Here is a 576,716-nt window from a genome sequence, read left to right as displayed (position 1 = left end):
TTTCCTGTCTGTGATGCACCAGGAGGAGGTTTGCTATCTTTCTTGATGAGAGGAGAGTGAAAGTTTGGCGTAAGGGCATTTTGTCATGCAGCAGGTGGTCTGTATGTGTCAACAAAGACCTCCAGCTAATCTGATAGGGTACAGTGGGAGTGGTATGAGGTTGCTTTTATCTGAAAGGCAACAACCTCATACTTAATGTCTTAAAGCCCCATTCAGTGACCTAGACAGCAATCTAAAGCGTTTCAAACAAGCTTTGAAAACAAATAATTGGTTAAGAAGATAAAGGACCATCAACAGTGGATTCTGCTATTGATAAAAACAGGGCTTTGATAATAAATTTATATTTGCAATTACCAGTCAAATTACAAGAAATTCTGAATTTGAATGGTGTCAGGCAATTGAATGGGGGTTAGATTTTATGCAAATTACTGAAAGGTGTTCCTGTGGTTATAAACAGTCCGTGATTATCTATGGATTACAGCATTCCACATTGCAAGGTGGACAGTGGGAGATGGAAGCGAGTCGAGAAGCAGGCAGACATTGATTTGTTGAGAGGACATTCCACAGTGCAAGGTGCAGTGAGAAGGCCATAGGAGGAGGGTACTCCCTAAGGAATACTAGTATTCCTTATCCTCATGATGTGATGAAATAAAGAGGAAGATGTTCTGTGGATTACTCCGGGAACATGAGCACAGAAAAGCAGAGTGAAGCTTCAGAATTGATGATAACATCATGTACCGTGTGTGTGGTATTATATGTTGTGGGCCAACGGATAGCCATATGATGATTATTTTAAACAATTTATCCAGGCCTGGTTCTGTAGTGTCCATGATGAAATATTGTGTCCTCACTCTAACTCTGCACCCTCATCTGTCTTTTCACCCCCAGAGAACTGAGCTCCACATATTTCAGCAGCACCCAAGAATGCACACATACTATGGGCACACACGCGCACACACACACACACACACACACACACACACACACACACACACACACACACACACACACACACACACACACACACACACATAAAGGCAGTAGGCAGTGCAACACACTAGTCTCTTCTCTCTTCCTATTAAAATGCCAATTATTTACTGTATTTTCAACTTGCAGATGTATGTTAATCTGTTTTAAATTACATATCATGAAAATATTTGATATTTAAGTGCATCATATACAACATTTTCGGAATAGTGGCCAATATTTATCAACTTGAGAACAGATCTGCTTGTGCACGACTGTTCTTGCAGATTCATCAGGGAAACAATGCAAAAAAGTGATTATTTTTCTTCAGCATGTATCCTACCCTCAACTCCAACAACTCCCCACCTAACATCCTTCTTCACTTGTATTTCCTCAGCCATAGATTCTGCATTGGACCCCGACACACTCCTTCTAACCAAAGCTTGCATCCTCCCCCCATTTCCATCTTCACTCTTTCAAAATGAAACACAAAACATAGAAACCATAAACCCCCCCCCCCGGCCAGAGTCCGCCTACCGCCTAGGGCCACCCCATGCCACGCACGTTCCTCTCAGACAGGGAGCACGACACTGGGCTTCTCCATCCCTGCAGCCCCCCCAACTTGTCTATGCTCCCCAGTTCCATCCATCATATCTGCCCCCCAGTCTCCATCACATCCCCACAATGGCAGCTAACCCAAAGAAAAGAAAAGGCAAAAAAAGAGGGGAGAAGAATATAGCCGCTACCATGCAGAACAGTGCTGGCCGGAGGACCGTCTTTTGTCCTGGGCCCTGCCTCTCCTCGCCTGGTCTCTCCTGCAAACACACCCTCTTCTCCGAGGGAACAACAGCCCGGGGGCTTGGGGGATGGAACCGGGGTGTGGTGCGATCTAAAGTAGTATAGTTTGTCCCCCTCGATGGCCCCCTGGTCACCAGCAGACCCTGTGTGTTGAGCTGTCAAACAGGGCCGCCCTGGCCCTCCCCTTGCGTCCACGGGCACTCCCTCTGGGGGGCAGTAGGGGCCCCGAACTCCTGACTCGGGGGCCGGCAAGCCGAGACTTACCGTGCTCTGCTGACCTGACCACTGGTGCTCTGTGAAGTGGAACAGTAAAACTCAGGTGCGGAGAGGGGCTGAGTGCACATCTGCAAGGAAGATGGATAAAGTAGGAGATTTACATCAAAGAGACCTTTGACTTTTGTGTGATATGTGCACTCAACTGTAATGCTACTAGAGCACAGAAAGGAAGAAAGAAAGAAACCTTTAATAGCACTGCTCGTGAGAGAGAAAAAAAGAAGACAGAAACCAAAAATAAAAAGAGCTAAGATTGAGGGGGGGAGCGAATAAGTGAATGGGCAGCATCCATTTAGTGCAAACAAAAGCGGGTGCCTTTCTGTTGGTGCTGATTTTCTGTTGCAGACCATCCTGCCTTTGTGGTCCAAGTAAGAGAGGGAAGTCCCCACTTGGTCACGTTCACACCCTCTGCTGATAGAGCACCTCTCACTGCTGGTCATGGATGTTAGAAATCCCTGCAGCTGCGTGGCCACAAACAGAGGTGACAGGAGAAAGACAGACAGTGAGACAGAGAGAGACTGGACAGGAGAAAAACAGAGTGGTGTATAAGAGATTGATTTAAGAAGAGGATGTAGAAGTCAAAAAAAGACGTCGTGGTGGAAGTAGTGGAATAAAAGACGGAAAAAAGTGTAATACTTAGAACAACTGAAGCAAGCCAGGAAAACTGTTGAGGAAAAGGTTAGAAGACAGAGAAATTATTAATGAGGAGAAAGCCCTGGTCGGGGGAAACAAAGCACATGTTGGATTGTCCAAACTCGGTGTGCTACTTTATGAGACCCCAGAGACGTGTGAGGCAGATAGTAGACTGGTGGAATTAGAGGGGGCTGGAGGGGTGGAGAGAGGGAATGAATGGGGTTATATGTGGTACCGCTATTGTTAATTAGGGCCTAGCATCAGCATGAAGGGAAGTGGGGGCCATTGCGTTTTATACATCATATGTATTCTACTATAAGCAATATTAGTAAATGAATACAATATTTTTTCTTTCAATACATATGTAATATGGAAAACTTGCAAGACTGGAGAAGACAAGCACAAAAGTAGACGTAGTAACACAAAAAACAACAACAACAACAACACACACACATAAGCAGACATCAGTCCTCAAACACACAGCACCCTAATGCAACCGTGACTGACCACGTTCCAGCTCTATTCACTTAAAGGACAATAGTGCGCTGAGGCTGCAAAAAGCCAGTTGAATGTGTGTTTCTGTGTGTGTGTGTGTGTGTGTGTGTGTGTGTGTGTGTGTGTGTGTGTGTGTGTGTGTGTGTGTGTGTATGTGCTGGCCATGTAAATGTGTGTGTATGTGTCTATATGCGTCGGCCTGTGTCCAGTCCTGGGGTGCACAGATTGTGATTTTCCCAGGTGAACAACGCCATACGGAGCGCTGCATCTTCAAGCTCATTAAAGACCATTCTGAGCCATTAGATAGCATTCAGCAGGGTATGCATTCCCCCAGACTCCGGTGTCAGGGCACAGAGCCATGCCCGAAGGCCCCAGGGTGGGGACCTATGCTAAACGGGCCGAGGGAACACACCAGAAGGAGCTGATCCTTTTCTTCAATGAGCACTGGTTGCTGTGTGGATTGATAGGAAGGAAAGGGGGGGTTATGTGTAACAGCTTGTTGAGTTCCCTTGAATTTGAAAAAGCGTAGCAACTGTTGAATAGAGAGATGTATCAGTTTCCAAAATATTATTATATTTGGTCTCATTTTATGCATGTATTGTCAAACGCAGCTTCTTAATTTTGAACTGAATCTATGAATCTGAATGAATGGAAGATGATATACTGCTGTGTGGATTGTGATGATAGATCAGCAGAGACAAACAGTCCCCCTTGTGGACAGCAGCCAGATCCTCAAACATCAGACGTCCATTGATTCCGCTGACCATAGAGTTGGACCAGGGAGTATAGTGCGATGCCATTCAGTGCCGAGCGTTGCTAGGTAGAGTGCACTAGTCCATAGTTTGTGTGTGTGCATATGTGTGTATGTGTGTGTCTAACAGAGAGAGAGAGAGAGAGAGACAGAGAGAGAGAGAGAGAGAGAGAGAGAGAGCGAGAAGGAGAATGAACTCGGTAGAGAGGCAAGGGTGCAACATCCACCCCTGATGGTTATAAATGAGAGTCATGTCAGCAAAGGGACCCCTAGGCCATCTGTGATACTCACAGATGATCTCACAGATGAAACACATGCACACACACACACACACACACACACACACACACACACATTTAAACACACACTCGCACTCAAGTGAAAGCTATACCCTCGGGACACCATACTGCAAAGCAGAGCAATATATACACAGAGTGCTGAAAACTGACAACCTATTTTCTAATTTGTGTCTTTATTGGGTTTTATTGAAGAGGAAATATATATATATATAATTATGCCCACTCTGACTATAGGTCATGCTAACCGAATGTGTTATAGAGATTCAGGAAAATGAGAACTAGTTTGGTTAGCTGGCAAGTTGTCCCGACAATAGATCCCTATGCATATTGCTATAATCTAGGGTGGTGGCTTTGTGTGTTTATTTTAATCTGACTCAGAGGAAAGAGGTTGAAATGATTTATGTTCTGCATACAGTGATTGGGATGTGATTTGTTTGTTTCTACACCTGCCATTCCAGCTGAACCATGTATGCTCTGATGAAGGTCCTTGAGGCGAACGCTAAAAATAAAGTGTTCTCTGCATAGATTTAAGTGTGCGGATATCTATTCTACCAATTTGAGCTCTTTGATACTTTAAGATGAAGCTGGGTGAAGCGATGGCTATCCTGTATTTACCTGAAATGATTTATATAAAATTAAAGTTGACTTGGAAAGCTTTGGGAGGCTTACCCTACTTTTCCCGAATCTAATTGTTTTGCCTGGTTTTGTTTCCTGAATCTGTACAAAAGTAAACACTGACTGCAGCCTTATGGATGAGCTGTTGTAATTAACAGTAAAGATATCTACTTCTGGGACAACGTGCCGCCTAACCAAACTGACCACAAAGTTGCGTTTCCCGAAAAACAAAGGTGATGACAGTGTGTGAAATACGACCCAAGTTGAAAAATACCCAAATTGCCCTTTAACTAGTAGCTAGAAATATAAAAGAGACACAGAGATGGGAATACACTGAGCAAGAATTGGTTTCAACAGACATACTTGGCTCAGTTCAAAGAGGAGACTGCAAAGGAATGTGGGAAGAAGCGGGGCAGGCTTTAGCGGCGTAATGTTTCACTGATAACAGGCTCAAATTTAATGCTGAATAAGATGTTCTGTAGGATACAGAGGACAGGCCCAAACTGTTTCTAGGTCTTCCAAAAAACATGATCTATGTTCTCTTTAAGTCAATTAATCACACGACTTGCCACCCTGTTCCCTCCGGTAAGGAGAGCAGGAATAGAGCCTCTTCTCACGGCGAGGGCTCGAGGAAGGAGAGTCAAATATTTATAGAGCTACACACCAAGATTCATTTCTCTCTCATGACATTCACTAACTCCTGCTTCAGCGACTAGCGTTTGGCAGCCATCTCCAGGTAGATAAATAGCCGTGTGTCCAATCAGTTCTGAATTTATTTTAGCTCTTCCAGAAGTCAAATATAAACATCAACCGGCCCATATAAGAGAGATCATGAATCATACCCATAGGAGAGAAATTAAAAGTCAAAGTGACCTTTTCGGGGAGTCACTGGAGAATACTGGCCGCAGGAGGAAAAGCTGCCATTTCCTCCCAACTACAGTAGGGTTGTTAAGAGGAAAGGCAGTTGCCAGGGTTACTTGTGTCGGTATGTTTTGGTGAAGGCCAAGACAAAGCAACACGTGACAGGCTCGCCGTCCCCCTACAGCTGTGACCTGTCTCCCACCCTGGAGAGGGAAAGAAGAACAGGAAGGGCGAGGAGATGGATTGAAAGAGGGGAAGAAGTGTGGAGGAGAGGTGCCCCATAAGTATAAATGACAGAAAAAAAGAAAAAAAAAAGGTTTGGACATGATCTGATAATGGTGAAAGAAATAAAGACGACGTCAAACAGAGCAAAGAGAAGTTTCCCCACCAGCTCAATCCGTCCTGCCCATGCTACTTCTACCCCTCCAACAATGAGGAAACAAAGAGATCGTAAAATAGCACAGAGTAGTAAAACGCTAAGAAATATAAAAGAGTGGCATCACACAAAAAAATGCTGTAACTGTGAGGGGGTCGAAGTAACAATGGCCCGAACTCTTGACCTCCCCTGTGACCGAGAGGTGCCACCCAGTTAAAACAATGTGTTCATAATCTCTCCCTCTCTCTCTTAGTGTGTGTGTGTCTGCTTGTCTTCTAGTGTCAATGGATTGAGATACCTTCTGGTAGGCGTCTTTTAAAAACATCGACTTCATCAGTGATCGTGTCTCCCGTCCTCCCTCTACCGTCTGCTCGTCTCCTCCCCCAAACCTCCTCCATCGAAGACCCTCTGCAGCTCGACTCAAGTGGGTTTACCTCCCTCCAACAAAAGACATCTTCTTCTCATCCTCCGCCGAGGAGACAGAGGGATGGATGAGGAGATAGGGGAGTATCAGCTCATCCCTTTAATCCAGGGTAGACAGAAAGACTCTTCAGTGAAGAGGTGGGAAATCCACTGATCAGGGGCTTAAGATGCAAACTCTTCAATAGACCTGTGGCTCTCTTTGAGGTCATCGCAGCAGGACGCGATATCAATGTCTGTGCATTATGGAGCACACACTCCCGCTGCAACCGCATAGCATACTTGAGTCATCAAAGTAATGTTGCACATTATGCAAATACGAACATTAACAAAGCAACTGTCTATATTTCATGTTCGTTTTTAATTACAATTTACTCTGAATCATTAATTTGGACAACAGAACTAATTGACATGTACTCATTTTGTTCATAAACACAAATTATCATCATATTGATAAGGGATGTAGTTATTCATACCATTACAACAAATCTGTATATTACTGGAGTTAACAGTGAAAATGCTGTGACATCTATTTGGTCTAATTCCGGCTGACACTTTTTGCGTTCATGTTGTATGTATTTTTGTTTTCGCATCGTTAGCTTTGCATAAAAAGCGCTGGTTTAGTCTAAACTGGATCCGGTTCTTTGCATTTATCATATAAATAACAAAGAAGTCCAAATTCCCTGTGGGAACAGGCTCAAATTTGCACAAAACTTAATAATTGTGTAAGAATGTCTGCGCAAATTACATTTGTGAATATGTGCACATGTGTATCAGTATGAGCATGCGTGTCACTATGTGCGTGTGTGTCATTGTGTTTCCTTGTGTGTGCGCGTAAGGCAGTGAGTGTGCGCCTGCATTCAGCATTTCCCTGCAGCTAATGAGTGGCGGCCCACCTCTCCAGCAGGCCTGGCAGTCCTTGGCTATGGGGCTGGAGCTGGCTGTTTTCTCATGGTAATCACACACTTTGTCCCGGGGTGGATAATCCTGCACTGGCATTGTCTGGGCCCCAGAGGAGAGCCCCACAAGGTCGACCCCGCTTCACAGAGAGCCACAAAGACCCAAACACAGTAGCAGCGCCCCACTCCAGGCCTGCGCTCCTCAACACGCAGACACACACAAAAATGCATGCTTGCACAGAAATGCGTGCACACCCACCGGCACACACTCATTAGTTATTCTCAATTTCAACAGCGAGCCCTGGAGTCATTAAAGCGAGCTGCTTGTGCAACAGCACAGACACACACTCGTTTTCATACACGTGTGCATAGCTGAACATATAAGCAGAGAAGTCTTTATAGTATTATGTGAGCCATACATGCACAGTAAGCCTCTGCTGGTTCCTTCAGTAACAACAACTGTACGTTCTAAGGATCAATAAAAAAAATCTTCTTGATCAAAACTCATCTTTGCAGCTCTTAGCTTCTCCCACAATTGGCAGCGTTCCACTCTCTACAACCCTGATGTGTATAAAAAGGCTGTATTGCTGAAAGCAGAGTAACATGCTCAGGGCTTGGCGTGGCGTGAGAGAGGATCAGCTCTGTGGAATATCTGGAGGGGCACAGCGAGGCGATGAAGGCTGAAGCAAAAGCGAGTGGAAGACAGGCTCCCACAGGTCTCTCTTACACTCCATCTACTCTCGAGTCATTAATGAACAGGCCTGGAAGGAACGCAGTTAAACCACCACCTTGTTGATCTCTTGAAGCATTCGAGCAATTGCACGAGGCGCTGTACAACAACTGGAGCTCGGTGGTCTGTGTCCGGGCCTTTAGCATCAACATTAGCCTGCCAGCCATTACATTTTGAGATAACAGAAAAAGTCTCATCTCTGTGGTGTTTTTAGAAATCCCACAAAGGATAGCTCAGAATAAATGGTCGTAGCTCAGGAAAGCAAACAAAACTTTTTTAGCAACTGCTTTCTGCAACTTGAACTTGTCAAAGTTCAGAAAGCACAAAAAGCAACATAGAAGGAAGAGCGCAAAAACTCAAGGGTGTGATTTTTTTTAAATGTGCCTGATTTCGTGGTTATCAGCCTCTGGTGTTCAAATGTTTTGTTGAGGAAATATCAGAGATGAGCCCTGAGATCTGTGGTCTATTTGAAGGAATGAATGTGTCTCACTGGGTCATTAGCCAGGGGGAGTAGAGCACTGTGGGCCAGTGTGAAGAGGCAAAGAGAGGGTTTGTAATCCTCTATGGCCAATGGGACACAGCCAAATGTCTGTCTAGGGACACACTAGGACATTTTTGTTCCACAAACAAGTGAGACACACACATACACATGGCCACGCATACATACATAACCGCACACGCACACAACTCTAGAGATCCCACTGCTTCCAGTCTAGTAATCCTCATTGCGTATTCTGTTGGAGTTTTCCTGTGGACACCAAGTTGACAGACAGAGTTAGAGAGTAAAAGAGGAACAGAGGGTGGGAGGAAAGGGAGAGGAAAACAGACAAAAAAACGTCCCTTTATCTGCTCCCCCAGCCGTCATTGGTTGATAGCACAGGGTCTTTTCTTTCCTTTTTGCTAATTGGCCACCCAGGCATTGACTCTGGCGTGAGTTCTTACCCCAAAACACGTGCATGTCCCTCGGTCCCATGAAACACCCTCTGGCTATTCTCCACTTACCTTGCCATTTAAACGACTGCAGGGAAGCTTGTTACCCTGGCAAATGAAAGCAACTCCTAGAGGAAATTGTAAAATCATTTTTCACAGGTGCAAAAAATAGTGATCCTTTTCATCAGCTATAACTCTGTCATCAGCCTTAACTGTAAATACGTATACAGTGCATACAGTTTTCACTTGGCTGTGTCAGCGCAACCGAGTGCTTCACTTCATTTGAACAACAGAATAATTAGTGCCACAAGAGGTGGAGAGCCGTGTGTTTCTAAATTTACTATATATTTATCTATATGTAATTTTAAATATATGTTATGTAACATAAATAGGTTTATTATATTGTGCTGCACACCCATTTTCTAAAAAGGGCATGTTTTTCCATGGAGGTCTGGGATGTGTGACCCCCTAAGGGTCTTCGCCTTTAGAGCAAAGCATTTCCCCGACAATCCTTTAGGGCCTGATGGACAAGCGATGATCTCATTATTTCATTAACTTATTAGGAGCGGTGGAATTTGGTCACATCTTGGGGTGGCAAATGCAAAAGGTCCGCGATAATTTCTTTAAGAAAATGAAAGAAAGAAAGGCAAAGAGAGGAGAAAAAAGGTAATTTGATTGTCTCCATATGGTTCCATGACTTTTTGGTTCACCCTGGCTGACTGCTAGCAGACTGAGGCCTTTCACTGTTTCAAACCGATGACAAACTTCCCTATCCTCCCTTCATCCACCTCTCAATGTCCCCCCCCCCCCATCCCCACACTGAATCTGGTTAGGGGAATAATAGAAGAGGCAAACAATGAGGGTGCATGAGGAGGGTGTTGGAAAAAAGAAGGAGGGGGGTGTCAAGTGACCCGCAGAAAAAACTATCAAACAAGACTGGAACTCTAAGGGGCTGACAATAGAGCGGCCTGCTCTTTTCTGTGCTACGCCACTGGTGGGGCAAGATAAGGGAATTCCTCAATACAGCGAAAGAGGGAAGAAAGGGGAGCACTGCTTTTGAGAGATTCAGACCTCAAATCCAAACACTCCCCCCATAGATTATAGCTTGTGTGTTTTAAAGGGTGGCTGAAATAAAGCAGCACTTTGTTGGACAAGTTAGCCTTGTTGGTGTTGATCGGCGCTGCTATTGTGAGCGGTAGTTTTATGCAGTTCTATGCAGATGACAGGAGATTAGGAAAGGCCTGTACTACACAAGGCCTTTAAAGTTCTGATACAGAGATCTATCACAATAATTCAAAAGGTAACACAATGGCGCTAACTGCTGCAGCTGTCTGAATTTATTGAGCCTTAAAAAGCTATAGAATAAACAGTGGATTTAGCTGTTGGGCCCATACTCCTTATCAAACCTTCCCGTGCACTCTGTTTGACTTATGTGCTCCAAGCCCGAACGTCTGCAGTGTTTGAAAACCAGCGCTATGGTAATGTCATAGATTGACTGATCTGAAAGTCAAATAGTGGGAAAGATAGTAAAGTCAGCCTCGGGCCAAGTGAAAAGAAACTTGAAGCTGTGGAGAAAGGAGTGCGTCAGATCGTTTGGATTTACACTGACGCATCGTCAAAACACTCCGCATGCAGCCTGAGGCCGTGGTACAAGCCTGCTCCTCGTCAAACAAGGTGAAATGTTTCACTGAGGCCTGACCATGCCAACTAGCTGTCGCACACAAACACACGACTGTCCCGCTCGTACACACTCTTTACTGTCAGAGAATAAATCACTCTCGCCGGGCACATCATCATAAAGCAGCAGAGTAAAAAAGGAAAATTGCAACATTACCACATTACAGTGCTGTCTCACCTTGACCGCTCTGCCCAGGGTGAGACTAATAGACCTGGACCCCATCCAACCAGTAGATTGACTGACTGAAAGACTAAGGTTGCATCATCCAGAACGATGATGAAAAATGCTGTTTACTTTGTGATCGTCACAATAAAAGATAAAGATAAAGTAAAGTAAATTTCCAGAGTTGTAAAATCCAGGCTCAGAGTATGATGCTGTACTGTATGAAACTGCTGTGTGATGTTTCATCTGATAAGTAATCAAAATCATGGCTCAAAGCGTCCTTTCTGGTAAGTATTTCCTGTCTCACCGGTAACTAACATGTAACACGCTCCCCACCTAACTGACTGGTTGGTTAATAATTACTTGACATATTTGCAGGTTTTCCAGCTCAGTGTTTCCCACACCTTTTTTTTTTTCCGAGGACCCACTTTTAAAAAATGACAAACCGTTGTGACCCAATTCACAATAGGCCTTATCTATAAATCGTGAAAAGAGCAAAAGTGAACGGCCCTGACCAATTTCACTGCCATTTATGGATCACCTTGTATCGTCTTGAATAGGCAAACCAGACATTTTTAGTACATATTTGTTTGATAAATCACAACTTCGTTTTGTGCATTTATTATATAAATTATAAACATGTTAAATAATTTATGAATATGATCAAATAAATATATGTAGGGGGAGTTAAAAAAACTATGTCATTCTTTTAATTTCCTCTCATAATTACAACAAACAGAATGTACTCTAGACTTTAATAACAGACGCAATGTTATAAGATTATCAGAACAATAAAAACAATCAGGCTCTCCCATGTGGCTCAAAGGTGTACTGCAGATATACATTTTAAATAAATGACTATGGAGAAAATTCTGCAAATGTATTTGGTGATCCTCATAATATCTCCTGCAAACCCAGTGGATTGACTTTAATGAAACATTGGAGGGATGACATGCTGACTTGCTGACAGTTATAAATCAAAGCACCCCACATCTTGCCACACAGAAAACGTTTGGGGACACTGAATTAATCAGAGTGCTTTTCTAAACTTTTATCAAAAAAGCTTTTCTCAAACATGAAGCTCAGTTATTGGGGAAAGAGAGAGAGAGAAGGAGAAGAAGAGGCAAGAGAAAACGGCACAAAGAGGGGAAGAAATGATTACACAAACTCAAAAGGGAGTCCTGAAGCCAGAGTTTTTTTTTCCATCATCTTACATTATCTCTTCTCTCACTCTCTACTTTCTGCAAATGTATTTCTAATAAAAGAAAATTGTTACAACTCTCTCCACCCTTTCTGCAGATACAGGCGCTGATTCTACAATTGTCCCAAATCATTCCTGATGTCAGCATACCCAGTGGGATTGAATGTGTTATGCAGCTCTGATGGGAAACAAAATGGCATAAGCGAGAGCCCAAAAAAAATTGACCGTTAAGACATTGCTCCCTGAATAAAACCAAGCCCAATGCTTATCTCAACGTTTGGGGCAGAAGGGGCTTTACTTTGGAGCGGAGCTGCTCAAATATGCGCTATTTGCACAGCGTACAACTTCCCAGTCACTGCGGATTAGGCAAACAATACAGCTCCCCCATACTGCCCCCTCCGCCAAAAAAAAAACCTCCACCCAAATTAGTCTTTCTTTGGCCAGTTATAAAGACCTGAGTATGAATGAGGGCCTCTGTTAGTCCAGGGAAGATAACACACACTCACTCACAGCGAGGGGGAACTAGCGCTGTTTATTCTGGACCTCCTCAACATCTGATTGGCGAGAAATTATTTATCTTGACCGACTCGCTGTCCCGATTGGCTGATAAGCATAACTGACCGTGGAATGTTTTACACCTGTCCAACTGTTTCATGGTGCCGTGGATGCTTTCATGGTGTGTGTTTACGTGTGCACACAGCCTGCATACATATACATGTATGCCTCCTTATAAGTATATTTGTGGGACAGAAATGAAATGCCTTCTGCCACCTCCTGATTAGGTTTAGAGCTCAGAGAGTTTGGCCATTAAGCCATGACAACCTGCCAGACGTGTACCAGACTTGCAGAAAGACAGAGAAGCCCTAGCCAAGCCACAAACAACACATACAGCCAAAGATGAATGGCAACAACCGAAACGCCACTCGGAGCAATTTCCATTATTGGAGAAAAATGTTTTGTGGTTGTCTCAAACATGAATGTACACAAAAGGTGTGTGCACGCATTTGTAGTGCTCACTACGAGCCATTGGGTTGAGGTGTTTTTTGTGCTAATTTTGATTTATGGAGCTCAGCCATATGCCATATGAGCCATATGAAGTTGCAGAGACGCCTGGAGCAAATTCCTCGCAGTCAAATAAATTGTAACAGGCCCTACTCTAGTCACTAAGTAGAAGAATAACACGGCCATTTTGCAATACTTCCCTTTCAATTGCACCTGTTAGGTGTCACTCAGAGAACAGTGAAATAAACATTTGAGCAAACGACGGAACGACTCGCACATATTCTGATGACCTGAACTGCATCACTGACTGCTGCTGCTTTGTCAGTTTTTTGATTTTGTATTGATAATGTATTTCATATCCAACAGTTGCAATGAGTGTGACGGATGGCTGAATTTATCCACCATGCAGACAGGTATGAGGCACAGCCACTACCAAGTTAGAGGGCAAATCTAATGTGCATTAATTCCACTAGATGGACCCTAGGGGTAAAGAGTACACACTGACTTTGGAAAGACCCTGTCTTGACAAATAAATAGAAGTTGTGGAGTGGGAATCGTCTGGAAGTTTGTTTTTTTTAGGTGGAGGTGTGTGTATGTGTATGCGGGCATGTGCATGTCTGAAAGAGAGAAAGAGAGCGAGTGCAAGGTAACACAGCGACACCAAGAATGTTTAATTAAATTCTGGAACAGGCTTTGGGTGCTTGTGCTCTAAATGGCCCTCCAGCTGAAAGGAAGGATTAACACAGAGCACGGACAGGCCTGCAGCTACAGCACACTCATTACTGCAGAATGGAAAGATAAGTCAAAGAAAGGAGAAGGGGGCGAGAGGGAGTGAGAGACAGAAGGCGAGAGTGGAGGGACAGTTGAAATGTAAAACAGAGAGATTGTGTGAATTTGACTAAAGAGGTGTGCATGTACAGACTGCACGACTACAAGAGAAGAGGGTGGGTCCCAACTGTCAGTGACTCGAGTAAGGAGAAGAAATAGACAAGAAATTCTCACAGCACATTGTGAAATATCCCACAAAAATACATACCACTCGTATCACCCTCACAAGACTACAGACTCTTTGTGATTCAAGCTACCACACTTCATAGTATGCAATGTCAGTTTTGCGGTGAAATGATGACTTTCTTACATTTTGAAGGAAAGTTAATTGCTGCATGGATTATGTACCTGGTAAAGATTTGTCTTTAAAAAAACACGTTTTGGTTAAGGTTAGGTATGTGGTTTTGTTTTCAAAGCCAAGGGCGCCCCAGTAGCTTAGCGGTCAAGTGCTTAGCACATACTGCAATGTCCCTGGTTCAATTTCAGCAAGGGACCTGGTTGCATGTCATTCTCTTTTGTTCCCTTGTTTACTGTCTTTCTCACTATCGTCATCTATCCAACAAAGCTAAAACTACAAAAAAAACTACAAAAAAATCTTAAAAATAAAGTCACTATTACAACCAAGACCAAATGTTTTCCCTAAACTTAACCAAGTGCTGTGAGTACTGACACGTGGAAAATGTTCATCATGCTTTATTTGCTTTATTTTATTATATTGAAAACAAATGAACTGCGTTATCATCAGGTGGCAATCTCCGGTCCACTTCTTTCTTTCTTTCTTACAAAATTCTTGTTGATGGCAGTCCACAAACCAATGCGTAACTTCACGGTGACTACGTCCACTTCTCATATCCAGTCTGTGCTTATCATGAAACATTTTACTGATACGTTAGGCATCAACATTTTGAGAATTAGCAGATACGTTCAACGACAAACAATTGTTAGAAAATATAATCCAGGCGGCATTACATCTCTTACAAAACATATTGCCATTTGCAAATTAGCTGTGTAAAAATGTTATTTCAAGCAGACAGGATGGGCAATAGGGTTTTTTACTGACATTTTACACATGCTCACTTTCAGTTTCACATCCAAAAAAGTTACGTACGATTTTTTTTGTCGTGATGTCATCATGTTTCCAGTTCTCATCAAACTCTCTGGTGTGTACAACATTATCATAACCAATATAAAGTATGGTGAAAACTACAAAGTAGGCCTATATATGATTCATTTTGTTTCCAACCAATAAGTAACAACTTTCACAGAGGACGGGCTCTGATAAGAAAGGAGACAGAAGTGGCAATAAGATGATGGAAGAAACAGATGGGATCTAAGAAATGAGCAGAGAACAGAAGGTAGAAAAGACTGAAAAACGTCGCCATAATTCTGCAATATGGGCATTTTTGAGAGTGGATCCCTGGCGTGGCCGGTGCTGTTAGGATTAGCGCTCTTCAGCTCAGACATGCAGACAGGCACTCTCCAGGGCGTCTGAACAACTGAGCAGAGCAGGGTTCGACCCCAAGCCAAGCCCCTTGAGCCCCGGCCATGTTCGTATTATAGCCACAGCCAATCGAACTGTGCTCAGTGTCAACTACTCACACACTGGATTCACACGGGGCAGTTTGCTCAACCTGCAGGCAATAGCCTCAGACGTCCTGTTGACCTGGCTGCTCCAGCTGGCAGGCAAATACACACATTTATACTCTCAAACACCACTTCATTAAGCTTCTTGAAACACTCCGGTGGAAGCGGGTTTGTTGAGGAAGTGCAACGTAAATAAAAACACACATGTACCTTTGGTTCATTCAACTACTACTTGGATTTCTGTAAGGCTTTGGTAAACGTACGCAAGGAACGTATGCACACGTCGACAAACGTAAGTGTTACACAAATACCATCCTTGTTAACTGACAAATGTAATTGTTGGAGGAATGTGATGGCAGTAACAGTGAAGGTATGTTTGAGTGAGATCAACATTCCTGTGCAGAGCAGAGTGCATTGTAAACAGGCAGGGATCATTTGATTAAGTGGCTGATTTGCTTTTTATGCACTTAGATAAGTAAACCAAATGAAGCTTCATTCACAGGTTCATTATCATCCTCTAATAATGCATGGCATTTAAAACAACCTTATTGAACCATATTTGTCTGAGAAAAATATAGCAAAATATAGGGAAGTTACAAAAATCACATCATTTACCTTTGGCAGAATCAGGCCATGCAAGTATAGTATGTTTGTTTGTTTTGGTCATCTGACATTTCTGATTGAACTAAAACTGCATGGAGCAGGTGGAGATTATGATTCTTTTTTATTTGGGTGAACTGACCCTTTAAAAAAAAAAAACAACAAAAGGAAATTAGAAGCTGGGGCCATGTTGAAGTTAATCTCCAGACAGTTAATATTGACTTCTATTAGACGGACATGGGCTGACAGGGAGGTCCGAACGGCACGTCTCTTCCCAATCACTCCAGCTTTGTGATAGCTGTGAAGGTAAAGACCTGCCTGTGAAGCCCCTTATCTTTATTTATCTAGCTGCACATCGACAGCATCTGAATCATACCTTTGACAGTCACGGTGTGACATGACAGAGCAGATAGATTGCCAGTGAACTTGTGTTCAAGTTCAAAGAAAAGCCTATGGGGATGAAAAGATAATGCTGTATTGTATTAACCTGTTCCAAGTAACTACTGGCTTTGAAATGTGGGTTGCTTTGATAGCTGGTGGAAACAAGAACATTTACAAAGCAAAACAGCTCGTAATTATAAATCTAGACTTTGTGTGTGTGTGTGTGTGTGTGTGTGTGTGTGTGTGTGTGTGTGTGTGTGTGTGTGTTTGTGTGTGTGTGTGTGTGTGTGTGCGTGTGCTCATCTCCATGTAAGAAATCCTTGTAAGAATGAGAGTAAGCACCCACGAGTGTGTGTGTCTCTTGGAGTTGCTGTGAGATTTAGATCCAAATGAGTGGAGTGTTGGTGCATTAATGAGCATCACACACCACCACCACCTCCACCCTACACCTCCTCCCTCTCTGCTGACATTTCAAGGCTGTGTTGGGAGCCAGAGGAGGAACTTCTTCATTTGGAGTGTGAGACAATGTGGCAGGCCGGTTGGCTTTGTGCTTCTGACATCCCGCCGAGGCACAATATGGCCCCGTCAGGGATCAGTGGGAATACACAATGCCCATTACCCACGGGGCTGTGCGGAGGGCCTCAGGGGCAGGGCTGGGATGGGCCAGTTTCCAGACTACGGGGTGTCTAGGCCACACTGAAAGAAAGATGGAAGGAGGAAAGAAGATCAGAGAAGAGATTCAGAAAAGATGAGATGGGAATAAAGAGTCATGCCAAAATAAAAGGAAGGAGAAAGAGGAGGGAACGTGGAGGATGGAGAACTAAAAAATGGGTAAGGGTTATGAGAAAGAGTCAAGCGCATTCGTGATAGCGAAAGACCAAAAAGAAGGAGGATACAAAAGAGGGGGTGTTGAAAAGAGAATAAACAGGGAGCAGGTCCTCTGCCAGAGATGGGGTGCAATGAAAGAGAGAAGACACTCCGCCTGGGGGTGAATCTCCCTGGGGATACCGAGAGAGCAGAGAGTGAGGGGGGGTCGGTTTATCTTGGAGCTGAACTTGGTTGCTTGATCCCACCCAGCATAATGGCAGCCTTGAACAAACGGGCCAAGGATGAGATACATTTTCACCTTCACTGCTGCTGCTTTGACCCCGGGGCTCTTTGAGGGGACACAGTGGGTGGACAGGAGCACACTGGGGGTGGATGTCAGGGGCCAGAGGACCAGAGGTGGTGACCATGGGCCACAAAGGGGCAAATAGAAGCACAGAGAGAAAGATAGAGAGGGAGGACGTGGGTCAGCGAGCTAGCTGAACTTAACCATCAGTCTCCCACGAGAATCTACCCTCTGTCACTTCTTTCCACCTTTCAGAAAGTGCTAAACCAGTTAGCTGGACAAACAATCTGTGATCTAGAGTCGAGTATCCTACCTTGAAACGAGCAGGGAGGGTGGGAAAGTGTTGCAAAAGGGATACCATGACCTCTGTGTATAAACATTAGATTATCCCAAAGTCAAACTGCCCCATTCAGCCGTTACCTGTAATTTTCACCTCACTTTACCTTCAGCTGAAAGACCGCAGGGCGCACATGATCTGAGTCGTTCCTGTAGCTCCTGACCAAACTCTCACCTTAGTTAGGGGTCAGCACAAGTCTGATTAAATGGGTCAGTGCTCACCTATTTTCAGCCCTTGCTGACAGGGAGATGCATTAGTAATCTGGGAGTACATCCCTTGGAAAGAAGCGAAAAAGATAAAACTGCTGTGCCGGTGGGTTTGCATGTACTCCAGGAAGTTTCTCCACAAACCTCCCAATGGTACATCTTTCCTGTGATAGAGGTGCTCTTATCTATATACTGCCTGCTCTGGCAAAATTCAGCGAATTTCAGTCTCACTGGGGTTTATACTCCTTCAGAAATACCCTGCACTCATTTGGGGTTGCACACCGAATCCTTCTGAATACCCCCCTTTCATTGAGGCCAGCTAAAAATTGCCAGATGGCTCTCCATCTATCGCTCCCTTCACATTTATTGTCTCACAGTCTGTTTCTGCAAATGCACACCATCTTTTCCCTCGTGTCTTTGTCTCACACACACATAAAGTATTGTGCAAATGATCTCACGTAGTTGGATGCATGACAGACAATTTGGTTCACACAGGGTCAGAAGATGGAGACATTGGTGTGGAAGTCCAGTAATGTAGAGCTGCACCGTTATGTACAGTGTGCAAAAGTATACAAAGGGCGACATGGAGCTCAGGACAAAATATGGGACAGCGCACAGTGTGCAACCAAAACGACAAACAGTGCTCTTGTTATGCGTTCCCTGCTAAAATCCCTTCACTCACTTTATCCTCCGTCTCACCCTCCTACCTACCGCTGTCTGTGCTATAGGCTCCACCCTAGGTGCTGCCACAGGTTTATTTAGAGCTGGGGGCATGTTATCCATACTGCACAGCTTGTCTGAATGGAGACTCACAACATGTGGCGCCCCCCCCCCCCCCTACCAACACTCACCATCTGGCCTGGTCTTTTTTGCGGTATGAGAGCCACGCACAGCAACACGCTAGGGACTGCACAGATGTGTGATCAAAATATTCCCATGCTCGTGCACGTATGGAGACGCTGTGATCTCTTTGGGGGGAGTTGGTACAAAAAAACCCAACCACTTTTGCTGTTGTGAAGTTTCTATTTGTATCAACCTGTTGGGAATAATACTTCATATTAATGTAATGAAGTATTTCGCAAACAGCATAAGATGACACTTTGTTTTACATATTGGATGGTTGGATTTGGGTCTGCTACGACCTCAGAGTAGACAGACGGTTTTTCAACAAGAGCTGAATGCCTATAAGCATGTTGACCTTTTGGGGTCAGAAATCATTGTGTCCTCTCCTTCCACTGTGTGGTCTCTGGTGTATAATTGACATTTAATGAAGGCCTCCGTTAGCATGGGGCCATAATGGCACTGGGTAAAAGAATGGAGACAGGGGGACGGAGGTAAGATGGAGGGATAGAGAGAATTATGGGGAAACATTTTGATAATAGAATGGGGAAAAAGTGGGAAAAAAAAATAAGTAAGATGAGCAATGTTGGTGAGAGAAGAGTGTGAAGACAGAACAGGACTATTATGAGGAGATGGAGGAGACGGAGCACATGGGATACATGGGAGCAAGGAAAGAGAGTCCAGTAACAGACGCAGAGGACAACAGCCTGTTGTCTTGCTGCCAACCCCATCTGTCTACTTTCACATCATCTCCATCAACCGCAGAGAGCAAGTGAGAGAGACGGAGAGAGAGAAAATGGACACACTGCTGTGCCTCCTGTTGACACCATGCCCTGATGTGTCATCTTAACAGCGTACCACTGCATGAGAGGAGCACACAAGTGATCTGTTTGATTATGACAATGATGAATCACTGTTATATTACCTGTGCTACAGTAATTATATTCTTCTTGGGGCATGTCTTGGTTCAAGAGCATTTAACGGCGTCTCTTGATGTGTGTAGTCATCTGTCACAGTTTGTTTGGTTCTTATTCATCCTCCATAACGACGGGATCAAAGTGGCTCAATCTATTCACCGACCAAACAGCCGAGGAGCATCTACAGTAATGAAGAGGTGTGTGTTCTTCACGTCATCTCATTTGCCTACACCTTGGAAAAAGACAGTGTGTCTAAGGAGTGGCTATTTATTTAATATTTTGTTATCTGCTTCAAACTAACTGAAGTTGGCCGGGTATCAAAGTCACCACTCGGGGAAAACCACGCTGACACAATGGCCCACAAAATGTGAAAAGTTAACAACTTGTGTGGTTGGAGGTTAGCCAGTGTGGTGTGTGCTTTAATAATGCTACAGTACAAGGGTTTAGCCTGAGGTCAGACAACTGCAGCCTTAAAAACACAACGGACACAAGAGATAAGAAGGTTAATACTGCACATAGAGTGCAGGGGAAACCCATGAACTATGTAACAGAAAACATGTTTACTTATTTTCTCTCACGGCATTGTTGGATGATGAGCAACCAACATGTAAGCATTGTTGCTACATTTTTAACATCATAATCGAATTGAAAACATTGTCAGATCATCATGAACTTAGAAGTTTTCACTTTAGTCAGTCATGTGAAACCCTGGACGAATTCTAAGACATAGAGTTCTGCGAGAACATCTGCATTATGAAATCTGTGACATCATATGGCAACAATAAACCCCGGATCTCACGTAATCCAATTGAAACGCCTCATATAAAAGTGAGGACATGGAAAAATACAAGGCATGATATGAACTCAGGTCTGCAATAAGGAAAGCAAAAAAAATTGAGTACAAATTTGTCATAAACCACTTCAAGGCACAATAGAAAAAGTCTTCAAGAATTGACCACTTACAAAAACAACGCACCTACCCCTACTGATGCAGACCCCGAACTACCAGACAGGTTGAACGTTTCTTTGCATTGTTTGAGTATCTCACTGCAAACACATTGCCATTCCTAACCTCTCACCAATTTTCCCCATTCACAATCAAAAGAAATACAGCAACAATGGTGTTTCATAAGCTATACAAAAAACAAAGCAGCAAACCCAGACCAGATCATCTAAACCCAGCCCGCCTCTGTTCAGACCAACTGGCCCCAGTCTTCACGGCCATCTACAACTCCTCGCTCAGTCAACAATAGGTCCCAGCTCCTTTGAAAAAATTCCACCACTATCCTCATTCCCAAAGCAGTAGAAATATCTGGAGTCAATGATTACAGGCCTGACCCTCTACACCAAGCTCACCATCTTTTTCAGCATCTCCACCTCCGGCAGAAGCTACAGGTGACTAGGAGGCAGGTCAGAAGGCCTTAACCGGAGCTTCTTCCACAAGGCTGTGCTGTTGTTGAACACACAAAAAAATGGCCTAAATGTAATTGTTTGTCGAGTTGTGTACTGTATGGTTTGTTTTTGTTGTGCCTTGGTCCTTATTTTTGCGCTGATGTTGTATGTGGTGTACTGTCACAGCCATTTCATCTGTAATAAGATGAATTCCACCGGCCTAGCCATGTGCTAATAATACAAACTTGACTTTAAGTCAAACACAAAATTGGCACCTTTTCATTGTGAGACTTCTTTTCTCATGTTCCCTTGACTCCCATGAATAATCTTCAATCCAAATCATTCCCCAGACGAGGTTTTGCAATGACATTGGTTCTTTACGGTGAATCTTGTCTTCATTACGGGGGATTCATGGCTCGGGATAGACAGTAAGTATTCTGCTATTTCTCTTTCAATATATTGAGCAATATTTTAGAGAGTAAATGTTTTCCAAACTCCTTTGCTTTACTTTACTCTTTCGGGAAAACCAACCTTGCAGAATGCAAGGCAGGCAAAAATGTAATATTAAAACTAAAATATTAAAACCTCCCTTTCTCTGGGGGAGATTCATCCTTCAGGGAGGAGCTCAGAAAGACCATTCATCCCAAAAAAAACTTTACTGAGCTCATTCTCACAGCTCTGTGATCTACGTATGTGCAAAATAATACATTGCTGCTGTCTGCCATTGAATTTACAATGCCACCTTCATAGCATAATTGAGTTCTTGAAGACACCAAACGTTTACACCTGAGATATTCTGACCCAGTTTTCAGATAATTGGGTAAATGAATGAAGTCACTGAAGTCACTTTAGCAAATCTAAATGAGCCACATATCTGATTGCCTGTCTCATCTGGCTGTCTGCACATAGGTAACACATATGCTAATGTTTACAGTAATCTCAAATATACCAAGTTCAGCAGCAGAAAAGAAACAAGAGTTAGGTCTGATGTTTTTTTCTTGAGACTGCAGGTCATGCAGGGTCAAACAGGATATTCTTTTCTCTCATACATTGGCAATATATCTCATCATGTCTTTCTCATTCACACACATGTACACACACGAAGAGCAAGGCTTGACCTGTCTTTATTCCTGTCATCATCCTTCCTCTTTTCCTGTTCTTCTTGGTGGCAGTAGTGTGTGTGTTATTATGTGCACATGCACGTGTGTTTAATATAAACAGACTTGGAGACATCAATCTGTCAATACAAATACCCTGTCAACACAGGGAGGCAAACAGTAAATTATACATACACGTCATTTTTGCTAATGCGCCCTCTGTAAAACTGTGTGTGTGTTTGTGTGTGTGTGTGTGTGTGTGTGTGTGTTTTGGAGATTGACGTGTGAGAGCTAATATCTTGTAACTGGGTGTCAGGAATACCAGGCCCACAGCTATTCCTGCCATGATGAGAAATCATTAGCTAAACCACGATGAATGACACTCCCAGTGGCTCCGACACTGTTTCCCTAAATACAGCAAAAGTAAAGAGGTTTGAATATAGACAGATTTTTGCTGCTGCAGCGGTTGCAGTTGGTGTTTACCTACACAAACAAACAGACAGACACACACACACACAGACAGAGAACAAAGTTCAGACAGTGCAGTTTGCTTGTCACTGGCTATCAGGTGTTCACACATGGAGATGGAGGGAAGAGCCGTGTGCATACCTGGACCTGTGTGCATACCCCTGCAGGTTACCTGTCAATCACAGCATGTCATGGCTCCGAGAGGCTGCCTTCAACATAAAGATTAGTGCTCAGAACTAATAATCTCAGTCACTACAGTCACATGTAACTGCAGTCAGCAGTTATCTAAACAATTAGTTTTGGTTAAAAATAAGTGTTTTGCAATCTCTTTGTATTTATTGTAACTTTGTTTTAACGCTGCGCTTGTATTTTTCCTGTAATTTTTCATGGAAAATAGTATTTAGAGCTGTGTTTCCATTTTTTTGTTTATTATTATTTTATTAATTTATATTGTAATCATATTTTAAACACAGCTACATACAGAAGTGCAGTTCAAGAAAAGTCTTGAAACAACTACATTTTGATTAATAGAATTGCTCTCACTTTATTGGCTATCTGGTGCTTCAGGGATATTTTGGATTGATCTCAGCTAAAATATAATATTACAAAACTGAAGTATATATTGACCTTAATATGGCCATATTGGGAGTTTCATTATCTTTCCTCAAAAGTAATAGAGGAAAAAATATCTATAGATCATTTTAGTATTGTATATATATGCTAATTTAAAGCACAAGATATAAATGCAATACTGTTTGTTGTTTCTACCATTGATTTTGCATTTTCAGCAAAAGTTCATACATGGCCCGAAGCCAGCAAGCGAGAGAAAGTTAAAAGGTCAGAGTTGTAAAGAAGACGACACTGTTATCTGTCATATTTCCACACTGATGCATATTTCATCTTGAGAGATGTTTGGTGGGAAAGTCGAGGAACAACTGCCCGGAGGGTCACTTCATTTCCTCACAACTGCCTCCTTGTTTTTCCTCTCTCCTCTCACCTTTCTTAGTCCAAGATCAGGCTGCCTTCATTCTCAGCCAAACAGTCAAATAGTCATAAATTCAGGGTACACCTGCCATTTCCGAACACCTGATAGCAATAGTAAGCATTTGGCACATGAGAACTTCGGGTCTTCTTTTTCTATTATCTAGTTACAGTAACATTGCATCATATCCCAGCTGTAAAACAGTCCCTGAGTGGATGTAATGAAAAGCAGCACAGCCCATTTAATTTCTTGAAATGTGTGCCCTTTGGATATTTTAATAGATATCTTAAATGTAATGCTTGTGTTCATGTGTGTGTGTGTGTGTGTGTGTGTGTGTGTGTGTGTGTGTGTGTGTGTGTGTGTCACTTTGTCTCTGCTTGACAGGTAGAGGGAGAGACAGCAACTCCTTACCTCTTCTCAGACATCTTCTCATGAACCATAAATTAAAAGGCACTACAAGGGACTACATGCACAAAATACTGTGCAAAGAAAGCAATTGGTGCATGTAAACTGGCAGTATCAATATGAAACAATGATGCACGCTTTCGGCGATCTTTTTCTTTTGGCTTGGTATGAAACTGTCTGTTACGCAGTCTCAACCCGCCCACTGACTTGTTTCCATATGTGTGAGGAACGAGAAGGACAGAGAAAGGAAAAGAGAGAGAAAAAGAGGAAGAATTTATTGAAATGAATTAATGAAATATGTTTTCTTAATTTTGTAGAAAAAAAAAGCTAGAATTCAAATTATATTTATGCTTTGTGTGCTTGCACTTAGCACATAGGTATGTACATGAATACATGCGTGTATGGGTGGTGGTGGTACCCAGCAGCATCAGGGACAGCCAGCAGCCATTTCTTGTGCTTGACAGAGCTGTCAGAATGCATCGTCTCGTCCCCTTGCTATCGGGATTGCAGGGCATACATTCCTCCATCAGAGAATAGAAGGATCAGACCTGGGAGGTGCCTTGATCCATAAGGACAGACAGATCCACACAAAGAAAGGTACGACAGACTTGTAAACATACAGAATCTGACAGTGCAAGGAAGTGGAGTGGGACATGGTCTGAGGCCCCGTGAGCCAGCCCATAGTGCTAATGCACCTCAGTGTCGTCCACCAGGTCAGACCCTGGTGTACACAACTTGGCATTTTACTCCAGAGAGCAAACATAACCAGACTGAAAGTTTTAACTTCAGAACTTGTTCTAAACGACAGTAAAAAAATATTGTTCATGCTTTATGTTCTCCCCTCAACTTTCTGCTGCCGCTGACACACAGGCTGACTGAGTAAAATCCATCCTTGCTCCAGGCTACTTTCATTCTCTGCTGTGTGCTGAGACGTGAGCAGACCTGCCTGTCACATCCCACGCCAAATTATAGCAAGAGAATGCCCTTAACCGCCAACTGACTTCTAATAGGCTACGTGTTTTTGTCTGTGAATGTACAGTATAAGATGTATGTGTTGAGCCAATATTATTAGTCAGGTATGTGTTATATGTATATATATATATATATAACACATACCTGATATATATATAAAAAGAGAGAGAGAGTCATATGATTTTCTGAATTTCACTCTAATACATTGTATAACTGCAATTGAGCATATTGCCAGGGGTCAAGTTAATAAATCATGCCTCCCAACTATCATGATATTTTCTTTAAAGTTCAGTCCTTTTCCATAACTGTGACATATAAAACTCATAACTCACACTGTGAATACATTTGATTAAATGCCAACTGCAGAATTTTCATTTATAAATCAACAGCATTGGTTGATTTATAAATTTTAACGAGTTGAAGAGAACTGTCTCCCACGTTTCCCCTCGACTGGTTGTTACGCAACAATAAATAGAAAATTCAAAGTCATTGCTGAAATCATATTTAGTCTCTGGAATCGCGATTGCCAGAGTTTCACAACAACAACTCACCGGTATCTGACTCCTTCTTCATGCTTGATGTAAACATAAACACTGGCAGGGCCTGCCAGTGTTACAGCTCCAATGTTGTGTGTGTGTTTGGAAACTTCACACTTGGAGGGATGGAACGGTTGGCCTACGATTCGAATGTCTGCTGCCAACACCTTGTCTGTTTGTTATAAAGCAAAGCAAAGATAAGCAAAACCCAAAACATAGTAAGGGAATCAGCTCTGAATTAAAGAGGAGTTGTTGAAACAGCACACAGTTGTTTGATCCAACAGCAATATCATTTATCAAGGTGATGTCATTGAAGCGCCTTGGGAAGATTTAGAGTAGTGGTGAACATCAAACTCTGAACTTTTGCCAAAAGATCCATTAGAGAGTCTGTGTACAGGAAAGAGTTAATACCTTCATTTAAAAATGGCAAAATCAAACAGTTGAAATGGAATTGCTGCGAGTTGCTTCCATTATGAAGCAAAGTAAAACGGTGCAAATCTTTTGCATCTAGTTTTGCTTTGGTGAACTTGTGAACTTGCACTGTTGACCAATTAACACATCACGCTGTCAACGGTTAACGTAGCATTGAGGGAACGGTGAGCTGGAAAGTTATATGATATAACTTATAGGAAATGACTGAGCTATAGCACTTTGATCTTCCTGACTTAATTGCTAGTGTGTTCACGGCTAGTTCACCAGCTATGATGGTCCTCTAACTAAGCCAGAGAGGAGGTACTACACCACCAAGAACACAGGGGATTATATGTTTTAGACAAATGTGAATCTTAAAGAAATGTGAATTTTATGAAGTAAATATAAAGAGTAAATAATGCCTTTATGGCATTGAATGAAATAACTCTTTTTATTTACATTACAACTGTTTGCAATAAGACTCGCCGTCTTCTTGAAGGTTTTCTCGAGGTTTTCTATGAAGATAATTGCCTGGAGGTAATAAATGAACAAGCTTTTGATTTACAACTTTGATTTACTGTCACATCTAAATCTATACGGCGCAACGAGGAGAAACCAAGAGTTTCATCTAAATCATTCCAACATAAACACAGCCACACCTACATGCTCCAAAATACACACACACACACACACGCGTGTATAGACACATACTCTCATATGCACGGCACAATCCTGTTTTATTTTCTAATTTTTTTGATCAGCCTTTTTAATTGTGCGTTCTTGCATCTTGCGTGGTGTATTTACAGAAAGCATAACAAGGCCATTGGAGCCAATTATACAAAGAACGGTCTCCAAACCCATCGTCCAGGCAGAGGAATCACAGAAATATTTATCCTGTTTAAAAGTTTAGGAAGGAGAGAAAGGGCCTTGGCACTAAACCCTTTAGTGAGGCAAGGGGAATGAAAACCTCCAGTGTAAAAGGACCTATTAGTCTCAGGACATGGGCATTAGCATGATAGTAGACTTAGCCTCTGGGCTGAAGGAGAGGGACGCTGTCTTTACGCTTTCAGCTAGCAGGAGAAGGGGGGTTCCTATACATAAACACACACACACACACAAGCTCTCTGATAGGCAGGAAAATGCAAAGTGGGGCCCTATACAGAGCATGAGGCACACCAGCGACCCAGTAAATAAGGAGAAGGAGGAGGCGGGGAGGAGAGAGGGCGGGTCGGGGACTGAAGGACGGCGATGAAGAGAGAGGAGAATTAAACTTGCACACAACAGACCAAGAAGAGGAGAACCATTAAAAGATGTAAGGAGCAATTTGTAAAACTGCAAGTGACAACAATGCTTTCCAATCATGAAGAGGGAGTTTATACCGTCTTTTTGTATCCAACAGTCACTCTGTTAATGCTGCAAATGTTCTACTCTGCTCCAGTCTGTAATGATGAGCCAACAGGTGAATTGCACTCCGGTGCAAGAATCCCCGAATAAATATCATGATAAAAGTGTAGCATGAGATGGTCAGCAAGTCTTGGAGGTTTGTACTTTTTCACGCACGACGAGGAAAGGAAGCAGGGAAGGTCGCTTGAGCAGGGGAGGTTTCAAAAGTATGGGAGGAGTTAACCTGCGCAGAACAAGTTGACCAACACTTCACGCCGAGTTTGGAGAGAAAGAATCACACAGGAAACCCATCACAATTCCAAACACACACACACAAACAAACACCCAGTGTACTTTCAAACACTAATGCAAGCACAATCATGCGTGGTCATATAAACATGCAAATGGGTGTGTGTTTGTGTGCGTGTGTGTGTGTGTGTGTCAGGTCTGGGGTCACGGAGGGCAGTTATGTACAAAGCGTGTGTTTATATAGTGTAAAGATGGAGGACACACAAGCAACTCATGCAGGGAGAGGGCAACAAGTGGAGAGAATGAACCTCATTGTATGTCCGTTAGAGGGGTAGCATAGAGGGGTGGTGGTAGTTTTGGTGGGAGGGGGGGGGGTCCAAAACTAAACAACGAAACTGAAAGTGCGTATTGGCATTGAACTGTGCACCGACAAAACAATCAGCGGGCAGAGAAAGGAGGGAGGGCAGCTTCCATAGAGTGGACACCTCCAGTCAGTCCCTGAAAATATGATAAATGGGCTGTTTAATGTCGGCATTCATAGTTTTGAGACAAGGCAGAACGTTGAGGGATTAGGCCGTAAGAGTCAATATTAGTGCTGGTGGCATTAAGAAAGCCCTGTCTGGTTAAACACAGTACGGAATAAAGCGTTTCCAGCTGATGTCAATGTTTGAACAATGATTCTCATCATTTGCACAGAGATGAGGTCTGCCTTAGTTTATCTAATAGATCAGACGCTGGCGTGGGGCTGACAGAGAGTCCTGCATAGTAAGAGGAGTTAGAATAGTTTTCTGAATGGACAGATGGGGGTAGTGTTGAAAACAGTCAGATCCTGATTTAGCAGGATATAAATTCCAGTTATTGTATTTAGCTGAGATTCTGTTTTAAGGTGTAATCATTTGGTGGTCCTTGTCACAAAATAACCATAAATATCAGCAGTGCATGGATCAGCAAGTGTTGGTGCAATGATGAATTAAGTATTACATTTTGTTAGTATGTGATTCAACCACACCTAAATGCAAAAGTGGTTATCTGTTCTAAATCATATTGCATCCTCGATCTCTCTTAAAATGATTCCGTGTGTTTTGCATGTTTTTGGTCTCAACGGTGCAAAAGATAACGGTGCACATGCTCGGACAGTCTCTCCTCAAAGGCATTCACGGTGTTGCACTGCATACTGAGGCTGCTTTAAAGCAGTTTGAAAACACAATGCTGCCACCAGTGTGTGAAAAAAAGACAGCAGTTCTGTAAGGAAAGGGCAGTGAGAGCAGCCACACGCTCTCACAACACTAGACTAAAGAACATTATCGGGACCTAATTTCCAAGTGCGGTGCACAAGATTTTCTGTGCATATTTGATACCGCCCCTTATTGCCTGGTTGCGCATATTTGGGACAAAAAAACAGCTTCATCGTTCTTATTTATACATAGAGATTGGTGAACTTAATATTTCCACCAAACTTCAACCTGAGCAGACGTCTGTTCAGCAACAATAACTGAAAACACCTGTGTGGATGTGCCAGGTCTCCAATCCTACTGTTAACCATCCCTTCTGTCTTATTTGAGCCACAACCCATTGAAATATTTTTGTGATGAGATGAAGATACAGTCGGTGGTCAGCAGCAACTTGTATTATTTGGGGAAACTATGGGTAGGCTCAGGTTCAGCCAGGAGCCACAGCGACAGATTCACCTCCTGCAGAGTCCAAATCTGGAACACCGACAATGCTGGGCAGCAGCAACTGATCACTAGTTGAAAGCACAGTTACCTCTACAGTAGCTGAGTCTGTTTGCCAGTGGGACATTTAATAGGTATACCATACATTGTTATGATATGCAAACTCAGGTTTTATGATCTAGTTGTTTTACCTTAGAGGTGGTAACCTAGAAATGTCTAAGTCAAATGCTGATGTTTTTGTAATTCCTTATGGCTGTTAGAATTGTGTGAAAGGAGCTGTTTTGGTTGTGGAAAAAAGCTTTAACAATTCAAACATTACAAATATTATTGCGAGTAATTTTATCCTATTAAATTAAAAAAATCATGGAAACTTAATATAGTTTAATATAGATTATTATATTTGGATTTAAATGCATCAAAGCAGACAATGTGTGCAACCATGAGGTCATTGGGTCAACTTAAAGGCTCTGCACTTCCACACAGGTGTTTCCATTTATTCTGACTGATTAGACCTCTTCTCAGCTGAAGTTCAGGCACAAATCAGAATGATAACGGTGTAAATTCTACTGCTACTGCCAGGTGGATCAGAGAGATGTCAACAGGCCCCTTTTACAGCAGACACTTTGACTTGTCAGATTAGGAAAAACAGGTGTTACTCATAACATTAACGATGTCTCCACACTATTCAAGTGTCCCAGTGAGCAGGAATGACAATACAAGGACCCTGAAACTGAAGCAGCCAAATGGTATTCAGCCATCATTCTTTTCAGCATTTACATCTGTGCTTTTCTTACTATGTCAAAATGTCTCTTCTGAAAATAGCCTATAACACGCACACATGGTCCTGTGAACGAGTCTGATCAGGCAAAATAAGTGAAAACAGCTGAGTAGGTGGACCATTGGTGTTGAAACATTTATCTCCCTTATGTAAAGCGTTATTATTGCTTACTTTCTATATTATCAGTTGATGTTCAAATGTATGCAGAACTATCTAAACTGACTTACTGTGTAATTACAGGGACAAGAGCAGCTCTGGTAAAACATAAGAGAAATCAAACAAAACCCTCCTCTGTCAAAAACAAAAGGGCCTCCTCGTTTTTTCTGCGGGAGATTTTGCATCTCGTGTTTCAATTGTTTGTTTTGATCTAGATGATTTACAAATCTCTCTAGTACAGCAGGAGCCCAAGGTTGTAACTGCGAATTCAAAATGACCCCACATAACCCAGCAGTACCGTTCTTCCAACAGTTACTGTATGTTCAGGTATGACGCACGACATGCAAATTAAACCATGCACAAGATTTCACTGATAAAGCATCGGTATTTCATAGAGAGTTAACACTTGTCCCTCAGAATAACTGTTCTATAATCGTTTGCATACACACACATTTAGGCAATAGCAAAGTATGTGTGGGGTTGCAGTGTGTGTGTGTGTGTGTGTGTGTAGAGGTATCCCTATAAGACAGGGGGAATATGCTCGGCCCGCCTACAGTTGTGATGAATGGGTCTGAGGCTTTGTACCACAATGCCCCTCACTTCATTACTGTCACATGGAACAGATGGTGCCTTTCACCGTAGCATCACATGTACACACACACACTTTCTTTCCGGGGATGCCGTCGTTCTGTGATGTGTGCACACACACACACACACACACACACGCAGGGGACAAGGAGGCTTAATGAATTCTACACCACATGCAGCTTCTGCGCTCAGCTGAGGCATTCATTTACAGATCTGAAGAGCAATCAAACTAAAAATTAGATCACGAGTATGAAATGTTAAACAAACCAAACAGGGGGTAATTGAATGAAGCAGGGAATAAACAAAGACCTGTGCTCCATCTTCCAAACGGAAAATTGTATTGGTACTTGGGAATCTTGATTTGCCAGCCCAGCAGAACAAAATCCAAAGATGTTTGAGGAAAAACAACAATGTGTGTGAGAGCGTGTGTGTTTGCGTTGAAGCCTTAGGGACAGCAGGTTACACACTCTTCTTTTCACTGTGTACCTCAACTGGTGTTCAGTGTGTGACAAACACACACAAAGTGCAAAGTTTGGGCTTGCGCTTTTCTTTATTATGCATGCAAACACACTTACGAAATCAAACATGAGAAAGGCCAAAAAAATCACGTAAAATATTGCAAGAGCATTGAGATCGACGAAGAGTACAAATCTCACCTACTTCTTGCCCACTTGTCTTTCTACTGTTCTCCTTCATTCAGGCCCCAAAGCCCTGAGCCTGTGGGTGGGTGTCACATTTGTGAAGGCCCACTGCTTGGACAACTTCCTGCTCCGCCTTAAACCAAATTTCCCCACCAAAAGCCCGACCATTATCCCTTCCTTTGCACATGGGTCACAAATTAGCAAGTGCCCGTTCACTCAGTCGCACAGGCGCATCGCTGGAGCGCACACATGTGGAGGGTAAATGGGGCACGCGCCAAGGGGGCTGAGCTGTGGGGTGGAGAGCTGTGAGGAAACAGGGTGGTGGGTGTTTAGGTCAAATTCAACTTCTTCTATGAGGAACAGGCATCTTATCTTTCTCTGCTTCTCTTCCCTTTCTTTACTTATCTTGTTTAAAACTTTACTACACACCGACCCTTTATTAACATGTTCTGTTAAAAGGCTGTTTGACCAACACTCGCAGCGTGAGGGGCAAAGTTCACAGGGCTGCACACTCTGCTTTAAAGTTACACCTGCCAATAAGTGGGTGCTGTAAACACTATCTTTTTACTTGGCACACACACGTTTTGGCCCTACTATCTAACTGAAAATCAGAGCCACTGATACAGGGACCGAGACCACACGCCAAACAGTCCCCAGTCCAAGCTCTATCTCTGAATGGAGCGACTCCAGACTGCATGGTACCAGTATTATCTTATTGGTTTAACATTAAGCAAACTGCGGCAGCACACCAGACTGCCAGCTATTGGTTCCTCTTTGCTTTATGTTATTTCTATTTACTCTCCTTTCCTTCTGCTATCTTGAAGGGGGCTATTAAAGATGCATCTTTCTTCTTTACAAGCAAACCAATACAGGGTGTGTGTGCGTGTGTCCATGCGTGGTTAGCTGCTTTTACGGTCAGAAGGAATTGAAGAGAAGGAGAAAAGGTAAAGAAAAAGGAGAATTGTCTTTTAGCTCACCTTTAGCATGTTTACCCCATAGAAATAAAGTGATGATATTGTAAGTAAAAAAAAAAAAAAGTCCTTACTTTCCCACATAAATATTGTCTAAAAATAACAATTAGTATATAGGGTAAAATATGAGATATGACAAGAATGAGGACAGAAACTGCCTCTTTATTTCATCAGTGTACCATAATACACAACAATGGCTGAATGAATGGACTTTTTTTGGACTATGAGTGGAGTAACCGGTCCCAGTGGGCAGCAGATGCAGGACAACCTCCTCACCATGTAACAATAGCTCCCTGTCCATGCTGTCCATCCATCTGTATTTGTCCAATACAGTAAAGAATCCCTGCAGGAAAACCAACTGGCATTCTTCTGTTGTCCATTGTGATGAAGCTATCACAGGAATGGATCACCGGGAAGACAATCCAACCTAATTCTCTGATCCCAAACCAGAAAGAAGGCCAAGAATGGACTTTGATTGATCAGGGAACAAATGGACCAGCTTTTCCCTGCCTGCCATACAATTTGAATGGCTAACTTAGTTAATTTCCACAGCCAGTGGCTTCATCCCTGTCAAAGTCTGATGGAGTAGCCGGTTTCAGTAGGTGGCTCGTAATGACTGGGGGGTTCATACATGCTACTGCTGCTGCTGGAGGTCTTCGCTGCTGTCTCTGAGGTGAGTGAATGTGGACCCCCCAGGAGAGGTGAAAGCACATCACACATTCCTGCGTCTACAAGGAGATTACGTATCACTGCAGTGACACTGGACGCCTTTGGGTCAAACAGACACCCCTTCGCTTCAACCCCTGGAGTGGTACACCTTTCTCATTAAATGACCGGATGCATTGATTGAATTAAACTTCCTCAGCAATCAGAACAAGGCAATGCCCCATCTTAACATTCAGTGGTTTGAATCATTGCATTTATCATGTCATCGTAGCTGGGTAATCTGTAGTTTATGAGTTGGAACCTGTCACAGCATGACAAACAATATATGCTTCTGGGCTACTCTGGGGTGTCAAACTCTCTCTACACTGATGCCTCCAAAAGTTTTACGAGCTAACCAGCCTGAAAATAGACTGGAGATACACTGACTCAAAATATGTGTAGAAATTGTTCTCAAATATATTGCAGACATTGAAAGGCTTTCTTTCTAAACAAATGGTTTCATAATTGTGTCTTTGTAATAAAGTAAATATTGTGTACATATGGGGTACCAATGAAATACTTACAGGGTACACCAGTAGGTAGGCCAACAAGGGAAGCAGGAGGTAAGAAATTTGAGTTTAGGTGGGATCTAGAAATAGATCGTGAAATACTTGGGTTAGGTTTGGACAACTAAAGTACTTTTGTACTTGGTTCAGTAAAAGGTTTGTCATTTGGGTTATAATAAATAAGGAAGTGCCGGGAAACAAACAGCGGTCTCCTGGCTGAAAGACCGCTGATTGTTGGACCCATCCGTGTGGTGTTGCGGTCTTTATACTTCCTGGTTGATGATTACGTGGATGACATACAACAGACTTTTTTTGGGATACCTATGAATTACAGGGTGGTGTGCTCTTTGCCCGTCTGCAGAGTGGTAAAGCCCCAGCCTGGACTCTGCCCAGAGAAGAGGAATGGGGGAGGAGGGACGGATGAAGGGAAGAAGGGTCTCATCCTTTATTGCTCATAAAAAGAGTTCCGCACCTGCCAGGATGTTGACTCAAAATCTTTATCACCAATATCTAATCGCTCGCCCCCCCCCTGATAAATGGGCTTATGTTGGAATTTACCCCCTCTAACTTATAGACATGCCTAACACAGGTGTGAGTATGTGTGTGTTTGACATAGAGAGAGGATATGTGAGAGGCTGTGCATTTATTCACCTATGGTTGACGTGGTTAATGCTTAAGCAGGTGTAGGTGTATTGATGCCTGTGGATCCTCGAAGAGGCCATGAACCTGGACAGGACATAAAGAGGAAAGAGAGAATGGGGTTGTTGTCTAAAGAACTGGGATTAATGGTGAGCACAGCAGACCTGCTGCCACACGCCATCAAAACTAAACGAAAACCAAACGCAGAAATTCAAAGAGAGATGGGTTGTTAATGCTTATTATGAGGTGGATAATTGAATTCAATGAGTCACTGCCTTCATTTTCTGTCTTTCTTTCTTTCTTTGTAACTCTCTAAGAAATGCCTCTGACATTCCTCTCAATGACTAAAACAGCAGAAAAGAAAATGTTCAAAGCCAAAAGCAGGCTGACAGTTTCTTTAGATCAATAACAATCATCGGTCTTTTCGGGGCCTCTGTGTGATGTGAGATACTAAGATCTTACACACTTCAAAGTGTTAGGATTACACCCTTTGCTTGTGTTAATCCGGGGAGTCAAATGACAAGAGAGATACCTGTGACGGCATGGGCTAAAACGGCTGGCAACAAAAACACAAGGGGGAGAAAGCCAAGTGCTCTCTGCCTGAGCCAAAATATTGACTCTGAGGTCTGTCACTGCGTCCAGTGAGTCAAGAACAGGGGGATTCAAGTTGAAAGTACTGCACTTGAAGGATGCTATTACAAAAGCACAAACCAGGAACTGTTCAAATCTATGAATGTTGTTAATGATAGTCTTCTTTTTTTACTCACTGGTGAATATTCAGTGAGTTTAAAAAGCACAGTGCCATAAGACCGAACATTACCCAGAAACTCTTCACAGAGGTGCATCTCCATGTGTAGGTACGGACAATAGATTGGTCAGGTCTGAGGAGTGACAGTAATTGTGATGTGTTGTGTCGATACCACAGCAGCGCCGCATCACAATGTGGTTCAAGGACTCCAGGATAACCTGAAGGTCTGGCATGCCTGTGTGTGTGTGTGTGTGTGTGTGTGTGTGTGTGTGTGTGTGTGTGTGTGTGTGTGTGTGTGTGTGTGTGTGTGTGTGTGTGTGTGTGTAGGTGTGTGTGTGTGTCATAGGTCTGCACATGTAAAAAGTGACTACTGTCAGGAAAGCTAAAGTCTCGCCACACCCAGAGGTGCATGTTATAATGGTCCAAATACAATGTGAACAGACTCGCCCTCACACACACACAATAAAAGTGAATACTAAACCGCAAAGTCCTTGTCCAGTAGTGGAATGTAACAAATCAAAATAACAGTACTCGTGTATGTACAATTTTGAGACTTGTGGAGTTAAGTGTTTCCATATTTAATCATTACGTCACCACATTTAAGAGAAAAACATTGTACTCTTTACATAGTAACATTTATTTGACAGCTGCTGTAAACTTAGTGCTTACTTTGTGAAGCAAGACTTTACATACAAACATGATGACCTTATAAAATGTAATGCATTATTAGATTAAATTAACCCTTAGTATATAAAGTACTTAGAATACATCTACATCAGTAAAATGGTACTCATGTCCAATTGAATATACAATACATTAATATAACACTCAGGGGGAGCATTTTTCTTCATTTGAGTACTTTTACTCTTCATACTTTAAGTAACTTTGCTGATAATACATTCTGTAAAACCTTTACTTGTAATACTGTATTTTAACATTTTAAGAGGGACCAAGTGTGCAATCAGTACTTGAAGTAAGAACCTCGAAGAGTTTCATTTCAAGAAATGTCTGTTAATTCAATTCAATGTATTTTATATAGCCCAAAATCACAAATTTGCCTCAGAGGGCTTTACAATCTGTACACATGTGACATCCTCTGTCCCGGGACCCTCACTACAGGAAAAACGCCCCCCAAAAAAGTCACTATCTATCACCAAATGAGATAACACCATGGTGATTGAGCCTATGACCCGCTGATGAAAGCCCTTACATTTGCATTATTACGAACAGGTTGTCTGCGACAACAATCTCGGGAAAAATCACAAGCGGATCACGTTGTTTATATCTCTGGGAAGTTAGATCCAAAAACACACCTGCAATAACCGCGTACAGACAAATGTGTCACCACAGAGAGCGAAACAGTGATCTTCCAAATTGTAGGTAAAGGTCAATGAAAGTGAGGCGAAATGCATAGATTGTGAGGCAGCCCACCTACACTGCAAGTGCGTACACACACATTTCAAAATGGTCAGCAGATAGGGGCCGTCATTGAACAATAGAAGCAGAGCTGAGGAGTAGCCAGCGCTGCAGACACGTACTGATAGTGGATGACCTGGTAAAAAGAGAGACGGAGTGAGAGAGGGAGAAAAGGAAGACCTCCTACCAGCAAGGCCACACAGGATCAGCCACATTTTACTAATTCAGCTGAACCCTAGTCGGCTTCCGTTTGTGTTTGTCTGTTTGTTTGTTTGTTGGGGGGGTAACGCATCTAAATGCCAGTGATAGCGGTGAACTGGCACGCTGCTCTAGAGCTTTGTCTGGTTTCGTTTATTTATTTATTTGACATACTGGCATCAGTGAATAAGGCTGAAATGGGATTACACAGTGACTTGTCTTCAGCTCAGTCCTCCACCCTTTTTTGTGTCTTTTTTGAGTCCTACTCTGGACCCGGCCCTTCTCTCAGGTCTATAAAGCCACTCTGATGAGCCTGACTGGCCCGAGCTCTTGGGGCCAGTAATAATCTCTCTTTAGGAGGCTGAGAGGGTGAAGTGAGCCATAAGAACCCTCTCTGTCAGCTTTAACCGGCCAGCAGAAAGAAAAAGTCATAATTATAGTACTCTCTCTGGCTGGATTTAAATAAAGCTTCCTGGCTGGGCCCCTATAGACACACACTCTCTCGCTCACACACACGCACTTCAATAAAGAGGCACTAATCAATCAGGGGTTCCCCTGCCACGGCTTCATTGCAGCCCCATGTCTGAAAGAAGGACTGACAGCCCTCAACCTCCCAGCATTGTCAGACAAGACTGATTAGGCTTCTGACTGGCTACCTCAGCCACCAGCTAGAAAAGCACGGAGGTTAAAGGGTCTCCATTTGAAATCGACGAGCACTGAAAAGTTCTGGACACCTGCCTTTTAAAGTGATGCTTGTCTCTGCAGCTCTACCCTCCTTTTTTGTTGTTTGCAATTTGAGGGCAGCGCAGGGGAGAGGGAGAGAGTTTTTGAGAGAGTAAAAAAGGGGTGAGTGGGGTACTGTGTGTGTAGGAGGGTGTGTGTGTGTGTGTGTGTGTGTGTGTGTGTGTGTGTTTGTGTGTGTGTTTGTGTGTGTGTGGCTTAAGTTTTGAAGGGGGAGCTTGGCTGCGGGCCAAGGCTGGAACAAAGAGGGGACACTCTTTACATGCATAGCCAGACAGAGTAAACTGGCCAACAGCGCTGCCAGCAAATACAAGGCTCAAAAACAGACTTAGAAATAACGGAAAGAAGGGGGGGGGGGGGGGGCAGAATATCAGAATAACCCAACCATCCACTTGCTCCACCTCTAAAACGTTTCATCCTTCGTGTTTGGTTAAAATGAGAAATGTATTGGGTGGCATGCTTATTGGGCATTAAATAGCACAAGCTGCTTGGATTTTATTGTGTTTGCATTCAATATGGAGCTGCGTGGCCGTGGGTAAACGGCAGCTATCCCTTCGCAAACACCCACATGATTAACAAATACAGGCAATTATTGCAGCACAGCAACAGAGAGACGGGAGGAGAGGAGTGGAGCAATTTGATTCAGAGAACCTGCTACATTAATTGTATGTGCACAGCTTTATTTTAAAATTAAAGAGACAATACAATGAGATTCAACACTCATAATATAGATGAACCTGAAAGTCTACACAGATACATGTCTTGTGTTTTCTGTTGTGTGTATGCTCTCTGGATGAAACACAACCCTCATCACATAAACTGTATCCCTCACCTCTGAATGGCCCTGTAGCAAACTGAACAATTCCTCAGTGCCATGACACTTCAGATGAATGATTTCTAAAGAGCAGCTTTTTTTCCATCACTGTTATTTTTAAGAAGGAGGTGCAGTAGATTCCCTTTCCTTTATTCTCTCTCTTTTTTTCCACTGCAATCAGCTTAAAGCTTCTGCAACGACTTTGCCCTTCAAAAAGGAGAGCCACTCCATCAATGAGGAACAATAGTATATTCTGACAAAAAGTCTGAGGGCGTTACGCCACCCTGCCATCACCAGGTTCCCTTCCATACAGCCTCTGCCGGTGACTGGTAAATGCCACTTTCAATCTCTCTCCTTTCTCTCCTCTTTCCTTTTCACTCCTATTCCTTGCCCTCAATGGGTGTGTTAAGTATTGTGCGTTCTGACGGGGGCGGTGAGTCAGTCAGGATCATTAAAAGCAGGCCGAGCCTTTGGCCAGATCAAAATAATTAACTGGAGAGGTCACAAGCTAATGAAATGAAATGGGGGCCTGAAAAGAACCCCTAAATGGTGCTCACTAATCCTCCCTTTACCTTGTTTTAGGGAGGGGGCAGGACTGCATTGGTAAGCCAGGGCATCTCTGCTGATAATAGGTTGTGGGGTGCCGGGGGACCTGGGACTATGGATTTGTGTGTGTGTGTGTGTGTGTGTGTGTGTGTGTGTGTGTGTGTGTGTGTGTGTGTGTGTGTGTGTGTGTGTGTGAGAGAGAGAGAGAGAGAGAGAGAGAGAGAGAGACCAAAAAACATTTTTATTCTAAAAACAAGTGAAACTGTTTCCTGGAGGGGGTTTTCTTCAGTTGCTCTAATGCAAATCAGTCTTACGTAATCATGCGTCATTTAGGAGTGGAGTGCAGTGGGGCGATCTCCCTGTTTGTTTCTTTAACATCCCGGAAAGACCGTAGGTTCAATAAGAAGGATAAGTCAAGAAGCAATACCACATTTTAGGTTTACTGAAGGAAAAGTACTGAACTATTGTCAGATAAATGTAATTAGTCAAGTGTCAACATAAAATGAGTCATCATGCAGCAACTCATTGTTATATTAAACTCTGTGATACTATTGTTATTTCTGGTGCATTAAGCTACCGCTGTAGCTGGTCATGGTGGAACTGGTTTTAACACTGTATTGTTGGGTAGTTCAATAGATAAAAAGGTATATTTTGTAAGTCAACCAGGAACTATATCTGTCAGACGAATGTTGAGTAAAATGCACGATATTTGCCTCTGCAATGGACTGGAGCATGAGTCTTGTAGAATAAAATTAGGAGTGCAGAACGTGTAAATGCACCGTACTTAGTTATGTTCTTCCAATACATGTAAAAAGTGATCAAAGAGGTTAAGAGAAACATTGTGGGAATAGATAATATCCAAATATGTACATGTAGGTCTATGAATAAAATGTGGCCAACATCAAGGCAGTGGAAGCAGACAAGTGGACAAAATGTAGCTGTGGTTTAACATTACTGCACTATTTTCTTTTTCAAATCCTAATCCTGCATGTGCTCTCATGTTTCCATTCAGAGCACTTACACACAAACCTTTCATGACCAGAATCAAGTGTACACTAAGCTTTGATGCGATAAAGAAGGTACTTCTATTGTGTCATGCAGAGATATTCACAAGACTTCTAAAAGAAAATATCGAAGTGTCCTACTGTCTGCCTGAATTGAACAATAGAAGAATGAAGCATGGGATCCGATGCTGAGGGCGATGCGTGTCAGAGGCTGATGAAGCCGTGGTGTGTCACTGTGAACAGGTTCTCCAGGGGCAGGCTGCAACCTGCTGAGGACCCTAGGACATGACTGTGTGTGTGTGGGGGGGGGGGGGGGGGGGGGGGGGGGGGACTTCTTTAAGCAAGTAGAAGAAACTTGGTTTTCAAGGTTAAAGGGGTGACCTCTGACATGCAGACAAACAAATTTGGACACACCCACGGACCCACGGACACACACACTTGAAGACATTACAATGTATTGCTGAGTGAAGGAATGCACCTGATCAACAGGCGCATGGAAGAAAGCTATACACACAAAGAAAAACAACACACACAGACAGCAAGCCCACACATAACATGTTTTTAGAAAGACAGTTAAAGGGAGTTTTTGCTTTGATGACATCTCATGTCATCACACACACACACACACACACGAGTGAGGGCAGAGCAGGACAGTATGGGTGAGTTTTCAACGAGGTGACAGGAGGTCTGTGGAGCAGCAAACATAATGATAGTCATACTGATCATGACTTTTCTAGTAGAAGGTACTTAACTGAGTGAGTGTTGTATATTAGAGGCATTTCTCTTATTGTAAGGTTTGAATCAAGCTACAGGCCAATGTGAAAGTGTCTGAATGGAGTTCCTCTAATGGCCACAAGATGCTGGCTTAAGAAAAGTTGGATGGCATCAAGATGAACACGTTTCTTGTTCTGGTTTCATTAATTATCACCGTTCCATTAAAGAGTTATTAAGCAGTGGCTATAGAAATATTCAATTCTTAGTAAAGGTCCTGCAGTAGATGAACAAAATAAGATAAATGTACTCAAGGTATCAAAAGTATTTGATACCTGTCAATGTTATACCATTACATTACTGGACCATTTAGATGTATAACTGTGTACTTATATGTATATCTATAACAGCATTGTATTTTATAGACACAATTTTGTTTGTAAAATCTTGATTTGAAAAGTAACTGTAAGTAACTGTAGCTGTCAAATAAAGTGGAGTAGCCTACGAAGTACAGTACGTTCCTCTGAATTGCAGTAAATTATAAAGTAGCATAGGATTAAAATACTCTAATAAAGTAGAAGTTTCTCTAAATTGTACTTCGGTACTCGAGTAAATGTGCTCGAGTACAACCTTTGCTATTAAGGCTTCAGCTTGATCAGAATTTGGATTTAATGGCTCCCATAAGAGAAAGTGAAACTGAACCTCAGGCTGCAAAATATCCCCTGAGAAACCTGTGACTATTGTTTGTTTAATCACGGTCAAGACATCTCTAATAATAGTCACTATTAATGATAAAATCATCAGTATACATAAACTGAATTTTAGATTCTCACTGTGCTCACTCCTCGCTCACTTGCACACTAAAACGTACATACTAATCCGGCATTCTTCTTCTACCCATCACTAACCATTATCACTATCTTTGTTCTCATGAATAGAATATGCCATATATGTGTCTATCCTGCACTTAAAGGCATCAGTCTGTGCTACTGTTTTGGTAGCAGCACCAGTTCATGGTCCCATTATTTTGTCCACCATCCTCTTTCCTACACCTAACCTCAGACATCAGCTCCAGCTCTGTTCTTCTTTCCTAGTCAGCCCACACAAGTACAAAAAAAAAAAAACATCTCCCTCTCGAGGATAAGCAGCCCACTCCAGGCTGCAGGCTGCAGTCTCTCTGAACCATCATTACAGTCATTAGGCAAGAATAAGCTCTGTATCACAGGAGTCCACTAGCATCCAGTTTAACCCAGCACAATTAGCACATCCGTTGGAGTAGAATTACCCTGTAAAATGAGAACGCTCTGGACAAAAGAGGCAGGAGAGTTGGAGTTGAAAAAAAGAGGGTAAGTGTGAGGGAAAGGGGGAGAGAGGAGGAGAGGAGAAGTAAGGGAGGACGGGGAGAGATTAAAATTGTTTGAATTGGGTCCACGCTCGCCCCATTCATTTGGTATTCTGCTCAAATCAGGGCTTTTGTTCAGCCTGGCGCAAAGTAGTGTCAATCATCTCGACCCGTTTTTGTAGAATGGGGAAATTTATTATGAATTTGCTCCTGCAAATAATGAGGACTACCCCCTGCCTGCACTCCCTCCCCACCCCCTTTCTCCCCCCAAGCCACCTCTCTTCTCTCCCCTTTGCCTCCACCCCCATATCAATGCTGCAGAATAGGCAATAGAGAGTGAAGTTAGCAATCTCAGGGCCACTCGCACTCTGGACCCACATCAAAGTGACAGAGACGTCCAATCAGATTTGTCTTACAGGCATTACATGATGAATATGGTGCGGCCGCAGCACAAAAGCGCCTTTGTGTCTCCTCCGAGCAGAGACTATTCACAGCCCGCCACAGCCAGCCAGAGTGGAAGTAAATGGCCAAAAGGGCCCAGGCCAAAAAAAAAGCACCCAAACTTGTGCAGCACAATGGCCCATGCAAATCACAGCCCCCGCCACCTCCACCCTACCACACATCCCCAGCTACTCCATCCCTCCACCCTTCAGGCCTGAGCTCGGTTCCTCCTCTGCTGGGTCGTCTGAAGTTTAGGGCCTATTCACACACATACAGAGGTGTCAGTTAAAAGTGCTGAGCTGCACGCATTCAAACGTTCATCTGAAAAGAGAACGGGGTTTTTTTCAGTAAGATAGAAGAAAAACACGAGTCGAATGACTGACTTTTTTGTCAGAAAGTAAGAGTGACTTGGCGGCTGTGGGCAAGGCTCCTATTTAGTAAGACTTTTGATGTGGGGGAAGAGTATTTCCAGCACACTGGCGTGACCCTGTGATGTTTGTTTGAATTGAGATTATGAAATGAAACACAACAGGCACATTTTGCCACAGAGAACAGACTTATGTTGATCCACATATCCACTCCTTCAACACAGTGATAAGCATTACAACTCAGTGCATGACTCTGATTCTAACTGTGGAACATCTTTAGCAGATATTCAGTGCAATGGAAAACTTGCTATGAGGTACATCTCCAACTCTGAATCTGAATTTAAATCCCAGGAACTAAACTATTATGAATGTTCGGTATCACAGAAGATATTAGCATTTACCCTGGTCAGTTCCTGCTGTGCTATATATTTTAAAGTAAAAGCCGACAAGTAAAACTACTTGCTCTATGAAGAAGACGCTTAGGCAGCATCCACAGCATGACTCTTTAAATATAGTGAGGAGGAAAGAGACTTGAAGCTTGCAATCTAAAAGGCCATTATTAACATGGCTCAGAGCCAATGTGACCTGCAGTGACTGGCCATAACCTCTATCAGGGCAAAAACGGAGCATCAGCAGCGGTTAGTGCAAAATACTTTACTAAATCAATAGCCAACAGGTCAGCAGATTTGTCTGAACCAGCTGCACAGCCCTGTGTGTCTACTCCAAAATGGGTTCAGCATGTTTTCTGTCTATGTTAAATATAAACGTGTCTGTGCCTCTGCTTAAACATTAACACCTCTGTAAGCATTGCTCAAGGTTGTGCACCAGCTCTCCATTCATCTCCATCACTCGTCTGTCTGTGGTCATCCCTCCTTTGTCTGAACCGTATTTATCGTATTAGCATCTTCACAGTATTCACAGTGCTCAGAATTTCACAGAGCAACTATGGGTTTGTGTGTTGTTTATAGTATTTGCATTAGTTAGCTACTTTCTGTGAGAAAAAAATATATGGTTTCATGGAGAGACTCTATTCATGTTCACTGCTGTGGTAAACTTAAAGGAATTAAGTTGTTTCATCCGCTAATAAAAGTGTGTATGCCTTAATATTGATTCTACATAGTACAATTAAATAAAATACCTGTTTGAATAGTAATAATTGGGAATTATTAAAGCATCAGAGACATAGACATGTGTGATTGTTGTCTTAATTAATGCATAGTAATAAAAAGTCATTTTACTCTAGACTGCAGTTCCTGATGGACCTGTTGCTTTGCTGGCAGATGTGGCTCTGAGCTGTGATTGGTGGGTTGTCTTCCACTGTGACTGCAGCTATTCCTTCATTTTTAACACCGAAACATTTTGTATTAAAAGCAAATTATTTGTTTTGTTTCTTGTGTTATCATAATGAGATTCATTTTAGAATTTAAGATAAAGAGTTCCGTTATTGTGACTTGAAATAAGTCAAAGTAATTTCCTACTGAGTTAAAAATAAAAAGCAACCACGTATCCACTTCAGCCCCACCCAACAGACATTGGTGCAAGTCATCACAGCTGGGAAATAAACTCCTTATCTTTGAAAGAATTAAAGTTAAGCCTGTAAATCAAGGCTTTTTTCAGATCAATAGACTAAATTACTACTAACATTAGAACAACTGAAGTACAAACAAAACAGTAAACTTATATTTTGATATTGAAATAAATGAATGTTTAGTAATATATATATATATACTGAATGGTAATGCTTAGTATTTAATTTCTAAATGAATCCCAAGAAGCTGAGATTGTTGTGTTATTAGTGGCAGTTAGACTGTTGTCATGTAAATATTGCCTGCCATTAAAATGATTCATGTTATGGGACATACACGGATAAACGTTTTTTGCCCACGGCGTCAAAACACAGCAGCAACGAAGTTTGTACACCAAAACTAGTTCTGCAAAGCGCAATTTACACGAACACACGGGAGGAATGGATGGCTTCTCGTTCATGCAAAATGACTAAAAAGTCCACCGAGCACTCCAATGACTGCATGCAGAGCAACAGATGACCCCTCACCACCCCACTCTTGCCCAGTTTAGCCCTATTATAATCTAGGTATGTGCGCATTTGGGGTTGCCATGGATTATGCATACATCATGGCTTTGCGAAGGAAAACGCATGCATAAATGAGCTGCATGTGATTGATTATTCACCATTGGATTACGCCAAAATTAACATCGCCCTTATGTATTGTCAAAGTGAAAATGACAAGATGACATGAATAAATCTATTTTCACCCCAGCTCCTCCCTAAATGGCTGAGGAGAAAATTGCATATCCATCTTAGAGGACATGCAGGAGCCATGCCCTTATTTTTACTTTGTGCTCTGGCCTCTGCTTGACACTGAAGGACATCAGAAAACATCATTTCAACCGTATAATAATGGAGCAGCGGGGTATTTTGTGCCATTGATTTGCCTTTTTGAGTCCCGGTGACGTAGGAGGTTATAAAGCAGAGCGTAATTAATGTCATTTATCACTTGTTGGATTGTGTCACTGCCTTCGCCGACGGGGCTCACATCATACGCGAGCCATTGACCAATGGGAGCGCAAGAGCCTTTGTCACCGAGCACAGGCACGTGGCTTACACCTGCAAGCTGCAGTGCGTGTGTGTGTGTGTGCGTGTGTGCGTATGTGTGTGCGTGAGAGAGAGAGAGAGAGAGAGAGAGAGAGAGAGAGAGAGAGAGAGAGAGAGAGAGAGAGAGAGAGAGAGAGAGAGAGAGAGAGAGAGAGAGAGAGAGAGAGAGAGAGAGAGAGAGAGAGAGGTGGAGCGTGTAATGCCTGTGGCACACTTTTAGGTGCAAAAAAAACAAACATCCCAAACATCCTGTTACAGCCTGTTATAAATGCAAGATGTTCTGACGTACCACTAACGCCGATATTATTTTCTTTTTTTGGATTAATGTTGGCTGATGAAATGTATTTGAGTTTTTGAATTGAATATATGACACTAGGACTATAACACCAGCTTCAATCAGCCTCTCGTTCCACAGAGAGCACCAGGTGAAATTAAACTCGTTATTTCTCGTTCTGCCTCGCTGAATTTGGCATCAGTGTTTAATTACAATAGAAGATCTCCCATAATTGGCATAATGAGGCGCAAAGGCGCACACAATAGTGCTCTGTGTGGTGTTGTGCTCCCCATTTTGCAGGAGACGGGCTTTTTGGTTTGGCTGTGTGCCCCATGAAAAACACAGTTGGGGATACAACTAGTCTACAACCCCAGGTTTTATTTAGATTGATCTCAATCGGGCAATAAGAATTTTGACCCCTCTCATTGTCTCGCTGACTTTCCCCGGGCCGTATTTCAAAGTGTCTACCCTTTGAGAGGCGTGAATTACACCCCCCTCCTCTGCTCCAGGCCCCCTGGGCTATTGGGTAAAGGCAGAGTATGCAGAAGAAACAATGCAATGCATGAAACGTAATATTAATCTCCTCGTCCTGAATGCAGACAAAGCGCCGTAGAAGGTGCACGTCTATAATGGTTATTGAGTGCTCACACAGCTGCGCTATTTTCCCCCGTGTGGCCAAGCAAGGCGGCTAAAGGTCATGCAGGAGCTTTGAATAGAAGAAAAGCTTACTAGTTTGCTCAATTACCGCCACACACCCCTCACACACACACACACACACACACACACACACACACACACACACACACACACACACACTGAGAACATCAGCTTAAGAACCAAACCACTACAAAAGCATATTATATAAATAGATTCATCTTTATTTATAAAACTCGTTTTACACAAAATATATCTGTTAAAATCGAATATTTACATTGTAGGCGACGGGACACGGAGAACAAGTGCATACATTGATAAAGGTCTCCTTACCACCTATTAAAAGAAAAAAAATAATCTGTCACAGGTAGCCTTGATATTGCTTTCCAGTCACACAACTCATACATGCCAACTCACTGCCTCACTGACAGCTGGCTCTCACAACACTGTCAGGAAAAGTGGCAGTGGCTGTTGTTCAAGAACATTGTTTGTTTGACTCATGTACAAAAATATCTCTTCATGTTAAAACAGTTCGCTGTATGATACAATTTTTGTTATGAAAGGGGAGGAAACAATGTACACCACGAAACAGTCTGTCGACGCATCCTCTTTGTTTTTGTCTTCCAACGGACGTGGCAGCCGAGGAAGGCACTCCTGCTCTGATGATGCACTCATCAGACAAGTCCTCTGGAACTGCAGCGCCGTCTTTGCAGAACCTGATGTGTCACGTCTTAATTGCACTTATTCAAACATAACATCAACAGTTCTTTACTTCCACGCGTCGACGTGACACCGAGTCCAACTCCCTCCTTCGTGTGGGCACTTATAGGCTCCCTCTCTCTCGCGCACACGCTGTCGCTCTCTCTTGCTCTCTCTCTCTCTCTCTCTCTCTCTCTCTCTCTCTCTCTCTCTCTCTCTCTCTCTCTCACTATTGCTTTGCCCCTGTAGAGGCAGCCCGGGCGAGGGAGGGAGGCAACAGATCACTTTCAAGCATCAGAGCGAGACTGATCTGATGCCGTTTACCAAGTCTTTGTCAGCGTTTTCTGAAAGAAAGCAGCTGCTTTTACGCACAGGCGCAGCTGGTTCGGATGCTGTCAGTCTCAGTACCGGTCAAACCAGGTCGTAAAGTCCAACAGCTCCTGCTCCTCGGAGCTCAGAGGCTCATAACTGCCCTCGTCCGATGAGTAGGTGGAGTGAGGCGACTCTGGGTCGGCGGAGTAGCTGTTGGAGAGTGTCGGGGATGGCAACCCGGACTGGAAAGCAGCCGACACCGCGTCATGTTCGTCCAGAAGTTGCTGTAAAGCCCTGATGTACTCCACCGCGGACCGCAGGGTCTCCACTTTGCTCATCTTCTTGTTGGCGGCGCCGTTCGGCACGTGCTGTCGCAGCGTCTGGAAACCCATGTTGACTTGCTTCACCCGGTTCCTCTCTCTTTCGTTCCGCCGGGCCACGGCCACGGGCTGCTGCTGAGGGATGGAGTAGCCGAGGCCGTTGAAGCTCAGGCGCCGCTTGCAGCGCAGGAGCTCGGGCGAGCTGGAGCGCTGTCTCTTCAGCACCTTGGTTTTACTTTGGAAGCCGGCCGCGTTGTCGTTGGGGTGCGCGGCGGGGGCAGTGCAGTCCTGGGCCGGGGCGTGCAGGCTGATGCTGGCGTGTCTTTCAGTAAATCCAAAGGTGAATGCAGTCTGCGTGGTGGTGATGGTTGTCGTTTCCATCTCGCTGACAGTTCTTCCGAAGTGATGGATGCAGAGGGCGAGTGCAGCCTCTAACAGTGGGACAAGAAGAGGCGGAAGGGGTTGGCAGTGTACAGCTCTCGTGTCCTTCGCGTGGGGACCGTGTGGCTAACTCTAGTCCAAGTCTCTCTTGACTGCTTACTCCACGAGCCGATCTGACCCAAACTTTGGCAGCACTCCTCTTTTTCAACACGCGCCCCAACACACACCCCACCCACCCCCTTTTTTTTTTTTGGGAGACGCACGCTTCGTCGCGAGGCCCCGCCCCCGCTGTGTGATTCTTCTGCACGCCGACTCCCCCGGGCCAGGCGCGTGGCTCCGGGAGCTCAATAAACAATCCCGAGCTTTCACTGCGCCGGGAGCACGCGCTGAGCTCATTTACATTCCAATGTCCCTAACTTGAAGGCCCATTGGTCGATTCAAACGGCCTGCAACCGTGCAAAGAGAAAGAAAGGCGGAAAAAAAAGACAGAGACAGGAGGGAAAAAAGAAGAGAAAATAAAAAAGTGAATGGTTTGGTTCTTTGAAATGCCTTTTGAATTTGACAATGTACCCCTGGCAAGTCTTCAAATTATCAGTCCCCCCCCCCCCCCCCCCCACACCACCCCCGGCCATCTTTCTCCTCCAGCTCTTTACAACACAAATACCAAGGACGCTCTCCCGTGTATCTAGGCTACAGCTTTACAGAGCTAAATAAATTGCAAGCGTGTCTCTGAGCACAATAATTGGCAATTATAAAGCTCGTAAGGACGCGATAAATGTAAAAGTAAACACTTTTTATGACGTGTAGGCGTCCGAAAGCCCATGTTACAGTTACATCTCAACTCAGTGCTCTGCAGGTCCACTCTGTTGTCACTTGCTTGACAGGTGGAAAGTCTTGTTAAATTCAATACAACTCCCATCTCAATGCAACATTTATTTTTTTTATTCGTGTTATATGCGTAAACCACAAAGTTTGGTAAAAAGCCAAACCCAACTCGAAGTACACGTGCACGACTGCGGTATTTCAGCACCACATTTGACTGGACAGTTAAACAACGGCTTCGTCATCCGCCAAGTTTCGCCTTTCTGTCGACCTAAGTCCCAGTATTTGTTTCAAACAGATTTGGCTTTATTCAGCATTGTCAAAATACCTTTGAAATTCGCTTCGTACATGACAAAGTCTCCTTACCAGCAAATTCTAGCAGCGAAGAAGTCTGGGTGATGAAGAGACCGTTACCCGTATAATAAAGGTGGGACACTTGCGGCCTCTGGCGGCAAAACATGAACTAGGAACTACGCCAACAAGACAACATACCATCATTTACCAAAAAGTCCAAAAAGCGAGAAAACACTTTCACAATCAGATAACCCATTGTCCACAACAATATGTATCAATTATTGACAAAACTGAATTGACAAAACTTGTAACTGAATAATACTGGAGAAACCAGAGTAAATACTGAATTAATAATTCATTTTGCCTTCTTTTCCAAGCTTTTAAGTGATAGTGAGCAAAGTTACACCCGTCAATGTTAAACAGTCACTCCAATGTTTGATCAACTGTACACTCTGTATATAAGAGACACTCCTAAATCATCTAGCACAATGCAAAAGAAAATGGAACTGCACGTTGCACCCAAATCACACAGCTCGCACCATCTGCTTTCCTTCTGAATATCTTAGTCAATATATTTGAAGGTGAAGCTCTTTCACTTTGAGATACGCAAGCGCATGATTCATGGCAAAACGTATTGATATGGACATTTTCAGAGCATTTTTCTTCAAACTTGAATTAAATCTGACTTTTATTAAATTCAACATTACAACACAAAGACTGTGACCATGTTATACTCAGTCAATATATGACCAAGACGCTCTTCTGCAGAGAACATCTCCATTCATTATCATCATCTTTTTCTATGTTCATGGCTGTGTGTGTGTATGTGTGTGTGTGTGTGTGTGTGTGTGTGTGTGTGTGTGTGTGTGTGTGGTACTATTATTCAACTGTGCAGTAATATAGACTTGCATTGGCCTGCTGTGTGCCGTTTCATGCTTGTGCTTTGCATTGTAATCCACACTTTCAAACTCTTATAATTTCCCCTTTCTCTCGCCCCTCTGCCCGGCCGACAGCAGAGGGCGCTGAGTGAAAATACAAGTGAAAACCCTGTGTTACGCACTAGCTCATTCAGCACAGGTTAATTATTTAAAGAGCCTCTGTACCTTGAAATGGCACCTCCCCTGACACTACATCTGAACCGGTGCCTAATAAACCTGTCAATGTCATAATAATATGTGCTATGATAACCTGTGACAAAGGCTTTGTTGTGCTTTCATGTAACAATTATTAGGAACATTTCTGAACCAAAATGACTTACTGTAAAATTAATTTGCGGCAGTATCAAGAAAAACTGTCAATTTCAGTTGTGGATTTGTTGGAACCGGCAGAGAAAGATTCACTTCCTGAAATGGTGCTTTTTAGGGATATCAAACATTGTGAAATTCAAAACAGGCGTTTTCTAGCAAAACTCCTGAGTCGGAGAAATGTATCAGTCAAAGGTCATTGGACCTTTAGGAGGACAGCAACCCGAAGACACACGAAGCACTCAGAAATGGTTCGCCACAACATGTTGGAAGTGTTTTCAGTTCGCCAACAATGAGTCATGGACAGTCTGGGGAGATGTGAAGTATAAAGTTGGGCAAACCAATCTGGAATGAGATGAACAAACAATTGTGTGCATACTAAATTAATGTTACATTAAATAATAGTCACAAATATTTAGAAATATGCATATATATATATAATAAAATACAATAACATTTGATATATGGTCAAATTCCTATCCTATTGTTTTTCTCTCAGTCTAGCCTCCTCACAGAAATACACACACACACACACACACCCACCAATTTATGCTGACGTCTGTGTTACTCAGCAGGTTTTATGAAACTCCAGTGTCACAACACTCAACATTTCTGAAGTTTGTTTTTTCTTATAAAAACAATGCCTCAAGTCAACAGTGACTCATATATTACACACACAGGTGATAGAGAGAGATAAGGGTGGTGAAGTGTGTGCATCCTTCTGTGTGCCAGCGCTACCGAGATAGGGAGATAGACAGCAAGATAAAGAGAGAGAGAGACATGGAAGAGGAGAGACAATTGAAAATCCAGCTAATTTCCCAGTACATCAAACATGTAACAATAATTGTGCCTGCATAATATAAGTTCCTCATCCGAAGAATCATGTCTACACCTGCGTCTGTGCTGGCAAAATAAGGGCCTGACATCTCACTCGCAACTCACTGTGGCGTCACACAACGAGACTAGGAAATGTGCTCAGATCAAAACAGTGGACCTTTCTGTCACAAGATCGGCCACAAAATATTCAATATTTCCGTTTACAGAACAACACACTTATGATATTGATTTTGCATCGTGAATAAAAGTGTAAAATAGGATGTGAGCCATCTATGTGGTCTTTCAATAACCGGTCTTCTAAAAGGACTAAGCAGTATTTCCAACGAGCAGGAAAGGGGAAGTGCACCATTAGAATATGTATCGCTTCTCTATTCCTGACACATGTGTGCTGGGCTGTAGCCGTGTTAGCCACATTTCTTAAACCAGTGATATAAGCGTTATGATGCCTTAGTTCACCACTAACGCAGTCTGCGGTCAGGAAACGGCCAGACAATATAAAGCGATCTTCCCTCGAAGCAAGTAAAGAGAAGTAGGCTTAGCATGCACACTAATGCAACACACAGCACCTGACCTTCTGTACTGTGTTTGCGAGTAAAATATTGGATAAGACTCCAGAAGGGGGTGAAGAAAATAAATAATTCCCAGTTGTACTTTTCTTATGCAGTGAAGTTAGAAAACGCTGATGCTAGAAAGGAGGACTAGTAGTATAATTGTAGTGTTCTTTAATAATATACTGTGGATCAAAATGTATGTCATGGAAACAAGGGAGTGCCCACTGTACTCTCACTCACTGTCTGGTTATTAATATTCTGTCTCATTCAAACACATGACACAACCGCACACCTGCAGGATTCTCACTCTGAAAGTGCCACATTACACTTGAATACACTGCTCATTTGTTACAAGCTGCAGTCCACTCCCCGGTGGATTCCTTTGTCTAGATTCACTGGAACAGGGCTGGTTTCATGCGTCGCTATCTAAGTGAGCAATACCTCTCCAAAAGCAGCCTGCAGGTCAGAGCAGGTGGAGCTAAATGCCTCTGCGTATTAACTGACACGTCATCTGAAATGAAACTACTTGCAAAATATTTGGTGGATCTTAAATCTTATCATCATAGCTATATGAGAAATGCACTGGCATGTTGTAAGGTGGCATAGCATTTGAAATATCTGGTGAACTATTTTATAATCTATGTCAGTTATGACGTCATAATTTAGCGTCACATGGGCTATACCTGCTGAAAAGGATTAGGGCCACATGGGAAAATTTTTCTGCATCATGGCGTTTCGGTGTCTCATTTAGCCACTCGTTAGCAATCGTCTGTTTTTACTTTGAACTTTGACCCCTCATGCTGATATATCTGCTGCGCAGGGGACTGAGGGTCACAATACACACAAAAGCATGCTGGCTTACATACTGCAAGATGCAACCGGATGATTTTTTTCTGGCATAATAAACAGTGGTACTGCTACAGTCTAGCGCTAAGGGGAATGGCACATGCAAAGTGTAACTGGTGCTGCCATGTTGGAGGGTTACGGCAGACAGCACTAGAAATAAAGGGATGGTGTCCACTCAAGGGCTCTTTGGCTGCGCTTGGCCTGATTTTGGGTACGCTCGTGCACCAGCCGGTGAGCTAAATGCAGACTAGATGTTACTGTGCATGTATTGTTTGTACCCCAATGATGCGAGGCGTGACATCTCCTCTTTTAACTCTCCTTGGTTTGAGGACTCATTCCTGCAGCACTCTGTATACTACAGACTGCAGAAGTAGAGCAGCTGTGTCTAGAAGTCTTTGGGTCCATTTCCTAATTAACCTAAAAAATGATGAATGCTAAGGAGTATTAGCCCACCTAGCTCGGTTTCCAGTTTTTAACAATAGGCTATACAGTTGGTATCACTCAAAAACAAGGTTAAGTATAGAAAGAACCAAAAGCAATTTACTTATTTGATGAGTTCATATATTAGTTCTAATCTTAAACACGGGACGGGCAACATTATGCACAAATATCCTTGTAGTGTCCCTCTGGCCCGAGCATGTAGGTCACACAAACACACCTGACGTCCCAGCAGCATTGCGGCGGACACCAGCAATTACTGTCTCATCATTTTGTACTTTATGTAGCGTTATGTGTTGAGAAACATGTTGCACGTTGTAGCTGACATTTCCACACTCCATAGCCTCTTTTACCGTAGCCTCAATAAGACAATAAAACAGTAGTGGGCGAAAAACGCCTACGCGGAAACATTATTTTGGGAGGTAAAATGATGAAAAGTGGTGACGCAAGAAAAGAGATTAACAGGAAAAAACTTCTTTCACTTTCGATCGCTAATGGCAGCAATTCCACTTTTCCAACCACGTCTCCACATCCTGTCTGCAGAGGGTGTGTTTGATTTCTCCACCGTGAGCTGCTTAGTGACTGTTTAAATGCTCGGAGGAGGAGGCAACGTCTCGCTTCTCCGTGAATCAAACTCACCCTCGCGCTCCTCGGAAATGCCGAAAGAGTAGTGCCCTCCCCCCTGGGGGGGGGGGGGGGGGGAAGGAGACGACGAAGCCTCACTGATGTTGCTGCTATAACTGCAGCAAAGGTGCAGCGAGGATCCACATCAACAGCTGTGTCAGAGCAGCACATCTACTGAGAAATGCAAAGGTAGGGAGACAAACACACTCGCCTATGTAGGACAGTATCATTGTGTTTCTTACTTTGTTTTGTTGTGAGTGGATTACATTATGAAGTAGTCAATTCACTGTGAAACCTGCTGTGTAGATTAATAAAAATTCCTTTTGTATAATTTGCTGAATAAGTCTAGTGTGTGCATGTTGAGGATTACAGTGTGTGTAGTGTCTGTGGGTAGTTGACTGACTGTCATGTTTACCTCTCAGCCCTCCCAAGCCTCAGTTTGCCAGCTGGCTCATAGAGCAGGTTGGGACGGGCCAGTACACGGGCCTCCGCTATGAGAGCCAAAACAAGTTCAGAGTCCCCTGGAAGCACAACTCCAGGAAGGACTGCAACGATGAAGACATTAAAATATTCCGGGTAGGTTCAACTGCCTCTATTAAACTCCACTGCTGTACTAGTTGATTGCTTTGTTGACATCTGTCTGACACAACTGTAGTAATACTGTATGTTTTTTTTGAAGTATGATATTGTGCCATAAAATGTTCCTCATAAGCAGTTTTTGAAGAAAGTGACTGACATGTCATTAGAGATTCCTTCACGTCATTCCTGGCACAGTGCTTAATTAAGTATGGCAGGTGATGACCGGGGCATTTATAGCGTAGCAGTTACAAGTGGCACTTCCACTTCTCTTGAGTCAAAGTGGAAGCACAGTATCAGTACCACAGTGGAAGTGATTAGAACAACTCTATTATAGTTTGAGAGTGATAGCAGATGCCTGTACGGCGTCTTTTTTCTTAATGGCAGGACATCCCCTTTTTGTGTACATGTGGACTGCAGAGTGTATTTAAACTTCTCCTGGTTCACAGGCATGGGCGGTAGCAAGTGGAAAAATCAACGAGTTCCCCAACGACAAGGCCAGGTGGAAAACCAACTTCCGATGCGCTCTGAACAACCTCTCCGTGCGCTTCAAGATGACAAGGGACAATTCCAAGAATTCGGACGACCCTCATAAAATCTATGAGATTATCAACACCGAGTGTAAGACGATAGTCACTTAAACCGAGCCTTCTACTTCCACCGTTTTTTTGAAGTTGAACGCAAATGAAAGTGCGTCTGTTTTCCTTTGTCTGCAGACAACTATGAAAGTCTGCCAACACAAGACTCCCAGGAGGATTCTGTGATGACTCCAGATATCTACAACTCCCCCATCCAGTACTTCCCCTCAGGCAGCGAGGTGCCGTATTGCCTAGAGCGCACTTTCACTTCTCTGTTAATTGGTTTCATATCACAAAGATTTTTATGCTTTATGCCTTCTTTTTTTTTTTCTCCAAACAGCATAATCTACTGAACAATTTCATGGCCTTGGACCTTGGTAACCAGACATCAGGTACAGTGTTTTATGCAAAGGGAAATACCATAAACGTTATGGCACAACATCCTCTCTACCTGATTATGATTTTCCATGGTTTATAATGAGGTTTAATGTTCTTTAACCTGCTTTTTATTGCCTTTTAATAGAGGAGCAGCTGTGGACAGAAGACTACGGTCAGCACAACCCGGCTGTCCCTGTAAGCTACCCTGTGGCCGCTGAGAACCACCCACAGCCTTTACCAGATCAGCCTTCTTACTGTGAGGGTACGTTCAGCCAAATTAAATCAAATTCCTTTATTGAAACGCTCCACTGGAAAGAAATGCTTCCAATCGATTACCTGTAAATAAGTGATCATGTTTTTGTTGTTGTTATTTTACAGTGAATCCTCCACAAGTCCTAAGTTCACCTCTGCAGCAGCCAAGTATATATGACCTGGAGATCTCTATCCACTACAGGAAAAGGGAAATGCTAAAGGTCACATTGACCACCGCCCTTCTCCAGCTCCACTACCAGCAGGAGGCCCCGGGGCCCAATGTCCATCATATCTGCTTTCCCTCAACAGACAGTCTGCTGGACCACAAACAGGTACGTGATCAGCTGGACATTTTGTGTGACCTAATTTAAGAAAAACCCTCCATAAACTACTGAATAAAAAAAACACCTTTCAGCAGTTTATCTCACTTTCTTTGGCTTATTTCATGAAGAATATTTCCTGCAGTTAACTTTTTTTTTTTACAAAAAACACGGTGAAAGCATTTCCTTCCTCATAAAACATTATGCTTATCTAAAAATGTGCATTGTTTCCTGGCAGTCTTCCTCTTCACTGCCTTTGCTGGCACATTACTGCTTTTCTTTGTGTTACCACCACTCGTGGGATAGTGTGAACCTTTTGGCACAACATGCACGAGAACCAACAAAACTGGAGACCCACTCATAGAAACATTGCTCTTTAGCACTGCTAGTGGTCAGAAACTCCACAGGGTACATTTAAGTGATTGTAACATGTGCCAGTCTCATTTTATTCTTAAGAAAAGCTCGCATCTTCACCATGCAGCGTGTTCATTTGAGCATTAAGTTTCAAAACACTTCTGCTTAGAAAAAAAGGGGTCTAATAAGTGTATCGTTTGCTCCTCTACAAAGAACTCTGATCAGCTTGAAGTCAGAAATTTGATTTTGTGTTAGCCCAAGAGCTTCTTTTGACCCTCCACACTTTGAACAGCTTGAAATATAGAAATCCATCAGGAGAAAGAAATAGCGAATATTTAGGGTGGAATGTTCCCACAAGTTTAGAGACAATAAACATCCTCAGTGTGCCAAAGCTTTTTTTTTTTAATGTCAAAGTTTTTCTAATCACAACATTCTGTACAACAGGTTGAGTTTACCAACCGCATCCTTGACAGCATCGAGAGGGGTCTGTTCCTGGAGGTACGGGACACTGGTATCTATGCCTGGAGGCAGGACAGGTGCCACGTGTTTGCCAGCACCAGTGACCCCAGTGTGGCTCACCCAGACCCAAGCAAGCTGCCCCAGAACACCATGGTGGAGCTCCTCAGCTTTGAGAAGTATGTAAATGGTAGGTGTGGATCTCTTGCTCATTTGAACACAATTGTGACTTGTTACATATCATTTTTTTACTATTACATTTAATGTGCAGACAACATAACTTTGCACTGTGAAAGTAATACATTGGGTTGTGTTTCAGAACTGAAGCAGTTTAAAGAGAACAACGGCGGCTCTCCTGATTACACCATCAACATGTGCTTTGGAGAGAAGTTCCCCGACGGAAAGCCTTTGGAGAAGAAGCTCATCGTAGTCAAGGTTATCCTCTTTCCTATTCTCCCTGACCTTCACCTCGATGCAGTATTTGAGATAATCTCCCTTCAGTTGTGCATTTTTTTTAAGAGCTCTAAAATGTATCAATGTGTCCTTGTAGGTGGTCCCTTTGATCTGTCGACACTTTCATGAGATGGCCCAGATGGAAGGGGCTTCGTCTCTTCACAGCGCTAACGTCAGCCTACAGATCTCAAACAGCCTCTATGATCTTATCAGCTCCGTCTTCAGTCTGCCGATGGTTGAAGAGCCGGCACGGGCTGCTGCACCTCAGTCCTGAAGCGGTATCTCTCACACTTGCCCCCGATGGGGACGATTTCAACCACCTATGGGGCCACACTGTTCTCTTACTCAAAGCTTTGCTAAAAAGTAGCCAGACCGACGACCTGCTGCAGCTGGTATTGCATACTGTGAGCCGTTGTTTATCCACCCTCCTTCCTCGGATTATCTCCTGTTGACATTAGTCACAAACCTTAGGCTAAAAGCTGACATTTGTATCACTACATAAGTAGAAATGAACTCCTCCACTAAGGGTAAGTGGGTTAGGGGTCTTACTCGACTCAAAGGCCAATGGCCTTGCCTTAGAATATCTGTCATAACTGTAAATGTCAAATCATCACTTATTAAAATGTATGGTTCAATTGATGTATGCAAATGATGGTAAATCCTGTGGTAAAATGTATGTTTTGGCTTTTTTGATCACATATTTATGAGCCTGTAAAATGCAAATGAAAGTAAAGCTAAATATTGTATGTGGAACTTTTTTTATAAGTCATGCAGTCATTGACTGCAATATATATATATATCCATGTTTGTGGTGAATTGTTTTGCACTTCAGAACTTGTTAGCCGGTGTTTATACTCTGCTGGTCGTTTTTGCACTTTTCAAACTGAATAAACCGAACTGGCATGATTCTCCAATTCCAATAAACTATTTAACCTCGAATGTGGTCTCGGATCATTACCGCTGTGCTGCCATGTGTGAGTCCAGCATGCTGGGAAGTAAAACACAGATCACTTTAAAACCATTTTAGCGTGCACACACACACACACACACACACACAGATATTTTGAAAGAAAAACCAAATGACTAAAAAGTGACTGTTTTCAGTCTATGGGGAACAATTAGGTGATCACAGGCATCACTATACATCTCATAGTTTATCTTCATTCCCCAAATCCTTTAAACCAAAACATGACACAAGGACAGAATATGAGTAAATGTATTAAACTGAGACGAAACCCCGTTTATCATCAGTGATTTATTATCATTTGTTTCCCCTCTTAGAAACACCGGGCCTGTCTGGTCAAATGAAAAAGTAAAATACATTCAGATAAACATGAGCACCTGTTTTTGTAGTTTCCTACTACTCCTCTTTATAAAGTCGGATTAAACGTAACAACAAAGCACAAGGGAAGTCCAACCACCGACCTAATCCGTCGTTACAGCTGGCAAACAAACTACTATAGACAAAAAAATGGTTTCTCCTGAACATTTGTGTTAAAGAAAGCTATGCAGTAAAGCAGATAAAGCAGATAGCCAAGAGTTCGCTTTAAGACACAGGAAACGCAGTCATAATTAGGCTGTGATTAAGTACTGCAGGTGAACACCCAAAAGATTCCCGACTAAAGGGCGTGTGTTTATTTCCATCATGTCGACCGTGGAAAATGCTGCAAGAAGTGAGATGTTCCGTTGTTTTTAATGCTATTTAGACTATATGTTGAGCTCACAAAACCAGGATACTGTGCTATTAAAATTAGCTTAATACTTATTAATATACATTAAATACAAAATAAAAAAAACTGAATTTGTTTGTGTACATGAGAGCACCAGGTAAGACAGTGACACAATATGTACATTAACATTTTTGCAAGATAACCGGGACCGCAACTCCGTTGAGACAGGAAGTCGGTATTATTCCCCTCTTCACTCCAAAATAAAATGCATACTAGCTACTGTATTCTACAGCTGTAGTCTCCATTGTTTAAATACAGAATGCCCAGAAACAAATTCAATCTATTTTTTTGGAGGAAATGTTGCATTATTATTATTGTCATTATGTATTTATCTCTTACAAAAACAAGATATTCTTGGTTCTCCAAAACCTGGTTTTTCTACATTTGAGTAATGTGTTGAAAAAAACAGATAACGATGAGATTGAAAGGTTTGTTCTGAACATAGGAAGAGGAGGCTGTCACTTCACACTGCTGAGCAGTATCGGCCTGCAGTATGCTGCACCACATTTAGCTCAATAGCCAGGATATCAGAAATGTGAAAGACGGATAACGGAGGCTTTAAAATACAAAACACAAGCCAACCAACTCCATAAACTTCTCCACAAATCATTTATGTCATTCGCAGCAGGCAGACTGTCAGAACACAGATGAAAGGAACATACAAGTGGATATATCAAATCTATATTATTTACAACCAAATCTAAAATTGTTCAATTATTCGACTGATAAATGTTCTACAAAAATTGCATAACAGTGCTGTTCCTTAACGAGACGAACGTCTTAAATATGCATACTTTGCATATTTTTAATACCTCTTCTTGACAAACAAAAAAAGTCTTGCTACTGATAAATACCCCTTCACTCCCACAACAAAACAAAACAAAAGCCACATGAAGGTGAAAGGCCACGCTGCATCCTCCCAGTGGACAGAGCTACCTGATTCATCACTCCATGGGAGGGGCTTTGAGGTTTGCCTCTTTAAGGCACAACCTCAAAGGTCTCCCATTAAGTGTGTGAGCTGTACGACACAAGGAGACCAGTTCTTGGCAGTGGCGGTCAACAAAAAGAAGGTTTGTCCTCAAACTTCAGTTAAGATGGAAAGCTCGACATTACAGAAAATGTTCCATCTCGAAGCTTTGAGCAAATGTTAGTCAACCGTTTGGAAGTAAACCATATGGATACGTGTTAGCAGTGGCTGTAGCTGTCCTTGCCATTAATGTTTGCCTCCTCATGGGCTGTCAGAGGGTCCCTCAGCCTCCTGTCCCAAGTCCTCTCCTCTCTTGTGTTTCCTAGCATGTTTGTATTTGTCCACGTATGCCTTGACCAGATTGCCCACCTTCACTGGGTTGATCTCCCCACTCTTGCTGTGGCACACCTGATGACCAGGAACACAAGGTAATTTACACGTCAATTCAACTGATGGAATGCCTGAGTTAATTAGTATTCGGGCTGTAAAGTTGTTTTTGTACCCACCTTCTGGACGGCTTTGCGTAGAATCTCTTTGTATTCGTCCTTGTCGATGTCTCTCCTCTGGTAGAAAGGCTTGATGGCAAGCTTCACCTCTTCTATGGCTCTCTCCTGCATGTGCAGCTTCTTCAAATACTGATGGCAGGAGCGAAACATCAGACATGTCACGATAGTTTCCACACATATTAGCAATGCTATTAAGTAGTAGTAGGAGTTATGTGTATTTACAAGACTCCTCGACAGTTCAAAGCTTAGACATTCTAAAGACCAGGTTCACCTGGTCTTTCCTCGCCACATCCCCTTCCTCTCCTTGTTCCCCTTCAGATGTCGAGGAGGAAGTGAGCGGACCAGCAGCAGCCCTCTTGGAGGGGTGACTGACGGCTCCAGTGATTTCCTGTTAAAGTATTATATGGATGAAAAGAGAATGACTAGACTAAAAGATTACAATCAAATATAAAAGATAGACTAAGAAGTAATTGCAGGCTGCAACTAACTATTTCAAATTTTGTGGTGATAAAAAGTCAGAGAATTGTGAAAAATGGCCATTATATTTTCCCACAATCCATTGGTATCCAAATAATAATTGTTTTATATTTCAGTCCAAGATCTTACATAGACTTGGTAAGGATGTGTGATTAGATCAAACGGGTAAACAGTTTGGATTGTCCTAGGATGGCTTTTACTTTCGGTTAGTCTGAAAACACTTCAGTATCAGTGTTAGTTTCGATCACATGACCCCACAGACAGAGAATACAGTTGACTTATTCTGGATGAACACTGCCCCCCTCTGGTCATTTAACCACAGTAAACGCTTCATGTCTACAAACACTAGCTGGGTTGACCCTGCAGTAACGTCTGCCTCCGTCCTACCTGACCGGATGTCTGGACTGTTGAAGATGGTCTGCGAGCTCCTTCCTGCTTCAGCTTCAACTTATACAGAGAAAGCTCTACGCAAGACAAAATTCAGAAAACATGCACATAAAGTTATCCATGTGTTATCAATGATCTGGAATCACTTTTTTTACATCTCAACTCTTAGTTTCAGTTATGTGAGCAGCAGACAAAAGCTGGTGCGGAGCAAGCAAGCAGCAGCACTTACTGCTTGCGGATTTCTTTGGTTGAGGCCCCTCAGGCTCCTGTATATTCCAGGTAACCCTCTTGACTTGAGTCTTGGATTTGGCTCCCACTACGGTCGATACCCGTTCGTTCTTCTCCTCTTCTTCTTCTGCCTCCGTCTCTTGTTTGACGGATGCACCGCTTCCCTCTGTGCGCTCAGACTTCACGTAGTCCAGGTTGTCCAGCATTACGTCGACATTAAAGTCGTCATCGGAGTCGGAGGGTTGCTGAACTTCCTGCTTTACGGGGACAGTCGACCCGAAGGTGTCCGGTGGTTCTCTGGAGGGCATTAACTCTGGGTGAGACTGAGAGGCTGAATCCTGGAGATGGTCTGCTGTACCGGGTGTAGAAAATGAGGTGGCAGAGTTAAAGTGGCATAATTCTGGGGAACTTGGCTCGGATTTAATATTGGGCATTTCAAACGTCTCTGTCTTGATTTCAAACGTCTCGGTCTTGATTTCAAACGTCTCGGTCTTGATTTCAAACGTCTCGGTCTTGATGGGGTCGTCTTCGTTTCCCTCCTCATCTATGCTTTTGGCTTCCATTGAAGAATAAATGTCAGATTCTTCTTTCTTAATTTGTTTCGTAAGAGAAAGAGAATCTTCAAACATATTAAGAGATGGTTGGTTTTCTTTCTTCACTTCTTTTTCAATCTTCATCTCTTTCACCATTTCTGCTGGTGGGGCCTGGCTGTCTGCCATGAGGTCTTTGCCTTTCTTTCTAAGTTCAGAGGAGGCAATCTTCTGTTTATTCACCGTGGCAGCTTTGTCCTCTTTCAGGGAGCTTCGACTGATATCCTTCTCTTTTTTCTTGCCCTGCAACAGTTTTGTGTCTTTAGAGGACGAAACAGAGGACCCTGAAGTCTTCTGACAACTATTCGATGACGATCCTTCTTCTTTCCTTTTCTCTCTTGAGCTGGATCTAGACCCGTGTCTCCTCTTGTCCTTTGACCGGGACTCCGCCTCGTCTCTGGAGGAGAGAGACGGTTGTTGCAGTTGTGTGTTGTCTTTCCTCCTTTCCCTGGATCTGGATCGGGAGTTTGAGCGAGAGCGGCCATGTCTCTTGTCCGTTGACACCCGTCTTCTATCGCAGTCTCTCTCGCTGCAGTCATATCTCTCCTTGCTCCTTCGCTTCGGCTTCTTCCTCGTTGAACGCTCTTTGCTGCTAGAGCTGGAACCAGACCTGAAAGTAATGACCGACAAAACCCTTAACTGAAGAAAACTACTTGGTCCTCATTAAAAAGGTCTCGACAACAAACAGACAGTTGCTAAACAGTTGATAGCAGGAATATTGGAAGTAGGATTGCATATTTACCTAGATCGCCTCGTGTCTTTGGACCGGGACCGCTGTCTCTTTCCGCGAGTCTTATCTGGGGAATTGCACTGAGAGCTTTCTGAAGTGGACTGTGGCCTCCTCGTCCTCTCTCTGGAGCTCGACCGCCTTGAGCTCCTCCCTCTGTCCTTCTCCTTCTCCTTCCGTCGGCCTCCCTGGCCTGAGGCACGATGCTCTCCTCTCCCGTCTCTGTCCGTCTCTGAACTGCTACAGCGTTTCTCCTTTGAAGCCTGGGAGGTCTTCTTCTTCTTATGGCCCAAATCTTTTGACGCAGGAGAGGATTTGGAATCCGATTTAGTTTCTGGCTTTTGCCTCTTGTTGGTGGGGGTGGAGCTCGATGCTGATGAATTGTTCTTACAGTCAGGAGGAGCACTGTTGCTAGTTTCAACACTCCGTCCACTCTCCTCCTCTAGAGTCTCTCTCTCCGTTTTTAAACGATCCAGACTGTGTTGAACAGCTGGTGTGTCGTCTGCTTTCTCCGACTTCACACTTTTAAAGCTGTAACCAAACCGTTCGTCTTCCCCCGTTTTAACTAACCCTGGCTCGTTCTTAACTTGGCAAGTGGCAAATAATGAGGTTTGTTTCTCAGTGTTGGTGTCTATTAATCTAGATTCTTTTTCTACCTTGACCGTTTCCTCTGAGCATCTGATCTTCTGTGATGTGGTTTCCTGAGCGCCATCTCTCCTTGGTTCTTCCTGCGAGACCTCGATCTCCTGCGTTTCAGCTTTCACAGTAACCAGGTCTTGCTGGCTTTTTAAGAGACCCTTTTTGTTGCCTAAACTTGGAGGCTTCCCCTCAAGTGTGGCATGTCGGGAGCTACCACGCAGGCTTGTGCTCTCAGCTTCATCGTCTGAGCTGCTAGACTCCGACAGAGTGGGATCAAAGGGATCATAGATACTATTACTGTCTTCTTCCTTACTGACCAGCATACGCGACGCCAGGAGCATCTGTTTATCCCTGTGCAGCTGTCTCTTTTTTACATCGTCTTCCTTTTTACTCCGAGGTGTCTGCATACTGCCTCCAGCAGCGGAGGACGACGGGCTGCTCAGCTGCCTTGACTGCCAGGAGTTCCCACTGGAGTTGATGCGGAAGCTCACTGCCGACGAAGAGGAGGAAGACGGGGAATAACGTGGTTGGCTAGCAGAAGAGCCCATAGGGGACGAAGAAGAGGAGAATGAATTGGAGAAGGTTGAGGACGAGCCGGCTCCGTCAGGCCTTTGCCTCGGAGCCTGACCGTCAGCCCGGCCCTTTTTCTGGTCTACGCTTTGCTGCCTTCCCTTGTCCCCAGCAAAGCTGTTCATGCCCGTCTCTGGCACGCGGTGACCATTACTACTGCTGCCACCTTGACCAGTGCCATCATGTGCGATACCACCGCTCTCCCTTTTTATTTTTGGTATCCTCGGAAGCACCGACACATCTACCCACATGGGCTTTGTAGGGGCCTTTTTAGAGTGGGACTGCGATGAGGCCCCTCCCTTGCTCTTGGAGCTGGAGTCGAGCGTGGGGTGGGTGGACGAGGAGGGGCTGGGGTCTCTCACTCCACTGGCTCTCCAGTGACCAGGAGGTGGTGTGGGTCTGACCGGAGGAGGTGGCTGCAGCCTTGGATGACCTCTGGGCGGTAAGTCAGAATGGGGGGATGGATGGATGTGGCTGGCTGAGCAGGGCAAACGAGAGGAGCTCTGGGAGAGGGGTCTGGTCATAGACCTGTGGGAGGATCCTGGTAGGTCTCCGGTGGGGTGGAGAGACGGAGAACTGTCTCCTTGGTTCGGTGACATCACCGGGCTGATCTGGGTGCTGGCGTCTCCTGAGCTACTGCTTATGCTGCAGCTTGGATTCAACGCAGATGGCATCACTGTAACACAAACAATTTACAAAAGATAAACACACTTAAAGAATGGAAGGATTAGGCTTTTTTTGCTTTGCTCGACAGATTACACTGGTTTACACACTGTGATTATTTAGAGTAACACGTGACAGTGTTGGGGGAAACCAGGAAATGGTAACAGCAACAGTCAGCTGAGAGTGAGTGAGGAATAACTCATTCCACATGCATTATTGCATTATTTTGATATTGACTAACTTGATCTGCATTTTACATAAAGCACTCAGGTAATTAAAAAAAAATAATGATTTCAAAAGCTGGATATTTCAAAATGAACAATTATTTTGATAAGAAGAACGAGGACGTCAGATCTCTTGTCCTCCGTTAGTCTCACAAGCCAAAGTGTCTTCAATCCAACAGCTACAACACATTGAATTTAATCTTCCTGGTTAGATTTAGTGTTTACACACACTTACTTGGCTTTATAGCTTTAAGGGAACCATCCCGGTTAATAACGATATCAGAGCTGTCCATCAAGAGGACACTCTGTCCCGATAGGATGCTGCCCAGGAGGTCGGGCACAGGAGCTGCCTCCACAGCCCCCTCTGATTGGCGCACATTCATACCTCTCCTGGTAAAGCAAAGCAAACCTTTGATTAGATCAAGCATATTTCTTTAGTGTCCATTTAGCTAGATGCCATCTTCATCACCAAGACTGAGACAGACAAGACACCTCATATGTCACATTTACAAGTAACTATGATTTGTAACTTCATCCACATGAGCAGTGTTTGGGATTGTTGTTTAATAAATAAAGTTTTTAATCTGCTCATTATTTGTGGTTCTTATCTTAACTGATTACATTTGTTTTTTTATTTAAAAGAAAAAACGAAACATGTCAAAGCATAAAACCACCTTTACATTCAGCAGATTTAGACTGCCATGAACTGATATGTCATAAAAAGCAAGGTACTTTGTGAGAAATATTCTCTAGTCAAGTGATGCACATTGCTTACAATCATTTTGACCAATCAACGTTGGGTGATTTCTGGATCATTGTAGCTAATGTTGAGGGCATTTAACAACCCTGCATCCCTATACCGTGCTACAGTAAAGTCTTGGTCATACTAGGGGATCGATAAGCATTAACATGTTACTCAGTTAGCTATAAATATGGAAAGTTCCCGATCAGAGCCGGTTCTGGATAACCAACCCTTACACTTCCTGTTACCTGGACAGGCTTGCAGTGACCGGTCGAGCTACAGGCTGGTGAGAGCGAAGAGCGGAGCGAGAGATCCCTCGTCTCTTGGCCTCCAGCAGCGATGTAACGCGGGCCTGCTGTTCTTCCTCCTCACTGGTCAAATCAATACTGTAAGGCACAATTATTTCATAATTAACACTGTGTATGCTCAGCTACATACAAACACAAAACAGAGAAATATACACAATCCACACACGTGCTATACTTATATAGGTGATAGCATTTTACACCATAAATAATAAGAAAACAGCTTGGTGCAACAAATGTGCAAAGGAGTTACTGTACTAAGGAGTCAGGACCACTAGACCAGTAGGCGAGTGGCTCTAGCAACCATCTCTATTCATTACATGCTTATTATACAATATTAAAAACATAAGATATCTGAATTTGGTATTTGGGTCAGCACTGCAATATGCACAAGTCTTCTTACCGCTCCACAAATGGATCCAGGTCGAATGGATCTCCATGGATGGAGAGGGATGCTGCACCTATGTCGGCTCGCATGCTGCTCAGCGTTTGCTCTGACGGCCGATACACGGTAGGAAGCGAGGAGCTCTTCTTGTCCTTTGCAATTTTGAGATTATTAGCAATACGGCTTCGAGGAGTGGCTGCCTTCTTCAACATCTAGTGGGAAAACATAGGTAGTGTTTATCCAGAGAGAAAAGCATCGTACAACTACGAGAGCAATAAAATGATTATTCATAGGAAGCAATTATTAAAAATAATCTTAATTCATGGTTTACATTCCGTGTTGGATTCATCGAGTGAAACATTTAAAACCAAATCATGTGGATCTCAAGACTGACTCACCAGCTTTCTTCTGGATTTAGTCCGTCTCACTTTCCGTCTCCTCCTCTTGACTCCTGTACCGGTTTTAGCAGAAGACGTCTTCCTTCTTCTCACCTTTCTGCGCCTCCCTGTACAGTAGATCACAAACATCAGGATTTTGGCCTCACAGCCATCTCTTGCTTTTCCTTCCATTACATCTGTTCATGTGTGTTCATGTGATTACGTTAACTCTATCAGAAAGCCGTTGTGAATTTGGATTTGCGCTAACTTACCGGTCTTACGCCTGCTGCTAGAAGGGACGCGAGGTGTTAAGTCCCGTATGTACACGGCCGTGTTGAGCCCAGACACCACAGCATTAATAGTGTCATCCAGCCAATTGGACTGAACCAGATACGTGGGAGCCAACTAGGGAGATGAAGTTTGCATTACTCCACACGTTCGTTTCACAAACCATTGCTGCCTCAACACAACTCCCAAACACATGCATTTCAATCACCAATCAAATGCAACAAATGTCAAAACTGCATGCCACCATTTCTGCTGTCAGCAGCACTACAATACATTACCCAAACGCACAACTCAATGAGTCATACATGCCATCAGTAACTACATCTACACAACAACAAACCTTGCGGAACATCAGGACATTTCTGCGAGATTCAGCCTGCGTATACACGCTGTGGAAGTTAAGTTAGAAAGTAAGCCAAGACTGAAGCGTCACGCCTCATGCCAAACCTGGGACGTGCGTGCCTGTGTGATGCGATGTCGGTTGACATTAGCTCGGACCCTCTCACTCTGCTGAGTTCGGGCGATGGCTCTGGTGGGACCTGCAGCACCGGACTGGGGGCGACTGGTGGCAGGGCGGGCAGTAGACGGTGGGCGGGCAGTAGACGGCAGGCTCTCTGTATCACTCACTTCTTCAGCTGAACCTCCTGAGACAAAAAGATTGAAACGTCTGACTTGTAAAAAAAACAAGTCCAAAATATTGTTTGAGGACGTTTTTAGAACGGCCAATAACTTAAAAGGCGTACTTGAGTGACGATTGCTGGCTTCACACTCAGGGCAGAACCATTCCTCCACTGGAACAGAGTCCAGAGGTGGCGTGAGACACTCCATGTGATACCTATGGAACAAAAAAGGCATAACAAATGTCTCTGACGATAAGAAATCTAACAAAAGGCTGTAATAAAAGCTGAATAAAAGCGGACTTTCAAAACAAAAAGACAGGGTTATTTAGGTTATTAATATCCATCTCACCCAGAATCGCAGCCATCGCAGAGCAAGAGACGGTCCTCCCGGCCACTGCCCCCACAGACCTCACAGCTGGTCTGCTCCAGGTCCAGATCTATTACTTCCTCGAGCCCCTCCTTCACAGGCTTTTGTACTGTGATCTAAAAAGGAAGCAGACATCACAAGCCCCACGTAAACACTCAGCCCACACAACGTATATAGCTTAAACTGGTTCAACAAATGTTCCACAAGTTATGCTACCAAGACTGAACGCACTCACCATTTTCTTCACTTTGCCTCCATAACATTTTCTTAGGTAAATGCTGTTGAAGGCAATACGGTCTACGGGACACGAGTTTGCATTCTAAATAGCAGAGAACAAAAAAACGTTATTGAGCTTCCTCTACAACAGATGCTTCTTAACTGCAGAGTATTTACTGTTAATCAAATGATACGAGGTGCTTTCTCCTCGGGCTCATACCACATTACGTGAGACCCACCTTGGCCCATGCAAGGATGCAGTCAAGACAGAAGTAGTGCTCGCAGCTCTCTGGCGTTGCAACAGGCTGGCTGCTGAATGAGTTCAGGCAGATGGGACACTTTTCCGCGTCCTCATCCGAGCTCATCCCTGTAAGATCAACAGAGGTTCCTCCGAAAGCTCCATCCTCAGCCTTAGCATCTCCCTCCTCATCCTCATCTGATGAAAGTGGGTAGAAATCTATTGTGAATGTACTGAACATACTACACTGAAAGAGGTTATTTCAGCACAAAGTAACACAAAACACAAAGTAGTGGGCAAATACTGATATACTTCACGCCATACGTGTGTAGTATATTGCAGAACATAATAACCACTTGTAATCCGCGTGCCCTATTCACAGGTATACCACGCCTGGAAAAAAACTGCCTATTCTGCAGTATTTTGTAGGTCACCCTAGGTGACATAAGTAGGCATTGAAACTTAGCTAGGTCATATGTTCTAATCTTCATTGTTAGCATATATCTGTTGTTCCCGTATAAAGTAAGGTACAATTACAAAAACCTTAAATCAGTGAAACAAGTTGAGCAAAGACTAATAAGACTATATGATGATCTTGTAAAAAGTCTGTCACTCTTACCATCCTCCTCTTCATTCTCTTCATTCTCTTCCTCCTCCTCCTCATCATCGTCGTCATCCTCTCCATCTAGATGACCCTCCTGTTCTTCCTCACCACTGTCAGATTCTCCCTCCTCAGACTCCTCTTCGCCACTGTCCGAGTCATCTAAGAGGAACACAAATGCACGAGGTGTTAAAAACGTTTGGGTATGTTTGGCACTGTACTCTGAAATAAAAATGTACTCATCGTTTAATCAGCTCATTGTCTTAAACATAAACATGTTACACAAACTACCTGAGATGGCCCACGGCGCAGCCCTTTTTCCTTTGCTCTGGGACGCGCTGCGGTTGATCAGCTCATCTTGGCTGTCATCTTCATCCATGGCTGACCATCAGAAAAACTGCCCAACAACTTCTGACAGCTTTGCTTTAAGAGGAATCCTTCAAAGATGGACCAGAATTGCAGACAGTGTTTGCATAACAGAAAATGTCTGGATTATTCTTGTGTGCAAAATGTTCAACGATTATCACACAATTGGGTTTGATAGATTCTCATTAGGATTTAAGTGTGGAGGTTGCATGTAGCCTGAGCCAGTCTACTCACTGCTTATTAATGGGCAGGAGATGAAGGAAAGATATTCCACCACAACGACAAGCTGATGTGTTTTCCCCGAGCCCTTGAGCAGTGAGAGGAAATGATCATCAAACATGTGCTCTTACTGGTACAGCCAAAGATATTCTTACTAACCACGAGTGACACTTGGGAGCTCCTGTGTAGCTCAGAAACTACAAAACAGCAGCTTTAAATTACACGGATTTTGCAACTGATTTGTATTGTTTGAAGACAAATGGGAACTGGTCACCTAACAACAGCTCGTTGGCTAGCATCAACCTGCAGATTATGCTATAGCTACATTTGTAAACAAAGAAGAAAGCGCAGCACCAAACGGGTCGTTTCGTCTATGCCTCGGATAAACTACACATGCAGTGTGCATGTAAATATATATATATATTACAGATATTTGCAGTGACAGTAATATGGGACTAACCTGTAACGCCGTTCTTAAAGAACAAATGATGCTAGCAAGTAACATTAGCCTCAGTGTAGCGTGTTAGCTAGCCTCACAATAGCTAAATTTAGCGAAAGTCAACTACCACCACCCTCGGACTCTGCACCCAAAAGCACTCACTTTGTGGGGTAACGTTAACGTTAATGTAGCAGTACAACATTCATCATTCAACCCTCATGACTGCAGTGTCCTACTCGAGCATTTCATATGAATTTAAACCTAACCTACTCAGTGATTTGCGGTATTATTTGAAGTCTCCACGGTTGTTGACTGACACCACCGGCTGGCTAAAGACGGAAAAGGCAGAGTGCACTCTGTGACTCTTAAAGAGACAGTACTCGTTTAAGTGAGATCAGTCATATAGACACAGTAGGCTGCACGTGAATGGATATAATAGACACAATATTTACATCTATTAGTGTGTATATTAGAGTTTGTTCAATCAAATTAAAGGCAGTTATTTTAATACATGGGCTAACACGAGATAACACATTTAAAATGTTCTATGGTGCTAGTTTTAGAGTATAGGCTGATATTTTAAATTTGAAAAAAGCATGCAAATTATAAATTTTTGCCTAGAACAGTAACAAAAGTAAAACACACAAACAAACTCGCAACAGCAGGGATTCAAATGATGGTAACAACTTTCACACAGCTGGCCTTGGTTGCAGTAGGCCTACATAGCCTGTCGTTATGAAGTACACGTCACACTAATTAGTGCATGGGGGTCAATCTAAAAGTGTACAGGGGTAATAAGTGAGGGCAGTCAGTGGCCTACAGAAAATAAGGGCCGCTGTCGCCCCCTAGCGGTAACTCTGATTTTGCAAACCCAGCAGGTTACATAATTTAATGTAATCCTGGTTTGCTACTTTATGTCATGGGGTCATGTGTATCCTGGCTGTGGATAATCCCACAGGCTTTATACAGTCAAAAACTGTCCAGAAGAAAGCTCTAGAATACACCAACCTAAACTACAAAAGTTGTTTGATATATAAGAAAACATGGAAAGAACATCCAGCTGACAAGTTGAAGTGGGGGTCAATACCGTGACATTGTTGCATACATCTAAAAATTAGTTTTGTTTGTTGTTTTTTGTGGTTGTTTTTACAATGAATCATGACGATAATTGTTGTGGATAATAATACTATAATATCCATGGTATGATATTGCAATTCTCTAAGTGAGTAATGGAGTACAATGGTATTAAAGTTCCCAATCCAACTAACTTTTTTCATGTGTTCTTTTTTCATTCTGAGGTTAATTAAACAAATTAAAATCTGAATTGTAGTTTCAAATGCTACACAATGTGTTAATGTCGTGGAGTCCTAACTCTCAGTTAATAATTGAGTTCCTCCACCACCTCGTCATCATCAGATCAGAGTGTCATGCTGCATCCTTGGTACGTGCACATCCACACTCCGCTCATGGCAACGCTGTACATAAGCAAGCCGAGTTCAACCACTTCACACTGTAGGGGTAGGTGCGACTTTTGCCAAACCGGCTTAAAGTACGCCTATCCCGCCCCCAGTAACAGCTGCCACATCGCATGTCATCTATTTAAGGGTAAAGAAAACTGTGTCACGTTCCTGGTTGCAATAATCGGTGAGTACAGGAAACTGTTAATAACAGAATGGTTTATTCCTAATGTACGACGTGCAGAACTGAACGCGCCGCACCCCAACTATAACTCACCGAGTCAACTGAACCTGCTGGCCTCATCACACCCACTTCCGGGAGATTTATATTCGTCGATTCTCTAAAATAGGTGGGCCGTTCAGCTTCAACGCGGCCGCCCATTGGCTGTGCGTGACGCCAGTTTCTTTCTAATTTGCATAACCAGGTCGGGTTGCAGATGCAGGGGAGTGGGCAGGGTAGGGGCAGTGCGAGAACTGAACTTAGTGTCGGTGTGGGCAATACTATATCGTCAAAACGCACCTAACTTTAACCATGCACAGTGATTTATTTTAGAGGAAAAATAATTTGGATGTTTTGATTGATAGATGGTTGGGTCCTGTCGGCGGAAATTAAGTAGTTTTTTTCTTTTACAATGAATACAAAAGAAAACTTGGGTTCTGGTAAGTCGCTCCCTTTATCTGACACTATTCTTTATTCTATACGGGCTGGATGAATAGGCCACATGGAACGGACCATTACCGTTAGATATACTTTCTCTTTACATTTTATTTTACACTTGTCCGATTTAATTACTTATTATTTTGGAACTTTTTCATTACAATTGAAACGGAAAGCATGTTAATGTATTTCGGTAGCTAAACACATCAAGTGAACCAGCTTTAAATTCAAATGACCTATAGGCTACAGTTTGTTACAGAGTTAGGATAATTGGTGATTGAAGAGATTTGTAAAATATTTGAATTGTTCGATAATTTGGTGTTGTATACATTATTTAGATAACGCAATTTTCTAAGCATGATGTTAAATACCACTAATCTCCTCACTGCCTGTTGACTATGTATGTCTGATATATTACTGTTTTATTACACCACAGATTGTGTGTGTGCTCATGGTTATGATATCTGAGATCTAAAAGCAGGTAAGCCACTGACTAACGCACATTGTGCCAGTTACCAGTTCCACTGTGCGTGTGACAGCGGCTAACCTGGTTTTGGGAACACTTCTCGTCCAAGAACAGCCGCAGCCGGACCAGACAAACCCCTACATCTGTAAGCAGTCCCCCTCTTGATCATGTCCCGTGCACATTGCTGGGACAGGCCTGCTCAACACGACTGCCCGCCCAGCGGTCTCCATGTGTAGTGTAGCCTACTTCCTCCTATATGTTCACGTACTGTTCCTTATTTAGGGACAGTGGCTTTGCAATGGCTCTTATGGAGCCGACCTCTCCAATTCCGCCTACACTGTCAAGACTATTGCTGCGTGTTTTATTTCATTCTTTTTCGGCTTTGTGGTTTAGACATGATCATCATCCCCATAGTTCACATTTTGAGGTCAGAAGAGGTTCATTGGGGGCCCTCCAGCAAAAATTAGCATATTACTATAAAAACTTGGATGGAGAAAATACAGTAATGTGTCCACCCCTTTACAGTAGAAGAATAAGTTTCCCAGTTATTTAAAAATGTGTCAATTGTTTCCAAGCATTATGTACCATGTTTGTTTGTAATAGGTATCCGTCAGGTGAAAGTAAAGCTTCTACTCAAATCAACTGTGGCATCATTTTCTCTTTCTGTTTTACTATGTAATGCATTTCTTGGTATCAGTGAGGTTGTTTCATTTCCATCAGCGCATAATGACTCCCTGTGACACAGAGGAATAGATAAGTGCAGCATGTCAGACTCATTAATCTGTGGCCCCCATTCATCATCATAACGTGGACGTGCAGATGCTCACTCTCGTCCAGCAACAAGCAGGTCCTTTCCCAGACACCCGCTGCCTTTTCTAAATGTGCATCGATCAGTTTTCATACAAAAGGGGTCAAACGTTCAGCTTTGCCACTCCTTTTGCACTCATCCGACTCCTCCTAAAGTAGATTTGGTGCCGTTGTATGAGCAATAACAATTCCCTCACCGTGGTGTCCCAAAACATCATGATAATCTGTCAATGTCTCGTTTACTAGATTGGAGTCTTCTGGGTTTAGATTTGAAGTGGGTGTGGTTGGATATATTTCACTCTGAGGATAATAGGGAAAAAATACATGTACAACACTGGCCTAAGTTTTTTTTCCCAACTTCATAAGGGATCATTACTTTCAAGGGGAAGGTAGTAGGTTTGAAATACAAAGAGAAAGACTTTATATTTGACTTCACAAGTATGTGCAGTGCCCTTCATGTTCACAGGTAGGTGTCAGCGTTGCACCATGCTGTGGTCTTGCTCAGACAGTGGGAATTAAACAGCTTATCGAACCCCCTGCCAGGCCAGACAGCTCTAAATCTTCTCAGTAAAATCCAATTCTACATAATTAATCATATCTAAACCGAACAGGTCACGTACTAGTCGAGCATGAACAACAATGGCACAAAGTGGAAATGATTGATACAAAATTAGAATTTCTTATTTGAATTTGTGTGTATATTTAAATGAGAAGAAGATATGTGGCTGCTTGGAATTGTACCTGGCAAGTCAGACCAGATGGGAGTATTTATAGAAATCAGCAGGGTTTCACTCCGGGGTTAGCCAGAGCGCAAGGCAGCTCACGTCACTCAGTGTGTAACTGCCAGCATATTTACTCTCTTGGGTAAACAAACAGGAAAGGGGTGGAGGACAAAAGTGTTGTGCAGAAGCCCGACTTTATGCAACTGTGTGCTTATTCCATCACGCCAAGGTTCGATTTGTCAGCTAACAACTAATTACAGAAAATAACGAAACAATGGTGCTAAAAAAAAAAGACACCATTTCTTACTAATAGTATAGCTACACAATAGACTATCAACAATGTGCACTTACAATGAAAAACATCTATAGTCAGCTCTCACAAAGGATGTTAGGCCCCCGTGCCTTTATGGTCACATGTCTTGTAGATATACTCTATTACATCACCCACATCAGCTCAGGGTGTGAGATACCAGGATGTCCGCCACATTTCCATCTGCATCCAACGATGCACTTTGTGAACTTTCGATCAGCCAAATGTGTACGTATACCGGGTATAAGACGCCTAAGAATGATTGTGCATCAAAGGACCCACGTAGCACACGAGGAGAGCATGCATATTTCAGTAGCTATAACACATTCATAATGCATGTCACATATAGGAGCTTCATGGTACTGTCGTTTTTAGAAAGTGCACACTGGTGTGTTAATTATTTACTGCAGCGTGTTATAGATGTGCTGTGCTTTCACTCCTCGTTACTGTAGTTGTAAGGATGATTAAAATAAAATGCGACTCCACAAACAGGGCATTAAGAAAAACAATGACTCAACAAAATATTATCTAAAACACAATGCACATTTTTATTATATATTTAAATATACAGTAATAGTAATTGCTCTAGGTAAAAGGTTTCTAAATTAATTTACATTTCATACAGATACTTTGCAGTGTTTACAGTAGCAAAAGTCCGTAAATATATTTGTCTTATGTATATACAGTATGTATATCCTGGTCGATTAAAGAGTTACAAAGAAAGGGGTTAAATAAGAGGTGACGGTGACAGAACAGTGAACAAACTTTCCTTTGGCCCTGCGATCCATGTTTTACCTCCATGACGACTCTCGGGATGTCAGGACTGCAAGACACACAAAAATAAGTGGGGATGATGATGATGATCCCTTGGTTTGGAAAACATGTTTCAGCTAAGACACAGCAGGAGAGACCAGGGTCATTCCAGATGTTCACACATGCCAAATGAGAAACACTCGCTGACACACGACTAGTCATCGGGTTAATTCCTTTACCCGTCGGGCGGGTTGTGGACTATGACAGTCTTGCAATAGCATTTTGGGATAGAACTGGTTCATGCATTGTTTCTATAACAGAAATTGAGATGTTGTACAACCCCACAAAGAAAACACCAAACTGCAGATGGTTAAAAAAAAAAAAAAAAAAGAGTGCACAATCCAACACACGTCACTTTGACCTGTCAGCATGTGACCAAGTGCTGTAATAAAGTAAATATTGGTTTCGGTGGTTCGGATGGTTATTTGTGGATAACAGTAATGAAGACAGCCAAAGCACTAAAAACAGCAGCTTCACATACTGCTTGATGTTTGTTATGAGGGCTTAGGTAAGGAAGCTCCTCCTAAATCTACAGCACACTGAGGCACAATGCAAGTTACGACAGGTCAAATGTTAAGTGTGACGACAGCAGAAGAACCAGGCGCATACATCCCAACGGAGAAAAAGAAAAGAATCTCAACAAACCATGGGCTTGTTGAGATACTTATCAAACACATCCCTTCTTTTAGCGTGGAGCTTGAAAAATAAAAAAATAGATTGGCAAAAACCTCCTAAAATAAATTGTCCTTAAGCAGAGCGGAGATAGAGAACAGAAAGACACATTTCTCTGTAGGCAAACCAGGGCCAAGGCTTCACACAGGAAGAGAATGGGACAGTGCAATACATATTTTGCAGAGACCTTCCGTGAAAGGCTCTTGCTCTTTGGAAGTCAAGCGTCACCAAAGTACGAGGCATTGTATAGATACACCCCCTCTCACATATACTGTAAATAGTATCCATACATAAAAGGCAAACTGAAATGGCATTGGTCTCCTATCTTTCCACGTCACAGTGTAAAAACAGCACTACAATCAGAATGTCTTCTACAGTCATTCCCAGTGCGATCGACGTGATACATGGAGATGCGGTGACAAGCAGCCGTCGGTTAGACGATTGTTGACTTGAGGGTGGGAAGGCCGCTCTGTATTACACAGTGGGGTGTTAGGAGCAAGTTCCCAGATGTATTAAAGTATAACCAAAGCAGCTACTGTTAGTCCAGAAGCAAACAGTGAGAGAGAGGAAGAGGGCGCGGGAGAAGAGACAGCATGAAAGGATAGATAGACCCACAGAATTAAAGCAGGAGTACTTGAGAACGTGGAAGGAGGAATGCGTTATGGGTTAGGGTTCAGAAGAAGCCAATAAGAGTTAGGCGCAGAAGATAGGTCTTTCAGCCTTTGAAAGGTAGAGCACAGGGAAGATGCTGAGAAGTAGCAGGGATCCACCACACAGACGCTTCCACGACCCGACACCAACAAAAAAACCCGGCAGCTGTAGCCTTAAACCCAATCAAGCTGGGGTAGAAAGTATGGGGAGGCAAGGGGCTGTGGGACCAGGGGACGGGCGGGGCAGGAGGGGAGCAGAGCAGGATGGACTTGGGAAGCAGCAGGGTCTCACACATACACACCCTCAGGGTTGAGACTGGACACTAGAGGGTTTTGCAGGTTGCGTGGATGTCCCAGGAACTGTTTGGCAGTGGGGCGAGGCGGTGATTCCATTTGAGATACACTGAGGCCTGACGGAGGAAACAGAAACAGGATTAGCGGGACCACTCATCGGACTTTAACAGCAGAGCATACGGTGTGGAGTTCTCTTTCCGTACCTCGATTCCTGTACCCGTCGTGCAGAAGATGTGCCAGCTCTAACTGCTCCAGTTGCTCCTGAAGCTCTGTGCGTGAGTGGGTGTGCGATGGCAGGACACCTGTCTGTTGTATAAACTGCTGCAGGTTACACTGCCTCAGCTCCTTATTCAACTCCTCCAGTTCGTCCTGCTTGGCCTGAGATGGAAAAAAAAAACATGGATCAGCGAGGAAAACAAAGGACGATCAGTCAGCGCTGACTCACTGAGCACTGACACCTTGTTTGCCTCTAAATGGGTGCAGCATATGAAAATGGGATGAGCTATATATGCCTGTTATTCAGTAGATATAACTCTGTTCTGCATGGCTTGAATGTTAACTGTAATAATAACAAACCAACAGCAGAATTTTATGTATTTAAAAAGGCAGGACTTGTGTGTATATTTTGCCTTTAGGTCACAACTACTCCTATAAATGTCAAGCAACTTTTCCCCATAAGGGGGCAGCAGAGTCTATACAACTAGTCTCAATTCAGTGACGGAGACCATCGCCTATCACCCACCATCAGACCATTCAGCTACGATGAATCATCAAAGTCCCACAACTACCACGAGCATTTTTCTAATTCCATCACATTCCAAAAGATTGAGGCATGTGTGCTTATCGATGGATACATAAAAATGCTCATTTGCCTGCTGCATTTCAGAGCCGTCTTAATCGACCAGATGCCAAAGGGGGCAAGATATTAATCACCTACAGTAAATTAAAACATGGAGATCAGAGACGCTCCATGGAGACGGTGGCATCACCTTTGCGCACACAGATTAAACTGTGAAGCCTACAGACAAGGCCAGTCAATCAGTCTTAATCGACTATCCATTTGTGCTTAATCAATGTGTCTGCGCACAGGACAGGAAGCAGCAGCAGTATGCTAGAGTCCCCAACTCCAGCGCCTGTGTGTGTATGTATGTGTGTGTGTGTGTGTGTGTGTGTGTGCCTATAATTGATGTTGGACTGAGGCAGCCTGCTGAGGCAGTTCACACCTGCAGCTCTGCCTCGATTAGCCTAATGACAGGAACGCTGTGCTCATCATCACCAGCACTTAAACACCGGAGTGTCGACCTCGACCCATCGGCTGACTGATGACTGACACAGCCAGACATGCACACCTTTCAATCACGATGAACTGAGCTTTATTATACTGCATTATGTTACCAGTATTAACATGCATCTCATTTTTAGGCGATAACTGCCTGGGCGGCAGAATGCCTCTGTGGTTACTTTCGGATTATAAACTCTTGCAGTCCTGTTATGACATGGTGGTACATAGTATACCAGGATGTATGAAAAAAAAACTAGAACCTAATACCTCTGTTCTGCAGCAGGATGCTGTCTGTATAATTGGCAAATAGATCATGACACAGTCTCTCTCTGTTCCATCAATCGGGCAGTAAATCTGTTGAGTCAGACATATGCCCACAAGGATGACTGACTGAGAAGCAGATGAGCTTGACGTAATGGTTTAATCAGTTTTGCCGCCAGTTTGTTAGCTATTGCTTTTAGCCCAGTGGATTGAGCATTAGACACAAAGGTCTTTCAGTCTGGGCATGCTGGTGAAAATACAGAAGCCCTTGACTACAAATGTTTTCAGTGTGCTCCATTTCATTGTGGCAAAACATTCAAAACCACACTACAATAAAAAGCAAAATTAAATTCTCCTAGGTTTCCTTTGGACTCGAGTGTCGAGCTTCAAACTGGGTTAGTCTTTTATTGATACAGCCGCGTCTATGACAACCACCAAGAGTAAACAAACAATGACACCACAAACTACCATAAGTTAAGGCTGAGCAGATCCAATAAAAGGGGCTTTTGTTCTACAAATCAATCCTCTTTAATCTCTTTTTCCATACACAGGGTACAAGAATATGTAGATACTGGCAATGTAATTTAAACACCATTCGTAACCACGTGTTCAGAACATGCATACAACATGAAACCGGCCAAACCAGTTTGGCTGGACTGCAAATTGCTTTATCAGACAATATAACATTTTCATACAAGGTAGGATGTGAATATACAGCATTCATGTCATCATACTTTGTTCAATACTTATTCATATATATAAAAAAACAATAAATCATGTGTTCAAGTGTCTCTGCACTGCAGTTTGTCTGCTGCAGTATGCAGGTAGGAGAGGGATACAGTTGTACAGTATGGCTAAAAGAGGGTCAGTGCTACACGCCTCAAATGACAACACGCGGGCTGACGTGGCCTTATAGCCCTTTCTCCAGAACCGTCACCTCTCTCCTTACCTGCATCAGAGACTCTGCTTTCCCCAGAGCCTTGTCAGTCTCAGACAGCTGCTCCTTCAGCTCTGTCCGGTGTTTCTCCCGGCTCAGGAGCTCCGCCTTCAAGGTGTCGAGGGATTCCTCGGGTCCGTTGGCTTTCAATTCCGTCTGACTTTCCCGCTGGATCTCTTGCTCCAGCTGAGCAGCGCGAACAGAGAAGTCGTGGAGCCGCCGTCCGCAGTCGTCGAGCTTGGCGTGGAGCTCCCCCAGCTTATTACGCATTTCTCGCTCCCTCTCCACCTCCACCTGAAACTCCTCCCCCCAGTAGTGCTCGTGGGCCAGCTCGGCCTGGTTCCTCCGCACTACTAGCTCCAAAGTGTCCATCTCTTCCTGCAAGTGAGCGTCAGAAACTGGTGACGGACACGGAGACGGGTAGGGACGCTCCCGGGTATGCGACTCCCTCTCTAGAGCTTCTAGCTGGGCCTCCATGGCCTTCAGTCTCTCCTGTTGCTGAAAAACCTTCCTGAAGACCTCCTCTTTGGATGGGCCTATAGGTGGTGATGGAGATGGAGATGGGGATGGCACATGAGAGGAAACAGGGCTGGGAGAAGGGGAGGGGGAGGCTCTTTGCTCTGGAGAGTCCCGAGCAGGCCTCTTAAACTGTTCGGCTTTGGTTCTAGGAGAGGTGGACGGCCCGAGGTTAAAGGTGAGTGCTTTCTTAGGCTGGCTGCGTTTGGAATACTCTGGCTCAGGATGCTTGGGCAGTGGAGGGGGGCTCGGTCTGTCCTGTTTCGAGCTGGGTCCGTCACTGCTGCTTGGGCCCGTACGGCGCAGGAAGAACTGAACTTCACCTCCATGTTGGCCTAACTTAGCCAGAGACTCCAGAGGCTTCTCTGTGGCCAACAGCTGCCTTTCTGTATCCCTGAGACGCTGGATCAGAACATAACGGCCTGTCTGACCTGGGGACAGAGAGAGAAACAGGGAGTGAGGACAAAGACATACAAGCTGAAAGACAACACAAACTACGCTGCCTAAAACACCACCATATCCAACTGGAGACGCAGTCAAGAACTTTCTTCTCCTTCTCTGTTATTAATGCTGTCGATTTAAATCCAGCAGCGCCAGTGAACAAATGACATCAGACGCATTATGATGATACCTTTAAATCTCTGCCTCTGAGGATTGGAAGAAAGGCTTCTTCGTAAGACTCGCACAACATGCAAAAAATGTTCAAATACACTGACGTTTCCACAAGGACCTTGAAATTAGGACAAGCCCTCCCTGATGACTTGGCAGGCAGCTCACTCATGGAAGGAGGAGAGTGCTAAATCTGGATCTATGTTGTTCAACGCTGCTACAGCGTAAGGCTTGAATAAAGCAAGAGGATACAGAAACAGGGAGCCGGAAATCCAAACTGACCCCCTGACAATCCAACAGAGTCCTCAATTTGGGTCGGAGGAGAAGGGAAAGGTGAGTGCAGAACCGGATTGTTGCATGTGCTCATGTATTTACCGACTCAAAATCCCGTTGCTGTTACCTACTCACCTAAGGCAAGATGAATGAATCAAGCACACAGACAAAGAGCCAAGCAACAACAGCTTGGAGGCTGGTATCGCAACACGATGAACCCAATGACTTCACAGCAGGAAAGAGTTTGAGGTGCTCACCAATGGCCTGGGCCAGAGCGATGACCACATCCTGGCAGGACGTCTCCTCAGACAGGCCGCACACCACCCGCACCACTCCGTCCACCCACACTTTGAGCTCCATCTGGGACCAGGCGGGAGGAGGTGACGGGTAAGATGCTCTTCAAAAATCGGATCACTTCAGCTCGGCTCGGCTCAACTCAACACTGCATGGCACGGACTCTGAAAAAGGAGGAGAGAGAGAGAGACATGTTACACGTGTGTTGATCGGATTGAGGCTTGATCCAGAGGTGCAATTTTCCAGTTGTAACAACAGACTTTTGTAATTGTAGAAAAAGTAGGGAGCTCAAAAAAAAGACACCGTGCCAACTTTGTAAAAGGCGTCACTGGTCATAATGTAATCTTACCCCAACATGTGACACAACCTGTTACTAACCCAAACACAACAAAGCTGTCGTATATACACGCAGCACCCTCACTTGTTAGTCATTTTGTTGAAATACCAGTTTGTACTCCAAACAGTGCCGACGTCAAAAACTACTGTGCTGAGTGAGAGAGTGATTGAACTGTAAATTCCAAGACCGGCAGCCGGGGGGGGGGGGGGGGGTTAGTTAAGAGCCCCGGCAGTATCTTTTGGACCTGGAAGCATAAATGCCAATCTGTAACCCAATTAAACGCTCTGCTGCCCTCCTTCAAAGCCATTATGATAGCTTACTGCCGAGGGGAACGGACAGGGAAAGTGGAGCAACTCAAGTGTGTCTATGTTTGGGAGAGGGTGTTTGTGCTGGTAGAAATACATAGAAACATGGCAGGAGAGATAGAACAAGTGTGTGTGTGTGTGTCTCCTTTAGTTTGATCCCCTTAGCAGGACCACGACTGGGTCTCATCAGACTTCGCAGAGCAGATCAGCAGGTTGCCTTACACGCGTCGGGGCAGCAGGTTTAGCCTAAATGAATATTGTAATGTTCATTCCTCCGTCTGTCTCTCTGTCTGTACTTTTACAGCTCAGCTTCAAAACAAGGTAATAAAATACCGCAGTGCTCATAAAAAGTGAAATGCCTCGGGGCGGTGGCAGGATTATCAACAGAGCTTGGCACAGCAAATGAAACTTTGTAGCCTAGGTGGGTAAGAGACAACTCTTCACCCAGAGTCAGACAGATGGTGTTCTCTTTGGGTCCGTCTCTCCGGTTCTCAATGTGGGGGGGGGGGGTTTTAACGCTGAGTCCCGCCATTATCTTGCCCCTCATTCAGTGCCTGGCTCTGCTCCACTGACTGCCTATAGGGAGCAGCTTCGGAGGAATGCACTGACTTCATCTGCCAGCCGGAAGAATCCCTGCTTTTCTTAACAAAGCCCTCACACCCCTCACCCCCCCCCCCCTCGTCTGCCCCCGCACCACCATTACTCCTCCGCTGTTTAGACGGCAAACACAAACTCTGCTGGGGAGCAACAAGCACTATCTGATGTGGCAACAACAACATCACAGAGAACAGCTCAACATGACACCACATACAGGGATGGTGGTGGGGGGGGGGGGGGGGTTCTGACGGCACAGCTCAGAGACGGTCGATAGAGATGGTCGATCGCATGCGGTAGAGATTATTTTGAGCTGTGGCGGTTTCATCTGGAGAGAAAGTTGATATGAAAAGGGAGTGCTTTACCAAAATCAAACACCAGGAGTTTCCACACGGCCGAGATGTTTCTTTGAGCGGGTACAGAGTGTTCTGTGTTGCAATACATAATTAGGCCTAACTGGGTGAGTCACAGAGTCAGTAGACAATCATTTACTTTAGCTGTGAGGCTTTTTCTTTTTCTTAACACGCGGAGGTGAACAGGAATAAACATTTCACGTCTTCAAGCCTCGTGCAGTGGAATACTACCTCACAGGCAGGAACCTGACTTTCCCCAATGCAGAAGCATTTTCATAGCTTCAGAATAAACTGAGTAAATCTGTTCACAAAGATCAAACAGATCGTGAACTCTTGACATTTTTGTCAAATACATGCCTGGAAGAATTTCACTCTCCCATGATGCTTAGCTCTCGTCCCTCCTGGCTGCTGAAATGTGATAATGTGCACTAACAGGAAACAAACAGGCCTGCGAGTCTCAGGTTGCTATCTATTCTCTTTGTCACAGGCACAACAACACTGAGAACCAGACATCCGCCGAACCCAGCTCCGTTTTCTCAGCGCAGCTCCGGAGTCCTGTGTCAGCTTCTCATTGAAATACAGATAGAGGAGAAGCACCTTCACACTGTTTGGGAAATGTAGTCGTGTCCCATCAACGTTGGCTCTGAACCACAATGATAAGGAGGCTGAAATAATGTTGAAATAGTCGGTCAATCAACACATTTATCCATAAAGCGGGGTGACTCCAAGCCTAGTGTAGAATGTTTGGTTTCAGAGCCAACATGCAAATGCTGTAAACAGACACGGGCTGCAGACTGCTTTGCATATTTACAGAGACATTACGTACACACACCCCGAAGTTATCCGAAACGCATAATTTCACCCATATGACAACACTTGCACTTCCACACCCCACCCTTTAATCTCAGGTTACCCCCCAGAACAGAACGAGGCCAGCCCCACCCACCCGAAAACGACACAGGACAGTTTCAGTTGAAACTCGGACTCTCTGGCTTGTCACATGTTTTCTCAGAGGAGGAAATCAAGAAAATGCAAAAATCACTTTGGGAGGTAATCGGCAAAGTGAAGCAAAAAAAAAAAAAAAAAACACTCTCCAGGCTCGGGCACACGCAAATCCATAAAAAGAAGCCAAGAGGAGCTTAAATTGAATAAATAAAATAGACTAGCCATACTGTATGATGAAAGGGAGAGAAATAGAGACAGTGAAGAAGACAGACAGTGAGCAAATGAGAAAGGGAGAGAATAAATGTGTGTGTCGGGGGGGGGGGGACTGACAGATAAGACAGATAGAGAAAAGGCCAGTGATTGGAGCCATGTGCCCCCACCTCTGCCCCCCCCCCCCCCTCATCACCGCTCACCCATCCAGCTAACCCGCTCTGCGTCTCTCATCACCCTGTCTGTGCCTCTGTCTGTCTCTCTTCAACAGCAGCCTCCCGGCTCCTCGTTGAATTCGACTCAAGGCAAAAGTGGTTAGCACCACAGCCCCGGGCGTGAATCGGCTCGCCTGTGTGAGCAACAATGACGGGCTGTGAATCGATGGGACCAGCTGTGCACAGATACACGTGTCCAAATGCCAAAAACTGGAACACTGCAGACATCCGATCTCCACATACTTGTGTGCTTTTTTTCCCCCTTACACGGGAGAATTTGAAAAATAAGAATGTAACAAAAAAACTGCATCCTCAGTATAGAGAAACATGCGGAAAAGAGTGAAGCTTTTCAGGAAACTTCCAAGCAAGGCTATTGCTTCTCAACACCTGAGCCCTGAGGCTACCTGCAGAGTGTGCTTTCTGGGTGTGTGAGATGCGTGTGCGCACGGGAAGTACCGTGCTCTGTGTCAAAGGTTGGGTTCGCTTGAATTCATGTACAGGCCTGTATGTGTACATGTGTTTGCAAGCAGACATGCTCGTTTAGGCCCGATTTTCACGAGATGTTGCTCCGGTGACGAGTGTGCTATCTCTGCAGCGGCAGAAGCCCAGGGAACAATGGCAGGAGTAAAGGGCAGAGTGTACATCACGCAGCGCTTCAGATCCCAACCACAGACAAGATACACAAAACACACAGAAACACAACAAGCAGACACTGTTGTCCCCTATCCGTATCAGCAGAGACAATAAGTGCCTGGCCCTGGCTGGTTAAAGTGGAAATAATAGCTTTTGCTGTTAAGAGGACAATGAACAGTGCCCGGGTGAAGCTGTGTCCTCTGTGCCACCCTGGCCCAGGTTGGCAGAGACACACAAACACTCAAAGAGCCAGCAACGTGCTGGAACCGAGCGGCCGCGTCTCATCTGTCCTGCAGAGACACTATTGTTGTCCTGGTTCCACACTCAGCAGACAGTGTTGCCTCTTTTGTGGCCCCTGGCAACGCTGGGTCGCCTGCCGTGCCACGCCAGCTTTTAGTGACATTCTGCTGTGTCCACATGTGACCACAGATACAACTCGTGAAAGGGTCAACAGATACCTTCTTTTGTCCTCCCTTGCCGCCCGTTTTGCATTCTGTACCCCCCCCCCCCCCCCCCTCGTCATCCAGGGTTTCAGCCTACCAAGTGAGCACAGTGTGTGTGCTCAAGGACCGATGAGACCAAAAACAAACAAACAAAGGTTTACAACATGCCCGTAGTTGAGAGCGGCACGATAATTATTCATAATGGCAGAAAATGATCATTTTGCTTCAGCAATTAGAACTGGTTCTCTGTGGGAAACTTTGAGATGAATCACATGGGTATTCCCAGTCACTGCTTCATTACACAGCAGTGAGAAAAAAGGTCTAATACCAGCCTAAACAATAGCTACTGTAGTATATAATAAACACACACACTTTGGGATCTTACTGGAACTTGAATGAGTTTAAAGTGACTCAAAATTTGAAAATGCATTCAAACAACGTATCTGACTCGGGGTTCTATCATTACCTATGTGACTGCTTACATTTGGACAGAAGAAAACACATCATCATCATTATTAATAATGAGCAAGCTTTTGCAGTTGCAGCCCCTGGGCTCTGGAAAGCTTCCCTACATTGCACGTTAATGAACAAGGCTTTGTAGGGTTGTCACATCGTTACTCCCACTACACAAAGTATTGTTCGACTCTTTAACATCTACCTTTAAAAGATCAGAAGTCTTTCTAAAGTATAAATTGCTTCCAGGATTGAACTGTGCTAATCCCTGCACCAAAACACCTGCGCAGGCGAGGGACAACTTAGTACGAGGCAGATACAGAAGACATTTGGAGAGACACTTTACATTGCGTGATAACACTGACAGGGCTAGCCTTGTGTCTTTGTCTGGTCCCGATTGTATCTCCGAAAGCATCGTAATGTTTTTCTAAATTCTCCAAGAGCCGCATAACACCATAACCACCATGTAGAAGTCATAATGAGCATGGCTTTAGTGCCCGCGGTCAGAGAGCAGGGAGTGGTGCGCTGGGCACATGAGGAAACCAGATCTCAAATGTGAGGGCTTCTATTGGGCGATATTAAAACTAAATAACCGTTTTATTATTTGCTTTTATAGTGTGACAAGGCGGTAAATTGTTGGAAAAACAGAATCGCAGCTGGACGGTTTAGTTCGTCTTGGAGGTGTTAAAACATCAAACAGCATCCTGTTCACTTCGCGCCGTGTGGAACTTGCTCTACATTTTGAAAAGAAAACTGGGTTATGTGTACTTTTGTTGCGCTGCCAACATTAAATTTGTGTGCCGACATTAGAGTATGCATGTGTAAAGTTGTGTGTTTCGCTGTGACGGTGACTCTTCTTCTTCATCACAGTAGAGGGCCAGGCTGCAGCCGAATCTCCAGACTTGCTGCTTGTTAATTAGACTGAACGGTTGCCTGGTTCCCCGCTAACGGAGCTTCACTGAAGCCTCAACACACCTAATGAATAATGCATTTTGGGTTTTTTTTCAAAGCACATTAATTTGGCAAATATTTCTCGGAAACAAAATCCAAATGCTTGTGACCGACGAACTCTTTGAAAATGCCCCCCCCACCCCGTCTGCCTGTATCGCTCCTCTATTGACATGCTAATGACTCAGCGCTAAAGGAATCAGAAACAGCACCAATAAGCTTTAGTCGTCATACTTGCGTCGCTGCAGCCTTCAGCCTTCTCCGTTATAATGATTGGCTCGTCCAAGTGTGAAATCTCAATGAGAGTGGATCAGCGGTTCATTAATGCAGGAGACACCTTTGCTTCTAAATGAAGGGCAAATACAGGCAGCAGTACCAATTACATGTAAACGCAGACTTGCCAATAAAAAGGTTTGGAACTCAAATCCCAGATCAGCTGGACAAATGGGATTATTCGACCCTTCGCTTCTATATCTCGTGCACAGTCACTAAACACACACGCTGTGTAACCGCTGTGCATGTCATTGATGATGGAGGAGGGTTTAAAGGTTGATGTCGATTACTCTGGTTGATCTGAAGCGGGCCTCGACATGGCAATTCAGAGTCTGGCCGTCACCTGTGGCTGTCACTACCACTTCAGTCACACTGTGTAAAACAGCACTTAGTGTGAGAAAAAAAAAAAAAATGAATCACCAGCAGCTCTCACACAGACAGATGGTAACCTGGCCTGAACCGCAAGAGAGCAGGAAATGGAGAAGGCGTGAGAGGAAATATCTTTATTTAATTTCAGTATTTGAAAATGCTTAGAAAGTAGTTTTGTTGTTCTAACTTTGGAAAAGTATGAAGAAACCCCGGATCCGTTTGGAATTTCATTGAAAGGCAATAAGGTGCACTCCATGAGCGCGTGGCCGCAATAGCTTACACAGCCCTGGCCACAATAAAAACACTTACTCATACCTGATTTTGTGGCGTAGCCGTTGCCTCGTTCGCTTCAATCCCGGTAACCGAGCGGAGATGAGTACATTAGAGACCGGGAATGTGTTTGTGCCGACTCATGGAACCGTCCACAGGGCCGGCAGCTCATGGTGAGAATGCTAATGCGGGACTGCGGAAGGTCGGGCAGAGCCGGCCTCTACCGAGAGCTCGGCTCAGGGTGAGCGGCTTCACCCTGCGAGTACAGGAGTTTGTATTGTTGGTTGAGCCAGAAGAAGAAGGGCTCTCAGACTGCTGATGGGCGCCCATGTGTAATTATATACTCCCGACCTGACTCAGCAATGCTTGCAAGGGAAGGAGGACATTGCTCTGTTCCCAGCCACTCTCGTATGTACACAGCACACACACGTATAGATATACATGCAGATACATTCAGGCAGAATAACAAGTCACATAGACAGAAGGCAGACAGGCTGACTCAAACTTAAAGATGCTTCACTTGGAACTAAAATAACATAGAACTGTAAAAGTGAACCTACTAATCTCAAGGATGCAATTTAAACCGTACAAGAGTGGAAAGGAGTAGCCTTAAAATGACTAACATGTTATTTACAGTTGAGGTTTTTGTTTTGCAGGTGCATGTGTGGGGGCTCAGCTCTCACTGCCGGCGTGCGTGTGTCATTGAGGGATTAGGAATGCCACGGCCTTCGGTGTCACAGGTTTGAAGCTAAACTCATTAGTAATTTAAAGGCCGCTTCCATGTCGGCTCATATCAATTATTCACTCCATTTTTCTTTTTGTTATCTCACATTCTCGAAACACAATCCAAAATAGGGGCTCAAAATAATGAAAGAACATAAATCGTTCGATCCAAGCAACTAAATGTCATGCGAGTCATGTAGTTGAAACTCCATCGACTGCAGAGTTGTTGAAGGAAGGCTCTTTCTTTGTCAGTGACTGGGACTGGCGTTGGTTTCATCATACTTTAATTCAATGCACTCCATGATGCAATGCAGACTTGCCAGTCGTTATCCGAGCTGAAGGGGATGTTGCCATTAGCAAGCCCGAGGAAACATACATCTATGTGTTGCTGCAAAGAAAAGTGTCATCCAAGAGAAACTGACGTCATCCGCACACAACTCAGTCCGTCACAACATGCGCTACAGCGATATATACTAGCCTCAAGCCTTAGGTGAGGCCGTTATCAATCCAGGACAGAGCAGGTGCACATTCCTTGTGCAGGGTTGGACCGGTAATATTACAACAAAAATATATACGACTCCAACAGAGAGAAAACACTGAATGAATGTTTTCCCAGATGAAAGTGAAGAATTCCACCCAGTTTCCTCCCACGACATCAATCTCAGGTCACGGACATTACACGGCACTTCCCAAACTACTGCTGTGGCTAACGTGAACCATTCACCTCTGGTTTTGATTAGACTCAGAGCCAAAGTTCCTGACTGTGACGCTCTTTGAACAACTGCAAGGAAGGTTTGAGTAAAAAAAACGCCGGCTGTACAGATTAACATGTTATTCCATTGCCACGGTCAGCCTAATATGCAAAACATCTCTTCTCACACCCTCCCAATATTTACCTAGGGAGTTTCAACATACCGGGCCCTAGGAGACGGGGACACGGGTAAACAGTGGGAGAGACCGGGAGTCTGCATGTGTGTGTGTGTGTGTGTGTCAGACCTTCAGGTAACCTATCACAGCATGTCAAACCCTGTATGTTGTCTTTTCGTTACCATAAAGGGGATTCATTCCACAAAAATGCTGTTGTCTGTGCTGAGGTGAGGTCTAAACTGGGGGGGTTCGAACAGACTAGCACTGTGGAATGTACAATGCGTCATCAAACTACGCGTTATATAAGTGAAACCTATTATGATAACAGAAACCGGAGCGGAGATAAGAGGTTAGTTGATGCAGAAATATAAACACAACACAAGGAAGGAAGAAGATATCATAAGCGAACATCCCAAAGTGTCTGACCAAAATGTGAGCAAACACGATTATAAATCTGACCAAAGAACTTGACGCACAGTGTCGGTCGATACCTAAAAAGTATCGAGGATTAAATGTGCTCATTTACAACATAGAGAAAGTAAAGGGTGGAATCTGTTTGTGTTGCATGTGGATCAGAGGGCTTAGGGTGGGCCTCTCAATAAGCCTGATTTACAGTCTGATGGGGAGGTGTCACATGGCTCTCTCCCTGTCATTACTCTGAGGAGAAGCCACGATCACGCCGATCACGATCACGAGAAGTGTGGGGGGAGGATGTACGGACAGTCAAGAGCAGTAAGAAAAAGGTAAAAGGGCAGGGTGCAGATTTATGGCTGATTCCCAGTATCCTATAGGAAGTCCTTCGGGACCAATACGGTATCTGTCTGAGGAGCCCCTTCACTTCCAGAACGCTGCCTTTCACCCCTCTGACTCAAGATCACTGGGGTAATCTTTGGCACGTCTACACATGCATGGACACACAGCTTAATACCGACAATGCTGCTGTTGTCGAGTTTAATATGAGAGATGAGTCGGCTGCTCCTCGGGAACCACGAAGAGAGAGGAGGGGGATCGGGGGTGATGAAGGGGAGGCTGGACAAGACAGCACAAAGACAAGTGTTCGTTAAAGAGGGAATATTCAACAGCAGGCGGACAGACACAAATAACCCGCCTGAAAACATGTCAGAACAACCATTATCTGTAAAAACCTGGAGCGCTTCATGTTCAGTTCATTTGAGAAAGGTTTGACTCTGCCAAGGCACCCAGGCAACTCGGTGAACCTGCGTCTTGGAGCAGGGCCCAGAGTCAAACATGAGCACCTTAAAACCGCAGAGAAGCTGGTAACCGGAGGCTGAGAGTATGTCTTATCCGCTCATCTTCACGGACGACAAAAGTGTCCGCTTTGGTCTTTTTTTCCACTGGGTTGTGGGAAGCATGGTAGTCGTGCGTATGCGATTACAAGCACATGAAGTGGCACAGATCTGTAAAGGTAGTGTTTCAGTATATTCCCTGTGCACGCTTAAAAAAAGCTGATGGAATGAAGATGTGCATGTGACACTTCACTCACAGAACTTTGGCCGTCTTTAGTTATTTGGCGATATCTTGTCCTGGGTGCTTTGAGAACTGTCCCCCGAAAAAAAAAAACTACAACCCCCATCCTGAATACCGTCACATGCTTCCAACTCATCATGCCCTGGTTCTGCATTCAAAGCAAAGCTGCACCTAACACTATAATTACCAATGCTTTAATATTTAGCAAATGTATAATATGATCTTTCAGGACATCCTACAATGTAAACTTAAAGTTGTCAGGGAGAATATTTTATATATTGCCTTTTCTATTTATTGCAAATGTATTTTTGTCAAATAAATATGTGAAATTATTGCAAGCCCAAACTGCATAAGTGCACTTCTGCTCACCAATGTGCGTCGTGTACACGAAGGTGCCATCTTCCCGTTTGCTTGTGATGCTTCTAATGTGCTTGATCAAACACGATCTACATCCAATGACAGGAGTAACGTCAAGCCTCTCAGTGTGAGGGACGAGTCTGTCAAATCCACCTGCCTCTCCCCTCTCCTGTCTGTTGATTTAGTATCTCCGAGCCCAGAGGCAGACGGGTTTTTTTTTTCTTCCTTGCTGGCGTCTTGACCCCCCCACCCCCCCTCCTGTCCGGGGCCCTTGGCCGAGGCACCATGTTAATCACTGCCCAGAGAGCTCTGTGTGCAGAGAGTCAACACGGTTGGTTGAGCAAAGGGAGCAACCTGCTGCTCATTCTCACACACACACACACACACACACACACACACACACACACGTCCCAGGGGGACTGGCAGAGATGTTTACCGCCGGTACAATCACTACCCTCAGTAGAATTGAGAGCCATGGACAGAGAGAGACAAACACACACAGAGGGATATAAAACCCCAGCAACTACGACCTGCCAGTGGGTTTCAAGCGGTTACGAAAGAACAGGACATGTGAAGCTTTGGTTTTGACGAGGTGACGGAGCAAACACCCATGAAGGCTAAAGTTCAAACTGACAGGACATGACAGCGTTCACTCAGGTGAACTTTACGGTCCGCTGGACTCGTTTGGGAATGGGAACATGCCCTTAGGAAGACTGAGCTCTGGAAGAACATTCTTAGATCAATCTAACCTCTGACCTGCACATCTTGGATGACCGAAGAAAGATTCAGGCTATGGATGTTTGCGCCACTCAATGACCTAAATAACAACATTCCCAAAAAGGTTGAATGAAGACAGAAAGCAAGTAGAGTGGCTTTCAGGTTGGCAGAAATCCATTCCCTCTGGGATCAGAAACACGTGCTCGTTTCAGATCGGTCCAAAATGTTCTGCAGTTTTACAAGAACAACAATGTGTTTTCAGGTGCTCTTGAAAGGTCTAAAAGATCTGAAAGCAGAACTGCAGAGAAATTCTTTCTCCAAATCCCCTTCCTCTCAGTAATTATAGCCTCCCAGCTGACAAACTGCAGGTCTGTTGTGTTTGTCTTTACCTCCTCAGATACAACAGGTGAAGTAAGGCCTGTGTGTGTGTGTGTGTGTGTGCTGGGCTGGATGCCAGACTCATTCTGCTTCTGCTAGCCAAGTACATAATACCCTTCCTGGTACAACAAACAGCACCTGGGGACTGAAGCAGGAACGGTGCTATTTCATAAAAAGTGTCCTGTCCGGAAAATAGAAGACGGAAGACATTTTCTTTGCATCACTGAGAATTTGTACAGCATCCTGCACAAGAAAAAAACTGAATGTCCCCCTTTATGAAATCCTGTGGATTTAGGCGAGGATGATTCATTTAGAGGATTACTGATGATTTGAGATATTGAAAAACTGGGTTGACTTTGGATTGAAAAATTGGGGAGTGAGGGAAGATGAAGGGAGCCGGGGTGTGAGGATGTGAATGTGATGCGAGGAGGACTGGGATCAATCTTTTATCACCGCAGTGTGCTTTCATCCCTAATGGATCCGACATGAGCAGAGCACAGCACTACCTTCCGTCACATTGCACAGGCAGGAGGAAGGACGCACGGAAAGCACGAGTGGTAGACGGAGCAACGCGTGAGAAAGAAAGTGGTTCAAACCAGCCTTCCCATACATGATCGCGAAACCAAAAACATGCAAACATATTATTGATGTCACACAGCGGGTCCAATTACTTCTCGGCCCCCCGAGCGCATCTGCGGGAGTTCGGCAAACACTCCTGATAAGGACTGTGAGAAATTAAGTCTCTTCCCAGAAGAACAACTGAAATATTCCCATGGGATCTCTCTCGGTGCGCATGGGTGGACCTGGCTTTCTTTGCCATGCGAGCTCAGTGACAGACAGACAGACAGACAGACAGACAGACAGACAGACTACTCTAGAAAAAGAGGAGAGTCCATCTGTGTATTCGAGCAGTGAAAGAGCAGTAAAAATAACATTGCGGAGAACAAGGCACGACGACTCTCAGAGGACACTCGGCTCTCTCCGTGCTGAACAGGCTCGTTCATGTGATAGAAAATGAGAAATATCTCGGCAGCGAGCAGGACACAAAGGGAAAAGAAGTGCTAACTAAACAAGGCTTGAAAGAAAAGCTGAAAGTTTTATAACGCATTCAGATGGCTGGCAAACCAGTATCGTCTGCCATCGGATAGTTGCTTTAGGAATAACATCTTTAGTGCTTCAAAGACAGGGGACATATAGCAACACGTTACATCAGCACTTATCTGCTTTCCATCGCGCTCAACTTTCCACAGTTTACTGGTTCAAGGAAACAAATGCACGATACTTAAGACAACAGCACCTGACAGTTAAATGAGCAAACAATGATTACCAGGAGCAGGTACATATATATATATACATATATATACATATATATACATATATATATATATATATACATATATATATACATATATATATATACATATACATATATATATATACATATACATATATATATATACATATACATATATATATATATATACATATACATATATATATATATTCATATATATATATATATATATACATATACATATATATATATACATATATATATATATATATATACATATACATATATATATATACATATATATATATATATATACATATATATATACATATATATATATACATATACATATATATATATATATATACATATATATATACATATATATATATACATATACATATATATATATACATATACATATATATATATACATATACATATATATATATATATACATATACATATATATATATATTCATATATATATATATATATATACATATACATATATATATATACATATACATATATATATATACATATATATATATATATACATATACATATATATATATACATATATATATATATATATACAGTATATACAGTGTGTATATATATATATATATATATGGGGGAAAAAAGAGATAACAACTGAATGGGATTGCTATAATTGAAATAAATGAATGGGAGCCAAGTGAAAGCTGTGATATATGCTGCATTCAAAGTTTTCCATTTGGTTCTTTCCTCTCTTAACCATTTACTACGATGACGTTATCTCTCTGGAACCAAGTTCATTGTGTGAAACGCACAAACAGAGATAACACACGCGGTATGACCGTGTAACTCCCACAGTCAGTCAGGAACAAAAATAACCACCTCACCGGTGGGCTGAGGGGTTTCCAATCGACGGCTCCGATTGGACCACAAATACAGATCGCTAATGAGCTCCAAGTTCTTCTATCTGACGCATACCGTGCTGGCAAATGTTCAATAAGATGCCGGCCATGCGTAACGATGAGTCAATGTTGAAATAGGCTTGGAGTGGTTTTGTGCATTAGTGTTGGCATTTGAGATGTGTAGAACGTTCACGGTTAAATGAGGCAGGAACATGCTCGTGCCCTGCACTTGTCCCAACACACAAAAAAACATGCACACAGGGGCCCGGCTCTCTGACTCAACACTGGGAGTAATCCAAACACAAAGAGACAAACTCATCCAAAAAGTGAAAAAAACACAAGTGCCCAAAGAGTGGAGTTTCACCCAAACAGGTTTGGGTCGTTTTTGTTTTTTTCTTCATACAGGAATACTTGGGTGGTGGGTCTGGTGTCAACAGGTAGGCTGGTACACACAGGTACACACACACACAAGCTCTCTTAACATGCATGCTGGAACACACAGCGAAGCCAAAGACAGATGGGCCGACTTCAGAGAAACTTCCCGAGGCTGACATTCAAACAGGCAAGGACACATTCAAACAACCTCCCGAAGAAAAGCTCTTAAACTCACCGAGTGACAGGATTGTCTCCTTCTCTTCTGTGTCTTTAATTCCTCCGTCTGTATTTTATTATCTCCGTCGCTTTTTCCTCACTCGGGAGGGGGGGGGGGGTAAATCCTTTACTTCTGACAAGAGCAGCAGAGCCGGTTGTGCGGCTGGTGTGCGAGGCAGCAGCGAGTGAATGAGGGTGTGTGTGTGTGTGTGTGTGTGTGTGTGTGTGAGAGAGAGAGAGGAGTGTGCGAGTCCAGAGTCCTGAGGTCAGAGGCAGTCCGACGTGGTCACACAGAGATATAAAGGATGTCGCGACTTCTCCGCCTTCTCCTCGCTGGCTGCCTCAGGAATGCACTTCTCCTGGGTGTCCTCACCACAGCCCAGATCTGAGAGACTGGGATCTCTCTCTCTGTCTCTCTCTCTCTCTCTCAGTCTACACCCCTCCTCCTCCTCCTCTCTGTCTCTCACCCACACAGAAACACCAGTCACTCCTCTCTCACTCTTGTTCTCCCCACCCTTTCTGGCCGTGCTGACGGATCAGGTACCTCCCTCTTTTTCAGGTAGTTGAAAGCTCGTTTTCGACTTTGTCGTCCTCGCTCTGTATCAATTCATTCACTTTGCATTCTCCATTCTCCAACGACACACAGGGGCTGCTTGTGAGACTGCGATAAGAGCGGAATAAACTTGAACTCTTTGCATGCGTGTGCATTTACATACGAGTCTACCGTTTGTACGATCTACAGCCTGAGGCATTAGACATCCGCCCTCCAGTCACATGAACAGCTGATTACACAAATGAGTCTGTCAGGTGATTTGCTTCCTTTTCCTGGAATGAGGTCATAGTCCGGCAGACCAGGTGCAATTGGGGAGTCTGTGTTTGAGTTGGACAATGCCCTGCGGGCAAATCAGAGAATGACGCAACCTAAATCTGACAAGCCCGGTCCAGAGAGCGACACATGTACAAAACAAAAGCTTAGTCAATTATCAGTACTCAACATTCGATCATAAACCAATGCCACCATCCTGAACCTTGTATCTCCTCAGCTCCCACACACACACAAACACAGAGCTAAGACATGCGTGACCAATGGATGAGGCAGAATGTGTAGGAGCCTCTCAGCATGAACCGACTCCTCTTTTTCTATTGACCCCCCCCCTCCCTCTCTCTATCATCCCTAAATCTTACATTTGAACCATTATCAGCCTCTTTTTCCTTTCTCCCTTACCCTCCCCCCCAAACCTGAAACTAAAGACTGGCCAGTGAAAATGAACCCGATACCAAGCAGATCTCCTAAATGTTAAAAAAAATTAAAAAATAAAGTTATATAAGCACCTTTTGAAGACGATATCAATATATGAGAAAAATCTGAACGCGTTTTTAAACACAGGACAATTTACAGCTAAGAAATGTTATTGTCGCTAGTTTCTGGTGGAGAAACTACGATGTCACGGTTTCTAAACTAACTCAAACATATCTTTGGCACTTCATCTGTGATAAGACAACATCGGCAGATTTATCATTTGTCATTTTAACCCAAAATTCACACGTCTTTCTGGTCAAATTGTTATTTGTTCTGCATCCATGGCTACTTATGTCGGAGCATTTTTGACCATCTAAGTGGTACTTTAATTTGTTTGCTTATTTTCCTTGAGTGAGCTCAAGGACATTGGATAATAAATACTAAAACAAATGCATGTGTTAGAATTCAGTGGCAGTTCAAAAGACAGTCACACAAAGTCAACAGAAATCCTGATTCCAGTTTCCAGAACATTCTACTTCCTACTGAGCAGCAACACGCCATCGACAATCACAACATCTACTTCATCCTCGTGTTTACTTTTCCTTCATCTGACGTCAGATTGTATTGTGATCAGACTAATGAGGACACGCAGTCACCGCGCCTAATAACCATGTGAGCACATCATATAAAGCAGATGCTCCAAAAATAGACATCTTGGATTAATTGCATTAATTTGATGAATTAAATCATGCAAACAAAAGACCACAGTGTAGAATGCTGTAGCTTTTAGCCAGCATGAGTCACAGAGGCCCGCTAGGAGTCCGTTCGCATCCATGAGAGCCGTTTCACTGTTCTGCCTATAAAGCAAAAGCTTTTGGCACATCTAAGCTGTGTTGTTTGATAAATCCCTTGAACCACACTAGTGGGGGGGAAGCCTCCTGAGGCCTTGCTTAGGTACGCAAGAGTGAGAAAAGGCTGGAGGTGCCAAGGAGGAGTGACATTTTAAAAGCAGCAGAGAAGTAAGTACACTTTATGGATCCTGACTGACCGTTACCCATCACCACCAGGCCCTCATCAGGTTCTGGTTCTCACAAGTCCTCCTCATCCGTTTGAGAGTGTGAAGATGGAGAGACAACAGGGCTGAAATCAGAGTGGTGGGGTGAGGGTATTGTAATGTGATGTGGAGGATTATCGGTCCAAAAGCACTTCAAGACTTCTCCCGACACCTTCCAGGCATTCCTCAGGGCCCCTCCCACCACTGTGCCTCCCTCGTCCCACCCTCCCCTGTCAAGCCCCACATATCATCCCTCTTTTTCTGTGACTCAAACATTCTTGCAACCCCCCTTTCCTCCTCCTCCAACCCCTCCCTCTGCATTCAGCAAAGAAAGCTAAAGAAAACAAAGACAGGGTCTAAAAAGCGTTTAAAACCAGGAGCTTTAAGAAGAAATCCTCCCCAACTTTGTACTTGTTTACCATTTTGTCTGTGTTGCGTAAAAAGGCTGAAAACACACCCGACTCCAAACTCCGACTAGCTATTCGACTGCTTTCAATCTCCACCTGATGAGTTAATACCTCGACAAGTGATGGTAGGTATAAATTTGTCCAACGAGTGGGGAGCCCGCCGTAACTCAACTCAGACGAGACAGGAAGATGGCTCTCGGGCTGAGAAACAGACCGGTTGGGTCTGGCAGCAGTTCAATAGGTTCTGTGGAGGGGAATACATGCTGATAGTGTCTTTGTTGGCCATTATTCACCAAGAATGAATAGCATTAAGTTGCTGCCACCGCTCAACCCCTTCCCGTTCTGCCTGTTGAAACCCCCACCCCTTCTTCTTCTCTCTCTATTTATTCAGCCTTTCCCTAAAAACAGCCTTCAACAGGTGGACCACAGGTCGGTCAAGACTAAAGCCTGGACCGCGAGTGTGGAATGAGAGCAGACAACGCTCGCTCTATTTTCAGAAAGCCCAAACAAGTTGCAAGAAATCCTGAACTTTCGTTGACATCGTTTTTCATACTCATGGTGAGCAACGCGAGCTAGTAAAGCTCTGTTTTGGACAAACATGCCTAAGTATAGCGTTGCCGTCTCATTATGGTCAGGACAGCGCTGTTGGGCCCAGTACTGAAGCTATAGTCTTGTGTATTATTATGACAAGCGGGACGGCTTTCACCAGCGAATGTAATTGCACTGTTGAGACGTAAATATAGCACAACTCACGCCAAGAACAGACAAAGACTTTTGTTTTCATCCCAGAAAACCTGGCTCAGAAGATGATTCATGTTTTGGAAGCAAATGCATGTCACTATATCATCTTACAAACAACAACAGCTGTATTGAAAATACAGCTGTCACGGTGAACCTGAGGACAAAGAGAAGACAGGGGAGTACAAAGCGAAAAAGACAGCGGGAGAGGGTCACTTGGATCAACATATGTACTGCAGGTAAACAAACTTTGCATTCCTCCAAACACAGGATAAAAAAATAAATAAAGAAAATACCTTTTAACACTCTTCAGATCGCACTCACAAAGTACGCTCTATTGGCTTTTAGCAGCTTCCAAGTTGTTAGGACTTTGGCCACACCTCTTTTTATTCTGAACCGGTCCAGACTGGCTCCGGGCTAAGTTACCACCATTCAAAAAGCATGTCTACCTCTGACATGAATCTTTTGAGGGGCTATATGTAAAGGGAGGAATTAAATTTGGACCCAAATAAAAAGCTGCAACATTGTCCTTCAATGCTTTCAAATGGGCCTGTTGGGAGTAGTGTCTCATCTCCTTCCTTAATTCCCTCTAAACCCGTTTGTCTTCATCCTATTTCAGTAGATGTACCATCAATCTATGTCTTTTGAGATAAAACTGTACCATTAGTGTCACACTGCGCAGCTCTGTGCTGTTCCTATCAATAAATGGAGATTGGTTACAGCCTGATGGTACTCGGAGAAAGCTGTGACCATCGCATGGCCTTCGACTTTTCACTCGTGCGCAAAGTCTGACGGGATATCGACGATTAGCCTTTTCGTTCGTCTCTGTGTCTTTAAGAAATGCAAGAAATACACGCGAGCCGGGGAACAAAAGAGGTGTCAAAGTCAACAAGACGTTACTGCCGGTGGCCTCCGTACACGCATCGGGTCCTGGGCTAAGCTGAGGATTTCTCAGGACACAAGGGGAACCCAACCCACGGGCCGCAGCTCTGGTCAAAGAACGCCATGTGCACTGAGAGAGAGAGCAAGGAAACAAAGAGCAGGCAAGAGGAGATATTGGCCTGCGTGGGGGTTGGAGCTGAAGATTTAATGATGATCTCGGTGAAAAAACAAAAGCCAGTGGAGAGGGGATGCACAGGAAATGCTAAGTTGGTGACAGGGGAGCTATCAGGTCGGAGCAGGTCAGGGGTCGGAGGTGAACAAAAGCTTTGGTAAGCCCCACACAGAGCGAGGTAGAGGCCCCTGGACGCACTACTGACGCCCAGTCTGCCCGTCTACATGCCTGCGCCTGGAGTTTGTTTGTCGGACAACGTTTTTCTTACATCCGTCTGTCGAGTCTAAATGCTTTTCCATTTGTCCTCCATATAGACCAAGATGTCACCCTCGCTTTTCTGTCCACCATTGTTTACGATACTGCTCTCTTCCACTCTCGGTGTCTGGGGGGAAAGGGCTATCCAAACACCTGCAGGAAAAACAGTATTTAAAAGCTTTCACTGCACCGAGGCTGTCATCTCTTTCCTTCAGTGGCTTTACTGGATCAAAGGAAAGCTGTAGCTGTGTATAGCAGGAAAGTCTTTTGTAGCTGTAATTAATGACCTATAAGTGCACACACAGACACACACAGAGAAATGTGAGCATGCATGCGCACACATAAAGACATGATGACACCAGTGCATAATAAAGTTCTCTAATCGCACCATTTTAACAACAGACATTTTAGTTGGAAGCAGAGGATATATGCAAAAAAGGATTCACCAGGACTTCAAGTACCAGACACTTGAAGACCTGTTGAATTTTAACGAGGCCGGTGAGACTGCCATCGCCATCTTTATCGGGGTGGTCGAGGGTCTGAGTGCGTGCATGCGCATGAGACTGAATTAATTACGTGTGTGTGCGTGTGTGTCGGTGGACATGCCAGATTACTAATCAGCGCTTAGACAAAGGCCATATGTGTGCAAGTCTGTGCATCTCGCCCACATATATCTCCCACATACTCCCCTGCACGTCTGCGTAAAACCCTATCAGCAGGAATGCTAGGACTGTCGGGTCAGCAGTGGTGACATCATGGCAGCCTGTCAGAGACAACAACAAGGCCTCAGCGCCAGTTTCCTCCCGGTTGCATCAGCTGCGCGATACCAGGCTGCGGATCAATGACACACGCTCCAGCTCTGCTTCCCGCTCGCTCCACGAGTCTTGGAACATTCATTACAGACGAGCAACTGGTGCGTCTCGATTAACATACGTTAATAAGCCATTTTAACGGCCCCTGATGCACGACTTTACACAAAACAAGGGCTTGGATGAGGCTCCAGACTTTTTACCTGCATGGGGTGGTCTAAGGTCAACAGCCAGACTTCATTGTTTACAAAGAGACAAGAGTATAGCCTGAGGGGAGGCTGACTAGGGGAAGGAAAGTATGCAGAGGAGGGGACCGCTTAAGCAGCGTTTTACATTCAGTAGTTAGAAAAGCAGCAAAAATCAGTGAACCTAACCTACATGTATGATTACATTAATCCTCCTAAAATCCTCCGTTCATGTGTCCCTTGCCTGTGTGAGGGGTCAAGTGTCAGCTATAACAGATGCTACTGTGTGTGTGTGTGTGTGGGAGTGCGAGTGTGTATGTGCAAAGGATCCTTCAGGTCATCAGATAAAGTGCACCTGAGGGAGGGGCAGGGGAGCCCGCTTTCGGTGTTGCCACGGTAACCCAACACAGCCGCGACCACCTGGTTGGCGGAGCCCGACAAAGGGGTGCAGAGAGGGCACCGCCACTTCAGGACGGCAGCCGTGCCGAGAAAATCCTCACAAAGTGGCCCCGATTCCCGGACACGACCCAGACCGAGAGCGCAACACAGCTGTTGAATCTTTCATGGGACATAAAACAGGAAGCAGGCCTACTGTGCAGCTCTCGCTACAGAGGAGGAATAACTTTGGCCCGTCTTGAGACCGAGTTATCTACACAAGGTTTTAGTCACGCGCTCTCCTGTTGGACACTTAAAGAGCCGTGCCAAGCCAACTGGGGTGCCACGCCATAACAAATGTATAGCATCTGCACACACGGTTCTTAGGTATCACAGTACACGATCATACAGGTGCCGAAAAATTATTCTGAGAGATTCATCATCGCTTAGCATGCATTTTATACAACTGATAAGACCGACTTATATCTAACTTTAAATCAATAAGTCATCGTTTAATCAATGACTAGTATGTCCTTTACTTTGTGTGACTTTGGCAGTATTGAAAACGAGTCCAGCCACAACTAGAAAGGAAACAAAAAAAGTGTAAACTCAGTGGGAAAAAAACCCTCTTAACTCAGAATAAACAAGGCCATTTGTTTCACTCACCTCCTGCAGATTAATGGCCTGTGTGACCGCCCGGCCGATGAGAAAGAAGAAGAAGAGGAGGAGGAGGAAGAGCTACACAACCGAGTCACTGTCTGTGTGCGTCGTGCTGACGGGCTACCTGATCCACCACAGCCTGTGAGAGAGAGAGAGAGACCGGCTCAGAGAAATGCAGAAGGGGGGGGGGGGGGGGGGGGGGGGCAGCTGCAGAGAAAAGTGAAGTGGTGCCGCCATTCCCCGTCACCCGGGAAACCAACGCTCTTTCAAAGCAAATCGACCAATGGCGAACACCGGCAATTGTGTTCAGACAAAAAGTCACATGACTGCCAAAAACACCACTCCCTGTACACGGAGTGAGAAGGGAAGGAAATAAAAGAAGTATGGTGTTGGGAGGTGGTGGGTTATTAAGAGGGGAGGACAGAAAGAACATTTTAAAAATTGAGGAAAAATAGGTAAAAGTGGTATCAGTAAAACACAACGGGTCACCAGGCCGGATTCAATCCCAAACGTCTGCAAGAAAGAAGAACCCACCTCGTCCTCCTCACAGTCCCATCTGCACAGCAGCTTTCTGCAACAGGTTGGCTTTCGCCTGTTTCAGTTCGCTAAGAGGAACAATGCTGAGCCGCACGGTGTGACACTAATGGTCCAGCTCTATCTCCAGCTGGCACACTCAGACATTACCTATCTACTTCCATATTAGGCTATTTATATAGAGAGCGTAGAAAACGTTCAAATATCCGTCCTGCACTCTCTTCAACCCGTAAAGCATTTTGTCACAATTTGTTTTCATCACTGAAGTGAATGTATTATGTGAAATCAATAAGGAATCACAAGTTCACGCTTACATTTTGTTAGTTTGTGCCTACTTGTTAATTGCTAGAATGTGTTCGTATTATAACAAACCGATGAACTGTGATCATTTGTTTCTATTGAGGTTGTTGTTTCAGAAGCGGTTGGAATTATTTGTTTAGTGTATGTTTTATTGATAGTGGGGACAATTTTTGAAAGATAGGCTGACAACAGAAATACAGTAAAGATGATATAATTAATTGAATCTAATATAACTATTCCAAAAATATTTATCAACAGATCTTTAAAAATCATATTGACACATTCCCAATACACTGGGAAACAGCTGGATTTGGGAACCATTTAGTTTTAAAGCTGCACAGATGACGTGCACTAAAAAGGTAATACAACAGAAATCTGATCAATAACAAACCATTGCATTTATATCTATGTATTTAATTATTATATTAATTAAATCAAGCCTTGCACATATAAAGTGCCTTCAAACAAGCCCTTTGCACAGCAGAGGTCAGGGCCCAAAGAAGCCAGCAGCGATGCAGAAATCCCTTTTCCAGTCGATAACTTGATTCAATATTAGCAGACAGGTGAAGAGAGACCTGAAGAACGCGCATGCACAGTGAAAGTTGTTTTCTCATCCTATAGAGTGCTGCAGGAATGAATCCTAAAACCCGGAAATTAGTTAGCATTTTTGCACTTCCGGTTCCCTCATCTCGAAGTTCAGACGAAGGGAACCAGCGTGACGCTAACTTGCGGGTTGGACTACAAAAATACACCATCCCTGCAGCACTCTGTGAACCTTCACACCCCTAAAATCATCCTACGACCCTCGCGCTGGTCCTACTCAGAGCCAAGTTAGTGTCGTCTCTTGGCATCCTGAACAAGAGACTGAAACATTTTATTTTAGCTGTTTGTATAAGCAAACGACTTCACTTATTTTCTCCCAAAATCCCTTTGAAAGTGCAGTGTATCATGTTTTTACTATTCACACTGGCACCTGTCCAGGGTCGTAAACGAAATTACAGTGAGGCTCTCCAGCGTACATTCCCAACAGACAATACAGTCTACCGATGTTAGGCAGCGGGTTCATTACTCAGACTGTAATCACACATCTATCACTTTCCCAGCAATGTGCTGTACACTTGAACACAATCATCTGCCTTGTAATACATCGCCTCAGTGCCAGTAAATTGCCCTACTTCGGCTGTGGCAGGCAGAAACGCATTTACCAAGTGACAGGAGGCCCAATCGCCTCTCCACGGTGGGAATGTGACAGGATAGCTGATGAGCTGGGGGGGGGCGAGAGAGAAGGTGACAAACCCGACAGCATCCAACGCATTGACAGCGATGGCACGTCTAAGGATTCCACTATCGATTTTTTTTTAAAGGTAATTGAGAGGACTATCTGAGGATTAACAATCATGCATCAGCTTGTCAATAGACAATAGGCACATTCCGGCTCCGGGCTTACTGCGGATTCTTGGGGATATTCTTGCAGATGGAACATGCAACCCGGAGATTAGACGCAATCATGAAATGACACTGAAAGCAGTCAGCCTCACCGGCTCGGGGAACGATAACGTACAGTCTGCAAAGCGGGCAGCTGCACTCGGCTATCCGCTCTGCATCTAGGCCTGGTGTTAAACTGAAGAGAAAAAACAACACAACACACAGGCTGTGGGGCCATATTTATATATTTATAAGACGTTAAGTTAAATATATGTGATTCAATACTTGACGTTACAAGACAGCTGGTAGTCCAGATATAGTTTGCCCTTACCACTGTTCACACCAGATGACGGTGAATAAACTGTGAGATGTGACGACCATGAATTCAGAGGGCAGATCAGGCGGCTTTATCAAAGGCACAATCTAAGTATCCTGCTCATGCCAGTTTGATCTATGGTGGATCTAAACTATTCATACCTTTTTAAAAGTCAATACATTAGCATAGACGGGGCGAGTAGAGGGTGCTGCTGCGATGATTTAGTGTCTGTGAGATGAAGATTGTGTGTGTGTGTGTGTGTGTGTGTGTGTGTGTGTGTGTGTGTGTGTGTTTCTCCGCTGGTAGACAATCCTGTATGTTCTCTAGTGCTGAGCGGCTGGACAGATGAGTCAAGAGGGATTTCATAGTGTGGCAACTGAACACTTTACGGTGAACTTTTTTGTCAAACTTTTCATTGTATTCCAGTATTATGACCAGAGTGAGCTGCAAATTCATTAAACACTAGAGGAAAAAAATACTAAATACATGCCGACTACAGCACTAAGCCTGAATCCACTCCCATAATCAGACATGCTCTTTAAATGTAATGGCTCAATCCCACTACGAGTGTTTAGATGACGATCATGAATCAAATAGAATTGACATCAGGATATGTTGCTGAATATGGCAAAGAAAAGAAGAAAAAAAAAGCGCACAACAGCATCATCTTCTCAAAGATTTACTCTCGCAAACATTATCTGGACTAATCCATCAAGAATGACTCCACAAATGAATTAGACAAGGAACACCCCACATACTGATGGAAAAGCATTACAGACATAAGTAAATGTATGAAATGCTTACAGCCAAGACGTAAAGAGGTCCCAATGAGCATTTACATAGTCGAGTTATTCACTTGTGGTCAATCGGTGATGTGGGGAAAATAAAAAAAAAGGGAAGAAAACATGACGTTAAAAAAAATAAACAAGGAAGTAAAAGTGAAAAGGTACAAACAACAGAGGAGAAGTGGGGGAAGTACAAACAAGAGACAGACAATAGATCCACCGGGACAATGAAAACGAAGAGCTAAATACATACATGTGTTGTCAGACCAAAAAGTGAACAGAGCCGCTCGACAGAACAACGAGGATGAATGGTGAACAAATTGATAAATGTTGAAATGATAATGGTCTGAATGCACATTTACAAAAAAGTCGTATTTTGCATGTATGCATTCAGGACATGTGTGGTAAATAAATACTAGGCATATATACTATATACTCACTTCAAATATATACGAGTAAAGCTTAAACAATAACTCAATATGTCGATCAACAGAAAAATGTATGTCCGATTATCAATTAACCATTTTGATTATTTGTCAAGTAAAAATGCCCAACTCTCTTTGATTTGTGAGGATCAATTAATCGGTTTGTGTAAAAAGTGATTTACCAATTATGAAAATACCTGCTGGTTGCAGCCCTACTGTGAATGTGAGAATGACATTAAGAACAGGAGATATGGTAAGAGATGAAAATGAATGGTACTGCGACAATATCATAGGTCAGTGAAATGACATGTTCCTCAATATATAAACCAATGTGCTCCTCTAGCACAATGTGGGGTTTCTCAAAAACGAATTAACAATGGTAGGGCCGCTAATATGCACTAATACTCTTGAAATAATGCCAACAATTTGAATGCGTTGTAAAAAAAATACAAAACACTTTGCTACCTGCATGCAAAATCCTTACACAATTTGACAAGCAGATGATGATGATGATGATGATGATGATGATTAGAAGCCTATTTTGGTTGTTGTTGTTGTTGTTGTTGACATATTGCTGTGATTATGTATTATTGCAATTTTCATTTAACTAAACTTTTACGTGATATTGGTGATTTAAGAAAAAAAACTTTAAAAAAAAAACTGAAGTTATTTGTTGACAACCGAGAAAAATGTTACGTCACCACAACGTGAATTTTGAACTTATTTTGGTGTTAAAGTTGACCACGTTTTGACAATAATAGCATTCACATACATAGCAACGAGGCCAATTAACGTAAAAACAGCAAGTGCGTCGACTATACTCGAGCGTAACGTGTCCAAGTGGCCCAACAGAGTCAGTGAGGAAAGTTTAGTAACGTGACTCCGGGCTATTGTTAGCCTGTCATCAAACCTGCAGGTGCAGCGCTGCGAGCACACTTGTTGCGTCCTTTACCAAAAACATTTCAATGTCACTTCAGTCTGGCAGAAAATGAAAGACAATGTGAAAACAACTTACGAGCAATTTAGTTGTCGACGTTGACACGATGGACAAGCGAGTGCTTCATCCTCTTGTCCCCTTCAGCAAAAGTCTGCGGGTGTCAAGCCATCCAGGAAACAGATGTGAAACAGTTTCCGGTCAACAGTTTCAAACTAAGGGCATTGAACCGGAATATTATAAAGTGAAAAGAAACTATATATCTATATGGAGACATTTTCATTACTTTTTTATTCATGGAATCTCTGTGAGCTTATGCCAAATGCCATATAATATAATAAACATGATTGTAACCACTATCATGGTTACTGTCAGTTTCTGAGCGACAGCATAATATTTCAACAGGGAACTGTCAGTGACTTGGGAACTAGGTCCTTACCCATCATGATTAAACAAAATAGAAAAAAAGCCATGTTTGAAAAAAAGCTGCAAAAGTGCCCTTTTAGATAAAACATGAGGCAGTGCCCTCTAGGGTGCGCTCCCACTGGATACATTGTGATAAAGCGCCCTTTGGGGTGCCCTTCCGGTGAAGAAAAAGTGATGAAATACCCTCTAGGGCAGGGGTGGGCAATTATTTTTCCCAAAGGGGCCACATGAGAAACAGGGACTGTTGAACTCAATCCTGCTCAATACTATTCCACCTCTTTATAAAAAGCAGTAAATTGTATGGTTTTGATGAGCTGCCAGTGGTAAGAGTAAATGTTTTGATCAGTGGTGGAATGTAACTAAGTATATTTGCTTAAGTACTACACATTCATGGTACTTTACCTAAGTATTTCCATTTTATTCAACTGTGTACTTCCACTCCACTACATCTCAGAGGGAAATACGTTTTACTCCACTACATTTGTCTGGCAGCTTTAGTTACGAGTTACTTTGCACATTATCATTTTTCAAACCCCTCCTAACTACCCAGACTGAACAACAGTGTATAAAGGAGTTAAAACATCTGCAGCGGGAATATTGATCCAAACACATATACATATGTAATATCCATATATAATACAAAATACTGATAGGGATCATGTTTTTGCAAACGTTGTACTTTTATTACTAATATTTGTCGTCCAATTACCTCAGTTTCTGTTTTTCCGTTCAGTATAGAAATTTAGTCTGTGTTGGGCTTGAACGTGTGATCTGAAGTCAAGTTGAATGTCTGAGGTGAGATGTGAAGGACAGCTGACAGGTGATCGTCAGTGAGAGAGGATCTGGATTTGTTCAACTTTATCACAGAGAATGTTTGTTCACATACGTAGGTCGATCCAAAGAGAAACAACATCTTCTGAGCATGTTGCTTTTGCAGCTGAGCTAGCAACGCCTCAGATGTCCGTGTGCACTCTGCGTCACCAACACATCCCAGTAAGCCATGTGTGTGTGAAGTAGATCGGATGAACAGTTCCTTGCTTTATAGTGAGATGGCGCTTCTGCTGCCGTCCTTCGGCCTAACGGCATCAAATTTGTCATCACGTTTGACAAAGAACTCGATGGGGTCCTAATCAATACACATGACAATTGTGAAGTAGATCAGACGGGCTGCTCTCAAGATATGTGAAGAACACATTTACATGCAGGCAGAAATTCCTTGCTTTATAGTGACCTTTATATGGTTTATATGGTCTCATACAAAACAAGTTTCAGCATCTACTTGTTCTTTAAAGCTTGTTTCTCGTTTCATTTTATCAGTTGAAGATACACACACACACACACACATTTCCATCTATTCACTTCTGTAACAGGTTTTAATAGTAACCAAAGGTCAGAGGTCACCTGTCAAATTTGAAGGTGTAGCTATCGGTGCTATGAATTGTGGGTGCTTGTGTGTGAGGGGAGGTGTGATTAGGGGGAAGTTGGAAAATATGGAAACAATATAAAAGAGGTAGGATTTGAGGTGCATAGTGGGTTTTCGTTATTCGAAGCTGTGCTTGAAAAAGCTTATTTTGCATTTTTTCCAAACCAAGCTTGGGCACAATCACAGTCACACACACAGAAGCAGTTAACACAAGGGCACTTCCAGTTTTTTATTCGTGCAGAATGACAAAATGTGATGTCATATTGTGGAATTGGTGCATAGTAACCAGACATGTACAGCTAGCAACATGCATCACTGTTAATTGTTAGTATGTTGCATTCAATCCGTTTCTCATCTGCTGTGTGTTGTCTTCCCATAACCAAATGAGTTTAGAATTTACAGACTGATGCATTGATGGCACAGGCGCTTGTTTCGTATTGTGTGAGAATAATTCAACATCAGTTTGGTCTGTAGGCGTGATGTTTATGCCAGCAACACTTCAGAAGTTTGTGGTTTGAATGTCTCCAAAGGGTGTCCTTAAATAAAGAAAGCATGATCAAGTGTACTCAGTGCCATGGAGGCTACTTTTCACACAATGGGCTACATTGTTGGATTATGCATTGGATATGTAACCAGACTAAATCTGATGTTATCTGAGATTGGGGCTGTTGACATCATTCATAGATGCCATGAGAAGATAGAGTCTGAGGAAACTGATGTAGAGAGTGTTCCATTTACAACATGCAACGGGTCACTGTATGTGTTTCAGCTATGATGAGGAGGAAGTGTTGGAAGCGGAAGGTTGTCATTTCTGTAATAATCTTTTCATCACATAACACTGTTATTAATAAAGCCTATGTTGTTTCATAAACAAAAGAAAGAGGAACCATCCCCGTGTTAACCATTACTGAGGGCTTCCTTAGATTTGTACTGAAATGCTTCAATTGACCTTTTTTCTGTAAATGAATCAAACATGTGTTGGCCCAAACATGTCTATAATATAGTGCTGAAAGGCTAAATGGTTCACAAAATGATCCCTCGCATTAAAAGTTGAAATCACATATCCCTCTATGCAGAGTGCTGCCTCAAATGTTTCACTTGTATCTTTCCAAACATTCCTTAAACCACCTGATCATTAAAAAGAAGCCAGATGTCACATCATGAAAGTAAAACTAAAATAAATGTTGTAGTCATCCCACAAATTCTAATCACTGCTCTGCAACAAGACTTTGTGAGGCGAAAACAACAACAACAGCTGTTCGCGGCTTCGTTGTGCTGGAAGAAATCATTAAACACATTATTAAGCTCTGGTCTGTTTTCTTTAAATAACTCCAAGGTACTGGAATATAAACCTGATGTGATGCAATATTATTAGATCAGAAGACAGGTTTCTCTCCTAGTCCCACAGCATTTCTTCTCTTCCTCTTAAACAACAGGGAATCCCCCAGTGCCTCTTGTTGTTCATAGTAACTGAACACAACCATTTAATGCGCTATCAATACAATGCAAAGGCAATCTTCCTGCATGCGTTAAATGTATTGTCTCAGCATACAGTTTCACCACCTGTTTTGTCACAAAGATTAGATTCAATTCAGAAGGCAGTAAATATGAAGCAGTACTTATCATTAACTTTATGCCTTTTGTATACCGTTATAGACCGCTCGTCTGCATATGGTTGTGAAGGTGTCAACATAAAATGAGTTATGGAGCATAATTATCTTGCATTAAATGGAATGCTCCTTCCTGCGTTATGCGGTTATCTCGTATGTACTGTACAAACAGATTATCCTGGCCTGTCTCAACGCATACTGTATGGTATTTCCAGTTTCAGCGCTTGCTCGGAAAAGTGACAGGTCTCAAGTCAAAACATGAAGGAAGCTTCCTACGATAATAATGTCAAACAAGCGTTCCATTTCAGTCACAAAGTTATGTTGGTGTGTGTGTTTTTCACAATGTGTTTCCCTGTAATTTATTCACACCCGTCTTGTTAGCTGCAGTTATGACACAAAGAAACAGCAGTATTGCTGCATAGACTCATCATATGAACCTCTGAAGTCTCTGCTGGCTTTGAGAATCTTTTGGGGAATGCAACTACAACCTACTTGACATGATCACAAAATGAAATGAATCATATCAAAGACATCTGGTATTTGTTTTAATGGTATTCATAGGATGTGTTGACACAGTTTTCTCCACTTCAATCTGACAGAAAAATGTGTAGTTTGTTTACCGTATTTGCGAAAGAGAGGGACTTAATAACAATATCCTCCAGCCCGATGTCACATCATCGGGTAATAACTGGGGAGATCAGCTCCAGTCCCAACCAGCTGTGAGAATGATCCCTTTCAGAGAAATTACAAGACTATTCAGAAAGTAGGTGGACACTATCCCACCATAAAAGGCCTCTCCTTTCATTCCACTCTCCTCCATCTGTCCTGAGACATAATAGCACCAGTGAGATGAGAGTGCCTGACAACACCAGGGAGCGAGGGGGCCGAGTAATGCCACAAATGAAGCAGCCCTGTCGGAGGATTATTGAAGATGGTACGGCAACGTGATGGAAAGAACATAAGAAATGTGCTAACATGTTACACAAGAGCCGTCGCATGGTTGAGTGGCTATTGACACACACATCATGCATTCCTATGCCTGACATGTGTAAATCTTCCAATCCATCAGTGTGGGTGAAGAGTATTAGCAGGGCTCTCAAGGTTGAATTGCTGCCTGTGCCTTGTTACTTTGACTCATTTATTTACATCCTGTCTCTGTGCACAGAACTGAAGCACAGCTGACAGAAATATGGCAATGCGTGTGTCTAGGTGTGTGCGTGAGCTCACGTCAGGTATTCATAAAAAAAGGCAGAGCAAGTGTGGAAACGTCCATGTTAAGATCAGTGCGACACCTTCAAAACATGCGACATGCAACAATATATGTCCTTTGAGAACTTATAAGGTATTAGATGTGGCTGCCTCTCTGGTCCTCATCATAAGTGTGCCTTCAGGACAAAATCAGTCTGTGAGTGTCCTTCATGGTGCAATGGATGGGTAATTTACCGTAGCTCGAGGGAAACAACAGGATATGTCACAGTTAGAACATATAAGCTTTAAACACACTTGATTTGTTCAACTCCAGTACTCATGCTGTGTCAATAGATCATGAAACATGTTCTATTGTATTAGCAGTGAGCAGGGCCAAGGTTTGCATGCTTACTGATTGCATGTACATCATAAATCACACAACCAGTGCTGCCTTGGATGTGGACAGACAGGCAACAAAGGGAATGACTCTTATGTTGCAAGGTGGTGGATTTCTAGGATTGTTTGACCAAGGTGGTTGAAACAATGGAATGGGTTTTTGATTTAACGTTTATAGATAGCGCCTTCAAGTGGCGAGATGTGCCTATTACACCATGAATGTCAAAACAATCACAGTCACTGCAGGAAACCGCATCTCAAAGCCTTTGCCTTTCATCAACTTTACAGCTCAGTTTCAATTAAAAAGAGAATATAAAAAGCTGTTATAATTGGGCAAAACACAATGTAGCATTTAAGTTATATTAATTGAATGTTTCAACCTGAGAAATGCAAATGTGAGGTATTACATCTCTCTTTATTTTTCATCCATAGAGCAGCCACCAGAAAACCAGCAACTCAGTAGCTTAAGAGGGACAATCTCAGCATATAGCAAGTCCTCTGATTACACTGTTACTCATATTAATGACTCCATCACTCATGTTACAGCACTGTGAAGTCACTGGATTTTGGTGTGTTGGTCAGTCCCAACATTTCTGAGAATGCTTTCTATACCTTACAGATCTTTATTAAAAAAAGACAGACAAAGAGAGCATCATATGTCCAAATACCGGTGTTTCCAACCCATCTCAAAGTATAGGTGTGAGTGACATTTAATGGCCTTCATGATATCAGTCTGTTCTGAAGGGAATGTCACACTGATCATACAGAGAACGCTAGCCAGACAGTCAAGCATCTGCCCACTCTGGTGTCAGTCTGGGTGTGAGCTCCCTCTGCAGGGCTGGTTTGTGTGGTGCTGGTGATGTTTCTGTAGAGCTGCTCTGGCTGTGTGAGGACGAGTAATCGCTGGTCTGTCCAGGAGTTTGGACATCGGAGGGATTTGAAGCTGCTTGCTGCCAGATCGTTTACTGGATAAGTCAATCTCTGCACTGAAAGACAAAGAACCTTTCTTTAGTAACACCCGACATGAACAATTAAGTTTAAATTTAAACTATTACCAGTACGAATTGACAACTCAATCAATTAAAAACTTAATGACACATTGAGCATTTGGGGGAAAAAAACATGAGGATGTTTTTCAAACCTTCACTCATGAATTGTATTTAAATCACCAGTTTAATTCCAAGTTTAATTAATTAGAATCAATTCAAACAAGATACAGATGCTTTAAACAGCAAACAGTTAAATGTATTGTTTTTATACTTGTTAAATACATACGCATTGGTATATAAAAAATAACCTTTAATAATGCCATACCATGAACCCATGAGCCCTTTACCAAGGGCACTTGTTGGAGGTGGGCGGGGTACGTATACAAGCTTGGGCAAAAGAGGCTTGTTGGTCGTAGTCAACTGCTGGACCCTCTGGAGTTTCAGGTCTGTGTCTCCAGCAGTTGTACCTGTCCTAGGCGAGCGCCCTACTCTGCTGAAATCAGATAAATGTTCTGAGTTGGTCTGGCTGAGTCGAAGCCTACGTGCACGGAGCCCTGGTGGCTTGTGATTTCCAGTTGTTAGCATGGCACTGGGGGGGGGAGAAGGGGACAGTGTGGTGTCTGAGGACAGGGAGAGTCCAGCCACCCCAGGGGCCAAGGCTTCTCTGTGACGCAGGGCTGAAAACAAAACAAAATGATTTTAAAAGCTTTATATATAAATAAAGGTGTTATTTTTTCAATTTACTATAGATATTATTATGGATAGATGGTCATTATAGTGTTTAGTTTCTCACTCTCTACGTAGGCAACAGCAAGTATGTTTATCCAGTGAGTATTTACCTGGGGAAAGAAACTGGAAAGAGGAATCTGGTGAGGCAGCATCTCGGCTGTCACCATGCATCTCCGCTCCATGTTCTTCATCACTACTGTGCTTCTTTACGCCACTAAAGCCGTCTTCTTCTTCGTCATCATCTCCCCACTCTTCTTCATCACTGTGACAAATTGCCAGGACCTGTGGCAATCTTTCTGTCTCTATGGCCTGGAGACGCCTGAAAAACAATGTCGAAAGATGTTGGGTTTCATCACCCTATGGTCTGCAGAGGAAGCCAGGCTGGCTAGAAGAATGCGAATAAAATTCTTGACTCTCTGAGTCCCAGGGGCGTCGTTAGGCCTATTTTAGGGGGGCTGAAGCCCCCTAAAATGTTCTTCAGCCCCCCCAAATAATTTGGCATTATTGGATAAAAAAAATAAAAAAATAAAAACTTTTTTTTTTTGGTGATGTCATTAAATTAAACTATTGTTTATCACATGGACAAGTTATTTATAACTCTAACATGCTACATATGTGCGTGCGTTCTGGTTTGTATGTTTTCTCCCCCTTCAAATTACAATCCAACAGCCTATCATCATACTTAACGATATAAAGTTGACACTGTCAGGTCCATTCTCCATCCATTGTGTGCAGTCCCTTTAAGAATTAGGATTTGGGAGTGACGCGGATATGAAAGCTAGTTTATCCGTCTTTCCTTTCCAAGCAGGAAAATTATTTCTCTCTTTATTTGAGAAAAGTTCATATTTGTGTTGTCAAATTTCACTATGACCCTGAAATTCTGTCTCTTGTGTTATCATATACTGAATGCAAGCAAAACTACAGAGCAAAATCACACTCTTTCTGATTGAACCAATCTATGAACTGTCTGAAACAATGGATATCCAAAAAAAATTGCAAACATGCCACTCCCCTTGGGGCTAAGCCCCCCCTTTCTTTGAATCCTAGAAACGCCCCTGCTGAGTCCTAATGGGTTGGAAATGGAATTATATATAAATTGCTATCCATGAAACCAGTCTTTACATCATTTAGCGTATTTCCAGCTTAAGAAAAAAGGAGTGAGGTGTGTAAAAAGTTAGTACCTGCTGTGCTGCTCCCTCCAAGCTCTAAGCTCCGCGACAACATCAACGCATTCTCTAACATCAGTCTCCTCAATGTCGTACGTGTGTTCTGGTATATGGATGGGAAGGTCACGGGGGGTGAAAGTAGATCTGGTAGGTGCTGTCTATGAGAGGGAGAAAGAGAATGAGGGGTGGCCGAGGAAACTAGGACACAAAACAGAACAGAGGCCTAAGAGCTGAGTACATTAATTATGGATAGATGCTAGAGTAGTGGTCAGACAGACAGCGAGAGCAAACGCGAGCAGACGGAACAGGAGGGGACGGTAAGAGGAAGGCAGAGTGACAGCAGAGGTGTGTTTATGCCGGTATGACAGATAACATGGCGTTGGCAGCGAGAACCCCATCTGTCAAGACAGTCTGACACTGTTACACCCTTAACACATCTCCATCCCCCGTGTCCTCCCACCACCGCGCCTGTCCTCTCAGGTTTCTGTCCACCTGCAGATAATTAGCTCCCTCTGTTTATACTGACATGACATTAAAGAGATGAGCTGGTGGTGTCAGTCAGCCATAATGGCCCCTGCCAAAGCCCATAAAGCTTGGTGTGCCTCTCAGTTGACACTAAATCCTCCGCTGTATGGGACACAGCGTGCAAGAAATCATAGACTGGTTTCGATTAATTTGATATCTCATTAACACTTGTCTGTGTTTGCATGAACAAGATGTTTTTTCCACATAATTTAAGGAATTTTGTTGTTCCTTATTCCAACACACACCACCTACCCTCAACTTTTCTCGCCTTGCTCGAACAGCCTGGACTGGGTTTCCACAGAAGAGAATCTTGCCAGCTCCTTCAAAAAGCAACGGATAGGAGAAGGATTTCAGTGAGTACAACACAAAAGAACGTCCTCTTGGCGGCACTGTTGAGTAAAGATTACAAAGTTGATCCGCCCAAGTTGATGCTCATGAGAAAAAAAAAAAGAACTGGCGCTTAAACAAAATAAAATGTAGAGATGAAATGTTGAGATTGTTGAGAAACATCAGTTTGAAAAGCAGCCACCGGTGCGCCTAACCATGCGTAAGGATGCTGGCTTCTGCTTCTACTGTTGCCAGATCAGAGTCTGCAGAACCAGGTCGAGATCCAGGAGGGGAGGGAAATCCAGGCCTGGTCGCTGACATGGGTCTGGAGCCAGTATGGGGTCTGGAGCCTGCTGACGAGAGGGGCCGGACGCAGGAGCGGCTGGAAGCAGGGCGCCTGGCTGAGCCGGGTCGGCTGTAAGGACATGCACTGTCTGCTGTACCCGCTACAAAAACAACAAAGTGAGAGGCCCCTTAAATACACAGCTGTAATTAACCGCATCGAATCACTCAAAACAACATGGACACACACACACACACACACACACACACACCATCTTCAGTAGCTGCCTGAGAGGAGTTGCAGTCTCTGATGGAGTTTCTGAGAATGGCCAAGTCCTCTCCCACGGTGCTGCTGGAGCTCAGCCCGTCCTCCTCCACCTTTAAATCGTCTAGGTAACGCAGCTGAGGGACCAACTCCCTCACTGCAGCCCGATAACTATAGTCTGCCGTCTGGGTGGAAGGGAGGAAGCATCGGAAAGAGAGAGGCAGAGTGAATGTGGAGGACAGGCAGGTGTTTGAAGGAGTATTATTAGAAACGGTGACTTAAAAGTATGCACAGCAGTGTACACTATGTAACTTAGTACTCATAATCATAATCAATCATCATGCATAACCTGTGACGTATCAAACCAAATATATGCATGAGAGTATGACATTTGAGTGTGCAAAGGTGTGTGTGTAGTGTTTACATGACTTCCACCAGCTCGCTAAATGAGCTTGATCCAGTGTTTTATGCAGATTAAATATTTATTTTAATGGCATGTAGCATTATTTGTACTAAAAGCCACGAGTTCATTATGTAACAGTGTTTTTTAGGATTGCATTCAGTATGAAAAACATTACTTATGCACATGTTCCGGCTGTGGTCATTGATTGGTTTCCGTTTATGTGCTAGTGACAATTATATAAAAGACTAATTTAATGAACAGACTACTCAGATGAGTGCTTGATACAGACTGATCCACCTAATGACGTTTGGTGCTCCAGTTGATTCCAGAGAAAAATGCAACTGTTACACATTATAGCTCCAGTATACTGTCCTTAAGCTATGCTAAGTAATGCATAACTACCTATTAGGGGCCATATGATGCATATGATGATGATGATGATAAAGAGCCAGGATATGTTGGCAAATCATTTTGATGCACATTAAAAAAAGAAAGTGAGTATTGATTTATGCAGTCAACCAAATCAGTGATACACTAACAGTTCAAACATAGGACAGTTCTAAACGTGTCAATAGTTACTAGCATCACAGCAATAAAATGCATATTAGCTAACCTTTGTTATTTACATCCATTTTGACCGTTATGGCAATTTGTGGAACTTTACTTTGAGAGAGAGAGAGTCCAGCAAATCCCTGAGGTACTGAGTGATCAAATTAGAGCTGGGCACCCCTGCAGAGAATGAAAACGAGAGTGAAGGGCTGGCAGGGTGGAAACGAAAGAGAAAAGAGGAGGAGAATGAGGGCTGGGTGAGAGGAAGTGAGCGGATGTGTGTGTTTGTGTGTTTGATGGAAAGAGAGGGAGCAAGAGGAGTGATAGTTTGGCAAGAGAGCAAACCCAAGAACCCCTCAGTCGCTACAAAGCACAGGCCTAATGCATATTCAGCTCAGCTTCTACCCTCATTGCCCCAGTTTCCTAATTAATGCTCTGCTAGTGGGTGTAAATAAACACATTCACAGTGGCCCAAAAAACTCACAGCACACTGTGTCTCGAATCAGCAGAAGGTGGAAACGCAGCTTCCACTTTGTATATCCAGCTACATTCAGTATCACTGAAGAGGTCCATGGTGAGCTGCTTCACCCACCAAATACAAATGCACTGGCCAGTTTTCAAAGAGATCAAATAGCTCTGCAATCTAGTAATAAAACATTCTGTCTGTGTCATGATGACTTATGTTTTTACTATTTGGATGCCTCCTGCTCTCTCAGGGTCCTATCTGGTGCATTGAAGACCCAGATGCAGAGCGGTGAGATCACACGGATACTTTCATGATCTCAGCGTATGCCAATTACATTTCAGTCATTATCTGACAAAGCCGTGAAGGCTGACAGCCTACTAGCCCGGGAGAGACAACTAACCGAATGATGCCTCCATCATTACCACAAGTTGCTTTCGCAAGCTTGCTTTTACGACACCAACTGAATACAACACTCTTTTTTGAGGAACTCTGCCCGGCTCCTTGCTCAAGCTTTTCATTCAGCTTCAACCGTCCTCTATTTTTTTATTTTTTTCGTATATCTTTTGTCAGACTGCTGTGACTCTGACCCTTGCGCCACTTGGTGTTGGTTACTTCAGGTGGCAATGATCCAGCTCTTTTAGTGTATTCTGTTGTTAGATGTTAATCTGGATAAGGACATCAGCAACATGTCTATAGACACAATATCTGTGTCTGCTGAATCACAAAGTGCAAACAAGGAGCAGGAAAAGGACATGAAGATGGGTCTGGTGAAAGAAATTTGGGGTTCAACGGGTCTCTGTTCCCTTATTCAAGTGCCAACTCGTTTTACAGGTGGCGACAACTGTAATAGTATTGTGTTTTGTGGTAGAAACGACATCAGCAGAGCATTACCCTACCTGGATGGCAGTGGGGTTTGGGTGCGCACACACAGGGTTTCCTTCCAAGCTGAGCGTGTGGAGTTTGCCACACAACCCCAGATACTGAATCTGGACGAGGTCATCCACGTCATTTGCTTCCAGATCTAACAGCTGCAGGTTCTCCAGCATGCCCACCTGACTCAGGTCTGACACATTGTTATAGGCCACGTACAACTCCTGCAACGGAGAGAGGTTGCACATACAGCCTGGTAGCGATTGGTAGAGCGGTAGGAAATGTGTGATTAGACAAATTGAAAAACTAGCAGACGGAATGTTAATTAAGTCAATGATACAGAAATACTGTGGATGGGGGGACACATAGGGAGTCAGAAAGACAGATGAGGTATCTTCCTTTCTCACAGAGACTCACAAGAACTCTGATCGCTAATCAACCTCATCGTCATTACTTAGGAATTTGCAATATTTGCTGTATATATATATATATATATATGGAAATTACCTGCAGTCTTCTTTGTTTAACTTGTGGGGAAATGTGTCACTAGTGCAACATGACAAATGGAAATTATGTTCAAGTTAAGACACAAATCTAAAAACAAATTTGAGAAATTTGTCCAAGAATGTCTTAATTTTGTTTCTTTTAATCTTTATACACATGCTAAACTTAGGAACGAGGAAGTGAGGAAAGTGTGGCACTTGTGATGCACTTGTGATTTTTACCCCAACACAGAGCCATTTGTAACCTGCAAACTCTACCTTGAGGGAAGTGAAAGTACAAATGCCATCTAGGTCTTGCAGGGAGCAGCGAGACATCCACAGCACCTGCAGCTGGGAGACGGTGGTTCCCAGGTCTCTGAGGAGACAAAACAAAAAGCACAAACTTGATTTTGAGGCAGGAAAGGGAGTTACACGACCCAGTGAATCATGGGAAAGGCTATCCAGTCTCTTGGCTACTGAAGCTATATTCTCTTTTCTCTTCCCCAATACGCAGGTCTCTCCACTGCCACTCACTTGTCTCTACAACACACCCCTGTTCTGACCCTTCCAGCAGAGTCTCAGCCAGTGCATCAAAATCCCGTAACATCCTCTCCACTACAGCTCCCACAGCCCAGAGCAGGAAATGCTCTGATCAGAGGCAGTGCACGTCCGGCTGGCTCTGCTCCGCTACTCTCAGGGTGGAGCAGACAGCTCCCTATCTTTCTGTTTGTACTCTCTTGTCCCTCAGCAAGTCTCTCGGGTAAAAATTCTCCACCTGTCCTGTTGTGAGGACAATTTACAATGTGTGTGTCTCATCCTGGAGGTTTATTGCTTTTTTTCTCTATGCTATTCTGATGACACAGCTGTGGCTACAATGAAAGTGGTGGGACACTTCAGGAGAAACTGTGTATATTTCATGACAAATCTGAAAGCTGATATGCCACAAACCCCTCTGTGTCCTATTGTGAGACGAGTGGGTGAACCTGTTCTCCATGTGTATCTAGCTCTAAGACTGTACTGAACACCACATCTGTGGTGTACAAGCAGTAACATGCATCGTCCATACAGAAAAACTGTATTTGCAGTCCCCATTGGAAAACCTTGACAGAAGCAGAGCAGAGCCCTGCATCTGCACTGAAACCATGCTACACTTTTTTTGTGACTTCTAAACTGCTATTCTGTCCCAAAGCACTGTCTTTTTATGGCCTCCAAGACCTCTCGCTAAAGAGTGTCTTCCAGCCCACATGTGAACAGTGTAAAGCACGACAGTAATCCCCATGCGTTCATCACTGCTCTCGGTTACATTTCCCTTTTTGGAAAGACCTGGATCTGCTTGCTTTATTTCTAAGCATAAGCTAAACATGAAGTGGTTGATACAGTGACAAGACAGTGGAACATATTCAGTTTTGTTCGACGCCGCATTTTATTGTTGGTTTTGGGATTAGCAGCTTCTTGAAAATCTGTAGTATTCCATGAGGTAATGTCAACGTAATATGAGTGTGATTGTGTGTGTTCCCCCAGGAACAGGTTGCTTTTCAAGAACACAAAGCAGGAAGAAAACAAGAAGATGTGTTTTGTGTTACGTAACGTAAGGCTTACCTCACTGACTTCACGGCGCTGTTGTTCATTTTGAGCTTCTGCAGCTTGGGCAAGTAGGCACCTGCAAGATGATCAGAAAAAAAAAAGCCATCGCTCTCACTGTCATGTAAGAGTGGGGTGATTATTCATTGGGTTTCAAACTAGCCTCCTGGTTTACCTTCAAATTCACCTCATCAGGCGTTCCACCGCAATTAGCAAAAAAGTAGGAGCACCTAAGCATGACTCACACATGCACAGACCCTGCTCTGTCATGCCTGCACTCGTTGTGCAATCTAGAATTTTCTGAGGACGAAGGTGAGCCTAATGAAGTGTTCCTTCACCATTATCAGCTCAGTCATCCCCCACTGAGGTTGACACACCTGAGAGGAAATCTAGTACGGATACGTTGCGTGCGTCACAGCAATGTCTTTATTTGTCTCTTGCGTAGTTCTGGTTGGTGATTGTATGTGTCGTCATTATAAGCATCTAACTATGAATCATTGTCGTACACCAAAAGAACACTAGATATAAATAATAAAACCATTACAAACAACAAGCAGTGAGCCCTAATGAGTACACATACACCTTTGTACCTGTGCAATATGGTTTGAAATAGTTGATTAACATTTGTAAATGCCTTGAGATACTGTATATCTTACCAAAGTTACCCAGCGTGTTTTCTTGTGTGTCTACATAGATCTCCAGCGAGGTCATATTAGAGAGATCCCGAGTTCCACACAGCGATTCCTGTGAGAGACAGAAATGAACAGCATATACTGTACTGGATTTTGTCTTTTAGTTTCATCATCATCATCATTCACATACCTTAGACATACACCTATGACTTTGATGTAACAAATGACGTGAAGTCTGTGATGTAAAATAATTCTGTCTGCCCACCTCACTTTGAAACAGCAATCTGCACAGCATGTGCTGCCTTTTCTCTATACTGTTCATAGAGCACTTCATTGGCCACGAGAGAGGGCAATAACAGAATTATGTCATCGGAATACACACACAACAAAGGGAGGATGCATACAGTAGATGTTATCTCCACGTTGACATGTGCAATGTAAGCCCTCAACCCCAGTCTCCACGCAGACCCTCCCCTACTGCTACTGACCAACCTCGTGTAAGACAATAGAGAACTTGGTGTATCAGTGGGGATGAACGCTGACTGTCCTTTAAGAGGACATGGGCGAATTTACCAGCTTCTCTTGAGAGAGGTAAAGGTCCACTGCTGTTTCATAGTCGTCACAAGGTTTCGGGGCAGGGGTTGGGTTGATGTGGCCTGATCCACTCAGCTCAGTCACTAGGACCCGTGCTGTGCCGGGCCGGACCTCCCGGGGCGCAGGGGCATGACAGCAACTCATCTCTCACGGCTACCTGAAATGAAAAATATGGAAGTGACTTACCAACACGCTCGAATAACTATATAATAAAGAGTTAATAATAATGTCGACACTAGCTAACTAACTACTTAGCAAACGAAGTAGCCTGAACAGCGATGCTTAGCTAGATGATGACACAATGCGGGATGCAAATAAATATTCCTCTCTAAACTAGCTAATACCAACGACATTGAAGGTGCTTTCATTAGAATACATAGTAGTTTTATCTAAAAATATAGATTTACCTGTTGCAGGGAAATGCAGACTAAACGCATCTACACATTTTACAGACTGTGCACTTTGCTTACAAGCAGAAGTTTCCCTGACAACCACAGACGACTTCCTGGATACGGCACCGAGTGGCACCCTGGGATATGTGGTGCAAGTGTATAAAAAGTGGAACTCTTGAGGTTAACGATCCTATTGTATATTATATAGAAATGCTTCAAGTCTATGATTGTTACTATTATCTATTGTGAATTTGTGAGCCTCAGTCTATGTTTCTACTACAATAAACTTAACCCGCATATCCTGGTCTGGTGCTACCTTCAAATGCTCATTTGGAAGCTCTGCTTTTGGAAACGTATGCTTTCAAATTCGTGTGGTCGCCATTATAATTTCTCTAAACTCTAAAGGATTATCTGAACCAACATTTTTTTTTAATGGCTGTTTATCTAAATTAAACACTATAATGCACATAGCTACTTTTTGATGCAGTGTCATGATAAAGAGAATTATCTATCAGGCATACTAAATAACAACGAACTGCTCCTCACGCCCCAGCATGGACATTAAGGAAATGTATCTGTAATATATTACAATATTCTTCACCAGAAGTGCATGCTTTTCAACGAAGACAGAGGCTTTAAAAACGACAATTAGGCCACAATAAAATAAGATTTGGGAAATGTAAAAACACTCAAGAAAATGTTGTTTTGTTGGTGATTTGTTTTCTCAGGTGGATGATTTTGTGCTGGGGAAATTTGGACTCGTGGCCTATTTTCAAAATCCTGCCTACTGCTGGTTCTACGGTGATGTAATAAAACATGAACACAGCATTGAGAAATTTGAAGGGGTTCAAGCGTTCAACTCGGATTAATAAGTAAGGTAAATGCTGGGGAGTCAGCTGGTCTTCCCCACGGAGTGACCCACATTTCCGACGGGTCTGTGAACGCAGCAGTAACATGCATGGTGACCGGGGCGGTTCTCTGTGTGATAGAGCTGGGCGTGGGCTCCTCACTCCTCATCCCCTCTGCTCTCTGTGGAAGCACATTGTTCAACGCGGGCTCGTTTTTTTTTTTACCCAGAACCAATGAATGCCTCGGTGCATTGTAGCTCCTGAAAATTGAACACTTTAATCGGATATAATAAGGTGTAGATATCCGAAGACGGCGGGAAGCGGACCAAGAATATATTCTGTGCCCTGATTACAGCGGAGAGGCAACAGAGTTGGAAGATTTTTCTTCTTCTTCTTCTTCTTCTTCTCCGGTAGACGAAACGTCGCTCTTGTAGCTAATTAGACCTCTGCTTGTTGTAAGTATGCGGTGCACATTCCTGTGTCCGAAATATGTTGGCAGCGACTGTTTTGTCTAATGGCACCGCTTTAAAATGCAATTTATTTTAGGAGGGCAGCACCGCTGGAGATTGCGGTCCACAGTGTAGCTAAGCTATCACTGCGTTTTAATTCACCTTCATCTGTCGAGCTCGACAACTGGTGGTTTGCCTACATGTAACGTTGTGTGCCATTGAATGTTGCCTCCACCTCGGTTCATCTGTTTTGATACAACAGTATCCCCTTGAGTTTGTAGCGTTAACTTGGGTTATGGAGGAAAAAAACAACAACCTCGCAGCGCTGCGGATTTCCCCCCATCATCTCAGTGTGAAAAGGAAACCGAAGGCACGCAAATGTGGGCAGCAATAGTGGGGGATTTCACTTTCTGTCGCATGTATTTTTTTTGATCATTGTAAAGACAGTGTTGAGTGTGAGGCTGCTGCTGCTGCTGCTGTTGCCGATAGTGGCCACACAGACACAAGTACGTTAGGGTGACGCCCCGTCACACTGACTAACAACTGAATGTATCACTGCGGAAGTTAGATTCCATTACAAGGCATTTATAAAGCTGACTTTGACTTATTTCTACTATGGAAGCTCTCTGTTTAATCCGTTTAGTGAGTTTAAAAAAGGGAAAAGATGGCAAAGACGGCTCTAGTTTTCCAGCCACTGAAAATATGACCATATGGGCTGTTATACTAGAGAGGAAACAATTCACCCATCCCAAGCTGATGCAAAATCTTTGGCAGAATTCATCGTTTTCATCACGTGAGATAGAAACATTTAAGTTAGGGCCTTCTTAGGAAACAAAGCAAAGAAACGTTTGGGTTCATTGTTGTCTTATTGGCTTGTGATTGTAACTGACTGCTGTACGAGTCTCCTCTTTTTATCCACAACATCATCACTGTTGCTGACCAAAGCTGATGAGTACCATGTACAACCATGTAGTGTTTCCACGATCACATAGGATGGAGGAGGTCCAGCGTTGGTCGTGTGAATTTTGTTCATCCAATCAGTGGCATTGTTCAGAATACAGGCCAGAGTTTAGGCAGCTGGAAAGCAGCTGGAGAAGTAGCAGCCAGTGCTGGAGGTGTGATGTTAAGCCCTTGTCCCTTTCTCTGAACAGCTGTAGCCAGGGTGGTGCCCAGCTGCTTGCCAAAATAAGTGTGACTCTTCTGGTTACCAAGAATTTATAAAAAAAGGACAACTTTGTGTCCAGTTTTTACCCAGAGGGTTTTAATTAGGTGAATGTGTCCGTTTGAGACTCATAGACGGCTTATGATCTTTATGCTTAGTATATGCTCTTGCGTATGCTTTGTTTTTGTTTTAGCGGTATTTAATATGTTAAAGGGATCCAGATAACTTTCAACTGCAACCACCTAATGAATGGGAAGTTTATTTACCTAAGGAAGAAAAAAAATCCCCTGAGTTACCAATGTGTCATTCCCTATGTTAGTCCATCGGAAAAGGTATTTCTGGCATCACGTGACGGACCAGGAAATTGTAATTCCACCATTTGGCCACTATGTAGGCTTTGCTGGCGCTCTTCCCGGGGACTTGGATTGTACCCGGTGGCATAGTGAAAGTAGGGCTAGGCAATGATATCGATATTGTAATATGAGACTAGATATCATCTTACATTTTTGATGAGTGCCGTAAGTGTTGGCCTCCTGGTTTTAAAGGCTGCATGACCGTTAAGTGATGTCATTTGATGTAATGCTCCAAGTGCGACTGGCAACCGAGCGGCCTGTCCTCATTGTCAACAACCCACCCCACTTGAAACTCTGACCTGTCTCGTTTACCGTGCTCTGTGGGTGTGACTTTTCACCATTCATATCGATAGTCAAATTTTTTACAAGAACACAGAGTTCTTCATAGACCCAGGGGGGGGGGCAGCTCCAATATCCACATTAATTGTTACTATTTATCAAAAATCTCACTGTGTAAATATTTTGTGGAAACACCAATGGTCAACTCCTACAATATCGATAACAAGGTATTTGAACAAAATAAAAATGTTGCATGTCGCCCAATCCTAAGAAGGTGAGGCTTATAGAGAGCCGTTCTAAACGCCCGGGGTGTCATATTTCTGTCTCAATGTGGTTATTGTTCCTACGTGTTTAGGTTAGGGAGGTAGGTTTGAATTATTTCTTCTTTGGAGAAGGAACTGAACATTTGGTGGGATCTTCTACAGGTTGACCCACAATAGAGTGTTTTCACATGCACTCACAAACTGAAACAACTGGACAAGATTCACTCATTACCGTGACTGTAAAATAAAAACACCACCACTGATGATTTCAGGGTGTTTGGTGTGTGATGATGAGCCTCATGGCAGGCCTTTGTGTGTCTGCTGCTGCCTCCACCATCTCACCCAACCCGAGAAGCTGAAAGGCTGACCCAGTGGGGGGGGGGGGGGGAGGTCACTTGTAGTCCAGTGCCTTTAAGAGCAGCTTGTTTAAGCATGCACATATACACAGATGCACACAGAAACTCTTTATATAAATGTTTGTAAGGGAGAAAATGTGGGGTGGAGGAATTGTTTATTGAGGGATTTTCTCTTAAGATTCTCTGTTCACAGTTTCATTCAGTTTTGGGTACTTGGATACTAGATGTGTCGCTGAATTGATAGACGTCATAAGAATAGCTGAAAGTCCGCACTTACTTGTGTTTCATTGGCCTCAGAGAGTAGAAGTGATTCCTCAGCTGCCGTTCAAAACTTATGTTTGGATGCTGTTTATGAGGATGATGTCATTGGAGGGCGGGGGGGGGGGGGGGGGGTCTTGGAGTCTCAGTATTCGACTGTGATACCTCCCTAGAGAGGGTCTCCTTACCATCATTGCTCCATTAAAAATCTATTATCTCTGCAGTAGGCTTGTGGCTCTGCCAATATGGATTCTTTAACCAATTAGGAATTTTAATGGAGAGCAGAATGCATGTTGTGGAAGACGGCCATTCATGTGCCCTGCTTCTTGCATCGTGTGTTTTGAAGTGGTGGACTTGTTTTTCAGGTAAAAGATGTCCATTCACGGTAGTTATCAGAGCCATGCAGCTGCGCTAGCTATGAAAAAGCATTTTCCTTATTGATTTCCGTGTACATTTTTCAGTTTCCAGGTGGACCCCTCCCTCCCTGTGGTTTTCTCTGCCCCTGGCATGTAGTAAAAGTAGCCCCTCTCCCTCCCTCAGCCACCCTCTCCTCCCATCACCCCTCTCGCTACTCTCTACTTGCACCCTCCGTACGCTGTCATGTAAGATTATCCTCTCTGTCCAGGCGGGGCTCTAGGGTTTCAAAACGAACTGTTAATTTCCCAGGCTGGAGGTGGCGAGCTATAAATAACCCTAAACACAGACGCGCTGTATAGTGCTCCTTCGTCAAAAAAGGGAACGGCCATGCAAAGATTATGAGGACTTTTGGATGGAATAGGTCACCGACTTGAAAGATGACACGGCGGCCAGAGTCGGTCTCTGAGTTGAGTATTTGAACAGTGGTAGCAGGAAGCGGACTCTGTTCACCTTTAAATGAGCTGATGTGTCACCTTGCTGTGGGCTTATTTACTTTTGTCTGATATGCACGTTGCGTGACCTCATCGTGAGTGTATGCAATGTTTTTCACAGGTGCAAATAAAAAAATGTCGGTTATTACTGTACAATAACAACATCAGACACCGCAATTGGGGCAAGATCATTTGTGTGTACAGAACTTAAAAAAAAAAAAAAAAAAAAAAAAAAAAAAATACAATTAGACAACAAGTTGACAAATGCTTCATCTCCGTGTTCGGGTGAAATATGTAAAATGATTGATTGTGTCCTCGTCCCGCCTCTCTATCTGCACAAAGACCAGCTCTGTGTGAGCCCCACCGACAACAAGTGGCTCCGGGAAGGCGACGGCATCACTATCGATGATTAATTTAGCTATTCATCTCCATATGTATGTGTTTATTATTAATCAGCTGCTGACTTGGCCTAGTTTGAGAAGAGATGGCACGTCTGTCTGTCTTGCCTTCCTCCAGTCTCCCGGTAGCGGGCGCGGCAGTGGTGAAAGCATTTTTTTATTTTTTTGGCCGTAAATTTCAATCGTTTGGCAGGTGTACACTCGAGATCTGGTTATGTAGAAGAAAATGCGGCAACCCACTGTGTCAGACTCTGGAGAGCTGTGGGTGTGTGAGAGAGAGAGATAGAGTGCAGCTGTCAATCTCCTTTTTGTCTTTATTTGTGTGTGTCCTACATTTTCCATCTTATCAGTTCAGAGCACTGGCATAAAAGCTCATAAACAATATAGAACGGGCTTCTACATAGGATGTAAGTGTTGGTACAGTCTGACACATATTGGTTATTAGAATGCATGAATACGTCACAGTGAGCATTTCTCATTGCCTTGACGTACTCGTGGAACAGGCACTGAACTTAAATCTATATAGTTTAACGTGTTGTTTTTGTGCCGTCACATTAAAGCAGCTCCGATGCGAGTCCTCGCCCTGTCTTGAGCTTGTTGCCTACAGTGACCAGAGGTGTTCCAGCGTCTCTCCGCACAGCTGCTGTTTATTTGGTTAGAGGAGGCCGTGAGGAGCGCGGCTCCAGCCGGAGCGGGCAGCGCCGTGTACCAGGTCGATTTATTTACAGTGAGGGAAAAGGGAAGCTAAATGTTTGGCCACAAGATGGAAGATTCAGGATAATTCCCTTCCTGTTTGTGCTTGAGAACTACGGCAGTGAGGGTGTTTTTACAAGGAGGGCGATGTTGATATTGGTGACGGTGATCAGAGCTACCGGTTCCATTAAGGCGAGAGATGGCTTATGGGCTCGTGTGTGTGTGTGTGTGTGTGTGAGTGAGAGCGGTTGAATGAGAGCAGCTAAAAGACTGTGTCTTCCGTTAGCAGGTCTGCTTTTCTCTGTCAATCATTAACATCAGTGAGGCAGTCTTAGTCTTGGCTAATCTTAGCGTGTACCCACATCAGCACATTCACATGCATCTCACACACAAATAAAACAACGTTTTCACAGATGGTGCGTTCACATTTCTGTAGTTTTTGTTGGATGCTTTGCATGTTGTCCTTTCATTGAACTGGTGTTCATGTCACCTGTTACTCCTTCTGTTTCTACACGTTGAGTTGAGGATTCACTCCAGCTGTGCGTGTGCTCCCTTGGGAGATAAAAGCCCAAATAAGAGGGTGTGTCTGATGAGTTCTGCTCAGGCTCCGCCCGCTCGGTGGTGAGCAAGGAGTTTGCGTAACAGAGCTACGCGGAGAGCACTTTATGTTCGGGATGACAGTTGATGACCCCGGAGAAGGTAGAACAGCATATGTGACCCGCGGTGCTCATGAGATCCTGACAGATTGACTACGCACTCGAGCAGGTGGGGTGGGTTAGTGATTTTCTTCTTGAGCTCACTTAAAGAACATTCAGCAAAGTGAGACTTTTGTCGATGAACAGGCCCAGATGTTTAACCCCGCGTGACCTTCTGTTACTCTACGGGACAGGAGACGGACTATTTTCGAGGAAGAGGTTTTTAAGACGACTTTATGGTGATGCAGATGTCTTAATGGCTTCATATGATTCAGATGTCATTTCTGTAAGTCTGTGTTGAAAGTGGCAAAGACACTGTTGAATTAAATTCAAAGTATAAGTGCATGAAAATGCCTGAAGGTGAGTTTTTGGACTGTCAAACTGAAAGTGAAACTAAACCGCCCCACCCCGGGAGGTTCAGGAATTCCCGTGATTTTCCTCTGACCTCTGATATCAGAGATGACGTTGCTGTGATGACGTCACCTGACCACTCATTGTCGTCTGCGTGATGTCAAACTGAAGCTATAACCCTGGGAGGCTTGTGTGTGTGTGTGTGTGTGTGGTGTTAGCCAAAGGTTTGGTGATCTCACGGTGACTTCACGTCTTTCTAGTTCTGACTCATCGTGTACCATCGCGTGCTCTCGGGTCATGTTCGGGCCATGGATTTGGTAACTTTGTGGTACTTTTGCAAATAGCTGAGTCACACTTTGCCAATGTAGTGGACACACCCATATGACTACTTTTGTTAGCCGTTGATTCAACACGCCTGGAATTTCACTGGCCATCAGCGTTGTAAGGGTGCTGGTGATGTCAGGGGATCTGTGTGAGAGTGTGTGTGTCTTTGTATTGCCTTCTGTGGCTGCATGTGTGGTTCCAGCTGACTCGATAGTTGGCATTGTGATAGCATGTTTGGCATTTTCTGCAAATTCCCACGTTTTTTTTAAGCATGCCTGGTCTTTATGGTAAAATCCACATGAGTTGTTCTCCACCTCTATGGATGAAGGTGTTACTACCCAACCATTCTACAACATCTCCACCTGAGTTGTAGGAAATGCTCATTCACAACTAAATTATTTCAAAACCTACTTTTGATAAATGGTTTCTTTGATATTAAAAACTGTGAATTTAAAATGCACATCTAACGTTTTTTTTTGAGCTAGCCAAGTTTCCCATAATTCTTTTGATGATCAAGCATAATTTTGCATGTCATTCCAAGTCCTTCAAATTGTACCTGCCCATTTTGGAACTGCTCTACTCTTCCTAAAATGCTTTCAGTTCCCCTCTAGGTCCAGACATTCATGTAAATGTGAAATCCACCTGTGTTGTGTACGTTTTAACCGTCAGAAAATGGACATCACTTATGTTTTCTCCAGAGACGGACACGTTTCTTTAATAACATGCCCTGATTTATAGTCGGGGCAGCCCTGTTACATCGACTAGACCTCTTAAGTGGGTTCAGTGTGTCCACAGGGGACAACTGCAGACCCACCTGAAGTCATAAAAACCTTTCTTTTGGCCTCTCGTTCTGTTACTATGGATTGGTCCCGATGGAGAAAGCAAGGCAAAGCAACAAACAGTTCACAGCCGAAGCCTAGCTCTGTTAGTAATAGTGAAGAGAGATGGTTGACAGGAACAATTATGCAGATCCTTTTGAAAGATATTTCACTTAAAAAACTTTTATTTCTCCCTTAAATAAATGTTATGATTTTTTAAAAATGTTTGATCATTTTTGCTCTGGCGTCTGTCACCGTGGGTTCAAAGGAAGTATTGTCAAGCCTGAGTGATGAGGACCTTGGAACATTGAGGACCTTTAGCATATTTTTCACATTCCCCTTTGAGGGTCTCAACCTTAGCTCCCACCACACTCTCACACACACACAAAAACCACTGATGTTTCTCACCACTGGGCAGCAGTGGCTGTGGGCTGCATCGTAGCAGTCCAGTGGCAGAGAATAGACTCCGTACGTCTGTTGTTCTGCTCAAACCCGGTAATGTGTGTGTACGCTTCTTGTCTGTGCTCACCTGCACCTTTCTTCCCCTCCCGCAGTGGCGTTTGTGTGGTGAGCAGCAGCAGCGGCTAAAGATGACGGAGTATAAGCTGGTGGTGGTGGGAGCTGGAGGCGTGGGCAAGAGTGCACTCACCATCCAGCTCATCCAGAACCACTTTGTGGATGAATACGACCCCACCATAGAGGTATGACTCTCTTCTGCATGTTCTCCACGTCATTCTCGTGGGAGACCTCTTGGGTGTTGGGGTGGGAAGGTAAATAATGGTTGATTGTATTGTTTATTAGTAATCATTTCCAGCTCCCCCCTTGTATTGTTGTGTGGTTATCCACCACTTTTACATCTATGTGGTAGAATTCATGCATTAGTTAACATATTTGTTTATATGAAAGTCTAACCCCACCTCCCGGGTGGGGTTAGATATTGTCTGGACCCTATTGAGAAGACAGATCAGTCTAAAGTTAATTTAATTACATTAAACAAATGTCTGTCAATTCTCCAAACGAACAGGCTTGGAAGAAATTCCTAATTTGCAATTCATATATTTGAATGAAAACAATACATCGAAAAAATCTTGCAGACATTGTAAAGAGGAGAGGGAAGCCAGTGAGAATGTTTTCTCCTCTCTTCTTCCCTCTCTTTCTCACCACGCCTGCCTCTGGCCAGACAATGTCCTTTTTGTGTATTGGCATTCCTGGCCCCTATGCTCTAACAAACAAAGGGACGGCACTCCGTGTTTTTGTGGCCGCGGGTTGGAAGGCTAAACATTGGCTCCGATACCCTGCTCCTCTGATCTATACGTGTGCATTTTTACCCGGAAATTGGACAGGGAATCGACAACAGATACCAGTTCATACACATTCAATCAACATCTCTGTGTTTATATATGAACATGCTGCTTAGCGCTGAGTGGCGAAGCATGTAACAACCTCAGTGAACCCACAGTTGCCTCAAATTCCACCTGAACCCCTCTGTTTTTAGCGTCTGACTTTCGTTACAGATTGCTCACCCACACATTTGTACTACCTCCCCAATTTGTGTCCCTTTTTTCCCGCAGGACTCGTACCGGAAACAGGTTGTGATCGACGGGGAGACCTGCCTGCTGGACATCCTGGACACTGCAGGTCAGGAGGAGTACAGCGCCATGAGGGATCAGTACATGAGGACAGGGGAGGGCTTCCTCTGTGTCTTCGCCATCAACAACACCAAGTCTTTTGAGGACATTCACCAGTACAGGTGTGTATAAGAGCGAGGCGAAGAAAGAGGGTTTGGGTTTAGTTGTGACGTTGATGTGGAGCATTGTGAGATCCGCCGTTGCCGACGTGAACCTAAGCATTTACCCTCTTCACAGACCAGTTGGGGCGGAGGACAGAAACAAAGTGATTTCTGTTCCCTCTCTTCTAAGCTTCTGTGTATGTGTATTTGTACATTCAGTGTGTGTTGCAGGGACTCCCATGAGGTCTGGATAGAGAGGGGTGTGTATATATACGTATGTGTGCCAGCTCGCTGCAGTAGTTGGGTGATGTCATGCTGTAGCGTTTAACGCGGCTAAAGAAAGCTTAGCCCCCAACTGGAGGATTACAGCACGATGCCAATGAAATCGATCCTGACTCAATTAGAGGAGCGGAGAGAGAGAGAGAGAGAGAGAGAGAGAGGTAGCACTTTCAAGGACAGGGAAGGAGAAAGGGGGGGAGGGGGGGAGAGATTCAGCTGGAGATGACAGTGTTCTCTCTCTCTCTCTCTTTGCCACATTTTGTCTTTCTCATCACATTAGGCACCCACTTGCCAGTCTTGCACAGGGCAAGTAAAATAGGCTGCATATTAACTTTTGCCACTTACACTTTGTTTCTTACACGCACATTTGTTTGGCTTTGCTGCCATTGCAGTCCAGCCTTTTATATTTTGAGCCCGGCCGATACAACTGCTGATATCACTGCACAACCATTGTGTAGCTTGTGAAAGCGTGCATGGATCTTTCGCTGGATGCTAGAATAGGTGGCGGTCCGGTTAGAGCCGTCGAGTTATTTAAAGATGTGTGGTCTATTTTATCGACAAAAATAGTCAGAGGCATTTCTGCAGAACTTCTGCTCCACTGTTGGCACATACTGGCATGGTACCCGCTTAAAACTGGGCATCATTTGAACCAGCCAGCACTATTAGACCGAATGCACCAAGAGTCTCAACCACATATGACGAGGTGTAAACATGTCTGCTTTGACATCAAGACTCGGAGCAACCGTGGTCATGAGCACCATTCGCAGTGTTGGCTGCAGGGCAGGGCTGCCTGTAGCGGATGCATCCTGCCGTACCGTGGCTTAGGGAGAAGCAGGGCTGAGCTGATAGATTGATCTGACCCACTCCTCTCAGTCAGTTTCCCCCTGGCTGCCTGGCGTTTGGCGCTGGCTGCTGTAGTGATGAGGTAATGCTGTTCGCCGCCTGCCTGTTGTCCATCCCTCCCTCCCTCCCTCCCTTTGACTCCACATCCCCTCCTTCAGCAGTGCAGTGCAGCACAGCCCAGCACCGGCGGGCTCTGGCTCTTCCTCAGGGTCCTAGAGCTCCCTGGGTGGTTTTGCTCTCCAGTGGTGGAGCTGCTGTTGTTTATGAAGCAGGGAGGATCCCAGGCAAGAGATATGTCCCTGTGTGTCTAAATGCAGTGCCCGGGTTTGAGTTAAGGAAACGGCCAAAAGTTTTGCAATGAAATGTCAACTGTGGAAATGTTCTTGTTCTGCAATTCACAGAGAACAGATTAAACGTGTGAAGGACTCAGACGACGTTCCAATGGTGCTTGTGGGAAACAAATGTGACCTCCCGTCACGCACGGTGGACACGAGGCAAGCCCAGGAACTCGCCCGCTCTTACGGCATCCCTTACATCGAGACCTCTGCCAAAACACGACAGGTGAGCAGGAAGCACACAGCCACAATACCACACATGCACTTTCCTGGAAGATCCCTTTTCTTTCTCTCTCCCTCTCTCTCTGGTATTTAAAACAACCTTTAAAGGTCCAGTGTGTTGGATTTATGAGGATCCATTGGCAGAAATGGAATATAATATTAATAACTATGTTTTTATTAGTGTATAATCACCTGAGACTAAGAATCGTTGTGTTTTCATTACCTTAGGATGAGCCCTTCATATCTTCATAGTCTGCCATGTTTCTGAAGTAGCAGCAGAGCAGACAAACCAAACAATGGCTCTAATAACTAGTTCCACGTAACTGCTTTACGTAATTGGATTATATATGTAATTTTAATTTGTTGCAGTTGCTGAGAAAAATATATATAATTAAATTGCAGTTGCTAATCAAAACGTTTGTGATTACAAAGAGGTTACAAAAGAATATATTGCTTTTCGGTAAAATGCTTGTATGTAGAGTCTGTTGCTTTGTGATCGATTAACTAGTGGATTAGTGGTGGCAGGCCGAACCCACGGCGGCACTACGGCGACTGCTCTCCGCTCACCCCTCGTCGGACTGACAGGTGCCTAAAGACAGATTTCACACACACGGTTCATTCCCATCCAGAGCCCGCAGTGATTGTTTCTAAGATTTTAAGAGTCCCCGGCCACTACTGGTACTTCATCGATTCTCTTTCTCCTTGCCCAGTTTCAAACATTTGTTTGGAAAGTAATCGAATGTAATAAGTTACATTCCTAATTACATTTTTAACAGGGTAGCTAGTAATGACTAATTACATATTAACAGAGTAGCTAGTAATGACTAATTACATATTAACAGGGTAACTAGTAATCTGCAAACCATCACATTACAAAAGTAACCTTCCAAAGATTGCTGAAGGACCGCCGTCTGAATTTCGTTGCTCCGATAGTAGATGAGGCGATGGTCCTGAAGGATACCGCGGTGGTTTACGTTCGAGCAGTCTTTAAAGGGGAGGAGTAAGCTGAGGGGCCACTTAATCCTACACACTGGACCTCTTCATTTCACCGATTAGTTCATTTTTCCTCCCATCTTTGCGAGCCACAATATTCAGATTCTATGTAAATCTGAACTCGCCCTGTGCTCCATCGTTCTGCAGTAAACAGGTTATCACAGCGTCCTACTATGGGATCTGCGGTGTTCCACATTATACGCGTATTCATGCACATGAAGAGCCGTGAATGGCCCCGCGGTACGATGTTATTTGTGTTGCTGGAAACATTTTATCATGCCGCAGGCAGTGACTCATAGCCAGGTTACCTTGGCTTGAGAGCAGAGCTCCAGTATTTGAAAGGCTTCGTAAGGACAAGTCGCTGCACAGCTCCCACCGCCTGTGACTCACTGTCACACATTATGTGGGAACATACATTCATCATTGAAAGTCTCCCATTCAACCAGAACGGCGTGTAAAGAACTAAGTGACGGACTTCTTTTTTTAGTCTTTTGATATATCCAGGTTGCCATGGCGATGTTACCAGGCCTCTCAATGTTGAGTACACCTGAGAGGTCTGCTGTCTGTCACAAAGGGGTGTATGCGGTGTACTCCCAGTTAAAATTGACCATTGCAAGTGCCCAGATCTTTGTGCAACCCTCCGGTGTGTCCGTGTGTTCGCAGGGAGTAGAGGACGCCTTCTACACGCTGGTTAGAGAGATCAGACAGCATAAGCTGAGGAAGCTGAACCCGCCGGACGAGAGCGGTCAGGACTGTATGAGCTGTCGCTGTGTGGTGTCGTGATGCAGGTGAGACACGTCTCCAGAAATGTATTTTTATTTAGTGTTACGCAGCAATAATGGGAGTCCAAATTGGTCTGTTGTGCTAAAACTCGCACGTCTTCTTCTTTTAATGCGTTTGACTTCTCATTGTAGCTAAAAAATAAATGTGAACCCTCAGTTTCACTTTTTCCCCAGAAACGATAAAGTGCCACTAACACCCCCCCCCCCCCCCCCCCTCTTGTCTTTTCTTTCCCCAGCTGACTGTTGCATGTTGAGGAGAAATGCTACGGCGCGTAGTGGCAGCATGGACTTAAAGATAGAACGTTAAAACAACTCAATGATGAAATATAAACTTTTTCAAAAAGAGGAGGATTGAAGCAAAAGCTCTCAAGGAAACCAACCAGAGCTGACTGAACCATAGACCTTCATGGGAAGGAGGATTTGGACTGTTGCCTTAACGGCTATCTGAACTATCGGTCCGGTCCCTTTTATTTGGTCCACGTGTCGACCTGTGAGCAACACCACTAATGACTCTTTGTCAACTCCAGTGTGGTCTCGCTGGATGGCTCAACAAGTTTCCTGCTAACTTATTGTTTTCAGTCTCAACACTGGTCTTGAAGGGGGATGTCTCTGACCCCCTCCCACCTTGAAAGCCTAATTCCACTCCCCCTGCCTGCCCACTGGAAGGACTGACTGACTTAAATGGAAAGGACTGGAACATAAATACCCCCTCCCCCCCACTACCTGCCTTTGGTTTCCTTCACTATACTGGATACAAGGGGTGGAGGCTGACATGGGAATGACTATAATTTGTTGTTTTAACTGTTAGCCTAGCTGTACAAAATCTTTTTATTTTTATTTTTATTTTTTTGATATGAAACATTTTGTTTGTGATTGCAGAATTTGAAAAGTCACAGAGCAATATGCGAGTAAGGGCGTTCATCACAGGTGACACCCGGCTTGACATTAATCATGACCTGCCTGGTGTAGTTGGAATTTCTTTATAGAAAGATAGATGAATTCCCAGAATGCAGCTGCCTTCTCTCCTTTCAAATGTCTTTTTCTTTGCTACAGTCAAGAGTTGACTTTGTGGAATAATAATAGTAATGGCTAATGTACGTAGGTTCTGGTGCAATAGGATTATTTACTGTTCAACTCACACAACGTTTTGGGAATGAACCACCTCTTATTGCTACTGGTTTTACTTTGGTTTGGGAAGCGGTTTGTATCTGTAGAAGTAGGAGGAAAACTCTGCACTTGTACAGTCACACAATGGCAGGTTATGGTTTGAGACAAAAATGACAACCAGTTGTTGTTTTTTTTCTTGCATTTCATTTCGGTAAGCGTATGCTGTACAACTCTTATTTACTACACGGGGATAACAGCTATTTTTTTAGATTGCAAGAATCACTCCTTGTTGATAATACGGCTCAGGAATCAGGGTCCAGGAAAGTCTCACCAGTCCTGGCAACCCCCAGGGTTAAGGATGTCACCAGTTAGCTTTGCAGAGTGTAACGCACAAAGTCCTGCCTCAAGAGTCCAACTTGAGTTTTTCCTCACACCATGCGATCCTCACAAACTGCTCCTCTTTCTCTGCCACCTCAGTTCTGCAACAGAACAATAACCGGTCAGGTGCTACTCATGTCAGAACCATATTTACTGTATATGTGGGACTATTGTGTGTAATAGGTGATGGATATTGGGTGACGTGAGTGCGTCGCTTTGTTAAATTAATACCGACTAGCTTGTGCTCTCCACAACTGCATTAATTTGCTGCCTAAATGGGGAAAAAAAAGACTGCTCTGGATTTACTTAGCCTTATCTTTTAGCTAGTTTGTACCTCATGTATGCAGCGAGCTCTACCCGAGACGAATATGTGTTCTGCTGGCTGCATTGTTTGTTTGATTATGTGTGCAACTAAAAAAAAAAAATAAAAAAAAATGTGTGTTGACTTTAGACATGCGCTGTATAGAATTTGAAAGACAAGGCAAGTCCCTGAAAACACTACACTGATTTTAAAGACGGGGGTTTTCTGTAATAGCATGTGCGTCTGAATGTGATTCTGCTTAGCAAGACTGAAAAACAACACAGTTTAAGTATATATGCCGGGTTGTCTTGCTGTCATGTTCATATGAAGTTTCCTTCTCAAAACATTGGAACATGTGATGATGATGATGATGATGATGATTACTAGAAATTGTTACTTTAAGTCAAGGTTATACTTGAACAATTCAGAGAGTTGGTCATGTATGATGATGTATAGCGCTCCAGACACTACAGGCAGGTTTTAGCAACAAGCTCCAGATGCAAACCTCAGAGGAATCCCAGACTTCTTCCACGAAAGACGTCACATGTTATTTGGCCTTTGTCTCCTGTCGAGGGAAACAAAATGTTTATTTCTGACCGAATTGATTTTGTACAGTTGAAGGTTCCCTCATAACATGGCTTAAAGATAATATGATCAGTCCGGTTTAGCGTGGATGGTTGTGAAGTTGTTTTTATCAGTTAAGTGTTCATTTCTCTGCTCGGAGGAAGGATATGAACTGTGAATGTGTTTTGAGTCGTTAGATATGTTTGAAAGAAGCCTCGTGTTTAAAATTTACGATATTGTAATAATGCAGGAGTGGATCCTTAGGTCCCACTTTTGACTGTGTTGTTTCTAACTTTTATTTTTCACCCATTGTGCTCCAAAAAAAAAAAAAAAAAAAGGTGTGGCATTTGTAACATGTAATTACAGTCCTGATAGTATGCTTGTCCTCTCCCTGTCAATCTTTAAACAGTACATCCATGGTAATACATAGAATTCCACACATCTTTGTATTCAAATTCCTGTTTCATTAGCTACCTTCATCATGTTGCCACAGGCATACTCCAGCCAGCAAACAATAAGTAGACATGTCAGAAGACCTAGAGAGCATGACGGAGACTGTACGGACCATAGGGAGATTTGCACAAGGATAAAGTGGGCTCAAGGGCTTGTTTCGCCCTTGCAAACTGCGGATGGAGGTGTGGAAGGAATTTATGAAAATGACAACTGTTTAGCTATTTAAGATGTATTTACTCTTTGAAAATGTGGCAAATGTATTGCAGGACAGGAATAAAGATGTCAAGATGAAACTGTGTCTTTGGTCCCTCAACTGTCTAACTTATAGATCATGTTGCTCTCAAATATAGGATTTGCTGCCACCTGCAGGCTGCTTTGTGTATCATATTTGAGTGGAAAAAAAGCATAGGAGACAGAATTGTATTACAAAAAACTTGAATAATTTACTGTTACACTGTGGTGTAAACTCAGCTGAACGATATACATGTTCTTGGCAAATGCTTTGCCTGTTTGAATGGGAGGGTCACAATGTACGATATCGTGTACTTTGCTTTATGGGGACAAGTACAGCTGTGATCAAGGTTCAAAAGGCCGTCATAAATGTGTTTACACAAGAGTTACAGTCAGCAGTGCCATGTACGAAGAGTTTTAGGTTCCACAGGTGAATAGGGAGTCACTTTCAGGAAGGAGGAAGTATGCAGGAAATATACTGTCTGGTGGAGCGATAAAAAGCAGCTCAATGGGGCATGGCATAAGAATACTATTAATTTGTAATTTTGCATATTTTCTAAGTATATACAAATAAATGTTAATACACTGAGTTAAATGTAAAGATGTTGGAGAACAACCAATCTCCTCTGATAAATACAGTATGCCTTTTCAAAATAGAGCATTTGAGAGGTTTTTGGATTTGTATTACTGCTGCTATTGTTGTTTATTTTACTATGTAACTCATATGGTACCACTGGAATGAATGGTTTGACGGCAGTCACAGGTCAAAATGATTATTTTTCTGTCTTGTTTGTTCAAACCATGTAGCCTAGTTATAGCTTTTTAGGGCCGGTGATTATTGTGAGGCTGTTCTCTCACTGGCTTTCAAGTGTCATAAAAGCTACAGGCGGTTATTCATAAACCCGAGACAGACAGACAGAAAGGTGGAATTGGTGAGTGTTGGTGATCAAAAACATACGCAGAAAAGATATTTTCCTTTTGGATGAACCGTGATCATGCCGTACTATGAGAATGCGATTAAGAAAATGCTCCCTAAGGTAAGAATAATTATTAACAAAAGAATTTAGTCTCATGAAATCATGTAGAATGTATATTCTGTTCAGTGTTTGTTTTGTATCCTTTCATTTTGAAGACATATCTCCGCCAACATGTGGCCCATGAAATATATATTGCACTGACTCACTTCCAAAGCCTTGTGCCCATGATGGATAAATATGGTAAGAAGCTAAATAACAGCTAACAATCTGTTTCTGAACTTATTCAACCTGGGAAAAATTCAACAAGTGCTATATCGTCAGTCTTCAATTTCTTTCAGTTTACAATGATGGAACCACGAAAAACTTGATGAGTCTAACCGGAACCATTCCTGTCATGTTTGAAGGTAACAATGACTTTGCACTTTATGCTGTTTGTAAGCAGTTTAATTATAATGAGAAGCTGACTCTGACGTGGATTCTGAACAGTTTTTGATTCTAAAAATAAGTCGGGTAAAGCTCATGATCTCTTAGAAGATAAAATACCCTTTCCCTCTGTTCTTATATACAAGACAATACCTACAACATTCCTGTCTGCCTGTGGATTGAGGAAAGCTACCCCCAAACTGCTCCCATCTGCTATGTCAAACCCACATGTGAGATGACGGTCCTCAGTGGAAAGTATATCTCCAGCAATGGTGAAGTCATGCTGCCTTACCTGGAGGAGTGGAAGGAAGGAGTGAGGATTTAAATGATACCTTGTACTCTTTCACTAGTCTGCATGTAAAAAGAGATATAGACTACGGCACCTGTGTTGTTACTGATGTTGGCTGGCACTTCCATGTACAGAATGGTGTGCTTTAGAGCTTTACATGTTTCATGCGGGATTTCCTTTCTCCTATCAGGGCGCATGTGACCTAGTGAGCCTACTGCAGGTGATGGTTGTTGTGTTCGGAGACTTCCCTCCTGTATGCATGCAGTCTCATCCAGAGCCCGAACAAGACCCTTGTAAGTTACACTCACACAAGCAGGAACAAGTTTCAAAACAACACATATATCCTCTAGATACAAGTTGATGTTGACAAGACAGGTGCATATCCAGGCCACACCCGATTCAGTGTGAATCTTATACATCACTTTCTTCCTGTTAACATGTTTATGAATTTGTTGTGACTGATAATGACCTTCTAAAATGACAAATATATATATTTTTACAGGTTGGCTACAGTTCCACAGACAAGCAGAGGTGCTTTCAAGGACAGATGGAAGTTTGTATCTGCATTTAGCCAGTGAAGATGATCTACCTTTCCAGCAAGAAAATGAAACCAGCTGTTAGCTTTGTGGACTGTTTGTGTGTTGGCTGTGATGAAGTGTTTTGATCCAGTGTACAGTGTCAGATGGTATCCATTGATTATTTCAAGGTTAATTCATTGATGATTTCAGATAAATAACAGCATGCTGTATTTTTGTCAAATGATTTAGACTGTAAATGTCATGCAGCACCTGATGAAAAACATATTGACCGTGTTTGGTATGAATGTATTGGATTCTATTTTTAAATATATACTTAATTTGAACATAACAAACTAATGTGGCATTTGAATGCTTGTTTGTTAAAAGACTCAAATTGCTTTACAAGCTGTTCATAAAACCTTATATGCACCCTAAGGCCTTTGTTGCGTTCTGATCCACAAATGTTTTGGACTTTTGACCAGTGAAGAGACAAGTTAGTAACTTGAACAATACACATGCAGCCAGGTATATAATCCAATAGATCATAATACATTGTAATTTGAGGTTTATTTAATTTTTACATAGAATCTATCTGACAACTCTTCCGTTAAATTGAAAAACTATTACTTACAAGAGTTTTTCAGTTACTGTCTTTAAAATTGTTGTGACTTCTTTTGTCAAACGTTTCAGTTCATAAAGTGAAAACTTAGATTAACCACAACCTCTCCCATAAAAACAATGTACTGTTCCCAAAGACAGGACTAGCACCTTAATACAACCTCTTGTAAAAAGTGACTAAATCATTGTCTTGTTGTAAATAAAGATATGATGGGAAAGACTTGTAAATAATTGTTTTGTATAATTACTTGGTACACTTTTGCGTTGGCCCTTATGATGTGTGACGGTAAACTCACCTGACCACGCCTGCTCGTCTCCTGCTAGCGTCACATGCATACCGGAAGCAGTCAAGTGGAATACCGGAAATTCCTTTTGTTGACCATCGGATATTTGTTTTTCGGCCCTTTTCAGGAACTATTAACTAGTTGTTTTTGTGTTCTTTTTGTATTGAATTTTGGCGCGTTGACAACAGAGTTATTACTCGTGTTGGACTGGAGGGCTCCATATAGACACCAAATCACTGTAGTGGGGCCCGAGGCTGGGCTAACTGTAGCCTAGCATTCAGTGAAGTCCTGCTAGCCAGCATTAGCTTGTGTTAGCTGTCAGTGTAGCTGGGTTATAAGTCAGCCGTTCACTCATTTAGGTTAACTCATTGATAAGAACGGTGAAAACAAAAAAACATACAAACTATGGCAGTTGTCAACGAAGGTGCCCTGAAGAAAATGCTGAAGGTGAGTGTTACGGTGGCCAACAGTAGCACGTTAGCTAGCTAATGTTACCGATACCAAACATGACACTGTCGGTTAACGTCAGCAGACTAACATTTCCTGAAATGGGTAATGCTTAATAATGCCTGTATTCTCTTTAACTTTAGTACGTTAAACATATGGTTCTGTTAAATGTGCTAATGCATTTAACTGAGATCCCTCGTACAAATATGTGTTAACCTAACGTTATCTGTTACGTTTTTACCATCTAGCATAGCCAGCTAAGCTAGCTAACATCACTAAAACGTTAGCTGTGAACTATAAACATATGTTCAAACCACCATTCATAGTTTGTATCCATATAAGTTAATCAAATAGTAATAGTAATAGTAATAACGATCCAGAATGATGTACCGATTTACCACAACAAATCCACTTGTGTTGTACTAGTTGCATGTTGTTGAATATGGTCCCTTATAAATAACTGTAATAATCTAAACTTCATTGAGTATTTGAACTATTATACTATTAATGATTTATGTTGTGTTTCTTAAATGAATAGTTTCTGGGTCATTCAGCCATTAGGCTTATTAGTTGTCAGCTCTGTCCAAATGTATTACCTGAGTGTCTTAACGTTCAATATACTAACATACATTACTTTTTCATCTTTTGTTGTCATTGTCCAGCAATACAAATACAGGGATCTTACTGTTCGTGAGATAACCAATGTCATCATCCAGTACAAGGACTTGAAGCCAGTCATGGATGCTTATGGTAAATCGATACTGATCTCCTGTTTTTTAACTGTCTAGTCTCAGTTATATATTGTGTGCTTAATTTACGGTAAATATCCAAATTGTTTTGCGTGTTGACATGAGATCTTCTTCCATTTCAGTGTTTAATGACGGCTCCACAAGAGACCTGATGAGCCTGACAGGAACTGTCCCAGTGAGCTACAGAGGTGAAGAATGTTTACCTTGCTTTCTAAAAAAAAAAAACTGTTTCTCTATCAAAATAACGAACATAAAGACATATTACTTATGTTTCTTAGTAGAAGCTGAAAGACTGGGGCATAGAAACTGTCAGTTTCTGTTTATTTTTGATTCTTCACTCACCTACTCTTTCACTGTAGCTCGCTTTATTTATCTTGCAAACCTGTCGTCTCTAGGCTCAAGTAGAGTAAGTGGAAAATGCCTAATTGTGTCAGCTATGGCGAGAATCCACCTCAACCAAAACACATACAGTTTAAAGACATGCTTGTGTCTCTGCAAACAAATTGCCACTTGTATTTTGTTACATCTTATAGTGAGCATCAAGCCAATTTTGGGTTTGGGATTACTAACATACATTGTTATCTTCCTTGATACCAAGACACGGTTCCATTAGATTTTTAGCCTGTACAATTTAAATTAGTTTTTATATACAGTACATAGTAATTCTTGTTTGCTTCATGTAGAGGTCCAAATTGCACCTGAAAACAGAATACAGAAGTTTGCCTCAAAATAACAAAGTTATTCAAGCGTAGAGTGATGATGATGATGTTGAGACTTAAAAAAATATGATGTAATCATATTATAACATAGTTTATGTTTCCTGTAGGCAATATCTACAACATACCAGTGTGTCTGTGGATGCTGGACACATATCCCTACAACCCTCCCATATGTTTTGTCAAACCGACCAGTGCCATGATGATCAAAACTGGCAAGCACATCGATGCCAATGGCAAGATCTACCTGCCTTATCTACATGAGTGGAAGCATGTAAGTGTGAAGTCTTAAGTCACTAGTTGTAATTACAGACTGTTTAGGCAAAGAAAGGCAAACATAGAAAAATAAATATTATAAAAGCTCTACATGTCTATTATTTGGGTAATGCTGTTATAGAGGATTTGAAGCGTCACTGCAGCAGTGACACGTTTTAACATGTCATGGCTCTAACATACAACACTAGTTGTATTATAATAGTAAGTTAAACTGGAATATTTTGTATTTGTCTACCAGTCACTGAGCGCTGGATGGTACAATTATTTGCGCTGTAAATGTACCTGTGACTCTAGATATTATTTGTGGTTTTCCTGTTGATCATTCAAAGTAGCATTTAGCATTTGTTGTCTTTCTCAATGAAAACTTCTTTGTCTGTCTTACAGCCTCAGTCAGACCTGTATGGTCTGATTCAGGTGATGATTGTGGTTTTTGGAGAGGAGCCTCCTGTGTTTTCTCGCCCCGCCACACAAGCCCCCTATCAAGCGTTCCAAGCAGCCGGACCCCCTAACCGTGAGTGACACCCATTGTTGTTGGGTTGCAGCAAAGCATTGTTTAATAGTGTCCGAAGAACAGGGTGACCCAAAGACTATAAATACTTCTATTAGCACCATATCACTTTGTATGAAAACATACCTAACACCTCTAAGTACACTGAAAGGTGTTTCTGATATGTTGGGCCACCCATTTAGATTAATGATGGTAGTCTAAATATCAAAAATACCTCTCAGTAAGCAATACAATTCATAAGCACCACAAACTACAGCTTCCAAAATATCCAAAGAGTTGAATATTCACCTTTCTTAAACAGTTTAAAGTGGCAATCTCGAAGATTTTCACAATCTATCGCCAAATGAGGTAACACAATGCTGATTGAGTTTATGGTCCACTGATGAAATTATTGCAATATTTATATTTTTGCAGTATAACGAACTGGCAACATTCCTGGAAAAAAATGCTGTAATTCAGTAAAATGGAGCTTTGCACACAATTATAAAAACTTGAAGCTCATGAATAAACAAAAAGACTCCAGACTGCTAAACTCTAAGCACCCTATCCATAGTTTACTCAAATACAAATTCTAAATCAACCAGGAAAAATAAACTGTAAACCTTTGTGAGGGTAAGATTGCTTTGGATTTAGCGAGGTGCACTTAAGAAACTGTGTGTAGTATATCCCAATAAATGATTAGATCACTGTGTAGTAGCTTCCCACTGTAAAAACCTACGATGTGTGGGCTTCGTATTATGTCAGGAAACGTAGCATTTTTATACTGTGGCAGTGGAGACAATATATTGAAGATGATTCCTATTATTGCTAATGCTCATGCATTATTAGTGCTCGTGCCTTAATATTGCATTATGGTTTGAGTGATGCATTTATTTCCTTAAGCACTAGATGGAGCTCAGATACCACTCCAACACACACCATGGAGAAAATCTTTGAGAGAGTGAAAGAGATAAATAACATGTTCACCCGTATGTCCTCGGATCTAATTGTTTCACCATCTCTGTACCTCAGCTTCCTATATGCCTGGCATGCCTGCAGTCTCACCCTATGGCCCAAATCCTAGCCCAGGGTAAGATATTTGCCGAGCAGTTCTCACACCTCTCCTCCAGCTAACTCGTGCATGCTGCACTACCAAACAAACCTGTCCTGGCATGTTTCTTTTTTCATGGTTTCTTTAGCAGCATATCAAACAGAAGCACTCTTATTCGTGGTTCAGTTACATTTAGAGCTGAAAGTTAAAATATAAACAATTGACTGTTTTTTGGATCATTAAACTATTTGCAGAGGCTATCCGGGATACCAATACCCAGCGGGCAACTCTTACCCAGCCACTGCTGGACCTGCACACTACCCCACCCAGACTCCAGTTTCCACAGTGGGTATGTATCACATTTAGTATCCGGGGTGCTGTATTTCTTTGTCATGGTTAAAAGTTTTAAGTTCAAAATTAGCACATGTTTCAAATGTTTTTTTACAAACTGCACAAGCACAGCAAGTTACAGATGAATATGTCCACTCAGAAACTGTTGTTTTCTGCACTCTTCTGTTTACGTTTCCCTTTTTGTGTTCGTATTACGACACAGTGATTCAATACTTAACTCACCCCTGATAAAACAATACATGTTCTCCTTTCTATGGCCCTTAGACGCTTGACATTTTGACTCTAACTCTCTCGCCCTCTGGTTGACTTCGGTGGCGCGCTGAGCCACCAGTGAAAGGTCGTTAGTGTAACCAGAGTGGGGAGCATTAAAGGCCAAAGGGTAGGATGGATCTGATGGGGAAAGGCACAGCCTCCAGCCATCACACCCTACACCTCAGACACAGTTTTATATTTAGGCTGGCAACAGTAACTCCACACAAAGACTGAGCTATGATCAGGGGACCCATCTGCTGCCCCAACATCAGTTAACAGCACTGCACTGAAATGCTGGTCAAGGACCAGCATGCAGGAGGAGCTGTGCACCATATTTAGTAAAGGAGAAGAAATGGGTTCGCCTGTAGACTGCTCAGATCTCCAGGCTGAATCAACTCTGACATTTGTAGTGCTGACTCCAGACTACACATAAGGTGGTCTTCACTCTGAAGACATCCATCAGTGGATTTACTCTTACATAACCTGGTATTCAGTATATTACGTAGTATATTACACATACAAGGAATTTGGCTACATGATTGGTGCACCAGTAAAAAACAGTGTAATAATATAGAAAATATGAACATTTACAATAAAATATGGTTAAAACAAAGTATATTATAAAGTGTCACGTGTATAGTAAAAGAGAAAAGCTGTGCAAAAGTAAGAAATTGTCCTGGGGATGTAGTGTCTGAGTCAGTGGGGGTCCCGGGCTTTATCCCGGGTTAGGGGGCAGAGGAGCTGGGGGAAGGGGACCTGTTGGTCTGGAGCTGGTGAATGGGATCATGGGGGATGGTGTCAGGACTCTCCCATTGTCTTTCAAAGCGTCAGTAAAACTGGTTCAGCTTGTTTGCCCGGCAGAGGTCATTCATGGAGTGGGGGGGCTTTGGGCTTGTAGTTGGTGGTCTGAGACCTCTCCAGCTGGTGTGGCAGTTTCTCAGTGAACTGTGATTTAGCGTCTCTCACTGCCTCGCTAAACCTGCATTTTGACCCTTTAAACGCGTCCTTTGTCCGGACCCCTAAATGCCTGTTCCTTCTGCTACCGTAGCTGTCTGAGTTCAGCTGTGAACCAGGGTTTGTCATTGTTTTAACTCACCCTGGTGCCTGTTGGAGCACACAAGCTGATGTATGACGTGACAGCCTCTGTGTACTGTGTACTCATCCAGACTGTTGGTAGCAGTCCTGACAACATCCCAGTTTGTTCAGTCCAAGCACGCCCGAAGATCTTTGTTAAACAGAGCTTTAATATAATACATATGACAGAATATAATATCAAATGTATGTATAAATTAGGGATGGGTCATGATTTTCGATTTTCAGAATAGTCAATTATAAATAATGGAATAGTTAATGTGACTTTTCGTCTTGTCTTTAAAAAGTATGATGAATAGTATTCTCGCTTGAAATGCCCGTCCCTAATATAAACCTGTGGATGTTACTCAATACAATAAAACAGGACCATAAACTACAGCCATACAGTTTACACAAGGCAGTGTTACTGCTGGGATGTTCTATTGGATTGTATTGTTAAGAGTTTATAAAGGGGTTTTCCAGTAACTGAGAATAAAGTTGTTCAAATGTGTCATAAGTATCCTACTTCAGTTTTCATAACTACCTCCTTTGCCAGGGCATTCTGATGACACATAACCTCAATGAATGAGCATCGAATGTTGGCTAATTACTGACTGGTGATAAGTTAACGGAAATACTTAAAGTAGGATAACAACTCCACCTCAAACAATTGCTACATGAGGATCCCTTTCTCTGATTACTTTGTTTTTCCTGTTTGAGCATCGTTGTAGTCTATTTGTTTCTATGGTGAGAACACAGAATTCCTCTATTTGGCTAACAAAAAAGGATATACATTTATTTGTATTCTAAATTGAAGTCATCTCATCAAGATGGTCAGTTAATCCCTCCCACCTTGCTCAGGGTAGGATGTTTCTTTTCTTTTTTTTGAAAGTGTTTATAATCCGTCTTGCCTGGTCACTGTCTAACGTCACTCCTTAACGTCTTCCTCTGAAGGCCCGAACAGAGACGGCACCATCGGCGAGGACACCATCCGTGCATCTCTGATATCCGCTGTGAGTGACAAGCTTCGCTGGAGGATGAAAGAGGAGATGGACAGAGCTCAGGCGGAGCTAGACGCCCTGAAGCGAACAGAGGAGGATCTGAAGAAAGGACATCAGAAACTGGAGGAGATGGTCTCAAGACTGGACCAGGAAGTGGTGAGAAATCCTCTTCTTCCACCTCTTTTTAATGTTATATTTGTATTTTTTCCAGTCCTCTACTGTCCCACTATTTGGTCTATGATAAAAAAAAAAAGAAGATATGTTTGTAATCATTATGTTTCTACTAGTCTGAGGTTGACAGGAACATCGAGCTGCTGAAGAGAAAGGACGAGGAGCTGAGTGAGGCCTTGGAGAAGATGGAGAACCAGTCGGAGAACAACGACATCGACGACGTCATCGTGCCCACAGCCCCGCTGTACAAACAGATCCTGAACCTGTATGCTGAAGAAAACGCTATTGAGGACACTATCTTTTACCTCGGAGAAGCCCTTCGCAGGGGCGTAATAGACCTCGAGGTGTTTCTTAAGGTGACAACACAACTACAACTAATGTGTGCGACACAATGTCTAATCAGCCTGCAAAGTGAAAACGGCACGTTAGCAGAGCGGCAGTTCTCGATCTGGGTCCACACAGGAGGCCTTCGGACACAGTGTTGAGTGTAGGTCAGAGCCCAACACACAATCACTGTAACAACATTCTTAAAACAGAAGAAAATAGAGATGCATAATGCATAAAGAGTATGCATTGGGTCACAGTTCTTTCGCGGGTGCAGCACGAGTGAAACGCGAGGCATCATGCAGCCTCTGTAGACCGTTGTATTGGTTAAAAAAAGAAGCTTATCTGTTCCGCAAGTGAGACGGACGCAGCTGAAACGCCTCCTGTGTAGACGCTCCTCAGGAGACACGGCCCAGCACACACTTGAGTCCTCTGTGGCTTTAGCCTTAATGACTCTGATTCTCTTTTGTTCCAGCATGTTCGCCTTCTGTCCAGGAAGCAGTTCCAGCTCCGTGCCCTCATGCAGAAAGCCCGCAAGACTGCCGGTCTGAGTGACCTCTACTGACCCACGCTGACTAACAGGAAATGTTCATATTTTCACGCCCTCTGACTCGCTTCCTCCTCCTCCTCTTCTGTTTTATTCCCCCTTTTAATGTCTTCTTGTAGCTCTCCTCTTTTTAATCTAAAAAACAATCTTTTCTCGTGAGACAGAAATCTGAACAGCAACAACAGAGAACGATTGGAAACACAACCATCATGAAGAGCTGGGCTGTCCCATGTTGCCACAGTTCTCATAGGACATCATTTGTTTTTTTGATCTGACCAAATACTTCATTGAGATCATTGTCAGTCGTGGCCCTTTTGCACCAATATTAAATAAACGCCATTGTGAACCAGGAACTGCGGTTGAAACTAAAACATGCTTAGCGCTCATGCCGTGTTGGTATAAGTGAGGTGGGAGCTTATTTTGTGTTTGTGGGTTGGCATACAGTGAGTCAGTGTGTCGACCTGTATATGTTGCAGTGCAGGGGAGCCTACAGATTCTGTTCAGTCGCTTTCACAGACATTTGGCGAGTAAGCACAAATTGTTCGGAGCTAGCCGAGAGGGGCTTTGTAGAGAGAGCCCCATATGTCCACTGCTCTCATAATGAAAAGGTTACGCTCTGATATAAATACCCAGGGCAACCTTTCAGGAAGGACATGGGGTTCAGCCTCAGCATTTAATTCTGCATGTCTGGGTCATGTTCAGTAGCCATGGAGTCAAAGGGATCACTTTTCATACAGTAGAGGTGATGATGAACATCGACGGGGAACTGTATTTCTTCACTGTCTTCTTTGGGTCTTTTAATGGGCTACATTTCGAGCCCCCTTTCCATTTGATCACACTACTATTTGTATCTCCGGTTTCCCTGTGTCTCTTTCCGAGGGTGTGAGAAAGGTTCCGTGTGTCAGCTGCTCAGATTCGCCCTCCGGTCTGACTGCATTAACCAGTCTATCATGTACAGTGTCTCTGTTGAAGGTGGACGAGTCTTCACAGGCTTTATTCTAAGGTGTTTTCTTTGCTTTTCTGTTTTCCCTGTGCTGTCCACTTATTCTCAGGCCTGCTGAGAGGGTTAGGTTTTCAGTAACATCAGGAAAAAGTTGTGAATAAAGCCAGAGCTTTGGAGGGTGCAAAAACAAATAAGATATTGTACTAATCAAAAAGTTAACTTATGTAAAGTTTTCAAACATGTCTCATTTAAATTAGCCTTTTACTAAATGCACTTTGAATTGTATGATAGAATATCTGCTGTTATTTGTTTTTCTTGTTTCCAATTCAACCGTAGACCACCTGTTCTTTTTATATCTGTAGATTTATGTAAATCAGTACAAATAAAAGAAATCTGATTTAATGATTCATCTCTGTGATTATTTCATTGATCAATATACTTTATATATATTTTTTTTTCACAATTGTTTGAAAAACACAACAGAAAAGTGACATCTAATAGTGTTTTCTCTGTCGCACACACACCTGCTGAACAAACCACAGAAATGACTTAAATGTTTGAACTAGCTGTAATCAGTATTTCTCACTGATTAAACACATGATCAGCATTTTTGTAAGCAGGTGCAGCAGCATTTACCAGTATGATCACCGTGCCACAATGTCTCATATTGACGCATGGTATTGTATTTTAATCTCCTGCATAAAAACCTCTAATCTGCCTGGTGTGTTGACACACAGCTGTGCACCAAGAGCGGCTGAGTCAGCGTCCCTGTAGGCACACAAAAACTGCCTTTTGCTAATTTGGATGACAAACAGAGGACAAAGGACAGACTTGTATCACGATCCTGGCAGATTTATTGGATGTTACGGCAAATAAAAAAACCAATTTCCAGCTGCCATGACAGGTTCAGTTCCTCAGTGAGTTCGGTGATTAATAAACCATGTCTAAAGTTGTAACAGTAATACATAAATAGATCTTAACAGTATTAACAGCTATAAATAATACCATCATTTTTCTCTTGATGTACTCTATTCCAGAGTCAGTTGGAGTAAAATAAATACAAAACCCTTTGAGGGTGTTTAGTGTGTGCTAACAAACAAACACCTTCAAGATTATTACCTTGTGTTGCGATGCATTACCTTACCCTAGGCCGTGATTGTAGCCGACTATTTGCCACTGGCTCTCTGTTATCTCTTAGCTGATTTAAATAATAGTAAGTCTTAAGATGTAACCTTACGTTGTTTATCTGTCAGTGCACTTGTGGTGGTGCTTGTTTACAAAGGCTTCAATGCCAACCAGTAAACGTAGCATAGCCTGTCTCAAATGATAAGCTACTTTGGTGTCACAGGATTTTGGCCCAGTGTTATGCAGCTGTTTCATTGTGAGTATAGCTGGATGTGAAGGCCTCCTCCTAGGGAATGGAATGTCTCCATTATACTTTAAATAAACAAAAAAAAAACAGATTACCAAGTGGAGAAAAACAGCCGGCAACAATCACAGAATAAATATAAACTACCAACATGGAGTGTACAGAAGCAACAGTGCACGGTTAACATACAGTACGTAGAATGTAAATGCTCAATCTGTAAAAGGCCTTTTTATGTGAACAGGACAACAAATAGACACATCATTCCAGCTAAACGCAGGCTGAGCTCACAGGCTGAGCTCAAAGGCTGAAGGTGGGAGTTAGGTTCCAGAGAATTCAGTCACTGGTGGAGGCCGACAGGAGGGAGGCAGCAAAGGAAAAGGACACCGATATGTGAATATCTGAAGGGAAGATCTAGCTCCCCCTAGTTTAGCTACAAACACTTAGCCTTTTGCAGACACTCAGAAGTTTCATTCGACTGTTGCAGTTAGGGGCAAAGGAGGTACAGTAAGAGGGAGACAACCACACAGCGTGGAGCGTGGATTGGAGACTTCAGAGGAGCGCTCTTCACAGGGTGAGCTCCTTCTGTACGCCCCACAGGGTCTCAGCGCTGGTCACCAGCTGCTTCTCTTCTTCGGCCTTCAGTGTCATGTGAATCACATCCGTCAGGCCGCTGTTGCCCAGCACGCAAGGGATGCTCATGAAGACCTCGTCCTTCACTCCGTGCATGCCCTGTCAGAGGAAGGGGGGGGCGTCATTTCACAACATATGAAGAATGTACAGTATGTTCGTGGAAACTAATCAATACGGGGAATTCCGTCGTGCGGGATTTGCCAAACAGCTTAATCTGTGGCTTCTTGCTCCCAGTCTTCTCTCACCTGGACCAGTGTGGACACAGGGTGCACTTTGTGCAGGTTCTTAATGATGCTCTCCACCAGGTCAGCCACAGACATACCGATGGCCCAGGAAGTGTAGCCCTTCAGCCTGATAACCTCGTAGGCCCTGCAGTGCACACACAGAATAAGGAATACACATTCAAAGTGAGAACGGCATGTCTCCTAGACTGAAGACAAAAACAGTTATTAGTCTGCTTTGGTATTTGGGACCGTGTCATCTTCCTCTAACACCCCTCATCTATCTTCTTTCCAGATGTTTTCCTGCTGACAACTCAGCTGTTTATCCCCAGGAGGGAAGTGTCAAATTGATCGATGCTTGCATGTTCGTTCGCTTTGTGGGGGAAGTTTATGATTGTCATTCTCATATCTTTGCTGTGCTGACCTTGATGTATGCTTTCAAAAATAACGTGAGCGGACTTTGATGTCTTCCGGTTTCATACACTTAAAAAAACGTCAAACATGAAAAATGTCACCATGCAAAATAAGACCTCTGCTCTATTGGCCATGTAGATGGGGAATCGTGCACCTTTGCCGATTGTCTTTGTTCCCCGTTGAGACATCCATTGGGTACATTCACCCTTTGTCTCCGTCTCTATTCTCTCTTTTATTTTATACCTGAAACCTTTGCAAACATCTTTAATAAATCACCTATTGTGCTGTACACGGTTGACCTCTCGCTACTGCGAGATAAGTCGGGTTGGTCGGGCGGTGAAATAATGGTGCAATATCAAAGTGTACAGGCAAAACTGTTGCAGCACTCACCTTCCGAAGATAGAACACAGCTTCACATTACGAAATACAACAACTGGCCTAAGTAACAAATATAGCAATACTACAGCAAATTGTTAATTATAATTAACGCAGACCTGGGAGCGAAAGTGAGGCCATGAGCACAACTGTACAGTGTTGTGTTACAGAGAGCAGCACAGATACTGTGAGCACGCCTCTGCTTGCCCTTTGGCATACAGCCTTGGTTAAATTCCTCATGGCCCGTATGCACATGGCTGTTTGCGTTGCAGATCAGGATGATGAGACAAAATGTGATTTGCAGGAGAGTTCAGAGAGGGCTTTGAGCTCATTGGTTGTTCACTGGGAAATGATTTGTACTCACCCATCAACCACCTGCTTATGCACAGCCTTCCAGTTCTCACTGTCACCCTCGACCCCCATCTTTGGGTTGAGGCCCTGCAGAGAAACTCCGGCAACATTCACACCGCTCCACACAGGCACTGTGAGAGACCGACAGACACACACACAAGCAGGGAAATATTAGTTAATCCTGACCACAGATTCTAACACACCGAGGCAATCATGTCAACATAAAACATGCGGGTGATGTATTAAAAGATTTGTGGCAGACCAACAAAGCGGGACAGTGGAAGGGCTGGCAGAGGTTTTATTTTTAGTTAAGAGCTGCATACCACTGGAGTCTCCATGCTCTCCGACGATCCAGCCGTGGCAGCTGGAAGGGTGGATGTTGAGCTTCTCTCCCATGAGGTGGCGGAAACGGGCGGAGTCCAGGTTGGTGCCGGAGCCAATGACGCGGTGGCGGGGGAAACCACTCAGCTTCCAGGCCACGTAGGTCAGGATGTCCACTGGAGGGGTTACAAAAAAAGAGAGATGCTCATTTCAGCCGCGCTATCTGAAGCCACACCTTCACCCCTCCCTCACCCATTCACACTGTCTAACCTGGGTTGGAAACCACCATGATGATGCAGTTGGGGCTGTACTTGACGATGTTTGGGATGATGAACTTGAAGATGTTGACGTTGCGCTGCACCAGGTTAAGGCGGCTCTCGCCTTCCTGCTGGCGGGCACCGGCCGTCACCACCACCACTTTGGAGTTGGCTGTCACACTGTAGTCTGACAAACGGACAAGAGGAGAGACGTTCTGATGGAGCTACACAAAGATAGCTTCAGTAAAAGCCAACTGGCATACCGCGATGAAGACAAGTCTTATTTTATTTTTGTACATTCTCACCTTTGTCAGCTACAATCTTGTGTGTCTTGAGGAAGAGGGAGCCGTGCTGCAGGTCCATGACCTCACCCTTCAACTTTTCCTCCATCACGTCAACAAGGGCCAGCTCATCACACAAGTCCTGAACATAAGCATAGAATTAGTCCTTGTGACAACTCATTACACACTTTATACAGTGGACCTTATATCACATGGATAAAGCTACATTGAGGCTTATTCAAAGTGGCTGAACTCTAGGATCTCTAGGTGTATATAACATGGATGTAAAGGTGAGGAACAGCCTGCTGCCCTGACTGCTCAGCAGCATTGTTAGCTGTAAGACCGGTGACCTGGTTTCTCGTTGCCTCTGTTGTTCCTCAGCTGGCACGGTTAGCTCGTTGTGAATGGAACAGGACAATATTAAGGAAATGCAATGTTTCCTGTGCCATTTTGAATAATAAGTAAGCATGCAGGTTTTCAATTATACCAAGCGCTGCAGAGGCCGATTCCACTAGTCGGCACACATCAAAGTCTGGTTGAATGTTTCTCAGTTCAAAGACTATTTTGCACATCCTTATTAATCCATTCTTTCATATTTTTAAAGTGGATCTAAGTTTGTGCTTTTCAAGGGTTTATCTAAAGCTCCTTATACCTTCATACTGTAAGCCACACACACACATCCCTCAACTCTCTTTTTCTCACCTTGAGCAGGACGCTGATGGCAGAGGCCATGCCCACCATGCCGACACCCACCACCGTCACTTTGCTCCTGCTGCCAACAGGCTCCTCCTTCATCACATGGCTGATCAGCTTCTCCTTGGTGGACATCTGAGGTATTTTGGAAAGAGTAGGTAAGCGCGTCAATAGAGCATAAAAGGGGAAGGAGGAGGGTGAGTGGAATCAGAGAGGCAGTGAAGTAGTACTGCATGTCGTATGAGACAGTGTGTTGCGTTGTTATTAATAGGCCCACACGAGGGCATACTTGACGTGACTTCTTTCTAATCCTGCAAACTTGTATTTCCCTTTTCATCTCTGTAAAAAACTGGAAAGTATGGCCTTCTCATAATCCCCAAAACACAACCTCTGACTACCCTAAGTTCCGGTTCTGTGCTCATGACTCTTCTCTCATGTTTACTTCCTTAAAAGGTTTGCGGAATTTCTTGCTTCACAGCGCCACTCTAGGTCTCCACGGCAACCCCCTGGCTGGGAAATTACTGCATCCCGTCTCTGGCTGATGTCACACACTACTGTGTGGTTCCCTGGTCGGTGTGTGCGCTCACACTTTCAAGGGTTTACATCATCAGCATGACTAGATTTTCTCTCTCTGCGATGTGGAGACGAGCACGTTGTGGAGCACATGACGGGATGAATACACTGTAACACCTTCCTTGAGAGGATATTTAAGACCTCTCCACGGCGTGTTTGCACACAATAGTCAGATATGGTAAGTGGGACAGTCATACCCAATATCCCTTTATCCAATTATCTCTCACACACACCACACAGAAGTGTAAGCTTACAACATACCAGGGGCTGACCCTGAGGTGAACTGGGTTGGTGATTGACAAGAGGACCCTTTGTTAGCTTATAGTAAAGGATTACCGCACTCAATACCAACCAGAAACATTAACTATTGTAGCCAGACTAAATGAGGATTACAGGAAGGATTATTAGCAGCTGAAAGAACTCAGTGTTATATAGTAATAACGAGATATCTGCAGCGTTAGTGCTCTCACTAAGATCTGCTTCCCAATGGGCCGGCCTATGGATGCAGTGTATTTACTGGCACAGGAAATGTCCCACTGACTGCTGTGTTGATGGTGGTCTTCATGGTCAAGCGGAGGTCAACACAAACCACCTGATGACCCAGATTCAAACCTCCTGCCCTTTAGGGTTGTTATTATAACCTATATTATAGGGAAAAGGCTTTTGGGATATTTCCTATATTTAATTTGCGTGGGCCCCATAATATTAACAATGTATTGAAGGTATATATGTCCTTATAACGACATTCTTATAAAACCCATTCATGCAAGTGCAACAAGTAGGCTGGGAGATTTCCCTGGCAGGCCTACAGCCTGTTGCTTCAGCTACTCTTGTTTTATTACATTAAAACAAAAAATCCATTCATTACATAAATGAACTGTAACACTTGCAGCTGGAAGGACAACCTGTCGTAAACTGAAGATGGTGCCAGGCTCATTCGCAACAACCAATCAACACTATCGATATTGACCAGCGACACAGCCTTTATTTGCTTGTCCCCTCACAGTGCGCATCAGGTTGCTGAAAAGCCCCCCACCAGCACCAGCACCACCACCCCCACCACCACCATTAAAACTACTTCTGTCATTACGAGATAACGACTCAAAATAGAGTTTCCGGAGACAATACGTAATAAGTGTACAATACGTAATAGGTTATATATGTATTAGTTAGCCGGGTTATCTTACCTTTAGGCTTTAGATAGTCAGGTGGAAACACGAAGCTGTATCTGGTCCTATGGAGCTTTTCCGCAGAAGTGGTGCTGCAGAGGGGGAGTCTCCCTGTTATTTAAAGACAGCCTCCTCGGTAGACGTGACGTACGCATGTTAATGAGACCGGGTGGGTCGCTGCGCATGCTGATAGTCACGTCCCAGGCAGGATGCGGCGGTGCAATGGTTTGCAACCGGCGTGACGTTACCATACGCTTCACCTTTTAACATTTTTTTTTTGTCCCGGTTGAACGAGTCTTATACGAGGCATGTAGGCGATGCCATTTGTATGTTCATTTAATTAACTCGGCTGTTACTTAAGAGGACACATTTGAGAGGAAATGGTCAGTCTGGAAGTGGAGAAGTACCGGTATGTCTATGAAGGTATCCGGGTTTATTACGTCATCATTCTACCATATCAGCAGCGTTTTAGCGCCCCCTCCTGCCTAGTTTCAGGTATTACAAGAGAGCGATATGACATAAACTTCAACAATAAGCCATCTGATCTGTGTTACCCATCTGAGGAATGTTCTGATCGGATAGAGCTGATTCGACGGACAAAAGACACAAGGCTTGCATATTAGTTACAACATCGCATTTCTATTTTTCATTGTTCTGGTCTACCGTTCGGCCTGCACTGGGACTAAAGATCCGTGCTCTCAGACTGTCCAGTTCTAGACATACTGTTTTGATAATAAATCAAACGTTGAAGTGAAACACTGGCTTTGCGTTGACTCCTAATTTATTGTGGTTGCAAGTTCTTTTAGAAGCAAATACAATAACTTGGAGCTCAGTCTAGACTCTAGACTGAGCTCATAAACAGATCAGTTTGCTCTAGACTCTAGAGCAAACTGATCTGTTTATGATATGATGTTATTAGTCATGAGCCCTCTCAATGCCGTCTCTCTGCTCTATTGTTGTGCGACGATTTCACATCCTGCTATGCAGCCTAATCTCCTTTCACTCAAACCTGAGAGGTGTTTCAGCAATCTGTTGGCTTGACTTTAGACACATAATCTAATCAGCTGTCAGGTGAGGTTGACATCTTGCAGTGGGGGGGGGGGATCTTTGAATTTTTGAAATATTATTGCAAAGGGACAGTACATAAACACTGACAGAGGTGCAGAGATTTGTACATTTAGTCAGAGTCAACATGAGAAAACTGGAGTTAACAAATAAATAAACAAACCAAAAATACAGTAGATATAACCGTCCTAAGGGTGTGGGCAGATAAGCCCAACTCAGGGACGAGAAGGCCAAACCCGGCTGATCTCTCATCGTACCCTCACGGCAACAACAAGTGCAAAGCTGCTGGTGCAGAGTGTTAGGCGGTTGGAAACCCATCCACCAGGGTTCTACCAGCACGACGACAGGATTCACCTGTGGTGGCCTGACACACAAAAAAATATATAGTGAAAATATGATGTGATGGTGTATACACCATGTGAAAATAAAACACCTTCATTAGATAGATCTACCAACATTTTAAGAAAGAAAGCTAGTTTTAAATGCATCTGTCCATTTACATTTAGCAAACCACTGCTGCTCTGGCTTGACACCCCCCACCCATTCACAACATATATCCAACGCACCTTTTGTAGTTTGGTGGTGTGTTTAGGCGTGCTCTAATATCTCTTTTCTCTGCCACGCCTGCTTATGCATTGCTCTACTGAAAGCTGCTCATCTGCAACTGCTGCTGTTCATATAGTATTTTATAAGCTCCACCTCTACCACAGCGTCCACCTGTGGGCTCAGAGTCCATCAACAGAAAGTTATTATTGCCACTCCCCACTTCCTGTTGTGCCGAGCTTGGTTTATACTTTATGAGGGACGACGGCGAGATGTACACATTCTGCATTCACAAAATAATCAATTACATGCGAGTTGGCTGACTGAACTGTGTCACTCAGTTTTTTTGTGTTTTGTAAAACAGATCTTGGGTCTGATCAATGAGATTACTATAGAAGACCTGAGATCACAATTAACGCTACATTTGGTTACAGTTGGGGTGCATTTCAGTGGATATGTGTTACGTCCCCTTTTTTAGTCTAGGGGGAAAAGTTGAGACGAACACACGACAACCAAAGAATGTGAAAAAATCTAAAGTAGAAGTAACAATTTAACATAATTTATTAAGTCAAGTATATTCAAATAAAGGTTCTTAATCAATGTGGGAGAGGATGGGACAAATGTGGGCATGCCAAGCAAATAAAAACTAGGCCTGGCTAACTCCTTCCTCTGAAAACAAAACAAATAAAATGGTATACATGCTTCCCTGAACATTTCTTCACCAAAACAAATACAGAGGTGGCACCGGCTAATAATCCTAATGTATCTAGACATTAAAGGGTACCCCAACTCACCTACTATCCTCAACCCTTAACAACAACAGTGCCAGCTTAAAGAGGCAGAGAGCAAGAACACAAAGACAAGGAGCTCCTCAGGCTTCCTCCTTTTATGCTGGGCCCCACTCTGCTGATTGGCCAGCTTGAAATGTGTGGGAACCAAGGAGCAGAGTGACTGGCCTGCACAGGTGGAAACCAAACACCTTGATGGCACCTGAAGAGAAAACAAGGGAGGGAGAGAGAAAGAAAGGTAGGAGGGGAGAAAGCACACACATAGGCACCTTGCCACCGCCTGACACGTAACAGCGTGACCATAGACAAAGAAGCGTCTGTGCAATCAAAACAAAAGAGCTTGAGTTATGCAAGAAGAAAGCAACACAATACAATGCGGCCCACGGAAGCTTCAACAGCATTATAGGAAATGAGAGGACACAATGGACTCCTAGTCGGGCATTATCCATGTGTGTGTGTGTGTGTGTATGTGTTTACAAGTTTTAACACAGCGCTCACCTGGTCCAGCCTCTCATTGGTATGTATTATCAGCCAATGGCGCAATGCAAGTAGTTCACCAGCAGAAGGTGCTGTCATAAAGGCAGTAGAACAACCTCCAGGCTCTTTTCCACTCTGACAACATTACCACATGGACTTTATTAATACCTAAGGCAGACGGGAGATTCAGCATCCACAGTTAAAACAAGACACACACTCACGGCTCTAAAGACACCATTTGAGGGAGACCGTGTGCTGCTGAATCTATCCTCACTTAACAATACACAGCACTGCATTGAATCAAAGGTGTCTAGATTTTCAACTTAGATCCCCACACCAGTTCTCCTCTGCAGTCCCACGTCTTCAGTTAAAACAACATCTAACACATGTTACATGACTTTAAAAATAACGAAAAGTTCACTGAATGTGTGTGACTATGACAGCATAAAACACTGCTGGAGACAGGTGAAGTTCCATTAGATGTGTGTGAAACAATACTTAATCTCCCGTTATTTAATGTCCCCAGTTTGCCTACAGCGATGTACTCAAAACTTTCCCCAGACAACTTCTTGCCCTTGCTGCTGAATTACTTGTCTTTTTCTCCATCTTCCACCACCGCTTTCAATGGTCTCTGGAGCGTGTGCCAATTCAATCCCGCCTAGCCCCCCAGTGGAATATAGAAACACTAGTTTGTCATGTTAGCTTCCCCTCTCACACCACAGGGTCAGTAGCCAAAACGCTGTTATTGCGCAGGGCATTGGGACCGAGGTGCATCTGCTGAGGGTGATATCCTTTCGGTCTCAGCCTGCCATGTAATGGAGAAGAATCTAATCACCTCACCACAGCCTCCTCCTCCAGTCTCTGTTTAGAAATAGAACTGAGGACAGGGAACAAGGCCACATCAATCATAAAAAGGATTTACCAGGGAGCGAGATCTCTCTCACAACTCTGTCAGAACAACATCCAGCAAATTGACGTTACCTTACTTTACCTCAGTCAGACACATCCTGAACCAAAAGCATTTAAACCCACAATGCATTTTGATTTTTCTTCTGTACCAATTTGTCCTTCCTTGTCTTTCAACATGAATCAAACACCTTTCTTTCTCTTTCATCCCACAGTCGCTTCTAACCTTCCTTTCCTTCATATCTTTCCCTCCCTTCCTTCACTGCTCCCAGCCCTCCCTCTCCTTACTTTTCCTGGCTTCCAGTTTCGCTCCATGCACACCTTCTGGCTACGATTGATAACATCCCTGATGGAGCTCCTTTATTAGCCACCCACAGGCAGATTAACCAGAGCAATAATACACCAATCAACAGCAATTATGCCGAGATAAACCCAGGGAGAGCTCTGCTGGGTGCTGGAAAGGATGTGGCAGTTATAGAGTGATTGGGGGTGTTTTACTACAGAATTAAAGGTTGTGTGTCCGTGCATACATTAACGTGTTCTACAAGTACATTACATTGAGTGTACTTTGTTGTTTGCCTGCAGTCTTAATCCCTTCATAGGGCATGTTATTATAATCAGATGTGAAATCAGTCCTAGTCCCCAGGTCCTTATCAGGTGCTAATTGAAGTCATGATCAGGCAGGTTGTATTCTCATCTGTGTAGTATCAAAGTCATTATTGAAAGTAGAAGCATGAGTGCAGCAAAACAGCAGAATAATTAGAGGTTTTGACTCAATACGGTGGTATTTTACTCTCAATATTATGATTGAAGGCATCCCTTCTCCTCATCATTAGAGCATATTAAAACACTTCAGTTAAAATGTTGGCACTTGTTAGTTTTTGGACTTAAACAGCAGCCTGGCATTGTTCTAGAGCAGCTAAATGATGATGAAAACGAGTGGAAGCGTAGATATGAGTTTCCTGCCTGCAGGCATTCATGCACCAGCCAAGTCTGATTTCAAGAACAGCTGTGTGGATTTAACCTCCCTTCCCCCTCTGTTTTGTTTTTTTGCAATCACAAACATGCATTCACACAAGTGCAAGTACACACCAGCATGTGCACAAGCATACGTACATGCTTGCATGCCCATAAAAAACAAAAAACAAAACACAAGCAGGGGCTACTTTGTAAAGGCAGACCAACGACCCTGGACTCTGTTTACTGCTGTGTGACTGGGAAAGCCGCAAATCTTTCAATTCCATATCTGCTTTATACCAGCGAACTTGCCAAATTGTGTTTGCAAATGCATCAGATTAGTAACCCCCAAACTGGCCTCAGAAACAATGATCCGGCTCTCATGTCAAAGTGGACCTCTAATTATACTTTGCTTATTTCATTTGGCTCTTTTAACTCTAGCTCAGCGCAGCAGATTGTGATTAATTATTGCAATTCCAGTGTGAAAAGGCTGCGCTGTAATTCTGGAAATTGGCACAGAGAAGCTCCTGGACACTCAGTGGGTGTAGGATGTTCACTTCACCTTAGTTTCACTGAACATGCATGTCTCCTCCAACCTTGCCTCAGCCGACGACCTCCAAAACGTAATCCCGGAGCAGAAAATGAAGCAGACGTTTACCATTTCTTCGAGCATGAAATTAAATACTTTTCCTTTGGCTGTCCCAACTCTAATTATTTCAGGTGATTTATGACAGTGGCGCTGTTATTTGTTTAAGGACAGTGAACGCGTTGTATTGTAGACAGTAGCAGTTAGCCTCACATTCTTTTACATGTCTCTGGAGAAGCTCTGCGGAGCTTCTGTCTCCCAGTCCAGTGACCTTAACACCTGTGATTGATATGGGAGGGGAGATGTACGTGTGAAGGCGTATGTGTGTGTGTGTGTGTGTGTATGCACATGTGCACATGGATGTGTGTGTGTCTGCGTGCATGAAGGGGTAAGGTTAATTGAAGTTGTTAGAGTGAAAATGATTCCCTCAGGGGGGGGACATAGCAGGTGGAGGAGGTGGGTGGGTGGGTTCAGCAGCGGGTGACATAGAGAGATCAGCAGAGAGCAATGCAATGGAGAGTTAAAGCAAAGGGGGGGTGGGTGGGGGTCAAAGGGATTGCTCTTCACCCCCACTGCTCAGAGGCGGTGATACATGAGGACGGAGATGAAATGATTCACCTAAAGGTCAGGTGTGTCTGTCCTTCCCCACGTCTGACCCCTCACCCATCCCTGTTTTTGTCTCTGATCCCCTTCTCTTCCCCTGCTTGTTTAACTTCAGCAGAAGGTGGACAAATTAACTGTTTTTTTCAAATTATGTCTAATAGATTTACACCATAACCTTTGCTTAACCAATCTGTGTGCTCCTCCCCTCTTCTCCCGGTCTCTCACTTCCCTCTATCTCTCGCTCTGTCCGTCTGTCCCCTCCTGTGGCCTTTCCCCTCTCCTCCCATACTGGCCTTCATTTCACAGATGACAGGTTGGCTGACTGTAATCCAACAGATGCCGGGGCGGGGAGGCCTGACCAACTGTTTTAACTCCAATCAGCTTTTATTGCTCTCCAGAGGAACCCCACACAACCCCATGCAAGCCTGACATTTCAGAGAGCAGGAAAGAGAAGGAGAGAATAGGAGAGAAAATACCACATATGTGTATATGCTTCCGAGTATGTGTGTGTTGATTAAGGCAGGGGGCTGATGGGAAAAAAAGGGGTGACAGTCATTACCCCCTGTGCCTGGTGTGGGGCCAAACCGCTGGCGTCAATCAACTTAGACGCACGTGTGTTTGTGTGCATGTGTGTGTGGGACGGAGAGAGTCCGGCGTCAGCAGGGATGGAGATGTCGCTGGTAATGCATCTGCCACTGTCGCTCCTCCCCGACAGCCTGAGCCACCCCTGCACCGCCCACGTCTGTCGCCTCCTTTCCATTCTCCATCCATCTCCCACTCTTCACCCCCACTCTCCACCCTCAACCTCCCTCCATCCCTCCCTCCATCCCTCCCTCTGAGACAAAGACAAAAGCCACGGCAAGTTGCTGCAGTATGACTTTGAAGCTCTTGTTCAAATGACAAGACGCTATGTTGACGTTTGTGTCACCTGAGCAGTCTCCAGTCTAAACTGCTGTACCTCTAGAGTCTCCCTAAATGTTTATTGTCAAGAATCTAATATGTTTTGCCGCATTACCTTAAGTAGCAACCACATTGTTTTTGAATTGTTAGCTACTTGAGGATGTTTTAAAGAAAGAGTATAGCCTAATTTCCTGGACATCATGGAGGCAATTTTACGCTACCATCATACTCCTGTGACAGCTATGATGCAGTTACAATGCCAGGGTGCAGGGAGAAGTAATTCAAGTTCATTTAGTTCAGACATGTGTTTGTATTTACTCTCTGGTCAATTTTACCTAGTCCATTGTGGACTGTAAACGGGATACCTAATAGTTTCAGCTCAACAGAATAGCAGGCCTCCAGAAGCCATCAGTCATTTGATAAAAGGGTATCTCCGTTTATCTGATGATTAATGGGGTTTTAGTTCTCTCTGTAGAGCCTTGGGCCACTAGAACTCTGCAGCCTGACCTGCAGGCAATTAAAGCCAGTGAAGAGCCTCGAAACATGTTACTGCTGCTCACACAAAGAGGAGACGTGACCTCGGCCGTGATGGTGTTGTTCAAGCGGGACATTGATATCATTCAAGCGCACTTTCAACACAAGACATGCAGACATATGCGTACATCTTTTCACACATGTGCATGACCAGACGTCCATGTAAGACACTGTTCACTTCATGCGGACACAGCACATGTAATTGTATGTATAGTATGTCTGTCGAGTTTACACTCGCTGCAAAATTAAGAATAATATGAATAACACACACACACACATATATGTATATTTCTATGTATATATAGAGCAGAGGATATGTTGCACTGTGGGACAGAAGGGTGCCCAATCAGCCTCTCTCCTCTCACTCTTTGGAATATATTTTTCTTTATTATCCTTTCAGCAATTACAAGACAGGTTTAATGTCCCCAAGGAACATTTCTTTGGATATCTTCAAATGAGGCGTCTAATATCTTCTGACGTAACTGCTTCCCCAATTAGCCTCTCTCATAGTGATGTGAGGAGAGTATTTTTTGAGTGTAAAAATGGAAAGATTGTTTTATACACTGCTCTGTTTCTGACAGGTGTGAGCTCACACGTACGGCTTGGGGAGTGGTGGAGAAACCAGACTTCATGCATTACAATGTACAAGGTACATGATGTGCCATATGTTTTTCTTTCAGGCGAGTCTATTAGATCATGTAGCTTGCACACATACGCGAGGTTCTAAACGCTGGAGCGAATGAAATTGCCAGAAGCAGATTTTAAATTGGCTAGAGAGAAAAGCGTGCTTTAGTGTGTGCGTGTGTGAGTCATTTTCAAGGGTACGCAGCCAGTTTACGACAGGGAAAGGTCACTTGTGTAGTCAGCCCCACAAGCAACTTGCTCTTAATACAGACTAAATGGGTGTTGGCAAATAGTCTTTAAAAAATAGCTGTTATTCTTTTGTCAGGTCAGACCGTTTGCAAGAAACTGTGGTGGGTCAGTTAGGGGATTAACTGTGGCTTAACTGGGAAAAGTGTGAAGAAATAATTATGTTTTAGTTAAATACAAGAATAAATGAATACAGTTCATATTGGTAAAGTGAAAACTACAGCAAATGTGCAGGACACTAAATCTTGAATAAGCAATAAGCACCTAGGGGCTGATGCTTGTTTAGTGTTTAAAATGCATGAATGTACACCAAACTTCCAAGGAAGCTTACAACGTGGAGTGATAACAGAGGAGGGACTGTTATATTCTGGTACTCTGACTATGTTGTCTTTCTCTAAACTCAAACTGATAATGAGCCAGAGAGACAACAGGGATTGTGCGTGCTGAATCAGTGATTAGTGAATTTATTACAGCTAAATGTGGTTGTTTTAGTCCTTCACCCCTTGCTGTCATTAAATGTCCTTGTGATTAGTGAGACACACGCAGCCAACCTAATTATCCAACGCCACAGCCAAACCCTTCGCATGATTACAACAGTTTTCTTCTTATACTGCAATTATGCTCTTTGCAATGGCAAGAAGCTATAATTAAAGAGGAAATGCTTGCTTTGTGTGTGCATTTGTGTGTGTGTGTGTGTTTGTTTGAGTAAATGTTCAGGTATCTGTACGTGCAAGTATATGTGAATGAAAACTAACTAACAAATATACCCTTGCTGTATTTTTTCAAAGCTAAGCACCTCTGTCCACCTATTTCTGTTTTAAGAGCTTAATTGTAATTTTCAGGGCTTATTAAAGTGATTATTTGCTGTGCGGAACGGGGATGCAATTCTCTGTCCCTATAGGACTGAGAAATCCACCTTTACAGCATGTTTTGCTGGTAACAGTGCTGATCAGGGCTGCAGCACCACGGCGAAGAAACGGAGGTAAAGTGGGTCAGATGGATGTGGTTGTGATTCAGTGATGTCAGTAGAGAGAGGTGAGATTGGAGACAGTGTGAGATGTGAGAAAGACATGGTCTTGTCGCTCAGCCAAGATCTTGCCTGAAAACAAATGTGGGTGGTATTGTGCATTTTCATAGGTGAGGAACAATCAGTGTCACCATATTATGGATTATGGAGCATTATGGATGTCCCTGTGGGGGAGACTGGGGATTTCGGGAATGGGGCTGGAGTGAAAGCACGTGCACTTTTCCTACCAACAGGGGGCAGTGGAGCTGCAGCTGTGTGCCCACCTATCCTTGTGCTTGTGAGGGAGAGGCTTACTCCCTCTGGTGAGTATTCCCTTCACAGTCTCACTCATGGGCATGCCAGTGTACAACCGGCATACTGTAGTGACATTTGAAATGAACACCAGCCGACCAGTGTTCATGGTACATGAACGTGCTGGGTGGTGGAACATATGCATGTGTGTGCGTGCGCATGTGTTGGCGTGTGATCACACTCATTTGCATACCGAAGTGGCCAGGGATCAAGTGTACCACACTCCAAAGTCCTCCTGCAGACTCGGGGATGTGCACAAGTGTCCCCCAGTGTCGGGACAATTATGAGATTTGATGACGTGCATGTGAGGACAGGACACGCTGCCGCTCTGCATATGGAACCGTCCTTCTTGTGTTCAGCCAAAATGTCACACGTTTGCTGGGTATATGGATTGGATTACTCTTTCTTTTTATGATGCATCTTCTCTTTCGTCGAGAATAGCTTTGCAGACACAACTTTCAGTCTCTCAGACTTACATGCACAGAAACCTTCACGGGAGGGATGGAAGTGAGAGCCTTGCAGTCCGTCATGTGGAGCTCACAGAGATATAGGAGGGAACATGGATAGAGTAACCTGTCCTATTGTTTCCCTTGGGTGCGCCCTTGTGGAGCTCCCCACCAATCCTTTGTGTCTGCATTGGGAGAGGAAGCTATCCGTATCATGAGAAACAGGATCACCTGAGCAGAGAATGAGCAGATTCTCTCACTTTCTCACCTTTGCTGTCACTTTTTTCTGTCCCCAATGCCTTTCTTTTAATTCGTAGTTCCCTTTTTTCTTTCATTACCTTGCTTCACTCAACAGATGACTCATATATGTCAGGCGGAGGTCTGGCCATCCCAAAATCCACCTTCATTGCCCTTTTATTCATCTCCCACCCCTCCAGTTGTCTAAATGTTTGCAGATGAACACTAATAGTCTCCTCTCTCTGTGGATGACACACTAATTAATCAAGCACACCATGCTGGCCAATCCAGTAATGGACAACAGCTTTCTAGCACGCAGCTAGCTGGCAATAACCAGTTTGTACAACCCTGAAGGGCTGTGAGTTCACTACTGTATGTATGTGAGTGTGCAGCAGTTGTCCCTGGGTGGAAACATTGTAATACCACCAGTTTGTCAATTTGTGTGTCTGTGCGTGGGGTTGTGTACAGTATGTGCACTCATTTAGTGTAACATAATGTGTTTATGGCCCCCTGTTGAATGGGTCAGACTCTGCTATGAAGCTGCTCATCTTATAGTAGTATATGGTGGCGATATTATGCAGTCTGGGCTCCCTCTCCCCTCCGAAGGTTATTGGACCCTTGCCTCACATCAAATGTGTTCTACTTTTTGGTAAACCTCTCCCTCTCTATCTCTCTCTCTGCTTTTTCCCCCCTATCTCTGGCACACCGTATCTTTCATCACATCTCTCACAAACAGCAAACAGAAAACAGAAAACAGAAAATTGAACTTGATAATAATTGTGATCGAATAACTGTACACAATATCCCAGGATTTCTAGCCCTCCTTTACAGCATTATTTAGTTTGATCAGTTGTTTGAGAAGAGGCTATTAATATGCACATCCTATCGGAGCCTGCAGTTGCAGGCGATTGCTATCTGTTGGATGGTACATTCGTGTTATCTAACAGGACTCTTTGATAATTCTTGCCTTGCTGAACATTCCACAAACATCCAGAAGACAAGGAGGTGTTTTAAATTTTGTTTATCCAGTTGATTGAATTTTACACCGTGGTGGTTGTTTGGGCCAACGCATGTAAATATGCACATAAAGCACCCGTTCACGCGCGCACGCTAACACACAAGCTCAAACACAAACTAGGGAGACTTCTCATTAATTTCTTTGCAGGGTAGAGAGGGAGAGAGGGATGTAGGCCATGAAGGACTGGAGAAGGATTGATGGGAAGCAGGGAGGTACAGGCAAGGTGATTAAAAACTCAAGCTACAGATGTTTCTGGAACACTTCAAAGTGGTGCGCCTGCCACTGCCAGCGCTGGGCATGATGCATTATTGAGATGGTGCCCACCTGGCACCTGGCGCTGACATCACATGCCCGGTCCACCTGGCACCATGCAGTCACGTGGGTGACACTCTGGGTCACACCTCCCCACACAAACCCAGCTCCCAGTGTGTTGAAGGGCATCAGGGGAAATGGCACACATGCTCGACACGGACCTCAAAGGCACTAAACTGGGGCAAGTGCAGTTTGCTAACTTGGCTTCGTGAATGAAAAGTGAGGAGACAGGGAAATGTTCTTGTGACGCGTTGCAATGCATTTCCTCTTACTTCGCTTGTGTATTCATTGAGATGTGGCCAGGTGCGACTATTTCTTTCCTAACTACAGAATTTATACCGTAAAAATAACTTTATTTCCTGTTATGTTCACGCAATATCGTGTTGCATGCAGTGGGAAGATGAATGGACATTAGATGACACACTACAATAATGTAATTTCCTATGCAATAAATTATTAAAATGCAATGAGGATAATTCAGTAGAGTCTTAAGAGGAAAGCCTGGGAATCTTTCTGGAATGTCTTTGGCTTTGAAGTAGCCTACGGTGTGGTGTTGATGCAATTCCTTCTGCTTAATATTTCAGAAGCCCCCTCAACCTTATATAAAGAATATTTAGAGGTCACATACTGTGTTTGTGTGCGTGCATGAGTAGCTGTGTGCGTGTTCCTCCTGCATGTGTCCCCTGACACCTGTACTCTCTCAGGGTGTGAGGAACAGACAGAGGCCAGAGCCACAGTCACAGGTCTCAGACCAGTGGGGTGTGAAATGAAGCAGAGGGCCAACACACTCTCCCCCCGCTGTACACACACACACACACACACACACACACACACGGTGTGGTCACTGTGTGTTTGTGTTTGTGTGACGTGTATATGTGCGTGTGAGAGAGAGCACTGGAAAGCACACAGAAAAAGGAAGAAGAGGGGACAGAGACAAGAAACTCTGTAAGACTTTCTGGAGAGAGATGGTGTTTGCCGTAATGGCTGTTTAGCTTCATTTACTGCAGGATTAAGGCTGGATTACCAACTAATGCACACAACTGCCCCGACTCTCCCCAGGTGCCCCACAGGATCGTTGCATGTCAATTGCTTTTGGTAATTTCATTACTTTCAAATTTGTTAGGGAATTTGCACCACAAAAGTACAGGGACTCCGTGTCGAAATGTTTATAGGCTTTAGTATTTAATTTCACAATATACTCACATGATGTATATTCATAATTAGTTAGTTGTGTTTAAATGACCACAAGTTAACTTAAATGAAGTGTTTTTGCAGCATAGGACTACTGGTTGACTAAATATACAGTATGTTCTTTCACACCCATCAGCCAGTGCTATGGCTCTGCTTTACCTGCTATCATAAGTACCGCCCTGTTACGTCCCTTTATGATGAGACACAAACATCAGTATGCTGTTTGACGCTAGCGAGTAAGGAGCAGGGAGAAGTTAAAGCTCCACTTCGTCGTTATGGGTATTTGGAGTAAACGGGGCACACAGGCCTACACGTTGTACCGAGGCCAGTAGGCTGGGGGGGTCAGAATAGTACGTTTTTGCTTCACGGCCCCGTAACAGGTTAGTCTGGCCACAGTCATGGGGTATTCAGCTTGCAGCATGACACATCACCAACGAGAAAAATGTGTTATGTTTATTATTACTTCACTTGGATGTACAGTGTGCATAAATCATTATATACTAAAGGATTTTTTTCACATTCATCTCGAAGGAAAGTTTAAGACATGTATGTGCAAGATGATTTTGTGACAGTTTGGAGGCCAATTGTAAAAAAAAACCCACTTTTGAATTGATTAATAACTGTATATTCATAGATTCTAAATGATCTAATGATGCTGAAGGAGTATGTCTAATTTAAGAACTTAAACTTCACCTTATCTGTGGAAAAGACACAACAGCCACAGTTCAAAGAGTAGCCTATATATATATGTCTTACAACACGTCTGGAGGGGATCTTTAACAAAAGGTGTCAACATCTTAACACTGATTGAATTTGAACTGGTGAAAAACAGTGAACAAAACATATTTCTATTTTCAAAAAGGCCTTAATTTCTGTTTTTTCATACGTTGATGCTGTAGAATGTTGCCTATTGCTCTTAAATAATAAGGCTTGAAGGTGTATTTAGTTTATTTGGCTTTAACCTCTCTTGATCACAACCTGCAACTTTTCTGAAAAAACCCCCGCAAAGATGCTCCAGCAACGAGAAACAGGGCGGCAGCACAGAGCACATTCGGCTCTCTGGTTGGCTGGATCCGCTGTCAATCATCCCCGACGGCTCCGCAGCACCTCCCACAGACGCACAGCGGCAGCGCAATTTCAGCCGACAATGATTTTCCAGGCACTTGCGGCTTGTCTGCGGCGATAGGAGAAAAGAGGAGAGAAAGAGAGAACCTCACCTCCTCAAACAGCGAGTGAGGTAGAGGGAAAAGAGACAGAACGCGTCAGAGAGAGAGAGAGAGAGAGAGAGAGGAAAAGAAGAGGCTGTGGAGTAAAAGGAAAGACAACAGCGGCTTTGGACCTCCAGCAAGGAGTGTTTAATTGTCTGCGCTTTATTGTAAAGTGTCCAATTTCCACACAGATTCGACATGTCATCGTCCGGTAAAGACAACAGCGGTGCCCAACACGCCAATTACGTGGGACCTTACCGTTTGGAGAAGACGCTCGGGAAAGGACAGACAGGTTAGTTGGGACAGCTTTGCTCGCTGCAACCCCCTCTTTTAATTGCACAATTTGTTTTCGGGAGCGCTCAGCAGCGAGTTGAAATTTGGCCGGCTGTGTGTTCTGCAGGTGATAAATAACTAACCGCTTAGTTACAAACACCTGCCAAGCCTTGTGGGGAATTATTTTTCTTTTTTTTGGGGGGGTGTTGTTATGTGTTCGGCGAGCTGACATAATCATTGCTCACGCAGTGGGACGAGGGGTTGTGGATTTAGGTGATGTTGCTTATACGTTGGTTTGTTGCTTGTGCGTCGGCGTTGGACTGGGTGTGTGTGCATCCAGGAGCAGCAGAGCAACGTGGACACCGTCCAACGCCGAAAACGATGACAGAGCGATGGGCAATGGAAATGAACTTTTTGTGTGTCCCCTGTGCGTGTGTGTGCGTGTGCGTGTGTGTCCTGTGACTGGAACACAACGCCGTTAATCCCGATTTGCCTGATACATTGATCTATTCTTAGTCCGCAGGCAGGGAGGCAAGCAGGCAGGCGTTTCTCCTACAGGCTCACACTGCAATACGTTGGGTTTCCTCCGATGTGGAGTCGCGGGTCCAACCTTGACAGATTACATATTATGGGGCTGCTCACATGAGCTGGAATAGAGCTACGCTGTTCTACATTCATTCACCCCAGGGGATGTAACTGGGCTTCCTTAATAAGGAGCACATGCTTTATCTCAGCAGAGACAGCCATGACACTGCCGTTTGTCAAAGTTGCGTTGCACATGTGCACATTATTGCTTAAAAGAGGACTTTATTCTCTTAATATTTCATGCTATTTTATCCCGGTGTGTGTGTGTGTGTGTGTGTGTGTGTGTGTGTGTGTTTCTTATACAGCAGCGTTATCAGCCTGAGTGTAGTGAGAATCCTTCTGCAGCCAGTGGAGCCATGTGAAAGGAGAGGCAGGCACAGCCCTGTGTAGGCAGAGATGGCAGGGGTGATGCAGCATGCTCCGTAAGCCCACCACCCTTAAACACAGAGAGAGAGAGAGAGAGAGAGAGACTCTTCTACCCTCTCCGCTGAAAGATTTTCCTCCCATCTGTTGTCTAAAACGGCTACGATAGGCGTTGCGTCCCCTACCCGGTCCAGCTGGTCACGCTGAGCAGCCGTGGGTGCGTGTAAATGTAATGTGTGTTCTCTCAAACAGTATGCTTTCCTGAAATATTCTCCTCTGTCACTTCATACACCTGGCGAGTCCCCAGTGTTCATTAATGGAGTTTGTCTCTTTGCCATCCCCTGGTGTCAGTGTGTGTGTGTGTAGGTGTGTGTGTGTGCGCCTTCATCATAACTGATGCCCCTCTTTGACTGTTGGGACAGTGCAGGAACATTTGAGTCAGGCTGCGCAAATCCCAAAACATGTTGCATCCATCCTCGGTGTAGCTCCACTCTGCAGCGTGGTGATGACCGTGGTGCGATCTCACAGTGTGACGTTGCGGGCTACCTTCCAGTTGGTGCTTTCATAACAAAAGCAGTATTAAAACACGCGGGCTCGTCTCCCCTTTTCTCCTGCTACTCCTGTTTAATCATGTGTGTTTACAGGAGGCGCTCTCATTCACAGCCAGACTCTGCTCTCGTTCAGATAGCGCTCACGAGCGTCTAATGGCTGTTTATGGTGGTATTGAGCTGGCACTGTGGTCCGCTGGGTATAATGATACGGTGTCTCTGAGATCATCCACGGAGTGTTGAGGCAGGTTGGGATGCATTTTTCAAAGCCATGGAAGCATAGTAAGCTACAGGTCAGCGTGGATCGTGGCTTGTGTGAAGCAGCTTGGCCCTCACGTGGCTTCTTATTCGGCAAATTTCAGCGGCGTTTCACTTAGAGGGAAATTTCTGATGAGAAGATATTCATTTTGAATGCTCTGTGTCTGGTTTTTCCTATTACGTGTCCATGTTTCAAATGTGCAGCAGTAACGAGGCCCAGCATTATTTGTGTGTTCTGTGTTAGAAAAAGAATTTGGCTACTGGCATCTGGGCAGCTAGTCCACGCCAAACCTATTCAGATTAACGACATCATATCCCATTCACTCATTAACCATTTGTTAAGCCGTCAGATCTCTTTCCCAGGCCCCACGGAAAGGGTTGGCCTGGCAACTGTGAGCGTCCAATGGGCCGGGCTCGATCGTGAGTGGCAGCTGGGACCGTCCAGTGGGCTAAATCCCCCGTGAGCTTTCCCAGGCTGCGTTTGGCTGGTATTATTAGAGGGGAGAAAGCGGAAGGCCTCTGGTGGATCTGGCTGTCCTGCTCAGAGGAGTAGTGTTCATTAAGTGATTAGACCTTGTCCTGACACACACACACATGGCCACCACAGTGGTTCTGGTTTGGCTTCCTGATCTAATCCCCTGCACGGACAAAGTCTCCTCGGCTCTCACTCACGCACTCACGTGGCCCAAAGGTAGTGTGGGCTGGCCCACTCTAGCTTAGCAACTTAGCACCTCAGTGTAACTGTAGAAATCCAAATGCATGCTTCCATGGACAGTTCTACTACGATGTATAGCGCACAGTTTAAACAGTAGGATGCATCTTTTTACCTTTTTTTTTTTTTTTTTAAGTCGGTATACATGAGAAAATATTTACTCAGTGTGTAGCAGACTTGTCATGTGTACAACAATTTCCTCTTTGTCAGGTGTGCATTGGGGCCTGATGGGGTCTATGGATATGGAGAGTGCATGCATGGCTGGCTACTGATTGGGTCTAAAGCCCCAGAAACATCGAGGCCATTTTCAAGCCAAAAGTGAGTGTGCTTGAATGGCAGAACCTGTGGGATGATTGGTATGGGTCCTGCACTGCATGGGGTATGACAACAGCTGAGCAGCTTCCTCGTAGCTCTTGCACTGTCGCACTGCGAAATTGCCAATCAGCTTCTATTTGTATCCGACCCTGAATTAGCCCCATGTGTTCTGTGTTAGGCTGTCTGATTCGCTTTATTGGCCTCACAAGCCTCTAATCGACGGCAAGACGCGACGGCAACTTGACAACCGAGTTAACATTTGTTAAAACTTAGAACTCCCTTGGAATGTCTCCATCACAGTGGGGTTTATAGTAACAGACTTCATGTGTTTCACAATCTTCAGCTTTGTTTGACAAAGCTGAAGATTGTGGATTTTAGTTTTTGCCAGTGCAATGACTTAAGACGGGCTGAATCACCGCTCTGTTCCACTAATGCGTTGGAAAACACTGACGTGCTTTGCCGTTACTTTGTTCCTGAAGGCTGTTGATTGGTGGAATAGAGGCCTGTTGTGTGGAAAACACTGCCTGCTAATCCAGTGTAAATCCCTGTTTTCTTTTGTTTTTTTTGCGAGCGAGACTTGGATATTGACAGGCTAAACGTTGGAGGTTGATGTGTAGGCTCCTTGATTCTTTGATTGACGTGTAGTGAGTGAAATCATCTGTGCTTTGGGGGCTTTCATATTGACTGTTCATCTGACAAAAAGCCGCCTGTGATGGTGTGTCTTGCTCCCTCTTTCTCTGTTCAGCGCTCTCTGTTTCTGTGTTTCTGCTGGAGAGTTCTTGTTCTGGGTTCACCGGGCTTACCAGGCATTTAAGCCAGCATCCAGCCGTTTCTGTTGTCCCCCTGTCAGCAAAGGGCCGGCCTGTTTGTAACTCTTACCGTGGGCTCCGCCGTTGTAGCGTAAGAAACGGTGAAAGAATAGCTCTCGTTTGTCTTTCTTTTCATTTATTTACACATACACACAGGTGATATTAACCGGACTGTTCTGGGAGTCTGATCTATTGCACGGTAACGTAAAACCGCTAATTCGACGTTGATTTATAGCCGGTGAGCCGGGCATGGTTGATTCCGATCAATGGGCACTCCCAAAGATTTCCTGTCTGGAGGAAGAGATCCATACTGTTTCGCGGCACATGATATTCCTGATGATGACAAGTGAGTGGGCAATGCTCACTCGATGCTGTCAATGAAAAACCACTTGGCAAATCCACCGAAACTCGAGGCCTCTGCGTGCACATGAGTGTGTGTTGCTTGTGAGCGGTGCAGGTGGTCAAACTCCCGGTGACCTGTAGCCTCTGTCCATTAGCATAATCTTGATACCCGCGTCGAGCTCAAACACAGGTGTCTATCTCCCCTGTGTTCGCAAAGATTACCCAGAAAAAGTTGGCAGCTTTGACCTAAAATTGTCGAGTGAGGGAAATAAATGAAAGGCTGCGATGATAGACCCGAGTTTCAGAGGGACTCTCCAGAGATCGTAGTCGGAGGAGCCCTGACCCAGTGGCTGTGCCGCGTTGCTCCCAGCTGGGTAGCACGGAAGCCAAGCCTGCGTGATCTCAGCTGTTCCACTGTCTGGTCTCTGTGCCTCAGCTGGTGCACGTGTTGTCTGCGTGTGCACTTTTACGAATGTTTAACTCCTAATGTGTGTGCATGCAAGTAAGAGCGTTGTGGCATCCGCGTTACAGACAATTCTGTTGGTGTGGCTTAGAAACTATACCTTGAGTAAATTGAACCAGGACTTGGACTGTAGTCTGTGACTTTTTGCTGAAGTTATGTAATGATGATGGTCTCTGTCATTTAGTGGTCCTCTCCTCTCCTCCGCCTCACGCCGTCTCTCCCTCACTCTGTCCCTCTTCCCCTGGCCAGTCAAGATTCATACAGGGATTCAGCCATGTGGTAAATCAGACAAGACCTCGGTGGAATTGCATCGATTGGGAGGAATGTATGTAGCCAACGATTTTTAGAGATTAATGATGAGGAAAGAGGTGGAGAACTGGGAGGAGGGGTGGAGAGAGAATGATGAAGGCAAAGGAGGAGTAGAAGGAAGAAAAAAAAAAAAAAAAAAAAAAAGGCTTGAATTGAGTGAGCGTGAAGCGATCTTGAATGTTCTGACTGCAGTGGAGGTTATTAATTAAGGCAAAGTATTGATCATTCTCTTCATTATCCTCCCCTCCTCCCGGATTTTCATCTCTCTATTGGTGACCTCCAGAGGAGGAAAAGGGCTCAATCTTTAGATGCGAGATCAGTGAATAAGTCAAGGATTGCTGGGATCGGTCTCAGTGGCCGACCACGAACGAGCGTGTGTGTGTGTGTTTGTGTGTGTATTTTTTGGACAGGCCCCATCGCATCCTATTTGGATTCATCCTAACTCTGAGCATCCACTGTCAGTGTTTCTCTGCCGTGTTGTATAGCGTGCAGAATCGGACGGCATGGTTCTCAGGTCCATTTTCCCTCATTTATGCCAATACACACTACACACACACGCACACACACACATCCATGCTCATACAAACACAATCTTTTCCCCTCGCTCGGCCCATCTCTCTCTCTCTCTCTTTATCGCTGAGAATCCGCGGGCCTTCTCGGCTGCTGTGTTTCAGGTAATGTGTTATCACCTCATGATATTTACAATTTCACAGTGCTAGTTTTCCAGCGCAGCGGAGAGAATTTCAAGACGAAAAAACACCATTTTTTCTTTTCACCTGTGCTCCGAATTGATACATTTTTATACGACTTCACCCTGTTGCTAAAAGAAGACATGCCCGGTGATTTGCTTCTGGACATCTCCGTACCTGCCTCGCTCTTTGTGCACCTTTTGAGGCTGCCAGTCAGCTGGTCACTTAGTCAGCTGCCACATTTGTTTTTGGAGGGTTCTTTCTCAACGCGGGCCGTTTAAGACGTACAGTGCATCTAACGTCTGTGCGCACAGCAGTAGGCATAATCAGCCTGTTTCTCTCTCCTCTCTCTCTCTCTCTCACCCAGCTCAGATTAACCCTTGCTGAGCCGCCTGTCTGGCTCCGACTGTGAGAACGCTGAGTTGGTTGCCAAGGTTGGTTGTGTGGTTGTCATGGTTTCCCTGCTTGTTGCTGGTTCCCAGTCTGCCCTCGTAAAGAAAGAAAGAAAGAGAAGTCTCTCTCTCTCTGGTGCTCGCACTTCTCTCGCTCTTTAAGTGCCTGCAATCTGAAGCTGACATCAACGTCTGTTGCTTTCCATACGTGCAAGTTGCCTTTATCTGACTTATTTCGGACTATCTGCCCTGTCGCCCCACGTGACTGTAGAAATGAGTATGTGAATGAATGCATGACTGTGTCTTCACATGCGCGCTGCATGTGTGCGCATGCTGTGTGCTCAGACGTGGGGTCATGGATCAGACAGGCTCGCCGTGCTCTGTGCTCTGTGCTCTGTGCTCTGTGTGCTGTGTGCTGTGTTCCCATTTAAATCTGGGAGATTAGCACATGTGGGGAGCCTCGGCTTTAGTTGCTGTCAGCTCAGCTAGCCTTGGCAGGCTGTCCTTAGATCGGGGGGGGGGGGGAGGGGGGGGAGCTCTGTGCTCATCCCTGCATTGCTGTCTGCCCCGCTGTACCTTATCCATTATCAAATAGACGGGGGGGGGGGGCCGGTGACCTTGACTTTGGTACGTTTTTAACTGCACACTCGTACAATTCACACGGCCGCATTTGTCACAGGCCCGCCTTACAGGATCTTCTTTTAAACATTTACAGTACGGTGAAATGTTTTCGTCTTTTTTGTTCTGTCCTTACGATATTTGACATGATTCCAAAAAGCACTATGTGCTATGTGTGTGACATTTCCTTTAAGAAGCTGTACCTGTTGGTATATTTAAAACACTTTTTCTTGCATTTTCCTAGCATATTTATTCACATAGATTGAGACGTGCTTACATTTACATATTAAGCCAATTCATGCATTTCACTTGGGATGCTTTGCAATTTATAAATATATAAGTGAAAATATCACTTTGGAGGTTTTACTCATTGAATTGTTACTGCGTTTACAGAGTGAATACAATGAATGAATGGCTTCTTTTTTTTTTAAATGACATGAAACCGCTTTGCTTCAGCAGACCTGCTGGCAACTGTCCTCGGACTGTTTTTCCAAGAAAAAGTACATGAATGAAACTGTGCGCTCATTTACTATGTGCAGCACATCCCAGATGGCAGGGGCAGGGTAATTGTGATGCATTCAGATTTGTTTCCCCCCGCCACTCGCTCTGTTGTCAGCTCTTTAGGCTATGAAGCACAATGTCGCCCATGCCTGAAACACCTGAGATGTGGCTTGGCATGTGAAGTGAAGCAGACAGCCCTCAATTAGATTAGATGAGCATGACTGGTCACAAACCAACAACCTGCTCGTCTCTGTGGCACCGACTTCTGACACTTGGCCAGACTAAAGAGAATTAGCACTATATTAGCCAGGCTGACTTATTTTATGTCAGCTGGGAACATCAAGGAGTCTGTGTTATTCATAGAGAGAAAAGGAGGGCAGGTTCAGTTTGCTATTCTGATGACGTCGGGAGAGTGTTGTTGCCAGTTTACAGAAAACCCGCCTGGATCACAGGTGTTACCGCATCAGTGGTCCAGCCAAGACAAACTGTTTCTTCTGTTTGCCTTTCCTGTGATGCCACAAAGAATGGGTCAGTGCAGTGAGTCTGCTGCCAGTCAAATCCTCTGTATGTATTCGGATGAAATCAGATCACAGGGAGATGTCATACTTGATGCAGTGAGTCTTTGTGTTTCCCCCCCCAATCTGGCCTGAGTCGTAGGTTTAGTCTGCACTATTTTCCTCCAAATCTCTGGCCTTGTAGTGCTGTACTGGGTTGTTAAAGTATTTCAGCATGAATCTTTTAATACCACCAGCACACTTTCCCATTGGGGACTTTCCCCTTTTCCAGCTGAATACTTGACGGTTTACCAACAAGCATTCGGCTTTTCCCCTTGTGATGTGATGTAACCTTTTTTATTTTTTAATGAGCTGCTGTATGCTCACAGTATCTCTTTAAACATTCTGTATTCATAATGTATCGTGCATCACCAAAACTAATTCCACTGTATTTAAGTTCCATTTGCTCTCATGTGACCTAACCAGAAATTGTACAACTATTTTTTTCTCGTTAGTAGGTTTAAAATAGAAAACGGGCCCAACAAAGTAAAGCGCGTGTATTTTGTACTAAACAATACGTTTGCGTTTCCCTTCAATTGGCTAAAACTCTGAGACAGTAAATCCAATTCCATACTGCTGTGAGGTCAGAAGCTGTGACGAAGGCCTTTGTACAGAAGGAATATTCCTTCAGAGAAATGACCCTTTGGCCTTTTACAACACAAAAAATGTCATTTTCAGGTGTCAAAAGCACACTTGATCTCTTTCTTCTTTACTTGCTTTTTTGCTCTGTTATTTCTGTCCTTGTGTCTTATCATTTATCTTTCTTTTTTTTTTACACTCTCTCCTGACTAATGGAACAGGTGATGGAGTGATTAAGGGAAAGAGCGATGAAGTAGGGGAAGGTTTCATCTCTTTATCCCAGATGGTTGACTTTTTTTTAATTTTTTTTTATTCATCACTAAAAGCTGCTTATTTCTGAGCTGATGTTGCTGCTGTGGTTTTGCGTGTGTGTGTGTGTACTTGTCTGAGTTTTAGTGTGCACTGTGTGCTCCTGTTTTACGGGCTCTCTGCAGATGCATAACAGCGTCTGAGAGCTGTAACTCACGGGACGCGGATGAACATGAGAGAGACGGAGAAGAGGGGGGAGGCAGGCTCACAAAAGGAGACAGTTTCTGAGTGAGAAAAAGAGTCACAGCAGTAAAGCATCTCTCAGGGTCAGTGCCTCTATTATCATTCAAATCCAGCACACACAACCACACAGTTGCACGCACACACACACACACGGTGCAACAAACAAAACAAAAAAAACAGAGGCATGCACACAAACGCAGACACAGGAATGTGCTGCGGGGATGCTGTTTAGACTCTACAGGAATCCCAGCTCTCCCTCTGACTGCAGCAGAGCTCTGACGTCATCAGTGGAGGAAATGCACCCACAGCAGGAAGAAGTACGGAGCCTGAGGACGCACACACACACACACACACACACACACACCATGCCTTTAGGACATTTAGGAAGCCGTTTCCTCCACCCTTCAATCCTGTCCTCTGTTTAACCTCACAAGAGTTTACCTGTCAGTGCACTTTGCAAAGTGTTTCATACAGTCGGTGTATAGAGAGCGGTGTCGACGTATAGCTGATGTAGTGACTTGCACATATATGCGTTTGTATAAACTGGACTGCCTCAACGCTTTTGATGTGAAGAGTCGGTGGCCATAGCAACACAGAGACACATTTTCATGTGCGATTTCACATGCTGAGGGCACGAGTGTGGCTCCGCTCGAGTACGTTATTATTTCGGTTGGTCAGCCGTATTTGCTGTCCTCAGTGCTGTTTTGATGTATTGTGGTTTGTATAATGAGAGCTTGAATGTGAGCCAATAGAGCCCATGTCCATTTGTCTCTGTCTCTACGCACACAAGCCCGTGTGGGTTTGAAGAAAAACTGACTACATATGCAGCCCTGCGTGTGGCACCGCGTGACTCATAGGAGTGTATTATTATGATCATTATGACAGTTATTTTTCTCTTTGTGTAATGCGCTCGCCACCTGTTTGCTTTGATGGACTTGCAGTAGCAGCTTCCTCCGGGCTTATTTTGAAAGTAGGACAGGAGTCGAACACTTTGGAGCTGCATATGCTCGCTTCATCTTCTTTTTTTTTTTTTTTTTTTTTTTTTTTTTTTCTTCAAACGACTGCTTCTTTCAAGTAAATATTGTCACAGCATTAAGGCTACTTAACTTGTACGGCAGCTGGATCAACGCGATCATGCGAGAATCGCTGGATCACATATCGCACAAAGAGCCATGTTGTCAGGCTTCTATTCAGAAGAGCAAAGAACGACACGATGGCAACGATGCGTTATTCTCTTCTCCCGACTTGCTTCTGCAAGAGTTTGATTGACAGATGGTTCCTCCCATCACCTGCCAAGTATTTTTTTGAAAGTGCCGACCTCTTTCCAAACCGTTTCCAATGATTGCTTCTCAGATGGTTTTGTGTAACAAACTATCTGGTGGGTCAGGTTGATAGACTCCACCACTCAAACAGTGATGATATTATTTTAGGGTTACACGTTGAGGATGACACCCCGCCTCACTGATTCAATAGTTAATGAAACTGACTTCCTGCCTTTGAATTGAGTTTATTACAGAACATCGTACAAAGAAGACTGAGAGGAACGTATACCGCATTGGCTAGTGTTCCTTATGTAACAAAATAACCTGATAAAACAGCCTAACTACCCTCCTGATGTTTATTATGATTACTCATTTCTGATACCACAGTCAATTATCCCCTTCCGTTCTTCTATCCCACGGAGAAACTAATTGTAGCATTAAAAATGGAAACTCCCGCACACAACCATTTGTGAGTATGTGTGTAAATGGACTAATGTAATGTGAAAGGAGACTATCATGGTACGTCCTAATAGAAGAAGCATATCCTGAGCTTGTTATTGCTTGTAAAGAGTGATTGGAGCAGAATGTATCATCATACTTCATGTAGCCAAACCACAGGGGAAGATGGCAATCGTAATTGGACATTGATATCGGTAAAAGTGTCTGTGTGTAATTTTCTCACATTTTCTCATCCATCTTTGCGTTTTTTAAAATATTTTTTATTTTTCCAAGTCTCATGGTATTGTGTATGTCATTATTTTACAATGCAATGCTTGCAGTATGTTTGTCACCATAAAGCAGGTATTCCATAATTTAAAAACATGTATAGATGTCTGTAGCCTGGACAAGATAAAGAATGACATCGTTGATGCTTTGGTAAATGGTTTGTATTGTGCGTGTAATGTGTCTTGTATATGATTGTTGTTTTCATGTTTGATTTTTTTTCACCCTACTAAAGTCCTTTGTCTTAAATAAAGTAAATAGATCGAATAGATAAGTGCAGCCCACTACTCTATTCCTCCTAATGGGAAATTTAGAGGGATAATTGATTTTTACGAAGAGAAATAAAGGCTGTCCTAAAGGGAAAATTTGACACCTTTTTACGTGGATGTCCAATCAGTGCCGATAGTTAATGTAGTCCACTGAAGAAATAAATTACCCAGAGCACGCTGTAATGACCGAGTAAGCTGATCCGTGGAGCAGTCCCGGCTGTGCCTACGCGTACCAGGATGACGTGCAAGCAACGCAGAGAACATTAGTTTGTTTTTTCACACTATATACTTAACTCGGATAGGTAGAGATAATAGAGTTGAAAATCTGCTCATTTTCCCTGTAAAGTTTAGTCGGACTGAGGAGATGCCTCATCTTCATTCCTTTTAAATGGGGAGCATTTGGTGTAGTCGGCTCGTGTTTCTTATGCCCGTGAGCTTGTGATTGTGTCTGTACCTGGGCTGATTAGGCTTGTATGAGATCTGAATTTATTACTCTGTCTTCGCCAGTGCCATTATACTTCAACCTCTTATATTCACTCCTTAATGAGACTTTATGAAATATTCAAACCTTTACCTGAAGGAGTTCTGTGTGTGTGTGTGTGTGTGTGTGTGCGTGCCGAGCTCTGTATTCTTGCATTATTCCTGTCTGCTCCTTACTCCCTGATCAGCACTTTCTGATCTCTCTCTTAGCACTGACAAATACATCTAGACAAGAGACAGACAGACACAAGAATACATTTCCCTGCACATAGACATGATCTGAGTCGGCATAATGATGTGTTATTCCAGATTCTACCATCCTTGCTGATGACGAGTCCAGGCAAGATCAGGCTCATTAAGCCCGAGAGAGATGTGCTTGTTGGCCGGGTGTGTGTTAGCCTTACTCTGGGCCTCCTCTCTCTTTTATTTATTTCTTGCCCTCTTTCTTTCTCGGTCCGTCTCTCCCTGAGCACAGCACTAGATCAAGCAGGCCTTTTAATTAAAAGACACATTCTCTCTGCCCTAAACACACTATAAATAGGCTGAGGACAGACACAAGTGCACACACGGTACTGGTCGCCTCCTTTTCTAAAACATATAGAGTAGGCTGTAAATCACTCCATGAAAGGGGAGCTGAACTTTGAGGACACCACCTGATTCCTCATGCTCTTAATTCTCCCACTTGTCCAGGAGAGGTAGTTAATATACCCCCCCCCCCCCCCCCCCCCCCCCCCCTTGTCTTGTTTGACTTCAGGAGAAGACCTTCCCTCCTGCCCTTGTCTCCTTTTGAAGAGCTCTTTAATGAAGTGCTCTTGTTCACTGTAACGTATACTGTAGCAGTTTCAATGTCACGTGTGTGAAGTCCCAGGTACGAGGCCACAAAGATGAGAGATGAGTGCCAAGAGCTCACCGAGGCCGTCCCGTGGGGGCCCGGGATGTGTGTCCAGACTACGGAGCGATTCATTAAGCAACTCCCGGGACTCGCATCAAGCCTCTTCTGGTTTACACAGAGGCTTCCTGCCAGACGTGGCCCTTGCCTTTACATGTGCCTCCCACACCCTGATGTCTTACAGCAAGGCGAAGAGTGCTTGGTGGAGAGGGGGAAAAGAGTCTGCTATCTATCTGCCCGTATATAAGCAGTCCCGTATAAAGTGATTACTGAGATCTCCCTTTGGGCGCTTTCACAGTTTAATGGCTAAACCAAACGAATGGCACTCATTTTAAAAAAGAGCTTCTAGGCAGCTTGTGTTTCTAATGTTTGAATGTGTTTTAAAATGTATTGTAACTATTAAAAAGAGGGGGTTTGCATAAGCTTGGATGTCGATGTGTGTGCAGTTTCACAGCCCTTGGCGTGTGTACAGTGGCCATTTGTTCTAACCTCAAACCCAGAGGTTGCATTGCACCCACAGCCATTTTTCAATTCACGCTCAACCAACAGTACATGCACTCACGTACTCTCTCTTGCGCACATGTCAACATGCCTGCAGATGCCTCAAATGGAGAGCCTGACGTCACATGCAGACTGCTCCAAAGTGGTGTGTGTGCGTGTGTGTGTGTGTGTGTGTGTGTGTGTGTGTGTGTGTGTGTGATTAATCTCTGCGGGCCAGAGGTGATGGGGTCAGAGTGGATGGGCCTGTGGAGCTAATGACAGTGATTAAGAGGAGGGGTTGGAGGGGTTTAACCTTCATCAGGTTCTCCTCCTCAACATGTTGCCCCCCCCTCAGGACATCAGTAACCTTATCAGTGATGAGATAAGCTGAAGACTGCTGAGAAGAAACCAGTGGACATGTTCCATCTGACATTTATGCCCTAATAACTGGAGCCAACTGTCTTCTTCTCTGTCCTGGAATCTCTGTCTCCAGGTTAATGGCTGATCTGATGACATTGTGACGACATAGATGAGCGACTTCACTTCTTTCACCTTGTTGTCTTTTTCATCATATTATAACCTTTTACAAAACAGAACTTCTTTGTGTGTATCAGATTTTGCGGGTTTGTAGTGAGTCTATCATTTTGTATTCAATAATACAGTAGCATCTCTCCCAAAGGCTAGTTCTTATTCATTGTAAACTTAAAACAGTCAAATATGTGGCTATTTAAAAGAAGCATTAGGAGATGGATTGCCGCATTTAGCTGTGCAGTGTGTTGCAGGGCAAGTTTAAATGTGCCTCAATGCCTCTATTGGCTATTTGAAATATTATTTAAAAACAGCCGTGGTTGCTCTTATATAATTATCTCATAATTTATACGCCTTTGCCAGTTGAACCTCAAAAACAGTCCCTAGTGGCACATGACAATAGCCGAGTCAAACAGTGATAGGAAAGCAAAATGTTGTGTTTGCATTGTTTGACAAAAGCAATATTTACCTTCCAAAGTTCTTCAAACGTTAATCATTTGGATGAGCGATTAGTCCAATTATAATAACACAAATAATGGTCTGTGTTTATATTAGTTCAGCCAGTTAGTAAAAACAAGTTAATTAAGCCAAGCCACATTAGCCTACGAGATATTATTTTATTTGGACATGTAATGGCTTTTAAATTGCCTGACTGCTCACATATTTCCAATCAAAAATTTCAAATGATCCCCATCATATTAAAATCACTGGTAGCCTTTCTTTAATAGGGGTTCTACCGAATTCCCCAAGCCTCTAGTGATATATGAGTTAAATCCACATCCTCAGCCCAGCGAAGGGCTGAGACCGAACTAAGAGCTGAGGTCTTTTTAATGGCTTTTACCAACCTCATTCTTTCTTAATAAAGGTACTTTTTCTTGCTCCGCTTGCTTTCCTTTTTCCTCAGTTTCATCCTCTTCTTCGTTTTTTTTTCTTCCTGCCCAACTCTTTCTTCCTGTCTCAGCCTCCCTCACCACTTTCCCTGTGGCTTTCAGCGTCGTCCTGCGATTTCTCTCATCCTCCATCTCTCTGTATTACCCTTTCACAGCCTAATGGGATCACCGGTGAACATGTCTCCCTTTCTAGCTTTGCTCTCTACGATATCCTCACTTATCGCTTTGAAGTTAATGAAATGGAGTACAAGATTGACCTCTTCCTTACCTATAGTATCATCCCAACCCCCTTCTCTTTCTAAATATCTCTATTCTTATGTCCTTGCTGTTCTTTCCGTCTGACTTTGAATCTTGGTTTCCTGTAGTTCATGCCTCTAAAGATTGTTTGAAATATTATTTCACTCCCACCTCTCCTGTCTTTGACTCTTAATCCTATTCTTTGCACACAATCAATAAAGCTTTAAATGCATTTATGCCCTTTCATCAGTATTGTTATCTCCCACAATCCCTTTTAAAGTTTCTATATGATGGAGCCTTAATAAATCATGAAATCAAAAGTCCTGGATGCACATAATGTTGTGTGCTCAGTAAGCATAAACACCACCTGCCTGCTTACTCCCCCAACCTTCTTTTATGCTTTCTTTTCCCTCACAGACAATATTAGGCTTTTATCCGTGACCTGGAGTCTTTTTGTATAGGTTGTAATGAACAGAGTGAGAGGAGGTCTGTGTGTGTGTGTGTGTGTGCGTGTGTGTGTATGCATCAGCGCTTTCATCTCAAACCTCTCTACCTGTCAGAAATGTCACACATGGTGTTGCCCACACAGATGGCTTTGTTGGTGGGCTGTATGATGCTGTCAGTGTGTGTGTGTGTGTGTGTGTGTGTGTGTGCGCGCGCGCTGTGTGACGGGTCTCTGAGTATCATGCACAAATGCTGCCTGTAGCCTGGCTCATGGGTTAGTCAATAAGGAAAATACATTTGTGCTCTGGAGAAATTCTGTCACAAATCCACTTTACTGATGCTGAATATAGTCACACACACACACACACACACACACACACACACACACACACACACACACACACACACACACACACACAAATGGAGCACATGCAAGCACACCACATGCGCTGGCCCACCCGGTGAGTTCAGACAGCATGTCAGCATCTCGCAGTGAGTGGTTCCAATCAAGACAGTGATGCTGAAGTCCGACCCCCCCCCCCTCTGCTTGTATTCAGTCACCCTCCTATAACCCCACACGCCTACGCAAACACACACTAAACTAACACATGTGCATTACTATATACTATTCACACCTCATTTGAGTGCAAGAACAAGCTGTGTGTGATTTGGGCACATGCTGGTGGGAAAAGAGGAGTGTCCGTTATTTATATACTGTGTGTGTGTGTGTGTGTGTGTAGTCCTGCTCCCGTTCCCTGGTTGCCCTCATCGGTGGACACCATTGTAGTCGCATATGGCCACCATGGTAACCATACTGAATATCTGTATGGGCAGATAGCATAGAAGATTTTATTTAATTTACCCTTCTTTGGACCCTTTCTATCCCCCCCCCCCCAACCCTGCATTACACATTTCATTCCAATAATGGCTACAGGCTCCATAGTTTCCCCGAACAGCTGTGATCAGAGAGACGGAGATGGAAAGGCCTCAAGAAGAGAGAAAGGTGAGGTTGTTGCTCCTGCCTTTGATGATACACGTCATCCACTGTAAATTTCACCGGGCCTTTGAAAGCTCTCGTCCACATTACGCTGGGGGACTTGCCTCTATTTGAAGGGAATAGTATGTCATCAAAGGCCCATGAGGGAGTGCTGCCGATTTCTCAGAAATGTAGATCACAATATACGCCGACAGCTAACGATTATAATATAACGATCATTTTAAGTTTATCTTTCAATTGTTTTTTTTTTGGGGATTGAGGGATAAATCGTTTGGTGCATGAAATGTCAGAAAATGGTGAAAATTGCGATCTCAGTTTCCCAGAGCCTAAAGAGAGACACCTAACATTGTTATGGCATAATGAGCACTTTGGTGAGATCCAGTCTGAATGAAGATTTTGGAACATGGTGATGGAGATCTGTGCAGTGTGAAAGGGAAATATGACTATGATTGGAAATATATTGAAAGAGCGGAAAGCGGGTATAGAGGAAAAGAATGAATAAATGGAGGAGAGAAAAAGAGAGGCGGTCCATCCACAAGGATTAAATCTCATTCTGGCCCGGCCCTGCGAGATTACCAATTTGCCCACTCAAGTGCTATGAAAACTCAGATTAGGCACGCACACATGTGTGCGCACACCCACGCACGCAACCACGTGCATGCACATAAACACACAGACACTATAGTGGATTAGACCTCGCTGCTAACCCACGGGCCGATGGGGGAAGCAGATGGCTGCCCTTTGTATTGTTATGTAACCCTTCTGAGAACCGAACCACATTCAAACACAAACTCACACACGTGTATACATTACACTACATATTTGATGGACTTTTTGGGTCGCCAAATCAGAGTTTGAAAAAAAAAAAAAAAAAGAAGGGATGACTGAAAAAGAGGATGAGTAGAGTAACGGAGAAGAGATGGACAGACTGCCAAGAAGTGGGAACTCAGTGGCACAATGCCAGGAGGTTTGGAGAAATGCCAGATAAGCACATACACACACACACACACACGTGTACACACAAAAAACCCACTCCCGGTAGGGTGCTGTGGCGAGCCAAGGTGACCTGCCAAGGTGGTGGGAGGGTCACCATGCCAACGGGTCTGACTGATGTCAATGTGGCAATCTAAGTCAGAGGCCACTGAAAGAGGGGCCAGGGGCCTGTGAATATATGTGTGTGTGTGTGTGTGTGTGTGTGTGTGTGTGGCGGCAGGACCTGTGTGTGCTGGGGAGTCAGATGGAGTCCGGCCCTCAGAGTACTCGCTGACAAGCTGACATTGAGAGAGTCTGTATTGTACTACAATATGGGGCAGTTGTAGGGCAAGAAACCCATTAACTGAGGTTGGTCGTTCTGCTGCTCTGAGACTGAGATACACGAGTACGATTGAAAAGAATACACCAGGTTTTAAGAGGTTAGTCCACCAATCAAATTACCTGTTAATTGATGGGAACATGTACAAAATGAGCCATGTTTTGCAAGATACAAAGTGAAACATCGGCGATAATGCCGGGTTCACACTGGAAGCAGGAGCGCCACGATGTTCGGAGAAGCGCTGCCCTTTCGGCTCCCGTGCAAACCAATCGGGCTGTTCACACAGGACATGCTGCGCAGCTCTGCGTGCCACAAGACATCTGGCAAGAACATTGATAATATAAACAATATAAATGAAGTATTATATATCATTTATATTGTTGATAAATTATATATTATTTATGATATAAATGATCAGATTCTGATAAATGATAAAATATGCATCCCACTCACTGCCCTCCTCTCTCTCCCCTTGCTGTTCTCAAGGCTCACTACTTAAATATAGTTTATTTAATCCACAAGTATGATCACGACAATTTGCCGTTTTCCAGGTGTTATGTGCTGGACACTTTTTTTTTTTTTGGCAGTGTCCAGGCAACCAGCTGAGACTCTTCTTCCAACCAAGGAGTATAGAAAATGCATATTTCCCAAAATGTCGAGGTTTACGATATTTTTCACCCTTAAAGTAATAGGCTCTTATATTTAAATAATACAGTATGTAGCCAGGTTAAGCAGTTTTGTGAATTCATGTGAAATATAATCAAAATGATTGATACAAATATTGCAAACTGTTAATTGTACATGCATGTAATATACAAAATGGGGGTCGGTTATAAAATCTGTACTTCACTATTCTTTTAGAAAAATACAAGCCTTTGGAACCTGCAACAATGTGACCGTTCTCCGCTGTCAAAACCCGTTTTCTTTAATAACTCCCTGCTGACGGCTGCTGTGACAGACCTTTCTCTTTAGAGTTAAGAATTTGTCCGCCTCAACGGTCATTTGCCGTAAATCACCTCCAGTTTTTTATCTTTTTCTCAACTCGTTTCAGGCGGTCTATATTTGAAACGGTGATTCATTCAGAAAGGTCTCCGTCAGTCTTGGTGAGATTCTTTAGTCTCGCTGTCACCCTGCTGTCCCACGTATTGCCTCGTTATTAGCAGCTAGCTCGGTGGCAAGGGGCTCATAATGTCCTCCCCTCCTCAGTCCCCTGTCCCTGCTCCCTCAAGGATGAGCTTGCAGACAACACAGGAAACTAATTACCCACAGTGATTCACTGGTTTCCATTACAAATTACAGAAACGGACCGATAGGCAGCAGGGTGATCTAACCGATCCCTCTGGGTCTGGATGACACCGCACTCATTTGTATGTTCACACGAAGGCAGATAACACAAAGGAACTCGAGCAGCTATGCGCTCAGATGTGCGTCATGTTCAGTGTCATTGCCTTAATGTGTCATTTTCACACACAATACTCGCGCATCATTTCTCCGAGCCCGCTCCATGCGAGAGGTATAGACAGAAATAGACCTTTGTGTTCAGGCTAATAAGATGCGTAGTAAGGTACAATACGTCCTTTTAGAAGTTGCTCCACATTTGTTGCACTTGAGTTTGGATTTCTCTTTGGGAGGCATTTTTGTAGTCATAACACAGCATTTTAATCTTGAGTGTAACCATGGTGTGTGTGTGACACAGTGGAGGATCCCAAGGAAAAAAAAAAAGATATGGAGGGGATAAAGAAGGCTTAGACAGAATTACTGTCAGAAGAAACCAGGAGGACGTGTTTGAATGTGACTCAGAAGTTAGAAGCTTTCTATCGATTTCTAACTCGCTACTCGAAGGCCTTTTAATAGCTCATTGGGGAATGTGGTGTTTATGTGGAGTGTTTGTATGAGCAAGCTCTCAGTGAATGTTTTCTGTATTATATCTTTATACTGTTTATTGCCAAGCAGTTTTTCCCTAACAGCCATAGTGTTTAAATATATGAACCAACAATGGCTTGGGTGATAAAAGCCTGATGAGGTTATAACTCATACAGGCCAGATTAAAAGAGTGGTCATCTGAGGAACAAAGGGCTGGCTGATGGTACACTCTCTGGCCCTTAATGCAGCAAAAGGTTACTCTAAGGTTAAGCTCACGATCTCCGGCTTGTTTTGTTGTGAGGTTTCTCCTCGGAGACAAGCATTCAGCAACCACTGGTTCTCTCTCTCTCTCTCTGTCTCTGTCTCTGTCTCTGTCTCTGTCTCTGTCTCTCCCTCCCTCTCTGTCTCTGTCTGACTCCTGACTGCTATTAGTTTCTGGTTTTAGTTCATCTCTTATTTATCAAGTACATATCTGCTCATGCATACACATTCAGGCCAGGGCTGCGGTGCCGGGATGACCGGGGCTCCCATTACTCACTTGTGGAGAGTGAAAGAGGGTGATGGCTCCTAAACCTCGGGCAGCGAGGTGATTGAGGCCAGCCTGAAATTTGGGTGACACACTCACACGAACGCATGCGTCGCACATATACACGCACACATATGTGCTCACACGCACACATTGAAACTCCCTTGCAGACAGAGTGATAATGATAGTCTAGCATCCATTAATTTTTTTTGGTGAGAACAGTGATTACACAAAGACACACGCTCTCAGTCACTTCAGATGTTACCTACCCTTTCAACCTTTGCTTCTGTATATTTATTTTTTCTTTTCTACCTCCCTTGCTGCTGGTGAATCCCTGACATGACGGAGCCCCTCTCTTGTTTGGCCCCCCATGGCTGCCTGTCAGCTGGCAGACAATAGGGACTGGGGCACATTTCTAAAGAGGCAATGCTGCTTCAACTCTCTCTCTGTCTCTGTCTTCCTCTTCGCTCCATCTTCCCCCCCCCCCATTGCTTTCTGTCAACTGTGATAACTCATTAATATGTCACAGATCTGTGTGTGTCTTCCCTGGGTGTGATACAGGAGGCAGAGAGCTATGTGATTGGGTTAAACACAGGTACTCGAGTGAGGTAAAGGCCAACCATGCTCTCTCATGTGACCGGACTCATCACTGTGTTCATGTGAGATTACAAAAATAAAGGTCAGAAATAGGTGGAGCAAGCCCCCGCAAATGCAATGTTTATTTTATATTAGTCCTGCAGGACCAGAAATGTCTGTGTGTTTGAGTTGACTTTTGCTATTGATGTATTAAAAGAAAAACTGCAGAAATGTGAAGAAGATTGACACCACTCTGATGTCTGTAAGGTGAATATAAAGCTACTGGCAGCAACCACGCTACCTATTTCCATCTAATTCCAGTCTTTTTACTATGATAAGCTAACCAGCTGGTGATCGTAGCTTTAATATAAATGCAAGAAATAGAGCCTGTTTAATTCTTTGTTTTGCACACAGTATGTTAAATGTTTTTTTTAATTTTTAATTTAATCCCAGATATTTACAACACCTGCAAGACCATCTGGCTAAAATCTGGGACTGGCTGGTTGTGCCTATACTTTATTTTTGTTTTTTTGGGGAGAATGAAAGAGAGACGGCAAGAGGGAGAAAAAGTTGTTGGCACACACGAGGGCGACGTGTCAGGAACCAGGACCTCCTAAGGTTGGATGCTGCTCAGCACGGGGACTCGGCAGTCATGCAAACCGAGCTCTGCTCCGCTTTAGGCTAGTTCTCCAGTGTGTGTGCCCACGAGCGCTTCTTCCTGAGTGGTCCCTGGGTGCTCCTCAAACTGACACGCACACACGCAAGCAGTTGTTCAAGCACACCTGGGGATTGACACATGCATGCACACGCAATATACACACATGTAGGCATGCATCCGACACGATTAGTGCGCACACACACATACACTTAAACAGACAGCAAGACGGGCGAGCACAGTATGACCCCAGGCTGAAGGGAGTCAGATGCTTATAAAGACTGAGGTAAGGCTGAAGTCAGGATGAATACAACTTACACTGCAGAGTATCATTTCAGGTCACGGCTCTCAACACTGTATCCTCACGACACTGATTACTGATCCACACTAGTAATCCTGATGGTGTACTCTCAAAAATGTTCCCAAAGTGCAGCATATATAGTATAAAATGCTCAAATTACAGAAATCTTCCAAGACTAGGGACTTCCTTTTATTATTGTGGCTCCTGGCTACTGATTGACACGTCGTCCTTTTAATGCACTTGAACAGATGTTTCTTCATCATTAGACTGCAGTTTGATGGAGTCGAATCCTCTTGTCGCGGATTTGTCTTCCTGGCCTAGATCAGGACTGCCGGGGCTGGTGGAAGTGTGTGTGTGGAGATGTGTGTGTTGTGTTGGTGGGTATGTGTGAAAATAGAACTGCAGAGCCCAGTGACGTTGATTCCTGTCAAGCCCGTAGCACCACACTCAGACAGGGCTTGACCAAGCGTTTAAACACTGCTCTAGGATTTCCTGCTCGTATGAGCTGAGTGGAAGTGTCAGTCAGTGAAATGTGTGTCTGTGTGTGTGCATGAGCATGTGTGGAATTGGCAGAATCGATGGGTGTTGGCAGTTCAGAGAGGCCAAAAAGGTTGCAAGGCTAGCTTTTAGCATCAGAGACAAAGAGCAAGAGAGATCTTGGGATTTGATAAAATACAGAGGTCAGTTGTTGCAGGGTTAGAGCATGAAAGCACTCAGACAGTTTGGCTTTTTCCTGACCTGGAAATTCGCATTGCCCGTCCGTGTGGTACTTTGGTTCACGGCGCACAGGTGGGATGAGAGAAGCATCCAGTGCCGTTGGCAGGTTCGTTCAATTGCCTCTAAAGTGAGTTGTTGGTATTTTGGTTGCAAACGTGTCGTAAATGTTTTGCTGAGAATAGATATCCGAGTACCGTGTGTTTTTCTGGCACAACGTCACGCTGTTTTCTGAAGAGCTATCATGTTTACTCACTTTGAAAATCTGAAGCAAAACCCAAGGACAGTTCACCTTTATGTGCACACAGGATTCACGTTGATATTCTACCAAAGGGTAATGCTTAGTAAGCATCTGTTGTCGGCAAAAAATGACTGAACTCAGATTGACATTATTTCTAGTACATTAAATTCCTCATTTTGGATCCCCCGGAACCCGATCCAGCACCCCTGGGAGATTCTGTCTTCATTTTACAAACCACTGCTTAAATTGAGCATGCAGATGCAGGCAGATACACGCACGCACACACACACACACACACACACAGATGCATAGGGAAACAGGTGATGCTTGTGTCTACTGCTAAGCAATAGACCTGAGAGGCGGGCGATGGAAGTCACAGGGATGATAGGATAGTGAGGTGGTGAGAGAGCGATTATAGACGTTAGGTATGTAGTGTTGCTATGGGTGATGGGCAGGGCAGGTGGTCAATGACTGGCAACACAAGAGCAGGGTGGAGGAGTGAGTGTGTGTGCGTGTGTGTGTGTGTGTGTGTGTGTGCGATGGGAGGTCAGTTTGATCTCAGTGGCTGGGCAACCTACTGGTGTGGGGCTTAGAGATTTCGAAGAAACTGTGTGTATGTGTGTGTGAGCCTTTTGTGCCACTGCGCTCTTGAAGTCCCATTAAAGCAGGCGAGGGGTGGGGGCGGGCGGACTTGTCTCTTCAGAGGGGCGGCAGTGGAGAAAGGAGGCACGGACTGTGTGAGTTGGCCTTGAGGGGAGCTGAAGCCTTGGGAACATCAGTCGCACAGAGCGACAAAAGAACATTTATGTTTGTGTGACAAAGTTGATGAGGGTCCAAGCACGCACATGTTTATTTGTTTCGTGAGTGCGTACGTGTTCGTGTGTTTGTGTTGATGTGACTTTTTAAAATTGGGCTGCCACTGCAAGATTTAAATGATAATGGATCTATTGACCCTGAGAAATGCTGCATTTGCAAGTGTGCAGTTTTGTGACCGTGATGGGGGGGGGGGTTGTAAAAAGGGGCAGCTAGTTAATTTGCTTTTTTTGTGTGTGTGTGCGTGTGCTTTGAACTTTCTCCCAGTTGAAATGGACTGAATGAAGGGATGGGAGGTGAACTTTTTTTCTGGCATGGATAATTTATTTATTTTTTGTTGGTGAAATGTGCTTTCCTGTTTTGATTGTGCACAGGCTTAAGAGGGGACCACAAAACAAACAAACACACACACACACACACACACACACTCACACCCACTTGGCTTTTATTGGAGCAGACAAAACACACAGTCAACCATCTGGCTGCACGGCGGCCATAATAACATTAAAGAAACACTTATCTATTCAAACATATTAGCAGGCATTTAGAAATAGTGCAATTGACTGCATCCTTGTGTTTTTGCGGCTTTTTGTGTTGTGGTGTGTGTGTGTGTGTGTGTGTGTGTGGAGTCGCACAGTACAGTCCAAGGCCAAAGTGTTTTTTATTTCTCTCTGCCATCTTTACTCGCAGTCTTTCCGCCTGTTGCTCTCTCTATTTTGTTCCTCCTTGTCACTTCTACAGGACTACAGGACAGACGGCTCACTTTGGACACCCCTTTTCGTTATCTGTATTGTACCTTTTTGATATTTCCTTTCGGTCTCTCCACTTCACCCTCTATTTCTCCCATTTCTACCTCTTTTATTCTTGGTCTTTCCATCCTTCCAGCTCCCTCTCTTTGTCCCCCCCCGCCCCCCTTATTCTTTTGGTTGATCTGGCCTGCTCTCCGGCTGTGCCCTTGTGTTCAAATGATGCATTAATCCAGGTTACCCCAACCCAGTATTTATGCTGCACGCACACACACACACACACACACACACACACCTACAAAGCTCCCCTTGTGTTGTTGAATCATGCAGACTCAACACATGACAGACAAACAATGGCTCGATGGTGCCCCAGACATTGTTGAATGTCAGGGGCACTGACAGTAAATGAAGCCAACATTTCAATTCACAGCTAATTTTGAGTCGCAGTGATAACTTCATATACTGTGTACATGATTTATCACTCTGGTCGTGTGTCACGGTGACCTGCCACCCGTGTGTTGCTCAATGCATACATCTGCCTGTTATCACACTGAAATACTCTTTGTCTCCAGGCTGCATCCTGTGATCCGCTTCCAGGGAAATTCTTTGCAATCTTCTTGATTTGCATTATAAATGTCTGGTGTGATAAACCCTGATAAAGGTCATATGGATCAGAGACTCCGGGCTTTGCTGTTTGATCAATTATAAATTCCACCTTCTCTCATATTCTCATTAGTCCTCGGGGTATTTAGAAATGTATTTAACTTATATAGTTTTCAACGGTGATTCGTTTCCCTGGGAGGTAGATCTGAGATGGTGAATGTTAGTGTGTGTGTGTAAAAGATGCTGTGTCCTTGAACAGGCTTATTGCTGCAGCTGGAACATCATACGCTCTGCCCACTCCAACAGCTCTCTCTCACTGTTACGCACACACACACACACATGCACACTCCCATTACCGCCAGCCTTTCCAACCTATTCTCCCTGTTTTTCTCCCATTTCTCCGAGCTTAGCAGAAGATGGGGAAGGCGTGAGATGGAGGACGGTGGTGAAAGAGGGCCACTAAAACGGCTGGCATTTTTACAGGACAGCGTAAACCAGAGTAGTACACAAACCAGAAGTTTATCCTCTTCGCTTTTTACTCTTACACATGGAGCAGAGATGGAGGGATAAAGAGCCAGATGGGGGTTGTTGATCAGACTGGGATGAGACTAAGACTCTTGTTTGTTTCATTTAGGGAAAGACAAATATGTAGTTTTTATACCATCAAAACATCAGTGGGCAATATCAGCAGCTTGATTGGGTTATGAGCAGAAACTTTTTGTTGCAACTATTAGAAATACTTTTCAAACGGATCTCTATCATTTATGTTGTCGGAACCCAAAACAAAAATGTAAACTCCAAAAATGCCCTGGTCAGACCCTAATACTATATTGGCGCCTTTTTTTACCTGGATGCTCTCACTCTGGTAATATGCGTAAGAACAGATTTGTTCTCCTATAGTCTATTTTCATCATTTTATTTAGTTTTTACTTGCTCTTTCTCTCCGTTTTCTTCATATTTTCCCCCTTTTCCCTGCGCCTTTCCGTGCCGAGGAGATGTGCAAAAGAAGCCTGAGGCTGGAAAAACACTGTTCTCATTCTCTGTGTCGCTCACTCTTTCTAACACACACACACACACACACACACACACACACACGCACACACATATGCACACACATGTGCACACACATATGCACACACATGTGCACACACATATGCACACACGCTTGCTTCAGGCCCCCTTGCGTTTTAACTGCAGGTCAATCCTTACGAAACGCTGTGAAATAATTTCCCAACTTCATCCTCCTTTATAATCAGTGCGCAGCTTTATAATGCAGTCGAGTCTGACCTCAGAACTTAAGCAAGTCTTAGTAAATTTAGTAACTTTTTTTAACCTTGATTTCTGTAATCAGCCCAGGGGGCCTCCTTCTTTCTCTCCACCTTCTTTGTTATTTCTTACTGTTATGAAAGTTATTATGAAAGTGACTGGGCTTTAAAACATGTTTTCAGCATGGGCTGCTACTCACAGCACCTGGCAGTGTAGAACAGCCACCCTACCTCTGTCACGCGTGTCTAACGGCGTGATTTCACCGCGTCTCGTGCACGCCGCGGTGAATTTCTCGGCCCTTTTCTTTCTCGCAAGCGCAAGATGTTCCTATGATTCCATTTTGCGAGCGAATCATTTCATGGGTGTCACTACAAGTTGTGTTTTCCGCTTGAGCAAAGACATTGAACAATCTTCCAAGACATCCATTTGTGGATTATTGTCCAATCTGTTTGTCAGTCTCCATTCCAGTCTCTGTCTCGTGCCTCGCCTTCCTGTCTTGCTCTTTTTCCCCCCGCTCCCTCTCGTGACACCCTCTCTTTACCTTTGCTAATTATTATCTCAACCCTGCATATCTTAACAACTCCCTCACTTCATTAGCTGTTCACATGGAGGAGTACATCTCTTTTTATTCACGCCTCAATGGAGGGATAAACCAAAGTGATAAAAAAGAAAAAGGGTTCACGGCCCGAGCGTCCTCCAGAAAAAGGAAACGGGAAGGCCCTGTTCCTGGTGTAGGCAGGCTGTGGCTTTGATGGGCAGACAGTATGAGCTTGAGCAGGAAGGGGAAAGCCCTCTTAGAGCTCTGTTGAACTTTCACTCTAGAAAACGGCAGAATGAAGAGAAGGATAGCTTTACTTGGAGTCTCTTGGCTTGATGGGTTGTGCAGTCTCTCTTTCCAATCTTTTATTCTCCCACTCTGTGCAAGGAACGTTGCAGAGTAGCAAGTGAGACATTTTTAGAGTAAGACATAGCTATTTCTGCCTTGGCTATATGCCTAAAAATCAATAGGAATTTTCCAAAAAAAGCTATGCTGTGTCCCCGAGTAGCTCTCCAACCCACTCTACCCAAAACCAGTCTTATCTGCTTTTGCCAGCTGGGCCTATGTGCATCGGAAGTGTGGAGTGGTATAAAGCTTGGATAAAAAAAAAAAGCTTTAGGTTGTGTGTGTGTGTGTGGGCGCACATGGGTTTATGCAGCATGCAGTATGCGTGTAGTATATCTGTATGTGTGTCGTCATAAACATGTCGGAGGCACTCAGGAATTGAAGGTGTGATGATCTCCCCTAGCTGCTGCTGCGGCAGCTGTCAAAGTCACGCATGCCTCATATTTGGACCGTGATGCATCGTGTCTGATCTGTGTAGTCTCTGACAGTTCAGAACGAAGGATGGAGAATGACACTTTTTTTTTTTTTGTCACAGACAAATACTGGATGGTCAGTGGAGCCTTCTCCAGAGGCTGCCGTTCTCTCTCTCTCTCACCTCAGTTTCAGTATATTTCTGCCTTCCGTATGAATTGCCTTGTTGCTATCTTTTATGTTGTTGCCTGCAAAGTGGGTTTCAAATGGCTCTCAAAGAGAGAATTGATGGAAATAGAAAAATTCACCGGGACATGTTATACTCCTGGCAGCATCTACATTACAGGCAGAATTATGTCAAAGAAGAGCAGTTCTGCTTAGTGTCTGACTAAACAGGCCTTCAAGTGGGAAATGACTCTGGTTTCAACAGAGGTTCCAGAAACATCGCTGCATCCTTATGAGGATAAAGCGCTTCTTTGATCATTACTTAAGAGGCAAAAAGACCTTCTCTCCCGTTTTAATTTCTGCCCGTCTTACCTGGGACTGGAGGCAAGAGCACAGCCAGGGAGGCAGCAGAAGAAAAGGATGTGCACTTTGAAGTTATTGAAATGAGGGGAGGAAGCGGGTGGGAAATACCAGGGAGAGCTAAGTAAAGAACGTGTTGAGCTGCTGGAGAAGTTAACCCAAACTGTCGGCCTCAGCTCTTCGTCTCTGAAGTAATTTGTTGGACTTGAAAGTGGGAATATTTGATGGATTTTTTTAGCTTTGTGTCTCCTGGTAAATATAGTCAGCCATTTTTCACGATTTGTCCGATTCATTACTGTTCTGAGGAACAGTTGCCCCCAGATGTCAAAGCATCATTCCTCTCGCCATATATATCCTCTTCACGAGACATGTCCGCTAGTGTTAACCTGTTTGCTAACTCAATGTGGTGTGGTTTATTCAGAAGTTAAGTGAGAAGCTGTCAGAATCCATTGATTCCTTGGATGACAAATCCCACCACAGCCATCGGGAAGGCGTGTTGCATTGCACTTAACCCTTCAGAGACCGTCTGTTCCTGACAGGGTCAGACTGATGTCATCTGCAAGCAGGCAGGACCTGACACCAGTGATAAGTGGAGAGAGAGAGCCGCTGAATAGAGCCATGGGCATTGATGATGCTCAGCCTGTCAGGTTGTGGAAGTTTCTAGAGCTGCATCCTCAAAGGAGACAGAAGGGGACGCCAGGGTCGGTCGCAACTGAAGCCTGAGAATACATAAAGAGCACGAGGGGGGGGGGACATGGAGAAGACGAGGTTTTGACTGACCTCCAGCTGTCCAGCAGAGCAGAATATTCTTTATAGTCAAAACAACAGTGTTGGGGTTGGTTCGTTCTGTCCGTGGCATTTCTGTTGTGCATATAGATTGGACATAAGATGAACTTCCATTGTGGTAGGCGAGGATGTGAACACGGTGCACAGGTGGCAAAGAGAAAGGTGTCTTATTCTATTGTGTGCAGATGGACCTCATGCAATTTTGAGCAGGCAACATGAATGATAGAATTACCGTCTCCCAGGGTGCAAGCCAAAAGCTATTTCCACCTTATTACAGGAAATGGCATCTTTGCATTCGAAAAGAGTTGATTTTTTTTTTTTAGTGAGCGTTGAATATTTTCTTCCTTTCACCGAGACTGAAGGCAAAGTGGACCAAATTAATTCAGAACTTCAAATTGAATAATAGATGGCATTTCTTTATGTATGTGATACAAATAGGTAGAAATGTAATTATTCTCTGTGTCCGCCTTCAGGGATGGAAAAATTGTTTACTCAAGTTCAGCAGTTTACGCACACACGCACACACACACACACACATGCACATTCTTATCTAACGAATGCTAGAAGGCTAGGACTTGCCTTGCTAATTCCCTATAAATTAGAGTTTAGATATTTGCACCTCTCCCAGATCGCTTCAGAGCTTAATTTGGGTACTAGATCTGATAAGTGTTCTCGAATTACTCTACTTCTCCCCGCTTAATATTTTGTGTGTGCATGTGCGTTTGTCGTCGGGGGTTGCAGTGGCCTGGAAGGGGTTCGATTCCTGCACGTATGTGTGTGTATTTACAAAAGACATAACTACCCCCATACACAGAGAGTGTTTTTAATAATCATTATGCAGCAGAATAGCTGCTTTAATGCATACAGCTCTCAGGCAATTGATTGTGACTAAGCAATTCTACTCAAAATATTGTCTCTTGCCTGCATGAAGAAATGCTAACACCATAACCACTGCGCTGTTTGAGTCTTAGCCACACTGACAGGTGCACATCATACAGCTTTTAATTTATAGAACTGGAGGGTGCAGCAAAGAGCTCATGTGCATTTGACATGGTTAATATGCCGTTGAAAGCTGCACAGGGCCCCTGTGATCGCCCGTGTGTGTGTGTGTGTGTGTGTGTGTGTGTGTGTACATTGAAAGTAGGATTGATGTGGAACGTTAATTAGTCCCAATATGTTTCCCATTTCATCCACAGCTGAACGTTCCCTGTTCACAAACCTTGATCAACGTTCATTCATTTCAGCCCATTACAACCCTCTCTCTCTTTCTCTCTCTCTCCCCCCCCCCCCCTCTGCCTGTCTCTCTTTCTCAGCTTGTAGATGTGTTAGCCATTACCTCGCTAATTTACACTGCGATGGAGGGGGGGAAGTGAGTGGAGGGAGTCGAGGAGGAGAACACAAAGCCGCGGTGCTCACTCTCCTCGCGCCTGTCTGCTCTTCTTAATAGCTAAACAGTTTTCCGCAGCTTGTTCTTGTAACGCCAGCTTGAGAAGCTCTCATTGACAAAGAGGTTTTAGGTTGAAATATATCAAATTAAGTAGGCTTAATCTGCCTTCCCGAGTAAAATATTAGTACTATGGATCATGTTTTGTTTTTTATGGGAGCCCACCACCACATTTGCTGTCAAAATTTGTCGAAGTTAAACAGCCCAGGTGTGAACTGATTGGGACTTATTCAAATAGTCTGACAATTGCTTGTTTCAAGTGTGTCTAATCAGAGTTCGCTCCCATCCTAATTCTTTGATATGGCTGTTTGCAGTCAGTTATTTATTCTGTTATGGATGTGAGTGTTTGTGTCTTGGAAAAGATAACATTAAAATCACAATAAATGAAAGGCAGTCATGCTGTTTTAGAAGAAATGGAAAAGACACACTTGACAGGAAAATAGTCCACTGTCCTACTGAAAATACCATTTCCACAAATAAGTCACTCACCTGCCCTGCTTGTACTGAGACCTAATAATGATGATATGACTTTTGTGAAACAAAGGTTTTTCGATCAATTTCCTCTTTTGCAGTCTGACATGTACTCGAAAAAAGAAAACCCAGCCACAACAAATGCTTCATTTGTGGTAATAATTTAAAAATATCGGTATATTTTTACATAATATTATCAATAACAAATTGATAAATTCACTTTAATAAAAACAACCACTGAGTGATTTTGGTTGGACATGAACAGCTTTTAAATAATTTGCTACCTTATTCAGGGGTGGAAAGTAGGCCATTGTGATCCTATGCAGTGCCACACACACACACACACACACACACACACACACACACACACACACACACACACACTGTCCCAGTAATTTTCAAGGTCACGGTCCTCCCATCCTCCTCTCTGTCTCTCCCCATTTATCCCGTGTATAATGGGAAGTGCTGACTGGTTTAGGACATACATTTGACACCCCTGCCCCATGCCCATTATAGGCTTTTGTAAGTGTAAAAAACCCCACATGGCTACATGCAGGCTTTTATGTTTAAAGTGTTATATGTGTATCGATTGTCCAGCTATATAATCTGTCCCATTCCACAGAAAAACATAGCGATATGAAAGGCTACAGCACTTCATTTCTGCTTTCATTGAAACCATTCATTGTACACTGAAGGCATTCTGGGGAAAAATAGGAAGGTAGAGGTCAATAGTAGTAGTGGATGTACTTGTGTTTTACCTCCTCCTTCCTCTTTTCTTAATAAGCTGTGGGCAGCTGTATTAGGATGCCCCCTGGGGAGGAAAGAAAGGAATAAAAAATGGGTAGGGGCAGGAAACCTGACCAACACATTCATATTTATTGTGTGTGTGTGTGTGTGTGTGTGTGTGTGTGTGTGTGTGTGTGTGTGGGGCAAATATAGGGTTAACGACTCCGAATGCCTGGGGTCTATAGTTGCTGTAAACCTGTCAGTTAGTGAGGCCAGGTAATTACCTTAGAATGACAGGTCTGGAGGGCAGTGTGTGTGTCTGCTGGATTCGCTTAAGAGTCCACAGCTTGTGTGTGTGTGTTATTTGGGGGGCTGGGAGAGATGGACGATGGATGGGGAGCGGCAGCGTTTCTTATCCCATTCAATTAGACAGGATATATTGACGTGTGCAGAGGACCACCTGCTTGCGTATGCAAAGCACACAGCAAGGGGCTTCGCTTGACAGCTCCACTCAAATGCACCCCTCCCCTAAGATCGGCACATATTGTTAGTGGGTAGACACTATTTTCCACCTCCTCTCGTCCCGTCTCCTGTTCTCTCCTCCCCTGTCCTGTCCTGTCCTAGTGTTAGATGGAGTCTCAACACTCAGGCTCCACAGATTTATCGAATCAACTCTATAGTGTTGCCGTAGTTGCATACTGTTCACCTCCCCCAACAACGTACATCTCTCCATCTCTCGGGCATTTTTCAGTGTTCTGTGCGTTCCCTGTTCGTCACTTGCTGTTTCATACCACCAGTTTTAGACAGTAGACTGTTTTTCGTCTACATCTCTAGTAAAGAAAACCAGGCAGCAGCTATTGTTCCAGAGAGTAAAGCGATGAGACTCAAAGGTAGAGGATAGAGAGTTGTGTTGCCATGCCTGTGCTAATGATCACAGACATTTTCCTTAACAGCCTCTCCATTTATCTCTCCTCCGGCCGTTTGTTTCTTCTGCACGCCATACACTTATCTCGTTTCCCTCACCTTCTATGCGTCCTCTGTCAATTTCTGCTGTGTGTTTTCTGAACTGTGTGTGTGTGTGTGTGTGTGTGTGTCAATGGGTAGGCGTACACCCCGATATGTATGCGCTTGTGTCCCCGGAGATTTAAGCTACTCGGCTCCCGTCATGGTTCCACCACTGAGGTGGGATTTATCCAAGTGTGTGTTCAAAACGACGTGTCTAGCACAGCACATTACAACACCTTAATCCACAGTGGGTTATACAGCGGAGGAGTGGAAGAAGAGAGGACAGAGAGGACAAGAATAAAGGTGCAGGAACAAAGGCAAGGAGCAGGAGGAAGAGGAGGAGAAAGAGCAAAGGAGGTTGGAAGATTAGGACAGAATCCGAGAGAATGACAACAGGAGTTAAAACTAGATTACATGTTGTGTACAGATTTAGTCGTCAGAGACTCCATTAATGCATGTTAGCTGCATTACTGTGGTACTGCTACTCCTTGATGCAGTACAGTTGCAGAATTTTGAATTTGCTTGGTTTTTGATTGATAGTTTGGCAATAAAAACATATAATTGGCTGGTTTAGGATCATTAGAGCAGATTTCTTAAATGGTGACGTTGACTCCTATTCTCTGTATTTTAAAATCATGTCTCATATTGTGAATAAAGAAGTAAAGACACACTCCTCTGACCTGTTTTGCAGCAGTGTGTTTGTCTTCGTTTGTGCATGTGCACACGTGTGTTCGTTTTCACATATTGTAGAGGCTGACCACCAGTTCTAGTCTCTTATACAAACACACACTGCATCACGTTGGATGTCGAAGCCTGAATTCATTCTTTGAGCGTGATGCACAGGAGCGACAGGTATTGTTGAGGATAAATAGAGGAGCTTATCAGGTGTTCTCTTGGACAGGGAGTGTAGAGTTTAAGTGCTACTGTCATTTAGTAATAGTACTAGTATCATTCTTTTTTTTATTTTTCCGTAATATTCTGGCTGATATTTTTGCCACTGGGCAGATTTGAGTGATTATTATATAACTTGATGTAAATGATGAAAGAATATGAATGCAATTCCTTGGAAACATGCATCCCTCCTCAACCCTGCTTCCCCCTCCTGCTAACCCCTCCCCCAACCTCCCTCCCCCAACCTCCCTCTCCATCCTATCCTCTGCCTGTTGAGTTCTTGAGAACGATATCTCTACTGACCACACATCATGCTTTAATCTCATTCATGCTCCCTTTTTTTTTCAAAGCAGCTTCTGAGTTGCCAGTCACTGGTCTGGAGTATTTGCAGTACTTTTGCAATTCCCCCTGGGCTTGAACTTTTTTCAGCTCTAATTCCGTGTTTGTGCACCACCTTTAGTCCTCTGTTCACAATAAGGGGAACTAATTTAAAGGGCTTCTGAGTGTAATCTTTTAAGCTACACCTCTACTCCATAATACCTCTCCCGTGATTGCCTGTGAGGGGTTATTTAAGACGCTTGTTTCTGGCACTTAGACATTTTATAATCACTCTATGATCTTGTTTGGTGGGCTTAGGTTTCTTTCATTCAGAGTGGCTCCGGCAGGGTCGAGCAGGTCTCATAGTAATGTTGAGCATCAAGCACCAGATCTTAAATATACTGGAATGGAAATCTACCAAATCAGGTTCTTTCTAACTGCAAGTATGGCTGGGTGATATCTTGTGGTACTTGCACAATAATTATATTCTATTCTATCCTATGAATATTAACACAAGTATTTTAACAGTATCGATGTATAAAATATAAAATGTTTGCATTTGAAGCATTTGAAGTTATGAGAATAGTGATGGACACTGTTATGTATGAAATTAACCAATATGTGCGGATAAACTTTTTTGGGGTTTTTCAGTTTCAGTCTGCTTAAAATAAAAATATGATATGATCGTACTGTTAAAATATGAGCCCATCAAAATTATGTATATGGTGAAATTGAATTATTTCCCCGAATTGCCAAGATATTTGTTTTAATTCGCTTTTTTGTGCGTCTGAATGTCATAATTATTAAAAGCAATAGCGCCACAGTTAGATGAGGAGACCGATACCACTCTTATATCTCATCATTGTAATTGTAAAGTGCCTTTGAGTATAAAATGTATTCATATTATTAACATTATATCTATGGTCCCCAAAGTGTGGAACTATTCCTTTTAAGTAAAACATGTCCACAGAGATAAAGACAACCTAATGGAGATGTATTCCGTTAACTGTGGAGTTGTGGGATTTCTGTCATGATTTGTTGTTGATGACTGTAACAATGCGATGCGTTATTGTTGGGGGAGCATTTAAGCGTACTGCTGTCAGTAGGGATGGGAGTTAGCTTGCTGCAAAATGAGTCTCATCACATCCTGTAGTATATGTGGGGTCGGAGCTGAGGCAAAGGGAGAAAATAAAATGGGGGAGTTATTTTGGGAAAAAAAGAGAGGGGATCTAATCCAGAGCTATACTCCCCCCCCCCCCCCTCACTCGTTGCTGCTTCCCCTGACAGATTACTGGGCTTTGAAGGCGCCCTCTGCAGAGGCAGATTTTTAAAATGGGGGCTATTGGATGGGATAGAGAGAGGGGGTTGGAGTGAAGAGGGGATGGGATATAAGTCAGAGGGGGAGATGTGTGTGTGTGTGTGTGTGTGTGTGTGTGTGTGTGTGTGTGTGTGTGTGTGTGTGTGTGTGTGTGTGTGTGTGTGTGTGTGTGTGTGTGTGTGTGTGTGTGTGTGTGTGTGTGTGTGTGTGTGTGTGTGTGTGTGTGTGTGTGTGTGTGTGTGTGTGTGGAGAGGGGCTGTCAGACAGAGAGTGACAGAATGAATAGTTTGAGTCGTTATCAATGTATGTTTGTGCACTGTATGTTCCCGTGTGCAGGTATTCATTCAAAATGATAAACCCTCTCTTCACCGTTCATACCTTTCCTCCTCTCCTGCTCTCCTCCTGCTTCTTCCATCCTTCCTTCCTCCCGCTTCATCCCCCTGTGACGTGCTATAGTTATAATCCACTCAGACATGTTCTGATGTTTGGGGTGTTTTTGCTTTCTGTTGAGTGTTGGCACTCCCCCACACACTCTTTTACTCCCTCGATCTCTCTAAATCCCTCACTTTCTATTTTCCAGAGAGAGAGAGAGAGATGTGGAGAGAGAGAGAGATGTAGAGAGAGAGAGAGAGAGAGAGATGTAGAGAGAGATGTGGAGAGAGAGAGAGAGAGATGTAGAGAGAGAGAGAGAGAGAGAGAGAGAGAGAGAGAGATCTGCTCTTTCTGTGGCAGCCATTATGTGAATCTGCTGTTTGTTTGTTTGTTTGTCTTTGTTTATTTGTTCATCTGCGTATCTAGTAAAGATGGCATGATAATGTGTGTCTGTGTGCTTTTTTTCTGGTATATACACATCCATCTGAGTACATGTATTTTGTCAGATGGAGAGTAAATATTGTGTCTCTGTGTAGTATGTGCGTGTTTGACTGTGTGTCTTGTATGTGAGATTGTGTCTGCTGGGTGCTGTGTGGTCCACAGTGGGGGCTCCTTGTTCACTGAAGGCCAGGTGTCTCTCCTCTCGGCTTCTTTGCTCCTCAGAGCTCTGCAGGCTGTTTGATCTCAGGACGAGCTACAAGTGTGTTTGTTCTGATCGTGCATACAGTCGTGTTTTTAAATCCAAAAGTTGAGTATCGGAAGGCCATAAGGAATTCATTTAATACACTTAACTGATAAACTAACAGACACCACATCATCCACGCGTGTTGCTCCGGTGATCAATCCTAATAGACTTTATACTAACATGGTATTGTATGTAGGTCTTGGTAGAAGATCAAGACAAATGTATTATATGGCAGCTTGTGTTCAGATTAACAATTTGAACAATTTCCCAAATACAAACTATATAAAAACACAAATCTATAGACTGATATAAAAATAGTCCCTCTAAAATAATCATCACTTATGAGTCACTAGAAGTGTGTGGTGGTGTCTGTACCTCACTCGACCACTGTCTCTCTCTCTCTCTCTCTCGCTCTCACTTGTCACGCAGTCCAGTTGTTTTTGTGCAGCACAGAGGTACAACATGAAATATTAGATTTATTTTTGTATTGTTTTAAGATACCTGGTACTTTTAATTGTTAGTTTACTTAGTGACTGTGATTGTTGATAGAGACCCTGTGAAGCTAAAGTACGTTATGACTTTGTGCTTGCGTACATGCCCACTGAGCATGTCTACATACGCTGCATTTAACTAAATCTGTGAGCCGTAGTATAAATGGATCAAAAAGGACTAACCTCTGTCACTGTGTGCTACAGTATTTGTCCAGGGTGGCTGTACTACAGCTGTATACGGTATATATTCTCAAGTTTTCATGTTTGATGTTTTTAAACCATTTTTTGTCTCATCTTTGGATGCAAAGTTATATTCAGCCTACAGTCACACAACAGATTAGCCATGCGGTGACGTCATGGCCCATTGCAAATGTTTTCCTTTCATTGCAGTCTGATCTATGACTACCAATGAATGGATTAGCAGATTCAGGTCACACTCTCCATTCCTGTCATTTTCTGTTCCGTTCTTGTTGGTTATCCATTCACTGTTGCTGAATAAAATCTAAACACCAATGTCTGCCTCACCGAGTGAGCCATACCTCGCAGGCGCGAGAATACCCACAATGCAACACTCTGCGTTGCTAATCCTATTGGCTGCTGACGAATCAACAACATTCCGCAGTATGCGTCACTCCTGAGCAGAGTGCCAGGGTGATGCTCAATGCTTAACTATACCTTAAGCTTGTCCGATATGAATGAGATGGAGGACACCGAATTTAAACGTGTGTGTGTGTGTGTGTGTGTGTGTGTGTGTGTGTGTGTGTGTGTGTGTGTGTGTGTGTGTGTGTGTGTGTGTGTGTGTGCGTGTGCGTGTGCGTGCGTGCTAGTATCAGGGACTCTGTGGGTGTTGTTTGAGGGGAGAACCTCCCCTCTCCTCCAGTGAAGTTGAATTAGCAGAGCTTATGGAACGATTTCATGTTAATGCTGCCAAATACAGTTCTTTAATCTTCCGTGATTCCCTGTGCAGCATGGTCTTACTGCTTAAGAATACCCTGATTACTCTTCTATCGCATACATTAACTTTTACTGCCCTCCGAGTTAAAAGCAGGAGTGGAGAGAGAGGTTTTGGAAAGCGGGACGGACCCAAAGGAAAGGGAGGTTAAATCGAGACACAGTATGACGAGAGAAAAGAGTTGTGTTTTACAGAGAAACTGCTGCTGCCAAAACCTTCAATAAATTGATAAATTGTTTGTAACTTTTTTCCCATAGTGATAAACACTCCAGTACCCATGATCTGAATCTCAGTTCAAAACTACGACTGCACCAAACCACAAGAAGCAGCCAGGCATTATGATTACCATTTATGAGCAAACACAGCAACAACGCTACGCACGGGAAAAAAGCCTGATTTACCTCCACTGACTTGGTTACATGGGTAAGAGAAGGGGGGGATGTTGAAGTACAAGAAAACGAGGGGCAGAGGCAAAGGAGGGGGTTCAGGGCCCAGGATTTAATTTCCGCTTTGCGCTGTGAGATAAGTCAAGCTTAATGAGCTGACAGAGAGAGAGATGGAGGGAGCAGGGGAGCTATGAGAGCCGGGGCACAGAGAACAGGGGAGTTAAGAGGAGGAGAGAGGAAGGGCAAGCAGGAAGGGAGGGGGGGGGGGGGGGGGGGGTAAGTGATTGTGGAAAGAGGGGGTATCCTGCAGATCCCGTCAGGCTAGACACACGAAGACAGGAGAGCAACAGAGAGAAAGGTGATGAAGGAGAGATGGGTAAAAGTATTCTGTCAGCTCCTGGGATCCGTGTGTGTGTGTGTGTGTGTGTGTGTGTGTGTGTGTGTTCCTGATTTTTCATTATGTGGAAAAATCCAAAGTGTAGATAGCCGTATTCATTCGGTCCTCAGGAAGGTGTTGAACGATTTAAACGTTTGCTTTTCTCCTGTGTGTGTGTGTGTGTGGGGAGACTCTCAGATGAATCCTAGTGATTCATAATATGCTGACAGTAGCTGCACCACTTTTGCTGACGAAAGCTCTGCTTGCTTCTGTTCTTAAGGGATTCTATACTTTATATACTGTCGGCTCTTTTTCATCCTGTAGTAGTTTCACGTTTGTAGTATTAATCCAAAACGTATACAAAAATTGAGAAAAGGTTTTAGAAAAGTGTGAAAAAAAACAACAACCAGCAACTGACGTGGGTCTATTTTTATGAATGTGTCTGTGTGTGTCTGCTTCTACTCATCTGGCCGATCCAATTCTGCAATTACAACTAGCGTGTATTTTGGAGGAAAAAAAATAGAAAAGGCAAGATGTGGAGGGAGAAAGTTGTAACAGATATGAAATGAACAGGTAAAGACTTGAGGCTAAAGGTTGAGGGAAGAGTACTAGCTTGAAAGCGAGTGAAAGGTCATTCGTGTAGACTTAAGGGAGCTGTCCCAGTGCTGTTTGCAGAAGCCGACACCAGGAGCTCTCCGTGGTGCTGAAGAAAGCATGAGCTCTCTTTGCTCCCTCACAGTCCTTCCCGTCTTTAAGACAATTCCTTATTGGTATTGACGTCACTTCACATTATAGCAAGGTGCCAATAAATCCTCCCTTTATTAGACCTCTTGTATTGATCCATCTTTTTCTTCTCTTCAGATCTCTAAATCTCTCTGCCCGTTGCCGCTTAATCTCTGCTGTTTCTTCCCTCCTGCTTTCTCCTTCTTCTTCATTCGGAGGGAAATGTCAAGCTCTATCTCTGTCATGAGTCTGTGAGCTCTGTGGAGGGAGGGGAGGGGGGGGGCAGCAGTGCCCAGTGCCATGACCCCCTTCTCTGGGGCTTAAAGTGAGAGATTTGCCTAAATGCCAGCAAGGCTTTGATGGTGGCATCGGCAGGATTGAGGCAGAGGAAATTCAATTTACATTCTCGCTATTACGGCCTCATCGCGGTCAGCTAGAGATACAGCTAATTATTGCTGGACCAACAGTGTCGATAGTTTGCGCATTAATTAATGCTGGGTGTCTCTCTGAGCGCATACATACGTTTTCCTTTGTGTTGCTTGATACTGATATGACGTTGTGAGCACACAGGCACGTATCTGAAAATGCTAAACAGGTGGGAGATGAGCTTGAATGATTTGCTGCACTGTCTCTCTGTGTGTGTGCGTGTGCGTGCGTGCACACCTGTGATAATGTTCCACCGAGATGTGACTCCCGATGTGTGTGTGTGTGTGTGTGTGTGTGTGTGTGTGTGAGAAGGTGTGAGTGTGATGTTAATCAGGCTGTCACATGTAAGACAAAGTCCTGCAGGGAAAAGCCTGTTGTGTCTGGAGTTCTCCACAGGACGCCCCTTCACAAACATACATAGTGCACACACACATACACACATACAGTATTGTTTTCTCTTTGTTTGCCCTTTTTCTCCCAGAGCTGACGGATGAGCTTGAAGCCTTGTAGTTCACAGGAACTCTGGTCTAAACACTTAGTATCAGAGTCAGGTCTTTCTGTATAAGTAAGGTCGGTCCACCACTTTGGTCCAGACTGAAGTATCTCAACAACTGTTTGATGGATTGCCGTAACATCTTGTGCAGACATTCATGTCCCCCAGTAGATGAATCCTATCGACTTTGGCAATCCCCTGACTTTTCCTCTAGCGCCATTATGAAGTTGAAATTTGTGCTTTTGACTAAAATATTGGATGGATTTCCATTACTTTGGTACAAACATTGATGCCCTCCTTTAGGATAAACCGTAGTAACTTTGGGAATCCTCTGACTTGTCATCTAATCATCAGGTCAAAATTTCAATTTGTCCAATTCTTGCTCCAAAACTTTTCAGCCTCATTGTACTGTTGCTACATGCTGATGTTAGCATTTAGCTCAAAGCACCGCTGTGCCTAAGTACAGCTTCACAGAGCCGTTAGCATGGCTGTAGACTTGTTATACGTTTCTATGTACAGTATTAAAATGCTTTACTCACCATTGTAGTTTACAGTAATCATGGTCAATGCAAAGAGCACAGATCAAAATATACTGAAAATAAAGAGGAAAGTATGGAGAAAGCAGTTGCTGATTTTACCCAAAAGATAAATGGAAAATGGCAGATAAATGCCTCAACTACTGAATAGTTGCATTGCGAATGGTGTTTTTTAAATTCTTGTAACATCTTTATTAAATCTGATTACTGATACAATATTAGATTGTTTAAATATAAAACAACAAGGTTGAGCCCCACAGTATGTAAGTATAAGAACTGATTCTAGTGAATGAATTCCGAATACAAGAAAAATAAAGCAAGTTAGAAAAAAAGAGAAGGAGGAGCATGGGCTCCATGCTGTAGGGGAGTAACAGCTTCTTTCACCACCTATTCTCACACGTACCACAGCTGTCTGTGATTTCACGCTGCACACACACACACACACACTTTGTGACACTTTGTGACACTTTGTCACACATTACACATGTTGTAACTGGTAAAGCCACTCACCCACTAACCCTCCTTCTGACACTTAAACATAATACATTTTTCTTCATGCTCACGCAGGCATGAACACGTGAACACTCGCAATGTGCACACAGCCTCTCGCACACACTGACTTCAGAGATGTAATTTGTCCTCTGTCATTCCATTAGTGCAGGTGGACGGAGCAAACGGGAAATGAGCGAAGGAGGACGGCGTAGAGAGGCGTAGTTTGTTGTTTGTCGGTAGCTGCAGGATAGAAAGGTATGACACCGAAAGAAGATATCAATAGGATGTCTGTGCGCAGCATATGCAGTAACCTCAGCATGTTTTCGTTATTTTACTCTGCGTGTCCCCCTGTATAAAGGCGAGCGGTAACAGACAGCATGCCCTGCGGCTGTAAAGGCCAGAGAACCCTCTGCATTTGCATTATTGGATGTCCACTTGTATCTCCTCTACAGCTGTCAGGGTTACGCTGGTCAGGGTAGACACTGGCCTTTCTGACTGTTCGGTTAGCCTCGACCTCACATCTGTTTTTCTCTGTTGCTGCATCCCTACGTCAACACACACACACACACACACACACACACATAAGGACACCGATAGTACGCTTCAGGCTCCAGGTCCAGAAGACTCTCTTTTCTGTTAAGCTTCAGAGAAGTAGCTGGCATGCACTTAAAGCTCTATTTGATTTGCGGTAAAATGTTCCACAGAGATATGTAGCATCCAGTTGGGCAAAGAAAATAGCAGATCAATTAATACTATAAAGTAAAGTGAGCACGTTTACATTTGCTTTTAAAGAATCAAAGTAACAACAAAAAAAGCAACACTGACATCATCAAAGCGCCTACCGGGGCCTATTGTCACAGAGCAGTGCATGGTGGGAGAAGGTCGCCCTTTTCTGTGAATCGGCTGCTTCATTTCCCAGAGTGCTGCTTGAGTGACTGCTTCAGTCATCTGTGCGTGTGGATGTGTGTGTTAGAAGTTGAGTGAGTGATGTCGGGGCCCTGAGTGGACAGCCTTTTTTTTTTTTTTTTTTTTTTTTTTTTTTTTTCCAACTGCTGTGAATCGCACTCCATCTATCTACGACAGAACAGTGCTCAGGCCCTCACTGTACTCTCCTCCTCCTCTGTCCAATACTTCAGACTGCTCCTTCTCTACTGGACCTCCTCCATTCCTCAGTTCCTTGCTTTTCTCCCCCACAGTCACAGATCTGTCTGCGCTCATTCGTTTACTCCGTCGCTCCTCCCTGCAATGCTTCACGTCTCCGACCTGAACCCGCCTAGCCTCTAATCTTAGATGCACTTTTGACCAATCCTATGGAATGTCGGTTTATCGGACCTTAATTACCTGTATTGATAATAATTAAGACATTCTATATATCATATTACAATAATAAAAACTACCTCAGATATCACCTTTATGAAAACAAGATTGCGAAACTCTCTTTCTTTCTCTCATGTGTATAATTTTAATTCAAAATGTGATGGGGTTTTGAGCTGTTGGTTGGGCAAAACAAGCCATTTGAAGGCATCGTCATCTTAGTCTTTGGGAGTTTTTATAAACGAAACAACTGGGGAGATAAAAAAAAGTTAGTAGCAGCCTTATCGTAGAGTATGAATTGTTTAATCTGGAGGGACTTACATGTTTGTCTTTTTAGCAACACTTATTTTAGGCTTTCAGGGTTGTCTCTTTCTCTCCAAACACGAGCTCAGAGACACAAACAAACACAACCACACAAAGCAAGCGCACAGTTCAGACTGAAGACGCTGTCGTACTTGTCATAAGGGACTACTACTTGTTAACTTGACAAGCTCGTAGCGCAGCTGCCCGTACACCATGTGGCACTGGGGCAGAAACTTAACGCAGTAACAGAGGGAGGGGCTGATATGTAGAGGGAGATTCGGTAATGGTGAGCAGGAGAGAGAGAACGTAGGACTCAATAATTTCATTATAGCACGGCGAGTCTCTCGCAGCATTGGGCAGCAGCACAAGTAAAGCTGATGGAATGTGATGCCTGACCTTCTCAACAGTTAGTGCAGTTTAGATACACATTCATCCACACGCAGTTAATACGCCCACAGTCCCCGAATAGCTACAGTACATGCCCAAATTTAATTTCTCCCATGCACTCATTTGTAAGTAAATGAACATTGTCTGCTATTGATATCACGAAAGGTCACTGCAGCGTCTTGTCTCTAAATAGTTTTTCTTTTCTTTTTAAACAAAGTTGTGTGCATTACTTCAACTCCACACTTTCTGTGAACTTCACCGCCCCCCCTCCTCCTCCTCCTCCACCTCCTCCACCCCAACCCCCCCGGCCTCTCTTCAGTGCCAGATGGTGCATCACCGTTAGCAGGCAGAGACGGGGGGGGAGAAGGGAAGAATAGTGAGATGGGGATAGCTGGGCAGGCAGGCCATGTATTATTAATTGTGAGTAATAGAGGCTTGTATGGCTGTATACATTATTGAGGCCAGGTCCTTTCGAGGGCAGTTAAGCTGAAGTGGCGCTTGGGTTAATGGATTGGGACAGAGTCTGGCTGAGAGCACATTTACCAAGGGCCCGGTATAAAGTTAGTTAACACCTGTTTATACTACTCTTCAGGTGCGTATAATTCTGACACTTTTTAAGTACTTCACACCAGTGCGGTGCAAATTTGTGGTGAAGCAAGCTGGCAGATAGAGTCTGAAGACACACCACTGACTAGTTAAAAATTAGAAATTAAACGCATGAATTGTTTTACATTGCATTAAAATTCATTGTGCTTGATGTCCACAGCAAACTTTTGTTCATATTTTTATGATAGGAATGGATGAAATGACTGTGTAATGTATATAGTGGTATTCATATACCTTTTCTTCCTTCCCAATGCTGATTTTGATTCCTGACCTTCTATATCGCCGATACCAAGTACTTATCTGATACCAGTGTGTTTTAAAAACAAATATATATATATATATATATATATATTATTAGTATATATTATTAGTATATATATTATTAGTATTTTTTTAACAACTGTATACTACTAACGCAAAAAATAATAAATAAAGCCTTGCATACTGTGCATGTTGCACTTTTACTGGTGGGATTTTCCAGTGTAAAATATTGCCAAATTGCTGAGATTTGTCTGGCTCTGGCTAAGGTTACACTCTCTGCTACCACCTGTGTGATCGGCACTGCTCTTCTTCAACTCTCAGCAGAGATGAGAAAGAGGCGTTATGGCTCACTCGTTTGCTTCTTTCATCATCATCTTCAACCTGAAGCTGGGTATTGTTTGAACGTTTTTAAGACTGGTACAAATACCATACTAGAAATCAAAAAAAATGTTTATAATTCAATATAAATCAATATTTAGTGTTGCCATAAAACAAGCCTCAATAATTTAATTTAAATAAAGGCCAGATTAGAATGAACGCATTTATACGGATATACAATATACAATCATTCACTATCTAATCAGAGAATAAGTCGACAACAATAAATAGTGTGACCTAGGATTAAGCCAATTTAAGTACTCTTTGGCCAACACTCACAGGACCGAGGTTTGATTCCCAGCACTAACTGAATCACATCACAGTTGTGTGTCTGTCGGCTCTGCATGAGCCCTGCTCATAGTCTGCTGCTCAAACACCTACATCGAGTACACACTTGCACACAGTGCATTTTGTCTGGATAAGCTCTTTACGTGGCAAACTGTTGAGCTGTAACGCCAGTATGTCATATTTACTGTCTGATAAGATCTGTCTGCCGTTTAGAGTGCGTGGTCCCAATATGGCTGCAGATATCGGCCTACCTTTCACAGCGGAGATCTAATCTGATGTTATTAGTATTGTTTTCTGGCGTGCATTAGCATGCAGTGTCGGCTTTCCTCCTGCTTCATGTGTAGGTGTCTAAAAACATGACACTGATACAGAGAATCTGATAGAAGAGGTTTGCTGTTGCATAAGCAATCTTATACTTCGTCTGTATCGGTTGACTACACACACACACACACACACACACACACACACAGATACAGAGCTGCTGGACTGTGCAGCTTGGAGAAGTGTGAATGTTGGTTTGAGTGGGAGGAGTGTGGGGTGATCCTCTAAGCTCGGTGGCAGGTCCTGTCATTGGAAAGAACAGTATCACTCTGCATTTACATTGATCCGTATTAGGCCTGGAGATTAAGCCCCTTGCAAGTGTGAGCTTGCTACGGCTGCAGTGCCACGGCGGTTCACCGTATATCACTCGTAGGTCTAAATACACACATACACTGACTCAGTCACTGAACACTTTTGCAGTCATGCGTCGGGGTTAATGTAGGACACGGTCATCAGGAGACCTTTGTCTGTCTGAACCTTTTTACATGTGGATTCTTTAATTCACTTTCATAGCAAATCAGTGTTTCTTGTTATACGTTTTGCTTTCAGGAATTCCAGCTCATGCAATTCAGTTTTTAGAATCCATCCATCCATTATCCAAACCACTTATCCTGTTCAGGGTCGCGGGGCGCTGGAGCCGATCCCAGCTGACATTGGGTGAAGGCAGTGTACACCCTGGACAGGTCGCCAGTTCATCGCAGGGTACATATAGAGACAGACAAACATTCACGCCTACGGGCAATTTCGAGTCTACAAATAACCTAAGCTGCATGTCTTTGGACTGTGGGAGGAAGCCGGAGAACCCGGAGGGAACGTGCAAACTCCACACAGAAGGACCACCCGGGATCGGGGGTCGAACCCGGGTCCCTCTTGCTGTTTTTAGAATAATACATTTTTTTTAATCCACAAACATTCGCTCTAGAATATTACAATTTAGATCTTTTAGGTGTTTTTAATTTGTACCTGAAACCAGAAATAGCGTTCCTGTTCCTTTTTAATATCTTAACTTTCTGTTATCGCTACAAGTATCAGCACCTCAGCCACCAATCACAACTCTCCATCCTTTCAGAGAGGAGGAGGCGTGTGCAGCTGAGTATGATGGGATGTGCGGAGGTCTCCGGGGTAACGGGACAGGTCATGCGGTGTTGTCATGTTGTACAGTTTCCAATTATATTATGGGCTGTTTGTTTCCTAACCCTGCGATGGGGTGTCACCCTGGCAACTAGCCCAGCGATGCAGAGCGCAGGACCGCAACATCCAGAGCACCTATGTATATGTGTGTGTGTTTGTTGGTACTTATGTTTGTATGTGAGTCACAAAGAATAATAAGGTTGGAGAAAGGGAACAAATACACTTATATATATTCACAGCCTCGAGCACAAATATGTTCTTAACCGTACATATTTCCATATACATTAAAATTCCCTGTGACGTAAAGTACGAGGCCTATATGCCTTTTACATATCGGCTCATATTGTCTGGAATGCTCGACTTAATATGGATGGGCCTGCTTGTGCTGTTAAAGAACAGAAGATAGTATGTCCAGACAGCAAATTAATGTGTGTGACTACTATTACGTGTTATCTGACCCCGCCTCTCAGAACACCTCCTTCTGTACTGATAACGTTGCTTTTATACATTATTTAAGAGGCTGAAATCACAAGGAATATATACACACACTTACCCTTACATCCCAGCGACACGGAGAGGAGAAAAAAAAGAGGGAGACTGGCAGAGAAAGACGCAGAGAGAATATCATTAGCTGGGCGTCTCACATTGTGTATTCTACAGAGAGGGGAGAGATAGGAATCGGGGTGTGTTTCTGTTCCGACATGGACGAAGAGCTGCAGAGCACAGACTAGAGCGCAGATACAAGGAGGGAATGAGGGGGAGTCACGAGGGGATGAAAAAAAAAAAAAGGGAGCAAGGCAAAGAAGAGCGCTAGAGAGATACAGATCGGGACCTGGAAGCTGTTCTCCAGCGCCCTGTCATAGATGAGAGGCGAGGTGATAGGAGAAAGAGGAAAGGACAGAGAGAAGAAATGTGAAGGGGTAAGGAAAGGACAAGACTATGGATTTTGCTGCTTCTTCTCAAATGGAGCAGCGGGTGAAGGGATCAGTGCAAGTGAAAAATGTCAGAGTCACCACAGTACATGACGGAGCGACAAGAAAGTTCAGCGGAGACCCGCTCGGTTCAAATGGTCTTTTTCTGCATCACGCAACTCCCAAATGGAGTTTCTCTTTCCGCAGAGCTATTTCGGAGCGATGTAAATGGGAATGCAGCGTGAAAACAGCGACATTTAAATGCAATGATCATCAGAAGACGCCTCATTGACCACGAATATAGAAGCTCATGCTGAATTATTTTTGCAGTTCAGGGTCACATTTTTTTCTATTGCTCGTTCAAAAAACGCCAGAACTGTCTCAGAAGCCACGCTGAATAGATGTGTTTCTTGACATATAACGTTTTAATATACAACACACACACACACAGTCACACACACAAATGCAGTGTAGCATTTGTAATTTCCACTTTTCTTCTTGCACATAATCCATACGTATGTTAAGTGTGTGAGATTCCTTACAGAATCATCTTGTGTAGCTGGAGTGTGTGACATCTGGCGTTGCACTTCTTCATAGTGTGAAATCAGCCATGCTGTTTGCCCCATAACGCGCGACGCCTGCGTCGTGTTTGCTTTGACAATGATGTTGCTGTGATTGAGCTCTCCAGTGATGGACCTGTGGAATTCATCGTCCATCCATTGTTCATCTTTTTTTCTTTCATTCCATCAACATCTGGAGCTGCAGGCTCTGAGGAGCCGCTCTTATTGGCTCACGAGCACATATAGCATGAAGTGGTTACAACTGTTCATTAATGCCCACCTGTTTCACTCAAGAGGTAAATAAATGTATCTTACTGCAATAATAACTCAAAGAAGCCCAGTAGTACATTTGTAAGTATGAGAAAAATACACTTCTTGTTGAAAAAAAGCTACAAGGCAAAGTGTATTACTTTATGATATACATACAAATATTTAGTTTAAATATGTAACTGTAAAATTGCTAAACCCAGACAAATACTGTCTTAAGTCCTCATAAGGTTCTTATAGGAATATTATACACAGCTTGAAATCATTCACGGATAACACTGTGCTGTGGAATTATGTCTTTTAATGTTTCAGTACTTGTTAATGGCATTTCGCCTCAGAATATTGCTTGCCTCTAACACACACCGAACCAACAGACTGTAAAGTTTTTTCCAAGTGTAGCCTCTCTATTTAGTTTCAGTAAAAACCTTTTTAGATCCTGGATGGATAAATCAAGTAGCCTTAATTGCTTGCTGTTAAATGCTTGGACATTTGGCTGTTAAGGGTATGGGTTACTGAATTACATTTTTAATGCAGTTCTTCTGTATAATAGAATGCATCTCTTGCTACTTTCATAACACAGAATCTTTAATAAAGTTCACGCTTATTCGTAATGTCAGGAAGAAATTGAGCTTAGTTCAGTCGGTAAGACTCTTTACACTCTCGTCATTCACAATTCTCTCTTTCTGTCCAGCTGCAGCTCTATCAGCTGAAGTAGTCCGATACACAGCCCCCCTACAAAACAGTATTTGTTGCTTTTACACCTCTGTTTTTATATAAATTAATCAAACGCAATAAAATGTATTAATAAGTGAGCTTTAGTGGTGCTGGTAGGTGGATTTTTATTACTATTGGACAGAGACCATTGCTAACATACGCTAATAGCTTCCCAAAATGAGTTTTGTCCGGAGGCTGATAGATCTTGATGAACTGGAGCTTTACCTTTATCTGAAAAGAGAGGAGGCGAGACGTGACCATCGAAGACAGAGCTGTGAACTGAGAGCTTCTTTTAGTGGCATGGCTTTTCAATTGTTGTGCATCCCGAGGTTAAAAAGTGTGCATAATTGGTAAGCAGTGAGAACCTTGTGTGCGATACCCTGTCTACAATTTCTCTTCCAAACAATATGTACATGTGTTTCTAACTGTAGGACTCTGCTGTGTTCAGAAAGGTCCTTTTCTATTTGCTCTATTTACATTAGAGTATTCGTAAGATTGAATTTTAAACACATCTCAGATCATGAGGCTTGTACAAACACTGCTTTTATTTGCACACACACACACACACACACACACACACACACACACACACACACACACGCACACACACACACACACACACACACACACACTCTCACATGATGAATGAGCATTGCTGGGTATCACCCTGACGCCACATTGCTGTTATTCCCAGCCTGTTGCCCAGGAGACCGGCGGCATGTAGCTGCAGGTGGGTGCAGAGGTGGGTGTTGATGCCTTCCTGCCTCCCGTTGGAGCTCAAGGTCTGGAGATCACATGCTGACATCAAACAAAGGATTTGTCCACAGGCGCAAAAATGCACACAATACTTTACAGTAGGTCGTGGCTGAAATCTCCTCTCTCTCTCAGCTCATTGTCCCTCATCATTGTCTATCTCTCGCTCTACCTGTAAGCGTCCCTCACCCTCTTTTACTCCCCCTCTCTGCCTCTCCTCTCTGCGTTCAGTATGATTATGTTACTAAGCAGAAGTCCCCTATCAGAATGTTCATTGGTGGAGCTCATATTTGGTTTACATAACCGCTCCCTTTTCATCTCCGCGCTGACTTACTTGGATCGTGAGATAAACACCAGTTAAGTGGAAGCATAGAAACTCTGTGAACGTTGTCCGAGTTCACCGCTCTGTTTCCTTACATCTCCTGCTAACAAAAGTCAACGTGTTGCCGAGAGAGAGCAGCGGGTAAAGAGGAGGAAATAAGAATGACAAACGCACTTACTGCTCTGTGCAGTGTTCAGAGCAGTCGGAGGAATTTGCTGAGCCATCACTCTTGATTTCTTAATGTTGGATAAATATATATATATATATATTGAGGGAGAAAAGGTGTGAGAGAGGGAAACCATCATATATTCTCTTGGACTGCGCCAGCCGTCTCGCTTCTCCGGAGCTTCACGAGGCTTCCCTCATCTGCCTCCGATATGGAGGGAACAGTTGCTCGGGCGGGGGCTGTGACCCTACTGATTCGTAGGTTGTGGTTGTCTTGGCGTAGAAGATGTGATCCATCTGTCAGGTTGTGATCTTGCTGTGGTGCTGCACAGACAGACAGACGGAGAGGGAGGAGAGGAATATAACTGACAGAATGAAAGAATGGGATTGTTTGGGGACCGTGTTTATGCATGTTTTTCTACTGTTTATGTGTGTGTGTGTGCATCAGGTGTGTGGGATTATTAAAGGAGGTGGTGGGGGGGGGGGGACAATAGAGTTAAAAGCCTATGGCTCTGAACAAAGAAGCCTTAAGGCTGGAGGTGCAAGTCACATCAAACAGACCGCTGCTTCAAAGCATGTATAGGTTATGCCTCATAGGAGAGAAAAACTTCAAACATACACCTAAAATTCAGCACGACCAAGACATCAATACAGGCTGTAGTACTGCTGGTATCGGCTGTGATGGTACTCGGCTTTAGATGAATGCTTCATCTATGTATTGGCTAGGCATTTGAGGTCAGAGATTGGCTTGATTTACGCGCAAGTCTGATGATCGTTCTGTTTTTCAGGTTGTTTGATCTTCTGTGTGAATACGGCTTTTGTCTCAATCAGAGCCTCCTCTTACCTGCAAAATTCATTTTACCAATGTGGCGTGCGTGTTCTCTGCACAGCAGAAGACGGGCACATCCTCGCGCACCCTCCTTCTTTTTCTCCCTCTCCTCCTCCCCGCAGGAGCCTTTGAAAAATACTAGCTGTGCACTGGGAATGCTATTGATTTGGTCTCGCAGTGCTCAGGGAAAAAGTGAGCTTTATTTTCTTCAAAATACACACCAAAGAGGAAAAAATTGGCTATGTTTTAGAGGGCCTTTCACATCCAATTTGTGTCAGTTTTCTTTTTTCTTCCTTTTGCTGTTTTGTCTACTTGTCCACTTTTGCCTGTTTTTCCTCCGCTTTGTTCTGCCTGTCTTTCTTGTCACTCTTCTTTTTGTTTATGTGGTTTCTTTCTCAACGCACCGCTCCCTCCGAATACTCTGACCACTTCTCTGTTATTTTGTCTCTTCATGGCTCTCTCTCTCTCTCTCTCTCTCTCTCTCTCTCTCTCTCTCTCTCTCTCTCTCTCTCTCTCTCTCTCTCTCTGTGCCACAGCTGTCTTTTCTAGTGTCTGTTTTGTACGTCAGGTGCCAGGTAAAGCCAAACACTGGACACACGCACCCACGTACGCCACTCCAGGCGCCATTGGGACCGAAACGACGTGTCCGTAATGATTCTCATCCCGGATGTTCTCAAATCTTCTTGCCTCACATCATGCTCCAGGCAGAATAGCACAACCTTGTCACGCACACACTCGCACACAACATGCCTGTACCTATATGTTCCCTTGTGCATATGTGCCGAAAGACAAGGACGGACACAATTGCACAGAAACACATAGATCGACAGAAATACAGGGAGATGCACATACGCAAATAGCAGCCGGGTGGTGTTGGTGAATGAGAAGTAGCTGTGTTGTGTGTGCCTGAGGCACTCCTTCTAGCTACTGATGTAAGTTTGAGCCAAGTGGCTGCTCTTTTGATGTTGAGACGGTGTGTGACCACCCATGCTAAATGTTCGCAGGCATAATAAGGGATGTAACGCGTGGTCAGGTGGAAGTCGTATGGATAGATTGATCAATCGATTGATCTGAACGTATATTGGAGGTGGAAGAGGAAAGGATGGCCTCAACAACTCGATGAATAACGTGTTTATTCTTAACATGGTCTACTGCAGTGAAGCTAACGATGTCTTTGTGTTACGATGAACAGCATTTAGTTAAACAGCTTCCCAAAAGTGAAAAATGTCCAACTTTTTTTCTTTTTTTCTTTTAGCAGCTGTACCAAGATGCGTAAAAGGGTCATGATGTCTACTAGATTTCACATAAACTATTCTGGTCACAGGAGAGTTCTGTTAAGTTCACCACAAAACTGTCTTTCATCCTTGAATACACCAATAGCGTTGTCTTCTACTCCCAGTGGTGTATCGAGGCTATATTATACCAGGGATTTGATGCATAACACACAGTAGTGGCGTTGGTATCGTGACAACATTCACACTGGCTGTTTCCCCGACAGCTACAATGTGTGAGTGTGTGATTTGTTGTGATCGATAATGAGACGCTACGATGAGACGCCAGACAGTCAATAATGTGCAGATTTGAACTCAATCTTATTCACATTTGCGTGCCCATTCCCCGACTCGCTCCGACATGACAGCACCAAACATATTGTTGGGCAGAATGAATGGTGAAATGAAGGAGGACACGTTGTGCAAGAGGGTGCGCTTTGTGGAGAATTTCCTCCTGCTCTATAAGCAGCTACCAGCGTCATCGCTCTGATTAAGTCGCATAAGAGAAAAGAGAAAATTTGGCCTCATTTACTTCCCCTGGGAGAGAGGAAAGTGCGGAGGCGGCTGGGTAGAGAGCGAGGGGGGGGGGACAGAAAACAAGGTGTCCTTGTGATCACATTGCAGTACTTTGACTGTGTTTGTCACTTGATTGCTCAGAGGTAGAAAAGCTGTTAGAGCACTTGGGACGAAAATAAGGAACGGAGGGATCCAGAGAAACGGAGCTCTATAAATAGTGCGTTTGTGTGTGTGGTCCCTGCAGCCTCATTGTGGCAACTTCTAATGTGGACCCCAGATTATGCAGAAGGGATTTCACCTGTGGCGTCACTCCAGGCTGCAGTTTATACCTACGGAGTGTGTGTTTCTGCCAAACACTGCATTTTCCACCAGTATGAATGCGTTTCTGTGGATCTGCACATGAAGTCCCCTGATTTTGTGACCAAAAGCAAGAAAATGTAACTTTTAGGTTTTTAAGTGCTTGCCCAGAGCTCAGTCAGACAGCATTGAAAAACACACGGTATATTCAAAAATTGTATTCTGCTTGAAATGTATTCTTGTCCCACGAGGGGGTGCGCACAGTGTCACTCGTCTGCTTCTCCACTGGTGTTGTTTCCCCCCCCCCCCCCCCCCCCCCCCCCCCCTGTGCGGCTACATAGGGGGAGAAGCTTGGGCCTGTCACCTTGTCCCAGAAGACACCAGCAGGTTGGCTGTCGTGGAGGCTGCTTACATCTACATGATGATATGCACTCAGCAGAGATTTGACAGACGAAGCGGGGTTGACCTGGAGTGATTCCTGAGCAACACAGAGGGATAGCCTTGAATGAGTGCTAAGGAATGATATTATATGAATGTATTGGCACATTTCTTTATGTTGCATTGCTTTAATTTAATCTTGGAACACAACATATGGCGAATGATTAATAGGGCTTTGAGAACCTTCATTTCTGTTGTTGTTTTTTGCACCTCCTTGCACCATATTGCTTGGATGTTATTTAGCTCTTACGATGTTTGGCTTTCTTTTTGGCTCAGTCTTCTGCAGCTATCACTGCTCATTCTAACTCTTCTTAAATTTATTCCCAACAACCCTCTGTTATTGCTGCAGGAAATGTAAAATGCATGGCTCCCTCTACGTCAATGGACTTTTAAAGGGCTATACCACCAATTTCAGACATGAAGTTCAGTTTACTCATCAAATAAAGGAGGCTACTTGCTCAGTCGTGAAAACATTTTCGTATGCGGCTTGGGAAGGAGTTGTCTAACGATCATCAGGGTTAGCTAGGCTTAAGCTTGAAGACTACAGATTCATACCAGAAAGGTGCATTACAAACTGGCGCATGGAGTTTAAGAGACCGTTTCACTTAACAAGCAGGAGAAGTCTAATGAAAGATGAGCTGCATCCAGCATCCAGCAGTTTTGGAGATTGACCCATAGTGACCTAAAGTCAAGGTATCTCAACCTCTGCCTCACTGATTTCAACCATTATTTATTGATGTTTTTTATTCAAGCGTCCCAACATTGTGGAGGCGCTGTGCTAAATTGAGGGAGTATCCCTTTAAGTTTAACCAGTACTTTGCTGTATTAATAACATTGTAGTTGCTAATACAGACAAATGTCATGGGAATATATGCTCACAAACATATGATTACACGATGTAAAGACACTCTATATCCATAGAAAGAAACGGTGGATGAGGAGGCAGTTCCTTCTATGACAAGTTTGACATTTATTGACATCAATCCGCCAGAGGACTCTGCTTATGCAGCTTAAATACCACAACAGCAAAGTGCAGATGGAGAGTCAGCTCTCGCTGTCTAATGAGGTGATGACAGAAGCGAACATACTGTGTATGGTGAGAGACGGCAAGAATTCCAAATTGCAGATGAAATTGGAGGGTGCGAGTTTGTTGGCTTTTGATGGATTGTCATGCAGTACCACAGCATCTTATGCCACTACTTTGATTAAGAATGGATGACTACGCTTTGCTCTTCTCTCCCTTTCGTCCTTCTTTTCGTATATTTATTTCTCTCTCTCTGTCTTTCCAACGCTCTCATTCCCTGATCTTTCGGAGGGGACCCAACGCAGAGACATAGGAGGAGGAAAGATAGGAGAAGACGGAGAGGGGAAGATGGGAAGAAGAACAAAGTGGAAGGATGGAGTGACAGATGAGCGATGAAAGATGAGGGAGAGATAATTCAATGAAAGGAGAAACGGGTCCATTTCTATCTTATATAAATGTTTGAATTTTAAAGGTGCTGTGTGGCTGTGAATGTGCTGCACTGCACCCCCCCTGCTTCTTCTCTGAGCCAATCATCACACCACACTGCTGTATTTGGGTCACAGCAACGTGTTGCTGCTTTCTCCACTGGCAGATGCATTGTGCTGTAATCTCCGAAAAATAGGCTGGGAGGAGGAGAAGAGTGAGAAAAGTGGGAGAAGAGAAGGGGTAGTGACAGAAGCGAGCTTTCTCCATGCATTCTAAAAAAAATGAACCTCTTTTGTGATTTTCTTCCAATACAGTTTCTGTCTTCTTGTCACCCCTCCATCATTATTTTCCTTATTTTGAGGGCTTGTGCGTCCTGCAACAGCCGCAGGAGCCTCATTCCCCCATCACCCTCTGTGCCTCCCTCGCTTTTATTCATGAGTGGATTCACACTGGGCCTAAATCATCAATGAAATCTCCTCAAAACTCCTGCACTTAAAGTGGATCTGAAAATCACTGGTGTTTAAGGGGAACGTTTGAGCCATTGATTTTCCTACTGCTCAAAAGCCCCGCTGATATTTAATGGATGGTCCGTGGGGAGAGAGAATGAGGGGGAGAAAGAGGCCGTGAGAGGAAGAACAAGTGAAGGGGGGGGGAGACACAGATGGGATGACAAGACATTTGGATTGAGACACAATCACCTCTGAAATAGTGCCAAACACCTGAGCACAACAGGTTGAGTTTCGCCTTTATAATCATTCACATTCTTTGGGACTGTGATCCATGGTGGGCCGTGTTAGAGTGACCTACAGCAGCACCCCGTCAGCCCAATGCTACACTGGCTCCCCTCAGAGCTTGACATGCTCTTTCACCTCTCCCCGGGCTTTTTGTCGGAGGGAAGACTAATGGATTTCAATCTGATGCCTGATCCGCTGAGCTGACCCTGAAACCATTTCGCTATATGTGTTGAGTGTGTTTCTCTTGTCCTTCCGAATGTCCAACTGTGGCTGGCGCGCTTAAGGTGGCACCTCTTATTGTTGATTGCCAAATAATAAGGAAGATGGTTTTCAGCTTGCAAAGCTACAGTGGAAGTAGAAAGTGTGTGCTGATGCTAATTCAGCAGTCAGCCATGTGCTCAAGTAACCAAAGAACCAAATGTGAAAAGTAAGTGACGTACTGGAAGTGTCTTTTCTTTATAACCGATGTGTTTAGGCTCAAGGCCTTCATCCCAGCCTGTTCATACACTACATAATGGCTGAAACTTCACCTTAAACATAGAAATTTCAAAATATAAGCACACAATAAATATGTAGAACTACGTAGCATAAACATAGAAATAGGGATCTAAACTTGTAAATAATGGAATAGTTCAACATTTTTGGAAATATACAAATGTCCTGAAGGTTTTTGTTTTTTTTAATGGATTAAAGAAAGGGGTGCATGTGAGTGTGTACGGATTAAAGAATCAAGGTAAAGCGGCATATTTATCTTCACGTTGAGAAAGGTCTCAATTTTCTGATCAAATTCTTTGTAAGCAAGTGAATACGCATATTTCCCAAAAGGTTGAACTCTTTGAAAATGATTAATGACATGCAAAAATGACATGAAGTAGTCCTCTTGTATACACTACTTTCCTAAGAAGGTTAGTATCCCCCCCTTTGTCCTAGATTGACTTTATCGGGACCAATAAAAGAAGTAATTGAATCCTTGAATATTTTGACTCAGTATTTCATATTAAATGGTGCGATGATGAAGGCACAACTGGAACTGGAGTTTTTAAATCAGTCAATGATTGAGTCCCCATTGCTAGATATTTCAAAATAGAAAAAGAGAAACTAAATGGCAGAGATGTCAGACTTCACATCAGCTCAGTTTAGACCATAGACCATATAGAAGAAGTGGATGTAGTTTTGAAACCTCAAATTTGGCATTTTGGCTATCGCCATCTTGATTTTTGGCCGTAGCCATCTTTGTTTTTGCGTCGTTGCCATTTTAATTTCTGCAACCATAAGTGACATCAGAGGTTGGAGCTAATTACAAACAAACGCTGGATAACATATTTTTAGGCAACCAAAAAGTTACAATAAATTTTAATGAACTGAAAACACACTGAAAGGGTTAAAGTTCTAAAACAAAAATCGTTATGAGTAAAGTTTTTTTGTAATAGGTTGTAAACAAGAAGTTTATTTCTGCTGTAAAGTTGGGCGTTTTAACATGGGGATCTATGGGATTGACTCCCTTTTGGAGCCGGCCTGAAGCTGCCATTTGAGGAACTGCAGTCTTTGGCACACAGTTGGCTTCATTTCTCAGTACCGCAGTTTGCCTGCACGAGGGTGCATGAGCTAAAAATGACATCATCACGTATTGTGCGTAAAGTGCGACGGCTCCGCAAGTTGTCACAGCACTTGGTCGAGCACCTCTAACTTTCTGTAACTCGGGACCCGCTGGGCTTTTCAGACATGACTACCACAATAAGATAAAAGCAAATAACTGAACAGACTATTTCGTCTGTATGCCCTCTGGCGTTTCGGAGAATACTGCAACGAACAACTCTTTAAGCATAAAAGCCTCTGTGCGTGCTCGTAGCTCGCGCTGTGGAGGCCCGCACCACGGTGCCTCGCTCGAGTAAACAAAGCTCAGCAGTCCGCAACACAGGTCTACGTCTTTAATCAACCGCGTTGAAATGATGGAAGACTTCACCAAACGTGTGTTTACCAGTGCAGTCTGCTAGTGTTTGAATACTCATGAATATGAATAAGGTTATGAGTCACACAGAGTTCAGAGGTATTTGTGTGTGTGTCATGTCTAATGTGTGTGTCTGTTTCTGTTGGAGATGGTGTGTGTTGAGCTAGAAAATAATGCTTCCCTCAAGGCTCCTTCATGCAGTTTATTACACATCAGTCCCATAACGACTACCAACTCTCTCTCTCCTTTCCATTTATTCCTCTCTCTCTCTCTTCTCTCCCTCTCCTTCTCCTTCTCTCACGTGCTGCTCCCTCACTCCCAACACTCGGCGCTAACAGCCGGTCCCTCTCCTCTCTGTATGGTGATTTTCTCTCCTCAACGCCCTCCCTCGCTGTCTGTCTTGCTCTCTTTCTGGTGGTGGGTGTGGGACGCGGGTACCACTCCACGGCTTCCCCTGCATCATTGCTATCTGGTGGCAGCGCTAATGACGGCGGGAACGAGGGGATGGAGGATCGGAGGGGAGAGGGATGCGGAGAGATGGAGAGCTCTTCCATACCGGCTGCCAGTGACTGCATTAAGCAGCCCTCGTACACTGTAAAGGGTCTGCCGAGGGATGTTGTCATCTACCCACTGTTGCTTTGGGCTTTCTCCTACACATACAAAGTGATAAATTAATTTGTGAGTGTTTTTTTGTTCTGTTCAATTGTGTGGTAAAGTACCTGTAGCTGCATGCTGCACACGTGAGGATGTGTAGGCGTTTGCACATCCATGGAGTTGCAATGCAACGTGAGAACTTTGTGTTTGTCTCAGGCTTCCATCCTCAGGGAACCACAGTAGACAGCAACGCCTCCACAGACTCTCCTGCTACTACTTAACCTGACCAACTCTCAGGTGAACCCTCTCCCTTCACCCACCCCGAGGGCTGAGGACTCGATTCAGACGTCCCACCCCCACATGCAATAATTCATCCACCAACACAAGAGAGCCTGTGGGGTTCTGGTCAGTTTTATTGCTAGTTGGGTGTTGAAATAGATGTAGCTTTCAGATTTCAGATTTGAAATAGTAAAGATTAGTTTCACATCTTATTCAACATATGATGATCTGATTCTGCTCCTGTTCTAGCTCTCCGAAAATGTTACGGGGGTATTGAAAGGAGATGCTTGACCCCATTTCCCGACTTGACTGGCACATGTTGCGCCCCATGGGGTGAAGTAGAAGAGATAGATGGGTTAGTTATTTATCTCCCTGTGCAGAAATAGGTGGTGTATTTTTAGCAGAGGGTTCAGGCTCTAAAGCTTCTTCTCCTGTGGAGATCTCATTTGTAGGTGTGATTTTTTATTAGATTTAGTTACAAGCGCTACAGCTCGCTCCCAATCCTGCTTCCACCCCCTCTCTCCTTTTTTTAGTCTCTGCAGTCAAGGGTGAGGTGCTGCAGCAGTTTGTTGAACGTTAACAGAGGAGCGCAGGATCAAATTAAATATCTCAGTGCTGTATTTGCATGTTACTGTGTGTGTGTTGCTTTGTTGACAAGGGAAAGCAGGAGAAGCAACAGAAGAAAACATGGTGTGACATAAAGTTGGGCGACGGTGTCCTGGGTGCTGTGTTTGTTGTCACAGCAATGCCAGAGGTACTTTTGAATTAGTGTGCTTTATTTTGTCACATTCGTCTGTGCCGCTCTGCTGCTGTTTATATCGTTTTTTTTTTTTACTTCAGGCCACAAAGACAATTCTATTTGGATGATATTATAGCGGCAACATTATGCAACTTAAGAAGAGAAAAACAAGATGAGAGTTATTAATTAAGTCCACTGTGGTCTGAGAATGAGCAGATCTTATCTGCGATCCTTATTGTGTGAGATTTCTTTCCATCATTTAATAATTGATGGCAGGAAATTTTCTCCCATCCTCTACATGTTCTCTCTCTCCTTCCTTCTCTCTCTTTTTGAGTCTCTCGGTACCCTATTAGTCGAGCTCTTTGCTTTCTTCTCTCTTACACCACTTAGGCCCATAACATGAGTACATCCACACATGCAGAGTATGTACACCGAGTTGAATTGGCCTCTAAATATCCTCCAGTCTTCACATTTTCCCATTCTCTTTGAAGGATATGTTGTTTTTGATGCTCTGGCATGTTGTGCTCCAGTCTTCTTTTGGCTTAAGTATCTGATCTTTTCCCTCTGCTCTCCTCTCCTCCTATCTCTTCTTGTCACTTTCAATACTGTGCAGATTCTCACTTTGCCTCTCTGACCTCCTGCTAGGTAAACTCATTGACCCCAGCTTCCACTGTCTCCATCGCACACGGGGAGCTGAAGCTCTTACTTTGCTCTGACAGCGTGGATGCATTTACAGAGCTCAGTTTGCAGCAGAGCTCTGGTCTGTTGCTTGACCTAGCTTTAGTTTAGTACGGCCTCAGATTTGTGTGTGCGTGCACGTGTAGTCACGCGTGTCTTCTTCTGCTTTGTGTATTTGTGTGTAAGAGTGTGACAGTTCTGTTTCCCAACTCGGTTTCCCTGCCCTGTTGCCTTTCCATTTGACTCGGACCAGTTGAGCCCCAGCCTCGGCTGGCCAGAGTGTTTTAATCGTGGGCAGGAGGACTCGGTGGAGGTCTGCGCTGTGGTCAGGACTCCCAAAGGGCCTTTTAAAGTGTGCTCAACAGCTGAACGGGGAAATAAACTATCATTTCAAAAACTGAATAAGGCTTCGAACCTAACAACGCTCTTTGATGCTCTCTCATTCTCAATATGTCCCTACTCTCCACTCTCTACTTTCCATCTCTCTCTCCTCCTATAATATTCTGACCCATCCAGCCTCTCTGCTCACATCCTCTGGTTACGGCGCTTCACTGGTGCTCATTATTGAGGCCTTTAGACCGACTCTGTTGGAAATGTGGCTCTCTGCAAGCTGTGAACCAGCTAGCTATGGCCTGTTCTGGCTGGCTCTTTGTTTTGCTGCCTTGGAAGCGGGGAACGCTCCTCTGCCGTCCTGGGAGGGTGAAGCTCAGACACAGCTGCTTTAGAGTCGAGCACAATAAGCACGGTCCACTGAATGATGGTCGTTGAAAAGAGAAAAGGGGCAAGAGGGACTGAGAGAAAGAAGGGAATGGCAAATTAAGATGATTATAGACGTTTTTGAGAGAGATTCAGCAGTACTCTACACTGATGGTGTTGCAGACTGCCACAGGGGTACTTGCGCACACACACACACACACACACACACACACACACACATCACAGATCAATAGTGTCACCAGTTGTTGCTGTTTCTGGGATATTTTAGACGTAGCAAGATGTAGCTAGAAAAAGCCCAACAAAATGAATGAATCTGTAATTTGTCAGTATTGTAGCATATGATCACACACTGAGTAATGAGGTGGATTGTTGGGCTGTTAGCTCAGCATAAACATCTGCCTGATGGCTCCAAGGATTTAAAAATGAGTAGAAGAAGCTGAAGGATAAATGGCGTTGGGTGCACTTAACATCTGGTCCCTTTGTATGGACGTTATAGTACAGTAGGTGCTATGTTTTCTCTGGAGGCAGACGCCTGTTTTCTCGGCCTCAACGTCAGAGCGATGTAAGAAAAAACGTTAGGTCGTTTACCTCTCTGCTTCATGCCAGCGACTCCATAGCCTTAGTGTTACTATATTGTTTGATGGCACAGTGGATTGAAAAATCAATAACTTCATTATCTATCTGTCTTTCTTTTTGGTGGAAGCGATGCTGGTGCAGGTCGAAGATGTGCTGTGCAGCTTTACAAAGGGAAACAAATAGGAGACAAAAAGAGAAAAACGTTTCAATATCTGTAATGGATATTTATTTCTTTGGAGTAAATTGAATAGGTATCAGTATTTGTCAGTGTCAGAGATGCTGTATTTTATACCATGTCTACTGATACCTGAGAACCAGGGACTATACTCAAGTATTGCTGCTCATGAACTTAAGTAGTTTCGAGGTGTATTACTCAATTATTTCCATTTTATGATACTTTATACTTCTACTATACATTTCAGAGGGAAATATTGCACTTTTCTTTTACACAAACAATGCTACCATAAGTGTCAACCTAGTGGTTGTTGACACACTACTCCCGGAGAGAGAGTTGCATCCATCAGTGAGTTTTTTTGTTTTACCCACCTGAACGGCTTCATGTAAGTCTTGTTCACAGCCTCCTCAATCTATACTTCTCTGCTTGTTCATTGTCAATGTTTATTATCACCAGTCCACTTAGCCTTTCTTGTTTCTCATACTCACAGTTTACAAAAATGTTTGAGCTTGCTGAGCACTCTGTAGCCACAACTGTAACTGACAGCAGAAAGGCCTTACACGCCTCACTGGCGGTAGTTTCTACGTGAATGTAGAAGTCATTGGTGGAGGGTCCATCATGAGTATTTTATAGCGGTGTAACAGAACATAGTGGATCTGGGATCTATACAGATACCCCATCATGATGTGGTCAAATGTTATGTCGCTGCTTATAATACATCAATAAAATTACAAATATTTTTTATTTCCTAATAATTTGAATTGTGTGTTTTATGCCAATAACAAGGTGACTATAACAAATTAAAAGGACAAAAATTCATCCCTGAAAGTTATTTTTGCTCCCTTTCTTTTCTGATGATCTTTTCAGTGAGTCAAAGACGTTTGAAAGACACAAAAACACCATTTGCAACCTTGTGGGTGTGTTTGATCCGTGTTACTTGGTGTGCTAGACAGGTGTTGCATTAAGTGATTCAGCTAAAAGTGACCTGGCATCTCCTCATATGGGGTTTTGGTTTATGTCTGTCAACACTAAAGCGAAAACAAAGCCAATTTAGATGTGAAAGCTCAGCCAAACATTCAGCCCTAGAAACTCAAGTGGCCGATTTTATTTTTCTGTACATGCACACAAATATTGATTAAACAAAAAACAACTTGATAATTACACAGCTGATTGCTATTTCACTGTAAAGTTTCCCTTTTCTATTGATTTTCATTTTCTGCTGCAGTATTCTTTCAAGACCGCTTGTAAGAAATACGTTTTTTTTTCTTCCTTTTCCTGCCATTGAGCAGGTGGATTACGGTTGACTTTCACCATAGGGGCCAAGTCAATGCACAGAGAAACCTTTTTCTTAGCTCAACCACAGCTTCTTCCATCTTCTCCCTCTGCTTCCCTCCTCTGAAAACTCCTCTGGACAACATGAGCTCTGCTCTCTCTTCAAAGAGGTGTGTGTTGGCAACGTGTGTGAGTTTTTACTCTAAGAGCAATGCTCCCAGCTGAGGGTATATAGAGGTAATAATATAGAGATATAGACCAAGAGAGGTCTATACCTCTATTAGCAAGGGGGCAGGGCTGCCTCTGTCTGCGTGGGTTATTAAGGTTGTTGGTGGCAATCTAAGAATGATGAGCTGATTAGTAAACCCCCTCCGCTGTGGAGATCACACTGGTTTGCAAATAGTGGAACACGCACAAAAAAATATCCATATTGCAATATATCTCTCTGCCAGTTTGTGTGTATTTTTTTGCATTCATTAGTTTTTTCACCTCTCTGCCAAAAACACCCTGTGCCTTCATGCATTCCTGGGTCTGTGTGGGTTTGTGTGAAAGCATTGGGTGTTGAACAATCCCACAAGTAGCCCGCTCTAATGAATTCGAGCAGGTTGTTTATGCCCTGTGTAAAGCAGTGTTGGACTACATCTCTCTGATTCCCCGCTTTGCTCCAGCCGCTTTCTCCTCTGGAAGTCAGCCACAACTTTACCACCAGCCCATCAGACCGGGAGCTGCCCAGTGCCAAATGGACACCCTGGCTTAGCACATCATTATAGACATGGAGGGAGTCAACGAGACATCTTAGTTGAGGTTGAATTTCTCTGTATGGAGTTTGATGTGATAATAGTGATAGTAGTTTTTTTGTCTCAATGATTGTCCCCATTATTTATGTTCACCATTGTCAAAAAGTGTGAATTTGAGGCTTTCTCTTTTCTCTATTAGGGCTGTAAGATTATTCAAAATTTGAATCATTTTGTATGCCGCTGGAAAACTTATTTTGTCGGAATGTTGCACCCAAACAAACAACAATTTATTTCATTTTTTTATTATTTTAGTGTAGTAATTATCAAAATATCAAAGTAGTAAATAAGTCGGAAGACATGAAAGATGCTGACAACAACAACAAAAAACTCAACTGGACACGCTCGCCTTGATCCACAGGCCTTGGAATAACCATCAAGAGTTAAATGTGACACAATATTTCATGCAGTGATTCAATCAGTGACACTAGTAGAATCGTATTCATTGTCTTGCCTATGTTGTTACAGTTGTTCTGCAGGTTGCAAAGCGGTTTGACGGAGTAGAAGATTACATTACATCAATAATGTATACAGGGATGGGATTGTCTGTGTGTTATTAGATTGTACTCGCGTAGAGTACACATGATTAAAAAGACGATTTGTTTAGATACTGATTTGGTTTGCATTGTGTTTGCATGGCTTAGAGTGTGTGTGCTTTCATGCTTTGTCAGTGTGTACAGTCATTTACATTGGACTCTCTTCCCGCCCCTCTACCCCTTCTCTGTATACATAATTCCCAACATTGATTTCTGGCTGGACTATTTGTCACCCACTTACTCAAGTCAAATTAGAAAGCGGCGTTCGTTGTATCCACAATTCAATCGATTAGAGGTGGGGGGGGACCACTCCCAAACTAAATGTAATGAATATAATGCTTACTTGGGGGAAAAGCCTTCATGGATGGTGCGCGTTTGTGTGAAACTAATGGGATATTTCCAGCTTGACAAAGCATGAGTTATCCAGTATGCGTGTGGATGGAAGGGAGCTGCAGAGCTGGTAGGTGTAATTTACATGAGTGTGAGTCACTGCCTCTGTGGCCCTTTGCAACACACAAGCCTCTAGAGATATACTACATTAGATATAAACATTCATTTGGAAATCATGCCTAAATACACAGTATTCTCACCTGTCTTTCTCTTCCACCCCAACACATAACAGGCTGTGTGTCCTGCAACTGAAAAGATATCATACCTTTCCATTATTCATTGGAAAGACTCAAAACTTAAGTTTTCACTTACCTGCTCATTTACCCAACACTGTGGATACTTCTCCTGAACAACAAATGAATGCCTTCCTCAATTAGAGAGATTGGCTGAAAATGGGGTTGGCTCAGTGTGTGTTTGTGCAAAATGTATGTGTGAAAAGAGCTCCAAGGTCTGTCTGTCTGTCTCACGTGTCACTCGGCTGTCTCTCATAAGGAGCTGAAAAGTTGACGTGGAGAGAGAAGTGCAGACTAATCATTTTTCAGCCATCCCTGGTAATAGGTAATATACAGCAGCTGCACGCCCTCATATACACACACACACACACCCCTCTTTTTATGGGACAGTGAAAAAGTAGTGTTAATGAAGCCCTTTAGTGGAGTGGTCTTTGGAGAAGCTGCCAAACATGAGCCCCATAGCCCCTTCACCAGCCCCCCCAGCACAAGAACTCATTACTGTCAATTAGCCCAGCACTTAGAGTCCTAATGGACCCTGTCACGCATAGACACACACACACACACACACACACACAACCACTGTGCGATTTGGGAAAATCGCAGCCTAATTTTAGCTTTTAAGCTGGTGACTCAAGCACAGGCATTGTGCCATTGTGATGTAAATCAAGATATCAGTAAAGATGTTTGTTGTCGCTACAAGAGTCGAAGCAAAAATGCGGATTTTTTTTAAACAGTTTTTTTCTTGCAAGTGGCATCCATACAAACCTATTTTTATTATTGTGTGCAATACATCTCTAGAATAAAGTGTACCTGTGCTGTAATGAAAAAGTATTGCAAAGACATGCTTTTTGAAACATTACTTGCACTGAAATCTGGGAAAACAGCGGCAGTCTTCTGTGTATGCATCGATTTGTTTTAAGTACCTACATTTTCTGCCTAGGTTGAGAGACTTTGTATTGGATAAGTCAAAAAATGTTCACTTGCTGTGTGAAGTGAGCGTGTCTGATGACGCCACTTCATACTGAATCACTGAAATGCCTGTTACATTAGTATAGTTGAAGTTCAGTGGAGGCTGGCATTTTCTGCTCGTCTCAAAAGCCAGATTTGTTTCCAAAGATTTGTCTCCGGGAGGTTATCTGGATGTCAGTTCTTCTAATCATGTTTGAGAAAAACTCGTCTCGGCTCACAGAAAACAAGAGAAACTCGTCTTGGAGAAGAAAGCGTTGAGCGTGAAGTGTACACAGAATAAACAGTGAAGATAATGTTGCCTGCACAAATCAATTCAGCGTTAGGACCATCAAGCATTAACCCAGATTCTAAGCAGGGAGCATTATACGGTGGCTGAGTTCGAGGAATCTAGTGTGTTTAGAAAATTTGGCTATCACGTTATCCGTGAAACATGATCATGCACACTTTCGCTCTTCTTGAAGGAAAAGTTAAATGAGAGATAGACAGAGATAGCAGCAAGAAGGAGGTTTTGCGTGGTGGATATGAAGGGGGGGGGGGGCATATTAAGATAAGCTGGACAAGGTCACCACTTTGGAGCTTGAGGAAATGAGCTCAAATCAAAAGAAGAAAGGGGCTCAAATTGAAAAAGAAATAGTTTGTCCTGTGCAGCAGAACCAGTGCGTGAGGTCAAAGAAATATGATAAGTGGGGAGAGATTTGACGTGGCGTGCGTTTTTGTGTGGGGTCGCGGTACGACTAGGTTCACTGTCTCCACATAACCGTCACTCTTTTGTATGCAAGTAACAGTTGATATTAGCTCATTGAATGAGAGTGAGTTTGACATAATGAAGTAGAGCAGCAGAAAGATGCCAGTGGGGTCTGAGGTCTGATGAGCTGTTAGGAGCTGCAACTAATGATTGTTGACATTATTGATTGTCTGAATGAATTTCCGATTAATTGATTAAATATTTAATGCTAGGGTAGGTAATGTAATTTAGAACCCCTTTTTGTTATGTTGATATTCACTTTACATCCCGACAGCAATCAATACATCAAATGCTCTGACAGAAGAAGAAAATAAATCTGGTAGCTGTGACTGTTGCTGGACTTTAATAACAATCAGTCATCAAATGATTGTACTCGGTTACTCTTAAGCTATTTTTCTCAAATGAAACAGAAGAAAGGTTGGTGGGGGATGGAGACTAGACTGTTGAGTTTATTGTGTGTGTGTGTGTGTGTGTGTGTGTGTGTGTGTGTGTGTGTGTGTGTGTGTGTGTGTGTGTGTGTGTGTGTGTGTGTGTTTCTGCATACTATACAGTGGTACAGATGGAGCAGGGGACATAAGCTGAATGGGAGTGTGTTCCTGGTTCTGCAGGTGTATTTTTGTCTGGGATTGATTTGTACACACGGCTCCTGTATGTGCCTGCTTCTACCTACAAGTCACTTATGCGTTTGTACATGCGCGCCCGCAAGTGTGTGTGTGTGTGTGTGTGTGAGTGTGTGTGTATTTGGCGGAGCAGGGGATCCCGGGTCCCAGCGGTGTTCTTTGCAGTTCAGTGGGATGCACCTGAGCCCCACTCTCAACCAATCAGATGCTTGTGAGTCAGATCAGGTGCCTCATCTCAGGTGGCACATCAGTAGAGCTGGACACACGCATTCACACGCTACACACAAACATGCTGGTCTTCATGTACCAGAACACATCTGGTAGGACCTCTCCACACATTTGCTCGACTACTTTTATAGTGTAAAAGCAATTTGGGAAATACAATTAGGAATTTTTTGTTTTTTTTAAATGGGGCTAATGTTTTACTCAGAAAGATATAGTTATTTAATTAAAAAAGGATGTTGAATTTAAAAAATGTCATTATCCACATTCCCTGTATTCTTAGTATGTAGGCATTCTCTCTAAAAGTTTCCTTTGCGTGTACTGAGAACATGTTGACTTACATCTGGCACAGAATTAGATTTTATGCTACTGACGTTGGGCAAAGGAATAAAAGAGCATTGGACTAGTTAACTCTGCTGATATATATTTATTTAAGATATATGAAATTGAAAAGCAACTAATCACCAGTATTTAGGATACAACAAAGAAGCATAGATGAGTGTCATAAATTGCATCACCATGGAACAATAAAGAAAAGTAACTAGTGAGTAACTACCAGTAACTGTTTTTTGCTATCTGCGGTGTTTCTGTATGCACAGTATACACCTCTAATCCTGCACCATGTGGTTCCGTGTAAGAGGGTCTGGTCAGGTCAGTGTGAACACCATGTCTGATTGTTTGGACTGGACAAGTGCCAGCCGCTGACCTCCCCTCATGACAACAGACCACTGCACGCGACATGGCTCAGAGGCAGGAGCACGATCAGAGTAAGGGGGGGGGGGGGGGGTCGATGAAGGGATTGAAGGTGATCGGAGGAGAGAGGAAGCAAGGACGTGAAGAGCGGAAGACAAGGGGGAAGAGGGAAACGGACACAGGAAAGAGTAAGGGCATAGCAGAGGAAGTGGCAGCAATGCTTTCACAAGCTAAGCACGCTAGAGTTTCAGTTTCTGTGAGTGAAGAAGATTACACTCCAACAGGTGGCCGGACGTGGTTTCATAGAGAGAAGAGAAAGAGAGAGGAAACAGACAATTAGAGCGGTTTTCCACTTCTGTCTTGGTGTCTGTGCTGCTGTGCTGTTGTTATACAAAAGACTGGTAACCAAAGCTGACATGACACACACACACACTTACACACTTACACAGCCTGGAGCTCTGTGATTTTACGCATTGACTAGAGTTGACTAGAGATTGTGGTGAGTGACGGACTGGGAGGATCACACCACCACCATCATTCTGAAATTCTCTTATTGTAGTTTCTGTGAGGCTTAGCATAATCAATGCTCCCAAATTGTTGTGTAAGGTTTACCTACTCCACAAGCAAATGAAAGAATTCCACACTGCAGATTCAAGTCCTGCTGTTGGAAATAATCAGACAAATGTAGCACTCTCGGTAGTCGCATAGGGGCCCCGAAACAATTCGAAACTCCCCCAACTGCTCCAGGAGTTCTGAAGCTGTTCTGAAGTCCGATGGTGGCAAAATGCCGAACGATATCCAGATGACTGATCCTAGACCTCCTCTTCCATGTGCCCGTCATTGTTTACAGGCAGATTAGCAACTTGAAACTCAAGAATAGAGTTGAGAGACAACTTCTATGAATGCATTGTACAGTATATCCGCATCCACTCGCAGATATCTGTTTCGAGAGAATCATAAAAAGCTAAATCTCCGTCAAACAATAGCCGATGGGATTTTATTGCATCGCAGACAGGAACTGCAAATAGTGATTTTTGGCATACTTTTTAATGGTGCCAAAATGTAAACAAATATAGGCTGAAAAACTTTAATAGAGAATACCTGTAGCTGACATTACAGTAGCTGATTTGATGAGTATTTAAAGGGGTCGTTCTCTCCTGATGGGAAAACCATAGACTGTATATGGGGAAAGCACTTTGTCCAGTATTATTGTTTTGGAAAGTTTATTTGATTAACAGTTAACCGTTAACTACGCACACAGCTGACTTGCATTGTCGCTGCTGCAGCCGTAGCTCTGCGGCCAGAGACACAGTGACTTTTAATTGGGCATTAACCTCACGTTTACACGCATATTGTTGAGTAAGTAGACTTGAAGCCTTAAAAAGAAAAGCTACAAGTTGATGTTATGCCCGTGAGATGGAGCTGAGACGTGCACTTGCAGAAAGCCGGTGCAGACATCTGCACAGATTGAAATGAGAGCGTATCTGAGACGTCCGAGTGAAAAACATGTCTGATACACTTTCGGTCCAGATGGGGTTGTATTCTTTTAATCAAACATTACAGCAGTGGTTGTCGCAGACGTACCTGGCAGAGATATGCACTCTACTGAGTGGATCTTTCTAGTTTCTCTTCTTTTTTCTGTTGCGATATTGGTTAAATAGGCCTATATTCTGGTGTTGGTGTGTCTCCATACTGCCAGAAACATTTCTGACTTCAGTCATTTTCACAAAAAAGTTGATAAGAATAATAAAAAGTAGGACAACCCATTGAAAACTACTAATCCACTATAGAATAAAAGGACGGTGCTCAGGACAGGATTTTATATTACAGGCGGACCAGCTAGTTGGTGGCTAGCCTGGTTCCTTTGTGGAAGGACAGTAGGTAATTGTGGCTGTAATCGTTACTGGGGTGGGGGTGAAACATTTTCCAGGAATCAAATCACTGACCACTGACCAATCACCCGGCCTCCCCTGGAGAAATAAATGTAGTTCGAATGGGGTTTAAGACTTCAGGAGACTTCAGACTAACGCTTCAGGTTGTTGATTTCTTTTAAAAAGCTAATGTTGATTGAACACATAATAGTAGTCTTATGTCTTCTCCTAAAAGCACTAAACCACGTCGTCTAACATCATTGTGAATCATGCTGCTTATGGCTTGTGTCCCACAACACCTGACCTCACATCAGATCCAAAGTCAGTGGTTGGTTGCTTTCAGGAACCAGTTGCAGAGCCCTGCTTGTTTTTACCCTGATGGATTAGAGTGTGACGTATGAAGGGTTGGATTAATCTCTAAAGATACAAGACTCATTTAGATTATATTCTGACACACACACACACACACACACACACACACACACACAGCCTGCATATATGCACGCCCACACACTGCGAGCTCACACGCTCACATACAGCACGCAGACGCTGTTAAAATTCCACCCACTGCTCTATTCCTTCCATCCTCCATGCCTCTTTTGTTTTCTTCTCTTCTGTTCTATCTCTTTTCGTCTTCTTTCTCTCTCCCGCTGTTCAATCAGAGAATGCTTCTCTTCTTTTAATTAGTCGTGGTGTTGTTCTCCTCTTCTTCCCCCGGCCAGGGCCACTAATATTGCAATTAGCTCCTGTAGGAAGCTTTCAACCACAGCCTTTGTTCTTCTCCACGCTGTACAGCGGCCCACGTTCCTGCATTCCTCCACAGAATATTATATGTGTGTGATGCAGAGCTCAATTTTAATAGAGGGTGGGGAGGCATAATCAAAGCTGGCCTCATTTTACTCTGTCAGAATCATAACACACATCGTTCTTGTCGGTGGGGGGCTGAATGATTCTCTTTTCTCTCTGCTGGAAAGGCTTTTTTATTTTCTGCCTCTCTTTTTCTCCTCCACTTCTGCCACTCATCCTTTTGAGAATCACCTTCCCTCCACGTTTCCCTCCTTCACTTTGCTTCTCTACATGCGGCATCTCTCACTCATCTCCCTTCTGTTTCTTCAGATATCCCTCACAGCCCCTCTCCAGCCTGCCCTTGGGGACAGATCGGAAAGGTCGTAAAGAAACAATTGAATTTAACGGTGTGACACTACACCGTTAACCTATGAGTAGACCGATGCTGTACTACAGTCCAGAGCGTGACAGCTCGAGAGGCCGATAGTTGTTTAGGTCGTAAACCTTCTGACACAATCGCCCTCGTTGCCCTGCAGTCTGGCTTTTAAAGCCTCCACAGGAGCGGGAAACCTATATCATTTAAGAAAGTTGATTAAGGTGGACATGGCTGGCCCTCTAATGCCAGATTATTACAGAAGCTGTAGCACCATTACAGTTAGTTAAATTAGTTGTCATCACTGACTACATTAAGACTCACCAGCGATTCCATATTACACCGGCGCTGGTTTAATGGCAAATTTAGGATGGCTTTAAAGTTTACGGTATAGATCCTTCAAGGAAACTTCCTTTTTTAACTTAAATATGTGCTGCAGTAATTAGCATAACTAATAAATATGACCATGAAACTTCCCCAGTTGATTACTTACTTTAAGACTATTATTTATTTGGCTTTATGTGTTGCTAACTTTTGGTAAATTTAGGAGAAAGTCTACAAACAAAATGTATATTTTGGATGTTTACTCTCTAGTCCGTAAGAAGACATGTTATAGAAGCAGAATAGCACAAAATCACGTGTGTGTGTGTGTGTGTGTGTGTGTGTGTGTGTGTGTGTGTGTGTGTGTGTGTGTGTGTGTGTGTGTGTGTGTGTGTGTGTGTGTGTGTGTGTGTGTGTGTGTGTGTGTGTGTGTGTGTGTGTGTGTGTGTGTGTGTGTGTGTGTGTGTGTGTGTGGGGTTTGCATGGTACCTGAACATCTGCCTTTCAGGTTCAACATCTGATTCCCTTTCCTCTCCCCTCTACTGAGACTACCACAGCAACTTTTTAAGAGATGCTTCTCCGTCGGATAAAACTTTCTTCCTGTGATCATGGGGACAGAGATGCAGGGATTGGGGAAGGTTGAGGGAAAGTGAAAGAGTGTCACACTGTGCTAAGCGAGGTGGGGGACAGAGCAAGAGGAAAATCTCTTACATGATATAAAAATAAAAAAAGAGAGAGACAGCAACATCTGTGCTGGAACTTCAAACACCCTTTGAAAGGCGAAATGTGATTCCGTTCGGGATTCTCTGGCTTGGTAAACAGCCGGGTTTTTATTTTGGAAGTCAGTTGGAGTGTGTGTGCGTGCATGCTTGAGGGTGTGTGTTTAGGAGAGGGGTGCTTTGTAGGGGATGAGGGATTGTCAGAGCTGGGATCGGAGAGCGAGAAAGAGCAGAACACACTGAGAGGGGATGAGGCCTCCAACTGCTGCTGAGAGCAAAGTCCAGTGATTGGCAGGGATGTAATGCAGTGTAAATCCACCCTAAACCCAGTTCACTCACTTTTTGAATTTGACATGTATGCCTTCTTAATCACTGTTGTCATTTGTAATTCGATGGGATCTGCTCAGTCATACATTTGCGGATAAAGAAATGTGTGACTTGAATCTATTCTGTTAATCTTATAGTACCTTGTCACTAACTTTGATTCTCTTTCTCTCTCTCGTCTCTCTTTCCTGCCTCTCGTCCCTGGATGGATCTACAACACAACATCTCAATGTCCTCCTATGACTTGTCTACCAGGTAAGACGCAGACCTCTGGTAATAAATGACCGCTCTTTGAAAGGTTACTGCTAAACCAATGCTGAACCAAACATCAGACCCTGAGAAGTCCTTGCACACACTTATTCTTCTCTTAAAAAAAATAAAGGAAATAATTTGCAAAGTTGTTCTCAGATCATTTTATTTCTGCTGAGTAGTTCCTTTACAGATACAGTATATGGCTCTATCTATGAAAACAGAGTATACAGGAAATCTATACTCTTCTCTATGGAAAAGAGGGTTTTGAATTGAAGGTTTTCATGATGTTTTACCTGGAGTGAGACAGTTGACACTAGCTCACAGGTTTGGAGTGGAAAAAGTAGCGTTAATAATTAATTCTCCATTTTTCTCTCTAATCAGGTAACACTTCATTTTTCAAGAGCCTGGCGGGGAAATTGAGTGCCATAAAATGTCTTGAACTGACGAGTGGGGTTTTTCATGCATTAGCTCGGCTGTCCATCAACTTGTCAACAGGGCATGTAGCGTTGTTGCCATGGTACTTACTATTGATAGACAGAGCTATGATGGGGAAAAGTATAAATACACCAACTTATAGATGTACTGTACCACGACTTCTATATAGTCAACAGTATGTATCTCTTTCCTTTCATGTCTCATTACTCTCATTAGCTTCTTTCTTCTCCCATCTTTTTCTACATACATTATTTTCCCATCTTATTCTGCCGCTGCAATCTATTTTGTTTTCATGCTCTCTTCTTCTGCGTCGTTCTTCTTTCCCGTTGCTCCCCTTCATTGGCTCTGTGTGTGTGTGTGTGTGTGTGTGTGTGTGTGTGTGTGTGTGTGTGTGTGTGTGTGTGTGTGTGTGTGTGTGTGTGTGTGTGTGTGTGTGTGTGTGTGTGTGTGTGTGTGTGTGTGTGTGTGTGTGTGTGTGTGTGTGTGATGGAGTGGAGCAGGGCTCTGCAGTGAGGTGATGGTATGTGAAATTACTGACATTACAGATGGACGGGGGGAGGGGGGTCTTTCATGCCGCTGTCCTCTAATCGACAGGGCCACCATCCATATACAGTACCACATTCCTCCTCACCTCCATCTCCCTTGCTCTCTCTGTCCAACTGTCTCTCCTTCAACCCTTATTTTCTCTTCATCCTCATCCTCTACTTCTGTCCTTCTTCCCCGCCTCGCTCCTCTCCTAGCACCAATGGCGCTGTCTTCTCATGAGTGTCAACTTCCCTGTGACTCTACGGATCAGTTGGTTTCTGAAGCACATGTGTGTTGTGTATTTGATCAGCATATTGTTTATCCATCTCCTATTTCCTTTTCTTTTTCTTTGGCCCACTTTCTCTTTCTGCTTTTCTCTACAATTCTAGTCTTTTATCCCATTTCTCTTTGACTGTCTTTTTTCTTTGGGTATTCCTCTTTTCTGTGTGTCTCTGCAGTAAACAAAAACAGTGGCTGGACAGGATTGCACTGTGTGCAAAAAGAGACCATCAAAAACAAGAGGACAGAATGGGGGTGAGATTGAAAGCAATAGGAAAGAAGGGCAAAGAGAAAAAAACATCTGAATCACAAGATTGAGTAGATGAAAGTCATCAAATACAAACAAAGTTACGAGGCAAATGTTAAGGATCTTTCTGGCAGAGATATGAGGAGAGTCAGGAGGAGAGTGCTTAATGAAAACGAGGGAGAGGAAATAGAGGGGATGGGGGATGAGGCAAAAGTGCAGGTGAAAGGGAGCCCCTAACTGGCTGGAGCTGGTACTGGTACCCAACAGCCGATCTCCTCCACAAACTACTGTCCTCCTTTCCCTTCCTTTATATTTTACTCAGTGTATTCTATCTCTCTCAGACTAGGAGAGTCATCACTTTATAGGGTCACAGATGATGCCCCATGCAGATTAGTGGTAATCTCACTTTCCCTAATGGCTTTGGCCACCATGTGTGTGTATGTATATGCTTGTAGGACAGTTTGCCTTCCACCTGCAGATGCAGCTACAACTCCTCAGACTCTAATTTATCTTGAGCACTTGAGTGTTGCACCAAGCCCGAGTTAAAGCTATTTGCGTCATCAGCTTCAGGCAGTGTGTGTGTGTGTGTGTGTGTGTGTGTGTGTGTGTGTGTGTGTGTGTGTGTGTGACCTGAACTCTCCACATACAGCGGTTGAATGTTAAGCTGCTGTGTGTATTTCTCATTATTGGAGACGCGCACACACATGGAGGACAGAACGAAGGTGTCGTATTTGCATGTATGCAAACTCAAGAGAGCGCGCTTAAGTGCACACATTTCTCTCCATTTACTTTAACTTCTGGTGTGCGGACCACCCATCGGCGTCCATCATAAACCACTTCTCCCTCCGCCTTGTCTCCATAGCAACGCCATAGCAACCCTTCGCAAGCACAGCCCTTGACATGAACCCAACTCGCCCCTCTCAAGCCTCTCCATCTGTCATCAGTGGCTGAGAGGATTGTCCATCAGCACTCCTGACATCTTGATTGGCAGTTGCCACTCGGACATGCACGGAGAGTGCATCTCTTCAAAATGAGATGGGCCTTGTGAAGGACAAGCATTGGAATGAAATTGGTTTACTTGAACTTAAGTTTTTCCCTATCGTGAGCGGAAAGGGGCGGCCCCTCGCCTTTGAAGGATAAGTGAAAATGTGTCTGAGAGGTCTACAGTCAAATCTGTGTTCATGTCTTTGATCGTCAAGTGATGTAGCACGTCCAAACCGCCTCGCACACATCCATCACAGAAGGGCAACATGCATCATGCCATCGTGACAGACTCATTCATAGCCGTCATGCCAAGGTGCATGTCCCAGTCCGGTGATATACAACGTGTAATAAGCGTGTCGGGATACCTCTCATGTCTGCAAGGTTCCTGTGACAGCTCCATGAGCATTAACATGATATATAAAAGCCATCATCAGCCCTGCAAACATGAATAATCTTTCCACACTGTCCGTTGATACGGTCTGAGTTTGTGTGATTTGATCACTTAATCCTGCAAATTGACTGTGCTTGAGTGATCCATGCATTCTTATGTCCAGCGGTAAAGAGTCGCTGTATTATTGACGATTCACACACACACACACACACATTATATGTATGTACTGCAGGCTGTCCTACTCATCACATGGTTGTGTGTGTGTGTGTGTGTGTGTGTGGTTGGGGGGGATGTACCTGATCAATAAGTCGTCAGCCGCTCTGACTGTATCATTATCATTTTAACGACTGCAGTATTTTCACTCGGCCTTCGAGGTGAACAAGACCAGAAGTCTCTAAAAGTTTACGGCTGCCGTGGGGCTTTAGTCAGGTGTAATGGCTGATGACATTTTGAAAACGCCAAGCAACTAATGAAGACAATGCGATTATTGATTCATACTGTAGTAAAATAAAAGGCTTGTTTTTATTTTTTTGTAGAGGTTGTCCTCTCTCGGCGCTTCTTAAATTGAATTTGTTCTTTGGTTAGGTGATGTCAACACAAACGTAATTAATGGGTCAGTGTTAAGGGTAAGCTGCCCTGCTCTGGTTTACATAATATGAGCCTTTATGTAATATCATAGAGTGCTTAACACTGGGTGATATCCTATGTGTGCTCATGTTTGCTGCCATTCTGCATGGCAATGTTACTCTGGGCTGCAGCTTAAAATTATTTCCATTATTGATAAATTTGATGATTATTTGTCCATTAATTGTTAGATTTTTAAAATGTGCTAATTACCTTTAACCTTATCTTACGATGATTTGCTTTGGCTGAACAGCAGTCCGAAACTATATTCTATTGCCATGAAACAAGGAAAAGCAAAAATACGTTATTCTCATATTTGAACCTCGAACCTCAGTTGCAGCACTACTCTTTGGCAGTCTATCTCAGTCTGGCTCCACACATTATCATTCTGGTATAGGGGGAACAACCCTGTTGTTTCTATTTCGTCTAACCAATCACAATCGTCTTGGACGGCATAGGACGCAGCGAAGGTGTCCTTGCGAAATAGCGAAGAGAATGCCGGCTGAAATAGGTCAATTGGCAGGCTTATACCTGCAGTCTGCATCTGGTGAGTCAGCCCATACTCTGGGTAATTAATATACAAAGCGGAAATATCTGTCTGCTCGAGGGATTAATAGTTTTGTTCGATCAATTACCATAACATTGTATATAGGATAAGGCACTTATCAAAAGCTTATTATCACAATCAGATTTGAACAGCGTGATCAAGTAAAGCTGAGGGGATGAAGCAGGCCCCCGAGTCCTGCTACTTTTTAAAGTGAGCTGTGGAGGAGGTTGAGATAGAAAGAGAGAAAACAAGAGAGCCAGTGTATGCTATAGGGTGTGTGTGTGTGTGTGTGTGTGTGTGTGTGTGTGTGTGTGCTCTCAGCGGCTCTCAGCATGTATCTACTCCTGCGGTCCTGTATGTGGTGACAGGCTGACATTAGAGTAAAAGCCCCCTGAAGTCGTGTTGAACAGATGTCTCTCTGCTCCCTCAGTTTCCCTGGTGTTGGAATACAAGTCTCTCTGACTCTCTTTTTTGTCCATTTTTCCCTCTGTCTTTTCAGTTGACTATTCTATTAAATTTCGCTGTTCTGTCTTCAGTCAACATATTTTTCAGACTCCCTTTCCTCTTCCCCTTCCCCCCCCCCCCCCCCTATTTGATCTCTTTTTGGTTTTTGCCATTCAGGCAGACTTTTCCCTGGCCTTTGTTAGACATCTCTCTCTCTCTCATGTCAGTCTTTGTTCAGTAAAAAGGCCAGGTGAAATGGGCTCTTGGTGTAAGTGCCCTTGGTGTTCTGCCTTGTGTACTTTCTCTTCGTACGTCCCTGTGTGTCTGCGTGGGTGTGTGTTCGGTTTGTACAAGGCAATGTTCCCAGCCCTGTGACGTGAGCCTGGTCTCTGAGAAAGCAGGCAATCTGGGCATTGGCTTCTCTCCAGAACCACTTTCATTTCCATTCAGCAGTTGGATGTTACTCACCGGAACACACGTGTGCACTACTCATGCATACACGCACACATACACACACATAAACACAAGTCACTGATAATTACAGAGAAGCTGAGGAGTGTTCAGGCAGGCTCAGTGTCCATCTTTCTTTGCCTTATTTAAACTCTTTTTGTCTCGTGTCTTTTGGAATTGAATATTATCTAACAAGCTATACACACACACACACACAAACTGCTGTTGTAATGGTAGGAAGACATGATGCAACAGCAGAGACATCTCTACTTTTTCCACCCCCAGGAGAGATGGGGGTGGGGGGGTGTTGCAGAAAAGTAAGACATGTATCAGGCAACAGCAAAAACAAGGGGAGACTGAGTGGCAAGGAAGAGTGACTGATTGACTGAAAAGAGTGAAAATTATAGAGGGACTAGAGAGATTGAGTGGGAGAGGGGGGGGGGGGGGGGGGGATAAAGTAAGAGAAAGACTGCGAGAGATCGAGCTTTCAGTTGCTAATAGAAATTCCCATGTTGCCTCATTGAGATGCAGCGGTGGCTTTGGTAATGAGCTAGCTGCAGCTGACGCATTGATTTAGCCAGAAGAGTCGCTCAAATTATCCCACTCCTCGAGAGAGAGATGTCAACAGCCCCACCAATGGCTGCCGGGGTAATTACCAACGCATCCTCCCACCATGACACCTCCCTCAACTCGGCATGTGTTCCATTCTGCAACACGACAGGCTTTCTCCGCCTCCATCTGCAGCCCCTCGCTCTGGGATGTCCCATGGCCCGATATATTGTCATGCTGTGGACAAGCAAGGTTTGCTAGCGGAAGCATATAGTGAGTGCCTTCAGTTGGAAGTCTTACTAAATACATGTTTGACTGGATTTAAAAGAATGTGGATTTAGTGGTAAAATAGCAATTAAAAAGAAGAAGAAAAAAACACCGGTCAGCATAAGAATAGTCATGTGCCCTTCAGATAATATGCAAATGAGTCTATATGACCGCAGGATATGCGTTTAACATTTCCGCACTTAAAATAGTTGTAATTCTCAAAATGGGTAGAAATAAATGTTTGTAAATGTGTTGGTACACAAGAGAGTTTTTGTAAGATTGTATGTACTGTACCTTAGTTTTTACTCATGAAATGATGGCGCAGTGATTAAGTACCTCACGTTTCACCCACTTAAGTATATGCAGAACAATAATTAGAGCTTAGAGTTAGTGCTTAACTCCAAGTCTACTAACTAAATTTAATCTACTGCCATATTTCGCGACTTTTCCCAACCTCTGAAATATGGAAGCAATCAAAGCGCTTTTAATCTAAATGGTGTTTTCGATTGTGTCGGAATAATCCAACTCAAATCATATCGGTAGCTGTTTTTATCACCGAGGATAATGAACAGAGAAGAAGCTACCTCTGCTTTACTATCTGCATGTGATAATGTCATTGTGTCGATCTGGAGCTAACATGGATGTTTGGTTCTTGTAAATATATATCAAATATCTTCTATGCTGTTCTGCACGGCAGTTATCCCACACACACATGCACATGTGTTGTCTTTGTTGTCTCTATGCATTGAGGTGTTTCTGACAGGACCATACACTAATAGGGAAGCTTTGACACTTTGACCTTTCTCCTGCACGCCGTTTGTTCTACGCTGGTAGAGAATTAAGGCTGTACAAAGACATAGGAAGGAGACAGACAAAAAAACAAACACCTGCCAGTACCTTTTAACCTGTTGACTTTTGAAAATTGTCTGTACGTATCAATGTCACACACCGGGAGGTGTGCCCCCTACCTCGAACACACACACACAGGCACACACCCTCTCCCCCTATAGATGATTGTTCTGCGCTAGATCCAAACACTGTTGGTACATATAGCAACAACCTTGTCCATATTGACCATAATAGTGGGGTTTGTGCTCACCTTGGACAATCCCTCCTGCTGTTATTTCATATTCATTTTGCTTATTTATGAACAGGCTGAATGTCAAGAAGCTGTATAAAGCAAATTCGAGGTTAAGGTAGCATAAGTCTATTTCTGTGTGATGTGTTTTCCTTCATCTGTGTAAAGTGAAGTTTGCACCGTTGAGTGGCTGCTTCTTGCTGTCCGTGTTAAAACTCAAGCTGTCATCTCCCCTGCCTGCCCCAAAGCGGGAACGCAGCACCCTCATTGCCAATTAAGCTCAGATCAACAGAGGAAGATGGAGTGAGACATCGAATTACATCCAATATCCTCTCCCATACTCAAGCCTGTCTTTGCCAGCCACAAATTAGCGTACAAATTAAGGCTCTGAAGATGGGAGAAGTCGGGTTGCCAGATAACGACCAAATAACATCCTGCCGGTGTCTTGATGTGCCGGTCCAACTTGGATTCAGCTTCCTGCCTTCTCTTGATGTGTGGACAGAGTTTAGTTAAGTTCTTCCTGGTTGAGCTTCGACCATCCATTTTAATCTCCATTCGGAAGAGAGCTGGTTATCAAGACAGGTTGATGAGAACTCATCTCACTGAAGTCCGTTCCGGCTTCTTCTATGTTTGATAATGTTGCATGGACAACCCAAACGCTGTTAATTAATGAAATAACTCAAGCTGAATCATAGATGAGAAGGGTTTGATTAATTGCTTTTTTGAATCAGACTTCCTCTCCCCTGTCTTTTGTAGCCCACACAACTGGCGTCTCTGCGTGGCCTGTGTGCCAGAAATTGCACATTTTTCGTGCTGGTTAGTGTCGGCATTTATGTGTGTGAAAAATGCAAATCATGCTGCCACTGCCAGCATGATTTTCTATGGTTACAGCACGGTTTTGTAATATTATCCAGTCAGATGTTTAATAATTTATACTTTTATATTGGGGGTTATCTAACATATGACAGGCAGACAGTGTGCAGCTCTTTGGGTGGTGTCTAGGGGCTCCTTTCACTGTGAAGCCTATCAGAGAGTCATCACCAAGGCACCGATCCTCAGCTCATCATTTCGCCTCTTTATTTGACTCCCGTCTCCCCAGAGGACTGTGTGAGCACATGCTTGGCATGCGCACACATGTTTTAAAAGTGACACGCATATGCGCACCGGTAGCAGCATTTTCTGTGGACAACATGTCTGTTTGTGTGTACAAGTACGTATGTATGGATGGGTGCACGTGCATGTGCACGTGTTTGTCCCGTCTGCTGCGGTTGCCACATTGGGCCTGGTGTGGCTAATTAAAAGAACCCGGCTTGCATTATTCATGAGGCTGTAATTATACATTCCTTTTGCTGATCCCCAGTCAGAGGCATTAAAAATAGATCTTAGTCTCCGTACCCCGCCCACCTAGGCCCGACTTTCTCTCTGTGTTTTGACTATGTCTCTCCCAGCATCAGTCTATTTATCTTCATCATTATCAGTATTTCTCCATCTCCCTGTCACTGGCCTCATTGTTGCAACTTTTTTTCATTTGTTCTTTGCATCTCTCCCCTCGTCCCTCCCATATCTGCCCGGCGAGTCTTCATTCATGTTTGCTCTGATGCTCCCGTTTGGGATTCCGGCAGAACATTACTCTGACAGTGTCACTCTCGCTCGGCTCTGTGGTCTGAACTCCGGTCACGTCAGGCCAGAATTCAGAGTGGAATATTTTGAATCTCCGACGACGTCTCGGCAGTAAGATTCAGAAGAGAAGAGATACCGCTGCCTCTGATCAACTTAATGGGGGAGACCGTCTCCTTACAAGAAGCAAAATCCCTGCCCAAAAAGTTCGCCCTGACTTTTTTTCAAAAATAGAATTTGCACGTTCAATCCATAGAAATCTGCAGTAGCTGAATTCAAACGTACACAAATGGGAGATGGCTTCAATAGAGATAAACCAGAGTGTAGCTATTTGGCAAACATGAGCAGATTTGGTGTGTGCCATATGTTTCCATCAAGTCAACAACATCCAGGAACTTTTTGCACAGCTTAAAACATATGGCAGCATGAACTTTCTAAGCTATATTCTGCTGTGCCCATCACGCGTTCGGTACCTCTGGCAATGAGACTTGTTTGCCTTGCTGGCAAAGAGAGTGTGTGAAGCTTGCATCTTCCACTGTGCAGGTGAGGAGCTTCTGAGGACGTATTTGTGCATATATTTACATGCGGATGAGGCGGATAATGCAAGGGGGTGGGGATTTTGTAAGATCTGCCAATCAGAGAGCTTGTTAGATAACAAAGTGGATCGTCAGTAGTTGCTGCTTTTTGGCGATGCTCTGTCGTTCTTGTACTTCTGTCAGAATGTGTAAAATTAGATTATTGCCTTGAAGCCACCCAGAACTTCATCGCCTTACCCCACATTTGTGTTTGTTGGGGTTATATCATGGTAATGCAGTCGTGCATGTGGAATTAGCTTCCCACATCCATGTGCCCCCCCCCCCCCCCATGTCTCCTTAAAACCCAAACAGCCAAAAACCAACATGCGCATCAAAATACAGTGCATACACATATAAGCACACGCGGAGTGAATGCTAGCTGCTGTAGAGAATACTTGGATGCACAGTGTGGCTTTGCCAATGTGTGTGTACGTTATGTGTTTATTATTGTCATTTGATCACAGTTTCATTTGTAAAAAATGTTACACTTTCATCAGCTACCGAGATAATCAAAGGTAAATGGTGACCAGACATAATTGTTCTTGAACGTTGTTGTATTGGAAATTATTATCATTCTCGGTTGAAATGCTGGTACGTGTGGGTGCTCAGACGCGTGTACCCGATCATGCATCAATGCTGAGGAAATTGTCTTTCAGCTGTTTTCATGCAGAGACTGAGCTTTCAGAGAGAGGTGAATTGATCATATCTGAACCAGAGCTAATGCCGTAAATCTATATTATTCAGGAATAACGATTGAGTGCGTTCTCCATTACTTAGCAGTCAAATCACTTAGAATCATTGATAGCATGCAAGACTGTAATGAAGTGAAAGATGCCCTTCAGCTGCAGGTTCAAGTGCTTATGAGCAAGGCAAGGCATCTATTCCCTACCATCTCCATAGTGCCCTCGAAAGAAGAGATATCTACCATATCTCTTGTCAGTAACGTATCATTATTGATGTGTTTACCAAGAGGTCCCTGTTTTGTGCAGGGAGCTGTTGACCGAATGTCTTATATCACGCCGGCTATATAAACAGTTTTTATGTATGCATGCGTCAGTGTGCCTCCCTCCTCGCTCCAGCACTTCAGGGCTAAACTGCTCTTCCTGCTTTTGAAGCTGTTCTGTTGGTCTGGGCCTCTGTTGTTACTGATGTTGTTGCTGTTGCTTTGCCTGGTAGGGTTTAAGAGGGTTGCAGGGGAATTCAGGCTGGGTAGACTAACGTCACGGCTGACTGAAAATGCCAAAAAGTGCGAAAGAGGAGTGGAGAAATGGAGGAGATAAAAAGAGATCTCGTGAATGACGAGTGAGGAAAGAAGCGGTGGGAGAGAGACAGACAGAGAGAGTGCATTCATCGAGTAGCGAGTGAGCATTGTTTGATCTTTGACACGCTGTCTCCCTCCTGCACAGTATGACTCAACAACTTTCTGCTGGTATATTCCCTCTCTTTCTTCTTTTTTTTGTTTTCTGGATAGATGAGAGGATGAATCGAGGGAATAGGTGATAAATGAGTCAGAAAACACTGATGGATAGAGGAGGAACGAGTGCAACATTTGGCAGAAAGTGACTCCAGTCACTCCTGAAGTTCATGGAGTGACTGGATAACAAAACAAGTGGCAAGGATTCCATATGTTTCCCGTCTGCATAGTTTCAGTCCAGTGCTTAAAAGTAAATCAATAAACCAACATCTTAAATGTTTTATTAATTTATGTTCTTATTTATTTTGGTAATATATTTGTATCCAGGCATGAAAACAGTTGCTGGGTTTCTTCCTTTTTTTTTGTCATTCTGCTTTGGTAGATATAGCTATTGTAGGAGGTACTCACTCCATTTCTCTTCTATTAATTGCACACAGACTATATAACGGCATTCATTTGTCACAAGCATCTGTGTTTGGCACTTTGTCAACTCCAGTACATACGAACTGTAATTAATATAATGTCTTCTATTCTAGTCACAAACCACATACGTCTGTGTTTGGTGAACAAATGTATGAGAGCGTTCCATTTAATTAAACTATCTAACATTCCTGCTTATTAAATCTGTCTGTGTGTGCCACTGTGTTTGTATGAAGAACAGCGAGAGAGACGAAGAACGACAGTAGTCAGAGCTGTGGTGGTTGATGGTACAGTAGATCTTCAACTCCTGCCCTTTGCCCCGGTGGAGGGGATTCCCACGCCCTGCTACAGTGGCTTCCCATATGGCCACAAGGAGCTGGAGGAATAAGCCCCCAGTAACACATTGTGTTTCCTTTCAAACACTGATCCCAGTGCAGAGCTGTAGCCCCCACGTAGAGCATTCAGGGTTAGAGAGCAGGAGTGGAAAGCAGCTCACAGATCTGTGCCTAAGGGCAACGAGCTTCTCAGAGCCAGCGCCTCAGGGAGAGAAAGCTAAGCCAGCATAAGCTACTACCATCTGCTGCCATTGGCTTCGGGCTTCTGAAAGATCAAGTTTGAAAGTGAGAGAGGTGCGCGAGAGGAGACGTCTCTTTTTCATCCTTCTCTCTTCTCTCCTAGTAGACACTTCCAGATGGAAATTAAGTTATCCAGTAATGGATCTTTAACCGCATGGATGCCAGTGCCGTGAGGAGGATAAAGCTGAAAACGTTGTGTGTGTGTGTGTGTGTGTGGTTAGAAGGTGAACATCCTAAAGAGCCTCTCCTAGGCTCAAGCATGGTGTTCCTGTCCTCTCTCCCCAGCTCTCCTTCGTTCCCTCTCGGGGAAATCTTGCTCGCAGTCGGGGTCCTCTCCTGCCTGCTCCTGCCTGCCAGATGATAAATCGACCACTGATCGGCGTGCTTTTCAAACTGGAACAGGAAGAGCTCTCACAAGTTAACACAGATAGAGACACGTTTTCTCACACTCGGGAGTAGGGTTTTTCCCTGGCTGCTCTGCCAAGCTAAACAGCTTTATGGTAAGGCAGAGGAAGGCAAACGTAAACATGCCAACGAGGGCCCACTGGGAACTCGCCATTGCATGTCAAAGGATTTAAATATAGCTTACAGCTCTCATTTCATAGTATACCAAACCTCATTCATAAAACTGCCCAGCTGCAAAATATGTTTGCACCCGGAAGGCTTCCAGATGTGTCTTTCAACTTGACTATGACGCACGTTATCGACGACATAAAATAGTGACAAGTGCACTTTCATGATTCGCTAAGCACCACTCTTTTTGTTGCTTAGCTTATGTGTGAGTTGGGGATCGAGTGTGGCTTTCACTAATTCTCACTGAATACATGCCACCTCTAAATGTGTCGAGTTGGTAGAAAATATTGGTTTAATCCCAAGGCCCAAAAGCACTTGTCTTTAAAATCTTTGGCATAAAGTTGCTTTATTCATGTAGTTCGGATACATCAGTTCCCGTAATTAATATACGCTGACACCTAGTAAAGATGTTCTCGCGACAGATGTCAGCAAGTTCAGTTGTGATATCATAAAACAAAATCCCTTATGCAGAGACAGTGAAGTGAGACAAAAAGCTCCAAATCACCAAATCAGTGCTAGCACATGGCTCAATGATGCAGAGCAGCAGGGGAACAGCCAGAATGTTCTTTTATCTTCGGGAAAAAGAGTTGATTTGCCACATTTTCACAAACTTGTGCAGATTTTGTTAATTAACAGTTTTCATTAATGATGAGTTACTAAACAGTTATGGTTCCTAGTGTGTTTTTCTTTCATTTTTTCCTCCTTGTGTTTCTTACTTTCTTACTTTTGAGTCTTTACTTCTGACCCTTAGTTCTTTAGCTTCTCCTAAATGGCCGTCTCTGCGGACGCAATCAAAAGTTTTATTTGCAAGTTTTACTATCCATCCCAAATTTGTCAAAGCCAGCAGGGAAATGATTGAACCTCGACCTCCTCTAGCGGTCCCTCCACATTAATCACAGAGCAGGGTGGAAAGTAAAGAGTGCAGAGTCGGGATGGAGGCCTTGGGTCAGTCGATGGTGGCCTCTCCAGCCCATAAGTCCCTGGCTGGTGTCATTATTCTGACACTGTAGTGAAGGCGAGAGCTTTTGATGCTATTGATTCGGGAGGATGGCGAAGGAGAGGCGAGATCGATGCACTTGCTGATTCAGTGGTGTTGCAAACTTGGCTGCACAGCCTGCTTTTGTCCATATGTGAGTTAATGAAAAGTATATAAGTGAACAGTGTGTGACAATGCCGGTCCGCCTGTGTCTCCCTGGTCCAGTTAATAGATTACATGTGACACTCATGTGCTGTCCTACAGATCAGCTTTACATTTACAAAGAGACTATCTGTACACACTCTGAACCTTTGTGCTCTCAGTCAAAGCCTTACTTTTGAAGCTATGTTCAAAGGCAGTCTACCTGCTCAGCCCAACCAGATCCAGACAAAACCCCGGTGTCTTCCAGGGCACCTCCTGGACACCCCTCCCCCCCAGCCCTGCCAAACCAGGTTCAGCTCAGCGTGTTCACCCAGAGCTGAGAGAGTTTCCTCTGGAGTTTCGTCACAGACAGGTGAAAGGGGCACAGGGAGTATCAGGCAATCGCTGTCATTACAGGGCATTAGAGAGAAGGGAAGGCGGGGTTGATTTTTGGTCATGGGGAGGAGGAGATTAATTAGATAACACAACATACTTCAGACAAGTCACAGGGAAATTGTCGTGACAGAATTGTTTGTCCTTAATTGCATGTATTTCCTGTTGTTGGGGTTGGACATTAGCAGGGAATCATTGAGAAGTATAAATCATGAGGAGATCATATGGGGGTTTATTTTAGAGGTGCTGGTGGTTGTTTGAAAATCATTAAAATGCTGTGATGGTGTTGTGAAGATATCGTAAGTCGTTGTGCAGTGAGGCAGAGAGTGGGTTTCTGGGCAACTGCAGCTTAACGGCCAAGATCTCAACCTCCTATCTCTGCACAGTCCTGTGCTTCAAACAAAATAATATTTTGTTGAGCTAACCAAAAGCCAAACAGCCCAAAGATGTTTTTATTTATTCATTGACTTTGTCAATTCATTTTTTTAATTTTTTTATTTATTTATACTTTTATTCTATTACTGGTTTGATAAATATGACTCTGTCTCTACACACTTTTATGAAATTATGTACAAGTACTGTGTGTTGGCAATCTACTGTGTGAATGCTTGAAACACCCACACACCATGACATGCTCTAGCATTTCATCGGTACTATTTGTGGAAATATAAATGCATGATTTTGATATGAAATACAACAATTTCTAAAAAGGCAGGAGTGAGTTTCTTAACGTTTCAACAGAGGGGACGGACGCAGGTCCGTTTAGTTGACCCGCGACTAGCGAACTGCCCCACAAACAGCTGTTTTTGTTCTGCGTTTTTTAATACACTGCTATATAGTTTAGAGAATGTTACATTATAGACCGACAGAAGCGCAAAGTCGTAATTACAAATCTGTCTGCTACTTCAGCACCACGGACAGCGCCATGGATTTATCAATACACAGCACAGTTAGGCTACTGGTATTTCAGAGCCATGGTCGGGATCATAAAACTTAACTTCCACAAACCTCAGTGAGATAAAGGATCAATGAGTCAGGCAGCCTAGACCAACATATTCGACTAAACAATCCTTCCGTCCCTGCACTATTTCTGCTAGGCTACTAAGGCAGCCCCCCTCATCCCCGCTCAAATTGCCTACTGACTCTAGGGATGGAATTGTCAGTCGGTCCAACACTTTGGACCAGACTGAAATATCTCAACAATCATTGGATGGATTGCCATGAAATGTGGTGCCGATATCCATGGCTTCCAAATGATGAATCCTTCTGTCTTTGGTGATTCACCTTTAGCACCATCATCAGATTGACATTTTGGGGCTTAAGTGGAGCGTCTCAAAAACGAATGCTTGGATTGCAATGAACTTTTGGTAGAGAACTTCATGATCTCCTCGGTGCTTTTTTAATAACTTTGGTCATCTTTTGATTTGAGCACCATCATCTGGTGAAAATGTCCAATTGTCCAATACTTTGGATTATAACTAAAAACTTTGTAATGCAGCTTAGCATTGCCATTGTAAGCATGTTAGCATGCTGACGTTAGCATTTAGCACACCCAAAGCAGATATGTGCCTAAAAGCACAGACTCACAGAGCTGCCATAACTGTAGTCTCTCAATCTTGTTGCAATTTGTTGCTCAAAAGGTATATTCTGAGTGATTTTATGAGTCTTTTTTACTCAGGTTTATTACTTAAGAGTTGCACAGAGTAGCCTCTGTTGGCAGGTTTTTTTTATTTTGAGGACGTGTTACAGGATATCAACAAGAATATTGTTGCATTTGCTTGCTTTTGTTTCACCACCAGTGACTAGTAAACATGTCACATTTTGTAATTTAAGCTTGTAAATGGAATGTGTTTTGCCATGACAATTAGTTCTGTTGTCGGTTTGAGTCGTGATTCTTATTCGAGGTATGAAAGAGGCGTACGTCTTATGTCCCTTTGTATTATGTACTGAACTTCCTTGTGCGAGTTCATTACAATCCGTACACAAAGTGGTTGTAAAATCGTAATGTGCTGTCTTCCCGTGCACATCTCCCTCTTGCTAATGCACCCTCAGCTAACGAAAACACAGGCATTGGAGGAAGATGGATAGAGAGGCAAGTAATCCAGTTAACTTTTCATGTATTTGCAGGCAGATATTTTCTCTTTTAATGCGTTTATCATGACTTATGAGCTTCACTATAGCGTCCATTAACATATGATTACCATCACAGTGCTAATGGGTTTGTCTGTCGTTCCCTGTCCTGCTCAACTGCTTCATCCCCTTTTCTAAATCTTTCTACATCTTTTATCTTCTTTTTAGTATTTGCTTCCTTCCTATCTCTCTGTCCTGCTCTCCGTCATTCTCTCTCTCTCACGCCTCCTCTCCTACATGTGTCTCCACTCACGGCCCCCGCGGCCCCTCGTCTCCAAAGCCAGAACCTCACTCCCACGCGATGCTCTCCATTATTGCTTAATTATCTCTGGCCTGTCATTTCAATAATGTGCTATCGCTGATTCTGAATCTTTGCACTTTTTCCCCTTCATCTTTCGCATGCTCTTTTCTATTTACTTCTTCATGTCTCCTTCTCTATCCCCCTCTGCTGCTTCCCCTCCTCCTCTGTCGTTTCTGCGGTGTCGGAAGACTTGTTTCTGCATTCCTATGTTAGCCCGCCTCCTCAAAGCCCATTGACTCTCCTCTTCTGCTGATTCATATAGAAATCAAACTGCGTAATAGACAGTGAGAGAGCGAGCTGGAAGTCTGGTTCATGTCAGCCAGCCAGTTTGATGCAGGACGTTGCTTTTCTGCACCAACATGCTACTTTCAGTAACTGCATCATTTCCGTCATTGGCACATGAGGAGTAGTGCTTATTAACTTAATCCCACCATCTTCATGGTGGGAGCAGCAAGATATCAAAGCCTTCCGATTATCCCATTACCATTAGAGAACTCAAATGCTGTAGTTAAAACTCTTCTTTCGTCGTCTCCAAATCCCCACAGCATCACGGAGCCGTTGGGGAAATCAATAATAGAGAGCCGACATTTGTTTGTGTATGGGTGTGTGTGTGTGTTTGTTTCAGTTTGTCTGATGCAAACATCTTTCTAATGTGTGTGTGCAACTCTGTTGTCCCTGGCAGAAAATGGATTGGTGCTGTTGTCATGGCTCCCCTGTATCAAATACATAAAACATTTTGTTTCTTTTGTCGTATTTATAACGCCGCGGTTTTTGATTTGGACACTAATGCCATTGCTAAAAGTTTGTATGAATTCCAAGAGATACAGCATATCAAACACACTCAAATCTCACCCCATCCATCGATGTGTTGTGAAGTCAAGGGTAACGCTTTCTTCTGTGTCGTTGAAATATGAAATCCTGATTTGCTCTCCTACTTTCTTTGCGTTGTTGCTTCATTCTTGTCCGTTTTGAGCCCTGGTCAATAGTCCCATTCCACAACTGACCTTTGACTCTGTTTGTTTTTTTATTGTCTGTTTGAGCTAACTCAACTGCTTCACAGCAGTTTAGTGCATTACAGGAATCAATAACACAAATGGCCCATTCCCTTACTGCCTTTATGACTTAAATAAACCCCGGAGGGCAGTTTCTGAAAGGAATTGTCTACACTTCAAAAGTCATTATCAGCATTCTGTGCATTTCCATTATATCAGTCCGGTCAATGCACATTAGTGGTAAGCCAAAAAAAAAACAACTTCACACATCGCTTTAATTCAAGTGTATTTTACATGTCCTGTCGTAACTAGGAACACATCATGCAGTGTGGACATCTAAAAAGTGCTTTACCTATTTGACCTAATAAAGTGAGTGTTTCCTGTTTGTTTTTGCAGGGTTGGTCAAGCTGGGGATCCACTGTGTAACATGCCAGAAAGTCGCCATAAAGATTGTCAACCGTGAGAAACTCAGTGAGTCGGTACTAATGAAGGTAAGTTTACAGCTTTCAGTTCTTCCAGTGGCTTTCAGGTTTACAATTGAGGTGTTTTAAATAGTTCTGGGTGTTTTTTTTCACTTAAATGTTTCCATGTAATCTATATGTATGTGAATAAAGCATGTACTAGTGAAAAGAGTAATGTATTGTGTAGTTAGTTGACCTGTTAGTTTGTCTATAGGTGAGAAATGTGTTGTTTGTCTAATTTTCAACAACCACATCGTCTGTGTTTGAGTCTGGCTGGAGATCTTTGATGAACACCATGCCTCTCTCTGGCCCCAAAATCCTAATATGCCGCAGCCAGGCTGACTGAAGCAACACTAAGGGTTGGACTCTAACTGAATAGTGATGTCCCTTAAAGAGCCACTTCTTTGACACATACAATCTGGGCTGACTGCCTGCTAGCATTTCAAAAACCGAAATGTTTGGACTGCTCGTGTGGGTTTGAAACTCTTCCATAAATCAGTGGCTGATCTTGCAAAAATGTTTGAATATGAGTGATTCATATCATAATCAGCCTCATGGAGAGTGGAATCACGAGCGTTTCATCCTTCTCAAATGTTGAACTGAAGCAGTCGGCTGTTTAGCTCCCCTGCCAGGAGTCGGTGCCTCCAAGAAAACTTGGGGTAACAAAACAATAAAGCAGGTTTCTGCAACTACAATTGCTTTAACCTCACTCCAAAATGCTTCAAAATCGTCTGGGTGAAACACTCATATTTCTAACGTTGCTGTTCCCACACAACCTTGTTTTGAAGGATTCAGTGGGGATTTTGTTTTTTCTTATTATGTACCAGGGCTCCTGCTGGGCAGCTCTATTCATTGCCCACGCACAATTGGCGTGCTACAAAATTGGCCCTCGTGTTGATGGAATAGTTGTAAAGAAAGCAAAGAGAGCTGGAAGATAGCGGACAACAAGATGCTACAACCTGAAAATGATTCTTTCACAGGACACACGCAGAGAGGAGCGCCTACTCTAATTGTTTGCTTATGAGCTGGAAAGCAGGAGGCGGATGTTTTTTTTTTTTCTCACACTACAGGTTATCTGCAAATGGAAAACCCTTCCGCTTTGCATCGCTTCTGCGGCAGCATCATTAGACTTTCGATGAAAAGCTCTCTGCGCTCGAATATTGCTGTTTGATAAACAGTCGGGTATTAATCAGCTTCTAGCTGTGTCAGTGCCTCCGTGACTTTTGCTCACTCATTGCTGTCTTGCTCCCGAAGTCGCTCTCTTTTTATCTCTGTCTATTTGGCTCAACATGCAGTCTAATATTTTCATGAGGGAAAGACTGGTCATTTTGGTTGCCTCAGCACTTACAGAAGTGTTATTAGCTGTAGCAGTAGTTGCTGGAACCATTGTAACATGTGACAGCAGAGAGGATGGCAGCGGGATAATGTCCCAACCCAGGTGTTTCACATCGTGCTGTCCTGCAGAGGAAAATGAGAGTAACAGATGCCAAACACTGACAAGGCTTTTGCTGAAGCTGCATTTTAGAGCCAATTACTGAAGTCAGCCATTGTCACTCTTCTCTCAACTGCTGGCCCCTGGTGTGTGTGTGTGTTTTAGTGATTGTGTGTGTGTGTGTGTGTGTGTGTGTGTGTGTGTGTGTGTGTGTGTGTGTGTGTGTGTGTGTGTGTGTGTGTGTGTGTGTGTGTGTGTGTGTGTGTGTGTGTGTGTGTGTGTGTGTGTGTGTGTGTGTGTGTGTGTGTGTGTGTGTGTGTGCACGCGCCAGTAGGGATTGAATCATGTGGAAGCCAGGAGCAACTGAGTTCCTCTGAAAGATACTCTTTGAATGTTTTGTCTTAAGTTTGAGAATGGATGCAAACAATCATAATCAGTCACCAACATTTCATATACATGAGTGTGTGATGAGCAATGCTTGTATGGAAATGGTGTGTGTGTTTGTCATCCCCCATATAACACGGACAAAAGTCAGTAGTTTGGAAGTCTAGTTGATATTCTACGTTTTTTGTGTCATCATTGCTGTGTGTTTATGGACGGTGTGTGTATTGATTTGATCGTTGGCCTCTGTAAAAAGCAACTTGAGGCCTTAATTATAATTCTAAACCTCTGTTTCAATATACTTTTTTCACCAACGTGTAATTAGTTATGAGGCACGACCGATTAGACCAAACTGTTGGTGAGGTCACTTGTAAAGTTCCCTCTAGTTTCGGGACTCACTAAACATAACATTGGTCTCCTGCAGTGGCCTGGACAGGTGTTTTCTGAAATCCAGCCACTTTCCCATATTCCCATTGTGTTGCACTCCACAGTCTTCTGTGTCTGTTCTCCGGCCTGCCTGTGTGGCTGTCAGACTGTCAGATGGACTGCACTCTACTGCAAGACTCACAGACTGTGAAATGTCACCTTTTAATATGCTAATGTATTGGGTCCCCGTGGTGCCATTAGGGGAGAATCTGACTCTCCTGGACAGGTGTGTGTGCGTGTGCTGGTGTGTGTGTGTGCATGCAACACGCTGACGACACACATATATGAACGCATGCAGGCCCTACACACAAAAGAGTAGAATGTGTGTGCATATGTCATACGGACACACACACATATTCATATGTATGTGCACGAGCACATCCTCCGTGACACACGTCATCCCTCTATGTCTGTCCTTCCCCCGACTGGCCTTGGTAGTCAGGGGTCCGAGGAGACGAGTTGAATTAATTGTCTCAGAATAGAAATGGCATTGAGGTCTTTCCTCCACTCAGTGTGTTGAACTTTGTATAACTAGTGTCGAACTCTTTTGTCCACAGCCCCACAGGCTGGACCAGAAAGACATTGAATTTTCTTGTGTAATGAATTTGTCTGTGAACTTTATATCGTTTTTGGTTTTTTTTACCAGTGAATGAGCCTTGAATACTTCAAAGAGCAAGTGCAGCCCAATGTGTTGTATCTCAGCAGAAAACATAACAATGGAGTTGGTTGAATGGGAAGTGGCTGCTTGTCATGTTTTAAGTGATGAGAGAGAAACGGACAGAAAGGGAATACACAGTATGTGCACATATGACAGTATGTCACCAGTCATTGGCACTGAGGCCAAACAGAATGGAGCGTGGCGATCCGATACAAGGAGAAGCCCAGAACCAACAGCGTATGTGTGAGCATGTGTGAGAGAGTCTCTCTAGGGAGTACTTAATGTTTCTGAAACTCGGCAAGCCCTCTCTCCCTCTTACTCGCCTTGAATCCATGTCTTTGTGCCGTGGGGCTGTGAAGAGGGGGGGGGGCAAAAGAGAGCAAGACTCAGGGGAGAGAGATGGACATGCAGTGGGACAAGATAACACAGACACTTTTGTAGGTACACCACGTCTCTACTCATATTTCCCGTTAGGAGTGAGTGTGTTTTGTTCTTGAACCATTAATGTGACATTCACACATATCAGGCCGATACAAACTGTATAATTACAAAGAACAGCGAGATTTGATTCACGATTTGTACAGCGGATATGATGAGTAAGACAAATTCTCTTTTTGCACACTTCCACCAAATGCTTGCACGCTCTTGAGAATAGAACTCAGAAGTAAACATAATTCATATTCACACAAAAATATGACAACTCTATAATTGCTGGTGTCCTGAGAATGCTGGGAAATAAAACCTGAGCCATGCGCCAGATACATTAGAAACCCTGTTAAGCAAAGCTGGGTAGGATTTAAGAAATGTCCATAGTAGTACCGATACAGGACCAGCATTTTGGTACCAGTACCAAAACAATTGTTCTTCGTGGTACTTCACTTTGGGAAATATAAACATGTGTTGCTACAAAACCATTTTTTCAGCAAAATTAAGCTAAAATGTCTGAATACAAGCAGCCCTACTCTACCAAATCTTTGCCTCAATAAAATGGAATTAAAACTGACATTTATTATTTAAATCAGGAACTATTATATCAGTGAAAGCAAGATTACCAATCAGATCGGAGAAAGTAATGCGTTATAATACTCAGTCCTACTAATAAAGCTAACATCCATGTATCGCTAGTTTCAATGTAACCTAATGTGACTCATCTTTGTAGAACTCTTTGCGATGTTCATGAAGTGCTTATATGATTTAGTTTTTCCTCTGCATTTGTGAGACTTCCATTGCATGGTTAAAGCATACGCTGCTTCTTCTTGACCTGAAGAGCATAGTGTAACTCCTGTGCAATGGAAAACCACGAGTCTGTTATTGCAATGCTGCCAAACACCAACTGTAAAACCGACGATGATATGGTGGAAAAAATGTTGTAGAATCTTGCCACTGCAGTCAACTATGGTCTGACATGCTTTCCCCGAGAGCAGGGGTATTACTGTACCATATTTCATACTATATTACCTATTATTATGCTGAGTGGAGCAACTTCACTAATCCACAGTTTAGTCTCGGGGTGAGTCAAATTGTTGCTAGCCACTAGCACTAACAACTAGCAGAGGGTGGAGGGTATCTTTAGCATGCAGCAGTTGGTAGTTGCTGTTGATGCCTGCTCTGTTTCTCCCTCTGAGCCAGTTAGCTGGTGGTGGCTGCCGCTGCTGTTGGGATAAGGACAACTAATTAGCCAGAGTTACTCTCTCTCCTCCTGAAGCAGCACAACTTCAAAGTCACTCTACTGTCCCCAAGCCCAGAGAGAGAAGAGGAAGAGAGGAAGATGGGGAGAGGAGGGATGGAGTGCAGGAGGAAGGGAGATGGAGGGGAGGGAAGAGTGTGTGTGTGTGTGTGTGTGTGTGAGGAGGGTTAGAAAAGATGGTGAACATAAAGTTAGAGCACTTTGGATAGATGTCTTGTGAAGTAGATATCGCTGCATAGCTACACTGGTTTTGATGGGGTGTTTTAGCGCGGTGAGGTCACTTGTGTCTTGCTCACTGTCCTTGATGTCAGTCATAACATTTCAGATGAGAAAAATGTGTGTGTGAGTGTGTGTGTGAGAGAGAGAGAGAGGAGGAGAGTTTGGAGATGGAAAAGCCAGCAGTATAATTGTCCCCTGAAGCAAATAATTGAAGTGCTATGGACACCGCATCTAAGAGCTGAGAACAACCAGCCAGCACCAGAGCCAGGGTAGACAGCTGCATCACCTATGCTTGCTTGAAATAGAAGGACAAGGATAAGGATTATCGAGACTTTTCTCTCATTAACAAACAAGATCAGTACTGTTTGAATGTGATTTTCCGTCCATAAATAAGGAACATTTGCCTCTTGTATAGAATTGAAGCAATGGGAGCATATCATATGTGTATCTGTAGTCTAAATAACAAAACATGAAGGAAAGTAACATTCGCGGTGACTGAATGATGCAATGGTTTTAGATGCACAGCAGCTAAGACACTCATGTAGGACTAAAAAGGCAGAGAAAAGCGATGTATAAAGGTCGAGTACACCAAGGCATTGTGGTGGGCGGGTTGAGGAGCAGAATGCCACGGCCACAGATGAATCATACAAGGTCTAATCTTGTTATCCCGACACCTCGCTGACAGCACAGTAGCTTTCTTTCCCCGCCATCTCTACTCTTCCCCTCCTAATGATTATAGATTGGCCATTCTCTCCCATCTCTGTTGTGTCGCTTGTGGGTTGGTGATAGAAATGCATCCAACGCGCACATGTTTACCTTTATGTTGTGTGAATACGTGTCGTTTGTGTGTCTTTGCGTGCATGTGCCTGTGCCGCCGCAGAGACGATGCAGACACCCCTTAAAATAAATGGGTTTCATATGTTGTGCCCCTGCGCGTTGATCCATCATGGTGCTGAGCCAGAAGCCAGGGCTTAGCACACAGTTTGATCTTAACAGGCTGACTGCACAGAAAGTCTGTAGAATTACCAGCTCGGTTTCTCTGTTGTACGTTTGCTTCTTCTTTTACTCATTTCTGCATGTTCGCATTCAAATGTTGGCTGAATTTGGATTTTTGAAATAGAAGAATTTAAGAAATGCAGAATAGTTCCTTCATTTGGGTTCAATCAAATGTAAAATATGGAATATTACAGAACAAACATTACATTACAGAACAGAAACTGTGAGAAAGTTTTGTTTTATACAGTACTGACCAAACGCTCTCCCTGAAAAATGTGTATCTCCTGTGTGTCACTCCTCTCATTGTCGCACAGTCTTTTTCTCTCCGTCCCTTTTTCCTTCATAGCATTCTGTAGGAACCTAAATAATAATATGGATTTCCCCGAACCCGTAAGACCGTTCAAAGCCCTTTGTCTGTTATCAGTCAATATGAAGGTCACTCACCATTCTACATCCTAATTTGCTTCCCAATCACCACTCCCAAGTCAATGTAAAAATCCACTTTTTTGAGTGTCGATGAGGCTCTGGTGAAGCGGAAATGAGCAATAGATTTTACCTACGGGGAACAAGATGTTTGGGGATTGTGGAGAAGTATCAGCTTGCAGCCCTACCTGTGTCACATTATGTTTCATGCTAAATACCATTAACTGAAGACACCAAACCTTGAGTTTTACACAGTTCTGCCTTGTAGTTTGGGACCCAACGCATCCTGGGGAGAGAAGTGTAAAACCGTTGGCGCTGCTGCTCACTGTGGTGACAAACCTCATCAAACACACGCAGGGCTGTTTGACTGATTCTACATCCCATATGTCTTATCGAGATAAAACAGAGATGGAGTGCAGACAAAATAATGAAACGCAGGATAGCAGAACACAAGATGTAGCGGGATCCCCCATTGAGCTCGACAGGAGACAGACGGATGTCTAAACCGATGGCATTTGTTTCTCTTCTTCAAAGGCAGAAGCCGCTGTGTTGTCAGATAGATGAGAAAGGTTTGTTAGCTTTTTTTATTTGGTGTTGCTTTTGCATTGCTTTTGTTTTGTTTTTTTTGCTTTTCCTTATCGAGCAAAGGGCACTTTTCATTCAGTTATTTTACCCATAAGTGATGCTTTAAGATGCTTTCATGGGGAGACCTGCAAAGTTCCCCTTCCAAGTTTAGTTTCCTTTTTAACGTTTGTTTATTTCTTTGTTTTGCACTGGGATTTCTTACCTCTTTATAATACCTGTGGAGTCACTGAAGTGTATTCTTTTGTGTTTTTATTCTCTGCCACTGGGTATTGATGATCATCTTTTATGCATCTTGTTTGATAATGAGTAGAGAGAGATAATTGAATAGGTACATCATTTTCCCTTGAGAGGAAAACAGTACTCTATTTTGACTTCGAAATCTGTCTTTGCCATCTGTTTTTATGTCCTGTTGCACAGTAGCTTTAATGTGTCATTTAAAGACACACACTTCAATTTCATTTTGTGCTTGTGAGTGATTGTATTCCCCTTTATATTGGCCTGTGTCCTGACTTCATGTGAGACGTGAACCTGCAGCACTTTGCCCTTGTCTTCATTAACACGGATTAATGCACTGATACATACAAAGTAGCTTTGTTGGTACAGTTTTGTGAAATTGTAGAAAAGATCACATAAACATTTGGTGTGTGTGTGTGTGTGTGTGTGCGTGTGCGTGTGTGCGTGTGTGTGTGTGTGTGTGTGTGCGCGCGCATGTAATGTGGCACTGTCCCAGAGCTTTGCAACAGTAGAACTGGTGGACAATGAAGTATGTCACAGTTTGTGACAACTGTCATGTCGCTGGCAACAGCAATGCTGTGATGTGTCTATTCATATACATCCCATCATACTAACTGCCACTGCATACATATGTGTGTGTGTGTGTGTACCTCTGTGTGCAAGTCACGCACAGCATAAATGACACCGTGAATGACAGCTCTGTGACCATTATCCAGTTGCTCAGAGTCAACAAAGACACACACACGCACGCACACACACAACTCTCCTTATGGTTCTGTCTGTCCTCTCGATGCAGGGTTTGGTCTGTAATAGTCTCACATCAGACAGGCAGGGTTGTGGGGTGAATCACAGCTTGCGGACAAACGCACTACAAAGAGCACTGCCAACAATGCTACTTACCGGCCCACTAATACACACACCGACTATGAACACATAGTAGATCGTTCAATGCGTACGAGCGAGGCACATACCTGATAATAATGCCCAAACAATATAATTTATTACATTTGTTACATCGTCGTGTGTTTTTGTTTGCGTCAGTGTTTCCCCTGCTTTTCGTCTCCCTCCTGCGCTGTGCTGCTATCGTTGTGTCAGTTTGACCGGCCTTACACACAAACAGGTGCACAGGGCAGACGAGGCACGGCTACGGGGTGAAGCGCGCGATTCATTCAATCAAAAATACGTTCATGTTCTCACAGAAGTAGAGTTACATCCTTGTAACTCCCCTGTATTTAACACGTTCTTTTTAATATCTTGATTATGCTTTTAACTAGCTTTCACATGGCTTGAACATTACGCACAGGCTACATTCATTTGTGAACCAGGCATACATTTACAACGTGTATCTGTTGTAAATAAACAGGGAAATTAGCTCAGACTTAATGAGTTAGGGACGGATCCTGATGTATATTTGGGCTTTTGCGGTCAATGTGTTGAACATCTAAAGCAAGACACTTCTAACTTCATCAGCTCCTTCATCTACATCCCTGTGGGAGTTGTTTGCTAATGACTGTGTTGTGCTAACACTGTCTCTCTCTCTCTTTCTCTCTCTCTTTCTCTCTCTCCTTCTCTCTCCCTCTTCTCACTCACTCACACACAGTACATGCCCACAAACACATGCGGGCAAATACATTCAGGCACTGTATACTTTTGCACATATGGTTTGCCATTATTAGGGTAAATTAGTATTCATACACGGTACCATCCGAGCACAAGAGTGTGCCTTTTATATGTCAAAGACTCACGCTCAGTGTAACACCTAATTAACAAGTGCGGAAGCTAACAGAACTCCCTGATTAAATTATCAGAGCTATTTTGAACTTATTTACAAAGTTTCAGTTGACCAGTCTTACCTCCTGACCTGTTGTCTTTCCAGTATTGGCTCCTCTGCCCGCTTAACTATTGACCAGGCTCATGTGTCAGTGAATAGGCCGTGTATTCATATGTGGAGATAATTAGTTGAGTGGGAGGAATCCCTGTAAGCTAATTAGTGCCGTCTGCCTGAATTATTGCAGTAAATAGTCTTCAGTACGTGTTCATTACTCACTTTCTTTTCATTTCATTTGTTTTCACATAACTTTACATTCACCAAAACCAGTACAAGTGTTACAACAATTTTTATTCAGTTTCTGCACTTTCTCTTGAGTCTGTGAAAACCAGTTCATTAATCCACATTTCAGATCTCCACACGATCCAAGGTCAGCTTACCAAACCTCTCACATAAAATATCCCTCACTTAGGGAGTGAGTGACGGACGAGTTGACATAAAGACACTTCAGTCGCCCAACACATAAACATGGCTACCAAAGGGATCCACTGCCTGTCCGTCACTGATAAATCTCTTATTCTGTACATGGCTGTTGCACAAAGACATTCACGGCCATTAACACACAAAGACACACACCTTTTACCCTCTCCCAGCCTGTCCCACTCCGTCCCACCATGCTGTATGTTTGAAGAGGTTCATGATTATACCCTTTGACCCCAGGGTGTGGAGCATCTCTGCCATTAGACTCTATTATGACCAAGGTTATCCAGGGACATGTCCGTTAGTGTGAAATGATGTGGCCCGCCACTGGTCTAAGTGGCAGCCTGATGGATCTGTCAGCAGTACAGGCACACGTCATTGACATGATTAGAAAGATAGAATGAGAGAAAAAGAGAATACATGCAGGCTAGGAGAGAAGATGGAAGAGGAGGAGTGTCAGAATTGGTCTTGGGTGGGAAGGGGTAATGACGAAGATTTAAAAGGGTGGGAGATGGATAAAGGATAAGGACTAGCGAGCTAGCAGAGACTATGTCCTCATCGATTTACATGTCTCTGGCATTGATCAAACTCCCCCGTGTAGGGAATTTACCTCCTCTTCACAAAGGATGACTGATACAGTGATTATCAGGAAAAACCTGCTGCAGTGTGTGTTTGCGTGTGCACACATGCGTTTTGTGTATTTGTGAGGTCCACAGGGTGGAGAGGGAAAGCGATAAACACAGAAGGATAAAAGTAAGAGAGATATTTTGACGGGAATAGAATCGTACAAATGTGATTTTATTTTGTATTTTGTTTTGCTCTCAGTGGGGCTGACTCAGCGGTGGGAGATAACACAACTACCTAACACACACGCTCCCTCACCAAAAACTGTTAAATCCCTCGCCCTGAGCCTTCTGTCAATTTTGAAACCAATTTTGGATAAACATGCTAACATGTTAATATCACCTTGAAGGTAGTGGACATGTCCTGCAAACCAAGTAGAGGAAGAGCACCTGAAGACACTTCTTGGGGACCCGTGGTGTGACGGGTAGACTGTGTGTGTGTGTGTGTGTGTGTGTGTGTGTGTGTGTGTGTGTGTGTGTGTGTGTGTTTTTGCCCTTGAAACTGATGTCCTTCTCTCCCAGTCACAAAGACTGATATACAGCACTCTACAAACACTAAACTTCTTGGCATTTACATGCATGTGTAAACACGTGCACAAAGATACACACACGCATGCATACACACCAGCTTGGCTACCCTCTGTTCCTGGCAGAAAACACAGATTCTGCCCTACTAGCTCGCTGACCGACATATGGATGGATGGATGGAGGTGGCTCGTGGCTTGCCGTGATCAGTGGCGTGTGTGTTTGCATCATGCGTTAATGTGTCCACATGTCACAAGTATGAATGGACGACGAGCTGACTGGTTTTGTCTGTGTGCCAGTAGCCAAGCTGTGCCGTCTCCTCCCCTTCTGCTCACTGACAGTTGGACCCTCGTCTCCTTCTCTCCAGCCATTGCCCACTCCACCTTATTTCTCCTTCACCCATATGTTATCTGATATGGTTTATCTACTACACCCTACTCCTTGCAATATTGAGGTCTGTGTGTTTTTTTGTTTTTTTTAACTAAATCAAAACCAATGAGTTACAATTAATGAAGGAAAGTAAAATGCAGAAAGAAGCCCCAAAAGGGTTTATTTACAATGTCTTGGATTAAGATTATAAATAAGATAAATTAATCAAAATTTGTAGGACTTTGAAATTTGAGAAAGAGTTCTTTAAGTTCTAAATTTAGACCACTATATGTTATTGAAAATTGACCTCTGCTAGTATGATGTTAAGGAAGATGAAGATTATATGAATGTCTGGTTGAGTAATAAATTGCACCAGGTTGTAAAATGAGCTGTAAAATGTCTCAATTATTTCACTGGTTTGACATTCTAAAATGATTTTAGAGGAAGAAGATTTTATCTAGGGTTGTTGTATATAAAGTTAAAGTAAGTAAAAAGGTCTTAAAGTGTCTTCTGTTTGAGATACAATTGTTTAATCATAAATAGGACGAGTCATAAAACCATCATTCAGAAACGTACTCTTTAAAATGCTGTGATTGACTGTATGTGAAGCTTTTGAAACCTCTAGCAATATGGTACAAATATATTTATATTTTTCACCTGATATTTTGTCTGTAATGTTCTCTTATTTCCTTGATTGTCACATGCTTTTAGCTCCTCACTTTGCCGCCTCATTGCTCTACCTGTTATCATTTTACTCTCCGTGGGCTGTTTGGTGTACGGCGCTGCTAAAGAGGTTATCCTTTCCCCATGTTGTGTTAATTAGCAGCAAAACAGGCTGCAAGACTCAAGGGGGTACGAGCTGGCACTGCCACCGTGCTCTCTTTCTGTCTATCTTTTATACTTTTTTTTTTTTTTTAGTCTCCTCCATTGCATGGAATTACATGGCTTATGCTTCATCCCTCTCACATTCACTCATCTTTCCTCCGTCTCTCTTTTGTTTTTCTATCCACCCAGCAGCTCTTGCATGCAGGGTAGCTCCTATGTTAGCATAGCCACCCACGTTTCTTTATCTGAGTCACATGGCTGCCCTGTTGACTTTGATCCTCAGATCTCAGTATCAAGGGACCATTCACCCGCTCGCCTGGGGGAGGTGACAGAAATGTCTGTGTTTTCCTTCTGTGTGCGCGAGACAGAAAGGGAGCGAGATGCAATAAGTGGAGAGTGAGGGATGACAGAGCCTGTGATCCAATATTTTCCCCTCCGAGATTTTGGGATGGTTTCTCTGTTCGGTTGCTCTGTGACATGTGTGACATGAATCTAATCTCTTTGCGTCTTTGTTGTTGCCTGCCTGCCTGTGATCCTCTGTCCTCTATCACTGGACTCTCAGCCACAGCGATGAAACTATTGATGTCGCCAGTCATTTGTTTGCTCGTCCATTCAGCCATTCAGATCCAGGGCTGTAATTTAAAGAATCAATAGCGAGCTGATGGAACTATATGCTAAACTGGCTCCAATCCTTTGAATTTGAAGCGACACATGTGAGCACCAGTGACTGCTTTGCCTCAGTTGTCTGTGCAGTCCCTCTCTCATGCATAGTTTCCTTTTTCTATTATAAAATACCATCTGCACCTGCAAATTACACCATAATTACAAGTAATAAATCACATCAGGGGCACTTTCAAACACAACATCAAAATTAAATTCCAGGGTGAAGCGAGTGCTATTCTAGCTTTTAATATGGAGGAAAATAACGCAGTTTCTTGGAGCCTGGCAGTAAGACATTATGTTGTTGTTTTTTGTGTGTGGTTATCCCCTTAAAAGGAATTACCACTGTTCCAACATATTGATTTATTTAGTGTGGCAGGATATGACACTGATGGGGAACCCTGTGTGTCAAAGCGTTGCCAATCAGCCCACCCACTAATAGGCTCCTGTTCTGAGATCTCCTGCTAATGATGTCGACTCCACAACCACTGTACTTTACAAAACAAATTATCTCCCCGTCAAATATCTAATTTGGGTTAAATTCCGTTCGCCTCTGGTTTTTGATGAGGTGGTTTTGGAAAAAATTTAGCAAATTGGCAATATATTGAACTACTGAACGCACGAAGAACACAAGAAAGATGAGAAGAGCAGGTGTGTGTTCATCTGACCAACCGTCCATCTGTCCATGTGCTTGTGCGTCTTGGTGAAAGGTGTCCAAACGGCTGCTAATAAAGGCTTAATGAAGTGCCATGGAGATATGGGGGGGGAGCTGTCCACACTCACAGATGTGAAACTTAATGAGAGAGTGTGGAGCCATGTACAGAAGCCAGGAAAGCAGATGACCACCTGGCATTTATACTACCATGAAGTTATGGAGGTGTAGGATGTGTGAGTTTGTGGCTTTGAATAAGGAGTGAGCAAACAGTTAGTAACTGCGTGTGTGTACAAAGGCATTGTAGTTGGTGTTTTTCCACCTGCAAAAAGGAAGCAAATGTAAATGCAATTGTCTGATCATTTCTTTTGACAGATGATCATTTAATGAAACTGTAGAGCAAGGGTTGCTCCACAGATTTACATTAGTGTGTTAATCAACAGCTAATCTTGCAATAAGCAGGCAGTTGTACAGTTAAGTCTTCACATTAAGCCTCATTTCTCTTATTTCAATTAAGTAAAAGGAGGCGCTTAGAGGAAGCTTAAGAAGCCAGCTGCTGGCTCTGTAGCATTTCGACAGCTCATCTCTCCCTGAGTCCTGGGTAGCATTAGTCTCTCTGCAGGGAGCCCTGCTGCTAGCTAGCTAGCTATCCACCATGAGCTCATTCTTAACAACACACCTTAGCCTCAGGTGAGAAAAATGCCCGGTGTACTGCCGCTGATGGCGCTCATTAGTCTCTGGATTAGCCCTGATTAGCCTAGCCGTTACTCCCACTGATACTCTGATACACTGATACTAATTACGCATTTACCACTTTACCCTTTCTAGACAAGCGGTGAGCCTGGCTGTGCCTAGTTTAAAGTCCCGTGACTTTTTCTTGAAGGCTGCGGCTTCAACACCAGTTTGCACCGCAGTGTATTTTTCTCTGCAGTGTAAGCTAATTCAGGAGGTTTTTAATCACACACTTGATAAAGAGTGGCGATGGGGATGCTGCTATTTGGGCAGAATTAATCATCAAAAGTGTGTCAAGATAGGGTACAATACCTGAGCTGACAGTAGGCTAATCACTATACAAGCTGTTCTGAAATGAAAAACAATGTGAGAGCATAATTAAGGGGGGCGAACCTGATTTCACGCCCGGTCAAGCATACAACTTTGTGGGAGTTTAACAAAAACAGAATGAGCTGGCAGATCGGAGCTTTGACTTCATTCCACATGAGTGTTCATAAAGTTAGGCGACGATGAGTGTGACATTAAAGCAGCGTGAAGGCTGTCACAGGCAAGTGACAAAGCGAAATTGACTTTGATGAGATTGAGATGAGGCACAGGCGCCTTTAAGTCGCACTGTCCTTTCATCTCCATCATTGTCAGTCGAAGCCAGACGCGGAGGGTGGTGGAGAGGATGGACGGGAAAGTTGGAGGAGAAGGATGAGCAGATAACCGCAAGCAGAGCAGGAGAGCAGCACCAGGGGGCTGAAGATTAGCGGTGGCTTCTGTCGAAGTGGGTTCCATGCTGATTTCCAGAGCTGTACATGCTGACTACGGCTCTCCGGAGATGCTGACACAAATCCAAACTGATCTGCTTGATTTTGGTGAAATACAGCTCTCACCGGAAAAACTTTATATGTCTCTCAGCAGCTGTGTAAGCAAAAAAAACAAACAGAACTTGTGTGGACTCAGCCGTCTGCTTGCTCTGGACACAGTGTTGTGTTCATATTCTGTGTTCTTCTTCTGGGAGACGTTGATGTACCTGAGTGGACACTTTGACCCCAATTCACCAGCAGGCTGGTACTCTTAGTGGACAGACATGTTCAAATGTGGGATGTCTGTCTCTGACAGGTTATACTACTTCTTGCTTCTTATCAAACCAAGCTGATTTATGTTCACCTCAAGCAAACCACTGGACTATAAAATGTGATTGCAAAGTATTCAGCTTGACTTGTTTTGTGTGAGAGAGGAGAGGACACGCTTTTGGTAAGATAAGACACACACAACCTGTTTTCCTTCAGTTTTTGAAGCAGTTTTTGCTGGCCTGGATGCCAACCAGTGTGGTCAAAGTGTTTCTCTGTCCTTTCTGTCAGTATAGAAAGTGCCAGTCAGCTGCTTTCATTGGTTTATTTATTCCCTTCGAGCCAGTCTGCTGTGGTTGTGGGAAGTGTTATTACAGATTGCTGCCTCTCCGATTCTAACAGTGACCTTCACAGGTGACCTCAGAAAACAATTGGCAAGAACTCATCACAGGCTCTTTCAGGGTCAGTCGCTTTGTCTCCCGTGTACTTCAGTTTTGGCAGCAGTGAGAGGAAAGTTGCAGTGTAAGAGGGCAAATTAGGACAATTGGTCCTAGAGTGTTTTTGGCAACATAAATGTGTTGATGTTACACTAATCAAATCTCTTTTTTCTCCCTTCCTCCCCCCATCCCTACTTATCCCTCTCTCCTACAGGTGGAGCGGGAAATAGCTATTCTGAAGCTCATAGAACACCCGCATGTTTTAAAGCTACATGATGTCTACGAAAATAAAAAATACTTGTAAGTATCACCCGTGGATTGTGTACCAGTTTTGAGTCATGCCAAATGATATTAAATCATAAACCTACTTCACACACTAAATTATTTTTTTGTATGAAAACAGTCTTTAAAATGCCACACATTATTTCTGTCGGCTTTCAGAGCAGTTGTGATTGGTGTATTATGATTTGAGGGCAAACATCACAGCCTTGGAGGGACGGATACTCCATTAGTATTGGCACGGAGCGTTTAATTTGGTCATGTGCGCTAGGGGACCGCTTTCTAGGGAGAGGAAGTCTCCCTAATGTAAACACCATGACACGCTTATCAGAGGCAACACCATTGCATTAAGAAACATTAGCCATGGAGAGTGGCAGCCGCATTGGGCTGCTGCAGCAGCCGCGCACTCACATGCCGGCGCCGGCACACATACAAATCTATTAGTGAACTTTAACAGTGGTGAGTGACAAGCCCATCAGTAGCTTATAGTAGCTCCCTTGATCTACACAGGACTGTTGGTCAACTGAATTCAATTAGTTCTCATCTTGAGCTCGCAGACCAAATGCGATTGGACATGCAGTACTGCACATGTCATGCTTTAAGATGAAAGGAATAGCAGAATGTTGTGATTCATCGTATAATTGGATGATTAGAATCACATTTTGTGCCCATTGCTTCATCACTTTTGACATTGGGTCACTAGCGTCACAGGAGACAAATTGCTTTACATTTGAATCAGCAGTGACTTAAGTACATTCCATGCTTCACTGAGTACATCTTAGTACAACTTACATCAGCGATGTAAGTTTGAAATGAAAACCATTGAGATTGCTACTCAGATATCTACACATGAAAGCCAATAATTGATGGACAAACTGTGTGTTTTTGAGCTAGCAGTCCCACAGCTGTTGAGATGTATTATGCTGCTGGCACAGATCCCACTGCAAGCTGTTTAAAATGGTGTGGTGTGTGTGTGTGTGTGTGTGTGTGTACAAGAGGTGAGGGAGAAGTGGGAGAAGTTTGATACATAGCCCACCGATATTTTATTTATGGATATTTCATTGCTCGAAATGATTGAATGATCACATCATGATGTTGGTATCAATTATGCTTTTGAGAATGAAAGATGGTCATGAAAAAAAATGCTGAATAGAGACCATAACTCATACAAGTACACTTGATTTCTAATTGTGCTGCTATGAGCTGATTTATTTCAGATTTTTGCAGCAGTGTTGAAAAGGTAATACAATTATGAATTTCAACACATGCAAGACAGGTTTTTTAAAAGACCTATTAGTATTTGCTGAGCCACCATTGGGAAACAGTGAAGCCAAAATTGCCTACTGTCCAAAATTCACTACAACCCGACATTGCTTGTTATTATGGCAGAAACAGTGAATCATTGATAATTGTATGACAATGTAAGAGCAAAGTATATAGCTTTTAAGTTTTATTGGGTCACCAATGATTTAGTATTTAGTACTTCCATAAATTGTGGGTACTTCCGAGAAACGGATTAAAAAAAGGTTCGTCAAAATCTGTGCAGCATTAGGCTGACCTGAGTTTGGGTCAAGCTCTACACGCACTGGTTCCTACAATTCCCATAATTCAAGTTGTTAGAATTTCTTTATTGGACCATCCCAGTCTTGTAAAAGTCAACTTTGTTCAAACTCTACACTCCAGCTTTTTAACTAATGTGTCTATGTTGAGATAACTCTGGTGATTTAACTAGCTTTATTTTGACAGCTTTTACAAAGCTCCCTTTCAGAGCCACACAAAAGTGCTACCATTATAATGAATAAACAAATAAAGCATTTAAATCCTAGTCATATTATGTTGGAAACTGTTAATTCTCAATGCAAGGTCCATGTTTTTTATGAAGGTATTGTGTGTTCACTTGCTATTTATGTTTTGCCAGAGCCAGCTTTTTTGTTTTTAAGGGTTGTTTAGTGAGCACATGCTCTGTGGATGAATACAATATGCAATACTTTGGTGTAATCAATAAAATAGCTTGAAGACATATATCCTAAGCGGAGAGAGAGAGAGTATTTCACCGCCTGTCTGAGTTTCAATTTGTCCTAGTGAAGATGAAGGGAGGTTCAGTTCAGGATATACGAGCGGGCCAGCCTGGAGCAGGGGCAGGGCAGCGCTGGCTTTCAGCCCACAGATGGAGCTCTAAGGTCTGGGCCAGCAGAGATTAATCTTCTCCCTGTCCCCTTGAAGTCCCAGAGCAGACTTTCTCTCCACAAGGCCAGCCACACAAGCTCAAAGGCCACCTGAAGAATGACTGTAGAAAATACTATGACACGGACGTGTGTGTGTGTGTGTGTGTGTGTGTGTGTGTGTGTGTGTGTGTGTGTTTGAGGAAGGTAAAAGAAGAAAGAACTTACGACATGAGCACTGTATATGTATAGCAATATACAGTATATGTATACCCCCCCCCCCCCCCCCATATCTCTTTCTCCCTCTCCTTTATCTCTTTTGCTTGATTAACCGAGTGCTGAGACAAAGACTGTCAGAGAAGCTTACATACAGCGCCTGTGCCTTAGCCGAATTTCTAAGCTCCTAAATCCCTTATGTCAAAGAGCTTTCCACGCAACTTTTTCATTTTCCTGTAGCGTAATGCAACTTTATCATTCCTCTGATGCCTCCCATCGGAAGGCAGAGTTTATATTAAATCAGAACCCTTCACATATAAGTGAAGCACTGTTGGCATGCTTGACTCTCTGACTGTGGGAAAAGCTTACAGATGACACAATGAAAAATAAACTGTCAACAGGATATGACTTTGGGGAGATCAGATCATTGGTCTTGGGAGTTTCGTCTGTGTAAACCAGCTGTCGGGGAACTATTTTTCCCATATTGCTCCAGTTCTTCCAGACCTCTGAGGTCAGGAGCTTCTCTCTTTCTTCGGGGTCCTTTTCAAAGGGCTCTGGGGAGAACAGTTGTTCCTGTCCCTGCAAGTGAGATCTTTATTTTATGCGTGTGCAATTTGTCTGCTGCTCTTCTCCTTCTGTTATCTGTATTTCTTGGACAAATTTTTCCTTTTTCTCCCTCTATTTCTCAGGTACCTTGTGCTAGAACATGTGTCTGGTGGTGAGCTGTTTGACTACTTGGTGAAGAAAGGCAGGTTAACACCTAAAGAGGCCAGGAAGTTCTTCAGACAAATCATGTCTGCCCTGGATTTTTGCCACAGTCATTCCATATGGTAAGTGAAATGCAAACATACGTATTGACTAGCTGCTAGTAACATGTATTTTGGTAATTGTTGGACTAAGTTAATGTATATGACGTATAGAAATCAGATACATTCGTTTACACGAATCACAGTAAAGTGGACTACAGTACACAGAAGTTCTGGTACACAGTCGTACACTAAGACAAGTTCACCATGCTGTTTTAAATAAATATCAGCAGGTCTACCTTAAGAATCACATTCACTTTCTGCATATAACCATCATATACATTTAAAAAGACAAAACAACCAATAAACATAAGCATACCCAGGAGGTGTAACAAAGTCAATTTGGTTGTCATACAACATTAAACAAATAATGAGTTCCCAAATAATGAATTATAGAAAGACACAGATTCTTCCTGAAGTGAATCTACAATCTAAATTTCAATCAGTTTATTCATAGCTTTGAGGCGCTGTTAAGTTTTCAAGCCAATGATTCAATGTGGAGATTATAGAACTGAGAAAACTTGATATGGCTCGTTATGAAAGTATTTATTCTTTTGTCTTTCTTAAAGTTTCTGTTTTAACATCCAGTTAAATCCAGACAGACGTACGGTATATGCTTTGGTTTGGGGCAGATTGAAATACAGTTTCCACATGAATCGCTCAGGTTTCATTTGTAGAGCAGAGCAGAAATGACTCTTTTGTTAGCACACGGTGCATTTTCTTTACTGGGCTTTGCTCAGTATTGAGTCATTGTATTTGTTGAAATTTGCCTCCAGGTAGTTACTAATGTGATGCATTGTGTTTGGCTTTAGGGGGTAATTTAACTGTTTACCAGCTCATCAACTAGAGGCAATCATATATACTTCAGAAGTCAAACATGTCAGCGGGGACTGATTTAGAGCACTCATTTGTGTGTGTGTGTGTGTGTGTGTGTGTGTGTGTGTGTGTGTGTGTGTGTGTGTGTGTGTGTGTGTGTGTGTGTGTGTGTGTGTGTGTGTGTGTGTGTGTGTGTGTGTGTGTGTGTGTGTGTGTGTGTGTGTGTGTGTGTTGTATCCATTTGTGATCCTAAAGCAGAGAGTGAGAGTAAATTTATCTTCCTCTCCAGAGAGTGCATGTTCTTGCTCTGCATTTTTTCACAAAACAAGTGCCACCGAGCAGAATGAGTTCAAGTGTATGCAGTTTTACCTTCGTCACAAGTTAATCTCGAGGGAAGACGAGATAGGAACAAAAATAAAACTGCATTCAACTAATAAGTCACAAGAAAAGATGAAACCATGTACAGAGGCATTTAGGATGGCTGACCATGATGCTGCTACCCAATGGTTGGTCATTTTGGGTACTTGGTCACTGGAAAAAAGGTTTAATTCCAATCCGTTATGTAAACCAAAACAGTGGCTAATTCAGACGGGGTTAAAATTGTATCAATTGGTCTCGTTGTTTTTTTCTTCAGTTTTCCACAGGATTTTCTGGCAGCGATAAGAGACCAGATGCTTCTTTAATTTTATTATTTAGAAGAATTTTTAGATCACAAACAAAATAAATGTGGTCGTTATGCAGAACATTACGAGGTTGTTTCTTGTTGCTCATATACAACAGAGGCCTCAGACTACAAACATTACGATATCACCTTAAAATGGCCATGGTCAGAGAGGGTTTTATGGCGTGGCACTACGATCGGTAGCTAGCCGGTCAACTTTGTGCCAAAGCTATTGTGGCCGAAAGCGCTGGAGAGAGAGAGAGAGGCTTGTCTACTCGTCTCAGCATAGTTTAGTATAATTGAAAGTTTCCTGAATGGCTTCCTACTGATGATGATTGGAAGCTGGTAAAAAAAAAAAGGTTTAAATATTCCCTAGAACCTGGTGTAGAGTACCGACTGCCTGGGAGGCAGATTTGCATAATGTTGCACGGCAATTATTAGGAAAGAATTAAACTGATTTGTCATGGAATGATTAGGTACGGTTGAATTTTTGTCATTTGATATGCTTTGTATTGCTGCGCAGTATAGTTTATAGAAGGGGCAATTACATTATGGCTGCTGCTATTTAATAATGCATCCATTGTGGTGGCTACTACATCCTTGTGTCAGAATTACTTTTTATACTTCACTGATTGTGTTGGGACGATGCACTTGAGATCATTTTATTCTGTGAACCATCAAACAGGTAGTTGATAGATTCCATCTTGAATTCTCAGAGAGAATTAAAAAAATAGAACAAAACGGTCCAACCTAAGGGAATGAAAGTTAGAAGTCTTTTATCAGTCTGTGTAAATAACTGACTGCGCGAAGAACAGATTAGGCCAATTATGAGAACGCATCTGGGACTGAAATTAAGTGCATGCACATATATAGATTATCGCAGCTCTTCTGTAGTAACATTCACTTGAAGATGTACTCTCCCTTCCTGATTTGCTTTGCTGCTGTCTGCCTGTCCTAGCTCCTCAAATCCCTTCACCATCACGCGTTGAAAAAAAACCAATGTCAATTTATCATGAGGAGGATTATTTTGGAGTGCGTCTGCACCCACTCGCCCTCCTCCCAACCTCAATTACGAGCCAACGGACAGACAGACGCAGCCCATCTCACCTCCCTTCCATGGGAAGGACCCAGCATCCCCTCAATAAAAAGCATTTCTGTAATCACTTTTTCCATTTCTTCTCGTCTGCACAGGGGACCTACACAGGCCATTAGGAGTGCTCTTTTTCTCTCTGTGATTCACTGTGCATAGGGGGGTAAATGCATGCTCCTTACCCCTCCTTTTCTGCACACCTCCCATTTTTCACTTCTCATTGCTTCATGCTTCCGCCCTCCGCCCACATCCTATCCCCAAATATCTCTCTTGAGCCAGATGGATGTAAGCGTAGATATGAATGAAAGAGCGTAGAGGGCTGTTTATGACTCAGTGTTTCCGCTGCCTGATTCAGATCGCGCTCTGATTTTCTTTTCTTTTTACGTGGACGAAGAGAAAGGGAAAAAGTGAGGCACACGGGGGGAGAGAGCTGACGAGGGAGATGAGGCAAAGATAGCTAAGGGTAAAAACAGACATGGGAAAGGCATCGTCAGTAGGAGATAGTTATAATGAATACTGAGGCAGTGAGAGAAAATCTTCACTGTATGTTAATATAGATCCAGTGTCTAAACTTTTAGCTTTTTTCCTCCTCACTAAGAAATGTCTTGTGTTTGGATATTATTAGTAAAGTCAATTCCAATGTGAGATGTGCAATGTATGACTCAGACGCAGAGAGAGCCTGATTGACAGAGCACAACCCACATGATGATATTTTATTGATCCGTGTGAACGTTTCTCTTTCAATCCCTCTGCAGGAATGTCAAAGGTCAGGTTCAGCTACAGAACAGCTCTCCTCGAGCTGCTTTGGATTCAGTTGTTGCTCATACTAAAGGTTTCAAAGGCCAGCATAACAAAGTGTACGCCCCGAAGACAGACGATAATATTGCAGATACTTTACTTGCATGTTTACCTGAGAAGGGAATCCCCACAGCAGCTTCGGCTGCATCTTGTCAGTTTTGACATTCAACATAATCCACATCTGCTACACAGTAGACACTTTCCAGAGAAGTCGATGTGGCAGTCTGCCCGAACACCCAACAGAGACACAGAATGACTGAGAAGAGTAAAGTTTGTTTTCCTTGTGCACTTCACAAGACAATTGTGGGCTTTTTAGCCATTGTTTGAACCATATTATCAGATTAGAAGTGAATTGCCATTTGTCGTCATCTACGCATTTTACTACCTTTTTTACTTCACTTGAACTTACCACAGAAAGCACTGTATGCTCTGATTTCCAGTGATACACCTAATGCACAATGTCTCTATTCTCATGCGAGCAATAAAGGTAAATTGTATTGATTCTTTTCAGTGTTCCTGAAGCCGCAGGGAGACTATACTCAGAATAGGCGGTCAAGCGAGCTCGGGTTGACACCAAACACACCCCTGTCCCCGCTGGTCATTTAGTCCAGCCACTCCCACTACACCATTTTGTCATATGGTGTACAAGCAGAGATTTTCTTATTGGCATGAGCAAACATACTTACCAACCATCCACACAATAAGAAGCACGATTTCACCCTGACCACAACTCACTCAGTTTTATTCCTCGCCCCTGTTCTGTTTGTTTAGCAATGACTTTAGTCTTTCCCCTTGTGACCCAGTTAACAACCCGATGCTTGTGTGGGTAACGGATAAAGACTATCTGTCACATAAAGTGACTCCGAGCATCCCGCCACAAGTAAGGCAGAGATTGCTAGTGCACCTTGGAAAGAGAGCCCTGTCCCTAAAGCCCAAAGCTTCATCATACATGCTCTCACAGTCACACGTCCCTTTTATCCCTCAGACTGATTGTTTCCGCCACCTTCATGTGCACAAACAAACACCTGGTTCAGAAGTCACATTAAACCCACACTGGGGCATAATCATGCACATCATCCCCATTTACTCTCTCACTCTGTGTCTCCCACACTCTCCCTCTGCCATTAGCTGCTTTATTTTTCTCTTCCAAGGGCCTGGAGAGCATCTGTCCACAGCCTCACTTGCTCGGAGCTCCACAAAGCTTTTTTTCCACCATGGCATATGTAATTGTATATTGGATATATTGGCAGAAGTGGAATATAATATTAATACCTATGATTTCTTTAGTGTATAATCACCTGACAATAAGAACTGTTGTGTTTTAGTTAGAATGGGCTGTTTATATGTAGACATAAGGAGCCGTGTTTCTGCTGTAGCCCATAACAGACAAACCAAACACTGACTCTATGAAGCTCTCCTACATGCTTGGCACACGGGAGAAGTTTCAGTTGGTTGCAATCTGGTATTTTTGACAATACTAGTGAATACATTGTACTGACAAATCAAGGTATTTTTCTTCATATTAATCCACAAATAGCATGTAAATTCAATTTTGGTAATGCAACAAAAAGCATTTTGGTGCATCAGTAGAGACAGTGAAGCGCAATCCAGACCTGCCTCGAACTGTGTGCCACCCTCTCACTCTCTCTCACTCGGCGTGTTGTCTTACATCTGTTTTTATCTTTATTGTCAGTTGGTAAACTAATGAAACAGTGGAAACCTCAGACTGAAAGTTTAAATGCTGCCTGAACGTTTTTTACACTTGGATGTGTTGGAAAAGTTGAGTTGGTAAATCAATTAAAACATGCTCAAAGTGCAGACTTAGCCAATAAATGATGCCGTTCGTGAAGCACTTGACTTATTTATCACTCAAACTTCCACTCCACGGATGAGACAAGAAAACAGCGACAGGTGTGTGTGGATCGAGGAGGAAGCTATAACCTTCCTCACAATAATACATGAAACAAACGTAGATGCAATATTTCCATCACGTTTTCTACATTGTTCTCCATCGTTTGAGGTTTGACTGACGCTCTTTTAATCATGGCATCTTGTTGTGCAACGGTGTAATGGAAACTTGCCACCAGCTGTTTACCTCGATGCGCCCAACTCCTAGTATTGGCATAAAGGCGGATGGAAACAGACACACAACGCAGCTTCTTTGTTTCTCATCTTTTCCTCTTTCTACAGCATGAAGTTCATGTTAGCCTGTGTGTCATCCTCTGTGCGTCCATTCCTCTATCAATAGCAGCCCATGCCCTTCTGGCTGTTTGTGGCTGTGTTTGTTGACAGTTTTAGGAGAGTTTCCTGAGATGACAGTCTGACTGTCAGTCTGCCTTTGTGCAGAAAGCCTGTCCTTATAGCCCAGTGGTTCCCAAAGTGGGGGTCGCGACCCCTAGGGGGGGCGCGGTGGTACTACAGGGGGGTCGCGGCTTCATCACCAACCCACACACAGACGCACACATACACCGGTAAAACAATATAAAATAACCGACGTGACATGCACTGTGTTCCAACCACGCCACCAGAGCGGCTCATGTCACAGACCGACTGTGGCAAAACCAGCGAGAGCGAGAGCGAGCGCGCGCGAGCGAGAGAGCGACCGCGCGCCCGAGCGAGAGAGCGCGAACGAGCGAGGGAGAGAGAGAGTGAGGGAGCGCGAACGAGAGAGAGACACACAGCGACACAGAGCGAGAAAGATACGGAGCGACAGAGAAAGATAAAGATAAGAGAAGGAAGTATGTACAAAGATGGACAGATTTGTGACTGGTCTAAAGCGCAAATCCGATGGAACTTCTGTTACAGCCGCAACAGGCGACGCGACCACCTCGACAACGCCTCAAACTAAGGTAAAGGCAAGGAAATATAGCGAGGCATATCTGTCTCTGGGCTTCACAAGCACTATTGTCGGTCAGGATGAGAGACCCCAGTGTGTTTTGTGTCTTAAAATACTGGCGGCAGAGAGCATGAAGCCCACTAAATTAAAAAGACACCTGAAAACCCACCACCCCGAACATATTAACAAGCACCTTGAGTTTTTCCAAAAACAATTGGAAAACTGTCATGCCCAGCAGAGTCACTTTGAAAAAGCTGCATCTGTCCCCGTTAAATCTGTAAAGCAAAGCAAGCCCACACCAGTCACTGATTGATATATATGAATAGGAATATACATAGGAATATGATCACAAAATAATATGGTCCATGTAGACCTGCACACCTTGTTCATAATTGTGTTATTTTATTGTTTGAGAAAACCTGCTGTTCAATGTGAGGAAATACAGTATATGTTGTTTGCACTTTGTTTGAAATTAAGTTAATTGTATTTACAAATTATTTTATATATTTTTTATTTTATATATATTTTATTATTGCTATTTTTTTTCCCAGTTAAACAAACTGAAGAATAAACTGTGAAGTGATATGTACTTATTTTAGAAAGAAATAAAAATATTTTATACAGTTCATGCATTATAATGCAATTCATTAAAAACCAAGAAAAATTTGGGGTCGGGTTGCGGGGGGGGGGGGGGGGGGGGGGTCGTCCAATGTTCCTATATCATCAAAGGGGGTCTTGACAGAAAAAGTTTGGGAACCACTGTTATAGCCTATCATCATTATGGCTGATGGCCGCTAACAACACAGAATTGTCTTTTACAATGTTCTGATATTTTCCCTCTCCCGCAGAGACAGTTAAAGCCTTGAGAAGGCGTTGAGGTGTAACCGGGTGAGAGGAGGGAAGTTGATGATGAGAGGAGATGGAATAGAGAAATGGAAAGGGCATGGGTAAAATGGAGCCAGATGAGGGAGACCAAAAGTAGTAGGTTTGGTTTATGATGTTTGATTTCAGGGGAATGGGCTAGTGATTGTAAGGGGTAGTGTAGCAAGAATGTCAATTATGTGGAGAATAAGGTGTCGAAAAGAACCAGTTTTACTGCAGGTAATGATAAATAGTATTCACTTATCTAATTTTTGACGGGCACAATGGACTATTTTAAGAGGGCTTCTGCACCACCATGCCATGCCATGGCTGTCTATATTGGATGCCTGATGTTGCTAGGGGGTTTTTAATATCTATGCCACTCCTTCACTCCAATGCTTTTCTGACAGCTTGTCTGTTTATGCCTTGAAGGTCCACTGCTCATCCTATCTTCCTCAGTCAAACTCCTCTGGATAAAGAGCAAACGCTGGGTTGCACACACAGATTTGGCACAACAAAGCAAATAGTTTATTTATCACAAAACTAGACATCATTGTAATCCCCACTTTTTGATCACTGCATTAAAGGCAACAATGCATTGCTTCCCCAGTGTTGCTTAAAACCCCAGAGGAATAGATAGAAGTGTCCCAGATGGCACAAGATGGAATGCTCTTGTAACCAGTTACTGGAGTGGCAAATCCTGTGTGCCTTCCTTTCAATTCTAATCCAGTTTAAATGCAAATGATATTAGAGGAGACTACTGCAATGTGTAGGGCACTAGTATAAAGAGAAGAGGCATTAGGTACTGTACTAGCTATCCATGTGAACTTCGAAGGCCTTGATGAGGATGTGACCAAAGGTGATATGATGGGAGGAAACAGCTTCAACTTTGGCACTTAAGGAACAAACTGTCTGCATCTGAAATTGTTCTTTCATTGACTAATTATAATTCACATTTAAAGTAAATCTCTGTTGATTTAGTGTGTTGTTATCAGTTGACATAACACAATCAGAATATTCGGAGCATGGGCAATGTACGAAGGCAGTTGACACTTTTTTTAGTGACCAGTAATGGCTTTTTAATGTTGCTTTGTGTGATACTTTGTTGTATGTTATAGTGGTCAGGGGGCTGGAAATTAGCATCAACTACACTGTATATGTTACATTTGTTGCTTTTTAACAATGTTTCGCTGAATGGTAGCTAACGTGCAAATACTGTGCGGGGCAGTGCAGTGAAGGACATGTGCTTGTTATTATCAAAGTAAAATAAGTTAAAAATGTTGCTTTCTCAAAGATAATAGAGACCTTTAATTTATGTGTAACTGTCTGTGACCAGTTGCACCAATTTAAACCCACCTGGCCTTGCTTTTTATCTGTACCTTTAATAAATCCTGTTCTAAATGTGGTATTAACTTGGCTGCTTTGAGAAATACAAATAAATAAACTACAGAATAATATTGCAGAAAAACACATTCACCAATCTCCTGCTGTAAGCTTTATCTTTCTCATCCCTTATTGATTTTTATACACAATTAACCCCATTGGCTAATGAACGATTAAGGCTGCAGTCCGAATGTTGTCCTCTTTCGCTAATGCAATGGAATAATGGCTTAAAGTGTTTTTAGTGAATGACTCGGTCTCTCTCTAATTGGGTCAACAGAAGCCTTAGAAAGTTTGAGAGAGAAAAGGGAAGATAGAGAGAGGAGGACACAGAGGTGTGCTGGAGGCTAAATGGATGTATTTCAGCTCACGATTGTTAAAACCCCACTTCAACTGACAATAATGGTACCAGGACAGCTCTAGTACTTCATGAAAAGGCAGAAACAGGTGTGCTATTTCCCAGGCATGATAATACGTCAAAAAGATGCATTTGAGCCATTAGTGTTAGTTTCAAGTGTTCCCGTTTAGCTAATTAGTGCTACGTATCTTGTTGTGGCTTAACGAGAGGCAATATTAAACATGGTGAATGTCAAATGTTTCAGTATGGGGAAAGTATATTTTTCTTGGGCTTGAGGATTTAGTTACAAAACTGCTCATCACCATAAATATGTCTGGGATATTATAAGGATGTGAGCCCCAAGAGGACAGACCCATTACAAGCTTCTGTAAAACAGAACATATCAGCATGGTACGTGCAAATGATCACGGGCAATTAAGAGCTTGGTGTTAAATTGCAAGAATCATGTCTTAACAGCCCCACTGGGGTGCAAACCTTGTTCAGGCAGCATGTAGACGCGCACGTGTGCCCTGTAAATTACACTGAACGGCATCGTAAGAGCGTCGTGCACGATGAACAGTGAGGCATGCACCATAGATCCAGGTACAACTATGTAATGCTAACTTGATGAATGATAATAGTCGGCCGTAAATAGTGCCCTTCCTTAGGTGTTTTTCTATTTCTCTACTATATCTCTATATGTACTATATTGGCCGAGCGTAGCTCTAACATTTATATTGTTTAATTTCCTGCACAAATCACCTGTGCAAATCTAATAATACATTCACGACATTTAGAGTAAACAAAAAAGGCATTCCTCCGAGACTTGCTTGTGGTGCACAGCTTCCACATTTCTGGAAAGAAGAACTCGAGTTACATTCAAGCTCATTGCAGCTGTCGAGTTCATTTAACGGCGTCTCCTCCTGTATGACATATGAGTGCAACACAGAGATATCCCGGCTGCAAGGCCTGCTGTGTGAGCAAGATTACAGTTGCAAAGTGCGGCCTAATGTGTCAGAGAGGCAGTTTAATGTCCTATGATGAAAACCAGGGTCCCGACAACCAATAAAGCATCCAGATGCAATTTGTCCCCTTGATGCTGTCGGCGGATAAATACGCTGTTGCCTTCTTTCTTTTGCGGATCAGTCTCTTGTGGTTTGGCTCTTTGTGTTTAACATGTGATAGGCCCGTGATTACACAATGTTAATGCCATGTTTATGGCTCTTTTTGGGGAATGATTTAGCGTGCATTTTTGCATCTGATGCTGACAGTTTAAGAATACTTATATTCATGACTATGGGACTGTGCTTCTCTGATTCCGTTAGGATCAGCAGGTTATCTGATAGCAAACACTGTCCTATACACTAGCCACAATCAGGGCTGTCATTGCTGTTGCTTTTGTCACTGATGTCACACCAAATGATTTAACTTCCTTCTGGCCCTTGTGTCTAAGTCAAAGTTACAATTTGACCTTCTGCCATGTCTACAACATTTATCTGCTGGGAGGAAACATATTTTTAAAGCATTACTTCATCAGGCATGTTGACGACGGTAAAGGTTTGTTCCTTCCTCGTGTGCTTTCACAGAATTGGCTAAAAGACTAACTTGCCGGCTGCTGACGTCACTTCCAAATGATGGTTGTGTGAATTGATGGAGGTTTTAGCCTGGGGAGAAGTGTTGTAGATGCTATCTGTGTTTTATTTCAATTATAGCAGGGATCACAGACACTGCCAGTGTGATAACAAACCAGCTGACGGCTTATCCCTCAGGACAGGAAAGGAGTTGTACAGCAGCTGATGTCATCTAAGGTTAAACGTCCATTGTGATGAGGCACTCTTCAAAGGCAGACGAATCCAGCTATTGTTCCTCTCCCCTTTCTATCATTAGTGTAAAGAGAAGATGAAAGTCTAGTTCATGACATGCTGACAGCCCCGTGGCTCTGTAACTCTCCCCCTGATTACAAAATGCAGAGGGAGGTAAGCAAGTATACACATATTTAAGGATGTATTAATAAAAAGGATAGATATCAGTGTATGAACATTGTCTACGGTGCTTCCCTCAGCCTTGGTAGATATCACAAGAAATGCACAGTGTGATGTGATACAACCCTCGACCCCTGAAGAGATGTTAAATTCACGATAAAACACTAACAAGTCTCTGCTTTTGAACAGTCACTCATCAAAATTCCGATTTTAACCTCCGACACAGCAACGGCGTACGTGATATGAGAAAGATCTTCCTCTCAATAAGCCTTTTAAAGGAAGGAGACTATGTCCGCTGGATATTAACCCCCTCGCTGTGTTGGCGGTAATAAATGGCAGCTAACGAACACCACCTCTGCGGCCGTCTCCCCTTTGCTCAGCCAGTTTGCTGGTGGCTGTCTGGGAGATGAGAGGACGGGGAAGAGGGGCAACGAGGGAGGGAAACAGAAGGAGAAAAGGACACAGCAGGGGGCTGTCACGCCTCGTACCAGCCCGGCGCTGAGGTGGGAGCCCCTTATCCTCAGCATGGACCGATCAAAGAGAGAGGTGTTGCTGAGGGGAGGAGGGCGCTCAGTAGCAGGTTAAGATGCTGCGTTGTTCACAGTTGTGTGCACCAATGTGGATCCACAGGTGTCTGACAGACTATGTAGCACGTCTTCTCCTCTGTTTCCCTAGTTTATATAACCTATGATGAACTCTTTCATGTTTCATTAACATGTTCAACATGTTTTCTGTCTCCCTCTCTTTCAGCCACAGGGATCTGAAGCCTGAGAACCTGTTGCTAGATGAAAAGAACAACATCAGGATAGCAGACTTCGGCATGGCCTCTCTTCAGGTTGGAGACAGTCTGCTGGAAACCAGCTGCGGGTAAGTGATATAGATGCAGTGTCTGACTCCCATCCTCTGCAAATTGAAATTTAGATGATTCTAAAAATGTCCTGATGGTAAAAAATAGGACATAGTTGGAGGGCACATGGAGCTGCCGGTATGCAGCAGAGAGAGATGGCGAGGAGAGTGGAGAAGCAATAGAGAATGGTGAGTGGAGCTATCAAGCCCTCTGCGAGGTGCCGTGTTCTCAAAGCCTCTGCTATCGTGCCGTGTTGATCTCTTGAGGAGAGGCTGTTGGTGTCTCTCACAGAGAGTGCTATCTGGCTGTGAGCAGGGCCGAGGCCACGGCCACGGCCACGGCCACACTTTACTGCTCTCCGTCTCCTTATATCTGACGCTGGGTTTTATGATCTGGCGGTCACGCCCACGCCGCGACCATCAATCCCACAAGACTGCAATGAATTCGCTCGCAGGAGAAGTCGCTTTCAAACTCTTTCTAATATTGCCATCCATTTCAGAGTTTTTGCGTGTTTTTATTTAACCCTGCAGCGTAGTGAACAGAGCACAGTCACATCTGTAAATAAAAGAAACAACTCAGTTGATGATGGTTTACTTGTGGTTATTTGGTTCATAAACTCAGTGACAGCATGGATTAACAGGAAAATTTCACTGCTGCACAAAACGAGTTTTATTTCACTCTCACTTACCTGGAATTCAACCTGGAGATGAGATGTCAACACATAAACCCAGCCAATGCTTAACTGGGCTTATGACACATAGAGAATGTAGCAGAGTTTGTGATTTATATTGAACCCTGGAGATTATGCTTCACTAGAAGCCGCACAAGAAAACATCTCGATGTGCGTCATCTGTGGATTTAAAAAAATCTGTGACGGACATCTAAATCAATCCGGAGAAGCTGTGGTGTTATTAATAACCCAATAGATGTAAACCATGTTGTCTTTTTTGTGATCTGGTTGTCTCTAGGAGAATCTTTGCTCTGTGGTTACACATGACACTGCATGCAGGGCTGGGAGATAGAGAGGCCCTGTGACATCTGTCCCCATCTGGATTATACCTCCAAATCAACCGCAACTGAAATTACACACACTGGCATACACGCAATCCCGCAAACACACACAGCTCTGGCAAGGCTTAGTTCATCCCTGACCTCTAGGACCCTTTGTCCTCTGCTTGTATGGTTGTCTCTCTGTCTGTCTCTGACTCCCTTTCTATAATACACACGCACGGACATTTAAGCATGTGCATGCACACGCACACAAGCAGTTGAAACTGTTGCATAATTTTTTTTTCCGGCAGTAGCGCAGTGCCTAAGCTCTCATGACTCATCGGTCGACATCAGGACAACTGAGAGCACTGTGCAATGCTATCTGCAAGTAAAATGTGCAAGATTGATTCATTCTGCAGCCACGATGACCCCACTGAAGTGTTTCCTTTTCCTGGAAAGGCGGCAGGATGCGACAGTTCTTACTCAGCCTTTTGCAGTATCCTAGTGTAGATCAACTGTATCTGTATTTTATTGCATTCAGCTTCTACTCGGAGCAATGCTTCTACCTGATCCAGGTGCAGTGCATCTGCTTAGTCCCCCGCATACATTTGCAAAGTGCTGAAGATACTTGTTGCTGGTGAGAACACAGAGCTGTCTTACAGATGCACAGATGCAGGCCACACACAGCTAAGCAAAGAAGTTCATTTTTCGTTCCACTCTCAGCTCCATCACCGCATGCTGCTCTGTGCGTGCGTACGTGTGTGTGTGTGTGTGTGTGTGTCTTGCCTAATACATGAGAATGTGCCATACACTGCATGTGTGGTTATTGATTATTCATGCTCTTCTCACTGTCCCATCTCTAAGTGTAGATATGACAGTTTTTAATTAAACGCATTTATCTGGCCCCCTCTCACCATGCAGTAGTCTGACACAAATGTATTCCATTTGCCACGGGGTAATGGAGCTGAGTGAAGATGAGACTGACTCGCCCCAGGTAGAGTAGGGGGAGCCTCCGAGCACGTGCACGAATACATGCAGGCATATTCACATGCATAGACGAGCAGAGGCATTGACAAGAACATTACAAATATGGATCCAGGAACACACGTTCTCTCGCTCTCTCTCGCTCTCTCGCTCTCTGCGTAAGCCCAGCTGCGAGTTCATCAGTGCTTGCTGTTTGTTTAGTTCTGTTGCTTTTGATTGATGAGAGGAAATTATCTTGTAAGCCGCGAGGAGCCGCACAAATTTGGTTTAAAAAGATGAATTTTCATAAAGATGAGCTGCGTGTCTGTGTCTCCGCAATATTGCCGGCCGATACTGCTGATTGCTCACACTGCTCCATGCTCATACCTCTAGAGCTCATGATACTCTCCTGACAAACAGTAGGCCATGTTGTGTGTGTGTACTGTAAGGAACATCTTATGGTGAACTTAAATTCACCATAAGACCATAAGCTGTTCTTCAAAAGACTGCATTTTTCACTCTGGTCAGAGGGAGGTGGCTCTTAAAGCTCTCTATTTATCCTCTGCAATCTAGTCTCTAATCTGAACTCCTGGTGTGAGCAGCAATGGATTTTTATCATGATATAAATTTCCTGACATATGGGCTTTTATTGTGGCCAGAATTTTAATGTGATACGATATGATACAATTAAATGAACTTTATTTACGACTCTAATTAAATTAGGCCATTAAATGGAGGTAGAGCACAACAGGAAAGAGGGGTCATGAATACTCATGGATCCTCGCCGCATGACTTTGGTAGTTTAAAAGAGTCCCACAGTGAAGAGATTGACACGTATGGAGTTTTTCAGTATGGAAAAGTTTTTAAAAGCCGACTAATGTGGACACATGTGAAAAGTAAGCCATAGAATTATGGGTCAGAGTAGAAGAGAGATGAGTACATTTCGAAGCATATACTGTAGATGATATGGCTGACTGATTTAGTGTTCTAATATCGACAAATTAGGATTCAGCTCGGATGCTTGTTTCCAGTCTGTACCTTCACCCTAGTGTTTGCCACCTAAAGCCCCTGCAGCTAATTAGCTTACGCTCATGCTTGTTCCAGCTGTGGCTGGTGTGCAGTGGCACAACTACTGCAAATCTCAGGCTTGTTTTTTTTGTTTTTTTTTGTATTTTCATTCCTCGCTCATCTGCATAATGCACTATGACACCTGCAATCAGGAGGGCCGTATTTGCATAGGCTCATCGTGTTTGAGCTTCCCGATGACACGGCGGCAGTGTTTGTTATCGGCCAGTATTGTGACAGCCAGAGGAAGCCGCGCCGTCGGGGCTGGTATTCATGAGTACACAGGACGACAACAGACCTAATGGGCGCCATGTTTACAGACTTCAGATAGTCTCTCATTAGAGCCAGATATCCTGGTGTTAGATTAGACTGAGCGGGAGAAGGAGGCGGAAGACGTATCATCAGGCTGAGGGGTTTGGGGAGACAGGTGCTTGATTTGCTCTCTGTTTGCCGTCACATGTGGGCATGTCGAGAAAGAGCAGAGCCTTCCCCAAAATCAGAGAAACAAAAAAAACATCCTGGAGCTGAAGGGTATTTTGATTTTATATTGATGGAAAGCACTTATTATTACCCATTTCCTTTTATTTCAAGGGTCTGGATTTGTCAATCTGGCAATGTCAAAGAGCTACAACAGCACCACTGTGTATGTATAGAATGACAAGTCACTCCATAGCGTTTCATAACCAGTGGCTTTTGGAGCAGCCATTGCGAGGTAGCTCCATAAATCTTCATACGATATTGATGTGTCAATCTAGGCATTGGGTTTACTGTCAGCCCGTCCAGGTGCAGTAAAGATTAGTGGGTCTGTTCACTGTCTGCTGTGAGAGGATGCCCTTGAGTGAGCAAGCGGGAGGACATCCAAACACCCTCAGGATGTCTAAACTCCTAAAGCACATCTTGATCTATGCTCACTTGAGACATTTATTGTCTGCCTAAATTGATCTTTTTCACTTTTTTTATACAGTGGTGTATGACTGTTTGATGTTTGTTGTGATTGTATAACCCTGACGTACTTTGCAGTACAGCAAAAAAAAGTAACCTCGATTTTTCTTTCCTTTATGTTAACTCCTCAATTTAATCCCCGTTTGCACTTTTCTTTGTTTGTTTTCCCAACAGATCTCCACACTACGCCTGTCCAGAGGTCATCAGGGTGAGTCATTTTTCACTAAATCATGTTGTTAGCTTCTTTTCATAGTGCACCATCTTATTTTAACCAACTCTGGCACTTTACCCTAACCCGCTAACAAACACTCTCTTGTCCTTAGGGAGAGAAGTATGACGGGAGGAAAGCAGACGTCTGGAGCTGTGGGGTCATTCTCTTTGCCCTGTTGGTGGTGAGACTGACATGCAGTTTAAAATTCCCCAAAGAAAAATGACATGACAAAATGTAACCATAAAGTGTTGCCTGGCCTTCATAGCTAAGCCGTAGGTCCAGCCTTTCTAACAGCTGTAATAGTTCAAAGGCAGAGAGCACGTGTGCCTGGTGACAGGACATTCCCAACTTTGCACTCCGGCTGTTGACTTGAGGTTGACCTTACTGTAATGGAATGGGGAAAATGGGGCGAGCTTGAAGCTGCAACGGAGCCTCAACCAGAAACTCAGGGTTCAGGAAGTTAAATTCCAAATCGTATCACTTAGAAGGTCTGACTGGAGAAATGTTGCGGAAACGCCCTCAAGCTGAAATTCTTGCGCAAGAGAAGATCAGAGAATAGAAGCATCTTTTTGTTCGTTATCCTCTATCCACATGCAACGCTGTATCCATAATCAGGTCTATTCTCCAGCTACATTATGCCTATGGTTCCCCAGCCATGCAGCCCTGAAGCTTTGTTTCATCAACAGCTGTACTGTAATTCCTACACATTCCTGCTCCATGAATAATTCACACAGCAAAACTGAAAGAAGACAGCCCAAAATAAATATCAATGCTGACAGGGCGGCTTTTGGCCACAGGCCCTGTGTGTTTGTCTTTGGTTGTGCCTCTTTCTCTCTCACTCAGTTTCTTTCTGTCTCATCTGTGTGTGTGTGCGTGTGTGTGTGTGTGTGTGTGTGAGAGTATTAAGGACAGTCTACCTTGTACTCTTGTGTTGCGTAAACCTAATGTTGTTTACTGTTGTCTCCATTGTGACCATACTTCTCTTGCTCCAAACAAAAGTTTCTACCCGACGCGGTTTGACTACAGATGAATTTTGTCTTTCTCCTGCTTCGATCTGTCGTCTAGCTGCGAGATAACCATTTGTCTGATTGTGGGAGACACGCATACTCCCCAGCAGTTAGGCTGCTCTCAGATCATCTGTTACACAAGTCCGCCCCCCCTTATTTCTCTATACCTCTCTTCATTTCTCAGCCTTTCTTTTTGTCTTTCTCTCCCTTTTCCTCTGACTCTCCCCCTCCATCTTGTCTTCTGCTGGTTGTCATTCATCAAACAGCCACATCTGTGAGGTGTCGGCTCGCTCTGATAAATGACTCTGATGAGCGAATGCTAAATGAACGGGGTAAATGAGAACGCTGGGTAATTATTAGAAAAAGCCCAGTTTTCAGCTTACCGCTGTTTATTATTTATTTGTCATCGTGGCTGAGGGCGGAATGCTCTAATTGGAGAGTCGAACAAGTTGAGAAAGCACAGCTGTTCTTTAAGTCGTGCAGGATTTAGACTTAAAATATGGTTTTGTTTCCTCGAGCGAGCCTTGTTAGTCATTCTTTGTTTTCTGCCCTCGATCGGGTGACGGCTTATTTTCTGATGCTGCCATTAAAACAAGTGCAAACTGTTTCTTCTCTACTTTTGTTCCTACATCTTTGTCTTCACCACATCCAATTTATTTCCCCTGTTTTCACTCGCTGCTCTCTTCCTACATCTCTCCAGGGTGCCCTGCCGTTTGATGACGACAACCTGAGGAATCTGCTAGAGAAGGTGAAGCTGGGAGTGTTTCACATGCCACATTTCATCCCTCCAGACTGTCAGAACCTCCTCCGTGGCATGGTTGAAGTGGATGCCACCAAAAGACTAACGGTCAGTTTAATTAAGAGACCGGATGATAACACATGATTATGTTCACATATTTTTGTGTGCTTTTGGTCTTTGGCTGTTTTTCATGCTTTGAGCTTGTCTTCTTAGTTTCAATTGAGGGAAACCTTCATACTACAACATGCAATGCTATTTTAGACAACAGCTTTGGTACAGCAGTCTAGGCCAAGCCAGCCATTGTCTTTTTCTTGCTTTACTCTTTGCTCCCCAATGTTCCAAAAGCGTTTGTCTCGCCTCATCTCTGATTCTGTTTGAGTTCTTTTTCAAGTGTAGTGTGTGAATTCAGGAGAGGACTGCTGTTTGTGTACTCCCCCTCTGCACTGTTTAGTGTACTCATCACAGTGCCGGTTCATCTCCACACAGCAACTGATCACCTTGGCGAGGTGGCTGGAGGATAACGCAAAAACAGTGGAATGTGAAGGGCAGAGAGTCAGGGTGTGGTGGAGAGAGAGGTGGACAAAGGGAAATGTAAATAATGAAAGTGGCCAGAGATCTCAAAAAGTACAGACTTCACGTAGAGATGCTGCTGCCCTTTGTTCATGTCCTGCATTTCACATTCAGACGACGCGCAGAGATACAGACGCGCTCTGAAGTTATTGTTTCTGCACACATACACAAAATACAAACCCCACAGTTTGACACACATGCACCCCCCCTCCGGGCTCTCCAGGTGTTTTTTTGAATCAGTGCAAACAAAACAATTTTCATGCACTTGCCAGAAAGCAAATGTGGTGACACCAACCTTGAGTGGATGCTGATGCTCGATTTCTCCATGCCTTAGCTATCTTTCACAGTGTCAGAATGGCTTTGCATAACAGGAATTTTAAAAACACCAGAAAAAAACAAAGATCAGAAATCTACAAAGAAAGAGACGCTCATTTGTGGGAGAGGTTACATCTTTAAGGTACAGCCCTTGAGATGAACGGCAATGTCGAAACATTGACTTGAAAGACCCCACCTCTTTGGTATGCTGTATGTACACTATATGCTGTATTTTTCTGTTCTCTCTCCCTGACGAGGACAGGTCACCCTGAGATCCACCAGATATGTCCAGCAGCCTCCAGCGCTGTCCTCGACAAAGGCTTACACACAGACTGAGCTTCTGGGAGAAAATATGCTCCCTCCCCGGCCCCCCTCCTGTGCACGGGGGCACCGAACAGAGCTCTGGGGATGTGTTGTAACCTCACAGAATGTCAAATAGCCATGTTAGATTGAGCGTTCTTGGAGTTTAGTGGTGACCATCCAGTCAGGGACAAGACAGATGCACCCAAGGGGGGGGGGGGGGGGAATGGCATCATTAGGACCATGTCATTCTTTTGCGAGGGATTATTTTTCATAATGATGTCGACTGTAGCTTGTTGAATCTAATCGATAAGGTAATCAGACCACAACGACTAGCTCTGTTTCAGTATGTCTGTTGTCACCTCCGGTTAATTACATTTTGCTAGTAGATTCACACAAGTACACACACAAAGCCAAGGCCCCTTAGAGTCTTGAGTGGGAGGGCACGTATCCAGGCTTAAGGAGCTTAGCCCAATAAAAGCCTTTCTACATTTCCTGTCTGTGTAGTCTGGGGGCCCCATAGGCGACAGGGCCAGCCGCCTCAACACAGTCTCATCTTCGGTATTGAAATGAGCACCGTCACCCTGGAAAGATCTGCGTCCTGGTGATCCCTGGCCAATGAAGAAGATTGGTAGCTTATTATATTAAAGAGCACTTCATCACAGGCATATAATATATTCATAGGGGCGGCACAGATGAAGTGCAGAGGTTGCCGGAATGAAAATAAAGGAAGTGTGTGTGTTTTTGTGTGTCACTGAGAAATGACACTGCAGTTTATCACGTGAATTCCACCCGTCGGAGGCTGCAGAGACAGCTGTTGCTGCTACTCTGCTAAGCTAGGCTGCTTCCTTTTAGGAGGTTGAGTTACAGAATAAGAAAGAAGGGGGTAAATTATTAGCTTTTTTAAGATATTTAAAAAAGTTTACTTACTGTACATTATCAACAAAATGTGAAGATGTCAAAATGTCAAAGACCTCTATGTATTGTGTTGCTGAGATATCTGTTGAACTGTGCATGCTAATCAGCTAGCCCCGGCCCGTCCTCTCTTGTTATAGCCTACTACTTGTTGCTTCTCGAGAGGCGATCGTGAGTCACTCTTGTCCGCTCTCAGTCCAACATGAGAGGATGAAGAAGTAGAGCTGCCTCAGAGGGCTATCACGTTGATGTGACGTGCGTGTATGTTTTGAAGGTTTGTTTATTGGATTAAATCCAAAGTGTTTGTTAGAAACGAGAAAATGACCTGGCTGCAACAGGAAGTTTCCTGATCCGGCAGGGAGTCAAGGCAGTCCCCACTGGATCAGAGCCCTGGCACTGGGGTTTGCTCTGGCTGAATACGTGTTACCACATCTCCCCTCACTGAAGCTTTGTCTCCCCTGAGCTGCAACCCCCTCTCGTCCCTGCAACGTAGTCTTCTGGTGGAGGGGAAGGTGAAACTAAAATACGAGACCTTTACTCGTTCCTGACACTTTGGATTCAATCCAATAAAGAAACTATGAAAACGTATCGGCACAGTAAACATTATATAGGCCAACACCACACGTGAAGTTGATAATATAGCATTGTTATTTTGGCTCTCAGAGTTCCAGTAGTTTGGATGAATTTTGTGTATTCTTGCTGTGCTGTTAGTTAGTAGTTTTTTTTTTTTTTATATATATAACTAATGACTATACTTTATTTTGTATGGACCCAGTAGTAGAGGTGAAATGCTGCCCCCTATTTGTTTGGACCATGTGGCAGATATTTTACATTGCATCTTTAACTAGCTGAAGTGAAGTCACCAGTTTGGTTAATAAGGAATACAATTGCTTATATGGTACGACAGATGGAAAACAGCAATATTCAGGTGACTTTGTTTTTGGGCAACAGGTAAACAGGTGTGGGCAAACAGCTGTTTGCCCACACACCTGTTTGCCCAAACAGCTGTTTGCCCACACCTGTTTGCCCAAACAGGTGTGGGCAAACAGGTTCCCATTGCCCACCCTTACAGCATGTCCCTCCCTGCCCTAATAAACAGCCATATTGAGACACACATACTTAGCAGACCTGCATACACAAGTTGCATGAAAAATTATTTATACAGCCGCAGATATAAACATACCTGAACTCATACTCATACCGAGGCAAACCGCTGTTACAGCAGCATTCCCCTCCGCTTGAGTGAAAGCAGCTGGAATTGGTACTGTCACATTCAGAGACTGATTGACGTGATTCCGAATTTCAAACCACATCACTTTCAACCCTGCGTGTGATATCAGTCTCTTGCCTCCAGGCCTTTAATAAAAGTGGGGGTAGGAGTAGGTCACCCACTGCCCTGTATCTGACAGGCAGGGTGTCTCCATCAATACCATGACCTCTGTGGAAGCACAGAAGATGTACCTATAGTCAGTAACCACAGCCTGGCCTGCTCTGTGATTGCACTAATATCACAAGAAGGCGTTCATCAGTGATGGAGCACAGAGGTAAATCCTCTGGGATGGTGGCAACATTGAGACATGCGCAACAACTATGCTTCTGAATAAGTGACAATAATTAGAGCTGCTATCTGTATCTCCCGTGGTTCCACAACAACAGCATGAGCAAATTAAAAAGTCCCGACAGTGACATTGATCCTGTTTTCCTCTGTGGGCAGTTGAAACACTGTGGTGTCATTCTAACAGACATCTTCCTTTGTTGCCCTTTTGCTCACTGTTTCTGTCTCTTTCTGCTTTTTCTTTGTTGGCCAAAAAACCATGTTGACAGTGTTGGTGACAAAGTGGCCACATTAAAAGTGTGATGACAAGAGTAGTATTGAGAGAGTGAGTGTGTTTGTGTGAGTAAGAGAGACGGGAAGAGGATGAGAATGGGAGATTCCCTTTAGACCAGAGGGCTTGGTGGGGTCAGCAGTCTGTGTGAGGAAGATAGTATTCTATGTTTATAACTCAGTGGTTCCACCTCTCTGTCATACTCTTGATGCACCGCTCTCTTTTTCCTCAATAAGTTTTTTTTTTTCCCATTGGCAGTATTAATATTTGAAGGCCTCGTTATTTACTTCCACTATCCAATATGGCCGTATTGTTCTATCGTGTTTCCATTAAGCCAGTAAGCTCAGGGTTCAATGAAGCCATTCTGCACCAAACATTTCTGTACACGGGCAAAAGATTGAATTGTACTGTGTATTTACCTTTTTCCTCAATGATTCTGTTGCATTTGAATTGTTATTTTTGTACCAAAAAGATGATAAAATGAATTAAATCAAACACATCACGCTGTTTGTGTACTGACCTGCTGTTTCTTCTGTCATGTCTTTCACAGTTAGAACAGATCCAGAAGCACACATGGTACATGTAAGTACGCTGTCTTTCCTTCCTTTTAAAACCCTCCTCTCCTCTCCTCTCTTAGTTTATTCTGCAGGGGTCGTAGACCTTAGGGGAGCGACAACATGATAAATGGCTTTGAGTTGCAGCCCTGTACACGAGAGCATATTTGAGCAGGGCATGACTCCGCTCTCTGGGATGTGGGGGTAAATTGGTAGTGCATGAAAAAGGATGTGCAGCATATGGTCAACTGAACAGGGAGTAGGGGAGAGCGAACAAGCGAGGATGTGGTGGATGAGAAACCCACATAACCTCAGTGTACCCTTCGTTTAATTTCCATAACAGAGTGCCCCCACCTTTTTAAGCTAACATAAATCTTTTGAATCATGTATGGTACATGTCATCGTAAACTATGTTCAGTCACAAGGTTTATTAATGGGGAACGAAAGCATTAATAAATGTTTTTTTTTGTGTGTTTTTTTAAATATAACATACAGTTACACTCATTGTGAATATCCTCCCTCTAATAATCAGATTATCACCATTTAGAAGCGGTAGTTAAAAAAGTTCTAAGAAAGATTTCTTAAAGGATTTCAAAGAGTCTTTACCCGGCAAGAGCAAAGATAAATCACGACAGGAAGTTGTAAGCCCTGAGAAGGGGTTGAGTTATGGTTTCTGTCGTGTACTGAAAGATCATGTGAACAGACCGCAAGACTGATAAAAGAAACAAGAGAAGACAAGAGAAGAGCTGGGAAAGAAGATTAATGTAATGGGATTTTTTGCCAGTGAGGAAGTTGCTAGGCTGTCCACCTCTGCATGAATGAATGAATGAGATGGGAAGGTTTTGTCTTTCAAATGTGCCATTGACTTTTTCCTCGAGGCAGCTTGACAGTGGTGGGTAAAAATGAAACGTGGTGAAATCACACAAGCTCAAGTTCTTTTTTTTTTTTTTTCTACAAATTCAAATGAGGCCATTTGCTTATTACTTTTACTAGTTGGTGAGCATCCTAACAATCTGCAGCTGAGCAGAGCAGTGGTGCTGAAAGGATAGCGCCAGGCCAAACTGTCTTCACCAGGAAAACTAGTGATGGCCAGCAGACAAACATGCACTCAGTTCCCAGATGATTTGGTACACCGAGCTAGAACTACTACAATCTAATACATAATAAGTTTAAAGTGGGTGACACGTTAGGCTCATGTCAGACGTGTACACGTTTTATTTTTTCATTACCGTGTCTGTGTGTATTAGTGTATTTCTAGATATTGAAGATGAATCTGTTCTTTGAAACTGACATGTGGAATGTTCCAGACACCCTCAGAAACGTTGTGTCAGTGAGGATTAGACTTTCATTTTAAATCCCAAAGAATAAAGTCCTGCTAGTGCACTCCCTAGATACAGAAAGACAAAAGAGAGACAAAGAAAAGTGACATAACTAGGAGAGTGTCTGGAAAGAAGGAGGGGATAATGATGAAAATAAGTTTGGAAAACAAGCCAGGAGGAGACGGAGAGATTGCAAAATGTTCCAGCAACTCGACGTCTTCGCGAGCATGACGACCCCTGTTCCCCCTCTGAAGCTTTCATGCATAATGACTACACCTGGGGAAAATACGACAGTTTCATAATGTAAAACCTTGGTCATAATGAGGCAAACTTCCAACCAAGAGGCAAACAAACACGGTAACACTTCACACACTACAAATTCTGTTTACCGCACATACTTATTAAATCTGTAAATCTGCAAAGTGAGATGCATATTGCCTCTAATGTAAGCTGTGTAAAATGGTGTCTGTCAATGTAGCCAAACTCACAGTAGTAGGGACAAAAAAGACTAATTGTGTTGTGATTCCTTTGCATTCCCAGAGGGGGGAAGAACGAACCAGAGCCAGAGCAGCCTGTGCCCAGGAAGGTGACCATCCGCAGCCTGCCCTCTGCAGACGACATCGACCCAGACGTCCTGGACAGCATGCACTCCCTAGGCTGCTTCAGAGACAAAAACAAACTTCTGAAAGACCTGCTCTCAGACGAGTGAGTGAATGGAGGGGCAAAAGGGAGGGACGGGAAAGAGGTGGGATGAAGAAGATTGGAGGTGTGGTTTGGTGAATGAAAAGGTGTGAGTGATGAGAGAAAAATAGGGGACATGGGTCAAGAAGGTGCAACAGTGGGTTGAAAAAGGAAAAGAAATGAAAGCAGCTGAAGACGGGGAGAAGAGGATGGAGCTGTGTGTTGGTACTGCAATGGAAGGATGGTGATGTGGTGTCCGTGTGCACAGCCGGCCTTGGTTTTTCCCCAGCTCTTGTGAACTCCTTTGTGGCTGTCACTTTAGATGTCAGTGGCTATATATCACTTAACTGTTATCCCACAGCACTTACACAGCTTGCCACTGAACACATTCCCCCCAAACTGATCCTGGCTTGCACCAGGAACAATCCCCTGGGTCCCATTGTTTATGTTTATGTCACACGTGTGTTTTTGCTCATGTAAATATGCATTTATACTGAATAATCTTGCCCTGCAGTGTTTCATACACTTGTTGTTATATTAATAAGGGCATCCAGATGTAGTTTCATTTGCTTTGGTCTTCTATCTCCTTTCTCTCCGTTTTACATTTTCCCGGCCTCTTTAATTTCATACGAAATTACCATTACTCTATCACTTTCTGCTCTCCCCATCTCTTCCGTTTGCCTTTTTTTCTCCTGGGAGCATCCCATAATAGTGCTGGACTGGAGGAAAATCCGTGCTTTATATTTCCCTTCCCCTTGGTTCATTTTAGCTGAAGTTGCAGGTCCTTGTCTCTTTGCCTCCTGCTGCTTTCCAATCTGTCTTTATTACAGACGACCAGTCCCTGTGCCTTTTGCATAGAGAGTATTGCCCTTTAGGCTGAAGATATTAGGCTTCCTGATTTACAGAGAAAGTAAAGGATGAACTCATAATGTTTTGATACTTTCATAAACTTACCAGTAGGCTCTGCATATGGAGATTTATCCTTCAAAATATATGCAGAATATTATATCACGGCTTAATGAGCTGTAAAACTAAACTTTTCTTTTAATGTCGGAAGCTTTTTAGTGGCAGTTTCACAAAGAATCCAAAAAGATTAAAGGATGTTAATCACAGTCATATTTTTTAGCTTTTGCACTTATGTATATGTATGCCTCAGTAATCTTTAGTAATCTTTGTGTTTGAAATGACCCAGATTTGTTCAAAGCCATTGTATTTATTTTTCCATTATGTCTCAGTAGACTATTTATTGTCTCCTCTTTGCAGTGACAACCAAGAAAAGATGATCTACTTCCTGTTACTGGACCGTAAGGAGAGGTATCCCAGCCAGGAAGACCAGAACCTACCCCCTCGCAACGAGATCGGTGAGGCTCGGACCAAAGAGACGAGTGCAGATAAAGAGTGTAACATAATAGAATATGATTTGAAAAACAACAATTCAACAAAAGAGCATAACGGGAGAAAATCAGTAAACGCATATCTGTGACTAGTTTCTTAAACTTTGAATGGCTTTTCATCTAGTCATTGAATAGACGGCTGTATGCACAGACGAAGCAAGGCAATTTAGACAAAAATATGTACTTCAAGAAGGTAACTCATAAATGCTTCCACTATCTTAACCGTTTCTGTTTGTTGAATATAGACAAGCTTCTCAATGAAATATAATAACAGAAATAGAAGGTGTCAATCGGCCAAATTTGAAAAACTGTCAGCTGCGACTGCTGCGGTTCAGATAACTCATCAAAAAAAGGTATTCTTCCATTCCTACACCACAAACGCAGCACAGATTTCCGCCCACAGAAATCTGAGCAGAGACAAAGATGCTCTACTTAGACTTCTGCCAGGGTTATTTTCTGACAACACAAGCATTGCAATAGGAGGAGTGTTATGCGCAAATGTGTGTGTGTGTGTGTGTGTGTGTGTGTGTGTGTGTGTGTGTGTGTGTGTGTGTGTGTGTGTGTGTGTGTGTGTGTGTGTGTGTGTGTGTGTGTGTGTGTGTGTGTGTGTGTGTGTGTGTGTGTGTGTGTGTGTGTGTGTGTTTGTACGTGTGCTGGTAGATACCGACATTTTGATTAATAGACTCCCTCTTCAGTGAATGATACAGTCAATACAGTGGCCATTAGTTCAAGGTCTGGGAGGAAACCATTGCTTATTCACTATTAGTTAACATGCCAATGTGATCAGCTCCAAACATCACTCAAACACTCACACACATATGCAACGCACACAAATGCTCAATGTTCAGACGTTTTCGACGTCGGGTGAATTGTGTGGATTCTGAATCGATCTGTTTCACTGATTCGCACAGATCCCCCAAAGAAGCGGGTGGACTCTCCCATGTTGAACCGTCATGGCAAGAGGAGACCAGAGAGGAAGTCCATGGAGGTCCTCAGTGTCACAGACGGAGGCTCGCCCGTACCGGCAAGGAGGGCTATCGACATGACACAGCATGGACAGAGGTACGCATGGAGGTGAACAGAAAAAGTCTATACAATTTTTCAAATGAACAAATGGAGTTAGACATAGCTGTGTGTGTGTGTGTGTGTGTGTGTGTGTGTGTGTGTGTGTGTGTGTGTGTGTGTGTGTGTGTGTGTGTGTGTGTGTGGAGGATCTCGCAGCCCAGTGGTGTTTAGAGCAGGTCTGAGAGCGATGTCGGGAGGCTAGAATGTGGACAGACATCAACACAGAGACTGACGCTCTGCTCGCTTTGTCTCCTGTCTCACTGTAGTAAATCAGTGTACAGTAAAAGCTTGGATATTCCTGAGGCCAGTACAAAATGCAGCGAAGAAGAAAGGTATTCATCTGCCACTCACCCCTCACATGTTCACCTCCTCTTGCTCTGTGTCTTGCCCCCCCCCCCCCCCCCACCCATGCAAGGAGACATTCCACGGCAGCAGAAAGATGCAGCGGTGCTTTCTGTTAAAAGGAGGCTTCGTTTAAACGGTGACATATGCTGCATGTGGCGGCTAGTCTACAAGTCTATTTTAATAAATCAATAACTCATCTTCAAAACGGAAGAAGCCGGGTCTAACTGAGTCAACAGTTTTGGGATGGCAGTTGCTAAAATATGCCAGAGCTACACCCCCACAAGGCACAGCAGACTGATTTAAAATCTCTTTCCCCATCTTATTTCAACAGCCAATATATCATCGCACGACATATTTCTGCTCAGAGGCGGTGACATTTGTGACAGCGGGTAAGATTGAATCTGAGGGGGGTGATAACCTCATCTGCCTAATGATGGGCAGAGTGCTGGAAAAAGCTTTCCGAGGTATGGGATGCAGGGGCAGCGAGATCATATATTCTATAGATTTAAAAAAATGTCGTTATAAAATTGAATATTCGTCCAAATGTCAGATGCATTAATAACTCCTCACCATAGCGCTTTGCCAACAACAAAACATCAAGAATTTATTTCCCCCCTCATTTCACTGGGGGAAGCCACTTCAGAAGTTTTAAATCGAATTCAAGAGCTCCCACATCTAAACACTTCTGCTTAATTCTTTCTGTCCTCTGGTGCCTCTGAATTTCACTTTAACATTCATCTTCCTGATTTTCATCGCCTCTACTCCACTCCTTCACCCCTTCAGGCGATCCAAGTCTTATTTCTTCTTTATTTAAAGGTCGCATTAGTTCACAAGCTACCTTCGTCTGCCCTTCGCTCTGACTCGTCTGTTTCGGCCCAGGCAATGATCTCAAAAAATAGGCCAGTTTGCAATGACTTTATCGAGCATTAAAAATGCTTTCCAAAACGGAAAACACCAGCTGAGAAATCATACACTACTGAATGGCGAACATCATAAAGGGCACAGAAAACAGTTGTGAACCTTTGCTTAAAACAGGACCTTTAGGTTTACTCGTATAAATCTCAATAATAAGTCACATCTACTGACGGCAGCATATGAAATAGGTTTATCTGGATCCTACATATATCAGCAGCTGCAGTCATTTAAAAAGCTCCGCTGCATCTTTCCTCCGAGCTACTTTAAATCAGTGTGTTTGTTTTTAGACCTCCACCCAAATCTCTTTCAGGAGCTCCTCCCTACTTCCTTGTGTGCAACTGACCTTTAGTCCCAAACGCCCCCCCCCCCCCCCCCTGTTTGTATGGAATTGCTATGCTAATGTGGAAATGCTGCTAGTTTTTCTCTGTCTGGCCTCCTGTCGGTGGGTTTGAGGCGGAGGGAGTCCTATACCACAGCCCATCTGCCTCCAAATCAAATCTTCCCTCGCTTTATGTTGCTCCCCCCCCCCCCCCACCCCCAATGCAATTCACGACTCTCCAGCTGATCAGTGGGGGGAAAAAGATGTCGGTAACAAAGCCTCTGTGTAACTTTTTTTGCCTTTCATCACATCCTTGTGTGCGCTTTGTTTGATCATGTGCGCGCTTGTGTGTGTGTTTATAGGCGATGGCGTTGTGGAAGCACATACGTAGCAGAATAACGTCCAATGATTTGGCTGACTTTCTCTGAACCTAACCTTATCTTTCCCCGACAGCAAACTTTTGTCGACAGCACAGAAGATCCGTAGAACTTCAGATGAGAGGGTGTCAGAGAGAGGACTGACTTTGAAACGTGTTTTGACAGGATACATTTCCACCAGCGCAAATGATGGAAGAGGGGGGGAAGCGGTTTTATCTAAAATTACACAACGAAAATGCCTGAACCTCAATCCCTATCCAGCATTTTGCTTCACATATCTCATGTAGGCAGTAATAATCCGATCAAATGCCCAGGCTGCATTTTCATACATGTGATTGATGATTTGCTTCTGTGAAGTATAATTGAAAAGATTTGGGATAAATGCTGCAGTAGCCACACACATGGAGACATTCTCACGTGAATGTCCATTTCATTCTTTCTATTCCCAAAAGTATCGTGAAAAGACATTTTAAGCCAAACTCAAAGCATAAGAAATCCCACTGATTTAATTTTAAACATGCCAGGAGAAATGAAGGGAGGTTAATGATATGTAAATGAAATATGGAAAAGTGCTGCAGTGTGAAGAAGAGAATATCAATTGATTTTTTTTTTTCCTCTTTACAGATCTGCTCTAGTTGCTTCATGCAGTTTGAATGTGTTGGGTTAGTAGGAGCAGTCTTAATAAGTCAGGCTCTCATGCTAATTATTGACTCTAATTTATTGAAGAGGCTCAAATGAGCACAAATAAAGCACCTTTACCACTGATCTCTACGTCAGGGGTCTTACTACGTTTAGACATTTGAGAAGCTGAGCAGTGAATAGTAACAAAGGTAGTTGTCAGGGCTCAGGAAAAGGAAATGTGTTGATTTATATGAATATCTACTCCACGTACAGAACTCCATTGGCAGGACAAAGTCAATACAGAGGAGGGAGAAAGAAAAAAAGGGAACGTTCTCCACCTGACTTAAATCACGCTAGCAGAGCAGTAGCTTTGTGTTTTGGCTTCGGCAGTGTTATTTGTTCTCTGTTTGACTCCTGGCACCATCCATTACATTTTGATTCACTTTCGTTTTATTTCAGTCCATGCCCTCGTCCCAGAAGCTTTTGTACTTGTTCCATCCCCCACAGACCAACATTAAACCCCTACAAGTACTTTGGATGGGTCTCTGACACAGCCGATGGTCACACACTGAGGACATGGGCCCCAATCCAAAACAGGCTTATTAGAAATATTATCTTAAGTACAAAATGGATAATAGAGAGATATGAATGAGTGGCCCCATTACTCTCACATGTATGTGTGCAGGTACACGCACATTAAAGGGTAACTTCACCTAAAAAGATAAATAAAACAACACATTTTCTCATTTACCTCCAGTGGTGTCTTGTAATGCATATACTTTTGGTTTTATTTGTATGAGATGGGAATAACATTTAATTTGTGGGGCTCACTATTGGTGAAGAGGAAGTATTCAAATCCTTTACTCAAGTAAAAGTTTCACTTAAACAATGTAAAATTACCCTATTATATGTAAAAGTCCTGCATTGGAAATGTCACTTTAATTAAAGTACTAGCAGCAAATGTACTATCTGTAGCTGTCAAATAAATGTACTGCTGTAAGAAATGCAATATTTCCTTCTGAAACATAGTGAAGTAGAGGTATAAAATAACATAAAATGGATTTACTTAAGTATGGGACTGAGCTCCATTCCACCACTGGTGCCAACGGTAGCAATGTGTCTATCCACACTAACAGACTATACATATAAACCACACTACCAACAGTTTTCATTGAAACTGTTTTCGAACGACAAAGTAGTCCCATATGAAAACTGTTGACGGTGTGTTCTGTGAAGTATAGAGTACCGGTAATTGGGACATTGTATCTGGAAAGAGCAGTTGCTTAATGGGTTTTTAAGTGTTATTTTTAAATGCTGTGAGCACCACAAATTAAATTCCACTCACCTCAATTGTTTTTTTTGGTGGAGGCAGAAATCTCTGCAAAAATAGATGTCTTAAAACTTGTGCTAATAAAACCAAAACTTTCTGTAGGGCTAGATACTACTTCAGAACATGTTTTTTTGTGATGAGGTCATTTTGTAACTGACCCTTTTAAAGCAAGAATGCACAGAAACACAGAGGGCTTCGAGTAGCTGGCTTCAGTATCTACTCTGCTGCTGATTTAACAACGTGGCCTCTTTGTTTCTATATGATAGATGATAAATGATTGCTCAAGTTGTGTCCGCTGTTCACCACAAATATTCGTCTGATGATGAGCCTCTGACAGCTCATTACTGTACCGCGTAGCCATCTGTAACATTAGCTTTATAGACCTGCTGGTCCAACATTAACCGTTACAGAGTGCCTCTAACAATATGCTGATAACGGCCCGAGGCCGCTGTGTTTTGGCCATATTTATATGAAGTGCAATCGACTATTTGTGCACAGGCGATCTAGTGAGCAACTGTTGGCATGTCTCAGTGGACCGTAGGACTTAAATGATAGCAACTGTCTGGTCGGCTGTTATCTCAAACAAGACATCCTAGCCAACGTGGTCTCAGTATCGCCTACTCATGAGTGTGTGCAACGAATACACTCACAGAAGGGGCAGTGAGAGAATTGCAGAAATAGCCTGAGAGTGGGTGTTTCTATATTTTCCTCCCTCTCATTGTAGCCGTTGCCTCCCTTCTGTTCTGTTTGTGTGGCTAGGTCTCTCAGGAGTAATATTCCTGCTCTAGTATCACTTTTTTCTTGTGGTGGTTGTAAGTTAAAGGCTCAAGGGAGATGGGTGACTGAACCCAAATAAGTGCCTCTACTTTTTAGAAGATTGATACATATAGATCTTAATCCGGGCTTGTTGTTATGACAGCACCGGTATCATTTTTATGGCTACTAGCTGTAAGCATGTACGCAGTTTTGTGTCCATGTGCGGATGCCTCTGTGGTGCTGTGGGACTGCGCCAGCACCAGGAATGACCATCAGTCTCCATTACTCTACCCCTCCCTCTCATCCTTCATTCTTCCATTCCTCCCTCCTTACCCCATCGCACCTAGACCCCCTCCCTCATCCTGCCCTCACATTTGTCCGTGAGGTCTTCCTCTACAACCAAGCAAGTTGAAAAAAAATACTAGTTGTAGTGTCTTTGTCCTTTTCAAGGAGAGACAAAAGATCTGTAGGGTTGGCCACATGTTTGTAAATGCATCAATGCTGAAAGAGAGAGGGGTGGGGGGGGGGGGAGGGGGGTATTGTTAGATTAAATGACAAAAAGGAACAGTGTTGTGACAGTGAGCAGCTGGTGTTTCCAAGTGTTGACAGGCTCTGTTTTTGTGTGTTGTGTATGTGTGCGTACATGTGTGCGTGGGCCCTTGATGGAGACAGATTGTCCTGTGATTGTTCGTTTCTGAGCAGGGCTCTGCTCATAGGGGTTATTGACGGCATCTGCGGGGGGAAAGAAAAACATGACAAATGGCACTCAACCAAATGTCCCACTTCATTTCCCCCTCAAGATATTTTCTACTCATCCAGTGCGAAGGCCCAAAAGTCAACATGCTAGGTTTATTAGCAGACTTTAGACGGGTCGGAAAGCTAATCCGAATGCTAATCTGTGGAAAGCAACCTAAAGATTTGCGGGAGAAGCTGCAGTCAAATCAGCATATTTGAAACCAAAGTTTGAGCTTAATTGGTTTGAGACCAACTGCTGCTAGTCAATGCTAGTAATGTATGTTGTCAAGTCGGTGCTGTTCCTGTGTTTCCATGCTTTTTGTGTGAATAGGTGTTGCGTTTGCAAAGGGCTTGATAACAACTACTGTGCTTGGTATGATGGTGACATATACTGTGGTGCTTTCTAACTGTGTGCGACATGTCACCTCCAAGCTCTCACCTCCACCTGTGTTCACTGAAACCTGTAACAAGTACACGTGTTGATCCCACAAATTACCTCTGCCCCTCTGTGTGTGTTCGTGCGTGTTTGTTCCACAGGTCTCGGTCTATTAGTGGAGCCTCCTCCGGCCTCTCCACCAGCCCCCTCAGCAGCCCACGGGTAAGTCACGACCCTCTATGCACTTTCAAACACACACATACACATGTGCAACACACACCCGCTGACCCAGTTCTCATGTACTGTATGTAGTTGTTCATGCTCAGGGATAACGACCATCCAACTCCTGCTGATCTCATCTTATTGCCGTTTACTGTACAAGAGGAAATAAAGACGCTCACTACAGCTTCATCGCCCAGGCGTCTGACCAATGCACAGCACACTCAGTATGAAAGTGTTATCCCTGTATCTCTCCGCACATGCAATATAGTAGACTTTTCCTCTTCATTATTAGTCTGAAATATAGTTTATTTTTCCTCAAGTTTTAAATCACAGTTCAGATCTACCTTTGCGTTTGGGATAAGCATGTATCCACTATGATAAGCTCCTCTTATCCGGTGTTCATTTAGACTTTACATGTGTCTATATAGTTGGATCTTTCCGTTAACTCAAAGTAAAATATACAGCAAAATACTATACCTTCCCCTAAAAGCTTCTTCTCTCTCTCGCCTTTCTGCGTATTATCCCTGCTTTTGCTTTCTGTGGTCTGAGCTCTGTGGAAATCCAGCTCCAGGAATGCTTCAGAAAATCCAACTTTTCTTGCTCGGAGCTCGGGAGCTTGTGGTAAACTTTTCCAGCTGACTAACCTGAGAAGGCTCGGGATTAGCCGGGATCCTAAGACGAGCTCCTTTGCGCCACACAGGTTCTGTCAGGCTGATCTGAAAGGGAAATTGATTTCTCAGACCGAGCAAAGCCTGGATTGTGCTCTCAATAAGAGGGTTATTTTCTCAGATTTGTGTCTGGAAAAAGGGGAGGCATCCAAAGGAAATACTGTATCAGTGCACCGTTGTGGCTGCAATTTAGAATTACAAATAAAACAGATCAATAAAACTTACAGCAGAGATACCATAACGGTGTTCCTCCTGATATTGAGACAGCCCAAATTGTCCTCACAGCTGGCCTTTTGTCTCTCACACATGTTAGTGTCTGCTTGCTTTTCTCTGCCAGCAGAGCCCTGTATGTTTTACTCAAGTCAAGTCCATCTTTTCTTTTCTTTTTTCTTTCTTTCTTTATTTGTGTGTATTGCTTGCTGTTTTTGTTGTTCCCATTTCATGTATGTTTTCTTTTGACACGAGTCACTGAATGATCTAACTGCATGTTTCTTTTCTGTCTTTCTTTTTTGTCCATTCCTCCATCTCTCCCGTATATGCACACATCTTACCTGCCTCTATATTCTTTGTCTGCCTCTTCTTCTGGATGTGTGGTTGTTTGTTTTGCTCCACTTTTCTGTCTTGCTTTATCTATGTGCTTGTGTGCCTGCATGTGTTCCTTTGTGTTTTGCTTTGTTTTCCTCTCCTCCTCCACCTGATCTGACACTTGGCTGTATCGTGCTGCTTGTCTTCACACTGTGTCCTCTAACTCCAGCCTGTCAGAAAGTTCTGTGTGCCGCCTCAGTCCACAGACTTGTCGCAGTCCCCTAACACAAGCCCCTGCCCATCCCCTGAGCCCGCCCCTAATCGCACAGGGCCCCGTATCTCCACCCCCAACTCACTCGCTCCAAACAGTGAGCCCCTGCCGGCAGCACTCAACAAGACGCAGACACTACCCACCAAGCCCAAAGTTGTCCCGAAGCCCCTCCAAGCCACACGATCCAACCCGCTCCCCGAAACATCAGATACAGTATCTGCAGCCAAATCCGAGCCCTCATCTCCCTGCCAGCTCCCACCACAGCCACCCTCTGCGCCCCCAACCCCTACTTCTCCTTCCTCCCCGTCCTCCCCCTTTTCTCCATCCTCCATCTCCAGTGCTCCATTCCCAAATAGCCCCCAGGTACGGCGATCCCTTTTTGCTGCCAACCCCCAGCTCCCTGTGCCCTTCAGTGCAGTGGTGCCCCTGTCGCCCATCCGGTTGCACCACTTCCACCCCGTGGTGCCGGCGCCTTCTTCATTCACTGACCACACGCCCAAATCTATCCCGCTCATCCAGGTTACCCCTCACCCCTCCCCTCGAGGCAGCCCCCTCCCCACCCCAAAGGGCACCCCGGTGCACACTCCCAAGGACAGCCCGGCCGGGACCCCGACCCCCACGCCGCCCCCCAGCCCTTCCATCGGAGGCATGCCTTGGAGGACACGCCTCAACTCCATCAAAAACAGCTTCCTGGGCTCACCACGCTTCCACCGCAGGAAACTTCAAGGTACTGACATTCCAGCAGATTTAACATTTCTACGGTAAACGCTGAATTATCTTGTGTTAATTTCACCCCTCCATAAAACTAACTTTACCCACTAAGGCAATCTACTTGTTCTCTTTCACTGAGCCTTCTACTTTTGTCTGAACTTTAACCTTGCTTCCACAGTTCCCACACAAGAGGAGATGTCCAGCCTCACACCAGAGTCTTCCCCAGAGTGAGTAGATACTATACCACCACTATCATAACTATGCATAACCTGTCAGCCCCTCAGTCATTGGCCCAAACAGGCTGGTACTTGATAGCATGTGGATTTGGAAAGCATTACATCCGTGGATGTTTGATTTGTGCCTGCCGAGTTCCCTGTAATGACCTCAGGTCTGGTCTGGGCTGGAGAAGCAGCACCGTAGCAGGAGGTATTGGGTTGGTTATGAGGGAGGTAAGGTAGCCTGTGTGATGTTGTTGAGCTCCCAGGGGCCTGATAACTCAAGGTTGGCCTAGATATGCCTGTTTGGTTTGCTGGCTCTATGGCTTGGCCATTTCTACCTGGCTGAGAAGAACATCCCGGCTGGAATGAGTTGGAGAGATGGCTGGAAAAGACCTTCTTAGTTGGGTTAGGCTTGATCATATTAATAGACACACACCAGCTGTTACCAGCTTCTTACTGCAGGAAAATGTGCCCCTTAATGTCGCTGCAAACGTAACATCATGGAAGTATTTATGTATTGGGGAGTGTGTGAGTCTCGCAAATCCATCCGCATTTTCAAAAATCTCATAAAATATTAATATGCCACAAAACAGGAGTCCATATGGCTTATTAGTGGGTGCAAGTACACTTGGGCTAATGGTGAATTCATCTACCTCTCCCCTGTTGGACCTACAGTTCTGTTCACATAGAGGCTCAATTAGCTCTCTCTCATACATACACATACATGCATTAACACATACCCAGTTGCACAGAAGGTGCAGTTTCAGAAAACTTTTCTCCCCTGCGCAGTCTTAGCTTATTTCCCTCAGGGTATCCTCCGTTTGCTCCTTTCCATTTTCCCAGAGCTGCAGTGAGTGAGTGAGTGAGTGAGGGAGAGAGAACAAGAGAGGGAGAGAAATAGGAAACTCTTCACCAGCTCTTCATTTTTCTGGATAGATAGATGGTTAGATGGATGGTTGGATGGGTGGGTTTTAACAAGGAAGGAAGACAAACGCTCTCAACGGCAGAACAATATAATATAAACTTACAGCTGATAAACACGTTTTTCTCTTCCTGTCTTTTCCCCACAGGCTTGCCAAAAAATCCTGGTTTGGTAACTTCATCAACCTGGAAAAAGAAGAGCAGATCTTCATTGTCATCAAAGACAAGCCTCTCAGCTCCATCAAGGCAGACATCGTTCAAGCCTTTCTCTCGGTACACACTCACACTGTCTTGCTTAATTCCTTACTTTATCCCTGCCTCCACTCCCACCTGATCCCTGCGCCCAGACTTTTCTCTGTAAATCTGAATATGCGTGCATGCTGCACTATTACCTGTGCATCTGCTGTCTGTTGCAGGACGTTGCCAACAGTGCCTCTAACAGCACCGGTGATTGGCAATGCTATGCGGCAGGCTCTCTCTGAGTGTTTGCTAACATGCTTCTGATTTATGTAGCAATTCAGTAAACTGCTTGTGTTCAGTGCTTCTATTTTCTCTCTGACTGCAGACTCAGTTGAGGTCAATAGAAAATCAACAGAGAGCATTGATCATTAGCATATAGATACTTTGCCCTCTGTACCGTTTATTGAGCATGTGTGTGTGTGTGTATATTTAGATGTGTAGTGTGAGAAATTGAGAGGTAGTGTGAATTGTATCTTTGTGTGTGGGGTGTTTTATAATGTGGATGTATAAGTACATGCAGGAATGCAGGTAGCATCAGGGTTTCCCAGTAAGCGCGGCAGAATCTGTATCAACAAACGCTGAGCAGTGGTCGTTGATATTCAGTGTACATAATTGAACAAAACCTATCCTCGCCCCAGTTAAATTTAACAAAGTCTAAGTAAATGCAAACTCTGCCAGTGCAGGTCAATGTCAAATCTGTTTCCTCATCCCTGGAGGTAGCTCTTTTCCCCTCTGGGTTCTACTAGCTGCTATTCCAGACAGGAGATTGGCACCTGATTCAGTAGAATTATACCTCTCACCACACTCATATTAATGGAATGTCAAACCCTCTCCAGCACTATGGCGAAACGTGACTATATTGGGCATACAAATTCATTTTAGGTGGGAGAGTGCAATGTTGTTGGATGACTCAAGATTACATTAGCTTAAGTCTCCCCGGCATGCATGGCTACTCCCCGAGGCATTAATCTCCTGAGGGTTTCAACTGTGGCTCGTAGTATGTGGAGGGTATTTTAATGAGGGTTTACTCACCTTTTCATTTGCCAGGTGTGGGAGAAAAATTTAACATCAATGCTCCTGATGTATAATCCCATTACTCACGTTTTTTTACTACCTATGTTTTGTTCCTATCTCTGCCTCTTTGTCCATTTTGCCTTTCCTCACTTCTCCTCTTCTTTCTCCCAGATCCCCAGCCTGAGCCACAGTGTGATCTCCCAGACCAGTTTCCGAGCAGAGTACAAGTCCACAGCCGGCCCGACAGTCTTCCAGAAGCCGGTCAAATTCCAGGTGGACATCACCTACACGGAGAGCACAGCTGCCACGAAGGAGAATGGCATCTACTCTGTCACCTTCACCCTGCTCTCAGGTCAGGACACTGTCGTCACACACCAAGTTCCTCGCCCTCTTTTTCTCTACCCGCTAATCCTGCAATGCATCGGGCACAATGCACACTGAACAGGTCACCAGTCACGAGACGAACTAGGTGCAGACCTCACATCTGGGGACCCCAGGTCTGTGAGCCAATGAGAAGAGAGTAGGGTCCCCAGGCATAAAAGTATGAATGCAAATACGGCTACTTTACTTTTACTAGTTTAACTCTTTTTCACTCGGAGAGAGAAAGTACCAATATCTTCTGTGTAAATAAACAAGTGAAAAGTTATTATTTATTTCACTGAAGCAGCATGCCTTGAATTGAATCGGTATTTGATTCCTTCTTTAATGGGCAGAAAGGGTCATGTTCAAACCTAGGACCTTGCTGTTGTGAGATGACGGATCACAGGCGGAGTAACACACAGTACACGTTATGAGATCAACAGTATTCCATCTCGTCTGTCTCACTGAGGTCCAGGGAAATCCAACTCTCACAAATCACTTTGAAAAGTGTGGAAAAGGGTATCGCTCACATGTCAAGTGGGATGCTGTCACACTGAAATATAATAAAATGAATCTATGTTTGTATCCAGCCCAAAAATAAACCAGAAGTTCTGCTCATAAATGTGGGTGTCTCAAACTCACTGCCAAAAAGAATGGCTGCCTAAGGTTTTTTCAAAGTTCTTGCAATCCTGGATGCTTGATAAGATCCCCCCCCCTGAGTGTAACAAGATGAGGTCTGGCTATGCAAGATTACATACTAAGCAATCATGCGTGCATGCTTAGTCTAGCAGAAACGCATGCATTCTCTCTCTCTCCCTCTCTTTCTCACTCACACAAACAAGTGTGTGTGTGTGTGTGTGGGGGGGGGGGGGCACATTTAAGTAGTGGCACTTAAGCCTTCTTCCATGTCACATACTGTATACAGCAGGTATACAGTAGGGGCTTACAGTAACACCTCTCTCTGGCCTCCATCTATCATCTCAGGCTCTCTGAAGCTTCTCCAGCTCACTTTTCACACCATGCACACCCTTACTTCTTCTTCTCTTAATTAATCCATCTATATAGTTCCTACACACACTCTGTCTGCCTTAGTGCTGCTACCTGTAGATTGTGACGCGACAAATCTTTCCTGTTTGTGTGACTGTGTTTAGGACCCAGTCGACGCTTTAAGCGAGTAGTGGAGACGATTCAGAGCCAGTTGTTAAGCACACATGACCAGCCAGGGGTCCAACAGCTGTCTGGTGAGTAGGAACTTCTCTTTTCAAAAGAAAAATATTTCAAAATCGTATCTAAAACCTCTCCACCCTTACCCCCACCGCCTCATCCGCCCATCCCACCCACACACGAATCACTCTCACCGCTGAAGCTAAGCTAAATCCTGCCTTCCTCTTCCCCCGTGCTTGAAATCCCCGAGCCGCTCTCCGGTTCTCAAAACGGCTTCCTTTGCATGCCCGCGCCTCACTGCCATGAAACGGTTGGGAGTTGCTCTCAAGCACCGACTGCGGGTCAAATGTTGTCTCGTTGCCCTGGCAGTGGAGATTAGAGTGGAGGTAGGGTAAGCTGATTTGCATTCTGTTACTCCTACTTCCAAGACTGATCGTCGGAGCTTGTCACCATGGCAACACCACTGCACCTCAATGCACTCCCACAATGCACTGCACCGCACAGTGACACCACACCTGCTTTCTCTCTCTCTCTCTCTCTCTCTCTCTCTCTCTCTCTCTCTCTCTCTCTCTCTCTCTCTCTCTCTCTCTCTCTCTCTCTCTCTCTCTCTCTCTCTGGGTGCTTGTACAATAGGACCCCCTCCCCCTGTTTTCCCTCGTCCACCAGCCTCTATTGGCGCCTCCAAAGGCACCAAGGAGATATAAAAACCTCTGACGGGCTACCTCAATCCCCACCTAACCGTTCACCTGTGAACTTTGTGACGTTATTTAAATATTCCTCCATCATGTTGTGGCGCTGGAGCTGTATAAGTCCATTCTTTCCCCAGTGTGGCTACATCCTTTTTCTGGATGACAAAAAGGAAAAGAAGAGAGAAATAGGGATCCCACTCCTCCCCATCTGCTCTTTAGCATGTCCCTCCTTGTGAATCACTGCTCTGTTTGAGTGCGTCTCAGTCGTCATCATCTTGACAACAGCTCCACTTGCTGGTCACATAGGGAAACACCACCAGCCTGAGATACACCGCTTCTATCAGGGGAAGGTGTGCTGTTTTCGTTGGATATCAATTTCATCTCATGCGTGAATCATAATCTCGGTGTCTCTATGTTTGTGTCTTTATCCCTTTAAACCTAGCCATGATACCTAGCTTTTACTCTGTTACTATACCATCAGTTACACGTGTGAGCTGTATATTTCTCTCAGCAATGAACAGTAGTCATCATCACAGCTGCTGTGATGATGACTACCAGTTTACCAGTTACTTCTGATATTTCATGTTTGAGCTTATTAACAGACTGAAGGTTAAAAGTGGAAAACATTATATTACATTAGGTTCAATGTGTCAATATGAGAACCGTTTATCAATAGAGGATACTGAGGATATGACAAAAAACATAAATAATGATAGGCTTACAGAGCTGATCAATTGAGGATAAAAAATCAATGTCATTTTCTTTTGACCAAGGGCAGTCGAAATGAATTTCATCTCTTTACTCTATCAGAGTATCTCTCACCGTAATATAAATCTTAAAACAGGTCAGTGTGTGCTTATCAGTAATTGATTTCCTCCACCTCCCTACTTCCTTGTGACCTCCTAACACACTTTTGGCGCCACCTGACCACAGGGTCTTTTGCAGAAAGTCACTGGCTGTAATTAAGAATAGAAATGGCTTTGCATACCAATGTGTGTCAAACAAAAGGCTTCATCAAGTCTTGGCCATTATGTCCCCTAATCGCCATTAACAGAAGCATACCTGGGAGCCCCGCTTAGGGAGACAATAGGAGGGCGTGGAACAATAAAAGGAGTGTAGATGAATGCAGGTAGCATACTGTAGGACTACAGAGCAGAACCGTTTATTTAGAGGGTACCGTCTCTCTTTAATGGAGCAGCTGAGATCATTAAGATTCATGAGTTTCCTGCCATTTGTGGAAATGTGCAGATTTGGGTGGAGTGAAGTGAGTAAATGGGGAAAGTCTTCACACATGAGAAAGGAAGAGGGAACATTAGGGAGAAGTTGGCTGCAACCATTTTCCAGCAGGATAATGGAGCAGGCGAAGCCAACTGAGGCACATACACACAGAGGCACACATAGGCACACACAAACACACATTCACGATTAGATGAAGTTTGCCGAATTGCTAGACTACTGCAGGCAGTCCTAACACTGGCAGCATGTGCATATTGTCAGGCTGAGAAATTCCGCTTTCCAACAGCCTTTTATTAAGTGCTGATACACAGACACCGACTCTGCGGTCCAGTGTGTGAGTGTGTGCGTTTTGTCCTCTGTGCAGCACCCCCTGCCTGTTTCTACTGATGCTGTCGCTGTTCATTTGTCGGCCCAAAGGACTCTATTGTGCAAATGGATCTTCTGCCACCTATTCAGAAACAGTCCTGTTTGTGACTGATAGTTTCCAAAGTTGCGCTGTGTAAACAGCATTAACAAAAATAACTCTGACTCTTTATTTGCTCCATTTCTCATGTGTTGTGTCCTTACCACTCCACATACCTGCAGTGGGTCCCTGCAGAAAGAGCGAGTGTGTTCAGCTGAAGATCATTTGTATGCATACTGTCTGAGATACACACACACACACACACACACACACAAACTCAAGTGTGCCGATAGCAGTTAGAAAGATATAAACTTGTGTTATTCAGCATATTTACCCATTTTATTCAGCACACAGAATGAGCTGGACTTTTTCTGACTTCAAAGAGTTGGCACAATGATAATGCAGCCACCCGGCGTGTTTGATGTCTTTGTCCAGGCGTAATCGTTAGCTACAGTGTAACAACTCCGAACGGAAGTGTAGAAATGTGTTGATCAAAGGTTGTCTGTTTCCTCCGAGCAGATTTAAGTCCCGACATTACTGTGTTAGATGTGCTTCACTTACAATAGCCACGAGACAGACAGCCTCCATCATCGGCACTTTGCCGAGGTTCAAGTCGCCGTTCGGCTCTCTAATGAAGCCTGCAGAACCTCCACAAACGATTAGGTTTAGCAAAAAGGAGAGGAGACACTGATTTATTATCCTTCAAGGGCAACGTTGTCTGGAAGCTACAAGCGTTCACATTGTCCGCCTTCCATCATTTGCCCGGCTTCTGGCTGTCCCAAACTGCTTGGGCACCGACTCACACAGATGACGCACCACGCTTCCTCGGTCTGCATCACACAGTTCATATGTTAAAGAAGCTTACTGTAGCATCAGGCTACAGAAGCCTATATTGACTTTGGTCAGCCCCCCTATTTGCTTTCATTTCTAGTTTGAGATTGAATGGCTCTTGTGTGTTTTCATTGGTTGTGCTGTTACATATGCATGGTTTATCGTCCTGACATGGCTGCACCAGCAGCTCTCACCCTCGCTGCGTCTGTCAGTCCTCCTCGCCTCTGCTTGTTCTTACGTGTAGCCTCGTCTCTGTCCTGTGAACCCCATTGTTCATTAGTTTGTTTGTTCTCTCTCTTCTCTCTTTTCCCTTTTTTGTCCTCTTTTTGTCCCCCCCATCTGTGTACCTAGGCAGCCCATTGAGTAACTTCTTTGACGTAATAAAACAACTTTTTTCAGACGAGAAGAACGGACAGGTGCCCTACCCCTCTGGCACGCCCACCAAGCACTGCCCCTCGCCCATTCACGTCCGGAGGCACGAGCCAGAAAATAATGACACCAAATGCCGAGACAGAGTCAAGCTGTCGGTGGCGTCTTTGGGGACACAGGAGGAGTCTTAGATCGGGAGGCCGTGTAGTCGAGCCAGTGCTAAAACTCATCCCAGTACCACTATAAACCAGTGGCACAGAGAGAGAATATTTGTACATAACTAGGTGTACATAATCATTTATGGAAATTCTTTTTGTATAAAATTACTTTATATAGATAGAAATATATTAAGAGAATCAAATTCATATTTTATAAACAGCATACTGCACCTACATGACACACACACACACACACACACACACACACTCCAGTCCTTCCACTCCCTTTTTCACGACCCCTTAGCATCCACCATCATCATCCACCCCTCTACCTCAACCATCTAAACGCCTATGACCCTTGCTCTGATTTTTGGCTCCCTTGCTGATAACCTGTGTGATGACCCTGACTTGTTTCTGATACCAGGAATTATCCAGAAAACCTATTAAGCCCCTCCTCCTGCTCCCTGCTCTGTCCGCCTTCCCTCGACCACCCTTCCACCCCCACCGCCCCCCCGAGCATGCCGATAGAGATGGACATTTGTTGACGGAGGACGGTTTTTTAGAGGTGCGCTGAAAAGGGGGGGGGGGGGGGGGGGGGGTTACCATGGAAACAGACCCCTTCATGCAGACTTCTACCTTCATCTCCCTCTGCGCCCCTTCTCCACCTCTGGCAGCCATCAGTAGAAGTAGAGGAAAATACCTTTTGTGTTCCCCCGTCTTAGGAACACGCAGACACACACACACATGTGCACAACTAATCCACACAAATCCCAATGGAACAAAAAAAACGCAGACTCCCCCTAACCAAGCCGCCCCCTTTCCTTTCAAGGAGTGTTCATCGTATGGAAACGAGTATTTTACAAAAAGACACGACACACACAAAACATGTACATGCTTACATGCACAGGTCCAGTTTGCACAGAAAACTCTGGGATGTATTAACAAGAACATGAACAACAACAAAAAGAAGACATGCAGAAACTGACTGATTCAGAGGAGGAGAGAAGGGGGCGGGGTTTTGTAGAAAGCCCAAAAGGCCGACGCGGATGCTTGCTGGATTGTATTTGTTTGCTTTTTAATGTACTTTTTTTGTGAAAAACTGGGTTTAAAATACTTATTAGACTTAACACTATTGCTGCAAATGGACTGGAATTGTGATTTCAGAGAGGAGCTGGGTGTGAGCAGAACGGGGCCGAGGGGGAGATGATATGATAATATGGGGTAGAGGGGAGGGACAAGGGTGGGTATTTGGGTATTTAAAATGAATGATCTATTCTGTTGTACAGACTGATATCATTTCTTATGTATAAAAAAATGAAATGTCTAGTTGTGACGCTAAGTTTAGATACCATCGGGTCTGGTTGCTAAACCTGCGCCTGGCACATTCTGTTATTTTAAATTTGTCTGTGTATTTTTGTTACATGATCATTTATGTCTTTGTTTGATTGAGCTAATTATGATCAAAACATTCCTGTTTGTGTTATTTGCAGCACTTTGTCTTTGGTTTTCCATTTATACCTCTCTCTTAGCCTCACTTACCAGCAGTTAGAAGTAGAGGAACAAAAAAAAATGATGACGTGACAAATGCAACTGTGGATATTTTTGTATTTCTGTCCTTATTTATTCACGTTTCTTCATCTCACTGTTTGATTTCCTAATTTATGATAACTTGGCTATTTATATGAACAAAGCTGTTAGGTCAGTTGAATGTTATTTATTACCCTCTTGTGTGTTCGTAAATGGGGCAACATTTGAAGAAAAAAATAACTTTTTTTCTTTAGTTTTGGTCGACATTTAACAGAATTATGTGAACATCGAGTAACAAATTCTCTTTTCCCTGACCTCTCTGTAGAGGGAAAGAGAACTTGTGGGAACTCTTGAAGAAAAAAAAAAACCATTTACCAGTAATTTAAGAATGTAGACGTAGCCTCTTTTTGGAGAGGGAATATGCTCTTCTATTGATATTTGTCAGTTTCATATTATTGTGCGTGTAGGCCGGGCCTGAGGAGAAGGACTCTACAGAACCCAATCTACTTCTTCTCTTTGTAAATATACAGACAAACCGTGGGGGTTGATTGTCTTCTCAACCAATGCTGGGGATTCCTGCTCTATGCTTTTAGTCTGTAGTGCTGTGTGCATGTCAAACATGAGCTTTTCTTTGCATGGCTTTAGTGTTCATGTTCCATGCCAAACTCACTCCTTCTCTCAGCCTTCATCGATTCTCTCTCCACAAAATTACCTTTTAAACTTTCTAAATTTCCTCTCTATCCCCTACTTCTTACCCTCTCTGCTTTTATTTCTGGCCTTCTTTTTTATTGTTCCCTCAATCCCGCTAATCTTTTTTCCCTGCCTCCTCCTCCTTATTTTGTGCACAAAGTTTTGAACGATGCTTCCTTTACTCTGTACCTCTCTCTGGAAGGATTGGATGTCTGCTCTCTCTATCTGGTGGTAGAAGAGACACAGTGAGGGGATATCAGTACCCAAACACAAAGCAATACCCTATCGTTCACTTTCCTTTCTGTTTTTTAAAATGGGAAGCTAGCAGCACCAAGGACATCTGATGATTCTAAGGACCAGAGCGGTCTTTTGACGGAGCAGGAACAAAAGTGACTGATGTAATCCCCATATAAAATAACTGTGAGCATCTACAGTGCTGAAACAAATAAACTCATTAAGTTATGGTGTGTTTGTTTTCCTTCTTTGTACATGTATGGGTGTGTATAAGTCCTAAAGTAAATATCCATAGTCTTTTAAAAACCATACTATGACTTTTTTATGACTTTTATTTGACATACTATACTATGACTTTTTATGACTTTTCGACATACTATACTATGACTTTTTTATGACTTTTATTTGACATACTATACTATGACTTTTTTATGACTTTTCGACATACTATACTATGACTTTTTTATGACTTTTATTTGACATACTATACTATGACTTTTTATGACTTTTCGACATACTATACTATGACTGTTTATGACTTTTCGACATATGACTTTTATGACTTTTCGACATACTATACTATGACTTTTTTATGACTTTTTTCAACATACTGACTTTTATATGACTTTTCAACATACTATACTATGACTTTTTTATGACTTTTTCTGACATACTATACTATGGCTTTTTCATGACTGACATACTATACTATGACTTTTTTATGACTTTTCGACATACTATACTATGACTTTTATGACTTTTTTTCGACATACTATACTATGGCTGTTTTATAACTTTTTTAACATACTATACTATGACTTCTTTATGACTTTTTATGACTTTTCGACATACTATACTATGACTTTTTTATGACTTTTATTTGACATACTATACTATGACTTTTTTATGACTTTTCGACATACTATACTATGACTTTTTTATGACTTTCTGACATACTATACTATGGCTTTTTCATGACTGACATACTATACTATGACTTTTTCATGACTTTTCGACATACTATACTATGACTTTTTCATGACTTTTCGACATACTATACTATGACTTTTATGACTTTTCGACATACTATACTATGACTTTTTTATGACTTTTTTCAACATACTGACTTTTATATGACTTTTCAACATACTATACTATGACTTTTTTATGACTTTTTCTGACATACTATTCTATGACTTTTTCATGACTTTTCGACATACTATACTATGACTTTTTATGACTTTTCGACATACTATACTATGACTTTTTTATGACTTTCTGACATACTATACTATGGCTTTTTCATGACTGACATACTATACTATGACTTTTTCATGACTTTTTAACATACTATACTATGACTTCTTTATGACTTTTTATGACTTTTCGACATACTATACTATGACTTTTTTATGACTTTTATTTGACATACTATACTATGACTTTTTTATGACTTTTCGACATACTATACTATGACTTTTTATGACTTTTCGACATACTATACTATGACTTTTTATGACTTTTCGACATACTATACTATGACTTTTTATGACTTTTCGACATACTATACTATGACTTTTTATGACTTTTCGACATACTATACTATGACTTTTTTATGACGTTTCTGACATACTATACTATGACTTTTATGACTTTTCGACATACTATACTATGACTTTTTTATGACTTTTTTCAACATACTGACTTTTATATGACTTTTCAACATACTATACTATGACTTTTTTATGACTTTTTCTGACATACTATTCTATGGCTTTTTCATGAATTTTCGACATACTATACTATGACTTTTTCATGACTTTTCGACATACTATACTATGACTTTTTTATGACTTTCTGACATACTATACTATGGCTTTTTCATGACTGACATACTATACTATGACTTTTTCATGACTTTTCGACATACTATACTATGACTTTTTCATGACTTTTCGACATACTATACTATGACTTTTATGACTTTTCGACATACTATACTATGACTTTTTTATGACTTTTTTCAACATACTGACTTTTATATGACTTTTCAACATACTATACTATGACTTTTTTATGACTTTTTCTGACATACTATTCTATGGCTTTTTCATGACTTTTCGACATACTATACTATGACTTTTTCATGACTTTTCGACATACTATACTATGACTTTTTATGACTTTTCGACATACTATACTATGACTTTTTTATGACTTTCTGACATACTATACTATGGCTTTTTCATGACTGACATACTATACTATGACTTTTTTATGACTTTTATTTGACATACTATACTATGACTTTTTTATGACTTTTCGACATACTATACTATGACTTTTTATGACTTTTCGACATACTATACTATGACTTTTTATGACTTTTCGACATACTATACTATGACTTTTTTATGACTTTTTTCAACATACTGACTTTTATATGACTTTTCAACATACTATACTATGACTTTTTTATGACTTTTTCTGACATACTATTCTATGGCTTTTTCATGAATTTTCGACATACTATACTATGACTTTTTCATGACTTTTCGACATACTATACTATGACTTTTTTATGACTTTTCGACATACTATGACTTTTTTATGACTTTTCGACATACTATACTATGACTTTTATGACTTTTTTTCGACATACTATACTATGGCTGTTTTATAACTTTTTTAACATACTATACTATGACTTCTTTATGACTTTTTATGACATACTATACTATGACTTTTTCATGACTTTTCGACATACTATACTATGACTTTTTTATGACTTTTTTCGACATACTATACTATGACTTCTTTATGACTTTTTATGACATACTATACTATGACTTTTTCATGACTTTTCGACATACTATACTATGACTTTTTTCGACATACTATACTATGACTTTTTTTCGACATACTATACTATGACTTCTTTCTGACTTTTCTTGACATGCTATATTGTGATTCTTTCATCACTCTTTCTGACATATATATTATAGCTTTTTTATGACTTTATTTTACATAATATAGGAGGAATTTGTAGCCATAGTATGCAATTACCTTTAATGATTTTTTTCAACACACTATACAATTTTGGCATTTTATACATACTATACTGTGAACTTCATGCATTTTTTAGACTCACTAAGGCTTTTTAATCAAATTTCAATAACACTATACTGTTAAGACTGGCTCACAAGCCATAACATAAAGAGAGACACCACATCTATATGGATACAATAGAATAAAAAATGTATTTACAAAACAACATAAAGCCTCAAATAAGGAATAACAAAAGGTTGTGTCTTGTGTCAGGGAAGAGAAAGAGTGCATAGGCAGAGTAATGAGACACTTATATAGAACCAGCCCACATCTTCACAAATGGACCATCTATTAGTCTAGGAGCTACACCCAGAACAAAAAAACAGTCTTTTAAAGTCCTTTTTCGACATACTATACCATGACTTTTTTAATGACTTTTTTCGCACACTTTACTGTGACGTTTTTCTGACTTTTTTCAACATACTATGCTTTGACTTTTTTATGGCTTATTTTTTTTTTTCACATACTAAGATATGACATCGTGACCGAGTGCGACAAGCACGTCTAATGTCCCGGACGGCAAGGCCAGCAAAAGACGAGTAAATCATCAGAGCAAGCTATTTCTTTTACATTTCTTGATGTAATCTAGGTCATCTATATGTGCGGTCACCATACATTTAAAAGAAACATAATCCATGTTATCATAGACATTGTGCTTGAAATTGGAGCTCACATAGTAACCACGTGGGAAAACGACGTTCCTCCAAAGGCAAATACACCACCACATTCTTAATAAGGAGAAGTTGAGTGTTTTGGAAAATAAAGACTTGACATGATAATCATTGTAAAAATGTTTTGCTGTACACTTAACTTGCAACCAGCAAATACTAGCTGAATTATAAACAGATAATCTAAAAATAAATACATGTTCTTCTCTCATTTCAAGTAAAGTAAGTGGTGCATTTAAGAATAAATTAAATAACAGAATGCTTTTGAAAAATGTGGTTCTTAAGTACTTAATTTCAGAAAAATGACTGTCACTGAATTGCCCTGCAGCTTTAAATTCAGTTCATTCAGGGTAAAGTGATGTCAACCAAGAAAACCATGATATTATATTTTTCTCATCTTCTAAAAAGAGAAATGTGTGTGCAGGGATTTTATCTGTGGTTATTTAAACCATTTGTTTCAGCTCTGTTCCTCTCAGTTAACATCATTGTTGGACAGTGAACTAATGTGTTAGGATTCTGATCATATTGGGCTCTTGTGAGTGGCTACGTTTGCTCAAAAGTTGTGTGCTTTGTCTCGTGACGCTTCACATTGCCGCTTTTAATAATCGTCACGGTCTCTGAACATAATGAGACTTACTGCTTTTGAACTGTCCGTGGTGTACGTCCAGCACCTTATTTAAGATAAAGCCGGGTGGTTATCCTACAGAAACTTATGATTTAATTTTAGTTAAAGGTTAAGTGAGATCAGTTCTCGCTGTATCTTTATGCGTCTTAAATTATGGTAGTTATAATGTGCTGTGTAATTTAGGGATCAGATTATTCTTTCAAACACTGTTGACGCTATGGCATGGAGGTATAAAGCAATATGAATGCTGAACTTATCATACATTCCAGCCTTATAAATGCATTTTAATAGCTTATGAATGTGCTTATGACCTTGAAATAAAATGTTACCAAAGGTGTTTCATTTAATCTTTTGTTATTGCAAATATGACCTTTATTCTGTAGATCTGTGCATTTGCAAGTCTGAGTCATACTGGATTTCAGGTAAGTCTACACAAACCCACACAACAGATGACAGTGAAATATTTGGAATAGTGTGTACCAGTAAAACGGACCAAGCTTGTTTACCAGGTTTATTACAATGTTCAGCATTAAAACAGACTTAATGTATTCCAAATCCCATGTTGGACATTGCTGCTGTACCTGTACAGAAGCATTAAACCTCAGCATACATAAGCTTAATTAACTGTTAGAGTGTACCTGGAAAAACAACAGCTACACAAAAGCAACTTTTCATCAATAATATTAATAATTTGCTTGGATTAAAAACAAAATAAAAAGGGAACACCCCGTTAAATACTCTCACATCTTTTCCTCTCGTTAAATAGAAAATGTCCATCCCACTCTTTATTAAGTGTTTTGTTTCGCCGATAATCACTTTTAAAAAATAGAAAATAAAAACATAAAAATACATTTGTTAATCCAAAGTTTACACCAATGCTGGAGGCACCAAGTCTACCTCTGCGCTCCCACTCTGCATTATTAGTCTGAACAGGACAAAGCCAAAAGTCCAGCATGGCTGCCCCACTTGATTCAGTCCATTTGTCACATAGCTTCAGTCAGAACCAGGCGGGTGCTCTGGATCCCAATCCTCCTATTAAATGGTTTATTTTGCCAGTTGTGTCCAGTAGAGGGCAGCAGTGTTTCATAATTCAGAGTTCCCACCTGTTACATCCATCTGTTGCTTCTCGTTTAAGCTTCCAGAGCCAACATCACATTGTCCAATTTTCTTCTTCATGAACATGCTGTACACTGCAATAAATTCAAGATGGAGTGCCTGGCACAAAATATGAAATGCTGAATTGTCCACAGAGCGTCTAACTGCTACCGAATAACTCGCTGATCTGTGTCCCAGTGTCACATCACTGTGGGGAGTTGCTTGTCACCAGAGATAAAGATCAAGTGTCACTAAGAAAACATCGGTACTCAAACCATTTAAACAGCGTCTTTAACATCTGATCCTGTATCAGTGATAAGATGGAACTTCAACTTCAACTGCAACATCCTTATTTCTGTCTTCTTTGCTCAGACTCGCGAGGTGACGCAGAGAGAGCGTAGTCGTTGAGCCAGGGTGGCCTCCAGCTCCTCAAGGGGTGATTCTCCCCGGGTGTGAAGCAGCGAAGAAGTGGAGTTGTTCCCTTGTCGGGCCGCGGGGGGTCCCAACAGCAGGCCCCTGAAGCCCTCTTTCTCCACTAGAGCAGGCATCTGCTGCAAGAAGTAACCTTCACAGAATGAGCTCAGTTCCAATGAACCATGGGCCTGGGAAAAGAGAGGACAGCGTTATGTTTTTGCCTCATTAAAAAGTATAGCTGTAAAGTGTCAACAGTGCTGCTTTCCAGTGTAGAATTGAGGACATTTATGATGTAACATGGTCTTTTGTGCCATCAATCGGATTGTCCCGGTTTATGTGTGAAATTAGGATTCTCTCACTTATTATACTGAAGAAATATAGTTTTTTTAATGCAAGATCTTTTTTCATTTTAACAAAACATTTCCCTTCCGTGAGTCACCATAGTTGAAGAGGCATATAGAGCTGCTGTATAATACAGTTTGCTATTCGAATAGTTCACATAATGTGTGTGTGTGTGTGTCACCTTGGCTGTTTTGTAGACGCTGACTGCATTATCCAGGTTGATGAGCTGAGAGCAGATGAGTTCACAGTGTCTTTGTAGCACCCCCAGCCGGAACAGACTAGCAGCGGACAACAACTACAGGAGGAATCACAAGCAAATGTCTTAAAAGTGATACAGACAAGTCAGTTAGTTTGGGCTGTAATTTGGTTACTAGCTTATTTATAAAGACATATAAACACTGATTAAGAACATTCAACAGCCTCCAAATGATCTAAACCACATATCTGTAAATGATGGTTACGGATGAAATCATACAATTTGTCAAACATTCATGACCTACAGTAAATAGTGTTGCTGTGCAGACAAGCGGTGTTACAACGCAATAGACTGACCTTTGTAATAGAGGTGTGTTCTAAACAGGTTTGGCATTTTTTGGGCTTGTACCGACATGGATGAATGTAGTTATTGGAAGTTGCTTTGGTTAAAAGCATCAGATAGATAAATGTAATCTGATGGTTTAACTGGGGATTTGCGTTATCACAAAATAAACATTGCATATGCACCACATTTAAGGGATTTACAAAAAATCCATGAGGTGTCACTGTGTATATAGTACTGTGCAATAGTACACTGCAGAAAAAACACAGTGTGAAGAGGCAGAGCTGGGCAGGAAGCTGCTGTTGTGTGTCCCATATACACACGCGTGTCCCATGCTCATTCATTAGATTCTTAGCCAACAACCTTATTTCTTCACAAAAAAGTATTAATGTTTCCATTTAATTTTAATACTTTTATGGTACATGTATAACTGAAGAAACCTGGGATTTCTAACAAGTAAAACGTTTCATACAACTACTCAGATAGACGGTATTGTATCTGTTGAGCGACTCTCACCTCCAGCAAATCAGGCACAATAGTTTTCAGCGACTCTGTTCCTCCACAGTACAGGTATGACATCATCATCTGTAGACAGGTCAAAGGCCTTATTTAGAAAAAGGTACCGTAGTTGAACTAAATAATGTACATGTTTTGTCATATGCAGTACATCTATCTGCAGTTTATTCCATCAATATTGATTAATTGTGTCTCACACACACACACAAAAAATAAATACTTTGGGTCGTGTTTTTGAGTATATTTGTTACCTGGAAAATGTTGTACTTGATGTCACTAATCTCAATCTTCTTGTTGGGGCTTCCATCTGGTCCACAGCATGCCAGCAGAGACTTGAATCTAAAAGAAAACAAACATCTTTGTCAAAACCGTCAAGGATTTCTCTTCTTTTTTTTTTTTTAAATGATCACCGTCTTCAAGTATGTATCATTCTGTCCGGTGGGAACTTGTCTGGACTCACCTGTCAGAAGCTGTGATCAGCAGGACTCTGTGGCCATAGAACGGTTTCCCCTCCACCACAAACGTCACATCTGACATCTCCTGGTTATTCAGGAAATGAGGGTCTGTGGGAAAACAGAGAAATGCCTTCTTACAACTCCATTCCCAGGACAACTTTTTAGTGACAAGGAAGCCCGTCTGACCACTGGTCCAATATTACACTGACACATATTAAGGAAACCAGAGCTTTGTTCAGTCTTGAACGTAGGTGAATCGTGATTGTGTCTAGGGCCTCACACCTGGCATACAGTATGAATGGAAAGGTGTATCAAGCTAACCATTTGTGATAAGATTTTGCCTTTTCACTCATGTTACTGTATCTCTAGAAAAGTATTACTTCAAATACTAATTTGCACTAACCTTGCCTCAGATATAGATTTTAAAACCGTGTCCAATTTGTTTGGCATCAGCTTAACCCATGTCTGCGGGACATACCCACATATTACAGAATCGGCGAAGCAATCCTTGAATGCAGTCAGAAAGCTCAATGAGGTCGTAGGTATTGAGAGTGCAGAGCATTATGGTGCAAACAAATCTCTATTTAAAACCATAGTTTTCTTACCCAACTGTGCTGAAAGAGTTGCCTTCATCCCAGGGATGGCTGGAAGAGGTGCTGGGCCAAAACAGTGACTAAAAATAATCGCCAGCTGTTGTAGAATGGCATCATTCTGGAGGAAAGGGGGGGGGGGGGGACAAGAAGAAGGGGATTATATCACACATCTGAACTAAATCTCTTGCTGAAATCATGAAGACAAGACAAGCAGACACTCTGAGGTTTAATGGTACCTTGGTGGTACGTAAGATGTTGAACATCAGGGGCAGGCCTATGGTGACCAGCTCCTCGCAGTAGTCCTCTTCTTTGATCGTGGTGAACTCTCTGAGGAGTGAGAGGGTGACTCCTGCCCTGGACTGCTGTTGGGCACAACGCAGAGATTCCAGCCACACATGTAGTTTCCATGGTACACCTACGTCAGAAGAAAAAATAAATGTTGTTTGGTTTTCAAGGTAAGTTAACATTTGAATAGTAAGAAAATCCTCGTCTTGACATCTGATAGGTACCCATAGCTCGTAGCTCCATGGTGACATCCAGGTAGCCGTGCTCCGCGCTGTAGTAGCTGGCCTCCTGCAGAGCCTTCATCCTGGCCTTGCAGAGCCTCGCTATGGCCACCTCTGGCTGGGCCCCGGGGCCAGAGGAAGGGGTGGGGAGGGGGGAGAGAGGGAGGAAAGGGCAGATACCGGCCTCCTCACCCTCCACCCCCTCAGCTAAGATCTCCTCCAGAGACAGGACATCCTCTTTGACTTGCTGGGGCTGAGTCAGTAGCTTTCTCAGCACGTTTCTGACAAGATAAATGGGAGGAAGGAGTGGGAAAGAAAGAGGACGAGGAGGGAAGGCCAGAAAGAAAGCATGAAAACATTAATACATGTCCAAACTGCAACACATACATCCATTTCTGTGACCCTGTACCCTCCTCTCTGATTACATAATCTGTCACCCTCACTGTGGAATGTGAAGTGTTGAGTCTACATTGTGTTCACACGTACACACAGTGAACAGGTGGAGGGGTTTACGCTTCCAGTTGGTGTTTAGAGACAGATGGACTCTGAATAGAAGGAGGCCTTGAATTCACGTTTTTTTTTATACTCTGAAACTATCAAGGTCTGCCATTTCACCACATGATAAAAGGGATGAATCTCCTCAAAGCACAAATGCAGACTTAGGTCAAGTATGACAGCGTGCTGACTGATTTAACGTTATTTCCGTGTTACTTTCTGTTCTGCAGTTAAGAGGCCAAGAGCATCTGTTGACAACATGCCCTTTTCAGATCAGATTGAGAGACGCACATACCTGTGTCCATGTGCGGCAGCATGACTGAAGCAGTTCATGTCTTCATAGAGGGATGACGTAAGGGCATTTCCATCGTGGGTCTTGGATAAGGGGTCTGCGCCTCGTGCCAGGAGCAAACTAACCATCTCATAGTTTCCTGTGAAACATATAAACAAGTCAATTACATACAGATACATCTCCTCAACACATTGAAATGGGATATGTTGTACCAGTACCAACCACAAACATCTTTGCTGTTTGCAAAGACATACTTTTAGTAATCTATTCTGCTTGTGTATTTTTCCCACTGGTGCAGTCTACTTTGAATTTTTCAATAGTCAACATATCGCCCCACAATTGCTAACATTCTTTATGGTTTAATTTTGAGCGTTTGTGTTTTTATTGCTTATTTTGTAATTCATTAGTGCACTTGTACTTTAGATGTCTTCTTTCTGGCTTTATTGCACTTACTGTTGCAACGACTGTATTTGACCACAGGGACAAATTAAGTTTTATCATACTTTATTTTGCATTTTCAAACAAACAAACCCATTCATATTAGGCACTATTTACACGCTGTCATTGCTGCTATGTAGAGCATGTGTCTCTTTCACTACAGCTATGTGTGGCTTTTAGATGATCCCACAGAGGAATGCTGCCCAGAGGCTTCTAAACAACCACAGGCAGCGCTCTTCTGCTCTCACTTTGCCTTCATTTACCCTCTCATCTCCTTGTTCCTCCAGCCAAAGCGCCATTCACAACTCAATCCTGTGCTTCTGTTGCTGGTCTTTTGGAAAACTAGCACACTACTGGATTGGTGACTGATAATCGTTTTAAAAATAAGTTTAAGATAAGTTAAAAGAGTTATTATTCGTGGCTCATTCATTCATCTCCACATGTCTCCCTTCTTATTTAGTAGTAAGTAGTAATTTACCCACCATGAATCAGATCATCACACAGTCTGACAATGCTCTAAAATCAGCTGTGACTTGTGTTGTACTGTGTGCACGTGTGTTTTCATGTGCACATGCATGTGTTTGCCCACCTGCTGCTGAAGCCAGCTGCAATGGGGTGTCTGCATTACTCTCCTGCCCATTGCGGACTGCGGCCCCCTCAACGTTGGCCCCTGCATCCAACAGGAGCTGGAGATACACACCACATTTGTTACACTGTGCAATGTTTGACATCCTGTAACTCACTTATGGCCTTGGCCTCTGACCTCAAATTTGTCACTCAACTTTAGAAAGTATAACATTACAATCACAGTTAGCTCTGGACTGTGTAGGACAACCCATGCGTATTTAGCAGGTTAATTCTCCTCGAGTAAAAAGTACACCATTCATGCCGCATGTCAAATTAAGGGTTCACACACTAGCTACATGTGGTGGGGGCTACTACATGTGTGTGTGTATGTGTTTCCAACCTGCACTACGGATATGTGTCCATGCAGCACAGCGAAGGTGAGGGCTGCCCAGTGTCGACTATCAGGATGCACAGAGGGGTGCTTTGGGGAGCATGGTGGAACCTGGCAGCACACGACAAATTGGTGTTACACACCAACATCAAGATCATACTCCTACATGTAGAAGTTTACTCAAAGTGCAACATTTAAATACATGTGTACACATGTTGACATTGCTGAAGCATATTTACCGCCACGTCAAGGTTGGCCCCGGCATCGATCAACATCTGGACTAAAGCCTCGTCTCCAGCTGCGCAGGCATACATCAGTGGGGTCATGCCCTGAGTGACGAACAGCAAGGAGGGCAATGGACACATGAAAAAGGAGAAACAAATACATTAAGTGCTGCCTAAAAAATGAACTATGAATACGAGTACATATGGATAATGTTGCAATATTCCCCTCAACACACGTCAGACATAAAAACACATTCATACCGCTGCTGTACACAAACAGACAGATGTTCAGTACCTGGTCGTCCATGCTGTTGACCCCATCTGGCCCCAGCAAACTGATCGCTTGGCCAATGAGATCTGTGCGTCCACAGTTGAGCATCCGAAAACCCAAGTCTAGGTGGAACTTGTCTGTGGCGGCTTTGGAGTCCAGACGCTTGAAGGAGCTAAAGCAACATTCAGGCCTGATGGAGACGGAGACACAAAGAAAGAATAAGACAATAAAATGAACAGTTCACCTTCAAATGGTGAGAGGTAACTAGCAGAGTCTGAGAAGACGCACTAAAAACGATTAAACAGACATTGAGAGCTACAAGAGTTTGTTTCAACCATGTGGCTCATTGTACATATGTATCCGATGATTTGTTTGATTTGACAGTGATTGATCTACTGTATACAGTGTGTAATTATTTGTTAGCGAGAACCAATTGAAAAACAGGCCTTTAGTGCATCGGTTACAGGAAACACACACAACAATGTCTGAGCAATTAAGTTTTGTTTCTTTTCAACTAACTATTATGACCTCATCAACATACAAGACATGACACTGGTGTCAGGAACTCTAAAATGAGGTATTGTCTGAAGGCATTGTTAAGCTTTAGTTCATATTCTTTATTTATTACAGATACTCAGACATAGTGCTGCTGCTTTCCATTAGAGATCCAAATCCAGCAGTACAACCCTGGCGAGTATATATGTGTGTGTGTTCTCATTTACTTCAGCTGTCTCGGCTCACAGTCCAGTCCTGGAAGGAGCAGCCTGGCAGTTTGTCTGACATCATCACTATCCACCAATAGACTCTTGCGATGCTCAGCATGAACTATGGCCACTCTCATCCACTCCATCAGAGGTGGCAGCAACAGGAATGGCCTGTAAAAAGAAAATATGAATAATTCCACCACTGTCCATCTACATGCTTGGTACAAAAAAATAAAACTGTATTCAACTATAATGTATGAGGAGCACACAGCAATGTCTGTGCGGGAGTTGTCTTAACTTGTGATTTGGTCACGTTGAGAGGGAACTCACAAACTGTCTACGACCAGATGACTTATACATGACTGGCAGTACTTCCCCAAACCCTGACCAGTACACAGTGAGTCACATTTAAACACACACACTCTAAGACACTGTACAGAGCACCTCACCTTTACTAATCACATACATTTGCCAGCTTTTACACACCATATAGAGTTGGCTTTCTCCGTTAAAGTCATCATACGTGCAAGCAGACACATTGAAATAACAGATGTGTGTATATATATATATATATATATATATATATATATATATATATATATATATATATATATATATATATATATATATATATATATATATATATATATATATATATATATATATATATATATATATATATATATATATATATATATATATATATATATATATATATATATATATATATATATATATATATATATATATATATATATATATATATATATATATATATATATATATATATATATATATGTGTGACCAATCAGTGTTGGTTGCCAGGTGGTGCAGTTAAACAGCTGCTTTCCTTGTCTGTGAGATGTGCTGGGAGATGATAACAGAACTGTGACTTTATTTGTGCTGTGGTTTGATAAACAAAATACTGCAGTGGCTTCCGAATAATCCGCCTATTTTTAAACCAGCTTTATCAGAATAAACTACCTAGGGAAGATAAATAAAGGTTCAGCACTCCGGCATTGTTATAGATGATTTCTAGGAAAGAGAGAACCAAGTGAAACTAAAAAGACGAGGAAAGGATTAAAATAGAAACGATAGACACGATTGACCTGATCCTGAGGAAACAAGACACAGTCACATTATTCGCGGCGAAGCGGTGGAGTAAACATGAGTCGAGAGGTAAAAGAGAGCAGAACATAAGGTCTGCTGTGGTGTTTGTGAATGTGGCATTCTGAATGTCATCTGGCTGACTTATCTTCTGAAACCCTTTAGAAACCACTGGTGATATGGCTATCTGCAACGCCACTCATTTCGTCTTGTACGTGCCTTTCTCTCACCATATGTGCCTGTGAACAATGACACGTTATTGTTGCTTTGCTTTTGATCCTATGGAGCCTCAGTCAGAGTGCGTTAATGAGATACTAAGCAGCCTTTTCTCCTGCTGTGGTGTTATTCTTAGCGGTGGCTTCACCTTTGTTCCGAGGAAATGCAAACATTTCCAATGCATATCATGAATACAGATGGAGGCAAAAGCATGAGCAGTACACATATCGTCCTACTGCGCCTGCTATAGGTATTGTAGTTACTGTTAAATGAGCATTGGGACCCCTGCGGTGCCATTTATTCTCCTCACTGTGTTCACTTCAAGTAGCTCCCTGCGGTTTTTAATAGATAAGCTCCTTCTGTTCAACAGCAATCCCTCTCATTCATCAGTGCTTTGTTAATAATGTATAGTCACTTTACTAAAGGGGATGTTCTCCATTTTATCTGAAGGTTTCAGAATGTGAATGTCAGACTTTTGAATACCTCCCTAAATGTAACATTTAAATTAATTTAATAACAATATAACAACCAAATATGTGAACTTTTCCTAACTTAACATAGCTAATTAAAGCTTTTCATAACTAGACAGCTGTTGTTGGGTAGTGGTTAGTAAAGCAGATATGATGACAAATAAAACATGTTTTTACATATTTCATCACTAACAATGGTCTGTATTAGTTGACCTTTAATAACTGCATTGCAGACATGACTGCATTATAATTAAGGCCTTAAAATAACTTATAATCTAAATTTTTCAGACATTTAGGAGCCCGCAGATACCCTGCTGTCCCCTTTTTCTGTCTATTTTATCTTCTAGCTATTCTGTCAAATGTTGTTTCAGTACTTTATCAGTGATCAGTGAAGAGGAGGGACCCTGCAGTCACTCAGGCGTGACGGCTAACAAGCAGACAAGGGACTGATGGGATGGAGGAGGAGTAGGAGGGAGATGTTAAATGTGTCAGATAGGTGCATATGAGGAGGGTTTGACTGTTTGTAAAAAGGCTGGGAGGCAAGTGGGGTATGTCATAATGAAGACATACATTGGTTGGCAGTTTGGAGATGTGCTGCGGGGTGTAGAGTGATAAGAAAGTCCTGTTTCTGGAGGGGCAGCTGGCTTGTGAATCAATGTTATACTCCCCTTAATGGGCTTCACTCACCATAAATTGGACTGTGTGTGAGTCCGTTTCATTCGTGTGTGCATTTGTGCTCGTGTCTCCGTCTGTCTTCTTGAATGCCACGAGGCCTCCACCCAGCTATTTCACTGCACGCTCGCTTCAAGGCACGCACGCTGCACACGCACTAATCCAGAATTAAAGCAGCTCCAATCAACCGCATCAAGCTTTTAACACTTAGCCCTTATTGATCCATCAGAGACATTCAGCATTTCACGGCCTGTGTTTTAGTGAAACGACATAAAACTTCTAACCCCTGCATAATAACCAAAGGTGCTTCCTTTCATAAATACTGGTTTCCCAGTGAATTCTTTCAGCTGCAGTTTTAATTAACCTTTAAAGTTGTGCGAGTGTGTGGTAGGGTGTGTGTGTGTGTGTGTGTAGTACAGGATATACACAAAAATGTGCATTAACACAAATCAGCTGAGGCCATATGTATATACACCTTTGCCAGTGGCCCACGACTGCATACAGATGGAGCATGTCTGCACAAACACCCACGCAGCTCTGGCCTCTATCCCATAAGTCATCCCTCCTTCTTTCCTCAAAACCCTTCTCCCTCTATCTGAAGCGCTCGCCCCATACACCTCCCATCTGACCTTTGTGTCTGGGTTATGTCCCTCAGCCTGAAACACAAACTTTAGCTTCGTCTGAGAGCCGGCGCAACATCAAAGCTGAGCCTCCTGTTAACTCTGAAACTAGATAGCACTTCTGGCTAGCCTGCTGACCCGACATGCTAAGGCTGCACACTGAGAACAGCGGGATGTAGACACACACAAACTCTTCCACACATGTGCACACACGTACACATATAAACGTTAGCTCTCATTCATGGCACCGTTCTCTCCATCACCTGGCTGGTCATAAATCGACAGACAGCCCAAATTGTGGTCAGGTGTGTTTGAACTCTTACCTTTCCAAAATAAAAAGCAAAGGCTTTTCTCCCCAGGCGGCAACATCACATACGCTACACTGGCCCCATATGTCCAATGTGTCCTATATCTCGGGAGCCACTGTGATTGAGTTCACGTTTAAGAAACTGAAAGCAGGTCTTAAAGCAGACCCCATCATGCGGTGCAGAGGGTCAAGGTTAACCACTGATCTAGAGTCAGATTACTCTCATAATGGCTCCATAAGGGGGGGGGGTGTGTGTGTGTATCAGTGCTTGTAAGGTCCTCTGGCTACTTCTTATCACAGTAACACATCTATCCATTAGTGCTCCCTTTCATCCGCTGAAGGATGTGGAAGGGTCGGGGTGGTCTGTTCGGCAGAGTTTGGAAGTGCTCGTTTTGGGTGGAGAGACTAGTGATTCTACCATTAAATAGATTGGTTAATAACTTTCAGCACTAATAAAAGTTATTTTTCCATGGCTTAAAGAGGAGTGCGCGAATGCAGAACTAAGCAGACACAGACATTGGTGTTTGAACCTCTCACTCTTAACGCAGGCTAACACTATACAATACAACATGATCTGTAACAACCACAACTAAGCAGCAGGTTTAAAGGATGATAAGGAAACGTGCGTCTTGCGTAGTCTGGAGGATTCTGCAGTAAGGCTCTCACCAGGCTCCCTATAATGTTTGATGATGTGGCCCACACAGATTTGGTGGTTTTGGGTTTCCACCAAAGATTTTATAAAGCTTTCAATAGAGGGTGAGCCAGAGAGATTGAGAGGCCCATTGTAGGAGAGCAATCTGTATCATTACCAGGCACCCACGTAGTAATCACTAGCAGGTTTACCCTGTTCTACTCCACCACCTGAGTCTGTCGTGCATTTACAGACACTCCACACAGTCACACAGAGAAGCATGTAGGCAACTCAGTAGATGTCTAGAAAGACAAACAGAAAGTCACAGATGTTTCGAAGTATACAGTACAACAGGATGCTAAATCATTTCATCCTGCACACATAAAGCAGGCTGATATACACCCAGCATTAAAGACCTCAAGAAACAGCCAGGATAGTGAAAAGAGGGGCGTGTATTTGCTGTTCCCTTTGATGCTAATGAGGAGCCCACCTTTGCTCACTCACGCTGTGTCTGTTCATTATTAAATGTATAGGAGCCAGCTGGCTCTGAGTGTATACACGTGTGTGTGTGTGTGTGTGTGTTTAGGTAAGATATTTGGCTGATTTCATCACCAAAACTTTTACGGAAGTAGGATGATCTCACAGATGCCATGTCCTCATCATAACCCAACAATCACAAACACATGCATTTCTAGAGGTTAAAACTATTTACCAGAGCAAACTGAAAACACACACTTAAGTGGGAGCTGCATCCCGTTTGCATGCTTGAGTGCTACCTTTAGACAGGCCTCCCTACATTTGTTTAAACGTGTAATTAACCTTTACACAGAAGAACACTTTCCACTGACATCTTTAACATATGGTTACTCTGGAACACATGCATGTGCTTTCTGTCCTGTGAGACCAGGGCCCAGATGTGTGGGCAGACTGCAAGTACTTTTCTCTCCCGCACAAGTGAGACTAATAATCTTACCTTAACTGACAGCACATTATCGCTCACATTTATTTGACCTGCAGCTGAATATCACCATTACTAGTGATAACATGTTGTTATGCAGCCAAATATTTCGTCAGTTCATTTCGGAGGAAAAGGGACATGACTCAGTTCAGTGTTACTCATTGCTTTCTGTGGAAACCCAGCAACATGAAAAACTATTTCCTCAGCTGTATTTTAGGCCAAGAATTAGCCAACTGCTCTGCAGGCAGGCTGTCCAAATACTGTCAACCAGTTGTCTAAGTACTGAAAATAAAACAAGGATGACCAGAATTGTTCTCCAAAGGCAACCCAAAGAAGATCTGAGGAGACCCTAACACAATTACAGACCATTAGCACCTCTTGAAAACCCCTTAAATCACCAGTCTTCAGCCTAATTTACACTCGAAAGGTGCAATGAACCCTTCTATCAGACTAACATTAACACCTGGAGTCTCTTGCTCGCCTGTAATTTACATACACTTCAATGAGCAGAGGGCAATGGAATCAGGAATGGCTAAGAAAGAAAGGCGGTCTGTGAAAAAGCTGTTCACTTGATTAGAACCTGTTTGTTAATTTCCGAGGCTGGATGTTGGTGTATTTGAGTTTGTGTATTTGCAATGTGTGCTGCCATTAATCACATTTCTGTAAACCTAATGGAGCTAATCAAATCCTGTCTAATTTCAGATGTGATCAGGAAATCAAAGCATAAAATGCATGAAAGGAAAATCAAGAATACAATGAAGCCTATTATCTGAGGGTGTATCCAAAGCCGAAATGGGGGGGGGGAAGAACTGCCGAAGATTAGATCAGTTATCTCACTGCCTGTGATACACTTTGGAGAGCATCTAAACCGCTCTTGTCCGGACATGCATGACTCCCACCTCTCCTTGCTGAGGGCCATGCGTGGGGGATCTAAATTGGGATTCTCCATGGACTCCATTTGTGGGCAGCGCAGGAAGTAGTAAAGGGTGTGGAGGGCGTCCGGCGACCAGGACACGGGCTGCTGGGGACGGGCGTGGCGGGCTGGACTCAGTCCGAGACGCACTGAGCTCAGGCGCTGCATGTGGTGCATTGCACGCGACACCAAGTCACCTGGAACAAAGGAAATAAGAGAAAGATGTGAGGTCGATGGTTTAGTAGATATTTGTTCTAATAAATACATGACGCTTGTTCATTTCATTAACTCAGTTCTTCTTAATACAGTATCAGAGAACACTGTGGGCCAAATGGCACATAAAAAAACTAAAACTATAACAAGAGTAGTTACTTAGTGCCCAGTATAAACCCTGTGGGCTCCTAATCTAACGGGATTTCCCCTTTTCCTAAACCACTCCAACCCTCCTTCACTGTCTACTCTCGCTCCATGTCTCTAGTGGTATTTGCTATTAGCAGTCTCATTATCAGTAAGCACAGCCAGACGGCCAGTCTAAACAGCCATTCATCTTTAATCATTGAAGGAGTTAATGGGCTTAACAGACAGCTGACCACAGGCTCTAACGAACCGTTCAACTGTTTCTGTATTGATGCGTTTCAATCACTGCACTCGGCCTGGATAGGTGGGAGTCAGTCACGTGATTAAAAACAAGATCTGTGCTGAAGTCTTAAATCTGTCATGACTACCGCTTGTGTGAAAACTCCTGCCGTGCCGGGATAAAGACACACGAAATATGCAGCTTATCAGAGGATTCACCCACCCACACGGTGAGCGAAGTGGACAACCCCGTGCACTTGGATGAAGGCCAATTCAGATTACTGGATGTAGAGTGTAATATGTGAGGAATATATCAACCTAAGAAGACATTAATAGACGCACAAAACACAAAGAAAAGAGGGCGTAGGGCTGCAAGGAGTAGAGCTTGTAGATAACTAGCAGGAGCACGGTGGAGAGACAAAATATCAGTTGTCACAGAGAGGAGATGTGGAGGGGGGGGGGGGGGGGCAGAGAGAGGCAGTGTGAGAGAAGGAGGCCAGCTTGAACTTGGGATCGTGTAACGCTCATTTAACATAATTACCCCTGGGTTAATTTCTAACCAGATTACCGTGAGTGAGAGGCAGCCAGGGGGCCAAGGCTGGTGAGTCCAGCCGTGTGTGTGTGTGTGTGTGTGTGTGTGTCGATATTAAAGGGTTTGGGGTACTTCGAGGGGGGTTAGTTTGGAGCGGCCTTCCCAAAACAGACCCCACTTCAAGCTGAAGGGCCTCCTTTGTGTTAACCACCACCAGCAGTCCCTCCAGGAGGTCTCCGAGGAATTCTTGCCCAAGACGGACAGCCTCTCCCTGGCTTTCCAGCCCATATTGTGCCCCGAGGCTAAACTACGCTCCAGGGGTCAGAAGGATATGAAATCCTTCATTCTTAGATTACAGCTTGTATTGGAGTCTTTGTGGAAGCCTGGAAGTAAAAAACTGTGACATGCCTGCTTTTTCCAACACATATTGACTAAATAAGCCTGTTAGGTCAAAGTTGCAAGATAATTAAATGTTTTAAATAATAAGATAATTAGAAGATGTCAATTCAGTACAAACCTGTTGACACAGGTCTTTGTCTGGACTCTGTGACCCCCAGATCGCCAATTGGCTTTACAGGCTGTAGCACAAAGCTCATACAATTTTGGTTAGCCCAATCCTGATTTTTAATATTTCCCTTACTTAACCGGATGGTCATGTACTCATAGTTTCCCATATCTGGTGAAGCCCACCACAGAGCTGAAAATGAAACATTCAAACTTGTACGAACAGAAATTTCAGAGCCAGTCTCATGCTTGCACTACATTTCCAACACTTTTTTCACATTAAGCTGAAATGTCCAGTACCCTGCCATCCATTATCCAGTATGTTAATGCATGCTGTGTGTTCCTGTGTACGGCCAAGACCAGTCTAGAGATCCAACAGGACTGAGTAGCTTAGCACAGATGCTCCTGTGTCTGCCTGGTCTCTTTGGGCTCAGATCAGAGTGCCAAACCCTCTGTGTTTTTGTTGTGTGTATGGGTATCGGTGAATACATGCCTGTGTGTGTGTGTGTGTGTGTGTGTGTGTTTGTAGGCGCAAATTAGTCTGAAGGATGCCAGCCCTGCCCAGAACAGCCCAGCTTCACACCACCAGAGAGATGTGGCACAAAGAGACCACTGAGCAAGTGAGAGAAAGAGTGTGCCTGTGTTTGAGAGTGTGTGTGCACTTTCTTAATGCCTCACTAACGACGGCCGTGTATGAACGTGGCCTTGTACCCGAGGAACAAATGGCAGAGTGTTAGCTCATTTGGAGAAGGAAACTTATCCGCGCTCCCACCAACACTAATCTCTATCCCTCCTCCTCTCTCGCTGCACTGACAACCTAACTCTTCACCTTTCCATCATTTCCATTCACCCCCCTCCTCCCCTCCCCTTTAGCAAATATGCACTCCATCCTTAAACCTAATCCCCCACCTCTTACCTTTCCCACCTCCTTCTCTTCAATCTCTTTCTACTCGTGTCTTTTTCTCACTTTTTAATGATCTGATTCCAGCTCTCCATCATCTGCCCATTCCAGCAGAGCCTCCAGTTTAAACAAACCATACGTACAGTAGAGTATGACTGTGTGCATGTGTGTCTGCATGCTGCTCTGTTTACCAACCATGTGTATGAAACATGGTCATTTAGAACTGGCAATATTTATCCCAGGGAGGTCCCTCACCTCTCAAAAGATTTACACTAGACCCAATTCATGTATAGGACTGAAAAATAGGATCAGGGATGTGATTGAAAGGGCGAACTTGCCCCCAGCTTCAAGATATTTGCCCCATAAAACACAATTCAGAGTTATTGTGTATGTAAAAACCTCCAATTTCAAACATCAGGGGAAAAAATCATCCAAAAAAAATATTTCATTTCCTACCCTGCAATAAACACACTACTGTGTCAATGTACCAAATAAAATATATCTACTGCACAAAATTCAAACCAAAGTTTCTAAAAGAAAATCTTTCTTAGTAAAGATCATTTTCCCATGTTGACTAACTTGACTGTGTTTGAAAACAGATTCAGATAGTTTGTGTTAACAATGATGCACACTGCCTACCACTGAGGCATTATCACTTCACTCATGAACTTACATGACTTACATGACTTTCACAATAAAGCACACGCTGGGGCTTATCACAAGCCAGATTTTTATTTATTTTTTAAAGTCGCTATTATCTCTGCTCGGCACTTGGCTCTCTGAAATAACAGCCTTTTTGGCAGAAGAAAGTTTTCCTGTCTTCCAGAGCCAGTGTAGGAATAACACTGTATGTTGAGAACGTGTTCAGAATATGGTCAAGTATTTCAAAAAAATATGACAATTAGTTTATTATTTCTGGGATAACAAGAATGTTTTATAGCTTCACTGTTGTTCCTTTATGATTGTTAAAAGAGCTCATAGGAATTCAACAGATTAAACATGAAATTTGAAAAAGAATGCTGATATAAAGTAGATCCAGGACCACACACTAGTATGAGCTACGTGTACTCACTGAGCTCAGAAATGCTGCCCACACAGGTAGCCAGCAGGGACTGTTCCAGCGTCCTCAGCTCCAGCTGGGCATAGGCATCTTCCCTGCTGTCCACGGACGTCTGCTGATTCTCTGTGTAGGGACTGAAATGGGCCGGGAGAGACAAAACCCCTACGGAGACAAAAACAAAGAGAATGGCTTTCATGATTAATATGATAAGTTTGTGAGGGGTGCTGCACACAAGCAAACATAACTTCAGCAGCATCCATCCACACTGCTTCGGCAGAAGTCCCAAAACAATTTCCAGTGGTATTTACACAGTGTGTTTGTAATCCTGGTAACATGTAACCCACACCGCTGAGGGCAAATAAACACACGAGGGAACATGAGCCTTGCTCTGAAAACATTCAGGAAAATAGTCAGAGCGCACAGTGACATCAGGCTAATACAAACAAAACAAATGCACACTGCATCAGAAGCAGGCCGAGGCCTCACAGCCAGGAATATCAAGATAGACTAAGATCACGTTAACAAATCTATTTATTTCCCTTTAAAAATAACAAGCATTACACAACATATACTACACATACTGTACACGATTGATGCTGACACGCATATCTGCAGATATTTTGCAAATATCTGAAGACATTAGTAATATGAGGATGTTATAGACGAGTAGATGCATGATAGTTAAAGCTGATATGACTCTCAAGTGATATAGGACGAGGGGTTCATATTTAGACATTTAGGATGTCATCAATCAACAGAGTGCTGACAGGGTCAAAGAACACCAGAAGCCCAGGACCCTACCCACCCCTGACCTTTATTACACTAACACACACACACACACACACAGATGACAAACAAACAAATGTGCTAATGAAAGGATGACTTTTAATTAGATTTGTATAGAAAAAACATCCTTCGCTAACACATTGCAGTAAAATGTTGTACGGATGATTTTAAAGTCTTGGCTCTGGGTGGGAGGACTTTGATGAACTGGATGTAAATACTTAAAAACTAAATTGAAATGACTTTAAAGGAGGTGAAAGGATCATCTTACAGTTATGGTTACTTAGTTATTTTTCAGGGAATCTGATAAAATGTTAAATCAAACTTCTTAATCTGATTACTCTGTGTACATGCACGTAAATATATAGTCCGTGTTTAGTTAAAAATATTTAGAAATTTTTTCTCTATAATTTCACTTGGAACTGTTATATTCATTTTGAACTAACGTTCTTAATTAAATAGGAATATATATTATATAAATATAGTACTTTTCATTCGTTGAGTATTTAATTCACACAGGAGTACAGTAAAATGGTCTCTACCATGTGGTTATTTCATATAGACTTTTCATTTATTGAATTAACAAAACATGCTTTATCGTGGTATATATTGTTATCGAGATATGAAATGACCTTTTCTCGTGATAGAAGATATTTGTCTTTTCGCCCGGCCCCATACCTACAGTAGAACCAATGAAAGGCATCCTTTTTATGTCTAGATTCTATCAAACCTATCTACCAGACAATGCATGATGTTCAGGAGAACATCTGTCCAAGGAGTATCACTTACTCCCCTCCATAAAAAAACAGATAACAGACAGATTATATTATGTAGCAGTTAAACAACAAGTTTGGTTTTATATTTTTTACGTGACAGCTGGCTGTCAGACTTAATGCCGGTGAGGAGGTAACATCATTCTTTTATAACCTGAGGATGTCATCCTACTACTTCACAGCTGCAACCCCCTTCTGATGGTTGTTTTCCAGTTAAAACGGAGAGAAACGGCGACAAGTGAAGGAAAGAACATGTGGACTGCTGTTTTCAGCCTATTAGTATCTCTTCGCTGGATGTTGGCTCCCACACCCTCATCAGTAGCTTTGTCTGGAGCAATATGTGGTTATGTAAGAACCAGAGTGTGCCGTTAGCTACTGTGCCGCTTGTCAATCTGGGTGAACACGGTTAGCTGCCCAAAGGTTAACCTTTATTTTGGCTTCAGTAGCAAACGAAAGATCTCTGCCAAGCCAGAGGAAATGAGTGGGTGATGGCTGGGGATAGGAAAAAAGAAATGGAAAAGAAGAGAAATGATCTGGGCAGGTTTGTGATTTACTTACAAAGCCTGCGGAAAAACGCCTCATCTCAAACTCTCTCTACTCTCCCAAAGGGGAAAACATGGGCTGCCATCCCGAAAATGACATTCCCATGTGCATCCGGCAAACTGTGTCCTCTTTTGGAATCTGAGAGAGTTGTTGAAAGAAAAAAACTCCCATCATTTTACTCTGAAGTCTCTTTTTCTCAGCATCCCCTGACACAAGATGAGACTGAACTGAGAATAAAAATGAGCAGACTGAATCTAGGCAAAGGACTGAATATTATAAAAACCAGCGGCTCACCAATAAACCTTTTCACAGAATCCACTCGTCTTGCCTACATACATCTTTCTGCACTGTTAATTGTGGGAGATGCAGCTAAATGTGCTGACAGTAAACATGTACTGTGCCCAAAGGAAACAAATAAGCAGGGAGTCACCCAGGTATGCATCAAAGGTATGCCCAGACTTTGACTACCTTTAAATTCAGGTTGCAAGTATACACAAAGCTCAGTAGCAGAGGAGATATTTGAGAGTGACAATTATAACGTATCCTGACTCATGAAATGCAATATAGGCAGCGACTGTGATATCAGCACGTTTTGGATACTAAATGTTTTGTTGCAAAATGGGAGCTGGATGTACAGTATGTTTCAGTGAGTGGTGCTCATACATCTTTTGGAAATAAGTCATTCAGTATGAAAAAACAAAGAAACTAGACCAAAATTGAGTTAGTTGACTAATCGACTATAAGTGGGCAGCCCTAAGTGCTTAAATGAAAAACATATTGATAGAATTAAAGTCTCATTTAGTTCCCCCCCCACCTCTCTCTGGTACTTTCTCTGCACCATGTGACCTGCATAATATGTGCTGACTCCCCGTTTCAACACAATGGAAACGGCTGAGTCCAGCAGAGTACCACTGCTACAAAGAACGTGCGCATCAGACAACCAACAGTAGACAAGCTTCAACACATCCCTGTCCGCTCACACACACACACACACACACACACACACACACACACACACGTCTGTGCATATAAAGTATGGTTGCCCCTCTTTTATATCTCACTTCAGGTATTTTGATAATTATGATGAGGGCTTTGCCTTAGCCTGTTTATCATTCCTAAAAATGACACTGAGAACATATAAACGTGGGTGAAGCATCTGGAGCTATTCAACTTTAAAGGCCTTGGACTGTCTTTTCACAGAAAAATAAGCTGGAAGTTGTTCATAGCGATGGCTGCATGCTCGAGAGACCGAACATTATTGTGTTAACTTTTCCATGTTCTACTCCCCTGAACGGACTCGCTGTGTGTACATCAACATGTTTTACGACCACTTAAACTACAGCCGCCTCCATGACAGAGTAGTAGGTGTTGGTACTGTATGGTAATGTGAATACCTCGTTCAGAAATGGCTTTATTACTACTTATGTGAGAGAGACTCATGCCTCCGGAGGTGTGAAAGCCATTCTGAGAGATACTGTCTCATTAGTGTGGGTGAGGGTGTGCGTGAAAAAATGATGTGTCGGCAGGTGTGCGCAGGACTGCGTGTCTATGGGAGTGAGCAATGGTGTGCGGAAGTTGCGTGTACATTTACAGATTCATCTTTAGCCTATATTTAACGTGCCTGAAATACACACGTCTTGAACAAAAGCAAGATGTTTTGAAATGTTAATATAGTTTCAATTGATTCTGCCATCTTCGTTCAAAGCATGTGGCAAATATTCACACACCACCACACTCTCAGCAGTTCCCACAGTCCCACCCCGTTGCTCGCTTCACCGCTGAACCCCAAGCCTGCGTCATCGGGTCCTGATGTAGGTCCGCAAGCCAACCAGGGCCTGTCCCCACCACCACCACTAATATCACGAGCACCAGCGGCAGCTCCAGCACCATGTGCATCATTTTTCTTTGGATAAGACAGAGAGGAGGGGAGGACAGTAGAAGCTGAGAGGAGGAGAGGTACTGAGGGTTGTAGAGTTTTGGTGGAAGATGAATGAGTCATGCAGAGGAGGGATATGTGGGGGGGGGGGGGAGAAGACAGTGATATCTGGGAGACTGGGAAAAGGGTGAGGAGGGGGAAGACAAGTGGCACAAGGGATTCATTCTTTTGCGGCCGTTATGGTTCCATTTCCGTGGTTGACCCTGCAAATGTCATGTGGGAATCACAGCTACAAATCACAGCTGAAACTTACCACAAAGCCTGTGGCAGTCCCCGGCCCGTCCAAACTATCTCTCAAAAACATTACGGCTCCTCCGAGCACAGCCAAGATATCACTCACAATGATGCTGGACAAACTGCCACAACAAGGTCAGAAAAAGTACTTTCTATTTGACTGAAACTTTTTTGAAACTTTTGAAACTGCCACTCTCAATTAGGTGCTTTAATGAGTCATATCACTTTCGTAATATCGACGTCAAATCAAATTGCCATCCATTGTCAGGACATCACAACAACTTTGAACAGCGACTCGCTAATAAAACGTGCCAGCAAACACTTTGAGTTAACAGAACACACCGCTGCCTTTCCCACACGCCTCGACTCTCATTCTTTGTTGCTCTTGTCATATCTCGTGTTATCTCCCAATGTCACCATTTTGTGTTTTTTGCACACATGCTTGGTAGCTGCATTGGGGTAGAACATCTCTAGGCTTTGGAGGACATTACGACATTACTGCTTCACATGCCTACTTTATCAGCAAATATTTGGAAGATATTTGGGTTTCACCTTCAATAACCGGCCAGAAAAGAAACCGCTCTAAATTCTCAGAGCATGGCGAAACCCTGATACCGTGAATTGACATTGGAATGAATTTGAAATTTCAAATCTGCTTTGGACCATCTGCTCACTAAGCCAAGCTTTCATGAATAAATATCATAACCATTTCACTGAAAAGACTTTATCAGTAGAAAATGACATTCATACTTGAGATTGGATGCATCCAAAAATATTTAGTAACAAGTTAGTTTGTATTGCTACTAGCGCATAACAATATAACAAGTTTCATTTCTGTTTCCACCAGCTCAGCCCAGATAAAACTGCATTCTTGGACTGTAATTGGTCTGTGTGTGCGGATTTGTTTTGTCTACCGTGGAGAGTGTGTGAAAGACAGAAGGACATGATCAGCTTTGGCGAAAAACTGTCTCACACACACACACAAAGCAGTGAGCACCTGCTTTGTCTCTATTAACAGCCTCTTCATTCATGACAGGGTGGATGGATCAGCAAGTCAGGGAAAGGGGGCTTCAAAGGCACTTCCCCTGCCCAGGAAGAAGCTCTGATTCTGGGCCAGGAGGCTATGCGCTAGTCCCTGTGTGGAGGCTGGACAGTCACACAATAGTACAGTGTTTGGCCGAGCTGTTATTGGGTGTGTATCAACCCACAGTATCCTGCTCTCCTCTGTTTTTCAGAGAGTGTGTCTTTCACACAACAAAAGACCCACGTATGCTCGTGCTTTATTTCATGTCAGTGGAACCCAAAGGCCAGACGTGACCCTTCACTCACAAGCCCGACCTCTTGTTTTCCACACTTTAAAACCACCAAAACACCTGTTTTTCTCACATCCAACCTCTCGCACACACACCACATTCCTCTCACCGTTTCTTAAAGATTCTGTGCAACACACAGGTCTTCTGTTGGAAGCACTGCGCATGATTTTCTGAGCGAATAACAGTGAGATTGATGAATGAACTTTATTGTACGTCTCTCTGAGTTTCAGCATACAGGGTTAAAAATATCCATGTCTTTGCTTGCTCTGGTGGACCCTCAACCCGTTCCTTATCTTAACAGAATTCAAGTGGGACAGAGGGGCATTTAGAAATGTAAAGTGGTTCATTAGTATTTAGGCAAAAAATAATCAGTAGTTTGAGATCTTAGCATATAAGCATGTCTTTCAAAATACAAACTACCTTTGTGGATTTGAGGGCAGACAGAGAAGCATTCATAAGCTGACGCTGCTTACAGTACACTCCACCTTTCACTTGAATATTCGTGTGAGCGATTCGAGATGTTTCCGATTTAAAAAGGCATCACAATTACCGATCTCACTCACACAAACGCATACTCACACACGCCTGTTAGGGTCTGATAAAATGCCAGACCGAGACAGACGAGAGATGTGGGGTCTGGTCGGTGTCCCCAGACACCTCTGGTGACCCCCGGCTATAAGGGGTCACGGGTCAGAGGTGGCGCTCAGCTGGGGCTAAAAGAGGAAGTAACCTTATCAGCTGTGTAAAAGGGGGCTTCCCTTAAGTCAGTGAGGGAGAACACCCACACACATCATTAATCACTGCAAGACCCAAGCTAAGATGGAACGATAGGAAAGTTCCTAACTTTGGTGAATGTGAAGGAAACACACGTAGAGTTAAAAAGGATTTCATGTGCCTGAGCTGCCTGCTGTTCTCAGACTTTTGCTGTAATCCAGCATTAAGCTTTTGGCTTTAAAGTCCAACTGAAATCACATTTATTCATCCCTTTTTGTAGTGAAAAATAAGGCCAACATGTTCTTTTTAAAACATATTGTTAATAGATTTTTGTTATATAATAAAAAGGAAGAAATATCAGAAATGCTCCCTTTTTTTTAATCTCCAGTCAGTTGTTTGATTGACAGCAGCTGAAACAGGACCACACCAGCATCTTACCAGACCAAAGTGACATTTGCAGGTCCATTTACGTGCACGTTTGATGTGCAGCAGCTGAGCAGCTAATCAACTGTCCAGCCTGCAAAATGACGTTAGCGACGCAATTCACCCAGGTGAAAGTTTGTTTGTTTATTCGGTTGCTCGTGCAACGACTTAAGGTGCCGGACAAGACCTGCGTTCATGTTTGTAAGTTATATGAGAAAGTTATATGAGAAGGAGACTTCAGCAGGAAAACTAATGAGGTCTACGCAGGCCGATACCTCATGGTATCCCCCCGATCGGGGTCGCCAGACAAAAGAAAATGCAATTTGATTTCAGTTGGACTAAAAGTGGTTCTAACAGTGCCAAGGTGCAACTGTTGAGCTGTATATGTGGTCAGCAAAAACATGCCTACCACCACCCCGGAAAAAAGACACACACACACAAACACAAACACACACACGAATTAGGAGTGGTAGGATTGAAGACGGCTTTGGTTTCCCACAGCCCTGAAGAATATCTCCATAAGCTCCTCTATACAACTAACCCTAATCCTAAACATGACTTCAGCATTCTCCCCCCTATCCTCTCCCCCCCTCCTTCACTCTCCCTCCTTCTCTCGCTAATCATGTTTTATACTTTACATTCCTGGCCAACTGTGGTGCCTGTGGCTATCTAGTCGCGTTCAACATTCCCCCGTTTCCATATGTGACGCCACTTCTCATAATGTGCAGCAAAGGGACAGTATAGCTCCATTACTGGACCTCTAGGGTTTATAGGTTTCACTGGCTTATTGTACACTGCTGGGGCTGGAAATACAATATACTGTATGTGGAGGCTGGTTTTGTTTCCTTTATGACACAGGGGCGACGGATATTACACACACCCTGCAATAACACATCCACATAAACATAACCTCAAATCCGCCCTCTCATAATCAAATCCACTTATTGCTTTTGAGATGATGTCACCGTCGAAAACACTGCCAAGAGGTGAAGTGTTTGACGGATAAAAGCTCAAGAGGAGGGCAAGATATAATGGTGGCAATGCATGCACTTCGGTTTGGAGAACAATTTCGTTAGTACCATTTTTTTTTAAAAGTCAACCGCTCACATGTGACCATAGTAAAGACGGGACCTTATTGGCTGGAACAGATCAAGGGCTGGCTGTTTTATTTGCCCGTTTTAAAAAGAAACAGTTAACCTCCCTTTTAAGAACAAGCTGCCCTCTATTCAGTTTTTTCCGACAAGTAACACTATGGGCAGCGGGCTGGGCAGAGAGGCACGACGCGTGCACGCGAGTGTGTGTTTGCACTAATTGCTCCCATTCTGTCTGTGTGATCAGCTCATTTTCTCTCAGCTGGACCCTCAAGAGAGTGAGAACAGAGAGTCAGTCAGTTTGGATGGCAGACAACATGCTCATTGAGGAAAGGCCTGAAACTGAACTCTAGATCGCTGCCGTCGTCAGTAGCACACTCTCACACACACACACACACAGACACACACACACACTACCATCAGTAAATCACGTTACTCAAGACTGAGTTGGAGGTTGATATTATTTTCAGGAGAGGAAACTACAGTTAAAATTCCACTGGCCAGTTGGCTGTGTGAATCTCTCAGATCCCTAACAGTGCTCCTGATGGATGTTTGAAACCACTCACCATCAAATAAACATGAACTTTGGGCCATTTGGTGTTTGCCAGATGTGAAGTATTTCTATAATGGAATTAAATAGTGCGAGCGTTAAACTTATAATTAACAGCAAAAAAGCTGAGCAACCACTTAACATATTTGCACTCTGGCCAGTCTGCACGTAAAGGTTTGAAAGTGGGCAGGGAGGGATTAAACATTAATTGTGTGAAAATGCAGAATTGTAAGGCTCACAGATGTTTTCAGCCGGCAGGACCAATTCACACTCGAGCTTCATCTGCTCCCTCATTTTCACAGTCGCACACTCAGTTCCGTCAGTTGGCATCCCTTGCATGCAAACTCCAGGTAAAGTAGCCTAAACTGGATTGTTTTAGTGACATCGTGCAACTTCCTAACGTGGCTTATCAGCTTTATCCATTTTTTCTGACAGACCTAACTTGCAGATTAATCACAGCTTGCATTTGTTTCATGCTTGCTCATTAGTTTCGTCATTGATAACATTTCACCTTTAAAAGATGACGCTAATATAAAGACTGAAATAACCTCAGCATGAGACACTTCTGTGTCTGTGTCGCGCACACACACACACGCATGTGCCGCTGATTCATTATCACTTCAGCCGCTGCCAGGATAACATCCATATAAGGCTCATGTCTGACTCACTGATTACTTATTAGATTGATTCTCTCTCTCTCCTCCCTAATTCTTCTCTTACACACTAAATTAAGCATTCACACATCAGCTCAGATATTAATTAACACACATCGGGAGTCACGCTGGGCCTCTCACACCAGAGTGACTTCCACAGGCAGACACAGGTACTGTTCAGTTCATAACTATTGTTGCGGCATCATGGTTCTCACAGTCCAACAAGAGGTCTTGATCGAGGGTCTTAGGAGTTTGACGTTTCAAAGAACTGGATCCGAATTCCCCACTGTAAATCTAAAGCAGCTTTCTGCCGATTAACATTCCGTGTTGGGCTGGGTAGAGAGCAAAGTCATGACGCAGAACAGGGTGAGTCAAACGAGGGGGGAAAAGCATGGGTAAGGGGGATGGTGGAAGTGTTGCGACCAGGACTGGAGCTTCGCTCACTCTTTCAGTCACTCCTTGCCTTCTTTCTCCTACTCTCTCTTTCAAACTTAATCTTCGGATTGAGTTTCACAGCAGAGTGGAAAAGGCTAAGGAAAGGAAAGGCAAACCACTTTCTGGGCAGCCGCACAGACAAGTGTGTCGTACAGTATATGTTTGTGTCTGCTACAAGGTGTGGCTTATACTTGCATCAACTACAGAGACAGTGGTGGAATAAGAGTTCAGGTCCTCTCTTAAGTTAATAGTTTTACCACAACTTAAAAATAATAATAAAAACACGCAAAAATATACTTATATTATTGTAGCATTTTAATGTTGAAGCTGATCAAGTGGCGCTCACTGCTTTATACACTGTTGGCTAGTCCTAGAACATATGTGTTTTCTATGTACCTCAACTTTGAGTAGATGCAGTATGTAACTTTCCATTAGTGGCTACAGATATCTTAGTTTAAGTGAGTAAAACATGCACAGTCAGCGCTATAAACAAGAGAGGCTACATTTACTTCTAGAGGGAAAACTATTTGCAGAGCACTGTTGCATTAACCCTCTTACTACCATCATGCTCCAATAAAGACTGCATTAAGAAAGAACAACCACCCCCACTACATCCCATTATAACCTGCCATGGATAAGATAAACAGACGGGATGAGTTTGCATGATTTCATGGGCATCGCAACTCAGCAGCATTTTACAGCCGCGGGCAGTGAACAGAAAAGAGCTTTGTTCAAAAGGCCCGCAGCTCTTTTGTCTGCAGTGATGAGTAGGGTTGGTCCATTTACAGCTGACTGACTCTACTATTGTCCATGCCATTGTTGACAACAACTGTCCTCGCTGTGAAAGACAGAAGAGAGGTGAGAGTTCGATGCTGGGACGGGATGCGCATGGGTCGTAACATCGGCCGGTTAGAGTGGGCAGAGTACCTCAAGCAATTAGTCAGGAAATCAATGCCACTGTAGGAACATGTGTGAGAGCGACGTATACTGGCAATAAATCAATGGACCACCCAGCCCCAGAAACACATGGTGACATTCTGATTAATGCGCCAAGTGCAGACACACATTTTTGCACAGGATTAAATCATGGTATGCACCAAGCATTCAAATCATGTGTCTATGTGTCAGTTGTGGAGATGACAGCCGGGCACAGATAGCAGCTCTACATATTCTGTGTGTGTGTGTGTTTGTGTGACCTGGGTGTGTTAGGGACCTGCAGGGCGTGTCGGGACGTCCCACCTCTTTAGCAGGAGGCAGTAAACTACCTTTAGCCAGACCAGGCACCTCATTCAACCGGCTGTATGACCCCAAAGGGGGTTTACAGCGGGGGGGGGGGGAGAAAGAAAAAGAGAGAGAGAGAGAGAGAGAGAGAGAGAGAGAGAGAGAGAGAGAGAGAAAGAGAGAGAGAGAGAGACCACACCTCAAAAAGGAGCCTGCTAAAAAGGTCCGTCCTCTTATTTTGACCCGCAAATCTTCTCACCCACAAAGCAACACTTATTCACACAAAGTCCTACAGTCACATTTATGCTAGCGTCCTCAATGTCCACGAGCTGACAAGTGCTCACATGGGGGTCAGCGCTATGGGACACACTAAAAGTTGAACAAAGCCTCATTGTGTCCACGTCATCGTTACACAAGTGAACGTGAACACACGTACTTAAACACCTGCAGTGCAAGTGATCTGGACCTGGGGGTCGGGACCTCCACAATGCATGACGAGATGGATATAAAGGGGTAATAATACCTTAAATAATAAGGGGTTGCAAGATAATAACAAAATAGAACAGAAAAGACATTTTCGATGCACAGATTTCTTTTATTTTCTCCATTCTTTATTTCTTTTTACTAAATACTTTTACCTCTTCTCCTTGTCTCAAAAATGCTAAAACTCAAAAAGTCAGAGTGGACATTGCCTCATTTTAACCACCGCGGTATGTGCTGCACAGACACACGCGCTCCCAGTGACGGATGTTCGGCTGATGGTTGCGGAGCCATCCATGTTGTCTTTCAGTGCTCCGACTGATAAAATGATCACTCTTTCCTCTTCCTGTGGAAAGTTCTTGTGTGACCATCTCTGAACTCTTTCGCACACTTTGTGCTAGAGAGGGAGACGACTAGCAATATAAAGAATGGATTAAAAAAAAAAACACAATGAGAAAAAGAAATGGTAAACAAAGGGAAGAATTAACGCTTGAAACAACTGAAGCATTATCCATCATCCCGAGTCATCACTGCTGTAGTCTTGTCTTTCAAACAGTGTCGCGACTCCGATACAAACAACTCACATATAGAGTGTTTGCTGCTTCTTCTCCGCAGGGGGCACCTGCTCACACATTCCTCTGCCCAAGCACGGCAGCAACACAAATAAATCAGTGGGAGGTGAGCGCATGTGTGTGTGCATATGTGCGAGAGGTGGCGTTTGTTGCCGTGTGTGTTCCCAGCTGTTGCCTGTGCAGGTGCTACAGGCAAGCTTGACTCAGTGTTAGTCATTGAAATACTTTATAAGGTCATCTCAAACAACTTCAGACATGCTTAATCTCCGCAGTCTGTTTTAATGCGTCTGTCTGTGCCTCTCAATGTGTGTGTTTATTTATGAGTGTGTTTGTGTCTGCGTGTTATGTAGGTCACCAGAGGCTACTGATTCAGGAGTCTCTGTGGACCACCCAGTGATGGCCTCCTCTCGCAGCAGCAGATGGAGGTGACGAGGAAATATATCACGAGAGAGTGAGAGAAAGAGAGAGAGAGAGAGACAGAGAGAGAGAGAGAGAGAATGTTGTCTTTTTTAATCACCTCCATCTTTCTTCCAACTATTAAACCAGAGCTTTAACAAACAGAGCACTTTAAGGAGTACGAGCAATATCAAAGTCAAAGGCCGATGGCCTTTAAGTGCTTAGGAAGCTGCAGTTCTCACGAGTGTGCAAGTGCGTGAGTTAATGCATTTCTTCCCGAGTATCGCAGAAGACCCGGTCAATTCACTTCAACTGACGTTCCCACAACCCTTCCCAAACCACAATGGCTAAATAATAGCAGACAGACTTTATGCCGTTCCGAACACACAACACACACAGAAACTCACACCCTGGCAAACTCACGTATGGTATTTAGACTGGCTACATTGTATATTATTAACTACGCCCTTCGCAGAAATTCATAAAACCTAGCTTGGCAGGAAACAATCGATAAATCATCAGACCCACACACACACACTCATTGAGTGAAACTGTACAATGTGAACAAAATCAGGGAATGGGAGAAAGTTTCCAGATCGTTGTACGGTCGACCCACTTGTGATATGTGCTGACTGTCAGGGTTTAAGCACCATGGGTATTGTTAGTAAATCATGACACGTGAGAGCTGCTAGCCACATCCTGACCACACACACTAAAACACACAAACCCCTCTACCCTTCCCAGAGATACCAGGCTGCCCAGCAGAGACCCTTTAAAGGAGTGCTGTGGGTGTGTGAGTGTTTTAGAGGAATGTTTGTGTGTACAAGTTGGGGGAGAGGACAATTCTTGCACATGCTCACATAGCTCCTGTGCAAACAGCAGACTGAGTGACAAATCTGTGAGTGTGATGATGACGGCTGAGCATGTGTGCGGCCTGACGATCTTCATCGACTACCCCCTCCTGCATTTGTCTAGCAGGTTTTCACTCGTCAAAATCTCTTTTTTCTGCCCAATCCTTCATTTCTTTTTAAATTCTTGCTCTGACTTTTCGTTCTTGTACTTCCTGTCTCATTCTAAGATAAACAGCAGCCCCTGCTTTGCCCACTTGGGAAACCCCATCACCACAAATGGCTAGACAGACAGACAGGAGAGGCTCGTGGGATATTTCATTCAACTGCTTGCCAAGTGTTCAGAGTTGGGGGTTTGAACTATCCAAGGCCTTAAACTAGACACACACACACACACACACACACACACACACACACACACACACACACACACACACACACACACACACACACACACACACACACACACACACACACACACACACACACAACTCCCATTCTCCAATTTCATCCTGTGAAGTCTCAGAAGGGCTTGCAAAAACTGCAGGGTGATAATTAGCTACATTTACCTTTTGCCTCTTGAGAGAAACATGGGAAGAAAATAACACACACCATAATGAAGATGGGAAGGAGCTGGGGAGAACATGTGTTAGAAGCAATTTTGAATGAATGAAAGTCAGTGGTGCTATTAAAAGAAGCAAATGGAAAACGAAGACGGCCACCAACCATTCTCCCAACAATGTTACTGTGCAAGTTTGTAAAATCGAGCTTCAGCCTCCTGGTGTGTGTGTGTGTGTGTGTAATGATGCCTTCCCCAGCCGTTGTCTCTGAGCTACAGGTTCCCAGGAGCCTGACTCCAGAAGCCCTGTGCAGGAAGTCTCTGGCTGATCCTCGGCCAGAGGAGAGCTGGCAGGGTGCACAGAGAGAAGGCCGCTGAGACAGGTGAAAGACAGGAGGAGAAGCGACGTAAGGAAAAACAAAACTTGGAGAACAGGAGAGGGAGGGGAGGCCAGTTTTTCCTCTGATTTGATTTTCAGACTGCAGTGACACGCAAACCGGGCTTGCAGACATGCACGCACTCATATGCGACAAAGATAGCCCAAACCGAAAAGGCAGAGTGTTCGATGGAGAGCTGCATGCAGAAATGCACAAGCCAGGGCATGAATAGTACTTGACCTCACAGTGCAGGCCAGCTAAACGCTAACCTCACCACTCTCTGGCTACCAACACCAGTCTGTCACAAGGTAATTGCAGCCTTCAGAGCAGAAGTGCACTAGAGCCAAGAACCACAAGGCAGGTTCATCTCCTGCTCTGTTTTTATTTTGTTTTTTTTGTCTCAGTGCTTGTCACTGTCCGTGCCTTTTTATCCGCTTTGCTCTTCTCTCTGTCTTTAGCAGGTAGATACATCAGACTCACTTTCTGCACCTACAAGAGTCTTAATCGCCACATGTTCAACCATTTGAAAACACATTGTTTACACGTCTCCCCTCTCTTCTGCTGGTAAAGTTGTTAACTTAACAGCGCAGTGTGCCACACCTTGTGAAATGATTGAAGTCAAATTGTTTTGACATCAGGGCCCCTATTTCTTCTCTGTCCATCAGTAGTTAAGAATGCAGAGACATACAAACATCTGTATTCTATTCTGTCTCACATACACAAAGTACAGTGTTATTGGTTTCCTCGTGCTCCCTTCTGCAGGAGATGATGAACGAAGAATGAAGAGAAGGAGGGAGGCGGGGGAGGAGAGAGAGAGAGAGATGGAGCTCTTGGGAGGTTTCCATTGGGTCAAGACAAGAAGAGGGGCCTCCGTGAAAGTTTGTCTCTCCCAGCATGGGGTTGGAAATGATAGCTATCCATCCAGACATGATGAATGTCAGGAATCTCAGCAGCAGATATCACACAGACATCATAATGAGGTTAAGAAGCACTCGTTGTCACACCTGCATACAGAGGAAAAGCCCACCACATGCTGATAGTGTAAATCCTTTCCATCTCGGTCTGCCTGTTTCCTACTTATCAGTCTGTGTCCTTATCTCAAGTGATTTCAGATTTTCTTTGAGTGTGTGTGTGTGTGTGTGTGTGTGTGTGTGTGTGTGTGCGAGTGCTGCTCTGTGTGTAATCTTTGTCTATTCAGACACCGAGATAGAGCTGCACAATGTTATCAGAGACACAGAGACACAGCAAGGCATCTCCTCCCTTCACATGCGGGGTAGCCTCTCTGTTAACTGCCTTAAAGTGTCCCATTGTCCTCCTGACATCAGATTGCCTCTCCTTAGGATCCTGTCTGCAGACCTTATGTCAAAGCAATTAAATAAAACAACTTTGTCGGCATATTTGTATGAAACCACCTCTATGGGTAAAAGCTCCTTACACTCCAGCTGGGGCTCAGCTGACCGGCTGGGTGGGTGTTACAGTATTTATGACTTGCTGACCCCAAGGCCGACCCCCCCCCCCCCCCTCCTCCCACTTTAAACTCCTGACACATCTGCCCACTTCAACCCCATCATGCAGAAACGCACGCCCCTTCTTAGCACCTGACTGGGCTGCTGAAAGACTCCTTCTGGAGAGTTAGAGATATTCCCATATACCAAAAGCAGACTTTTAACTAAAGACTGAGCGTAGAATTGTCAGGAGTCTGCTTAATGGCAGAACGGTGTGTTGACCTCTCCAGCTCCACGACTTCCTTCTTCTTCACCCCTGCCAGAGTGAATGCTTGGCTGGGACTTGCATTATATATTTAACTACAGTCAGGCTGCCTTTGAGGGTGTCTTTACAGCCCCTTTTAACAGAAGCACCATAAGGCCAGGGCACTGACACACAGACACACATATATATATATATATATATATATATACACAGTATGTGCACTGTATAGGCTCATACCTAATGGGAAACACATGGATAATAATGAGAATGCTTGTTCTATAGAGCCAAAATTAGTCACACTTGTGTCTACGGGCCACGCGGGTGGAACAAACGTCCAATCCTAACATGTTTAATAATCCCATTGGGTTTACTAAGAGTTAAACAGAATCAGGTTTGATGAGTTGATGATCGTGTTGGCAGTTTTAGAAGCTGTTATTTTGCTCTTTGAGGTGGAGTAGAAGGAGAAGCATTGAGTTGTGCTCTGAGCCTGGCTTAAGCCCTGGTCTGTTTAACGGCTGTCTGACTGACTTCCTCTGCAGCCTCCGCTCCACAGCATAGACAGAGACACACACGATATTAATAGTCTAATTCATATTCGCACATTATGCACTGAAAGGCACAAGGCACATGGCAGAATTAGGTTCAACCACACTGACAAACGGGAAAACAGTGGGCACCCATCTTATGTAGATGAGCATCATCCTCACACGGACTTAGCTGTTTGACACAAGTTGAACCAACGAAAATTCCGCCCTCAAACAAGGCATCCTTTCATCAGTGTGAAATTCCGACACACACACCGCCCTATTCCCTCTTCCCCCTCCATCCCTCCAATGCTCAATAGGCAGATTATCTCAATGTTGGTGAGGAAACTTGGCCACCACTGCTAGAGTGTATTATGTCCAGCACTGTCTGTGACCGTGCAGTGGCCCACAGATGGCCAACACAACACAGATAGACAGAGACGGAGACAGAGACAGAGACCAACACAGAAAGACACAGCAGCCTACTAATTCACCGAAAACATTCAGATGCAGAGTTCAACACATGCTCACATGGACATGTGCCCACACATGCACACAGTTATACACATGTGTAACCCACAATAGTGGGAACATGCCCAAAAGAGACACATCCTGTACAGACGCACACAAAGTGTCAGGTTGGGTTTTTCATATCGCAGCAGCCTTATGTGTGGGCAGACATTATCGAAACCTTTATGTTTACGCAACTCTGAAATGATTTACCTCTCCATTTCACCAATTATGTGTTGTGTTCCCCTTCCTAAAAATACACATCTTCTGTTGGTTACCAATGAGATCTGAACTATTTATATTGATTCCAGGAAGAAGTCCACATGTGGTGCATGTGCTGTGCAGAACTTAAACAGAAAGAGACTAAAGGCTATGGCCAAGGGTGTCCTGTCTTGACAGAGTCTGTTTTCCTGTGCCCACATGTGTTCTCCATATGGCCCTGCTCTAAATGTGCCCCTTCCCTCCACTAACCACGAGGGAATTCCAGGGAGCCTCACTGTACATGGTTTTCGGCTAAATATGCGCTGTGCGAGCCGCTGTGGCTTTTTTTTTTTTTTTTTTTTTTTTTTTAAATCAGCACGTTTATCTGGCTGACCTTGACCCAACAGGTGATGTTTTTAGGAGACGGCGCTGGTTGCAGATGGAAAAGCAAAAGTTTTGTCAAATAAAATGTAAATGTAGCCTGTGTTTCACTGTAGAGAACAAGTGGGAAGTATAAAGAGGCCAGGGTAAGGTACGGGAAAGCAGGAGAGATGAACAGACAAGGTTAGGGCCAGGGCCCGAGACTGAGATCAATGTGGATTGAGAACAACCTCAAACAACAATGAAACCACACGGATACAAAGTAGAGAGTCAAAAGGAAGTTGGAAGAGTCTGGCGTGATGTTTTGTATGGTGTAGAATGAAAGCATACCAGGAGAAACTCTCAGAGTGAAAAACCTAGATTACTTAAAAACCCAACGAGGTTTGGTTATCAGCACAACTCGGGGGGGGGGGGGAGGGGCGACGCATCTTGTGATGTGGGCAAAGGGGATTCAAACAGGCCGCTGAGCTTTGATGTTTACGTCTGCGCTGTTGCTGACAAAGCTGTTGGCTCGATGCGCAAACAAACACATTCCAGTGTCTGATGGAGAGAGACGAGACAGTTGAGAGAGGGGAGGGTGGTGAGAGAGAATTAGCCTACCCCGTTTCATAGTTGCAATAAAAACTTATGGAGACATACTGCATCTATTCCTGTCACTGGAAGGTCGTTGGACTTTTCAAGAAAAGTAAGAAAGAGCAAACCCCTCCCGTCCTTGTGCTTTCATTCCAAAGAGAGCCGCATCAAACATGACGAGGCACCCAGTCTCCACTCTGTGAAAGGATGCCTGTGTTTACCGTCACTCCGTCCGTCTTCAATCAACTCTGCTGACGGAAGAGGCAAATCCAGGCCAACACACACAAACTAATATGCACACACACACACACACACACACACACACACAGTCCCTTTCAAAAGCACGGACACCATCAGTGTCAGAGGACAGAGACAGAGATGGGAGCGACAGCGAGGCATCGAAAGCAAAAGCACGCAGAAGAAATGTGAAAGGCGGTGGTGGCCTACTTATGGCTGAGGGCGACATATCACACATAAAGACACACACATGCACACGCCTCGGTTAACCTGTCATGATGGTCACTTTGCCCCCTGAAGCTGGCACACTCATCAACAAGCTTGTCATAGAAGCTGTTGTTGCTTCTCCAGTCTCCTTTGTGTTCTTTTACTCTCTCTCTCTTTCCAAATTCTCCTTTTGGAAAATTGGCTGGCTGTTTGGGGTGTTGGCGAAACTGTTTCCAAACAGCATACAAGCTGTGAACTTTTGCTCAACCTATAGAAGATGGTCTGTGAGGCTGGTCTAGATTTCGCAGTGTAGGACGCAGATATGAAGCACTGCAGATATTCCTACTGATGTGTTTACGTTTAAAGGGCGTTTGGCTCTAAAACTGTGAGGCACTCAACAGTAAAGAAGCAGGATTGAAAGTCTTGAACAGAGTGTCTTTGTCTACTGAAAAATGTTTGCTTACTCCACCCTCTGCACACTCACAACCTTCGTAGTTATGCAAGAAGAAGGAAGAGGCTCTTCTTCTATTTGTCCGCTTCTAACATAGCGTGAGTGTTTGCGTATGTGTGTGTGTGTGTGTTAGGTATCAGTGTGCAGAGGTGTTTTCCTACCTGTGGAGTGTTTTGCTTCCGTTTGTCTTGCATGTCACCTTTAGTGACAGTAAGATAAATAATCAAAATGCCTGAAGGTCTACTTTTGTGTTCACTAGTGTGTGTGTGTGTGTGTGTGTGTGTGTGTGTGTGTGTGTGTGATGGATATCTGAGCGTGAAAAGACGAAAGGTGACCAGAGGAGGAGAGAGTCATGTATGCAACAGTGTGTCTACAGACCGGTGTGTTTGCTTTTCCAGTGCGATATACGTGAGCTTCGCCATTCAGGCTCCACACACGGCTGCTCTGACTCCGCTGGACAAAGAGGTCACTGACAGCGTCACAAAAAGCTCCCTCTCTCTGCCCGGTTACAAAAACAACAGTTTAGACATGAAAGTTAAAAAAAAAAGGAAAAGAAAAACATCGCTTTCCTAGCTTGGCTGAAGAACATCCAAAAGAAGTAGTGTCCTTTTTATTTTCAGTGCCGGCTGATGGAAGTACACACAAACATGCATACACACAATCTCTTCCTCAGCTGCTTGGCTTTGGTCAACCTGGCTATAGAGATGGCAATCAGAGAGGATGTGTGGGATTGCAGCTTCATCTCTCCATCAAACGCTCCATCTCTCCATGGCTCCGTCCAGCACAGTCGGTGTGCCTCCGACAGATTTCACCAGAGAACACAGCGAGGGGTTATTATCTCCAATCCCTGGTCAGACAAATCTGTTTCCACTTAAACTACACACTGCTCTCTCTGCTCACTTCCTCCTGCAGTCTGCCCATCTGATCTGCTCGTGTGCAATTAAATATTACAACCAAATCACCCACAAAATGGTTCTGTATCGACTGCAGCGACTGGCTGCAATTTTGCATGAGCGCACAGGCAGAGAGGCTGATGCATGTCAGCTAATGCCTATTAGCAATTATAGAAATGTGATGGTTGGCATTGATTTTTCAAGGCAGAGGAGCAGGAAAACTGATGATTTGTGGTTTGACAGACACTCGGAGACTTTACCCTTTGTGACCTCTGTACAAATGTTTAAAAGCCAGGTGGAACGGATCTGCATGGCCACAGAAACAACCAAATTATACAACTGAAATGGAGCACTGTGTGTCTTTTTCTTTGCAATGGGGCTGTGCTCGACCAAAAGAAACTCAACAACTGATCAGTAAGTACATTTAACCGACAAATATATCAAACGAAGAATCACAGAAGCATCACTTTAAATATTGTGTTTACCAGAGATGTGCTCAGAGGTTTCTAGAAGCCATTCAGCATGAAAAAGACATTTAATACAACTAATTGACTAAAGATATCTTAGTGACTAATTAGTTGACTAACAGGGTGCAGCCCTACTTTGCAAACCATATGCTGTAACACTTAATTAAACCATTTCTGTCCTAAATAACTGAGTGAGAGGCTAATGTGGCTGTAAGATGGATAGTCTTTTAGTAGCAATGACAGATTTCTTACAGACTGCCTGCTCTTGGTTTATGTCTAGGGTGGGTACAAGAACTATAATATAGTAGCTTACTACGCACACGGTGCATTTCTATTCATAATTACTGTATATTTTGTATTGAGCAAATAGACTTTGTCTAGTCAAATACATTTTCACATGAATTTTCTTCAAGTAATTCATTGGGTGTATTTAAACAATTAGCTTTTTTATTACTAAATGTATATCTGCCTCAGGACATTTTAGCAGACAACATTTACACAGGTCTTTGGTGGTATTTGATGTAAAGGTCAGACAGACCGGAGCTTCCCAAGCAGCATATCAGTCAGTGGGAGAAAAGAAATATGAGCTGCAGGAGCTAAATGTTAGGTGAAGAAAAGCCTCGATGTTTCTCAAACCTTTTGCACTGATCCTCACCTCCTCACTCTGTCTAAGCACTTAGGTTAGACAGCATTTTCTCTTGCACCTCAACATCAGTCTCACACATTAAAGCCAATGTTGAATCATTATCTGTAACTCTGGTAACTTGTGGCAACCAAGGCCAACATGATCCAAGGAGGCATACGCACGGATTGGCCTGTGCAGTCACAAGCAAAGTTGGCTCTTCAGCCGAATTTTCATACTTCAGCTTGATAATGACTGAGCCAGACTCCCAACACAGGTGCATGTGGCAGTGCTGCCTCTAAGCCAGACTTCACACCGAGATGATGGGATGCACAGCGGTTCCTTTCAACAAAACCGTTGCACGCGTCCAGGCAATGCGCTACGCTGCCTGGTCCAAGATTCCAGCCATCTTTCCAGCCAGTGCTCCTGCTTCCCTCATTAGATACTCCTGCTGCAACCCCAAACCAACGTGCAGGACAGATTCCCTGCAGAACCATATAGCCAGGACTCTGTGGTACCGCATGTGACACACTGGCTGCACATTTTTCCAATTCAAACGAGCCAAAGAGCCTCAACACCAATCTGAACTCTCCTGTTCTGTCTGGATAGACTCAAGCGCTACTCTCCAAGGATGTGATTAGAAAGAATAAATCAGGACGCAAAGGCACAGACGTTTTCAAGTTTGCGGTCACTGTTTGTGTCCATTGCCATTTTTTCTGTCATCCTCGTCTTTCTTCACTTCCTCCCTATCAGTGCGTTACTGTAAACAGTGTTAAGAAGCATGACTCATGCTGCTGTAATGTAAAAGGAGGAGCGTGGCTTGAGATCAAAATAATGACTGTGAGGTTTCAAGAAAGAAAGAGGAGCGAGTAAAGACGGGCTACACCCAGGGGAGTAAGCTTTCCGTGTTATTTGACTTTTATTGTTATTAATTTTACAAACTAAATGACCCGTGTCAAAGGATGTGGAATCAATGTAATTGTTGGTTTTGTAATAGCTTGACAAATCTTCTGCGGTGTCATATCTGCAAAAGCATTACTCACGGTTCTCCAAGAATAGTCTAAACCCACACAACTACATTCAAGCACCCGCCGATGAGCACATTGAAACACATGTGCACACCAGCACTCTAATGGCTCACTGTTTTTACAGCTGGGACCAGACAAGAAGCCTGCGCAAACACTGACATGGACCATCAGTGTGTGTGTGTGTAGCCGCCTGAGGTGGTACCCGCACAAAAAACACTCACACACACACACACACACACACAAACAGAAATTGTAGTGATTTGTGACGGATTAACCCTTATTACACTAAAGATACATTACTTATGGTTTTAACTCTATACACGCTCTGACCTTCTAATGGCGCTCACATGGTTAACCCAAATTCATCCGTACAGTTATTCAGGCCAAACACAGGCTGGAAGTTATTGCCTGCACATTTTGCAGCCCGCCTATCGGATGAACATAAGTCTATCTCACCATAATATTAACGTCTTGATACGTTTTCCAAAACTCTATTAGATCCGGTTCCAGATTTGTGGAGCATGGAGTGTATTTTCAGAGTGCTGGTTTCCCCATCTGTGTGACCACAGTGCTGGGCTGCTCTCCCTGCATCTTTCTGCCCACTGTTCCCACGCCTCTTTCTGGGCTAAATACATATTTAGGGAAATACTGAGCAGCAAATCATGTGTCTTGCTCCCTCAGTGCAGCCCTTTTTTACTACTTTTATAGAGCTAGAGCAGAGACGCTGAACTTTGCTTTATTTTTAGTGCTGGACCAAATCAAAGTTTATTCATCCAGGTACATTTAGCTGAGCATGAATGCTCTCTCTCACATCCGATTCATACAGTAGTACAGATTCAAGCCACAAGCACTTTCCAACCACAATCTTCCACAACGCTGTGGGGAGTTAGCACTGTTGATAAAGGTCAAGTCACTAGCTTGCCTACCTAAATATATTCAACAAAAACAGACACAAACACTCTGAGAACATTGCAAAGTGTCACAAAAACTCAAAACTGATCCGTCAGCCAGACCAGAGTTTAACAGACACATGCGTCCCAGTCATGAAGACCAATCACTTCAGAGCCACTTTCACTGTCCATTAGTAAAGCTACTACTCTGCACTTTGAAATGCCCCACAGCACTATCAATACAATTTATACCAGGAAGCTTGTGCTATTTCCTTGTGAGGAGAAATGAATGACAAATGGATTCGTCTGTATAAGCGGCACTGTGTAGTGGGTTCAACCAGAGATGTGGGGCCATTTGAACCCATGCAAAGAAAACTAAATGGGTTTTCATGGTGTGTGTGTGTGTGTGTGTGTGTGTGTGCGTGTACACGGGAATGTGCTCGTGCAAGTGTGTGCATGAGTAATGAATAAGATCCTGGCACATCACAACCGGGTTCCTCTAATGCACTCCCTGTGGACCAGAAGACATAAACAGATACAGATGAAGTGGACGTGAACGCAATAGCAAAGAAAAATAGGAGAGAGAGAGAGAGAGAGAGAGAGAGAGAGAGAGAGAGGCAAAAGCGAGAGTGAGCAAGAGAGGGCAGGAGGAGGGGAGGGAGGGAGTTTTCAGAACTGTTATTGGAGCCAAAGAAGTCATTTCGACTTAAAGAGTTCCAGATGTGGGCCAGCCCCTGAGAAGGAGAAAGAGTCGGAGAGAAATCAAGAAGGAGGAGGATTTATCAGACTGTATCCTTCCACATGATCAGTAGTCTAACCTCCCGTCCCGAGACCATCTGGTTTGAGAGCGGAATAAGCGGATCTTTACTTTTGTTTACACTGATGGTTGTGTGGCTGGGGGGGGGGGGGGGCAGCGGAAAGTAAGGTTTAAGGTGTCAGGTGGTAATGGGGTATGGGTATGTGGCTTGCACAGCCCGCTCTTGGGCCTATAAAAAGCTAGGGTGGTCAGAATAAGGGTCTGTTGCTATCTCTCACACACACACACACACACACACACACACACACACACACACACACACACACACACACACACACACACACACACACACACACACACACACACACACACACACACACACACACACACACACACACACGTACGTCTTTCAAAACCAATGACTGAACTCACCAAAATAGGACCCAACCAAAAGACATCCGGTGAAATACTGGAACAAAAGCTGCTCTTTCACTTATTTTGCAATGAAATAGCTCTAACTCAAGCATGTGGCCATATAATGGGCAGGTCCAATGCACTGCACTCTATTCTTTTTAACACTTGCAGGCTTAAATGGAAGTTGCCATTAACCCCTTCTTCACATACATGCCAATGCTTGCACAGAAAGGAGCTCCTGCATGAAAACGTCTTAACTTTTATCAACAGTGAGCCTGCGGCCGTGTCATAAAAGCTAGCTTTCTCTCTCTCTCTCTCTCTCTCTCTGTTATGTATATATGTGTATGGACAAGGATGTGTATGCCCAGCTTCCCCAGCATTTGTTTTCACTCCCTCTGTGTTGGGCTAAGCTGCACGATCACACAACAAAAGGCCATTGTGCTGGAGTGAAGAGCTCTGCTTCGGGGAGCTGGTAGTGGGCCACAAACAAAGGCTGGTTACAATGTCCCAACACAAGCTCATGAATCAACTCAACGCTGGGCTGCCAAAAGCAGCCACGGAAAGAGCGCTATGAGTCTACTGGGGTTCGACAAAGAGGGGCGGTAGAGAGAGTTTGATAGAAGAGGGATGTGAGGGTGGAGGAAACAACTGGACAGGGAGCAGGATAGGATGCACAGCTGGAGCTGGAAGAGAGAGGAGGGAGAGATGGAAGATATGTGGAGATGGTGGTGGGTGAATGGGATTTGTCCAACGGGAGGAGAGCGGGGATGTGGAAATGGAAGAAGGGGAGGATTTGAAAGGAGTGCAGCCAACACAGCAGGAGGATGAGAGGTGAAGTCCGCCTCAACAGAGAGCTGTGTCAACATACAAGCCTCCTGCCTGTGCACGAAAGGCCATCTGCACCCCACATTGCAACCTTGGAACAAGAGTGACTTGTGAGGACTCAATCTTGTAACTGGTCAATTGAAGTTGTCAAAAATTTAAAGTTGGCTGTTGAACAAATAACACAAAAACAGCTGTTCATTTCTCCTCGTAAGACCCTGGTCAGCAACAAAACACCTTCTTTGTTTGTATCTGATGCCTCTGTTCAGTGTTTTCCTATTCTGACAGGTCAAATTAGCAAGGAGTCCGTCAAACGCTCACGCACAAAGAGCTGCTATTGTATCCAGCAGCAGGCCACATTTCACCTTTTCCACACTGAGGGAGTGGAAAGTGGTGACCGGGACAGAAACAAATTAAAAGTGTGGGGTGTGTTTTGACATCACCACACAGCAAAACATACACTGAATGCTGCCATTTCAATCAATTAACCCATAGAACAACTGAACATTATGTTGGTTTAACTGCACTGAAAGGAAAAAAAATAATATATTTACCATTGGCGTTCTTCCCACAGATCAGGTGCTCATAGTGCTGCAGGACTCCCCACAGTTCCGCGTCATTGTTCACCACCCCCTCGAGGGCCTCTGCGCTCACTGGGGCGCCCCATGACCCCAAATCCGGCCCTGAATGACCCCTCTCGGCCACCAGCACCCGGGCTCCTATCTCCTCCACCAGGGCTTCCATGCATGCGGTCAGGCATATAGCGGCGTACTCATGGATGCGCACGGAGATGCGCGTGTCCACCATCCAGCGGAAGAAGCGTCCCACGGAGAAGGAGAGGCCGCAGCGGGCGGACTTGCCCTTCCTCAGCAGCTCCCCGGCGCTCATGCTGTACATGGAGATGGCCTTGACCGTAGCGGAGACGCAGTGGTCAGCCAGGGCCCAGCTGAGCACCAGCCGCATGGCACTCTGCACCTCGAAGCGCGTGCAGCGGCAGTGCATGACGCTGAGCCGCTGAGCCTCTCTGGAGATGCGGATGAGAGCCCTGCGGAGGAGAGCGGACAGCCGCCTCACGGCCTCCGGAGAGAACACAGGTGTAGGCGGCCCCCCTTTAGCGCTCCCACTCCCGGCCACTTTGCGAAGGATCTTGGCCACGTCCTCTTCCATCCAGGGGAACTCTTCCAACTCGGGTAACCGGGGACACTTGGAGAAGATGTCCTCCGGGTCTTCTGGGAGGACAGTGTTGACCGTGTCCCAGCTGTTGTTCCTGCTGTTCATGGAGCCGGAGTAGTACCACCAGTTGCCCCGGTGAGGGGCCGTCATGAAGGCCTGGGAGTTGGACTTGGAGGAGGACAGGCTGAGGGATTTGCAGGAGTCCCCCGCTCCATAGCCGGAGTCCAGCGTCAGGTCCTCCAGGGTTTTCATGTGGACGTTGCTCAAACCGGCCATTATTGTGAAACTCTTTCTGCAGTGAGTGTCTTTTTGGAGGAGCGGAAAACCTTGTTAAAAACAGTTTACCTGAAGTCAACAAGCAGCAGTCGAAACTCCCCGCGGAGCAGGACGAACTGGTTACGCAGCGGCACACTTGCCAGACATGCTGCTAAACAGAGTTCAGTGCAGGGCAGCGAAACAGATAAAATCCTTCGAGCAAACGTGTTGTTAAAAAAAAACACCCAATATTGTCATTAACAAACGAGACTGCCGAGGAAATTAAAGTCGCACCCGTCTCACCTTTCCCCGGGCAGCGCAGTGATTTAAACTTTCCTCCGGGATCCACAGTCTGTTAAAACACGATGAAGTGCCTCCTCGCTCTCTGAATACAGCCAGACCCGCGCGCGCGTGTTACAACATGTCACCTTTCAGCCGCTCAACAGACATACAAGCTGTTTCGTTTCTGCAGATATCCGTGAAAAAAAGTCCCGAGACTACCTCATCGCTCTCCCGTTCCGGGGTGCTCGGTCAGGAACAGCCTGTCGGAGACGCTCAGTTACAGATGTGCGTGAGGAGGGACCGTTGATGAATGACAACACGGAAGCAGCTCGAGCACCAATCAGGAGAGGGCCGACTTTTGCGGGCAGCCAATCACGGACCCGATCCAATTGTTTCCTGAATTTGGGCGAACAAGTAAACTTTGTTTGTTCGGACGAGCATCAAACAAATTCCTCTTATCATGTGTGACCCAGATATGTCTGCAGGCTATTTGCTTTCTTGCTCGAGTAACATACTTATTTTATACACATTCACACAAATCCTCGTAATACCTTCAGCTGTTTTACACGTGTGTTCACAGTCTTTATTATAATTTTACAACAAATTATACTACAAGTAAATATAGTAATGTAAACAGCTTTGATTTATCCATGACAGATTAAACCCTTGACTCATGTTCCCCGTTAGTTGTTATGTGGCTGGGTCTGGGGAAATTCTTCTGGTTAGTTACCTGGAACTAAACACGCAAGCACACCAAGCAGACTTGAGTTATCTCCTCGTGTTGGCTCTGGGAGACTTGGCTTGCAGCCTGCACATTAGCTAATCCCTCACCTGCAGTCTGAAACAGAAATCGAATCCGTAAAGCCCGTGGTAATAACGTAAGAGGTGGAGTAGTGTTTACTTTGAGCTTAGGGTTTTCACTGAAAATGCACTTTAAAAGCTTATTTGGGATTGTAAAGAAGACAGATGTGTTGTAATAGCTTAAATAAGTACATGGTATTTAGCTTTTTCAACTAAGGAAATGTGTTGTGGCTCATATAATTTGTACCCAGTCCACTACTTTGTGCGCGTTCAGTACCAATTTAGCAGAGGTAATGACGAAAAAGTGTCAGGTCGTCGCTTTTAAAAACAAACTTTGAGCAAATCCTCTTACGAAACTTCAGTTTTTGGAGAGTCGCGCGGCCCTGTTTGTTGTTTCTGGTGAGGTGCTTTAACATGCTTGACGTAAAATAAAGCAAACATGTTGAAGAGGGCTGTGACTACCTGCTTCTCATCACTCCACACTCACATAGACAGGCAGGGTGTGCCTCCACTGGGACAGAGTCCAACATTATTACATAATCGGTTTAGGGCCCAACACTCAACCTGCATGCATGTGAGACTGCAACACATTGTGAAAGTGGCTGTAATGAATGTTTTCTTGCACAAATACAGACCTGGATGTTAGAAGACATAATGTATGCAGTTAAAGTGGAAAAAGTGACTCTCTCTCTCACACACACACACACACACACACACACACACACACACACACACACACACACACACACACACACACTATGAATCACTCAGTCAGAGGAAGGAGTAGGGAGTCAACCTTTCAGTCTATTAGTCAAAAACCTTTCTAAATGAGATCAGAAGACACACAGGGCGTAGAGGAGATCATCGGAGGTGAGCACTTGCCTCATCCAGACCTCATGTAGCTGTAGCGTGGACAGTGTGGACAGCGTTCACCTCATGATCTCTCTGTGTGCGTGCATGCTCGGGGCAGAGACCACCCCCCCCAGAGCAAAGTGGCAAACACTCAACAACTCAAAACAAAACATCTGCAAATAATTGAATGTGATCCTGAAAACATTAGAGCTCTGCTGGAGTTCAAAATATTAAGCTCCGTGTTTGCTCTTCTCTCTGCGTTGGTCATAAAACACAATGTGATATTACATCAATAGAACTTCAAATGCGTAACTGGATGTCAGCCTCAGAGGGTTACAGAGGGTTTTTGACATGGTTTCATATTTACTTTGCATTTGTAGCTCGTAATAAAAGTTATCAATTTAAACAATCGAGCAGTATATACGTTTTTATGATTTGTAAAAAGCTCAAGTAATTGTTTTGACAGGTCAATCAGAGTTTTGAGCCACATTCGCTTCTTTTAAGCTGTATAGTGAATTGTATTGATTTGTTACAAACCTATTGAGTTTTGAACACTTTTCGGGAACAAAAAAAAGCCCCATCATGTCACCTAACTGGAATGATCAAAATGAGCTTCTCATATTTGGTTAAGAATGGTTGAATTGTTTGCATAAAGCAAATGATCAGAGACAGTGTTTGTGAGTGTGTAGGAAGGGGATTTTGCACACTAGCAATGTTCATCTCGTCCGTCTACTCGGCCATATTGAGTCTTTTCTCCGACACTGAATCAACCCAGCCCCTGCTCAAAATATGTATATCCTTCAGTCATTTTCATGTGTTGGAAGCCATGCAAACGCTCTAAGTCTGCAGGTATGCATGTATGGGTGGAGCACCACCATGTGGTCAGATAAGGAATAGAGTTGTTGTAGCTGATTATGTTTCACAAATGTCTTACAAAAGTAACACACAACAAAGAAAAAAAAAGAAAAAAAACATCTGAAAAATTACCTGGACGTAAGCATAAAATTTTATTTGCAAAAAAAACCCAACAAATTAAAATAAAAGTACAATACATTCTTAAAACCTTTTCTCTACAAAACAATTTCACAGAAATTACCTTGGAATGTATATTCCTATTTTTCATTTTTGTGTTTCTTATATATGTATATATATATACACATATATATACATATATAATATTATATTTAATGCGATTCTTTTGTTCTTTAAATAGTCCCATCTCAGTGATAAATGACGTACAGTAGACCCTTTTCCCGTAGAGGCAAAGAAAGGGTCTTGGAGGGCATTTTGACAATCATATAGTCAACAACAGATCATTAATTGTCTTCCACATGTGTGTCCAGCCTTGAGCCCTCAAGCCACTCTCCATCAATATAAGTACCATGTTGCATAAACAGAGGCATTAGGAGCCCGGCCTCCAGCCAAAAAAAAACGAATGGGAGCAGGTGGGGTCCTGCTGGACTGCAGCTGCCAGTGAGTCTCCATCACCCCTCCTGATTTCACTCAGTAGTCATTAGTAGCATCTCTGTGTTTCTCACCAACAGGGCAACTGGCTTGCAAAGACCACTCCTTCCTGGTTCTAAGGTAATTCAACAAACACTCCGACGCGTCTCCGTAATCCACTGAAGAGAACCATGTTTCTTTCTTTTACAGTTCATCTGAATTTACAATGACATTACAGCCTGCTGATAAATAACCGTATATTTCTAGTCTGTCCCTCCTTTCTGTCGTTAAAGTAGTTTAAAAACTGCCTGCAGCCAAACCCTGATAAAGGCACACATTTGTGAAACAGCCATGCCTTGCCACGTTGTGTCCAACACGTGAAGTGGTCTCCATTCTGTTGGAGCTTTGCACAAGCTTAAAAGAAGAGTGTCGATATTTCTCGATAGCTGAGCATCCACTGTCTCAGTGGTATTTTAATATGAGAGACAGAGTTTAATCCCTCAAATCCAATATTTAAAATGCAACTTTCAGCTCAGAAAATGCTTCATACAATGGTGTGACAACGTGAAATCGAATGTCAGAAAGCTGCTGCTGTCCTCGGCTTCCCTCCTATTACAGTTGTATGTTCCAGTTGACAATGAGGTCAGAGATGTGGAGGGAATGGAGGATACCGTCAGTAGAGTTCAAATGTGTAAACTGTTCACAAATTCAGTGTTTTAGAACAGAAAATAGCACCACAAACGTTGGTGCATCCATACTCAGTCAGAACAAATACAAAAAACTAACAGCAGAACCAACTTCAGTTCATGAAAATAAATGAAATAAGTCATAACCGATAGCTAGCATTATTACGGGTGTAGTACGTAAAACTCAAATACACAAATTTGCATGACACGCAATGTGTTGAAGATAAAAGAGACACAGAGGGAGAGAGAGGGACAGAAAGAGATATAAAGATGCCAAATCCGTCATTATCTGTTTGGAAAAGGGCTTTTCTGATTCACAACCTTTCTTTGTTTCATCATATCAGGTATCAGGAGAACGTCAGCACCTCGGTCATAATTATATCCAACAGGTAGAAGCTGATGTATTTAGAAACTATTTTACCAAAGACAAAGTTCCTCTACGACACGATCTACGCCACCATGTCTGAATCTGTCTGAATAACATGTTGACACACATTCTATTGGGCTCTCACGCGAGAGCGTGTTAGAAAAAAAGATCTTAGGTTGTCTTCACGTCTCCTTGTTAGAAAAAAGGTGCTTTCTGTCATCATATGCACACACAAGCGGCAACACACTCACATACACCTATATATATATATATACACGCACACACACACACACACACACACACACACACACACACACACACACACACACACACACACACACACACACACACACACACACACACACACACACACACACACACACACACACACACACACACACAGCTGCTTTCCAGTCTGTCTGAAAAAATTGCACCAAAAAAATAGACAGAGAGAAGGACGACAAAAATACCTCTCTTCTCTCTGTACAGTAGTTCAGTCAGTGAGGCAAAGTGATGACTCAGGTCTATTTGCGTAAACGGCTCGCTTGTAAAGTCCAGATTTCGACTCCGTTTCCTCGTACACACGAGTATACAGGAGGGGCTGATGTAGAAGCAGAGGCATCCCTGAAAGGAGCCCGTTTCAAATAAAGGCAGAGTTCAGGCAGTGAGTGATCTCCCACAGGTCTCTCTCCCTCTCTCACACACAGTGGATTTGCAGGTAGATTCAGAATCCTCAGACCAGAAGGGGGCGCTATCCCTTTGGAGTTTTCTTGTTCTGGGCGTTCCACATGCCTCGTTTGGAGTGGTAGTAGTGAAAGAAGTTCCTCAAACGCAGTCTCTCTACCTCCAAACCATTCTGCAGTACCCTAGAGGGGGCGGGAGGGAGGAACACCGGGTTAAAACTGGGTTCTGTTCAATGCCGTGGAGAAAATATTGAGTTAACAGCCTTAGCAACTGTTCCTGAGGCCTGTAGTCTGATAAAACTCGTTTTTTCTTCTTTTATTAAAGTGTCAATTTCCCCAACTTACATCTGGGTGCTATCTAAACATGCAGATCGTTTTAGTTTTAATTGCTGAATTATCCATCTGGCTGCTTCTATACCCAAATTCAGCTCATAATTCCAACACGTTTCGAAAGCAGCAGCCTTTCTTGATGTAAGTGAAAAAAGATATTTCCACACACTGAATATTTAAAGACCTTGCTGGCCAAAACATTCAACACTGAGAGCTTGCAATATTCATTGTGCAGACTATCTCAGTTCCTCCTGCTGCTGCTTTTGTCCTGCACTTGTATGTGCACACAATCCACCTTCATTGCTTTAAAAGAGGACATTTACCGTACACACCCGAGGTACAACAGAGACAACCCAACACATAAATATAAATATTGTATCCTAACAGTAATGACTTATAATATACAGGAGGTGGCAACAATCGTATAAGCTTCTGTACAACGTGATGCAATCTGGTACAACACAACTACCATTAAAAAGGATATAATGACTAAACAATTTAACTACAACTTCAAATGTTAATATCGCTCTAACTCTGCAGCCCTCCAATAGTATTCATTGCAGGGCTACTGCGTTGGCTTGTTGCTGGGTTACCTGTCCAGCAGCTCCCAGTCCTCTCCACCCCAGCGGTCTTTGAATTCCTCTGTGTTCATCCCTCCAATCTTATCAAAATCGGACTTATAGATTCCAAACAGGCCAAAGCCGTTCACCTCCCAGTAACCTGTGGAAAGAACAAAAAGTAAGTTAAAAGGAAACGCTGGTCCCATTGCACGCCATTGCAGTACAAGTATGTGCTTCTGATGCAAGAGCCTTTATTATGCATGTAAATTGAAAACCTGTATTATGAATGTAAAGTAGCTGTGTGATTATTCCTGGATGTGCGCAGACGTGTGCCTGTGAATGCGTGTAACGGTGCACGTGCGTGTTTTGTTGTGCGTTACCATCGGGCTCCCGTGGCGAACTGCCGCAGCCGAGTCTCATGACAATTGGAGCAAAAGCAAGGCGTCCCTCCACACAGTGCTTCCTGATGCTTTCCAAGATGTTGAAAGGGAAGTGGATGTGCAGATCACACAGGAACACAATGCTGTGACTATCCTGCAAGGGGAAACACAAACAAACAAACACACACACAGATTCATTACATCTAAATCATCTCTAGATCTTATGTTAAAGAAGAAAAAGTGTGCGTGAATGAGTCTGTGTATGAGCTGTATGTTGTTCACATTCGAATAACGTGGGATTTTAGGATTAAAGGAAGTGGAGAGGTCTGGGCTCAGCATCAGTGGCTTGTCTTCACTTCCAGAGCCTGCAGGTCATTCAGACATGAGTGACAGTCCTGTCATCCCGCCGCGACAGCCCCGACACTCAACTGACGGATCAACGTCTGTCCATACTTCCTGCCGCTCCCCACACCCCTGGGTGGGTGAGTGTGCATGCGTGTGTGACAGAGAGACAGCCAGAAAGCGGCGTAAGGGCACATGCACACAAATAACCTGTGAAAGGGAATGGATGTGACAGCGATGGCATACACATGACAGAGGAAATGCAGCTAACTGTCTAAGCGATTCCCTGTCAGCCACAGCTGGGCTCTGTGGGAGAGGGCGAAGGGAAGCAGGAGGCGGCTCGGAGGTAAGGGGCGAGATCCACAGCCCATGACAGACTGGCCAAGCGGTTATGCATTCATTATGCATGAGTGTTCTTTCTGTCCGTCCATCAGAAAAGGTCATGCGGTCAGTGTGAGTGGCTGACCTTCCAGTGAGTGTCTTTTTCCTGTCAGCTCGCATATTGTTGTCTCGCCTCTGTGTGTGTTTCTCTAACCTCAATAGTGTCCACTCCGATCTGCAGTCCCGCTGAGCGCTCGAAGTTCCCTTCTCTCCTTAGATACTCATATCTGTCAAAACAAAAACATACACTCACATTTGGAAATATTCTAAAATAGTTCAAAATGCACTTAAAGTCCTGATACACAGGGCTGATTGTGTTATATACACACACACACACCTTGGTACACTGCTCTCTCTTAGTGCCTCCTCCACGTCCATGTCTTCACTCTCAAAGTCGACAATTATGATGTTGAAATTGTCATCCTTTGTCTGGAGATGAAGATTCTCCATGTCAGAGATAAACTGCTGTACCCAGCGAGCCTGGTTTTTCACTGAAGGACAGTAAGAACAAAGGGAAAAGTAGAGGGATCAAAGAAAACATTTATTTATTGTACTTTCAATACTGTTGATTCAGTTTTGAAAGTTAACCAAAGTCCCCCTTTTGACTTACCTGGCACCACAAAGTGCACCATGACATCTTTCCTCCACTGCAGCATGACCGGCTGGCAGAGCAGAGGCTTAGCATAGGCGGTGCTCCAGGGGGTCGCTCCGGGCCGGACGGGGGACCTGGTTGAGGGAGGGGGAGGTGGAGGTGGGGTGTCGAGGCTGGACGGGGCAGCTGACGGGGCCGAGGCCGGTGCCGAGGCCGGAGCGAAGTCAGTGTTCTCTAGACTTTCCTCACCCTGCCTGCTGCGATGCAGCAGAAGGTAAATGTATTCCGACAGACGGACGACGCTGCGGCCTCTCTCCATTAGCTCCAGCTCCACGAGGTAACGGTTCCCTCTCGCCGAGTCGCGCCGCTTCTCAACGTTGACAATTCGCAGCAGGGTGTAGATCCTGCGGCAAAGACAGAGAAAAAAAAGCTATCGAAAGTGATATGAAAGAAAGAGAGCGGATGCAAATGCAGAACACAAATTTCTTATTTTATTCTCCCAACTGGATTAATTATTTTTTGACTGTAGGCAGACCACCTAAAAAGAAGTGGCTACACATGTTCTGTCGAGAGTGAAGTCAGCATGGTGTGATTTGGGAAGAAAATGAAAACAGCGGCCAAGCTACTTTTGTCAAATGACATCATTTTGTAAGCACTGCTGAAGAAAATGGTAATCGGCACATAGAGGACTGCTAACATGAAGTCAAAGCACCGGGGCATGACCAATATGTTCTCAGTGAAATGACTTCTTGCTTCAGATAATGCTGAGCATAAGGAATATGGGGATAAGGATATTTGAACTTAGAAGGTTGCAGGGAAACATAAGCAGCCTTTCAGTCTCACATTATTCCCGTTGCCTTCCCTTTATCCTCACCCTCCATTGCGTTCGTTGAGTTTCTCCATGTACTGCGCCAGGACGTCCACCACCTCACTCTCTGCCAGCTGGAGGTTGCCAGACACGTTGCAGCGCAGGTCATTCCAGTCAGAGCGCAGCAGCTCAAAGTCCATCGGATTGACCGAGAAGGTCCTCTGCCAGTTGATGCTCTCCTCTGCCCAACCCGGCCGAGCCTCGACCTCCTCGTAGCTGTAGTCCGACATCTCGCCCTCCTCCGGTTCTGGCTCGGGGTCGGGGTCAGGATTAGAGCGGCCTGTGTCCTGGCCGAGTTCTGGCGGGTTGGGGTCCGGGTCTGGCTGCTGATGGGACTCTGTGATCTCGGAGGTCCTGAGGTAAGAGGTGACCCGTGCTTGGCCTTGGAGTGTGTTTTCTGTGGCGTTTAACCTTTGCTGGGTAACTGGAGGGGGATCGTGATGATGGGACAGAGGGGTTAGCGGGTCACCTTTGCTGGGCACATCAGCAGTGGCGGTAGTCTTTAAATTCCGGTGCTCCCCTTTCCTCTTGCTTTTCTCCGGTTGTTTTGCCCCTGCTGCCCTGCTGGCAGACTTCTGTACACTTTCGTCCCGCGTGTTGATGCTTCCATTGTGGGGAAATGTCTTACCCTCTTTTGTGGGGGGGTTGGGCCAGAGCTGAGGGGCACTAACAAGACTTCTACTTCTTGTCATGCCTCCTCCTTTGGCACCCAGGTTTACCAGCCTTGTGGTCTTCCCAGTTTGGTACAGAAAGACCCCCGGGAACACCTCTCTAGGGTGGCGAGATGCCCTCTCCTCCCTCCTCTCTCGACGCTGCTCCCTCTCCCTCTCCCTGTCCTTCTCCCGCTCCTTGGCAGGTCGAGGCCTGGTGATGTAGATCTTGTTCTCGTCCTTCTTCTCCTTCTTGTTCCCAGCGAGCTTGTGGTTGTCATCGTGGAGGTTGTTACTATGGGCAGAGTTGCTGAGGATCTGCTTGGCTCGGCTGGCAAGGGCCGAGAGGGAGGACTTCTGGGGGAAAAGGAGTGAAGACTTGCTCAGTTTCGGCAGTGTTTCAGCTCCTTTCTCTCCTCCCCCGCCACCTGTTCCTCCTCCTTTCCTGCCAGGGCTCAACTCTGCAGGACCGGTGCGGATCCAAGTCAGGGAGCGACCGCGGACTACACTGTCCGTGTCAGGCTGAAGCACCCTGGTATGGAGCTCTTCGGGTCCCTTCCTGGCGTCCTGTCTCATGCTTGTGTGATCTCTTCCCCAGTCTCTATCCAGATCCCTTCCAATCTGTACATCTCTGTGAGGAAAATGTCTCCTTTCTCTTCGGTGTATGATACTGTTGACAGCTCCCTCCTCCTCTTCATTAGGGTCCGCCTCCTCTTCTCCCCCCTCTCTGCCAGCTGGTGTCGGCGCAGGCTTTGAGCGCTGATGGGAGGGGTAGGAGGTGTGGCTGGTCTGGCTGGGATGAGAGGGCTTCTTGGGTGACTGCGTGCCAACGATCTCTTCCTCGTCCTCCACATCTACCACCTCCTCTTCATCTAAGAAATCTGGAGACAATAACACAAAGTTACAAAGGCATTGTGTGTATAGTACTTGTGTGTATATACAGTATGTGTGTAAGTGTGCGTTTGTTCATTATTAGTTTACCATCTGGGTTAGGGAAGAAGAACGGTCTGTCATCTTCCTCCTCATCCATCTTCATATATTTGTAGAAACCAAACCTGGCAGACACAAGAGGAGGCAGCGCACACCCATAAACACACACATTGACACACACATAAACACACACATTAAAAGAAGGTTGACGTTTCAATGTGCCTCGCAGCATAATAAACTTAATCTCTTGGCGAGAGGTCGAATGAATCACCGCCATCAAATTCACAGACACTTGAGCAGTTATTCTGCATAATCAGTTTACTCGCTCATATATACAAGACAGAGACAAATGTTCCCTTTGCTCTCCAAGCGATAAAAGCAATGATGTCCTTACTTCTCCAAGTAGATAGGGGACTCTCTGTAGAAACACTTGTTCTCTCGCTCCATGTGGGTGAGACGTGTGAAGTCATTCGGGTAAACGAAGGACAGATAGACCTAAAGAAAAATGTGACGTCAATCAAAAATTCAATAACTTATAAAAGGGGTTGATTTTCATTTAGTAGTATTCTTTAAGGATTATATTAATACCAGCATTTAATCAAAATCAGCCTCTTGCTCTACATCATGCTTTGTGATTCCTGTCAAATCTAAAATGGATTTGCCATGTTGTGAATTTCCACTTAATCTCTGCAGCCGCTGCAGTAACTCCTGTTGTCCTAAAGGGGGGAGCAGCGCTCAACACTGCCTCCCTCACGCTTCCTCAATGTGTTCTGATACAACAGGAGCGATGCAGCTGTGATGACCAAACCAGCATAGACCTAGCTCCTCTGCTCTTTTCTCCTCTAGCCAGTTGATCTGAACATTATGCAGACTCTGCAAGGGGCATACTTTTAAGCAAGTTAAAATGATACTGTCGTGATATTCATAGTAATTCGGGTGAGCACATAGGTCTAATTTTAGTAAGAACTCACTCTCTCACGCATACTGACCGACTAAGCAATTTGACGTTGAAATTACGTTTAATAGATATATATTATACGTTTTGTTTGAATTAAGGTTATTAAAGGTTGAAAAATGAAGGTATAGTAGAGGTCTAGTCTTAGCCTTCGTCATGATACGAGTATACAGAATCTGTATAGATGACGAAAAATAATCAGTTATACTGTGAATGTGTTAGTTAAATATTTACAGGTTTTTATGCATTTTTAAAACATGTAATGACGTTCTTAAAACATGGTCTAAAATCTGTCTATATCAGAGCTAAAGCAAAGAAGCTATGTTGAAATGGCCGCAGGGGGAAGGTGACTTACAAATTGCAGACCCTGGTATCTGGCGATGGGAAAATCTTTGACAACATATGTTGGCGAGTAGAGACATGCCGGTAGAACATTTTCCAGTCGGAAGGGGTTGATCATAGGAGCTGAGGAGGAGAAAGAGAGGTACATATTTGAGATCTGGTACAAACAAACGTGTATATGGAATTCTGCTTTCAACAGATTTAAGAGTCAGAAAGCTGGGAGATGATCAAGGCAGCGACAAAACGAGGAGGAAAACACAAAAAGCGGAACACAGCCAGCCTGACGAAATGACAAGAGTCTGAATACAGCTGAACTGACAGCCAGAGAGACTGTGAGGCAGACAGTCAATCAGTCAGATAGAGAAGACGACAGGCCAGAAAATCAGGATGAGGACAGCCTGAAACGATGACTGTTAGATTTACTGCTGTAGAAGGTGTCCCTGGGGTCCGGCTTCAGCATATCTGCTCCGTGCTGCGTGATGCTGCCTCCCTGCAGACTCTGGGGATGAGACTCCACCGGGAGACGGATGTGACTGGCCAGGGTCTGGGGGATGTGGTCCACACTGTTCATCTTCAGATTGGACTCGTCTGAAAAATACAGAGACGGAGAGTGAGGCAGAGATGATGTAGTATAGGGAAAGGGGAAGATCATTATTTCGCTGTTTTTATGCGAATGTTTGATTTAATGCTGGCCAAATTTTACGTTAGCTGTTGGAAGGATAATACCGCAATCAACATAAAAAAGACCATGAAAATGTGAAGAACAGGGAGTAAAAAAAGACAAAAGCAGAGCGGAGGAAGCAAAGGGAGAAGAGGAAGAGAGCCAAAGCTGAGGATGACGTGAGAGGATCAGAAAAAAAGTTGGAAGAAAACAAATACAGAGCAGAGTCATAATTATACCAATCGATAGCAGAGAAGGAGGGGAGAGCATCTGTGATTAATGGCATGTCAGGAGCAGGGCCTGATGGGAGAAATGCTTTATAATTAACGTGGTGGTCAGCATCGTTTTTAGGGTGGAGTTTGCACGTTCAGTGTGTGTGTGTGTGTGTGTCTCTCTGTGCACACGCTACACTGAGAAAGCCTCTTTTGTTTCCTCCGACAATAAGACATCTGCTGATCTCATACCTGGTTTACACTACACACGAGCCTTGCCAAGAATCACTAATTATCTACGTTACTGAAATCCTCGCAAGAAGCAAACAAACAGGGAAAACAACAGAGCTCTCCTTCTCTTTCTTTTGATTAACTTCTATCATGTTGCACAGATGTAGTTGGGTTGTGATAAAAATAAAATACAACACTATTTCTGTATGGCATAGATATTGAGATCTCATCCGCATGGTAATGAAAAGCAAATATGGAAACCATTTACAGTTTTGTGCCTATTTGAATTTCCTGGTCTCCGTAGTAAATCCGTGTGTGTGTGTGCGTGTGTGTGTGTGTGTGTGTGTGTGTGTGTGTGTGTGTGTGTGTGTGTGTGTGTGTGTGTGTGATGGTGTAAATTCATTAACAGCTGATGTGGAGTATTTGGAGCTGCACTGAACAAACATTTAATAACATACAGGATTTCATTTGTAAAAATTCAATTACACACACTTAAACTGGTTTTGATCAGCAGGTTTTTTTTGTTTATGGCAAGAATTGGAAACCGAAATTATCTTTACATTCCGACAGCAATCAATAAATCAAACGCTCCGACATAAAAAAAAAAGAAAAACAAAAAAAAGAGAAAAAGATCCGGTATCCGTAGCTGCCGCAGGACTGTAATAAATCTGTCAAATGATTGGCTACCTGTCTGTCTACCTGTCTGTCTGTCTGTCTGTCTGTCTGTCTACCTACCTACGCACACTCTGCCCATGCACTCATTGCACGGTACCGGAGTCTACTGCTAGCTTGACAGCTGCGAGTATTAACATTAGCCATGATCGTTGTTTTACGTTCATGATCATTTTGGGGGAGTGGCTTTGTAGCGAGTTCTGCAGTGTTGCAGACTTGGCAACTTTCTCACTAGATTTAGTGACTTTTGGCGCTTGTGCTGCTCGCTACTTGCATGGAAAAAGAATATTTGTTTTTAAATTTAGCGTTCTATTGCTAGTTTCTCCAGATTGCCAACCCTAGCTTTACCTGCTACAACTGCTGAACTCACAATGATGTTAATTGAAAGCCAATCAGAGACCTAATTAAACTGGGAAAGCCTACAAAAGCTTTCTCTGTGTCAAACGGGAATGAATATTAAACACATGGACATGGTATCCAGCAAGTGACCTCATAAACTGTACAAGGCTTCCTTCTTCCCTGTCAGAGCCAGTCATACACAAGAAGGCATACATCCCCAGCAACCTGCAGCTTTGCCCAAAATGACAACTCCACACATCATTCTCTGTGTAGCTGGCATTCCCCCTTGTTAACGAGGCTGAATCCCTGAGACACACTGCTATTCTTGGAGCTATAGAGGCTAGACTAGAGATCTACTTGGGAGCTTGTGCTCTCATCTCTGCTACGAATGACACCTATGGAGGAAAATAGAGCATCTATTGCATTCTGTATCTTCTCTTTGGCCCCACAGAGAGAAGACATGTCATGCTCCCAAAGGGACAATCTGCAGCTTCTCCTCTGCGAGAAGAAACTAAATATGATATATGATTTCAAGCCTTCATCGAGACTTAAATATGAGTTTGTTTAAGGGCCAAGAGAGAAGCACATTTTGATTCAAAGAAGGCTGATTCTGTGACATTAAACTACCGATCGATACCAGACAAGACTAATGAAGTTTTTTTTTTTTTTGTAGCATCATTTCCTGTTTTTATTTGGCAAGCTCTGAGCACAAAAAAAACTAGAAATAGAAAACATCATTAAAAGGTCCCACGTGTATCTTAGCTGCAAATAACAAAACACTTTAAAGACAATTAAGTGTTAAGTTAAGACAAGAAGCTTTTCATGCAGTACAACGACATGGCAGAATAGCTCTTACCTGTGTACAGGGAGATGTAGGCTGAGTCTACCACTTCATATTTCAGACCAGGGAGGAACGGACGCCACTGTGTGTGAAAGCAGAGAGGGAGAGGATTAGGTGAAGGCAGAAAACTAAATGTCAACATGTGGAAAGTATAAGGTGAGCGGAATTCATCCATCACTGTTTGCTGGCTAAACTGTGACACTCTGTGTTATTGATCTGAGCAGCATCACAGGATCAATCCGATGCTGGATTTCTATATAAACACACTTAGCCAGAGTGAGAAGAGGAAGCAGAAGAAAAAAAAAGTGTGGCACATGAGCATGAGAACTAGAAAGAAGAGGCCACTGAAGGAGGAAAAAAAAAAAAAAAAACACATGAGAAAACAGACAGCGAGCAGAGCGAGAACAGAGCCGTGACAAGTAGGCGTGAAGAGGAAGATCTAGTAATGACCTGAAAACAGAGAGAAGCGTGGGGGGAGAGAAGCTACAATTCTTTTAAATAGATTTCACAATTACCACGTCACTTCTGGTTACCAAGGATATAATGACAGGAGACAGGCCATTTTCCAGCCCTCGGGTTGAGAATACAAATATAAACACCCTCCTTAGGCTCATGCAAATACCTCCACGTGTGCATGTAGCACACACACTCATCGTTTTAGATTGTCATTCACGTAGCACCAATTGCTACGTGAAGGCCCGGCATTTGTTTTGTAAGATTTCTCCAGTATATTGTATGCTACTCATCCACACCTGAACACAGAGGCACACATACCCAAAAGGAGTGCACATATAAAAGAACAACAAACAAGGACACAGCGCGGCATCATGCTGAGCAGCAGCAGGGAGCAGCTCAACAGGCCACCCAAGGCTTCAGCATTGTGTCGTTATTTCATGGTGATTGTGCTCAAGGTCGACGGCTGTCAAAGCCTGAATCAACAAACAGCAAAAAAAAAGGTGGGGACCACGTGTGAGTTTTAACTTATGAGGTTTATTTTTAAATTTGACTTGAACTAGGAAGCAGTGGCTTGACAAAAGAAAAATCGTATCTCAAGGTCTTTCTAGCTTTTTCTGGTGTCGCGTGTGACGGTCTTCTTCTGGTGCTTTTTATTACAACAGTATGGGCTGTGATTGGTTGGCTGCTTTGCTGCAAAATGTTTATTTTGTTAAATTTTAAATGAGTGAGTGACAGTTGATGCTTTTAGTGTTGGCATGCATGTAGGGGGGGGGGGGGGTCAATGCCAGGGTCGAAACCTGACATTCTGCTGCCGTCACATCAGCCTTAAGAGCACTTGAAATGATGCAAGTGAACCTGTTAGGCCTATTTTAAAGTTTTGTGTGATTTTTTTTCCAGTTCATTGTCGAGCCCCATCTATTCTCTGATTCATTCCTCCAAGGCAGGTATTGACTTGGTGTGCGTGTGTATTTTATGTGTACACATACACAAAGCATTTCTCTATGGATGTGTGTATGTGTGTACTTGCACAGCTATCTTTTTGAGCGACAATTTGAGTTGTTTTTGGGAAAGTAAGGACATTTTGGCGAATCCTCATTTTGGGACAGACCTTCAACAGCCTGTTTGAGGGTTTTAAGGTTGAGGGTAAGGGAATAGGGAACGCTTTATGCCAACGAGTGTCCTCACAAAGATAGAAGTACAAGGTTGTGTGTGTGTGTGTGTGTGTGTGTGTGGGTACCCTGTGTGTGCGTGTGTGTCCTCTGTGAAATAGTGTTGACAGAGAGCAGCAGCAAGAAGCAGAGGCCTGCTCGCTGGCCCCATAAGTTCAACAGGGAGGAAAGAAAATCAATATCCAAGGGGAAATGATAAAAAGTACCAATCGCAGAGCAAAATAGCAACGGGCAGCCAGCAGGGTTGCTTTATCACGTTTCGTCATTCCTGGACCACCCAGTGACATATGAGGTTTGGATATAGTTTTCATTCAGCTGGCCAAAAAGGGTGTTTGCTCCAACTCACACAAAGAGCGTGTGCTTCGCTGCCCGCTGGAGTAGACGTGCACACGCACACACACACACACACCGACAAGTTGTTTCCTTCAATTCAATCGGCTATACTCCAAAGCCTAAGGCACTATGAATAGGCAATAACATAATGAAACTATCTCACATCTCGCATTATAGGTAAAAATCTATTTAGATTTCAGGTCCAATAAGATCAAAAGAAAGTAAACACTTCCATTTAGCGGTCTCACAGTCATGTCCTGGATCTTCTGAAGAATAAATAGAATTCATTTTGAATCAAATCACACGGCTCAACTTGACAAAAAGGCTGTCCAGACGTTGTCCGTGTCAATTTGTTCAGCAGAGGACAGAGAGGTTTGGCTGCGCCAGTTTTCTATTTTCTTTCTCAGTGGCTCAATCACAGACACTTGGCTTAAGGCCCAAATTAGTAGAGTGGTAAACAGAGAAAGGTCTGTGGCAGTGTGGACAGCGGAACAAGACAGATGATAACAAGCCTGATGACACCAGCCTGAGGGACAAAGACAGGACGAGACTGGTACTACACTGTTGTTATTTATATATTTATACAAGGTAGGCTGGTAAGCCTGCATGGTCGTTCAGAGCAGGGCCCCCTTTACAATTACATTGATTGTTTGAGGGCAGGACAGCCTGGAAATTGTAGTTATTAAAGCTACTGCACCACATGAGCCACTTTCCAAATGTTGGAGACTAAGATTGAAGGATATGTCATGAAAGGTGACTCAGCATTATTCACTAGCGCACCAAATGTGTATTAAGGCTGAAAATAGTTCTCAACGAATGCACTATTTACTCCTCTAACGTTTGCTAAAAACTACAGTGACCAGCAGTTTTTATCACTTAGCCTTTGTCAAGATTGAAACTATATATTTGTGACTAAACCCCCCAAAAAAGTACATCTTCAGTAGGACTGAATGGAGCTGAGAGACATAGACATGGATGGCATTTTGAGACAAAATAATGCATTGTTGTTTTTGGCCTTTTCATGCGATTTATTGACAATAACAAAATAGCCTCATCATTCAAACATATATGTGATCTACGATGACAGTCGCTGACAGACATAAATATTATCCAAGCTGTCGAAGTTGAGACAGAGGATCTTGAGATGTGGGCCAAGGCAAGATCAGGGATAGATGAGGTAAGTATTGCTTCAGGAAGGCTTGTTTGTTCTCAGAGTTGTGGTTTATGATGGAGAAAGAAAGAAGACGCATAAGACAGTGAGAGAAAAAGATGGAGGTGCAAGTAGACTCCAGTGTACCAATGAGATAAAATCCCCTAAATCCCCAAAAGACTGAGTTGTGAGTCCTGCAGAGTTTGACACGTATGGTTGACAAAATGTATCGTCGTCATCCTTCTCAAACACACTAGATGTAGCAGTTAGAAGGTTCTATCTCTCGGCCAAGGTGCAAAACAATCACGGGAAACAAATAGAGCGGCTGTTGTTACTGAGGAAATGTCTGAGGAGACATTGTTCTGGTAATAGTGAGAACCGTTAACAAGTCTTATAAACTTTCCTTCAACCACCATTTGGTCTGTGATCTCTCATTTAGAGTTTGAATGGTCGGCCGTAGAAACGGTGACTTAATGGAGTCTGACATGTGGCCAACAGACAAATGATTATTTCGTTTAGTTGTGGTGACAGCTAACAAGCTAGTGACAGCTCATATCAACAACCTGTCAGTGTTTGTCTCTTTGTCTCCTTTGGTGGGGTTTAGGGGAATGTGGCACTTGTTATTCTATTGTAGTGCACAGAACCATACTGTGCTGTACGTGGCAGCGGTTTGTGTGATGAGCAACCAGTAGCTGTCAGACGTGTCAGATGTGTGAAGTATGTTCTATATACGCTCTCGTATCTGCTGTCATGGTAACACACATTCTGAATAATTCAAGGAACACTTCCACGTTACTGGATTTATGCTTCTTCACTTTCTTACCAAGAGCTACATGAGAAGATCGACTGCACTCTCATTCATGTATACGGTAAATATGAAGCAACCTCCAGCAGCCGGTTAGCTTAGCTTAGCATTGAGCCTGGAAACAGGAGGAAACAGCTATCCTGGTTCTGTGTCCAACGGGAATAAAATTCGCCACCTCTAAAGCTCACAAATGTACATGTCAGACGCCTACAAAAATGATTTTAAATGGTTTTACATTGGTGTTTCGTGAGGTTACCAGGCAACCAGCGGATACGTTAACTGATGTGTGTAATTTGATATGTGTGTTACATGTTTTGTAATATAAATCTGATATCTGAAACACTGCTTCTTCTGTGGACTTCTGGCAGCTCGAGCTCACTCTACAACACAACCTACATTCTACTCTGAGAGTATGAACGCAGTCCTTTTGGTGCATGTTGACTTGTGCCAGCCAAACAATGTGGAAAAGCAAATTATTTTACTAGACACGCTTTTATTTGATAAAACACACTATTCAACGCAGTGTTTATGACCCGACTTTAAATCATGATACATTTGTTTCTCAGGAATAGGGATACAACATGTGAGATGACAAGCAATGACAAGAAAGAGCTCCATTTGCTGATGGGATGCAAGAAAAGTTATGACAGCTTTGGGAGAGAGAGAAACGCTGGCAGTAATGGAAAGTGTGAAGCGCGGAGCTGTGGTGCTGCCCTGTGACGGGAGCCTGAGAGAGCATCAAGGAGAAACTCCTGACAGGCTCTCTCAGCACATACCTCCCCCAACAGAGCATAGAAGACACAAAAGACTGCGGCCGTTTGACGCTCTGCTGATACGGTTGTAGAACCTTATTACAATGAGAGTTGACAAGGATGCAGACAGCGAAGAAGAGCCGGAAAAGCACCTAAGCAAAAACTACAGCATGGAAACAAGGACATAAAGCTCATGAGTGATTATGCTCTTATTCCAATTGACAGCTGAACAAAGCTAAACACTTACATGCCTCTCCATTCCCTGTCACACTGACGTGAAAACAGTGGCTTGTTTTTTCATGTCATATCAAGTCTCGCCTGGGGACGAAGGACCAATATTCAAAGAGAGATGAGGAGGTGGATACAGTGACGGGGGTGTTTTATTTTCTATGTTGAATTATACATTAGCCACAGTCTCTCAGACCAGACATTTCAGAAAGACAAATGAGCCCAATATCCGTAGCAATTACCGGCACGTCGTAGCGCGTGCGTTTACAGCGATGCCCCGCGTGCTCTGAGGGGGAACCAGTTAGTCACACTAACACTCTCACTACATTCAAATCAAGTCAAACTTCCCTGACATGAACAATGTCCTTGCACCCCTCTCAAAATCCCATTTGTTTGCTCTGCAGCCACAGACTTTGGTCAACATATTGCTTACACGTAACAATTGCTTTGACATGACTGCACTAATGCAGCTAATGGCACACTAAAAAAACGTCCAATGATGGAATACAACGGCAGAATGTAATCCGACACATTCAACATGACCTGAATATGCTAACACCAGTGTGTGTTTAAGTTGCTCTAGAGCCACCGAACATGCAGGGTCACATTTTCCAAATATTCCACGTTCTCATTGATAACATGCAGTGTCTCAGTGGCACAGAGAAGCACTTGTTAAGACATGAAAGTTAATGTGAAAAGGACACAATGAGCAAGAGACACTACGTAGTTTCCTTTTTAACGTTAAAAAACGATATGCCATGTGTGGGACGGTGCTCTTTGGGAAGTGCCTGATCAAATCTGCATGATGACAAGACAAAGCGTTGGAATGAAAGACAGGAAGAGAGACATGAGCATCGGCTCTACTAAAGGCTACGTAGTGTTCACCCAGTGGTTTTTCACAGATGGAAATAACATGAATAGGAATAATATTCAGTTATATAATGAGCTCTTCCCATTGAGAATGTATGTCCATGTCTTGCACTTTTCATCATCCTCATAATGCGAGAGAGCCTTTATGATCACCATGCAATCATTACAGTCGTATTGATTGGCATCGATGTTGCCCTCTAGAGGATATGAGGACAATGAACATTGCAGTAAAAGCATGCCACGCCATTAAAGAACGATTGTTGGCGAGGTAAAGGTTAAAGCTGGTGTTGCTGCTTTTTTTGCCATATCCACTCACCAACACACACACACCTTCATCTTAATCTGAGATCTTAACATGCGTGTCAAAAAGAAAAGAAAGGTAATGTTTGGAAAGAGCAAAGTAAATGTGTGCATGTTAATGATAAAGAGCGAAGTAAATGAGACGATGGAAGTGGAAAAGACGTGAAAACAAGCGCAGTAAAAACCCGAAAAGTGAACTGAGGCATGAGAATAGGACTCCACGCTGAACTAAAGTCGACCCTGAAAGGTGGTAAAGAAACTGAGAGAAAGCAGAATTATTTGCAAAGTGAAACGACACACACAATATACTTTAACAGCTGGCTCCAGGTCACACGGGCCACTACTGATTTATATTGGCAGATGCTGAGAGGCCTGTGTGGGTATGGTTGTGCCTAAGTGAATGCACCCATGAGTCTGCGGAGGTTGGGGTAGATGGGTGCATGTGCATACATGGATGCGTGTATTAATCGGCCGGCAGTTTGAGACTTGGCCTGGCAAAAGTGATAAAAAAAAAACATGGCCATTAAAATCCTGCATTTAAATCCAACACCCATGCCTCTCCATAAAGTTGCCGTTACTAATTAAGGCGTGACTTTCTTCTCTTGTTTCTCCGTCTCCCTCCACCTCTCAATCACACCGCTTAATGGCCGACACTTTCCTTCATTCTGCCACGAGACTAATAAGCAAGAGACGTTTTCCATTAGGCAAGTGGAAAGGTCCTGTGTGTCACTGACAAGAGATCCAGATGACATTTAAGAATCTCACCAAGTCTTAAAAAAAAAAAACAGTCATCACTCTCAAGAGTTTATTTGAAATGAATTGAAGAAAAGAGCGTTGAGCGTAGTAGTGGAAATGTTGAATGTCAGGTTGCAGATTTAGTAACGCGCCGACTCGTTCTTACAACTCAACAATCTCCTAATTTATTGGCCCACTATTCATACATACAAATGCAGTTGTTTCCATCCCCTTGAGAAAGGCAGAGTGTATTCCTAACCTGTCTCTTCCTGTCTCTAATGTTGTTTATGTTCCGCCTTCCTGCAGCCATCCCCTCTAATTCCTTCACACGACGGAAAAGAAAGGGACCAACACAGAGAGAACAAGGGTTCTCTTTCTTATTTTCTTGCCAAAAGGTAACTTCCAGACTGCGCTTGTGTGCGTTATCTGATATTTACACCCTCTTGTTTCTTCACAACAAGCGCTGCTAAACAAATACTTTCCCAGAGGAACAGCCCACCTTTGACCACGCAATCACAGCTTGGTTACAGAACACAGGAGAAAGAGCTGTGAATCCACGCTATCTGCTGTTTAACAAATGAGCGCCTGGGTTTCTGCGGATTTATGTGAGCCCTGGGCTTATGCTGTTGTGGGCTGGTCACGGTAAATCTGCTATTTTTGTCAAGGTGTGAAATGTATTCCGCTGCTAAATCACACATGGGGGACTTACTAAAGACAGCGCTGTGTACACACACGCACACATTCTCGCACACTATCTTGATTTGCTGCGTGACTTTTATACGCTTCATTAAATCGTTTCTACAAGTACAAACCCACTTTGATGGCCTCGTGAGTAGTGTGTGTGTGTGTGTGTGTGGGGGGGGGGGGGGGGCAGAGGGATGGCCACATGACCTTGATTCACTGGCAGACATAATCACATGAACACTTTTCTGAATGAGTTGAATGAGAAATACCACGAGGTACAGAGAACAGGAATACTTGATATAGTGGCCTCCAGTATATGTATCTGTCTGCAGACTCCTGTACCATTTCTTATTTCTGTCTCCTCCCCCTTTTTTTAACATCTGTCCATTCGGTCTTTGTCCGTAGATCAAGCCAACAATCTGTGATTAAGAGACCAACACCTTTAGTTTCAACGCCATGAATCTTTCCTAGTTCCCAGTGCAAAAGACGATGTGTATTTTTTTTAGTATGGGTCTGTATTTTTGTGGGTATGTTGCTACAGGCATCAGTGAGAAGACTAAATATCACCAGGAAGTCAAGTTTAAATAACGTATCAATTTTATATCTATTTTTAAACTGCTCCCATCAATATTTTTATTTCGACAGTGGAAAAACAGACTACTGTATGTGCTATGTGATCGGGGTCAACTGTAGCGACAAACCCACTGAGAATTATTGCCAACTCTGCAGTTCCCCTCAGAATTACACCATTCACAACACGATGAGCGGTGTAGTGCTACTAAAGGAACACGTCTGCTTGTATTTGCCAGATGACATGCTATGCTGTCGCAAAAGTTGAGCCAGCTTCAATGATTTTGCCAGAGTATCCTGGGGACTGTGTGTCTGTATCCGCTCGTCACATTTTTAAAATAAACTTCCGTGTGCACAGGACACATACAGTTTGCCCTCGTACATGTATACGGTCTCTCTCCAGAATAAACTTCCAAGGTATAGTTTTTAGGTTTACTTAGTCAGTAAAAGTACTTAGATCCTAAGAGATCCTGGTTGGGGTTTTAATAGGAACATCTCTGTTACATGAAACAGTGGTCTCCTGTATTCGTTTGACCCATCCAACCTCCCCAGGATCCCCCCCCACCCCACTCGCCACCATATTAACCAGTAGAATTCACCAGTCCAGCAACAAGGACACAATAACTGCAATAACAGTAACATAAAGATGTGATTGAATTGTGGCCTTTCCCACCGTCTCAGTCCGTTTGTCCTACACAGAGACTCTCCAAATAAGTCATTTGTTTGCCACTGGGATGTGGCTGTCACAGGCTGTAATTTATTAGTCACACTTGCACATCATCAGCTGAATATTCATAACACACCCACACCAACGACCCACAGCATCCCACAGCAACAGAATAATACATGGGAGACCTGCTACCAACAGTACATTGCATACAGCCTGTGTAAAAACCTAGTTCTCAGCTGACTGTGCCAGATTCGCCATTACCGAGCCAGACTGGAGGCCCAAATGTCAACATGGCATGACTGTAAAGTAGATGCATGCCTCCCTCTCAATCACACACACACACACACACACAGTTCTCCGCCCACATCTCATCGGGTTCACGAGTGATTCTCCTGGACTGAAGGTTTCTTGAGAAGCAAGAAAAACACACACAAAAAAGAGCACAGTAGTGCTGGAAACTGTGGCCAAGGAGCGGCTGGTCGAAACACGGTGGAAAAAAAAAAAGACAACAAAAATGTGACAAGAGAGTTTAGAATAGAAAGACCCAGGAAGAAACTAACGAGAGCTAATAGGAAGACAGAAATACGGCAGAGGAGAGTAGCCAGGGGCAATCATACCGAGTTTGAGGGATAAAGATAGACTGAGAGAGAAGTAAAAAATCATTAACCATCAGGGTGCAAAGAATGACACTGAAGTTGTGTGAAAGGAGAGAGCAACGCCAGCTCTGCTGATGATGATGATGGTCACCATGATGGCAATAACCCGGGGCTTGTTAAGAGATTCATTCCACACACACACACACCTCATCAGTGATCTCTTTTTTCCATCTCCCCTCCCACTCAAAGTACACGCTCACACAAGGCGTGTGGGCTCTCGTTTGAAACTTCATCTCAAAATTAAGCACCACTCATCTCTGAGCTTTGCCCGAGGTGCAGAACACCACCGCTGAGAGAGAAATGGTGCAGTGGAGAGTCGACGCGAACGGGAGGGAAAACGGAAAGTTGATAGAAGAAGAACAAAAAGTACAGAACAAAGATACGGACCGAGGAAAAGCCAATGAGAAGTGCAGTGGGAGAGGGAGATGGAGGAGGAAAGGGATGACAGGAGGAGGGGAGGCCAGTGTGACAACAAGGAGGTCATTCATGGCATGCAGTTTTGATCAGATGGAAAAAGGGATGAAAATGCAAAGGAGAGGAGAGGAGATCTTTCCACTTCAAACGCTTCCTTTCATTTCACCAGCCACCACTCTGACTCTGTTAAACACAGGTTACGAGTAAAAACGAAATGAAAAGTGTTCTTCCGATGGTCAAAGCTCGGTGGAAGCATCTTCATACGTTGAGAGTAAGCTAGAATGAAATGACTGGGGAGGGTAAAGACGTGTAGACAGAGAGGTAGAGCAGAGGAAGTGAGCTCATGCGATTAGACGGGTCCACTTACCCCGACCTCCACGTGATCCGAGCCCTTGTCATCCTGCTTGTGGAGGACCTCAAAGTAGTATCGTCTGGACGAGATTAGGCTGAGGGGGAGAGAGAGAGAGCTATTGTTAGATATTTGACGCTGATGGAAAAAAAGAAAGGAAGAATCTATCTTCTATAATAAGCCACTGCAGCTCTTTCCACCTTCGGATCGGTTATGTGTGGACCAGAAGTACAACTGTGAGCAACTTTGGGTCACTGAAAACTAAAGCTATTACAGGGTTTAATGAGACTGCAGTGAAGTAACACTTTGACTTTAACAGCACAGAATAGTCATAAAACCATATAGCAACTGGACCTGAGAATGGACAGGTTAATCAGCAGAGAGTATAAATCTGTGCTACAGGCAAGATGGCAGAAGAGACGGCTGTGGGCCAGGATATCATCAGCCTCGGGTCCTGAATAAAACACTCCTTCTGAGACGGTGAGGAAGAAAATCGATGCTCCACATAAATCAACATTTTACACTTACACAAGCTCCAGTGTTTTTCTGGATATTCTGCTTAGACCGAGTAAAGATCTGATTCGAAGTTTTACTGCGCATGTTTTTCCCTGCCCTGATGAAACACACACGCACACACACACACACAACCAAGCGACAATTTTCTTATCAAAAACACAGCTCGGATAATAGGCCAGCATCTGCTGCTGAATGAGCAACACCCGAGCACTGTTCCTCACATCATTAGCTCTACAAACACACACATACATACATATTTGAATACACAGACACATTGTTGGGCAGTGCATAAAATCATGTTTATGCATGTTTATGCATATATACTACACATCTACAGTGTATAAATGCCCTTTTACAAAAAAGAAAATGCCTTAAATGCATATTAAAGCTATTCTTTGATGGATAAAATGACATTGCATCTTGGAGAATCTAAAAACTATCAACAAGATCATGATGATTCTGTTTGCCACATCTTGGTTATTTGTAAAACATTTGCTACTCTGAACTCTGGAGTCGTTTGGCGCCTCCATTTTTATGGAGTTTTAATACGATGTGCGATGGCTTGCTCCGTTTCGCTGCTCATTTTCTGTCTTTGTTTCCGTGTCTCTCTCTCTCTGTGACGGCCTGGTTTCTCTCTCCCGTCTCCCGCTTGTCTCCTGAAACAAACAAAAGCTCATCTTCTTTGATGAAGTCTGTGTTTTGGAATTGAAAATAGCCGCACAAAAACAGGAGATAACATGAAACAATGACAAGCAAGCAAATAAGAGAAACTTTTGCTGCATGAGGTTATCCTTGTTCTCGAGTAATGTGCACGTTCACAAGTTAAAAAGATGAAATATTTGAGTCTATAAAATGACGAAAGTGACAGGCGGCTATATTTAACAAGTTCCCAGAGCACAAGGTGACTTTTAAAGTTGCTTGTTTTGCCCAACCAGCAGTTCAAAACTCAAAGAGACAAGCAGAAAGATTGTAACACTGAGAAGCCAGAGTCAGCTACTTTGTTTTAGCATTTCCGTTCGATAAACAACAGACTGATTGTTTCAGCACTGTCAGACATAAATGCCTGGTCTTTCACGATAAAGATTGGCAAAATACAGTTTAGTAGACTTATTGGCAGTGTGTGTGTGTGTGTGTGTGTGTGTGTTTATGTTCCTGATGTGGTTGACCGAGTTGAAAGGGAAGGACAAAAGCTCAAGGGGGGGGACGGTTGCGTGTTGCTCTATGCACAAACGCCGCCGTATCATCCGGCTGCCCAGCGTTCTGTAACCAATAAATCATTGCAGGTGCTGGAGAGCAGTGACAGTGTGCTAAGGTCACTCTCATGAATAGGGAACGTCTCTCTGTGCAGCTGCTGAAACGGCACTCAGCGAACCTAAGTGCCTCTTTCAGCTCCTGGCACCCAACATGCCCTTTCTCATACGATTCAAACACAACGCCATGCGAGACTTTAAGCTAAGCCACACTTCAAAAAAAGAAAATAACATGTTATTTTGCATTCACCTCAGACAAAACAGTCATTAGAGTCATTAGATTAGATTAGATCAGATGAAACTTTAATGAATACAATGATTTTGTGGGGAAATTGAGTAATCATCTTAACCAGAGCACTGAGTGCAGGATTCTGTCTATAGTGAAATATAAAGTAATTCAAAACACGGGAATATTACGGTCAGAAAAACTGGTTCTCAAACGTTGAATCTCACCGTCTCTATTCTAGCAAATTCAATTTCAAGTCGGCGTGTCTTTTTCCATCCTGAACTCAAAATGATATTTTTCGGAGGCCTTAGCTTATCGAGTTCCTGCCCCTGAGCGGACGACTGTAGATGGGTTTTAGGGATATTGCTACATTTCCTGACCCGTCATTAGTCTGTTTCAGACCATAATCTGACTCCATCTGGGGGATAATCTAATGTCAGAGCTGAGAGAGGAGGCAGTCTGCCGCCACAGTGTTTCAGAGTCAGGCTGACACACAACCACACACAAGGAGGACACTTAAAATGAATAACAATTGTACAGAGATACACACAGAAAAATGCATCCTGAACAATTTTACCGTCCGTCAACCTTTGGGGAACTCCTTACTAGCCCCTTGCCACTCTCAGAAACTCAAACATACACACAACACACCCAAAGCGTCTGAACCTCTCCGCAGTGATAGCAGCTGCTCAGCCAATAGAAACCTGTTTACAAGATTCCAGATAAGACAATGTGCCCATTCACACACACACACACACACACAAAAACACACGAAACAGTAGCGGAGCAAGATGGAGACCAAGAAAAGGATCATATCACATCATAACATAGCTTAGTGGCGGAGCAGAGGTGGAATGAAGGCGCAAAATTCCCGCCTTGAACAGGCTGTGTGAAAGGGGCTACTGAGAGACAGAGATTGAGAAACAGATGCAGAACTTTAAGTCCTATTCACACAGGTATCTAGCTTTTGTGTAGCTACATCCTTTGTATACTCTCTTTGTGAATTTAAGTCATTTGTATGCCAATTCAGAAGCAATTTCATCTTGGGGTGATGTCATTTAGTTTCTCTGTGGAGGTGAGGCATCTGTTAATTCCTTGTCTGCAGTTGTCTACTTAAAGTTATTTCCTTTTTAAACTTTGCGTGATTTCTTAGTATCTGTGTGTGTGTTTTTTTTTTTTAATTGGGCATGAATAAGACAGAAATATTCTTTGGGAAATTAAAATATGGAAATTCATCATGAGGACCCAAATAAAGTGATGGTTACAGACAAATGAGAAAGATGTGAATGCTGTTATTCGACAAAAACTAAGTGAATACAAAAAAAAGGTAAAAACAGAGGTGTTGCATGAGTCTATGTGTGTGTGGGTGCACTGGTCACACCTTGTCTTCCTGTGATGGATGACGAGGCGAGCTACGGTAGAAAGAGATGAAGAGAAAAATAGGAAAGAGGAGCGATGAATAGCAATGAACAGCAGAAACAGAGAGGAAATCATAAATGCTTTCTGTATCCTAAAAGGAAAAATACATTACAATGAATATCACTGAGATGTGATTTCATACAGAACGCCACGCCTGAAGAGAAACAAAACAACATAAAAGACCATGTGAAGGGCAAATGAGAGATGGAAGAGGAAAGAATAGCCATTAGCGTGTGACTCAGAGGATGAGTAGAGGACACAAAACAAGAGTCTAATTGCCTGACTAATTGGAGTCTTTGTTTCCAGCTTCCCTTCATTGGGCTGAACGGAGAGAGACAGACAAAGGAGCTCGACTGGGCTGGATAACACAAGATGCGACTGTTGGAGCGAAACAATATTCAGAAAGGATCATCCAAAGTATGAAATATTTATTGGGCAAGAACATATAGAGGGTTTTTCTTTTTTGTCCTGCTGAGAAACAAACTTCTTTCACGGGCATCTCAAAGAAAACGGTTCTGCTGCGGGTTTGTCTAAAGAAATATACAAAAGCCTGGGTGCACAACATCCAGAGGACCGACAGACAGGTTGAACACACACACACACACACACACACACACACACACACACACACACACACACACACACACACACACACACACACACACACACACACACACACACACACACACACACACACACACACACACACACACACACACACACACACACACACACACACACCCTCTGTATAACTAACCTGGTTTGGCGTGAGCAGAGCAGAAGTGGAAATGGAAACAGTATACTTTCTGCCCTTGGTTAAATACCAGTTCTCTTTCTCTTACTTTCCCTTCATCTCATCTATCTGCCCGCCGGCTTCAGCAATTTACTGATTCTACTTTTCCAGTTTCTTCCCCGTCTTTTTCCAACTCAATTTCTCATTCACGCTATCTTGACTGTCACCCCGTCTCTCTCTCTCTCTCTCTCTCTCGCCAGATTTCTGCCTCTCCAATACCCACAGGTGGCCCTTTTAAATAAAAGACTGTGCTCGGCGAGTGCTCTCCTCTCAACTACATTAATGATACCAGTGTTTAGAGCTGCCCCAAGGAGACGCACAAACTTCACTTTTCTCCCCTCGCGCTCACTCCCCTCCACACTCCATTTCTCATGCATTCCTCTAATCCATCAGAGAGCTATCACGCTGCTCTTCCCTGCAGCCTCAATAAATCCTCTTTCTTCCATCACCCTCCCTTTGCCTCGCCCCCCCCCCCCCTGCTCTCCTTCATCCCTTGCTCTTTCCCCGTCTCCTTCCCCCTCTCTTCTCCTGTATCTTGTCCGTTGCTTCTATCCGCCGCTTCTCTTCTCCGCTAGCTAACGCTTCCAATTCTCCCATATGTAATTATCTAATATAGCGTTAGAGCATTATCTTCTTCAATGCTTTATCTTCTCTACGCCTCCACTTCACCACGTTCTCACTTTGATGTCGTATTAACACTCCTTCTCCTCTGCTACTGGCCTGAATGCGTGGATATGTGAAAAACTAAAACAAAAAAAATGTGTGTCTAGCAATGCCTTGCTCTCCTGGGGTTTGTGTAGTTGTGCCACGCTGAGAAGCATACGCTCTTTTCATCACAGAAAAGTGTAAATAAACTATAGATTTATATTTGAGTATGCTCAAAATCACAGCTCCCAGTTGCTTAAAGCCATGACTGGGCCTTTTAAAGAAACTACAGGTCTGTGACCAACTTTTCTTTAAGATTTATGTCTTCAGCAGTGATGAGTGTGTGTTGCCCCGAGCCCATTCATTACTTTGTCGCAAGACAAGAGTGTTTACAGCTGTCTGGAACCGCCACTCCAAGGCAGAGTGAGAAGACGAGATAATTGTTTAAATATGGCGATAAAGTTTCACACTTTCGGACAGTCTTTCCTGGAAGGCATTTATAGTGTTGCACTCGGTTGATAGAATTAGATTTTTTAAAAATAAGAGCTTCAGAGAGAAGTGCAAACCCTGCTACTTCCTCACCTATGCACACCTAGAACAACATAAAGTGGGCATGAATGTTGCATTGTCGGTTTTGGAAAGTTACAGAAATTGACGGATGCAGATTTGGGGGGGGTTCAGGCTCGGTTGGACCGTTCGACAAGCACTTTGGGTGGAGCGTCCTGACACCTTTAAGCCTCCATGGTTTCGATCTTTTCATGGGGTTTGTTGAAAATTAGAAAAATATAGAATAAGGCCAGCCTTATCTTTTCAACTCGGTAAGTGTGTGTGCAAACATGCGAGCATGTGTATGTGTCCACGACGTGTCTGCATTTGTGCCGAACTACTGATCTCTTCTTATGGTATCCCGATACTTCCTTGATATTCACTAAGTCACTTTCCAAACAGCTTAAATATCAGTTCGGCAGCTGCTCAGAATATAATTCCCGCGTTTCCTCAGGCTGAGCTGACCCTCCGTCATCATTACTGTCTCGGATCACGTTTGGCCAGAAGCAGCCCCGCGTTACCTTTCGGTGGTACTCATGCATTACTGCCAATCCCATGTCTGCCACAACAGTCTTTCACATCTCAAGAGATGTGCATCAAACCCCTCAAAGACATTCTGACTCCACACAAGCCACACATGGACACACTCAGACATAGATTTGTGCCTCAGCAGGCTCCCATCACTCATAGAAACAGATGGCAAAGTAAAGGCCTGAGGGAGGAAAGTGGGACAGAGAAGTCTTTGCAGCTTGCTGGCAAACAGCTTCAGTCTAATTCAACTGCTACGGTGTAGCAAACCAATTACCTTGAGCGGAGACATGCTGGCATTAAGGTTGGTATTCACACTCAAGCACAATCAGGGAGGTGTGTGCACACAAAGACAGAAACATACAGAAGTTCACTCACATCTCAACTGATGTATACATAAATAGGAAACAGGTGCAACATTCAGCTCGCATCCTCGCTCAATCAGTATTCCTATGATGCCATGAGCACAAGTACTACACTTTCCTCTCTCTAAGTGCTTGAGAGTCCACGCCAGCTAATAGCCAGCAGTGCTTAAATGATTCAATTATAGATACTGAGAGATCCCATAGAGAAATAGCTGGTCATTCTCCACTAGGTTTCCCGCATTGTTGCCGGGAAAAGCGACGGTTAACTCCCGCCTTCCAACTATTATCGGCCTTTGGAGGTTTTTCTGTTATGTCATGCGCATAGAAAACAAATGGGAGCGTTTTGCTGTGTGTTGAAAGCAAAAGAATGGAAGAGAAAGGAAAAAAAAAGGGGAGAATGTTAAGAGGAGCAAGAAAAATGCCTAAAAAGTAAGAAGGCAACACACAAAGCCTTGCACGGAGAAAAGGGGAAGAACACACATCAACGCCCACGTGTCTGTGGAGGATCCGGCCGTTTGTGGACTGAAAGCTGCTCCTTCAAAATGCCAGCTGTGGTAATCCCAGATAACCCTGGAACCCTGCTCTCACCACGCCACTGCCAAAGGTCAGCGGCAGACGTTTTGAATTTCAATCAGTACGCCTGAAGGTGGAAATCTTGACAGACCATTACTCTAATGCTCGGAAACTCATCCACAGAAGCACATACAGGTGGACGCAAACACACAGGCATCGTTTAATCGACGCTTTTTGTCTTGTGGCATTTTTTTTTTTTTTGAACTCTCACCTTACTCTCACATTGCTGACGAGATTCAGCCAGCGCTCATTGAGCTCCAATACCTTTCAAACTATATTCCTTCTAATCTCCGAACTGTCAATCACATCCCGATCTGAGCTGCTCAAAAAGGTTCTGAAAGACTTGACGCCAGGCACGGTGTCAGATTTAGCTCAGTATGCAACTCGGCACGGTTCAGTTTATAGAATTTTAGCAAATGTCAATCTCCCCGCAGATGTCTATACAGCCCGAGGCTCAGAGAGCGGAGGTATAGTGTTGACAGGGTTATCTGGGTTCCTCATCGGACTACTTCACTGTCACTCATCAAGCTGTTGTGACAGCACCTAGCAGGCACTGCCAAACTATTACTTCACAGGTATGAGCAGAGGAGGAGACAAACAAAAAGAGACACTTTCAACCTGACACGGGTATTATTTTACACGTCAGGTTGTAGGTGCCATCAAACAGAAGTAGCGTTTTGGTACTTACTTTGATTCAGTCTAGTTTGAGTACTGGTTTTTATCTTGTGTGTGTGTGTGTGTGTGTGTGTGTGTGTGTGTGTCATCACGGCAAAATGTGGTCCTGGAGATCCCTAGTGTGATCCCAGTATCTAGTTTAAGGCTTGTTTTTCAGAACGATCATTTTCATTTCTAATTAATTCATGATACATGTCCAATAACAGAAAGAGCAGCAATCCTCTCATCTAAGAAGCTGGGCAGGCAAATGTTTTGCATTTGCTCTTAAAAAAGGTAATCAATCAACCAATCATTATCACCAATCCCAAATAAGCAAGTCACTGGGGATATAAGTAGTTGTTTTGATGGTTGTTAATACATTTCATTGAATGATATTCCATGTCAATTTCAGTGACATGGAGCCTTTAAAAGATAGAACGAAGAAAGAGTCAACAGAAAGAAACGGAGAGACAGCAAGAGGGGCAAATGCTCTCCATCCTCAAGTTTTATTCAGCAAACTTCAGAATTTGAACGCCGGCACAACTCCCTCACACACACTAAATAGTGTGAGTCATTGCCTCCAGGTGGCCATAGCCAGGTGGTGTGGATGGCTACCAGATCTCCCAAAGAGGTGTACTGATCCTACTTTCCGGTCCATCCCATCTATTTAAATTGCCACCATAGGACACACTTTCACACACACACACACACACAATGGCTACAGCAGGGCCACAACCCACTGGTGGAGCACCATTTCTGTCAGCTTTTGAACAGCACGGGTCTCCTGCTGCGTATTGTTTGCACTGCAGCATATGCACACTTCTGAAAGCCCTTGCCCTCTTCTACCTCATCTCCTTCTACAGCTTCAAATTTCCTCCCCAAATGCAAATGCCATTGTGGCGTTAGAGAGAGAGAAGGCCATAAAAAGAGAGTGAGTGAGAGAGAGAGATAGAATGAGGGGCTGATGGGGAAAAGGGTATGAAAAGGTGGTATAATATATATATATATATATATATATATTTATGCATGTGTGGTTTCAGTAGCCTTTGAATGCATTGTGTGGAGACCTCCAACAGTAGAGAGAAGTGCTTCAAGTGAACCCCTCAACAACAATATGTTTCATTCCCTGACAATATGATTCAACCCTGCAGCAGCCATTAGTCACTGTTCACTCAGCTCTATGACAGTCGGCTGTACGGCTCCAATGAAGCGAGACGAATAAGTAACCCCAGTCCAAAGCGCGAGAAAAGAAAGAAGGTAAAAAAAACACCCCCCACAGAAAGCAGGGTCTCTACAACCTTGTCTGTTGTGTTTCATTCTGCTTTTGCTCTCTCTGTTCAATTACATTTTGGAAGACTGCCCTCTGTTTGGCTGTTGTTCTGCTCGGCACCATTCAACTCCATTCTTTTATGCTCCATTTTTACTCATTTCTTCCTGTTTTGGGCTCAATATGATAATAACTAGCACCGGCAGCACATGAATTGTGAAAGCTGTTTTAAATTGCAGCTTGGTGGTAGAATGGAGTCTGTAAATAGACTCCGATGGCCCTGAACTTACTCTTATAATAACAAATTGCACAAAAGGATCACGTTGCCAATGGTTAGCTTTAGCCTCGTATGTGATGAATAATCATTTTCACAGTGGCTTCCCATTTACACAATTGAGTGTAATATTCTATAAACACTAAATTTGTTTTTTTATCAGGTTTACAAATGTTTTAAATTGCCAGGTGATACAATCTGTCTAATGACTGATTTATTATTGCTGTACACATAGTTTAAAATTTTTTTTTTTTTAGAAAATGGTATCTTGTTCTGCCCTCCTAATTTGCTCATCTCAGTTCTATCCCATCTAATTTGAAGAACTCCTTTTTATGAATGCACGGCGATTAATCCCGCTGCACGCACAATTTGCCCCGCTCAGGAGCAGATCAGCTTTGCTATAAACAGGTTGAGTGTAATGGTGTGCGAGGGATGGATGTCGCACAGTGCAGCAGAGGGAACACGCGGATGACAAATACACCGCCTTTGCTGCGGGGATGTTTCAATAAAGTCATCAGACGCAGAGAGGAATTTCAAATGTCACGGTATTCCACAAACAAATGCACATTAATGCACAGACGTATATATGCATTTGCTTACATGCCCAGAAAACAAACATCTTCTCTCACGCACGCCCACACAGAAACATCAAAGTAGATTTTGCTGAATTATCTTAACCTAGACTTTCATGAAATGATGGTGGAATCATGAAGAGCTTTACACATCAGGGTCGAAAATATAAAAAAAAGATTTTGAGAGATGGTAGGGAGCAACAATCGGTGTGTATGTGTAGGGTGATAAATATCACTGTGTCTCAGTGGGGTAGAGAGCACACAGCGGAGGCATGTTCTCTGCAACAGTTCTCCTTGAGTGGGCAATTGTATTACTGACAGCATGGACAAACTGTGGGAAGCTATGCTGCAGTTAAAATACTTACATAAAGCTATATGCGCACACACACACTATATGTATTGCAGGTAAAAGTTCTGCATAAAGTACATTATTTATTTTGAATATGATTATTGACGCATTAATGACTTTAATGGTGCAGCTGATAAATGCTAATTTTAATTACTATATATGCTGCTAGGTAGCTTGATGAATTTCCCCCGGGGAAACAATGGAGTCTTATCTTAACGTATGATAAAACATCATCATCATTATTTATTTTCTGATTATCATTAATTGAAATCTGCAAAGTAACTAGAAATTAACGGTATTAAAAAAATGCAATGGAGTAAAAAGCACAATATTGGCCTCTGAAGTGTAGTGCAGTAGAGGTATAAAGTAGTGGAAATACTCAAGTAAAGTACAAGTACTTCAAAATTGAAGTAAAGGGTTAGGGTTACCTGAGTGAATGTACTTAGTTACTTTCCTCCACTGAGCGGCGTGTTTAATGTCCCTGCCGTATTCTGCCTCCACACTTGGTTGCTTTGTTCTTGTTATTGTCGGAGAACGCGAGACACTTGTCAGACAGGAGGAGAAAACAGAAAAAAGCTTTCAGCTGCCTCCTCCTCCTCATCATCTCTCTTCTTCGTCTACTTAATCTTTTGTCATATCTCTTTGCTCCCTTGTAGCCTGGTGTGCCTTCTGTGCTCACCAGGACGAGTTAGTCCTACGCACAGACAAACACAAACACCCGCCAACAGGTCCTGGTCTGCGTTCAGTCCCTTCTGGCATTGATGGATTGTCATTAATTACATTATGTGTGCCAATGTGGGGTTTTTTTTTTCAAAAGGGAGGAAGAAAGTTCAATATAGGCATGTTTTTTTTTAAAAGCAGTGACATTTTTTTTGTGGTTTTATAAATCGTAATAATCCCTCTCAGAATGATACGTAAACAGTTATGATGAGACCTTGACACATGATGAGACATCGGAGCGATGCAGTGAGTCAGACTGAATTAACAGCAACGTCAAATTAAAGCACAGAATATGATGTGTGCCATAAGACACTCTCACTGAATGTCTTCCATCTCAATTGTTTTTCATAGATTGGAATTGCAGTCTTCCTTGCATGATGTTGGTCACCGCTATATTGACGTAAAATGACTACATGCAGGATTGTTTTGCACAATACCATTTGTAATTTAACGTATGGGTACAACTCCACAAGTAACATGTTCTGATATTAAGAGATAAATCTATTTGGTTTATATTATTACAAAACTCTTCTGTAAAAATAAAAACACATTAGACAAATGGTCTGTGGGATGTGGAAGATCAGGGCCTTTGGTCCGTGTGAGTGTGTTGTGTTATATCAGTAAAATGTACTATAACTAGTACCAACTTGGGCTTCACAGTTCTCTATTATTCCCCAAATGTAGGTCATGTATATCACTCATAAGTTCAGTCAAGATCACAAAGTCATTAGCGCCACTCAGATCATCAGCTGATTTTCCAGAGCGCCAAATTCACTGTCACCAACTAGAGAGGTCCATTAATACTGCTGCTGATGATGCTGATGATGCTGATGCCATCACTGCATTGCAACCTGATTCATGAGCAAATAAACTATCCAGGAGGCTTGCATGCTCTACAGGCCACTCAAAAACAAAACTTCCTAAGCTTGTTATAATATCCATTGTGTAAATTAAGTGGAATCTAATCAGAACATCCTTGTTTTATTTTGCTTGTATTGCAAACTAGCTATGGCATGGATACATTTTACAGTTTACAGAGGCGTGCAAGATGATACATAGTATGTGCGGCAGGGACCTTGAACGTCAGAAGCTTGCACGCAATGCATCCTGGGACACACAGGCACTGCCGTATTTACTACATTTACTATGAATACTGATTGGACATCCACACAAAATATCTCTTTAATATTTGCATATTGATTTAAACCATATCACCAAGCCCCAGACAGCTGTTTTGACCAGTTCTTGTACTTGTCTTGTCAGTCGACCACGATAAGAATGTCTCACACTGAAAGTGACTTTGCATCCATCACCCAACGCTTACAGCATTTGAAAGAGGTAAATACGCATTCAACATGAACAAAACAGTTTTTCTTTCTCTTTATTGTGTGCGTTCATCATCCAACTTGCACCGTTTAGAAGTGCTAAAATATTCTGAACTTTCACTAAAAAATACATTTGCAGTGTGTGTGTGTGTGTGTGTGTGTGTGTGTGTGTGTGTGTGTGTGTGTGTGTGTGTGTGTGTGTGTGTGTCAATAATTTAAGCCAGCACTCTACATCTTCATCCAATCGGGCAAATGTGGGAACCCAAGGGAAAAGAAGCACCATTCTTTAGGAGTTCTTCTCTTGCTGCATGATAATATCAACTTAACAATGACTGTAGAGGCAAACTGACTGCAGATCAGTGCCAATATTAAAGGGTGCTTTTACGCGAGCAGCTCCCAGCAGTTAGGGAGAGAGATGTGGGCAACCTGAGAGGAGCTGATAGGAAAATATGTTCTCATCTTACAATTAGAGAGAGAGGCATTTCAACTGTAATGGTCCTCTGATGAGACTATTCCAGATATGTTGATTCATACATACATGGAAGTACACACCTGCACACAGAAGAGACACAACCACCTGCTTGAGCCATCGATTTCCTCCTTCATATGAGCAGTAAAAGCCCTCTGAAGCAATTATGTTATAAAAGAGGCTGTAGACCGGCATGAATTGACGCTACACCGGGCATGATCGGTACAAACTGCCTCTCAAGAGTTCGAGGGACACTTTCAGTAACAACCACACGACCGGTCCTAAAAGGAGCTCCGGTGGTGGTGTGTATTTGTGAAGCGTATTGTTCGATGCTAGCAGGGCCTCCTCTTTTGGGCTCTGTGCTGGCTTGAGAGTGTATTAACTGAGCCGTTAAGAAACGTGCGCAGTTGTCACAGGTACTTACTGCACAGACTTGGAGGACTGGGACCTGAACTTGCTGAACTCGCCTGGAGCTGTCCACTCTGTACCCAGCTGAAACACACAAGACAGGAGACACAGATCAGAGCGAGTGTGAGAGAGCAGGGAATAAGGGCAGCATACTAAATAAAGCACAGTTTGCAACTGCAGAGTATTCATGCTGAAAAAAAATCCATTTTAGAAATCGGCTTTGCAAGATAAAAACCCCAACTTTATGATTTTTAGGCACAGACAACTATTTTGGAATGGTCCTGTCTGTAAATAGGTAGGATGGTGGTTATGATAGCACAGCAAATGAAGAGTAAATTGGAAAAACTAAATAATATGCCCCGAAGCAACAGGGAGAGTCAATCAGGAGGCTAGTTCTGAGAGCAAATGGCTAGAAACAGACAGAAAATCAGAAAGAGTCATTCCCTGCCAACGCTGAGACTAAGAAGCCGGCTCATCAGGACGCTTGGGGCTCCGGCTTCAGCCCCGCGGTCGAATCAGTGCCCATTAATTTCCTCAGCAAGCCAACGCGGCTAATTAGGGCCCCTGCTGCTGCTGATCCATAATGAAAGAATAACACCAAGATCATAGTGCGCATGCTTTTAATTGTTTGTGCTGGCCACACTTCAGGGTTTGAGACACATCACAAGAGCCTTTCAGCTTGTAAATAGCTGCTGATCCTCACTCTGGGTACCACGATGTTTTTTACGGAGAGCAGCACACACAATCACGCACACCTACAACACAATGACACACATGAATTATACAACTGCACCTCTGACCGCGTTTGCTGGCATGAGAAGAGAACCACGATGGTAAGAAAACCTCAAAAAAACAGGCAGTAATGTCGGCCCTAAACCAGCCAGGCCCCTGGCTGTGCCAAAGCCTCTGAGAGTCTCTGTGAAGCAGTTGGCAGGAGGAGGAGGACACAATGTGCGCTACTGTGCCTTCACTCCGATGCCCACAGCCTGCTGTGCTGCCGTAGTACATTTCCACAGCAACAGTTTCCTCACATATTCCTCCTCCGGCACCGGAGGAACGCTGGAAGTTAAAATGACTGGGAGAGAATATTCAAATGAAAGCGTGTGCTAGGTAGCAGATTAAGCTCACTAAGCTCATTTACAACATTTACATATATACGATGGAAACTTTTCTTTAAAATCAATACACATTTATTCAAACAATTGCAGCAAATGACTCTGTGTGGATTTTTCTGAAATAGTTATGTGAAGTTGAAAGATGTTGGAGAGCGGAGAGCATGTTCGCTCATAAATGATGGGACGCTGATGTGGTCTTAGGTAGTTTTTAAATAAGCAGCGATGTTGTTCATTTCATAATAAATAGTTTGTGGACAACGGTGTGCATCAGTGTTAAAAGAGAACTCCACTGATTTAGCATTGCACCTGTAACATTGTGTATATTCTGCAGGGGTGTTCAATTAATATTCAACGAGGTCCAGTTAGAGAGAGGTTCCTCGTGCAAAGGTCCGGAACATCACAATAATGTCTAACTTGCGCTGTGATTCAGTGCCATAGTTATTGAAGTAGCCAACAGTTGTATTAACCTCTGTATGTCGTCAACAGCCGACTGTCAAATCAAATAAAGAAAGAAAGAAATTGAATCATATCTCAACAATATTCGTCAAGTTTTCAAATTTAACTGGATGAATTATAAATAATAAATACTCTAATAATAAATAAATGTTCTTCTCTCATTTCAATTAAAATAAGGGCTGGATCTAAAAAATGTTCATCTTAAAATAAAGTAATTTATTTGAGAAAAATGTAATTTAACTGAATTGCCCTGCAGCTTCAAATTCAGTTCATTCATGTGTCAAAAAAGCCCTGATATTATATTCTTCCCATCTTCTAAAAAGAGAAATGTGTGTGCGGGGACTTTATCTGCGGTTATTGAAACCACTAGTTTCAGCTCTGTTCTCCTCTCTGGTAACATCATTGCTGGACAGTGAATCAATGCGTTAGGATTCTGATCGTATTGGGCTCTTAGGGTTTATTTTTCTGTGACTTAATTTCAGATGTGAGTGGGTACGTTTGCTCAAAAGTTGTGTGCTTTGTCTCGTAATGTGGCTTCACATTGCAGCTTTTAATAATCGCCACAATCTCTGGACGTACGAGACATACTGCTTTTAAACCGCCCGTAGGAAGAATGAAGATATAACAGTCTGTCCATTCTTGGTTAACGGCTCTGGTTTTGCCGTCTATTCTCTTTTTGGGGAACGACATGTGAAATAACTTCTCGGACTCACGCACTATTCCGACCGTTCGGCCTGTCGTCGTGTCTCTCCCGTCTGTGTGCATCTCACTCAAGCCGCGACGCGTATCAGAATACACATATTTGATTGGCCGAGCAGCAACAGTACATGTTGTTTTTGAGCATGTACTGTGTTTTCTTTATAAATAAATTATAGCCGACACTCATTTAAATCTTAGACTGCTTTAAGTTTTCATTACGTTTTGCTCATCTTGTCCTGACATACGACAGGGAAAACTGCAGAAAGTAGTGCAGCAGAATCTCATTTGAGCAAGTCTCCTTCAGAAGAAGCATCGTTAAAATAAACTCTGTGTCACAGTGAAGTGCTGTTGGTTTCTTAAGAGAAGCAGCCGACCTTCAGCCAAAGTTAAATAACTTTGACAAATCATAGCTGAATGGAGGAGGAACTTTAAAATCTTTGAAAGCAGAGGGAAGCAGAGAAAAAAGGAGCCGCGACTTAAAACTTTGCACTGAATATAAATGGGGAAACTTGCAATACGATAATTGATAAAAACGTCTCCGTAGTCACTGTACTTGCATGTTTATATTCTCCCTGTGAGTGTATTGTTTTCTCTGGAAAGAGCTGTTGTTCAGATGAAAAAGAGAGTGATCACACAGCGGAGGCAGCAATGCAAAAAATATGAATCTCGGCAAGTCGCGTTATCTAGTGCCGACTCTAAATACGGTAAATCTGTCTCATATATATTTTGAAATAGGTTAAAAAAAAAATGATAATTTAAGTTGTTTCCAAAGCACATGAAAATTCAGAAGAGAGATGCAACTACAGAGGCAGAAAAGCAAAACAATCTCACCTCGTTTTAAGAGTTGACACGAAGGTAAATGTCATGTTGAGGTGGATCAATAAATTATACTTCTGAGCTTCTGAGGACTGAGATTTTCAACTTATACATTGCCTGACACAAGCTATTTTTAAACATCCTCATTCATAATGGTACAGACAAACGTGCAACACCTTTTCCCAGCGCAATATGCTGCAAATTATGTTTTAGAAGGTTCTGAATTCATAAAGCAGCTCATGAACATTTCCTGTACGCCTATCCATTTCCTTCACATGAATCATCTGTTCAAACAATCTCCTTCCACAGGGTTTTAGATCCTCTAGATTCTTTTGAGAAAAAGCTGTAAATTGAGGGTTTCAAAACAGGCAGCTTCACACAAAAGGAGAAAAGCATTGGTGTCGAGGAGCAAATCTTCCAAAATGAAAGGTTGTATGTCTTTTCTTCCTCGTCAGTCGGTTTATCAGCTGTGTGTGAACGATGGCAGGATCAAAGTCAATGTCACAATGACAAAACACATGCAGCGCCTCAGCTTTCCCATGAGAGTGGCAGATGTTCTCCAAGGGACGCGTGCACATGCCGTATAGACATGAGAAATACACACGTATGCGCACAGAAAAGATTTCTCGCTGAACGATGAGTCATTGCTTATTGAGAACACCATCTCCTCACCAGAGTGTGTGTGTGTGTGTGTGGGGGGGGGGGGGGGTAAATCAGAAGGCAAGCAGCCAGGGAGTCATGAGGGGCCACGCACATACACACTTCTTCACATCACATTTGAAAACACACCCCCTCGCTGGCATATTGTCTTATTTTGTTGCTACTTCAGAAGTCTCCTCAGAGCAATAAGGCAGGGAACTACATTTCTCAAACTTAAAGCAGACAAACAACCCAGACACACACACACACCAGCCGTGCTCTAGCGTAACCTCTCTCACGCGGACACAAACACTGTCTGTGTGAAGCTCACCCACATATGCAGGCGCCTCGAGAAAACTAATTTCAGATGCCCACTGGCCCTGAAACACAACACAGGGTCAAGAAATCTAAGAAAAATGAGTGTGTAATGGAGCTATGGAGACATTACTCCTCTCCCGGTCAACTTCTTCTCTATGCCCTCTTTTTTCTCTCCAAATGTGAAGAGAAAAGTAATAGAAAAAGAGCTGACCTGTGATATAACTTCAAAGTGTTTTCTTTCTCTTGTTCTTCTCTCTGTATTTCAATTGAACTTGGACTCCCAAAGTTTTGTGTGAGAGGCGAGAGGCCTGCATACAGTTGCTTTCATGCATTCATTCATGAAGAAACCTGACATTTCTAGAAATGCACGAGAGAAGAATGGCCACACTCCATTTAGCTGTGTCCATGCCATGACCCTGGCATTGTACATGGTGGGTCCCTAATAAACCCGAATGGAACGAACCCATTATTTACACCCATGTTTTTCTTGCCATTTAAGGAAAAATGTCCTCAATGAGAAAGGTCTGTTGAAACCGGTAAAGCCTGCAACTTACTCAATTAAATAAAAGGGCAGTTATAGGATTAAGGAGGATTTATTGGCAGAAATGGAATATAATATTCATAACTATGTTTTCATTCGTGTATAATTGTCTTAAACTAAGAATGGTTGTGCAATTTGCAACCTCCCCACTATGCCACTAAGTCTTACACGATGCACCTTTAAAAAAAATATATCGCGAAAAAAAAGGGCAGGACATATTTATTAGTAGTGTGTTCTGTACACAGTGTGTAGTTTATTGAGAGGGGACACCTATTAACTGTTCCACCAGCGGACTACATGCCGGGTACAGGTCGCTCTCTCCCTCGCTCGCCACAGCACATTCAAGAACAGACGCAAAGACAGAGAGTTCGCAGATCTACTGTACATATTTCTTAGTAATGTTCTCTACGACAGCTACTTCGTGATATAGAGAAAAGTTGATGAATCATCTTTGAACTGCACTGCTCGTGACCTCTGGGTGCACTTGTCTCACGTGGGATCATGTATATAGAGTCCATGAGAAGGAAGTGTAGGGTTTAGAAAGTTGTTTTTCCCCCTCCCTCGAGGCAGACACTGATTCTCATTCACTTTAGTTTGGCGTAAACATCAATCTGCAGATGCATCAAACTGGCTTGAGACTGATGATCCATCACAATTATCCTCATGTCTGTTTTTATTGTTGTCAAAGATACATTAGCAATGGCTGCTGTTACAGCTGTTAGAGTCGTGTGAATCAAACGTTTTGCAAACACTAATGTAACTGGAAGAAGAATAAAAGCAGACATGGACGTGCTGCTGGCTGTGATGGATTGCCTACCTCAAGCAGGTTTAAAAATGTCATCTCGGGGGAATCCATTTTCCACCCTGATTGTTTATTCTTTCTTCCCAAATGGGTTACTTAGATGCAAAGATTTTGGAAATTTCAACTCCATTATACGCTTTGTCATGGTTTTCAATCAAAAGTGTGCTATTTGTTATTTTTAGACAGATGTTGTTACCTGCCAATAAAGAATCTGAAAAACACCAGAACGGATCGTTTTACGGCAGACATTCTGATTTGCCACAGCAGGCAAAGCACAGGAACTACTAATTACATTAACGACGGCTTCTTTCTGTTCAAGTGTGACAAAGAGCAAGCACGCACAACAGTAGAACCCTGAAAGTCATGCAGAAAAATTATTATTTAAGTATTAGTCACACCTGGGATTTTCTTTCTGTGACATGTCAAAATGTCTTTGGTGGAAATAAAGGGCCTATAGAAAACCATATTATTATTATAAACTATTATATATCCATAGACTAGGATGACCCGAGCAGCCAATATGAGAAAGGGTCTGTTTTGTTTTTTACATGTTTGGAGCAAAATTCTTATATATTAAGAAAAAGTAATTTCATGAATAACCTTAATTCCCTTTCAGTTGCTAAACACAGTTTAGTGTCTTAATCATGCGTAATAATATAGGTTGTTTCATAGTTGCTGTTTCCAGTTACAGCCTTGTCTATCTGACAATGAGCAGCTAATGTTGCTGGTGAGTCTCATATTGATTCCACTTCCCTGACCCAGTTTCCTGTGCGTCCCCATATGTGTTTCTCTTTGTGAATTAGACAAAACAGGTTTCATATCACATATGACATACATCAGTGCTTTCATGTGTCTGCACAAACACACAGACATGAGCACTACACCGGTGCATGAAAAAACACACACACACACATCAAATTGCACACACATGCTCTGTGCTACTCATAAGGCTCTCTCAATTTCAGACGAGCTGGTCTGGTTCTGGGGGAAGCTCTGCGGGAGCCGTCGGACATTCTGATTGAAGGGAAATCTCGTTACAGATTAGCTGACGGCAAAAAAAAACATGATTAATGCCAAGGCGGGATAATGGGTGATCCTCACTCTTATTGAGTACATTTGTGTGCCCACAGATTTGTCTTATTAGAAACCACACTTCTTTCTCCTCCAATAAGCACAGCGAGCTGGTACGTGTGAGGGGCCGAGATGAGGAGCCAACCACAACACAAGGTCAGTTGTGTCTTTCAGGGTCCGTGTTCTTCAACAGGATGTGTTTGAAGGTAACTGCCAGGATGAAAGGGCCTCTATAGAGAATGTTTCTATGTCTGCATATATGTGTGTTTTTTGTGTGTGTGAGAAAGACATAAATTCACCTCTGTAGATGATGTCGTCTTTTAATTAGGATGTCCTGCGAGGAATCGGGAGATATCAATCACATTCGAAAGCTAGCCACGAAATGCTGACAGGAGTCTCCACGGAAAACGCCATGGACACACTTCAGCACCCTGCTTCTCGTCCTATCACAGCTAAATGTCTCATGGCAGCACATTCCATATATAGTTCACGATTGAGGATGATGCTGTGACCACTGACATTAAGTAAAAATCCTTCACCATACAATGCGTATTATAGGAGCAGTGAGTCAGGTTATGAAAAGAGCAGGAATAGTAGCCATTAGAATGAGCAATGATAATAAACTTTAACTCATCAGACACTGACACAGGCATACACCCAGCGAGGCTTCATTATGCTCGGGGGTCAAATTGCTTATTATAACATATAGATACCATCTCTAGAAATCCAAGCTGAAATAGCAGCCTGTAGTTCTTCCTTGCATCCAACTATGTCACTGTTGCCGAAAATGACGGTACAAAAATACATTTTGCAGCTGTAAACTCAGCAGACCGCGGCTGAAACGCAGTTCAATCCCAACACGGCCAATAGTGAAATGAAAACACAATCTGTCAGTAGACGTTCTATTACACCGACACCAAAGGCATTAATGGATAAACTGGACAAGCTACAAGAGGCTAGGAAGGCCAAGCTAAACAAAGCATCTAACCTTAAAAAGACAATTCAAGACCTAATGCATGACAAGGAATATGAAAAAGAGGTGCAATGTACTTTTGATAAATACACAACTCTTTGCAATGAAGCAAAGCAACAACATCAATCTATGTCACCATTTTACTTCATAAAAAATAAGAAATATTAGATATGATTCAAGGCACAAATGATGAGCGTTAATGAATTTACTGATGCTGTCAATAAGTGGTTGTCTAATGCCGACATTTCTAAACCTGGTGAAAATGAGGATGCTTATGAGAGTGAAGTTAAACCCAGTGGCAGCATTTCTAATGTGGAAACAAATGTTTCTATTGAGAAATCAAGCAGGAAAAGTCACACCAGTTCAGGAACCAGCAAATGTTTTACTTTATCTGCACGGATTCAGATAGAGGCAGAGAGAGCAGCACTTGAAGCTCGCGCTGCTGCCTTGAAGAAGACTCACAAGCGGTTGGTTCCCTAACTTTCCCCTAACGTTAGTGGGAGGTTGGTTCCCTAACTTTCCCCAAACGTTAGTGGGAGGTTGGTTCCCTAACTTTCCCCAAATGTTAGTGGGAGGTTGGTTTCCTAACTTTCCCCAAAAGTTAGTGGGAGGTTGGTTTCCTAACTTTCCCCTAACGTTAGTGGGAGGTTGGTTCCCTAACTTTCCCCTAACGTTAGTGGGAGGTTGGTTCCCTAACTTTCCCCTAACGTTAGTGGGAGGTTGGTTTCCTAACTTTCCCCAAACGTTAGTGGGAGGTTGGTTCCCTAACTTTCCCCTAACGTTAGTGGGAGGTTGGTTTCCTAACTTTCCCCTAACGTTAGTGGGAGGTTGGTTTCCTAACTTTCCCCTAACGTTAGTGGGAGGTTGGTTTCCTAACTTTCCCCTAACGTTAGTGGGAGGTTGGTTTCCTAACTTTCCCCTAACGTTAGTGGGAGGTTGGTTCCCTAACTTTCCCCTAACGTTAGTGGGAGGTTGGTTCCCTAACTTTCCCCAAACGTTAGTGGGAGGTTGGTTTCCTAACTTTCCCCTAACGTTAGTGGGAGGTTGGTTTCCTAACTTTCCCCTAACGTTAGTGGGAGGTTGGTTTCCTAACTTTCCCCTAACGTTAGTGGGAGGTTGGTTTCCTAACTTTCCCCAAACGTTAGTGGGAGGTTGGTTCCCTAACTTTCCCCTAACGTTAGTGGGAGGTTGGTTCCCTAACCTTCCCCAAACGTTAGTGGGAGGTTGGTTTCCTAACGTTAGTGGGAGGTTGGTTTCCTAACTTTCCCCTAACGTTAGTGGGATGTTGGTTCCCTAACTTTCCCCAAACGTTAGTGGGAGGTTGGTTTCCTAACTTTCATAAATATAGTTAATATATATAACACAAACTTATAATAGTTGCGCAAAATGTAAATAATATTTCAGGTTCTGAATCCAAAAATAACATCTTTCTTCTCTTTTTACCCACTCAAACTCGTGCAGACAGATGGGTCACATAACGAGCAACACAGCGGAGAGTTAGATTTCTATCTGTGAAACACAATGTGTCTCTGAAGACGAAAGGGGACAGCGAGGCCTGTCTGTCAGCCAGTGGCAGAATGAGTGATCCCTGGCCACAGCATCGCTCCCCTGCCATTAACTAGATGATATTTCTCCACAGCTAAATGTCACATCAATATCGCGGCCAGCTAATTAATCTCAGCTCCCATGGAATCTGGTGACATCTCACATCCTGTTAGAATACAAATAAAGCCGGACTTTTACTCTTAACACGTAATTGCCCAGAGCACTCATACGGTGCGGTTCAAACACTGGTCGGCCCTTATGCTTCCTTTCCTTCTTACACATTTGAGAAGGTTTAGCTAGAAAACTTTGTTAGTGAAGGCAGTAGCAGCACAGCTTGACTTATATTCGATTGCGGGCAGAGGGTACTTCAAGGATACATGGAAAAAGGAAACCATTTTTCACAGGATGTTCTACAGGAGGATTTAAGTGTCCTGTATTCTGAGCTGCGTGCTGGAGGTGAGTGATAGCCTGAGTACTAGGGTGGTGACATGAGGTGAGCGGGTGATTACTAAACACAAACAAGGTCAGATTGCTCAGTGTCCCACCCATTGCTTTAAGGTCGAGCTACTAAAGGCAACTGTCTCAGCACGGATGTCAGATAAAAGTAATATTAGCCTAATAGCTTTTAACCCTTACAATCCCATTAATCACTAAAGAATGTTTTCCCATATCCACTATGTTGCTGTGTGCATGATTGTGCATAAAAAGAAGGGAATCCATTAGATGCCATGTTAGCCTGAATAACATATCAGATAATAAAGTTACGCTAATGATAAGGGTTTGACTTCCCAGAGGTATATAATATATAAAGTGTTTTTTTGCTATTTAAGTCATGACATTGAGGAACTATTTAGGCCCCGGGTGATTTAGTTTCTTACTGCTGTAAAAGCTTGTTGCTAAGCAATATTTGTTAAAGCCAGGGACTGTACTTCGTGAAAGTGCTGAGAATCACAAAGCATAAAATAGTCTGAACCTTGATTTTTAGTGGAGTGACTCTCTCTGTGGTTCAGATATTATGCAAGAATGCAGCACAGCTTGGCGCTTACCTGTCCTACATAGACCAGCAGTCTGGCATTGAGAGGACTCTCATCAGGACTCAGCCAGAACTCAGAGTTATCATCAGACGATACCGAGAACTGGAAATCACCTGGAGGGGAAAAACATGATCAAAGTGTGCGTTGGCGGAAGTAGACATGCATGATCCCAGATGATAGTGAGTGTAATCGGAGAGGGCATGGCCCCATATAATAGATTTTTACGTGTAAAAATGCAACAAAAAACGTTTGCCCAGACTGCAGTGGTCAGAGATGAAACATTTGGCCACAGTGATATCTTAAGTCTTACAGTCAGCTAATTTAATTTCTAATCCATATGTAGCAACTATGTGAATAGAAATGAACATTTGTGCACAGATCTAAAAGGGCAGCCAGTATAGTTATTTAATTAAGATCGTCTTTAAGTACAAAAGCAGATAATCAGGATACTTGACGATTATGCACAAGACGTTAATTGTGTCTGGCATAACTATCAACAGTAGGAGCTACATAAAGCTAATTTCCCCTCATCTGATGCTGATGAAGAGTACACATTGTGGCCAGATTTTCTAACCAAATGACACCGAGGTCCTACTTCTGGCCCCCTGCTGTGTCGACCCCTTGAATGACCAAATGCCAACTGTGTGTCCTTCCTGCCCTTTGTTTCCACTTGTAATTACATTATGTCTGGTCATAGTCTTCCCTTGTTTTCTAGTATTTACATACAGTCTAAACACTGCTCTGGGTCAACTCACCGGCACACATCTACTCTGTGTCTGCACGTTCACCAGTATGCCGGCATGCTTTATTAAACTCACAACACCACAGCAACTTCTGAACTGGACTTAAATGATTTCTTCAACAATGCACACCTCAAGCTGATGCCTGCGACACTTTTTTTTTTTTTATGTTGTGAAAAACAGTTGTTTGTTTGTAACAGTATGTATATAGAACAAATCAATATTGTATTACAGTGTGAAACAATTCTCCAAAGAGACACATCTACTACATAAACTACATACTAAATGCAAATGTTTCCGGTTGATATCTAAGTGTAACTCACATATGAATTATACTTGTGCCTGAGTAAATCAGAATGATTTACTCAGAGCCACTGCACTCAGGGCCTATGGGTGCAGGTCATGACAGTGACACTGAGCAGTTTTTATAGTCTGTAATCTGGATAACCTCGAAGCATTTCTATGTGGCTAACTCAGGTTATTTAACACTCAATCAACCTACAATAGCATGTAAAAGATTGCGTCTGGCGGCGTGAGGTGAAGGGCACTTGTTAGAGTGCTTCCTGTAGATAGTGTGACTTTTGAGCCGTCAGCTGGAGAGAGCCATAACACCGGCAAACGCTACATAAGAGACTGAAATTAACGTTAATCTAATTAATAAATTCATTGTGTGAGGGCACTTGGGTGTGAGGGCTTTGTCAGTTCCTATAGCAACTGGACTCTAGGGTAGGTCTATGAGGGTCCTGCAATGAGGTTTAGCTCTGAGATCCCTGGCATTACGCCCAAAGAAAAATGTGAATATTCACGATATCGGTGGCTCTCAAGAGCTCGGATTGAGAGGGCTGTGGTAATCGTCTACTCTTGTAAAGGACACATGCTCCAAGGCCCTCAGCCACAGAGGAAGGACTCGCTAATAAGACGAGCTAGTTACCGTCTCTGTAAGGGTGAAGGAAGCCAAATATTCTCAGGCCATAGTTCTTCCACTTGGGAGCAACTGCCAGCTTCTTCAGTGTGGTTCTGGTCTGCAGAGAGAAACAGACAGGAATTCAGATTATAGATGAAGCAGCTGTTGGACTATTACAATAATAAATAAGAATCAATATCAATATCATGAGTGAGCCATATCCTCCAACTGACGATTCTCTAATCCAGCAATTGTGGTGTTTTCCACTAAGTCATTGAGTTAACTTTAGTTTAGTTAGGTTAGAGCCCTATGATGGCGCGGAACTTGATGATAAAAATTGAATCAGCTGTAAAACGCAGAATATCATTGAATTTGCTCAAATGTGGGTGCAACTTCTGAAAACCAGGGTTTTCCCTTCCATGTTTAGCATTTAGCAGAGCCACTAAGCCGAATAAAAAGAAAAAAACTACGAGCTATGTTTTGGTTTCATTTAAGGGCACGCTGCTTCTCTCCTATGCTCTCCTTCACACACAGTCATGTCGAAGAGGCCCTCGAGACGGCTGGCATAGTTCACGTTACACAACTTTAATCCTGATTTTCCACTCGCCGGTAGTTTTTGGAGCTTCCGTAACAAAAGCACCAGATCAGAGACAAACTGGCTCGACGCTCGCTGTTCAAAGACGCAAACCGGGGAGCTACAGCCAATGAGAACGCAAGACACACGCTGAAGGAAAACTTGTGGGATGGGTTGCCTGTTAGTCATCCAAAAAACGGAGGAATTCCCTACCAACAGCTACATTTAGAGCACTTTATTGTACATCAAATTCATTGATAGCGATTCCAATTTGAATATTTTCCTCTAAACTATTATAATTGTATTGATCCACCACATGATTATACACTTTTTCTGATGAGAAAATGAATTTGAATCGTAAAACAAAAAAAGGGACAACACGAAATATGGGAAAAAAATAAAATGGATTTCCTAGGGCCCTGATCTAATTAGGTAGCTGGCAACAGTTAATGCAATCTGTTAGTGACGGTGACAATTCATCAACAAAATCGACAGAGAGAAGTAGGCTTTTCATTTCTAGCTGGTGACTACCTCTGTTTGAAGATAGAAATCCGTTGTCTGCTGCTGTTACTTACGTGAGGGTAGTGAGGGAAGTGCAGGTTCTTTCTGAGTTGGGCTATAGAGGAGCCACACCAGTCCTCAAACACATGCAGGTTGGCCTGGCCCTTATACTGCCAACACACAATCACACAGAGAGAGAGAGAGAGAGAGAGAGAAACGGGTTAGCATCACATTAGCTATAAAACAGGCAGGTTATGCTTCAGTACTCCAGCTACTGGAGGTCCCATCCCGATAGCAAAACTGCCATTTGCACTGGTTCCAGTAGATATATTTTTGCGCTCAAAAGTATATTATTTCTGAAGCCTCTCCACCGTGCAGGGAGAAATGAGTTCTTGGTGAAACATATGATTGCAGCGTGAAGTTTCCAATGTTCTCACTGTCCTGACTAAGAGAAGGTGACAGAGAGCTCGTCAGGAGTATCCAGGGGGGTGGGGGGGGGGGGGGGGTGTGTGAACTGAGAATGTCTGGAGCAGTTTGTCAGAGCTCATCCCCTGCGCATAGTCTGACATTTGTCTGAATTACACAGGGAAATCACAGGACACAGCAAGGACAGATGGTGAAACCAGTCTGCCTTGGGGTTTAGTTTCCACACACACACACGCACGGTTCTGCTCACACACGAGAAGAGATGACACTCCGATGAGTGGCGTGTCATGCGTCAAGTGGAGTGTATTGTATCACATACAATGTTTAAAAAAAAAAAAAAAAAGAAAAGAGGACTATGTTTCACATCCTTAAACACAAACACTCACCACAAACACATTTTGTGGTTCAGAAAGGGAGACACGCAGCATTAAGCATGGCATGGGGGTTAGAGAAGCGGCTGCATGTGCAGACGCATGTTTGCACATTTGCACACATGCACAACGCAGCCAACAGTATGCGTCAAGCCGTAGGGGGTCGTCTCAGGGACTTAATGAACTGAAAACTCTTAACTTTTCATACGGGACACACATATGCCTTCTTTAATGCGTGACAGCAGTCCCAGCAGGATGCCACTATAATGCCGCCATAGATATTGAGAACATCACACAGAGCTTGAGAATGAGACCATGCAGTGGGGTGGCCTGGTCGGATCAAAGCAAAAGCTGGCTGGATAAAGGTAGCCAGTTCTGCCTGTAGAGCAACCGCCTGCTGTAAAGTCAACAAGTGTGAGCTGTCAAACCAATCAATCAGCAAAGTGAGAGTGACCTCGTGGCAAAAAAAAAAAACACACACACACACACAGCCGCAAAGCATGTTGTGCTTTCATCAGAGGGATTAGAGGGGTGAGACGGGGAAACCTTTCAGGGTAAACGCCTCTACATGTCTGCAGGAAGACGTTGATGGAAGGCGTCGTGCTCCTTCAGTATCACACGGGCATGCTAACAGATGGCCCGGCTCTAAGTGGTCCTTTACATTTACCTCCCGCCTCTGTATGGTCAACTAAGTGGCCTGCGCACTGACAGGCATCGCGGCAATTACAGCTCATGCATTAACCATGATGTATTTGTGTTGAGCAAACATGTCAGCTCAAAGCAGTGCGACTCCTGATTTTTAGTTCTTAGATTTCCGTGTGCATGTTTTTTTGTCTTCTCTTTTCTTTTCTCCTGCAGAAAGAGCGATGATAATGAAAAACAGAAAGAGGGGGAAACAGGGATTTTGCTGGGTCGACGGATTCAAATCAGAGGAAAAAAAAAAAAAAGATGAGCGAGAATGTGTAATGTTTCAAAGGGGAGTGGCGGAGAGGGGGAATCATGGCGAGGTTAGAGAGATGTTGCTAGTCCCTGTGTAAATATGCCTTATGTAAAGCTTTTAATAGATTTCCTCTGGGTTTTAAAAGCAAACCTTCATCGGCCTGGCCCCCCTCCTCACCCCTGGTGTTGTCAAATAGCAATAATAGGGCAGCTTTAAAAGTCTCTAATTATTCACACACACATACCCCTGTGTAGCCCTGGAGAGGCCACAGGCTGTAAAGTCAGCTCTCTGCTCGGGGCTGCTTGTGTATAATTGATTCTATTTTCTGGGTGACAGCGCTGCGAGAGCGCTGTCTGTGCTCTGGCCTCAACACGATGTGGAATGAAGCAAGAAGAGAGTTATTTTGTTTTTCGTCATCCTCAAACTCACCCTTTTATCCCTGTGTTTCCCCGACTGCTAAACTTTCCCTCGCTCATGTTATGTCATTTGACTGTTTCCCAGTGAGTGCTGCTTCTGTCTCCGTCTCTCTCAAAGCCTTCAGAGCCACTATCCCTAATGTTGTCTCCTATTCCCTCTGACCTCTCTATTCCTGCCTCTCCATCCCTCCGTCTGCATGCTGCCAGATGCTGTCGATTGCTCTACTCTGTCTTTTAGTTTCCCTGAGCTCAGCTGTCGGCTGTCAGTTTCCTTCTCTCTCTATCTCGTTTTTTTGTTTTCGTCTCCTCCTGATTCCTCGTTTAGGAGCGTGGGATAAAGTGCCGCTCACATTAACAATTTGTATAGAGATGCTGAATTTCGTACTTGTGTGGGTTTTTTTTTTTGGAGGTGGGGGTTACTTGGTTGCATGTGTGTGTTGTGTAGAGACATGCTTAATTGTGCTGTAGCAGTTTTTGTCTTCCCCAACGACATCGTATTTTACAAACATGACAGCTCACATTCCCTTTCGTAAATTGGCTGAAGAAGAGACACAACGACTGCTGCGGCCTTTCTTTCGTTCTTCCTTCCCTCTCATTTGATTTCCTCTGTTCCTCTTAATCCAAAACCAGAGACAGACGTCTGTGATGTCCTGCAAGCATGGCCAAGAAGTCGAATCCACAGACTGGCAGGTTAAGAAAGCATTGTTTCCTGCACTTGAAACCGCTATAACAAATTCACTACCAGCAAGAAATATAGACCACAGGCACAGGTGCAAGAGAAGAACTCAAAACAAAGTAGCTCCATCTGTCAATCACAATCATTGCGTCTGATCTAAAGGTATGTTTGTTCAGAGTTAGCTTGTTTCACTTAGCTTGTAGGCGAAGTAGTTAAATGGTGATCTGAGGCAGAATCGCATGGGCACAAAGTGGGTATTTACTGGATCCTCTTGGCCCTATACTGGCCAATTATATATATATATATATATATATATATATACTGAATGTATCGCTCTATGTTACTGCTAAATTATCAGCAATATGCAGTCATTATGAGAGGCACTGCAGAGCATTTTGTCATGCTCAAGAGTGAAAAACGCTGAGCAAGGTGCCATCTACTGTGTTTGCCTTTTGAGAATAAACCTTAACATGTTGAAAGAAAGAAATATATCTTTCACTGTATTAAATATTTGATGTAAATAAAGTACAGTACACTGTATATAGTTTGATACTTGAACCTGTACATAGGTATCATGAGCTAAAGAAGTCTGTAGACTTTCACATTGCACATTCCTTGTTTAATCTTTTTGTCCATCTGTCTGCTGTCGTCACTCTCTCTTAAGACAGAACCACTGTGTCAGTTTTATCTTCCTTACTCTCATCACACTCCAGATATAGTCCCAACAACTGTCCTACATAATGAGTGGTCTTAAGCTACCATCGTTACAAAGCAACAGGGAACCTACAGCTCATTAATAAGAGGAGGGGAGGAGAGGGAGACGAGAGGAACCAACTGATGCCATCTGTCAAATATGAGGAGTGAGGCAAGAAAAGAGGAAAGAAAGACAGAGAACAGGTGCACGGGAAAGAAGCTGAGTAAGAAAACAACAAGTGATTGATAAAGACGTTAAAAAGAGTGCAGTACACTGCTCAGATTAAGAGAAGACCACACATTCCCTCCACATAACCACATCGCTGTGAGCTTGTCTTAGCATATCTCCATCTCGGCTGCTCTCTAATATCTCCTCTCTCTCTCACCCATCTGCTCGCTCCATCAACCGGACCAACAAATCAGACTTTCTCTTCTCTCTCTCTCCCTCCCTCCCTCCTCCGGGAGGCTGTCTCCCTTTCTCAAAAATCTGGTGCAGCCTTCTGCGTTCCTGCTGGCAGCGAGAGGCACTGACAAATGGCCGCTCGGCGCACCCACTGACGAGCAATCGCACCAACTGACACTGTAAATCCCTTTTGGATAAAAAAAAAAAAAGTGATGTTCCTGGCAAAGGCACACTGGGGTATTCACAATAGCACTCAGCCCCGCTCCCCCAGGGCATATAGGAGAGACAGCATTAAAGCTCACTGTTGATGCATCATAACACATACTGTACTGCGGTTTTACTGAGCTGTTATGCTGGAATGTAAGTGTTGAATGAATGATCACAAGGTGCACGTCACATGCAAGTTGTTCCCACTGTGGCTATGACAGGAATGTCGTTGCTTGAACATATTCTATGAAATCTCTCCATCTGAATTTAGAGCGGGCATTTAAATAGTTCAATGCCCATCTCGTCTTTCTCATTCCATTAGTAATTCAGGAACAAGGAATGAAGAGAAAGTAGGATCAGTAGCTAGGTACGGCGAGGAAAAAGGTTGGTTTTTTTTCAAAGGTACAGAGGTTTGAAAGAGGAGATCATATGGGGAGAGATAATGAGATCTCATTTCACACAGAGGAGAGCGGCAAAAGCATAGAAGGCAAGGTTCATATGATCTAGATTCCAGCCTCATCAACTACTGTAATGAGGATTTGTATAATCTGCCATCTGTCCCGCAATTACATGTCTTCTGTCGTTCCAGGGATATAACATGAGGGGGGGGGGGCTGCAGTGGATACGTTGAGCTGAGGAATGTGAGACTGAGAGAATCTCCTGCAACAAGCTGTCGATCATTCTCATGACTGTAATGGGAAGCTGTTAATAGAAATAGTGCTTTGCAGAGACAGATAAGAGGAAAGAAAGATGGAGTGAAGGAACAGTGACTCCCACAGTCTAGTCGCTCTCTCCAGTTACTGTGAGATGACGGGAGGGTCGGAGACAAGAGGAAGATCTAATTCCTACTCCAGCCTTGTGACTGCATGCGTTTCTGGGTGAGCAGCCTGCTGTGCCGACTGCTCCCACCTGAGTCATGCGTCTGTGTGTTGTGCCACAGTATCTTCCTCACTTCCCTCTTGAGGGGTAAATAATAGGCTGGCCAAATTCAATACCGCATCTCCGGTTTGGATTTTCGCACCGCACGAGCCAGAAAACCAGACATTTGAGTGAGTCAGCCGACCACGAGACTGCCACCCTCCATCAAACCTTCCTGTGCACAATGTGACTGTATTTGGTTTAACACCTTATGATGACCCGATTAACATCACCACACTATTACTATTTATAATACTGAGATGATGTGCTCTCTTTGGCTTTAATGTGGAACAGTACACATGTAAAGAACTCATTAAAAGTCCCCCTGATATTAAAGTAATCCCTCTCACTCTCCCTTTCTTTCTCCTCCTGACTAGATAAAATTGTTCATTATGCTCAAAATCCTCTCTGGATCCATGTCGGCTTTTCTGCAAATGACTGTTTATCCCTTCATGACTGGCTACTGCTTGACTCTTAAAAAGTGGGCCAGCTCTCTCTCTGTCTCTCTGATCTCTAACCAGTGTCAGTATCCTTGACATGTCGGTGTCCTTGACAGACAGAGGATGTCCACTCTACAGCTGCTCGTCTACGCTAATCCACCGCCACCTCTGGATGAGTTCACCGGCATCGTCATTAAATCACCAGCAGTGGCTGAAAACCACCTGCTAGGATAAACACAGGAAGGACCCACAGCACTTCATTAAAAAACGGTTGAGTTCCTTCTCTGTCCAGGGTTCCAGACTGCAACTATTTAGTTGCATTTCGCGACTATTTTCGGAGACACTGCGTCTGAATTTTCTAACTAGGAGCATCAGTGCGACTTGAAAACATTTCAGTTTAAATCATCATTGTAAATCACGTAAAACACCGGGAGGGAGCGAGAACTTAGTAACATGTACCAGTGGTGCGCAGAGAGAGAGAGAGAGAGAGACGAGAGAGCGAGAGAGAGAGGGACGAGAGAGAGAGAGAGCGAGAGAGCGAGAGAGAGACAGTCTTGATTGATAGGATGACAGATATCCTTTTATTTGTCATGGTGAGTATAGCTTTGACTCACGCAGCCCCATTGCACGGCTGAGGAGAGACAAACAGTAATACAAACTTTATTTATATAGAACCTCTCAAAAACAAAGTACTTTTACAATAAAACCAGATAAAAGTTCTCTGATAGTTACAACAAATAGCATCAGTGAAAAGCCACAAGATAAAAGTGAGCCTTAAGAAGAGATTTAAAGTCAAATACATCAAAGTCCGATGAGTTAACATCATAGTACAGAGTATAGGAGTAGCCCATAAGACTCAAATACACAATTTAATATTTGGTGACTATGCTTAGAAAATTACAAATTTTAAGTAACTATTTCACTTAATTACTTTTTTTCTCTCAAAGCACTACTTCACTTTGTGACTTTTCCTTTAAAATAGCACAACAAATAGCTATTTCTATAAATTGCCTATTTATTACAAAAAACATGCATCAGTAATACAGTTAAGATGGAGAACAAAATACATAATTATGTCGATTACGTGTGCACCTATATGTAGTCTGGAGCCCTGTTATCTCTCTAAGGGTGCACAGATGAGAAATAAAGTGAGCAATCCTTTTTCATTCTCCTCGTGCACAACAGAGTTTTTGCGCGTGTGTCTTGTGCCGTATGAAGGCTGGATGACCTCTGCCAGTCTGTGACAGCTGGCATCTGGCACCGCTCTACCTCCACCGGCCTGAGTCTACGCCTCTGACGGCACCAGCTCAGTAGCCCCTCAGACCTCTGACAATCTTGGCCGTACACCAGGAAAACAGGTTAGAGCTGGTAATTAGGACAGTTAGCTAGTGAGCAAGGCAAAAAGGAAGAGCTGCTGCGCTCCATGATTTCTGACAGACTCGGCTTAGGTTTGACTCCGCAGAAGTCTGACGTAAGAAAGGAAGAGATGTTTGAGGATACAAGTTTATAAAGATGAATGTATATTACATTTCCAGAATATTCGCAGATAATAAATGGCATGTTGCTTTATAAGGGGGCTGGAAATGAGTCAAAGAAATGGCATGTTGACTTTACAAGTGAGCTTTGATGCTAGTCACGCCTGATGTAAAATGTAGTCTGTGTGGATGTTGCAAAATTTAGTTCCCTCTGATGCTGCTTGGCTTTTCCAAACTAAACCACCAATAAGACATTTTGTTTGGTCGATGAAATCATGTGTCTGTTAAGTGCAAAACGTTTCTTGTGGTTTTAACAGTTACCGAATACAAAATGATAACACAGAAAGCTCAGAACAGGATGTTCATAATAAAGAGTCCTGCTGTGCTCAGGCCATGAAATCAATTTATGTTTGTGCAATTGGTCGACATGGTCCAGATTCAGCCAGCTTGTTTGGCTGCAGTCCGAGCGTGGCTGTTTCATATCAATGTGACTTCTCCTTTTTTTTTAAGTTATGCCAAAATCATCGTCAACAAATAGATGCAGGGCCCAAAATATTACGGCAACAGATGTTTCTCGGACAGATAATAGAGTACGGATATCATCCACATTTGACCATTTACAAAGCCACGATGACGATATTGGCCATGTCCAGCAATTCAATCGCCATTGCTTGTTGTGTTAAAAAGCAAAGTAAGAGAATATGAGAGTGTGGGTTCATGAATGTATTTTGGCGTTTTTGATGTAACGTGTTGCTGAGACAAGGCAACAAGACAAAGGCAGGCTAACTCAAGACCGGCTCACCCAGGAGAGTCTGCGGGAATGATTGAGTTCTTCCGATACCAAAACCAGTGTCGGAAATGCCTCCGATACTGTATCGGTGAGAACACAAGTCTACGCACCGTGTCATTGATCAGCTCATTTTGGCTACACAGGAACAACAAGTACTAAACACTCTCATGCACCCCATTTCTTTTACTTATCGTGCTACATTGTGATAAACTAATTTAAGAGCTAGTCAACGGAGGTTGCATTGAGTAACTTCATGATGCATTCAAGTTCTAATCAGTAAAAATGCGTATTAGGCGAAGGCAAATTAGGACATTATCATGTCAATTAAATGTAGTCTTGTTCCGTTTTTTGTAGGAAAGGAAAAAATGATGATGGAAAATCTCTTTGAAATAAAAACAACAGGTACAGCACTGTAACATTATCCGGCATACACTGTGTCCTGGACCCAAGTAATGCTTGCTGGTGCAGAAGGCAGTGAAAAAAGTCCAGTATCGCCGCAGTCACAGTGATCTACATGAAATTAACTTATGCAACAGTAATTTCCTATTATCCTGTTGGATTCTCTACAGTTTGTCTAGAACTACACACTGTGGTGTTCAGCAGAGATAGTTACACTTTACCCCAGGTATAGAACGACGAATAAATCATTTTTTGCAGATTAGGTTTACAGACACACACAGAAAATCCTTTAATTAAACTCTGCTGAACAGGTTACAAATCTAGAGCCGCTTTCCTTATCACAAATCCGCTGCTTTAATTGGCCCGTCTCCTGCTCCCTTTGTTACAGTGGATCTACAAACCACATCAGTAAGTGAGCTGAAGAATTAGGATGAATCAAATCAAGTAGTAATCTTCAGGTCACAGGTGCCTTTAAATATAACCCGCTAATGGTTTTGGATGAAATATTATCATCCTCAGACGATAATTTATCATCATAACCGCAAAGGTACATTTTGTTCTTCCGATAATGGCCCCAGAAAAAAGGACTGGTTCTCTCTGCGACCTTAAATATAAACTGCTCTTAAAAGGACGAGTGAAAGAAAAAGGGAGTAAAACATCTGCTGCTGAATCATAATTTAGAGAAAGTAAAACACTCAAGTATCAAGGCAGTGATGAAGCACCATTAAAACCACTTTCATAAAGGTTGATGAAAGTTCGGTGCATGTGTGTGCGAGGCCTCGCCAGGTTTAGCTGATGAGTCACACACACATCGCAAAACAACTGAAGGACCTGAACATGGGAATGCTTATCCGTCTGGAAGATGGAATGAAGGGTTCAGAAAGAAGATGGTTGAGGGATAAGTGCAAGCCTCTGTTTAAAAAAAAAAAAAAAAAAAAATGGAGGAGTGAATATAATTTATTTTACCTCTGGTTTCCATGGCAATTTCTTGTGGCGCTGGCTGAGGAACTTCCGGATGCTGGTATGGTCTCTGCCATCACCCCCTCCTGTGATTGGCTCATCATCCTTGGAAGAATACAGCAGAAACAAAGACACACTTATTAAAAAAAGAGCCATTGATGAAAGGAAAAGACAAATGAATGGTGGTTTTAAGTCTCAGTCTAATCTATGCATGAAGGCATGCAGCCATCCATCCATCACTGTGGGGACATGACTCCCCACCATAAGCCACATAATTGATGTATGAGATAAAGTAGCATCATTAAAAACCACAGCCCTTTCTTGTTAGTGGAAGCATTAAGCAGTCCATACTGCTTAATGCTACAAACAGCTGAGAATACCACACACACACACACACACACACACACACGTATATCCTGAGAGAGCAGGCCAAATAAACACAGGGTTATTTCCCAAGAAGGCTACCATTAAGATCCTGTTGAATCTCCTCTTCACCATTCACTCCTAATCCAGCCCTTGACTCGCCCCAAAGCCCTAATCTCCAACAAACTCCAACCATCCACCCTGCCGGCCAAAATCTCCTCTCCAGGGAGCCTGAACTCTCCCCCTGATCTGGGATTTAGCCTGGTGCTCTGGCCAGAGCACCGCGGGGCTCTTTCTCCGCGGCCTGCTAAGCAGCATGTTAATGTTAACGCTGTGGTGTGGTGTGACGGGCAGGGCAGAGCAGAGAGGGGATGAGAGGATGCCGGGCTCCCAGAGAAGCAAACCGAGTCGCGGAGCTGTTAAATGAGTCACAAAGCATCCTCCATTTAGCAGGGATGTCAAAGAGGAGGCAAACCTCCACCGAGACAAGCTGGAGAGGTTTCCAGCACCCCTGAAATAAGAGGCTTTTGTCGAGAAGGCACCCGTGTTTACAAAAGAAATCGGGGGAGGAAAAAGATTTTTTGAAAGTAGAGGAGGCAAAGAGACAGAGCTGTCAGATGCCAAGCCTTTGATTGCTTTTTTAAACTTCCAAGGGAGAGAGATGAAGGAGGGCAGGGAAGGTAATGATGAAGAAATGTGACAACAGGCTCCCCTCCTGTCTGACACCAGAGCAGCGTCCCTGATGTCTGTGCGTACACAAAGACTCACAAACCTCTCCGGCACTAGTTTTGTCACACACACACAAACAAAAGGCACACACATATTCACTCACTTGAAGGACACAACATTCATATTGCATCAGTCGCCCATGAAACAAAGACACCAGAAGAATGAAAGTATACGAGACTGGACTCAGTGGTCAGTAAAATTCAAAGCGTAGACATGAGGTGAGTTGTTGGAAAACTCTGGGGAACTTGATTTCAACACCTGCAGAAAAAAAAAGATCATTTTTGACACAGTACGTTGAAAAGCTTACGTAATGCAGCAACCGAAATGTTTTGGCTTTTGAATACCTTCTACAGCTACATTCCAGTCACCCCATCACCATTATGCAGTAATGCACCACAACTTTGAATATAAACAAATGTCCACATTATTCAATATTGTTACCGCCGTCTGGAATACTGCATGCTAGTAAAACATTGTACACATGCATGTAAAATATATTCAAACAGAGAGTAAGAGCAAGAGTAAGAATTCCCTTTGAACCTTATCTTTATAAAGCTTTAGTTCTACAGCAATTTCCTGCTTTTGCATTCAAATCTTTACAGCCCTGCTTCTTTATTAACACTTTTCACTATTGAGTGCTTCTTTACGTTTGAGGTGTTGTCGTTTTTTGTCATCAACACTGCAAAGCTCAGTGTTACTATCACTTCTCATAAAGTGGTCTCTGTGACGCTGTTTGCCTGTACTGTGAGCAAACCAAGAGCTTTTGGATTCTGCCTGTGACAAGCCAATCAGCTTTCACTATTAGAACAGGTGCGATGGCTTGTTTGAATGATTACGAAGGATTATCCGTGTGAGTAAAGGTCTTTATGATCTGTGGAACTGGTTACTGAAAGAAACAATTTTAGAAATAGCATGTCAACCCTTAATCACTGCGCGGGCTCCGACTGTAATTCACACGGACAACACTTTGCGAAAGCCCCGCCTCAGCTCGATCCAACTAAAAGTCTGCTTATCGATGCAACACTAAAAGGTACAGTTAAACTCATTGACCTGAGGTTGCACAACATCCATCAGCTGTACCTCCTTTTTCCCCTACAGTACATAACGACTTTACACTCCAGCAAGACGTCGCCCATCACTTAGAGCGCACTGCAAATACTTGTAACATCTTGCGTGACTCATTACTTCAGAGTTACAGTCCCTAATTTATAAGGAGATCTTCATTTTCCTGGCAACGGGCCCAGAAGTGTGTTATCGTGTTTCACTGAGAATTAAAGTTGATGCTAAAAGGGCCTGTCAGACGGCCTTATGTATTAAACACTGCATCAAGGCAAAACAGGGACCATCAATCACACTGATGATGAGACATGTTTACATTGCCATTTACCTTGTTGACTTTCAGTCAAATAAAAAGACAAATGATCTTTAACAATGCGTGCATTTGTGTGCTATGGGAGGAATGCATCAGAGTGAGGGAGAGCAGCATTTAATTACAGCTGAGCGTAGTTGTTTTATGTATGAACACGCGTGGCAAAGTTGTAAAACCTTGCAGGGATTGAATGAAAGATCAGCTGTCCGATCAGTGAGCTTCTTGTCACTGATATCCATCCACCCACCGGTCCAAAAACTAAACTCACTGTAGTGGGTGCTAGCCTCCCACACTCCCACGTTAATACAGCGCTTGCTGATCCTGGCCCAGGGAAACAGCTGGAGCCAGTGTCCTAGAATACCAATGAGCTTAATTAATCTCCCTTATTAAACACAAACAAGCAAAAGTCTGCAGGAGGTGTGTGTGCGTGTGTGTGTGTGTGTGTGTGTGTGTGTGCGTGCGTGCATGTGTGCGTGTCACAAATCTCTTCACCCCCCCTTCACCCTACCCAGCTCGGCTCAGAATGCTCTCAAAAATCCACAAATCATAGCTTCGTCTAGAGCGAACCTGCAACATGAAAGTTAATAACCAGTGTGCAATAATTACATTATTCATCATTTTTCAATCACGTTAACCACCCAGAGATATTCAGTATGTTAATTAGCCCCACCATAATAATAATAATAACAATAGTAACAACAACAACAACAACAACAACAACAACAACAATACAGACATTTTTCCTCCTATGGTCTCGCTGATTTAACAGTGGCTCCTGGTCCCTGGATGCTCACTGTTCATATTAATACGCGTAGCGGGAAGCAAAGGTGTCTGGGTGGCAGTTATTGCAGCGATGACTAATGGCTAATGGATTCATCCCCAAAAATATAAGCTGTAATGAAAGCTGTGCTCATCTGCGATGGGGATGTTTCTAAACCGAATACAGAAAACATATATTCAGATACTGTGCATCAGATGATGTTGGATAAGACCAGACAATCTATGAGACAACATGGCTGTGATGCATAGGCTGAGAGATTTCTACAGAGAGAAGAAGCCAGATAAAAGAAAAGAGTGAGACGAAGAGAAGAGACAGAAGGAGGAAAAAGAGACAGAAGAAAATTGGCGGACTGGAGAATAAGCAACAGAACACAAGACAGATGAACAAGAGACAAACACAGAAGAGAGAAAAGGTGACCAATGGAGCAATAACGAGAAGGAGAAAAAAAAGCATGAGTGAGAAGCTCTTTGATAGGTAGGGCTCAGTGCGGAGTGCCAGTCTGGTTCCCAGAAATCCCTCTGGCACAGCAAATGTCTGAAGCGACTGCGGACTGCCAGCATCTCTCTCCCACCTCTCTGTACCGAACAGACCAAACAGACCAGTTCAGAGCAGCACCACAAAGCCCTGTGAAAGCATCACACACTCACCAGCAGCGCGGCTCTGTGTGTGATGGCTTCTCAGTTCACAATTCGTTGCACAATTGAGTGCAGACAGCAAAAACAAGCTCTCCAAGATGGTTGTTGTTGCAAAGGGAGTGATTGGCAAGTCACAGAAACAATGCTGCAATATATTCGCTGTACACAGCCAGGCTAAACGTACAACTGCAGAGCCAGTGCACTCAGAGTTTGAGCCGCTCCTGTCTGGCCATCGATGTAGGGTCCCATGGGCCAGATGCAACATATATGAGTCTTTCTTTCCCTGTGCCATACAGGCATTGAACACAAAATGGCTGCAGGGACGGGGAACACGTTTGTTTTATGAGATGTTCTCTCTTTCATCTTTTATATAACTTTGTTGCCGGTACCTGCCCATTCTTAGATATTGTATATTTGTATGTTTTCAATGTAGTGTTGTGTTAGGTGTATTGTACGTCCCGTTGGTGGAAAACAAAGTCAATCCAATCCAATCGAATCAATTCTCAGGATACACTGGAAACCGTAGATATGCAGTTTCCCTTCACCGCAGTTACATAGTAAGAAAAGAATGATAGCAACTTGTTTTGTAACAGCCACCATGTCTTTCTTTGACATTTTGTTTAGTTGAAATGAATTATGCTGATGCAGTTCTAGGTTAATTCATATCAAAGCTAAAACTGGAACAAAGGCAAGTTCTCATGATGACAGTGAGGCGCACCACATTATAAAGAAGCTTGAAACAGGCACGAAGCATAGTACCTGACCGTACCCAAGGTTAACTACACAGCTATCTTCCTCTGAAAAGCTAAAGAAATGTAACAACCTAATTCAAAAAAAAGGAAAAGCAGATAAGTTTCTAATCAATGCTTGGAATCTCAAGAACGGTTAAAGATAACAAAACCTGATTTAAAAAGCCCGGTAAGTATTTGAGCATTGTAAAAGAAGATATGAAGACCAACGTGTTAGGAATAGTGAATTTCACATGCAAGTGTCTTTAAGTAACAAAGAAAACAGGGAATATTGAGGAGTTCCTCTGGATTTCGAGTGAGTCGGACAAAGACGGAGATGATGTGGCTCACTTTTATCTCTCCAGCTCGTACCTTAGAGGACCGATTATGCCCCCTCCTCACAGGGAGGAAGCAATTAGCTGAATTACTCTCACAAGACTGTTGTTGGAAATCAAAAGCGAGTTTATGCAAGTCCTTGGACACGCCGGGTGATTATTACAAATGTCTTCAGTTGGACCCATGTGCACTTGCTCTTTCACCATCCACGAACACACTCACCATGGCAACAAGAGGTCTGCCGCCACAAACCTGCATGAAACAGTTTATGAGCTATATTCACACCGTTCCTACAGTCATGAAAGTGCACGTGCGTTTCTGATGCTGTGCTGTCAATTTAATCACCGTGTTGCAAAGTAAACGTTCTTTTGGGAAGCAGAAGAGAGGAAGAGAGCCAAGAACCACACGTCTCTTCTGAGTAGTTACAGTAAGTTGTTGTTATTGACCATAAAAGATCAGTACAGCGCTTGCACCATGGCACTTGCTAAGATATTCAAAATACACTCAGATACGTGGCTGTGCTGACTTGAAATGGTCTCTATTTTTTAAGCATGTTAGAGCAGGGAGAGCTGGCCACTTTGATATATACGGTACGTCTAGATTTGTCCCGTCAGCAAACACGGATGGAAACTGAAATTACATTTTTTTGCCTGCAGACTGCCATATGTTGATGTCGCTGCTCCTGGTGTTGGCTAACGAATAGGATTGTCCTGGGAACAATCTCAATGATCCTGGATCAGCACTCATGAGCCCTGAGAGGTTGATTAAATCCGCACCCTGATCTCACAATCAGCCGTTCCGAGTCCATTTCAGTGAGAATATACAGCTCTGGGAGCACCAATACCTTTACATCCAAATCCCTATTTCCTTTTAACAAAGTGGCTGGCACCGCTGAATGGAAATCAGCCCGAGCACATTCAGTTAAACTATCGCAGAACAAATCCCAGCCAAAAGAAGGAAGGAGTGCAACTATTTCTGTCTCCCTGTTTGCATTATTCATGGCAGAAATTGCATGCCGGTCAATGAAACAACAGTAGGAAGGCGGAGTGAAGAAGAGAGGGAGACAAATGGAACGCAAATAAGGGACGGCTGCTGTCGATAATAGGAGTGATAGAGTCTGTGGCTCCAATTCATTGGTTGAAAGATTAATGATGCAGACACGAGTATGGCAGGGAGACAATAAGAAGCAGAGGAGATGACGGAGGGAACAGAGGGAGGGAGGGGGAAGAGATGGACGGATATATGGTGCGAGGAAAAACATTTGAGGAAGAAAAGGGAGAAGATGAACAATTATTAACCTGATAAAGCGCTGATTTTAATTTGATAAGTCCTGATTTAATTTGACGATTATGTCTGTGTGTTCTAGAGTACAGCGGCATGAGGTCTGTATGGATCGCGTGCGTGCAGCCGTGCGTTTCCTACCAACATGCAGCACACACACTGAGGTGTACAGCGGATGTACTGTGCGTCACAGAGTGTGTGTCGCCTATTGATTTCGGCCTGGGACAAGGTGGTAGGACTTCTGTTACGCTCGAGTCCACATCGATACAGCAGACATGTAAGGACAATAGCTGTGGGGAACAGTTAAATCTCCCTCTGGATCAATAGTGCTCTGAAGAACTTTGTCTGGGTTGTCACATTTGGCCACTGCTCTAATCTAAAATATGAATTTATCAGGGCCTCTTGGTTAAAATAAAAATACATTTGAGACAAACAGCAAACTGAATGCTGGTTTGATACGTAACTAACTGTGTTAACTATGAAAGAGCAGCAATAGATTGATTAATAAAGATATTGTCACCAGATACGCGGTGTTACTTATTACCTTTCTGGCCTAATGCTTCACATCCAAAGTAAACCTACAGGTGAATGAAAAATGAACAGCACTGCAGCTCAGTGGCAGCTGCATTATGGGTGCCTGCAATGAATCAGAAGCATATGGAAATATTTGGCTGATTGAGGGCAGGATTTGTGCATTAGGTTGAGTGGTTGAGAGAGAGAGAGAGAGCAGGCAAAGCATAAACCCTCTTTTTGAAGGCTTGTAATCTTTGCGGAGTAATTAAAACTGTCTGAGCAGTGATTCAGTACAACCTTAGGAAAAATACTCAGTGGAAAGACAGCTAAAGGTGCCTTTAATCATTACAGATTAAATGTAAGTAGAGCTTGAACAAGATACGGGTCAGATGAGTGGAAAAGGAGAAGAGAGGGTTGGAAGGGGACAGAGAGCGGATGAAGAGAGTAAAGACGGAAAGCATCGGAGCTGGAATCCAGCGTTAGAGCCACGCTCTCCCTTTGTTGGAACAGCCCGGCATGTTTTACTGTCTGAGCAACAGATTGCATTACTCTGTACTTTCTATCAGTCAGGGATGGAGATAAAAAGAGGAATAAAGAAGAGAGGTCTGTCGTCCGCATTAGGTCTAGTTTTTCTGTCCAGGCTGATTATTACTGATGGGGAGTGACATGGGGCAGCTGGCAAACAGAACAGGACAGAACAGTCCGCTGCCAATCATCCCCGACCTGCTCGGTGCTGAATCTGACCTAATCAACACTGAGCCTACCGCAGAGAAACCGAGGCGCTCTCAGACAGAGATGGACGCGAATGCACAAACCGACAAACAGGCCGCTCTCCTGAGACCGTAATGGCGCATTAAACTTGTGCTCGGCATTTTTTCTCCTTCACTGTTTTTCCTCAGCCTTAAAACGGCGAAAACCGAGATGGATGAATTCATTTTATTTTTCCCTGACTGCCGTCTACTTTTTTTATCGGTTCTGACCACAGTGCATTCGAAGTGCAGCCACACAATAAAAAGGCACCTGGCAGTTTCGTTTGGCAGATCTGAGCACCGCCAACGGTTTTAAAAAGCCGAAGCTTTTCAGAAAAGACCATGTGACGTAAGTCGCTTCTTTTTAGCAGGAAGATGCTGAACAAAAGGTTTCTCAGGAGGCTGGTGGTTTCCAACAACAATAACACGAATGGAGAGAAGCAACAAAGTCCCTATACAGAGATTGCTTTTGTTAGTGAGTAAATAAAAGGAGCTATTCTGTGCCTGCAGTGAGCATTTAAAAAATGTCAAACATAAGGAGGCAGTGTAGGATCAAATCCGGCAAATTTCGGGAACATCTGGTAAGTGTTTGCTTATTTTGCATTTACCGTTTTATCAGATTTGAAACATGCTAATTCGCTAAGTAACCAGCTGGATTAGTGACACCTGCAGGCAATGGGTTTTAATACAGCAGGTTGTTTGTTCTCTTTCATTTCTATTGCTACTGATTCTGTGCGAGTGTTTGAAGTTTGAAGTACATCTAAACTCCTGCTGGTGCGACGTTTCTGGCGCATTTAAGCAAAAATGTGAGGACTAAACCCATGCCGAAGGTTCTTTTCTGTTGTCAATGCTTTCGCTGTGTATCGTCACAATATGTGTCACAATATGTGTGTTGAGAGCTTGTGCATCAAACTGCGTGTTTATCGCACATGGCACCCAAAACCTCAGCACATCTGGTCGTAGCACATCAAAGTATAAACGCAAGATACTAAAGTACTCCCTCATCCCACTCTACACCAAACAGCTCCCTTGACCTGAAACCAGGGATGTAAAATGAGGCAACTCTCCGTCCGCACACGCACACACACACACACACACACACAGCTCTCCATCACGTATCTACTTAGTAAAAGGAAATGCATTAAAATGCTGAAGTGAATTATGAATGAAAAAAGGGTCCATGTAAAGTTTAATGATGGGAGATACTAGCAAAATGTTCCGGGGTCTATAATCTGGAAGTTACTTTTCATAACCTCAACAACAATAAAAAATGAATAGGAATTCACCAACCCATAACATAGCAGACACCAAAGACACACTACATTCACACATAGATCTAAATAACGCATTAAAAGCTACTTACACACAACTATGACCACCTAAAATGCACACCAACGCTCCCAAGTTAAAGTGTGTTGGTGTCTGTGTGTCCAGTACATGTGCATGCACACAGTTACACTTCATTATAATAACAACCAGCTCGTTGGGATCAATAATCTATCAGCAAGACACCAGAAGGTGGTCCCGTCTTCATTATCCTAAGTAAAGTCAACACTGAAAGAGGACCTCGACTGCTATTACGGAGATTTGGCAGCGATTAGCTATACCAACAATCAATGCTTACATCTTGTTATCCTACGCCTGCTGAATAATTACACCGATAGCAACAATCTCATACAGGAGGTCTACGGCTCTATTTCCTGCACTGAATACGTTAAGAACAAGGGTTAGACTGAGACACGGGGAGAAAAGTGAGCAGCAGTTTCAGCTGTTGTCAATTTACAATTACCGCTCACGGCAATGTATCTCCCCCGTAGTGAGCAACAAGCCAACCGTACGTTTCTCCGGGGAGAGAAACGACAACGATCCACTGAGTGACAGTCGTAGTCTGTGTTTGCTTTGGGTTTTCACAAGCTGGATTCTGTAAAGTAAGTCAACCACTTGATCGTGAGCTCTGTCACATTAACCAACCAAAAACGACTGTTTGGAATAAGGCAAAAAAAAAGAAATACTAAATAACCAAGGGCAGTTTGGGCCTATAGGAGGTTGAGGCGATGAAAAGCAAAGTATCTGCTTTACGTTCATAACATGCTCAAAAACGTATATATATATATATTTTTTAAAACCAAGGGCAGCCCTGACTGCAAAGTGTTTATTTTTTTATAAAACCTTGAGAAATAAGAATGTTATGAAATATTAAACATAAAAAAGATGCCACTACACAAGCAGCTACATCTAGAACTTACAGCAAACATGACATATTGACCTTGTAATGTGTGTTCATATCTGTGATGTGTAGGTTCCCTACCATCTGCACGATTTTATGCTACTGACATTTCTGCTGACCAGCACTCCCGAGCTCTCCGTCCTGCTTCAGTATTTTCTTCCCTCCAACCTTCTTCCGAGGGCAATTTTCCAGCTCTTTCCTCTCGTCCTTTCTACTGAGAAATACCGTTTAATTCAGTGTGATTGAACTTTTGCTTTAAGTCCAGAGAGAGCAAAACGAAAGCTTAATTTAAAACCTGGCCCTCCCTGACTCGATGTATGAAGGACCACTGGATACGTAAGCTCTTTAAGTGCTCTTTAAAATATTTGCAAAGCACTCAATATAAAGTGTACTTAAAGCCCAAAACTAACAGAGATTAATGGTAACAGTAAGTAACTATCAATCACCCACCCTGGCTAAAGACTGATAAAGAAATATTCAGAGGCAAAAGGAAAATAAAAACTAAAATGAAAAAAAGAGGCACTTTGAATTTAGAAAGCTTTAAAAACACAAAAGCTTTTTAATAAGCATAAAAAGGTTAAGAAAGATAATAGCTTATTTGACTGTGCTTTGTTTTCGTGTGGGTGCTTCAATAGAGCCAATTGTTGTATTTTCAATTTGGGAGGCTGGCCAGTGGGAGGCGGGGAGATGAGAGGAACTTGTGGCCACATCAGACTCCATTTGTACCTGGCTTAAACAAACACGAGGATTTGTCAGCAAAGCCTGTGGCACCAGGGGATGACTTTTACAGCTTCCCTTTTTCTTCATTTTTACCTTTTCATCCTTCCCCCCCACGCTTTCTCTTTGCTTCCTTTTAAATTGTGCCATCACCCCTGGGCCCAGAGAACATTTCAGACTCTTTCATCTCAAAGAAAGCTACCCTCTGTAGCTCAGCATCCATGCACGGATTCTGTGCATGTACATGCGTGTGTATTTCAGACGACCGACATCTTTGACCTTTGTGGAGTTAGCTTTTTTTTAAATGCCTGCTTTGCTCCTGGAATCCCTTCTTTTCTTACCTCGTGGAGCCTCTATAGGCCTGTCAGTGCAACTCAAACAGACAGACATGAGCAGCTTTGAGGAGGAGGCCTCTGGTTAATAAACTGTGTCAAAATGAATGTCTCTCCAGCTCTCTCCTGCACAGCACACTTCATCGACTGCACACCTGTTTGGAGATCTCAAATCCACCTGTTTTGGTTTTGATAAGAAAAAGAAAAAAATAATAATGTCCACGCCTCTCCTCACTTCCCTTCACTTGCCTCTGCCTTGCAAAATGCTCCTGCTGCTGTGTGTTTAACAGGGACTGTTAGCCAACTATAACCTCGGAGCCACTTCACAGCAACGTGCCGCCTCCGTTTTGGCCCAACAGCTTTTTCACAACACCAGGACATGCTGCAACCCGCTGAACACACACCACAGGTCACATTTATGCAGTTTCATTCATGAAATCATAACTGCTAACCCGACAGAAGAAAAAACTCAACGACTCTGATGAAGACACACACGGCATCAAAACGTTAGTCCTCTAATAAAGTTTGCTGCTTTAAACCGGTGTGTTCCAGTTGACTTTGGAGCAAATCTCTGAAGTCTATTCCAATACAAGATACAAGCCCTAAACTGCCCGTCAGAGAGTCTGAGAGCATCGGACAGGTCAGTCATTCCTTGTGGGATGGGTGAAGCGCATCACGCCTCTTCAATTACTGTAGGTAAACTTTTATCTTTCTTCACAGCAGTCACATTCGTTAAGGCATGTTTGTCTACTCTGTGTGGAAACACTAAAATGAAGACGACATTTCTACCAAGTTTCTGATAAAATACTGAAAGTATCCTGCAACTTTTCTTATGGCATATATGGCAATGTATGTCTAATTAGGACAGCTGCTGTCTTTTACCTCCATCAGTCAGGTTTCACGGAGAAAAACACACAGCATATAAAATGAAGACATTCGAAGTGTTTGCCGATACAATGGGCATCTGTTATCTCCCGTGCACTCTTCTGACACTTGGTTTGCTTTTTCTGCCTCGTCATTCTGCCTCCAACCTCTCCCGACATCAGCTCTATTTACACACCCACGCAGCAAACCGACTACTGGCTCGGTGGCATGGGTATTCAATGGTGCCTGTGCATGTTGGTGGAGATGGATGGCGGCAAGAAAAGAACAATGAATCTTCATCATAGTCCGTCACCGTTTTCTCTCTCGCCCATACACACCCACAGTCCCAAGCTGCTCCTTTGTCTTCCGGCTACCGTTTTGTACATCTCAGACCTCATGCTCTCCCCCGTCTCTTTACCCATCATCGCTTGTGTTTTCTATCCATCCATCCACACGTCCGTCCAATGTCTGGACACCAGGAAGGAGGTATATAGGTAATCCATAGCTCATTGCAGGACACCACGTACTCTATTTACAGCACGCCCACATTGTTCTGGAGCCTCCATCGATGTGAACCAGGTGCGTGGGTTGTGATTTCAGCTACCTGCAGGCATCTCGTCAGATTAGAGATGACATGTACTACTGTACGTATACCACCACCTGTTGCACTGTCTTCAAGAAAACCCACACACTGTATGAGAGCACTCACTTCTTCAGTACTGGACACGAAGATACAAAGATAGTGATTTACGTTGCTGGAGAACATTATAAGAAGTCTGTGTGTGAGATTCATATCCTGTCTTGTTTCAGTCTTTCGGCATACTGACAGAAATTCCTAGAAAACCTTTATGGAAGAGCAATAAAATCAATGAACTTTTATTGCGTGATTGCAGAATGGCCTATGCTGGAGGAGGACAATGATTGGGTGACACACAGTGGTTGCTCAGGGTCAACTCCTTCAATTTCACATCATCTCATCATCTCTTCTTCTGTTGCTGTGTCCATCACATCTACGTCCAATTTTCACATCTCTCTCTCCGAGTCTACACGCATTTCTGGGAATAGTATAACGGGTCATTTAACATTTTTATACAGTGCCTCTTTTATTGCTCTAGGTGTAATACAAAATCAACCAAACCGTCTACAGCTTTTCCACTCCGTCTTTTCAGTTTTTCCATCCTACATTTCACACAACAGTCACCTAAAATGATCCAATTTAAAGAACAAACTGTGACTTCCTTCATGTGCTTGTCTTGTGCTTCAACCGGTGACTCTACAGGGAAGCTGGTGACACAAGGGTGTAGAATTTGGCCCAGCGACTACTGAATTGTACCTCGCAATAGTTTTGATAAAAGAGTCAAATATAACCGCTGTTGTTGAGGAAGACGCCAGCTTTGTACTTGCAGTTCGGTTCAGGAAATCCTGTGTCATATTGATTCAGTAAGTTTAGGGAAGCCACTTCCCTACTTCCCACTTCCTTTCCTAACTTTGTAAAACAAAATGTAACAAATAAATACATAGATACAAATGTACGGATTTGTTATCTATTAAAATAATGGTATCCAATACCAGATCGGCCAAATGTCAATGATACCCAATCCAGCTGTTTAGAAGGGTATCCGATATCAGTATCGGTGCATTCCTACTTATGATGTTTTTTTTTTCCAGTTACAGTACATAACTACCACAATTATTACTTTAGTTACCCGACTCACCCACTACAACTTAGTAGTTGACCGTAGAAAATACTTTTGAAGTGTTCATTTACGTACTTCATGTACAGAGGCAAGATAAGTCATCTCCTTCTGTTTTTTTCTTTATTTTGAACAATCGCACAACAGAGACAAAGAGACAACATTGATGCACTGGTTGCAATTAACATAGTGTTGCTGCTGTCCGGTGAGGCGCAAATTGAAAAAGCCAACAAAAATTGGTTTTCTCCCTCGAGCCGCCGTCTCACAAGACTGAAATGGCCTCTCCAGATCCATCTATGCCTCCCAGCCAACAGCAGAGACTCGCGCGTCGATATATATTTGCTAACTTCTACTGGCACATAAGAGAAAAATCAAGGCCGTGTGTTGTTTAATGACAGAATAAATCCAGGAGGACTCTTTAAAGGAATTGATATCCTGACAATAACAATAGAGCCAAACAAAGTGCTTCAGCAGTTTGCACTGTCCTCTGCTGTAGCCAGATTAATAAACTGCTTGGGTGGCCTGTTTAGGCCATTACCCCTGGATGAGATACATGAAGAATAATCACCTTTTTATAGCCGCAGTCAATGTTTAATCTAAAATCCCTTTTTCTTTCTTTCTTTCCCCTGAAAGCGCTGTTACAACATGTAAGTTGTCATAGCAGCACATTAGGTGCAAGATCATATCTGATGTATTTGGCACGACTGGAAAAGCTGGTAGATGAGGCCCGTCTTATTTAATACCGCCTCGCCAGGACTTTTAAAGGTCACACTCAAACTGTGGTTTCTATGGTAATCACAGCAGTGCGATCTAAAAATATCATCAGCAGCAGGTTATATTGACAACAATACTATGGCGTTATTATATCATTATACCTGAATCATAATGGACCAATGCAAATTGAATTTGATCGTTTCCTCACATCAATGAGGTGAGGTGAGATGAGGAGGAGGAGGAGGAGGAGGAGGAGGAGGAGGTCTTGGGGACGGTGAGTGAGGAAGAGTAGTGGAGGTCGTGGAAGCAGAGACACTAATGAAGCTGATGTAAGAGGGTAATGAGGAGGAGGAGCAATGAAGAGCAGATGATAAAGAGGAGAATAAATAATGGGTGAGCGCCTTCACATTATTCCTGCTCATGTCTGTATGCGTAGTAATCCATCACGGTGAACTTGAAGCATTTATTTGTAGTTTTGGCCATTTTCATTTGAAGTGTTCGTATTTGTACTTATTATATTTAAGTGCATGCAGCCTGATCTTTCCTTACATATGTAAGATTTTACAGCAACTGTATTGCAATACTTATGTTGTATGTCCAAAACCTTCCCCTGTGCAGACAACTTTTGTGATTATATTGTACGCTGCTTACAGTCAAACACCTTCGAGAGATGACAAACATTTTTCTATAAATATTCCTGAATAACTGGGGCGCCTAAACCTTAAAGTCACGTGTATTTGTATTGAGGAACGTAGCAATGATTTCAAGCTGCAGTGGCCATGATACAGTTGGTATTGTCAATATGAACATTTTTAAATGTTATTATATATGGTATATATTGTAAAAGAAGCTTAATGTAATGGTAACATTTCAGCACTCTCATTTTAGCTCTTTTAAGCATTGTATAAACATTGATAGATGTTTGTAACACACTATAATGTAGTTAAAAGCAAGTTTATTAAGTTTATTAGTGCATTTGTCAAAACCATAACTCCTTCTGCGAACCATTGTTAACATGTGCATGAAAAAGTTCATGAATGATAAACAATATAGCAGTTGTAATAATATAAAGTACTCCGTGTTCATATTTTATATGAAAGTGAAATCTTTATTAAAGTAACTATATCCCTGCATTTATTAACCAGTAATTGAGCCTCAAAATCAAGAATGAAACTTCCAATTCAACATGTCTTCATGAGATTTGAACACATTTATAAACAGATTTAAACCTGCCTATCAATGATTTGTACATGTGCATAAACACAAAAATATCACTACATATATGTTACTGTGTGATCAATCATTAATTATCTGTTTATACACCATTCAATGATACTTTATAGGAGAGACAATTTCTGTTGAAACATGCATGAATAAACATGCTTACAACCAACAGTTGATCAAGTGTTTACATACTACTTATGAATGCTAAATAGGAGGGTTAAAGTAAAGAGTCACCATGTAAACTACATGTAAACATTAGCCCATATTATTCTGTTTTATAGGGGGTGAAGAGGAGGAGACAGAGAATTGACGACAAGGCAAATGAAAGGAGTTGAAGAGAGGAGGAGAACAAGGTGGGTGACCATGGGTGGTGAGGCAGGCAAAGCTCCTGAGGAGATCAATCAACGGGCTCCATGTGTCTGGCCTCTGCCAGGAGAGCGTGGGGACAGTAGAGATCAATGAGGAGTACGGTCCCTGGGCTGGTTCACCACATGAGACGATATATTATAGACCGGAAACACACACCAGCGGAATGAGGGGAGTCGGATCGGAAGCAAAGGAGAGACAACGAGAGAAGAAGACGAAGGGAGAGAAGCAACCTGTAAAACTGTCGGCAGTGTTTCTTTGTTGTTTGGTATTCATCAGCGGCAGTACTTATCCTGTATGGAACATCAACGAGTTACATCCACACAATGTTCAATCTCTAGAAGCAGATTTCCATTCAGATGCAGAATCTGCAGGCGACGGGACACGATCTGAAACCCTCGGTTGTCTGTGTAGTATTGACCGATCACGTTTGAGCAGGCTTTGGTTGAAGGCAGGCAAACAGTCAGTGCGGAGAGCAGAAGAAGTGAAACGCATTGGCCCGAAATGCAACCTTGGAACCCACCGGCCATCGCCTGACGATGATTTCGCTTTTTAATGGTTTGAAAATAGCTTGTAAAACTACTGACTACTTGTGAAACAACCCGGTCATATACTGTACGTCATCTCTCAACTCCAACTCTACTCTCGCATGTCAAGTTGCTAATCGGACTGTAAAACAACGACCAGCGCACGGAAAAGAAAGTCCTGGCCCGGAACTCTGCTGGCGACACAGGAACACCCAGAAATGCAGCCAGCCCCTTATCCATCGTCAGACCGATAGCTGATGGGTTCTGAGATGTTTTCAGGCCACTCGTAGATGAGAGAGCGCAGACTAAAAGGAAAAGGAGAGACACTTTAAAGCTGCCACCTATAGAAATCTCCCAAGAGAAGAGCTGAAAACTGAAGCAAAACACGAAAATCCCCTCCAACTCGTCAACGACGTGGCACTTGCACCAACTGTGGCAGACGGGGAATACTGATGAAAGCAGGAAAGGATCCCACGGGAACGCAAATGAACATGCTCCTCCTCTTCCTCAGACCCACAGCGTGCCCGCACCAAAAATTTAGATTCCAATTTAATAAAACATACATCACTCCATCCATCCATCCGTCTATGGTGCAAACCTGCCAAGCCTTATCTGCCTCTCGTCAGATAAATGTCTCTGCGGTGGGAGATTTGGCAAGCAATATGAAGAGAGGCTGAGAATGCTTTGCTTCTATTGTTCAGTGAGGTTCTTATCCCTGCCTCGTGTCTATTGTTTACCGTTTGTTTTAGAGTCTTTATTCCCTTTCTCGAGCGGCAACAGGAGCAGCACCTGCTCGTTTAATCCGACAGACAAATAGGCATCGTCTACCGAAGATTCCACGATGATGGCATCCGCTGCCAGTCCATTTTCCATGATCCAGCCTTCTTAAAGCACTCAAACCATTAAACACTTAAACAAGTTGGTCTTGAAGGGCTTGATGCCTTTTCCCGTCCAAGGCCTTTGACCATCTGCTCTTTACGTTCTCAAGGATCCTGACTGTTTAACGCAACGGATCCTGTCTGAGCAGGTCTGCATTGTTACGATGTAAAAGCACAACTCAAATTTAATATCGGTTGTAGAATTTGTCTTGTGAAATAAGCAGTGAGTGATTTTCGCAGTGTCATAAAAAGACAACAGAGTATGAATAGAGGGAAAAATCTATTTCCTTATCACAGAGGGATTATACAATAATCAGACTTAATCTGAATTAATTTCAAGAGACCATTCATAAAGATAATAGTTTTTCCCTCAGTAATTCAGCCTTTTTTTCTTACTTATTTTTTCTTAAATGTCCCAGTGTATACATTCAACGCATGCTTAAAAAAACATTCAAATAGATTCGATAAATTACCCAGCTCTATCGTCCACCCTGAGCAGAGTTTGATTTGTGAAACCAAAAGGTGGTTTACAGATACACAACTTTTACTGATAATCATTTCGACATGATGGATCGGCCCCTGACTAAACTTTGAAGCATCGTTGCTCTTGGCGTGATGGGATTTGCAGCCCTTAACTCATTGGCTTTCAAACGACTTTTTTTCCACAGCCCACTTTGACAACACTCAGCAGGCATCCGTCATATCAGTGTAATAGAAAATACCCCACACACACACAGAGAGAGAGAGAGAGAGAGAGCGAGAGCGAGAGGTGGAGGTGAGAAAATAAAACAAACATATAAGTCTAGTGTCATGTCTTTTGACCTAATGACCTTCACCCAGCATCGCCCTAGCGTGAAACTGGCCATCAACTGCAAACAGCCCGCTGGTAACAGCTTAGCACTGACCACAGCTGGAACAGAGCCAGCTGGTAGGAACCAGAGCGAATAAGGAACAAGCAGGAATCTTCAATAGTGTGCCTAAAAGGATTGAGGGTGATGCCACTGTGTAATTCTCCCTACGTGGGATGTAGAGGATGGAAATAAAAAAAACTACATGCTCTCATGAAATCAATTGTTTAGGTTGGTATTTGGAACTAGGTGTCCTCAAGTTGTGTGCATGTACAGTGTGCTGCATATGCACACAGAGCTGTTGGTCTTGAGAAACAGCCTTCCAGTCTGTTGGCATCTAGTCGTGGGCAGCAGAGTATAAAGACGGTGCCGAGCTCCGTGTCGGAGCCCTGCCTGGGAGTTTATTGCAGGGCCCACAGATTAGATCTCCTTCCTCTGGGAACCAACACCAGGCTGGCAAATGCCTGAGAGGTGATAGTGAGAATGAGGGGAAGCACTGAAGCACCCAGAGGAAAAACAATTCTGGACTGAGCCCTCAAATAGCTCCATATAACAGAGGCGTCAACACCCCCAAGTTTGAAAAATAACAGGAGAGAACTCGTGTGTCTTGCAGCAGGGCTCTTTCCTCCATGTTGACAGCGAGATTAACCTTTGACCTACGGCCCTACGTCACTAGGCCTACGACATTATGACATTTTCAAAATCAAATTTACTCCATTTAAAAAAATATATATATACTTTATTGGCACGCTCAGGGCCCATGCGGTAATCCGTCTATGGGAATGATGGCCAAAACTATGAAAATAAGGAATTAAATGTTATAAGCGCATGATGAAGGTTGCTTAGCATATTGCTGGTGGGTTATTCACATGTGTTTTGGCAAAGTCATTGAATTTTAGAGAGAAAAAACAGAAGCTAGGAGTCTTTAGCAGCCATTCGATAGACTGCAGTTGAAAACTCGGAAAAAGTAACTTTTATTAGCCTCCTGTTCAGATCCAAAACAAGGTCACTGTTTGATCAAACTACACAAAAAGAAATAGCTTACGGTTCTTTGCCTCCCTTGATTAAGGACAAAAATGTAATTAAGCTGTTTTTAGTAACACGGGTGACAACACACATGAGAAAAGTGGCAGAAAACAAACGCAGTGCGAGCTCAGGCATCCTGGGGTAGGGCGCTCAGGCTGATGTACCAAATGCCTCATGGGAGATCCATTTCCACTTGGCCGGCAGCCGATCCAATCAGCAGGAGAGAACTCCCTCAACCAAATGTCAGAGAGGACGCAACTGAGTCACCGCCTGGATGCGTCACCCTGACTCGCAATCCTCTTTCAAACCGTGACAACATTGGAAATGCTAAATAAATGTAATGGGTACCTGGGAAAATGAGTCATGTGTCACTGATCTCCACGGTATAATCTAAATGTTAAATTGAGCAATTACGCTGTGACGCTAATCCCCATGTTTGGGTCCATTCACAGATTACATGAAGCCTAACACCAGGCGACTGAACACAGCATTGGATCATCACGGCCAAATCTGTACGGTGCAGTTGAGTGTCTTGATGATCAGCCATGTGTTTATTTACTCGTCGGTCCGTGCTCTCTGCTCCTCATCATTCTCAGGAAAGTCTCCCAGTGCCAGCACCAGCTCCTTCTCATCTCCCATAAACTATCGGCAAGGCCGGAGCGATGTAAGGCGGCCATATTTACAGCCCTGAAAGCAATTGGAGGTTAACAATGAGGCCTGGCTGCTGCTGTTTATGAGCTGCTGTAAAATTGCCACTATGATTTAAAAATCTCTGTCAGGTGAAAGACAATGGTGCGGCCCTTTCCCTCAAGCCTGCTGTGAAATATCTCCACACACTCGTCCTCCTCTCCTCTCCATGACCCCGTTTGCAGGCCGTTCCCTTACTGCCCCGTTACAGCACACTGTCTGGTGTCTGGGGCCAGTGCACTGAGAGTCGTTGGTCTGCCCTGTGTGTGTGTGAGTGTGTGTGTGTGATGGGGTATGAGGTTCATTAAATATCAATGCATGATATCTATTTATTATTTAATATTGATTATTTAAAAGTTCTAGACATTTTTCACCTTCTCTGATAATGAACAGAAATGTCCCCTTAGTCTACAGAAAGTATGTATATTGTATGATATGTGAATATATAGCATATCATCAAAAATAGAGTTATTGCATAAATACATTGCAAGATCGCGAAAATATTTGAAGGCAATGCGGTCCAACGGCATGCACGGGGCTGTCAATCTTTGATTTGTTTTTTTCCCAATTTTCTTAGTGTGGCTTTCTGAATAACCATCTAGCATCTGTGACCGACAAGCAAAATACCTTTCGACACATGCATGCCTTCATTGATCTTTCAATCAATATTAATGATTCCAAGTTTCATCAAACCCGCTCTTCTCTTCCGTCTCTTTTTTGTCCTCCAGCCTTTTTGTCGACTGCGAAGCCCCAACCCTCCTCTTTTGCCTTCATCATTCTTCCCTCTCATCGGGTACCAGAGATGAAGGGGTGGAGCCCCCAAAGCAATCTGTTACCGACAGGAAGAGCAGGGTGCAGAATCCCCACCTCATCCATATTAACCACACACACATGCATGGTAATATGTATGCACCAAATGGAATAAGGACAAAAACCCACCTGGCTTTATATAACCTTAGTAAGACTGTCTGGTAACCACCTGGAGGTGTGCACGCCTCCACGCACGCACGCACGCACACACGCACACACACTCTGTGACAGTGTAAATCTATTGCAGGTTTCATCTTGAAAAGCAGGTGGCCAGAGAGATATTCCATGTCTTTACATTTTTTTTTTTTTAAATAAACCCAGCCTGAGTTGGTTCCTGTAATTGCCAACCCTGACGCCCTCTGTCAACTATTTAAGCGGCAATTTAAGTGATTTGCAGGCAAAGAAAGAAAGGTGCAGAGGCAAACATTTGCTGTTCATTCACAGCTTTTCACAGGCGCAGAGAGGAACGCAATTTCCTCCTCTACAGACGATCTGCTCATCTTCTCACCTCTCTTTACTTCTGATTTTCTCTTGTTTCCTTCCATCACCTCGTGCCCTCCCTTTTGTCTGTACACTTAACCCTCTTCGGTCTTCCTCTACTTCCCTCTAATGTGCTCAGATTAACGCTTCCTCTTCTGCCAACCGCTTTCTCTACCCGTCTGACAACAAACAAGGGAGGCGCAGGACACATTAACAAGGCTTTTATCAGAAACTAGCATCCACCTCTTTACCTTTCCTCACACCAAGGATGTCACTTAGCTCCTTCCCTCACTAGCAGTTTAAAAGAGGAAGCAACAGGCAAAAAGTACGACAAAACAGTGAAGTGAAAACGAGTGAAAACAGCGCAATTTGGGGAATATATTTGCGATGCAGGTCACACAAAAGTCCTCATTAAATGTATTTAAGCAGTAGGCGATGCGCCAATGTCTGTTATGTGTGTGTGTGTGTGTGTGTGTGTGTGTGTGTGTGTGACAGTCCATGTATCTCCCTTCTGTAAGCCCCCGACGAGTGTTTGTGCTGCCCATTTGCAATAAGGTCATTCCACTTCCTTTGAGGTTGTCTATTAATCTTGAGTGCACACAGCCTTCGGGGCTTTTCTGTTTGTTTTCATCCATGCAATTTTGGTTTCATTGTCTGAAATTTCAGAAATGGCAGCTTTAGTGAGCTATTAGTGCAGCACAAACCAATAGAGGAGCTTAACAGAGGCAACAAGAAGGGCCTATGTGTCCCCCTGACCAACATTACAGCACATTAAACACACTAAATCCCACCCCACCCCCCCCCCCCCAAACACGGACTACAGCTTTGGCCTTTGGCACTGACATTTCCTAAGTGAAGGGGCGCTCCTCACCGGAGCAGCGTCACATCGACTGAAGGTGTCAATTATGTTGCTTTGGTTTTTCTCGAGACGTCGGTGCTGAGTGAGCAGCAAGAGGGAAATGTGAAACACGGTACGCACACACGGAGGTCAGGCATTGCTGGAACAAAGAGCTGGTAAATGGGCATGTAAATTATAGATGAAGAGAGATGCGGTTACAGAGCTGAACAGGAGAGTCTTGAGGCTGAGCTGTCTTGATAAGCACACACACACACACACACACACACACACACGCACGCACACACACACACGCCTTTCAAAGGATAGAACAAAGTGCTTGTTACTAATAAAGCCATGTTATAGATAACCACAAATGGAGCTCAGTCTTACACTCTCAAGATTGTAAATCCTACTAAGCACCTCCTGCTGCAGGCCAGTTCTATCTCCTATATTGTAATTGTGATGATTTAGAGCATGTTTACCGTCCGAGCATGAACACAGCTCATCTAAGTGATCATTATTGGAAGCGAACCAAATCTATCAGCCATCGTTTAGGGAACAAATGACAGAGCGATGCTATTAAAATTCATAAAGAGCACGCCGTAAACTTTTCTGACACATTTTAGTGACTTCGGGCAGAATGCTTACAGTGCAGCCGAATATTTGGGCTTCGGTGCACGAGACTGTCTCATCCCGAGAGCCGCTTTCCATTTGCCTGTTACAGAAGAGGAGCCCTAATGCCATCAGGCAGGTTTAGAGTTTAGAGGAGGGCCGTGCAGAAAGAAGCCCTGCCGGCTCCCCCTTCATGACTCTTATCTCTTCAAGCACATTTCCTAAAGCCTTCACTTAAATCGAGTTTGAAGACGACGGCATTTTACGGAATAAGATGCGTCGTCGTCTTCTCTCACATGGTCCCCCTCGGCTAGTCAACAAGAAATACAGCGACATCAACAATTTGGGTTTGAACTTAAACCGTGTTGGGGTCTTAAACTCCTGCAGCCGCAGCTTGTTGTGCGCGGCCAAGTACAAAAGTGTGCGTTTTGTCTGACGTTTCGCTGCACATGCAGGTCAGAAATCCGTGTGACCACTATGATGTGATGCAGTGACACGTCTGACAGAGAGACATACAGTATTGATCAAAATCTACTTTAAACCAGTTCTTAATTATGTGGTGTATATATATATATATATATATATATATATATATATATATATATATTGGTAGAAGCAAAGAAGGAGCAGAGTAAAAACACTATTCATTTCCTAGAATGAAATGTACCGATACTGGTGTTGGGATCTGGCCCTAGTCTAGAAGCACCCATGCTCCTTCCTGTCATACAACGTCTGATGGAAAACTCCAAGATGAATGACTACACCTCCCAGCACAGCAGAAACCTGATGCTGGTCCCTCATTGGCCAAGAAAGGGCCCCCCACTGGTTGTGCCACCTGGTTTATAAGCCTGAGCACAGCTAGAATTCTTTCTCTTCCGTCCAGACACCGCTGGTGTAAGGAGATCCACAAGGCTCTCTTCACCCCGGACTCGTCCAGGGGACAAGAAGATCCACGAGGAACCGCGGCCTCTTCAAATCCTATCAGGTCACATGCAACATTCGCTGGTCGAACAGACTGTGTTTTATTTTGAGTTTTGGATCCTGTAGTGCGAGAACGGATAACTTCTATGCCCCGTTCTCCCACCCTTTTTGTGTACACACCGCCGGCAGAAGGTAACAATCTTTCCTCGCCGAAGATTTCCGGGAAGGACGACCCAAACCTCGTCCCTCAGCCGAAGTTAAAAAGCCCCTCTCTGCAGCGAGGAGGCCGAGTCTGCGCCAGCCAGCCCCGAGGCCGCGCCACCGAGAGCCAGCGGCTACTCGAGGACCGAGTGATCCCCACCACGGGAAACGTACCCTACCGAACAAAGCTTCTACAAGTAAGAGTTACTGGTATCTGGGCCTAGCTTAGCTTAGCATAGCATTAGCTTAATTTAGCCTATTCGTTATGTCGTTGTTATTCCTGTATCTTGTTACGTTAAGTTACGGTCGTGTTATAACGTGTTATTGTGCAAGCATCGCGGACCACGGAGTCCCGTTATATTGTGTATTTCCTGCTATAACTGTTTGCATTAGATCCGTCGCTGCTAGTGGATGTGGAGGTTGTGATTTTATCATTTCAAAGACCAAAACCACGGTGGCGGAGCCTCGTCTCGCCGACCGAGTTTCGGGGTGATAAGAGAGCAATACTCGCGTTTCACCGCAGTGACAAAGATCTGTTTGTTTTGGGGATTCTTTTATTTTGTTTTTGGTTTTATTCTCTCCTCTTTAAATCGGCTCTGCGAGTGAGATCTAGAACCGCAACTATCACCGCAAAAGCGTGCTGTTCCTCACTGCCTCACTACTGCGCAGAGCACCGAGCTCAGAGCTCGATTTTCTCTCTCTCTCTCTCTCTCTACTAACCCGCACATACACGTAGTTAGAGCTACTGATTTTGGGTGAACCTCTCAGACTCGTGATTACTTAATCTCTGACCCCTACCCACATGGTACACCGTCCCACGTGGTTCTAGCAGCCACCTCTCCGCCATTTTGGTCGCCGGTCTCTAGACTCACCATCTTGGCCTGTAGGCTCACACGCCCTATTGAGATTAACCACCATCACTGTTGAGTAGGCTCCCCCTTCCCCCCTTTCTTTACACACACACACACACACACACACACACACACACACACACACACACACACACACACACACACACACACACACACACACACACATGTGCATATATTGATACACATATCCTTACCCCACTTTATTCATTTGACTTTAGGTATTAGATATATAATTGTATGATAGTGTTTGTTGATTTTGATAGTACTTGATTTGATCATTTATTGTTTTGATTTAATAAACTCTGTTATATTTTAAAGAGCAGTCGTCTGTGATTACTTGTGCATATGTGTGTAATAATAACTGGATGTAGTGGCCTGTGCTCGAACTTAAACCTTCACTTTCACTCTGAATGTGTAATAGTACTCAGACTGTTGACATTATGAGTGAACGCTAATTATGAGACTTAGTTTTATTGTTTGGTTATTGGTCCCTGTTCGCAGGGTGGTGCCCCGTTATTATTAATAATCATTAATAATTGTTACTGACATTAATAATTCTATTGATGTCAAGAATTTAGTTTCTTAGATGCTAATAACCAAACACGCTCCTCTACGTTCCCAACACTGGCTATTAACAGTCCAAGTCATTTGAATTCAATCCACATCCAGCAGCTTCTCAGGGACTTCCTTTACAGCCCAGTGTAATGATCCTCTCTAGCGAGCAGAGAGGTAGACGTTTTTATTATGGAAAAAAAAATACCAATCACTAAATCTGATACATCTCATTAATCTGTATCATCCCTTGTTCTACAATATGTCTGGCCTCTTTTACATCAAATATTCAACTCAGCCACACGGGCGGTGAACATTTAAATGAGTGTAGATTGCCTTCACGACCTGATTCTTTGCCACCTCGAGGAGCTTTACACACACCTGAGCCTCAGGCAAGATACCATTTCAAGGTAGACAGCCTGTCAACATGAGTGGCAAGTGCTGGCCTGGAAGCCTGGTCGACCGAGGTCGAGGAAGGAGGGACTAATAATACAACCCAGGAGTACAGTGTGTGTTTTTGTATCGACGATTGAAGGGATGATCAACGTTTTAACTTCAATTTGAACTGACTAATTAACATCAGAATGTTATAGAAAATAATCTGTGTAAAATGCGGCCTACTGTGCATTTGGAGATGTTTGTGGTGGAGCGACGTGTCTGCCTGCTGAGCCCTGTTAATCGTAATCAGCACGAGTGGCTGTTAATCCTTAATTACGAACCGGTTTGTCGCGTCTTTTCCACGGATCTGACGACCCACATCTTCCGTTCTCCACCAAACCTTGCTCTGCGCTACATAAGAGTAGGTAACATTATGGATATTATTTAGAGTGTGGTATCAAAGATAAGATAATAATGTTAAACGGAACATGATATTGTCGCCCGAAGCACAGACACACAGACTTTTTAAAAAACGGAAGCTGCTGCTTTAATAGAGACATCGCTATTAAACATATTTTTTAATGTTTGAATATTTTAAATAAAAAGGTTTATTAAAACATATTTTTCAATGTTTGAATATTTTAAATAAAAAGGTTCGCACCCTTTTATAAATGGTTATTCATTTACTGAATTGCTTGCAGAAAGATTAAACGTTTCATTATTTTAAAGCTCCAGCAGACCGGAGTGCTGTGGTGCAACTCCCCACATGCCCTCCTCTTCCCGCCGCCCCCTGCCGATCGAATCGTCCATCAGCAGTCTCTAGCAACCACGAATGGACAACATGAAAATGAAAATGATCGGCCAATTTAATTCCTTTAACCTGGACATACCCAGAAAGATACAGTCTTCTGTCCACTCCGATATTTGATAGTAATCCTCATGTGGACTGCTTGTTGGAAGCAACAGGAGGTCATTGTTACCCCACACAGTACTTAATGCAGTACTTGGAACTCATCTGTGGATCCAAAAAGTGCTGTAGTTAACCCTAAAATCCACCCACTATCAGAGGGAATAAGAGTTTAAGTGTCAGATGTTCTCAGCGGTTGCATGTACCATGTGCTAATGATCTCTGGCGGTGGTCCAAACTCTGTCTCATGCTCTGCTGTTGGATACGCCTCGGTGTCTAATGTCACATCTCTCAGCACGAAAACTATCACAGGAATAAATGCTCGAGGAGGATGTTGGATTGCACGATGTATTCACAATATATTTAGAGCAGTGGGCTCCCAGAGCTGGAAACATTATTCAAATGCAGTGCAGTGGGCGGGGTCACAAGGGCATACTGTAGATGAGTTTTAATGAGCAAAAAGAAATGTTTTAAAACAATAAAATCTGATTACAGATGTTTCCCCACCTGTGTTAGTTTGCATCGTCCCATATCTCTTTTTTTGGAGAGAAGGGATTCTTTTGGGGCATTAATCAGTAGGCGCACAGAGAACAGAGCCCTGTGTTTTTTGATGGTAATTGCGACGCTGACTGGGATTGTTGGAGCCCCGATGAGGCCCTGCCGACACACATGTGCAATAAATCTCATTGCTGCCTAGTCAGACGGATGTGGGTGTGCAGGGTGTGTGTGTGTGTGTGTGTGTGTGTGTGTGTGTGTGTGTGTGTGTGTGTGTGTGTGTGTGTGTGTGTGTGTGTTTAGGGTTGGGTCCTCACATTAATATTCCTCCCAGAGTGGTGAGACAGAAAAGAAGAAAGACAACAAGAAAGAAGACTCACTGCAGCCTCGTCCTCCCGGCTGTCGCTGGTGTCCTCGCTCTTGTGGTGGCCAGCTGAGGAGCGAGTGTCCCTCTTACGGCTGGCGTCCGTCCCCTCCGTCTGTCTCTCTCCATCTGGACCAAGGTGAAAACATGGACAGCGCTCAGAAAGCCAGCAAGCACCGTTATATCAATGTCATCGTCCTCATTGTCGATCATCCTCATCTCCACTTTAATCATCATTGGTGACAGCATCATTGTCCTTCTCGTCTCTATCATCTCTATAGCATAATTACGATTATGAATATCTTCATTACCATCATCATGGTCAACAATAATTTCTAGCTATCACTTATTTCTCTTCCTACTGAGCCTCTCTAGTGTAATCAAACCCAGATAAAAGTTTCCAGAGAAAAAAGGAGATTAAGTGGGGAAAAAAAAAAATGTAATTGGAAAAAACGAAAACGAGACGAGAAGAATAAAAACTGGTCCCGAGGGTGAATGTGAAGAGGGGGGGGAGTGACAATAGGGGTGAAAAAAAAAGGCAAGATCGAGAAATGGAGAGCCATAAAGAATAGCTTTTCGAGCTGCAAAGTAGAGCCGTTAGGGTGCTGTCATGCCACAGATGGATTATGGGAGTTTTGCTGTACAATGATGACAGTTGACTTGGCCGGGAGAGAACAACCGGAATTTAAATCCGCATATTATATGTGTGTCCATGCAAGTGTGTGTGCGTGTGTTTTTTTTGTGTGTACACGCATATGGTCAAAACTACCATCCCTCCGGCGTGCCAGCAAAACACACGTGCACACGTGCACACGTACACACGTACACACGTACACACGTACACACGTACACACACACACACACACACACACACACACACACACACACACACACACACACACACACACACACACACACACACACACACACACACACACACACACACACACACACACACACACACACACACACACACACACACACACACACACACGTGCTTTTCCTGGATGATCAAACCGGAGCACAATTCAATAGAGAGCAGTAACAGGATATTCAGCACTTTATGAGAGGCTGGTTATTTGGAGTTACAAGGAGCGAAGGGAGACTCGTGAGGTTTCCTACGAGGGTTTCTACCTCTACGAGGAGTTCATATAAAAGGGAATCCATACCCCATTCACTCCAATCTCTTTTTACTTCTATTGCACAGCATTCAATCCCATATGGCTGACATGGCTCACGAATGCACAACATTGCAGCAGCTCGGATGGGCTGCCATAAAAGGTGGCGTCTGAGCCATTGACTCCCCCATAAAAAGCAAGAGGGGGAGGGGGGGGGGGGGGGGTTTGTGGTGTCCCAAATGCATTACAGTGAAAGTGGTTCATTACTGTCTGCCGAGCAGGGGGTTGGCTGTAGTGTACGCACATGCATACTGACACACACACACACACACACACACACACACACACACACACACACACACACACACACACACACACACACACACACACACACACACACACACACAGTGATTAAAAGACAGAATGGGGAGAACGAGTGGCTATAAAGCATAATGAGAGCTAATGGTTTTCCAATATGTCCCCTTAACAATGAGTCTGAGTGGGCTGAATTAGATGGGGAGTGGTGTGTGTGTGTGTGTGTGTGTGTGTGTGTGGGGCAGGGTTGGGCTGCAGGGAGATTGATGCAGTCAAGAGGAAGAAGAAAGACAGATTAGGTGCATGCTCAAACATCATTCACCGCAAAGCGATAGACAGTAGAGACACAAATGAAAATATAGCAACAAGGAACGTTTTCCTTACCTTAAAAAACATCATCTCCTTCTACTTAACAGAGGAGAAACTCGCTATGTTCACAATGCATCCCTCTAACCGTATTACCATCTTTCTCTCTCGATTGTGTGAAGGGTACGTTTGGGTTGTATGTTTTCTGACTCTTGCCCGCTCGAGAAAAAGTGCAGTGGAAATGTTATCCTAAAAAGAAAAATGAAAAAAGAAAAACAAGCAATGGAAGTGAAGGAAGCTTTCCTTGTCAAGCTACAGGAACCGTGCTGTTATAACCGTCACTCCGAAGTCCAACTCGACATGGAGAGTCTAAGTACGTCCTCCGGGGTCGATCAAAGCTCCCCGGATCAAAGAGCAAACACCAAAGAGTAGCCGTGCTCAACTTGGTCTCACTTCAAGCCTGACTTTCCTGCCATTGTTGAGCCAAAAATAGCAGGACACTTCAACTCCCAAGTGTTGATCTTACAACAATACAATTCAGTAGCTGCATTTGTTCCTCAGTAAAAAAAAAAAAAAAAAAAAAAAAGTGTGAATGTTCAGCATGCTCTCCTATTTAAATTTCATAAATAATGCATCCGTGGACATGTCAAAACAAAGATATGAAACTAAATATATGAGACTGTAATTAAAATATGACAGATTACCTAAAATCACCCAAATGGAAAATAAATGGCAAATCCCTTTCTTTGTTCATTTGCGATTCATCTTTTGCTTCATTTTGCTGTTTATTTTTTTGTTCTTCCCCCGAGTAAACGCTGCACGAGTCAACTGGCAGCACATTTACCCTCAACCACTTATCTGAGACTATTATGAGCAGGCAATGCTCCAGGGAGCTGCAGGTGAGATTCCCCTTGGCTTCACCGCATTCATGCAAGTGATCCCCTACAATATGAAATGATGACAGTGGTGAGGGACAGCTTTGAACCTCAAAACAGAGACAACAACCTGTGAAAGTGATAGCAATGCATTGTATTTATGTAGGAGAAGTATTCAAGCAGCATGGATGGCCAAACTGACAGTCGCGTACAACCTGAGCTTTCTTTGATACCCTCAACAAACAGATAAAAGATCAATAGCGCGAGAATTTGACGGAAAGAAATTCACGTGTGGAAGCATCCGGATGACACGAAGCAGTCGACCGACATTCGGGAGGCAAACTTTCAACAAAGAATTCACTTTCAAATCATTTCTCCTCTTCTTCAAGCCCCTCCAGCGCTGTCTTTTGAAGTCGGAGGAGAACAATGTTTGAGTGAACTCCTTTCCTGAGAAAATAAGACTTCTAAATACGCGCTAAGAGTACGAATCTCTGCACCCTATGTGCAGAAATGGCCTTATCGAGTGAAGTGTAACGTGTACCTAACTCTCCGCTGCTATTTATATCCTTATAGTTACATTTAAATCATTCGTGCCCCCATCTGCAGAGTCCCTTTATATGCATAAATGTTTGAAAACAAGAAAGAACAGTCACTGCTAATATATTCTTCTAATAAATTCTTCAACAATCCCAAAAGGGGAAGATAATGAGAACGGCAAAGCACTTGTAGCGTGTGCGTGTGTGTACAAAGGTTCAAACATTCTTTGCCAACATATTCCTTGGCAACTCTGCCTTAAAAAGACAAGTTTAAATATGTGTGGGACTATAGGAGTGTGCGACTAGATGTATGCATCATGCTCATGAGCGGTTTGTCAGATGACTTTGAATGAGTCATAAATAATGTGGAAATAAGAGTTTTGATGAACCAATGAAACGGTGCCGCGTGGTGGTGAATCAGCCAAACAAACCATGAGGTCGCCGGCACTGCTGCGCTCCTTGGTAAACAGCATGCATTGCTTTCATTTGCCTACCAACACAAACTTAAAAAGGACTGAAAGAACAGGACTCACCGCTGGCATCTCTCTCACACACACACACACACACACACACACACACACACACACACACACACACACACACACACACACACACACACACACACACACACACACACACACACACACACACACACACACACACACACACACACACACACACACACACACACACACACACACACACACACACACACACACACAGAGTCAGTCCCGGTGCCCTGGACTGGGACTGACTCCACGCGGTCTCTAATGAAGTAATGAAAAGCAGACTGGCAGGTTAATGGAAGCCAATTGACTACGAGCACCGCCACCCACAGGAGACCAGGCGGAATACTAATCATTTAGGAGCCTCCACTCTTATATTCTGCCTAATCTGTTCATGCCCCCCCCACCCGCTACTAAAACTACAACTCTATTTACTGTGCAGATAAGATGGAGGAGAGCGACTTCTGTAACCTCCAGAGGACAGAGATAGAGAGCGGTGAGCCTGTGACGGAGTATACTAAAAACCACAATAAACAGGAGTCTTATCCAAGGTCGATGTGGGTGTAATCTGTAGATAGAGACAAGGCTTGGAGGGAACTTCCTCTACTTTTGAGAAATGAGTAACAACTTCACCTTGTCTGGCTGCCCTTTTAAAACTAATGATATTCTAAACTCTATAGCTTTCAGCGAACTGCAGCTGTCGGAGCTCTCATCTGCGCTGTACGAGCTTATACTCGTGTCTCAGTGCATTTGTGCGTATATATATATGCATACGATGTGTGTATGTGTGTGTGTGTGTGTGTGTGTGCTTATATCTGCATCTCGTTTTATCCTTGAACAAGACTGACAACAAGCACTGGGTTCCAGTGCAAGGCGGTGCTCCGCTGTATGTGAAGTGAAAGACAGAATGGTGATACAGCAGAATGCTAATAACACAATCAAAGACGTGAGCGCAGCAGGAGCTACAAAACAGCAACGAAGGGCAGTCCGATGAGAAAAGAGGAGAAGACTCAACTGGAGGTGGTTAGCTAGGAGAGTTTAGTTTGAACTTTTGTGACAAGAGTCCAGTCATAACAAATTAGATGATTCTAATAATGTGTTTGGGAGCCCTCAGGATCTGTGCCATGTATTGTGCCATGTATTTAGCCCTCCACTAAACAGGAGAAATAATAGCACAAAGTCAAATCTCAAATACAGCAGCTCGCACAACACGTTGGTTACACAACAACGCCAACGGTCATTATCACAATTCATTTGCCAGTGTTATCTCAAGAGTGGTTGCTACATGGTCTCCTCTGAAAAAAGGCACAGTCGAGCCCACTTACTACTCAAGGACAATGGAGGACTAGCGACAGAACGCAGCGGGAAACACTGGAATTCTCTCCTCGCGCTTGTACGCCTCCGCCAACCAGTCAAGTTGCAGTTGACATCCATGTCTGTCCACAACGTCGTCACTTCATCATTTTTACATTTGTGTTAAATTGTCATAATTACCAGATCAATTCTTGAGTTACGTTCACAGTGACCTTGATTTCTGACCACAAAAAAAAAAAAAAAAAAAAAGCATATAAATATGCTTCATGGTTACAGATACACAGAGAAGGTCAACATATATGCGTTTGTTTTTGATCAATCGATCGATCAGGTTTTCAATGAATCGTTGACGATTGAGTTTATAAAAACGTTTTCACTATTCCAAATGTAGAAACACTCATAACATGTTCCCGGAGCCCAGAGTGATGTTTTAATCCGCCCGGTAACCCCGAACTAAAACATATTCAATTATATAAAACAAACAAAGAAGATCTTCACATTTCGGAAGCTTAAGATGCAAAATGTAATTTCTGAATGATTAATAATTGATTATAGAAATGATTGTTGATTATCTTTGTCGACCTATTGTCATATTGGGAAGTGATCTGATATTTGACAGAAACAAAACAAGCGACTAAATATTTTAGGAGGCGCTGGAAACTTATTCCTATCCGCTTGATCAGTAGCATCTGGAGCTTGCAACAGATGTATTTAGCAACGGCTTCATAGTGACCCTATCATTCATTCTCATCCCAAAAGATGCTTTATTGGATTAAGTCCCAGTCTAGTGGAGCACACTGAGGTCCTTTTGAGATAACAAAGAGGGTAGTTGTGTCGCTATCCTTGCTGGAGGGAGCCATGTGAAAAAGGATTACTGGTCAGTAACAATGCCTTAGTGGACTCTGGCATTCAAATGAAGCTCAACATTTGGTATCATGGGGCCTAATTTGTGGAAGAAAATACTCCCACGCAGCTACCACTAGCCTGTTTCTTTGACACAAGGCCGGGCCGATGGATGATGCCGTATACTTCGAATTCTCACCCTGCTGCTTGCACGTCACACCAACAATCACGATGCATTAGAGGAGGTGAAAGTATTACGCCTGATCGTTACAGTTGCTGACCACGTGACGGGCGCTGCAGCCTTCTCTTCCGTTTCTCTTAGCGGACAACAGTGGGACCCGGCATGGTCTTCTGCTGTTGCTGCTTCAAGGTTTGAGGAACTGAATTCACGCACACGCCCGTCTGTCTGCCAAGCACCGTTTTACTGAGCCGGTGCATACTAGTCAGCCATCTGCCTGCTGACCGACCTCACTGCCGAGATGGTTCTGCCTGCTTAAGTGCAGCCCACTGCACATTTTCTCTTTCTTCATCACACTAAAATCCCAGGAGGCCAGCTGTGACGCTGGAACAACGAGCTCTGGCACCGCGGCAAACATACGTCAGCCAAAGTCGCTTAGCTTATGCGCCATGCCTGGTTTAATGTGCAGTTCAACAGCAAAGGAACCTCTCGACCTCGCCTTACTGGGTTGGAGGAGTTGGCCGTTTGCATCACTGAGCAAGTTTACCGAAATGAAGTAGGTGATTGGAAATGACAGAAACTTGTGAGAAGCGACAAGCGAGGAATGAACGTTTGGAAGGATAAGCAGACAAAAGAGTTACAAGTGCACGGCAACAGCACGCTCTGTTGGGAATTATTGGATCTCCTTTACTCAATGAGTACACTGCGACTCCAACGTTAAATACGCCTGGCGCCTCCTCTCCCTCCATCGGGGGGGGAACAAGATTAAAATTGCACAGGACCACGAAACAAGAGGCTTTTCAGAACACAAGAGTGGGAGAGAGATCGGGAGATTAAGCAAGAGGGGGACAGGGTGCAAGGGTTTAGAACGCGAGAGGGTACGGGGTAGGAGATTAAACTGGAAGACAAGAGGGGGGGACGGGGGGGGGGGGGGGACACTGATGGAGACCGTAAGAGGAAGTCGAGTGGGATGCACACGGACGAGAGGCTGAGAGAGGAGTAAAGAAGAGGGTGTAACCACAGGGTGAGAGCCTGCCATTTCCCGGCTGCTCGCATGTTCACTCACTCAAGCACTCATTACTCAGTCAGCCATTAACTGATTGACACTCGCTCATTCCCCCTCTGTCCCTGCAATCCATTTTCAATACACCACTACTTTCTATTTTTTTTTTTTTGTTACAGAGTGCAGCGCTTATAAAGTTTTACAAGGCTCATGGCTTTTTGCTCGGCAATCAGTCATGACATTATAAGGCACGGTTGACACAAGGCAGCGGAGGATGTCAAGCTGATGGGCCGGTAGAGTTTCTTAATGGCACAACAGTGAAGCGTTTGTGCGCACACATTGGCAGGGTGGCGTGGCAGGGGGCAGCACAAGTGTAGCAGGCTTCGCTGGGGCTGCGCGGGCCAAATGGAGCTCGCTAATTATAGCAAATAAACTGCACTGATCTGTGCCATTAGCCAGTCAGTAATGAAGCAGAGTGGAGGGCTGCTGTGAAACTGATGAATAGGCCCCCGGTTCTGAGTACTACACTCCCTGGCCTTTAGTTTGGCTCTAACAACACGGCCTTCTAAGGAAAGCGAGAGTGCATTTAAAAAAAATAACAAGATAACAAGGCTTTGGAGATGAGATAAATGGAGACAAAGGGACTGTGACAGAGAGGGGCAAGGAAAGACGGGAGAGAGACAGCGAGAAGAGAGCGGAGCAGTAAGAGAGAGAGAGAGAGAGAGAGAGAGAGAGTGTGAGAGAGCTCGTTGGCCCTTGGGGTGTGCAGGGCAGAGAGAAAGAGGGATTGCAGAGATGCTTAATGTGCTGTGATATGGGTCAGGGTCAACGAGGTCCCACTCTCCTCCTCTCTTCTACTCTCTCCTCTAAGCTCTGGTAATGTTTTGAACTCCACAGCAGCTCACTAAAGCCGCCACTTAGGAAAATTCACATCACAAAATGCTTTGGATGGAGACAAACACAAAATCGGAGCGCAAAAAGGCCCAATGCACTCAAAGATTAACGGACAGCCCGGGAGAAAATGGAATGACCCTATTGCCGTTTTAGGCTACACGGACACACAAACTCACAAGCACAAACATGCAAAACACTGATACTGAGAGCGTGTTGTTTTCAAGCAAATCTAATGAACAGAATCCGTTTGAACATTTGCATCGCAGAGCAGCTGAGTGTGGAAATGTACAACACTTGGGATCAGAGTGAGGTGTGCCGCTTTCAGAATTAAAAGGCAGAGTGCTGCATGCTCCTAACATCTACAGTGGTATGTGAACAAATAAGAAATGGCCTCTAGCCTTTCATTCATGCATATCTAGCTCCACTTACCCAAGTGTGGAAATGGGAAGAGTGCCATTAAGAAGTCAATAGATTACATCCATAATCAAAAGAGGCTGTGAAAGGCAGGAAGTGCCTCCTGCTCATCTCTTGGCCATCTGGGCCCCGATGAGGTTCGTATGCTCTCTACTTAAAAACTTTAACACGCAGTAGTATCTGCTCTTGAGGGTTTTTTACACTTAACTCACCATCGGCAGCTGAACAAGGCCTAGGAGGTGAATCCCTACAGCTGCGTTAGTCTAAACTATGGTAAGCAATGTGCATTGTACAGCATTTCTTAAGAATATATATACCAGATACATTGTGCAGCATTATTTGACTTCTCTGACAGTACATACTGGGTACGTCATTGATAGATCTCGCTTTGTATTCTTGACTGAGATCTTTTTAGGAGTTAGTTAACTGGCAACTGAGGTCATATTGGCAAACAAAAAAAAGAAAAAAAAGCTGATGTCATTCTGTCAATCTCCTGTCTCGTTGGTATTTGGCCATAGGCTGTGGAACAAAACAGCCTGATCCCTCTGCAACCTGCCAGCCCTCTCGCCCTGCTCCCCTCTAAATGGCTGTGTGCCTCTCCCCATCTCCTCCTGCCGCTTAGTGCCCGAGGCCTCTGTGAACTCCACTGGCTGTCTAGAGGCCTGTAAGGTCTGCTTTGGCCCCACCCTAAGTTGCCACGAATGCAAAAGAGAAACATTTCAATCATGGGCGACGGCAACAAGATATCACAAAAAAGGAGGCACAGGACGAAGCTACAGAGCCGGAGAGCGAGACAGAACGAGAGGAAGATAGAGCAGCCGCTCGCAGAGAGAGAGAAGACGAACAACGGCGGCCGAGGTTGATGGACTTTACTGCTCTATGTGGTTTACAACAAATGCAAGACGCCTCAAGTGAGTATCAGGGCATATTCATAAAGGCCAAACACGTCTCCAGAGGGTTAATTATGCCCCTATACGAGAAAGTGTACAGAGATACATACTGTATGCACACACGCTTCACTAACCAATCCCCACAGTGGCCAGTGACACCGAGAGGCAGCTCCTCCAATCACAGCGGAGGAGGTAAGGAGGCTACTCTGAGCCGCTGCAGAGCCACAGCTGTCACAGCTGATGTGTCACTGGGGAAGGAATTAGACGGAGCGTGCATGGGTTGCACACTTCCTGCGCTCCCTTGCTCATTAGCATACATTTGTAAACAAAGAAACAAAAAGGGGCCTTGGTGCCGGGCTAACGCGCTGTCGCAACGTTGGAGCGAGTCGGAGCCGAACAGAGCATCTAAATGAGGGGAGAGAGCTGGAGGAGACCTCTCTACGGTAATTCATCCATCTTCTGCGGTCCTGACAGCTGAGCGTAGGGAGAGAGGAGCCGGCACCCAACAGAACTAAACTCGAGAGTCGAGGCCCGGCCTGCGAGTCTCGTGGCAGCGAGCTCTGTGAGCCAGGAATAAAATAAAAATGACAGAGCAAAGCAACGTTTTCTTGTGGGAGCAACAAGAAGAGGAGGCACAGAGGTGTCAGAAAAAAGAAAAAGGAGAGAGAGAGACAGGGAGGAGGGAAATGGAGAGTTTAGCTACGCCTCACTAAAAGACGGAGACTTTGTATTTCAGAAACCGCAAAACACTTGAGACACGACTGACCCCTAAATAACCTCACTCTGTTTACCATCTCTCTCCCTTTTTGTCTAACCTCACAAACACCCTCCTCCATTTCCCTTTCTTCTCTCACCATCGCAATCTTTGCCGTCTCACTTGCACTTCCTACACGCCCTTAATCTTTTCTTCCTATCCTCTCCCTTTACATCTCAATCTCTCTCTGAAGCCATCTGATGCAGCAGCAGCGATTAATACAAGCATATTGTTTCCGCGTAGAACCCCGGTGTGTGGTCATTATCTTCTACCGAGTATCTGATCTGATACTTTCCTGATAATATCGCCGAGAGAAAGAGAGATAGAGGAGGAAGTATATGGGCGGGGGGGGGGGGGGGGAAGCAGTGGTGGTAGAGGGTTACAGCGTGAGAACACAAGATAAAAGAAGACAAGAGGAGGGAAAGGAGGACAGAGGAAGGGGGAACAAGGGAGCGGGGGAAACTCAGAAGAAAAGGAAGAGGTTATGTGTTCCACACAAGCGGAGGGGGAGAGGAGAAGGAGGAGGACAGAAACAATAATAGCCTTGTCTTATCACTGTACAGTGATAAATTCCCTTCTCGTCGGGGAGTCGGTGCCCCGGCTGGGGCCCAGGCCTGATGACAAACCACCTCCACCCTGCACTGGGGCCCTGGCTATTTATGATCAGGCAAGGTATACGAGCCGGCCAGGCAGCCAGCTGGGCCTCGATTCGTCTTGGGTTGGTGTCGTGACTCCCGGGACCCGGTGACAGTCTCAAATGGGGCCACTCTGTCACTCTGCCATCTCCCTCTCCTCCGCCCTCCACTCCGACAGTTACTTCAGCACATCATCTGCTGGTTACCGGTGATAAGAACCTTCTCTTTTCACCTCTCTACACGAGTCGACGTGCCACATGCGACAGCAGCCCACGTCATTCAGTTTGCACCGATTGCATTAGTTCAATGGATTCATTCACTTACGGGATTCTTTAACAGATGTTTCAAAGTAATGTAATAAAATAATAGCGCACAATAACCTCATTACACAGGAATGTACTCTCATGGTACAGAAGAGGGAAACCGCAGAGTCAGCGTCTCTCTAACGAACAGTCTAATTACAGCAATACTTGGCAATTACTTACTTTTTGAGGTGCAAGATGCTAATTTAATACCGCTGCCATGGTGAAGAGTGCGAGACAGAACACCAGTATGTGCTACTATTCAGCTAAGTAAACTAAATTACATAACACTTCAGCAAACAAATGCATGAAATTGTAACGCAATTTTGCTCCCACGTCAGCCGAACCCACCATCAGTTCACTCGCTTATGAAAACATCCTCATGGGCTGCTGACCCTGAATCAGTCATGAAGAACACGGAGCTCCAACAAGGAGAACACGGGACTCGATCGAGCAATTAATTCATGCGAGCCGCTGCAATTGTTTGCATTTTGTTTCTTGTGCCTGTTTACCCGTTTACATATTCCTGCTCGGCGTAAATTATTCATGGGTGTTCCTTTTCGTATCCTCCGGTGACAGCAGAGCCTGGTCACGCTGCAAATGTGAAGGCAACAACAGAACCCACTGATCGACATCTCCGACGATGGTTTGGAAATGAAAATGGAAGGTGAGGGAGATGCAATAACTGCACAGAGGAGGAGAGGAGGGTCCTGCTCAGCTTTGGAAAAACAAAACTAAAAAGAGAGAGAGAGAGAGAGAGAGAGAGAGAGAGAGAGAGAGAGAGGACAGATTCTGCACACTTCTTATGTGAGCATTCATTTAAACACTTTTTTAAACCCTGATTTTGTGCCTCAATTCCTCGCTCCTCACTGTGACCCAGAAAACCGATCTCAGCGCTCTATCTTGAAGGACGTCCCAATTCCTAAAATGCATCTAGCGAGGATCAAGGATGCTTGAAGCGAGGTAACAAGTGTATCCTCTGCCAAAGTCTTATTGTCATATATATATAGACATAGTTGTATATATTCTCACTATCATACACTGTAATATATAACTCGTTATTTGTAAAGTGCTTTTCATACAACTATGTCGTGCTTCACACAATACATAAAGGCTGACGTATGTATATAGGCCTTTCGATATCCATCCGAACATTCTTGTCACATTATGCCACGTTGTGAAATTAATTCATAGTAACTATACAAGTTGTCGTGAACGGCGTTCTGCTCATCTGAGAGAGAGATGATATAATACAGAGGTATAAGAGAACAACGGACAGCTGATGCAGCGGTGCCATACATCATATTTAATTGAGATTGCTTTAAAATGACGGCCCAGAGGCGAGGACGTCTCATTTGTTGAATGCCCATTGCCCCGACTCCTCTCTCTACGCATCTCCACCACACCTCCTCCACTGACATCGCTCATGGGCGGGACTAAGTTGTGAGGCGAGGAAACAAAATCGAGGTGGCACAAAATCGGGAAATTGAGGAAGATTTTTGGTGTGTCTTAGCATTTGTGTAATCTGTGGACAGCAACCGTGTGATCATTGACGGCATTGCATTTATGGACTATTTACAACAGACACACAAATCTTAACTCGAGGTCCACTTACTAGCTTCACATCTGCATCGCATAGTCGATATCAGCAGAATTTTCCTCGTAAGCAAAAAATCCCTTTCCCATTAAAATAATTAATTTGTTTTTACTGCACTTAGAAGTGATGAATATGCAAATGCAGGAGTGTATCTGTTTGTGACTTACAGTACGTTGCTTACTTGTTTTTTTAAACTCTTTCCTGCATACACCCAAAACCTTATGATACATCTAGTGTACCCATCAGTTGCCCGATGTAAAACAAAAATAACCCCAAAAAAACCTGTGTATTAATAAACATCAAAGAGATCAAACGAGATGAGACCGCCGAGTCGAAAAAGCTAGAAGGAAATAAATAAAACCAAGGCGGCAAGTTGCATGCGAGTAATAATTGGGAAAGCTATCCGACAGTTCCGCTTCCATTTTGAAGGGATCATCAAGGGAGATGGTGTTACTAGGGTGAGTAGTGGGTGCAACAAAATCATTTGAATGTGCTTAATTGAACAGATGTCCAGCTTGCTCAGTGTTTGAGCACAGACAGGGGCCTCAATCGGTGCGTTGTTTCACTGATTTGCAGAGCCAGATCACAACGTGAGCGAGCGTGGTGTCAGAATATCTCAGGCTTCTTGGTCTCCCTGCTTGGCAACATCCTTAATGAGAAACAACCAGACACACCGAAGAATACATTGGCTAGATGCTAACAGACACAAGGCAGTAATGCCAAAATGTCAAATTCTGGGGCTCCTCAGAACAATAATAAAAGAAAACAATGATGCGGTTTTCTTTGTATTGGATTATTTTTAAACTTCACTAAATCAGTTTTTTGTAGCTCAGTAATCTCCCACTTTGTGTTATGGTTCATACTGTAAATCTGTTTAGAGATTTACACGTCAATTATTTGCGCTTGCTTTGTTATTGAAAATGACACTTACACAACAGCAGCTGCTACACTGCTGACACTTTGTTTTTTTAAAGAGTTAAATCTTGTCTGCTTCACCCAAACATCTGAGGAGCATAAAAAGAATATATCCACAATTCAAATTAATTTAGAGGACATATATAATAAAACCAGACCACACACACAAATCAGCAACTTTAACTGCCTGCTAATCATCATCATCATCATCCCTTGATTGGTGTGAAATGGTCATATGAAAAAGGGAACAAATCTGTCAATTAAATCTACATATTGTATTGATTGATCACTATAATACTCACCTAAGATAAACTACCTCTTGCACTATCAACCTCCTGACTGAGGACTGGGCTGGGTCTTTCTGACGTTGTTTTTTAAAGAATGATGGGAAACTGTTAAGCTGTCGCCGACATCTCCTCCAGCACTGATGCGCAGCAGAGCGCTGTGCGCCGGTGCACCTGCTGCTGCAAACCGATGTCATCCTGAAACTTTAGGGAGAAACCAACACCATAGAGAGAGAGGGGATGTGTAAATGACTCAGGTATGATCTATTACATAATTACAATAATAGGCTACGTTTGACTCATAATGTCAAATGATCATAATCGCATACTATGAAAAGAATAGCAAAAAAAATAGAAATGTGAAATAAATCCAGATACAAAAAAAAAAACTGGTGGGGCACGTATCCCCCCCAACTTGAATGGCGGACATGATGCTTCTGAACAGACACATGTAAGATCAAAAACTGATTTGATTTGTATTTACATTTGATGTTTTGTGTTGGTCATCTGTGACTTTGACTGGAGGCCACCAGTTCACCAAAACTCACATGAACATTTGTCTGGTATGCCGTGGAGACATAACCCTAACCCTGTAGCCACATCAAGTGTTGCATTGTTTCAGGAGACTGGCGTGAGATTACGATAAAGTCAGGGCCCATAAGAAACTCAATATTTGAATGAAGCATATTTTTTTTTTGATATAGATAGAGTCTAGTTTCTAGACAAACACCTTCAGAGACATGTTTAGAATGAATGAACTAAATATCATTGGTCATGACGAACATTATGTAATCTGGACCTTTAGCAGACTAATTGAAGACGCTGCAGTTACCTCGACATTGTACGTTGTCTTCTAACAGCAGTCTTTCCTTCATGCGCCAGTTAGGTGCTTCTATTCCACCTCATGTACTTTCCCATTACAGTATTTAAAGCCTATGTAATATGTTTCTTATTCATTCGATCATGTGTTAATTGCCACACAAGATATTTAAGATCGCGCACAAAAAATAAATATATAAAAACAAATCTGTAAAGTGTACTGATAGTGTGTGTATACACAAGGCGTACATGACCTTACGCAGTCCGACTCGGGCCCCTATGTAAAGCACATGCACGGCGTGAGACCTCACGATACTGTGTCACATCTTCACCTGAAGTGCCTCCTTATATTACCTTATTCCAGAGAGGAGAGGAGAGGGGGTACAGTGCATTCAGCAGCGTGTTTTGTTATGACCCATTTCTGAACTCTCGTCATTATGCAGCCATCCATGACCCACTGAGCCAAGCAATGCGTATCTGATAGGAAACTTTGTAAACACAGACAGACATTGCACAACACTTACCAAAACCCTAGTTTTCTCATTCTGTTTAACCGAAGGAAACACTGGGCAGGCGGGCAGCTAACAGCTATTTGGCAGGGCTATGACGAACCAGACTCCACTGTCCTCACGGTCTGTGGACTCTCTAGTCGTTCACGCCGTAGGAGGATATAATGTTGAAAACCGCCGCCTTTGGGCAACCACGTTGACCCCAAGCATGAGCTAGAGGCAGCCAAGCATATCTCAATCTGTTACTCCAAGCAACACTCACCATAGTACCCTGCTGCCGGTGTACACACCCACTGTAGAGCCAAAACAAGATCTCCCCCGAGTGGTGCGCTTGCATTAACCTTTCAGAATCTCTCCATCCTCCTCCTTTCGATCGCTGTAGTGTTCTCCGTCTCCGCTTCTGGCTGCAGCGCTTTTTTTTTTTTTTTTGCAACTCCTACTTCCTTTGAGCTAGTCAATGCACCGTATCGACCGTCAATCAATCATATCAAGTTGCGAGACTAAATATCGCCTGGAATTGTGTTTATGCTGCATTCCTGATAACTGATCTTAGATCATAGTATGATGACTATTAATGATTTATTTTTTTCACAAAATGTTCTCGGGGTGATAGAAAACATATCGCAAATACCATCAACTCTGCCACATTTCTAATTGCAGCTTCCACCGATCAGTGGCGTGAAGTCAGCGGGTAACACCGCCCTGAAATTGAGACTACTTATCATTCAGTGATCCGACACACTTTAATAGGCATTACACTGTCGTTAGAGCTCACCGCTATCCACTTATATATCTATTTCAAGCAGGCTCCTGAAGGCTGATCAGTGCACGCATGAAAGGAACACCAAGGAAGTCCGTTGAGTTGTGAGAGTGTTGTAGAAAGATAGAGGGAACACCGTCACCGCTGAAGACAAAAGCCCATTCTGCTTAGTGTGTGGCTCAGTGAAAGTGCGATCTCTGAGACAAGTTCTGCAAAGACAGAAGACATTCAATCGTCGTGCCGCACAACACGGCAGTGTGGGAAGCAGGAGGCTGCATAGAGACGGAGCTTCTGCTGTTGTTGCTAAACTCATCTACAATGCATGAGGAACAGCGGAGCACAGAGGGCACGGACCACAGGTGGAGAAGAATGACGGGGACAGAAAGACATGTCACACACACACACACACACACACACACACACACACACACACACACACACACACAAGCGTAGCATGCACTCGCACTCTGCGGGCGCACAGGACACGTCTTTATCCCAAGTGCAAACCTACACTCTGCAGAGAAAGGGAACCGTGAGACAGATTTGAGGCAGTGGGCTAAATAAGAACAGGGAGACAGCCGGTGGGAGGCACCAACAGAGATAAACGGTAACGGACAGCAGAAGTAGGAAGAGGCTGAAGGAGCGAGACAAGAAGAGAGAAGTGAGGACAGTGGCAAAAGTAATGAGATGAGAAAGAGGGTGACCTTAATCAGCCACTCGCCAGAAAGCACGCATTCACACACACACACACACACACACAAAAATACCTACAAACCTGGCGGGGGTGTGTGTTTGCACAGCACTACTCTCTGTTTCATTACAGGCCCATTTCCTCCACCTAATACCCGGACAGGAGCTGGTGATAAGGAATGTACACACTCTCCTCTGTACACAACATCTCATTTGAGCAGAGGAAATTGGAGAAAGGAGGAGAGCAGGGAGAGGTGAGAAGGACAGCAGATGAGGGGGGGGGGGGGGGGAAGACGGGCTGGAGGAGAGGAGGACAGTAACGGTGAATGAATGTTTGCCCGATCGGAGATAAGCCCGGTCCAACCCGCGCAGAGGCAAAGGGGAGGGTTTGAGAGTGGGGGACGAGTGGAGGAACGAGGGATGAGGAGAGGTGTAGATGAAGAGAAAGCAGAGTGGTAGACGGAGGTTAAAAATATATATTTTAAAAAAGACCTGCAGAGGGATGCAAAAGAGCAGCAGAGGTAATTTTCCTCAACTTCTTCTTGATATTTCTCGGCAGCAGGATGAAAGACACTGGGAGGAATGACTTCATTGCAAAAAGAAGGAGGGTTTGATGGAGAAGGCAATCACGTAGGGGTGAGAGAGAGAGAGACACAAGAAACGGAGATGGAAAGGGATGCAACACCCACAGCCGAAAGAAACTACTTATGGCTGAACTGAGGGTCAAAGGAAACAAAAACAAGAAGCAATGACGCATACGGAGCGGAAAAAATGCACATGATGCTCATTGCTCAGGACAACAGGCCAGCAGCGCTCACACTTCTGCATGTATTGAGGGCCACAAGAAAACATTGGAGGGGGGAGGGGGGGGGTGACAATATTACTCATAATATACCAAATGACTGTGGGCTGTGTCGGGGGACATGAGCAACACCAAAAGCCAGCTAGGAGCAGAGCAAAGTCTGTGTGAGAGATCACAGAAAGGGGGGGGGGGGGGGGTGAAGAACTACAGCATCTCTAGCCATAAGGAACTCGGCACAATTTGTATTCATCCGTGCAAACCGGGGCAAACAACCGAGGAGGATAGCTAACACACATGCATACACTGCAGGGTCTCCGCTCTGGGCATGCAAACACACATCAACGATGCAGTAGGAACGAGTAAAACAAGCACGCAAACGCGGGCAAACACGACAGACAAAAGTGGCGGATAAAAGTGTCTCCAAAAATGAGCAAATGTAAATTAGAATGTGCCTAATGTCATTTAGTTACGGATGCGTTTCTCTCAATGCATAGGCTGAGGTTGCAAGCTTAATCCTCGGTCGCGTTCCCTGCAAATAGTCTTAACTGTAAAAAAATGAATCGTGAGCCACATTTTCTTATAAAATCTACGCTGCGGATGAACGGATTCCTGCTGTAAATCTAGAATACGCGTCTACAAACAAATCCCATTTCCATCTTTCGGTCGGGCCTCCACCCATCTGTTCCCGCTCTGCGGAGCATCCATCACGGGGGCCTAATGGCGGACCGATACTGTCAAATGCTTACCGCTCTGGATGAATGGAGCTCCTAATCTCCACCTCCGACCATGCTAGCGCTTGACACCATAAACCAGGTCAACTTGTCAGAAGATGGAGAGAGGGCTGCTGATCATGCTCGCAGAGACTCATCCAAACACTGACTCACACACACACACACACACACGCACACACACACGCACACACGCCAGAGATGAATAGGAGGCATGGGTAATTGCTCAACCTAAAAACAAAACATTAAGGGGGGGAAGCGATTTCTCCCGGTCATTTTCTGTTCATGCACGACTGACCTTCCGGTGAAACTCCCACCCTACTACATTGCCCTCACTGTAAAAACAATAGAGGGGGGAAAGATAACATCTTACTGAAATGCCCTTTGAGAATCAGGGAGAGGAGACGCACTATTATTATCAGAGAGTGCTCCACGGCATGATTACTGGCTGAGGCAGCCAATTACATGGAAGCCATGATTGCCACGATTCGTTGATTCCCTCAGTGTTTTTCGCAGCCAGCTGAAAAGACAAACAACTGGCCGGATGCTCTCTGCCAATTGAAATGGTTGATTCGAGAGGCAGAAGGAAAGAGAGGGATGCAGTGAAATCAAAGTCCAAATCATTTTGTCTTATTTCGTCAAGCATTCCTTGCGGAGATTGAAGCAGATTTGCTCGTCTCCTGTGCTACTTCAGGGACTACAGGGAGACCTCAGCTCACTATTTATGTTGCATTTAGTCACAATTAAGACAGCAAAAGAAAAAAGGCAGCATTTTGTCCTCGCACAGTGGGCAGACCTCAAAGTAATCCCCATGTAACTTATACCAGAGAGATCAGTCTAGATGGAAAGATAATAATCCCTTCATGTCACATGTGTAAATCCACAATCACACACACATCGATGCTTATTACACATCAAGCAAAGATGCAGACAGCATGTAGGACACGGCTGGCTGGCAGGCAGACAGACACTGTCGGGGAACCGTGTGTTTTTATTCACAAACACAAAAGGGGCTTTGGAGAGAGCCCTCGGAGGTTAGCTCTAATCCTGCTCCTACTCTCACGATGCCACTCAAACCTATTGTTCAGTCATGAAAAGCGAGTGCAATTTCCATAAACTGATGTGGAAGTGCACGAGGGTCGGCGTCGTGCGTTTGTGTCGGTGTGGGCAAAATTGAAATATGAGCGGACCGCTGGTTATGTGGGCTCGTCCTCAAGCCGTATTTGATTGTCTTCATGCTTTCGGACACACTGGTATTTGCATGTTTTGTTTAAAAAAAAAAATGGATATAGAAAGTTTTTGAGCACCTGCTCATTCTTTCTTTTCCTGTTCTATTCAAAAAAAAAAACATTCAGCTTAAAATACGTCTCACATAATGTATGATTTTGCTTTGTTAAACAATTCTGACTAATGTAAATTGTCACAAGAACAAATTGTTCTTTATAGCTGTGTATTCACCAGACAACAGAAACAGAAAGATATAAATGAACAAGAACGCCTCTATTGAAAAACGCAAAAATAGCGACCACAAAAAAAAGACCAAAAGAGAAACCTGAGTGGTTTTCTCATTTCTTTGGCACTCCAGTGTCTATTGAGAGGCGCCAGAAAACATTCTGGAAACAGTGTAGTGGAGAGATTACTTCTTAAACCTAATCTTCAAGTTTATCCACATAAGGTTGGACATGGCCTCAGAGGGCTTGCTTCGCAGAAGGTGAACAAGAAGAGATGGCTCTGGAGCGCCTCTCTCCTTCTCTGTGAAGTACAAAGAGCTGTTATCCGCCGAAACAACAATAACTTTGTGAAGCAGTATATGTCATAAAGGTTGAGAGAAAAGAGAAAAGAAAGAGACAGAATCAAGCCCCTGAGGCCTCAAGTCTAGACATAGACCCAGCACCTTGGTAATTATGTTATCAGCGTTTCATTGTGTGTGTGTGTTTTGGTCCCAGCGGCTCAGATTTAAGAGTTGTCCCCGAGACCGTAGCCACCTCCCTGCAGCTCCGGCTCGGAGTCGAGGGCGTCTCTCGATCCCACATTAGAGCTGGACCACTGCTTCATTGCTTTTCTTCAAGATTACAGACACAGCCGCCGGGCCTGAGCCCGTCTGACTCCCTGCCGTCCTGGGTCGGGGTTAAGTAATTAGCTTGGCACCGACCGCTCACCTGCGCAGAGCCACGAGGCCGACACTTAATAAAGGGCAACAGCTTACTCTGTCACGGCGATTCTGAGCGTCTCAGCATATTTTAAGTTAATGCACTTATATAGAGTGAATGGTGGGTATGCTCAAGAAAAAGATCTACCTCTTAAAAGATCACACATTCTTCTTCATCAGGCGAACGGGCCCAGTGTGTCTCTGGTGGGCAGGATTTCATTAAACGCCTGGCTCCCATCTGAATTGCTATTCGTGCGAGTTCAAAGCCATCGATTTGCACACCACCTCCGCAGGAAACGGAGAAAGAAAAGAAAGAGAAGAAAAAAAAAAAAAAGTGCCACATGAAGAAACAAGTCCCCATTGATTCCCCGATGGCATGAAAGAAGCCTTGGCACGTCGGATGTGACACAAGGACAGTTAGCTCCTTCCTCTCATGATGGGCGCTGCTAATCAGCTCGACAAAGCAGCAGCAGAATCCCACATAAGGCTGAAGCTGCTCTACTGCAAGAATTGTACAGACTTCACCTCATCATATCTACCCTGCATTAGCAGCCTTATGATGTCACTCTTGAGCGTGGTCCAGCAGTGCGCCAGCAAAGCAATGGATGCATTAAACGCTGGACTTCCACGTGTGTGATTATAAATACAATCTAAAAAAAGACTTCGTATAGAGACACGCTCTCTGCTTCTGTCATAGCCTTTGTTCCCGCTGGATCATTAACCTACATCAGGCTCCATATTAATCAGCTGGTCAATTTATCACCCCGGTTCCCCCCCCCCCACTCGCCGTGTCCTAGTCAATGAGCCAGTGTGCTAGATAAACGCATGCTGTGACAGTCCTCATGGCAGAAGTATTGACCGGTCAGTGTTTGCCTACAATGCAGCATGATTATACAACAGGAGACAAATGGTGATCTGCGCTCTTTGCAATGTTCGACAGCTTCTCATGCATTTATTAAAGCCCACGGCAACGTTAGGACTTTTTCATCAAATCAAATTTGGGCAAAAAAAAAAAAAAAAATAGTCACGTCGTCAACGAGAAGGAAAAGCGCGGCCGATGAAAAAGCTTTTGAGAGCAGGGTCATTGTCTCATCGCTCTACCCGTGGTCCTCGGTTACATCATCAAAGTCTCCTTCCTCTGGCCATGATGTGTCTCTGTGCCACCCACTGTGAGGAGGGTGGGGGTGACGGCAAGAGGGCCACAGAGGGCAAACCCAGCGGGGAGATTAGAGCTCTCTCTCTTTGTGTTGATTCAATATCACGCTTGTGGACCCGCGAGTGGATGCCAAGACATTTGAGTTCAGAGCCAAGTAACGAGCCACGGGCGCTTTAGTGAGGACGTGGCGGGTCGGGGAGAGCCGTGGAGCTTACACGCTCACGCACAAACAGTTGATCTCATTGAGGAACAATGAATAGGAGAATTGTGAGGTCATGTCTATATAACTGAAAAACAAGTTCTGGGACAAAATTCAAGTAACAATCAGGCGGACTGTCAGAAATAACCAAATAGCTGTAAGGGTGTGAACAAAATCTCATGCGAATCAATGTGGCGGACGCAGAACATATTGAGAGGACCGTCTATATGCCAATGAAACAGGTTGAAGCACCTTCCTACATCCAGAAGGTTCAAGACGTGAAAGCAGTCGCTTCAGAACTCTAAGAAGTGCCGATAAGAGACCTGCAGGTGCCAGAACGTCGCCAAGAGAAAAAAGAAAAACAAACCTGCATTTTATTCTACATTCAGAGCAGCCTGCTGTACAAAACCTCTAACCCTTCTGCTCATACTCACTGAGAGTCCACACATCAGTGCACATATCCCTCTGTGCTGCTGCTGCTGCTCTCGGCTTGGCAAGCGCGTAGGAAAAGGGAATTGTGAATTATGAAATTGGATTATGAGGTCGGCAATTCACTGAGCCCCGTATTGTCCGTCAGATGCTCCAGAGAATACTGGGAGCGGAGAATATATGATTTTAGGAAACAGTAATAGGACAGCGACAGTGAATTGACAAGCTGGTAAAATATAGTAAGTGGGTGCTTTATGGAGCGGTAAAGAAAGAGAGATTTTACACAAACAAAGAATAGGTCCTTAGCAACAGTTGCCTAGCAGAGCCTTACAGAAGACCATTAAAAGGAACAACTGAGTGAAGAGCAGGTATGTTTGTTTCAAAAGAAGGGAGTCTAGTTCCTCTATCTCATGCTGTGCTGCCATCGGGCTTTTCTTCACCATTTAAAGAGTCCAGCAGTCTCAGAAACGTATCGCACACCACCACATGCTTTCAAACAGAAACCTGCTTGTGAACATTTGTGAAGAATGCGAGTGTGCCATGTCTGGGTAAATAGTTTTGTGTATATGCACAGCCTGTGCACTGGTTAATTGGTAGTGAGAAGAAGAAGAAGCGAAGCGTAATGAGAGAATTCCGCTCTTCATTTTCGCCGCTCGCGTCACTGATGTTCGTTGTGCCTTTGATGCGTACCTAGACAAAGAGAGAGCGCGTAGACAGGCTTGCAAAAAATTATAGTCATTAAAAAAAAAAAAAAAAACTTCTTTGAAACAACAACACGCGCACACACAGCAGTCTAATTACTTGATTTCTTGAGTGGGCTACAAACACGCCCCGACGTCTTAACTCTCAGACGGCCGTAACAGAACTGTTAATTACCGCATGATTGGGAGGGCTGCGTACATACAGCATCTGCAACGTGCTGCGGGGGTGGATGTGTCCGTCTGACCCTGAAGCCCTCTGACGCCCCAATCAGCCCAACTCTCAATGACGAGAGACTTTTAAAGAGGAGACGCCGCAGGGAATGCAGGGAGAGATGAAGGGGCATGTTCAGAAAACTTGCTGGTGGCACTTTCATTTTTTTCAAACTTTGTAATGTGTTGACCAACATGTCGCCCATTTTTTTTTTTTACTTCTCCAGTACAACAAATACAAAAGCTGCTATTATTGAGGGCTTCTGAATTCTCTTTTTCAAACTGTCTAAATAACAGCTACTGTGGATTCACTGTGCTCCTGCGGGGCCCTGTTTGTTGTTTGAAGGTGTTTTTAACTCTCACAGATAACTGGTTTGGCTATTCAGCGTGACAAGAAAATCATACAGGGGAAAAAAAAAAAATCATCAAAGAGGAGAAGATATCACCAATACCATCGCACAGACAGTTGTCTTTGTGGTCCATAACGCAACGTAACCAGAGCTTTCTATTCAGCCGATCGCTTCTCTTTTTCCCTTTTATCCTCAGGAACAAAGTACTCCTGTGGTTGGTTTCACCAGGATATTAAAGATTGTATAGAAGAGTCTCTGTGGGGAAGGGAGAACACAACGGATAAGTGAAACTTTCACAGGGTTCGGGACAGATCGTCAGACCACTACGGTTTACATCCAGATTATTGCTTCACGTTCTCGAGAGGTGAAATATTACGTCAAGGCCGAGTGCTCGCTGTCACTCCGAAGCCTTTGTTGTCAACTGCGGGGCAACGGTGTGGGACAGGATGAGACTATTCCGGCTTCCCAGAGCTGTTCAGGATTCAGCGAGAGTGGCAGGTTAAATAGGCTGCAGCTCTTATTGTTAATCGGTCACAGGCGGGTCCCTGTCCAGGCCTTAATCGGCTATAAAGCACTTTGAGTGGAAAAGAGACTCACTGTGACACTTAGGCTACTCCTAATTTTGTTAAAGTGTCCTGTCCCTAATGCTGGCCTGCTCTACTCCCTCCTTCATTCTCACTCTCCTGGTACTGCTGGTATGTTTGCTGTCGGTCAACTCCTCAAAAGACACAATACACTACTGCTATACGACACAGAAACCCCCCCCCCCTTCCCTTTCAGGTTGTTGAATGGCATTGTGGGCAATCAGTACCTTAAGTATCATGCGAGGCAGGCTGAAGGAAAAGTCGTCTCCACAAAATGAGGCCTAGAATGGAATTCACAAACTGACCAGTTTCTTTCAAAAGAGAAAAGTTCACGAGTTTAGAAGTTGGACAAAGCGAGCGTTTCATCCCGATGATTGACTCCCTGCTCTGTATTCCAGTTTGGCCGTGTAGCTCCGGGGCTGAGTGACACGTTTCCTCAAAGAGCGAGCAGCAGGCGGCATCTGCCTCTCTGGTCATTCTCTAGTAGTGGGCTCGACAGTGAAATAGATGCAACTCTGAATTTACAAAAGGATAAAACCAATAAGGCTATAGTGAAGCGCAACTTTAATTGACGGAAGAGTTGAATCATAAACTATCTCTCTACCTAGATGCTTTGTGATTTCTCGATGCTGGTGCTTGGCTGTTACAGTGTTTAAAAGAAGACTTTTACTCATACAAACCTTGGCGCTGCCTCTTGGGTAACGGTTTGGATTACAAGTGGGAGATTTGAATCTCAGTGGAGAGAGGGTTGTGTTCAGCTCTGACCTGAATATAGCGCTAAAGTTGCAGGCTCGTCTGGGCCAACAGGATGTGGTTGCGATGCAAGAGTCCCCCAGATGCTCAGTCAAGTTCAAACAATCACACCATGTTCGTGGGATGGCGGACAGGGAGCTGAGTGATGATAGCTGTTTTTAGCTTGACTTTTAAACTAATGTCCACTTCATTCATGTTCTGAAGGGGATGCTACTGCTAAGTGTGGTTGTGAGAGTATCTTCTTTTGTGCGTATACGTGCAATTCTGTGTGTGTGTGTCTGCCTATAGGGATGTGGTGTCAAACTCAGCTGACTTGCATGTAGCTGTGTGAGTCAACCTGCTGACAGGAAAATGTAGTGGTGGGAAGCAGATATAGGCTTCAGGTAGTTTCACTTTCCTATATATAATGGTTTGAGTTCACAGAAACAGAAACACACACACACACACGCACGCACACGCACACGCGCACACACACACACACACGCACACACAATCTATAGGGCACTTCACTTGGTGTCAGCACACTGCATCCAACACATCTTTTCTTGTGGGTTCAGCAGGTTTCAGGTTTTCTGCACTGATGTTCGCACATCCCACTACCTGTGTCTGACAACGTTAACAGTGATATAAAAAGCCCCTCTGTGGCAGCGAAACAATTGTGTTCTCTGTGAAAAGCAATAAAGCTCTGTAGGAAGTGGCTTAACCGGTCCGTAGGTTGTTGTTGTTTTTAAATATGCACAGTCCACATTTAGCTTTAAATGAATCTCCCGTGGCAGCTGGAGTCTGGAGATATTCTCTTGCCTTTATTTTGTCATGTCTCCCCCACGGCTTCTGCACCTATTTTCCTCGCAGCTGGAACTCAGGAGGGCAAATATAAATGCTTCCAGAGTCAGGTTCCCCACAACTTAAGTGGAAGGCATGAAAGCAAATTCAGCCCACATTTGTGTGTGCATGTGCGCGTGAACCCCACAGGTGCGGACTCCCACAACCCCGGAAGGAATAGAATCTAGGCAGCAAAATAGGAATCACTTCGTCGCATATGAATGAGCAAGGAGTGCTTGAATGAGGGGAACGGATGGAACGGAGGGCATGTGTGTGTGTGTGTGTGTGCATCAGCAGGGATGAGATCCAACCCAGGGGGACATAAGTCTGCAGTAGGACACAGGTGCTACATTCTACAGACACATCACACGCAGGCACTACTCTCACTGTAGTACAAACAGCGATAGGTAGTGGTGGTGGTAAAGGGGGCGGGTGAGAGTGACAGCTGCCTGTCTTGGCACACTCAAATGATGGACGGACACCACCTGCAGAAAGGCCAAAGCACACTCCAACTCTTCACAGCCAAGTGGGAAACACACATTGTGGAAAACAGAGAGAGCAGCACAGACGGTGTTGTCGAGCTCACCAAATAACGGCTCAAGAGAGAAACTGTCCGATTGTAATAAACTTAATTCATTGTACAGCACTGTCAAATTACCTTAACTAGTGTTTATCGTGTTGCAGTCACACTATAAAAGCAAGGAATCTCTGTCTGTCCGTAGGTATATGCGACACTTTCAATATTAATAAATTTGTAATAAACAAGCAAACAGCGCTCTGTGCAGCAACTGGGGGCGGGGCATCAGGACTCCGTGGACTACAAGTCGAGTAGGTAGTCTGCAACGGGCCTTTACAGGCCGCGGCTCGTTGAATGCAGTCGACCATTGCTGCTGGATGCTGGATATACTAAGGTTGCAAACTCTTCTTCACTTCCCTGTGGTCAACGAGCAGTTCTAGAGAACGCTGAAAGCAGCACTCCCGCGGGCCAAGCAATCGGACCCCTGCGAACGGCCACGCGCTCCGACAACACTTCAAGCAGCGGCAATACAGGGAGCCAAGCAATCGGCCCGTTCTACATGGCCACACCCCAAACTGGCACTGTGCTAGCAAAGCAATAATTAGAGAAAAGTGGCATATTGCTACAGGATGCACACAGATTAGTTTCGTTTTGCAGTAAGGGAAGAGGACATACATACTGAGGCAGTTCTGGCGCCATGCAAGACCCCAAAATCCCGCACAAACACACATTTTCACATGCGACTGCACAATTGAGGCGCTCATTAACTGAATGGTAGAAATTGTGATACAAAACTCAAAGGACGGTTGAAAGTGGGCGAAATATATATAGCAACAGAGTCAGATTTCAGCCACCCTGTTGGTCCCTGGTGAAACCGGTGTGACCGCACTGATAATCTGATACTCAAGTCTTGGCACGTCATTTGTTGGGTGAGGGTTTTGTGTTGCTGTTACACAAACTTTTAATGTCACAATCACAGGATCTCATACTAGTTTACATGAACAGAGACCGGCTCTAGACTACCGGGCTACGTTCCGCTGTAGGATGATCGGTCATGACGAGACTAAGTCAGCATGGCAGTTGTAATGTGTGCAGATCGCTCTGTACAGGCTCCTTTCTAGAGCGTTTTACTCCTTGAAATGTATGATTGTCCCATCAATATATACAGCACTGTACGCCAACTCTCCAATCTAAGAAGGGTTGATTTTAGGATGATACTACTGACAAGTGTTTACTGAAGGTACGGTATGCAGTGAGTGTTCGTGAATGCACTTAACAGATCTACCTAGTGCAGATTTTGGTGTCAGGGTTAGATGGCACAGAACGACGCTAAAAGGTTTGGAAACATATTCCTGTCACAAGACATTCCTCTCTTACCTCATTAATGAGAGAAAGTGAGCCATTATCTTCCTCCCATCATCCAATCCCAATTATGAAATGTTGTCACAAAAATGACCCTTTTTTTCTGCTCATTGCATTCGATCATAATGCATCACGCTCCCTTCACACAGCACCACATATACCGCTAAATAACATTTTCCTTTTCCTTCCTTTCTCATAGAAGTAAAGTAATCAATCTGTCGAATACAAGTACACATAACACAATGCACCTTTCTATAGAGGCTGTCTGAACAGTATGAGCGAATCTAAACAAAAAAAAAGCAAAGGCACTTGAAAGTGGCATTGACGGTCCATACTGTCCAGGTAAACATTTCCATTTCAAGTTCCATTCTCTTACCTCTGCTGAGTGAGGCCTTCACCTGCACAGTGAATACCGTATTTTCCGCACTATAAAGCGCACCGGATTATAAGGCGCACCTTCAATGAATGGCCTATTTTAGAACTGTTTTTATATATAGGGCGCACCGGATTATAAGGCGCATAGAATAGAATAGCGTCGTAAGCGTGTCTCTTGAAAGGTGCCATTTTGGGGTCTTTATACACACACAAGTGGTGTTGGACTAGGAGTAAGCACAGTACCGGTGTTTACCGCGGTGCGGCTTTGTAGTTTACCAGTCGTACTGAAACATTTTGACAGAGCGCCGTGTACAACCAGTATGGATCAACCAATTAACCAATTGATCCATATATAAGGCGCTCCGGATTACAAGGCGCACTGTCGTTTTTTGAGAAAATTAAAGGCTTTTAAGTGCGCCTTATAGTGCGGAAAATACGGTAAGTCTCAATCTGATCGTGGTAATAAACAGAATCCACGTCGGCCTGTGACGACTCCATTTGTACCGGCAGAACTCAGGCTTAACAGGAAGGACCTTTTTGTTGATCGGATGATTCTCCTATTCAGAGAACCAGCGAGCATTGAGGGCACTCAAAGGAAAACAAATGACTCCTCTATGATTGTGTGTGAAATGACTCTCTCTCACTCTCTCACTCACACACACACACACACACACACACACACACACACACACACACACACACACACACACACACACACACACACACACACACACACACACACACACACACACACACACACACACACACACACACACACACACACACACACACACACACACACACACACACACACACACACACACACACACACACACACACACACACACACCTTCTTCTTTTAACAAAGAAAAAAAGCCTGATGACTGCATTTGTGAGTTCGTATAACAATGAACATTAACTTGGCAAGCAGAATTAACAGTTGATGTCATGGCTGATTAATTTGGCACTTTAACTCATGAAAAATAAGAGAGTTACACGGGCGTGCTTTGTCGTCTCAGTGATTAGGCTTGATTCCATCTAATTGAAAACAACAGAGAGGCTTTGAGATAGCAACAGTGGAGACCCGTTATCGCAAATGTAGCTGCAAAAGTTAATTTCCAAAGAGGAGTGACAGCTTATGCGGAATGCTGCAGTCCACAGTGTGATCCGAGGGAGGCCAAAGTAGTTAGCTACGCTTTGTTGGCAGCTACACAAATATATTATGAAAGGGAAAAAATATGAAAAGACAAGCACACAAAATCACAGTATGCTGGGTTTAACATATTTTCGGTTCAATATGTAACTCCCTATATGTGCAAAGGAGCTGACGTTAGAGGAGGAGGCTCCAGGACTCTTTACTCCAACGGGACACATGGCTGTTAATGGATATGTTGGTTGTTGTGAGCATGGAGACGGTGGACATTTGCACGTAGGATGGTCTCCTTATGTACAGTATCTAAATATAAAACTGTTGTTGACACGTTATTCATCTACTATTTCCTGTTGTGTGTCATCTACAGCAGTAGTGCACAAAGCACTTGGCGTGCCTGACCGATGGGGGGGGGGGGGGGGGGGGGGAGAACTAACGTTTTGACGGATTCTTTTTTTTATGGCAGAAGAGTAAACAAACCATGCTTTTACAATGGTGTTCATTTCGACAAATAGTCTGTAGGTGTTATCGACGTGCGGGTCGGCCCAACCCCAGGATGACAAAGCAGCATTCTGAGTAAGTTATTAATAAGTTACAAATCCATTGCACGCAATAGTCCACCTTCCCTTCCTGTCTCTCTGTCTCGCACGCACACGCTCTCAGTCCTTCTCTCTGTCCCACTCCTGACAGTTGTGCTACTATAATGCATTAAGCTGGCGGTTTGTTGGTCGGGTTGCTTCAGAGCAAGACAACTTGCTCAGCTGCTGGAAATCAAAAGGAATAATATGACAAAGCCTATCTGGCTTTGAGATTAGGAGAGTCCAGTGAATGTGCATTTTAAGTCTGAAATGTGTGTTTATTGTCCTCTTAATGCCCTATGATGTGTTTTTTATTCAGCCATTTGTACTGTGTGTTAATGTACATTTGATGCATGCAGCACTTAATTGTTGGAATGTGTATTTCCATTTTTGAAGAAAAGAAACCAAGGAACACGCCCTTTATTGCACAGAGCCGACTGCATTACTTTTCATGCACGACACAATAAAACTTGGACTTTTGGTCAGTATGAGCAGCATGCCAACTCATCCCTCAAACAATAATACACTCGGGATCCATATCTCCAGCTTGGTTTCTTGCTATGTACAGTATATGCATGCACAAGTATATGTACACAGTCTGGCCAAAGAATAATACCCCGATAGATTTAACTGCAATCATTTAGTAAATGCCCTCTAGACAAAAGCCAGACTTGATATGGCGTATGACTTTCTCCACTTGCACCATTAAAAGAATATGGTGAAGACATGGGAAATATCTGGCACTGTACAGCCAAACAATACCCAAACAACTGACATTAATTTCTTGTACTGCATTTAAAGTGGGTTTAGCAAGTGGATATATAACCACAGGGTGATGTAGCCAATTAGATGGCTTTGCTGATTGGACGAATTAGTTCACGTGACTCTTCCTTGGGGGACATATTGTAAACAATGCAACATGAGTTACAGCTAGCGGTGCGGCGGATGAGGAGCTTGTGCCAAAAAAAAAGAAATTAACGTCAGTTGTTTGGGTATTGTTTGGCTGTACAGTGCCAGATATTTCCCATGTCTTCACCATATTCTTTTAATGGTGCAAGTGGAGAAAGTCATACGCCATATCAAGTCTGGCTTTTGTCTAGAGGGCATTTACTAAATGATTGCAGTTAAATCTATCGGGGTATTATTCTTTGGCCAGACTGTGTACATATATTTGTGCATGCATATACTGTACATAGCAAGAAACCAAGCTGGAGATATGGATCCCGAGTGTATTATTGTTTGAGGGATGAGTTGGCATGCTGCTCATACTGACCAAAAGTCCAAGTTTTATTGTGTCGTGCATGAAAAGTAATGCAGTCGGCTCTGTGCAATAAAGGGCGTGTTCCTTGGTTTCTTTTCTTCAAAAATGGAAATACACATTCCAACAATTAAGTGCTGCATGCATCAAATGTACATTAACACACAGTACAAATGGCTGAATAAAAAACACATCATAGGGCATTAAGAGGACAATAAACACACATTTCAGACTTAAAATGCACATTCACTGGACTCTCCTAATCTCAAAGCCAGATAGGCTTTGTCATATTATTCCTTTTGATTTCCAGCAGCTGAGCAAGTTGTCTTGCTCCGAAGCAACCCGACCCACAAACCGCCAGCTTAATGCATTATAGTAGCACAACTGTCAGGAGTGGGACAGAGAGAAGGACTGAGAGCTTGCCGAAGAAAATGCCGAAGAAAATAAATGGGCTGGAATATGTAAAATGCATTTGCTATCATCTTTTCCCCGTCAGCCACTCGTTTTGTTTACTTGAACACAGTCTGTGACTGAACGTTCCGTGACAGCTTGCTTCATAACCCTCGTTTTGACGGCAACGTTTCCTCATAGAAATTGCCACAAATAAAAACTAAATTCTTAAAAATTAAAAGGTTGTCAATAAAAGAAGCAAACAAAAAAAAAATAAAAAAAAGCTTTGAAAAATAATCTTGCAACACAAAACTCAATAACCACTGTCACTGATCTAAAAACATCAAGCTGCATCCGTTTGATTGACAATATAAGAGGTAAACAACAACCCGAGTACGATACGGTGAATACGAAAAGAGGGTATTTAATTACAGTGAATTATAGAGAAGTTCAATTAATTGAAGAGATGTTAAAATTCAGTGCACACAGGCAGGGCTGCTCTCAGAGCAAGTATGCACAGTTGTACAAACACAAACACAGCTCCAGAGTAAACTGGAAACTTTCCTCTTTCGTCTCTTGAATATCTTTCCTCATGACTGGCCACAATAGGGAGGAAAAAAAAAAAAAAAAGGGAACAGTGTGTTTGACAGCGCTCAGAGAGCTATGTGGCGCTCGTTCACAAAGCAGCTCACATGGTAAATCAAGCCGGAGAACAGGCCTTTGAGATGTGGAAGAAAAAAAAAGGAATGACAAAGTGCAGGCCTTGTCCTCTCTCTCGTTCTCTTGCTCTCCTCCTCACCCGCCTCCTCCGACACTCCTACGCTTCCTGCCGAAAAATAAGATGAAGACGGAGACAGTCGGATGGAAAAGACAACTTGGATGTAGGTGACATGGAACGAGAGGAGATAGAATGTAAGATGGGATATTTTTCTTTTTTTTTTAAAGCTGCAATTATACAATATCAAAGAAAAGAAGTCAAGGAGGGAATATATATCATTCAGTTCAACTGAGCAGGTGGCTGCCAGCAGGGGAGACCCGTCAGACCTGCTGCGCCTTATCACCACCACTATCACGTACTTTTTATCCTTTCGTACATGTAGCCAGATATAAAGTGCAGGATATAGTTTTATCTGAATGGCAGCCAGACGTAGTTAGTGGAAACCCTCAAAGTGAAGAAAACATTCTCACTCACAGCTCAACTTCACCCGAAAGCAAGCTTTCATATACGGAGACGAGTTCCGGTCCCACCTCCAGATCTGGGCCGACAAATGTGTAAATATTCATAAGTGAGCGTTGAAAAGTCAGAACGTGCACGATGGTGATTTAAAACAAGGGTGAAAGGGAATGCTCACTGGGACGGGCATGCGGAGGTCGATTAACTCTTTTATATCAAGCGTATCCATTTTTAGGACTTTTCAACGGAGCTACAAAGGAATTCCACAAAGCTGATTGCAATGCAACCAACGTCCCCGTCTCCTCTGTCGCCGAGGTTTACCTGTCCCCGTCCTCTGATCCTTCTCCCTCTCCGTCTTCACAGCCTCGGGGAGGGGTGACCTTTTCCATTAACCACCGCTACAGAAAGCTCATTCTGAGCAGCAGGGAGCGGCACAGACACTCTTTGATGATTGATTGAAATCCTGCAAGGTCTGGATCACATTACAGTAAGGCAACACCAGAGCTGATACAGCCCGGCACTGCATACAAACCCCATGAAAGAAAATCCTTCCGCAGAGGTGGGGAGCAAAGAGCGGAACCGAGAGCACCAGCGAAGGGAACTGACAAATCCCATCATGACAAGGATCATGATCGTCTGCAGTCGATACTCCCACCTGACATCTGTGGCACTCCCTTTATTCTTTCTCCCCTCTCTGACGGTTTACCATTTCTTAAAACTCGCACGCTTTCCGATTCACACTCCCCCTCCTCTGTGTCTCCCAGCAGTGTCCTAGTAAATTGTCCAAATTGTCTGTGTTTTTTTTTTAATCTCTCTACTGGGGGATATTGATCTTAATTAATTCTTCAGGGCGTTGTTTAACAGTGCGAGTGCTGCGTTATTTCACACCCCTGCTGGATAAGTTGGATACACCTGAATAGCTTTCCAGCGTGAACCTCGTCTGATGTGTACACATCCAACACCGTGAAGGGCCACATCCTCTCCTGGTGCGTCCTGCTGCACGTCCCACCTGTTGCGTGAGAAGGGTGTCCTTCTTCTGCCCCCTTCTCCCCGAAACGCTCGCCCCCTCATTCGCAGCGAGCGTGCCAGCGGGCAGACAGTGCCATCATTCAGCCGCTTCCTCTTCTGCTCGGCTAAACACTGGGACTAAAGTGCAGACGGCAGCGAGATCGGCGAGGTGCGCACCCACAGATGCGTGCAAAAACACACACGGGGGGGGGGGGGGGGGGGGACAAAAACAAGCTACATCACACAAACATTTCGCTTTATTTTACACTAAATCTCTCCGTTTCACCCACTAACTCCCTCTCACACACACACCGGCAAATCTCCTGCGGCAAAGCCGTGGCAGGGGGCCAGAACTCTCATCTGCATGGGGCAGAGCTGGTACCTTGATGGGGGCTTGTTAGGCAGGCCAACACAAATTTCATTAACCTCAAGGTTAACACACTTGTGTTTTTTTTCCAGCGCTTTTTGCTCACCTTCCAACCTCGCCTCCCTTCATCTCTCAGTCTTACATCCGCATTTGTTAATCTTACATGCACACGGGGTTCGTGAAATGCACGGTGGGTACGTGAATGTAACACATCCCGAAAGTGAATTATTTTAGATGAATAATTCTTAAATAATAAATAAATTAAAATAAATACTTTCTGGCTGCACTGTGCATTCGCAAGAAAATCGAAGAAATGCTAGATCGCTAAAGGGAGGACTAAAGTGTTACTGAGCGAGAGATTACATGCACAAATATGACAGCACAGACATCTGTACATGAGAAGAGTGTGAGGTATTATCGCCTGCTCTTTGTTACTTTGTTAGCCCCTCCGTTGCCTCCGCCTCCACCACACCTACAGTATGTAGGCACACCGAGGATGCGGCGCGAGTGGTTATGGGAGCTTCATTCCTCCTGGCTGTGGAATTACCCAGAGGGAGCGATTTACTGGGTTGGTCAGATGAGCAGATTCATGGTTGAGAATTTGACAGTCGTCGCCCCCCCCCATCCCAGCTCCACAGACACAAGCTCACAAGGGACTGACTGGCGCACGGGTGTGCTTTTATGACAAGGCCCTTTACAGGAAATCCCACATCAAAGACGCAGTTCAAACGGCATTACCGGTTTATATATGAAGCGGTTTCTCTTTATCGGTATTGTTATATCCAATCATGGAGAAATATGCACAGATTATACTGCAAGATTCCACTTTTCAGTTTTAAAGGTTTCAGTATCAGAAATATTTCTGTTAAGCCAGCCAAGCAGTATGGCTCTAAAGAATATAAATCACCACATTAGTAGAGCTACAATTTAAAAAGCCCCCCCGCCCCATTTTCATCTGATTAACAGAGCTGTTCCACAGTGATATAAGGGCCCAGCATTCCTAAATAGAAGTAATCTTTGAAAGCCGCACCACCCAGCTGGGTTCAGACGTGTGTCCCCAGTACAGCATGCCCAAACCACTCTGTTGATGCAGGCTTGCAGACTGCAACCACGCTGGGCTCGGTGTAAAAGCTGCTAAATTCGACTGTCAGAAACACACCTAAGATATACAACATGACCGCCTGGGAAATTGCTTTTCGCTAAGCAAGTAAAGCAGTTTGTTTATGTGTTTTTTTCCCCTCCCTCCCTCCATTAACAACTGTTCTGTCTCATCGCAGGGGCAAGTGGGCACCGAGCAGCTGCATTATTCACAAACACGAAAAAGGTAATTGATGATATTCATTGTTGCATGAATAAATGATAGCATGAAAAGGTGCTGTGTGCGTGTTAAAGCGCTTACACACACACACCAAGTTGGCGGAGTTGCTCTGGCCGAGGTGAAGCTGGCCGACCGTGAGAACCGCAAGAGCTAAAATTAGGGAAAGTGACATCGGAGGGCACGGTTACCATGACAGCGAGCCAGCCTGAGGGTGTTGCCGTTGAGATACAACAAGACAAATCCAACTTGATACTGGACTGCAAGTACATCCAAGTGTGTGTGTGTGTGTGTGTGTGTGTGTCTTTGAGTCAGTTCTACCTTCCTCTCAAGAGATATTAGTACAACACAGTGATGCTGCATCCACGAGTTGAGTGCTTTATTTTTAGTCTCTCTGTGGATATGCAGCGCGTTCCTGCTTCCTCAGAACCTGTGAATCCATCGGCCTTGATAAAATAAGCTTGAGACATCCCACCAGCCCAGCACGCTCCTCTCCCATATGTTGTCTCCATGGGCAACCAAGCAGCCAATCTGTCGAGGCCCCCCCGCCCCCCCGAGACGTCCCCTTCCGACTTCCTCCTTATCCCTCCAGAGAGGTGATGATATGAAGTGTATGCGTGTTTTATGTGCCATTTTACAAATACATAGGCAAAATATGTGTGCGTTTGTGTGGGACTGATTAAGTGTATGCATATGCGTGTTTGCCTCCACATGTGTAATCATAGTTAAATCAATAGAGGCCTGTATGCAGCAGCCAGCCTCCTCCTCCTCCTCCTCCTCCTCCTCCTCCTCCTCCTTGGACCTGTTGATGCTGGAAAACAGGCGAGCTGTTGTACAACTGGGTGGCCGCATAAATGTGGCACTCATCTAATATGCACCGCGGCACTGGCTGCCAACACACTTCCTCATTGAAATTCTGATTAAATAAGGCTAGTCTGGCCAGTGTGCAATCTGAAAACTATTTAATTATACCTTTCTGGCTCTACCCATCATCAAAGTAACAACAGCTACCTTGGCTTTTAAGAAAAGATAAATGAATGTCCCGAGAAACGCCCACACATTCACAAAGGTCCCCTTCGGTACTGCTCATTGTGCTGGTATTTTATTTATTTGACTGGCCTATTCTTAATAAACAAGAGCTGCATTATGTAAATGCTACGTTCACAATGCAAATCAAGATTGTTCTGTTCGTACGTCCCCTAGCCTAAGGGGTTCCTCTTCAAGCAGAGGTATTTCACAGTGCTGGAAACCTTTAACTTCTGGAGTTTTTAAAAAGTGAAGTTTCTCACTTCTCGAGCCACCGTTCATGTGTGCCATTATCTCTCACATATCGGATCCTTCTCTCCCTCTACTTTCTATAAAATCCCCCCCAAAAAAAGGGTGAGCGCACCGCCTATCACCATTCTATCACCGGTCTATCCCACAGCTCCATCCTGCACTGAATAATTTAGTGTCAGAAAAAGATGGTTCATTTCAATATGTCTGCGGCTGGCTTGGCGCTTTGAATGACGACAATTTGGCATCAAAATGACCTGATGACACCTCTGCCCAATTCATTTCATTTTGCCTACCAACCGCAGTGTGATATTAATGACCACGTATGACTTCTGAGTAATGAGGTGTCCGTCAACCTATTCAAATAAGTATGTAGATCATAGAGTTTCCATTATATAATCTAGGTAACACACCGGTTGGGTGAGGAATGTCATAGCTTAATTCGACCCAAGCAAAACCCTTTAAACCTCGGATGTAAATGCCACTAGCCAGGTAAACAAAACACACTCCTACTTACAGCTTGGTCAGGGAAGCCAACATCCGCCCGAGAATGCTTTCCTTTCACCCAGAGTCTTGCCAGCCGGTCCACAGAGTTCAAACAGACACTTTCCATGACTTGATTCCCACGTGTACGTCTCTACCATGACACACACGAGGAGGCTCATGCACATTAGTGCCAATCGCAAAGAGCAGCTGCAGCCGGTGGATCTAAAGCACCAAAAAAAAAGGTAGCGGTGCCCCGATAAGAGAAGACAAAGCAAATGTTTTGCAAAAGTAGAAAATGTATTCCACGCGTTTGTTCGGTCTTCAGGACACACACACACACACAGTCTTTCTGTGAGATAGGTTGAATGTATTACAAAAGCGTGTTTGTTTGACTCTGCGTGGGTACCATTAAAAAGGCCTCTTCTCAAAGTCTCTGGCCCTCCGCTCCGTCGTTATGTCGACCCGCTCAACCGGCACACGAGCACACCGAGGTGAGAAGACCGACGTTCGAAACGCTTGACAGACTCATCTGCTCCGCTGTAAACCGTCTCCGACACGCTTCTCAAATCATTATTCACAATTAGGTATAGCCGCAGCCTCAACGGGGCACTTTATGCCAAGATGTTTATATTTCTCAAAGGGTCTGATGGTCACATGCCAATAAGACATTAACCAGTGGATGGAGTACCAGCAGCAATCTGTCCGAGACGTGTGCTTGGAGACGATTTGGCTGAGATAAATCCAATTTCCTCCAAAATAGGGACAAGCGGAGTACAAATTTGACAAATTATCATTTCATATTGGAAAGGCTAGAATTAAAATGATTTCTACCTGCACCACCTCAGTGTTAAGAATCAATGAAGATTTACTTTTGGTGTGGAGAGAATACTGCCAGCCTGATATGAATATTTACACACTTCACGGAGCCCCATTTTCAGTAATGGCTACATCTCACTTAGAAAGCCTTGGTGCGAGAGGTGACATGTTATTCATAAGAGGTTAAGTGAGTTGACCTGCTCAGATGCCTGCTAAATGGAAGACAGTCAATTAGACACACAGACCAGCAAAGTACAGCATAACAGCTTCCTTCCTTTGACAGACGGCCGCAGCAGAGGAGCCACAAAGGCAGACTTATCAGTGGAACCTTTCAAATGAGGAGCACAGTCATACCGAAAATATCAGCGCGCAACAGGCTCAGCGATTGGAAGGCATCGTCATGCTTTTGAGCAGCTTCTAAGAAAATCAGCAGCAAAAGGTGCAGCAACAGCAAAATGACAAAGGCTAAAGAGTGCACGGTGCAATAAATCTGCTTGTATAGGAAGACTGAGAGATTCATTCTATTCATTATGTTGATTTTAGCGCCTGAATGCGTGTGATGCAATGTTATGAGCACTTGCACGATATGGTGCAATGCAACATAGTATAGCCCATTAATAAATATGGCCTGTATGAGGCTTATAACGTACATTTTTTGTTTACTTTTCTTGCCATATAAATCCAGGGGGAATTAATATACACCTCATAAATATTGGTTTGAATTTTTTGCCTAAATCCAACAGAAATGCACAACTCGCTGAGCTGCAGTTACCAAATGCAACAAGCCAGAGTGGCAGCCTTCAGTGATTCAAGAATCCCATCATCATCATCATCATTATCATTATCAGAAAACAAAATCTAGTCTGAGATCAGAGACAATAAAATGATCCCTGTGTGTCAGAGCATCTTGTGTGTGTGTGTGTGTGTGTGTGTGTGTGTGTGTGTGCGCGCACTCTTCAAGGCCATCATAATCATTGGGTGTCACTTTACACAAGACAGCTGCAGGAGATAAGAGTACACCACCACCCCGTGATGAACCTGTAGTAGGCGATGGCGCGTTACTTCGCCCGGCACCTTCTTTAAGTATTTCTTTCATTCATGGCTGTTATTCCTGTACAATACTCTGCATCATGCACTGTTGCAGCCAGCCCGCTCACGCTGTGCACAGCGTGGCTGAGCGCGATCAAGCTCCGGTAATAACAGGTATCACAGCAGCAGGTGGAGAGCTGCCTTCCCAACCCGGTATTTTTCCAAGTCTGACTGGCACGCCTGTGACCTCAGAGGCCACCTTTATGAAGAGCCCTTTGATTATTAATGTTGAAGGCGGGGGTCTGGCTTTCGACCTGGCCTGACACCGCGGTGCTCTTTACTTAGCCCGGAGAAGGAAACCATTGTCAATAGATGACACACGCTGCCTCTCTTTTTTTTTTTCAAACTCCTTCTAATCACACTGAGGGAGAACAATCACGATGTGAAAGTCAGCAGTTGTTTCAGGGACACTTTGTCATAGATCTATGCACACAACAATGTTGATAAAAGGAACTTCATGTGTCTGTAGCGGTTGTACTGACCTCATCATAACTTTTGGTATCCGACACTATGATATTTTCCTTCGATCTGAATTTATGGTGGCCTCATTGTGCCATGTAGCATATATTATGTCACCTTAACATTCTTATAATATTCATGCAGGAGCTCACTGCACTGAGTGGAGACTTCATAGTGGTGGTACACTAGTTTATGGCATTACCTCCTGGGGCATCATCACAGTATTCATAGGCGCTGTTAAATGTCCTTTTAAATGTCTTTAGAGGCCGATAGTTCACATCCATCAGGGTACAAAGCCAAAGAGTCCCGTTTGCAAAGCCTGCGTGAGCTGAATAGACAACGGTTCTCTCAGCAAAGCCTACCTTTCCCGTAGTTGAAGTGGAGTTTGATGGTCTTGCCCTGGTTGATGTGCAGGTAGGTGAACCACACGGCGGAGGTGAGCAGCACCAGCAGCAGCAGAAGCTTGAACTGCTTCCGGATCTTCTTCACGGGGAAGCGCAGCATCCTGGCTCACACATCCTCCGGTAGCCGCCCGGTAGATAGTCAAAACGGATCCGGGGGGGGGGGGGGGCGGGGAAAGTGGTTTAACCGGGCGCTGCTGTGTTTTGGTTTCTCTGTTACCTCCTCCCAGGTCACAGCGGCGGTATCGCAGGAAGCCTGCGAGTAAACAGTTGCGCGTTAACTACAGCCTCAAAGCGCGTCTCATTCCCCCGGATCCACGGGGTGACAGCTGCGCCAAACTCTCCGTATCCTCAGATCTGGGTCCAAACACCTCTGTGGCAGTCATTGCTTATGAATGCAACCCGCCACCCCCCACCACCCCCTAACCCTATGAATAGCGTGGCTTGTAAACAGGCGTCCCTAGCTGGAGTTCTACAGGCGGCCGAGGGCAGCAGGGAAAAGGCTCGCAGATCAAAAGCCGCTAAATTCAGTTAAGAGTGTGACCGCCGGCAACAAAATAGCAGTCCGGCGATAATCTACACAAATCCGCTGTAGCGCAAGCCTTTACCGACACCGCGACGCTGATTATTTTATCGGCTACTCAAGGATCATCCCCGGCCACGGGTTTAGCGCAAAGTACCAAAGAGCAAGAAGAGTAATTTAGTTTCCATGTGGAGAAGGCGATCGGAGTGCAACACTTCCCTACAGAAAGCCAGCTTTCCTGCAGAACAGCCGGACGCCTCTGCTCTTTTCCAAATGACTACAAATTCAATTAAAAAGGGCCTTCTGTGAAATGTGGCACGGGCTAATGCCGGCGAAACCTCTGGCAAAATGGCCAGCGTGAAGGTAACCCGGTCACGGGGAAGAAAGGTTAAGGTGGCAATCAACCAAAATGTCACAGCCCGCTGCGCTCCATCTATTGTTAAACACAGCTGAAACTGAGACTCCGGCTTCCGATCCAGGGCAGCGGATTCAGATGGAGCGCGTTTTTTATTTAAGTCCCAGGAGAGGAGGGGCGATCAGCTGTCATCCCCATACTCGGGCTGGTTTGAAGCGCCGCGAGGAGTAAATACTAAACCGACGTAGATTAAAAACCGCAAATGCTCCATGGCAGCGTAGCAACAGAGAGGTGTGAAAGAAGAAAAGAAAAACAACTCAGACGTGAACGTCCGATTCACGGTCCAGGGAGCGGACGTCCATGTGCTCCGGTTGGTCCGCGATCTCGCGGCAGGTGCGTTTCACCCAATTCTCCCAAAAAGTGCATGCGTTGTCCGAGTCCGCCGTGCGTGCGAGACAGCGAATAACCTCATCCGGATTTAACTAATGAGCAGGGATATGTGGCGCTAGCGGCGGTGCACTGCCTTGTGTTGTTATTCTTTCGTGGGCTTTTTTCCCTTTAAAACGCCGCAATAGCATCGTCCGACCCGCTTGTCGCCGCGCGCAGGGAGGAAAACCAGCTGAGCTCCAGGAAGCGGGTCGTTGAGAAACCAGCACCAAGCGGTGATGTAACCAGGAAAGAACATGGTTTTGTTTTGCCACAATGAAACGCGTGAACGGTGTTCTCCTTTCGCTGCACGGCTCAGTACGCCCATCAATTGAGCATCTTGACGGTGCGGAGCAACCTAACCTGGGCGGACGGAGAATGGCGAGTCCGGCATCCAATTACAGCCCTGCAAAGGGCTCAGAGGAGGCGGGACGACGGCGTGTGGCCTCACCGTTACTTGGCACTAGTGGCATCCATCATCCAATGGATGAACGCGAAGCCCGAAACTTGTTAAGCTTTTCCCATTGTGCCCTTTCTCCCACCGCTGGATTCAAGGCCCCGTGCTACTTTGATCAACAATCATTAATCGTGTTTCACCTAATGGAGACACAACTCAAGACAATAAGCTACTGCCATTTGGATCATTGATCGAAATACCGTCTGTGCACAGAAAACACTCGTTTTGTGTCAGTGTTGAGCTCGCACATCTAAACAGTTAATTCTTACAAGTAAATGGCTTCCAGGAATAATCGTTCCTCATAGCAGCTCTCTCTACATCACACACAATATTTGATATTTTTATTTGTCCGCCATAAACTGAAAAAACCGGACTGGTTATCCAGTCTTCTCAAGCTCACTTGAGGTAAAGGTAATAAAGTCCGTATAATTTAGGGAAAAATTCAACTCCAGTCTGATACTCAAAGTGAAGGTGACACCATTATTCTGTCTGTTTCTCAATACAATTTGACTGAAATATCATTCCTGAAATTGACTTTGCAGTTCATTGCACAGCTAGTTACATCGTGTGTGTGCGTGTGTGTGTGTGTGTGGTGACACCCTGCAGACGCAGTCAGGACACGCGCTTGACTGCCACCCTCTGGTCAAAGATAAAAGAGCAATGACTTCATTCGGCTACATTAATTAATAAAGAGTCTTCAGTCTTCACTTTATCATTGAAGCAAAGTTGGTTCTGTTTCAGTCTTATGAGATACAAATAACAAGTTTCGAGTTTATTTGCCTTTATATTCAAATCATCCACAAAACTACCATTTAGTCATATTCATTTTGTCTGTTAGTCATATTCAAACGTCTGATAAAGGGCTTGTATTTAAAAACCTTGGGGGGGGGGGATTTAACTGAATTCAGATATTTAACACCTCTGCTCCGTTGGGCGGGGCTCCACAATCCACTTGGATAATAGTTGTTTCACAAATACCAATAAAATTATTTGTAGTTTGTAATGTGCTCACATGGAGCGAGTGAAAAATCTAAGTATACTCAAATAAAGTACACAAAAAAACATATGCATGCATAGTATTATTTTTTTTAAACTGCTGTTGATGTATACTACTCTCCCACAATACAATGCACAAGAGAAATGAAAAAGCTGCTCACACTGCTGGAAAATACTAAACTAATTATGGAGGGCGGTGACACGATTACATTTTGAAAAACCTTTTAATTTCCCTTTGTTAAGTTTAATTGGGATTAATGTCTGGCAGTGTAAGCATTATGTCATTTTCTGTCAGTATAACATGGTGTTAGTATGTTGATTTCTTGTTCACGAATGGAAAAAAAACATACTGGAGAGACAAGTATATAGAACACACTGTTTACAGTCAGTATGTGGTTGGGATGCTGAGAAAAATAAAGCTATAAATTGTCACGGTGACATTAAATTTAGCAAGAGATTGAGAAAGAAGATGTCAGTCAAGCACAGCCTGTATACACCCACACAGCCCTGAGTGAGAAGATGTCTCATCTGCCAGATTGAGATAAAATACCTGTGAGCCATGTGTGCATGTGGGAGCTTCAATATAAAATGCAGGAAAAGAAGAAAACAAAACCATGTAATGTATCATTCCCTATTGGATGACATGCATCAAACATGTGGTTTATCCCCAGTTTAATACAAGGCCAATCATCCAGCTGTAGCTCTGATAAGCTATTGATGCCATTATGAATCTAGATAAAGGAAATAAGGCACAAAACCTGGCCTGTAAGAATATGACCTCAATTTAGTTTGTCCCAGCTGTGCCTCCTGAAATCAGCCGGACCACAAACCGTAATCCTCTGTCTCCGTGGATTAATAATGTAATCTTCAGAGCAAACACTGAGTGTAAATTAAAAGCTTAGGTATTCATCTGGGTCTTATTGAAAACGAGTACCTCGCCAATCGCCTCAGCCAAGCATCGTTTAGGCTGAAACAAAAACTTCAAAGGCGTTCACCTTGCCAGGGCTGTTGCAGGCACAACTGAAGGTATTTCATCACACACCTGATTTGAAAGTCATCCAAAGTGGGTAATAAAACAGTTCCATGTACCGTCTTCTCTTTCCTTCTCTCTCTCTTGGCGGCAGGACATCATCATGGGCATTTTTTAGGTCCTGATTCTATTCTTCTTTACGTTTGATCCGACTTGTTGTTGTCAGGCTGAAGACAAAAACAAGTCTATTTTCTACTCAGTCAGTGTACCTGATATTCTTTCAGTCTGCTCCTTTGTTATTTCTGTTTCATCCAAGGGCAGGCAAGCATCCAATGCACAGCAAGGGACCTGCGCGCGTTTAACTCGCATTAAAGCTTGACAGAAAGCTTCACACACTGCATATGGATCCATTTATTGGAGTGAGTAGCACGGGGAGAGAGAAACTGTCTCAGAGAAAGGTTTTATATGATCTCAAACACTTACATTCAGGTGCACCTGCCTTTTTCAGTTTAAAAAAATGAACTCGTGCTATTTTCTCTCTCTGCCTCCTCTCTCTCTCTCTCGTTCGTGCCTGCAGAAACATTTGGCACCTGCTAGGCACCACCCTCTAGGGATGTCCACGCTTGGATGAATCCAGGAGGAGGTGGTGTGCAGTGGAAGGATATGGACAGAGAGGGTGTTCAAGGTGGGGACTGACAGAGCTATAGGGGGGCTGCTCTCCTCCGCGGGGTGTTGCAGAGACCGAGCCCGCGGGGAGGAGTGAATGCCCAGCTGGCTGTGACAGGCGTCAAAAGTGTGGCACTCGCTAGGGACTCAGTATGCAAAGAGCATCATCTCACAGTGTGATGTTTGCATTTTGAACAGAGGAGATGTGATGCAGACGAGCGAGATGGGAGACGCTGGCCTCAAATTGAGGCTGACCGCTCTTCAATAAGCAAATCATCTGATCCAACACTTGCAGCTTGTTAAAATGCATCTCCTGTTACTAATCCAACACCCACTTGTCCGTCTTTATCCACCGCTGCCCCGATGTCTGTCTGTCCCTCAGCCTTCCTCTCCTTCCGTCTCTCACAAGCATCCCTCCTCCAGCCTTCCTCTTTCCCGGGCAGCACAGCAAGCAGCTCACAGGCTTTGACGAGAGGTCCGAGCTAAAATGTCACAGGGATTAAGGGGTTTTGCCTCCCGCATCCCGCCGGATCAGTTCTGCCTGCCCTCTGTGGCCGGAGCCTCCTCCTTCCCAAAACAGGTGTGGAGTGGCATTTTCTTTCTGCTCCGCGGTGCCCTATCGGATTTCCTTCTGGGGAAATATCATTTGTCCATGTTTAGAGATGAGTAGGAAACGGGCCATTGGGAGAGGTAAAGTGAAGGGATTAGGAGGAATGAGGTGATCCGGTGAGAGGAGATGATACTTGAGGGGGGAGAGAAGAAATGGGAAAATGTGTTTTTTTAATTTTGGTTTAATGGGAATATTCAACAAATGCAAACACAAAGTAATGGTTTCATAAGTGATAGTTTCCGAAGTTAAAAGTTGGAGAAGTTGACTTTAATCATTTCTACATTCAGCCCTCGCCCAGCATCACACACACACACACACACACACACACACACACACACACACACACACACACACACACACATACACACACGCACACATACCAATGACAGACACATGCACTCTTCTGCAGCTGTTTCCTCCAAATACGGTTCGACAGATCTGAAAATGAGATCTCTCTCCAGAGATGTGCAGTTCAGACGACGCGTTTAACATCACATAGATGCAGCTGCTGCCATATTAAACAGCATTCTGCGGTGTTTCCTCTGACTGGGTCAGCCAAAACCTTCGAGCATCAATCCAACAAACTCCCGCTAGTCCACCCCTAAGCTTTGCCCCGCAGACCTGCAGCCATTGGAATTCTTCATTTCTCGAAGATCTTGTCAGCGGCGTTGTTGTGCATTGCCATAGTGAATTACAAACTAAGCTTCCCATCTGAATAGGTGAAGTGTTAACAGTAAACAACACGGCAACATTAAAAATAGCTCTGCTGCCAGTGTTAGATTGGCTGCAATCATGTCAAGATGTGGCTTGTGGAGTTATAACTGTCAAAAGGACGTGCGTAGCATCAAAAGACATCACACATATGCTTTTTGTTGGCAATCGTAAGGCCTTTTTCCTCAAAGCACAGATTGTCTTGATCATGAAGCTGCAGAAGAAGCTCAAAGAACTGAGACTAGTGACTATTGTAGAGTTAGAAACCGTCTTTCATCAGGAGTGAATATCCATGCTTGGACTCTTTCTCAGATTGAGCGCTGACAGAAAGGAAAAAAAAAATACATATATATATATATATATATATATATATATATAACCAACTCATTCATTATGTTTTGTGCTGTGAGTATGAATGTGCTAAGAGAGAAATCTAGGTCATTTCTTCATCATTAGTATGCCAGCCAGGTGTAGTGCAAAGAGGATTAGAGGGAAGTAATGCTGATGGGACTCTCAATGTCTATCTGCTCTCTCTCTCTCTCTCTCTCTCTCTAACCAAACCATCACACTTAAGTGCTATACCTGCTGTCACATCAAAGAGCATATCCATGACAAGTAACCCAGACTTATAATAAAACATCCATGAATTACCCTCCTCCAATGATGAGCCCATCAAACAAGGAATATTTCCTAAATTTCGATTTTCGACATAATGTGAGATCATAAAAGCCGGGTCCAGAACATTTAGACAACAGGTAGTGTAAATGGGTGCTTGAAGTGTCTCCCCTGTGACTGCTCCTCCCAAAGACCAGAGTAGTAGTATACAATTCATCTAATGTGCAAGCATGTGAGCAGCAGTCATCATCTAAATGTGGAGAAGCTGGAGTAGTTTCCGATGAAGTTGATTGAGAGGAAGAATTCAACATTTGGGGTGGAGCTACAGAAAGCCCAATATACTATGCTTTTATTTGTTTAGTATTATTCGGGACGAGGGACGAGGAACAACAGGACCGATTGTTCACCAGCTGTCACTCTTAATAACATTGCGATTGTAATACCATTATGCTTTGACTGCAGTTATTAATCACACTTAGTGGAATTTATTATTACAATTTGCGTGCTTCTCTTTCTGCCTCCTCTTTAAGCTAGATGGACGATGTCCTGTTGTTCCTCGTCTCCGCTGTGTTCAGTTACCGTCTTTGGTACACCGCTTACGATGACTGAGCATGACTCGGCTGAGTGTTTTGTTGTTGCTCTGCTATTGATATCCACTCATTCCATTTACCATCCCGACATCCAGACATGGAGCTAGTTCATCAGACATGTTGTGTTTGTTCAACTTTTGTTTTTTGTTCACCGATTTCTTTATTTCCCTCTCCAACTGAATTGGTCCCACCTCTCAAATATAACATGGAAAGTTGCTGTGAATGTATGAAGAAGTGCAGTACAAGCCCATGATGACAGCATAAATAGATCACTATCTTTTGAATCTCTGATGAACTGGTTCCAAGGAATAATTGCCATCCCTGAGAAATGATAGCTTGTTTCTGCTACAGCGATGGATCCACAGAGTGGAAACTCCTCCTTCCCCAAAAAGACACTCCAGCAGTGAAACATGACACGGCTCACTCGCCCCCTCCTGCTATCCTACCTCTACTCCTCCCTCATCTCATCACAATTCACAACCTGTGAGGGTTGACCCATTTGTTAGTGCCTTCATAGCGAAAATCCAACTTTCTTTGCCAGGTCGTCTGCTTCAGTTGGGCCCCGACTGACAAAAGAAAGTGAAACAATCACAATCAACACTCTATTCAACCCATTTTTCCATTTGAGGGCATAGTGAACAACATTTCCTACCTTCCATATTTGAAAGAAATAGGTTTGGGCTTCTCTCTGTCTATGTGATGAAGAAGAGGTGTGAAGATCCTCCATGCTTCCCTTAGTTCATCACTGCAAAGACAAACAAGTCAGCATGCGGTGGAGGACATTACATCATAGCTGTATGTAAGGTTTTAACAACAGTTTCCCTTCTTGCTGAGGCAGAGAAAAGATGCACTATGCACGTCTAGTGCGAAGAACTAGTAGGTTTACTGACAGGTTTAGTTTAGAAGTAGTAACATGAGACAACACTAGTGAAAAACAAAGACACACCTGCGTACAAAGTGCATCTGACTCCCACAGAAGACGTCCAGGATGAGACGCTCGTAAGCGTCTGGAAGCTTCACACCCTGGAAACAAGACACACATTTTAAATCGTTTCTTTCTTAATTAAAAAACATTCGGCTAAGAAATTAGAGACGCGATACAGATAGCTACTTTCTTTGTAATCGCTATATAAATCACTTGCTCTATGCATAAACAAATCAACTTGAACATGCCTTGCATCTACTCTTGTAGGTGAGGTCCAGCTCAGTTTCCTCAGGGCTGAAGTAGACACCAGGCTTCTTGCTCATCATCTTGGCGTAGACGGCCTCGTTGGGCTGCGCACGCACCACGAGCGCATTCCTGCGACACTGATTTCCAAAAATGTCCCCTGGGACATCTGTGAATTGCAGCCGCACCTCAGAACCACAAACCTGGGGCACAGACGAAATCTGCGAGCAAGTAAAGGCTTTGCTGTAACAAGTAAGTTTGGTTGGCTGTGTGTGTGTTTTGGTTTTTCTGAAATAACAGAGCCAAGGGGAGAGTAGAGAAAATAAATCTTTTTGCAATTTGCCATGCTGTATGCTGTGTGTGTGTGTGTGTGTGAGAGAGAGAGAGAGAGAGAGAGAGAGAGAGAGAGTGATCATGAACACTGAACAAAGAGGCGGGGGATGTAGGAAGGAAAAAGAGATGTTCTTGTGTTCCACTTAGAGTGAGACAGCAACCTGTTCAGCACTTTGTAGCTTCCAGTCACTTGCTACTCTTTTAGACTGTAGATTTACACCATCAAAGAGTTTGCTGTGGCCGCATAAAAAGAACTTCCTTCGGTAGGTATCAAAGCTTACTGAGCTAATTAGCACACTCACCCCAACATGTAGTGTATTTGCTGCAGGAAGCTAAATTCCCTTTTCCCATTCAGAGACTAATCTCGTGATTAATTGTTCCTTTGGCTTGTGGAGTCACATTTACATGCTAAAACCGGGCTCTTGCTCAAAGAAAATGCAATTCTATATTTTGATACTGGCTCACACATATAGACATGATCCCTGAGCTTTGTGTGTTGTTGTTTTTTTTTGGAGTATTGAAATTTTGTAAGTACAAACAGTGAGTACTACATTTCTAATTAGAAGAATACATGAAGCTTGACACTTGCTTGCACTTGGATTTGAACAGTTGTAATGTGTGTAATCTTCTTCCTACAGCCACTGTTAAAGTGGATATATTATGTTCAGGCAAAGATACACACACACACACCAATGCACAAGAGAGGAATCCAAATTCAATGTAGGAGAGGAAGAGCACAGTTCATCAGTGGTACAAACAACGCTTTATCTCCCACTGCAGGTGTGTGGATTACCTTTTTAATTGGATCTTTGTACGAGCCCGGCAAAGGCAAAGGACTGCTGTCGTCACTATTGAAAAGCATATGATAGAGGAAGGAAAGGGCACGGAGCGAGCAGGGGAAGGGAGCTGAGCGTCAATCATTTTTGGTGCATGCTTTTTTTTGGAAGCACAAACCACAGAGACACAGCCGAGATGTGTGTCCAACACGCATACTTACACACATGCAAGTACACAAACACAGCAGCCTTGAACAACCTCCTGTACAATCTGCAGTACACTGTAAGATATTAGCTGTATCAGTGTGTGGATTTGGAGAGGATGGTTAGGACTGTCCTCTGTCCCTCTGGTCCCTCTTATCTACAAAAACCTGTTACACATATCAAGACCCAATCGAACTAGAGGTCAAATTCATTTTTTTTTTAAATTTCACATCACATGTTGTGTCTGTCACAACAAGGCACACATCGGCACCACCCATCTTCATCATGGCAGCAGAGCTCCTCCAGGCCACTGGGGGCAGAGTGGAGCAGATGGAACAGCATATGGGTCGCAGTGAGGCAGATGTCCTCCTCATCCACCTCCTCCACCTCCACCTCCTCCACGAGCTCCCCCAAGCTACGAAAAGTTGTGCAGGCCTTGTCGAGCACCTTGGAAGGTAGGGATTGTCCACCAAGATCATCTGCCCCCGATCTGCCATGCTGTCTAATACAATCTTTTTATTTATGAGACGTGGCATGAAGGAGCATCTGTTAGAGTCATTATTACAATGAGCAAAAGTGGCATAATTGATGAACATCAGATGGTTAAATTGGCAGCTTTAACTGACATTTCTTACCTGTCCCACTGTGTAGAACATTGTCTTATCCTGCTTAAACCTCAGAGCGCATTGGGAACTAAATGTCAGGCTGCCACTTTAAGCTCCTGGCCAAATGCACACCAACAATAAAGCTAATTAACCACATTATTTCTGTACTACAGTGCGAAAACCAAACATTTAAAGTTCTAATGACAATTTGCATAATTTGCATGTGAGGCAGCTCTAGCACCGTTTGCCTGTTTGTACATGATTATGAAGTGGATGTCCTTCATGCTCCCTCAGAGCACTCTGGGGTCCAGCGTAAGACCTCCGCTGTGGTGGAGTCCTTCAGCCAGGTACAGAAATCCTCCCAGATCCCCGAGGGAGAGTCTGTCCCAGATTTTGAGGAGAAGCTGCGGCCCGTCACTGCCCAAGAAGATGAGGTGAACCGACTCGTCTGAAATTTCAAGAAACGCCCTTTGCGTCCCCTAATATCTCTCTTGACATTACATTATAAACAACTGTGGGCCCTTGAGACTATGGGAGCTAATTTTAGATCCTTACCCATAGTTTGCCTAGAAACTCCAGATGACAACGGCTAAACTCCACTGGGAAGTAAAAGTTTGCTGCTATGTGTAACCTTTAGACTTTAGACTTTCTGGGTGAAGGTACTGTTAATCCACTCGGATCAAAGTGACAAAGACCTCACAAAGCAATACTGTGATAGAGTTTGTGTGATGGTTGTGAGCTCCACAGAGAGAACAAAAACATCTGCTGCCTTTGCTGAATACTAGTGCCTGTTCTGTATAAACTGTAGGTGTTTGAGCCTCACTCAACCTGACTCTACCTGTGAATTATAGATTAGGAGGCCTAAATAGTCACAATATATACAGACGGCTGCAGAGTTGCCATAGAATTTGCATTCATTGACTGACTCACTGGAAAACAGGAAAAGGCAAGATAGGGTCAATTGACCGGATTCATGTTACTCTCATCACTGCAGTTGGATTTAATGTTACGTTTATTAACAATAAATGATAATGCAGAAAAGAGAGGAGAGACGGTAATTACTCTGCACCTCAGTATTGTCATACAGATAACATGCATTCACCTGATCTGTCATAGGTGACAATGCTGTGTTCAAGGCCGAGGTGACGGGGAATCCCCAGCCCAGTGTTAACTGGGAACGAGCCAGCGTGAGCCCACTGTCTGATCTTTCTATGACGACGTAAACAATCAGCATATCCTCGCGGTTTGTCACTTGAACCACACAGCTTACAGTGTTCCTGTCAGCTCACTGACACTATTTGAAAACAAACCCAAGTTTGTGATTAAAGACGATATTGGTCCTGATACAACTGGGGGGGGTATTTACCAAGATACAGTATATAGTCAAAATACATTCCTATAAAAGGTGAATGTGACCATACAGAGCGGCTCTGTACACAAGTAAGTCAAGGGACTTTGCCATCTTGGTTCTGTCAACTGAACATGCATCATGACGAAAAGTAGATAGAAAAAAACTCTCCCTGATCCTTTTATCTATAACCACTCTGGAGTGGATTTAGCGCTTTCTCTGTACCAGCCGGGGAGCTTAAGTGACGCTTAAATAGCTATTATAAAGCAATTAACTTGTGGGTGCTGACATATGCATCTCCCCTTGCCATCTGTTTCTTTGGTGAGGGATGACTGTTAAGTTGCGGCGCTAAATGTTTACTGGGTGTTCCCAGCATGGCACTGCCTCCTTCTGCACAACATAAGCATTGCAGTGAGACTTAAAGTCACTGGACGATGTAATGACAGTATGACAGTTTTAGTCTTATCGTAAATGACAAGCAAGGCCATTTTCATTCATTTTAGGTAACCTGTAATGAATTTCCTCCACTTCAGATCAAAAATCTGACCCTGGAGGACGCCGATGTCTACAAGTGCATTGCCTCCAACAAGCACGGAGAAGCCATTTACTCTAAATCCCTCATTGTTACAGAAAGTGAGTTTATCCATTTCCCATCTTACATTGTGTGAACCGTTCTCAGTCCTGATAGTTATTTAGAAGCTTTCCGCTTAGTTTACGTGCTGTTTTCACTCAGTGCCGCAGGTCTCTGTCTTTTGTTTATAGATCCAGCGTTGGATTTCAAAAAGATGCTGAAGAAACGGTAAGAACACAAGCCTGTTGTCGAATACTTTCCCTGACACTCCCAATACCTGTCACGGTGTGATGGAGCTTTCTCTGATCCACCCCCGGTTCCTTTTTGTTTTTTTTGCATGCATCCAGAAATATCTACAGGATGAGATCTAAAGAGCTGCAATGCGTACCAGTGTTGCCGCAGGAGCTGAGGAAGATGCTTTTGAGCTGTCAATGCACATAATATGCATACTGTCAGACATAATGTCTGACATACATACATGTGATGCACACACACACGCACACACACACAAGCCTGGCATACACTTTTGTGTGTGTAAGCACACATGAACAATTGCTTCCTCTTTGTGCAGCAGCGTAGAGAAGAGAGAGGAGAAGAGGCCACCTACAGAGGAGGAGATGCTAAAGATCCTGGCTGGAGCTGACAAGAGGGACTACGAGAGGATCTGCACCGAGCACGGCTTCACCGGCTTCAGAGGCATCCTCAAGAAGCTGAAGGAGATGAAGAAGAAAGTGGAGGTGGGCCTGTCACACGGAGAGCTTGTTCGTGCACCACAGGATCACATAAGGAAGAACAGGTTTGGGGAGCGATATGAAGAATAGCTTAAAATAGAGCAGAATGGAAAAGGGGACTAGTGTAATGTCACACAGCACAGCCATGGCAACAAAGGTATGTCACATAGCAACACTCACGTCAGCTAATGTGAAGATGGGGAACAAATGACACGTTTGTTTAAAATCTGTAAGTGTTTGATCTTATGATATTTTCCAGATGGTACGCGTGCTGAAGCCCCTGGAGGACATCACTGCCACAGCTGGCACCAGCATCGTCTTTGACACCATCCTGGAACTGAAGGATCCAAACATCAGGATGCAGTGGTTTCTGGTAAAAAACAACAACGATGTGTCTGCCTGTTTCAAAGTTATACATGGGTGTCTCTGTTACATAAAACATTTCCCTGAGCTCCCCCCCTCGTCTATGCATTTTGTTTACGACTCAGGGCGCAGAGCTGCTGCGGATCCAGTACTCTCATGGAAAATACGAAGTGAAACAGATGGGAACCAAGCACCTGCTGTGCATTTCTGGCGTGGGCCTCAGTGACACGGGCACCTACACTCTGCAGGTTGCAGACAAGAGACTGTCAGCCAGGCTTAGCGTCATAGGCAAGTGCAGAATGGGACTGCAGTCCTTCCACTGCTCATGACTGAGAGAGATACTATCACCAGAGACTGCATTACCCACTCTAGGTGTCACTTTCTCTTTTTATTCACTTGTTTTGTAGTGTTTGACAGACAGGGACACTTCTTCTGTGTGCAGAATTAGCAATGTGCATGACTGTTTTTGCCTAGCTTTTTAGACTCTTGTTCCCTTCATTTATTGTCAGCTCCTTGCCGTGTCTCTCATCCCTCATTCCATCTACAGGACATAAATAGACTAAATTAATCTTTCCCCTTTTTTTGGACCAGTCACAGACGTTTTTGAAACAAACAAACAAATCTACCAACAACATTCTAGGTAAACAGGAACACCGTGGAAATGCACATGATTGAAAAGGAATATAGAAATAGTTTTCCCAGAAGTGTCTTTAATTTTGGCAGGCAAAGGGAAAGGAAGTAAAAAGAGATGAAAAGTTCGACGTGTCCTTGTCTGAGGATGGGCTGACCTACACTTTGAGGATTAAGGATGTGAAAGTCGGTGACACTGGAGACTACACCATCAGCATCGGAGACTTCACTGCCACCGTGCCACTTTTCATCGAACGCACGGATAACAGTATTCCACAGGCTTCAGCCGCATTAAAAACCTTTCTTTGTTATGCTTTGTTATGTTTTGTTTTTCCCAAAAGGGCTGTGACTTACTGTTTTAGTGGGACTAGCATTTCTAAGAATACAAACGTCCCCCTTTAGACTCAGTGGAGATGAGCAGTTACTGCCTTATTTTCCTCCCCTGAGATTAGATGCTTCGTTCCTTCATAGCGATGCTAAACAACATCATCGTCCCTCTATCGTCCAAATGAAGACGTGTGGGTTGCATAATAAATCCTCCCTCCTAGAGTTGAAAGCAAGCCAACCAAATCCCTCCTCACAACAAGCTAATTTATTACGGCTGTGTCTAACAAGATGCTTACTTGCCCAAGGTGCAAGCTGGGGCATGTAAATATCTTCACAAGGACGTGTGCCTGTCCTTTGGGGTTGCAGGAACAGAAGCATAGTAATTGAGGTGGTGTTAATTACAGTTATTCATGAGAAGTCTGTATTTCTTCTTCTTTAACTTTCAGTATATAATGAAGGTCTGAGGTACGTGAGGGACTGAATTCAAAGAACAAACCTAATAAGTGGATACAAAATTCAACCCTCTTCACCCTGTAATCCTGTTTTACCATTTTTTTATGTGATTAACCCTTTGTTTATAGTACAGACATTGCTTTAAAAGTTAAGCATGCTCCTAAAAGGTCAAATAAACCCTGAAGTGACTCCCTTTCTTTTGTTCCCGGCCTATTTTACTTTTATCCAGGGATTCCCATCAAGTTCACCAGCCGCTTTAAGAACGTCTGCGTGCAGGAGAGAGGCAAGGCCCGCCTGGAGTGTGAGATGAGCTCCAAGGACGTGCACGTTCGCTGGCTGAAAGACGGGTGTGATACCGCAGCGAGTCGTCGCCACTTCTTCATGCGCGAGGGAAAGAGGACAGAGGTGATCATCGAGGACTGTGAACTGACGGGCGAGGGAGAGTACTCGGTCATCTGCACTCAGGACAACGACGCTCACGAATACGTCACTTCTGCATATCTGACCGTGGATGGTAATGAGTTCTTTTGGGGTTTTTTATCAGTGTTTAAGGTCAAACATTCGGAACATTACTGAATATATTATGCCACAGCGTTTTGCCTCCCTGAAGAGTGGTATGTCAGATGCTCAGTGTCCCACAGGCTCCCCTGCAGAGCTGTGTGTTGTCCTTGATGAGGAGAAGGTGGACGGAGTGTGGCTGAAAGATGGAGCGGAGGTCAGAGACGACGCGAGACCGGATGAAGAGTCTCCTTGTTAGTCCTCTAATGGCCCCTTCTTCTTTCAGATAATACGGCAAAAGCCAACCCTAATGTCTGCCATAGTCAAAATGCTTGAAACCTTTGATATCATCACCATTTTAATGAAGTCAATTTTATCAGTTAAGTTATATTGCTCACACACACAATTCTCTTTTTTTTCCCGTCATGAACACATAGTTTGCGTGTTACATTGGCAGATGTCGGAGCTGAGGGGGGTTCAGGTGGTCAAACAGGGAGCCGCTCACAAGCTGATCTTCTCTGGTGTGACTGATGCTCATGAGGGAAAGTACACCTTCAGAGCCAAGGGGGCCGAGAGCGAGGCTGGGCTCACTATTGCAGGTGTGTGTGTGTGTTTGTATTTGTACTTGACATTTGAGTATGTATTCACAGGTGGCAAAGAGACTAATTAGAAGAAGCCTCCTGCCACCGCCATGGAAACAAACCCTGTGTTCATATTTAAATCCAGACAGTCTTGTTTTTTATACTACCACTAGGAGGCGACAATGCCACACATTTTCAAATGCTTCACACTAATGCTAACCAAACTAATACTCAAAACTAAATAAAACCATAATGAGATAAAAACACCCATACAAATCACATCCCAAACTATATTAACCCTGTTTCCCAGACCCTGCAGAAATGGATTCCTCTGTGCTGGACTTGTTGGGGGCCCGACCTGACCAAGCAGGCAAACAAAGAGAAGCTTATTTTATAAGAAGTCTGCTTCACCCGTCGCCGTGACAGATGCACTTTGATTGACCACTGACCTTATGCTACACGTACTGACGTCACTAACAATGATTTTAGCCTTTATTAGATGATCATTATTAGATATCTATCAATCTGATTTTTTAATCATTTAAATTTTAGATTTTAATTGTGTTATTTGGGTGGAAACGCTGTTTTTCCCACATCTTCCATCTACTAATTACTCCAGCTCTGGTAATGCAACAAATGGCCACTAGATGTCAGACTTGCTCCCATCCTTGTGTAGGGATTCCTCTCCAGGAGCACATTAGTGTTCGGTGTGCTGGAGGGATTTTCACTTGTTAGTCAGCCTGCTCAGCCAGAGGGGTTGTCCTTTCTCTCTCAATCACAAATGCTTCTCCCTCTATAGAAAGAATCTGACTTTCATCTTTTCTTCAGGGTTTCCCGTTTTCGACCAAATACACTTGTTCCATTGGGCTTCCTGTGCCAGGCCGCATACCATGTCAAAACAAGGGGAATGGAGTCTGTGCATAAAGATTGAATACGTGCACAGTGCATCATATCCACACAAACACTTGTTGGTTGGTTTGAGGACAGTGGCAGGAACACTGCCGATTACACAACTACTCCCTTTGAGGTTTCCAGCAGTTTATCTTGTTAATCTGCATAACATGCAAAGTGGGTTGGAATCCAGTCAACAACTTTTATGAAACGCCTCTTGTATTGTTACCTGTTGTATGGATGAATGAAAACAGAAACACACAAAGGCCTATAAACAAAAAAATAGAAATGATTTCACCTTCCATAACTTGCCACTGTGGATTTAATGCTGCCAGTATGTATTTTGTATCGTCTGTCTAGAACATTATTAGAATTGAAATGAAACGACGAAGGCGGGGTGCTGACCCTCAGCTTTGCAGGTGTTATCATCTGCATTAAAAGAGCTGTGAAGCAGCTGTAATCCTTGTAACTGGACAAGTTAACACAAACTGTGTCATATCCAATGTCTGATAGCAAATCCTTTGAAGTCATTAACAGGAAACAAGCAGCCAATTTGAATTCTAGATTGTTTCCGTGTGCTTTTTGCATTCATGATTGCAGTCTGATCGCATGTAGCAGAAACACATACGTTTGATTGAGGCCAGGTGATCAACTTGGCATGTCAAGTGTTAGCCATAACACGCTCATTCGTGCCTCATCACTGCCCGGCTGCATTGTCCTAAGACTTGTGGACTACATGTTAAAAAACAAAAAAAGGCCTGCAACAAAACTAAAAGCTTTCCTTTTACTTTCCAACTGCATTGTGTGATGGCTTCCCTCTGACAGCCTCTCTATAGGCATTGCCTCTGAGTGGTCTGCTGCTCCCTGAGACAGTGAGCGTAAAGAGCTGCCAAATAGACAGAGCGCGGTCGCGACCCCTCTCCATCCTGACGTCACTGGGCTGGCTCAAACAAACTCCATTTCTCCACAGCCACCAGGAGACTGGTAATGTCTGGTTGCCAGGCTCAAGTAAATGAATCACCGACGGGCAGTAAACCGACGTCACTGGTACCTTCCGCCTCCTCACTGCCCGGCTACGGCACAATAAGGTGGAAACAGCCTGAATAGACAGTCTAGGTATTTGAAACTAAAGGCTGCTGCACCCAAAGGCAGCTTAATACATCTCACAGTGCATTCATAAGACTAAATCTAATAGATACATGATTAACAGAACTTGAATGAGACAATATTGTACGGCAGTAAGATAACTGTAGTGTCTTTCACATTTATTTGGAGATTCATTCAAAGAAGACTGGAGTTTCCTGATCATAAGACCTTGGCTGTGAACGAATGAGACGCATTTGGAAAGAACTGGCACTGCACTATGAGGTGTGTGTGTGTGTGTGTGTGCATAAAAAGGGGGGAAAAGCAGAACGAGAAGGCAGGAGGAAGTATTGGTAGACGTCTGGATGAGGTTCCACAGAGTTACAGCCTGTTGAGGGCTAACAGCTTCTGTAGAAACGCAAAACACTGACCGCTCAAAAAGATCAGCTGACATTTTTGAACCTTTGATTCTAGTAAACAAACCGAGAAGACCAAAGCATGGAAAGTTGCATTGTACTTGCATTTATTTTTCCAATAGATATTCACATTCATAGCAGTTTCACTACAGCAAAGAAACTATTTCATCTCTACGGTCATGAGAAAAAAACAGAAATCACAAAGTGAAAATCAAGGACAACAAGGTAAAGTATATCCTAGCATTAAAATAAGAGATGCAATATGTGTTCATAAAATGAAGTCAGATGATGTATTGTAAAAACAAACCCAGCTCTTTCCACAGTGACAACATTTGGGCAAATGAAAGGACAACATTGAAAAAATAAGAAGTTTGTAACACTTCAAGAGCCACTAATGTCATTTAAATAAAAATGCTGATTCTCCCATGCGTCACTTTATTGTGATTAAACCCTCAACATGAAAACTAACGTCTGTTGTCTCTTCAAACAGAAACGTAAGGCGTTAAAGGAAGAAAACGGAAGCATATACTTAAAAGGATACAGTACACAACAATCCTTTATAACACTATAGCTGCTTGAAGAGAGATTGACTGGCCTTGCTCTGGATACAGAAAAGTGCAGCACACAGTAGATTCAGATGAATATCACAAAGAGAAGATGTCGTTACTTGTACATACTCGTCATACTGATGGGGGGCGACTATCAGTCGTAGTCATAAAAAACAACTGGGTGTGTAGTGTGCACCTTTTCCATCGCTGTAGATGAGCGTTGACATGGAGGATTCATGTCAACCTACTTGACATGCGTGATGAGGATACACCAACAGTACAGCTCTATGTTTCGAATGTCAGCAGCAAAAGGCTTCAGATCAAACATCACAAGAAACGACAGCAAAAAGAAAGACTTATTCAGGGGGGGGGGGACCGAGTGAAACCACGGGCCCGCTCTACTGCAACAGCCACTGGTTCCGGCTCATTACTCGCACACCATACTGGTCTCCCACAGCTCTCTCAGATACCTTTTGTCTGCACGCACAAAGCACAGAACAACAGGGCTGATGACAGGCTGAGGTAAAGCGATGCGCCTGGTGGCCTGCCATCTGTGTGTGTGTGTGTGTGTGTGTGTGGGGGGGGGGGTCTTCCCCTGTGTGTCATATTTCACCTGCTGGCCTAATTCACAGCTACAGTATCACTGAACAATGACCTCCTTCCTATGCGGAGGGCCAAATGCACTCCTGCACCAACAAAAAAACAAAACAGGTTGTTTGATACATGAGAGGGCTCTGATGCTGACAAGTTCAAGTGAAATGAGTTCAGTTTCCTATCATGCTTTCAGCTTTGGTTATCTGCGCCCAAGTCAAGTAAAAATAGAGACGACGGAGGAGAAACAGAGTATTAAAAGTAAATCCTCCAGAGTCAGATCCTTTCTGACTCAATATGGTATCTTACATAAATAGCCCACATAGTAAGGGTGAGTAAGACGGCTTGACTCCATGTCGTCAGACTGCACACTAGTCGTGTTAACCAGCGTCTCTGCTTGTACTTCACTGAAACCCCGATTGAAGACAGCACGAAGCAGAGCCTCTTTGGATGTCCGTCCGCACGACGGCCGATATTAATTGTTGGCAGAACGTGCTCTGCAGAAGTGGGACGCTTCAGCAATGCTGGGAGGAAAGACAAGAAATGAGAACACGGGCCGGAAGACGAGTGGTCGCACAGACAGACTTGTTGAAACACTTCTGACTGACGAAGCAGAAAGAACACGTGTGCTGACGAGCATGCTGACAGGCCAAAAAAGGAGATTGAGGAACCGTCCGGCAAAGCAGCGGTCAGGATCCGACGGATTGGTGCCGAGTGTCTTTCCCGGTCAAACTAAGACTGCTTTCGACGAGAACTCTTGAAACCACGGTCTGCCTGCAGATGTGCCATGGTGGCTGGTGTGATGCATCAACATGTTTAGATGTGTGTGGTGTTTTTGAGCGTATGCCGGCGTGTCACCGACAGCACCAGGGGTCATCGACCCTTCAGAAAAGCAACCCATAACGTAAGAGTCGGTTTACTTTCCCATGCCTGTTTGTTTAGTATACAGCACAATATCTCACATCAAGGTGCATGTGTATGAACCACTAAATAACTAAAGCTCTCTCTTTGCTATTTGCGTCAGTGGTTAATACTTTCTACTTTTCCGGTGTCTGGTTAGTGGTATTAATCATAATGCCAGTGATGGATACTATAGGTAATAGGTGGAGAGTGTATTCAAGAGGAGGCTAGTCCGCCGATGAACATGGTTACTATTAAGGTCCAATTAAACCTTAAGAATATACACACACCAGTTTGAGCGTACCGCACCCAATCAGATACTACTTTGAGGGGATGCTATAAATAAAAAGGGTTTTCGGAGCCTTGTGAAGAATACGTTATCCCAAAGTGTTTCTACAAACTATGATGGTTCACAGCATTTCCTGTTGGTTCGGATTTGTCACAGATGCACACTCAACAGCCAAGACAACGAAAACACACACTCTCCCATACACACACACTCAAAACATGCATGTACTGTATGTAGACATCTGAGGAAAGGGTTACAGTATACTTCCAGCTACTTAATTCCAGCATTAAGACGTTTGCCGAGGGTGAAACAAATGAAAGGTGAGCGGGGGGGGAAATGCGCGATAGATGAAAGACGGGATATCAACCGACCTGTCGGGGATTAGCCGCAGTGGATATTGCAGGATTAAAACTGTCCTGTGAGAAGGAATTATTGGGAATAATGGGATAGCTGTTCCCTCACATGACAAGTCAGTTCCCTCATCGTCTCCCTTTTCTGTTCAGTCAGGCAGCCCCGGGGCAATGTGTGTGTTTATGGTGATGGTGAATGGTGAATGGACTTGTACTTGTACAGTTCCCACAGAGAGATTCCAGCCAGTAACAGAGCTCTTTCTTTTCGGTCTCCATAACGTGGTCCCAGGCCAACGACAGCATGGGTCAGCTGACCTAGTCCAGCAATAAGAGCCCCATGGACTTTTCCTAATAAGTGAAACGGCAGGGGGGGGGGGGGGCGTAGGTGTCAGGTGTGTGAGCATGTCGACATTGGCACGTACGTTTCTGAAAAACACGCTACAAAACCTGAAAGACACGTACAAGCGTGTGAGACTGTTTACAATGAAGGGTTCGTTTTGGCGGCTATTTTAGGTTCAGTCATTAAGAGGAAAATGCTGATTAGTTTTAGTGATTTTTACCCTTCATAGTTTGAATCAAGTTTCCTCATAAACACCTCCTCCTCTCGATCACTACAACTACAACGCATAGGCGTCGACTGTCCCTGCTTGCCTTTTCACCTATTCGTTTGTCTCGGCCTCTGGCATGCTTTCTCTGCACATCTAGTTATTCAAGCACATCCTAAATCATCCATCCGGAGAGACTGGTTTGTATGATTTGTTTTGACACAAAGGCTGAGTGGTTGTTGTCAATGAAATGGAAGGGACTGCAGATAATAAAACCAGGGGTGGACATGCTGCTGACTTTAAGAACAGAACCCTGAATTTATCAGAGCAACAGAGGGAAACACCAAACATGGGAAAAACAAATCCCTTTTCAACGAAACCCTGATGTTAAATTGTGTTATTGGACCACTGAGAGTAGACGTGTGAGGAGGGAGTCAGTGTGGTGACTGTGTGTGATGGGACTGCGAGGTAAAGAGTGTTAATCAAACACACACACATGCGCGCACACACACACACTTACACACACATACATACACTCCTTGAAGGTCCCCAGTGACATGCTCCCCTTAAACTAAAACAGTTAAAGGTAAAGTAATACTCTACTAATACTACTTGGCTTGAGAGATGAAAGAAGGCAGGTAGGACTGTTGTCGGGAGAGGCTGCAGATAATACTAGCGTGGTGGTAAGGAGACAGGTGTGAGACTACCATACTAGTCAGGTCGTAGGGTGACGGCCGCATGTGAAGACTGTAGTGAACCAGTCGTCATGGTAACAATGGCGTGGGAGCGCCACACTGAGATGAGGGTTGAGGGTTTAGGAGATCTGGCAGTGAGATGTGTCCATGATCACTTTAGGGCCTCGCGGCCGTTCACTGCGGACGTCGGCGGCACCTCACGTTCTCTTCCTGGCCACCTCCGCCTCCTGGCACTTCACGGCCGACAGCGCTATCAGCATCTGGGCGGCGTAGTAGGTGGCCATGATGATGGCCCGCGAATAGGGCACGGGGAAGCAGAACTTGTTGACGGCGATGGTGAGGTCGGAGACAATGAAGAGCACGGAGCCCAGGCAGCCGGACAGCTTGGTCCAGGTCCACAGGTCGTTGGCCAGCTGCAGGCCCGCGATGGCCCTCCAGCCCATGAAGCCGATCAGAGCGACGTAGACCCCCACCAGGTAGGTGAAGGGGCCCGACAGGTAGGGGTACAGCAGCATGTAGCTCATAGAGGACAAGGCGGTGACCACCAGGCCAGCGGACACGTTGACGGGCCTCATCCCGAAGGCGGACGAGTAGAGGATGTGCGTGACAGCAAACATCAGAAGGCCTGCAGGACACATTAGACGTGTGGATGTGATTTAACTCTGAAGACAATCTTACAAAGTAGCATCCTCTCTATCTGTCCAAAGCAAAATAAAGAAAATAAACAACTCGGCTCTTATATTTGTAGTTTTGGCGCGTTGTTAAAAACCCGTATGGTTATCTGACCGCTCATGTCTTTTTCCCCGTTGAACATTTTTGAAGCAATGTCACCGTGACTTCCCGGATACAATTATGCTTTTACCAACAGCAGTGACGATGGAAGCGACAGAAGCTTTCTCCTCACCATGGACAAAGTAGCCCTGCTCCTGCCAGATGAGAAAGGCGTCACCCAGAGAAGAGAAGATGAGGCCCGCCAAGATCTTGCGGGCACTGGAGTGGGCACCTAGGAAGCTGAACCCATGAGCCAGTAGAAACACCCAGAGGCAGAAGATGGGTAGACATTTGATGAGTGCGCTGAACCAGGACGGGCTGGAGGTGGGCAGCCACAGGACAAAGTATACACAGGTCGCCTTGAAGAATGGCACCAGCTTTGGGCCTTCACTCTTGACCTGAAACGCAGATTAAATATTGACATTATTAATTTAGTCAGTTTAGTTGCACTCACACAACGGAACTCCATTCAGTGAAACAATGTTGACTGTTATCGCAACTAGATTCATCAAAAGGTCATTTGTCTCGGGGCGGCAGACGGCTTGAAATATATCACAGGAACAGTGAGCACCGTGTGCGTGTTTGAGGTCCAGTATCTCACATCTATAAGCAAGGGAACACAAGCAGCTAACTAGAAGTGCTTCTCCTTATTTGGCAGAGTTGTTTGGGTTAGGACCGGAACAGTGTTCAGTGTGGTCACTAGTTTACATCACTGTGTCAGACATCCACGTGTTTTGTGGCTGAAGCGAAACTCTTGCAGAAACAGCAAGTAGAAGAGGAAACGCAAAAGGCTGCTCCTTTGACTCCCTGTAACCTTTTCTTCTTCTCTCTTTTACTGGACTCCCAATCTCATTTTAGTTTCTCTTCTCCTCCTCTGCTTCACTTTTCTTCTCTGCGTCTCATGTTCTTGAGAACTGGCGAGCAAGTCTCAATTTCTTCTTTCAAGCTGTGTTACCGGTCCTATTTCTTTCTGTCCAAAAGACAGAAAGAAATACCCCTACAGGGTGAAAAGAAATAATAATAATAAAAACCTCTGGAATGACCACCCGCCTATGGTGCTGAGGATGGCTCTCTAGGCCTAACAAAAAAAAGGCCTCTGGCATCAAATAGGGAGAGGAAAGGAGAGGTTGAGTTAGGAGACAGAGGAATCGAGTGAGGGTTCACTAGAGCCGAGGTCACTTTAGGAGAGATGAGGAGGATACGAGTACGAGTGAGACAGGGATGGGGGGGGGGGGGGGCGAAGAAGGGGTCATAATGCATCAGGGAAAGAGGTTGCAGAGACTTAGCTGCTATCTGATGTCCCAAATGACTATTTTCCAGAGGCCCTTTTGCGCCCGTCTCCACAAACATTCTGTGGTAAAGTATACCAAATGTGAAAAAGCTCTGATTACAATGTTCACAAAAGAAGGCGTAAGTAGGGCAGACGTGGAAGACGGGGTTACAAGCACTCAGATGACAGCTGGATTTAGGATAGGACGAGTGAGTTGGGAGGGGGGGGGGCGGTGGGCAGAGGAGAGGTGAGAACAAAATGAGCGGTCACTCTAGTTCATATGGTTTATGCTCCTGGAAGAGGGGAGGAAGGGGAAGCCCTCGATTGCACAAGCGCTCGATAAAAGAACGGCCCAAGTGACCGTACAGGATCCGACAGAGTGTTTGACCTCAAGAACTGCCCCGGTGTCACTGATGTGACTAATATCACAGCAGGGAAACAAAAGGGATTAAACACACACGTGCACACACGGTCACAAGCAACCAACTTGATTGGAAAGCCGCATCGCACTGAATACCTTGAGAAGTGAGGACATATCCCTCCAGTATTAGCTGAACTCTACTGGCTCTGTGTATCTGTAGATCTGGTTGTGGAGCATTTGAAGCTCTAAAGTGACTAAGGGCTGGCCAGAAACACAGACAGCCTGTTGTTTTGTGTGCTTTCGCATTCAGTCAGATCTTCCAACTGTGGTTTTGGAACCAAAACTTGAATCATTTTTTCTTTTCAACTAAGCTCCCAAATTGTGGCATTGTGGCATTTCCAATGGATGGGATTTTACTTATTCATTTTTTCCATGGCTTCTTTCTGACACCTTGTGTTTCATTGTCTCACTGATCTTACACAACTTGGGACAGTTTCAGTCCTTTTCTTTAAAAAAAGTTTCAGCTGTCTACCAAAGCAGCAGAAACAGAGGAAGAGCCCAGAGTAGTATGACAAGGCTGAGATAAGTAACACAATAAGCTGCTAGATCTTATTTATATATTGTTACATAGTCTGCTTACATATACATTTAAGATAGTATCCGTATTGTCCAGATGCAAGTAGCATAAGAGGAATCTTTCCACTGAGGCAAAACTAAAAGGTGTATAATGTGAACTAATGGACTCTTCTACTCTCCATTAATTACTCTCAATGGTCTTCATAAAACAAATGGATACATAAATAAAGATTAAAGCTAATCTTCTGACAAAAACGTGCGTGTATGGTGAGTGCCAAGCAGAGGAGACAAACACTCCCAGACCAGCCAACACCATAACTCTGTTTGTCAGGCCAAAGGGGGGGGGGGGTACTTAAGCACAGGACGCAGGAAAACATTTCTGTCGTTCTGTCGGCAGCATTGTACAGATTGGGCAGATCTAGTATTTAATAAAGTGCAGTGAAGGAATACTTCGCCTGAGATCTGCAGGAAACAGCACAATGAGATTTAGGTTCAATGATCCACGATCACAACCGGTTATTTGTGGGGGGAAACACACACACACACACACACACACACACACACACACACACACACACACACACACACACACACACACACAGTGTAGAGTACAGTAAGGGATTAGGAGGGTGAGAAATGATTCCATGGAGGAAGGTGGGAGGTAGTCAGAGACTCCCACAACCTTTGGTCCTATTCCTGCTGCTGTTTGAGCCGTACTTCACAGTTTCCCTTTTATTGTTGTTCATGTAAACTTCCTGTACAATGTGTGTATCTACACACCTAGTCCACAAAACACACAAATCTTCCAAGAAATGTGTGTGTCTCACTGTAGCATTGAGCTGGCCTGAAACAGTGTTTAGACTTCAATCTAAGTTATGAATACTTATGGTGACTATTGGCGTTTTCTTTTCAAACCACCTACCACGTTACTGCTATAATATTTGATGCAATTGTTCACATTGCATCAAATTGTTACAACAATAAGGCCTAATTGCCGAGTGGAATTCATACACTGCAGTGTATGTAAGGGTTTCAGTTCCCCCGCTCAGCGTCTCGTACCTGAAAGAGATTCCCGGGTATCTCTTCCCGACGGTATCGTCTCAGCTGTAGCCGCTGCTTGACAGTCGCCAGCATGAAAGAACAGAACATGCTGCCTCATTTGGGAGGCAAAAAAACGAAAACTCCTCATTGTGTTATCATCTTGCCGTCTGAATGATCACGTTCTAAATGAAGGCTGTTTGCAGAAAGTGCTGCAGCACAGCTGACTGGCTGCAAACAGCTGCCTCTGTCCTCTGTTAAACAATAACAAAGTTACTGATTGACTGCATTTGCATGGTCACTAACAAGACATAAGGTTTTTTTTAGCTACTGCAGACATGCACTGCTTCTTTCGCTGTGCTAAACTACGAATCAATGCACTTTTCAAGCTAGCAAATGATCAAAACATTTGAGCTCGCCTCGTAACTGCAGTCGTGGAAGTAACGAGCAGCTGTCAGCCGCTAATACTTCTGTATCAACCATGAAGCAACAAAAACACTGCACTGAAGCATTGAACATCTATTCAATGTTTCTGGGTCATACACTAGCCGAGTGTTGGAAACATTAAAATAGAGACCTGTAAAGTCTTGTGTACACAATCTGGCAGAGGGGAACTGTAACATAAGTCCTGGCAGACACAGCTGGCATGTGAGTCATATGACAATGTTATTCACAAGTAGCATCACACAACGCTGCCCTGAGGATCCCTCTTACAGCTGCTTCAACTGCAAGGATAACTTAAAGTCAGCTGCAGCACAAAAGGATTATTGATCTCATCATTTAGCGCTGTTAAAACATTTGGGGACTAGGTACAATAATCTAATGCCTCGACGAGTGCAAAGTCCTCATTAGTTAAGGACAGTATGTGCTGACTGTGGATCATCTGTAAAAGGCAAAAGTTGATAAACTCCCTTATGAGCACAACAGTCAGTTCACCAGATGGAGTGTTTTATAGAAACCTAGTTTAGAGTGAGAAATAAAAAAAGAGAGCCCAAACAACAGGTCGATATAATAAAGTTATAGCAGCAGTATTTTACCTCTGAGCAGGAATAGAGGGGTGAACTTAAACCCACTGCTATTTGTATTTATCTACTTCTCAATTATTACAATGTACATGCCTGTACCTGCCCTCTCACTGCAATAGTGGGGCCAAGGCTTTAAAGCAAAGCTGTGCAACCCCGGGGCCTGCACGGCATCATCATCACCACAGCAACCAGTTTATATGGCAAGCATTCCTCCACACAGGCACCTCTGCTCGTATCACACAGGCTACACATCAGGGTTTACTGTAAGTTGGCCCCTGCAAAAGGGCTAAAATGTCAAAGCAGCTCTGTCAAAGTAAGAGGATGCTCGGGCCGGTTCAATTATTCATGTGCTGTCACTGTCATTTATTTATTTGTTGTGTCAGGATGGCCAATTTCCTGCAACGGCACTTTAGTCAATGATGTAGCTAATGGACATGGCAAACAAGAGAGTCTATGTAAAGCAGAGCTACAGCAAAGGAGATGAAAAGAAGGGCAGCAGCAGCGGTGCACCGCTCGGCGCATGCGTTCCTGAAGGGGGAGAAAAAACAGCCAAAAAAGTTCGTCACATGACAGGTTTTCGTTTTTTTTTGTCAGGGGCTGCCTTTGGAAATTGGTGGAAACATCCTCCTGTTCGTGGAATGTCGAGACGGGACAGTGTGAACTGTGGCTGCTAAAAAAACGTGTCAAAATGTCAAGGAAACGACGACACTGAACATAAAAGTTCCTGCTTCCAGTGACACAACCCAAATAACGAGGCAAGGTGCTTTTGACAACATGATGGGTGTCCAAGGATACTGCCTGAACATTTTCAATTCAGCACACAGATATTAATTGCTAATTAAACGATAAACTAATGAGCACGCACCAGCCTTGGAAGTCAAAATAACGCAAATAAAACATTAAACAATTTACTACTAACTCGATAGTCAGTCGATAAAGAACGTGATAGACACATAAAGATGGACTGTTGTATTTTCGGAGTGTTTTCCTGCAACGTTAGCTAAACTAGCTCCACTTATTCCTGTTTAGTGTGTAAAATACCAACGCGGGCTAGAAGGAGATACTCACCACTGTTACCGGAGAAACCATTTCCCCCTTGGTTGTGTCCGTGTCGGTGAGAAAGGTATTTAACGTAAATATCAATATTCGGCTTGGGTCCTCCTGTTTGTGTTGTACTGTCGGCGGGATGCCGATTGTTTTTGTCTTCGCTCCGATGGGCGGTCCGACGTCCAGTAGGAAGTGAAGACAAGCCGCCGCGTGGGCGGGGCTTTCTCTTTTTGACCAATAGGAGCAAAGAGTGGCAGTGAAGGGGCGGGTCGAGACGTGAGGGACGCCCTGATAGGAGGAGCAGACTCCTGTTTACATATCGGAGCAGATGGCCTTTATTTACATTTTACAAATTTGCTTCGAGTTTATTATTGATTGTGACAATCCTTTGTTAATGGGTCAGATTAGGCGTTATGAATTCAGACAATATGTCTGGAAAACATCTCGATGAGATCGAAATATTGCTGCAATAAAAATAAAGGAATCTTCTGTCTGCTTTCCCTTCAGTTTGAGCTCTCCGCTTTGCTTGTCTTAGATCAGAAGTTAGCAAACGTTTCCCCCTAACATCCCATATGCACATCAATATGACAACATTGCTCTTCAATATTAGTGTTATTAAAAATGAGTTTACATTGAATCGAATGAAACTGTGTAACCCAAGTTAGTGTCATTATAATGACAAATGTATTTATTTTCTCTCTCTCTCTCTCTCTCTCTCTCTCTCTCTCTCTCTATGTTGTTGCTATATATTAAACGAATGAGCCAGTAGCTATACACTTTTTACATACTGACAGATATACAAAAACACCAAATTCAAACTGGAGGTATGGTCCCATGTGGAAGACATTGCCTAAAATTGTAGTTGGTGAAAAGTGACTATCACTCAAATATTGTAGCCTAGTTAAATATAATTTTTATGATACTTTGGCTATATTACATTTAAGTGGTACATATTTTCACTTTTATTCCACTTAATATATAGACAGGTTTAAGTACAGTGTGTAAAACATGATACAATATTTATACCCAAACAGGACATAAATTATTTAAAATTAGTATCGACCAGCTTCAGTACTCTATCGCGTGGGAGCTATGATTATGTAATATGATGAGGCTATAACAGGTTGCGTTGTGCTGACTTGATGAAGGATATCCAGAATGGTAGCGACATCATGTGGTCTACAAGTGTCAACATTATTTTAGGACGGACATTGCGTAAAGAAACCATACAGCCGTCACATACAACTTGGATGGAATATTGCTTTACGTAGCTGATCAAAGTGGAAATACCGTGAAATACATTTTTACACGTGATTTGTTAAATATAAGCCTAACATTGATTTGGTACTTGCGAACTGGATTGACTATACATCGGTGTTGGTGTTCTAGTGTTGTGTGTATTTACTATTTTTTATTTGATATAGACTCATGAAATAAAGTTGAATTTTAAATTATATATTTATATTTCTTCAGTGCTCTTTTTGTTTGTTTGTCATGTGTCAAATACATCGTAAAAATGCCAATGCAAATGGAGTGACACCATTTCATCTCGCACCTGCCTACATTATGTAAAATGTAATTATTAAAAGTCCACTGAAGCCAGTTCATTCATACAGTATTCCCGTTAATGCCAAAATCCTCGTTTCGACACTTTAATATCAACAACCCGTCAACCCGTAACAAACATTAACGGAGTAGACTACACTTGTTAAACAAAATGTGTTTTTCTAATAGCATAGTGTATAGCACTGTTTGTATTGTTCTGCTTATCGATATATTATCGATCCAAGACCGAAAACTATGATGTATTTACTTACTCTTTGTAATCTCGCGAAGACGGATACGCGCACAAGTGAGTCATCTCACTTCCTTAACGTACTCTTTGGGCACTTGAATTCGTCTGCCTCTCTCGCCGTAGTCTCTACTAACAGTGATCTTAACGTTTTAGTTGTATTCTCTCAGTAGACTCTAACCGTATGGGTATGTTGATGGATCCGGCCTTACTTTGGCGTGTGACATCAGTACAAAAGTTCGTCTTTCGGGCTTCTTGGTTGGCTAACGTCAGTAAACGTAAGGTTAGCTTATGCTAAATTCGCTAGCATGTGCTAACGTAAACCGGTGAAGTAAAGTAGCGATAACTATCTGATACACCGATTTACATCCCATGGACTGTTTTTGATGAAGTGTTTTCCTTATAGCCATCCGAGTGCCGCTTGGTTACGCTAAATGCCGTGCTAATCTACCTGGTTTGTAAGCTAAACGCTAACTTTAGCATTAGCACCCCCTGGTTGAGTCTGCCCTGATTTATCTCAAACAGCAGCAGTATCACCTGCTGCCAAAATGATGGACTTTGATAATATATTGGACATCGCCTCGCAAAATCCGAGCACCAGCAATGTACAGGTAAGTCAAAGATAATGTCACTTGCATTCAATTTACTCAGGCCGAACGGTAAAATGGGGCTTTGTGGCCAACCCTGTGAGCACACAAGTGCCACCTCATCTGTCAGAGGGGATCTGATAAAGTAGCTAGCTGCTAACTTTCACCCTCGTGTCTCACCGTGCATGCGAGGCATTTACAAAAGCCCGTGTGCTTGTATAGTGATCTTTAGGCCAACATATCTGATGAATAACTAAGACGTTAGAAGAGACTGTGCTTCATGTTCCCTATGCTGTAAATGTTCTCGTATTGTGTCTCTCCGAGCAGAAGAGATACAGTTTACAAGCTGCACCACCCAAAAAGTACCCGAGGTCAAAAGGTGTAAATCCTTCAGCTGTGCAGGCGCTTCTGAAGAAACAAACCTGTGACACGAAAAAGAAAGGTAAAGTTCAGATGGATAACCAAAGAGCCGTATACATACGGTGCACAGTGCATTTTTCATTGATTGTTTTATGTATCTTCTTTTTTCAGAAGTCCAAATGAAGAAAAAGAAGGAGGAACTACTAGCAAAGAGGGTTGAGTTGAAGTCGGACCGTAAAGCACGAGCCATGGCTTCCAGGACTAAGGACAATTTCCGAGGCTACAACGGCATCCCGGTGGTCGAGCTTCCTAAGAAGAGAAGATCAAAGCTAGAGATGCAGCAAGAAAGGTCGATGAATGAGGAGGGCTTTAGGAATAACTCAATTGACCCAGACGATGAGGACAATTATGAGTATGAACAGTCGGATTCAGAATCGGAGCCGGAGCCAGAACTACGGAGACCTGGGAAAACCACAGGTTATAGTGGTGGTAGCAGCAGCAGCAGCAAGCCCTCCTCTAAAAAATCCAGTGGGCCACCCAAGCCCGCTCCGCCTCCCATGAACTTTGCAGAGTTACTCAAATTGGCAGAGAAGAAGCAGTTTGAGCCGGTTGAGGTGAAAGCCAAGGCCGCGAAAAATGATGACAGGCTCCGGACAGCTGACGAGATAAGGGAGCTGGAGCTGGAGCGCAGGGTTAAGAGACCGAATGACGACAGGCTCCGGACAGCTGACGAGATAAGGGAGCTGGATCTGGAGCGCAGGGCTAAGAGACCGAACAAAGACTCGAAGACAGACCGAGACAGAGACGGCAAATCTCAGTCCAGCTCTAGTTCAGTGAGAAAAAACACTTTTGAGAAGGAGCAGAAGAGCTGCAAACCACAAAAGGCCTCCCTGGAAAAGCAACGTCCTCCCAGTGGGTCAGGAAAGAAGTTGCATCCGACACCGACGAGCGATAAAGGCCAGACTTCTTCCAAGCCCTCTGTTGGTGGCAGAGAAAGAGAGAGACCCAAGATGTCTCACAGCGATCGAGACAGATCGAAGACAAACCTTTCTAGTTCGTCCGGTGCTGTGAACGGTAAAGGTACTTCGAAAGCCACATCTTCTCAGGTTTCAGCCAAACAAGGGGGGCTCAAGCCCTCATCGAGCCACAAATCCAGCACTTCAAGTGACCTTATCCTTAAAAAAGAAAGCTCATCAAGAGCCTCAGGTATTCCTGGGACCAGGACTCCTGGTTCAGCTGTAACAGGCCAAAGATCTCAACATGGGAGCTCCCAACAGACCAGGCCCAGTCAGGGTGGCTCATCGAAGCAGGGACCTATAGTCGGGGGCCACAAGTCTGGAAAGGGAGAACCACTAAGGCCTAGAATTAACTCTGCTGTCAAATCCAGCGGTAATTCGGTGATGAGGCCTTCATCGGGCGGCCCTCCTAAGGCAGGGAGCCAACCTCAGTCGAGGCCTGAAGGCACACTCCAGGCAAGAGCTGGCGGGGTCCCACAGGCAAGAGCTGGCGGGGTCCCACAGGCAAGAGCTGGCGGGGTCCCACAGGCAAGAGCTGGCGGGGTCCCACAGGCAAGAGCTGGCGGGGTCCCACAGGCGATGCCTGGTGGGAGTGGCCTACAGGGTCACCCTCGAGGTGGTGGATCCCGACCTCCGGGGATGGGACCTGGTCGGCCTGGAAGTGGAGGACCAGTACCTGGGCGACCGACTGGCAGCATCGGATCAGGACCTGGAAGAACCACGTGCACCGTGGTGTCTGAGACCATTTCATCCAAGAATTTTGGTGGACCCAGACCGGGCGTGCCTCCTCGACCAGGCATGCCACAGAGACCCGGGATGCCACAGAGACCCGGGATGCCACAGAGACCTGGAATGCCACCCAGACCAGGAATGCCACAGAGACCTATGATGAACAGACCACCAGGTTAGAATCGGAGAGTCGATAACGAGATATTACTAACCAACTGGACTTGTTAATTGGTAACTTGGTAATGCACTGGTATACTGTGTGTGTGTGTGTTATAGTAATTACAGAAAAAGCAACTAAGTAAGTATAAAACGGACTTTAACGGTAATGTTGCTGAGACTAAAATAACATTAAGCTTAATGAATGAATGCAAGTAAAATAGAGACAGAGAGACTTCAGCAAATGTGCTTTTACCAAATGGGTTAAAATCACCGCAGTGCAGCAGATAATGTAAAAACTGTCGGCCACAGCTAGGAAAGAGGCCTTCAGATCACAGTAAGCCCTTCTCTGCTCTCCTATTGGCTCCATGCTCTAATAAAGAAAGCCTTAAGGTTTAGTGTCTTGCTCCAGCATGATGGGCACAGCAACTTTCAGCAGCAGAACAAAGAGTTCTGAAAGTTACCTGTGTTTTATGTGAAATTAAATAAGGTATGAAAGATATATTCATTTTCTGTAATTCAGTATTCCCATAGGTATTTCCAGCTCCGACACTGTACACAAAACCAATTTCATCGTATAGTGTACACAATAAAGCAATACACTTTATACACATTGCCTCATTAGCGACACACTACAATGAGTATCTTAAAACAGTGCATGTTTTGATATGATGTAGTAGGGCTGGGCGGTATGACCAAAAATGCATATCACGGTATAGAAAAAATTCATATCGTACGGGAAATTAAAACCGGTATACCGCCCAGCCCTATGATGTAGTATAACAGAGAGCCTCTGACATGTTGCCAACGGCCTGAAACAACACACTCGGTATTACGGGACAAAGGGTTTGTTTGCTGAACTGAATGAAGTGTGTCGGCAGCACTCGGCAGCCTTTGTCGTTCCTGCTGGGTCAGAGAGCAGCTATCGTTCCAACACAAACACTGTTTCAATGTCATTTACCGTTTACCATGAAACGGACTTTTATAAACTCAATAATTCTCAAATCACCCGCTTGCTAGTTTACACATTCCGTACCTCCACGAGCAAGACCAAATGTCTGCTTCATACAGTATGTAAAAAAAGAAAAAGAAAAGAAAAGCCAATACCCAAATTACATTTTTTTTTTTTATCCAGGTCCAATGTTGCCACCTATCACCTCTGCATACAAGAGGAAATACGAGGAAGAGGAAGACGAGTGTGACTCAGAAATGGAGGATTTTATCGATGATGTAGATGAACCGCAGGACGACATTTCCAGGCACATTAAGGAAATCTTTGGCTATGATAAGAACAAGTAAGTGTTGTCCTCATCTATTCTGGTTACAAGTCATCGCTTACTGTATTGTTAATTCTATATAAAAAGACTGTATCTGCTTCTAACCTCCTCAGGTACAGGGACGAGAGCGACTACGCTCTTAAATTCATGGAGAGCAGCTGGAGAGATATGCAGAAAGAGGAGGCCAGGAGGTGAGACGAAAATACTTCTCGCCGTCCTCGACTATACGTGAACCTTTTTTGTACAGAGAGCTGTGATATGTACCGCCTTTATTTCATGGTATCTTTCTGTATCTTTGTGCTTCGCTTCTTCAGCCTGAGAATGGCTGTGCAGGAAGATCTGGAGGAGGAGAAAAGGGACCAAGTCGACCTGAACATGCAAAAGGCCAAGAGGAAAAAAAAGAACTGAAGCCCCCTTTTTTGTCATTGAGAGGAATAAAAACAACCAAACAATCCTGTGTCTGCTGAAACAGGACGGGCGGTCTGCCATGACACTCAGCGACTGTGTCCACCTCGCCGTGTGTCTTTCTCGCTGCTTCTCTCAAATATGATTGGACCAAAACTGAGTGGAGTGGCTCACGGCATCCAGAGGGAAAGAAAACAATGTTAGTCAAAGACAACCTGAAAAAGACAAAATATGAACAAATCATTCAGGCATTAGTCTGTGACAAAAAAATCTCACTTTCCCTGTTATACTATTTATTTACCCCACTGTGCAGTGATCTCAATTTCTTAAAAGGACCTGAGAACTATAAATATGGAAGTGTTGATTTTTTTTTTTTTTTTTTTTTTTTTTTTTTTTTTTTTAAAAACTAACAATGACATCAGTTATGATAAAATGCTATTTTTCAGCAGAAGTTGTTGCATATTTTTCTAAACAAACTTTGATAAACTATGCAGAAAACATAACCACTTACTGTGTTGTGCGTTCAAAGGGAGTTGAGATAAATGATTGCTTCAAGGGTTTATGTAATTGTTTTGTTTTTTCTCAGAGTAATATACACAGAACTTGGTTATATTAACAACTAGTAGAGTACATAGAAAATGGTATAATTTTTGGTTAAAACAATGACATATTCTCTAGCAATATATTATGTGGTACATTGTTTATACAATAAGTTTTAACTTTGTTAAATTACTTGACGTTTGTTGTCATACAATGAAAGCAATGCAGCTATGGGAATAACCTCAGCGGCGGGTTTGCTGAAGGTGTGTGCGAGACTTTTTGTCCCTCTCGGCTTGCCGTACCAAGTGGGCGGAATCTGTCGTTTCGATTAGCTACTCCTGAAAGTTTGCGGAAGTTTATTTTGAACAGCTAAAGTTGAAGTCATACGTCAAGAGACTATCATCAGAAAGACGCTTGGTGTTTTGGTTGTACTTCAATAGATGGACCTCCGTTCAGAGAAAATACAGCGGATCCTCTCCAAGGTTAGTGACTCACCAACGAGCAGCTCTAAACAGCGTGTTAGACTCACTCTGTCGACACATCGATGCCGGCTGTAGCATAGCAGGCTAGTCCAGGTACGCTGCTGTCAGCCTGAGACTGGCTCAACCAGCTCGACTTTACATCACGAGTCTATGACACGATGCGAGACGTAAACAAACTGCTACTTATACTGTATTTTCTCAAAACAACCCCAGTGACGTGGACTCATAATGAATACAAAATCGCTGCTCTGCGCTGTTTGTCTCAGTGTGTCATAAAGTTATTACAGGAGTAGTAACAGGATCATTTTGCCCATTGAAGTTACTTCCCGTTGTCATCCTACCCCTTTGATGACGGCTGTTAAAGTTTCCATAAGCTAATAAATCTGATCAGAGTAGTGGGCAGCTCGTTTGAATGTGTGATGGGAAGGAGCTTAAAAACAATAACATCCTGAATGATCCACTGAAGCCCTCACGAGTGTGGTCCTATGACATTGTTGAGCCTTGATTAAGTGATGGATCTTAATTTTTGACGTTGAAGTGAAATCAAAGCTGAACAGCAAAAATAATATTAAATCAATCAAAGAGGTTATAAATGGGTGGGCTGAATCTGAAAGGTAAATAACAGTTATGCATATACACGCGTATACAAACATTCATATAGTATATTTGTTTTTACTCCTGGATATTAGTACAAATTCCATGATGTTGCGGTTGAGGAGCTGCAGAAGATCTATCGAATCTACCCTGGGATGGTACCGTCCACAGGCACATACAGTGAGTTTTAATTGAAAAGAATAAATCTTTTGTGAACCTCCACATACATCACATGTATTTCTCGCTGAAAACTGACTTGTTCCATATCGTCCTTTTCAGCATTTAGTGACGGCACCCAAAAAGATCTTGTGAGATTAGTTGGTAACATTCCGGTCCCGTATGGAGGTAAGTCTGACCTCTGACACTAGGATGGTTCACTACTCTGTTTGGGAGAAAGGGACGATCATGTCGGTGTGAAGTCATTATCATGCGCTGATGCCGGCGTCTCTTATCTTAAGGTCGCTCCTACAACTTCCCCGTTCAGCTGTGGTTGATGGACTCGTTCCCCTTCACGCCTCCCATATGCCTCCTGAGACCGACCGCTAACATGGTCATCAGAGAGGGCAAACATGTTGATGGGGGAGGACGGATTCACCTGCCGGGTCTGCACAACTGGGATTATGTAAGAGTTTAAACTTTATTGGTGAAATGTAAGATTGTACGGAAGAGGTTCTGAGGTGTCCTCATCTTGTCTTGCTCTGTAACAGCCCAAGTCATCCGTGGTGGGTCTTCTGACTGAGATGGCTGCCAAGTTTGAGGAGGATCCTCCACTGTCCTCGAAGTCCACAGTGGACAACAAAGACGAGCTCCTGGCTTTTGTTTCTAACATACAGATCAACGACGGTGATTCATCTGAGATGCAGCTTGGCTGTTCATGATCAAAAATCTGATAATTGTGTGCTATTGTTGAGCTTAACTCGTGTGTGTGTTTCAGGTGGAAGCCGACGTCTTGATCAGCCGAACAACAAAGTCTCAGTTATCGGGGGAGGAGATTTAGGAATGGCATCGGTGATGAGCATTTTATCAAAGGTATGTGTCAGCGATTCTACTTCACGGCATATATTCACAGTCTTAGATTAGCGCGTCAAATTCTTTTGTTGACGGCGGAATTTTCTTTCTTCTCGTATTCATCCAGTGTAAAGTGGACCAACTCGTTTTCATCGACGTCTCTGAAAGTTCGACAAAGGGCGGCACCACCGATCTAGAGATTTTCCGTCTGCCCCAGGTGGAGGTTTCCAGAGGTACGTCACTTTCTGCGCCGTCATGTCTGACGAGCCTCTTGGCTGAGTCATCACTGATGAAAGCAGACTGGCGTTGTGCTGAGGGAGACTCTCCTCGATGACTCTCCTCTATGACATCAAGCAGTGAATCCCAACCACCTGCTGCTCTGTAGCTCACCCTGAACTTTGTCAGAAGGATAAACAGAAAACGACGTTTCCATCGGGAATTCATCAACAAAGCTTTTTAAGCGTCGCCTATCTTTCCTACAAGGCATGCTGTCAAACGTGTCTTAACTAATGATCATTATCCTTTGTCAGATCTGTCGGCCTCTGCGGGCTCCCGGGTCGTCGTCGTGACCGCAAATTCATGGAGCAGCGAGCAGTCGTACGCGAGCGTGGTCCAGACTAACGTGGACCTGTACAGAGGAATCATCCCAAATCTTGCACGTTTCAGCCCCAACACAGTCATGCTCATCGCCTCGCAGCCAGGTTGGTGTCGGGACAAAAGAGAGACACTCGCCCTCTGAGGAATGGGCCTCGTTGCTCCTGAACCTTTTTTTTTTTTTTTTGGTATCGTCAACTCTGTTGTCTTTCCTGTCACATTCCAGTGGACGTCATGACCCACGTCGCCTGGAGGCAGAGTGGTCTGCCCCCGACACGGGTGATCGGAGCAGGGTGTAACCTGGACTCGGAGCGACTCAGTCACATCCTGGATATAAACCTGAACACTCACAGACCGGCCTGGGTCATAGGAGAGCTTTCAGACAACAAAGGTGAGCCAGAAAAGATCAACGCAATAGTTACTTGAAGGCCTTGTGTTGCATTAAATGTCATCACACGAATCCTCTTCATTCCCCTCCCACTTCCTCTTTTAATTCGCGGCCATTGTTTGGATCATCTTCTATTTGTTTTGTTTTGTGTTGGTATCTATAACCACCAACGCCACACTACCTGCTAATGTCGTTTGTAAAGGCCCTTCATTAAATGACACATACGATTGAGCTGGTCCATGTTGTTGTCTTGCAGTTGCTGTGATGAGTAACACTGGGCTGAGCTCCAGTGTGCAGCCAGAGATCGCAGCAGGATCCAACTCTACCAAACCATTGTTAGACAGGTACTGGCACGAATTAGTATGACCTCGAGGGAAGGATTTAAAATGTGTGTTCATTTGAAATTGTGGATTTTTTTTTGGGGGGGGGGGATTAGAAAATGTAGCGATGCAGGTACCTCTCTGTGATCGTGCGTCACAAATGTATTGTTTGTTTTGTATACAAAGTTGCACTTTTTTTTTCTGTGCTCGTAGAGCATTTGAGATGATGAAGACTCGAGGACAGCGGTCGTGGTCTGTGGGTCTGTCCATCGCTGACATCACAAACAGTGTCCTGACGGACAAGATGAAGACCCACTCCGTCTGCACCCTGGCTCAGGTAGAACCACCAACGGTCTCGCATCAGAACAAAAGCATCATTCTCACCGTCGGCCTCACAAAAGTGTTGTGTGCTGTTTTACTTCTTTCAATACCCATTGAAGTCAGATGCATCAGTGCTTGACACTGAAGTGAAGTTGTCTCATCCATTAGCAACTTTTTTTTTATTTTAGGGTGTTAAGACAATGACGCCAGTAAAGGAAATGAAAGTTAAGTTTACTGTTGCAACATCGAATGAACTGGTTCTTGCTCATTTTGTGTAAATTCAGGTAATTTGACTATAGAAGGTGTTACGGGTTCATCTGAGCTCTCCGTTTGCTTTAGGGCTGGGGTGGCATCGGTGCAGAGGTGTTCCTCAGCTTGCCGTGCATCATGGGATCAAACGGTTCCACGCGCTTGGCCGGAGTGTCACTGGGGCCGGAAGAAGACTCCAAGCTGAGAGAAAGTGTCACCTCCCTCTCTGACCTCATGGGTCAGCTCAGGATATGAAGGATAGGATTGTATTCCCAGTTTGGGAGACAGCAGCTGTTTGTTGACTGTTCTTGAGTCAAAAAAACAACAAACACACACACACACACACACACACACACACACACACACACACACACACACACACACACACACACACACACACACACACACACACACACACACACACACACACACACACACACACACACACACACACACACACACACACACACACACACACACACACACACACACACACACACACACACACACACACAGAGCCTGTGCCGAACACTAGAATTTAAGTTATGCATAAAATGACTGTCCTAAATCCGTATAGTTTAATCATGAGATTTGTTAGATACTGTGTATAAAATGTGGGTACAAAGAAAGATAATTCAGAAATATTGAACATGTAACAGTTACATGAATGCACTGTTATATTTTTGGAAAGCCATGGAATTTTATGCAAAAGCATCTAAAGAATACTGATGCTTGTAGTTTTGAAATATATTTTTGTCTGAACTACATTTACCAAAGAGGACGTAATCATCCTTACTTTTGTACTGATCCATTCCTTACATAATTCCGTTGGAGAGAAATATACAGGGTGTGAGGCATGTATATTATATTCAGGTGCTGGGGTGGACTCATTGATGAAATACAGCTCGTATATTTGAATGGCCTTATTTGTTGTCTTAGTGCCGTTTCCATATTTGAAGCAATCAACATTTCAAATGCATTCATATTTGAAGTGCCGTTGCTCTTTGTGTAAAATACTTTGCACTGCTAGAACCTCTAATATGTACAGCAAGACTACACGATGCGGGTGTGCAATAAATATCTGAAACCAGATGTGGATCACCTCTGTGGGAGAGAGAAGACAATGGACAACTACGGTTCATCTCTTTATAAAACTCAAATAAGTAGTTGCATAAGTGTACATAAGCTTTGGTCTGAGCTCCAGCATCACTGATGTCAGCCAGCTTCATAAAAAGGAGCGGTGATGTACAGTTGGTGGTCAGGTCACATGACTCGATACTCCAGCAAACCAGACATGTGTGCAGGTCGAGATGCAAGTTCTTCGGTAAGAATCGCAGCAGAAAGACCAAAGTTCATGAACAAACTGTAAAACATCCGTTAACATCACGTCTTAAGATGAAAAATGATTTTTTTTAGCAGTAACCTGGAACTCCATTAGAAATCAACTGAATACTTACAGAGAATTGCAAAAGACAAAAGCGATGTTAAGACATGGTATGTAACGTAACAATATAAACATGTTTCAGTAATAGGTCCTTGTACAGTATGTTATGGCTCAACTTCCATTTCTTAAGATCTTTAGCTCTGAGCACCAGAGTCTTTACAATGGCTCTAAAATACACCTGTGCATATGAATTCTTCTTTTCTGCTCTGACAGTATAGAGCAGTGTAATACGGGGCGTGTCCTTTCATTATTTTTAAGTCTAGCTTTCTATGTACACAATCATAAATAGGCATCATAGGAAGCATTTACGTCATGGTCAGGACGAGTCTTCCCAAAAGCCTCGTCACTGGACGTGTGCTTGAATACCAGGACTTCATTTTAGAGCCTGAAGTCAGATACTGCTGGTCTGTAACACTTCTGACCACCAGATGGCGCTACACTTAATAAATAGTGTGGGCAGGATATTTACTGTAGCTCCGTGCTGACAATATGTCACATTCATGAAATCCTCCTGTTAAGTCTTATAGTTGCACCATATTAATGAATATATACATGAAAACAGAACATTATTGCTGTGAAATCAAGTGTCAGACACACAAAACATTTTTTTTTTTTTTTAAATTCGTCACCCTAACGAGTCCATTTAAAACAAAAAAGCAGCAAAGTACCCACTGCTACCTGCCGGGGGGGGAAAGAAAAGAAGTGAGCGGGCTTCATGTGAAAGTCACTTATCTCCACCAGTGACATATTGCACCATGTCTTTCCTGTTGCTGGTGGTCACACCTTTAGCAATTATTTAAAAGTCTGCATGCAAACTGTGTTGGTACAAATCGGTTGAATCAAGTATTGACCTGAAGATACAGTAAGAACCCATTACAGTTTGATATGCTGTTAAGAGGCTTAAGCCTGCTCAGTATAAATGTAGAGGCTTTGGGTGCTGCAGCAAGGATGACCTTACTCTGTAGCCTCAAAAGCCCTTGTGTTGATGGCCTCAGGGCACTGCGATCAGGTTAAGACACTTCTGTTGGAACTAACTGGAGATGAAGCAGCGGAAGGAGAGGTGGTGAGTAAACACACTCACCCTTTGTGCAGCAAACAGTAACAGACAGCAGCTTTAAATACAAGTTTGACACTTAGAAAAGTTTTCCAAAAAAAAGGTGCAAGTATCACATGCATCTGTACATATCAATGGAAAGAGTCCTTTCAGTCTCACACACACGCACAGGCTACTGGCCTTTGACCTCTTGAATGGCTTTGAAAACTAATCAAGCATCAACAGACAGTTTGAATCATATTGGCGTAGTCAGTGACGCTTGGACACTACGTGGACACTTTAAAAGGTCACTGATTTGGGCAGTTGCTGACCACCTGGAGGCATCCTGCAAAAGTCTGGGCTGGGTCCGACCAAGGGCACTCCTACTGCCGACTGTGCTGAGGGCCTGGAGTGGCCTGGGGGAGACCCGGTGTACAACAGTGGTGCTGGGAAAGCAGAACGGTCCCTGGGGCCCCTGGAGAAAGGCTTAGAGTAACCGGGTGAGGTGGCTCTGTGCGTGTCTGAACAGCTGGCAGCACCACACTTGTAGGGAGTGAGTCTGTCAGCAAAATTGGCTGGAGGAGGGGGGATGATGGAGTCCACCACCCAGCTGTCCTCTCCTTCATATTCTGGCTCCTGAGGCAAACTGGGGAGACCGCACAGCGAGGGAGGAATAAGAGAGGGCGAGGGAGGGATGAACACAGGAGGTGGAGGCAGAGGGTGGAGAGCAGCGTCATAGTCTCTGCCGGTGGGGCGTGGGGCAATGCTGTGCATGCTGGGAATTTCCTCAGGCGTGGAGCCCAGCAGCCTCTCCAGGAAGCGGTCGTCTTCATCCGCCTCAGAAAGGTTGTCGTACTGGGAGGTGTTGGAGGGTCGTCGGTCTCCGGTGGGCACCGGCACGTAGAGAGAGACCGGGAACTTGGTTGGCTTAGGGGGAGGAAGTCTGGGAGAGGAGGAGGATGTGGTGAAGGCATGGTGAGAGGGAGGCTTTGGGGGAGGAGTTTCTTTCCGTGCGAGATGAAGAGACGTGGGTGGTTTTGGGGGTGGTTTTGGGCATGGTTTTGGGCATGGTTTTGGCGGTGGCTTCATTTGAGTGACCAGTGGTGAGGCTGAGCGAGGAGAAGGAGAGCGCTGCTGGGTCTCTGAGCCCGTCCCAGTGCCCAGGCAGGGTGATCCACCATCCAGACTCCTTTGGTCATTCTGCGCAGTGTCAAAGAAAGGTGGAGGTGGCAGCACTGGAAGGTCCAACTCCTCCTCCGTCAGCACAGCAAGAGGTTCCAAACCAGGGGGCTCATAAGGTGGAGGCCAATCCATCGGCTCTTCCTGGGTCTCAGGGTCTCCAGGCTGGCCCTCCTGTTTTCCGACTACTTCGGTCTGGCTAACCTCTGGAAGCGACTCCTTTACATCTCTGTCCAGTCCGACCTCAGCGCAGGGTTTGTGTGCTTTTGGAGGTAATGGGGGTGCTCTGCAAGGCCTCAAAGGAGAAGGTGTTCCCTGTGTGTGGACTACAACCGAGTCGGGTGAAGGCAGAGAAGGAGTTCTCGAGTCCTGGGGCTCTGCGGGCGAAGGGGTCTGGTGTAGGGTGATGCTGTCTGCTTGCTGGGCCTCTGCATTGGGTTGCAGATTCACCTTGACCTCCAGAGGAGAGTCAGGCTGCAGAGGCAGAATGAGAACTGGTCTCTCTTGACCCAGAGGTTTCTTTGGCTGCTCGTCTGACTTGGCTAAAAAAAAAAAACGGAAGATAGGGAATACATCAACAAAGGGAAACGTGTTACTTTAGCTTGTAAATGTAGCTTTGAATGTGAATGTAGCTTTATCCCGATAAAAGAATAAAAAGAAAACAACTGCACCTGCAGGAGGCTGGTCCAGCTTTTTACTGCGGAGTTCAGACATAGCGGCCTGTAACTGTTCAACCACCACATCATCAGGCAGGAAGAAAGAAACGGCTACCTGCTCCTGGAGAAACTCCCTCAGGTCCTCCAATGGAAGCTTCTGCAGGCGCTCTGATTGGACACAGAAAGTTAACTCATGGAATGGGTGATGCTAGTCTACGAGTAATCTCTCTGATATGAACCATGAATAGCAATTATATTGTAGAAAAGACTTCAACACAGGCCTAACTTTAAGACACAAAGTGAAGAAGTGGCCCGTCAAAAGAATGCAACTGTGCTGAGGCGATGCTCGTGCAGGCGTCCAATGAAAAGTCAGCTTTTGATTCTTCTCCACGGCAACTGCCCACTTGCGTTATGTAAGCCAGTTAGGAGGCAGCCAAAAGCGAGAGGCAGCATGCGATGTAACACTCGCTGGTATAGCAACAGCAGCCATGGCTGCATCTGGGCATTAAACTGGTTTGACTTGCTCAGCGCTGCACGGCACGAGAGACAACGTAGTCGTCCCCATACTCACTCTTGTGTAACTTGAGGGTTGTATAAGCCATGGCAGTTAGCGTCTTCTCTCCCTCCATCATGTAGATGTCCCATAAACGCAGGGTGAGAGTGAACGGGGTCTGTTATGTAAGACACACAGCAGCAGATTAAAAAAAAAAAAAAACACCAGATGTAGTCCCATGTTCAAAAGACTATACTGATTAATGAATTTCAATGCAGAATATGTCTGGCACTAGATATGTACAGGGAAGAAGATTCATGCAGTTTGCATTCTATTGGGAGTCAAAATACTCACTCTATCAATGAAGCACTGCAAAAACCATTTGGTGGTGTAGATTCCTGTTGTCATCTGCTCCTTGTCCTGTGGGGCAAGAAAGAATGAGGATTAGTCTCTATGGGACGTCACTCCACGTAATCTGTTCCCACTTTCCAGTTCAGACTCCTGGCCTTTTATTCAAAATGATGAGCCGAATAAAGTGACTGCAGCCCCACGACCTTAGCCCCACGTCTCTTGCATGGACAGAAAGCACGAGTCGTACAGATGTACTTCAACCTACCAGGTGTTTCTTCAGCTTTGGCAGCATCTTGGAGAGGATCAGCTCATAGTGGGCCTGGAAACGGTACAGCTTGGGAAATCCTGGGATGAAGAACCCTAGCACAGTAAAAAAATAATAAATAAAACTTGACATTAACTCTGACACATTTGTGTCCTTTTCAATGAGAAGAGTTTATTATATTCGATATGTCGAATACTATAAGCTCTGCTTTGTTTGTGTCTGTCCCTCACCATGCATGGCATGCTTGCTGTTGGTGAGGAGCTGGGACAGAGCCCAGAAGGCCTCTTCCTCATTCAGGTACATGAGCAAAATGGCAGCGATCTGACTCATCCCCTGGCAGTAGCTCACCTCCTGGGGGACACATGAGCAGAGACAGGTCCGATTTAACAGGGTGGGCAAATGAGAGGAATTATTCATAATTTAATAGAGCACACACACACACACACACAGAACGAGACATGAGCGCATCTGAATGTCTGATGTGGTCTGAAGCCAGACTGTGGATGTGTGTGGATACACCGCACACGAGGACCTACTGTACATGCAGTATCATAAAGTATCATAAACACTTTTACCAGAGGTTGTTCAAATATTTACTGAAGCCCAAAATACATTCTCAGTAATGTCATGTCTTCAATTTGAATTAGCGCCAATTTGACTCCACAATGATTCAATGAGTTACGCTAAACACGTCGCCCGTGGCAAGCACAGATACACAAAACTAGACACGCACTTGGTATTTGTCCATATTAAGGCTGATTTATTGTGCAGCCAGAAATGGACATTCCAAAGTATCCTTTCAAGGAAATACAGTAAATATAGTCACGGTTACTCTGAGGTTAAACTACACATTCTCTGCATTCTTCCCTGTCATCTCAGAGGCAAAAGGACAAACACATACACACACCCCCCCCCCCTCCCTCCCCTCCCTCTGTCTCTCTTCTACTGACCCAGTTTCTCATGAGCAGTGTGTGAAGAGGGGAAAAGGAAAAAAAAAGGGAACATGCCCGTTTCCTCTGGCTCAAACACCTCCACCGCACAGGAACCGACGACAGAGCCGAAAAACAGACTTGGACTGTGTTCGTGTGCGGGGAGATGTAATGTACTGTACACAAAGCTTTGCATGGTAATATTTCTATCCCTCCCAGACGGCAGCAATCTGTGCTTACATGAGAATTATACAGATTAATCCACATGCATACGTTATGACACACATGCATTTACTGTATTTTAGTAAGTATGTGTTGACAAGGAGAATTCTCACTTGGTTGTAAAAGCTAGATTTCACCCAACGGAGACAAACTCTGGCTTGTGGTGGAGAGAGTACAGAAGGACTTTAAAGTAGATGCAAGTACTCATCATTATGTCTAACCTCAGCATCCACAACTGCATTTCAGACTATTGGACAGCAAAGACTGTTAAGATTACAAATAAAAAAAGGATGAAACTGCCTGGTTTGGGCTATTATGACATATCAGTACTTGAGGTGGAACAAAATCATATGTCTGTCATTTTTGACAGTGTATCTTAAATCAAGAAAACCAGGCTCTCGTTCCTTGCCTGTTAAATGATAATGTCAAAAGGAGAACTTGGCCTCACGATGCGAGTGCTGACTTATGCGTGTTCACTGGTGGTCTGGCTGTTACACTGTGTTGCTGTACATTCAGGCAGCACCACACTCATAAATAAAAGATCTCACCAACCGCTATAAACAAGAACGGGAACAGATGGGTTTAGAGTGCTCGGGCTTTTCTTTGCTCGATCTAAACTAACGCACTTTATGAACTGTTGCACCACTGACGTGCCGCTTCTGCTTCGCAGCCAGTGTACACAAGATTCCTCCATGTTAAGTAACACACACCTAGGCATACAACTTCACTTCTGCACACACACACACACAAACACACTCACCGTGTTGTAGACAGAGTAAGCTGCTAGTACGTGGAACAGGGCCTGCTGCCTAGAGAGGGAACAGAGAAACCACCAGTTAAAAATGAGGAAGTGGTTCCTAAGCAACAATCGAGCACATCAAAACAGTGTGTCGGAGTGCAGCGGAGTATATTCCATTTAAATTCCCGGAGGCCACATGAATAATGATTTCTCAACCACCTCATCCCCAAATTAACTCCATCAATCAGCACAGACAGCTGCAAATATCTCAGGGAAGGCTGAGGAAGCCTGGCTGCATCGTATCATCCTGGCAGCGTTTGTATAAGTGTGTGCGTGTGTGTGTGAGTGTGTGTATTTCAGTTGAGAAGTGGCATTAACAAATATAATGTAGACGAGAGAGGATGCCTCCCCTCCAAGCCTCTACGGTAAATACACGTCGTAGAGACAGGAAAGGCCGCTTGAAATAGCTGTCAGTGTCTCGGTGTGAGTGGGACAGCTGTTGACCTGCAGGGAAGGAGTGAGCAGCAAAGCAGGATGGAGCGTTGTTTTGGTCTGTTTGGACTCGGTGGCTTTGAATTGAAGGGGAAGTACATTACAAAGAGCACTCTGCCTCGCAGTCGGTCTGAATTAAACCGACAAGGACAAACCAGTTGCCTTCAGATCACCATTGTCTCCCACAACTCTGTTCTGAGGCTCATTTAATGAATGTTTAATCTATATTTTTTATATATTAGCATTATATCGATGTGGGCAGTGTGATTATGTACATGTACACTTGATGTCGGTGCACATTTCTGTATGAATACCATTTCCTGTGGGGCTTCATGCACTGACAGGAAGGCTAATAAAACACAAAGGAGGAAACCACCGCTTTGGTCGTGTGCTTGTGTGTGTGTGTGTGTGTGTGTGTCTGTGTGTATGTGGCGGAGCTGCCACAAAATGTAAGGCCAAGGTCACACTCTGCAGAAACGTAAGGGAAAACCTGAAGATGGGAGGTGAGAAAGAAAATATAAACAAGAACCGTGGAGACACAAACGGGGTTAAAGACAATTGTTATGACAGCTAAACTGTGTCAATGATTTTACAGGCAGTCGAATAGCTAATAGAAGTGGTTGTATATGATCCGCAGTAACAAGCTTTCTGTTAAGTGAAGCTAAGAACTCACTTGACTCCAAAGCGGTCCATGAACATGATGTGGTTCCTGAAGGTTCTGTTGACGTCCAGGTCGATCTGTTTGATCTCTGTGGAGAAGTTACGAGCCTGCAGCTTCATTCTCTGGAGGAAAGACAAAAAACAAATTGGTTATAAAAGCAAATCAGAATGTCACAGGAACTGTCCTCCTTTTTAAGAGTCATACCTCATATTTTCCGACGTTATCTTGTTTGACTTTTTCTATGTCCAAAAGCAAGGCCCAGGCCTGGCCTCTCAGCTGCAGGGGGATGCCTTTATATACACGCTTCACCAACTGAAACACATGTGACATATGAACAGACGTGAATGGGGGACTCTCTAAACATAAAGAGGCCACAACAACTAGAAGAGAGAGGCAGAGAGGGTCAAGTATGGATGCTGCTTTACGGGATGCAGCCTTGTTAGCGCTCCGGAACGACAAGGACTCGTCACGGGCACTTGTGTGCTTCCTTTAACTGTCTAGACCAGAGCGGAGGGGGATAAGGGAATACGCTGGGGTTAAAAGGGGAATGGAAAATAATACATCAAATAGTTGAGTCGGAAAAAAAAGGGAAGAGAGGGCTAAATTGAAACAGCATGTTGGTGTACCCACCAGTATGGAGTTACACACCTTTTCACTGTTCCTGTACTTGTCCCACTTCTTCACCATCTTCAGCCATTTCTCCACTCGCTCGACCTCATGATGCTTTTGCTGGTGAGAGGAAAGACAAACATACATGTGGTCCAACATTATGCGAAAAGGGCATCAATGTGTCACACGAAATGTCACAATGTGAACTTGCTACGCAGGTTAAAAATAGATACCTTCTCTTCAAGCGCACTGGGTGTCGGCAGCTCTTTCTCACTGGAGCGGAGAAGCAGAGATACACAAGCACGTATTAGAAGTATGGACATTGAGAGGATCATCGGAGGTTGGCACTAATACAATGCATCAGCAAAATGTGAGAAAGATAAGAGAAAGGGAGGAAGAGGGACAGATGATATCTATATACAAACAAAGGTGTTCTCCTAGAGTTGAAACGACTGCGAGGAAGCGGTCAGAGCATGAAGTCGGGTAACTTACTGCAGGAAGCCGAAGCGGTCGGTAACCTTATAGATGCTGTAGTTCGCATCCTCCCATGGGTCAATGCGGACACCCTCCTGTCTGCCCTGAAACAACCACATACCATCACTCCTGTTATCGCAAAGTAAACAGCTTAGAGGTGACTTACGATGGTGCAAGGCAAACAAACTGTGAAACAGAACTAGTAGAATAGATTGAACTGTTGGGTAAACAGTGATAGCGTACTTAGCGGCATTATTTTCGATTATCATGAATATTTGAGGACTGTCATAGTTAGGTGATGGTATTCCTGTGCACACACTTACCTTGTCATATTTAGAGATGATGTCAGTGCGTTCCTCTGCTATCAATGTCTCTATGTCCTTCTTCATGTCAAAATCTAGAAGCAGGCAAACAAAAATGGCATTCATAATGATCAGAATTGTCATAAAGCGTTTCAATGTGACAATGTGCGATTGTAAGACATTGTAGTTTGGTGAGTTACTGCTGGTTGTTGGTGTGGAAGATGAAGACATGATCACGTACTTGACTGATAATGGTAGCAAAAGATACTTTAAGACACTTGAGTTTATAAAGATGAGAGTGCAGAACAATTACAGATCAGTGCTGAGCTGGAAGGATTTCCGTGTTACTGAAGAACACTCGGCATTGTTAAACAGGTCCTGAAGGGGCTCTGACTTACAGATGTGAATCCCCCCATGCCAGTGGTGGGTACAGTGATGTCATCTTATCCCCCGAGATGAAAATGACCACACAATGTTCTCCCTCCCATACCTCTCACCGTGAGATCAGCTCATTATTACGAACTTTCTTACTCACCAAACCCCAAAAAGAACAGAAACACATCTGACAAATCATACAAATTGCTGCTCCTTTAAAAGTAGACATTGTACGCAGCGTGCTGGAGTTTGGCACAGCCACGAGGCCGGCAGCAACTTCCTGTTAGTGTGCCCAGAGCTTCAGCCGACAAAACGCTAGACCTCAGCTCGAGGTCACAGTGTGAAGTTATAAGTAGTGATGCACTGAACATGATTCTTTTTAGAGGTAATAGTCAGTGTATTGTATGCCCCTTAAAAGGATGCAGACGTTGAGTCTCTCGGTTAGCAAGCAGTGGTTGAAAAAGAAAACAAAGAAGAAGATTTAATACAATTCATGTCAAAGTGGTTTCAAATAGCATACAGAAACAAAATACTTGAAAACGTGAAAACTCATGTTAGATTTTGTTGTTGATATGTTGTGTGACTGTCACTGGCTGTTTAGGGATTTTAAAAATAGTCTGTTCCTCATCTTCCAAATATGTCTAAATTTCAGATTGTAAAATTAACCTTTTTGTTTTTAGCTCAAGTCAGACTGCGAGTGAAACAGAAAGATTTAGATCGACCCTCTCACAATATCAAATAATCGAAACCTTTTCCCCCCCTTGATCTTGAAACGCATACATACTGTGTAAAACAACCCAATAGTCCTCTGGCGTGTTTCCAGACTCAGACAGGTGCATTACTTTATGATTCATAATCCCTTTTTACCTCAAACTAATGGAAAACGTACATAAAGAGATAAAGAAAGCCTGTTGATATGGACACGTGTGTTATTCCGAGACCATTTGAGTGTTAATCGCAAGCAGGCATAGTAGGCCAGTGGGTCATATAAGGCATGTATAATGAAGCGTGACACAGAGAGACAGTCATATCCATGGGACTCTGTTTCTATAACATGTGGGTGTGAGCATCCGTATTGTTACCGACTCATAATACAATACAGAAGCAAGAAAGCAACAGACTGAGCTGAGCCCACGAGGAAAGAAACAGAGAAGTGGACAACTGAGGCCAGAGTCCTTGATGAGACCAGAACTCTGATGGTCCTGGAGCCCCCCTCCCCCCCCCCCCCCCCCCCTGACCCCAGTCTGGCCCTCTAAGCCTGCCTGGAGCTTGATGAGCTCTGGCAGCGGGCTCGGCTGTTTAGCAGTTGTCAGGGCTGAATAATCCCCCAAGAACGAACGGCCTCTCCGCTCATTTGCCAGACCAGCATCTCAGAGTGAAGTTTGGATATGAAGAAATATGGCACGTATGTGGAGATAACAGAAACAGATACAAAACCCAACAAAGCCTTTGTCATAACGCTGAAACCTTAAACGCGGGACGGATGACGAAGCCAAGACAATATAAACGAAAGTTACATTTGTAGGATGATCTACAACACGTGAAATAATATATAATCAACTAAATGAATTGCCAGTTGTGACACTCCAAAACAAAAGATGCATTTCAGAACCATTCAGTGACTTCTGTTTGAAAAGGTCTCAGGCTTTAAAGGAAAACGCGACAGAAGAGCCCACTGCAACAAATGCCATGACTGAGGAATACTTTCACTGACGTCTGACAACGCGAGTAGCCAGCTGAGCCCTCAGGCGCTATGCGTGTCTGAAACGCCTCGCAGCGACAGGTGTGTGTGTGTGGCACCTGCCGCCTCACACACAGACCCTTTAACGTTTCCACACAGACCCTTGTGCCGACCACGACGATGGGAGATTTCCACAACATAATGTACACCGTGGTGCCAGAACAGTGGGCCAACTGACTGTCGTTGGGCATCAAATTTCAAGATGCAGTTTGTTTAAGAGTCGTTTATGTTTTGGGTCAGATATTATAGCGCTCTAAAACTCTCTCTTTAACTACACTGAGGGTGGGAATTTCATTTTATACAAAAAGGTGTGAAGAAGAAAAGAGATAAGCAGAGTGCACAGGGAGTGAGAAGGTGAAACTGAAGCTTTACTTTATCCTTTTCATCAGGTGCCAAGTCCTTTACGCCATAGAAATCTGACCCCCAGAAGCTCAGCATCCAGTGTTCTCCTTCAAAACAACAGCCGAGCGTCTCGTCCAACAGGTGGCTAGTGAAACCACACCACCAAGCAAATGGCCTCCGCTGTTCTATGCTTTCCTTTTTACAATTCCCTTTTTCTTTGTTCATCTCAGGTCAAAACTAGTTCAGGTTTTTCTAGGCATCAGCATATTTTTCTGAACAGCTGAGAAAACAGCTGCAAGGTGGCACCATCAACATGGCTCCAACCTCGTCTATATCCTCTGATCGGGGGGGAAAAGTCTGTCGAGTAGTACTTTACACATACACACAAGTCTGCCGTCACTCGGCTTCAAAGTAGAAATGAGGTAAATATCAGGAGTTGGAAGTGTTAAGCATCAAAGTGATGTCTCAATAACAGAAACGTTAAATAGATGTGAAACGTTGTGTTGAACTCCTGTTTGCGTCCGTTGATTATTTAAATATATTCGGGTTATAAATCCTTCTAAAGGCCAAACCAATAATTAGGGCAGCTGGTCATCATTATCATAAAATAACCTCTAATTTTGATGAAGATGAAGTCAAAGGCATGGCCATACATGACTACCAAGAGTTGTGAGACATAACTAAGCATAACGTGACTCACTTGAAGGCTCTGGAGGGGCCTTCAAGTGAGTCACGTGATTCTGAAAGAGAGGTTTTTCATACAAGCGGCACGTGGGGTGTTGTGAAGCGTTTTCAATCACTAGTGTTCACGGACTGTTGTGCTTCATCTTTAGCTTCCAGCTGCTTACTTCCTGTGTTGAGTCTCCAGACTGCTGATAGTATTGTGTTGGGGTCAGGAAGAAAAGGAAACCGGTGACCGGCACTCCTTTAACAACAGGTTCAATAAGAACTGTGACAACAAAATCTTGCTCCATCCAAGGAAAACCCTTTTACAGACAAAACATCAAATAATCCAGACTTGGAGTCAGCAAGAAAGATGTGAGCAATGCCCAAAAGTGGTCAGTTCACATAGACACTGCTGGTATTTTGCTTGTGAGTCACCAACACAGCTGAGGCCCCTCATTGGGCGAGCCATCAAGGGCCTTACATCCTGTGGTTGGTGCAAAGAAATTTCCTAAGAAAAGTGGCTAGTTGCGGTGGGGATCGGGGTGAGAAACTGATGGGAGCGGGAGATAAAAAGGGAGTAAGCAGCAGAGAGGGTTACTGAGCGGGAGAGAGATCTTACAAATACAGTCAAACATCACACCTGAAGACAAATATAGCAAGAAAGAGATTCATTTTAGGTGTAAATTAGTTACAGCTTCTAAGTCGTAGACAAGATGAACATTTCAGATGAGTCCAGGGACAACACAGGTATTCACATCTTCTATATTAAAACACAGCAATCCTTCCACGCCTCTCAAAACATAGGCGCAGTGAGGCCGAGGTGGTGAGAAAGCGGATCGTGGGCCACAGCTGCAGATGGCTAATGCACAATTAATATACAGTGAAAAAAACCCCTGTGGCTAAATTTTGATAACCTGCTTGCTTACAGGATACAATACTTTGAGGCTGAAGTCTACGTGACATCACTTCCTGTTATGACATAGCGCTCTAAATTTAGCTTGCGTATACAAGTTCTCAGTGCACTGCTGTAACCACAAACAGCTTGCACAGCGCTCCGAATCCGTGGTGTTCGGCAGAGATGCGGCAGTCAAAACCTCCTTTACTGATTCGTCACCAAAAAGGTCCGGCCTCGAAATGCATCGCATCTCCCCGATGTGTTCAGTCCTGCTGTGACCCACATGGCCTCAAGTGTCACGGAGAGAGACAGAAATACTTAAGATTTTCATGAGTCAGAATAATTTGGACAAGTAATTTTATTGCAAAAGACTTTTAAGGAGGAAACATGGAAACCCCAAAGGCCATTTATTCCTGTTTTAGAGCCAAGTAAGCTAGCTAGTATGTCTCACTGAAATGTAACATGTACATTCAGCTGTGTTTGCTTACTCTCTACCCAATTTCACGGTGGTAATAAAATCAAAAACATGTCCTCTTTTACATAAACTTCTACATTTCCGTGTTCCATAATCATCTCTCTTTTGGCACATGATCAATCTTAATCTGAGCAGCAGTCAGAGAGTTAAGGCAGAGGATTATACAAGAGCAAAATTCTGAATGACAGCCCGAGATTAGGAAGAGTCTGGCAGTACTCAACTGTGGAAACTCTGCGTACAGTGAGCTCCACTGGACTGATAGTGAGGGGTGTGTATTCGTGGCTGTGTATCAGCGGGCAGACATCTTGAGCTGAAACTACATCAGGGTGTGGAGAGTCAAACAGAAATAAGTTCTGGTCTCCCTCCCACTTACAAGTATTGCATTAGAACCCAAAGGAACCGATTTATCTCGGTCATTTTAAGATTTGATCACGTTCACCATAGAGCGTCTTTGCGGTTGGCACTCCGACCCGCTTCCCAAACTGCTGATGGCGTGACGAAGGAGAAGACGACAGATGTTTGGTTCATTTTACCACGGGAATGATTAGTCAATGCCGCGTGGTCAGCCAAAGGACGCTCTGGCTCTGAGATCAGACCGGCTCAGGCCATGCACTCATTCAACCTGGTTAACCTCCCCGAGCAGAAGCTACTCCCATACCGTGCATGCGTGTCATTCATCACTATGGATTACTGCCCTGCACATGAGGAGAGTAACTGAAACTACCACCAAAATACCGATGGCAAAATACCATCGGCAACTACGACAATACCATCTGAGTTTGATTATTCATCAAGGGCTTTCTTGTAGTCTAACAGACGACAGACAGAAAACCTTATCACATGCCACCCATTAATGTAATTCAGTCCTTTTCTTGTCTGTCTCCAGTACACCTAAATCCCATGTCTGTGTTTCTGTTTGCACATTGTCATGGTGTATATACACATACAAGACCATCTTAAGATGCCATAAAACACATTAAATGTAGTACTTTTGCAACCGTGTTGGTAGGTAATCATTTCAGTAACTACTAACACAATTCACTGCAATGAACTTCAAAGACTTCTTTGTAATGCACTCTGTGTGTTACACTGCATTAATGCTGTAGGCTCGTGGTGATTGTGGAGAACAAGCATGTCGTTCCAGCTCAGAAAAAGGAACGAAGCTTACAAGCGACCACATGGCTCTAATTTCCACATGAAGAAGTCTGAAGTCCCAGATGGCTTCAGAGCTTCAGTTTTAATGAGAGAGATAGAGAGAGAGAGAGAGAGAGAGAGAGAGAGAGAGAGAGAGAGAGAGAGAGAGAGAGAGAGAGAGAGAGAGAAATGGGGATCGCTCAAAAAGGTGTTTGTTTCTATTTTCAGCGGGGGCACGGTAGCTGTGGAAATATATCAGATGTCTTTTCTTGCTGATAACGTAGCTCCTGTCCTGGTTCACATATTCCAGCTACAGACTGCAGTCATGTTCACCCTCAACAGATCTTTTGTTAATTTCCTCTAAACACAACGCTGAGTTGGCAGCTGAAAACAAATGGATGTTATAAAAAGGGAGCCCCTCAGAGACTAAGAGTATGACGAAGTCGCCCCGCAGGAAATCTAAGCAGGCTGGTAGGAGATGTTCAACAGCTCGCTCTTCCTTTAAAGGGAGGTATGGAGTCCAGATGGAACTTCAGAGATACAGTTAAACTGATAAACCTGGATAACTGTCCGCTTGAGTAACAATACACAATTGTGAGTAACTGGTATAAAAAACACATAGCAGGTTTTATCTTGTTTGCCATGTTGCCCACAATGATCAATCATGACACATACAGCAAATGACATCGATGTAAAAATAACCCAGACACTTCAATTCCATCATCCTCCAGACAGTAGAAGGATGCAAATGTTTAAGGTCCATGCTGCCAAACATGTGCTCTGCAGGTGTGAAGGTGCATGGACCCTCACCCCTGTGGTTCCTCTCAGGAATTTAACATAGCGGTTATTGACTCACAGCAAAGCATGGCAAACAGTGAGCTAACCTAATCCACTCTCGACTGGGTTGAAGCGACCACCGACACCATATGAACTAGAAAATCAACTTAGGAAACGGGGAGAGGAACGATACCAAATTAGGCCAATGAGAGAAAAACAGCTGGGCAGCGATTCCTTGTCTTTCTTGCTGTCTGAGCCTCTTTTTCCTCCGTCTCCCTCCGATTCATTTGTACGCTGTAGGATTTGTGTTTATGCATAGAAAAAGGGACTGCGTGACCCCATGGGGTGAAACATCCAGAGCACAGGGACCGGGGGAAAAAAAGCACATGGCTGAGAATAGCTTTTTGTCCCCAAGGGGCTTTTCTGTCCTGCTCCACTCTGCATTACCACTGTCGCTCTGCTTTATCGTTTTTCCCCCAAAGCTGAGCACATACAACACAGACCGGCCAAAAACACTCATCACCCCAAACTAACCAACCTTTCCCCCCCCCCCCCCATCAAGTGGGGATCTTAGGAAGGAGAGCTCTCTATCACCTCACCCTGCATCTGACCCGGCCTGAGAACTGTCTCTGGTCCTTACTGCCGGGTCTAAATATAACAATGACCACACAAAGTTTGAGCCGCTGGAGCCTCAGGCCAGCCAGAGAAGCCTCGTTTCCCAGGGTGGCAGCACATTTTCAAAGGGGATGGTATGAGGAGGACAGGAATGTCAAGGGAACAGGAGTCATAAACACAAAACCGCATGACCCTGCTGAGAAAGCCAAATTCTTATAAATGGATCCTCTTGCTTGCAAAGGATTCATAAGAGTCCTAAAACCATCTGTGAAGCCAGAGGAAACGCTCTCATCTAGTTTAAATAACTGGTGCTTTACTTTACAAACAAGCACTGTTACGTTCTAAACTAATATTTGAATATGAAGTTGAACAACCTATAATGCACGGGGGGAAATACACGATATTTCGGAAAGTTATGTAGTCTCTCCCACTTACTGTCAATTTGAACAATCTGAAGTGGCATCTAAAAGAGAGACAAAGCAGAGACAATAATAGAGTGGAAATTCCAAATCAGCCTAATTTAGCCTTTATACACAAGACAAACAACTATATGGGCTATTATCCCACAGAGCTGTTACTCATCTCCTCAGTGGTGGGTCTGTTTGCAGCCCGAGTGACCATCTTCAGTCTCAACAGTAGTGTGACCTCAATTTTACTAATGTGTGTTGGGAATAGATTTAGCTAATTTATAGACAATTTCAGCTCATGCACTAGCTCCAGCAGAGGCTCACTCTCCAGCCCAAATCAATGCAGTGTGGTGATCACTTCATGTTAGCGAGTAGGGCCGATGCCACGGTCCACAAACACACACACACACACACACACACACACGCAGGTTTGTGGAACTGGAACTGAAAATAGCACGTAGGTGTGAGTGTGACAACCTGTCCACGTGTCCCCCTGACTATCACCCAGTCTGTGCTGTGATACGCTCCAGCACCTTGTGACCCCGACCAAAAGAAGAAGAGATATGGAAATGCCATACCTCCAAAACAAGACATCTGGAAAGATAACACTGAACCTCTGGAAAGACATCTCATGAGTCACACAGCAGGGCTAAAGCCTCTCTGTCTTGTTAATGTTGGCGAAAGGCTTCGGTATCTTGTGCGTTTTGTGACACCCAGCATCGGGCATTTGACGGATATCATAAAGCCCCCATTCAGGCAGACAAAAAGGCCATTGAACCCTCTCCACCGAAATCATATTGTCACAATAGAATACAATGAAGGCGGCTTGTTGGAGAGTTACGAGAGAACCACACATGAAAGTCAAATTTGGTCTGATGAGGATAAAACTATTCAATCATATTGAATTGAGCAGTTTTGTTAACCAAACTAAACCTCAACATATCATTTACAATACCGCTGCAATGCTTTCATCCAGGAAATGAATAGATGTCAATGCTTTTGATGCATCGTGCAGTGAGATAAGTGGTGATTTACATTATGAAAATGAAGAAAGAAAAAAAAAAACGTATTCACAAACTCTGAGAGTACGCTGCTGACTGAGGCCCATTCACAGGCATACAAACAAAATAATGGCTCACATGCTCTGCCTCACACGTGGCTCACATCCTGTTGGCATCAGCGAGGGCAGTCAGAGCATTGTTCAAGAGCACATTCAAGTCCCTGAAAGCCTTCTACAAATTACAGTTAAAATGCACACACATTTTTATAAAAGTCAAACTCCTCCAGCAAAGCAAAACATTTTCAAGGCTTTTCTTTGATTTGGCGACTCGTTGGGACTTGATCTCTCAGATCACAAATAAAACCATCTGACACCAGCAGGACCGCAGATCAGAGAGCGGTACACGATGTAGGAGGAACGAGATGCTGAGGGACGGGTGGATGACGGCCCTGTCACGTGCATCACACCAAAAGTGCCGTCACCTTTCCGGCATGGAGCTTCCTCCTCAAACCACAAGCAGAGTGTCACACCCTGAAGGCTGAACATGGCAACAATGAAAGAAAGATACAAAATGCTCCATGCTCCACGCTTGTGGGCGTGTGCAGCTAAGAGAAAATACTACTCATCATTGTACACATCTTTTATGGACTGATGTGTACTGAGATTAGATCCTGTGCACCCATACGCATTGGACTGCAGACATGTATGCGCACAAACACAAACAAACATGAATCCGTCTCCTTCCCTATGCCGTCACAAACAATGATGAGGCACCCCAATTAATGACTGTGCATATCTCAATGTTGGCTAGAGATAGTGTGCACTTGCATTAGCAACATGCACATCTGCTGCATTACACTGACAACAAAAAACAATGAGGGGGGGGGGGGGGGGGGGGCAGTACAATGACCAGCAGACATCTGGTAGAGGATGAGAGCTAAATCCTGCAGGAGATCTTTCACTCAGTTTGTCTGTAACCTCCCCCACTCCACGTATGAACCAGTGAGACGTGAGACGCCCAGTTAACCTTTCAAAAGGGGGACCACGCATGGCATGACACACACACACACACACAGACCAGTAACTGACTGGTTGGACGCTGGAGCATCTGTGGGCTGTGTTGGGTGAAATCCTGCTCGCTCCAATGACCGTGTTTCCTTTCAGCATTAAATGCATTATCTCGACCACAAGTACAGTCCCTGATTCTGACACTTGTCTCACACTTGCTACGTGCAGCCTGCGTTCATTAGATAAAATGCGGAACTTAAGGATGTTCAAGACTGAAACACAGAGATAGAGAGAGACTCGGCTTCATACGAAGACATCACAAACACACGCTGTTTGTTGAGAGTGGGTAACCAGAAAACAGAGGACAGAGAGGCGGATCCCATCGTGGACACATATCTCGCAATCCTAGCCGGAGTTTATATGCCATTTAAATTCTGGAGAGCCCGTGAAGAGTGACGCAAAATCAGAAATCCCCCGAGAGAAGCGCTCGATCACTGTTCTTACCACAGAAGGTCGCAATCTTCTCTTACAGTAAAATTATTCGGTTCCTATAAACACAAAACACCAGCATACATCTCCATTTCTATAAATCACGTGCACATGGGGAGACCATCGATATCCAGAGCTGTCCACGTAATAATAACGTGAGGTATATGCTCCGGATACTGGTTTGTAGAGGATTAGGCAAGTTGTAAAAACACAAAAAAGGACCAAATAAAGACATTCAGGCGACAAGTACTCTGTGGCCGCTCACGTCCATGTGTTTCCAGGGCTAATTACTGTCCAGTGAGTGAAGAGTAAACAGTATAGTAGAGACACTAATGTTCCGTCGTCGCTGCTTACCTTTTGGAGAGACTTCCCTTCTTCTGTATAGACTAAATGCACTATTCTCATTATCTCCCTCGCTGTCCAGGGGAGCCCGTCGCCGAAACACTGACAGCACCACCACCGTGCTGAAGACTCGTCCCCGACTGTCGACGAGCGTCGCTGATATCAATGCTGGTCAAACGGACGCACCCCCTCGTCCAGCTCCACATGCCGCGAGCTGGGCTGTAGCTGTCTGGCAAGGCGGCAAGCCAGTGACAGTGACGCACGAGCACGCGCACGATTGGCGGCAGCACGTGCACGAGCCTCGTCGCCGCAGGAAAGTTTGAAGCGTGGGTTTCCGTGTTTCATTGATTTGTACGGTGCAACGACGGCCATAATAGAAGGTAAGACGTAATATTTACTAGTTCACTATATTGATACTTCAATTTAAACGAAGACTGAGTCCCGCTTCTTCCTCCTTATTGTGCTTAACGCTAGCTTTGATGTTTAAAATGCAGTTTTGCTAGCTTAATTCCCCCAATGAACGCAATGCAACACATTGTATGTTATTGTTGTAACGTTAACAATAGCTTGTTATTGCTCGTCACATTATTATGTCAATGCATTTAGTAAAGACCTCACGAGTTTTTAATTAAATAAATAGTGAGCGAGAATTAATAGTCGGAACAAACTCTTTGACAAGAAACGGTCCTCTTGCGCCCTCTTGTGGATAAACAGTAGACATACGGGTCATACTGGGACGTTGCCTCGTGTTTTATAGATAAATACGTTTGCGTTTGTTCTTAAATCAACAACCAGACTTATTTGTCCTCCTTGCTGATTTGAGTGGCGGTTGCAGGCAATTTAGCTGAGACTCTCGTCCTATTTGTGACCCTCATAGAGGTGAACATACCCAGTGTTTCAATAAAGTAAATGAAAAGAGGATGATTAGGTTGCTAATCATCCTTCTGTGTGACAAGTATATGTTCTCCTTATTAATCCCATTAGTCATCTTGTGACTCATCCTATTTATCTCTGGACCCTCTCAAAGACACTTTCAGCTGTATAAGTGAGAAACAAAAAAAGAGCCAGACACACGGCACTGGGGTTAAAAATACATGGCAGGGAGGCTTAACATGTGGCTAAACAAAATATCATAGGAAACTATTTTGTGATTTCTTAAGTACAGTCTGAAAATGTGCTGTCAAGTAAATACATGTATTAATGCACTCCTGGCCTCTCTTGGTATATTTAACAGTGTTTCACCACACAAACGAGGCCTGTTGACCACCTCTCAAAGGGGAATGTTTTGACTGGTACAAAATACTGTTTTGGTCTCTATAGCCAATGACAACTGTACAGAGGGTGAATTTGTATACAACTCAAAACTTTAAATTGGATTAAGGCTTAGAGTTAGGCATAGCCTAATTAAGGGTGTGGCCACTTTGAGTGACAGGTGGGTGCCTTACCAGGTCATTAGTTGCTAGCTGTCTGCTCTGCCGCATCACCCGGGGCCCGCCTCAGCTCCACTGATGATCCTCCTCTTTGTCCATTTTTGGATCAGTTGGCAGTTAAGCTGTGTCATCACTGCGAAGATGGCGTGTCAAAATGTCTGCTGTGAAAAAGGTGTGTAGTGACTGACAATGTGCAGCCACACAGGTGTACATTGTCTGTACTACTCATCAGTCTGGGTGCATGCATTACCTGGTGCTGGTATCGGTGACATCATTTCCATCCTGCCATAACTTGTCCTCATACAACCTCTGCTCTATAGCACAACAGACCAAAAAGAAAGAAAGATATATGTATATATGTATATATATGTATATATGTATATATATATGTATATATATGTATATATATGTATATATATGTATATATATACATATATATGTATATATATGTATATATATGTATATATATACATATATATACATATATATATATATATATATATATATATATATGTATATATATGTATATATATGTATATATATACATATATATACATATATATATATATATATATATATATATATATATGTATATATATGTATATATATACATATATATACATATATATACATATATATGTATATATATACATATATATACATATATATACATATATATATATACATATATATATATATATATAAACACAATAGACCGCAGGGGGCGCTGTTTCTACCAGGACGTGCTCTGTTGGCCACTTGACTGAAAGCAAAAGGGGGCTGGCTGTGTGTGTGTGTGTGTGTGTGTGTGTGTGTAAAAGTCTGTGCTCTCATTCATGCACAGTGTATAGCAGCCGAACGGCGACACAGACTGCTCTGCTCCCTCAGACCGACAGAAAGGGTTGGTGAGTGATCAGTATCCTTCTTTTTCTCTCCAGTACGTGTCGCGTCGCTTTTGGCTCTTTACTCGGCAGTTTTGGAAGAAGCTGTGCAAATATGGCTGCAGTATTTATTTATTTAAAAAAAAAAAAAGACCGACGAGCTAAAACACAAAACCCGTCTGGCAGCTGTCGTTATGTCTGCGCAGCGCACGTTCGTGTCGGTTTGTTGCATTTCCTCGTCGGCCCGGTGCTTTCCATCCCTCCGCATTAACATAACAGGGCGGCTGTGCGCTTCTTTGGCGTGTAGCAGTCGGGAATCAAGTCTTGACTCACGAAAGTCGTACCTACGCCTCGAGGAGCACTGTTTATTGCCCTCGCAGCCATGCGCTTGGATTTAAGGTTGATTTTCTAAGGTTGTGGGCATGATGTTCAAAAAGGCCTCTGCTGGATATCTGAATCAAACATTCAACCTGTTATGCCTTTCCCTTAATGTGTTGGGATCTTACGTTGAACGGTCCAGGTAGGGACCTGGTTGGCATTCCTGCGTCGTTCATGACATGAATATGGGCAAAAGTCCAAGTAAAGGTCATCCATTGACAACTACATTTACCGGCAGCTCTGTTAATTACAACCCACGCATTCGTGCTCTATATACAATAATAATACAGAATATAGCCCGTGATATGTTTGTGCTTGTGATGTGTGATAGTAGCTAAAGGGAATGTCACCTGCCAGTGAAGGTCAGTACAATCGGACAGTCATGGTGTCCTGTTTGTAAGGGCACCATACAAGTAGAGATGACGCCCTTTGTTTTTGTTTGCATATGACTGGACACGCTGCTTGTTTGGATTATAATACAGAATATGGTGCATATTGACCCCTTTTTCAACCAGGCCACATGGGCAGGATACTTCATTTAACACCAACATAAATGTAACCTCCCAATGCCCAGGCGTGTCTGTGTGAAGTGTTTAGTAAAGGAAGTAAGACATCTGGTAAACATGCTTCGTGGGGGGGCGTTTACGGTCAGAATCATAATGCAGATATACGCAACGTTAAGTGCACGAAGACATACGGGTACTTGATTAATTAACGATAGACAGGCGTTTGCTTCTGCAAATTGTATTACAGTCAAAAAAATGGCCAAACGCTAATTATCTCATATTCCAAACCAATATGTTTTTGGGTGGCTTCGTTGTGACAACAATGGGATGTGCTCGGTGCATTAGGAGGGTTTTGTGAGTACTACGTTGCCAGGTTTGCCCGCTATCTAAGCGGCGCAGCGCTGCGACCTTTCCCCTAGTTTCTGCATCACAGGGTGGATCATGTGACGTTGGAAAGTAGCGGGGGGGAGGGGACTGCTCGGTGGAGGCTGTGCTCCTTCACAGGACTGGAAGCGTACAAACCGAGACGTGTCCTGCTTTCAGAGGGCTCGTGTTGAATGCAATAAAAAACTCTTTCAAAGCAAAAGCATTGTTGTTGTTTTTTTAGAAACACAGATGAGCTTTGCAGAGAAACGTTTGCGGTAGTCTTAGCGAAAAGGAAAGTGAAACCATAATGCATAACATAAACAGGTCCTTCTCAGTGCCACAGCTAGAGTTTCATCACACAGGGGCCTGTGGTCTGTAGTTCACACACACTGCTGCTCTCCGATGCCTGCGTTGGCCAAAAAAAAAGGTTTAATTTGAAGTGAAGGCATGTGATCTGGGCCTCCAGAACCATGACAGATGTTGGTTACTTTGTAGGTCATATACAATACTATACTATATCTCATGTCGCGTCCTAGAAGAGCGATTTTCAGTGAGAAATATATATCTTTAAAGACAATACGCCTTAAAGTATTGTTCAATACACGGCAGTACACAACTTGTCATCGGCTCATTCATATATCATCTAAAGTGGTGCCGTATATTTAACGGATTCTTCCGGGTGTGCATAAACAATAATTAAATCAGACATGGATATAGCCGAGACACTCGTAACAACCACCTTACCTCCGGTTCACAATCGGTATACAGAAAAATACCAATTCAATCTTAGTATTAGAAGCCTTATTAGTTCCATAATTACAAAAGACAAGAAATCTGCGGTATTGGATACCAGGTAAGATAATGCACTGACATGGCAAAATATGAGCTGTAGACCAGACTCCCCCTTTCATCAAGGTTATTTACCTGAACTCACTTTATTATTATGATTGTGTGCCAAGATCTCTTCCGCTACTGGAGGTGGTGGATGATGGCAGTGCAAAGAATAGAGATGTCACCTCTGCAGACTTAAAATCAGTTCCCACTAAGCTTTCCGTTGTCATCGTCAGCTCACATCTCACACGCGTGTGCCGAACCGTGAGGGGTGATCCGTAAGGATCACGGATCAATCTGTGATCCGTCCAGATCTACTTCTAGTGCTGTAGCAGGTGTACCTCTCAACCTATATACTTTGCTTCTGAGTAAGCTTGCAGTTATCCATCTAACTCAGTGTTAACCTGACATCTGTGATGCTTTGAAAGCCAATAAGAACCGGCTCCCACTTCCTACAAAGAGCTTAAACTGATTTAAATCTTGGAAATTAGGCACGCTGCAGCGCCGTCGAGGAATAATGACTTCTGATTTCAAATAACTGTGACAGGAGCTGGTCAATCCGAAAGATTGATCTGATATCTGCCTGACAACAATTATTAAGCCTCGTCCAGATATCGGGATGTTGTGACTGTATGATGTTGGTTGTTGTGAGTCAGTATCCCTGTTGTGATGAATTTACTAGATCCACATAACATAAAGTGAGAGAACATTGATGTGGCTGGGTCAATGTTTTTGACATGCGTCTCCCTTCACCCTTTTATGTTTGATAAAAAAACTTTCTTGAAACTTCCTCTTGACTAACTTTATTATCTTGCTCTGTGCTCGCCCTCAGTGACCCTGTACAGCAGCAGCCACCATGGCAGAAGCTCACCAGGCGGTGGCCTTCCAGTTCACCGTCACTCCGGATGGCATCGACCTCCAGCTGTGCCACGAGGCTCTACGCCAGATCTACCTCTCTGGCCTGCACTCCTGGAAGAAAAGGTTCATCCGCTTCAAGGTGAGAGGTGTCGGACATCTGGGAGAGCAAAGTCCACCGGGTTTCTGTGCAGCATGTGCGGCCAATTATTTTATGACCTTAATTTATGATTTACTGTTACTGCGGTCTGTTTGTTCTCTACTATAAGTGTCTCGCACTAATTAATTTCCATTCTCAGTAAATATTTACTCGGTAAGCTTCATTGTAAGGGCCCCAGTAATGCTCTGTTTTCATGTATTAATTGCTGTCCTACTGTAACTTGGTTTGTTGGGTTACATTAACTTGCCTACTCTGGAAGGTCACTAACTCTTAAAGAGCCGTGGGTGACGGTAACCTTCCTGTCTGTCCTTTGTGTCGTAGCCTTTGGCGTAGTTGACTGTCTGTTTACACTCAAACCCAAAACAGCTGATGTCAGTTTCCCCACTTTCCCGATTGTTTATATTGATTAATGATATCTCTCATTGGTTTTCAAGACCCAAAGCGCTATTATCAAATCAATACCCTTATAGATTATGTGATTTCTGTGACTTGCTTTACCTTTCCACAGAATGGGGTAATGACTGGTGTGTACCCGGGCAGCCCTGGTGGGTTCATGATAGTGGTTGTGTCCTACATGTCCTACAACAAATATCAACAGCTGGATCCCTCTCTGGGCTTGATTGCCAAGCTGGGACAACACATACCCATCAGGTAAGGCCACCGATATCATGAGGCCTTGAATGACGTGGTGTCAAGGAAAGCCAAAAAAAAAACCTCCGTTATTGGCCCAATATGGATCAACAGAGAGTGTTCCTGTCGAGACATTACCATGCTATTTTGTTCACAAGTTGGCCCAGTGCTTGAGAGGAAGCCCTGAGCAAATATAGGGAGGATTAGCTGTGCTGGAAGTTGGCTATAAAATAGGTGTGGAGTAAGTTGTTAGCATGTGAAAATGCCCCGTCTTGTCAAACGCATCGTAATGGAATGTTGACGCGGTGTTTTACAAGATAACACATAGGCCTGTTTTCTTAGGCCTGTGTAGTAACAGATTATAAAGTAGTAATTATATTTCTTTCACCTTTTGTTCCAGCTGTCCACCACACATAATCTTCTTGTTTGCTAACAGTGTTAATCATGTTTAGGGATATTATGAAAACACTTAATGTCTCATCAACAATGCTGGGGAGTCTCCCTCAAGTCAAGGGTGTTGTTTATGACCGTATCGTTACGGTTATTATTCCAATGATTATTTCTTTATGGTTAGAGCACCTGTTGGTGTTGCAAACACTGAAATTGCAGAAAAGCCGTGCAGCTTCTTAAGTTTATAAAATGTCAAATCATCAGTGACACTGGCTATACTGATTAATAAAAGGTTTAGGATTTTACCATTGGCAGTTAATCGCTCACAGTGTCAGTAACAATCCTGTCAAGATAAGTGACGCGCACGTGTTTATCAGTCATGACTTCACGTGACCTTTGTCCATTGTGTTATTGTTGTGCACTCTCTCTTAGATTCATCTGTTGGTAGTAGTTTTATTATATGTATTTATTACACCACATCATCTCATTGATCTGATTTAAGAAAGTCTTACTTTGCTAATCTCACGTTGAGCCCCTCTGTATTTTTGTCCTGGTCACGCCCCCCTTTTGTCTCTGTCCACAGTCGATACATCTCCACTGACAGCCAGAGGATTGTTGGAGGCGTTCTGGTGGGCACGGGCCTGTGGGTCAGCATAATCATGATTATGAGGAATGTCCTGAAGTCCCTGTTGTCGTGGCACGGCTGGATGTATACCCGCCATGGCTCTGTGTCCTGGTCTACTCGTGTGTGGATGGTGAGACGATGAATGGGCTCCTCTGTGCAGTTCACTTCAGAGCAGCTACTGACAGGAATGGCTCATGCAATTCTTTTCTTTAAAAATACCCAGAAAAAAGACCTTTAAAAATACCCAGAATATAATTAAAAATGATTCAATTCCAAATTCAAGTGACTGTACTGAGTCAAAGATACAAGACTCAGCTCTTGGTTCTTTTTATTTTAACCCACTGGGTACATGTTTGCACTTTGCTTCATGTTCTAAAGGTTTCTAGATGCAACACAATGTGTAACTTTGCCCTCTCCCTGACCCCCTTTATCTGTTCCTCTTGTCCAGGTATTAGTGAAGGTGTTCTCTGGCAGGAAGCCAATGCTCTACAGTTTCCAGAACTCCCTGCCGCGACTCCCTGTTCCCACTATCAAGGACACCTGCACACGGGTAATTTCCACCTGTCATGTTGCCTCCTGTACGAACGGTGGTGCTTTGTGCACATTCCTTATTGGTCATAGTGGTCTCACTGATTGGACCGGAACCAACGTTTGCAATCTTAAGAAAATAAGAGGCAATCAAAAATATTCTACGAATAACTCATTTAGATAAAAGCCATGTGATGCTACTGAGTTGCATGTGCACGTCAAAGCAGCCGCCTCTATTTTCTTTCTAGGTATATAGAGTCCGTATGGCTGTGCTTTCTGTTTACGCACTGCAGTGCGACGCTTCCTGTCTGTGCTAGTTGCAGCATTTGATGGGCGTCATGTGACACACTGCTGCGTAAACAGTGTGTTTACAGCTTAAGGCAGAGCCGCTAAACAAACTTAATGCGTGGCTCTCTGATGACCCTTTGCTTCTCTGTGTGTGGCCAGTACCTGGAGTCAGTGCGTCCACTGATGGATGATGAGCGGTATGAACGGATGGAGGGCTTGACTAAAGACTTTGAGAAGAATCTGGGACCCAGACTGCAGTGGTACCTCAAACTCAAGTCCTGGTGGGCCTCTAACTATGTGAGTCTCTCTTCTCTGCTCTTTTATCAGAGTTTTGGACGCTGTCCTGAGTATTGAATTTAGCTTCAATCTGTCAATAATGTCAATAATAACCCACCCACACACTCTTTGTGTTGCACAGGTCAGTGACTGGTGGGAAGAGTATATTTACCTTCGAGGCCGTGGGCCCATCATGGTCAACAGCAACTACTATGCCATGGTAAGACATCTCTACGTGTGTATCTGTTAACAAACAATCGCTCAGCCTTTTGTTTATAGATTAAGCAACAAGCGTCTCCATGTAGGCTGTGATTCATTCTCTGAAAGTGTGTTTGGTGTTCCGAATACATTTCAGAAGCTTTCAGTGCTTTAGTGTGAGTGTAATAAGTGTAATAAGTGGTGAAGTATATACAAAGTATAATCAAACGTCAAAAAAGTTTGTCACCAAGATTAGTTTGATTTACCACACTGTAAGTGACATTTAGTCAAATGAGCTCTTGAGCAGCTCTGCCTAAAGATAAAGTTGTTGATGTGAATAGAGCGCTTGATAGTACTTTAATCCTACAGTTGTAGCTTCTTACAACTGACCTTTCTAAAGTACGAGTCTTTATTGCGTACCACTTGTCTAATCTTGTGTGTGATAGCTATGCAAAGTTGGCAACCAAATGTTTTTCTGTGTAAGGTAAGGACACCCAATTGGGAGCATAACCCCCATGCACCTCCAGTATGTCTCAGGGGAACTCATTACAGCTGCAGTCTTAGTCTTGGGATCTCCAGCATCTTGGCTGGCAAAGCTGCAATCACTGTATTGCATTGTGTCTTTACTGTTACCAGTGGGCAGGTTGAGCGCTCCAAATCCCGGTCAGATTTGTGATCACGGACCCGGTGAACTCACCAGGAGAACCATCAAGAACTGAGGTTCTACAAGAGGCAATGAAACCCACAGCGCCCTCTGTAGGCTTCTGCCTGAATGAGTGCGAGAGCAGACTGAAGGGGCTGTTATTGAATAGATAATATGAATTAGACTGAATGGGACACTTATCCAACACAACGCATTGAGCTTTGACCAAAATGGATCTCTGCTCTTGCTTACAAAGCAGCACTCTTAAAGGACGTCGACTTGGTATGGGGGTCAGTGGAACAACACTCTGCAGGCTTAAAATAGCAGGTCATGATGGCTGACTGTGTGTGTGCATACAGCCCTTGACCAAAATAACAACAAAGAACCTATAGATGGATCACACGGGGCCATTTTGTTCAGGCTGCTCCTCTGTTTGCATTTATAAGTCACGTCTCGTGCCCTTGTGCTTGTCATGGCAGTAGGACGTGTTGGATGAAATGTGAATGATTATTAATTGATGCCTTGTTGCAGGACTTCCTGTATGTGTTCCCCACCTCCATCCAGGCTGCCAGAGCAGGTAATGCCATCCATGCTACCATGCTCTACAGGAGAAAACTGGACCGAGCCCAGATCAAGCCAGTGAGTACAGAGCGCTTTCCTCCCCGTCTGACTTTTTAAATGATTTTGTTTCGCTGTGGTTAATCCACATACCTCGATGTAAACTACAACAGCTCATATTGATCCAAAGTAAATGTGTAACCTTCTCGTGTATTATTCATTGATTTATAGTTCTTATCTCAGTGCGTTTTTGTCTTTTAACTTTACAATGAGAGCAGCTTATCGTTCACAGCCCTTTCTTGTGTAGTCTTAAAGTTATTATTAACGATTATCTAACCGGTGATTATGCCGGTGCTTGATATTCTCCTCAGCTCACTGTGTCTGACTGTGGAATGTGCCATGCACTGTGCTTTTTGCCTGTTTTGATGGAAGTAGAGCTATGTTGGCCGTGAAATCAGCAGCATTTTCTAAAGACTTAGTGAATGAGTGTTAATGAATGCTGGTGATTTTAGTGACACACATCAGTGTCCTCTCCTCCCGCTCCTCTGTCAGTCCTCTTCCTTTACCAACCTGCATGATGCCAGTGCAAATTACTTTTTTTAATTTTTTTACATTTGCACAATCCTGACATGCATTTTACAATACAAACGGACCTGCTGCATAGACCAATTGTACGGCACTATACAAACAAAGCAATGCATGAGCTCGCCCTGTTACACACTCACATTCGGTTGTCTCTGTTTTACTGTCTTGTCCCTTCGCTGTGTCGGACGCTGCGTTAGATTTACTTGCTGGCGAACAAGGTTCCTCTGTGTTCGGCTCAATGGGAGTGGATGTTTAACACCACCCGCGTCCCTGGTTTGGAGACAGGTAAGATGAGGGCACACCCCCGCCATGCCCTCTGAACCCCTTTCCCCTGTGACCCTCGCTCTTGCTGCGGCAACAGCCATTGGAAACCCCGACTACTAGTCTCATTCTCAACAGCACAGCCCTAAAATACTTCACTTCTCATTGGCGTTTTGTTAGTTTTGTCTATCTGGGAGATATCAAAATTTAAGTGTAAATATGTAAAACCATGTAGATTTTAATACAAATTCTACCGCAGATATTAGGGCTTTGCTGGTGGCAATGAGATGGCAGACCCCTGGTTTCTGGACCCTTCTCATGTCTCCTTCCCCGGCAGCCTTCTCAGGTCCCTTCTCCTCCTCTTATCAAACCAATCCTCATTACCCTCTTCCCTTCATCCGTGCTCCTCTCTGTGTAGGTGTGTGTCTGCTGCGCTCTCCAGGGGATTTCTTTTTTTAGAGAATTAGTTTGTCATCTCTGTGTTTGACTCTCCCCTTTTGCTTTTCAGCTCATGCTCCTACACACTATTCCCATGTGCTCAGCCCAATACGAGTCTATGTTCAACAGCTGTCGTGTCCCAGGTGTAGACACAGGTAGAGTCTTTAGCAGTGCCGCCTCCTCCGCACTACTCCTACTGTCCTTCTCCTTGGCACATTTGTCCATGTGTTTTGAATTAGAGATAGTCTGACCTCCATGAATAAATAATGCATGTGTGAAGGTCTATGCACATTGAAGGACTAATTTGCATGTGACTAAAGTCTAGTGTTTGAGAAAGCAAGGCAGCGATATTGTTAAGGTAAGACCTGGAAATGTCAAACGGTGTTACGCTGGCCTGAATACATTAAAATGTATATATTTACAAAGGGAATCTACTGGTAATATTTCACATACAGTTCAGTATGTGTTTATGGAGTTTGAAGAATAATAGAATACTTTTACTTCTGGGTGGTGGTCATAGTTAGTTTAGCGTTAAATGACCTTTGACGGGGCAGACAGCCGGCAGAAATATCATGATATGCTTTTTCAAGCATAGAAAGCACTGAAACAAGAACTTTCATGAAACTTGGGATTAAGTGCTGTTGTTCAGTCGTAGAAGAACTAAAATGATATGTAACATGCACGGACAGTGTAGAAAGGACTTCTAATGCATGATATAACACAAGGCGAAGACCATCAGTTCAGTATGAAAGCTTGAAGCCTCAGGACAAAGACGGTGAGCTGTGGTGACACCTAAACATTGAATACTTTATCTCTCTGGCTTTAGAGGACATTAGTGACTTACGATTCATTTTAAATTAATCAAAATGTATAAGAAAAATGTGAATTCAGTGGTGAAAAAGTACTACTTTTGATTTAAATGTAAGTGATACATTTACAGATTTGAATAAAGCCCAAAAGTTCACCCGTCGGGTTGTCATAGGTTTAATGTTAAGTGTTAAATACAACTTATTTCTTTTTTTTAAATTTCCAAAGCCAGTTATATTTATGTTGACATTGCTGGAGGTGTAGGCCCAGTTTGACCTGGATGTGAGGTGGTGGTTGGTCCCAGCGTGAGTATCCCCTCCTTTGTCCTGCCTGTATCGAGAGCAATGCTTGTTTGAATCCCTGAGCGTCTCCAAAAACAATATCCTAACTTTGTTTCAAAGATGCAAGTGATGTTTTTGAATTGGTTTCCCCTGGTTGTGCACGATGCTGTTCAAACAAGCATCGCCTCAATTCATTGTATTCTGAACCACCACCCTGTTCCCAAATTACTTTCTCTTTTCATCTCACTTTCCGCACGTCCATTTTCAAGCTTCTTTAGTTTTTGAACTGGATAGTACTCCCTCCCATCATGTAGTATCATTTTGAATTCAGTTTTTTTGTTGTTAATTTAAGAAGGATGCCCACAGAAATAAAAGAACGAGCCCACAAAAAAGTATGTCGCTCTCAACAGAAGTCTGTGTGCGTGTTGTGGATATCGCATCATTTCACATCTGGGACCCCAGATTTGGTTACTAACACTTCTATTAATCCCAGAAATCAAATACTGTGACATCCACACTCCATTCAAACTGCTGCCTTCTTTTTGACATTTGAATCACGTGCAATTTAAAGATGCACCGAGATACATGTAACACATAGAGCTACTCTCTGCCATCAGCCACAACACTCCAATTGTCTTTCTTTCTCTGTTTTTCTCTCTCTCCTCACCATTGGTCCCTCTCTCCCAGACGTCCTTCAGCACGTGAACGATAGCAAACACATAGCTGTGTACCACAAGGGACGCTTCTTCAAGGTGTGGATGTTTTATGACGGGCGGTTGCTGTTGCCACGGGAGATCGAGCAGCAGATGGCGAGGATCTTGGCCGACACCACCGAGCCTCTGCCGGGAGAGGAGAGACTAGCCGCGCTGACTGCAGGGGACAGGTGGGTGGCATTGCAGAGCGAGCTGCAGCCGGTATCGATGAGGCCGCGCAGTTTACACCATGTAGTGTAGCCCGACAGGAAGTAAAGAAAAACAGCACGTATTCAGTGGAGTAGTGATCTGGATTCTGTAGTTATACGGTGTTGTTATACTGAAGACGTACACTTTAACCGTTATGCATCACTAAGGACATTGTTTGTTTTTTTTGTTTTTGTTTTTCGAATTTCAAAAGTTGAACCTCAGCTCCCATAATTGGTCTATGATAAACTTTCAGACCCTTAAGGACAAAACATCCCGACCTGACAGCCATTACATCATAAAATCATGCATTCTTTTGTACCAGGCTTTCAATCTAGAACCCTGATATGGAAATTGTAGTTTTTACTATTTTCCACCAGATTCAGCCATTTTGGGATGTTTGCCTTGTGGGGCAAATACATACTATTTTACTGGTTTCCACATTGCTGCTGTATTGCGGAGCACTGCAGTGTGTGATGCAATGCAGCAAAAATCAATGTTGTTGCTAATCATTGAAAATAATCCCCCCCCTTGCATTTAGTATACATAAAGTGTTTTGTGTTGTTTCATAAAAGCAGTAGTGACAATATGTGAACAAACTGGCATATTAAGGGTTAAAATAAAGGAATATTTTAATTTGTTGGCATTTTTTGATGCTGACATCGACATCAGAGGTTTTTTTTAATGGGATACACAAGTCAGTTCTAAGGAGTTAGGACTGACCTTAGCCCAACTGATATTACATGTTTGAGTTATCAAAATTTGAGAATTTAGAACATTTTCTAACAATATATTGTCTGATATTCAGCTGTAGTCTGTAACAAACATTTTCCACAAGGATCTCTTAAATTTGATAATGATAAATTGTACAGAGCGGGACATTTTGCTGTTGAATAATAAATATAGTGGAAAAACTATGTGATGGCAACGCTGTTTCTAAATGACCTCGGACATATCTGTGTTGGGTCTGTGCTGTCATTTCTTACTTACTGGCTCACCGACGTGCTGTCATGTGCGATGAGCTGAAATCTAGCCATAATATGGGCCAGGACGCTGTATTGGTTGGGCGCTGGTACTGACTGTGAGAGGAGTATTTGAAGGTAGGAAAGGGTGTGGCAGTGACCACAAAAATGCAAGAAATAAGTCCAGTACCTCCCTCCCACACAGCACACTTTTCTCACACAGCGGTGGAACTTGTTTGCACTAGTTACAAGTAGGCCTGACTCCTGTAAGGCATTGCTGGATTGTATGTTATTTGTCATTTGCAGGACCCCGTGGGCCAACGCTCGAGAGACCTACTTCGCCCGCGGTAAGAACAAGCAATCTCTGGACGCCATCGAGAAGGCAGCCTTCTTTGTTACCCTTGATGACACTGAGCAGCGCTACGAAGAAGACAACCCAGTCAAGTCTCTGGACAGCTATGCCAAGTCCCTCCTCCACGGAAAGTGCTACGACAGGTGGGGCAGATAAACCTTTTGTTTCAGATTATTAGAAGAGTTCATGTATACATAAAAAGTTGTTTATTCTTTTTTTCATTCAGATGGTTTGATAAGTCCTTTAACCTGATCGTTTTTAAGAATGGCACCATGGGACTGAACGCAGAGCATTCCTGGGCTGATGCTCCAATCATCGGCCATCTCTGGGAGGTACATCCATGTTGTTTTTATCTAATTCATTTTGCATTCTTGCATTAAAGTGTCTTATTATGTCACAAACAATGTGTACCTCAGTTTATCTAAGACAGAAATTTGAAATACATCAATTTCATGTCTTCCATTTAATTGAGTTCTTCATGTTGTGTCTTGACTCTCTGCATTGCAGCATGTTCTTTCCATGGACCCCTTTAAGCTGGGATATACTGAGCAGGGTCACTGCTGTGGGGAGCCCCACCCCAACCTGCCGGGTCCTCAGAGGCTGTCGTGGGACATCGCTGCTGAGGTACGGTTCGGTTATGCTCAAGAAGAACTAAACCACGGGTCAAGGCACAATCGTTTAAAGTCGGGATGTTAACTGTCAACCGTTGAGCGGTTGACCACTGAGAGCATTTTGACCGGTTGTGTACGTCTGTCAACAGGTTGTTTTATTATTAGCATGGCCGCTAAAAGGAACCTTTGGCGCCCTTGTTAACCAGTTGAGCTGTTCAGACAGGCTTTGCGTGTACGACATCGCTGGACACACACACACGTATAAGCCGAGGTGTGTGTGTGTGTGTGTGTGTGTGTGCGCGCGTGTGCGTGCCTAGCGATGTGGCTCTCAGTTCAAATTAAATAGCAGATGAGAAGGCAGATAAATTAGTATTGCAAACGTTTCAATTCATAATCAATGCTTCATCTGATCAGCCTTTATAGAGACCACTGATGAAACTATTTAGAACGAACATCAGTTAACGATCTGTGGCTGATCTATAGGAGCACCCATTGCCTGAGTAAAAGTGGGCAATAAACGTAAGGAAATAAAAGAAAAGGCCAAACATATAATCCAAAAGATATTGGATCAATATAGAACTTAAAAATGAAGCGCCACAGCTTATTGAGTCAGTGGAGTGTCGCAGTAAAAGGAAAACACCTCTTGTATTTGACATAGTTTTGTGTTTTTTCTTCGATATTCATCGCTTAGTTGCCAGTTAACGGGTGTCGGGCAATCTAAAGCAAATGTAACAGAAACAGATCCCTGGTTTCAAGAGTTTGGCCTCGCTCAAACGTAGGGAGAAAAGCTGGCCGTCATAAAGAGGACGGCGCATGCTAACAGTTTAAATATGGAGATAACTGTCTCTCCTGAAAGACATTAATTGTGCTGCTTTGCACTTGTTTGTACACATCAAAAGTGACAGAAATAGGCCGCGGTTACACTTGTCGTTTCAATTCGACTTTTGTGATCTGATGCGCCAGATCTGAACTCGGCTCTGTCTGCATACACACATATGCAGACATGGTGGACACCGTGTGAGGGTTTTTCAGGAAGCCGTTTGACCATCTCAAGAGCTGATGTAGAATACCATCAGCTGGGATTTGATATGCACAGGCCTTGGCTTCCCTCTGCTGGCAGCCTGAACGATGTGCACCAGTGTTGGTATTTTATTACTGAAATGTGGAGATGTAGAGAAAGGGCTGTTGGGTGTTGTTTATTGGAAATTAAAAATGTGACAATAACTGGTGTTACGCCTGAAATCTACAAATGTCACTGATGTAAATTTGATTACTCTGAGCTTTCTCAGTTGTCTTCTCAGTATGTTGTCTAACATGTGACTCTGTCACCTCCTCTAGTGCCAGGACGTCATCCAGAGCTCTCTGACAGTAGCCAGGACTCTGGCTGATGATGTGGACTCTCACATTTTCCCCTTCAATGACTTTGGCAAGGGTCTGATAAAGAAGTGCCGCACCAGTCCTGATGCCTTCATCCAGATCGCCCTGCAGCTGGCCCATTACAGGGCAAGTACATGTCACTGGTTTCTAAGTAATAACCATTGCACGCATCTATTTCATTGTCATTTTGCGGCCTTTACATGTTATGCTTACAAATATAACAGCCGACGCACTCTAGTGACATTCCTCTGAATTTCCAGCAGAGAGCAGTCTCAACATGCCGATCAACGCGTTACTGAAGATTGCCAAACGGTGTCAATGAAGGAGTTATTCAGCTTCAGTTTGAGGCTGAATTTTTCTGTTAGTTTTGAGGTTTATTTGATAAAACAAAAGCACATATGAATGGAGCAATAATCTAACGTCAAGTTTTGTTGCAAATTGGCATTTAGCTCCAGATAATTGCCTCGGATAGCAACCGTGGCAATTGCAGCTTCGGTATGGCATTACCTGGTGTATCTGTTATTTATTCACTGTTTGTAAAGCGTCTTCTTGTGGTTTGTCTATTTGATGCTGATCCATACTATCCATCAACAGGACAAGAAGAAGTTCTGCCTGACATACGAAGCCTCCATGACGCGTTTGTTCCGTGAGGGCCGGACAGAAACTGTGCGCTCGTGCACCGTAGAGACTTGTGCCTTTGTCCGTGCCATGGTCGCAGAGGAGACGGTAAGGCTAAACGGCAGCGACACACCACGACCCTGACTAGAGTCACTGACCGTTAATCCAGTATGCAGATCATGCTCTGCGATAGTTTAACTTCTTTCCCGCTCATTTCAGAGAGAAGAGTCTCTCCGGTTGCTCAAAGCGGCCGCAGAGAAGCACCAAAACATGTACCGCCTGGCAATGACAGGAGAGGGCATCGATCGCCACCTTTTCTGCCTCTATGTGGTTTCCAAGTACCTCGGAGAAGACTCGCCCTTCCTCAAGGAGGTACGAGGTGTTGTTGACAATGTTGCACTTAAAAGACTGTTTCCAAGATCTGGGTCTCATGCTGCCTTCCAATGGAACTTGTGAGCTTTTGGTTACAACAGGGGAAGTCGAGTACACGATACGTTTTGGCGTTCAAGTGGAACGTCTTGAAACCACAGCTGCTACATTTTCCACAGACATATTATATAATTACAAAGAAAAACTTTGGACCACTGAAATACAATATATTAACTAACCATCCACCAACAAATGTACTTCCATGGCCTCTTCCATTCCTGCAAACGTCAGCCAACATGTCACGACTGGTTAACTCCGAGCTTTCAGACAGTTTCCTCTCATGCGGTTGTGAATATCACCAGAGAGGGTTTGTTGGTCTAAGCATTTTAAAAACAAATCACGCTGTTTGGACTGAATTAAGCCTACTTGAATTTACTAAAGTAATACCATTGATGTAACGGTGCGGTAGGCGGTTGAAATGAATCTTGTCCAGGACTCGTAAGTGAAAAAATAAGTAGTGCAGAGAAAACCACGAGGATTAACTATTCGGGATTAAGCTTTGCTTCTAATTAAACCGCCTCATTAAGTTTACAGGCACATGCATTCATTGCAATGTAGGATTCTACTTACCTTTCTCTGTAAGTGTAAGTATGTAAATTGTGCTTTGTATACTTCCTGAATTATAACCCGTTAACAAATGTCATATAATTTAACTACGCCAAAAGAATGAAACGGCGCTTTTCTTCCCCTTCCACTTAGATGTGACATATATATTATTATATATTAATATATAGAGTATATTTAAATCCAGCTCATCTCTGTGTTGTATAACGGCTTCATCTGCTCATTCCTTAGTAACTGTCCACTGAGTATTAAATAAAGACAAACCGCTTCTCCATCAGGTGGTTGATTGGGCTGAGATCTGGTGGATTAAATGTCGCCTTCTTGTTTAGGTCCTCTCTGAGCCGTGGAGGCTGTCCACCAGTCAGACGCCCCTGCAGCAGGTCGATCTGTTCGATCTGGTCAGACACCCCGAGTACGTGTCCTCCGGAGGTGGATTTGGTCCAGTAAGTTATCCATCAGTTTTGATGTTTTTTTTTGTTTTGTTTTTAAAGGGTTGTGGAGTCTTTCTGCAGTTGGAAAACGAATGTAAAATGTAACGTGTGTCCGTTATGGATGGATGCATATTAGTTTCGTCTTCACTAAGGAATCGGTGCTCACACACCTGTTCTTTGTTCATGTTTATTTCGGGTCTGTATGTATGAACATTCCAGCCTATTGAAAATATAGTTTGAAAACATTGAGACTGTTCTTGAGATAAGACTCGCATGTCTTTCCTCGTGTGTCCTAAAGGTGGCTGATGATGGTTATGGTGTCTCCTACATCATCGTTGGTGAGAACCTCATCAACTTCCACATCTCCAGCAAACACTCAAGCCCAGAAACTGTAAGTTCCGTCCCATAGACAGCTTATTTGTTCCATGTCTGTTACTTAAAGAGACTTCTTCAAAGTGTCTTTCCACTTTTTTTTTTTGCTTTATTTCAGGACTCTCACCGTTTCGGCGGCAACATCCGACAGGCCATGCTTGACATACTGGATCTCTTCCAGCTCGAGAAGAAAACGAAGTGATGAGCCCTCTCCATGGGTGGCATTAACATAATAAGTTGTTTTTAGCAAGAAATCTATTCTTTCTGAGGTTTGTACAGAATCAAATATTGGATTTTGGGTTAATTGATGTTACAGAAATAAGAATGATTGAGAGTTTTTGTCAATGTGTTTTTGAGGCGGTTATGCATTCTGTATTTATAGGCAAGGTGAGATACTGGTGTTATTGGATACAGGTAGTGCACAGATCAACATTTGTACTGACAGGACTGTTCTTCTGGGTGCCTTAGTGACCCACTCATGTAACACGGGCAGAGAGGGAGGGGGACGTTAGAGCTCTCGTCTATATTACCACACTAAAGGATTGTTCATTGTCATCATCCATTATTGCACTCACGTTTTGAAGTTGAGAGATGGTGCAATATTTTCACTAGTGTTTTCCTGGTTTTAAAAATCCTATGAAATTTTGTTTTTGGTTTCTCCTTTTCAATTGCAGCACCTGAGTCACGTGTAACTGGCCAAAGCAGTAAATGTGATATTAAATATCATCAACAAATAATTGCATGTTGCATGGTGTCGATTAATTTCATACGGCTCGGTTTAAATAGAGTCTGATTTGCTAGCCTGAACAATTGTATCCAGTAATGTTCTACAGTAAAACAATTGATCTGTACTAACGATAAGTACAGGTGTTCAGCTCTGGTGACCCTGTAACGGTGAGATCCCGGCTACCAACACAGAAGACAGGGAGATAATCAATGGATCCACAAGCTGCTGTCATCGTATGGTGGAGCGTAGAGGCACATCATGGTTGTGTTTGTCATGTTCATTACTCAGGTTTCTTTTTTAAACTTGGCCTAGTATTCTAGAGTGCTGGATCCAGCATTGGAAGATTAGTGCTTATGTTGCAGAGTACATGTGCAACAGTAGAAGATAATTGAAATGCAGTACAATGCCGTGTGACCCCCGATGTACAACTTAAAGTCTGCTGTGGAAGTGCGAGGATCGGCAGGGCGGGGTGTGTTTCTGGGCTGATTGATGACAAAGTGCGTGGTCGGCGGTGACTTTTTATTGTGTTAAAAAAAAGTTGCGCACTGGTCCTTTAGTTCAAACTAACCAATTCCCAACTACCTTGGTAGCCTTTAGTCAGATCAACATGAATTTGTATGAGCAAATACGTTGTCCGTTACAACATAGCGGTATTTCAACTGTCAAAATGAGTTGCTGAGTCTCTTACTAGGCTGTGATGTCTCCAGTAAAGTACGAAATCCTTTTTGTTTGTTTTTCTCAGTGATACTTAAGAAGTGCAGATATAGAGGGGCTGTCACGTAGGGATGCATTTCTGTTCTTATATATATGTTGTCAGTTCATATTTATTTATTTTCCATGTTTAAACTTCTTTATTAAAACAAAAAACATGCATATTTACCAGCTGAATGTGGTGAATGATGCGCACTAAGTTAAAGCTTTGCTGATTTAAGAAGTAAAACAGACAAAATACTTGCTTTTTTTTTTTTTGACGTGACAGTTTTGTTCTCACAGACTTTGCAAGTACGGTGAAGTTGTATGACTTTTTATCTCGGTAGACCTCATGTTGACACTGCTGCATGTTTTTTTTTTGAAGACGAAGCTGTATATGTTTGCCTTTTAATTCAAAGATGGTGTAAAAAGACAAGCAGCTGATATACCAAAACCAGTTTTAACAATAAAGTGAATGTCGGACAGCTGTATGACCGCTGAGTATGTTCTCTCTTTCCTACAATCTGTTCTTCTATAATCATCAATTCGTAACGTGTGGAAGAAATGCACTGCATCGCCTCCACTAATGACGCGTGTGATGTGCGAACAACACAATCAAATTTTGGATTAAATAAATCCAACAGTTTTGATAATTGATTAGTCGCTTCTCAAGCAAAAAAAAGCCCTAACCTGATAATGGCACGATAGGAAATGTTAAGGGATCACAAAGATTAGTACAGTTCATCCTGAGGGGGACATGAATGTGTGTACCAAATTGTACGGCAATCCATCCTAATGTCAAGTACTTGGTGGCACCAGAGGAAAATTCAGGACCACCAAAGTCATTAGGAACGGTCCTCTGGGGACCATGAATGTCTGAACATACTAGCATAGCTTATAATATATTGCCGCACTAACTTTGAGACATTTGGCTGGTTTTCAGCTTGGCAGTATATGACCCATGTTCTTCAGCTGTTGGCTTATTAAATCTAACCACACCCCTCCCTGAGAACCAATGAGGCTGTAGGTGAGCTGAAATGGCCTGTTAAGTAGGGCTGGGCAAAATATGGGTATCATATTTATATTGTGACATGAGACTGGATATTGTCTTAGATTTTTGATATCTTAAGTGAGTGTTCTTGGTTTTAAAGGCTGCATTACTGTCAAGTGATGTCTTTTTCTAAACTTACCAGACTAGTCGTTATACCCACATTACAGATTTTTCAAAAATCTCATTATTGTCCATGTTTTGTAAAAGCACCAATGATCAACACTTACAATGTCATTGCAATATCAATATCAAGGTATTTGATCAAATACATGGTGATATTTGATTTTCTCTATATCGCCCTGCTGTCAAGCACACATTGCAAAATTATGTTTTAGCTCTTGTTTATTTCAAGGCTCAACCCTCGTCTGTATCAGTGGGTTGACTTGTGGTCATGCCTGTGTTAATCAGTTTTACAATTAAAGTGATTGTCAGAGCGTAAAGTAAAGCTCCTAAAAACTGTTCTGGTGTGAGAATGAGCTCTTTCCTTCCTTAGCTCAGTGTTTACTTAAGCAAAGGGAAGCTGTGGCATGCCATCTGGCCAGGTGGTTGGGCTCAAGTGGACGACACCCAGGAGCCAGTTCCGTCTCTGGGTGTATTAATAAGTCCCTGCACAGTGACAGTTTCCCTCTAGCTCCTGTCCACCACTTGGGCTCTCTCCCTCTCTCAAACACACACACACACACACACACCCACCTCTACAATAGTACACCCGCCCTGATGTCACCCTGCCTTCGGCTTCCGATAGCAGGCTAACATTTCAAGAGTGCATTCCTGAGGTCTGCTTACTCCTCGTCAACTCCGGGAACCTGCAGTTCGGCTTCTCGAGGAAAAGCTTCACTTTCAAAGCTAGAACTTTGTTTTTCTTGTTTTGAAGTGTGTCCTGGCTTTCTGTGCATGAAGAGATGTTTGATTAGTATTTACACAAAGGAGAAAGGAAGTTTCTTCTCTATTTAGAACACAAGACTGACAGGTCCATACAGCATAATCAACAGACTTCAAGCGGCTGGCTTCCGGACCACAAGCCTTTAGATTGTTCACCTAATTGGCAAGCTGGAAAACCCATTCACTAAAGAGCGGACACTGAAACCTAAAACCTTGACTTGCACTTTCTAAAAGTAGACTTTGGGAGAGATCTACGGCCTCTGCTTGTCACCAGTTTAATTCATGTACCACTTGCTCCACAACACTCTCAAAGAAAAGAGGGGAGCCAATGTTGCCCCTCCTGTTTTATAAGCTAATCATTCACGCAGGAGCGGGGATGTTCCTATGTTGTGTGGTGGTTGTCGCTGGTAGCTGAATTACATTGTTCTCATTGCAGCTACTGCCTGTAGATAATCTGTGTCATTCTTGATTTGGGTTTTGGCAGGACAATTTGTTTTTCCTACACTGCCGGACAAGGCTTTATTATGTCCCAAACGAATTGGGTTGAATGTTACATGTTGAATCAGTGAACAAGGGAAAACAATGATTGTGTCCTGCTGCGAAATGTTAGTTTAAGGGTGGATGTCTTGGACCGCAAGATTTCTGGAAAGAATTGTGTTATTGTGCCTCGATTTTGCGTTAAAGCGGACCGCACAAAGGGCTGTTGAGGATAAAGGA

At 43.6% G+C, this 576,716-nt stretch overlaps 17 protein-coding genes and 1 pseudogene across 28 annotated transcripts; 8 read left to right on the top strand and 10 right to left on the bottom strand.

Moving 5' to 3' along the window:
- Positions 1 to 47,177: 47,177 nt before the first annotated feature.
- Positions 47,178 to 51,815, bottom strand: ascl1b (achaete-scute family bHLH transcription factor 1b). The gene has a single exon (XM_076088848.1). It carries the CDS (start codon positions 48,026 to 48,028, stop codon positions 47,417 to 47,419), a length of 612 nt encoding a protein of 203 aa, XP_075944963.1. The 5' UTR covers positions 48,029 to 51,815; the 3' UTR covers positions 47,178 to 47,416.
- A 1,899-nt stretch (positions 51,816 to 53,714) lies between these two features.
- irf7 (interferon regulatory factor 7) lies at positions 53,715 to 57,990 on the top strand. 2 transcript variants are annotated; one of them, XR_012953349.1, is made up of 10 exons: positions 53,715 to 53,873; positions 54,107 to 54,260; positions 54,710 to 54,881; positions 54,977 to 55,077; positions 55,179 to 55,230; positions 55,362 to 55,478; positions 55,595 to 55,800; positions 56,587 to 56,777; positions 56,918 to 57,033; positions 57,149 to 57,288. XR_012953349.1 is itself a non-coding variant. In XM_076088847.1 (10 exons), the coding sequence occupies exons 1-10, from the start codon at positions 53,866 to 53,868 to the stop codon at positions 57,323 to 57,325; spliced, it is 1,305 nt and encodes a 434-aa protein (XP_075944962.1). In that variant the 5' UTR covers positions 53,716 to 53,865; the 3' UTR covers positions 57,326 to 57,990. The 2 variants fall into 2 exon arrangements, 1 of the variants encoding a protein (XP_075944962.1); XM_076088847.1 differs by having other exon boundaries at positions 53,716 to 53,873; positions 56,587 to 56,788; positions 57,149 to 57,990.
- A 297-nt stretch (positions 57,991 to 58,287) lies between these two features.
- On the bottom strand, positions 58,288 to 70,274 carry phrf1 (PHD and ring finger domains 1). 4 transcript variants are annotated; one of them, XM_076088843.1, is made up of 20 exons: positions 70,193 to 70,274; positions 69,499 to 69,571; positions 69,190 to 69,335; positions 68,917 to 69,060; positions 68,299 to 68,495; positions 68,079 to 68,162; positions 67,826 to 67,959; positions 67,600 to 67,691; positions 67,304 to 67,500; positions 66,841 to 66,973; positions 66,590 to 66,696; positions 66,210 to 66,403; positions 65,750 to 65,887; positions 64,995 to 65,149; positions 62,679 to 64,548; positions 61,348 to 62,546; positions 61,119 to 61,195; positions 60,526 to 60,642; positions 60,255 to 60,383; positions 58,288 to 60,156 (listed from the first exon to the last, which is right to left on the bottom strand). In XM_076088843.1, exons 3-20 carry the CDS (start codon positions 69,275 to 69,277, stop codon positions 60,010 to 60,012), a joined length of 5,202 nt encoding a protein of 1,733 aa, XP_075944958.1. In that variant the 5' UTR covers positions 69,278 to 69,335; positions 69,499 to 69,571; positions 70,193 to 70,274; the 3' UTR covers positions 58,288 to 60,009. The 4 variants fall into 4 exon arrangements, with proteins under 4 accessions (XP_075944958.1, XP_075944959.1, XP_075944960.1 ...); XM_076088844.1 differs by lacking the exon at positions 70,193 to 70,274 and adding an exon at positions 70,085 to 70,157; XM_076088845.1 differs by lacking the exon at positions 70,193 to 70,274 and adding an exon at positions 69,944 to 69,962.
- Positions 70,275 to 75,133: 4,859 nt separating this feature from the next.
- On the bottom strand, positions 75,134 to 81,009 carry rassf7a (Ras association domain family member 7a). The gene is made up of 5 exons (XM_076089836.1): positions 80,907 to 81,009; positions 79,264 to 80,198; positions 76,975 to 77,149; positions 76,780 to 76,887; positions 75,134 to 75,165 (listed from the first exon to the last, which is right to left on the bottom strand). Exons 1-5 carry the CDS (start codon positions 81,007 to 81,009, stop codon positions 75,134 to 75,136), a joined length of 1,353 nt encoding a protein of 450 aa, XP_075945951.1.
- A 30,546-nt stretch (positions 81,010 to 111,555) lies between these two features.
- lrrc56 (leucine rich repeat containing 56) lies at positions 111,556 to 121,160 on the bottom strand. Its single transcript, XM_076089835.1, has 12 exons — positions 120,987 to 121,160; positions 120,438 to 120,525; positions 119,800 to 119,860; positions 118,480 to 118,576; positions 117,745 to 117,942; positions 115,438 to 115,615; positions 115,099 to 115,329; positions 114,809 to 114,876; positions 114,047 to 114,189; positions 112,976 to 113,184; positions 112,462 to 112,813; positions 111,556 to 112,133 (listed from the first exon to the last, which is right to left on the bottom strand). Exons 1-12 carry the CDS (start codon positions 121,149 to 121,151, stop codon positions 111,956 to 111,958), a joined length of 1,968 nt encoding a protein of 655 aa, XP_075945950.1. The 5' UTR covers positions 121,152 to 121,160; the 3' UTR covers positions 111,556 to 111,955.
- A 1,177-nt stretch (positions 121,161 to 122,337) lies between these two features.
- Positions 122,338 to 137,847, top strand: LOC142947329 (GTPase HRas). The gene is made up of 6 exons (XM_076088842.1): positions 122,338 to 122,702; positions 130,049 to 130,195; positions 131,066 to 131,244; positions 132,747 to 132,906; positions 134,559 to 134,683; positions 134,914 to 137,847. Exons 2-5 carry the CDS (start codon positions 130,085 to 130,087, stop codon positions 134,676 to 134,678), a joined length of 570 nt encoding a protein of 189 aa, XP_075944957.1. The 5' UTR covers positions 122,338 to 122,702; positions 130,049 to 130,084; the 3' UTR covers positions 134,679 to 134,683; positions 134,914 to 137,847.
- A 3,025-nt stretch (positions 137,848 to 140,872) lies between these two features.
- tsg101a (tumor susceptibility 101a) lies at positions 140,873 to 149,608 on the top strand. Its single transcript, XM_076088840.1, has 10 exons — positions 140,873 to 141,267; positions 141,930 to 142,017; positions 142,139 to 142,204; positions 142,843 to 143,006; positions 143,393 to 143,519; positions 144,528 to 144,585; positions 144,801 to 144,895; positions 147,175 to 147,377; positions 147,509 to 147,748; positions 148,192 to 149,608. Exons 1-10 carry the CDS (start codon positions 141,226 to 141,228, stop codon positions 148,279 to 148,281), a joined length of 1,173 nt encoding a protein of 390 aa, XP_075944955.1. The 5' UTR covers positions 140,873 to 141,225; the 3' UTR covers positions 148,282 to 149,608.
- A 429-nt stretch (positions 149,609 to 150,037) lies between these two features.
- On the bottom strand, positions 150,038 to 156,025 carry ldha (lactate dehydrogenase A4). Its single transcript, XM_076088841.1, has 8 exons — positions 155,879 to 156,025; positions 154,128 to 154,253; positions 153,450 to 153,567; positions 153,158 to 153,331; positions 152,890 to 153,063; positions 152,580 to 152,697; positions 151,451 to 151,574; positions 150,038 to 151,304 (listed from the first exon to the last, which is right to left on the bottom strand). The coding sequence occupies exons 2-8, from the start codon at positions 154,251 to 154,253 to the stop codon at positions 151,140 to 151,142; spliced, it is 999 nt and encodes a 332-aa protein (XP_075944956.1). The 5' UTR covers positions 155,879 to 156,025; the 3' UTR covers positions 150,038 to 151,139.
- Positions 156,026 to 170,017: 13,992 nt separating this feature from the next.
- Positions 170,018 to 319,480, top strand: LOC142947965 (serine/threonine-protein kinase BRSK2). The gene is made up of 19 exons (XM_076089834.1): positions 170,018 to 170,111; positions 258,512 to 258,606; positions 273,961 to 274,046; positions 277,093 to 277,233; positions 288,721 to 288,837; positions 292,952 to 292,985; positions 293,101 to 293,169; positions 294,696 to 294,842; positions 299,211 to 299,242; positions 301,074 to 301,238; positions 302,478 to 302,575; positions 303,520 to 303,670; positions 309,609 to 309,669; positions 311,653 to 311,860; positions 312,023 to 312,071; positions 313,133 to 313,256; positions 314,409 to 314,589; positions 315,749 to 315,838; positions 319,272 to 319,480. The coding sequence occupies exons 1-19, from the start codon at positions 170,018 to 170,020 to the stop codon at positions 319,478 to 319,480; spliced, it is 2,151 nt and encodes a 716-aa protein (XP_075945949.1).
- A 7,033-nt stretch (positions 319,481 to 326,513) lies between these two features.
- Positions 326,514 to 369,644, bottom strand: abtb2b (ankyrin repeat and BTB (POZ) domain containing 2b). 2 transcript variants are annotated; one of them, XM_076088837.1, is made up of 17 exons: positions 368,750 to 369,644; positions 343,620 to 343,769; positions 340,021 to 340,231; positions 334,159 to 334,311; positions 333,461 to 333,626; positions 333,181 to 333,270; positions 332,951 to 333,052; positions 332,573 to 332,669; positions 331,549 to 331,684; positions 330,762 to 331,039; positions 330,489 to 330,667; positions 330,265 to 330,370; positions 329,665 to 329,767; positions 329,456 to 329,543; positions 329,205 to 329,273; positions 328,332 to 328,445; positions 326,514 to 327,996 (listed from the first exon to the last, which is right to left on the bottom strand). In XM_076088837.1, the coding sequence occupies exons 1-17, from the start codon at positions 369,642 to 369,644 to the stop codon at positions 327,763 to 327,765; spliced, it is 3,171 nt and encodes a 1,056-aa protein (XP_075944952.1). In that variant the 3' UTR covers positions 326,514 to 327,762. The 2 variants fall into 2 exon arrangements, with proteins under 2 accessions (XP_075944952.1, XP_075944954.1); XM_076088839.1 differs by lacking the exons at positions 330,762 to 331,039; positions 331,549 to 331,684.
- A 5,041-nt stretch (positions 369,645 to 374,685) lies between these two features.
- b4galnt4a (beta-1,4-N-acetyl-galactosaminyl transferase 4a) lies at positions 374,686 to 495,386 on the bottom strand. The gene is made up of 20 exons (XM_076088836.1): positions 495,245 to 495,386; positions 455,940 to 456,052; positions 428,912 to 429,010; positions 419,866 to 419,961; positions 418,744 to 418,834; positions 417,085 to 417,185; positions 407,080 to 407,147; positions 394,183 to 394,261; positions 384,039 to 384,105; positions 381,491 to 381,655; positions 381,081 to 381,190; positions 380,165 to 380,265; positions 379,822 to 379,895; positions 378,197 to 379,721; positions 377,341 to 377,726; positions 377,068 to 377,221; positions 376,885 to 376,957; positions 376,008 to 376,161; positions 375,661 to 375,787; positions 374,686 to 374,920 (listed from the first exon to the last, which is right to left on the bottom strand). Exons 1-20 carry the CDS (start codon positions 495,384 to 495,386, stop codon positions 374,806 to 374,808), a joined length of 3,840 nt encoding a protein of 1,279 aa, XP_075944951.1. The 3' UTR covers positions 374,686 to 374,805.
- Positions 495,387 to 502,432: 7,046 nt separating this feature from the next.
- On the bottom strand, positions 502,433 to 504,180 carry LOC142947867 (glucose-6-phosphate 1-dehydrogenase-like; annotated as a pseudogene).
- An 864-nt stretch (positions 504,181 to 505,044) lies between these two features.
- Positions 505,045 to 512,286, top strand: LOC142947866 (immunoglobulin superfamily member 22-like). The gene is given in 15 exon segments (XM_076089736.1): positions 505,045 to 505,138; positions 505,583 to 505,715; positions 506,403 to 506,491; positions 506,494 to 506,531; positions 507,170 to 507,269; positions 507,399 to 507,451; positions 507,789 to 507,948; positions 508,196 to 508,311; positions 508,427 to 508,589; positions 508,709 to 508,737; positions 509,025 to 509,187; positions 509,941 to 510,223; positions 510,300 to 510,426; positions 510,667 to 510,808; positions 512,282 to 512,286. Coding segments are annotated over 15 exon segments (1,695 nt in total).
- A 979-nt stretch (positions 512,287 to 513,265) lies between these two features.
- Positions 513,266 to 523,350, bottom strand: tmem86a (transmembrane protein 86A). The gene is made up of 3 exons (XM_076088835.1): positions 523,208 to 523,350; positions 518,003 to 518,267; positions 513,266 to 517,723 (listed from the first exon to the last, which is right to left on the bottom strand). The coding sequence occupies exons 1-3, from the start codon at positions 523,226 to 523,228 to the stop codon at positions 517,296 to 517,298; spliced, it is 714 nt and encodes a 237-aa protein (XP_075944950.1). The 5' UTR covers positions 523,229 to 523,350; the 3' UTR covers positions 513,266 to 517,295.
- Positions 523,351 to 525,060: 1,710 nt separating this feature from the next.
- spty2d1 (SPT2 chromatin protein domain containing 1) lies at positions 525,061 to 530,068 on the top strand. Its single transcript, XM_076088831.1, has 6 exons — positions 525,061 to 525,589; positions 525,893 to 526,007; positions 526,097 to 527,845; positions 528,962 to 529,121; positions 529,217 to 529,294; positions 529,418 to 530,068. The coding sequence occupies exons 1-6, from the start codon at positions 525,527 to 525,529 to the stop codon at positions 529,509 to 529,511; spliced, it is 2,259 nt and encodes a 752-aa protein (XP_075944946.1). The 5' UTR covers positions 525,061 to 525,526; the 3' UTR covers positions 529,512 to 530,068.
- Positions 530,069 to 530,222: 154 nt separating this feature from the next.
- uevld (UEV and lactate/malate dehyrogenase domains) lies at positions 530,223 to 535,096 on the top strand. 3 transcript variants are annotated; one of them, XM_076088833.1, is made up of 12 exons: positions 530,223 to 530,530; positions 531,220 to 531,304; positions 531,404 to 531,469; positions 531,583 to 531,746; positions 531,832 to 531,967; positions 532,059 to 532,153; positions 532,260 to 532,365; positions 532,663 to 532,833; positions 532,953 to 533,117; positions 533,371 to 533,458; positions 533,648 to 533,771; positions 533,944 to 534,084. In XM_076088833.1, exons 1-12 carry the CDS (start codon positions 530,489 to 530,491, stop codon positions 534,031 to 534,033), a joined length of 1,332 nt encoding a protein of 443 aa, XP_075944948.1. In that variant the 5' UTR covers positions 530,223 to 530,488; the 3' UTR covers positions 534,034 to 534,084. The 3 variants fall into 3 exon arrangements, with proteins under 3 accessions (XP_075944948.1, XP_075944947.1, XP_075944949.1); XM_076088832.1 differs by lacking the exon at positions 533,944 to 534,084 and adding an exon at positions 534,095 to 535,096 and having other exon boundaries at positions 530,277 to 530,530; XM_076088834.1 differs by lacking the exon at positions 533,944 to 534,084 and adding an exon at positions 534,095 to 535,096 and having other exon boundaries at positions 530,280 to 530,530; positions 531,192 to 531,304.
- Positions 535,097 to 535,136: 40 nt separating this feature from the next.
- Positions 535,137 to 554,355, bottom strand: LOC142947321 (uncharacterized). The gene is made up of 14 exons (XM_076088829.1): positions 554,132 to 554,355; positions 543,875 to 543,948; positions 543,570 to 543,655; positions 543,311 to 543,350; positions 543,117 to 543,197; positions 542,673 to 542,780; positions 542,481 to 542,590; positions 541,337 to 541,385; positions 539,656 to 539,776; positions 539,426 to 539,520; positions 539,164 to 539,229; positions 538,888 to 538,987; positions 538,332 to 538,484; positions 535,137 to 538,202 (listed from the first exon to the last, which is right to left on the bottom strand). The coding sequence occupies exons 2-14, from the start codon at positions 543,938 to 543,940 to the stop codon at positions 536,782 to 536,784; spliced, it is 2,496 nt and encodes an 831-aa protein (XP_075944944.1). The 5' UTR covers positions 543,941 to 543,948; positions 554,132 to 554,355; the 3' UTR covers positions 535,137 to 536,781.
- Positions 554,356 to 556,331: 1,976 nt separating this feature from the next.
- Positions 556,332 to 574,557, top strand: cpt1ab (carnitine palmitoyltransferase 1Ab (liver)). Of its 5 annotated transcripts, none has more exons than XM_076088826.1 (19): positions 556,332 to 556,454; positions 559,344 to 559,508; positions 560,035 to 560,177; positions 561,130 to 561,301; positions 561,620 to 561,721; positions 562,147 to 562,284; positions 562,406 to 562,483; positions 563,636 to 563,743; positions 565,017 to 565,101; positions 566,722 to 566,917; positions 568,202 to 568,390; positions 568,474 to 568,579; positions 568,755 to 568,871; positions 570,197 to 570,361; positions 570,830 to 570,961; positions 571,073 to 571,225; positions 572,176 to 572,289; positions 572,576 to 572,668; positions 572,768 to 574,557. In XM_076088826.1, the coding sequence occupies exons 2-19, from the start codon at positions 559,368 to 559,370 to the stop codon at positions 572,849 to 572,851; spliced, it is 2,316 nt and encodes a 771-aa protein (XP_075944941.1). In that variant the 5' UTR covers positions 556,332 to 556,454; positions 559,344 to 559,367; the 3' UTR covers positions 572,852 to 574,557. The 5 variants fall into 5 exon arrangements, with proteins under 5 accessions (XP_075944941.1, XP_075944939.1, XP_075944942.1 ...); XM_076088824.1 differs by lacking the exon at positions 565,017 to 565,101 and adding an exon at positions 564,445 to 564,532; XM_076088825.1 differs by lacking the exon at positions 565,017 to 565,101 and adding an exon at positions 564,445 to 564,532 and having other exon boundaries at positions 556,429 to 556,450.
- Positions 574,558 to 576,716: the final 2,159 nt, after the last annotated feature.

Source organism: Anarhichas minor, unplaced genomic scaffold, assembly GCF_050575085.1.
Source record: "Anarhichas minor isolate MPS153535 unplaced genomic scaffold, ASM5057508v1 ptg000011l, whole genome shotgun sequence".
Classification (NCBI taxonomy): Eukaryota; Metazoa; Chordata; class Actinopteri; order Perciformes; family Anarhichadidae; genus Anarhichas; species Anarhichas minor.
The sequence above is the reverse complement of the archived record's forward strand: the minus strand, read 5'-3'. Positions and strand labels throughout refer to the sequence as shown.

What these genes read in the sequence shown, in the direction of transcription:
- ascl1b (XM_076088848.1), bottom strand. Translation starts at nt 48,028, where the DNA reads ATGGAAACGACAACCATCACCACCACGCAGACTGCATTCACCTTTGGA.
- irf7 (XM_076088847.1), top strand. An exon ending in CTTTGAGAAGTATGTAAATG is followed by an intron (nt 56,789 to 56,917) that starts GTAGGTGTGGAT and finishes GTTGTGTTTCAG; the next exon opens with AACTGAAGCAGTTTAAAGAG. An exon ending in AGAAGCTCATCGTAGTCAAG is followed by an intron (nt 57,034 to 57,148) that starts GTTATCCTCTTT and finishes GTGTCCTTGTAG; the next exon opens with GTGGTCCCTTTGATCTGTCG.
- phrf1 (XM_076088843.1), bottom strand. Translation starts at nt 69,277, where the DNA reads ATGGATGAAGATGACAGCCAAGATGAGCTGATCAACCGCAGCGCGTCC. An exon ending in CACAGGCACGCACGTCCCAG is followed by an intron (nt 66,974 to 67,303) that starts GTTTGGCATGAG and finishes TCATCTCCCTAG; the next exon opens with TTGGCTCCCACGTATCTGGT. An exon ending in CAGTCCAGACATCCGGTCAG is followed by an intron (nt 60,643 to 61,118) that starts GTAGGACGGAGG and finishes ATACTTTAACAG; the next exon opens with GAAATCACTGGAGCCGTCAG.
- rassf7a (XM_076089836.1), bottom strand. Translation starts at nt 81,009, where the DNA reads ATGGAGCTCAAAGTGTGGGTGGACGGAGTGGTGCGGGTGGTGTGCGGC. An exon ending in AAGCAGAGTCTCTGATGCAG is followed by an intron (nt 77,150 to 79,263) that starts GTAAGGAGAGAG and finishes TTTCCATCTCAG; the next exon opens with GCCAAGCAGGACGAACTGGA. An exon ending in CGACGGGTACAGGAATCGAG is followed by an intron (nt 76,888 to 76,974) that starts GTACGGAAAGAG and finishes TTCCTCCGTCAG; the next exon opens with GCCTCAGTGTATCTCAAATG.
- lrrc56 (XM_076089835.1), bottom strand. Translation starts at nt 121,151, where the DNA reads ATGAGTTGCTGTCATGCCCCTGCGCCCCGGGAGGTCCGGCCCGGCACA. An exon ending in AGCGCCGTGAAGTCAGTGAG is followed by an intron (nt 118,577 to 119,799) that starts GTAAGCCTTACG and finishes TTGTCTCCTCAG; the next exon opens with AGACCTGGGAACCACCGTCT. An exon ending in AGCCAGCATCCTTACGCATG is followed by an intron (nt 114,877 to 115,098) that starts GTTAGGCGCACC and finishes TGCTTTTTGAAG; the next exon opens with GAGCTGGCAAGATTCTCTTC.
- LOC142947329 (XM_076088842.1), top strand. Translation starts at nt 130,085, where the DNA reads ATGACGGAGTATAAGCTGGTGGTGGTGGGAGCTGGAGGCGTGGGCAAG. An exon ending in AATACGACCCCACCATAGAG is followed by an intron (nt 130,196 to 131,065) that starts GTATGACTCTCT and finishes TTTTTCCCGCAG; the next exon opens with GACTCGTACCGGAAACAGGT. An exon ending in GAGGACATTCACCAGTACAG is followed by an intron (nt 131,245 to 132,746) that starts GTGTGTATAAGA and finishes TGCAATTCACAG; the next exon opens with AGAACAGATTAAACGTGTGA.
- tsg101a (XM_076088840.1), top strand. Translation starts at nt 141,226, where the DNA reads ATGGCAGTTGTCAACGAAGGTGCCCTGAAGAAAATGCTGAAG. An exon ending in CCCTGAAGAAAATGCTGAAG is followed by an intron (nt 141,268 to 141,929) that starts GTGAGTGTTACG and finishes GTCATTGTCCAG; the next exon opens with CAATACAAATACAGGGATCT. An exon ending in GACTCCAGTTTCCACAGTGG is followed by an intron (nt 144,896 to 147,174) that starts GTATGTATCACA and finishes CTTCCTCTGAAG; the next exon opens with GCCCGAACAGAGACGGCACC.
- ldha (XM_076088841.1), bottom strand. Translation starts at nt 154,253, where the DNA reads ATGTCCACCAAGGAGAAGCTGATCAGCCATGTGATGAAGGAGGAGCCT. An exon ending in CCATCAGCGTCCTGCTCAAG is followed by an intron (nt 153,568 to 154,127) that starts GTGAGAAAAAGA and finishes GCTTATGTTCAG; the next exon opens with GACTTGTGTGATGAGCTGGC. An exon ending in CAAGATTGTAGCTGACAAAG is followed by an intron (nt 153,332 to 153,449) that starts GTGAGAATGTAC and finishes TCCGTTTGTCAG; the next exon opens with ACTACAGTGTGACAGCCAAC.
- LOC142947965 (XM_076089834.1), top strand. Translation starts at nt 170,018, where the DNA reads ATGTCATCGTCCGGTAAAGACAACAGCGGTGCCCAACACGCCAATTAC. An exon ending in GTGAGTCGGTACTAATGAAG is followed by an intron (nt 258,607 to 273,960) that starts GTAAGTTTACAG and finishes TCTCTCCTACAG; the next exon opens with GTGGAGCGGGAAATAGCTAT. An exon ending in ATGCCACCAAAAGACTAACG is followed by an intron (nt 294,843 to 299,210) that starts GTCAGTTTAATT and finishes TGTCTTTCACAG; the next exon opens with TTAGAACAGATCCAGAAGCA.
- abtb2b (XM_076088837.1), bottom strand. Translation starts at nt 369,644, where the DNA reads ATGGCCGGTTTGAGCAACGTCCACATGAAAACCCTGGAGGACCTGACG. An exon ending in TGTGAGCCGAGACAGCTGAA is followed by an intron (nt 333,627 to 334,158) that starts GTAAATGAGAAC and finishes CGTCTCCATCAG; the next exon opens with GCCTGAATGTTGCTTTAGCT. An exon ending in ACATCTTACGTACCACCAAG is followed by an intron (nt 330,371 to 330,488) that starts GTACCATTAAAC and finishes CCTTTCCTCCAG; the next exon opens with AATGATGCCATTCTACAACA.
- b4galnt4a (XM_076088836.1), bottom strand. Translation starts at nt 495,386, where the DNA reads ATGCTGCGCTTCCCCGTGAAGAAGATCCGGAAGCAGTTCAAGCTTCTG. An exon ending in CCACTTCAACTACGGGAAAG is followed by an intron (nt 456,053 to 495,244) that starts GTAGGCTTTGCT and finishes ACCTTGGTCCAG; the next exon opens with ATGGAGAGAGACAGACGGAG. An exon ending in CTTCTTCCCTAACCCAGATG is followed by an intron (nt 379,722 to 379,821) that starts GTAAACTAATAA and finishes TATTGTCTCCAG; the next exon opens with ATTTCTTAGATGAAGAGGAG.
- tmem86a (XM_076088835.1), bottom strand. Translation starts at nt 523,228, where the DNA reads ATGGTTTCTCCGGTAACAGTG. An exon ending in TGGTTTCTCCGGTAACAGTG is followed by an intron (nt 518,268 to 523,207) that starts GTGAGTATCTCC and finishes TCTGCGTTTCAG; the next exon opens with GTCAAGAGTGAAGGCCCAAA. An exon ending in GCAGGGCTACTTTGTCCATG is followed by an intron (nt 517,724 to 518,002) that starts GTGAGGAGAAAG and finishes TGTGTCCTGCAG; the next exon opens with GCCTTCTGATGTTTGCTGTC.
- spty2d1 (XM_076088831.1), top strand. Translation starts at nt 525,527, where the DNA reads ATGATGGACTTTGATAATATATTGGACATCGCCTCGCAAAATCCGAGC. An exon ending in CTGTGACACGAAAAAGAAAG is followed by an intron (nt 526,008 to 526,096) that starts GTAAAGTTCAGA and finishes TTCTTTTTTCAG; the next exon opens with AAGTCCAAATGAAGAAAAAG. An exon ending in TATGATGAACAGACCACCAG is followed by an intron (nt 527,846 to 528,961) that starts GTTAGAATCGGA and finishes TTTTTTATCCAG; the next exon opens with GTCCAATGTTGCCACCTATC.
- uevld (XM_076088832.1), top strand. Translation starts at nt 530,489, where the DNA reads ATGGACCTCCGTTCAGAGAAAATACAGCGGATCCTCTCCAAG. An exon ending in AGAGCTTTCAGACAACAAAG is followed by an intron (nt 533,118 to 533,370) that starts GTGAGCCAGAAA and finishes GTTGTCTTGCAG; the next exon opens with TTGCTGTGATGAGTAACACT. An exon ending in ACCAAACCATTGTTAGACAG is followed by an intron (nt 533,459 to 533,647) that starts GTACTGGCACGA and finishes CTGTGCTCGTAG; the next exon opens with AGCATTTGAGATGATGAAGA.
- LOC142947321 (XM_076088829.1), bottom strand. Translation starts at nt 543,940, where the DNA reads ATGAAGAAGGACATAGAGACATTGATAGCAGAGGAACGCACTGACATC. An exon ending in AGTACAGGAACAGTGAAAAG is followed by an intron (nt 542,781 to 543,116) that starts GTGTGTAACTCC and finishes CATGTGTTTCAG; the next exon opens with TTGGTGAAGCGTGTATATAA. An exon ending in ATGGACCGCTTTGGAGTCAA is followed by an intron (nt 541,386 to 542,480) that starts GTGAGTTCTTAG and finishes TTCCCTCTCTAG; the next exon opens with GCAGCAGGCCCTGTTCCACG.
- cpt1ab (XM_076088824.1), top strand. Translation starts at nt 559,368, where the DNA reads ATGGCAGAAGCTCACCAGGCGGTGGCCTTCCAGTTCACCGTCACTCCG. An exon ending in CGTCCCTGGTTTGGAGACAG is followed by an intron (nt 564,533 to 566,721) that starts GTAAGATGAGGG and finishes CCTCTCTCCCAG; the next exon opens with ACGTCCTTCAGCACGTGAAC. An exon ending in CACGGAAAGTGCTACGACAG is followed by an intron (nt 568,391 to 568,473) that starts GTGGGGCAGATA and finishes TTTTTCATTCAG; the next exon opens with ATGGTTTGATAAGTCCTTTA.